The 576,716-nt window shown below is 43.6% G+C and overlaps 3 protein-coding genes across 3 annotated transcripts; 2 read left to right on the top strand and 1 right to left on the bottom strand.

Moving 5' to 3' along the window:
• Window positions 1-16,020: 16,020 nt before the first annotated feature.
• LOC137380705 (docking protein 1-like) lies at window positions 16,021-47,546 on the top strand. Its single transcript, XM_068052972.1, has 5 exons — window positions 16,021-16,108; window positions 17,096-17,392; window positions 27,256-27,328; window positions 41,885-42,057; window positions 46,196-47,546. The coding sequence occupies exons 1-5, from the start codon at window positions 16,052-16,054 to the stop codon at window positions 47,267-47,269; spliced, it is 1,674 nt and encodes a 557-aa protein (XP_067909073.1). The 5' UTR covers window positions 16,021-16,051; the 3' UTR covers window positions 47,270-47,546.
• Window positions 47,547-72,755: 25,209 nt separating this feature from the next.
• Window positions 72,756-184,475, bottom strand: ccdc172 (coiled-coil domain containing 172). The gene is made up of 8 exons (XM_068053286.1): window positions 184,238-184,475; window positions 163,946-164,031; window positions 130,173-130,289; window positions 123,954-124,119; window positions 96,689-96,790; window positions 92,808-92,910; window positions 75,736-75,862; window positions 72,756-73,075 (listed from the first exon to the last, which is right to left on the bottom strand). The coding sequence occupies exons 1-8, from the start codon at window positions 184,473-184,475 to the stop codon at window positions 72,905-72,907; spliced, it is 1,110 nt and encodes a 369-aa protein (XP_067909387.1). The 3' UTR covers window positions 72,756-72,904.
• Window positions 184,476-240,367: 55,892 nt separating this feature from the next.
• On the top strand, window positions 240,368-488,562 carry gfra1b (gdnf family receptor alpha 1b). Its single transcript, XM_068052971.1, has 9 exons — window positions 240,368-240,407; window positions 240,969-241,268; window positions 241,379-241,474; window positions 426,095-426,440; window positions 454,124-454,233; window positions 456,664-456,798; window positions 458,058-458,245; window positions 483,856-483,909; window positions 488,282-488,562. The coding sequence occupies exons 1-9, from the start codon at window positions 240,368-240,370 to the stop codon at window positions 488,453-488,455; spliced, it is 1,443 nt and encodes a 480-aa protein (XP_067909072.1). The 3' UTR covers window positions 488,456-488,562.
• Window positions 488,563-576,716: the final 88,154 nt, after the last annotated feature.

The raw sequence follows: 576,716 nt of genomic DNA, 5'->3' as shown, positions 1-576,716 counted from the left end.
AGACAGGCCTCTTTGTTTCTGCCAGTAGCACAGCTATTAATGCCAATTGTCTTCACAGTAGTGGTTTGCCTGTTTTAACCCTGAAACAAATTAAGATAAGAGAAAATACAATAAAAATATTAGCTCCGATGGGAAAATAAGTTTGCGAGGCCACAAAAAGGGGGTCACTTTTTGGCCTCAAAGTGGGGAATGCAAGAATATCAATATGTTTTAACATTACTTTCATTTCTAACAAAGACAGAACAATAATGGAGACAGTTTGCTTTAAATCATGATCTTGAAGAGCCTGTCTTTTCCCCTCAGAGATACTGATAACATTAGAGAAGGAGATTGCTGCCATATAAAAGGCAGTATGCTGCTATATGGCTATATATTTGCAGGCCAAAATCACAAATGTGGCAGTCCTCTCAAAGGCAGAGCTCCCAAGTGTGTTGGCACGAATCAAACAGAGGCGGCTTTGGTGGATCGGACATGTCCCCAGGATGGAAGATGGTTGCATACCCAAGGTGAGATAGCCGGGGCCAGACGACCAGTGGGGCGTCCAAAGTTCCACTTCAAGGATGCTTGCAAGCGTGACGTGAAGGCTTTAAATGTCGACTATTGCACCTGGGAGTCACTAGCTGGTGAAAGAGGGAAATGTGGACTGGTGTGCACTACCACGATGACCAGTTGTTACAGCGGCTCGGCAACAGGCGCCAACGTCAAAAACAACAACTCATAGTGTCACTTGGCAGCTTCACGTGCAGCATTTGTGGCAGAATCTGCCTCTCAAGGATTGGCCTTCACAGCCATCAGCAAAGGTACAACGAGAGAAGACACCTGACCTAAATGGATTGTTTGCTGTGTGTCCATCATCTTTCGTAGATGGAAGGATGCCAACCCCCCTCATGTTGCTATAGAGCATGCACCAAACATTGTTTACAATACAGCTATAGCCTCAAGAAAAACAATAATAATAAGTCACAGTATGGTGTGAAAAGGCATGGGGCCTCTCCTCTCTGGCAATCTGTTTGAACAACTGGGTGGTCCTAAAGCATCAGGAAGAAGACCATGAAGAAAAAGTTATCATGTTTTTACTTAGTTAGAAAGAGACCTTTTGCTACCTTCGAGACCCAGTGGCATGAACATTTGATGGTTATTGCTTTTTAATTAAATGTTTTGATCATATTTTATTTCAAGAATAATGTGGGAGACTTTATTATCATTGCAGATGGCATATTCCATCCAAGTTACCTAAAGAAAACGAATGAGGCAGCCCTGCAGTTAAACTTAGTCTCAAAAGAAATCTTCGGCAGTTCCTCTTAAACAACAAATAGGAATAATTATAAAAGCAAAAAGTGTTGGAAATGTCTCGCAGTTCTGGCAGTAATTGAAAACATAGCTTGACATTTCGGGTCAATTTTCCTTCACCTACATCAAATTCTCTTGTTGTAAAGTTTTGTTTAACCATTGCATATCATGAAGTTTTATTGACCTTTTATGCTCATCAAAATGACGTCCAATATTGTTGAGGAAAAGATTGCATCATTTTTCATGTCAAGCATTCAGAATCAATATAAAGCAATCGCAGGACAGATATATAGAACAGGTAGATTCAAAGTAAAGCTCCCTTTACGCTGTCCCAACAAGCCATCTTCACGATTCCTCATTAAAATCCATGCAGGTGAGAGTCAAGACATGAAGCTCATGCGCACTACTCTGTAATGGATGTTTAAAGTGCTTAAGATTCATGCTTTGTCAATAGTCAATGAAATGAATTATCAGACATATTACCGTCTCCAGCTTTATGAATATGGTTAATAGATGAGGGACTTATACAAAAGATAATTGCAAGCAGCGCAATGATTCTGGGAAATGGCAGACAGGCAGGATTTTCAGCTGCATGAGGCAGGGAGAAATGTGCCTATGACACTTGTGCCCGCCGATATAAGTTAGGTACCTTCCCACTAATCCCATAAAATGCCAGTGTAAACACCAGGATTGATCCCACATACTTGTTTGTTGGGACAGCGTAAAGGGAATTTCACTTTGAATCTAACTATTCTATATATCTGTCCTGAGATTGCTTTATATTGACTCTGAATGCTTGACACGAAAAATAGTGCAATCCATTCCTCAACAATAATAGATGTCATTTTGATGAGCATAAAAAGTCAATAGAACATAAAGCTATGCAATGGTTAAACAAACTTTACAACAACAGAATTTGATGTAGGTGAAGGAAAATTGATCCGAAATGTCAAGCTATGTTTTCTATTGCTACCAGAACTGCGAGACATTTCCAACACTTTTTGCTTTTATAATTATTCCCATTTGTTGTTTAAGAGGAACTACCGAAGATTTATTTTGAGATTAAATTTAACTGCAGGGCTGCCTCATTTGTTTTCTTTAGATAACTTGACTGGAATACACCATCTGCAATGGTAATAAAATCTCCCACATTATTCTTAAAATAAAATATGATCAAAATATTTAATTAAATAAACAGTAACCAACAGCTGTTAAACATGGATAATTAAAAAATATTTGATCTGCACGAATGTTGTCTGTCGCAGCTTAATTCCTTATTGCTAACTTTATTTTGAAGTAAAGTTTCAGGTTTAAAATGAGTTTACATTACAATGGTGGTGGTTTTGCATCACTAAAGTTGGGGTACAGATCCAGTCAAGACTCAACTGGACACTTAACTGGAGGGAGTCAGGTGGGGTGGTGGCAGTGGTGGACCTGTGAGGAACCTACCGGGGACAGAATAAAGCGAGGCTCAGGCTCGGGGCCTTCCACTTACCTGGGAGGAGTCAAGCGATGCGGTGGCAGCAGAAGACCCACCATTTACCTGGAGGGAGTTGGGAGAGGTGGCAGCAACAGTCTCTCCGGGGGCGCGCTGGAGTTCGGAAAAAAGAAAAAAAAAATCAAACTGTGACATTACAGGAAAGTTCTGAGTTGATTGGTTGCTGAGTATTGCTGCTTAGGGTTGGAGTCTAAACAACTGGGAGTTTAAGAGCGTTAAAAATATTAAGTATTAATAACAAGTAACAAGTAAGTAGTTGGTGACTCTTGTCTTTTATATTGAGTAAGGTTTATTACTATTTGTAAAGTTTATTACTATTGGTAAGGCTATTATTACTATTGGAAAGATTATTATTACTATTTGTGTTACGAAAGCACCTCTATTTTGTTAAATATATTTTTTGAGGATTCATTTTTGAAAGATTGAAGAAATGTTAAAGGGGATTATGTAAAGGCCACTTGACTTTGAAAAGCAGTCCCTGGAAATGTTTTTTAAAAGGGGCACTGAGAGGTCTTGTGAGGAAAACAAGCCTTTCCGGGAAACCACTTGACTTCCAGCAACAAGAACTAGCCTTTCTGGAAAACCACCTGTCTTCCAGCTCAATAAACAACAGTGCACTCCTCCCACCTCAGTCATAACATTTGTAATTTTTATTACTTTTAGTAAGGTTTATTAGTATTAATAGGGTTTTTTAATAGTGGTAAGGTTTATTATTAGTAGTGAGGTTTATTATTAGCAATAGTAAGGTTTTTTAGCACTTAGCAGAGTAAGGTTTATTGCAGGAACAAGGTTTATTAACTAATAGATAGAGAAATGACAAGGCTGCGCTGACCTCTTTGTGGGAACTCCAGGATAATTCCCGTGTCCTAGATAACCAGTTGTGCAGGAAACGTTGTCAGTTACAGCAGCTTGAGCTCTGGATTTTGGATCTTGAGCAGCAGCTGGCATCACAGCAGTGCATCCATGAGGTTGAGAGCTTTGTGGATAATATGTTTATAGATGTAGTCACCCCTACAGCTTAAGAATATGCAGGGAGAAAGAGAATAAGTGACTACCAGATGGTCAAGAAGAGACAGGGAAGTAGTGCATGAGTCCCCTGAGTGCATCCCACTCTCCAACCAGTATTCAGTTCTGAATACTGATGAGAGTGATGGTTCACCTGGGGAGTGCAGCCAGAGTCAAGTCCATGGCACCACGGGTGGCTCAAATGTACAAGGGAGCACAAAGAAGACTGGAAGAGCAATAGTGATAGGAGATTTGATAAAGGAACAGACAGGGGTTTCTGTGGCCACAGACATGAATCCAGAATAGTGTGTTACCTCCCTGATGCCAAGGTCAAGGATGTCATTGAATGGCTGCAGAGCACCCTGAGGGAGGAGGGTGAACAGCCAGCAGTCATGGTCAATATTGGTACAAATGACATAGGCAGAAAGAAAGATGTGGTCCTGCAGTCAGAATTTAGGGAGCTAGGTACGAAAGTAGCAAGCAGGGCCTCAAAAGTAGTAATTTCATAGAGTCATTTACAACATAGAAGGAGGCCATTTGGCCCATCGAGTCCATGCCTCCAGATTACTCCCAGTACCGTGCGTAAGTGAGTATAGAAATAGGAGGATAAGGCAGGTGAATGCGTGGCTGGAAAGATGATGCAGGAGTGAGGGCTTTAGATTCTTTGGACATTGGGACCAGTTCTGGGGAGATGGGACTTGTACAGGCTAGACAGGTAGCACCTAAATAGAGCTGGGACTGAGTTCCTTATGGGGCTATTTGCTTGTGTTATTGGGGAGGGTTTAAACTAACTTCGCAGGAGTGTGGAAACCAGGAGGTAATATCAGAGAGGAATACCAAGCTGCACAAAATACTGGGAGAGATAGATAGCACTAGAGAAGGGAATAGTAAGTTATTAGGTGGGGTCAGAATAAGGGAAAAAGTAACAAAATCTAAATTAGGGCTACTGTGCATGTATGTGAATGCACGAAGTGCGGTAAATAAGATTGGTGAGTTACAGGCGCAGATTGACATGTGGAAATATGATGTTGTGTCTATAACAGAGACCTGCCTCAAAGAAGGACAGGACTGGGTAGTAAATGTTCCTGAATGCAAGGTGTTCAGGAAAGATAGGAAAGGAGGGGTAGCGGTATCAATTAAGGAAAGCATTACAGTACTGGTTAGAGAGGATGTCCTGAGGAGTCAAGGACAGAACCTATTTGGCTAGAGCTTAGGAACAAAAAAGGTGCAAGTGCATTGCTTGGTGTAGCCTATAGGCCACCAACTAGTGGGAAAGATAGAGAGGAACAAATTTGCAAGGAAACTACTAAGAGATGCACGAATTATAGAGTAGTTTTAATGGGGGACTTTAATTTCCCGAAAATAAACTGGAATAGTAGTAGTGTAAAGGGCAGAGAGGGGCAAGAGTTCCTACAGTGTGTTCAGGAAAAGGTCGCAGCATGTTTCCAGTCGTACAAGAAAGGAGGTACTGCTAGCCCTGATTCTTGGGAATGAGGTGGGCCAAGTGTATCAAGTGTCAGTAGGAGAACATTGAGGCAACAGTGATCAGTGTATCATAAGGTTTAGGTTGGCTATGGAAAGAACAAAGAACGATCCAGAGTAGAAATAATTAACTGGGGGAAAGTGAAATTCAATGGATTAGAATGGATCTGGGCCAGATAAATTGGAATCAAAGGTTGGCAAGAAAAATGGTATCTGCATAATGGGCTACCATCAAAGAAGAGATACTTCGGGCACAGTCAAGGTATATTCCCACGAAGAGGTATGATACGGCAAACAAATCCAGATCTCCTGGATGACTAAAGAGATAAAGATTAAGATAAAGAAGAAGAAATGTACTTATGACAGATGTCAGGTGGATAATACAACTGAGACCCAGCTGAATATAAAAGGTGCAGAGGGGAAGTGAGAAAGTAAATAAGAGAAGCAAAGAGGCAGTATGAAAAGAGACTGGCAGCTAACATAGATGGGAATCCCAAAGTCTTCTATCGGCAATAAATAGTAAAAGGGTGGTAAAAGGAGGAGTAGGGCCAATTAGGGACCAAAAAGGGGATATATGCATGGAGGCAGGAGGCCTGGCTGAGGTATTAAATGAATACTTTGCATCTGCCTTTACCAAGGAAGAAGGTGCTACCCAGGTCATGGCAAAAGAGGAGGTAATTAATACACCAGAAGGATTTAAAATTGATAAGGAGGCGGTGTTGGATAGGTTGTCTGTACTTAATCGTTGATGAGGTACCAGGACCGGATGAGATACATCCAAGGATAATGAGGGAAGTGAGAGTGGAAATTGCGGAGGTCACAATTTTCCAGTCTTCCTTAGACTCAAGGAGGACTGGAGAATTGCAAATGTTACATCCTTATTCAAAAAAGGGTGCAAAGATAAGCCCAGCAACTACAGGCCAGTCAGTTTAACTTCAGTGGTGGAGTCACATGTAGGTGAGACCCAGGTAAGGACAGATTTCCTTCCCTAATGGACATTCGTAGACCAGATGGGTTTTTACAACAATAAACAATGGTTTCATGGTCACCACTAGACTAGCTTTTTAATTCCAGATTTATTAACTGAATTAAAATCCACCATCTGCCATGGTGGGATTCGAACCCATGCCCCCAGAACATTAACAAAAACAAGAAATGCTGGATTCACTCAGCAGGTCTGGCAGCATCTGTGGAAAGAGAAGCAGAGTTAACGTTTCGGGTCAGTGACCCTTCTTCGGAACTTCTTCGGGTCACTGACCCGAAACGTTAACTCTGCTTCTCTTTCCACAGATGCTGCCAGACCTGCTGAGTGAATCCAGCATTTCTTGTTTTTGTTTCAGATTTCCAGCATCCGCAGTATTTTGCTTTTATCCCCCAGAACATTAGTCTGGGCTCTGGGTTACTGGTCTAATTATATTATCACTACGCCACCACCTCCACTAGTGAGCCCAGCTCCAGCAACTGTGATGCCTGAGGAGAATCTAACACCAGTCCAGGACATCTCCAGGCAGCCGGGGTCTTCCAGGCCTCAGGCAAGCAGAGGACGCCTACCAAAGTCATCCCAAGCTCAGGAGCAGCCTGATCAGCAGCCTGACTTCAGCCGGAATCACACCACATAGAAGCACCCGCAAAGAGATTGAAAAGGGTTTCATGGGTGTAGAATATACGTTTTGTGTTCAAGAATTAAAAGATCTGTTGTTCAAATCTTTAGGCTTCATTGTCTGGAAGCCATGTGTCATTATGCCATAATTGTGAGATGTAGATCTCACTGTAGGCCCTGAAAAGTTGGTCAAGTAACGCTTTATACCCAGCATGCTCTAAGGCAGCTAAAGATAAGTGCAGAACTTGCTGAAGTAAGCTAACAGACATGTTGAAGCTTGTGGCTAGGGATATGTGACCGTTAGACTAGACTGTCGCACAAGAAGAGATAAAAGAAGAACAGATATAGGGGAATGAATGGTGGTTATTGTAAACAAGTCTGGACTTCTGTCCAGGTGGCTAAATGGCTAATGCTTGCCAAAGATGAGATAATGCTTGATGATTTGTGCAAAACAAGATCATGTGAATCATGGGTTGAACAAGAAGCCTTCAAAGAATATATAAGAGTTAACACTTGAGGGTATTCTCAACGAGAACCCAGGAACAACTCTCGAAGGCAGGACCCTGTGCCTGGAGGCTCAGTGATCAACTGTGACAAGAGACAGATCACCTCTGTGTTGACGGGTAGTATCTTGTTCAAGAAGTGAGACTTGTACTTATTTGGTGTCTAAATAAAACTGTTGTAAGCATTTGTATGCTTTAAGTGATTTTAGTACTAATAAAGTGAAGTTATACGAGACTTTGGTTTCAGTGTATCTTTGTCCGTCATGTCAGTTGATACCCTACAGAGAAAAAGGGTCAACATTTTGCCGTCCGTGGGTGAACACGGTTAAGTGATTGCTTTAAATTCACACCGTCTCTGAATCACAGATGTTACGGACAAAATCATAATGGTAAGGAGTTAAAGTTAACCAGTTGATAGGTAAGGGTAAACTCTGAAAATCAGCCTTGAAGGGTGTTCTGCATACCTCCTGAGCCTTGACTCGGAGGGAGCGGACGGGAATTTAATGAACAACAGACCACCACGGAACACTGAAGAGGCAGTCAATACACCTCTCTTCTGTGGGGCACTGTCACCGGACCCCAACCCCGGTCACCTCCCGTGCCTTCGACTAAAAAAGTACAAAGAAATGGTAGATAGGCGACCGGAGTGGGAAATGGTACTCAGGGAGTACTTAAACCGTAAGTGGCCTGAATATGCCGATAAGGCATTAGAGGGTCCAGGACTCGTTGGACAGAAACATTGGGAAGAAGCCTGGCTAAGCCAGGCAAAGCGCGCATCTAAGTTTATGGCAGAGTGACATAGAAAGATTATGTTTTAGTGAAATTTCAAGTGAGTAAAAACGAGTTACTGTGTCTTTTGAGTCAAATGTGTGAATGTTGGAAGCTTCCACGAATAAAACGAATGTCCTTAGAATGTGCAGCTTGTGTTCTGTCGAACAGACAGTCGTTAACTCTTTGTTGTTTGGCCTTAATGATGAAAGCATGAGTCTATTACTTGTTCTATTTTTACACATGTATATTTTATGGGAACCTTGAGATATATTTTGGTTGTGAACTGCCTGGCCTTAATGATGAAAGCATGAGTCTGTTACTTGTTCTATTTTTACACATGTATAATTTATGGGAACCTTGAGACATATTTTGGTTGTGAACTAGTTGAACTTGTGTGTGTTCATTTTAATCGGGACAGGGAATTTGACACAGATTTTGGTACTTTGAATTCATCATTACGGAATCAATTTTCTAAGTTGTTTGGAATTGAATGAGTGTGAAAAGTGATCGTTGAGTGTGTCCATTTCAATTTAAGATTGTGCACCCAGGTGAGGGGTATAAAAGCGAATTATATTTCAAATTAAAGTTTTTATTTTTATTTTAAAAGTTGGTTTTGCAACTGTGAAAAGGCAATGAACAATTTTCTAAGAGATAAGCTTCAGCCTTGAAGGTCTGAAGATGTCTGGCAGAAATCCAATTTGAAGTTTAAAACACTGCTTTAATTGGAGTTCCAGTTTAAAATCTGTTCTTGTTTCTTTTTGGAGTTTAAATTAAAGACAAGTTTTACTGACTGTTTTAAGTAGCAAATGTCAGGAATTGGATATTGGTTTAAGGAAGAGAAGGATAAACAAAGGAGATATGGCAAAGATTCTGTCTATTTAATGTTTGTTTAAGAAGCTGGTGTTAAACCTTCTGTTTTAAGAATATTAAATAACTTTTTCTTTAGTCTTTGGTTTTATTAGTCATTTGAAAAAGCGCCTGAGGAAAGAGCAAGAAAAATGACGTAATTTACCTATCTTTAAAAATAAGCATGTGCTATTCTGTTCTGTGTGTAGTTAATGAGTCTGAGTTAAGTTTATACTATTAAGGTTAACTGACCTGTTAAGTTGAGAAAACTGGAAATTTCATTTGTGGCCACAATGAACTTTCAAGATTATTATGTCAAGTTTTGGGGGAGTCTTTAATTCTGGACATAAAATACGCTCATATAACATTGACAGTTTTGATTTTTAAATATTCATTGCCATGAATTGGAATTTGGAATTATCTTTGTTGTATAAAAAAAAATCCTTGGATTAGAAACCTCTTACAAAAGATGTTAAAAGTTTGGTAATAATTGGACTTTAATTTAAAATGCTGTCTTTCCTGATGGAGATGCTTTCCTTTGATGTTGACAATGCTACTAATGATTTTGTTGTTTTCAAACCTTAAGGATACCAAAAGAATTGAAAAAATACAGTTTAAAATGGAGTGTAGTTCTTTTTGATCAGAATAAGAAAGGTTATGTAAAGTGACGCTGCTGAGAATGGTTTGCTCCACACCCTTGCAGATAAGCAAAGAAAATTAACCCCACTGCAGCTATTGTTTTTCCATTAATCCACCACATAATATTTGCATTGCTGAGAGTAAAATTAACCCAATGGGCCTTGGGGCAGAGCCACAATGGATTCTGATGTCACAGTATCTGTTATCTATGAGACAAAGTGCTGGAAAAGGAGAGATAGTTGCAAGTCTTTATTAAAAAAAATGCAGTACCACCAAGTCTGGGCATAAGAAATTGGAATTGATAAACAAAATGTAATTGATATGAGTGGTTATTTAAAGCACTCAAAGGGAAATTTATCTGACATTTAAGAGGACAATCAAAGTTTTAGAAAACACAAAAAAAAAGTCTAAGTGGTTTACTGTGTTGGACATTAGCAATGGGTTCTGGTCCATACCACTGGCATGAATGCCAATATAAATTTGCGTTTATGTTCCAGGGACAATACACCTGGATGTGTCTCCCCCAGCGATTTCATAATAGTCCGTCGATATTCCACCAGCAGTTGGCACAGAGTATGGAGGAGCTCCTTCGAATTCTCCAGGAGGTCAGAGTGAAAGTTAACCCTAAAAATGGCACAGATACTGAAAGAAAAGGTTTCCTATTTGGGAATAGTAATAACACGGGGAAAACATGACATAGAGTAAATGCGAGTACAGACAATCCTCGAACTCCCCCTACCGCAAGATATTAAGGCTCTGAAATTATTTTAGGCTTTGTTGGGTATTGCAGGAACCATATTGATGGATTTGCCTTAAAGGCAGCCCCTTTATTTGATTTCCTGAAAAAGAATTACTATGTGCTTGGCGGACAATTTAATCTACCAGGGTGAACCCCATGAGTGTCAGGTTTTGACAGCAAAGGCCCTCAAGGGACCTTTTGTGTCAAAATCATTGGGGGTGTACAAGGGAAGGAGCCAGCAATCAAACCAGCACTAAAAAATTTTGTTGACGGTTCATCTACAGTGGAGAACAGGATTAGAGAGACAGGGTGTGGATTACATGTACAGGATCATTGTGGAAAATCGATTAAAGACCCTGCCTTACAGCTACCGGCGAATCTAAGTGCGCAGGGTGCAGAACTAGCTGCGGTCGTTTTTGTGGTGACACAACCACACATGTTTCCCCCACCGGTTGATATATATTCTGACAGTATGCACATGTGTAACAGTTTAACCGAGTACTTGCTTCTGTGGGAAGTGAGAGGTTTTGTGTCGGCAGATGGAAAACCTTTGCCATCTGCACCATTATTGCAGAGAATAGTATACACAGCAAAGAAAGGGGAAGGTCAGTATGGGATAATCAAAGTCAAGGTTCATAGCAAGGAGACCCCCAAAGGAGATAGGAGGGCTGATGAGTTAGCAAAGATGGGGGCCCCGAGTTCCCCATATGGCAGTGCAATGATAAAGATTGTAGAAACTGATCAACGTGTGTGAAACCACTCAACATTGGGGACTCTTGGCTCTATTGTGTTGCAAAAAATGACATCGACGCCCCTTGGCTCTGTACCATGGGCGTATGGGGGCAAGAAGCATCAACCACCATGGTTACCCCCGCATCCGAATCACCAACCCAGCAACAAGTGGCTGATCTCCCTTGCCTTACCTTAACTGCAGGACCAGGAAACAGATTTGCGATCATAAAAACTAATAAAATTGTATACTGATAACATACAGCATGAGTTGGTACTGGTAATATGGAATATCTCAGATATCCAGCTACCTGACTGGTGCCCTGAGAAGACATGAGGGTTGTATACGTACGGTTCATGGATGTTAGAACAAACTTAGGAAAATCTGAAGCAAATTGGTGTGGGATAGGTGCCAGTTTGGATAAATAACACCCAGTTGGAGTACTTAGCTAGTCACACAAAGGATAAAATTACCAGGTGCCAACTCAGAAAACTTGTTAAGGTATGGAAAGGTCAGGAGTGTGAAATACGGGATCTATGAGTATTGGAGTAGTATTGGAAATACCTGTAAATCCAAGGGATAAGGAAGGAATGCAATTATACAAAGTAGAAAATATAAGGGGAAGAAATTACATAAAATACTATGATATATTACCCTATGCTGCAGAAATTGGAAGAGAGATAATTGGGACAACATTGTCTAAGTGTAGTCTGGAATACCAGGTGGTCATATGTCCTCATTCTATATATAAAACAGCAGAGTCAAAATGTGGATTTAATGCTACTGTAAATTGCACCATGGAGACTAGGAAAGCATTATCAGGGCTAACCCATGTGGCCACATGGGAAAGGGGAGATATTGCTTAACCACCACGGCGAAGGAATACCAGTATGGACATAACCAAACTTGCCCAGTGAGCAACAGTACCTTTTGTTTCATCCCACAAATACCAACTAAAGTAGGGAAGATGGAGTTGGTAGACATACAAAAATGGAAGACAGAAACGATAAGTGTGACAGAATGTATTAAGGAGGACTTGATAAATTACCTCTGGGAATACGAATATACTATTCAGCCATTGCCCATGCGCTTGGGTAAAGAGAGACAGCAGCTAGAAGCCATTTCTGTAGTGTACTACAATCTGGAACAACAGTCGAAGAAGCTATAAGATGAGATTGACGAGATAAACGATTCTAACTGGTGGGAGGACTTATGGAACTGGGGGTCAAATGTGCAGATACACCCCTGGTTTAGAATTATCTCCCATATCCTGATAGTGGTTTTGGGTATCATGATGTTATATGTGACACACTTAATTTGAAAACTTAAAAAAAACAATTAAGGAATGTGAGAGGATGTATGAACACAGGTTGGACAGCTACCTTAAAGGCATTCGAACTTGCTCTATAAAAAGATAGGCAATTGATTATGTAACACAAGCATCATTGTATAACCTATGAGTGGATACTTAAAATGAATTAATGAATGATCAATATACTCTAAAACAAAATCGCGACTGTATTAGGTTTGACACAAGTGATTGTTTATGTGATAGTGATGCTGAAATTGTGTTTTCTTTAACATTGCGTTATGTATGCTTTTCCTTTAGAAATGAAATTATGACTGTACAAGGGTGCGATTTAGAAGAATGAGTAATGTGATTCATAATAAATTAGAAAATTTAAAAGGATCAAAGGGGGGACTGTAGGCCCTGAAAAGTTGGTCAAGTAACACTTTATACCCAGCATGCTCCAAGGCAGCTAAAGATAAGCTCAGAACTTGCTGAAGTAAGCTAACAAACATGTCGAAGCTTGCGGTTAGAGATATGTGATCTATTAGACTAGACTGTTGAACAAGAATAGATAAAAGAAGAACAGATATAGGGGAATGAACAGTGGTTATTGTAAACAAGTCTGGACTTCTGTCCAGTTGGCTAAATGGCTAATGCTGGCCAAAGAGGAGATAATGCTTGATGATTTGTGCAAAACAAGATCATGTGAATCATGGGTTGAACAAGGAGCCTTCAAAGAATATATAAGGATTAACACTGGAGGGTATTCTCAGCGAGAACCCGGGAACAACTCACGAAGGCAGGACCCTGAGTCTGGAGGCTCAGTGATCAACTGTGACAACAGACTGATCACCTCTGTGTTGACGGGTAGTATTTGTACAAGAAGTGAGACTTGTACTTATTTGGTGTCTAAATAAAACTGTTGTAAGCATTTGTATGCTTTAAGTGATTTTAGTACTAATGAAGTGAAGTTATACGAGACTTTGGTTTTAGTGTATCTTTGTCCGTCATGTCAGTTGATACCCTACAGAGAAAAAGGGTCAACATCACTCTGCTCCCTTAGGGCCATGCCAATGTGACCACAGCCCTCATTAACATGCCAATGATCTCCCATGGGTACCAGCACACATTGCAACCGCTCGCAAATCAGGGACCACAAATGGAAAGGAAGTGACAGAGCTCAGCCATTAAGGGGAGCCTTTATTTCACTCTCCGTAAATGGCTGCAAACGAGTCGTTGTGAGATTGATTCCTGCTTCCTTCATGCGTAGCTCTACCCATCTGACCTCCTGTCTTGGTACATGAGGATGTGCCAATTCATCGGCGTCATCGCTCATGGACCTCAGATCACAAACTTGATGATGGCCCACCCTCTGTTCCAGCTTTGTGATCACACAGACCCATCACAGAGCAGTGTGCCTACCCCATACTGACCCCTCACCTCCCCAAACGCACATTTTGCCCCTTTGCAGAGTGCCCACTACCCCAGATCCCTTTGTACAGCCCCTGCTACTCCAGACTGCATTGCAGAGCCTGCAGCAAGTCGCACCCACAATGGCCTCCAAATCCCCCTCTTCCCCGAGGCAGCAAGGCTCAAGGCTGCTTCCCCATCACGTCAATGTGCCCTCTCAGCTTTGTGCAGCCACATTTCACTGGTGGTGAAATTGGAGGCACATCAGTGCCACCCGCCGTTCACAGAATGGTCATCGATCATTAAGTCGCTCATAATGATACTTAAATACATTTAAATGAGCATGTCAGCAATTTAAAATATATTCCTGTTGTATTGCAGCAAGAATGTCGCCATTGTGCTTTCTCGCCACTGACAAAATCTAGAAACGACGTGACAACGCCGGATTTCCAGGCAGACAGCTGCGTTGCGATTCTCCAGCCTCTCCAGGCTCCTGCTGCCACCATTCCCACCCTCAAAGGCCGCACAAAATCTAGCCCATCATGTGAAGATCCCGGCTCTAATCTATCAGTGTCAGTATCTGAGCTGGTGTTTATGAGTGTGAAATCAAGTGACAGTGTGTCTTCATCATCACTCTCTTCTTTGTCTATCACCACTGCCTGGCCAGGTTGCACTTCTTGAGTATTGAAAGGAAAAAGACACACAGATAAGGTTCTCATGAGGGGAGGAGGGAAGGTAAGAGGTGCACCATCCTCAGCCTCTAAATCAGATAAGAATGTGTGATGAGGAGGAAGTGAGATGCGAGAAGTATAGGTACGAGGATACCGTCATTTTCGATGGTTTCAGCCCCACCACTGCCACAGTCTCAGCAATGGCCCTTCCGACAATGGCTAGCACCATCTCCTCCATGAGGATTAGAGTATGTAGGCATGCCTCTCCACCTCCGCTTAGTTCCTGCTGCTTTGTTATTCTCCTGCAAGCGAGAAGGAAGTGCATCAGCGAGTGTCATGCAATATGCCCCAGGATGATGACGAGCCTATCACGTTGAATAGCTGGCAGTGTGTGAAAGCAGTGAAGTGTGACGCCTGCAACAGTGCTAAGTGTGTGAGGGTGACGTGAACCATATGTATGTTAGGTATGAGTCTTGATAGACAGAGATTGTTGGTAGGTGAGTAATGGGGGGGGGGGGGGGGGCGGTGGTGTGGTGATTTTAGCAGTAGCTGAGGCTAATGGTGCTATTGCTAAGATATGGCATTTGAAGATGCATTCACTGACCTTAACCATTCTTGTAAGATCATTAAACTTGTTGCACCACTGCCTCCAGGTCCTTAGATCTAAACTTCTCGCATTGACCTCCATGGCTAGCTGCTCCCATTGCCTTATCACCGTGTGTCTGGAGGGTCTCCTGGCCCCTTAACATAAGAATTAGGAGCAGGAGTAGGCCATGCAGCCCCTCGAGCCTGCTCCGCCATTTAATAAGATCATGACTGATCTGATTCTGGCCTTAACTCCACTTTCCTGCCTGCCCCCCATAACCCTTGACTCCCTTGTAGATCAAAAATCTGTCTAGCTCAGCCTTGAATATATTCAATGACCCAGGCCTCCTCTGCTCTCAGGAGTAGAGAATTCCAAAAATTAACAACCCTCTGAGAGAAGAAAGTTCTCTTCATCTCAGGTCTTAAAAAGGAAGCCCCTTATTTTGAAACTGTGCCCCCTGGTTCTAGATTCCCCCATGAGGGGAAACATTGCTGCTGGAGCTGTGTGCCAGCCAGAGCACCCCATACCTTGAATGTGGATGCAAGGTGAAAATTGCATCTAATCAGCACTTAAGTGTTAAACCTGCAGGTGTCTGTTTAGCACCTCCAGGCGAGTTCAAATTACGATGATCAACAAGTAGGACCAAAATAGTGCACTACAACCAGATTTTGAAACAGGCTAGGCTTACTAGCACTGCACTCATTTAGTGACTTTTCCATCCTTGGTCCAAAATAACCCTCACCAAGTCTCAGCACTCAGTTAATAGGAACACAAATCAGATCTCATCTGCCAGAGCCTCAATCGCTTACTGCCCTAAATGCCTCAATTTTATACTGAAAAAACAATGAAAATAAAGCGCCTCCCCTAATACCTCTGGTGTATAAGCAGCTGCTTTGCTTTTGGAAACTAACGGAAACTCGAAGCGGAAACAAAGCATATCCGCCACAACCAAATTAAACACTCAAAAGGTTTGTGAGACAATACACAGCTATGGAAGACACGGTAAAAGAAGGTCTGCTCTACATGCAGCAGCAAAAGTTCAGGAAGGTATCTTACTTTACTTCCATACCCAACATATCTTGCGCTAGATACGGATATTGATCTAACAGTTTTTCCCGGGGATGTGGCGACAAACTTGGATTTTGATGCAGGCAGATCTGCAAACCTCACATGCTGGGGATCATAATTAATACGTGGATATAGTTAGATATATCTCCTAACAAAAGGGACATTTCTAGGAATGTACATTAGTTTTATAGACATTTGTGGTATTTTTATTTTTGGTTTGATCCATTTATTGACACCATGCATGCTAATTATTTACAGGAACAAGAAATGCTGGAACTACTCAGCAGGTCTGGCAGCATCTGTGGAAAGAGAAGCAGAGTTAACGTTTCGGGTCAGTGACCCTTCACCCGAAACGTTAACTCTGCTTCTCTTTCCACAGATGCTGCCAGACCTGCTGAGTGGTTCCAGCATTTCTTGTTTTTATTTCAGATTTCCAGCATCTGCAGTATTTTGCTTTTATAATTATTTACAGTGTTTTGTAAAATCCTGACTTTTAAATCCTGTCCTTTTAAACGAGAAAGCAAATCTACTTGCTATGGTCAAAAATTAGCGTGCTTTTTTAAAAAATGTCAACCCTAGGGAGGGTGATATCTTTTTAGTTTGCGTGAAAGTATTGCGAATCAGTGACACATATCGGCGTAGTTTAAGTGATCCAGTTGCGTGTTTGGCGAGCACATTAAACAAAAGTTGCCAAACACTTCTGCATGAAATTACTGCTTGCAAACAGAATGTACCAGATGCACGTTCACACGCGAAATCCTTGGATCCACTAATTTCTTTACTGTTTACTGAATGTCAGTGTATTTGTGGATGGTTCACAGCACAAGGGGTTGGGTATATCTACTTTTTTTGAGATTTGTACTTCACTGCTTTAAGATTCGCAAATGAATGATCTAAATTAAACAGCTGCGTACCTCCTGATTCTGTCTTAAAATATATACTAGAATTCACACTTTACCCCCACAGAAATGGAAGAGAGTTTGGCTTATTCTCTACTCCCAGAGCAATCAGTCTGCTGCTCGTCTTGAGTACTTTGAGTTCAAAGAGGGCTCAATTTTATCAGAGAAGCAGATTACAAGAAGGATAGACAGAAAGTTCATTCGAATGAGCGACTGTGTCAGAATATCTGAGCTTGTCGCAGAAAACAGCTCAAAGGATTCAAGCGCCTTCTCAGTGGAGACGACCACGAAACTGTATACATTTTCAACTGAAAAATCGGACTGCAAAGAATGGGTACAGAAACTCACAGAGACTGCTTTTCAAGTAAGTAATATTGAGTATAAGACATAATAATTTGCATGGTATGTAATATAAATATGGTACACATTAGAAGTAAGAAATATTAAAATAATTATATTATACACCTTTATCATATGAAAACGTCTTTAGAACTTTAATGCAGTGCTGAGGGAATTCACAATGTGCACGTCGTCCTGAACAGCTAATGTACGTTGAGGATGGCTTTTGGTGTTTCTGTGGCATTAGGATTTAGAATATCAAAATTCAAGTCTTCATAAAATCCATAAATAAAGCTCAAACTATCTGGGGGAAAAATATGCTAGTCCTAGACTGACTGAACGAGATGCAAATCCATCATTAGACCACCAAGGAATAAGGATACATTCCACCCAGAAAGCTACATGTGATTGAATGCGACTTAACTGATGCCTTGATGGCCAGTTATCTTTTTCCCATCCACTAAATGACGAGATAAAATATTGATATTTTTAAAATAAGTTAAAGTTACATCTTTCTTTACTACTAAATTGTTATGGATCAATTGCTCTACCTGCATACTGCATGACATTTGAATGTAATTTTTAAAATTCAAAATTTAAATCCAGTAAAGAACAGATGAAAGGCACTGCTGGCTGTGGGACAAGATTTAAGTAGATATGCTGAACCTAGGTGAAGGACTGAGATCTATGGTCCAGGGCTTCAGCAAGGTTGGAAAGAATAGTAGGGAAAACTAAGTATATCAAAAGACATTGGTTAGGCATTGCAGTTTGTAAGCTCATGCAGCTATCTCGGCTAGCCACAAGAAGATCCTTTCTCCCCATGATGGAAGGCAGCCCACTACACAACAAGCATGCATATAACATTTGTGGGACATATGTCCACTGCAACGTGGAATCTATGGACTCTGCCTGAAGCTCTGAAATTACCAGGCAGTCGAGAGCCTTTTACTGGTAACTTATTCTACACAGACATACTCACTCACTAACCTATGTGCTATGAAAGACTCACAAAGGGCGACAACTCAGCTGTATGAGACCCTTCTGACTCACAAGGGGGAATTTTAAATGGAATTGGGATTTGGGTGGCCAAGGGTGCCAAATGGGTTCAGCATTGGCAGTGTGCGGTCTGGGCAATTTTAACTCCTAAGCACCATCTGCATGGTGCAAGTCAGCTGCCTTGCACAAACAACCAGAAAGCTGGCTGGTGGGAGGAAAGGGTGCGTTTGGCAGGGGAAACCTGTGGAGCCTGGATAAGGCCTCTGGACACACAAGGAAAGTAATCAACTTCCTTCAATGGCCTCTTCTAGTCCCATATTCTTTTCCCGCTGTTTTCACCTGGACAGAGAGAGAGCTACAGTGGCTTCCTCACTCAGGCCAGAGTTAAAATTGCAGTCAAAGCCCAATGACTTCATCAGACCCTGATCTGGATTTTTAAACAAAGGTCATGCAGACTTCAGGTTGCAGCCTTTAATAGCTTCCCAGAAGAGCAAGTTAAAATCAGGAATGGCACAAAGCAGGCAGTAAAATGGTGGGTAAGTCACCAGGGGCATTTTAATGCCCACCTGCCCAGTTTCCACTGGATGGGTAGGATTAATAGTATGCAGTGAGCTTAAGATGTCACCAGTTTACTTTGACCACAAAAGCATATGGTTTATAACTTGCTCTTACCTGTGTCATGTGTTCTTCTAAAAGAAGCATGCAATAAAACATATAGTGGTTTTACTAAATGTATGTAATGATTTTTTTGACTTAAAAAGAAGGCTTAGGTTTTAAGAGGATCACAGTGAAGCTTCTTTTTGTGAGTAATTGGCCTAGAAATTTGTGCACAGCCCATTTTTCAAGCAAAAAACAGGTGCTAAGAGGTGCACAGGTTCATTTGCACCGGAAGAACACTGCATGCCAGCTGGTTAAGGTACCCCAGAGTTGTCCTTGGTCCATGTCTGCAACTAGCATTAAGCCCATTTCCTGTGCAGGTTATAGGAAAGATGTGATCACACTAGAAAGGGTACAGAGCACATTTACGAGGTTGGTACTAGGAATGGAAAATTTTAGCTATGAGGAAAGATTGGACAAGCTGGGGATGTTTTCTTTGGAGCAGAGGAGGCAGAGGGAAGACTTAACTGAGATGAATAAAATTGTGAGGAACCTAGATAGAATGGATAGGAAGGACCTATTTGTGTTAGCGGAGAGGGAGCATAGATTTAAGTAGAAAGAGTAGAGGGGAGTGAGGAGTAATTTTTTCACCAGAGAGTGGTGGGGGCCTGGAAATCACTGCTTAAAAGGGTGGTGGAGGCAGAAATCCTCATCGTATTTAAAAGCACTTGGATATGCACTTTAGGTGCTGTAACTTACAGGACTATAGATCAAGAGTTGGAAGGTGAAATTAGGCTGGCTATCTTTCTTTCAGCCAGTACAGACATAATGGGCTGAATGGCCTCCTTCTGGGCTCCATATATATTACTGTATTCAACCAGAGATTCCATTCTTTTGCACAATCTTCTTGATCTCCTATTTCTAGCACGTAGTCACACACTGAGTTAAGTTTTGAAGTCAATCTGTTACCACACAATTTTCAGAGCTATTACAAATACTTTGGTATACTGATAAAGATGGTTTAGGAGAAAACTCGTAGAGAATTCATTTCATTAAGTACATGGTTGTTGGTATTACTTAGTTACACATTGTATAAAAAATAAAATAGTCTTTAGGGCTTTCATACTCTTAGGCAATTCAGATAAAAATAAGGTGTTGCCTGCAATGCCACTATTATCTTTTTAATATTTTAAGAATTGCATAATTAAAATCAGGGAAAACCTTTAGACAAGTTTCACAGAGTACAAAATATTCAGTAATCACATTTACATAATCTTCCTAATGGGGACTCAAGTACATGATGAAAGTAGCATAATATATCCATGCAGAGAAATTACAATGGAAGTAAAAATCATGCATTAGCAATCTTCACCTAATTTCCTTACTTAAAATGACATTTTTTCAGTTAAACTCCTTTTGCAAGTGTTAGAAATGGAATATCTTGTAAGTAACAGTGGAATACACTAAATATTTCCAATAGTAAGGTTGACTGTACCCCACCTTTTTCTATTTCTGAGACTAACTTTGACAATCATGCATTATTTGGTCAGTTTTACTTATGAAGATGCATAGGAACTGGAGGGCACTGCTAACAACCAAGACCACTACTCATCTCCAGTGGACTCTGGGATCAAGCTCTGCTGACTTAGGGTCCACTCTCCACTTATTCTTGGCCGGCCTTCTGGGAGTATGAATTCATTTTGGTCAGTTGTACAAATCAAACAGTGAATCGGCAGCCCGTTTTGCACTATTGACTTCAATGGAAAAGAAAATCGGGCGTTGTGTAAAACGAGCTGCCAATTCACCATTGCCTATTTCATTCCACTGCCCAAGACATATTTATATCCCTTTGTTTCCACTGAATAATCTTTAACAGTGCGCCTGCTGATACACTACCCTTGAGACAGCTCCTGGATCTGCTACCTCTCTACAACTGTCAATAAACCTGGACACTCATTTGTGGACGTTCTAAGCTAACCTTACACTGTCTACAAATAGACTTTATCACACTACCACTATCAAGATAGGCATTGCTAGATACTGGGGAACTGATAACCGTTCCTTCTCTGAGCCGGGAATGATGATTAGTACAGAGAGCCAAAAGAAGAGGAGAAAGATAAAATAAAATGTTGGTACATGTAATTTCAAACAGTGCATGAAAAATATTTTGGACACTTATATTAACATTTAAAATATAACAATTGTTTTTAGGAAGGTGGTGAAAATGCATGTGGGAAAAACAAAGTAATTTTGACATCACTCAATCAATAGAGTCATAGTCATTTATGGCATAGAAGGAGGCCATTCGGCCTATTGAGTCCACGCTGCCTGTCTGAAGAGCAATCCAGTCAGTCCCAATCCTCGTAGCCATGCAAGTTTATTTCCTTCAAGTGCCTGCCAAATTTCTTTCTGAAATCATTATCTCTACTTCCACCACCCTCGTGGGAAGCAAGTTCCAGGTCATTACCGCTCACTGCATTACAAAAAAAAGTTCTTCCTCACATTCCCCCTGCATCTCTTGCCTAAAACCTTCAATCTGCGTCCCCTATTCCCATTAACTGATGGTACAAGGAACAGTTTTTCCTTATTTAACTTACCGAATCCTGTCATAATCTTGTACACATCTACCAAATCTCTCCTCCATCTCCTCTGCTCCAGGTAGAACAATCCCAGCTTTTCCAACCTAACCTTGTAACTAAAATCCTTCATTCCTGGAACCATTCTGGTAAACCTCCTCTGCACCCTCTCAAGGATCCTCACATCCTTTCTAAAGTGTGGTGACAAGAACTGGATGCAATACTTCAGTTGGGGCCTAATTGGAGCTTTATAAAGGTTTAGCATAACTTCCCTGCTTTTGTACTCAATGTCTCTATTTATGGAGCCCAAGATCCCAAATGCTTTGCTAACCACTCTCTCAATATGTCCTGCCACCTTCAAAGATCAACGCACATTCACTCCCCAGGTCTCTCCATTCTTGTATGCTGTTTAGAACTGTGCCATTAAGTCTATATTGCATCCCCCATCCCTTCTGCCAAAATGCATCACCTCACACTTGTCTGTATTAAATTCCATCTGCCACTTGTCTGCCCATTCTTCTAGCCTATCTATATCCTGTTGCAGGTGTTCATATCATCCTGACTGTTTGCCACTCCTCCAAGTTTGGTATTATTTACAAATTTTGAAATTCTACTCTGTGTGCCAAGGTCCAAGTCATTTTTATATATACCCCTTGGAAACACCACTGTCTTTCATCCTCCAGTCTGAAAAACAACCAATTACCACAAATCGCTGTTTTCTGTCCTTGAGCCAATTTTTTATCCAATTGGACACTGAGCCTTCTATTCCATGAGCCTCAATTTTGTTAACCAGCATTTTATGTGGTACTTTATTAAACGCTTTCTTAAAATCCATATAGACAATATCCTCCGCATTCCCTTCTGTTACTTCACATTAAAAAATTCAATTAGATTAGTCAAGAATGATCTGCTTTTACAAATCTGTGCTGGCTATCCTTAATTAACTCAAACCTCTCCGTGCCTGTTGATTTTCTTTTTCCCCCTGATTATTGTTTCTAAAACTTTACCTACCACTGATGTTAAACTAACTGGCCTGTAGTTTCGAGAACTGTCCTTACACTCTTCCTTGATTAAAGGTGTCACATTTGCCACTCTCCAATCCTCTGGCACCTCCCCTATATCCAGGGAAGATTGAAATATTATGGCAAGCCCTTCTGCTGTCTCCACCCCGACTTCCTTTAGCAACCTGGGATGCAAGCAGAATCACAGAATCACAGAATAATACAGTGCAGAAGAGGCCCTTCAGCCCATCGAGTCTGCACCGATGCATTAAAGACACCTGACCTATCTACCTAATCCCATTTGCCAGCACTTGGCCCATAGCATTGAATGTTATGACGTGCCAAGTGCTCATCCAGGTACTTTTTAAAGGATGTGAGGCAACCTGCCTCTACCACCCTCCCAGGCAGGGCATTCCAGACTGTCACCACCCTCTGGGTAAAAAGGTTCTTCCTTAAATTCCCCTTAAACCTCCCACCCCTCACCTTAAACTTGTGACCCCTCGTAACTGACCCTTCAACTAAGGGGAACAGCTGCTCCCTATCCACCCTGTCCATGCCCCTCATAATCTTGTACACCTCAATCAGGTCACTCCTCAGTCTTCTCTGCTCCAGCGAAAACAACCCAAGCCTATCCAACCTCTCTTCATGGCTTAAATGTTCCATCCCAGGCAACATCCTGGTGAATCGTCTCTGCAGCCCCTCCAATGCAATCACATCCTTCCTATAATGTGGCGACCAGAATTGCACACAGTACTCCAGCTGTGGCCTTACCAAAGTTCTGTACAACTCTAACATGACCTCCCTGCTTTTGCAATCTATGCCTCGATTGATAAAGGCGTGTCCCATATGCCTTTTTCACCACCCTATTAACCTGCCCTTCTGCCTTCAGAGTACTATGGACAAACACGCCAAGGTCCCTTTGTTCCTCGGAACTTCCCGGTGTCAGGCCATTCATTGAATACTTCCATCTCATATTACTCCTTCCAAAGTGTATCACCTCACACTTTTCAGCATTAAATTCCGTCTGCCACTTTTCTGCCCATTTGACCATCCCGTCTATATCTTCCTGTAACCTAAGACACTCCACCTCACTGTTAACCACTCAGCCAATCTTTGTGTCATCTGCGAACTTACTGATCCTACCCCCCACATAGTCATCTATGTCGTTTATATAAATGACAAACAATAGGGGAGCCAGCACAGATCCCTGTGGTACGCCACTGGACACTGGCTTCCAGTCACTAAAACAGCCGTCTTTCATCACTCTCTGTCTCCTACAGCTAAGCCAATTTTGAATCCACTTTATCAAGTTACCTTGTATCCCATGTGCATTTGCTTTCTTGATAAGTCTCCCATGTGGAACCTTGTGAAAGGCTTTGCTGAAATCCATGTAAACTACATCAACTGCACTACCCTCATCTACACACCTGGTCACATGCTCAAAAAATTCAATCAAATTTGTTAGGCATGACTTCCCTCTGACAAAGCCATGCTGACTATTCCTAATCAAATTTTGCCTCTCCAAGTGGAGATAGATTCTCTCCTTCAGAATTTTCTCCAATAGTTTCCCTACCACTGACATGAGACTCACTGTTCTGTAGTTCCCTGGCTTATCTCTACAACCCTTCTTAAATAGTGGGACCACATTAGCTGTTCTCCAGTCCTCTGGCACCTCCCCCGTGGCCAGAGAGGAATTAAAAATTAGAGTCAGAGCCCCTGCAATCTCTACCCTCGCCTCCCACAGCATACTGGGACACAAATCATCTGGACCTGGATATTTGTCCACTTTTAAGCCTTCCAAAACCTCCAATACCTTGTCACTCCCTATGACAATTTGCTCAAGAACCTCACAGTCTCGCTCTCTAAGTTCCATATCTACATCCTCATTCTCTTGGGTGAAGACAGATGTGAAGTATTCGTTCAACACCCTACCAACGTCCTCTGGCTCCACCCACAAATTTCCCCCTTGGTCCCTAATGGGTCCTACTCTTTCCCTGTTTATCCTCTTCCCATTGATATACTTATAGAATATCTTGGGATTTTCCTTACTTTTACCAGCCAGAGCTTTCTCATATCCCCTCTTTGCTCTCCTAATTGCTTTCTTAAGCTCCATCCTACACTTTCTGTACTCCACTAATGCTTCCGTTGATTTGCTCTCCTTGTATTTGCTAAAAGCCTCTCTTTTCCATCTCATCGTACCCTGAATGTTTCTGGTCATCCATGGTTCTCTTGGCTTGTTGCTCCTACCTATTACCCTAGAGGGAACATGACCAGGTGACTTATCTACGCTAAGCATAGCTAGCCTTTCCAGTACCTCTTCCCTCTCAATTTTTACCCTATCCATTGCTTCTACTCTCTCTGCTTCTACTGATATTTTGTCAGATTCCTCTTCTTTTGTGAGCACTGATACAAAGTACTCATTAAAGTATTCTAACCTTGCCCTGTGCCTCTAACCATACATTACCCTCCTTGTTCCTCATAAGCCCCACTTCACCTCTTACTGCCAGCTTATTATTTGCATGCTGGTAGAAGATTTTGGGGTTCTTTTTTTGTTGACTCCCATTCTATTATCATATTCTCTCTTTGCCAGTCTTATTTTCCTATTCACCTCCCCTGTCAACTTATTGTATTTGGCTTGGTTCTCACTTGAAGAATTCACCTGACATACATCATACACCCTCTTTTTTTGTTTCATCATTAGATAATGGACTCTTCATATTGTTTCTATTACAAACATATTGAAGATATCCACTAACAGAAGTGTGACATTTTGAGACATTTACATTTTTGGCTTAGAAGAAATTTCTGGTTTCCATTTGTATTATGTTGTTGATATAATACCAGGGTTCAGTTTACAAAAAGCAACTGCTATTGATACACAAGGGATTTGGAATGTTAATGGACTGTCCTGGAAGAAAATGGGAGAACCATTAAAACTGCTTACTTTTGCCTAATGTGATAGTGTTGAGACAATTTGACATTGTTGAGCACATCCTACAGCAGTTGGTACCCTGGGTTTTCATTCAATATGCCTGGCAGGAAGGCTTAGCTGAATGGACTGGGGCCACAAGTGACCCGATGAAGGCGGCAACATTTCATTCAAGGTAGCAACTGATGACAGCTCAGCAGACTAATCCCCAACACTGACATGCAAGGGAGTGATGAAGGAAGCTTTATTTCCTCTCTCTCCATCTAGAAGGCAGTTAGTTTGAGTCTGAAGCTACCAACCACACAAAGATATTGCTCCCTAGACAGCTAGAGGGAAGTTGAAGGACTCCGAGCTGAGAAAGCAATATGTACTGCTTGTAATTGAGGTTAGTTCCATTTAGTTTGGAATGGTAACTTTCCAGTAAGTTTAGCCCATAGCAGCAGCAAGAGTATGCATTTTGGTACGTTATTGTACATTAAGCAATAAACAAATATTTTGAAAATTGTATTCTGTTCATTCACACATTTTATATAAAATAAACCAGTTTGTTGGTTTACAATCAATCTGTCCTCAGTAGAGCGGTTTGCAATTCCCCTTCTGAGAAGATAAGTGAATGCATGTGTTAGGATGCATGAGATCATAGTACCCAGTACAAACAATGAAGAGTTTATTGTTGCAGTCCCCAGGTCCTACCATAATTTAACTAAATACTGGATAGTAAAGATATACTCCTGATGATAGAGGATGCAAAGTTCACTTATGAGAGTGAACCTGAGAAAACAGCTACTATAGAACCATGGTTATGGGGACTTTGTTAATGCACTATGAGAGAAGTTACATGATGTTTTATTTGACTGTTACAATCCATCACATAAACAGCAGTAAAGCACTGCTTCTTTATCCTTTTATTTAAATTTATTCATTTCCAATTTCCTTCCCTTTTCTCCTGAAGTCACAAGGGCCAATTTACAGCCCCCGTGCTTCTGGTAGAGAGCATTTCTCACAGATAATCGCAGGCAGCAACTTTCTGTCAGTTCATTTTAATGGAAAATAATGAGCCATGCACCTGAATTGTGCACTGTTCACTGCTCGTACTGGGTACTATGATCTAACACATACTACCACATGCATTCCCTTGTCTTCTCAGAGGGGGATTATAAACCACTCTATTGAGGATAGATTGTAAACCAACAAAACTGGCTTATTTTATATGAAATGTATGAATGAATAGAAGATAATTTTCAAAAAAACTGCTTATCGCTTCAAGTACAATAACATAACAAAAGAAAATGGGTGGTAAATAATGAGCCGTGCACCTGACGTTTCTCATAATGTGCTTGCCATAACCATTGTTCCGTACTGGGAACACAGGAATACAAAATTAGTCCTAGTGACTTATGCTAGGCTACCACTGCTTAGTACAGTAGTGTCAGTGGGAGACATTGTAGAAGTAATACATTCTGATTTGTGCCAATTTGTGTAAAGCCTATTGGTTTCACTTTCACAAAATATTTCAAAGATTAAGAATCAAAAGATATAAAGATTTATAGAGATAAAGATTTATCTAAATGAGATGGAGGAAACTTCCGTCCAACAGTTTCAATTCAAAACAAAAAAAAAAAATGGAAGTTTGCTTGTAGGGTAAAAGAATCTCAATTCAGTGTTTTGCCGCACTTGATATAAATTGACACATGACATCCCGTGGAACTTATATCTTTTTTTGTTTATTTTTGTGCCAATATGAAGACTAATTTCATAACTTTCCTTTGTGAAACTTGCCTTCATCCAGTATTCTCAAGAGGATTCAGATAAGATGGCAGTGAGAATGAAAGAAAATGAACTCTACTATTCACATCAAGGAGGTAAAGCACAGGTTCTTTTCATAATCATAAGTGTTGTACATTATTTGTAAAGAGTTAGAAACTAATTGTTATGTGTAAGTGTGTTCCAGGGAGTGTTTGGCAGCCCCAAATTTTAACAAACTCTTTTAAATGGGTATTGATGTCAGAGTAGGAGCAGTCTTACTCCAAGATGACTATTCAGGCCTTGAGTGGCCAATTGGCTATTTAAAAAAAAAAATAAACAAACACCAAAGAAAATATTCCACAATAGAGAAAGAGGTGTTAGGACTCCTACTAGCCTTTCAACATTTCAAAGTTTCTGAAAATAATGGACACAGAGAAATTAGAATCTATACTGATCACAACCACTTCACAATTCTGGAAAAATTCAAAGTTAAAAATGCCAGACTGATCCAATGGAGCTTACTTCTCCAGGCATTCAACCTGAAAATTGTAAATATAGCTGGGAAGAACAACATTATTGCCAATGTGCTTTCCAGAATTTAAACAATGTACTACCAGAAATCTGTAAAGAAAGCAAGACTGAAAGCCGGAGGAGTGCATAGGATGAATGTGTGCAGCTGAGTACTATCCTAGGTCTTTCTTTATGAAAATCAAGAAACAATAAAAAATGAAATACCAAGGAATTTCATTTTTTCCCCTTTTTGTGGGGAGGTGTCATGCTCACTGAGGGAACAGTGATGAAATATGAAATGAACTGGCGGAATTATGAAATAAAAGTCAACTGTTGAACTGATCTACAAAAAAGGACACAAGTGTCACAGACAAATGGAATAGAGGACAGGTGACCCCTCCTGCACTGTCAATAAACATGTTTGTCTGTTGAAGATAAAACCCATTATCCATATTTGAATTAGCTTTGAGGAAAACATATTGAAATGGAAAACAACCCATTCCATGCTAACAACTCATATTTGCAGGTATGGAGCTAACAGACTGTTGCAGACAGACTGACTCTGAAGCCAAGGCCAAAATAATAAGTGTGAAATAACACCTATTGATAAAAATGGACCTCATTCCATTGTTATCATGTAACAATGGCTCCCATATCCTGGAATCTTGAAATCACCCCAAGGGAGACAGCCCTTTTGTTCCCTGACTGACACCCCAAGCTGAGAAGTTTCTACCTTCTACCTCTGGACAGAGTGAGAGAAAAGTGAGAGAAAGCCTTTTCCAGTCTGTAACTGATCTCAAAGTTAATGTGTTATCATTCTTGTAGCTATGAAGTTGGGATAAATAAATGTATGCTTTGTTCGACAAAGTCAAACATAAAAATTAGTACAGTCACCTAGCAAATTTGTTTTCAGATGTACAAATTGTTGGAGCAGCACCCATCCGGGCAAGTGGAGAGTATTGCATCACACTCCTGACTTGTGCCTTGTAGATGGTGGACTGGCTTTGGGGAGTCAGGAGGTGAGTTACTCACCGCAGGATTCCTAACCTCTGACTTGCTCTTGTAGCCATGGTATTTATATGGCTACTCCAGTTCAGTTTCTGGTCAATGGTAACTCCCCAGGATGTTGATAGTGGGGGATTCAGTGATTGTAATGTCATTGAATGTCAAGGGGCGATAGTTAGATTCGCTTTAGTTGGACATGCCATTGCCTGGCACTTGTGTGGCGTGAATGTTACTTGCCACTTATCAGCCCAAGCCTGGATATTGTCCAGGTCTTGCTGCATTTCTACGCGGACTGCTTCAGTATCTGAGGAGTCATGAATGCTGCTGAATATTGTGCAATCATCAGCGAACATCCCCACTTCTGACCTTATGACTGAAGGAAGGTCATTGATGAAGCAGCTGAAGATGGTTGGGCCTAGGACACTACCCTGAAGAACTCCTGCAGTGATATCCTGGAGCTGAGATGATTGACCACAACCATCCTTCTTTGCGCTAGGTACGACTCCAACCAGTGGAGGGTTTTCCCCCTGATTCCCATTGACTTCAGTTTTGCTAGGGCTCCTTGATGCCATACTCGGTCAAAAGCTGGCTTGATGTCAAGGGCAGTCACTCTCACCTCACCTCTTGAGTTCAGCTCTTTTGTCCATGTTTGAACCAAGGCTGTAATGAGATCAGGGGCTGAGTGGCCTTGGCGGAACCCAAACTGAGTGTCAGTGAACAGGTTATTGCTAAGCAAGTGCCGCTTGATAGTACTGTCGATGACACCTTCCATCACTTTACTGGTGATTGAAAGTATACTGATGGGGCGGTAATTGGCTGAGTTGTACTTGTCCTGCTTTTTGTGTACAGGACATACCTGGGCAATTTTCTACATTGCCGGGTAGATGCCAGTGTTGTAGCTGTACTGGAACAGCTTGGCTAGGAGTGCGGCAAGTTCTGGAGCACAGGTTTTCAGTACTATTGCCGGAACTTTGTCAGGGCCCACAGCCTTTGAAGTATCCAGTGCCTTCAGTCGTTTCTTGATATCACGCGGGGTGAATCGAATTGGCTGAAGATTGGCATCTGTGGTGTTGGGGACTTCAGGAGGGGGCCGAGATGGATCATCAACTTGGCACATCTGGCTGAAGATTGTTGCAAATGCAACAATTGTCTTGTCTTTTGCAGTGACATGCTGGGCTCCCCCATCATTGAGGATGGGGATATTTGTGGAGCCACCTCCTCCAGTTAGTTGTTTAATTGTCCACAACTGGATGTGGCAGGACTGCAGAGCTTATATCTAATCCATTGGTTATGGGATCGCTTAGCTCTGTCTATTGCATGCTGCTTACGATGTTTGGCATGCAAGTACTCTTGGGTTGTAGCTTCACCAGGTTGACACCTCATTTTGAGGTATGCCTGGTGCTGCTTCTGGCATGCCCTTCAGCACTCTTTCTTGAACCACCATGGCTACAAGAGCAGGTCAGAGCCTAGGAATCCTGCGGTGAGTAACTCACCACCTGACTCCCCAAAGCCTGTCCAACCATCTACAAGGCACAAGTCAGGAGTCTGATGGAATTGTCTCCACTTGCCTGGATGGGTGCTGCTCCAGCAACACTCTAGAAGTTCGACAACATCCAGGACAAAGCAGCCCGCTTAATTGGACACCCCATCCACAAACACTCATTCCCTCCACCACCGACGCACAGTGTGTATCATCTACAAGATGCACTGCAGCAATGCACCAAGGCTCCTTCGACAGCACCTTCCAAACCTGTGATCTCTACCACCTAGAAGGACAAGGGAACACCACCACCTGCAAGTTCTCCTCCAAGTTACACACCATCCTGACTTGGAACTATGTCGCCATTCCTTCAATGTCGCTGGGTCAAAATCCTGGAACTCCCTTCCTAACAGCACTGTGGGTGTACCTACCCCACATTGACTGCAACAGTTCAAGAAGAAAGTTCCCCACCATCTTCTCAAGGGCAGTTAGGGATGGGCAATAAATGCTGGCCTGGCCAGCGACGTCCACATCCCAGGAACGAATAAAAAATGTACATTTTGCAGCACCTACTATTCTACTTTTGTGCTTGATGGATTAAAAATAGATCAGTAAATTCATTCCAATTCGAAAAATACAATAAAAGATGTACAATTATGGTTTTCATACACAATAATTGCTTTTGTTATCTGACAGTGCTATTGTGTATCTTACTAAGTTCAATCATTATATTTTTGAGTGGTAAAATAACTTGGTTTTGGAAACTTGTACAGGTTTTGCTACTTACAAAAGAGAATAGTATAAACAATGATGGCAATAGATTATATATTAAATACATATTACTGAATGGATCAGAAACAAGAGCCCCTAAATGATGCTCTGGTTACAAAGGTTTATTTTAAATGGGTCAACACTCCATTAAAATAATGGAACGGGGAACCTTGGGTGAATGCGTTAAGTGTTTGGACAATAATGTTCCACAGTGTAATTTTGGGTCAAGCTTTTTGTAGGTTTTAGTAAAATAAATGGAACTATTCAAACCCTGACTACATTGTGATGAATACTATAAAATACTAACAAGCTGAAGTCATATGAAAGAGCTTCCATTTCAGTGATAAGATGGAACAACATTAACTGCCCATCACTGGAAGGGCACATTGGTATTTTGACATCAGTATTTCCATTGTATGTTCAGCCCCAGCAAGTGGAGACTAGAATATAGTCTCTAAATACGTGGTTGACATTTTGATAATTGTTTGAATGGTTTACTATGAATAAAATATTAAACAAAATATTTTAAATTTCTTAGTCTTTTGTTTCGATCAAAAAGAATCAAATATTCAAACAAATGATGGAAAGTTTTTGCAGTACTCCACCTTTTATAGCTTAATACAGGAAATTAAAATTGTTACTCCTCATAGAAATTATACAGAAGGAGCTATTTGGCCCATCATGCCTATGTTGGCTATTTGAAAGAGCAGTTGTGCTTAGTCCCTTACACCTGCTTTTTATCCATAACTCTAAGTTCCTTATCCTCAAGTACCTGTCCAAATCCCATTTAAAATAATTTATGGAATTGCCTTCATCACTTTGTCAGTTAGAGCATAATAACTGGAAATTCGACTTACTCTTTTTTAAAAGTGAATGTTCCCAAATGGGATCGTAACAGGTTGCCTCTTAACTGCCATCTGAAATGGTCTAGAAAGCCACTCAGTAGTATTCAAGAAGGTGACTCACCACCACCTTCAGGGCAATTAGGGATGGGTAATAAATGCTGGCCTTTCCAGTGACTCCCACATCCCATGAATGACTAAGAAAAATGGACCCAAAGCCTACCATTGGAGAAAACCACTGGAAAATACCTCCCAGTCTGAATAACATCCATCCGCTACCAGCACTCTCTACTTCCTGTTACTGAGCTGTATTCTGTATACTTACTGCCACTTTCCCCTTAATTACGAGCTTCCATCTTCTTAACACTCAGTCTCAACATTGTTGCCTTCTGTAAAAATCTAAGACACTGACATTTAAAACACTGCGACACTGATCTATAAAACTCTAAGAAACTGACCTCTAAAAGACTGAGATATAAAAATAGTAAAAATGTGAACTAAAAACCCTGGAATTTATATCTATGAATCTAAAACACAATGAAAATTTGCAACTTAATGAAAGAAACTAACACTTTTTAATCACCAATCCGCTCCTTCTGCGGAGGTGAAGTTTAAAAAATAGTCTAAAATATTCTATGCAATGTCTTTCCAAAATCCCAGGAATTCCCTGATTCCCTCTTTCTGATATTTAGTTTATACCATGTAACACAAAGGGGCAATTCTAAACTAACCCTAACAGTGGAAAACTGAGGGGATCAGAATCGCTGTCCATTTTGCACCTTGCCTGATTTTACTTTCAAACTTCAAAGTAAAATTGGGAAGGGTGTAGAAAGAGATGGCTGATCTGATTCCTAACAGTTTCTCACTCAGTGGGTTAACTTAAAATGATATATTTTCAATGACTTAATTTTTTCATATATTTATACATTTGTAGTGCAATACAATGATTTGAAGTTATGCTTCATAATTTATGATATATGAGAAAGTACTGCTTATGAGCTATCTCTTTTGAAAACATTTGTAAAGTTATAAACCCCAATTTTTAAACTAGAGTGGGATTTGGGCGAGTAGGGCAAGGCCAACACTATTGTCCCCTCCCAAACTCAGCAGCATGAGACCCAGAGCAATTTTAACTCCTGGGCCTCATTGGCATTACACCATTTGGGTGGCACAGTGGCGCAGTGGTTAGCACCGCAGCCTCACAGCTCCAGGGAGCCGGGTTCGATTCCAGGTACTGCCTGTGTGGAGTTTGCAAGTTCTCCCTGTGTCTGCGTGGGTTTTCTCCGGGTGCTCCGGTTTCCTCCCACAAGCCAAAAGACTTGCAGGTTGATAGGTAAATTGGCCATTATAAATTGTCACTAGTGTAGGTAGGTGGTAGGGAAATATAGGGACAGGTGGGGATGTTTGGTAGGAATATGGGATTAGTGTAGGATTAGTATAAATGGGTGGTTGATGTTCGGCACTGACTCGGTGGGCCGAAGGGCCTGTTTCAGTGCTGTATCTCTAATCTAATCTAATCTAAAAGCTAACAGCCACAGATCAAATTAATTCTGAAACAGCATACCTGACAGAGAGCTCACTGCTGCTATTTTTCAACAGACCAATATCATCTAAAGGTAGGTTAGCAATGAATGTGTAAAAAATTTTATCAGCCTAACAGGGCAAAATTCTACTTTTGTTCTGTCTGTTTTGGCCATTGGCCATCCATGCCCCCTGAAGATAAGGAAGATTCATTCTATCTGTCTTTTATTAGGAACCATAGATGAGTCCAATTGACACTGGTAAAATAGTCAGATCAACTCATCTAACAGCCATTATTGACTCGTACTGTGAATTTGACATGATACCAGAGCTATTCAATGTCACCATTCACTGTACTACAGATATAGGGACATTAAGGAACCAGGTGAATTTTTACAATCAACAATGATTTCATGGTATCCACTAGACTCGCTTTTAATTCCAGATTTATTAATTGAATTCAAATTCCACTATCTGCCATGGTGGGATTCGAACCCATGTCCCCAGAGCAAACAAGAGAGAATCTAACCATCTCCCCTTGAGGTTCAATGGCATTACCATCACTGAATCCCCACTATCAACATCCTGGGGGTCATCATTGACCAGAAACTGAACTGGACCAGCCACATAAATGCTATGGCTACAAGAGCAGGGCAGAGGCTGGGAATTCTGCAGCGAGTAACTCACCTCCTGACTCACCCAATTCCTGTCTACCATCTACAAGGCACAAATCAGGAGTGTGATGGAATGCTCTCCACTTGCCTGGATGGGTGTAGCTCCAACAACACTCAAGAAGCTCAACACCATCTTGGACAAAGGAGCTCACTTGTTTGGCATCCCATCCACCACCTTCAACATTCACTTCCACAACCACAGACACAGAGTTGAAGCAGTATGTATCATCTACCAGATGCACTGCAGCAACTCGCCAAGGCTCCTTCAACAGCACCTTCCAAACCCGTGACCTCTACCACCTAGAAGGACAAGGGCAGCAGATGCAGGAGAACACCACCTGCAAGCCACACCCCATCCTGACTTGGAACTATATCGCCTATCCTTCACTGTCGCTGGGTCAAAAACCTGGAACTCTGTCCTAACAACACTGTGGGTGTACCTACACCAGACGCAGCTGTTCAAGAAGGTGGCTCACCACCACCTTCTCAAGGGCAATTAAGGATGGACAACAAATGCTGGTCTAGCTAGCGGCACTCACATCCCATCTAAAAATTTAAAAAAAAATATTTGACCCACTTTTTGCTGTAGCCACATTAACATGATGGTCATTGGAACATTGGTGTGTTGCCTTAATAGTTCTTATTTTAGTTAGAATATAATGCAAGACAATGTTTCAAACTTATTGGTCTGCTTTTGACATTCTGAAAATGTTAAAGCAGTTTAGGAAACTTTTTTTGTCAGCAATATTCCAGTCACACAATTGGCTGTCAGAAAGACATTTTCGTTTGCAAATAAACTGAAACTACCTTATACATACTGTAAAGCCAAAGTAGAGGTTTTGTGTTTACATTGTGTGTCATCACTGGATGACATTTTTACCTATTTATCACCAAAATGGCAAGTGGAATGATATGACATTTAAATTTGCATTCTTTCAGGAAATATTTTTTCATTCGTAAAGTACAGTCCCTTGAATTTCCTTCCTGTTTAAGGATTTTTTTAAACAAAATTTTCATTGGTCATCTTGTATTTTTCTCCAGTCATTGTTTTTTCTCTGCTGCCAGAAATGCTTGTGTTCCTTCCCTAAACCCCTCGGCTTCTCTAGCTCTCTCCCCTTTTAAGACGCTCCTTTGAAACCTACCTTTTTGACCAAGTTACCCGACCTAATAGCTCCATATGTGGCTTGGTTTCAAATAACGCTTCTGTAACGTGTTAGCATTTTACTATATTAAAGGCAATATATATACGTAAGTTGTTATTGTTGAATGCACAGGTTGCTGGACTATGCCATCCTCATAGGGACAGGCTGACAGAGAGGTACCTCAAACAAAAGAGGAATAGTTATTTGACTCAATGCTAAACCTGTTGTGGAGTTGGAAAACCATCAGAGCTATGGGCACAGTGGCATAGCGACAATTGAGAAGGGGTCCGTTGAAACAGCCCATTAATGACAGTGCTTTCTATCCAGATGGCTATACTTCCACAGTTATTTCTCCTCTCTCTGCCTGGAATGTTAGGGATACAATGAAAGGAGCATATTTTCATGCCTAGGAATTCCACCAGGGTCTATAAATCCATTCACCTGGGTACCTCCAAGTTGGGTGCTCCCTGACTCTTATGTCTCACCAGCCTAGCTTCCAACAGAATTTCTTGCTTCTCTTTCTTTTATTATAGATACCACATTCTACAATTTGTATTGGTCTCCTGCCAACAGCCAAAGTTAGCAGGACAAAGCATTAACATATTGCCTTCATTCCCAACATAAGGCTCTTTCGCAGTTTTAAAGTGGTTCCAGTTTACACAATGACTCATTACCTCATACTGGGGGCAGCTTGTCCATGATCTACAAATTACACTGGATCAAGAAATCGGGTCATGGGTCATAATCATATCAGAATTGTGACAATAACAGATTTGCATGTGAATGCCTCCCTCAGCTCAGCACTATGGGGACCTTCAGGGATCACATTAGGAAAATTGTTGTGGCACTACTAGAGCTCAGAGCCGATGTTAAAGTTCTCATGTATTTCTGGTTCACTACTCCTCCGGTACAGGTACCCAGAATTTGGCCCAAACATTACAAACAACTTTTCCATAACTGGTGGCTCTTCATTTATACTCACAACAAAAATTATATTCAGAGTGCAGTCTGGTCTGCTTGTTTTATAATCTACAAAGAATACAGGTCCCAAGATAGTTAATCTGGCTTCTCTATTATCTTAATATTAAGAACATAAGAACATAAGAACTAGGAGCAGGAGTAGGCAGTTCAGCCTCTCGAGCCTACTCCGCCATTCAATACGATCATGGCTGATCTCATCTCAGCCTCAACTCCACTTTCCTGTCCATTCTCCATAACCCTTCAACCCATTACTAATTAAAAATCTGTCTATCTCCTCCTTAAATTTACTCAATGTCCCAGCATCCACTGCACTCTGGGGTAATGAATTCCACAGACTCACAACCCTTTGAGAGAAGTAATTTCTCCTCAACTCTGTTTTAAATTTTCTACCCCTTATCCTAAAACTATGACCTCTCGTTCTAGATTGCCCCACCAGAGGAAACATCCTTTCTACATCTACTTTGTCAATCCCCTTAATCATCTTATATACCTCAATTAGATCTCATCTCAGTCTTCTAAATTCTAGACAGTAAAGGCCTAAACTGCACAATCTCTCTTCAAAAGACAAACCCCTCATCTCTGGAATCAATCTAATGAACCTCCTCTGAACTGCCTCCAATGCAACTACACCCCTCCTCGAGTAAGGGGACCAAAACTGTACGCAATACTCCAGGTGCGGTCTCACTAGTGCCTTGACAGTTGCAGTAACACTTCCCTACTTTTATACTCTATTCCTTTAGCAATAAATGCCAAAATTCCATTTGCCTTCCTTATTACCTGCTGTACCTGCATACTAGTTTTCTGCGATTCATGCACGAGGACACCCAGATCCTTCTCCACCGAAGTACTCTGAAGTTTCCCTCCATTTAGATAATAGTTTGCCTTTCTATTCTTCCGACCAAAATGGATAACCTCACACTTATCCATGTTAAACTCCATCTGCCTAATTTTGGTCCGTTCATCTAACCTATCCATATCCATTTGTAAATTTCTTATTTCTTTATTGCAACTTGCTATCCCACCTATTTTAGTGTAATCTGCAAATTTGGCTATAGTACCTTCTATCCCTGCATCCAAGTCATTAACATAGATTGTAAATAGCTGAGGCCCGAGGACTGAACCCTGTGGCACCCCACTAGTTATATCTTGCCAACCAGAAAAAGACCCATTTATCCCGACTCTCTGTTTTCTGTTGGTTAGCCAATCCTCTATCCAAGCTAATAAATTGCCCCTAACCCCATGTGATCTTACCTTGTGTATTAACCTTTTGCGCGGCACCTTATCAAATGCCTTCTGGAAGTCCAGATATACTACATCTACAGGAACCCCATTATTCATTTTGCTTGTTGCATCTTCGAAGAACTCTAGCAAATTAGTCAAACATGATTTACCCTTCATAAAATTATGCTGACACTGATGGATTGCGTTTTGACTTTCTAAATGTCCTATTGTTACTTCCTTAATAATGGATTCTAACAACTTCCCAACAACAGTTTAACTAACTGGTCTATAGTTTCCTACTTTCTGCCTCCCTCCCTTTTTGAATTAGGGCATTATAATAGCTTTTTTCCAATCCACTGGAACCTTTCCCGCATCCAGGGAATTTTGGAATATTATAACCAATGGATCCACTGCCTCTGCTGCCACTTCCTTTAAGACCCCAGGATGATCCCCAGATCAGTCCCTGGGGACTTGTCTGCCTTCAATACCAATAGTTTGCTCAGTATTTTTTCCCTAGTGATGATGATTGTTCTAAGTTCCTCCCTTTCTATAACCTCTGCATTACCTGTTACTATTGGGATGGTACTGGTGTCCTCCACAGTGAAAACTGAGGCAAAATACTGATTTAGTGTCTCCGCCATTTCTGTGTTCCCCTCTTTTAACTCCCCAGTCTCATCCTCCAAGGGACCATCATACACTTTAGCTACTCTCTTCCCTTTTATATACTTACAGAAGCTTTTGCTATCCGTTTTTATATTTTGCGCTAGTTTTCTTTCATAATTTACCTTTGCTCTTTTTATTACTTTTTTAGTAACCCTTTGTTGACCTTTAAAAGTTTCCCAATCTTCCAGCCTGCCACTGGCCTTTGCAATATGGTATGCCTTAGTTTTTGTCTTTCTGTTATCCTGAACTTCCTTGCTTGTTTTTTCTGCCTCATAGGGCGGCACAGTGGCGCATGGTTAGCACCGCAGCCTCACAGCTCCAGCGACCCGGGTTCAATTCTGGGTACTGCCTGTGTGGAGTTTGCAAGTTCTCCCTGTGTCTGCGTGGGTTTCCTCCAGGTGCTCCGGTTTCCTCCCACAGCCAAAAAGACTTGCAAGTTGTTAGGTAAATTGGCCATTATAAATTGCCCCTAGTATAGGTAGGTGGTAGGGGAATATAGGGACAGGTGAGGATGTGGTAAGAATATGGGATTAGTGTAGGATTAGTATAAATGGGTGGTTAATGGTCGGCACAGACTCGGTGGGCCGAAGGGCCTGTTTCAGTGGTGTATCTCTAAATCTAAATCTAAAAAATCTAAATAATCTTTTTTCCCTCTGGAATATATTTTAGTTGGGGGGAATTGAATATCTCCTTAAACATCTGCCACTGCTCATCAACTGTCCTACCTTTTAATCTTCCTGCCCAGTCCACTAGGGCCAAATCTGTCCTCATGCCTATGTAATTACCTTTGTTTAACTCCAGATCTAAGTTATAATGGTGTTTTTAGATTCCTATAATAATGAAGTCAGTAAAAGCAGTGACTCTTTAACCTCTTAGATTATTAATCTATTTAGTGCTGAGAGATATAATATGCTCTCAGACACAAGTATATTTGAGAATAGAAAATATATCCAATAACACATTTTCTAATGTGAAAAAATACAATTCCTTATCTATTATAGAAAATATATCGTACCAATACAATTAGGTCAACCAGAATGTTACCATGTCCAAAGTAACAATGGAAATAAAAAACCTCAAAGCCTTCCACTTCTAGTTGTAATCTAAAGATGTTTCAAGCAATGCAATTTTTAATGGAAATTACAAACTACCACTATTGCATGCTATTTTAAAACAGCATTTATTGTTACACATAGTACTGTTTCTTTCATTACCTCTTCCTTCCTCCTGTTATAGACACTTGATGTTATTTTCCATTGAGGTCAATGCAGCAGCAACAGATATACATACAAAATTGTTGCTCTTAATGACGTTATAAGATCTTCAATTGTAATTGTAAAAGCTTATAGTTAACTTAATCAGTTATTTTTATCTATTCTTGAGGGTTCTCTTTCTTCTATAGATTTATAAACTCAGAATACAGAAAGTAAACAACTACAGCCGCATCACATAATTCTAAAAGAGACTAAATGAATTTGTCTTTAGAGATAAGAATGATTCTCTGTTACAATTGTAATTAAGAAAGAAATAACTTGAATTTATATAACGCCTTTCAAGATGTCTTAAAGCACTTTACAACCAATGAAGTACTTTCAAAGAGTGGTCAGTATTGTAATGTAAGAAACACAGCAGCCAACTTGTGCACGGTCAAGTTCCACAAACAGTAATGAGATGTTTCTTAGTGACATTGGTTGAGGGAGAATATTGGCCTGGGTAGTGGGAAGAACTCTCCTGCTCTTCTTCAAAATAGTGTGATGGGATCTCTTACATAGAGGGCAGATGGGGCCTCAGTTTAATTATTCACCCAAAGATCCACACCACTGACAGTGCAGCTAGCCGAGATTTTGTGCTCAAGTTTCTGGAGTGGGATGTGAACCCACACCTTCTGACTCAGAGGTGCAAAACTGAGCCACAGCTGTCACAATTAAAGTTGGTAAAAAAAAAAGCTGTGTTTTAGCAGATTGATAGTTGTGCCCAGAAATTTAAATTTTATTTTGGCTTTGGTGGTAAACAAGCTTACAAAATGATGCCAAGAATAAGGACTGGATTCTCCTCAATGATCCTGCCCTAGATTTGGCTAGGTAGCACAGAAAATGAAGGAAAATTGGCCAATGAGGCCTACCCTCATATCTTTGTCCTGACCTCAGTTTCCACCTCCCTCCCTAATTGGGTAAACCGTTGGCTGCCCCTCACTGCCCACCACATGTAAGTGTGTCAATGCCTAAGGGAAAATGGCTCCAGGTAAGTCACCCAGTTTCCCTGCTTACAGCCACTGGCTTCAAACACAGCCCCTGGCATCCTTAGGTTGTTGCCAGGAGTGAGAGCACCTAGTAGTGGTCTCCTCTCCCTCTGTATATGCATCAATCACTATGACCTGAGTCTTTTGCTTGAAAATAATCACATTCTTCAGTTCCAGTGTTTTCCTTCTGAGTGCTACAGAGGTAATCTTGTTGCAGTGATTTTTTTTTATATTTCTAAAACCGTTGCAGTCCATATGGTGAAGGTATTCCCATAGTACTGTTAGGTAGGAAATTCCAAGATTTTGACCCAATGATGAAGAAGAAATGACAATATATTTTCAAGTCACAATGTTGTACGACTTGGAGGGGAATTTGAAGGTGGTGTTCCCGTGTGTCTGCTGCCCTTTCCTTTTAGGTGGTAGAGGTTGCAGGCTTGGGAGGTGCAGTTGATGAAGCTTTGGTGAATTGCTGTAGTATATCTGGTAGATGGTACATACTGCAACTACCATATACTGGCGGTGGAGGGAATGAGTAACCAAAGGAAGAAACAAGAAAAGAGAGGATAGCATAGTCTTGCAGAAAAGATAAACCAGGAAAAATAAATTATAAATTGACAAAATGTAAACAGGCAATGCTTTAAGATTGACTTATGGATGGGAATTTTTACTCCCTAATGAAAGTGCCAATAAAAAAAAAACGACAATGTAATGAAGTTAGTAAAAACAATATTCAACAGAACAAGTGAATAAATTCAAGTATGAATGTGGATTTTATCAAGGAACAATTAGCTATTGTGGTTATCTTCAATGATGTAAGGCAGATGGCTATTTTAGTTGATTTTCAACTTAATTTAAGAGAAAAAGTACTTGTCTGCCATCCTCTGCTGAATCATTCATAACATCAGTTCCACAGCTTAGGGCCTTGGCAGCTTAAGGCACAGCTGTCAATAGTAAAGTGATTAAAATCCGGTGTGTTCAAGAGGCCAGAATTGGAGGAACAGAGATATTTAGGAGGGTTGCCGAGCTGAAAGAGATTAGAGATAGGGAGGGGGCAAAGCCATGGAGGGATCTGAAGGCAAGTATGAGAATTTTAAATTCCAGTCGTTGCTTAACCGGGAGCCAGTGTAGGCCGTCCAGCATGGGTCATGAGTGAATGGAACAGTGCGAATTAGGTTCTCTCTCTGCTGTCCACGTCCTAAGACTTGTAACAAGGCACCAGCTGTAAGGGATTGTATAGATGATGGCCCTGGCGCTAACATCCAATACAAGGACACCAGCACCTTATACGATTGGAATGTAGACTCCACACACTTGTTAACATGGTGCAGAATGCTCTGAAAGTATTTCTGTTTTGAATGCAGCATCACAGAGATCTGGGTCCCATGTTTGTGCAGCTGCTAGAGAAGACAGTCTCCTCCTCTGTTAACAGGCCTCCTTTTGGCCCTCAGTCTGCTACTTCTGCTCCTGCATGAATCACCGCTTTCAGGATGGGAGAAGAGAAAAGGGAATATGAGGGGAGACAAGGGGGAGTATCTTTACAAAGCACTGGCAATGGTCAATGTTGCATTTTCACTCGACCCATAAAATTGATGAAATTATTGATTTTACTTTTTTCATTTTCAGTAAATGAGTATAAAGTCTCAATAAGAAGAACAGATGCTTCAGAGAGATGTGAACTCAGTGGAATGTATCTTCTCAAGGCAGACAAAGATGCACTGATTTTAAAATCTATCAGTCCTGAGCATGTAGTATATGAATGGCCTTATATGTTTCTAAGAAGATTTGGCGGTGACAAGGTACCCTTCATTTATTTTTAAATTACAAGCTCATATTTATATAGGAGTCACTACAGCACAGAAGGAGGCCATTCGATCCATTCAGCCCATGCCGGGTTTCTGTAGAGCCATCAGTGCATTCCCCTGCTTTATCCCTGTGGCCCTGCAAGTTTATTTCCCTCAAGTGCCAATCCAATTTCCTTTTGAAATCATTATCTCCACTTCCATCACCCTTGTAGACAGCGGGTTCCAGGTCATTACCACTCACTGCGTAAAAAAGTTCTACCTCACATTCCCCCTCTATCTCTTGCCCAGAACCTTAAATCTGTCTCCCCAGTCCTTGTACTTGAGCTAGCTAATGGAAACAGCTTTTCTTTGTTGACCATATATAAGCCTGTCATGATCTTGTACAACTCTATCAAATCTCTCTGCAATTTCCTTTACTCCAGGGAGAACAACCTCAGGTTCTCCAACCTGACCTTGGAGCTAAAATCTCTTATCCCCGGAACCATTCTGGTAAATCTCCTCTGCGCCCTCTCAAGGACCCTCACATCCTTCCTAAAGTGTATTGACCAGAACTGGGCATAAAACTCTAGTTGTGGCCTAACCAGATCTTTATGAAGTTTCAGTATAACTTCCCTGCTTTTGTACTCACTATCTCTATTTATGAAACCCAAGTTCCCATATGCTTTGCTAACTATTCTCACAATATATCCTGCCACCTTCAAAGAGCTATGCACATGAACTTCCAGGTCCCTCTGTTCCTGTACGCTTTTTTGAACAGTGCCATTTAGTCGATATAGCCTATCCCTATCTCTTCTACTAAAATGCATCACCTCACCTTTGGAGTAGCACAGTGATTAGCACTGCAGCCTCACAGCTCCAGTGACCTAGGTTAGGTTCTGGGTACTGCCTGTGTGGAATTTGCAAGTTCTCCCTGTGACTGCGTGGGTTTCTGCTGGGTGTTCTGGTTTCCTCCCACAGCCAAAGATTGCAGGTTGATAGGTAAATTGGCCATTGTAAATTGCTCCTAGTGTAGGTAGGTGGTAGGAGAATTGAGGGGATGTGGTAAGGAATATGGGATTAATGTAGGATGAGTATAAAATGGTCGGCAAAGACTCGGTGGGCCGAAGGGCCTGTTTCAGTGCTGTATCTCTCTATTAAATTCCATCTGCCCTTTGTACTAGCTTATTCCCGTTCCAGTTCTTTATTGTGTGTCCGGTATGTTAAATTGTTATGTACAACTTTTATGAAATAGTCGTTTGGTAGAACTTGAGTATTGCTGAAAATAGAGACATTGGGCTGAATTTTACGCCCCCCCCCCCCTCCCCAAAGAGAAGCTCCCACCTCCACATTACGCAGGGCGGCTGTGGTGAAAAACTACCCTCCCACCGCAGGGCAATCAAAGCCCTTAAGTGGCCAGTTAACGCTCACTTAAGGCCTTCGCCCACCATCACGGGGATTTTACCCTTGGCCGGTCAGGTGGCCCAGGCCCAAGAAGAGCCGCCTGACAAAAGCAGGTGGCTTTCTGTCGTCTGGGGAGGGGGCCCTCATGATCAAGCACTCTGTGCCAGACAGAGGGCCGCCTCGATGCCCTTCTACCTCCAACACCCAACACAGCCCCCGTCCCCCCAATTGACCACCCTTGCCTCGCCAGGCCCCAACCGATTGCCCCCGTCGAGGCCCCAAATACTTACCAGTTCTCCGGGGATCCCCGGCACTGTCTGTCTTCAGCTGGGTTGCAGTCCCAGCAGTGGCCACCGCTCTTGGTGGCACTGCTGGGACAGAGAGCTGCCGGCCTGCTGATTGGCTGGCAGCTCCATTAGGCAGGACTTCCTGCCTCAGTGAGGTGGAACATAGGAGTCCTACCTCAGACCAATTAAAGGCCTAGGGACCATAAAATGTGGTCTGGATCCCCAGGCCAAGCGGAGGCGGGTTCGCCACCGACTTCTCAGTCAGTGGACAGCTCCCGTCTGCCGAGGGTAAAATTCAGCGCATTCTGTCAAAGCTTTTCGTCTTACACTCATCAGGACAATCTGCAAGAATACCAATGTAAGGGAAAACAACACATTTATACTGTATGAGAAGAGAGTGCTGATTGGTAGAGGTGTTGCCATGGAGAATGCACCAGTTAATGGTGACTGACAGTTAACTGCCAAGCTTTGTTTGAAATTTAAACCAGACAGCTTGACTCTGATGGTCAAGGCATTTCCCTGAGGAATGAACCAACGAATAGCTGTCACGTACTTTGTTTCGCTGAAAGAGGCACAATGCTTGTACATATTATTTCTGTCTGCAAAGAACAGGGCCGGTGTATTAATATATGTAGCTTCCAGTACGTGCAAATGTGCCATACTGCAAGCCCTACTGACAATCTTAAATTCATTGTCAACATAATTCTTAGCACACTGAGGATTATTTAGCAAATGTTGTCCAATTACCGAATCACGTTGCGAACAGAAGGGACAGGTTGTTTGATATGATCTGCCAGTCTTTGGGATGTACAGCCTATATACCTAGCATCACACTGGCATTGAAATTCATATATCACATTACCATTTGTGTGATTGGCAGGATGTCTTTTTGGCTTGACGGCAGCATCCTACACCACATGTGTTGCTACTGCACAGTAGCAGCATGAAACAGCTAGCTTCACCTGATGCTCAAACCTTTGGGATACATTACCCTTCCAGAGTAATTTGAGGTAGACAGGGGACTTTTCGGGGCCGAAAATGATGGCCTTAGGCCCTTCATGCCTTGACCAAACAGAGTCAAGCTGCCTGTTTTAAATTTCAAACAAAGCTTGGCAGTTAACTGTCAGTCACCATTAACTGGTGCATTCTCCATGGCAATGCCTCTACCAATTAGAGGTAACTTGCCAACCAATCAGCATTCTCTTCTCATACAGTATAATTTTGTTATTTCCCTTACATTGGTATTCTTGCGGTTTGTCCTGATGAGTGCAAGATGAAAAGCTTCGACATAATGTCTCTATTTTCAGCAATATTTTTATCAAATAAATAACTGTCAGTCATGTCATTGTTCAGTAGTACTCATTGAATATTATGCCATCTCAGTTTAGTATGTTGAGATTATCATTCAGAATTTGGTGTCCTACTGTTTTCCACCAGGTGGAAGGGCATGTGAATATGGATCTTGGTCAAATTTCCACTAATCCATCTCATTCATCCCCTGTTAAACTGGGCAGAAAGATTTTCCTGAGTGAGGGCTTAGTCCGTATGCACATTGGGGAATACATTAGGGAATTCCTGTCATCAAGAGGGAGCCCACCAGTGTGAGAGAGGTGATGCAGGGAGGAAATTGGTCTGAGCAGTGCCAATATGGTAGGAGGAAGCAAGCGCACATACCATGTCACCCACTATATTGGGTAAGAGCAAAATAAGCATTCTTTACCCATGCTTGAAGCAAGCATCAGGCTCCTTATTTACATACGCAAAAGACCTAATGCCTGTTTGAGATCGCTCCAAGGTTGGTTTGTACAGAGGCAACCAGTGCCAGCGCACTCTAGGGAAACAAAGTCAAGGGATTTCCTGTTGGACCCAACCAAGAATGTAAGTAAGTTACCTTAATGTGGAACTTGACGCCACATTAAAGAAATCGATTGCAGGTGCTCCTGGCTCCAACGCATACCGCTCACTGGCCCCGACCCCTGTACTGTCAGCCCCTATTTCTCCACTCCTTGGCCCCTCAATTCTCAGATCCACAATCTTCAGTTCCGTATTCCCTGGACCAACCAGATCCCTGAACCCACTTAAGTGAGGGCCATGGTGACACTAGCAGTCGCCAGAATTTTCACTACTCTTTACTGTTGACCTCTGATGCTGCACTAGTTCCATTATTATGAGGGTCAAAGCTCAATCTCTGTGGAGCAGAGGGCCTCACCATTCTCACACAGGGAATGCACCCTACACCTTTCTGGGCCAATAATGCTATGAAAACTGAAAGGTATATTTTGTTGTTTTTGCAGGCAAAATGTAAAGTATTATTTCACAATCGCATACTCCCAGTAGGGAGCCATGCTGGGCGTGATCAGAAAATTGGGGCTACAGTGTGAACCCGCTGGCAGAATAGTACTGCAGAATTAATACTATAATGTTTATACAATGATTTTATGTGTAGTAATGTTTACATTTTTCAGAGAATGTTTTCAATTGAATCTGGAAGAAGGTGCAAATCTGGTCCAGGCAAGTTTGAATTCGAAACTAACCAAGGGAAACAGATTTTTATGTCTGTAAATGCTGCTGTAATGACGCAAAAGACCAACAATGAAGAGGAACAGTGCAATTCTGATCCTTTAGAAAGTTCCAATTTTTTCCCTGTAGATTCTGTTCCTTATAAGCCATATCCAGGTAGTACAAAGCCTCACAAAGAGCATGCTGCTGAACATAAATCTCAACTATCCAAAAAGGTATCCTCCATATCAGATGTTTCTGAAGGTATGCATCGTTTGTGTTATGACACTTCCCCAGATAATCAGGCACGTAGTCCACTAAGTAAATCACCAGTCAAGTTTCAGTACAGTTTTCCATCATCTCCTCTATTTGCATCACATGGTGAAGTAAATTCTAAATTATCAGCAGACACAGTTGAGAATAGGGCTACACTATATTCAGAAAGAGGTCCAGGAGGGGTTCATCTGACACTCCCTCTGGAACCACCAAACAGTAGTAAATCCATACCAAGACAAACAGGAAGACAGCAAAGTAGCTTTACATCTGACAGAGGGGATACCCTACCACACAAAATCAATGAGCCTTTTTTTAGGTTTCCCAGCAAAATACATTCACATAACAATGACATTTTTTTTTTTGAAAAGAGTATTCCTTCTATTGTGATGACTGAGCATCCTGAATCTCTTTATGATACTGTGTACAGTGGATCCAATAGGCCAGAATGCACAAACGTATTTCATCAAAAAACAGATCACAAGAAGAATGAACACATATATGAAATTAATGATGATTCTTTACTTTATGAGGATGCAAAAGAATTAAGTGAAGCATGGAAAGTGCAAGGCAGACAGAATGACTCCCTAGGTTATGAATATCCATACAATCCTTCTGCAGATGACTATGCTGTACCAAAACAGACAAAAGGTGCTCCTCCCAGACCACCTAAAAAGGTACCATCTCCAAGAGGAAGCATGCAAAAAAGTGATTATGTCAATGTAGACTCAATCAATTACAATCGGCATTCATTCAATGGCCCATAATTTGTAAAAATGACCCATCAGAAGTAATGTCTGTATTTTATAATACACTTAAGGGGAGTTTATACCAGTACCAGAAAAAAATCTGAATATTGTGTAAATATGAATTAATGACTACTCTGGCAAATATTCTAAGTTTTCAAAAATTCTATTTATGTATTTGTAAGAAATATATATATCACACACACAAACATCACTGTCAGTAAACATACTATATATAATGGTTCATGCTGATGTCTTGCATTTTGGAAAAGCCAATTGGAAAGGGATCATTTTTGTGTATATTCATGATTAAATAATAAAACGTTTGTTTTTTACTTCCTGACTTACTCTTGTATTTTTCAGTCGTGAAATGAAAACAAAACCTAGATTTTCAGATCTGAATAAACCAATAATTAAAATTAATACATCTGTTTACCCCTTTTAAACTTAAACCTCATAATTATCTTTTCATTATTAATAACATTTTTGGCACAATATTACTGTGGAAGTTGTATTAACATCTAATAATAAATGTAAGCAATCACTGATAAATGTGTAATAAAAACAAGAAATGCTGGAACCTCTCAGCAGGTCTGGCAGCATCTGTGAAAAGAGAAGCAGAGTTAACGTTTCGGGTCAGTGACCCTTCATCGGATGGCCAATAAAAATCTTTAAAAGGTTAAAAAAAACTCAGGCAAGCTTACTGCAATTTTGATGGCACAATGACATTGAGGTATTGCAACAATCAAATGTCTCTTGTTAACACTATAGGGGAGAGTTTCCATGCCATTTACAGCACAGTAGTTTTTTGAGCAAAAAAATGGGACTCATTACATCAATTTCCACCCGAAAATCCATTCCAAATTCCCTCATGCTTTTTGGTCCTTCCTGAATTCTGCATGCATTGTCCTAGGTGATCTAATTTAAATATATAATGGGGGCACTGCAGCATTCTTACAGTTTCAAAGCACTCTGAGTAGCCGAGACAGGCAGTAGTGTGAGTAGTGAGGAGTTTTTGAGCCAGAAGAGTGTGAAGAGTTTCGGTAGCTTTAACTGCAGCTGTGAACCATTTTTGAAGCAAATATTTTGGGCATTCTGCCCACATCTTGCTTCTCACTGATTCTGAAAGGGTGCAACCACCAGGAGATTTTCACCATCTGCCCACCACACCCACAGTGAGGGATTTTCAGGAGCAGGTGTGTCTTTCTCTATGGGCATAGCCTTGAATGCCATTACCATGGAGAAGGAATAACAGCAACACAGGACAGGGCAAAGGAGAGTTGGGTAGCATTCGCTGCAAGGGGAATCAGTGCACAGGCCATCATTAAAGTCTTCTCTTCTAACAATCTACCAGAGCCTTACCTCCTTCCCCCATGCACACCCCACTCCACTTATCACCAACTTACAAACAAAGGAATATTCCTTCATTCCAGTATCCAACTTACAAAGTGACACATCAGATCTCTTTGCCCCTACATAACTGTGCCAAAACTTATTACCTACTTGAATAAGTAAGCACCAAATAAGTGCGCCCTTTCCTGCATGACTCTAAACTCTGAATAATAAAGCACATTACAATAAATTCCAAAGTAAGCAGAAGCCAACTTAATCTTTCCTAAAACTGTGCTTCCCCTGGATGCCTATACATGCACCTATGCACCTTCCACCTATTCTAGTGCTTCCATTGCATTCAATCTGAAGTCCAATATCATGAGAATTGATTGTGTGCTACAGCTCATGTGCTACAAAAGAATCAGGGCCCTGGCAGGGAACAACTGCTAGCTGCATCTCTGGAACTTGTTCCTAAGGAGCCTAGTGATGCATCCCATATTCCATTGTCATGGTGCTTTGTGGGAGAATGCCAGACGCCTAGCAAGTGCTGCTGTCCTGAGAGACTGCAACATCAGGAAAGTCAATTTCAACCATTGTTATTCACTGGGCCATGGATCTGTGTTCCCATTGATCAGCAGCATGGCTAGTTTAATGGTAGTTATCAGATCCTGAAAGCCATGAGAGGCAGCAGCATATATCACAGTCATCAAGGTACTGAAGCCAATATTCAGTTTTCTGTTTGTTCTCTTCCATATTGCCACCAGAGCTGCAGTCTGCACTTCTATGGAGAGGAAGACCCAGACTGGTCTCTGACTGCTTATTAGGTGGGGATTTACTGTAGATTACAATGAAACTGTCATAAACACTATTGGTGCTTGCAATGAAGAACTAAACTTTTCTGCTGTTTCTGCAAATGAGAATGGTAGACTCAAGAGTTGGCAGTTGCCGCATATAAGGGACTAACCTCAGAACCTGCATATAGGTGAGTTGTTTCTCGAACATTCTCCAGGCAATGACAAATGAGTTCTGGGTTCCACGGCCTCTCCTTCTCCGTGGCCGCCACTGGAAAGGTGGCACATCTCACCCACTCCCACTCCCACTCCTCTGGCTCCGTTGAGCTCCATAAATCAGGCAATTACACATCCACACTGATACTATCTAATTTCTTCTGGATGACAGTATCTGAGTAGGAATGAAGAATCAAGTAATCCAGAGGATGACAGAAGGTGAGTTGACACAGATAAAGGTAGAGGAACATGGAGCAGTATACCCTGCAGGAATTCATGAATGAGCTCGAGTCCAACTTCATCTTGTTTGCTTCCCTTTTCATCACCATCCACCTCAACATCATAGTCATTCGGAGATAGGTGTGCCTCTTCCTCTTTATCATCTTCCTTGCTCTGTGCTCCCTATTGTCTTTAGGAAAGAGGAAAATAGATAAGAAAAGGTGAGCATTATCCCCTTGAAACTGAGACAGAGAAGTGGGTGAAAGCTTGTGTTTTGTTGATGCTTCACAGGGATTCTAGAGTGACAGTGTAGGGGTTCAGTTACTAATCTGGTGCTGGAAATAGGCCCTCAACCTCACCATCCCCCATGGCAAGAGTTAAGTGTCTCCCAATGAGCTCGATGGCCTTTGTATCATAGGGCATGAAATGCTTAATGTTGGGGATGCATTCTAGTGCCCTGCCTTTCACAGGCATTGTGCACCAAATTCTCCTGTAACAAGATTGAGTCAATTAGGGGCAACCTAGCAACATAATTTCACAAAGGCTCTGACTATAGACAAAGGACCCATTAATAACAAACACTTATATTAAGCAGGCCTGGGATGACTAGGGCACACAAATCAATAAGTTGAGTCTGCTGGTCTAAATCATGGCCTGGTATTGATAAGTTTGGAACCCAATTTGCACTGAAAAATGGGAGAAATGAGATACAAATCTGTTTTCATGAATTTTTAACCCTGTTTCTAATACTCACCCTAATTCCATAGCCTTTAATCTTCTCTGGTAAACATCCCATAGTATCTTGTCAAAGGCCTTGGAGAAGGACCTTGTAAAATCCATGTATACAACACCCACTGCATTTCCCCCATCTACCATGTTTGTTATGTCCTCAAAGAATTCTACAAGATTTAGTTTAAGAGCAGCAATCTCAACATGATGTTAGACAGCTCAGTTCACAGATCTGAAGCCCCACTCAGACACTGAACCCCTATGGTAATTATGTGATCTTGGTGCTTTATACCCTGATATACTCAAATCAATAAATGGTATGCCAAAATGTACCTTGTGATTTGGATGAAATCTTCCACAATTGGTACTGCTCTTGTAATGGCATTAGAATGGATACAGTCCGAATTATATATGCACTTGGTAAAAGTTTCATAGGCTTGATTTTTAAAGCCTGCCCGGGGAGGAAGCGGGTATGTGCATGATTTAAAGATCACGTTCTTGGAGATCGGTATTGGGTCCCACTACTTCCAGAATGCAAAGCCATTTTTAAAGGGATGCCAGGATGGAGGTAATGGCAACCCCACAAGCCTCCAATTAAGTGCCTGTTGAGCTCATTGATGAGCTCATTAACAGGCATGTCAGCAGTAGTTTTCAATTTTTAAAGGAAGGGAACATGGAGAATGCCGTGTCTGGAACACGGCAGGATGTACAAGTCATAAACACTGTGGGGGGCCATGAGGGTTATGGGAAGGGCTGAGTAAGATAATGCAGTGGCACAAAATAAAGCTCAGCTGCTCCAAAAGTGCCACAGAGAGGTAATTGCCGGAGCTGTAAGACTTGCTTTTATCAGTGGTCAATAGCAGGAATCCGGAGATGTGAGGCCACAGGCATCACTTGGGCACCTGGGGTTGGCAGGAGAAGGTCTGGTAATCGCACAAAGCCCAGCTGAAGGAGGCTTTATGGGAACAAGCTGCTCTGACATTGGACAGAGCAGCCAGGATGAGCTGCAACAGATGCAACTTCCTGGACAGCAGGAGACCAGAGGAGCACAGCAGGGGACTGCGAGGGGAAGAAGGCGCTACCCAAGACATCGGGTTTACCACCCAAGGGTCAGCTACCTGCAAATGACAGAGCACCAGTACTGTAGGAGGCTGCGCTTTACCAGGCAGATAGTCTTGGACCTGTGTGCTCTGATCCACAATGACCTAAGGCATCGTGGCCCCCACGGCAGTTACTTACCTGCAGTCAGCAAGGTCACTGCCCCTCTGAATTTCTATGCAACTGTCTTTTATTTTTTATTTATTTAGAGATACAGCACTGAAACAGGCCCTTCGGCCCACCGAGTCTGTGCCGACCATCAACCACCCATTTATACTAATCCTATATCCCTACCACATCCCCACCTGTCCCTATATTCCCCTACCACCTACCTATACTAGGGACAATTTATAATGGCCAATTTACCTATCAACCTGCAAGTCTTTGGCATGTGGGAGGAAACCAGAGCATCCGGAGGAAACCCACGCAGACACAGGGAGAACTTGCAAACTCCACACAGGCAGTACCCAGAATTGAACCCGGGTCACTGGAGCTGTGAGGCTGCAGTGCTAACCACTGCACCACTGTGCCGTCTTGTTCCAGGGATCAGCTGCAGACCTGGGTGGCATCTCGCAATTGTCAGCTGATCACGAGATCAGGCAGGTGACAGATCAGGAGAGTGGGAGCTACATCCAGTTTGACACAGATGGGCCAGCCTCGGCAGAGAGGGCATTGGGCTTTGCCACCACTGATGGATTGCCTCAGGACCAGGGAGTCATCAATTCCACCCAATTGCCATGAAGGCACCAATAGACCAGCCAGTTAGATTCCTGAACAGAAAGGGCTACTACTCATTGAATGTGCAGCTGGTCTATGACCACAGGAAGTGAATCTTGCAGGTCTGCATCTGGTTCCGGGCAGCTGTCATGACTTCTTCATCTTGCGAGAGTCCCAGGTGCCGCACCTCTACAGGCCCCCATCCAGACTCTGTGGGTGGCTGCTGGGGAATAATGGTTATCTTCTAAGGAGGTGGTCCCTGACTCCCGTTCAAAACCTAGACATGGACGTGTACAGGCGATGCAACCAGAGTCATCTCCTAACACGGACCTGCACTGACCAGACCATTGACGGCTTGAAGATACACCTCCATTGCCTTGACAAGCCAGCCAGAATCTCCCGTATCATGGTCGTCTGCTGCACTCCGCACAACATGACACTGGAAAGATGCCTGGAGATAGATGAGGAGGAGGTCTGGAATGCCACTCCACCTCAGAGGAGGACTGGGAGGAGAAGAGGATAGCTCCAGAGGTGGCGGTTTTCCAGGCCTTCCCAGACCTCAAGGTGAGCTGCAAGCTAGGATGGCAGCAAGGGCCACGTTGATTCAGCAGCGCTTCACCTGATCTCCCGAGCCCTTGCAGATGAGGACGCCACAACTCACCTTCCAGCATACAGAGCTATTTCACCGCTCGAGCCCTTAACTGCAAGGTCACATTGGCAGCCATGAGCATGCAGCTGGAGGGTTCCTCCATTCATCAACACAAGGCATGGGCACATAAAATTCTGAGGGCCCCATGTCCCCGCCATCTGCCCCACAAAGCGACGTCCCCCTTTTGAAATGAGACATCAAGAACACACATGCCAGATTGATGAAATAAAGAAATTATAACAGACAGATGTAGACAATAACACCCAGGTGACCCATTAAGTGAATTCAATGCCGTGGCACTTTCCTCTCCCTGTGGCAGAGAATGAGGTGTAGGCAGACTACTCCCCACTCTCTGCCACTGGCTGATATGTCTGTGTTTTCCGTCCTCATCTTGGAGGTGCCAGTGGGGGCTGCTATGCCTGCGTTGTGGCAGGGGCTGCTTCTGTCACAGGGCCCTGGTACATTTATGGCTCCTGAGTCGGAGGGGTTAGGGGCCAAAGTGTGACACCGGTGCCCCCTGAGGGGTGCCCCTTCGTCTGCCGCTAGGGTCATCTCAGCCCTTTCCTGGTATGCGTGGATGCTGGAAGCAGCACCAACTGGAATGCAGTTGGCATCCACTCCAAGCATCACAGTGCCATCAGCGACACGGAGCAATGCTAGTGTTTTACTCCTTCTGTGCATATCAGCATGCTGCTTCTGCACCCTCTCAGAGTGGTGCTGCATTTGGCTCTCCTAGAGTTTGCCCGATCTCTCAATGGAGGAGTTCATGTGATCAAATCCCTGAGTCATGACAGAGCGCATGCACCGCAAGGACTCCTCCATTGCTTGCCCCTGGCTCAAAGCCTCAGGGAACTCTGACCAACAGGAACTTATCTGCCTCTGGTTCTCGAAGAAGGCCGTCCTTGTCTGTGCATTCCATGGCCCAGCATTTTCGCCGAGCAGGGACTACCCACAGCTGACTATGCCTCGCCCTCCTCCTCCTCCAGTTTACAAGTGCTTTGAGGTTCACCCAGTACTCCTTTTTCTACGCTCGTCTGTGGCCCAACTAAGGTGAGTGTCTCTGTGCTGGTGGAAGGTGCCAAAGTATGATGTGACAGTGCTGGTTCTGTGGACTCCACCCCCCCCACCCCACCACCACCCCCCCCCACCCAAAACCCAGCAAGCATGTCGGCGACGGTACATCATGTCCACTTTGGTGCAGCTTTGCAACTGGCCTTGTGGGGAACACAAGATATTGGTAATAAAAACTGCACCTACTCAACAAGTCCCCAGCACAACCAACCCCACATGTGACAGTGGTCTCAGATCTACTGGACGCATTGGGCAGGAGTCTTCTCCATGCCCTTCACCTCAAGAAACAGCTATCCAATGACCCTGGTGCTCATGGCCTCCCATCTCCCCATTCCCAACCGAATGCCTCAAAGGCACCCTGGTGATCTCCAATGCCACCTCCTCCGCTGTTGTCAGCATATGGAGCTGGGCCACTCCACCTCCCATTCTGGCAATCTGTCCTGCAGGATGAGAAGAGAAATTTCATGAGTAGGCTGCCCTCCCTCATCTCTTCCAGCATGACATACACACGGGCTGATGTTCCCCTGAGTGACGTCCCCATTTGAATGCCGCCCCATGTGTGAGGTGACTGTGTCTCAGTGTTGCAACCGTTCACTTACTCTGACAATGTGAGGGAGAACTATGGACATTTTGTGAGGTCAGTTTATGTGCATTCTTGCGCTCAAGAGAGTTGGTGCCCAATGAACAGGATGCTGCTGGTCACTCACCGTACCAGACTGCAAGAGGTCATTGATCCTTTGTCTGCACTGGACCAAGGTCGTTTTTATGGGTTTCCGGCTGCTGATCTCTGCAGCCACCTCCATCCATGCCCTTGGTCTCACTGGGCAGATTTCTCCTTCCTGAGGCCAGGGAGGACGGCCCGCTTCTCTCTGATACTGCATCAATTAGTATCTCCAGCGAGGCATCAGAGAAATGCGATGCCGCCTGTGGACCCATCCCATGCCAACAGAGACCTTCTGATCTTCCTGGTGCTGCATCACTGAAGGCACCAGCTAACCCAGTCAAGGCTGCGCTTTCCTTTTAAGATTGCCCTCAGTGTCCTGTTCCTGCCTCCAGGATGCTTCCGGTGCCTCCAATTGGGTGTTGGACTCACACCCCAGCCAATTAACTTATTTCCATTTAAAAATAGTACCCTTTCAGGTTTTCTAACCCCATAACGAAAATTCAGCCCCATGAATCCATTAGGGTAAAATAAAATACACAATAGGTGCATACATGTGTAAGGAAGTATAAATAATAAATTATTATGAGCCTATTTGAATTAAGAGACTCTGTGAATATTGAACTGCATTAGTTAAAATGTTTCGCAGATGTAGTTTTGGAGTCCAACATTCGATGAATCAAAGATCCACCCACATGATGTATTTAACTGTTAAACAGAACTTCCAAGATTTAATTAGGGCTGTTACTTTTAATGTATTATTCTGTGGCCACAAGATGGCACTATCACATTACCTTTCTCACAGCCTCATCATCATCAATGTCTTCATCAAAACATTTCAGAAAGATTTGACACTGTAATGGCACTTGAGCTAACAGACAGGCTGTATATGTTGTGATGTATAAAGCTCGTGCTGATCAAAATAGTGGCATTTGTGATAAATTTACAAGGAAATGGTTGAAACCACAAATGTGTAATACAACATTTCTTGGAAAATTCTTGAATTACTGTAATTCCACAATATCATAATTACCAAAAAACAACCATTGTACCAGACACAGCACATTAGAATACTAATAAACTAAGTGGGCATAGGTTCAATTCCTTCTTTCTCAATCTGTTGAACTCCCAATTTTAGTTTATATTCCTTTGGGGAGTTCCCTGCCGAGCATCGGCATCTTCCTACAAGGCAAAATAAAAAAGACCTCTTCTGATAATTCTCACATAGCAAAGAGCCGTGTTTGCAGAGATCCTAGTGAGAGTTACCTGGCCACAGTCATAGCACGAAGACCAGTATAGCCTGGGGATAGCTATAACGGGAGAAAGAAGGATGAAATTCAAGGAATGGAAAAATTAAAAAACTGCACCATCAATATAATTGTAACATTATTATTTGCATTTAATGTAAAACATTAAATTTGTATTAAAATAAATCTTGTCACAGAAAACAAATGACACCGGCAATCAAAAACTTCTATCAGTAATCACCTACAGTATGAAAAGTTAGCAATCTTAGTTCATTTTTGGAGTGAAAAAGAAAGCAACATCGAGGGCCGAAGGGCCTGTACTGCGCTGTAATGTTCTAATTCTAATTCTAAAAAAAAAGCAATAGCTGTGAAATTTCCTCAGAACTTCTCCTGTTCCAAAGCTGTCAGCTCGTTCAACGTACAGCACTGATCCCATTTATGCATAAACTGGGTTGCTGCTGCACTTCTAGAGAAGTTATGGTAGTAGAAGGAGAACAAGTCCGAGGAAATTTCCACCCTATATTTTTATAGTATTAAATGTCTGTTGTATAGTGTAAACGTTCCGTGGTGTAACACTTTCTTCTCATGCGTTACTTGATCATTTCAAAGGGTGATAGAGAAGATACCCAACCAATATACGTTTGATGTTATTTTTGTGAGGCCAGGAGAAGTACAAAGAACAGTACAGCACAGGAACAGGCCATTCGGCCCTCCAAGCCTGCGCCGATCTTGATGCCTGCCTAAACTAACACCTTCTGCACTTCTGGGGCCCATATCCCTCTATTCCCTTCCTATTCATATATTTGTCAAGATGTCTCTTAAACGTCGCTATCATATCTGCTTCCACCAGCTACCCTGGCAGCACGTCCCAGGCACTCACCACCCTGTGTAAAAAACTTGCCTCACACATCCCCTCTAAACTTTGCCCCTCGCACCTTAAACCTATGTCCCCTAGTAACTGACTCTTCCACCCTGGGAAAAAGCGTCTGACTATCCACTCTGTCCATGCCGCTCATAACTTTGTAAACCTCTATCATGTCGCCCCTCCACCTCCGTCGTTCCAGTGAAAACAATCCGAGTTTTTCCAACCTCTCCTCATAGCTAATGCCCTCCAGACCAGGCAACATCCTGGTAAACCTCCTCTGTACCCTCTCCAAAGCCTTCTGGTAGTGTGGCGACCAGAATTGGATGCAATATTCCAAGTTTGGCCTAACTAAGGTTCTGTACAGCTGCAACATGACTTGCCAATTTTTATACTCTATGCCCCGACTGATGAAGGCAAGTATGCCGTATGCCATCTTGACTACCTTATCCACCTGCATTGCCACTTTCAGTGACCTGTGGACCTGTACGCCCAGATCTCTCTGCCTGTCAATACTCCTAAGGGTTCTGCCATTTACTGTATACCTCCCACCTGCATTAGACCTTCCAAAATGCATTACCTCACATTTGTCCGGATTAAACTCCATCTGCCATTTCTCCGCCCAAATCTCCAACCGATCTATATCCTGCTGTGTCCTCTGACAATCCTCATCATTATCCGCAACTCCACCAACCTTTGTGTCATCCGCAAACTTACTAATCAGACCAGCTACATTTTCCTCCAAATCATTTATATATACTACAAACAGCAAAGGTCCCGGCACTGATCCCTGCGGAACACCACTAGTCACATCCCTCCATTCAGAAAAACATCCATCCACTGCTACCCTCTGTCTTCTATGACCGAGCCAGTTCTGTATCCATCTTGCCAGCTCATCTCTGATCCCGTGTGACTTCACCTTTTGCACCAGTCTGCCATGAGGGACCTTGTCAAAGGCTTTACTAAAGTCCATATAGATAACATCCACTGCCCTTCCTTCATCAATCATCTTCGTCACTTCCTCAAAAAACTCAATCAAATTAGTAAGACACGACCTCCCCTTCACAAAACCATGCTGTCTCTCGCTAATAAGTTTGTTTGTTTCCAAATGGGAGTAAATCCTGTCCCAAAGAATCCTCTCTAATAGTTTCCCTACCACTGACGTAAGGCTAACCGGCCTATAATTTCCTGGATTATCCTTATCACCCTTCTTAAACAAAAGCACAACATCGGCTATTCTCCAGTCCTCTGGGACCTCACCTGTAGCCAATGAGGATGCAAAGATTTCTGTCAAGGCCCCAGCAATTTCTTCCCTTGCATCCCTCAGTATTCTAGGGTAGATACCATCAGGCCCTAGTAAGATCACAAAAATAATCTGGGCCGGTGCCAGCCCCAGACCCCCTTTTACAATTGCAGATTCCCCGCACTCACCTTTCTGCCGACCGAAGTGGCCCAAAATTGAAAGGCCATAATCGGGCAAGTTCCATCAGGATGCCCATTTGGTGCACCGCAGCTCACCATTCGCATATCAATGAGGCTGTAGCACAAAATCACTGCCAATTTGTCGCTTTGAGTACAGCTGATCAGCAAACACACTCTACCAGTTGGTCACCCAAAACTCAATAGATACTAATGTTATATTGAGCTCTATTTCTTCTCCATTCCCTTGATTGCCTAATTTTTCTCCACTATACTGTATTAATTTATAAATCTCTGTGGAACTGGAAAAAGTAATCGACCTGAAGCGTTAACTCTTTGTTTCCCTTTCCATAGATGCTGCCTGACCTGCTAAGTATTTCCAGAATTTTCTGTTTTTATATCAGAATTTCAGCAACATCAATATTTTGCTTTTGTTTCAGTCAGGAAAGTCATTTGTTACTGAAGAACAATAAAAATAGAATTGCATCACCAGTCAGTCACCCAGTTGTGTACTGTTATGGAACAATGGTTGTCTTCCCTTTAGACTGGCAATGAGCATCAGGCAACATCAGTGGCATCTGGAAAGAACTAAGGCATGCAGGTATCTAGCAACTAACAGCATCTCTCAGGAACGCTCTCACTGACGCTGTCAAGGCATTGAAATCCAAAATCTAAAGTGGCATTAAGACTAGCTCAATGTGCTTCAGAGACACAGATTTAGAAACCTTGTTGTACTGCAAGTTTCTACTGACAAGGATCAGTGGCTACTTTCAGCGCTCTGTATTCATCATTGACGTGTGCAGAAGCATAGGAACAAGTGAATGATTCGAAAGTTATTTCTGGTCTCTTGCCAGAATGATAGGAAAGCCCCCAAAAATTTGCAGGACCCCACAGCCTGAACAAGACATGCCGCACATCTGCTGGTCCATTTGAATCTCTAGCATACTGACATAAATAGCCTTTGAAATCACTAATATAAAATAAAAACAAGAAATGCTGAAAATACTCAGCAGGTCTGGCAGCACCTGTGGAAGGAGAAACAAAGTTAACGTTTCAGGTCAGTGACCCTTCATCAGAACTGGCAAATATTAGAAATGTAACAGGTTTTAAGCAAGTAAAGCGGGGGGTGGGGCAACAGATAACAAAAGAGGTGTTGATAGGACAAGATCACAGAGAATAACTGACCAGAAGGTCATGGAGCAAACGCAAACAGTACGTTAATGGTGCGGTGAAAGATAAAGCATTAGTACAGAGTGGGTGTTAATTGACAGAAAACTGAACAGCTTGGCCTCAAGTACAAACATTAAAATAACGACCGCAATTGTTGACAACATGATCGGTAGGTGGCGCTGTTTTGGCACATGCGCAAATACAGCATGTGCCACGAAAACGTCACAGCTTGCGACTGTAGCAGCTGCCAGGACTAAAGATGGCGCTGCTCAAAGAATCACAGAGATGAAACCTAACAAACACGTAGCAGAATACAATGGCCGGAGTGAGAGAGTGGAGTGGGCCGGGGAGAGCAGTGCGGGGAGACCAGCGGTAGCAGTGCTGAGGGGGGGGGAGAGAAAGAGGGGAGGGAGAAAGAGGGAGGGAGAAAGAGGGAGAGGGAGGGGGGGAGAAAGAGGGAGAGGGGGGAGAAAGAGGGAGAGGGGGGAGAAAGAGGGAGAGGGAGGGGGGAGAAAGAAAGAGGGAGGGGGGAGAAAGAGGGAGAGGGAGGGGGGAGAAAGAGGGAGAGGGAGGGGGGGAGAAAGAGGTAGAGGGGGGAGAAAGAGGGAGAGGGAGGGAGAAAGAGGGAGAGGGAGGGGGGGAGAAAGAAAGAGGGAGAGGGGGAGAAAGAGGGAGGGGGGGAGAGAGAGGGGGGGAGAGAGAGGGAGAGGGAGGGGGGAGAGAGAGGGAGAGGGAGGGGGGAGAAAGAGGGAGAGGGAGGGGGAGAAAGAGGGAGGGGGAGAAAGAGGGAGAGGGAGGGGGGGAGAAAGAGGGAGAGGGAGGGGGGAGGGGTAAAGAAGGGGGGAGGGGGAGAGCTGGGGGAAGTGGGGGGGAGGGGAGGGGGAGGGAGGAAGGGGAGAGAGTGGTGGGGGGGGAGCAGCGGAACAGAAGAGGAGTGCCTTTTTCTGTGCATGCGCTATAAACACAACAGCAAAAGACTTACTGGCCAGTCCCTGGACCCGGTGACACCAAGGTCTTCGCACGCTCGCTCCCCGCGGCTCTCTACGGCCTCTCGCTTCCGGCCCTCTCCATTCAGCCGTTCCCTCCAGCTGTGGATGCCCAATCCAGTTGCTTTCTCCCCTTCTCCACAGTACTTCAGGCATTGCAACTGTCTGGTCCCTGCATTTTGCATGCTCCCTCTCCCCACCCCTCCCTGCTCTCCCCACCCCTCCCCCTCTTCACCCCTACCTCCACCCCTCCAGCATAGTTGAATATCTGAAGTGCAGTTGCAAAGTCGGGGAAATAGCATCCAAAACAAAACCTCAACAATTCTGGGTTTAATTATTGAAAAGTTTTATTAAGTTCATTAAGTATCCGAGGAACTGCTGTGCATGGATACATGAGTGTTGTGTCCAGCATTCCCGTTAGACAGACAGGCCGAGTCTCTGCTATGCACAGCTAAAGAGATTGTTCCTGGAGAGCCTTGTGGTGAATGAACGCTTGGCTCTCTATTCCACCACTGTATTGTCCATGTGAAGAAGGCAAAGTCACAAGAGTCTGAGCTCAGTCTATTCTTGGTGAATGTTCCCCAAGCGCATCCCAATGTGCATTCCCAATTCATCCATAAATGCAATGTTCCTTTCCACATCGTGATGAGCTCCGCAGCATAATCCAGTTGCCTTCGTTGCTTGAATGCTGACCGTAAGTCTCGAGGATTGTTTTCTCGACGGCATGTTTTACATGAAAAGAAGAAAAGCAAATCAGAGTCAGAGCTTGCCTCCCTCCATCCACTGAAATTACTGTTGCGCACACCTTTTTAAGTTCTGCAGTGAAGGCACCAATTGATAACGTCGCCAATGAAGCACTTATTACCCACCTCAGATGCAGGAATCATCACATCCTTGCGTCATCTCCTGCACTGCCTCCTTTGCTGGAATGCCGTCCTTAAGTGTCAAGGATTGTTTTCTCAAGGGCACATTTTACATGAAAGGAAATAATGAAAGAACATCAGTGTCAGAGCTTCCCTCCCTCCAGTGAAATTACTGTTGCACATGCTTTATGCTCTGCAGTATAGGCCAATGAATCACTTAGTACCCACCTCAGCTGTAGGAGTCACGATGATGTAACTGCCCCTATCTCGTGATGGTTCAATGCTGCTCTCAGGGAAAACATGAATGATGTGAGGGTGCTGGAAAAAGAAGCACATTTCTTTTGGACTATGAACATAAAGCAGGCCATTTAGCCCAGCTGTTCCCTGCTAGTGGTTATGCTACTTGTGCGTCTTCCCATCCATTCCCATTTAATCCTGCCTACTATTTTCAGCATCATCTTCCATTTCTTTCACTCTTATCTACCTTTGCCTTAAAGCAACACTGAGGATGGAGAATGGTGTGGCTACACTCCCACCTCACCAGTTGTGTAAGCAGCAAGAGCATTCACATTTGTGCTACCACTGGACACGGCATGCTTGTTTCTTTTAGTGCTCAATCTCTTCTTGCTGAATATTCCCCAAGTGCTTGACCCCTTTGGACGCCTTCTCTGCTTGACAGGCAGCAGCTGGCAATTGCGGAGTCTCACAAGGCTCTGCATGGTTGTTTCAAGGGCGGATGGGGAAACATGTGGCTGTGTGTCCACGTGCACTGCTTGGATGGGTGCAGGAACAGGTGACTGTGTAACTGAACAGCAAGGAGAGGGTACCGCAGGTAGGGGAAGTGGAGCTTTGAACAGGCAGGAGTATGTATGGTCCATCAGATCATTAGGCCAGGGGGTGAAACGCTCAGGATCCATGGATTGTGGCACGCGATTGATGTCCAGCACATGGCCACCTCCATTCGAAGGTGCTTCTGAGCAATTGTTGGGCAAATTAATTGGCTCCATCTCATCAGCCAGTCCTTGTGTTTATGGCGCATGCACAGAAAAAGGCACTCCCCTTCTGCTCCGCTGCTCCCCCCGACCTCCCTTCCCCCCCGTCCCTCCCTCCTTTCCTCTTCCCTCCCTCCCTTCCTTCTTCCTTCCCTTCCCCCCCGTCCCTCCCTCCTTTCCTCTTCCCTTCCTCCCTTCCCCCCTCCCTTCCTTCCTCCTTCCCTCCCTCCCTTCCCCCCCTCCCTTCCTTCCTCCTTCCCTCCCTTCCTTGAAATGTTTTCAGACCAACTTAACAACAGGGACTGAAGCACATGCGGTGCCCCAGACAATGTAAATATTTTCAGAGCAACTTACCTTGGAACAATCTCCTCTGTCTAATAAAAATGAAGCAAATGTCCAAAATGACTAAATAATTGAGATAAAATGCCCGACGAAACCTCTCCTCCTTCCATTTTCAAAAACTCGCGCCGAAGCTTTCGGAAGATTGACGCACATGCGCACACGGTCTCAGGCCCTCTGCGCATGCGCTGCGGTCCGGATTGCCAGGTCCAGTTTGCGCATGCGCAGAGGCCAACCTGGCGTGTTCCCCGAGGAAGATGACGTTACGCGATGAGGTGCTGTTCCTTGAGCTTGCGTTGATGTTCACTGGAACACTTCAGCAATCCCAGGACTGAGATGTGGGCATGACAGCAGGTGGGAGTGTTGAAATGGCCAGCAACCAGAAGCGTGGGGTCATGCTTTCAGACTGAGCGGAGGTGTTCCGCAAAGCAGTAACCCAGTCTGCGTTTCGTCTCCCCAATGTAGAAGAGACCACATTGTGAGCAGCAAATACAGTATACTACATTGAAAGAAGTAAAAGTAAATCGCTGCTTCACCTGAAAGGAGTGTTTGGGGCCTTGGATAGTGAGGACAGAGGAGGTAAATGGGCAGGTATTACACCTCCTGCGATTGCAGGGGAAGGTGGCGTGAGAAGGGGATGAGGTGATGGGGGTAATGGAGGAGTGGATGAGGGTGTCGCAGAGGGAACAATCCCTTCGGAATGCTGGGAGGGGAGCGGAAGATGTGTTTGGTAGTGGCATCATGCTGGAGGTGGCAGAAATGGCAGAGGATGATCCTTTGGATCTGGAGGCTGGTGGGGTAAAAAGTGAGAACAAGGGGAACCCTGTCGTGGTTCTGGGAGGGAGGGGAAGGGTTGAGGGTAGAGGTGTGGGAAATGGGCCGGACACGGTTGAGGTCCCTGTAAATCACAGTGGGGGGAATCCTCGGTTGAGGGAAAAGGAAGACATTTCAGAAGCGCTGTCATGGAAGGTTGCATCATCAGAGCAGATGCGTCAGAGACGGGAGAATGGAATGGAGTCCTTACAGGCGGCAGGGTGTGAAGAAGTGTAGTCGAGGTCGCTGTGGGAGTCGGTGGGCTTATAATGAATATTGGCAGACAGCCAATCCCCCGACATGGAGACAGTGAAGTCGAGGAAGGGAACTGTCGGAGATGGGCCATGCAACGGTGAGAGAAGGGTGGAAATTAGAAGCAAAGTTGATAAAGTTTTCCAGTTTGGGGCGGGAGCAGGAAACGGCACTGATACAGTCATCAATGTACCGGAAAAAGAGTTGGGGAGGGGGCCTGAGTACGACTGGAACAAGGAATGTTCGACATATCCCACAAAAAGACAGGTATAACTAGGACCCATGCAGGTACCTGTAGCAACACCTTTTACTTGAAGAAAGTGAGTGGAATTGAAGGAGAAGTTGTTCAATGTAAGAACAAGTTCAGCCAGGTGGAGGAGGGTAGTGATGGATGGGGACTGGTCGGGCCTCTGTTCAAGGAAGAAGCGGAGAGCCCTCAAACTGTCCTGGTGGGGAATGGAGGCATAGAGAGATTGGACGTCCACAGTGAAGAGGAGGCAGTTGGGGCCAGGAAACTGGAAGTTGTCAAAATGATGTAGGGCGTCAGAAGAGTCACGGGTGTAGGTGGGCAGAGACTGGATCGGGGAGAAAAGGTAGAGTCAAGATAGGAAGAAATAAGTTCAGTGGGGCAGGAACAGGCTGAAACAATGGGTCTGCCGGTACAGTCCTGTTTGTGGATTTTGGGAAGGAGGTAGAAGTGGGCTGTCCGGGATTGCGAACTATGAGGTTGGAAGCTGTAGAGGGAAGAGCTCCAGTGGAGATGAGGTCAGTGACGGTCCTGTGGACAGTCACTTGATGTTCGGCGGTGGGGTCATGGTCCAGGGGGAAGTAGGAAGAAGTGTCTGAGAGTTGGCACTGAGCCTCTGCAAGGTAGAGGTCGGTACACCAGACAACAACAGCACCACCCTTGTCTGTAGGTTTGATGACAATGTCGGGGTTAGACCTGAGAGAACGGAGTGCAGCAAGTTCAGAGGGGGACAGGTTAGAGTGAGTGAGGGGGGCAGAGAAATTGAGATGGCCGATGTCTTGCCAACAGTTTTCAATGAAAAGATCAAGAGCGGGTAAGAGGGAAGGGTTCAGGTAGAGGGAGAATGCTGGAGGCAGGTGAATGGGTCCGCTGGTCGGTGGGAAGACTCCTGGTCAAAGAAGTGAGCCCGGAGGTGAAGGCGTGGAAGAAGAGCTCAATATCATGCCCAGTGCGAAATTCATTGAGGTGGGGGCGTAAGGGGATAAAACTGAGTCCTTTGCTGAGTACAGAACGTTCAGCGTCCGAGAGGAAAAGGTCAGAGAGTATAGTGAATACATGGCAAGGGGTCAGATCAGAAGGTGTGGGGTCAGAGGGAAGTCATAGAGAGATACAGCACTGAAACAGTGAAGGGGAAGGAGGATCTGGAGGGGCATTAGTCCCCATCAGCTGCTGGAGCTTCCGTTCCTTAACACCCGAAAGGAAGAAAAAAAGTTTTTTGTTAATGCGTCAGATAAGACGAAGGATGAAATGAAACTGCAGAGTGGAACAGCTTTGAGATAAGGTGAGGCGGTGCTTCTGGAGAGAGGTCCAGTGTCTGCATGTGGCGGCGCATAGCACTGAGTGTGGATGTCAGGATGAGGTGAGAACAGCAGTCCGAGGAACGTTGTATTTCTCGGAGATACCCGTAATCCTGCATGGATTCAAAACATGAAGGATGAAACTTCAGTTGGAATCCATGTGGAATAAGTCAGAGCCGGAGACAGTCACTGAGGAAGGAGATGTGGCTGTGAAAACAAGTTTTGGTAGACACTTTATCAAACACCAGGAGGGAAACAGAAAGCAATGAAGGTGAACAAGGTAAAAGAGACAAACGTAAATCCCATCGGAGAGAAGTGCAGAACTTCTTCAAGGTAGGCATTCCTGGAAGAGAAGTGGGAGTGAATTAAACACTAAAATAAAAGCAAAATACTGCAGATGCTGGAAATCTGAAATAAAAACAAGAAATGCTGGAAATACTCAGCAGGTCTGGCAGCATCTGTGGAGAGAGAGGCAGAGTTAATGTTTCAGGTCAGTGACCGTTCATCAGAACTGGCAGAGGCCAGTTCTAGAGATTTGAAATCACTAGATGGCTTAGAAGAGAATTTGCAGCAATTATCCTTACCGATTCCTTCCATGTGGGCCACAGTTCAGAATAGTGTATGAGACAAATCATGAGGCTTTCACACGTAGCACAATGGGACAACCTATCAGCATGGCACATTAAATACTATGCACGCAAACAAAAGCAATGCTTAATTGTATGAAGATATTGCTTTTATTTCACTTCAAAAAATACACATGATCATGCAAGAGATTTTAATATCTTGAATTCTTTCCTTTTGATTACTGTATTGTAATCAGCATATTAATACCCCGCTTAAAATGAGGTCAAGAATGAGGATGGCTAAATTGGTGCAGGTGATGTTTTGTAGGCAATGTATTGGATGACAGCTGGGGTTTTGTTAAAGTGAAGGTGGTTGATAAGACCCAGGAAGGTGGGATGTGGGTGGAAAATTGGATTTGGAAGCTGATTTCTGAGGAGTATGGTAGCTGATTTAAATGTTGGGAATGCCAAGTGGCAGGAAAGGGCGACATGGTGAGTACTGCAGAGGATAGCCAGATCAAAGCATTGTAAAGATGTGGACCATCCAAGAGAGAAAGCAATCGAAGGCTGAAGCAGGATAATAGTTTGGCAAGAATGTAGCCAGCAGGAAGCAATATCAGAAATTGTAGAGCAGCCAGGACAGGAAGGGCTTGGGTGCAAGATTAGCAGAGGAAGGGAGATAGGGCTCCACCAACCAATAGCCCAGAATGTATGGTTGTAATGAAGGTGGAACTAACAGCGTTCACCATTATTACTGTATAAAAATGACAGCAACTTCTGACATCCCCACGTGTGCAGTAAAGCAGGGAAATCCACAGGATGCACTGTTGTAGTCTTCGCAAATGCCATCACTGATTTCACATGAACGAACCACCTCTCTGGTGCTGAGAAACTAATTTTACAAGCATGGAATCCCATTCCTTCAGATAACATTTTTAAATTGCATGCTTTCTAAAATAATAAAAACATTTTAAAGTCTGTTTATATTGCAACTTCTCCCTTAATTCCATGTTTATGCCCCAATCCTTATTTACTTTCTGTTCTTTGGTTAAAAGGTGAATTATTATCCCTGTTTTCTATTTCTTGTTTAGCTAGCTTTGAGAATTCCGCATTAAAATAAAAGCAAAATACTGCAGATGCTGGAAATCTGAAATACAAACAAGAAATGCTGGAAATACTCAGCAGGTCTGGCAGCATCTGTGGAGAGAAAAGCAGAGTTAACATTTCAGGTCAGTGACCGTTCTTCAGAACTGACAAATATTAGAAATGCAAAAGGTTTTAAGCAAGTAAAGCGGAGATGGGGCAAGAGATAACAAAAGAGGTGTTGATAGGACAAGGTCACAGAGAACAACTGACCAGAAGGTCATCGAACAAAGCCAAACAGTATGTTATAGCCTGCCGGACTGAACATTGAATTCAATAATTTCAAAGCATGACGGACCCCCCTTTTTATGTTTAGTTATTTTTCCTTTTTTATTTGGTTATTTTAGTTTAGATTTTTTTCGCTTGGTTAGTTTTTTTTTTAGTTTGGTTAGTTTGTTTCACTATGCCTACCCACTGTTCCTGTTTTTTAAAAAAATGTTTTAATGTTTGTGCTTGGAGTGCTTTAGTCAATTCACACCCTCTCTATACCAACGCTTTGTCTTTCAGCACACCATTAACATACTGTTTGCCTTTGTTCCATGACCTTATGGTCAGTTATTCTCTGTGACCTTGTCCCATCAACACCTCTTTTGTTATCTCTTGCCCCCACCCCCCGCTTTACTTGCTTAAAACCTTTTACATTTCTAATATTTGTCAGTTCTGAAGGGTCATTGACCTGAAACGTTAACTCTGCTTCTCTCTCCACAGATGCTGCCAGACCTGCTGAGTATTTCCAGCATTTCTTGTTTTTATTTGAGAATTCTGCAACCTGATTGTGCCTGCCCTGTTGCTGGATGCCCTATACATGGCACCAAATTCAAAGTCACGTAGGAACAGAAGTAATCTATGCTCTGGAGCCCAAGATCAGCAGCGATTGACATCCCTATGCCGCTGACTGCGAAGTCTGGGCCATTAGGTCAGCATGAGAGAGGCAGAACAAGAAAGCAGCAACTTTAAAAAGTTGACCATCCTGAGCAACAGAAGAGATCAATGGAATGGAGTCCAGCATAGACAACCATCATGTTTAAATATAAAAGACTAGACCTCTGGCAACAATGCCAATAAAGCACTGCTGATGACATGTTAGGTTGGAATGTTTAATAGTAAATGCAGGATGAAAATGGCGAAGTATAAAAAAAAGTATGGGCTAACAATTTGTGGGCTCCAGCTTCTGGACGTAGGGGTCATGATTCGCGACCCTGCCCATGCCAGTACTGATCAAGGTGGGTAGCATGTAAATTTGGTGCACCTACCTCATCTGCATGATCGTAATGTGTGGCTGAATGAGTCCCACACTTCTTCCTCCTTTTTGCTGTCAACTGCCTCTGTGCTGAGCAGAGGGCCAAACATGGTTGTGCAGATACCACATGGTGCAGCCAGGTAGGCTGTTTATTAAAAGGAAGCTGCACTCCTCAGCTGAAGGCTGCTAGTAAATAATTTTGCAAGACTGAAGCTACAGGGAGATGGTGCAGAAGGCAAGGGAGAGGGCTCCCAAATTCAGTGATGCCGCCTGGGAGGCACTTGTCACACAGGTGGAGTCCAGGAGAGAAACCATACTTCTGCCAGGTGGAAAGGAGGGAGGGAACGGAGGGGGAGGGCAGGAGACCCTCAACAAACACCCTCCGAAGGGACTGGGAGCAGGGTGCCAGGGAGGTGAATGCCTATGGTCTCGCCCTGCGGACTAAAGCCTGGCTCGGGCATAAAATTAAAACCCGACCCGACAACAGCCAACCCGAACCGGGCCCGAGCCCTTTAATTTTTTTAAAATGCCCGACCTGACCCAAAAATAACAAACATATTAATGAACAGAAAAAAATTGTAGATTAAAACAAAAACAATACAAAACAAAACAGTACTGACCAGCCCGACCCAACCAGAGCCCGAATGCTGGACGCAGAATACAGACCCAACCTGCACCCAACACGTAGTTGGGTTTAGATCAGATAGCCAGGCTTTACTGTAGACATGGTAGCAGTGCCAAAAAAGGTAAATAACTTCACACAGGTGGTAGAGATGAGTGAATGCATCTTCACAACACATCTCACACCTACCACGCCATTAAGCTCTCACACTGCTCAATGTACCACAACCCCATCACTCATCCAGCAACTCTCACTGGCACTCAGGACTCAAGATTAAAATACAGATGCTCCACCTCACCCACACACACCTAACAATGCTGCCAGTCTTACACCCACCACTTGCTGCCTCCTCAGACCTCCAGCTGCTTAGCTAGGTAGGCACATCGCCCAAGTACAGTGCCAGACAATCACTGACATTCTTCCCTTTCTCTCAAAAGAGATGGCCCTTAAAACCAGGGGGACCCAGAGAACCATCACAGGGTTGGCATAACTCCATTCCAAGCCCCCTCAAGGAGTTGATGCGCTGCATAATCAAGCCAGCAACAACAGAGCCCATGGCATTCAGCACTGCTGAGGCTATCAAGGATGACATTAAGACATTATGCCCGTTCTCAGCTCCCTCCTCACCCTCATCCTGAGATGCAGCATGAAGTGAAAGGTTCAGATGGTGTGACCATGGACCTCCTTCTTTCCTCCCTACCATCCCCTTCTGTTTTTATGCTTTCAGATACCCAGGAACTGCTGCCTGGTTAGCCTTAACATGGAGAAAGAGGAAGAGTAAACCCACAATAGTAATGAGAAAGCACTGACACCTTATCTGACACTTGCAGCCACCAGCTCAGATACTGATATTGTAAGAATCTTTAGAGACTAGTATAGTGTCGGGATTAACATGTGGTGAGTCACTGGGCACAAGTGGGTGCAGCCAGCATGAGATCACAAATGAGTTCTGCTGCAGGGGACGCAGATGAGGACTTTGATAGGGCAGCATACAGGAGGATGCTGATGAATATGCTTGGAGTGTAGGCAGGCCTGCCAGACAGCCTGCTGTCACTGTCAAGGAGCATGGAGGAATCTGGCTCCAAGTTGGCAGAGGACATTGTGCAGAACTTGGAGCCCATCCTGTCCAGAATGGAAATGGTGGCCAATTTCCTAACAGCACTGGCAGACCTGACCATGATGGAGCGTCTGCTGGCCACTATCTCAGCTTCTGCTGCAGCACAGGTGGAAGCCACCCAATGTCTCAGTGCTGCAATAGCTCACACAGTGGTCATGAGATTCATGCTTGCTGCCATGCAGGCTCAGCCTGCTGCCATCATGGCTGCAGATCTGTGGTCAAAGGGGTAAGCAGACTCTTGCGCCAGTCCAGCAATCTCTCCTCCAACAGATTACCAGAATTGCTGAGACACCTCCTCATGGAGTGGCCATGGCACCATGGAGTATGAACCTGCAGTCCTTTCCCAATGACAGCCTTCAGTGCTCCCAACACTGCCACTCTGCCAGTTCCTTTGCCGTTGCCTGTCAGCCAGCCAGCTCAGACTATTGCTGCTCATGCGCACAGAGCTGCTCGAAGGCATCCTGTAAAGCTATCTGCAGTCTTCCCAGTGAAAGTCAGCAGCCTTTCACCAGTCATGCTGTAGCCACTGCGTAGGAGCACTAGGACAGGCAAAGGGGTATCTGCAAGAATGGCACTAAGCGATTGCTCAAGGGTAAATAGTCCATTTCTGTTTGTATAATTGGATGTTTTGTTGGATACAATATGTTTTGTGAAGGTTTTTGTTGCTGGCTTTTATTGCCAAGGGGCCATTGTGACAGAGAGTTGGAAATGCATGTCAGTGGGGAACGGTAGATTCACGTTGGGATGGGAAGCTGTTTCAGTGGAAGCTGAGCTTCACAATCTTCTCTAGTAGAATGCATCAGGAGACGGCCTCCTGATCCCTGAAGGTAACGGCTGCACACCACCACAAACGTGGAGATGCTCCTTGATATGTACCGCGATGGCACCAACACCCCCCCCCCCCCCCCCCTCCCACCAAACAACCAAGGCAGTGGAAGCATTGCTGCTTAAGGAGGCAGAATGCCTGCTGCACAATGTTACAAGTGGTTCTGTGGTTTTCATTATAGGCCCGCTCTGTTTGTGTGGTGGGAGGGCAGAGGAGTCATAAACCACCTACAGAGGAGGTAGCCCTTGACCCAAGCAGCCAGCCTCTGGTTCTTCTGGAAGGCTTGAAGACACTGGGTAAGGCAGACTGGCACAGGATGAAGGCATCATAGCTGCTGCCAGAATAACGGACATCGAGCGGAAGCCTTTGTGGTTCCTGTACCTTTCACCGTTGACACAGGGAACTCACATAGCCACATGGGTGCAGTCAATGGCATCCTGCTATCCTGGCAAAGCAATGTGCCTTTCAATTTGCTCTTCCACCCGAGTTAGAAAAGGATGAAGCCCCTCACTTAGCAGAGCTTCCCCCTCTCTGCCTTCGCCATTTCATTTCCTGACCAAAAGGCACTGCAACAACTGCCCCCATACTTGAGTCAGGTACTCCTCTTTTGGCCCTGAATGTATTCAGCAACTGGCAAATACCACCTCCCAGAATCCAGCACAGTGCTTCCATCAACTCTGCCTAAGCAAAAGTAAAGCAAATATACCTCACCTGCAACCTGTTGAGTAGCCTTTTATATAGTCCTGGTTCAGGCATCTTGCAGCAGACCACCTGATCTTTGGTGAATGTTGTACAAATTCGTGGCCTGGACCTCCGTGGTCCAAATTAGGTAACCCGGTGTCGCATCAGCTAGTTGGACTGTGCGACATCAGGGATATGTCGATTCACAGCCTTTCACCGCATGCTGGGGATGCCTCCAAGTGTGCCCTTTTACTAACGGAAAGCTGTGAAGGAAGGAGCTGGTGGCACATCGTGCCCCAGCAACAGGGCACTAGGCCTCCATAGCACCACCTCCAGTGGCACTACAGCAATGAATTTCTCATCCTATGTATACTTAGCACCTTTCTATAGGCAAAGATGTTCCTCTACATGCAAGCAAGTTCCACAGTAATGTAAAAGGAAGAGACCCCCACCACGTGGGAACTGAGCATTCTCAAAGCATGTAGGAGAGGAATATTGAGGCTGGAAATTAAATGTTACTAAACGTATGCTGAGGTGGATGGATTTCAAAATGCTGCTTCAAAATATTTGCTCAAGGTGCAGTTTATGTTTGGCTCTCAGCTGAATATAAAAGATCCCATCTGAAGAGGAACAGCAGCATTTGCCCAGTATCCTGGACATTATTTATCTCTCAACCAACATCAGTAAAAAATAGAGTATCCAGTTATTATCTCATTACTGTTTGTGGAACCTTGCTGTGCACAAACTGGCTGCCTCATTTCCTACATTACAGTAGTGAGTACACATCAAAAGTCCTTCATTAGTTGTAAAATTCTTTGAGATGTTTTGAAAGGCATTATATAAATATAAGATCTTTCTTTTCATTTATGAAACTGTTCAATAAATTGTTATGGTGAGTTGGCTACAAAAAAGTGGAAATTTTGACATGGAAAACAATTTGTGTGTTCTGCTGGAGGTGCAGGAGAACAACTGGTCTCCTCTGATGGCAATATTACAAATATTATATCCTGACATACAAAGGTGTACGCTAAAGAGATGATCATTTTTAAAGAATACAAGCAGACAAGATATATTGTACGCATGTTATAATTTTTTTGCATTAGGAATGAATGGCTGTGGCATTAACTGATGAGCACAAGTACGTTTGAGTTTTGTTTTCCTTTTGTTATAGGACCAAGCGATGCACTACACAGAAGTGAAATAAAGCTTTGATCAAGTAGATCCTCAATAAGACATTATGTCACAAAATACTTGCCAGTCTCTACAACAGAGTAGACTTTGTTTAATTATTTGACAACTTGAATGTACAGTCAATCAAAATGACAAAAAGTTGAGTGTTGCTGATGTATTTACCTTCAAACTATGTAATTTGACAACTGAAATAATTTTACATTGATATGAACAAGTAAGCGCTATAAATGGATCCTCGTGTCAATCAGGACAGTAAATGTTACATTTCAAATTTCATTACATTTAATAATATTGACAGATTACAACCACAAATAGCTTAGTCTTTTCAGAATATCAAAAGTTAACATTTTCTTGGACTGTATAAGAATTGTATAAAAGTTATAATGAAGAAAGGCTACTGCACATATTTTAAACATTTCTTCTAAATTTACCGTGCAGGAGCAATCCATAGTTGGATTCCAAGTTCCGTCCTATAAGAATTGTCAACATAAAAAAAAATCAGTTCTGTGCAAGTATAGACTTGATGGAGAAAATTATATATAAAGTTAAAATTAGTATTTCTGTCAATGAGTAACGGGGGCTAATCTTACCAATCAACTTCCTGTCCAACTCACCCCTCCCACTACTGACCCTGTGGACCCTGCCAGTGGATCAGCTCTCACCACGCTCTACACATCTCCCTCCAGAATGTCCGTTCACTTGTGAACAAAGCCCTTGCCATCCATGAACTTATTGCATCGACATCATGGCCTTAACAGAAACCTGGCTGAGGCGTGATGACACCTTGTCCCTTGAGAAATCTTCCTGGCTACATCTTCCACCACTTGCCCAGCCAAGACCGTTGCATTGGAGATGTGGCGCTTTTCACCAAATCACACATTGGCCTGACCCGCTACTCCTCTGGCACTTCCTCCTCCTCTCAGCATCATACCTTGTTCCACACCCTCCCTCTCTAACAAAATCATTGTTCTCTACCACCTTCCCAAGAATGATAAAAATTCTCTCACCGAGATATCTTCACTGCATTCCTTCCTCAGCCTGTGCACCGAACGACTTCTGATCCTCAGTGATTTCCACCTCCATCTCAACACATCATGTTCTCTCTCCTTTGAGTTCACTGCCTTCTTAGCCTCCCTAAATCTCTTCCTCCATGTAAACTCCCCAACCCACATTCATGGCTACCCTCTTGACCTTGCCATCTCATGTGTTCTTGCTAGTCCCACCTTATCAATTTCAGATTTCAGGCCATCTCTGACCACTTCCTTGTGTTACTCCCCACCCACATCCCCCTTCCACTCCCCAACTCTACGTCCTGTAACCGCCCGAGAAAAAAAACTATCCTCCAATTCACTTACAATTGCATTTTCAATATCCCAACTGCCTAGCCTTTGGCCGTCCATTCGACACAATATTTCTGCAGCTCCTGATTTGCTCAACTGCACCCTTAACTCCATCTTTGATATCCTAATCCCCAGTAACATCATTACTCTCTCTCACCCTGGCTGTTTCCCCGGTACAGGGTACAGACCTCACCTCCACTCACTTAAGCTTAAGGGATACAGACTTGAAAGGATATGGCAGACAACTGGTTTAGCCATCCAGCGCCAAAACTGGCTGGACTATATAAAACACTATCAGGTCCTGCTCTTGTCTGCTAAAACTGCTCACTATTCCAGGATCACAATGGAATGCAAAGATAACCCTTGGCTTCTTTTCTCTACTGCAAACGTCTTCTTAGCCCCTCTCCCATGTCCCCTCCACTCTCACCTCCAACAATAAGTGTGAGGAGCTCATGGACTTATCACTAAGATTGAGACCATGCAATCAGCTGCCTCTGTTGCATTCATTCCTTCCACTAGCCCACCTGGCCAAACTTCCTCTAATGCTCCTCCTACCCTAGCCCTGAACTCCCACCTTTCGCTAGTTTCTCTCCTATCTCCCCTCATGTTCTCTCTGAGCTCATCTTGTCCATGAGACCCAACTCCTGTTCTCTCGACCCTATTCCCACTAAACTGATCAATCAACTTCCCCTCCTGGTCCCCATGTTAGGCGACATTGTTAACAGTTCTCTTTCTTCAAGTATAATAAAAGCAAAATACTGCAGATGCTGGAAATCTGAAATAGAACGTGCTGGAAATACTCCGCAGGTCTGTGACCTTTCATCAGTTCCGATGAAAATTAACTGCTTCTCTCTCCACAGATGCTGCCAGACCTGCTGAGTATTTCCAGCACTTTGTTTTTATCTCTTTCAGGTGTTGTCCCTCTCTCCTTAAAATCTGTCATCACCCCATCCTCAAAAAACCAATCCTTGACCCCAGTGTCCTTGCAACCTACTGTCCCGTCGCCAACCTCCCTTTCTTCTCCTAAGTCCTTGAATGTGTTGTCGCTTTCCAAATTTGATCTTGCAATGTTCTCACCTACTTATTTACTCAGGGGCAAAGCAAGTGGCGACCTACATATCAGGCCTCAAAAATGTTAACTCCCTGGCCTCATTTACATGCCCGGACACTGGCTTATTCTCAAAGCCAGTGGTAATGACATCACCAACAGCTACTGAGAGTCAAAATTGATGAAGGTATTAGGCTGCCACCAGGTACCCACAACAATTGTCCATGGCAAAGTAAGCAAGCATTTGGGGTGCGAGTGCTGGCATTTTCCAACCAGTGGGTAGCTTGAGACAGGGAATGGCCTATGTATCTTTGTGGGGCAGGAGGGGTTAAAATTGGCGTTGCAAATCAATTTAATTCTGCATACAATAATGATCTTGTAATGCAAGCATAAATTCATCCACAGACGCAGTCAAATTTAACATCCTGGCTTCTGTCTGTCACCAATGTTACGATAATGTTCCAGTTAGGAAAATTGACTGAAATGCATTCTAGAATACTTAATTTCTCTCAACAGTGCTTCTTTATTAATCAACTAAAAGAAGGCATATCAAATGAGTTTAACAGTCTTATTCTGGCTGTGAACCAGAGTATATTTTCTCACAGTGGCACAGCCCATGCTTTGGGTAACAAATGAGAAAAGTTACTTTGTTTAATTTCCAACCTGAAACAACCCTGTGAGTGGAAAGAACAGTAGCACCACTTCAAAATCAGTTTTGCATTCAATTTCCATTTTTTCTTACTTTTTTCTTTTTCAGATTATGGCTGTTATCTTTTTCCAACATGTTCTTGCTTACTTGACAAGTCAGGTGCACTCCATTGTGAAATTTGTGACTTGTCATTTTGTGGACGGTTGTCCTGTGATAGTTTCTGAAACAACAAAATGGGACTGTTAACATTTTGCAGGTCATGCACTTCATATTCTCTTGGGTTCAACATCATTGATCATTCCAATAAGTGGACCTCACATCCCAATGACACAGAGCCATTACCACCCAATACATTATTAAATGATAGCTTGACCCAGGAGTCATAATGCAGAACATCAGATGGCCAGTGAAACATTGCATGTGCCGCAAGATGATTTCTTCTGTGATTACTGAAGGCATATTGAAAAGTACTTTAGTGAGACAAGGCATGATTATAAACAATAACCAGTTTATTTTGCATGAAATACGTGTTGGATAATAAACTAAAATAGGATGATTTAATCAGGGTATCAGCAGACTTTGATAGAGTTTGCAAATGTAATACTGCCAATGCTTTGTTTTTGTACATAATGTCACTGTGTAAAAGTTTACAAGAAACATGCTAACACTGTTTTAAGCCTCAATATTTTGAAATACCTAGTGAGTAGACAAGATAGTACACAAATGACCTTGTGGTAGGCGCTGAGGATGGATGCATAAAAAGGTATCAACAGAATCACAAGGTTGAATAATTATGAAGGGGAAAGTCTGTGCAAGGTCAAAGGTAGTTGATACTTACTGCTAACAATTACAAGGCCATCAGAGCGTTGGTTTAGCAGAAGGATGCCATCTACTTAGAAAAGTGTAATAAAGTTCATGCAAAGGCTGGGAGTTTCAGCCAGAGCAGTTATGTAGCAGTGATAAGAAATGTCATAAACAGAGAAGGTCTACAACTAGTTGGGGAGATACCGTGAGTCCTCCACGGAAGAAAGAAACCTATGTTCTCAGGCCAGAAATAATCACTATCCAATTTAATAAGTGCAATATAGTACAGTGACCACTTATTGCTATGAAATAGCAAATGCATTTTGTATTTGCTATACCTCCCACAAATTGAAACTCACTCCAGGTTAAAATCAACCCTGGAGTTTCAACTGACTCATTGCCGAAGATACCGTTCGCTGCTGATTGGGAGAATCCCCAAGGAAATTCCCAGCATGAGTTTCTTCTGTCTGCAGGAACTCTGATGACTTTAAAGGTGTCCTGCTATTGTTCATTCACATCTTCTGATTCATAAGTCAGAGTGCACCCTCCTGAACTATATATCCTTTGTATCCCTCACAGGTTTTGAGCACATACTGATGAGAATCATCTGGGCAGCACAGTGGTTAGCACTGCAGCCTCACAGCTCCAGTGACCTGGGTTCAGTTCTGGGTACTGCCTGTGCAGAGTTTGCAAGTTCTCCCTGTGACCGCGTGGGTTTCTGCCGGGTGCTCCGGTTTCCTCCCACAACCAAAGACTTGCAGGTTGATAGGTAAATTGGCCATTGTAAATTGCCCCTAGTGTAGGTAGGTGGTAGGAGAATGGTGGGGATGTGGTAGGGAATATGGGATTAATGTAGGATTAGTATAAATGGGTGGTTGGTGGTCAGCACAGACTCAGTGGGCCGAAGGGCCTGTTTCAGTGCTGTATCCATCAATAAAAAAAAAGCAACCTAGCACCTCCACCTAATTCACTCACTCCCTTATAACACCTTACTAATGCTCTGTGATTTATCCAGTGATATCCTCTTTGTATTAGTAGTGCCCTAGTTTCAGTGTAAAAAAAAATGTAGGACTCAGGTACTACTGAGACAAAGGGATATCAATGGACAAATCACACAGCATCAGTGGGTGAGAGGAACTGGGAGCGAATGTTGAGGTAATGACAATCTCCATCCTGGAGAGGATAGAAATAGTTGCCCTTAACTGAAGAGCCAAGATGTCAGAAGCCCAGTTTATTTTTTACAAGAACTATAATTCAAGAGCATAGACTCCCATCCAGGTGCTGGAGACAGTCTCCTCTCACTTATTACAGATGATGGATAAGTTGGAGAAGCCTACAACTTGCATCTACAACACAATGCAGAAGTTATGCCATGATGTGAGGAACACCCTGGTGAATGGTAGTTCAGGAGAGCAGTACAGCTCAGGCATCAGGAAGAGGCTCTAAAAACAATGGTCACTTCAGGAATGGATGTAATGATTGTTTCCACAGACAGTCTGAAGAGCACCCTAGATCAGAAGTTTCATATAATTGGGACTATGTGACTTGCTCTGAGCTAAATCATAAGACCAACTGAACCCATACACAGCACTCGTGGGCACAGGTTTTCTCTGCTTCTGATAGCATTGGCAACGCATCTTTATCAGTCCAGGTCCCTGCAAAGCCAGCATAGGAGTGAACTTCTGGTCTGCGCTGAGTAGGAATTGTACACACAAGAGTGACATACCAGAATCAGTGCCACCTCCGTACTCTAGACCTCCATTAGTACTACCCATCAGTCTACTCTCAATCATTGCGATCAAGCGCCACTTGCTTAGCAATAACCTGCTCAGTGAGGTTCAGTTTGGGTTCCGCCAGGGCCACTCAGCTCCTGACCTCATTACAGCCTTAGTTCAAACGCGCAAAAGAGCTGAACTCAAGAGGTGAGGTGAGAGTGACTGCCCTTGACATCAAGGCAGCGTTTGACCGAGCATGGCATCAAGGAGCTCCAGCAAAACTGAAGTCAATGGGATTCAGGGGGAAAACTCTCCGCTGGTTGGAGTCATGCTTAGCACAAAGGAAGATGGTTGTGGTTGTTGGAGATCAATCATCTGAGCTCCAGGACATCACTGCAGGAGTTCCTCAGGGTAGTGTCCTAGGCCCAAACATCTTCAGCTGCTTCATACAGTCACAGAGTTACACAGCACAGAAACAAGCCCTTCGGCCCATCATGTCTGTGCTGACCATCAAGCACCTATCTATTCTAATCCCATTTTCCAGCACTTGGCCCTTAGCCTTGTATGCTAGGGCGTTTCCAGTGCTCATCTAGATACTTTTTAAATGTTGTGAGGATTCCTGCCTCTACCACCCCTTCAGGCAGTGTGTTCCAGATTCCAACCACCCTCTGGGTGAAAATTTTTTTTTTCTCAAATCCCCTCTCAACCTCCTGCCCCTTACCTTAAATCTATGCCCCCTAGTTATTGACACCTCTGCTGAGGGAAAAAGTTTCTTCCTATCTACCCTATCAATGCCCCTCATAATTTTGTATACCTCAATCAGGTCTTCCCTCAGCCTTCTCTGGTCTAAGAAAAACAAAAAAGGCTCAAAAGCCTTACTGAAGTCCATGCAGACTACATCAACTGCGTTACCCTCATCTATACATCTAGTCACCTCCTCGAAAAATTCAATCAAATTTGTTAGACATGATCTCCCCGACAAAGCCATGCTGTCTATCCTTGATTAATCCCTGCCTCTCCATTTGGAGATTAATCCTGTCCCTCAGAATGTTTTCCAATAGTTTCCCTACCACTGATGTTAGACTCACCGGCCTGTAATTACCTGGTTTATCCCTGCTACTCTTCTTTAATAATGGTAGCACATTCGCTGTCCTCCAGTCCTAGTGGCCAGAGAAGATTTGAAAATTTTTCAGAGCCCCTACTATCTCCTCCCTTGCCTCACATAACAGCCTGGGATACATCTCATCTGGGCCTGGAGATTTATCCACTTTTAAGCCTGCTAAAACCGCTAATACCTCCTCCCTTTCAAAGCTAATTTGTTAAAGTATATCACAATCCCCCTCTACACCTACATCGTCCTTCTCCATAGTGAACACAGATGAAAAGTGATCATTTAAAAACCTCACCTACGTCCCCTGGCTCCACACACAGATTGCCGTATTGGTCCCTAATAGGCCCTACTCTTTGCCTAGTTATCATCAATGACCTTCCTTCAATCATAAGATCAGAAGTGGGGATGCCCGCTGATGATTTCACAATGTTCAACACCATTCGTGACTCCTCAGATACTGAAACAGTCCGTGTAGAAATGCAGCAAGACCTGGACAATATCCAGGCTTGGGCTGATAAGTGGCAAGTAACATTCGCGCCACACAAGTAGCAGGCAATGACCTGAGAGAGAATCTAATCATCTCCCCTTGACATTCAATGGCATTACCATCGCTCAATCCCCCACAATCAACATCCTAGGGGTTACAATTGACCAGAAACTGAATTGGAGTAGCCATATAATTACTGTGGCTGCAAGAGGAGGTCAGAGGCTAGGAATCCTGCGGCGAATAACTCATCTCCTGACTCCCCAAAGCCTGTCCACCATCTACAAGGCACAAGTCAGGAGTGTGATGGAATACTCTCCACTTGCCTGGATGGGTGCAGCTCCAACAGCACTCAAGAAGCTCGACACCATCCAGGACAAAGCAGCCTGCTTGATTGGCAACCCATCCACAAACATTCACTCCCTCCACCACCGACAGTGGCAGCAGTGTATATCATCGACAGGATGCACTGCAGCAACGCAACAAGGCTCCTTAGACAGCACCTACCAAACCCACGACCTCTACCAACTAGAAGGACAAGGGCAGAAAATGCCTGGGAACACCACCATCTGAAAGTTCCCCTCCAAGTCAGACACCTTCCTGACTTGGAACTATATCGCCGTTCCTTCACTGTCGCAGGATCAAAATCCTGCAACTCCCTTCCCTACAGCACTGTGGGTGTACCTACCTCACATGCACTGCAGCGGTTCAAGAAGGCAGCTCACCACTACCTTCTCAAGGGCAATTAGGGATGGGCAATAAATGCTGGCCTAGCCAGCGATGCCGACATCTCATGAATGAAGAAAAAAAATCATGAAAATGCAGTGGGAGACCTGCTAGCATAAGCTTCTGTCTAATGTGCATTCATCACTTGCTGAATGTTACACTTTAGACTATCAAAAGTATTAATAAGAGAGAAATCAAGTCCGTAATTTACTGCTATTTTCTTCTGTTTTCTCTCCAACGGCAGGAACAAGGGATGTGCGTGTTGGTGTCAATCTACAGAAGCTTCCTTCAATGATCAACCACTAACTTACCGTGTCCTTTTTAAGCTACTTTTCACAAGGAGCACTTGAGCAATGGCCTTCAAGAGACAAACCAGATTGAATAGTTCCATTTTAACAGTTAGCCATCTTAACCACTCTCCAGACTCCAAACCAGCATGAAGAAGTTCACAGAAGATCAGTTATTACCTTCATTATAAACGTGTCCCAATCTATACACAGTAGAAAGGCGGCTACATATAGTGTAGAGTAAGTCTGCCCATGTTTTTTTAAAAGCACAAAACACAAAATTATTTAAGTTCCAATTAAATTTAAACTAGAACCAATTATTTTAAAATCAAATAAGCATCATTTACCAATTGCAAGAATTGTATCTCTGTCCGAAGGGCCTCACAAACACTTTCTAAATCATCTTCTTTGTATAATTCCAATTCTTTCTTTAATCTGGGACAGAAATATTTTCAGAAAATTAGGAATGCTCTTCAGCTTGGAATTCAGTTTTAGCAATTTTATTATATAGCAAATTACAACAAATTAATGTCAAGATCTAAGATTACTAGTGTGTTTTAATTCATGCTCTCAGAGCGTCTGCATAATTAAATAATCTCTTTCTATAATCAAAATTCTGTGTATAGCATCTGGAGATACCTTTGGTTATCATACCTTAGACTATTCTCGTACAGTTCTAACTCCCCATACCTTCAAGGGTGCCTATCCTAACCTTGTGATCTGGGTAAACTTTCAGTAACTGGCCCAGGAATGATAGCAAATCCTGCCTATTTTCACGCTTCTGGAAGCCATCCTATAACCTGCAGAATCTCTCTCCAGTCTTCAAAAGCAGTAATACAACCCATTAGACCTTATTTTCAGTATAAAATATTAAGGAAATTTATTAACAAGTGAATTATCCAGGTGCTATGATACAATTATATATTTACGATAGCAAGGCAAACTCCTTGAGTGGAAAAATGCACACATAGTCAATTTTGATTTCTTTCTTGTAATATTCTAAGTATAGTCTAACTATCTTCTACTAAATCAGCTTAATGAACAGATCCAGTCATGTATATCCCTTCAATGGGTTGAAGTAATTTATTTGAATTTTCATAACTGATAGCTAGATTCAAAAGTGATTGCTTATCATATGTTTAATTGAACAGACAACACAGCCTGTGTTGCAAAAAACAAATAGTCAAATAATGGACAAAAGTATTCAAATGTTAAAAAAACAAAGAGGGTATTGCAGATGAACAGCATTTATACACGTGCACACACCAGAAAGAATGACCTGTAAGGTGCTTATGTGGAAAACAAGATGGTTAAATGGCAGGAGTGATATTTCTTTGAGCCAAAAGGAAGCATAATGATATAAATATAAAAAAGACATTTATGAAGCACAGAGGATATGCAAATAACTAAGGAGGTGGGAATGATGCAGGTAGAAATGGAAGCAAGAAAAACTGGCAAAGCAGAGCAGGATCCAGCAGCTCAGGAGCCAGAGAGAAGAAAAAAAAAAGATCGACATCAAGGGTGCAAACTATAGTGTCAGCACGGTGTTCTGGTGGAGTCCAACCTCAAGCATCAACCTGTTCCATACCCCCGAAAATGCGGGCACACCCATCCCATATTGCTGGCATTTCCTGCCAAAGATAAACTGGGTGCTACAGTTAAGATCTGAAGATACTAAAGTGTCAATGAGATAATTTTCAGCTTTACTACTGGTAACCTGGTAGAGTGAATCGCCTGCCCATTGTAGAACTTGCCCTGTTTTCATCCTATTGATGCAGGGCTGCAAAGTACACTAAAGAGAAAGATAAGGTGCTCTTCTTTGACCATGCATTGAGCTTCATTGGAACAGTGTAGAAGACCAAAGGGAGAGAGACTGAAGTGAAGTGGTACTGTTTGCCAAGTAGCGCTTTTGCCCCTTAGGGGTATAAACTGGTTCTGTATCACGTTAGATTTCTTTTTAAATACCTCCCACTGATCTTCCATCATTTTACCCATTAATGGATTTTCCCAATTGAAGGCTGCTTTACCGAAGACATCTAATGTTGTCATGTTTGCTTCGGGCAGTCACATTGCCCATTAACTCCCACATAATGCAATTCAGGCACACAATTTGCTTTGCCATATCTTAGTTTATATTTATTTACAAATACTTTTTTTTAAGCTTTAAAGCTATTTAACTGTGCAGCTAATACCAAAACTGTGGTAGCAGTAGGAGATTTAATAATTAGGTTGGAGGGGATGGGGTGGTGAATAGCATCCTTTGTAAGTAGGATCAAGAATCCCACATGCTACATTGTCTACCTGTTGCCAGAGGAAGAACATCTTGAAATGGCTTGAAAGGATATTGGAGAGGGAGAGGGAGGATCCATTTGTTGTGATCTATGTTGGGGTCAACAATGTAGGAAAGAGTAGGCAGGAGGTCTTGCTCAGAGTACTAAGGGCTAACTTAAAAACATAACCTCAAGGGTCTTAATCTCTGGATTATTACCTGAGCCACATGCAAACTGGAATAAAATGATTAGAAAGTGGCTCAAGGTGTGGTGCGGGAATGCAGGGTTCCATTTCACAGGACACTAGCACCAGTAATGGGATAGGAGGAAACCGTTCTGCTGGGATGGACTCTACCTGAACCGGGCTGGGCAGAGTCCCAGCAGAAAGGACAAATAGGGCAGTCACAATGACTTTAAACTAGTAAATTGGGAGGAGGGGGTGCAGGCTCAGGTGGAAAACGTAGTTTAAATAATAATTCTAAAACAAATGATAATGAAGAGACTATGGTTATGGTCAGAAATTGTTAGGTAGGCACTACAAATAAAGGAAAACTAAAAGATGCAAAGTAGTTAAATCAGGAGAGAGAAATAAGAAATGTGCAAGAAAAAATAATAGCAGTAGGACAGGTTAGGATGTGTGGTCCAGATAAGAGTTCTTTATACAATCACAGGAACTATAAGGGGGACAAATTCAAATGCAGGCACATATTCATCTGAGAGGGTATGACATGGTATCCATTGCTGAGACATGGCTGCAAGATAGTCAGGACTGGGAAATGAATATACCAGGTTGTAATATTTACAGGAAGGATTGGGAAAATGATAGTGGGAGGAATAGCCTTAGTGATAAAGGGTGAAATCACTTAAAAGATGAGAGGATGTAACAAGAGGTAAGCAGTCAATGGAGACTTTCTGGGTCAAATTAAGAAATAGAAAAGGGCTTAAGAATGTAGTGGGAGCTGTGTATAGGCCCCCTGGTAGCAGCCATGAAGTGGTAGAGTGTATCAATGCAGAGATTAAACAAGAATGTAGTAAAGGCAGAGTGGTTGTAATGGGGGATTTTAACTTCCATATAGATTAGGAAAAGTAGATAAGCTCTTATTAGAAAGGAAGAAAATTTCTTGTGCTTTCAGGATAGTTTTCTGCAATAATATGTCCTTAGAACCAACAAGGGGGCAAGCCATATTAGATTTAATAATGAGAAATGAGCCAGAATTAGTCAACTGTCTAATGGTGAATGGACATCTATCTGACAGCGAGCATAACATTGAGTTAAATGTTGCATGTGAAAGGGAAAAACTCAGAACAGCTATTAAGGTTCTAGGTTTAGGTAAAATGGAAGAGGGGTCTCAAAATGGATAACTAAAATTAACATAAAGCTTGAGTCTACTGAATGGCTTTTAAATTTTTAATGACAGCTAAGACACAGAGCATAACCATAGATCGTAACGTAAATTGAATGCATCATGAACAGAGTTGGAAGTTTAGAATTTGGTGAGAGTAGGAATTCAGTGAAAAGGGGGAAGGAGGTGCTTCTTTTTGTATTTAACACTTATAGTGGTTTGTGTAAGCTTGAGGCAGCTCGTAGAGCAGCAGATTTAAACAGCATGCGAGAACCTGCAGCAGAGCCTATTGGGGGAAGCAAAGTGGCAGACATCAGACAGAGGATAAACTCAAAGTGTCATGTAGTCAGCATAGAGTAGCACAGGTAAGTTGGATATGTAGGTAAACCTATTCTCCGACACTCTGCATCCCTATCCTTACATTTAGAAAGTACAATGTAACTGTTGAGTAGGATCAGTTTCTGCAGATCCTCCTTCCCCATCTCACCTGTGTTCCCCTTCCCCTGTTCACTATCAGTCATTCTGATCCTGCACCTCTATTTGAGGTGTAACCGAGCTCTGGAACAATCTACCCAGATACTCCTCCCTGTTCCTTATGTATCAGAGGGTTTCCAACTCGCACTCCAGCTCACTGTAGTGATTGGGTCGACTTGGCCTATATTTACTAGAGTTTAGAAGAATGAGAGGGGATCTCATAGAAACCTATAAAATTCTAACAGGACTAGACAGGCTAGATGCAGGGAGGATGTTCCCAATGGCAGGGGAGTCCAGAACCAGGATATGGGGTATGCCATTTAGAACCGAGATGAAGAGAAATTTCTTCACTCAGAGGGTGGTGAACCTGTGGAATTCTCTACTGCAGAAGGCAGTGGAGGTGAAATCATTAATTATATTCAAGAAGGAGATAGATATATTTCTTAATGCCAAAGGGATCAAGGGATATGGGAAAAAGTAGGAACAGGGTACTGAATTAGACCATCAGCCATGATCTTTTTTGAATGGCGGAGCAGGCCCGAAGGGCCGAATGGCCTACTCCTGCTCCTGTTTTCTATGTTTTCAATTACTCTGAGCCAGACAGGTTCGAGGCTAAGACATCTAAAGTTGTCATGTTTGCTTTATTTTTGTTTTATCCGCGATACGTTTCACTTCCATGCATGCGAGGTCTAAGCCTGTATTTTCATATTTTTTGCTATGTAAATTCATAGCATGATTACAGAACAAACAGAAAATACCCTCCATTTGTTTCAGCTACTGGTTTTATCAGTGGCAGGGTAACACCTCCCTAGACTTTGGCTTAGGCTTTAACTACCAAACAAATTTATAAAACAATAAAACAAATGAATTGTCGCAGCAACAAGAAATACTTTTATAACAGTTATTATACTTAATTAGACCTTTAAGTATTAGAAAATAATACTTTGAAAATGGTGTGTGAAATTATGACACATGTAATATTTTTAACAGTTCCTTGCTTTATCTCACGTGTCCACAATAACAATGGTAGAAAGAATTGCCACACAATTATTGTGAAGGCAAAATCGCACCTCCACAGTGAGGAACAGTGTCTTTTGCATGGTGTAGCAGTCCTACCGTGCTAAGTGGAGAAAATCAAGGTCAGATCTAGTAATCCAAAACTGGGAGAATTCACAAGAAACTATGGGAGATCAGCAAGGATTGAAGCCTGGTTCAATGGAGAGTATAGAATGGCATGCCAGCAGCAGCACTATGATATGTGGTACCAAGCTAGTAAAACTTTCACACAGGGATACCTGCACACTGAACACCAAAAGCAGCATGCTAGATAGAGCCACATGGCCCCATAATCAATGACTCAGAGCAAAGCTTTGTGGCTCTACCAATTCCAGTCAAGAATGGTAGCAGACAATCGGACAACTAACAGAAGGAAAAGGTTCCATAAATATTCTCATGCTCAAATATGGCGCAGCCCAGTACATGACTGCAAGAGACAAGACTGAAGTGTCTACAGGTTTCTGCATCCAAAAGTGCTGAGTGGATGGTGCTACTTCATCTCCTCCCGAGTCCTCGCCAGATGCCAGTGGCAGCCAATTAAATTTAATTGATGTGACATTACAAAGTGTCAGCCTACACTGGATACAGCAAAAGCTATGGGCCCTGACAACATCCCGGATATAGCGCTGAACCAGAAGCAGTCATCATCTCAGCCAAGCTGTTCCAGTACAGCTATGATACTGACATCTATCCAACAGACGACAAACTGTCCAATTATATTCTATCCTCAAAAAGCATGATAAATCTAATTTGCAGATTACTGCCCTACCAATTGTTCCCCAATCATCAGCAAAACAGCAGAAGGAGTCATCAACTGTGCCAGCAAGCAGCACATACTCACTAATAACTTGCTCATTAACACTCAGGTTGGCTTCTGCCGGAACCAGTGGCTCCAGCCTTGATCCAAGCATGGGCAAGCAAGAACTAAATACTTGAGAAATTTATGCTGCATTTAATAGAGTCCGAGAAAAGCTAAGAAGCCTTAGAAAAGCTAACTTCAGAAGGAACTCTTCCCGGTTGCTGGAGTCATACAACTTGGATTTATACAGCATATTTAACATTGAAAAAATGTTGCATGACCCTTCAAATGCTTGATAAGAAACTAATAGTGAGCCAAAGAAAAAGATTAACAGTGGTGAGCAAAGAGAGGTTTATGAAAAGAAAAAAAGACTTGCATCCATATAGCGCTTTTAATGACCACCGGATTTCTCGAAGCACTCAACAGTAATGAAGTACTTTTGAAGCGTAGTCACTGCTGTAATATAGGAAATCAGGGAGCCAATTTGCATACAGCAAACTCTCGCAAATAGTAATGTGATATCAGATAATCTTTTTTTTTGTGATGTTGACTGAGGGATAAATATTGGCCAGGACACTGGGGATAACTCCCCTGCTCTTCTTCAAATAGTGCTATGGGATCCTTTACATTCACCTGATAGGGCAGATGGGGTCTCAGTTTAACATCTCATCCAAAAGACAGCACCTCCAACAGTGCAGCACACCCTCAGTACTGCAATGGGGTATCAGCCTTGATCTTCGTATTCACATCCTGGAGTGGGATTTGAATCCCAAACCTTGTGACTCAGAGGTGAGAATGCTACCAACTGGGCTGTGGCTGACACTTATGGAGGGACTTAAAGACTGGAAGGGAGATGGGCAGGTTGGGAAAGGAAGATGGTTGTGGTTATTGGTGGCTAATCATCGCGGCACAAGGACATTACTGCAGGTCTTCAGACAATTCGATTCACTCCACGTGATATCAAGAAACAATTGAGCACAGGCAAAGGCTACGGACCCTGACAACAATCCAGCCGTAGTGCTGAAGGCTTATGCTCCAGAACCAGCTGCGACTCTAGCCAAGCTATTGTAGTATAACCACAACACTGGTATCGATCTGACAAAGTGGAAAATTGCCAAGGTTATCCTATCCACAAAGAATAAGACAAATCCAATGTGGCCAATTACTGCCCCAACAGCCTACTCTCAATTAGCAGTAAAATAATGAAAGGTGTCGCCGACAGAGTTATCAAACACTTACTTGCCAATAACCTGCTAACTGAAGCCCAGTTTGGGTTCTGCCAGAATCACTCAGCTCCAGACCTTGAGCCAAACATTAACACAAAAGAGCCGAATTCCAGAGGGGAGGTGAAACTGACTGCCCTTGACATCAAGACAGCATTTGACTGAGTGTGGCACCAAGTTGCACTAGTAAAATTGAAGTCAATGGGGATCCGGGGAAATCTCTTCGCTGGCTGGAGCCATATCAAAAGAAGATAGTTCTGGTTGTTGGAGGTCAATCATCTGAGCCCCAGGACGTCCCTGCAGGAGTTCATCAGGGAAGTTGCCAAGGCCCAACCATCTTCAGCTGCTTCATCAACATAAGGTCAGAAGTGATCACTGTGGTGTCCAGTTCCATCTGCAATTCCTCAGATAATGAAGCAGCAAGACTGGCCAACATCCAAGCTTGGGCTGATAAGTGGCAATGAACATCCACACCATACAAATGCCAGGCAAAGACCATCTCCAACAAGAGAGTCTAACCACCACCCTATGACCTCCAGTGGCAATACCATTGTCGAATTCCCGGCCATCAACATCCTGGTGGTGGGGGGTTTGCCATTGATCAGAAACATAACAGGATGAGCCACATAAATACTGTCACTGCAAGAGCAGGTCAAAGGCTGCATATTCTGTGGCGAGCCTTTCCACTACCTACAAGGTACAAGTCAGGAATGTGAAGGAATATTCTCACTTGCCTGAATGAGTGCAGCTCCAACAACACTCAAGAACATTTACACTATCCAGGACAAAGACTCCCGCTTGATCGCACCCCATCAACCACTTTAAACATTCGCTCCCTCCACCATCTGCACAATGTGGCTGCAGTGTGTACTATCTACAAGATGCACTGCAACATGTCGAATCTTCTTCAACAGCACCTCCCAAATCTGTGATCTTTACCAACTAGAAGGACAAGAGCAGCAGGCACACCTCCAAGTTACACACCATCCTTACTTGGACATATATCATCACTTGGTCAAAATCCTGGAACTCCCTACCTAATTGCATGGTGGGAATATCGTCACCACGCGGACTGCAGGAAGGACGGTCAGCACCATCTTCTCAGGGCAATTAGGGATGGGCAGTAAATTTTCACCTTGCCAGTGACACCCACATCCCATGAATGAATTTTAAAGAAAAAAGTTCCTCAAGGCAGTACCTGCAGCCCAATTTTCTTCAACTGTTTCATAATTACCTTTTCTCTATCATGAGGTTATTCCATAATGTCCAGATGGTCCTCCATAGAGGATTCATGGTAGCTAAGTCCTGAGATGAATCTGCTGCCAGCTAAACCTTTTGTTTTGCTGTAATAGATAACAAAGCTCTCAGTTCTTCAGCAAACCTGCTTTGTGCAGATAGAACTGTGGTTTTTTTAAAAAAATTCATTCATTCATGAGATGTGGGCATTGTTGCCTTTGAGAAGATGGCGGTGAGCTGCCTTCTTCAACCGCTGCAGCCCATGTGGTGAAGATACTCCCGCAGTGCTGTTAGGTAGGGAGAGTTACAGGATTTTGACCCAGCGATGAAGCGATGGCGATATATTTCCAAATCAAGATAGTGTGTGACTTGGAGGGAAACTTGGAGGTGTGGTGTTCCCATGTGCCTGCTGCCCCTTTCTTTAATTTATTCGTTCTTGGATATGAGCATTGCAGGCAATGCCAGAAGTTATTGCCCATCCCTAACTGCCCTTTGAGAATGTGATGGTCAGCCACCTTCTTCAACCACTGCAGTCCATGTTGTGTAGGTGCAGTGCTGTTAGGGAGGGAGCTCCAGGATTTTGACCCAGCAACAGCCCTCGTCCCTCTATGTGGTATAGGTTATATGTTTGGGAGGTACTGTCAAAGAAGCCTTGTCAAATTAGTACAGTATATATATTCGTATGGCTGGGGAAGCTGTCATAGTTCGAAGTCACGGTTAACAATCCATTCAATGTCTACAGCTGATGCAGTGTGAATGGTTGTGGTGCCACCAGGAATGGATCTCTCAAGGCAAGAGTTCAATATGTGGGCGATGGTCTGATTTGGATGGCCAAAGTCAAAATTTGAGCTGGTTCTCACGTTCCACTTGTGAAGCAAGTAGCCACATCTTCCCTGGCCTGTCCTCATTCAGTTGCAAGTTGTCCAGATTTTCCGTGGGAGGTTGAAACCTGGGACTTCACCACTCAGGTCAGTTACCAGGTTGCGGTTTTTTTTAAAAGAGATACAGCACTGAAACAGGCCCTTCGGCCTACCGAGTCTGTGCCGACCATCAAACACCCATTTATACTAATCCTACACTAATCCCATATTCCTACCACATCCCCACCTGTCCCTATATTTCCCTACCACCTACCTATACTAGGGGCAATTTATAATGGCCAATTTACCTACCAACCTGCAAGTCTTTTGGCTGTGGGAGGAAACCGGAGCACCCGGAGGTAACCCACGCAGACACAGGGAAAACTTGCAAACTCCACACAGGCAGTACCCAGAATTGAACCCGGGTCGCTGGAGCGGTGAGGCTGCGGTGCTAACCACTACGCCATTGTGCCACCCCTGGTAGCAGTCAACCAGGAGTGCTCCATCGAGAGGTGGGGCTGTCATCAGTTTGTAGGGTGTTGAGTGCGTTCCAGTAGGGCTACAAGATTTCAGGCGAGTGTGTGCTTTTTCTTTTGAGGTCCTGTGTCAATGCGAGTGCTTCATTAGCAGTCAGCCAGTGGTGTTCTTTGAGGAGAATGTTTTCCCTGCGGACATCAGGAGGTTAATGTGTGCTAGCACAGGAAGCCACTGGAACTATGTTGGTCTCAACGTTCCAGAAATAATCCTCATGATTTCCCGGAGGTGGACATCTACAACAAAGAAAATTACAGCACAGGAACAGGCCCTTCGGCCCTCCAAGCCTGCGCCGATCCAGATCCTCTATCTAAACATGTCGCCTATTTTCTAAGGGTCTGTATCTCTTTGCTTCCTGCCCATTTATGTATCTGTCTAGATACATCTTAAAAGACGCTATCGTGCCCACGTCTACCACCTCCGCTGGCAACGCGTTCCAGGCACCCACCACCCTCTGCGTAAAGAACTTTCCACGCATATCCCCCCCTAAACTTTTCCCCTCTCACTTTGAACTCGTGACCCCTAGTAATTGAATCCCCCACTCTGGGGAAAAAGCTTCTTGCTATCCACCCTGTCTATACCTCTCATGATTTTGTACACCTCAATCAGGTCCCCCTCAACCTCCGTCTTTCTAACGAAAATAATCCTAATCTACTCAACCTCTCTTCATAGCTAGCGCCCTCCATACCAGGCAACATCCTGGTGAACCTCCTCTGCACCCTCTCCAAAGCATCTACATCCTTTTGGTAATGTGGCAACCAGAACTGCACGCAGTATTCCAAATGTGGCCGAACCAAAGTCTTATACACCTGTAACATGACCTGCCAACTCTTGTACTCAATACCCCGTCCGATGAAGGAAAGCATGCCGTATGCCTTCTTGACCACTCTATTGACCTGCGTTGCCACCTTCAGGGAACAATGGACCTGAACACCCAAATCTCTCTGTACATCAATTTTCCCCAGGACTTTTCCATTTACTGTATAGTTCACTCTTGAATTGGATCTTCCAAAATGCATCACCTCGCATTTGCCCTGATTGAACTCCATCTGCCATTTCTCTGACGTTTGTGTGGCGGCTCCTGAGCCAGTTTAAGCAGCAGTATTCTGCTATTGGGTAGACCATGGTGAGTGAAGCAGTGCGTAGTGTGTTGGCTCTGCTACCCCAGGTGGTACCGCCAGCTTCCTCATGGGATTCACTCTTGGCTTGACCTGGGCTCCAGTGTTCTGGAGGTGTTGCTGGTAGGTCAATTTACGGTCAGTAGTGATGCCAAAGTATTTTGGCATTGGGTCGTGGATGAGTGTTCAGCCACAGAACTGGATGCGAAATTCTTCCCTGGCCTTCGAGTTGTACAGGTGGAAGGCTGAAATCACAATCTTGGCAGCATTTGGTCAGAGTCTCCATTTTCTGAAGTAGGCTTCCAGAAAATATGGATATTCAGTGAATGTGGGTGGGTTGAGACAGCAACCTTCACGTGGTCCTTCTGTTACATAAGTTTTCCAACTTGAAAATCTGCGAACTAACGCTGTCAAGAAGGCAACTAACCCCCGGTTAGCGGGCTCCCGGTCCAAGCAATAAAAATCCACTGGAAAATGGATTGCTACAGTGCATCTTGTAGATGGTATACATTTCAGTCATGTTGTACCAGTGGTGGAGGGAATGCTTCATATAGTGGATGGAGTGCCGATCAAGCGGGTTGCTTTTTCCTGAATGGTGTGGAGCTTCTTGAGTACTTTTGAAGCTGCACTCATCCAGACAAATGCAGAGTATTTCATCACATGCCTGATTTGTGGCTTGTAGGTGTTGGAAAGGCTTTGGGGAGTCAGGTGGTGAGTCACTCGCTGCAGAATACCCATGTCTTTAAATTCATGTAAGAAGCTTCCTAAAATTTCAATGACATTGGGTCAAATTCCCAGAACTACTACCTAACAACATTGTGGAAGCACCTTCACCATTGACTGCAGCAATTCAAGAAGGCCTACCACTACCTTTTGAAGGGCAACTAGAGATGGGCAATAAATACTTGCTTAGCCAGCAATGCCTACATGTGGTATAGCTTCATTCCAAGAATGAATTTTAAAATAGAGTGATAATTTATGGTTAAAAAAAAATTATTTATTTGTTACAAGAAAAAGGAACCTCCTGCACCAGCGAGAAAATGTCCCAATTATATTTTGAAAAAGCCTCAATCAGGAGAGGATGAAAACTAAAAAGTAAAGATAATCAAACCTAAGTCTGCTTACCGTAAAAACTCATGGTCTGTCTGTGGTTTTTGGCAAACATTTACTTTTTCTTCTTCTAAAGCTTTTGTATCAAAAACAACTTTAGTCACCTCATTTTCAAGACCTGCAAAACAATGGAGGTAATTTTCACCATCTGCAAGGGTAGATAGGTTGAGTGAGTGGGCAAAAATTTGGCAGATGGAGTTTAATGTAGGAAAGTGTGAGGTCATGCACTTTGGTAGGAAGAATCAAAAGGCAGACTATTACTTAAATGGAAAGAGACTCCAAAAACGTGCAGCAAAGAGGGATCTGGGTGTTCTTGTGCATGAAACACAAAAAGTTAACATGCAGGTGCAGCAAGTAATTAAGAAGGCAAATGGAATTTTGGCCTTTATTGCTAGGGGATTGAGTTTAAAAATAGGGAAATCTTGTTACAACTGTACAGGGTGTTGGTGAGGCCGCACCCAGAGTACTGTGTACAGTTTTGGTCCCCATATTTAAGAAAGGATATACTGGCATTGGAGGCAGTTCAAAAGAGATTCACTAGGCTGATTCCTGGGATGAAGGGTTTGACTTATCAAGAATGTCTCAACAGGTTAGGCCTTTATTCATTAGAGTTTAGAAGAATGAGGGGTGATCTTATTGAAATGTAGAAGATTCTGAAGGGGCTTGACAGGGTAGATGTTGAGAAGATGTTTCCACCAGTGGGGTAATCTCGAACTAGGGGACACAGTTACAGAATAAGGGGACACTCATTTAAAACTGAGATGCGAAGGAATTTCTTCTCTCAGAAGGTAGTGAATGTCTGGAATTCTCTACCCTTGAGAGTCATGGAGGCTAGATCACTGAAAGTATTTAAAGAGGAGGTAGATATATTTTTGAAATATTGGGGAGTTGAGGGCTATGAGGAGCTGGGACGAAAGAGGAGTTGAGGTCTGGGGCAGATCAGCCTACTCCTGCTCCTATTTCTTATGTTCACCAACAAGGCAGGTATCTGGCAAAACAGAAATAATCCCCGTTGCATAATTCAATATCCTCTGTAGAAATCTGGGAGGAGCAGGAGATAGAAATTCAGGGCTACAGTACCCTCGAGTGCAACAGGAAGTTCTATGCTAGCTCTAGCAGTTGGCTGCAGGAAGCAACACTATTTAACTCAAATTTAAGCAATAGCCCAATTATATCTGATCACTCCTGTGGAGGAGGAATTCCATAATGTCCTGGCCTTTCACAATTTGAGATTAACCTCTTGCTACTCAGCTCAAATTTTTGTTGTCTTCATTTACACATTTAACTCACTTAAATTGCAATCAGTCTAGCTGAAGCTAAATCCAGCTTTTCTGGACTTTTACACTGTGCTGATATCTTACAGCTAGGGATCAACTTTTATCTGCTCAAATTTATGCTGACTAATTTATAAAATAACCCAATGCTATTGTAAAGTGTCTGGAAGTACTCTGGATTGTTTTTGGATGTGCTATGGTGAGTTCCTTGATTTGCCAGAGAGTGCTGCTGCATCCTGACAGAGTCTGTACAGGCAAATGCACATATGGGAGCAACAGCGACAGTGCCTCTGGGTCTGCAGCATGATTGGGGAGATGGAGCAGGGGCTGCGGAAGGGGCATGCTCTGCACCATGCCCTCTGCCAACTTGAATTTGGACTCCTCCATGCTGCTTAACAGTGACAGGAGGTACCAAGCGTCTCAATACCATGCCCATCAGCAGTCTATGTGCCACCCTATTGAGGTCCTCACCTGAGACCACTGCGGCAGAACCCGTCTGTAATCTCACCCTCCGAAGAGCTAGGAAACAAACCATCCTTTACCTTTGGCCTGGCTGCAGCCCACACCTGCCCACATGACTCACCATATGCTGATCCTAACTCTATACTAGCCTCTGAGAGACATGCAGTGCCAGTATCTGAGCTGGAGGCTGCAAGTATCAGATCAAGTGACGGGGCCTCTTCATTAATGATGTGCTGTTTGCACTCTCTCTTCCTCCTTTGGCTGCTGTGACTGGGCAGGCAACAGTTCTTGGGTGTCTAAAAGCAGGAAGTCAGAAGGGGTAGGCTGAGATGAGGGAAGTTTAGGCTTAGGGAAGGAAAAATGGGGTGGGAAGCAAGAGGTCCATGATCATACCATCTGCAGCTTGCACAACATGCCATTTAGCAGGATGAAGGTGAGCTGGGATTTGAGAAGGGGTATAAGGCAGGGACATTCATTTCCCAACTCGCCAGAGAACGAGGTTGCAGTCGGGTTCTGCTGCAGAGGACTCAGGTGAGGACCTCAGTAGGGCGGCAAATAGAATGCTGATAGGCATGCATATTGAGATTCTGGGTACATTGGTTGGCCTGCCAGCCAACTTCCTGTCACTGTCAAGCATCCGTGGAGAGAGGGAGAGGTCTCTCTTAAAGGGAAGCGGCACTGAATAATGGTAGAATTTAATTGATGGAAAAGTGAACACCAAGGCAGATAGAGGGTTCCAGGGTGACAGATGCAGCACTGGAGGCATTAGTGGTGGAATTGGGCAGGAGGGAAGACGCCAGGGTTCCATGGGGAGCCAGGAGGCCCTCGCGGACCACCCTTAGAAAGGGGTGGGAGCAGGTGGCCAGGGAGGTCAATGCCCAGTGTCTGGACCTGAGGAGGGGGGGTCAATACACAGTGTCTGGACTCAAGGACCTGGCAGCATTGCCATAAGAAATGTCATGATCCCACACTGATGATCAAGGTCAGAACATTCATCTTCATATAACATCTCCTAACCAACACTCCACTAACATATGCGGTGCAATGCATCACACCATAGTCACTCAACCAGCAGCAGCCCCTGACACTCAGGACTCATGGCTAACATCCAGATAACCTCACTCTCACACATTTACCAATGATGCCAGCCTCACACCCACCTCTTGCAGCTTCCACAAAATTCCAGCCATTCAGCTATGGCAAGAATATCACCTGAGCACAATGCTGCACAATCACTGATATTTTGCCCGCTCTCTTTCAGAACAAGGTGGCACACAATAGAAAGTAGCAGATCAGAACTGCCAGAGGTCAAGGCCGACTGCATCTCCTGAGCTCATGGAGGAGGTGGCTCTATGGCGCTGGCAGTAACAGAGCCCATGTCATCTGGCATCACTGGGAACATTAAGGATGCCAGAAATGTTCCTGATCTGCTGAGCATTTCCAGTATTTTGTGTTTTTATTTCTAATCCACTGCTCACTCTCCTATTCCTAACTTAGGCCCCAGCCACCCACTCCATCACCCCCATGACATATTGTTTCTTTTTTTTTAATTCATTCATGGGATGTAGGCGTCACTGGCCAGGCCAGCATTTATTGCCCATCCCTAATTGCCCTTGAGAAGGTGGTGGTGAGCTGCCTTCTTGAACCACTGTAGTCCATTTGAGGTAGGTATACCAACAGTGCTGTTAGGTAGTGAGTTCCAGGATTTTGACCCAGCGACAGTGAAGGAACAGCGATATAGTTCCAAGTCAGGATGGTGTGTGACCTGGAGGGGAACTTGCAGGTGGTGGTGTTCCCATGTATTTGCCGCCCTTGTCCTTCTAGTTGGTAGAGGTCGCAGGTTTGGAAGATGCTGTCTCAAGCTGTGATCCCCTTCCCAGCACTGCCACAATGCACTGTGTGCGCTACTTAACTTCCCACCTTAAGCCTCAGCCTGATGCAAAATACTATGTCTCGAACCTTACTTCCTCCCCATCCTATTCATTGATTTACTGTGAGCAACACTATGGGAGATTTACGGGTAAATAATATAGCTAATTAAGATTATAAATTCTGAACATAAACATTTTAAACAATTTTTTATATCAATGCTAGTTAGAAATTATGCTTCACTAATAATAAATGACTGTTAAGTGTGAAAACTGAAAATAATTATATAACCTTGATATTTGTCCTGGAGTTGTAGAATTTCTTCTTTTAACTCATTTTTCTGGTTTTGGAGAGCATTCAAATGAACATTTTTTTGTTCAAAACATTTCATATCTGAAACCACATAATGCACAATAATAAAATCATTACTTGTTGCATTTTTATTTTAACTGTTATTCACCATGAACTTCATTGTTTTAAACTGAGCTTCGACAAGGTTTTATTTACTTTGGATCTTTAATGCATTAAAAATATCAAGATATCAAACTAGCAATGTGACCTTGCTGAGATAAAAGGTGCTGGTCTAGAAATTCTGAGCAATATCATGTATTTTTCTACTGCATTCATTCGCTTACTGTGAGCAACACTATGGGAGATTTACTGGTATATATTATAGCTAGTTAAGATTATAACGTCTGAACATAGATATTTTAAACAATTTTTATATCAATGCTAGTTAGAAATGATGCTCCACGAATAATAAATGGCTAATAACTGTGAAAACCGAAAATAATCAAAAATTGGCAACATCCTCATAAATCTCTCTACCGTCCCTAGTGCGATCACATCCTTCTTGTAAAGTGGTAACCAGAATTTACACAGTACTCTAGCTGAGGCCGAATGAATATTTTATACCATTGTAGTATAACCTCCCTGCTCTTACATTCTATGTCTTGGCACAATAAAGGAAAGTATCCCGCATGCCTTCGTAACCACTTTATCTACCTGTTCTTTTACCCTCAGGGATCTGTGGACATGCACTCCAAGGTCCCTCTGTTCCTCTACACTTCTCAGTATCCTACCATTTATTGTGTATTCCCTTGCCTTGTTTACCCTCCCCAAATGTATTACCACACAGTTCTCCAGATTGAACTCCATTTGTCATTTTTTTGCCCACCTGACCAGTCCATTGCCATCTTCCTGCAATCTACAGCTTTTCTCTTCACTATCAAATGCACAATCAATTTTTGTATCATCTGCAATTCTTAATCATGCCACCTAGATTTAAGCCTAAATCATTGATCTACACCACAAAAAGCAAGGGACCAAGTACTGAGCCCTGCAGCACCCCACCGCAAACAGCCTTCCAGTCACAAAAACACCTGTCAACTATTACACTTTGCTTCTTGCCTCAGCCAATATTGGATCCAACTTGCCACTTACCCTTAGATCCTATATGAGTTGTTACTTTTCTGACCAATCTGCCATGTGACACCTTGTCAAAAGCCTTGGTAAAATTCATGTAGACTATATCAAAAATGCTACCCTCATTGACCCTCCTTGTTACCGCCACAAAAAAATCCAAATTATTCAGACACGACCTTTCTTTTACAAATCCATGCTGACTGTCCTTGATTAATCTGTGCTTTTGTCACTCAGAATTTTTTCCAATAATTTCTCACAAGGTTAGGCTGACTGACCCGTAATTAGTCGGTCCATCCCCTCCTTCCTTTATAAACAACAGTACAACATTAGTAGTGCTCCAGTCCCCCAGCACCACACCCACAGCCAAAGAGGATTGGACAGGTTCTGATGAAAGGTTAACAACCTGGAATGTTAACTCTGTTTCTCTCTCCACAGGTGCTACTTCACCTTCTGAGTATTTCCAGCATTTTCTGTTGTTATTAGGATTTGAAAATGATGGTCCGAGCCTGTTATTTCCTCCCTTGCTTCTCTTAGCAGCCTCGGATACATTTCATCTGGCGCTGGTGTGTTATCCACTTTCAAAGATGGTAGGCCCCTTAATATTTTCTCTCTCACCAGTGATCGAATACAGGTGCTAGTTGTTGCCCATGTTCAATTAACATCATAAAGTTAAAAAAAAACACTGATTTCAAACAGACGAAGGCGCCAAGACCCTCACGGGAAAAAAAGTATCCACTTCAGGAAATCATGCAATATAACAAACAAGCTTCTGAACTGTACCAAGTTCCGACCTTATGAACAGAGAAAAATCTCCACAGAGAACTCAAGTTTGGTAGTTTAATCTCCCTATTTCCAGATAATTTTAAATCCTTGGACCAAGTATAGATTAAACCAAGAGCTCAGTTGTTCTGTACTTAGCGCAGTTACTGGTATCTTCCCCGGGTTTGTCAGTTTCTCCTGGACTTGATGGATTTCAGGTGGGGTTAAGTTCACTCGAGTGTTTTATGTCGGAACTTGTAGCTGTTTCTTTCCCCTTCTTTCCCCCACACTCTTCTCACCTCTGATTAAAGCCTGGCTACCCGACCAAACCCGAATACGTGTCGGGTTCGGGTCGGGTCAGGCATTTTAAAAAAATGAAAGGACTCGGACTGGGGTCGGATTCGGGTCGGCTGTTGTCGAGTCGGGCCTGGGTCGGGTTTTAATTTTATACCCGAGCCAGGCTTTAGTTGAAAACCCCTACTCTTATTCCTGCACTTCTCAGCAATTTGCCTACATATTTGTTCTTCCTCTATCTCCCTCTGTCTATTTGGAAGTCTATAGTATACTACCAGCTGTGTGATACCCTCTTTTTTGTTCCTTATTTCAACCCATACGGCCTCATTTGTTATACGTCTGCAATATTGTCCCTCCTCACAGCTGAGATTGTTTCTTTAACCAATACTGCAACCCCCTTCCTTTTTCATTACCCTCTCTATCCTGTCTGAAAACCCTGTAACATGGCGGCATTCCTGCCCTTCGTTAAGCCATGTTTCATGTCTTTCGATGTTTAAAAGGGAAGCAGACTGAACATCCCAGGCTGGATACAGACAGTCTTCTGGAGCACTCCTGCTCCATACCTCCCCCCACCCAGCCCATAAAAAGGAAACCTTATCTTCAGCATCCTTAGTGGAGTTGATATTGATCAGATCGATATATACTCCAACCTGTTCAGTGCAAAAATATCAATCAGGGTCCTATTGTCATAGGAACCCAATTTACATTTTAAATGGACCTACCACCTGACTCTGGGCTCCACGGCCATAGAGATAGCAATGGGGGCAACAAGCCATTGCCCACAATTTATGGGGTACGAGTATTCAATTTCTGCTGGCAGATGGGCTGAAACTTCAGGCCCACGTCATGACTGAAGATTTTCCTTCTGTTTAATACTGCCTACCTTTGAGACCAATGTTTTAACTCCTCCTCCTCTTCAAATAAAAGTCCAACCCAGCACCCATCCTAGCACATCATTCCTCATCCCCCTTGGACCATGTCAATAATGACCACCTTACTGAATAAGCCATCAGCAAATAAATGCGGTCCTTTCCTGCATGTCTCCAACCTCCAGAACAAAGCGTGCCATAAGTTATAAAGTGGCACAAAAAATACTCATGAAACATCCAGTCAAGCCAGCTGTCAATTCACTATGCCAAACACTATGGCCGGAAATTTTCACTGGGCGGGAGACCCCGTCCACAGACAGAAAAGTCGGTGGCGAGCCTGCCTCCACTGAGCCTGGGGAGCCAGACCAGGATTTTTTGCTCCCCAGGCCTTTAATTGGTCTTGGGTGGGACTTCCACCTCCGTCAGCCAGGAAGTCCCACCGAATGGAGCTGCCAGCCAATCAGTGGGCCAGCAGCTCTTAGTTCCATCAGTGCCACCGGGAGCAGTGGACACTGCTGGGACTACACCCAGCCATCGGAAGATGAAGGACGGCTCTGGATAAAAGCAACGTCCCCCCCACCGCCATCAGTCCATTTGTTTGGGGGCGTAAAATTCCGACCTATAGCTTACATACTGCTCCCCCAGCTTACTGCTGCAATTTTTTAACAAAAACTAGCCTTTTAAAGGCTACAATTATAATTCCCACACACTCCAGCAAACTATGCCTATTTTAGAAAGGTTTTCCACTAATCAACACTCCAAACAATAGGCAAATAAACTGACCCAGGAAATTTTGTGCAAGCACCTCCTCAGACCATCAGCAGGTGCAATTCATTTTCCATTCATGCAAAAGTGGTGTAACTCATTGCTTGGAATTCCAGAGTCAAATTTTTCTACACTCAAAGATGAGTAATGTACCTTTCTTAATATTTTTTACATTCTACATATTGTGAATAAACTCTCCAAGTGCTACACCTCACTAATATTTGTGCAGTCAAGGCATTGTAAAACACTGGTATGCCAATCTGCACATTCCTATCAGCAAGATAAAAGCAATAGAAAAGATATATGGGTAACTGGTCATTATTTCACTTTAAACAGTGTTGAGTTTTATGATGAAAGATGCCCTGAATCATGATTAATGGAGTGATCTAATCAAATTAACACCCTGTGCTGGCAACATAGAAAGTCCATTCAACAATCCATTGTATAAGAAATCTAGTGCAGAAATTGAAAGGAGCGTATTTAAGGATTTATCTACTACCAGTGCGGCAAGAAAGGCGACAGAGTAATGGACTGGCCTTGCTGAAATTTGTGAGGCATACCCCTCCCTCTTTATTTGAGGAGAACCCCTGGTACTGGACACTCTTTAAGGGCTACTGTTTGCCCTAAAGGTGAATTACCCGCAAATGAAAGAGCAAATCATTTGGAAACACAGTGGGCTGGATTTTGTGCGACCATCAAGGGTGGGAATGGTGGCGTTGGCAGTGGGGGGAGGTGGAGAATCGCAACACTGCCATCCGCTCAGAAATCTGGCATCATCGCGTTGGTTCCGGATTTTGGCACTGGCAGGAAGGCACAATGGCAGCACTAACCCTGCAACCCTACGGAAACCTATTTTAAATTGCTGTAATGCTGATTTCAATATATTTCAATATCATTAAAAAAAATTTAACCATTGATGGGCGATTCTGTGAATGGCGTGAAACCTAGCTGCACAAAGGCGAGAGGGCACATTGATGTGACGGGTAGGTAAGGTTTAGCATTGCTGCATAGGGGAAGATGGGGGTTTGGAGACTCATAGAAACATAGAAAATAGGAGCAGCAGTAGGCCATTTGGCCCTTCGAACCTGCTCCATCATTCATTATGATCATCCAACTCAGTAGCCTGTTTCGGCTTTCGCCCCATATCCTTTGATCCCTTTAGACCCAAGAGCTATATCTAACTCCTTTTTGAAAATATACAATGTTTTGGCCTCAACTGCTTTCTGCGGTAGCGAATTCCACAGGCTCACCACTCTCTGGTTGAAGAAATTTCTCCTCATCTCAGTTGTTCCTGAAAGGTTTCCCCGTATCCTTTGACTATGACCCCTGGTTCTGGACTCCCCCATCACTGGGAACATCCTTCCTGCATCTACCCTGTCAAGTCCTGTTAGAATTTTATAGGTTTCTATGAGATCTCCCCTCACTCTTCTGAACTCCAGCGAATATAATCCTAACCGACTAAATCTCTCTTCATACGTCAGTCCCACCATCCCAGGAATCAGTCTGGTAAACCTTTGCTGCACTCCCTCCATAGCAAGAATATCCTTCCTCAGATAAGGAGACCAAAACTGCACACAGTATTCCAGGTGTGGCCTCACCAAGGCCCTGTATAATTGCAGCAAGACATCCCTGCTTCTGTACTCGAATCCTCTCGTTAAGAAGGCCAACATACCATTTGCCTTCTTTACCGCCTGTTGGACCTGCATGCTTACCTTCAGCAACTGGTGTACGAGAACACCCTGGTCTCGCTGCATATTCTCCTGTTTATAGCCATTCAGATAATAATCTGCCTTCCTGTTTTTGCTACCAAAGTGGATAACCTCACATTATCCACATTATACTGCATCTGCCATGCATTAGCCCACTCACTCAACATGTCCAAATCACCCTGAAGCCTCTCTGCATCCTCCTCACAACTCACCCTCCCACCCAGTTTTGTGTCATCTGCAAATTTGCAGATATTACATTTAGTTTCCTCATCTAAATCATTAATGTATATTGCGAATAGCTGGGGTCCTAGCACCGATCCCTGCAGTACCCCTCTAGTCACTGCCTGCCATTCGAAAAAAATCCATTTACCCCTACTCTTTGTTTCCTGTCCGCCAACCAATTTTCTATCCATCACAATACACTACCCCCAATCCCATGCGCTTTAATTTTACATGCTAATCTCTTATGTGGAACTTTGTCGAAAGCCTTCTGAAAGTCCAAATAAACCACATCCACTGGCTCCCCCTCATCAACTCTACTGGTTACATCCTCGAAGAATTCTAGTAGATTTGTCAAGCATGATTTCCCTCTCATTAAACCATGCTGACTCTGCCCGATTCTACCACTGTTCTCCAAGTGCTCTGCTATAACATCTTTGATAATGGACTCTCGAATTTTCCTCACTACCGACGTCAGGCTGACTGGTCTATAATTCCCTGCTTTCTCTCTACCTCCCACTTTAAATAGTGGGGTTACATTAGCTATCCTCCAATCTGTAGGAACTGTTCCAGAGTCTATAGAATCTTGGAAGATGACCACCAATGCATCCACTATTTCTAGGGCCACTTCCTTAAGTACTCTGGGATGCATACCATCAGGCCTTGGGGATTTATCGGCCTTCAATCCCATCAATTTCCCCAACACCATTTCTCTACTAATACTGATTTCTTTCAGTTCCTCTCTCTCACTAAGCCCTGTGTTCCCCAACATTTCTGGTATGATATTTGTGTCGTCCTTTGTGAAGACAGAACTAAAGTATGCATTTAGTTGGTCAGACATTTCTTTATTCCCCATAATAAATTCCCCTGTTTCTGACCTGAAGGGACCTACATTTGTCTTCACCAATCTTTTTCTCTTCACATACTTATAGATTGTGGGAGCACGTTGCTGCAGGCTCTACAAAGAGGTTCAGGGTACCGGGGGCTCTGCAAAGAGATCCAGGTCACTGCAGGTTCTGTAAAGGAGTCCGGGGTACTGGGGGCTCTGCAAAGGGCTCCAGTGTATGGGGGGGGTCTGAGATACTGGGGGCTCTGCAAGGGGGCTGTGTGTGTTTGGGGGGGGTGGGGGGGGGAGTCAGTATAGGGTTGGCTAACTGCTGATGGGTCTGTTTGCTCACACTGCTGGAACAGAGGGTGGGCCATCATCAAGGTTGGGCTCTGAGGTCATGGCATATTCTCAGGTACCAAGGCAGGAGGTCAGACAGAGAGAGCAATGAGCAAAGGAGCCAAGAGACAACCTCACAAGGCCTCCTTTTGCAGCCATCCTGGTGTCCACTCACAGACAGCGAAATAAAGGCTCACCGTAATGCCTGAACTCTGTCGCATCCTTTCCATTTGTTGTCCCTGCCTTGCGAGCGGATGGGAGAGCATATGTTAACAAGGGCTCTCATCACATTGGCATGTTAATGAAGGCTATAGTCCATTGGCATGGCCCTAATGGGGAAGGGTGAGGTTTACATCTCACAAATAAGAATAATGGCACTTGACTGTCATTCAACGAAGCTTAATAATTTGAACAAAGGAGCTTTTAATTATTTAACACAAACATATATTCTACATTCGTGAGACCCAAAGTGTTGCTATGTGCTCTTTTTAATCCGTTTGTGGGTGCTCCTATGTGGTGTGATCTCAGCTGGGCTGGAGGCAGGCTGCTGATCAGGCTGTGCCTTGGTCTGTGATGTTTTTGGCAGGCGCCCTTTGGCTGCCTGAGGCCTGGAAGGCTCCGGTTGCCTGGAAGTGTCCTGGACTGATGCATACTCTCCTCAAGCGTTCAGATTGCTGCAGCTGGGCTTCAGGTGGAGAGGCTGAGGAGCTGGTATCACACTCGAAGTGCCCTGAGGGGCCAGCCAGGTGTCGGTGTTAGCCTCTCCTCCTCCCTTTGAAGGCTCTCTTGAGCGTCCCTACTCAGAGAAGGACGTGGAAATACAGAAGCAGCTGGGCTCCTGGTCCTTCTCTTGCCTTGCCACTGCTGCAAAGAGTTCATGGCCATGGCAAAGGTGTGCAGGTCAGCACGGATCTGTGGGATATGGCTCTCTATTGAGGGTTGCCAACCTCTCGTTGGAGAAAGCCATGTGCTCATAGGCCTGAGACATGGCTGCAGTCATGGCATGAATGACCTCTGGCATCTCTGCTAAATTTTGCCCTAATCCTCTCTGCAATGCCAGCATGCCCTATGCTGACAACACCAGAGGCTCATCATCATCCTGGGGCTCAGCATGCTCTCACCAGCTTGTGACCCTGATTCTAAAGCCAAGTGTGTACCACCAAGGTGAAAGTATCTGTGCTGGTGGAGGGCGCAAGGGAGTCACGGGGCAGTGCATTCTCTAAGCTGCCTTCCTCCTCAGAGGTGGACGTCTGTCTTCACAGTAGAAGATACAAGTTTCATACCAGAAATAAATGGCAATCTAGGGGCTAAAGAGAGGAAATTAATATCAGCAGAGAAAAAGTATTGGAAAAACTTAAGGGACTAAAATCCGACAAATCCCAGGGCCTGAAGGCCTACACCCTAGGGTTCTAAAAGACATAGCTGCAGAGATAATGGATGCGGTAGCTATGATTTCCAAAATTCTTTAGATTTGGAAATGGTCCCATCAGATTGGAAGTTGGGAAATGTTGCACTGCTTTTCAAGAAAGAAGGGAGCGAGAAAACGGAAGTACAGGCCAGTTAGCCTAACATCAGTTGTTTGGAAGATACTGGTCTTAACATTGCACTTGGAAAAGCATAGTATGATGAGAAAAAGTCGGCATGGTTTTACTAAAGGGAGATCCTGTTTGACAAGTTTATTAGAGTTTTTTTGAGGATGTAACTTATAGGGTAGATAAAGGGGAACCAATTGATGTAGTATACCTGGATTTCCAACAGGCATTCGATAAGGTATTGTCACTGGACTAGTAACCCAGGGTATTCGCCTGGGTACATGGGTTCGAATCCCACCATGGCAGAAGGTGGAATTTCAATTCAATTTGAAAAAAAATGGAATTAAAAAGCTAGTCTCATGATGGCCATGAAACCATTGTCGATCGTTGTCAAAACCCATCTGGTTCACTAATGTCCTTTAGGGAAGGAACTGTGCTGTCCTTACCTGGTCTGGCCTACATGTGACTCCAGATCCACAGCAATGTGGTTGACTCTTAAATGCCCTCTGAAAGGGTCTAGCAAGCCACTCAGTTATACTTAACCAGTAAAAGGTCAATAAGGAATGGAACCAGATGGACCACCCGGCATCGACCGAGGCACCGGAAACAACAACGGCAAACCCAACCCCGTCGACCCTGCAAAGTCCTCCTTATTAACATCTGGGGGCTTGTTCCAAAGTTGGGAGAACTGTCCCACAGACTAGTCAAGCAACAGCCTGACATAGTCATACTCACCGAATCATACCTTACAATGTTCCAGACACGGCCATCACCATCCCTGAGTATGCCCTATCCCACCGGCAGGACAAACCCAGTAGCTGTGCCGGCAGTGGTATACTGTCAGGAGGGATTGCCCTGGGAGTCCTCAACATCGACTCTGGACCCCATGAAGTCTCATGGCATCAGGTCAAACATGGGCAAGGAAACCTCCTGCAAGTGCAGGAATATGGGATTAGAATAGTTGGGTGCTGTAAGGCCAGCACAGACACGATGGGCTGAAGGGCCTGTTTCTGTGCTGTATAACTCTATGACTATGATTACCACCTACTGCTCCCCCTCAGCTGATGAGTCAGTACTCCACTAAGTTGAACACCACATGGAGGAAGCACTGAGGGTGGCAAGGGCGCAGAATGTACTGGGTGGAGGACTTCAATGTCCATCACCAAGAGTGGCTCGGTAGCACCAGGATTGACCGAGCTGGCCGAGTCCGAAAGGACATAGCTGCTAGGCTGGGTCTGCGGCAGGTGGTGAGGGAGCCAACAAGAGGGAAAAACATACTTGACCTCATCCTCATCAATCTGCCTGCCGCAGATGCATTTGTCCATGACAGTATTGGTAGGAGTGACCACCGCACAGCCCTTGTGGAAACGAAATCCCGTCTTCACATTGAGAATACCCTCCATCATGTTGTGTGGCACTGCCACCATGCCAAATTGGATAGATTTCGAACAGATCTAGCAATGCAAAACTGGGCATCCATGAGCCACTGTGGACCATCAGCAGCAGCAGAATTGTATTCAACCACAATCTGTAACCTCATGGCCCAGCATATCCTCCACTCTACTACCATTGCCATCAAACCGGAGGACCAACCCTGGTTCAATGAACAGTGCAGGAGGGCATGCCAGGAGCAGCACCAGGCATACCTCAAAATGAGGTGTCAACCTGGTGAAGCTACAACCCAGGAGTACTTGCATGACAAACAGCGTATACAGCATGCGACAGACAGAGCTACGTGATCCCACAACCAAGCGATCAGATCTGAGCTCTGCAGTTCTGCCACATCCAGTCGTGAATAGTGGTGGACAATTAAACTAACAGGAGAAGGTGGCTCCACAAATATCCCCTTCCTCAATGATGGGGGAGCCCAGACATCAGTGCAAAAGATAAGGCTGAAGCATTTGCAACAATCTTCAGCCAGAAGTGCCGATTGGATGATCTATCTCGGCCTCCTCCTGAATTCCCCAGCATCACAGATGCCAGTCTTCAGCCAATTCAATTCACTCTGCATGATATCAAGAAACGGCTGAAGGCACTAGATACTGCAAAGGTTATGGGTCCAGACAACATTCCGGCAATAGTACTGAAGACCTGTGCTCCAGAACTTGCCGTGCCCCTAGCCAAAATGTTCCAGTACAGCGACAATACTGGCATCTACCCGGCAATGTGGAAAATTGTCCAGGTATGTCCTGTACACAAATAGCAGGACAAAACCAACCTGGCCAATTACTGCCCCATCAGTCTACTCTCAATCATCAGTAAAGTGATGGCAGGTGTTATTGATAGAGATATCAAGCAGCACTTGCTTAGCAATAACCTGCTCAGTGATGCTCAGTTTGGGTTCCATCAGGGCCACTCAGCTCCTGACCTCTTACAGCCTTGGCCCAAACATGAACAAAAGAGCTGAACTCCAGAGGTGAGGCGAGAGTGACTGCCCTTGACATCAAGGCAGCATTTGACCGTGTTTGGCATCAAGGAGCCCGAGCAAAACTGGAGTCAATGGGAATCAGGGGGAAAACTCTCCGCTGGTTGGAGTCATACTTAGCGCAAAAGGAAGATGGTTGTGGTAGGTCAATCATCTCAGCTCTAGGACATCACTGCATGAGTTCCTCAGGGTAGTGTCCTAGGTAACATTTGTACCACACAAGTGCCAGGCAATGACCATCTCCAACAAGAGAGAGTCTAACCATCTCCCCATGACATTCAACAGCATTACGATCGCTGAATCCCCCACTATCAACATTCTAGGGCTTACCATCGACCAGAAACTGAACTGGAGTAGCCATATAAATACCGTAGCTGCAAGAGCATGTCAGAGGCTAGGAATCCTGCGGCGAGTAACTCAACTCCAGACTCCCCAAAGCCTGTCCACCATCTGCAAGGCACAAGTCAGGAGTGTGATGGAATACTCTCCAAAGCCTAGACAGGTGCAGTTCCAACAACACTCGAGAAGCTCGACACCATCCAGGAGAAAGCAGCCTGCTTGATTGGCACGCCATCCACAAACATTCACTCCGTCCACCACCGACGCACAGTGGCAGCAGTGTATACCATCTACAAGATGCACTGCAGCAACCCACAAAGGCTACTCAGGCAGCATCTTCCAAACCCGCGAACTCTACCACCTAGAAGGAAGAAGGACAAGGGCAGCAGATGCATGCAAGTTCCCCTCCAAACCACACACCATCCTGACTTGGAACTATATCGCTATTCCTTCACTGTCGCTGGGTCAAAATCCTGGAACTCCCTTCCTAAGGGCACTGTGGACTGCACCACATAGACTGCAGAGGTTCAAGAAGACAGCTCACCACCACCTTCTCATGAGCAATTAGGGATGGGCAATAAATGCTGGCCTGGACAGCGACGCCCCCATCCCATGAAACAGATAAAAAAAAAGGTGCCACACAAAAGGTTAACAGGCAAGACAAAGACTCATGGAGTTAGGGGTAAAATATTAGCAGGGATAGAGGATTGGTTAACAGACAGGAGGGAATGGGTGGGCATAAACAGGGCATTTTCAAGTTGGCAGGCAGTAAATAGTGGAGTGCCACAAGGATCACTGCTGGGGCCTCAGCTATTTACAATATATGTTAACGACGGATGAAGATAGAGAGAGTAATGCATCTAAGTTTGCTGATAATACAAATGTAGGTGGAAAAACAAGCTGTGGGGAGGATGCAGAGAGACTGCGAAGAGATATAGACAGGTTAACTGAGTAGGCAACAAGATGGCAAATTGAGTATAATGTAGGGAAGTGTGAAGTTATTCACTTAATTACCAGAATAGAAAAGCAGAATATGTTTTAAAAGGTGTGAAACTTGTAAATGTTGATGTTCAAAGAGATTTGGGTGTGCTTGTAAAAGGAACGCAGACAGTTAGCATGCAGATACAGCAAGCAATTAGGAAGGCAAATGACATGTTGGTCTTTATTACAAGGGGATTGGAGTAAAGGAATAAGGAAGTCTTGCTACAATTGTACAGGGTTTTGGAGAGACAACATCTGGAGTACTGTGTGCAGTTTTGGTCTCCACATTTAGGAAAGGATATACTTGCACTGGAGCCAGTACACGAAGGTTCAGTAAATTGGTCCCTGGGATGAGGAGGTTGTCCTATGATGAGAGTCTGAGTAAACTGGGCCTATATTCTCCGGAGTTTAGAAGAATAAGAGGCAATCCATCCACCTAGCACTTCACAGTTCAACTGCAAATGACTGGCTATTGAAGCTAATGTGTGAAGACTTGGCATGCGACAGCAGTTGTCAGGACACAGTGGTGTTGCTTCTAAGAATCAAGACACTTGCCAACATCTTCACAAATAAGCTAAGTTTACAGGGCAAGGCTGCTCCCAACACTGTGGACAGGACCAAACCAAGTGGTGGGTCAGCCATTATGAAGCAGCAGTCTATATTTTAGGAGATGGCTCTATTTTGGCCAATCAGCAAGTATCTTCCATTTGTTATGATCTTCCATTCTAATTCTTCAGAGTAGGAGCCACATTTATACAGCTATTTAAAAAGACTAAAATATCTTATGGTTGGACCTATATTGGAAATCATTGTCTGGAGATTCATTGTAATTCTTAAACCTTTTCTTTCCCTTAGGTCTGCCCAAGATGAGCAGGTAAAGCGAAAGAAAATGGTGACAACCCAAATGCATCAAGCACTTCACCTGCCCAAGGAGCACTGGATGAGACACAAGTGACAAGCAGCAAGTGAAGTGACTGGAAAAACAGAACATGCAAGCGGTCGCCACCAAAATGGCAACTCAAAGAACGTTGGAGTTTAGAAGAATGAGAAGTGATCTTATTGAAACATATAAGATCAGGAGGGTACTTGATAAGAGTGGATATCAGGGGGATGATTCCTCTTGTGGGGGAGACTAGAACTAGGGGACACAGTTTAAAAATAAGCGGTCTCCCTTATAAATCAGAGATTAAGAGAATTCTTTTCTCTCAGAGCGTTGTTAAGTCTGTGGAATTCTTTCCCAGAAAGCAGTGGAGGCTGAGTCATTGAATTTATTCAAGGCTGAGTTATATACATTTTTGATAGACAAGGGAGTCAAGGGTTATCAAGGGCAGACAGGAAAGTGGAGCTGAGACCACAACCAAATCAGCCATAATCTTACTGAATGGCAGAGCAGGCTCAAAGGGCTGAATGGCCTCCTCCTGCTCCTAAGTCCTATGTTCTAAAAATTTTGATATGGAGCCACAGTGGAGGGCTGCTGCACCCCTATCGTCACCCCGCCACTTGAGCTTATCTGAGACTGCCACCGCTGCAAAGGCAGGAGGCCTGAAATTCATTCCTACAAAAAGGTGCCACAGCTCGCAGATATTATTTGGATATGATCCGAGGCCCAATTTTGGGTCAACCTTGGGCTTTCCCGGTTTTGGCATGGGTTGCAGCAGTATCACCGCCTTTGTGCTCAAAACCAAGCACTGACAAATTTCTACCCTAAGACACCAAATGTGGTCTAACTAAAAATTTAAATAGATTCATTAGGCTGGATTCACCTGCGGGCTTCAGGACCTTGATATCCAAACCAATTGGGGGTCCCAAGCTCGCACTTGCCAGGAGTGAGATCAGAGGAGGCCTCCTAATTGGCCAACTCCGCGCTCACCATTCTATTAAAGATGGTGGGCAGGCTCCCGATGTTGCTGGCCCTCAAGCCTCGGCAGCCTTGCCGGGAAAGGTGGGCACTGCTGAGGCAGGTCAGAGACAGTGAGGGCACCATGTTGAGGAGCCCTAGAAGATGAAAATTTAAATGAAAATTCCAGAGGGGCCAAGCAAGTAAACCATTTGGAACGGAAGGGAAACTCTTCTGGTGGAAGCGTTTGGGTCGTGGGTGTGGTCATTTCTGCTGGCGGCCCCCTCTTTGGGGCATAGAGCCACCGGCTCAGATGGCCCCCCCGAGCCTGCCACAGGGAGGCAGGCCACTTCAATGCAGCTGGCAGCCTTTGCATGCGAAGGGGACTACTTGGCCACCGGTGATGCAAAATCTCCCCTAATTGTGGCCATATGTAAATTGGATGCCCGTCTCCTTTCAGCGTGTAGCGGGTGGGTCATGCTGTCCCCTTGTCAGCTGCTGTGCAAGGACTTCCTCAGAGTTTGGGAACTGCTTCTGCTTTATCAGACATTCTCCTCAGCGTGCGCACTTGCGGGCCAGTAGGTGGCTGTGGAAAGCATCGGGTTAGGACAATTCTGGTGCCCAGAAGTCCCTTCGGGGATGGGAACAGTGTCTTTGGCAGGTGAGGGGATGGAGCCAGAGAGCCATGGGCAGCAGGGAGAAGCATGGGCAGGATAAGAAAGAGCCAGAGAGAGAGGGGCTTAATGTCTGTGTTCGTGGCTGGGAAATGGTGCCAGAAATGTGGAATTGGGGTGCACATCCAGTTATTAAGGGCCACGGAGGACTAGCTAGGGATCACGGAAGCCCCAGGGATTGAGAAGCCCTGAGATACTGAAGAGGCCTCCAGTGATCTGGATATTAAGGTAATCTGTGGCTCAGGAGTTCAAGTGGAACTAGCAACAGGCGGGCTACGAGCAAGCCGGCTCTCAACTTTTTTCTTGCAATGCTTCATGTATAATATTTAAATCTAAGACCTCCTTGTGAAGAGTGGGGATAAGGGGTTGAGAGCGAAAGGTTCAGGATCACAAGCCTACACTCATGCTGAAAGTGAGGCATTCCTGCTTCCCATTGTTTAACAAAGAACAGTACAGTACAGGAACAGGCCATTCGGCCGTCTAGGCCTGCGTCGATCTCGATGCCTGCCTAAATTAAAACCTTATGCACTTCCGGGGACCGTATCCCTCTATTCCCATCCTATTCATGTATTTGTCAAGATGCCTCTTAAACGTCTCGATGGTACCTGCTTCCACCACCTCCCCCGGCAACAAGTTCCAGGCACTCACCACCCTCTGTGTAAAGAACTTGCCTCGCACATCCCTTCTAAACTTTGCCCCTCTCATCTTAAACCTATGTCCCCTAGTAACTGACTCTTCCACCCTGGGAAAAAGCTTCTGACTATCCACTCTGTCCATGCCGCTCATAACTTTGTAAACCTCTATCATGTCGCCCCTCCACCTCCGCCGTTCCAGTGAAAACAATCAGAGTTTATCCGACCTCTCCTCATAGCTAATGCTCTCCAGACCAGGCAACATCTTCTGTACCCTCTCCAAAGCCTCCACGTCCTTCTGGCAGTGAGACAACCAGCATTGCACGCAATATTCTAAGTGTGGCCTAACTAAAGTTCTGTACAGCTGCAGCATGACTTGCCTATTTTTATACTCTATGCCTCGACCGATGAAGGCAAGCATGCCGTATGCCTTCTTGACTACCTTATCCACCTGCGTTGCCACTTTCAGTGACCTGTGGACCTGTACGCCCAGATCTCTCTGCCCGTCAATACTCCTAAGGGTTCTCCCATTTACTGTATACTTCCCACCTGCATTAGACCTTCCAAAATGCATTACCTCACATTTGTCCGGATTAAACTCCATCTGCCATTTCTCGGCCCAAGTTTCCAACCGATCTATATCCTGCTGTATCCTCTGACAATCCTCATCACTGTCCGCAACTCCACCAACCTTTGTATCGTCCGCAAACTTACTAATCAGACCAGCTACATTTTCCTCCAAATCATTTATACATACTACAAACAGCAAAGGTCCCAGCACTGATACCTGCGGAACACCACGAGTCACATCCCTCCATTCAGAAAAGCACCCTTCCACTGCTACCCTCTGTCTTCTATGACCGAGCCAGTTCTGTATCCATCTTGCCAGCTCCCCTCTGATCCCATGTGACTTCACCTTTTGTATCAGTCTGCCATGAGGGACCTTGTCAAAGGCTTTACTAAAGTCCATATAGATAACATCCACTGCCCTTCATCAATCATCTTCGTCACTTCCTCAAAAAACTCAATCAAGTTAGTGAGACACGACCTCCCCTCCATAAAACCATGCTGCCTCTCGCTAATAAGTCCATTTGTTTCCAAATGGGAGTAAATCCTGTCCCGAAGAATCCTCTCTAATAATTTCCCTACCACTGACGTAAGGCTCACCGGCCTATAATTTCCTGGATTATCCCTGCTACCCTTCTTAAATAAAGGAACAACATTGGCTATTCTCCAGTCCTCTGGGACCTCACCTGTAACCAATGAGGATGCAAAGATTTCTGTCAAGGCCCCAGCAATTTCTTCCCTTGCATCCCTCAGTATTCTGGGGTAGATCCCATCAGGCCCTGGGGACTTATCTACCTTAATGCTTTGCAAGACACCCAACACCTCCTCCTTTTTGATAATGAGATGACTGAGACTATCTACACTCCCTTCCCTAGGCTCATCATCCACCAAGTCCTTCTCCTTGGTGAATACTGATGCAAAGTACTCATTTAGTACCTTGCCCATTTCCTCTGGCTCCACACATAGATTCCCTTCTCTGTCCTTGAGTGGGCCAACCCTTTCCCTGGTTACCCTCTTGCACTTTATATATGTATAAAAAGCCTTGGGATTTTCCTTAATCGTGTCAGCCAATGACTTCTCAAAACCCCTTTTAGCCCTCCTGACTCCTTGCTTAAGTTCCTTCCTACTGTCTTTATATTCCTCAAGGGATTCGTCTGTTCCTAGCCTTCCAGCCCTTACGAATGTTTCCTTTTTCTTTTTGACGAGGCTCACAATATCCCGCGTTATCCAAAGCTCCCGAAACTTGCCAAACTTATCCTTCTTCCTCACAGGAACATGCTGGTCCTGGATTCTAATCAACTGACGTTTGAAAGACTCCCACATGTCAGATGTTGATTTACCCTCAAACAGCCGCCCCCAATCTAAATTCTTCAGTTCCTGCCTAATATTGTTATAATTAGCCTTCCCCCAATTTAGCACCTTCACCCAAGGACTACTCTTATCCTTATCCACAAGTACCTTAAAACATGGAATTATGGTCACTGTTCCCGAAATGCTCCCCTACTGAAACTTCGACCACCTGGCCTGGCTCATTCCCCAATACCAGGTCCAGTACAGCCCCATCCCTAGTTGGACTATCTACGTATTGTTTCAAGAGGCCCTCCTGGATGCTCCTTACAAATTCTGCCCCATCCAAGCCCCCAGCACTAAGTGAGTCCCAGTCAATATAGGGAAAGTTAAAATCACCCACCACTACAACCCTGTTACCTTTACATCTTTCCAAAATCTGTCTACATATCTGCTCCTCTACCTCCCGCTGGCTGTTGGGAGGCCTGTAGTAAACCCCCAACATTGTGACTGCACCCTTCCTATTCCTGAGCTCCACCCATACTGCCTCGCTGCATGACCCCTCCGAGGTGTCCTCACGCAGTACAGCTGTGATATTCTCCTTAACCAGTAATGCAACTCCCCCACCCCTTTTACACCCCCTCTATCCCGCCTGAAGCTTCTAAATCCTGGAACATTTAGCTGCCAATCCTGTCCTTCCCTCAACCAAGTCTCTGTAATATCAACATCATAGTTCCAAGTACTAATCCAAGCTCTAAGTTCATCTGCCTTACCTGTTATACTTCTTGCATTGAAACAAATGCACTTCAGACCACCAGTCCCGCTGTGCTCAGCAATATCTCCCTGCCTGCTCTTCCTCTTAGTCTTACTGGCCTTATTTACTAGTTCCCCCTCATTTATTTCACTTGCTGTCCTACTGCTCCGGTTCCCACCCCCCTGCCACACTGGTTTAAACCCTCCCGAGTGACGCTAGCAAACCTTGCAGCCAGGATATTTGTGCCCCTCCAGTTTAGATGCAACCCGTCCTTCTTGTACAGGTCCCATCTGTCCCTGAAGAGATCCCAATGGTCCAGATATCGGAAACCCTCCCTTCTACACCAGCTGTTCAGCCACGTGTTTAGCTGCACTATCTTCCTATTTCTAGCCTCACTGGCACGTGGCACAGGGAGTAATCCCGAGATTACAACCCTAGAGATCCTGTCTTTTAACTTTCTACCTAACTCCCTAAACTCCCCCTGCAGGACCTCATCACTCTTCCTGCCTATGTCGTTGGTACCGATGTGTACAACCTCTGGCTGTTCACCCGCCCCCTTCAGAATGCCCCCTGTCCGTTCACAGACATCCTTGACCCTGGCACCAGGGAGGCAACATACCATCCTGGAGTCCCTTTCATGCTCACAGAAGCGCCTATCTGTGCCCCTGACTATAGAGTCCCCTATAACTATTGCTCTTCTGCGCTTTGTCCCTCCCTGCTGAACAACAGTGCCAGCCGTGGTGCCACTGCTCTGGCTGCAGCTGTTTTCCCCTGATAGGCCATGCCCCCAACAGTATCCAAAACGGTATACTTGTTAGAGAGGGGGATAGCCACAGGGGATTCCTGCACTGACTGCCTGCCCCTTCTAGTGGTCACCTATCTACCTGCCTGCACCTTGGGTGTAACCACGTCTCTAAAACTCCTGTCTATGACACATTCTGCCACTTGCATGCTCCTAAGTGCATCCAGTTGCCGCTCCAACCGATCCATGCGGTCTGTGAGGAGCTGCAACTGGGGACACTTCCTGCAGATACAGTCGTCCAGAACGCTGGAAGCGTCACAGACTTCCCACATCTCACAGGTGAAGCACTTCACCCCTCTGACATTTCTAGCACTAATTAGTTAATTAATATAACATAAATACTTAGTAAATCCTTACTAAATTGTTATAATTAACTATATGGTCCCTAGTGCTAGATTCCTACTATAAATATTCTTACTTCTTTCTTTTGGGCCTCCTTATCTCGAGAGACAATGGATATGCGCCTGGAGGTGGTCAGTGGTTTGTGAAGCAGCGCCTGGAGTGGCTATAAAGGCCAATTCTAGAGTGACAGGCTCTTCCACAGGTGCTGCAGAGAAATTTGTTTGTTGGGGCTGTTGCACAGTTGGCTCTCTCCTTGCACCTCTGTCTTTTTTCCTGCCAACTACTAAGTCTCTTCGACTCGCCACATTTTAGCCCTGTCTTTATGGCTGCCCGCCAGCTCTGGCGAACGCTGGCAACTGACTCCCACGACTTGTGATCAATGTCACAGGATTTCATGTCGCGTTTGCAGACGTCTTTAAAGCGGAGACATGGACGGCCGGTGGGTCTGATACCAGTGGCGAGTTCGCTGTACAATGTGTCTTTGGGGATCCTGCCATCTTCCATGCGGCTCACGTAGAAATGCTAACTAAATACAGTAATCTCCTCCCTCTGGTTTAGTTACTCTACTTATTAATTAGTTAATTAGGGTTTTAATCAATTTTTACCAATGTTTTATTTTCAAATTCAGTATAAATTCCCTACCAGCCAATCAGGTCACAGCTTTCCTGTGAATCACTTTTCAGTTTTTTTTTACCAGAGGTAAGTTTTTTATACTGACAGGTCCGGAAGTCCGCCCTCCGAGTCTTCTCCGTGAATGTAGGCCGCGAATCCCCGAGGTAAGTTTTTTATACTTACAGGTCCGGAACTCCGCCCTCAGACTCTTCTCCGTGAATGTAGGAGTTGTACTCTCAACAATTCTCCTGCTTCGGGGTGGCTAGCAATGGTCATCCATTGCAATGAGTTTGTTTCTTTAAGATATATTTTCCTTCATGAGTGTACTTTCATGCTCGGTGCCAATGGAATAAACACTGAGCTAGAACCTTCAGGCGTTCAGTGTACTTTTTCCTTTGCTTACATTTTGGCAGAGTCGGCAGGATTCCACAATGCAAGCATCAAACTTTAGAAAGTTTTTTTGTGTGGCTGACAAGATCCAGGCGGCCACTTCTATGCAGTGGGCATCGCAGGCGGCAGCGTCACAGTTAAACATCTCACCTAACTCTCAGTGTCTAATCATCTCTAAAGAGATGGTGTCTGAAGAGCACTTAGCGGAGACGGAGCGTACGGTTGAAGAACTGAAATGGGCGATGTCCATGAAGGAGACCGAAGCAGCTCCAGCAGAGGTCCAGGACTTGCAGGATGAAGTTGAGCATCTAGGCAGAGACCAGAAAGAGGCTCCCAATGTGTCCGCCCGTAGTTCAGCAGAGGAAAGGAGTATCGCTTCACGCATATTCTACCTACCACCTGGAAGGAAGTTGGACAGGTTTGGAGGGAGACCGGCAACGTCAAGTGACCGTTCAGCTGAAGACTGGATCAAAGATGAGCAGATGGTCGTGGCATGTAGGGGTCTCAATGAAGTTGAGCAGGCGGCATTCCTGATGGAGCATCTGTTTGGGAAATCCCATAGAGAAACACTAGGGAGAGGTATTGATAGGTGCTTGATGGCCAACACAGACACAATGGGCCGAAGGTCCTGTTTCTGTGCTTTATAACTCGATGACTCTACGTCCAGAAGAGCCAGCAACTGATCTTTGAAGTTCTGACAAGGGTGTTTGGTGATAGCAGCAGTCTGCTGCAATTGCAGCAGAAATTCTACAGCTATAAGCAATTGACTAAAACAGTCAATTGGTAAACCTGTTTGACCGAATTGTCCTCCTGGATCTCTCCTTCAAACCAACAAGGGAACTCAGTTGAAAGAAAGATCGCTTAGCAAAAGCGGTGGGGGATGAAAATGTTCAGAAGAAGCTGAGGAGACTTATCCTTGGTCACACCTTACACAACATGGTAGATAGGAACATAGGAGCAGAAGTAGGCCATTCAGCCCTTCAAGCCTGCTCCACCCTTCAACACGATCATGGTTGATCAGACACTTCAATGGCTTTTTCCCACACTATCCCGATATCCCTTTATGTCACTGGTATTTGGAAATCTGTCAATCTCTACTTTAATCATACTCAATGACTGAGCTTCCACAGCCCTCTGGGGTCGAGAATTCCAAAGATTTACAACCCTCTGAGTAAAGAAATTCTCCTCATCTCGAAGTGGCTTATCCCTTATTTTGAAATTGTGTCCCCTGGTTCTAGACTCCCCAACCAGGGAATTTGGACAGGTTTAGTGAGTGAGCAAGAATGTGGCAGATGGAATATAATGTGGAAAAATGTGAGGTTATCCATTTTGGTAGGAGGGACAGATGTGCACAAAGGGACATGGGTGTCAGTAAGAAACTGAAAGCTAGCATGCAGGTGCAGCAAGCAATTAGGTAGGCTAATGGTCTGTTAGCCTTTCTTGCAAGAGAATTTGCGTACAGGAGTAATGAAGTCTTGCTTCAATTGTATAGAACCTTGGTTAGACCGCACCTGGAGTAGTGGGTGCAGTTTTGTTCCCCTTACCACAGAGGACGTGCAACAAAGGCTCATCAGACTTTTTCCCGGGATGGCAGGACCATCCTATGAAGAGGGAAACTCACCCTCCACAGCATCAGTGCTCATTAGGTTTACCCAGTCAATGTGCAGATTGAAATCACCCATAATTATTGTATTACTCATGTTACATGCTTCTCTAATCTCCTGATCAATACATGCCCCATGGTGGCCTATAAACAACTCCTACCAATGTTTGCTGCCCCTTGCTGTTTCTTAGTTCCACCCAAACAGATTCCACATTTTGTTTTTCCGATTTGAGATCCTCCTTTACTAAAGTACTGATCCCATCCCTTATCAGCGCAAAACCACCTCCTTTTTCTTTTTCCCTGTCCTTCCTAAATGTCGAATATCCTTGAATATTCAGTTCCCAGTCTTGATCACCCTGTAGCCACGTTTCCATAATGGCAATTAGATCATACCCAATTACCTCTATTTGTGCCTCAGAGTTTTGGTATGATCTAATAGATACTCCAGTAGAAGTAAGGAAGTTGAGAATACTTGCCCGATGAGGGTCGAATGTGTTGAGACACGTCCAGGCATCCGTGGAAAGCATTTTTAAAAAATTCGTTCCTGGGATGTGGGCGTCGCTGGCTAGGCCAGCATTTATCGCCCATCGCCTTAATAAATGCTCTTCTCCCTGCATGCATGGCATTCAAATGTTCCACAAAAATTGAACTAATTGTAGTCCCATCTAAAGCCGGGGATGATCCCACATTACCAAAGGTATTTTTGGATTCCTGCTGTAAACTAATTGGTATGGACTGTATATTTGAAGTGTGTTTTTCGCATGTACTGCCCATACCAGAGCAGTAGTGAATTTACAATTTGGCTGGTCTACTAAAATTTTTTGTAGCATTTTGTCAATCACGGCATGATTTATTTCACAAATCCCATTACTAAAAAGACGTTCCGCTGCCACGTGCATTGCTACAATATTCATATTTTCACACATACTCCTGAACTCATCATTGGCAAATTCTCCACAATTGTCAGTGAGAAACCTAGCCGGTGCTCTCAGTCCTGCTCCTACCCACCTTTCCATTATCTTGTTCACTATTACTTTTTTGTCTTTACTATAAATTACCGTCGACAGACAATCTAGTCGCCACGTCTATAAAGTGTAGAATAAAAATGTTTTTCTCTTTATCCCATACCTTCAAGTCCATCACTACAGTTTCATTTAAGTCCCTTGCTAATGGCAGACTCACTATGGGTCACGATGGCGTCCTCCTGTATTTTTTACTGATATCACATTTTCCACTGATATCTTCGATAAGTTTACTGTAGTCACCATCTATTACCCCTGCATCTTTTAACAGAATCTTCAACCTATGACAAGATGGATGTGCAAACTGTTGATGTAATTTTGAAATAATTTGCCTTTTCTCCTTGAAATCCCTGCCCCCAGATGCTATTAATACTTCAACATCCTGCTTAGGTCTCGTTAAAGGAATACAATAATATCCCGACTGTGTAAAGTGCAAAGCTACACATTTCCCAAAGACTGAACCCTTATCATGTTCCAAATCCAATTTCATCCAAGCCTTTTTCATAGATAGTTTACTTAACAGTAAAGGTATATTACTGGATACTACATCCGTACGAATAAAATGGTTTACCCCTGATATTTTATACGGCATTACCACTCTTTTTAGTGATTTCAACGGGGTTGTCAACCCCAAACCTGAAACAGGTAGAACTTTTTTAATTCATTCATGGGATGTGGGCGTTGCTGGCTAGGCCAGCATTTATTGCCCATCCCTAATTGCCCTTGGGAAGGTGGTGGTGAGCTGCCTTCTTAAACTCTGCAGGCCATGTGGGGTAGGCACAGCCACAGTGCTGTTAGGAAAGGAGTTCCAGGATTTTGACCCCGTGACAGTGAAGGAAAGGCGATATAGTTTCAAGTCAGGATGGTGTGTGACTTGAAGGGGAACTTGCAGTTGATGGTGTTCCCATGCATTTGCCGCCTTTGTCCTTCTAGTTGGGAGAGGTCCCGGGTTTGGAAGGTGCTGTCTAAGGAGCCTTGGTGCGTTGCTGCAGTGCATCTTGTAGATGGTACACACTGCTGCCACTGCACGTCAGTGGTGGAGGGCGTGAATGTTTGTGGATGGCGTGCCAATCAAACAGGCTGCTTTGTCCTGGATAGTGTCGAGCTTCTTGAGTGTTGTTGGAGCAGCACCCATCCAGGCAAGTGGAGAGTATTCCATCACACTGCTGACTTGTGCCTTGTAGATGGTGGACAAGCTTTGGGGAGTCAGGAGGTGAGTTACTCGCCTCAGGATTCCTAGCCTCTGACCTGCTCTTGTAGCCACAGTATTTATATGGCTACTCCAGTTCAATTTCTGGTCAATGGTAGCCCCTAGGATGTTGATAGTAGGGGAATTCAGCGATGGTAATGCCGTTGATTGTCAAGGAGAAATGGATAGATTCTCTCTTGTTGGAGATGGTCATTGCCTGGCACTTGAGTGGCACGAATGTTACTTGCCACTTATCAGCCCAAGCCTGGATATTGTCCAGGTCTTGTTGCATTTCTACACGGACTGCTTCAGTATCTGAGGAGTCACGAATGGTGCTGAACATTGTGCAATCATCAGCGAACATCCCCACTTCTGACCTTATGATTGAAGGAAGGTCATTGATGAAGCAGCTGAGATGGTTGGGCCTAGGACACTACCCTGAGGAACTCCTGCAGTGATGTCCTGGAGCTCAGATGATTGATCTCCAACAACCACAACCATCTTCCTTTGCACTAGGTATGACTCCAGCCAGCGGAGGGTTTTCCCCCTGATTCCCATTGACCTCAGTTTTGCTAGGGCTCCTGGATGCCATACTTGGTCAAATGCTGCCTTGATGTCAAGGGCAGTCACTCTCACTTCACCTCTTGAGTTCAGCTCTTTTTTCCATGTTTGAACCAAGGCTGTAATGAGGTCAGGAGCTGAGTGGCCCTGGCGGAACCCAAATTGAGCATCACTGAGCAGGTTATTGTTAAGCAAGTGCTTGATGGCACTGTTGATGACACCTTCCATCACTTTACTGATGATTGAGAGTAAGCTGATGGGGCGGTAATTGGCCGGGTTGGACTTGTCCTGCTTTTTGTGTACAGGACATACCTGGGCAATTTTCCACATTGCCGGGTAAATGCCAGTGTTGTAGCTGTACTGGAACAGCTTGGCTAGGGGCGCGTCAAGTTCTGGAGCACAGGTCTTCAGTACTATTACCGGAATATTGTCAGGGACCATAGCCTTTGCAGTATCCAGTGCCTTCAGTCGTTTCTTGATACCACGCGGAGTGAACTGAAGTCTGGCATCTTGACGCTGGGGACTTCAGGAGGAGGCCGAGATAGATCATCAACTGGGCACTTCTGGCTGAAGATTGTTGCAAATGCTTCAGCCTTATCTTTCGCACTGATGTGCTGGGCTCCAGTCATGGAGGATGGGGATATTTGTGGAGCCACCTCCTCCAGTTTGTTGTTTAATTGTTGTATTCTTTGACCTTACTTTGGTCTTCTTTACTTAAAGAATCCATGTAACCCCTTAACCAGTCCACTTCACATACTGTGGACATGCACCCACTGTCTAGTATTTCACAATTGAACGAATCTGCAACTAGGACTGAAGTTTCTCGTAACCAGTACAATTCCTTCTGATTGATCAGTAGCATCATCCTCACCTTCCGAAACTTCCATGTCATGTGTCATCTCAGAAACACTGTTATTCCTTTTTGGACAATGCAACGTATAGTGATACTTTGAGTCATATCGGAAACACCTGTTGACCACCCCTTCGTTATTCCCGGAATTCCTCCTTCTGCCATAATTAGCCAATTCCTGCTGTCTGTTATAGCTGCCAAAAGGGTCTCTATCCTCATTCGTTTTGTGTGTGTTTCTCCTTTCAAACTGAAGTTTGGGCCCCATACTTGAATGGCCTCGAAATGCTACTAGCATCATATCCTCCACCTTCGGTGTCACCACTAAAGAGCCCATCTGCGCCATGAAAGTGGCTGGAAAGGAATGTTTTCCCAAAAGTTTTTTTAGGGCATCAGACATCTGATCAAACAGCGTATATTTTTCATTGAATCTAACTCCGGTTAATACTAAGAGCTTATCCATGTTCATTATCCTGGCACAATCCAACAATTTGAAGGCAAGTACTGATCTAGGAATTTCCAAGCAGAATTGCTGCAAGCTTGCATATAGTCGGTTAAACTCCATAATTTATTGTACTATGGAAGAACTATCCATTTTTCTAAATTCATCAAAGTCTGACCACACCTCATAGGCACTCAATAAGTCATCTTTCATATAAACTTTATCCATATATTTCAAGAGTTTGTCCAAACCTTCCTCATCATCCAAATGATGAGCCTCTAGCTCCGACAGCACTTTGCCCCGATCTTGCTTCTAGCGGGAAGTGAAAGTGCAAGGGCCATTCCTTGCTTCCTTTTAGGTAAAGATGTAACCCATGTCCATATATCAACTTCATTCTTCCATAGATCGTACGGATCAGCTTCAGAAAATAGGGGTGGAAAATCATATCCCGACACCTTATACTTGGCTTCAGTCATCTTCAAAAAATCTCCAAATACAGCTTTCGAAAAAAAAAACTCCAATTCTAATCCCCTGTCTGTCTGAAAACAAATTTTAGTCTCCAATCTTCACATTCAGGCAACTATCCTCTGCTACCAATGGTAGAGAAATCTCCATGCCTGTTTGTGAAGAAGACACAGAGACTAGGATTGTTTACTGCTTGTCAGAGAGCTTACTTCTGCTCTCCAAACAACACCACCAGCCAGTGCTGGCTGGCTCTTCTGTATAAATACACAGTTGAATACAATTAACTAATTAACATCCAACACCTGTTCACCCTATTATCTTAAACTACCAGGTATTTATTATCCATAACAGAACTTCAGACCCAACAACAATGGATTTCAGTCCTTGAAACCAGCTGCAACAAGACAGAACGAATTCTTCAACTAACCAATGTCTTCACAAAGCAAAGTATGGCACCAAGCCACAAAAGGAGATATTAGGTCAGATGACCAAAAAGCTTGGTCAAAGAGGTAGGTTTTAAGGTGTATCTTAAAGGAGGAAAGTAAGGTGGAGAGGCGAAGAGGTATAGGGAGGGTATTCCAGAGCTTGGGGCCTAAGCAACTGAAGGCACAATCATGAATAGTGGAGTGATTAAAATCAGGGATGCACAAGCACCCAGAATTAGAGGAGCTTAGATATCTTGGGAGTTTATGGGGCTGGAGGAAATTACAAGATAGAGAGGGGCGAGGCTGTGGACGGTTTTGAAAACAAGGATGAGGATTTTAAAATCAAGACTTTGCTTGACCTGGAGCCAAAGTAGGTCAGCGAGCACAGGGGTGACAGGGGAACAGGACTCAGTGCAAGTTAAGACAAATATAGGCATTACCTTAACCAAATTAAGAATAAAATCAGTAATAGCGTTGAATGCCATTTCATCTGATTCAGTGGTAAATACTAAGCAGTAGGATACTTATTAGTAATTCTCTAAACCTTAATCTGAAGAATGTTAATGTAAAATTGAACTCACCATCATAAATCCATAAAACATGCTTATAAGAAACATACTGACCGTTTTTCAGGTGCTTAGCTTCTGTTTCCAAGTCAAATATTTTTGACTTTGCTTTGATTTCAATTGTAATTATTCTGTTACTTATTAGGTCATATTTCGCATTGAATTCTGAAATCTCTTGAACAAATTTCTCCCTTTCCTCAGCAATTTTCTTTTTTTTCTTTTCCTACAAGGGAGAAACAACATGTTGCTGGATAATTTTTAAGACTAGAGAGAAAACCATTTAAGGCTTTACCAATATTTGTAATGTCATTATGATTTATTGATTTTACACAATACGGTGCACGATTCATGGGATAAAAGGGAAAGAAATAATATTTCTCTGCTTCGGTCTTCTATCTTGTGCTTTTTAAACATTAAAACAAAAGTTCAAAATCGATGCATTAATAAAATCATAAGTACTGACAATTCTGGTCCGGATCTCAAAAAAGCAGAGTATTACTTCAATGGAGAATGACTGCAGATATCAGATGTGCAGAGGGATCTAGGTGTTTTAGTGCATGAGTCACAAAAGGTTAGTATGCATGTACAGCAAGTAATAAAGAAGACTAATGGAATGCTATCCTTTATTAAGACAGGAATTGAAAGTATAAATAAGGATGTTATGCTTCAGTTGTACAGGGCATTGGTGAGACCACATCTCGAATACTGTGTGCAGTTTTGGTCTCCTTATTTAAGGAAGAATGTAAATGCATTGGAGGTAGTTCAGAGGATGTTTACTAGATTGAAACCTGGTATGAGTGGGTTGTCTTATGAGGAAAAGTTGGATAGACTGGACTTGTTTTCACTGGAGTTTAGAAGAGTGAGGGGAGATTTGACTGAAGTACATAAGATCCTGAATATCTTGACAAGGTGGATGTTGAAGGATGTTTCCTCTTGTGGGTGAGTCCAGAACTAGGGGGCACCGTTTTAAAATTAGGAGTCGCCCTTTTAGGACAGACGAAGAGAAATTTTTTCTCTGAGGGTTGTGTGACTTTGGAGCTCTCTGCCTCAGAAGGTGGTGGAGGCGGGGTCATTGAATGTTTTTAAAGCGGAGGTAGACAGCTTCTTGTTAGGCAAAGGAATCAAAGGTTATTGGGGGTAGATGGGAGTGTGGAATTTGAGACACAATCATATCAGCCATGATCTTATTGAATGGTGGAGTAGGTTCAAGGGGCCGAATGGCCTCCATCTGCTCCTCATTCGTATGCATACTTCAAATATTGAAATTTTGTTGAACAGAATCGTACCATATGCACATATTGTACCATATAGCACCAATTATTGTTTTACGGAAATAAATTCTCCCTCTCCGTCAAACAGTACAAAGAATGCACCACTCGGCAGTGAAAGTGACATGCTCCAGCCTCTGCCAATGCTCCTTTTTGGTTGGATGCTTGGAGGCATGTAAGAGTTCAGCAAGGTGACTTACCCTTTTATTTTCACTGCAACCATGTCAGACAATATCTAAACTTCAATACATAACTTCTTCTGACAACATAATGAAGAGCAAAAATTCATATAGGGTACTACAAGGATGAATATGCATTCTACCACTCTTTTTCACATTGGAACATCAATTCCCTGCATCACTATATCAGGCCTCCCTGAAGTATTTGTTATTTAAACACAAAACTGAAAATAAAATTACAAAGGGACAGGGAGACACCATCTCCTGGTTTCCCTCTAGCATCCTGACTTGCGATAATTGTATTTGTATGCAGATAGGGGGCATTAACTGGTGATTCATTTGAATCCCAATAAATAGACACAGACTGAAACAGTGGTTTTGGGTTAGGAGGTGTATGCTTGTAATGCATAACTCTATAAATAAATATAAAATTGTGTAAAGACTGGCTCCAGTTCTATCCTTAAGCACGGGCTTTCAGGGGAAGAACATGGTAGACATCTAAGAAAAAAAAAATTCAGATAGAAAACTGCAATCCAAGTAGCCATTGTGGAAAATGACAGAAAGCAAGTATACATTGTCCCAGTATGATTACCCTCTGATGTTGTCAAGTCTGAAACATATGACCATTTTAATATGACCATATAAAGGAATTAATTTGCCAATGATGAGTTCAGAAACATGTGTGAAAACATGAACACTGTGATTAAAAATACCAGAGCTGAAAGTCCTTACGTCAGTGAACTCTGTGAAAGGTGATTAACAAAATGCTGCATAAAATTTTAGCTGATCAACCAGACTGCAAGTTGACAACCACCTTGGCATGGGTGTTTCATGCAAAGAATTCACTCCATATGGCTTGAGAGTATAATCCCCAGCAATTAGTCTATGGGCAAAATACCAAATTGCCTTCTGTGCTGTGCGATAGTCCACCTGCTCTAGAAGGTATTACAATTAGTTCAATTTTCTTCTACACAATGCTTTACTTGCAGGGAGACAGGCTTTCATCAAGGCTGAGATCTCTCAGAAAATTCAGAGAGCACCAAGGCATCATATAAGACTAGCCAAGACAGAATTTAATTCAGAACATTTGGTATATTATAAAAGGAATGGTCGACACAGTGGCTAGCACCGCAGCCTCACAGCTCCAGCGACCCGGGTTCAATTCTGGGTACTGCCTGTGTGGAGTTTGCAAGTTCTCCCTGTGTCTGCGTGGGTTTTCTCCGGGTGCTCCAGTTTCCTCCCACAGCCAAAAGACTTGCAGGTTGATAGGTTAATTGACCATTATAAATTGCCCCTAGTATAGGTAGGTGGTAGGGGAATATAGGGACAGGTGAGTATGTGGTAGCAATATGGGATTAGTGTAGGATTAGTATAAATGGGTGGTTAATGGTCGGCACAGACTCGGTGGGCCGAAGGGCCTGTTTCAGTGCTGTATCTCTAAATAAATAAATAAGGAATGGCAAGGCCGTGGTGAGGTAATCGGTCATGATAGTAAGACCATACTTATCGAACATGGCAAACAAACTTCTAAGGATCATTCCTCATGATTGATCGTAATTAATTACAGAATCTCAGACTCTGAACAGCTGATAGAAGTAAACAAGGCACCTTGTACCTCAAGTGTCAATGTGTTTTTCAAGGTTCCAAGGAACAGAATACGGCAAATCAAGGGATGAATAGTGGTAATGTGAGTGATCATGACATACAGGACAGAGCAAAGGCCAATTGCCCAGAGTGGGTACACAGGTGACATAAATTCCAGAGGGGTCTAGTGAATGGAGGAACGCGACAACTGTGTAATGTTCGGGAAAAGCTACTGGCAAGTTTATATATCGGTTGCATGTTCAGGATGATGGCCAAGTAGTGAGGTCCATGGAATGGCAGAATGGGGTGAAAGAGTGGAGAGTAAGAAATCACAGTGCAAGTAATGACAGTGGGACTGCAAGTGACTCTTGCATCAGAAAAGGATCACGAAAAACTCTTCGACAGTGCAAGAGGGAGATCTCACCGTAGTAGTCCAGACAAACGTGCAAGTGGAGGACTTAACTTGAATAGATTATACAATAAAGGTCACAGAACAGTCTCGGAACAAAACTAGAAGCAGAAGTCCTCATGATCGTGAAGTTTTGGTGGCTGCCAATAAACTTAAGGATAAACTAATGAGAGGCAAAACAAAGGGAATTAGATAGTTGGTGAGTTTATTCTGAAGTACCAGATAAGAGGCAACCAGCTTTGTTACATAGGTGGATTTGTATTGGAAAAATGCTTGCAGAGGGGAATTAAGGCTAAAGCAAAGCTAATCGCTTGAGGTTTTGAAGAGCAATGTTAGAGTGGACTCTCCCCACAGCTGGAAAAGTTAACTTTGAAAATCCTTTTAGCTCTTTTGGCCACATATTCATGGGCGTGTAGATCAAGCGACATAAAAGCCGAATTTCTGCAGGGCAATACTTTTCGGAGAGAAGCATTTCTGAAACTGCCTTAAGAGGCAGCAGATGCAGAAGGAAAATTATGGAAACTAAACAAAAGTGCCTATGGCTTGAATGATGCTTCCAGGGTGTGGTATTTTACAGTGAGATCTGTTTTGCTGAAATCCGTTGTGTTCAAGTACAAGCAGAGCCCACAATGTTTTTTTGGTATCTTTTATTTTTTATTTAGAGATACAGCACTGAAACAGGCCCTTCGGCCCACTGAGTCTGTGCCGACCATCAACCACCCATTTATACTAATCCTACATTAATCCCATTACCCTCTCTCATCCCCACCATTCTTCTACCACCTACCTATTCTAGGGGCAATTTATAACGGCCAATTTACCTATCAACCTGCAAGTCTTTGGCTGTGGGAGGAAACCGGAGCACCCGGCGAAAACCCACACAGTCACAGGGAGAACTTGCAAACTCCGCACAGGCAGTACCCAGAATCGAACCCGGGTCGCTGGAGCTGTGAGGCTGCGGTGCTAACCACTGCGCCGCCCTTCATAAAGGAAAACGTTCAAGCATCTTCAGGATGCATGTCGATGACTTCTTATGGAGTGGTACTGTGGAATTTGAGAAATACGTTACTAATAAGATTAGAGTAGATTTTAAAATTGAGAGTCAAGGTTGTGGAGCTTTTAAATGTATTGATTTAGGTATTAATCAGAGTAGGTCTGGAATAACTAAATCAGCAATCCTATTTAGAGAGTGTTATTCCCATCAAGGTTAATTGTACTAGGTCCTCACAGGAAGATGATATTATATCTGAAGAGACAGAGCAATTGCAAAGTTTGATTGGTCAGCTAGACCTGATACTACTTTTGATGTGTTGGACTTAAGTACTAGGATGAAACACTCAAAATTCGAGGATGTTTTAAGGGCAAATAAAACATTTTTAAAAATCTGGAGAAATGCATACTTAACTTCCCATACTTAGGTGACCCAAAGGACATGAAACTAGTCATTTTTAGTGATGCTTCACATGCTAATCTTCCTGATGGGTAATTCAGTGCAGCTGGTTTCATAACATTTCTGATGGGTGAAAATGGGAATGTTATCGTTTACCTTGGGAAACTAAGAAAATAAAAAGGCTTGTTAAAAGTATTTTGGCTGCCAAAACCCTGGCTCTTGGAGAGGCAGTGGATATGGGATTCTACTTGTCAAATATTTTAAGTGAGATTCTATACAATGGGCATACTGAAGATAGTATACCCATTGAATGTAGTATAGATAATCGTTCATTGTGGGATAATATGCACTCTATGAAAAGTGTGAGTGAGAAAAGGTTATGCACTGACTTTGCTGGCTTGAAACAAATGCTGGAGAGAAAGGAAATCTTAAATTAAATGGGTGGATGCAAGTAATCAATTGTCTGATTATTTTACAAAAAGAAATTGTTAGGGATCCTAGAGGAGGGGCTTGGTACATAATATGAAGTTTTTTTATTTAACTTGTTTTGATATTTTTGTGGTACATATTAAGTCTAATTTTCATGTAGAGAGAAGGGAATCTGTTAATTGCATTTTAATTGTATGCAGGTGGTAGGCATTAACTGGTGATTTACTTGAATTCCTATAAATAGACACTGACTGAAACCATGGCTGTTGGATTAGGAAGTGTATGTTTGTAATGTGTCACTCTGTAAATAAATATAAAAGTGTGCAAAGATTGGCTCCAGTTCTAACCTTCACCACGTGGCTTTCTGAGGAAGAACAACTTCGACATATATTGTTGTGCCTTCATTGCTGGGTCAAAATCCTGGAACCTCCCTCCCCCTACCCCACAGCAGTGTGGGAGTATGTCCACCACGCAGATTGTAATAGATTAATATGAAGGCCCACTACCACTTTCACGAGGGCAACCAGGGATGGGTAATAAATTTCAGCCTTGCTAGTGATGCCCATATCCCAAGAATGAATTTCAAAAAATGCACAGAAATGTTTAACATTCCTCAGTAAATTATTTCTGAATTTCTGTTTTGAAATGCCTTCTGATATCGCAGAAACACCAGTGCTTGCATTAAAAGGCAAGCACTAAACTTGTGCATGAAAAGCTAACACAAAATATCATACAAAAACAGAAAATGCTGGACACACGTAACAGGTCAGTCAGTATCTTTGTAGAGAATAGACAGGTACACATTTTGAGAGGCACCCTCTTCAAAACTGACAGCTGTATTAGTGTAGTAAGAGGAAGGGGGAAAAATAGTTGGAAAATTGCGAACGCCATGCCCAATTCTCTAATCCGTGTTCCTGTTACGTGAGACAGCCTATAGTTTATTGTAACTTGATGTGAAATATTCTACTTATTAATAAAAATTAGAAATATATTAAGTACAAGATTAAGAAACCTTACAAGAGCTTCGTGGTAGTTATTATTTTCCTTGATTATTTCCTCTCTTTGCTTCTTTAGGCTTTCTTCCTGCTTCTTTAGCAGTTCCAAATGGAAAAGTTCTTCTGAAAGATCATTCACCTTTTGGTAAATATAATGTTCAATTGGTTAGATAAAGAATGAATTTCACCTGCAAATCATGGAGATTTGTGTGACTGGTTAAATGAGGTGAGAACCTGGTTTATGACGACCTGTTGGGATATTAAACTATTGAACCTTGCACTCCACTAACAGTAAGGGTTACTACTGTTAGTAACACTAGAAAAGCACTACAGGGTCCTTCCAGGTAATCATATCAGAAATATATTAACACCTCACACCTCAGTGTTTTTCATACAGATTAGTCACACAGAAAAAGGTGCACTTATTTGGTGCTGACTTATTCACCAGGTGATAATTATTGACATACTCATGTCGGGACAGAGGGCTAATGTGTTGTCATGTTGTAGGATGAGTAATCACTTGAGTGAAAATTCTTTTATTTGAAAGTAGAAGAGAGTACATTGGTGGTATCAAAGCTAGACTGTGTTGCGCAGAGGGATGAAGAGATGTGCTGAGGTCCTTCGCAGCAGTCACAGAGGAGTCCTGAGTGTTGGTCATTGTGATACTGTCTTCCATGTAGTTCTAGTTTCAATGGATCCACAGCTCTCTTGCCAAAGTTCAAGTCCCGCCTTTTATGATTCATGAAGCTGTGAAGGACAAGCAGGCTACGACTATTCATGACATACAATCTGCAGCATACTGCAGAGCCCCTCCTAAGGCAGCAAAAGTGTGCCTTTAATGTCCCGGTGATCCTCTTGATGATCAATCCAGTAGAGGCACATGCCTTGCAGCATTTCGCTGCTGCTATTCTAGCCACACTTAGCAGGGCCATTACCCATGTAAGTACAGGGTAAACTTGGTTATCTGTTCACATAGGGATTGCTAGACAAGAAAAGGCCAAGATCCATCTAGTTCACCTTCTACCATCCTGGTAGTTGTATTATAGAACAAAGTAGTTGTTGAGTAATCATAGCAATCAATTGGTCTACAGCAGACCCTGACATGAGAGGATGAAAACCACCAGTGATGGAAAGCTTTGGGAATCATAGGTCCAAAGTCACCTGTTCCTCCCTTGCTACATTTAATGTATATCATGTTTCAAATTACTCATATGCTGCATCCCAAAATACTAATTTCCGAAAGAAATCTATTCAATTTGCATTTGAATGTATCAATACTATTCGGTTTCCTCCATCTCTCTAGGGAGTCACGACTTCCTTCCCTGAAAACAACAGGTGGGGCCAAATTTCAAAGGATAAATCATAATAATTTCCAACATTCACATGTTCCCATAGATAGTTGTCACTGAAAGGCTTCTGGCTGCTCATTGTGTGCTGGATACTTCCCCAGCATAGAGAAAGAAGTACTTGGCATGGGACAAGGGAATTGGCAGTACTGAGTAAAGGGGTGGATATAAGCGGGAGTGGCAATGGGCAATAGTGACTGATTTTTTAAAAAATAGACTGGTATCCTCCACTTCATAGAGTCATAATGGCACAGAAGGAGGCCATTCAGCCCATCAAGTCCATGCCCATTTAAAACAGCTGCTGTATGGTTGCAGTAATGATCAGGCACTCCAAAGACATAATGGGGTGGCTGCCTAATTTGCATTGAATTAAGGACTTAACGAGCCTAGGAAAAGCTTGTGCACAAACTCGCGGTGTAACTGTGTGCTCACCACTTACACCGGAATGCACATAGGATTTTGGGCACATTGTGGCTGGAATAAGCACCAAATGCATTTCCAGTGCATCAGATGCCCAATATTGAATAAATGGTATAAAAGCAAAATACTGCAGATGCTGGAAATCTGAAATAAAAACAAAAAATGCTGGAAATACTCAGCTGGTCTGGCAGCATCTGTGGAGAGAGAAGCAGAGTTAACGTTTCAGGTCAGTGACACTTCATCAGAACTGACAAATATTAGAAATGTAAAAGGTTTTAAGCAAATAAAGCGGGGGGGGGGGGGTGGGACGAGAGATAACAAAAGAGGTGTTGATAGGACAAGGTCACAGAGAATATGGAACAAAGGCAAACGGTATGTTAATGCTGTGGTGAAAGATAAAGCGTTAGTAGAGACAGGGTTGTCAACTGATAGTAAGATGAACAGCCCTGGCCCCAAGCACAAACATGAAAAAAAAAGTGGGTAGGCACAGTATAAACAAACTAAAACAAATAAAAAAGAAAAAATAACTAAAAATAAAATGGGGAGCCGGCCCCATCATGCTCTGAAATTACTGAACTCAATGTTCAGTCCGGCAGGCTGTAGTGTGCCTAATCGTTAAATGAGGTGCTGTTCCTCGAGCTTGCGTTGACGTTCGCTGGAAAACTGCAGCAATCCCAGGACAAAGATGTGAGCAGAGCAGGGGGGAGTGTTGAAATGGCCAGCAACCGGAAGCTTGGGGTCATGCTTACGGATTGAGCCGAGGTGTTCCGCATAGCAGTCACCCAATCTGCGTTTGGTATCCCCAATGTAGAGGAGACCACATTATGAGCAGCAAATACAGTATACTAAATTGAAATGGTATTTCCCCTAGACTTATCCTTTCATTTAAAAAAAAACACTGATAATAATACATCGGAGCAAACAATTACATTTATATTGATGTTTTAAAATGAAAATAGAGATAGCTCAACGGCTGTCACTGGATATATTGGTGTAATCCAATCACAATGTCAACTAAGATCGCAAAGCACAAGATTAGAGCTTCAACAATTTATGTTCATTAACCAAATCTCAAGATTGAATTAAACCATGCAATTCACTGATGGCTCTATTGCAACTCTGATTTTATCAGAAAGTAAACACAATAGAAATGAAATCCTGAAATCACTTCTGGAAATAGCTTAAAGGGATCCTAAAACAGTGTGGTTATCATGCCTAGAAAGCTAGAAAAAGGAAATCAGCTAGCAAATGACAATATATTATTCAACCATACATCTAGATCAGAAGGCCCAATTTTGCTGCCTTGCTCACGAAAGCATGCTATTACATACCCCGTCCGAGAATTAAGCAACAGCAACGACAAACTCATTACAGGATATCTAAAAATGATCTAGGTCTCAGTAATTGTTCTATCTAGAATTAAAATAATACTCAAATAAAAGCTAGAAATGGCAGTGCAGGTTGTGAGTACAGATTGTAGCACGTGGGAATTTGTGAACAGCGAGACTATCCTGGATTGCCATATCTGCAGTAACGTCTCTGGCTTGAGGTACTCTGGCTCAAGCTTTGAGCTGGAGTGCAAGTTACATACACTCCAACACATAATGCGAGATGGTGAAATTTTTTTATACTATTCTCCGAAGTACAGTCGCTTAGCAGAAAACATAGGTACAGAAAGGGGACAGTGACTTGGTAGAGTAATGAAAACCAAGAGGAGATATAGGAGGTCTCGCCAACACTGTTCCTGTTCAGCAGGACCAATGTGCTTGCTGCCTGTGAGGATAAGGATACAAGCTGCAGGGTGGACAACTAGAATGCCAACCATGCTATCATGCAGCAGAAGGTAGTCCAAGGTGGGGGGCGAATAGAACAGAAAAGCTGTAGTCATAGGGGTTTTAGTAATTAAGGGGACACACAGTCTCTGCAGTTGCGACTACGAGTCCAGACGATATGTTACCTATCAAGTGCAAACGTAAAGGAAATCTTGGACTAACTGGAGAGGAATCTGGAAATGGAGGCGGCAGATCCAGTTGTCGTGGTCCATGTTGAGACCTATGACATAGGGAAGAAAAGGAAAGAGATCTTGCTAAAGGAATATTACAAGTTAGGAGGTAAATTAATAAAAACACAACCTCATGGATGGTAATCCTGGGATTTCTACCTGATGTTATAATCCCTGTGGAAATCAACAAACCAAAAGCCGAATTTACTGAACGACCCCAATAAAATACTAAATGGACAAGATTTCACTTTTATAACTTATACTTTAACAATATAACCAAAATCAACATATAATAAGCACGAATTAACAAACAAATAACGGTCAATATATACTACAAAATACAAAGATAGATCTCATGGTTTTACTGGGCAGTCCACTCAGCATATATGGCACCAATTACAGCCACAAAGTTCTTCAAAGCTCTGAACTTCCTCAGGTAGATCTCCAGATCCTAGCTTCCAAGATGCAGCCACCGATTCTCATCTAACAGCAGTTCCCTTTCAACCCGAACTCCACGGATACAGTCTTCACACAAAACAGCGCACTTCTCCAGAAGCTCCTCAGTTCAGCTCATGACAGTTTTGATAGCATGGATCCACCAATATTACCGTAAATAACAGAAACAGCTGCAGCCAGCTTCTGGATCCAGCCTTAACTTTCTTCAGCTTGCCTGCACTCTACTCCGGTGTGATCTGAACTCGGATGGCTGTGTCCTTTTATCTGGTTCCAACCAGTTTCAGTTTCCCCAGAAATCCAAAGTTTTAGTTTCCCTTTCAGTTAGGATCTGTCTCAGAAAAAAAACTTTGAAACCAGGGTCAGTGCACCGAACAGAACATTTGACAAGTCATCTGTTCAGACAACAGCTCGCACACGCTCCCCCACTGGTCCAGCAGACCGTGGACTCCATCACACTGAGCAATGTGCTAACTGGATAGGCAGATCAGGAAGCTGAATGCATGGCTGAAAGATTGGTGTGGGGAAGAGTGGTTCTATTTCATGGGACACTGGTGCCAGTACTGGGAGAGGAAGGAATAGTATCATTGGAATGGGTTGCGCCTGAACAGTGCAGCCATTGAGGTGATTTTCGGGTTGAATTTGCTTTTTGTAATAAATTGAGCAGCGCCATCTTTAACGTCGCAGTGATGTTTTAGTGGAAGAGGCTGTACTTGCGCATGTGCTAGTACTGCGCCACCTAGTGGTTGCGTTGTCAACAAACACAGTCATATAAAAAAGGGGATAGAACTAGTCCAGGGAACTAGAGACCAAATAGCTTCTCAGTGGTAGGAAAGATAATGTAATCCTTAATCAAATATTAATCTAAAAACTGAAAATATAATAAAGAGTACAAAGAACAAAACAGCACAGGAACAGGCCATTCGGCCCTCCAAACCTGCGCCGATCTCGATGCCTGTCTAAATTAAAACCTTCTGCACTTCCGGGGTCCGTATCCCTCTATTCCCTTCCTATTCATGTATTTGTCAAGATGCCTCTTAAACGCGATCGTACCTGCTTCCACCACCTCCCCTGGCAAGTTCCAGGCACTCACCACCCTCTGTGTAAAGAACTTGCCTCGCACATCCCCTCTAAACTTTGCCCCTCGCACTTAAACCTATGTCCCCTAGTAACTGACTCTTACACCCTGAGAAAAAGCTTCTGACTATCCACTCTGCCCATGCCACTCATAACTTTGTAAACCTCTATCATGTCGCCCCTCCACCTCCGTCGTTCCAGTGAAAACAATCCGAGTTTATCCAACCTCTCCTCATAGCTAATGCCCTTCAGACCAGGCAACATCCTAGTAAACCTCTTCTGTACCCTCTCCAAAGCCTCCACATCCTTCTGGTAGTGTGGCGACCAGAATTGCACGCAATATTCTAAGTGTGGCCTAACTAAGGTTCTGTACAGCTGCAGCATGAATTGCCAATTTTAATATTCTATGCCCCGACTGATGAAGGCAAGCATGCCGTATGCCTTCTTGACTACCTTATCCACCTGCGTTGCCACTTTGTGACCTGTACGCCCAGATCTCTCTGCCTGTCAATACTCCTAAGGGTTCTGCAATTTACTGTATACTTCCCACCTGCATTAGACCTTCCAAAATGCATAACCTCACATTTGTCCAGATTAAACTCCATCTGCCATTTCTCCACCAACCTTTGTGTCGTCCTCAAACTTACTAATCAGACCAGCTACATTTTCCTCCAAATCATTTATACATACTACAAACAGCAAAGGTCCCAGCACTGATACCTGCGGAACACCACTAGTCACATCCCTCCATTCAGAAAAGCACCCTTCCACTGCGACCCTCTGTCTTCTATGACCGAGCCAGTTCTGTATCCATCTTGCCAGCTCACCACTGATCCTGTGTGACTTCACCTTTTGTACCAGTCTGCCATGAGGGACCTTGTCAAAGGCTTTACTGAAGTCCATGTAGACAACATCCACTGCCCTTCCTTCATCAATCATCTTCGTCACTTCCTCAAAAACTCAATCAAGTTAGTGAGACATGACCTCCCCTTCTCAAAACCATGCTGCCTCTCGCTAATAAGTTCAATTGTTTCCAAATGGGAGTAAATCCTGTCCCGAAGAATCCTCTCCAATAATTTCCCTACCACGTAAACTCACCGGAATATAATTTCCTGGATTATCCTTGCTCCCTTCTTAAACAAAGGAACAAGTTTGGCTATTCTCCAGTCCTCTGGGACCTCACCTGTCGCCAATGAGGATACAAATTTCTGTCAAGGCCCCAGCAATTTCCTCCCTTGCCTCCCTCAGTATTCTGGGGTAGATCCCATCAGGCCCTGGGGACTTATCTACCGTAATGCTTTGCAAGACGCCCAACAACTCCTCCTTTTTGATAACGACATGACCCAGACTATCTACACTCCCTTCCCTTGACTCATCATCCACTAAGTCCTCCTCTTTGGTGAATATTGATGCAAAGTACTCATTTAGTACCTCGCCCATTTCCTCTGGCTCCACACATAGATTCCCATCTCTGTCCTTGAGTGGGCCAACCCTTTCCCTGGTTACCCTCTTGCACTTTATATACGTATAAAAAGCCTTGGGATTCTCCTTAATCCTGTTTGCCAATGACTTTTCATGACCCCTTTTAGCCCTCCTGACTCCTTAAGTTCCTTCCTACTTTCTTTATATTCCTCAAGGGCTTCATCTGTTCCCAGCTTTCTAGCCCTTACGAATGCTTCCTTTTTCTTTTTGACTAGGCTCACAATATCCCTCGTTATCCAAGGTTCCTGAAACTTGCCAAACTTATCCTTCTTCCTCACAGGAACATGCCGGTCCTGGATTCTAATCAACTGACGTTTGAAGGACTCCCACATGTCAGATGTTGATTTACCCTCAAACAGCCGCCCCCAATCTAAATTCTTCAGTTCCTGCCTAATATTGTTATAATTAGCCTTCCCCCAATTTAGCACCTTCACCCAAGGACTACTCTTATCCTTATCCACAAGTACCTTAAAACTTACGGAATTATGGTCACTGTTCCCGAAATGCTCCCCTACTGAGACTTCGACCACCTGACCGGGCTCATTCCCCAATACCACGTCCAGTACGGCCCCTTCCCTAGTTGGACTATCTACATATTGTTTCAAGAAGCCCTCCTGGATGCTCCTCACAACTTCTGCCCCATCCAAGCCCCTAGCACTAAGTGAGTCCCAGTCAATATAGGGGAATTTAAAATCACCCACCACGACAACCCTGTTGCTTTTACATCTTTCCAAAATCTGTCGACAAATCTGCTCCTCGACCTTCCACTGGCTGTTGGGAGGCCTGGAGTAAACCCCCAACATCGTGACTGCACCCTTCCTATTCCTGAGCTCCACCCGTACTGCCTCGCTGCATGACCCCTCCAAGGTGTCCTCCCGCAGTACAGCTGTGATATTCTCCTTAACCAGTAATGCAACTCCCCCACCCCTTTTACATCCCCCTCTATCCCGCCTGAAGCTTCTAAATCCTGGAACATTTAGCTGCCAATCCGGTCCTTCCCACAACCAAGTCTCTGTAATAGCAACAACAGCATATTTGATGAAACAGGTTTTAAGTACAGATGCAGGGACAGGGGAGGAAAAACAAAAGGGAAGAACTGTAATAAGATGAAAGGAGAGACAAATGCATTTGTATAAGGATTATTATGGGCTGACTTCAAAGTGCAAAATATTCAACCTGCCTTTCTAATATTAAATTAGTATTGAAAGGGATTAGTGGTTTTAGTGAGCTTAAAAGTGGATAAACTCCCAGGCCCAGATGAGATGTATCCCAGGCTATGTGAGGCAAGGGAAGAGACTGCAGGGGCTCTGACACAAATTTTCAAATCCTCTCCTGGCCACAGGAGAGGTGCCAGAGGACTGGAGGACAGCGAATGTGGTACCATTATTCAAGAAGGGTAGTAGGGATAAACCAGGTAATTACAGGCCAGTGAGTTTAACATCAGTGGTAGGGAAACTATTGGAAAAAATTCTGAGGGACAGGATTAATCTCCACTTGGGGAGGCAGGGATTAATCAAGGATAGTCAGCATGACTTTGTCAGGGGGAGATCATATCTAACAAATTTGACTGAATTTTTCGAGGTGACTAGGTGTAGATGAGGGTAAAGCAGTTGATGTAGTCTACATGGACTTTAGTAAGGCTTCTGATAAGGTCCCGCATGGGAGATTGGTCAAGAAGGTAAGAGCCCATGGATCCATAATTGTCTTAGTTGCAGGAGGCAGAGGGTGATGGTCGAGGGTTGTTTTTGCGAGTGGAAGCCTGTAACCAGTGGTGTACCACAGGGATCGGTGCTGGGACCCTTGCTGTTTGTACTGTACATTAATGATTTAGACGTGAATAAAGGAGGTATGATCAGTAAGTTCGGAGATGACACGAAAATTGGTGGCGTTGTAAATAGTGAGGAGGAAAGCCTTAGATTACAGGATGATATAGATGGGCTAGTAAGATGGGCAGAGCAGTGGAAAATAGAATTTAATCCTGAGAAGTATGAGGTGATGCATTTTGGGAGGACTAACAAGGCAAGGGAATATACAATGGATGGTAGGACCATAGGAAGTGCAGGGGGTCAGAGGATCTTGGTGTACTTGTCCATAGGTCACTGAAGGCAGCAGCACAGGTAGATAAGGTGTTAGGTAGGCATATGGGATATTTGCCTTTATTAGCCGGGGCATAGAATATAAGAGCAGGGAGGTTATGATGGAGCTGTATAAAATGCTAATTAGGCCACAGCTGGAGTACTGTGTACAGTTCTGGTCACCACACTATAGGAAGGATGTGATCACACTGGAGATGGTGCAGAGGAGATTCACCAGGATGTTGCCTGGGCTGGAACATTTCAGCTATGAAGAGAGACTGGATAGCCTAGGGTTGTTTTCCTTAAAGCAGAGAAGGCTGAGGGGGGAATTGATTGAAGTATACAAAATTGTGAGGGGCATAGATAGGATAGCTAGGAAGAAACTTTTTCCCTTAGCGAGGTATCAATAACCAGGGGGCATAGATTTAAGGTAAGCGGCAGGAGGTTTCAAGTAGATTTGAGGAAAAACTTTTGCACCCAGAGGGTGGTTGGAATCTGGAACACACTGCCTGAAGGGTTGATAGAGGCAGGAACCCTCACAACATTTCAGAAGTATTTAGATGAGCACTTGAAACGCCATAGCATACAAGGCTACTGGTCAAGTGCTGGAAAATGGGATTAGAATAGATAGGTTCTTCATGGCCGGTATGGACATGATGGGCCGAAGGGCCTGTTTCTGTGCAGTATAACTCTAACAACAGGGATGATAGTGCAAGGCAAAAGGGGATGGCAATGGGACAAGTAAAGAAACAAAAGCTGGGTCCAGAGGAGATGAGATGTAAAATAGGAGCAGCAGAATTATCACCAAAAGCTGTCTGGAAAAAAAAAATGGGACAGTGGTTACGATGGTCAAGAAAGCTAGTACCACTTTTATCAACTGAGAAAAGTATTGAACCACCAAGGTACAAACTCAAGGTCAACCAAGAGTCTACTATGCAGTTGTTACTTCATTTCGCTCATCTGAGTTCTGGGCTATACACCAAATGCATGAGAGTGCAAGAAATTTCATATACATACTTTACAAAGCATAAAGGTATCAAACAGAAATATGAAATACCCAAGGACAGAAAACCTGGCTTGAACGAAGAACAATGGAACAGTAGCAAGTTAATGAAAGATGGAATGCAGTAAATTGTTCATGTTGTGAAAATGTCAGATGACAGAATCCAATGCTTCAAGAAACAAGTGCTGACTGTAGAGATTTAAAAAAAAATAGAAAATTGCTGAACATCAACGTACTAACAGAAATAGTGTTTGACCAGAAACAGTTGTATGCTATGTGGGTATAATTGTAATTCATGCATCAGCTTCCTGAGCCATCAACATTTCTATGCACAGCAAAAGTTTTAACAGCTAACTGGAATGGTGTAAACCACTATCATTACTACATATATCCAACGATTTCTGTATAAATTATACATGTTTTAAATGTTTGAAACAGATGGATAATTACCAAGCCACAATGGTTATGACCTCAAGATATAGTTGATGGCAACTATACTCAATCCCAGAAACCCTTCTGAGTGTAAATACACAAGTTTCTAAATGTGCCTTTGGCATCTTCAAAATATTCTTCTTATGTCTTGACATGCTAGATGGCGCTTCTCAATATTTCTGAGAATTCCTATAAAATATTTCCAAGCTGCTGCATTTTGCACTATACTACAACTCAGTATATCATGCAGGATCTTCCAAATGAAACTGTTTGAAGCATACTTTAATCCAGGTATCAACTTGCAATGCTAATGAAGCATTCAGAACAATTATTCCTGATCTCCACTGTGACAGATTCTTAAAGTTCTGATAAGCAATATTTATCTGATGGACAAGCTTAGTATAAATATTTGTGTAATAGACAAGTGCAATACAAAGAGTTACACATACAACCCTGATACTGACCACCCTATATTAAATTACATTACTGCAATAGTTTGAGAGCATCTGATAACTCAACAGAAAAAGGAATTCATATGAAGAGTCAAGAGGAATGATACAAGCAACTCTGAAGATAAGTCAAGAAAAAAAAGAGGTATTTTTTTGTAACAATACATGTACTTAATATTTAGATTGTCAAATGTGATGCTTTTGCCAAGGACTATGCTGTGGTTCCGATGGTGAAAATAAAAAATTCTGTGGTGTTCTTAGTGGCACTGCCGGTGAAGGGACCAGAACCAGAATGTTTCTCTAATCCGTTATGGGCATTTAGGAAAATCAGGTGCAATGGCACCAACTACTACCTGATAGATGAATGTGAAACTGGAGGAACTAAGAAAACATCTGTTTGGTTTCAGTCTTTAGGTAAAACAGCTTGTTGGAGGCTCTGTACAAAGTTAGCTTCTGAAAGATGTAATCCTGCACCAGTACTACAAAAAAATACAACAGGATATCTGAGAACATGCAATATCAAAGCATGAAGAGAACAGCTGGATGTGCCCATAATAGGCTACCCAGCTGCAGTTTAAATTAACACCAATTCATCTTAGTCAGAATCATGGTATCAAGATCTGTAAGTACTTGTTCTTTTTTATTAGACTTCTGTTCCATGAAGAGTGCAAACCAAGTACAAGCAATAGGTATTCCAACATTTCAGTCATTTATGTTACACCTGTTACGACCAGATAAGGAAGGGGTCTCAGGCTCCCCTTTCGCCCTTCCTCTCGTTTGACCGCAACAGGGTTTATTCCTTTTTTAAAAATAAACAGTGGTTGTGCTTACCACCTCCATGATTGTTTGACCTTGTTCCTCTAAAGTAATTGCAAAAGAACCAGACAGGTTTTCTTCAGTTCAAACAAGAGGTAAGTTTATTACACTTAATACTCTAATCTGATTTAAAATACATTCACGCGAGAGTCACACACATACAAACAGATTACAGAGGGAAACAAATTTGGTGGTTGGATTAAAGTCCAGAATAAATGGGATTTAAATACAGCATGTAAGTCCAATAAGTCCTCGGCTGAAGTTGTAGTCTTGAAGTCCTCACTAAGCCATGGTGGTTGACTTGCCTTGCTCAGGTCTCTTGAAGGGAGAATGGGTTGTTGATTCTCTTCCCTAGTTGCTGGCTGTAGCGGTCTGTTGGCTTGGGGGTGGGGGGGGGGGGGGGGGGGGAATTCCCAGTCGCAGCCAGGTCTTCCCTTGATTATTTTCTGGGGAGAGGGAGAGAAAAAGAGAGATGCTGCTTCATTGCTGTCTTTTCAGTTACTGCCTGTCTGCTGTCCGTGTGACAAAACTTAGTTTCTTCAGAGCTGCGCAGTCACATGGTTCTATCAAACCTCTTTGCTTTTAATGGGTTTTTTTCTGGAATCTTCTAATGAAATTCAAGGTGCTACATGCCCCAGGGTGTCCATGTACACTTGGAGGAGGTTGCCTCTGTCAAGGTCAATGGGTGGGAATGGCCTTGATGACCATGCTGATAAAGCCATTCTAGGTAATTCAATCACCGAGAGCATGCCATTGTTCTGGCTGGGCTTTGTTAGACTTTTCGTCTCCAGTTCAATCTCCCGGTGTTTCAAATGTAAATTGCAGTGGCCATCTTGGCTGCTTGTTTTTTTTTTAAAAGTTAACTAGTAGGATTTTTCCATTAAATGTCTAATGCAAGCTTCCAATCAATGAAATTAATATTTCCCATTTGGCATATTTCCTGACGCATCCTTTTAGAGAATTTGAGACAATCTTTCCAAATATTATAGTTGTGCCTGGTGGGAAGGCAACAAATCCACAGAATGAGACCATCATTAGCTAGAGTGAGTTTGTGGCAATATCAAAGAGATGTAACCCTGATGACAGCATGAAAGCAGATCAAACACTGTTTTGAAAAACAATAAAATCTCCAAATGCCATTAATTTAATTGCACATATCAGGGCTTCAGCCTGGCAAATAATGTTGATACTGATCCTAACACACAAATACAATATTCTTCTGTTGATTGTTTTAATGGAGGCTATAACCCACATAAAAATAAATGAGTAACTGCCTACACCAACATTGCAATCAGAGGAATGACACAGAAATGCATTGTGCTCATCTACTAATAATGTCAACAGTAATTCTAAACTTCAGTGTCAAACTTAGGCGAAGATAGGGTGCTAATGAAAAGGTTTTTAAGAGATACATTAAGAACACAATAAAAGAAAGCTGAAATCAGTATCAAAGAGAAAAACTGGCAAATTATATTTTATCAAAAGTCAACAGTGGGACACTGCTAGAAGACATTTTATTTTCAACTTGTCTTAGGTCTCATTGTAATCCCACATTTAATTAAAAGGGAATACATTTATTATAGTACAAGACAACTTTATATACAGCAAAACGGCAGAACTGAAGTTCTGAAGAAGGGTCACTGACCTGAAACGTTAACTCTGCTTCTCTCTCCACAGATGCTGCCAGACCTGCTGAGTATTTCCAGCATTTCCTGTTTTCCTTTCAGGACTGCCTGGGCTTTGATCAGCTCCCCATCCTTTTGTCTTTTTCGGATTTATGGGAGTGATTAGGAAAGGTTCTCCCCTGGGAAACCAGTTTATAAATTAAAGCAAACTCATCAGCTAGAACGGCTGCTTGCTGGGCTCTCTCAACCCGCTGCTCCTCTACATGGGTCTTTATGGAGAATGGGAGACAGTGCTTAAATTCCTCTAACAGAATTACTTCTCTGAGATTCTCATAGCTGAGCTGTACTTTAAGAGCCCTCAGCCACTGGTCAAAAGCCAGCTGCTTACTTCTTTTAAACTCCGGATAAGTTTGATTAGCTTGCTTCTTGAGGGTTCTAAACTTTTGGCGATAGGCTTCGGGTACTAATTCATATGCCCCGAGGATAGTACTTTTAGTCAGTTCATAATTTGATGAACTGTCATCTGAGAACAGGGAATAAACCTCGTGGGCTTTTCCAGTTAGCTTGCTTTGTAGTAAAAGAGGCCAGGTCTCAGCTGGCCATTTTAGCTGCCTTGCCAGTTTCTCAAAGGACACAAATAATGCCTCCACATCTTTCTCATTGTATTTTGGGATAAGACAAGCTAGCTTTAGCAATTTTGTACCCTGTCCGGAATTATGCTTCTCCATATTGGCCATGCTTTCACTGGGGTTACTCTGTCACCCCCTAGTTAACTCAAGCCGTTTCAACTCTCTTTCTTAGCATTCTTCCTGGAATATTCTTTCTCTCTCCTGCCTTTTATTTTCTTCACGTTCCTTCTGGAAGACTCTCTCTTTCTCCCTCTCCTGCCTCTCTCTCTCTTGTTCCTGTCTCTCCCTTTCGCTTTCCCAGTCTTCTAATTCATGTTTATTTTGTTCCAATTGTATCTTTGTTAGCAGTACCCTGTCCGGGTCTATTTCTAACACTGTTTCTGCTTCTTCAGATTCAAAGGAAAAATGGTTGGCCATTAGCTTTAAGAGTTCAGACTTCCTAGCCTTGCCACGTACAGTGATCCCACACTGCTCAGCCATTTTCCTCAACTCCTCCATATCGTGCTTTTAACTTATCCCAAGTTACTTCACCCTAGCTTGGAGAGCTACTGGCTTCAGCTGCAGACATATTAGTATTCAATCACACACAACCACAAGAAAACACGTATTAATCTTGCTCTTTTTTGATTGGAAACAATTTGGCTTCCCACTTCCAATTTCTCTCGTTTGTGGGTAAATTTCCAGACGCTAGCACCCAAATTTCTGTTATGACCAGGTGAGAAAGAGGTCTACAGTTCCCTTTCAGCCTTCACCTGATCCTACTGTAACAGGGTTTTATTTTTAAACACATTGTGTTTTAGTTCCCCCTTGGTGAATCCTTGTTCACTGCTTTCCAATCATAAGGCAAAGAAATGAGCACAAACAGGCTTTCTTAGGTTTAAAGAAGGTGAAATTTTATTAAACTTAAACTCTAATTTGGTTGACGCCTACAGATGCATGACGTGCTCACGCAAGAATGTATACACGATACACACATGCAAGTAGAGACAGAAAAGAGCAGAAGACAAATAAAATGGAAAAGTTTGAGGCAATATCTGAAGAGTTTTTGTTACGGGTCTTCGAGCTCACTGTAGAGTCCTTGTTTGCAGGTGGATCTTGCTTTTCATTGGAGCCCAGTATTCCTCTTAAACCTGGTTCACTGTAGGAGACTTTTCTCTCCTGGGATTCATGTGTCTTCAGTGGGTTTCAGTTCCGTGTGAAAGAGATGGGAGCAGACAGGAGGTCTCCTTCAGTCCAGGAGCATTCTGCTTTTCTGCCAGATCAAACAGTCTCTACAATTCAAAACTCCCCAACTTGGCCAGCAGGGTACTCAAGTGACTGGTATAACCACTTATGGCTTTGCGTATTAGGTGGGTCAGGGAATGGTCCTTTGTCTACAAATACTGCCTGTTAATATGCAAACATGTCTTTCCAGCCAGGGGCCTGGCAACCCCCTGTAACAGGCCTTCTCTTCTTCCCAGCAACAATTTGAAATTTAATGTCCATGCGGTGAAATTAATGTGCCTCATTCTTGGCAGGTGGGGGCCTGCATGACACAAAGCATCACCAGCTTATTAGTAACAATGGGCAGGATTTTAGGAGCCCACCGCCATAAAAAATGGCGACCCACACGCCAAACAGCCACCGCATTCTCCCTCACGGCAGCTCAATTAAATAGCCAGGGTCGAGGCCCCCCCACCCGCCCCCAATCACATGGAGGGGGCGGGCTGTCCATCACCAGCAATGGCATCAGCTGCATGTGCGCAGATGCTGGCGCCATGTTTAAAGGACAGCCAGCCCTGCCGGTCAGTTTGAATTTTTAAAGCAGAATCCCACCCAAAATTTATCAAATAAATTTCTAATGCCCTTTACCACCCCCCCAATAATAATTACATTAACTATTTGCCCATTCCCCCCAAAAACACTTAACTTTTAAATCTGCCCTTCCCCTCAAAAGGCACAAAGTTTAAAGTTCACCCCTTCCCACCATCCCCTATACCCATTTATTTGACCCCGTTCCTTCCCCCCGCACTGAAAATCTTAACTCCTCCCCCATCTCCACCAGTTAAAGGCCTGCTCGGGTCTGCAAATGAAACCTGACCCGAGCCCGACAGACCACATCCGACCCAGCCAGAGTCCTTTCATTTTTTCCCACGCCCAACCAGACCACTGGAATAAAGTTTATTATATTAAAGAGGTTGCGCTTTTCCCTCACTGCAGACGAGTGTGGAGTGTTTCCCGCTTTGACGTCCTGGCTGTCACTATGTCCGACCCGACCCAACCGGACCCGAACCTGAATGAACGACCCAACCCGACACGCCATCGGGTCCTATCAGGTTCGGGTCGGGTAGCCGTGCTCTACCATCAGTGTCATGCTGGTTTCCCCCAGATTGGAACTGAAGGTGTGGGAGTGCCGGCCACCGCAAAGGTTTGCAGTGGGCTTAGAAGATAAAGGTAGTTTATGCTCATGTATTCATTTTATTGATTTGAATATGTAGATGCAGGTCCCGTAGCCCAGCAAAGGAAAGCCGCCATGGAGCATCACCGCCACCAGGAGGATCGGGCTGGGCCCTCCCAGCGTCGGCTTCCATGGCGGACCGCTGCCGGACCCATCTTCTGGCCCCCCAACCTCGCCATGCAGACAGACGTTCTGGGCTTGGTAAAATCCAGTCCAATGTGTGTAGGACAAAGGCCTGCTCAGGTCTGCAAATGAAACCCGACTCGAGCCCGGCAGAACCATATCCGACCCGAGACCGACCTGGCCAGATTCCTTTGACTTTTTCCTGTGCCCGAGCCGACTACTGGAATATAATCAACTTTATTGAAGAGGTTGTGCTCTACCTTGGATGGAATCGCTCACTGCAGACTAGTGCGGAGTCCAAATGCACGTTTCCCGCCTTGACATCCTGGCTGTCACTGTGTCTGACCCGGTCTAACCTGACCCTACCCGATCCCGAATGCCAGGCCCGGAAGAGCAACCCAACCCGACACGTCATCGGGCCCGGTCAGGTTCGGGTTGGGTCGCTACGCTCTAGTGTAGGGTGCCGAGGAAAGTTAGCATCGTGGTGTGGAAGGAGGTCACAGAGGCTGTGACTCCTAACAGCACTGTTCCATGGACTGCAAAACTACTTTACAATTGAATGATTTAATGTGATCTTCTAGGGGTTTGTAGAGTTCTTGGAATTTTTTCATTTATATTTTCATTTAAGATGTAAAAGGTTATGAAGCAAAGATCTCGCTTGTGGATGGATGGGGTGTTCAGGTTTAGATGACGTCAAGTGGTCATAAAATTCAGTTGCCTTTGGAGACAAGGCTCACTAAATGCTTGTAAAGATAAAATCATAGAAAAATTACGGCACAGAAGGAGGCCATTCCGTCGTGTCCATGCTGGCCGAAAAAATAGCCGCCCAATCTAATCCCACTTTCCAGCACCTGATCCCTAGCCTTGCCAGTTCAGCAATTCAAGTGCATGTTCAGGTGCCTTTTAAAAGAATTGAGGGTTTCTGCCTCCGCTACTGTTCCTGGCAGTGAATTCCAAGCATCCACCACCCTCTGGGTGAAAATGTTTTTCCTCTTGTCCCCTCTAATCCTTCTACCAATTACCTTAAATCCGTGCCCTCTGGTAATTGACCTCTCCACTAGGAGTAACAGGTCCTTCCTGTCTACTCTATCTAGGCCCCTCATAATTTTGTACACCTCTATTAAGTCACCCCTCAGCCTCCGCTGTTGTAAGGAAAACAACCCTAGCCTATCCAATCTTTCCTCATAGCTGCAACTTTCGAGCCCCGGTAACATTCTTGTAAATCTCCTCTGTACTCTCTCCTGAGCAATTATGTCCTTCCTGTAATGTGGTGACCAGAACTGTACGCAATACTCCAACCGTGACCTAACCAGCATTTTATACAGTTCCAGCATGACATCCCTGCTTTTGAATTCTATACCTCTGCCAATAAAGGAAAGCATTCCATATGCCTTCTTCACCACTCTGTCCTGCCACCTTCAGGGACCTGTGGACATGCACTCCAAAGTCTCTCACTTCTGCTACCCTTCTCAATATCCTCCTGTTTATTGTGTATTCCCTAGCTTTATTTGCCCTCCCCAAATGCATTACCTCACACTGAACCCACATGGGTTTGCATGTCGTGTTCCCCACGTGGCGAAAGGCCTGCCCACATTGGAGTTAATACCAGTGATGGCAGGAAGAGGCCCTTAATTGGCATTAACTGCCCCTTAAAGACCTCAATTGGTGGTGGGGCGGAAGGCCATCCATGGGCCTTCCCACCACAGACTTAATTGGGGTGGAGGCAGGAAGGTGGTGGAGACCCCACCCACCAACATTCCACCTGATTAAATGCCCTGCTCACCTCCAAGCCCGCCACAGGGGAGAGCATAAAATACTGCCAGTAAGTCACTTGTTTCACTCTCCATTTACACTCTGTTATCTGATTTCCTGCAGCAGGGAGAGGAATTTTGTCACTCAATGCTTAAATGCATCAGTCAGCAGCTGCTCTCTCGCCACCCTAACAGCTACAGTTGGGCTTCCTCAGGTACTCCATGAGGCATGATTGCAGTGACATCCATGTTGGGATCCTCCATTTTGTCCATTTCTGGCATAATCTTGTCTGCAGGGTGGAGGGTCCGTCCTTCCCGCAAGATAAAATTGTGCAATAGTGCTTCCTGATCACCCACAGGCACGGTGCCTGACTCCTTGTTGATCCTGTATTGGGCGGTCTTAACAGAAACCGTACAAAACTGGTGCGCAGAGTGGAAAAGGCACATTGCTCCCTCACAGGCTTAATCGTTAAGGATTGCATACCTGTTAGAAAGACAATCTCAGTTATTCTGAAGTCATCTTACAATGTCATAAGCATGTAAGCAGGATTTTAAAATATCAGATTTTTTTTTAAAAAGTCACTTCAACCGTGCTAAAGAATCTTTTACATTGAAATATCAAGTAAGTCAAATGTTGATAAAGTCATATACATTTTAAAAGCTTTTGAAAGTCACTTCAATATTGTTTTAAAAAAGTCAAATAAAATCCATTTAAGAAGTCTAATAATTATTGTAACTTCTTAGCATGACTTAAATAAAATTCAACATTTAAAATATCTGCACTTACCTTGAAAATTTCCCATGTGCTGCTGCCTGGGTGTTCCTGGACAGGATTAACGCTTCCAAGCAGGCTCTGCGCATGATAATGGTAGCTCTACAAAACCACGTAAAAGTTAACGTTAGTTGTAGGCAATTAGCCCAAATTGATGAACTACAGGTCCCTGCTGCTTTACAAATCTGGTAAGCGGGACCATCAGTGGAGGCTCCTCCAGACTGCATTCTTGCTCACTGCAACTTCCAGTTTTTGGCACAAGCAGTGAACATCTCAGCTTTCGCCGCTCCAGGGACCACAAAATCCGGCCGAATGTATCAGCAGTATAAATTGTCTGGCGTGTAGGTTACCTTCAGGTTATATTTGTGCAGCCTGATAATCATTCTTGATGTTTACAAAGAACAATTATTCAAAGATTTCACAAGTAGAGTAATTAGTAACTTGTGGACCATTTCAATGCCAGCAGAAAAGCCAAAGTGACTGAATCTTTCACAAGCAATAACACACAACATTTCCATCTCAATCTATGTATATTTTGTTGTTAAATCAATAAACATGATGATATGCAATGGGCTGCTGAAAATAATCATCTTGCTTCTGCAACAGCACAGCTTCCATTCTATCTGGGATGTATCAGCTGAAGTTTACATTGGTTTCCCTGGGTCACAGAACTTCAGCATTGGTATTTGTATTTTTCTTCCTGCTCACAATTCCAACTCCACTCAGTGGTATTTTGTAACAATTTAATAAGAGTTAATGCTTTTTCTGAAAGATTTGATGTGAACTAAGCCAGGAGCTTAGCCAAGTAATGGAACACATAACTGACTATTTTCCATGAAAAAACATTATCAAAGGGATAAAGGGCGGCACAGTGGCGAGCACCGCAGCCTCACAGCTCCAGCGACCCGGGTTCAATTCTGGGTACTGCCTGTGCGGATTTTGCAAGTTCTCCCTGTGACTGCGTAGGTTTCCGCCGGGTGCTCCGGTTTCCTCCCACAGCCAAAGGCTTGCAGGTTGATAGGGTAATTTGCAATGGCCAATTTACCTTAGTGTAGGTAGGTGGTAGGAGAATGGTGGGGATGTGGTAGAGAATATGGGGTTAATGTAGGATTAGTATAAATGGGTGGTTGTTGGTCGGCACAGACTCGGTGGGTCGAAGGGTTTGTTTCAGTGCTGTATCTCTCAATAAAAAAAATAAAAGGGAAGCTGTAAGAATCTGTACTTCCCTTAAGTATTCCCTTAAGGAATACTGAATGCTTAAAATTTGGAAGTTGTTTTATTTAGTTTCCGTTGCCAGAAACTATGGATATATCAGTTATGCTTTTAGGCTTTATTCCAATTATTTCTTTTGGTGCTCCAAGACTACTCCCGAAAGTTAGCACTCACTCCCTAGACACTATGGCCTAGACTATTCCCGGTGATCCTCACTGAAATGGGATGGGATAGCAGAAAATAAAGCCAAACCTAGCATTGAGGCCTATTGCCACTTCATTACATAAAAATGAATATTCCTTCTCCTCTGCCCCTGCTAAGAATGCCATTGGCTGTCCCTGCACACCCATTTGGATCCCCAGCCCATTCCCTTCCCATCCACTTCAGTTCACTCCATTTCCCGGGACCACCATGTGAAAGCTGGCAATCTTTCTTTCTTCTTTGACCTCGTTGTCTCGAGAGACAATGGGTAAATGACTAGAGGTGGTCAGTGGATTGTGGAGCAGCGCCTGGAGTGGCTATAAAGGCCAATTCTAGAGTGACAGACTCTTCCACAGGCGCTACAGATAAAATTGGTTGTCGGGGCTGTTACACAGTTGGCTCTCTCCTTGCACTTCTGTCTTTTTTCCTGCCAACTGCTAAGTCTCTTCGACTCACCACACTTTAGCCCTGCCTTTATAGCTGTCCGCCTCCTCTGGCGATCACTGGCAACTGACTCCCACGACTTGTGATCAATGTCACAGGATTTCATGTCGCGTTTGCTGACGTCTTTAAAGCGGAAACATGGACGGCCAGTGGGTCTGATGCCAGTGACGAACTCACTGTACAATGTGTCCTTGGGGATCCTGCCATCTTCCATGTGGCTCACATGGCCAAGCCATCTCAAGCGCCGCTGGCTCAGTAGGGTGTACATGCTGGGGAGGTTGGCCGCCTCGAGGACTTCTGCATTGGAGATAATGTCCAGCCACCTGATGCCAAGGATACTCCAGAGGCAGCGAAGATGGAATGAGTTGAGACATCGCTCTTGGCTGACATACGTTGTCCAGGCCTCGCTGCCATAGAGCAAGGTACTGAGGACACAGGCTTGAAACACTTGGACTTTTGTGTTTTGTGTCAGTGCGCCATTTTCCCACACCCTCTTGGCCAGTCTGGACATAGAAGCGGACGCCTTTCCCATGCTCTTGTTGATTTCTGTATCGAGAGACAGGTTACTAGCGATAGTTGAGCCTAAGTAGGTGAACTCTTGAATCACTTCCAGAGCGTGGTCGCGGATACTGATGGATGGAGCATTTCTGACATCCTGTCCCGTGCTGTTTGTTTTCTGGAGGCTGATGGTTAGGTCTAATTCATTGCAGGCAGCCGCAATCCTATCGATGAGTCTCTGCAGACACTCTTCTGTGTGGGATGTTAATGCAGCATCGTCAGCAAAGAGGCGTTCCCTGATGAGGACTTTCCGTACTTTGGTCTTCACTCTTAGGCGGGCAAGGTTGAACAACCTGCCACCTGATCTCGTGTGGAGGAAAATTCCTTCTTCTGAAGACTTGAACGCGTGTGAGAGCAGCAGAGAGAAGAAAATCCCAAACAGTGTAGGTGCAAGAACACATTGATCTTCAGGGTCCATCTACCTCGTCAATGTTTGACACGCTTTGGCCCATTACATCCATCCTAACTGGCTTACATTGGATCTCAGTTCAACAATGTCCAAATTTAAAATGCCTGTTCTTGTCAAAATTACACCATGTGTTTTAACATGCAAAGGATTCTATAGGTCAACGTGAAGGTGTCACGATGGATTCAATCTTTGAAATGAGAAAAAAAACTGTGTCTTAATGCCAATAAAATTAAAGTTACTAAAATCACTAGTGTTCGAGTCTCAGTTGTTTCTTACCTTTAGTATCCTAAAGACTTAACAAGGCTTCAACAGTAGCAGGTGACTGGCAGCGCTATTCACCACTAGGCTGTCATGCATTGTGTATGCAGAAATAATTCAGCATAAGGAAAGAAAGAAGGGAAGGTAGCTGAACACTATGCCATTCGCGTCTTTCAGTCTGATCATCTGCAAAGCTGAATACCCTCCCTCTGCTAATGATGGCCTCTTCCATTGCCACAAAGATGGTGCAGGCCCTCCTTCTGATCTTGACATCTTCCTTATGTTGTTTGCCATACGTCCTGCAAGAAGAACGGGTGTAGGCTAGCATGTGCCCTGTTGAAGAGTTGTGAAGATGTGAGACAGCTTAGCACAGTATGCATGCCGAGATGCAGAAGGTATGGGGGAAAAGAAGTAATTGAGAGGCAGTAGCAGGCCCCAAGTGTACAAATGCAAACAGAGGTGCAGTGACTGGAGAAAAGACGTGGATAGTTGGAGACAGAGAATAGGTGGTGCTGGGGCTAAAGTAGAATGGGTACAGGGCTGTGCAGAGATTAAGGGGGTAATTTTAACCGTACCTGCTTGGTGGGAAACTGACAGAATCAGATCGGGTGTCCATTTTGCAATCCACCTGATTTGATTTTCCATTAAAAATTCTTAATACCATCTAGGTCACAGTACATAAGGCGATATTGGCTTTTCAGCTGCAGTGTATTTTTACACCAGCACAACTGCATCTTTTTTCTCTAAAGAACTGACTCAGGCATGAAAGGCAAATGTTATCGTTCACATTCTAATTACATGCTACATGCCTTCACAGAACAACTAAATTAATATTTGCTGGATGCCTTCACATGACCTCAGGCATTTTTTTGAAGGGTCTCAATTTATATTTAGGTCACAAAAAGAGACAAAAAAAAACTATATGAGCAATATTTTGTTTTTTTTATAGCCTTTGTAGCATCTCAGTTTAAAGAACTATTACATTCACAGAGCTAAAGTTAATCAAATGTGGAGTACATCAAATAACTTCAGTTTAAAATCAACAGTCACTGTAAATTAAATCGTATTTTTATTTCCAATGACTAAGATTGTAATGCTATAGTTTATGTATGATGTACATTAAATATGGGGGAAATTTCCTGCTTTCACCTCTCTGCCTGGATGGTGGGAAGATGGAGCACACTGCCTGACTTTCTGTCAACATCTGTGGAGAGAGAAACAGAGTTAACATTTCAGGTCGATGACATTTCATCAGAACCAAAAAACAAGAAATTAACAGGGTATGTCCTGTCTCCCTGGGTATGTATTGTCCCACCTGCAGGACAGACTCATTAGACGCGGCAGCACAATGGTATACAGTCAGGAGCGAGTTGCCCTGGGAGTCCTCAACATTGACTCCGGACCCCATGAAGTCTCATGGCATCAGGTCAAACATGGGCAAGGAAACCTCCTGCTGATTACCACCTACTGCCCCCACTCGACTGATGAATCAGTGCTTCTACATGTTGAACACCATTTGGAAGAAGCACTGAGGGTAGCAAGGGCACAAAATGTATTCTGGGTGAGGGACTTAAATGTCCATCACCAAGAGTGGCTCGGTAGCACCACTACTGACCAAACTGGCCGAGTTCTAAAGGACATAGCAGCTAGACTGGGTCTGCAGCAGGTGGCGAGGGAACCAACAGAGGGAAAACATACTTGACCTAGTCCTCACCAATATACTGTCGCAGATGCATCTGTCCATGACCGTATTGGTAGGAGTGACTACCTCACAGTCCTTGTGGAGACGGAGTCCCGTCTTCACACTGAGGGTTCCCACTATCGTGTTGTGTGGCATGACCACCGCGCTAAATGGGATAGATTTCGAACAGATCTAGCAACTCAAAACTGGGCATCCACGCGGTGCAGCGGGACATCAGCAGCAGCAGAATTGTATTCAACCACAATCTGTAACCTCATGGCCTGGCATATTCCCCCGCTCTATCATCAAGCCGGGGGACCAACCATGGTTCAATGAAGAGTGCAGGAGGGCCTGCCAGGAGCAGCACCAGGCATACCTAAAAATGAGGTGTCAGCCTGGTGAAGCTACAACACAGGACTACTTGTATGTCAAATAGCAGAAGCAGCATGCGATAGACAGGCTAAGCAACCCACAACCAATGAATGTGATCTAAGCTCTGTATTCCTGCCACATCCAGTTATGAATGGTGCTGGACAATTAAACAACTAAGAGGAAGAGGGTCCACAAATATCCCCATCCTCAATGATGGGGGAGCCCAGCAAATCAGCGCAAAAAAGACAAGGCTGAAACATTTGCATCCATCTTCAGCCAGAGGTGTCAAGTGGATGATCTATCTTGGCCTCCTCCGCAGGTCCCCAGCATCACAGATGCCAGTCTTCAGCCAATCCGATTCAGTCCATGTGATGTAAGAAATGGCTGAAGGCACTGGATACTGCAAAGGCTATGGACCCTGACAACATTCTGGCAATAGTACTGAAGACCTCTGCTCTAGAATTAGCTGCACCCCCAGCCAAGCTGTTCCAGTACAGCTACAATACTGACATCTACCCAGCATTGTGGAAAATTGCCCAAGTATGTCCTTCACACAAAAAGCAGGACAAATCCAACCCGGCCAATTACTACCCTATCAGTTTACTCTCAATCATCAGCAAAGTGATGGAAGGGGTAATCGACAGTGTTAACAAGCAGCACTTGCTCAGCAATAACCTGCTCACTGATGCTCAGTTTGGGTTCCGCTAGGGCCACTCAGCTCCTGACCTCATTACCGCCTTGGTCCAAACATGGACAAAAGAGCTGAACTCAAGGTGAGATGACATGGGAGTGACTGCCTTTGACAACAAGGCAGCATTTGACCGAGTATGGTATCAAGGAGCCCTAGCAAAACTTAAGTCAATGGGAATCAGGGGGAAAACTCTCCGTTGGTTGGAGTCATGCCAAGCACAAAGGAAGATGATTGTGCTTATTGGAGATCAATCATCTCAGTCCCAGGACATCACTGCAGGAGTTCCTCAGGGTAGTGTCCTAGGCCCAACCATCTTCAGCTACTTCATCATAAGGTCCCTCCATCATAAGGTCAGAAGTGAGGATGTTCACTGATGATTGTACAATGTTCAGTACCAGTCGTGATTCCTCAGATACTGAAGCAGCCCATGTCTAGATCCAGCAAGACCTGGACAACATCCAGGCTTGGGCTGATAAGTGGCAGGCAATGATCATCTCAAAGAAGGGATAATCTAACCATCTCCCCTTGACATTCAATGGCATTACCATCGCTGAATCCCCACTATCAACATCCTGGGGGTTACCATTGACCAGACACTGAACTGGACCAGCCACATAAATGCTGTGGCTACAAGAGCAGGTCAGAGACTTGGATTTCTGTGGTGAGTAACTCACCTCCTATCTCCCCAATGCCTGTCCACCATTTACAAGGCACAAGTCAGGAGTGTGACAGAATGCTCTCCACTTCCCTGGATGGGTGCAGCTCCAACAACACTCAAGAAGCTCAACACCATCCAGGATAAAGAAGCCCGCTTGACTGGCATCCCATCCACCACCTTCAACATTCACTCCCTTCACAACTGATGCACAGTGGCAGCAGTACGTACCATCTACAAGATGCACTGCAGCAATGCACCAAGGCTCCTTCGACAGCACCTTCAAAATCTGCGACCTCTACCACCTAAAAGGACAAGGGCAGCAGACCCATGGGAACTGCACCACCTGCAAGTTCCCCTCCAAGCCACACACCATGACTGACTTGGAATTATTTTGCTGTTCCTTCATCGTCGCTGGGTCAAAATCTTGGAACTCCCTTCCTAGCAGCACTGTTGGTGTACCTACACCCCATGGACCGCAGCAGTTCAAGAAGGGAGCTCACCACCATCTTCTCAAGGGCAATTAGGGATGGGCAATAAATTCTGGCCTAGCCAGCAACGCCTCCATCCATTGAACGCATAAAAAAAAAATCAACAAGCAATTGGCTATGAAAGATCATCGATCTGAAGCGTTAACTCTTTCCCTCTCCAGATGCTGCCACCAGATCTGCTGAGTATTTCCAGCATTTTCTGTTTTTATTTAATTTCCAGCATCTCAGTATTTTGCTTTTCCAGCTGTATTTCTGTGTTCAGGTCATCAGCCCACCTCTGACATGTCTATGGTGTAGAGACACATACTGGCAAGGCCTTGTGCCTGGAAACAGTGGCAGAATTACAACTACGAAGCCTGTAGCGGCTGAATTGATCACTGGTATTGGAACTTTCTGGCTGCTTCCCACAATCAGTTGCCAGAAGACATCTAGCACAGATCCCTATGCCTGGAAGAAATAAAATCGTACATTGGGTGCTCTGATCTTTACTGCCTGGCCCTCTCCAATTGGGTAGGGACTGAATGTGCAGCCTAAGACCCACTTCTTCAGTAAACCCTTCAAAATAGGTTTCTTTCTCGTGATAGGAAAATAAATGATGGGAAAGCACCCAGAATGCCCACTCCTGCCATAGCCTGTGCGTATTGTCATGCATGATTTAACTGAAGTACTTTATTGCCCTGCATCTCATTACATACACCTCTAGAGGAATCAGCATCAGACAGCCAGAGAAAGCAGTCAGATGAGTATAAGGGTGACATTGCCCAGTTCTTCCAGTCGCTCTGTAATTGGGCGACATGGGGGTGAATGTGTGAAGTTTCTCCCAATCGTTCACTGTAACTTCAGCTAAAGAGCCAAAGAAATCCTAGAAAAATACATAACTATTTGTTTCATTTCTATGTAATGAATCTGTTTTGCTTAATTGTGCAAGAAGTGAAATCGAAAAAGCCAATGAAAAAGAATTACATACTGCAAGTTAGAGCAGCAAATTCATGTTTTTAAATTATGCAGTGCAAGTGTAATGTGTGTTTTGTCATCACGTTTAGATGTGCCCTACAGCCAAGCATTGTTTATTTTTGGGAACAGCACCAGTAATTCAGTGGTCCAGGCTAATGTCCGAGGGACATGGGTTCAAATCTCACCATGGCAACTGATTGTTGTAAAAACCCAAGTGGTTCACTAATGTCCTTTATGGAAGGAAATTTGTTGTCCTTACCTGGTCTGGCCTATATGTGACTCCAGACCCACAACAATGTGCTTGATTCCTAACTGCCCTCTGAAATTTCCTAGCAAGCCACTCAGCTGTTAAGGGCAACTAGGGATGAACAACAAATGCTGGCCTTGCCAGCAGCGCCCACATCTCATGGAAGAATTTTTAAAAATTGCTTTAAAGCTAACTGGCAAGCTCTAAGGAATACAGGACCAATATCACCACCTGCAACTAGCCTTTATGGACCTGTTTAAATCTATACTGTAGTTACCATGAACTCAAGGGCTTTCAGAGGTGGTGCCTGTCACTTGTACAGGTCCTGATTATTGTCACTGTTCTGTCTGAGCACAGAACAAACATACAAGATCTTAGAATTCCTCCCTCATAACTGTTCTCCAAGCAAGTTGAAACAGACTATGACTGCACATTTGGAGTTTTTAATCCAAACTTACTGCACCAGCAGTGAGATCGTTCACAAGAGATGCTCCTAATTGCGATGTAAATGAGGATTCCACCTAAGGTATTACTGGTGCTGCATGTACTCAACAGTAGACTGCAATACTAGTTTCATTACTTTGCTTATATGGGAGATGGCAATGCATTTCTGGGTGTTAATACTCTTCTAAAATTAACAAGAGTGCATCTCAATGTTGTGCGCAAGGAAGCAATATAAGTCCTCTAGGTCCTGCTGCTCAGCCTCTATTTTAAGCAAGGCCAATGAAGACGAGAGCAATTTAATGCAGGTAAATGGCAGGTGATGCACTTTGGGAAGAACAACATGGAGCGGCAGTGTAATCTAAATGGTACATAGTTTGAGGGGATTCAAGAGAGGAGGAGCCTGGGTGGATATTTACAAATCTTTGAAGGTGGCAGGGCAAGTCCATAAGGTGGTTAAGTAAGTGTATGGGATATTTGGCTTTGAAAAAAGAAAGTCATGCTAAACCTTTACAAAATCACTGATTAGGCCTCAACTGGAGTATTGTCTACAATTTGGAACACCAGACTTCAAGAAGGATGTCAAAGCCTTGGATAGGTTACAGGGGGTTTACCAGGATATTAGCAGGATGTGGGATTGAGGGATTTATGTGGACAAACTGGGATTACTCTCCTTAGAGTAGAGAGGTTAAGGGGAGCCTCAAGAAGGATATTCAAAATTATGAGAGGTTTTGATAGAGCAAGTCAGGAGAAACTGCTCCCTATGGCAACTGAGTCAGTAACCAGTGGTCACCGATTTAAAATAATTGGCAAAAGAATTAGAGAATTTTTTTTTTTACATGGAGAATTGTTAAGATCTGAAATGCACTACGAACATATGAATTAGGAGCAGGAGTTGGCCATTCAACCCCTTGAGCCTGCTCCGCCATTCAATAAATTCACGGCTGAACTGATTATTCCACATTTCCACCTACCCCCAATGGCCTTCCACCTCCTTGCTTATCAAGAATCCATCTACCTCTGCCTTTAAAATATTCAAAGACTCTGCTTCCACTGCCTTTTGAGGAAGAGAATTCCAAAGACTCACGACCCGCTGAAAGAAAAAATTTCTCCTCCTCCCTGTCTTAAATGGGCGACCCCTTATTTTTAAACAGTGACCCCTCGTTTGAGATTCTCCCACAGGGAAAACATCCTTTCTACATCCACCCTGTCAAGACCTTTCAGGATCTTATATGTTTCAATCAAGTCACCTCTTGCTCTTCTAAATTCCAGCGGATACAAGCCTGGCCTGTTCAATCTTTCCTCGTAAGACAGGCCACCCATTCCAGGTATTAGTCTAGTAAACCTTCACTGAACTGCCTCCAACGCATTTACATCCTTCCTTAAATAAGGAGACCAGTACTGTACACAGTACTCCACATGTGGTCTCACCAATGCCCTATATAGCTGAAGCATAACCTCCCTACTTTTGTATTCAATTCCCCTCGCGATAAACAATAACATTCTATTAGCTTTCCTAATTACGAGCTGTACCTGCATACTAACTTTTTGCGATTCATGCACTAGGACACCCAGATCCCTCTGCATCTCTGAGCTCTGCAATTTCTCACCATTTATATAATATGCTTCTTTTTTATTTTTCCTGCCAAAGTGGACAATTTCACACTTTTCCACATTATACTCCATTTGCCAGGTTTTTGCCCACTCACTTAACCTATCTCTCTCCCTTTGTAGCCTCCTTATGTCTTCTTCACAAGTTACTTTCCTACCTATCTTTGCATTATCAGCAACCATACCTTCGGTCCCTTCATCCAAGTCATTTAAATAAATTATAAAAAGTTGAGGCCCCAGCACAGATCCCTGTGGCACACCACTCGTTTATCTTGTCACGTAGAAAATGACACATTTGTGCCTACTCTCTGTTGCCTGTTAGCTAACCAATCTTCTATCCATGCCAATATGTTACCCCTACACCATGAGTTTTTATTTTCTGCAACAACCTAATAACCTACCTGAAAGAGTAGCAGAAGCAGATTCCAAAGGAACTTTCAAAAGCCAATTGGGCATGTACATGAAGAGGTCTAATTTGCAGTGTTATGGGACTAAAGTGGACAGCTCTTTCAAAGAACCAGCACAGGCAAATCAGGCAGAATGGCCTTCTTCTATGCTGTAAGATTTTATGATTCTAAAGATCTGCATCCTCATTCAACTCAGCAGGGCATGCAACATTCCGGACTTTTGTCTTGTATCAACTGGAATCACATGAACCTCTATTAAGATAGTATCTGCTTGGACTGGTGTCTCCAAGGTGAAGCGGTGGTGTAGTGGTAATGTCACTGGACCAGAGACCCAGGCCACAACAGATGGTGAAATCTGAATTCAATTAATCTGGGAATTAAAAAGCTAGTCTAACGATGACCAACAAACCATGGTCAATTGTTGTAAAAACCCATCTGGTTCACTAATGTCCTTTAGGAAAAGAAATCTGCTGTCCTTATCTGATCTGGCCTACATGTGACTCCAGATCCACAGCAATGTGGTTGACTCTTAAAATGCCCTCTGAAATGGCCTGGCAAGCCAGTCACTTCAAGGGCAATTAGGGATGGGCAATAAATGCTGGCCTAGCCAGCGATGCCCACATCCCACAAACGAATTTTTTTTAAAAATCAACTCATCTGCTGCTGAAACCCTCATCCAAGCCTTGTTACCTCTAGACTTGATTTCCACATTCTACCCTCTGTAAACCTAAGGTCATCCAAAACCTTCCTGCCCATGTCCTTCCTCGCACCAAATCTGTTCACTCATCACTCCTGTGTTTTCTAACCTACAATGATTCCTAGTTAAGCAACACCTCGATTTTAAGATTCTCAACCTTGTCTTCAAATGCGTCCATGGCTTTGCCCCTCCCTATCCATCTAACCCTCTCCATATCCAGAACTCTGAAAGATATCCATGCTCCTCTAATTCTGGTCTCAAGCATCCCTAATTTTAATCACTCCACCACTGGCGGCAGTGCCTTCTGCTGACAAGGCCCTAAGCTCTGGAATTCTCTCCCTAAAACTCTGACTCTACTTCTCTTTCTTCCTTTAAAACTTTCTGTAAAATCTACCTCTTTAACCAAGCTTTTGGTCATCTGCCTTAATATCTCTATGTGGCTTAGTGCTAAGTTTTGCTTTATTACATATCTGTGAAACATCTCATGGATGTTTTAGTATGTTAAAGGCACTATAAAAATACAAGTCATTCTTGTTGAATATTGTGGGTTCAAGCCTTATTCCAGTACTTGAGCACATAATCTGGGCTGTACCAAATAAGCACTGCATTGTTCGAGGTGCTGCTTTTCAGATGAAACTGTTCCACCAAGGTTCTGTCTGACTTTTCAAATGGACTCAAGGATCCTGTGGCAGAATTTGAAGAGCTAGTGAATCTTCCTGGTTTCCTGGAAAACATTTATCCTTCAACCATCATTCATCTTCTTGTGAATCTCTCTGACAAGTCCTCTGAGTTGATGCTGTATAGTGCGATGTATTTCCACACTCTGGGCTGCTCTGCAGCGACGCCCAATAAACTCAGCGTGGCGCCCCCGCAATATTATGCGCAAGGGCTCATTTAAATAGTGGGGGCAGAGCAGCCACCCCCGATGACGTAGAGGGGGCGGCTGCTGCATCCACGGCAACCGTGTCCGGCACCCTGCGCAGGTGCCATTTTTAAAGGGCTATAAGCCCTTAGTAGAAATGTAAGTTTTTAAAAGGTAAATTATGAAGAATTATTGCATAAAAATTACAGACATAATAGAGGCCCTTTCCTATCCCCCCCAATGTTTTTTTTAAAGGGACATCGGCACAAAAATGAAACTTTATCAAACCGCACTTACCCCCCCCCCACCCCCCCAACCTCTTTACATTTGCCCTTCAACCCCTTTCCACCATCCCGACATCCAATTAAAATTGATTTCCCCACTCCTCTACCCTCCCGCCCCTAAAAATTTTCTCCTTCTTTCTGAAGGAGAGAATCTATCTCCACTTGGAGAGGCAAAATTTGATTAGGAATAGTCAGCATGGCTTTGTCAGAGGGAGGTCATGCCTAACAAATTTGATTGAATTTTTTGAGCATGTGACCAGGTGTGTTGATGAGGGTAGTGCATTTGATATAGTTTACATGGATTTCAGCAAAGCTTTTGACAAGGTCCAACATGGGAGACTCATCAAGAAAGCAAATGCACATGGGATACATGGTAACTTGATAAGGTGGATTAAAAATTGGCCTAGTTGTGGGAGACAGAGAGTGATGACAGACGGCTGTTTTAGTGACTGGAAGTCAGTGTCCAGTGGCGTACCACAGGGATCTGTGCTGTGTCCCCTATTGTTTGTCATTTATATAAACGACATAGATGACTATGTGGGGGGGTAGGATCAGTAAGTTCGCGGCTGACACAAAGATTGGCCGAGTGGTTAACAGTGAGGTGGACTGTCTTAGGTTACAGGAAGATATAGACGGGATGGTCAAATGGGCAGAAAAGTGGCAGATGGAATTTAGCGCTGAAAAGCGTGAGGTGATACACTTTGGAAGGAGTAATGTGGCACGGAAGTATTCAATGAATGGCCTGACACTGGGAAGTTCCAAAGAACAAAGGAACCTTGGCGTGTTTGTCCATAGACTTCTGAACGCAGAAGGGCAGGTTAATAGGGTGGTGAAAAAAGGCATATGAGACACTTGTCTTTATCAATCGAGGCATAGATTACAAAAGCAGGGAGGTCATGTTGGGAGTTGTACAGAACTTTGTGCAACTGTGGAGTACTGTGTGCAATTCTGGTCGCCACATTATAGGAAGGATGTGATTGCACTGGAAGGGGTGCAGAGGCAATTCACCAGGATGTTGCCTGGGATGGAACATTTAAGCTATGAAGAGAGGTTGGATAGGCTTGGGTTGTTTTCGCTGGAGCAGAGAAGACTGAGGGGTGACCTGATCGAGGTGTACAAGATTATGAGGGGCATGGACAGGGTGGATAGAGAGCAGCTGTTCCCCTTAGTTGAAGGGTCAGTTATGAGGGGTCACGAGTTTAAGGTGAGAGCAGGGAGGTTTAAGAGGGATTTGAGGAAGACCTTTTTTATCCAGAGGGTGGTGACGGTCTGGAATGCCCTGCCTAGGAGGGTGGTAGAGGCGGGTTGCCTCACATCCTTTAAAAAGTACCTGGATGAGCACTTGGCACGTCCTAACATTCAAGGCAATGGGCCAAGTGCTGGCAAATGGGATTAGGTAGACAGGTCAGGTGTCTTTAATGCATCGGTGCAGACACGATGGGCCAAAGGGCCTCTTCTGCACTGTATTATTCTGTGATACTCCCCCTCCCCACCAGGTTCTCGCCCGGAACTCTATATGGAGTTCCGAAGGCGCACGGAGCACTAACGGCGGCCACAATATCGGAGTGGGACGGCCACCGCCTGCAGGTAAGTATATTTGAATATTTTAAATGTTCATTTGCATATTTAGATGAAGGGCCTGCTGCCATGCGGTGGGAGGGCTGCACAGAGGTCCCACCGCCAGCGCTAATATGCGGCGGGCCCTTCTCGATGTCGTGGGTCGAGTCAGGCCTCCACACGCAGCATTTTACCAGCCCCCGAGCCACGACCTGTGGGTCGAGGGGCCGGTAAAATTCAGCCCTGTGTCTCCTTTACACACTGGAAGGTTGGTCTCTCCATTCAAGAATGCCCTTGTGTCATTCCATAACACTGTTTACTGGCACTTCTTGGAACTTTGCATTGCTAACGTTGAGCCAGAACCTTGAAATTGGCTTGCACGTAATTGTAGATTCCACAGTTGGGTTCTTGGATTAATTATGACCGAATTTTATCAAATCAGCCATTATGGGAGCCTTTGCCTCACATCAAAGTAGATCAGAGTTTCTATTGTTCACTTCACTAGTTAGTTAAATATCACTTAATAATGGTGTACTGCCACAATAGCAGCTAATACCAAGACAACATGTAGCGGTGCATTCTTCTAGCGTAAAGCTATCTTGGTTTTACATCGGGCAAATGTATGTACACATGTATTAAAACTAAATCCTTCAAATTGAAAACGTTCTCACAAAATGGAAACAAATCTTTAAGTATATGTCACAATACCTATGGCTTTCTGGAATACTGATTTTCTGGCCAGCTTAGTTGTTCACAATCCCTTTGGCATGAACTAATATACACACACAAGACAAACAACAAGTGATACAATAAGCGTGCTTCCTTTAGCTCTTGCTAAATATGACTTCTTTTAAATGAACTATGTACTCACCTTTGATTCCAAAGTACTTTTGTTTCTATGTAAATTCTCTGTGATATCTCTGAGCTTTTCATTGCATCTAATAATTTCTGATTTCACTGCAACACAAACAATAAATACTTCTAAACTTAAGAAAAATGTTTCTATTAACTGCTTTAGCACATGCTATGTAAAATTAGTGATTTAAAAAAGTTGATCAGAATTGAAAAAAAAAAGCATTTTTCTAAGTTTGTAGCTTTGGCTCAACGAGACTAGAGTGAACTTACTATATGAAAGAATTACCCAGCTGCAAATGATTTATGCAGCTCAGATTTTCTGAACCCTGATAAGAGACTACAGACCTTGATCCCCCCCACAGGGACTGTTACAGTTTATAATATATAGATGGAACTATGAATCTAGAATAAAAGATTGGAATTAGTACTCTATATTGTATAATCAGCATTTCTTATTATATATCACTGTGGAATTGGACTTTAAAAAAAAATTATTTTCTCTCTATTCTCAATTGCATTGTCAAAAGTTAATGACTCATTCTTCTGGACTGGCCATTGCTCAATGTTTCACTCAAAATATGCACAGATGTTTAAAATGATAATGACCTGACAGCGATTTTCATTCCTTCAAAAGATTTTGTAATTTTCAGTTCATATTGCTATACAAAATTCCATTTAAAGGTTAAAATTATGTTGATTAATTCTCATGTTTTAAATTGTTACTTTTTTGTTGTTTTGAATTGGTTAATTTATGCTAAATTACAAAATCAAGAAATAGGTTTTATAACTCCCTGCAAAACACAGCAACTCGTGCGCCCATCTCGGGGTGAAATTAACCTTAGCTCAAACGCAGTGAGTTAAATGCAGGTTAACATTTTTATCAAGTTTCTTTTGCATACAGGAACATAAATTTACTATATGCACTTATTGGAAGTGCATTAAGGTACATAACAAATAATACACAACAGAAAAGCCAATCAGAATGCATTGGACAGAAAGCAACTTAACTAGCTAAATAGCTCCTTGATGTCATCAGAGCGCTCCCAGCTTCACACATGTGCAGAATGGACTCGTGCTGTCAGTATGGTGCTGCGCATGCGCAGCTACGTCAGCAACCGGCTTGCCAGGACTAATGTAAACGCGCAAAAACATCATTCATTTATTGCAACGTCCGCTCGCTGCTCGCCTGGCCACTTCTCCCCAATCAGCCGCTTGTTACCCGCTTCAGTTCCCCGCACGTACCTGTGGGCCACTCGCTTCTCCCCCCCTTGGCCGCTCGCTCCCCGCTTCCCCGCCCCCCTCCCACCTGTCAGCCATTCGCTTCTTCCCCCCTCACCCACCCCCCAACCTACTCTGAACCACTCATTCCCTGCCTCACCACCTCTCCCCCCTCCCCCGCCACATGAACAATGATTTTAAACTGCTGATGGTGAAGAAAGAACTTGCTTTAAAAAACAATTGGAGACTCTGGCTGGAGAGAGACATTAGCGTATCAACAGACAAGTACTTCAAAGGACAAAGGAGCTATTCCTTGTTCCAATTTAATCCACAATAGACTTTTGATTACCAGACATTGAAGCATTCCAGGTTAACTACTAAGATAGCCGAATATACAAACAGACCTGGTAGGGCCAGTTTGGTCAATGACTGACTGACTGCTGGAGTTTTTTTTGAATTTGACCTTCCAACAAGGAATTTGAACTCAGAAAGCCGTCTGCTCCTGGAACTGAAGCAGAACCCTCTCCTGTCTGCCTGCTCCCATCTCCTTCCCACGGAACTGAATCTTGTGAAAACAGCAAACCTCAAAGAGAGAAAGTCTCCTACTTAAACATTTAAGCAGAATACTGGGCCCCAACAAATCACAACAATTACCTACAAAAGGACTATACCATGAGCTCGAAGCACAGTAACAAGATATTGCCTCAAACTGTTCTACTTTATCTTTTCTTCTCTTTTCTGTCCCAATCTGCATGTGTATATCACGTGTTCATGCTACCATGGGCGTGTCGTATATCCGTAGTCGTCAACTGTATTAAGTTTTAATAAATTTCACTTTTCTCTGTTAAATCTGAGAAAACCTAGTGTGTTGTTTTCTTTGCCTTATAATTGGAAAGCTGTGAACAAGGATTCAAAAAAAGCAGAGCTCAAAACACAGTGTGTTTAAAAATTAAAACCCTGTTACAATAAAGACAGCAAAAGACCCCTAGACACATTTCTCATCTGTCATAACAAAAATTTGGGTGCTAGCGTCCAGAATTTTACCCACAGACAAACGAGTGAAATTGCAAGTGGGAAGCCAAATTGTTCCCAATCAAAAAGAGCAAATTTCAATACAGGTTTTCTTGTGGTTGCGTTATTGAATACTAACATGTCTGCAACTGAAGCCAGTAGCTCTCCAAGCCAGGGTGAAGTAGCTTAGGATAAGTTAAAAGCACTGTCAATGGAGGAGTTGAGAAAAATGGCTGAGCAGTGTGGGATCACTGTACGTGGCAAGGCTAGGAAGACTGAACTCCTAAGGCTAGTGGCCCACCATTTTTCCCTTGAATCTGAAGAAGCAGAATCCGACAGGGTATTGTTAGCAAAGATACAACTGGAACAAAGGAAACTTGAATTAGGGGAAAGAGAAAAAGAGACAGGAGAGGGAGAAAGAATGAGCCTTGCAGAAGGAACAGGAAGAGAGGAAGCCTTCCAAAAGGAACGTGAAGAAAATGAATGGCAGAAAAGAGAGAAAGAAAGACAGGAGAAGGAACGAGAGGAGAGAGAGAGAGAGAGAGAGAGAGAGAGAGAAAAAGAGAGAAAGAATATTCCGGAAAGAATCTGAAGAGAGAGAGCTGAGGCAGCTTGAGTTAATGAGGGGTCAACAGTGTAACTTTAGTGAAAGCATGGCAAATATGGAGGAGCAGAATTCAGGGCTGCGTATGAGATTGCTAAAACTAGCTCAACGAATTCCAAAATTCAATGAGGAAGATGTGGAAGCATTTCTTGTGTCTTTTGAGAAACTGGCAAGGCAGCTAAAATGACCAGCTGAGACCTGGTCTCTCTTATTACAAAGCAAACTAACCAGAAAAGCCCACAAGGTTTATTCCTTGTTGCCAGATGAGAGTTCATCAAATTATGAACTGACCAAAAATGTTATCCTTTGGGCATATGAATTAGTACCCGAAGTCTATCACCAAAAGTTTAGAACCCTCAAAAATCAAGCCAATCAAACTTATCTGGAGTTTGAAAGAAGTAAACAGCTGGCTTTTGATCAGTGGCTGTGGGCTTTAAAAATACAGCTCAGCTATGAGACGCTCAGGGAAGTAATCCTGTTTGAGGAATTAAAAAACTCGCTCCCATTCTCTAATAAAGAGCCACATATAAGAGCAGCGGGTTCAGGGAGCCCGGCAAGCAGCTGTTCTGGCCGATGAGTTTGCTTTAATTTATAAATCTTTTCCCAGGAGGCAACCTTTCCTAATCACCCATATAAATCCAAAAAAGGACAAAGGGTGGGAAGATGATATCCACCCAGGCAGTCCCTGAAGAGAAAGGAAAGCAGGAGACACAGGGGTCCCTCCTCCAACCAAAAAGGAAGGTGCTGTGAGCAAGAGTGAGATCCGGAGGCCTGTGTGCTTTCACTGTAATAAGACAGGCCATTTAAAAGCTGACTGCTGGAAACAAAAAGGAAAACCAGTAGGGTTAATCAGGGCTCACCCACTCAGTGAAGACAGGACCCTGATGGAAAACACAGAACAAACTGTGGCTTTAACTGCAGTAAGAGTGCAACCCAGGAAGCTTACTCCAGCCAGTGCAGGAAAAGTTAATATGATTCCTGAAGGTTATCAAGGTTTTGTGTCTGAAGGGAAAGTAACCTCACACTTCTCGAGTGGGACAAGCAATCCCATAGTGATGCTCAGGGACACAGGGGCGACTAGATCCCTTTTACTGGGAAAATGCCTGGCCTTTCCCCCAGAGAGTGCAGTGAACACCAAAATGGTGGTGAATGGTATTAGAGGGCAGCGTATGCCTGTACCTGTACACTGGGTGCACCTGGAGTGCAATCTAGTTTCGGGACAGGTGACCATAGGGATTGTCCCGCTCCTAGGTAATGATCTGGCAGGGGATGAAAGTGGTAGCCCCCCCCCCCCCCAGTAGTGAAAGAAAGACTGCAGGAGGTCAGAGAGACTGGGCAGTGGCAGGAGATGATGCCCTGCAGAGTCCCTGAATGTGTAGCGGATCAGGCCATGATCAAACCAGCTCCCCCAGAGGAGACTGCATTGACACTGCAGGCAAATGACCATGAGGTCTACCCATCTGAGACTTTCTTTGGAAAGTTAGGAAACCCAAGGAATGAATTAAATAAATTTTCCCTAGCTGAGGCTCAATGAGCCGACCCAGTACTGCAAGAGTTAGCACTGGCTGCCCAGTCTGAAAGTGAAGTGGAGGGAGTCCCTGACTGCTACTATTTAAAGAATGAGGTACTGATGAGGAAATGGAGTTTTCCTCACAGACCTGAGGGCAAGGAGTGGACAGTAGTTCACCAGTTAGTGGTGACAGAGAGATACCGGGGAGAAATATTAAGAAGGACACACGAAGCTACAGTGGCTGTACATGCCGGCATATGAAAGACCAAAGCCCACATAAAACAGCAGTTTGACTGACCAAAACTCCACAATGATGAGGTGGAGTACTGCAAGAGTTGCCACATGTGCCAGGTTGAGGGGAAACCTCAACCTACAGTGAAACCTGCATCCCTAAGTCCTGTACCGGTGTTCAGAGGACACTCCAGCAGAGGGCTGGTGAATTGTAAGGGACCCCCACCGAGAACAAAATGGGATAGGCAGGCACACGAATGTCCAAAGCTTAGAAAGAGAAGGGGAAAAAGTGATCAAGAGGGCAGGTTAAAGGAAGTCTGGGAAGAATCCCGGATGAAAACCCCTACTGTCCGGTCAACCAAACCCGAAAAATATGAAAAGTTAGACCCCATATCCTCCTATGTAAATGCAGACTCTAGAAGCACCCCACCAGAGTTGCTAAAGGCATATACAAAAACCTGCAGAGACAAAGAGAGGCCTCTAGGGGCACAGAAACCATGAGGGTGATGCCTCACCTAGTCAAAGTGTCACAGGAGTGTGCAGTCAAGTCTGCACATATACTTGCAGGTAGGAGTGTCCCAGAGAACAAAGGAGACAGTAACAAAGACTTAACCCCCCACAGTCAAAGGAAAAGGGAACTACCCATCCCCTGAAGCCAGAACTCTTTGCATGACTCAGAGTCCAGGATAGACACGCCCACTAACTCTCCTGAGGGAAAAAAAGGGGAAATTAAAACAGCCCTGCCACCCAGAAAAGACCATTTTTAATAGGCTTTAATATTGGTGAACGAATGGAAATGAATGAGAGAAATGCATGTTTTTTTTCTGTATCTTATATTTCTCTCAAACCCTGTAATGAAATGTGCTGGGTTTTTTTCAAATCGCATTTCATTCCCCTGGGTGTGGAGGTGTCAGGCACACCCCCACCTGCCAAGAGTGAGGAAAAATAATTTTGCCACACGAACATTGATTTTAAACTGCTGATGAAGAAAGAACTTGCTCTAAAAAACAATTGGAGACTCTGGCTGGAGAGAGACAAGTACTTCAAAGGACACAGGAGCTATTCCCTGCTTCAATTTAATCCACAATGGACTTTTGATTACCAGACATTGAAGATGGTCGAATATACAAACAGATGTGGTAGGGTCAGTTTGGTCACATGACTAACTGTAGGAGTTTTTTGAATTTGCGCTTCCAACAGGGAATTTGAACTCAGAAAGCCGTCTACTCCTGGAACTGATGCAGAACTTTCTCCTGTCTGCCTGCTCCCATCGCCTTCCCAAGGAACTGAATCTCGTGAAAACACGTGAACCTCCAAGATAGAAAAGTCTCCTACGTAAACAAGGTTTAAGCAGAATACTGGGCCCCAACAAAATGCAACAGTTACCTGCAAAAGGACTACACCATGAGCTCGAAGCACAGTAACAAGATATTGCCTCAAACTGTTCCACTTCATCTTTTCTGTCCCTATTTGCATGTGTATATCGCGTGTACATGCTAGCGTGGGCATGTCGTACATCTGTAGGCATCAACCATATTAGAGTTTAAGTCTAAGTTTTAATAAATGTCACTTTTCTCCTTTAAACCTGAGAAAACCTGGTGTGTTGGTTTCTTAGTCTTATAATTGGAAAGCTGTGAACAAGGATTCAGAAAGGGGAGCTCAAAACTGAGTGTGTTGAAAATTAAAACCCTGTTACAATAAGATCAGGTAAAGATAACAAAAGACCCCTGGACACATTTCTCACTTAGTCATAACACTTGTTTTACAATAAATTGATAATTTTATTCTTTAATAAAGAAATCTGGTTGGTGTGTTTTATTTTGGGATAAAAATAGAGTCTATGATTGACTGTATCGGTAAGGGGGATAAAAGTTAAATATATGTTGTGACACGAGGAGAAGTGGACGAGAATAAACGGTGCACTCATCCCGCCACAGGCGTAACAACATTCAGATAAGTAAAAGCAAAATACTGCGGATGTTGGAAATCTGAAATAAAAACAAGAAATGCTGGAACCGCTCAGCAGGTCTGGCAGCATCTGTGAAAAGAGAAGCAGAGTTAACGTTTCGGGTCAGTGACCCTTCTTCGGAACTGACAAATATTAGAAAAGTCACAGGTTATAAGCAAGTGAGGTGGGGTTGGGGCAAGAGATAACAAAGGAGGTGTAGATTGGACCAGGCCACATAGCTGACCAAAAGGTCATGGAGCAAAGGCAAACAATATGTTAATGGTGTGTTGAAAGACAAAGCATTAGTACAGACTAGGTGTTAATGCACTGATTATTGAACACCAGCAAGTGCAAACCTGAAAAAAAACAGTGGGTAAGCAAACTGAACAAACTAAGATGAAATGAAATAAATGCAAAAAAAAGATTGTAAAAAATGTAAGAAGAAAGTAAAAAACAAAAAGAGAAAAAGAAGAAAAAATAACTAAAAATGAAAGCAAAATGGGGGGCTGTCATGCTCTGAAATTATTGAACTCAATGTTCAGTCCGGCAGGCTATAGTGTGCCTAATCGGTAAATGAGATGCTATTCCTCAAGCTTACGTTGATGTTCACTGGAACACTGCAGCAATCCCAAGACAGAGATGTGAGCATGAGAGCAGGGGGAAGTGTTGAAATGGCAAGCAACCGGAAGCTCAGGGTCCCGCTTGCGGACTGTGCGGAGATGTTCCGCAAAGCGGTCACCCAGTCTGCGCTTAGTCTCCCCAATGTAGAGGAGACCACACTGTGAGCAACGAATACAGTATACTACATTGAAAGAAGTACAAGTAAATCGCTGCTTCACCTGAAAGGAGTGTTTGGGGCCTGGGATAGTGAGGAGAGAGGAGGTAAATGGGCAGGTATTACACCTCCTGCGATTGCAGGGGAAGGTGCCATGGGACGGGGACGAGGTGGTGGGGGTAATGGAGGAGTGGACCAGGGTGTCGCGGAGGAAACGATCCCTTCGGAATGCTGACAGTGGAAGGGAGGGGAAGATGCGACTGGTAGTGGCATCACGCTGGAGGTGGCGGAAATGGCGGAGGATAAGTCTTTGGATATGGAGGCTGATGGGGTGGAAAGTGAGGACAAGGGGAACCATGTCACGGTTCTGGGAGGTAGGGGAAGGGTAGAGGTGCGGGGAATGGGCCGGACACAGACATTCAGTTAAGGTTTGCACAAAGAACAATATAGCAAAGGAACAGGCCATTCAGCCCTCCAAAACTGCGCCGATCTTGATGCCTGCCTAAACTAAAACCTTCTGCACTTCCGGGGACCGTATCCCTCTATGCCCATCCTATTCATGTATTTGTCAAGATGCCTCTTAAACGTCGCTATTGTATCTGCTACCACCACCTCCCCCGGCAGCAGGTTCCAGGCACTCACCACCCTCTGTGTAAAAAAAACTTGCCTCACACATCCCCTCTAAACTTTGCCCCTCGCACCTTAAACCTATGTCCCCGAGTAACTGACTCTTCCACCCTGGGAAAAAGCTTCTGATGATCCACTCTGTCCATGCCGCTCATAACTTTGTAAACCTCGATAATGTCACCCCTCCACCTCCATCGTTCCAGTGAAAACAATCCAAGTTTTTCCAACCTCTCCTCACAGCTAATGCCCTCCAGACCAGGCAACATCCTGGTCAACCCTCTTCTGTACCCTCTCCAAAGCCTCCATGTCCTTCTGGTAGTGTGGTGACCAGAATTGCACGCAATATTCTAAGTGTGGCCTAACTAAGGTTCTGTACAGCTGCAACATGACTTGCCAATTTTTATACTCTGTGCCCCGACCGATGAAGGCAAGCATGCCGTATGCCTTCTTGACTACCTTATCCACCTGCGTTGCCACTTTCAGTGACCTGTGGACCTGTACGCCCAGATCTCTCTGCCTGTCAATACTCCTAAGGGTTCTGCCATTTACTGTATACTTCCCACCTGCATTAGACCTTCCAAAATGCATAACCTCACATTTGTCCGGATTAAACTCCATCTGCCATTTCTCCGCCCAAGTCTCCAACCAATCTATATCCTGCTGTATCCTCTGACAATCCTCATCATTATCCGCAACTCCACCCCAACCTTTGTGTCATCCGCAAACTTACTAATCAGACCAGCTACATTTTCCTCCAAATCATTTATATATACTACAAACAGCAAAGGTCCCGGCACTGATCCCTGTGGAACACCACTAGTCACATCCCTCCATTCAGAAAAACACCCATCCACTGCTACCCTCTGTCTTCTATGACAGAGCCAGTTCTGTATCCATCTTGCCAGCGCAACTCTGGTCCCGTGTGACTTCACCTTTTGTACCAGTCTGCCATGCGGGACCTTGTCAAAGGCTTTACTAAAGTCCATATAGACAACATCCACCGCCCTTCCCTCATCAATCAGCTTCGTAACTTCCTCAAAAAACTCAATCAAATTAGTAAGACATGACCTCCCCTTCACAAAACCATGCTGTCTCTCGCTAATAAGTTAGTTTGTTTCCAAATGGGAGTAAATCCTGTCCCAAAGAATCCTCTCTAATAGTTTCCCTGCCACTGACGTAAGGCTCACCGGCCTATAAATTTCCTGGATTATCCTTACCACCTTTCTTAAACAAAGGAACATTGGCTATTCTCCAGTCCTCTGGGACCTCACCTGTAGGTAATGATGATGCAAAGATTTCTGTCAAGGCCCCAGCAATTTCTTCCCTTGCCTCCCTCAGTATTCTAGGGTAGATCCCATCAGGCCCTGGGGACTTATCTACCTTAATGCTTTGCAAGACACCCAACACCTCCTCCTTTTTGATAATGAGATGACTGAGACTATCTGCACTCCCTTCCCTAGGCTCATCATCCACCAAGTCCTTCTCCTTGGTGAATACGGATGCAAAGTACTCATTTAGCACCTCACCCATTTCCTCTGGCTCCACGCATAGATTCCCATCTCTGTCCTCGAGTGGGCCAACCCTTTCCCTGGTCACCCTCTTGCTCTTTATATATGTATAAAAAGCCTTGGGATTTTCCTTAATCCTGTTTGCCAATGACTTTTCATGACCCCTTTTAGCCCTCCTGACTCCTTGCTTAAGTTCCTTCCTACTGTCTTTACATTCCTCAAGTGCTTCATCTGTTCCTGGCCTTCCAGCCCTTACAAATGCTTCCTTTTTCTTTTTGACTCGGCTCACAATATCCCGTGTTATCCAAGCTTCCCGAAATTTGCCAAACTTGTCTTTCTCCCTCACAGGAACATGCTGGTCCTGGATTCTAATCAACTGACGTTTGAAAAACTCCCACATGTCAGATGTTGATTTACCCTCAAACAGCCGCCCCCAATCTAAATTCTTCAGTTCCTGCCTAATATTGTTATAATTTGCCTTCCCCCAATTTAGCACCTTCATCCGAGGACTACTCTTATCCTTATCCACAAGTACCTTAAAACTTATGGAATTATGGTCACTGTTCCCGAAATGCTCCCCGACTGAAACTTCGACCACCTGGCCTGGCTCATTCCCCAATACCAGGTCCAGAATGGCCCCATCCCTAGTTGGACTATCTACATACTGTTTCAAGAAGCCCTCCTGGATGCTCCTCACAAATTCTGCCCCATCCAAGCCCCCAGCACTAATTGAGTCCCAGTCAAAATAGGGGAAGTTAAAATCACCCATCACGACAACCCTGTTACCTTTACATCTTTCCAAAATCTGTCTACATATCTGCTCCTCTACCTCCCGCTGGCTGTTGGGAGGCCTTTAGTAAACGTCCAACATCGTGACTGCACCCTTCCTATTCCTGAGCTCCACCCATATTGCCTCGCTGCATGACCTCTCTGAGGCGTCCTCCCGCAGTACAGCTGTGATATTCTCCTTAACCAGTAATGCAACTCCTCCACCCCTTTTACATCCCCCTCTATCCCGCCTGAAGCTTCTAAAGCCCTGAACATTTAGCTGCCCCTCCTGCCCTTCCCTCAACCAAGTCTCTGTAATAGCAACAACATCATAGTTCCAAGTACTAATCCAAGCTCTAAGTTCATTTGCCTTACCTGTTATACTTCTCGCATTGAAACAAATGCACTTCAAACCACCAGTCCCGCTGTGCTCAGCAACATCTCCCTGCCTGCTCTTCCTCTTAGTCCAACTGGCCTTATTTACTGTGTCCTCCTCATTTACTTCACTAGCTGTCCTACTGCTTTGGTTCCCACCCCCCTGCCACACTAGTTTAAACCCTCCCGAGTGACGCTAGCAAACCTTGCAGCCAGGACATTAGTGCCCTTCCAGTTTAGATGCAACCCGTCCTTCTTGTACAGGTCCCATCTGTCCCTGAAGAGATCCCAATGGTCCAGATATCTGAAACCCTTCCTTAACATAGAACATAGAACATTACAGCGCAGTACAGGCCCTTCGGCCCTCGATGTTGCGCCGACCTGTGAAACCATCTGACTTACACTATTCCATTTTCATCCATATGTCTATCCAATGACCACTTAAATGCCCTTAAAGTTGGCGAGTCTACTACTGTTGCAGGCAGGGCGTTCCACGCCCCTACTACTCTCTGAGTAAAGAAACTACCTCTGACATCTGTCCTATATCTATCACCCCTCAACTTAAAGCTATGTCCCCTCCTGTTTGTCATCACCATCCGAGGAAAAATACTCTCACTATCCACCCTATCTAACCCTCTGATTATCTTATATGTCTCTATTAAGTCACCTCTCCTCCTCCTTCTCTCTAACGAAAACAACCTCAAGTTGTTGAGGGACATAGATAGCCCAGCTCTGCAGCCTGAGAGATGGCAAATGGAGTTTAATGCGGAAAAGTGTGAGGTGATTCACTTTGGAAGGAGTAACAGGAATGCAGAGTACTGGGCTAATGGGAAGATTCTTGGTAGTGTAGATGAGCAGTGAGATCTTGGTGTCCAGGTACATAAATCCCTGAAAGTTGCCACCCAGGTTAATAGGGCGGTTAAGAAGGCATATGGTGTGTTAGCTTTTATTAGTAGGGGGATCGAGTTTCGGAGCCACGAGGTCATGCTGCAGCTGTACAAAACTCTGGAGAGGCCGCACCTGGAGTATTGCGTGCAGTTCTGGTCACCGCATTTTAGGAAGGATGTGGAAGCTTTGGAAAGGGTGCATAGGAGATTTACTAGGATGTTGCCTGGTATGGCTTCGACACTATCCACAACTCCACCGACCTTCGTGTCATCCGCAAATTTACTAACCCACCCTTCTACACCCTCTTCCAGGTCATTTATAAAAATGACAAACAGCAGTGGCCCCAAAACAGATCCTTGCGGTACACCACTAGTAACTAAACTCCAGGATGAACATTTGCCATCAACCACCACCCTGTCTTCTTTCAGCTAGCCAATTTCTGATCCAAAGCACTAAATCACCTTCAATCCCATACTTCCGTATTTTCTGCAATAGCCTACCGTGGGGAACCTTATCAAATGCCTTACTGAAATTCATATACACATCCACGGCTTTACCCTCATCCACCGGTTTGGTCACCTTCTCGAAAAACTCAATAAGGTTTGTGAGGCACGACCTACCCTTCACAAAACCGTGCTGACTATCTCTAATGAACTTATTCTTTTCAAGATGATTATAAATCCTATCTCTTATAACCTTTTCCAACATTTTACCCACAACCGAAGTAAGGCTCACAGGTGTGTAATTGCCAGGGCTGTCTCTACTCCCCTTCTTGAACAAGGGGACAACATTTGCTATCCTCCAGTCTTCCGGCACTATTCCTGTCGACAATGACGACATAAAGATCAAGGACAAAGGCTCTGCAATCTCCTCCCTGGCTTCCCAGAGAATCCAAGGATAAATCCCATCTGGCCCAGGGGACTTATCTATTTTCACACTTTCCAAAATTGCTAACACCTCCTCCTTGTGAACCTCAATCCCATCTAGCCTAGTAGTCTGAATCTCAGTATTCTCCTCGACAACATTTTCTTTCTCTACTGTAAATACTGACGAAAAATATTCATTTAACGATGCCCCTATCTCCTCTGATTCCACACACAACTTCCCACTACTATCCTTGATTGGCCCTAATCTAACTCTAGTCATTCTTTTATTCCTGATGTACCTATAGAAAGCCTTAGGGTTTTCCTTGATCCTATCCGCCAATGACTTCTTGTGTCCTCTCCTCGCTCTTCTTAGCTCTCCCTTCTACACCAGCTGCTCAGCCACGTGTTTAGCTGCACTATCTTCCTATTTCTAGCCTCACTGGCACGTGGCACAGGGAGTAATCCAGAGATTACAACCCTAGAGGTCCTGTTTTTCCTGTGCTGTACTGTTCTTTGTTCTTTTGTTCTCTGACCCTCTGTACTTCCTTTGGGCCTACCATCCATTGTATATTCCCTTGCCTTGTTAGTCCTCCCAAAATGCAAAAAATTCAAACATAACGACTTAAATATTTAATCCCTCCTTTAATTTTATACCACCTATATATAAGGGCTAAATTCCATTTACTGGCTATTTGCATTTCACTGGTCCCTACTCTCCCGGTACAAGATTAATCTACATAAGTACAATGTTAAGGACATAACAGGTTTCACTGGTTTCTATTTACAACAGGTCTTTCATTCACATTTGCGACTGAAGAAAATACAAAAGGTAAATGTCAGAATAATTACCGAGTAGCAATTTTAGAACGGTAGAACCTTGGTAATAGAGTCCTATAAATTCTACACTCTTTCATATAACGGGCACATCAATAGTTTCACATCAAGAGAGAGCGAGAGCGAGACCCACCCACTGGGTCCTACACTGATTAGCTCTCAAAGCTTGTCTGATGCGTCCAAAAGACACTCCAATTTTTCACAGAGATGAACAGACTGTCACATGTAACAGGGCTGTGTTCTCGCACCTACACTGTTTGGGATTTTCTTCTCCCTGCTGCTCTCACATGCGTTCAAGTCTTCAGAAGAAGGAATTTTCCTCCACACAACATCAGGTGGCAGGTTGTTCAACCTTGCCTGCCTAAGAGCGAAGTCCAAAGTACGGAAAGTCCTCATCAGGGAACTCCTCTTTGCTGACGATGCTGCATTAACATCTCACACAGAAGAGTGTCTGCAGAGTCTCATCGACAGGTTTGCGGTTGCCTGCAACGAATTTGGCCTAACCATCAGCCTCAAGAAAACGAACATCATGGAACATGACGTCAGAAATGCTCCATCCATCAATATCGGCGACCACGCTCTGGAAGTGGTTCAAGAGTTCACCAACCTAGGCTCAACTATCACCAGTAACCTGTCTCTCGATGCAGAAACCAACAAGCGCCTGGGAAAGGCACCCACTGCTATGTCCAGACTGGCCAAGAGTGTGTGGGAAAATGGCGCACTGACATGGAACACAAAAGTCTGAGTGTATCAAGCCTGTGTCCTCAGTACCTTGCTCTATGGCAGCGAGGCCTGGACAACGTATGTCAGCCATGAGCGACGTCTCAATTCATTCCATTTCCGCTGCCTCTGGAGTATCCTTGGCATCAGGTGGCCGGACCTTATCTCCAATGCAGAAGGCCTCGAGGCGGCCAACATCCCCAGCATGTACACCCTACTGAGTCAGCGGCGCTTGAGATGGTTTGGCCATGTGAGCCGCATGGAAGATGGCAGGATCCCCAAGGACACATTGTACAGCGAGCTCGCCACTGGTATCAGACCTACCGGCCGTCCATGTGTCCGCTTTAAAGACGTCTGCAAACGCGACATGAAGTCCTGTGACATTGATCACAAGTCGTGGGAGTCAGTTGCCAGCGATCGCCAGAGCTGGCGGGCAGCCATAAAGGCGGGGCTAAAGTGTGGTGAGTCAAAGAGACTTAGCAGTTGGCAGGAAAAAAGAAAGAAGCGCAAGGGGAGAGCCAACTGTGTAACAGCCCCGACAACCAATTTTTTCTGCAGCACCTGTGGAACAGTCTGTCACTCTAGTATTGGCCTTTATAGCCACTCCAGGCGCTGCTCCACAAACCACTGACCACCTCCAGGTGCTTACCCATTGTCTCTCGAGACAAGGAGGCCAAAGAAGAAGAATTCTCTGTTGAACTTTAATGAGATTCAAGTCTAAGAGTTTCAATCTCTTTCAGGCCTTATTGTTTCAATGATTACCCCTGGAGGCTCGTCTCCACCAGGGTTCATCTTCCAAGATTGCTTTGAATGTCTTGCTAATGATAGCGATATCAGGTACTTCATTCAACTGTTCAGAGCATTGTTCTGGATGACAGCTTATTTAGACATGTGTCTCCACTTCGATACCTTGGAATGTGAGGTATTTCAATGCAAATTGTGGTGGCCCCTTAGCTGCCAGCTTTTTAAAGTTGAATGTTAGATTCCAGCTTTCCTTTTGGAAGATTAATGCAGATTTCCAACCGATGAATTAAAATCATTCAGCATAATACGTTTTCATGACAATTTCCTACATACTTAATAGCACAACTACCTCAGAGTTTGCAAGTTCTCCCTGTGACCATGTAGGTTTCTGCCGGGTACTCCTGTTTCCTCCCACAGCCAAAGACTTGCAGGTTGATAGGTAAATTGGCCATTGTAAATTGCCCCTAGTGTAGGTAGGTGGTAGGAGAATTGAAGGAAGGTAGAGAACATGGGATTAATGTAGGATTAGTATAAATGGGTGGCTGATGGTCAGCAAAGACTCGGTGGGCCAAAGGGCCTCTTTCAGTGCTGTATGACTCTATGAGTCTAATTCTGTGCTTCTCCAGAGGATGCGATGTTGAGGCACTCCCCACCAACACTGTAATTAATGGAAATCAATTGAATTCACAAAATTTCCGCTCTTACACTTGTCGCGCTCACATAAAGTGCAACAATTGAAAATACAGAACCCAAACTGAAGAGTTATAAAAGTGGACTTTCCTTTAAAAATTGGACAATGCGCTACAAGATGGCTGCCAAAGGTCAAACAACTTGTCCCTGTATGTTCAAACTGTCTTATTGTCTGTTAAGGAAAAAAGGATACATTCCAAATTAAAAGATGTCAATTACACCCATCCTGAACCCATCAAGAGACATTTTTGAATTAGAGTCATAGAGTTATACAGCACAGAAACAGGTCCTTCGGCCCATCATGTCCCTGCTGGCCATCAAGCACCTATCTATTCTAATCCCATCTTCCAGCACTTGGCCAGTAGCCTTGTATGCTATGGCGTTTCAAGTGCTCATCTAAATACTTAAATGTTGTGAGGGTTCCTGCCTCTACCACCTCTTAAGGCAGTGCGTTCCAAATTCCAACCACCCTCTGGGTGAAAAAAATCTTTCTTCAAATCCCTTCTAAACCTCCTGCCCCTTACCTTAAATCTATGCCATCTGGTTACTGACCCCTCCACTACGGGAAAACGTTTCTTCCTATCTATCCTCATAATTTTTGTATACCTCAATCATTTCCCCCTCACTCAGCCTTCTCTGTTCTGAGGGAAACAACCCTAGCCTTTTCAGTCTCTCTTCATAGCTGAAATTCTCCAGCCCAGGCAACATCCTGGTGAATCTCCTCTGCACGCTCTTCAGTGTAATCACATCCTTCCTACAGTGTGGTGCCCTGATCTGTACACAGTACTCCAGCTGTGGCCTAACTAACGTTTTAGAGCTCCATCACAACCTCCCTGCTCTAATATTCTATGCCTCAGCTGATAAAGGTAAGTATCCCATATGCCTCCCTAGCCACCTTATCTACCCATGCTGCTGCCTTCAGTGATCTATGGACTCGTACACCAAGGTCCCTCCGTACTTCCTAGGGTCCTGCCATCCATTGTATATTCCTTTGCCTTGTTAGTCCTCCCAAAATGCATTACCTCACACTTCACAAGATTAAATTCCATTTGCCACTGCTCCACCCATTTTACCAGCCCATCTATATCATCCTGCAATGAGGCTTTCCTCCTCACTATTTACGATACCACCAATTTTCATGTAATCTGCGAACTTACTTATCATACCTCCTATATTCATGTCTAAATCATTAATATACACTACAAACAGCAAGGGTCCCAGCACCGATCCCTGTGGTACACCCCTGGTTACAGGCTTCCACTCGCAAAAACAACCCTCGACCATTACCCTCTGCCTCCTGCCACTAAGCCAATTTTGGATCCAATTTGCCAAAATGCCCTGGATCCCATGGGCTCTTACCTTCTTAACCAATCTCCCATGCAGGACTTTATAAAGCTTTAAGTCCATGTAGACTACATCAACTGCTTTACTCTCATCTACACATCTAGTCAGCGCCTCCAAAAACTTCAATCAAATTTGATAGACACGATCTCAACCTGACAAAGCTATGCTGACCATCCCTGATTAATCCCTGCCTCTCCAAGTGGAGATTAATCCTGTCTCAGAATTTCTTCCAATAGTTTCCCAACCACTGATGTTAGACTCACCGGCCTGTTATTACCTGGTTTATCCCTGCTACCCTTCTTGAATAATGGCACCACATTCACTGTCCTCCAGTCCTCTGGTACCTTTCGTGTGGCCAGAGAGGATTTGAAAATTTGTGTCAGAGCCCCTGCTATCTCCTCCCTTGCCTCACATAACAGCCTGGGACACATTTCATCTGGGCCTGGGGATTTATCCACTTTTAAGCCCGCTAAAATGGCTAATACTTCCTCCCTTTCAATGCTAATATGTTCAAGTATATCAAAACCCACCTCCCTGATCTCTACACCGACATCGTCCTTCTCCATAGTGAACACAGATGACAGGTTCCCTGGACTTGTTGGTCCGACCCTTCACCTTAACGGGTACATGTTGGCTCTGAACCCTCACTATTTCCTCTTTGAATGACTCCCACTGGTCTCATGTAGACTTTCCTACAAGTAGCTGCTGCAAGTCCACTTTGGCCAGATCCTGTTTTATCATCTTAAAATCGGCCTTCCCCCAATTCAGTACCTTTATTTCCGGCCCGTCTTTGTCCTTTTCCATATCTACCTTAAATCGTACAGTTATGGTCACTATCCCCAAAATGTTCCCCCACTGACACTTCTACCACTTGTCCAGCTTCATTCCCTAGGATTAGGTCCAGTACTGCCCCTTCTCTTGTAGGACTTTCTAAGTACTGGCTCAAAAAGCTCTCCTGTATGCATTTTAAGAATTCTGCCCCGTTTAAGCCTTTTACACGAAGACTATCCCAGATAATTTTGGGCAGTTGAAAACCCCTATTACCCTATTATTTTTACACCTGAGATTTGCCGACATATCTGCTCCTCTATCTCTCCCTGAATATTTGGAGGCCTGTAGTACATTCCCAGCCAAGTGATTGCCCCCTTTTGTTTTTAGGTTCTACCCATATGGCCTAATTTGAGGAACCTTCTAAGATATCAGCCCTCCTTACCGCAGTAATTGACTCCTTGATCAACAGTGCAATGCCACCTCCTCTTTTATCCCCTCCCCTGTCACGCCTGAAGATTCTATACCCTGGAATATTGAGCTGCCAGCCCTGCCCCTCCCTCAGCCATGTCTCTGTGATAGCAACAATATCATAATCCCATGTGCTAATTAACATTGAATGGGTTCTTTTGAAACAAAGATGATGTGAAGTAGCCACATCTTAGCCCATTGTTGAACACCTCATTTCTGCATTTCCCAACAGAGCAAACATGTGAGAGACTTTTACCTTAAAAAGTAGCTCTCTGTGGAGAGAGAGGGAGAGAATCGGAACAAACATCACAAAAGCATGTCCAGCCGAGAATTATGCGCCCCCAGCAAAAGCCAAGGAAGGAGACCTGCTGTGAATTCTACACTTCAACTTGTTGCAGCAGATAACTGAAAGTGATCACCATCTCCAGACTGAAGTTTCAACCACCACAAAAATCTACAAACTCAGGCTTGCAACTTTAAAAGAGCAATTGACCTCCAGGAAGATTCAATAAGTTTACGCTGAACCCCGAACACCTACCTCACTTCAAACCCACTTACCCTTTTCCTCTCTTTCTATTCTTGTGTGTGTGCGTACGTGAGTAAACACATGTGTTGGTGCAGTTGCGACCATTTTGGGAATGAATATTGCTAAATAAATAGTTAATCTGCTCTAAAGCTGGCCATAACACACTGTTCGTCTTGCTGTAAAAACCCTGGAAAAGTTACACCTTGTTGAATGAGGTGAAACTGGGTATTTGATGGCATACTACCTTAATCATGACTGCTAAATACCCTCAGTAGCCCTGAAAAGGTAATTTTATATTTGTGGGATATCAAATTCCTCCATAACGATAAACACCCATATATTTTAGAAATTTTTTTTTTTAAAAGCTTGATTATCTTTATTTTGACTTCTATTTTAATCCAATCATCATTTATTTCACTATCTAAAAATGTAAATTAAAAGTTAAGGATATTAAGTGCTTTTAAATTCGTGGTTTGGTGTGTGAATATTTCAATGTGATTGGCTGTTTATCAACAACACTGCTGCTGTACACCAAGGCATGCACTGACCTGCTGCCAGATTTAAACCACCATCAGTAAAGGGGTAAACCACGCCAGAGATCACAAGATCTTTGTGGGCAGCTATCTTCGAGGTCAGCGGCGAGTACCCTTGCTTCGCCACTGACCACAAAATCCAGGCTAATATTTCCTGAGCTGCAAAAGTTACACCCTATACTATAGTTTTAATTTTCTATTTGCTTGTATCAATTTGTGTAGTTTATTTGCTACAATTTCCTCCAGACCCTAATGTAAGCAAAAATAGTCACTACAAGGAAAAAAACGTTTCCTTGGTTTCTAGTCACATCAGTGACCGCAAGAAAATATAAAAGTATCAGAGTAATTACCAGAAGTGGCAACCTTAGAGTAGTAGAACATTGAAGATCTAATCTTACAGATTCTAGACTCTTCCATGTAATAGACACATTAGTAGTTTTAAAAATGGTTTAATCTTAGCTGATTTGGCATGTGTGTGTAAATTTGGCATTCCCTGTCTTCTTGCACAAATGCCAACACAGCATGACAGTTGTTTTTCGGGTTATTCAAAGGTTCAAATTATCAATTGCTACTTTAATACAGCCTAACAGTTCTGGGTCAAGTTTTTTCTGGAAAATAGTTTGGGAACAACATATTAGTCTAATACAGTCAAGGCTTAATGATGACCAGTTTTTTTTTGTCTGATTTCGGCATATGCCGAGTTACGGATCACACCTGTATTGAGCGTGATACGGCCAGCAGCAGCAACCTGATGATTTATTGTCAGGTCTGGGAGCGCACTCTTGCTCCTCCCAACACTGCAAACAGGTAAATAATAAAAGTTCAAACTTCCCTTTCCGATAGTAACGGGCGGTTCCTTTCGGCCTGAGTCTACCCTGACTGCCTTCCATTGCCTCCCCCCACCCCAGCCAAAGGCTGGAGGGTCTTGAAGCGTGGGGAAGGGGCTGCTTGCATGCGGGCAGACCGCCCCTCTCATTGCGGAGTAGAGCCTCACTGAGTGAAATGTTCAAATGAACTGACGAAAAAATAAAGTCTTCAGCTCCCACTCGAGCCACTCCGGCTGGCGAAAGCAACCGTTCTCCTTCGGAAACAATTACGTTTCCTGTAAAGGTATGGGGCCTTACCAAGGCCCTAAAGGCAACAAATGGCGTTTCGCCGACATAAAAAGAGAGATTGACCCACGGTTCCCCCGACCGGAATTTAAATATCCAGTCTAAGCATTCTTCCACCCCACTCCACCCCACTCGGGCCAGTAGAAATGGGACTCAGTCAGGAGCGTCACTGGGGCCTATACAATAGTCGGTGTCGATGGATGAGGGAGCACGGCTTTTTTTTTAAGCTTTACTTACCGCCCTTAAGAAACTGTCTTTTTTCCAAAGCTTTCTGTTCGGTTACGAGGATTTCTTCAAATAAATTGTCAAGGCTCATCTCCAGCGAATGAGTCAGTCGGCACTCTGGGAAGTTAAAGTGGCTTCGAGAAACGGGACAGAGAAACTTCTCGAGCGCCAAACAGCAACCGTTCGGAACCAACCGCCATCCGCACGCGATCCTGCGTTTGCGCGGTAACTCGTCAGGCACCGTGCACATGCTCAGTGGCTACGCTCAGCGCTGAAGAACATTAGTTCCATAGGTAATTTTAATTCACTTTCCTCATACGTGTGCCTTTTCTTAAATAAAACCAGTCAGGTGGCTCCAGTGTTATCAAACAAAAAGTGCCTCCTTTTTTTAGAGGCGCACAGCTAATAAGAAACTGAAGTATGAAACAAAGAAAACTTATAAAATTAAATATTAGAACGTTTCCTTTACTATTATTAATTATTTTAAGTTCCTCGTTTTCATTAGACCCCTGATTTCCCACAATCTCCATTATGTGTCTTTTTTCCCATTGGTACAAGAACTAGGGGACACATTTAAGATAAAAGCAAAATACTGCGGATACAGGAAATCTGAAATAAAAACAAGAAATGCTGGAAATGCTCAGCAGGTCTGGCAGCATCTGTGGAGAGAGAAGCAGAGTTAACGTTTCAGGTTGGTGACATTTAAGATTTTGGACAAGAGCTGCAGGGCAGATGTGAGGAAGAGCTCCTTTACACAGCAAGTGGTAATGGCCTACAACTCGTTGCCTACAAGAGTGGTGGAAGCGGAGACGATGAATGATTTCAAAAGGAAATTGGATGGGCACTTAAAGGCCTGCTCGGATCTGCAAAAAAAAATCCAACCTGAGCCCAACAGAACCACGTCTGACCCGGACCGAGTCCTTCCATTTTTCCCTGCACCCGACCCGACCATCTACAAGCTTAAAATAACTGTAACAAAAACCACCTTTCTAGCCCAAAAATTAAATTAACATTGAAGCCACTTGCCTGTGATAGAGCGTGTCCGACCTGGCCCAACCTGAGCCCGAATGCCTGACCCGGAAGTTCAACCCGACTCGACCCGAACTCGACACATGTCGTCGGGTCCCGTTGGGTTTGGGTCGGGTAGCAGGCCTTTATGGGCACTTGAAGGAAATAAACTTGTAGGGTTACGGGGATAGATTGAGGGAATGGGACTGACTGGATTGCTGTAAAGAGAGCTTGCGTGGACGTGATGGATCGAATGGTCTCCATCTGTGCTGTAATAACTCTGACTCTATCCAGTATGCCCACCAGCACCTGTGGTACCCACCATTCACAGAAGAATTCAAGTGTACAAGCGGACATCATCGTGATGTGTTTCATTTTTGACCCTGTGTAAAATGGTATTTGTTCTCTGTTTTATCAAGTTAAAGGATAGTTGATTATTGCTAAATCTTGTTTCTGAAGACAAATTGGGTGTTTTAAAGCAACTTGGTTGTTTCGTTTTATTTTATTTGTGTAAAATTTAGTATTCACTAATATGATACAGATTTCTCCATTCTTTACTTTTCAGTTATGTATTAGGAGTACAGGCAACAGTTAAGCACATCAATGCCACGCATTGATCCAGCCATCATAAGGCCATCTTGAACATTCCATGAAAGTATAATAATGATTGTCCAGAATGCACTAGAACCCTTCAGGTCCATTGAATATTTGTCCACACCAAGACGGCAACCTAGATATGCTGACTCAGATTTTTTGTTACAGCCATAAAGCTTTAATGCTAAAACTATTTTTTATACTTTAAAACATTAAAAACTTCACTGCCATCCAGACACTGCAAACAAATTTGATTTAAGCAAGCAGAAATCTGCTTTTTTAAAAATTCAACATAGTGCAAGTAGACAATATGAATTTGCAGCTTGCTCATGCCATCTGCCCTGTTGTACCAGTGTGATTGTACCACTTATATTGATGATATAAACTTGGAAATTTCTGACAGCATAGTTGCTTATGACAGGTTACATTATGTGGGTGGAAGCTGCAGAACATTGGAAAGGATACTGTGTCAATACTCCACTGCCTCACAAACTGCACTTTCACTTTATCAATTGAAATATGTTCATTAATAACAATTAAGGATGTTAAGAACAATTAAGAATTCGAAATGTCCCTGCTTTCACACGCTGTATATGTCATGCATTAATCTTGGGCTTTTTAGACCTGTTAATTTCTCATATTTCGGGAACTAAAACCTAGCAGTGGTAATTTGTTTTGTTGCCGGATAGATGTAGCTTTGGGTTTGCTTTCAGTCCTTCCCTATTAGTTCATTTCATGAAGGTGGAGGAAGAGGCCCAAAGAAGTACAGATGAGGATGTCTGATGGCACCAGTAACAGACTGGCTACACATACCAAGATGATACCCCTGGTGTTTACAGACACAAGAACAGCTACTTGGCAATGATTGAGGCTTAGATTTATCTGGGAAGCAAGTGTTGGATTGTGTCATCTGATTCTATGAAACTGCAGCCAACCTTCAGTATAGGCACTGCACTGCCAACACAGTGAAGCTGACCACAAACTTTATACCTCGAGCACCTTCCAGGCAAGCACAGGGACATCTGAAATATCAGTCAATTTCTGTCCACAAACAGATAGCATCCTTTGTTTAGCAAGATCGATATTTTCATTTTATTTCTTACTGAAGGAAACAGCAGCATGACATATGGCTGCAGGGCTGGTGAAGGAAGGGTTCCCATTCTTGGGCATTCGAGAAAGTTCTGGAATAAGGGAAGGCTATAATGGAAGAGATGACCACCTGAAAATCATGGGCAAGGCATCTGCAATTCTCCCATAAGTCATACACTGCTGTTGCCAGTGGCACAGGGCCTCAGACAATTCGCTTATGGTCTTTAGGTTTTGATTTCAGCAGTACCTTTACAAACTGCCATTGTATTCATATTTTACACTTGACAATAAAAAGATCAGACAGATCCCCATCACTAAATATTGTAGTTTAAAGATCATGTTCTGTCCTTTCACCATCTGTTATGTTATCTTCAATATTGTTCAGGATATTCCAATTCCAATGCATTCCAAAGCATAGTTATCTTCATTGATGTTAATAAAATCCCTGAAATCCCTTCATTTCCAATGCAACTTTTAATTCAGGCTCTGTGTTGGCTTCTTATTACTGTCACTAAGCCAGAATCCTCCAACGTTCGTGATGTAACATTAGACCGCCCGTTATCATGTGCAACAGTGTAAGTCCCCTTCACCAAATCTATTGCCATAAGTGAAGCATTATTGCTACCATCTATCCTTGACGTGCTTATCATTACAGGTGCCATTTGGTAATGTAGTTTGAAATTCTAGATCTGACATTGATTTAAAAGTTGTACTCCATTTTTAGTGGCAGAATATACAATTACATGTCCATCAAATGAGGAGCTAACATGGTATTATCCAAGAACAGAGCAATTTTTCATCCACTGTCCTGCTTATGTAACCAATCAGCCAAAGGTCTTCTATGCTTTTTTTCCAAAAATATACTTTATTCATAATAATTTGCAAAAATAACATAACAAAACAGTTCAAATTTGACATTTTGGAAATTTCAATAGAGATATGATTCCTTCAATGCAGAACATCAGGTGCCTCAGAACTCGTGCTATTCCATTTTATATGCAATGTATATTTGCATTACATAGCAAAAACATTTTTGGTGCATACAGCCCGAGGGGTTTTACATGAGTTCCAGAGCCTCGGTATACTATGGCTGGTCTTTGCTTTTTTTTCCCTAAAATATACTTTATTCATAAAAATCTGTAAAAAATACATTACAAAACAGTTCCAAGTTGATATTCCAGAAAGTGCAAAAGAAATCAGTTTTCTTCAATACAGAACGTGAGCTGCCTCACAACCCTTCCATTCCGTTTTACATGCAATGTGCATTTGCATTACACAGCAAAACCATATTTTGGTGCATACAGCCCAAGGGGTTTTACACAGGTTCCAGCCCCTCGGTTCACTATTGCAGGAAGACCTTACACAGTGGCCTTTCCCCATTGAAAATTTGCGGCGGCTGCCCCAAGCTTTAGTGCATCCCTCAGCACGTAGTCCTGGACTTTGGAATGTGCCAGTCTGCAACACTCGGTCGTGGCAACTCTTTGCACTGGAAGACCAGCAAGTTTTGGACAGACCAAACAGCATCTTTCAGCGAGTTGATGGTCCTCGAGCAGCAGTTGATATTTATCTCGGTATACGTCCCTGGGAACAGACTCCTGTGTTTCAGAGCTGCAGAGTTACATGAACCTCGACAAAAAACACTGCATCTCTTTCCACATCTGCTTTGCAAAGGCACATTCCAGAAGGAGGCGGGCAACAGTCTCTTCCCCACCACAGCCAGCTCGAGGGCAGCGTGCGAAGGCAGTGAGATTCCGGGCGTGCAGGAAGGATCTGATGGGGAGGGCCCTTCTCACCACCAGCCAAGCTACGTCTTGGTGCTTGTTTGAAAGATCTGGTGATGAGGCATTCTGTCAAATGACTTTGGCAGTCTGCTTGAGGAACCATCCGACAGGATCCACCATCTCCTTTTCCCGTAGGGCTTTGAGGACATTTTGTGCAGACCACTGACTGATGGATTGGTGGTCAAAGGTGTTTTTCTGCATAAACCTTTCCACAAAGGATAGGTGGTACGGCACAGACCAAATGGATGTTGCGTTCCGCGGCAATGTGGCCAGATCCATCCTTCGCATCACCGGGGACAGATAGAACCGCAGCACGCATTGACACTTGGTGTTTGCGTACTGGGGTTCTATGCACAGCTTGATGCAGTTACACAGAAAAAGGTGGCCATCAGGATGAGGGCGACGTTGAGTAGGTTTATTCCTCCTTTATGCAGAGGTATGAACATCATGTCCCTCCGGACACGGTCCATTTTGGATCTCCAGATAAAGCAGAAAATGGCTCAGGTGACTGCCACAGTGAAGGAGTGGGGTACGGGCCAGACCTGCGCCACATACAGCAACAACGTGAGCGCTTCACATCTGATGACCAGGTTCTTACCCGCAATGGAGAGAAAACGCTGCTCCCACATGCTCAGTTTATGGTGTACCATGGCTACTCGCTCTTTCCAGGTTTTGGCGCACGCCCTGGCCCCTCCAAACCATATCCCCAGCACCTTCAGGTAGTCTGACCTGACAGTGAAGGGAACAAAGGATCGGTCAGCCCAGTTCCCAAAGAACATGGCCTCGCTCTTGCCGCGATTTACTTTGGCTCCCGAGGCCAGTTCAAACTGGTTGCAGATGCTCATCAGCTAGCGAACGGATGGCGGATCTGAGCAAAATACAATGATGTCATCCATGTACAGGGATGCTTTGACCTGAGTGCCTTTGCTGCCAAGGATTGGCACCCCTCTTATGCCCGCATTCTTCCTAATGGACTCAGCAAAAGTTTAGATACAGCAAACAAACAAGACAGGGGAGAGAGGACAGCCCTGACTCCAGATTTGATCAGGAAACTTTCTGATTCCCATCCATTGATTGAGACTGCGCTACTGATGTTTGTGTAGAGCAGTTGGAGCCATTTGCAGATCCATCCCCAAACCCCATTTTGGAGAGCACGTCCATCATGTATGTGTGCGATATCCTGTCAAAAGCCATCTCCTGGTCCAAGCTGATGAGGCAGGTGTCCACCTCCCTGTCCCGTACATAGGCAATCATATCCCTGAGTAGCGCAAGGCTATCAGAGATCGTCCTGCCAGGTACAGTACAGGTCTGATCGAGGTGAATCACCAACTCCAGAGCAGACTTGACCCGATTGGCAATAACTTTGGACAGAATCTTGTAATCTACATTAAGCAGTGAGATGGGCTGCCAATTTCTGATTTCCACCCTCTCCCCTTCCGCTTGTAGATGAGGGTGATGATGCCTTTCCTCATGGATTCTGACATGCTGCCGGCCAGAAGCATATTCTTGTACACTTCCAGTAGGTCTGGGCTGATCCTGTCCCACAGGGTCGAATACAACTGAACTGGTAAGCCATTGCTTCCAGGAATTTTACTCGTCTTGAAGGACCTGACGGCCTTTGTCAGCTTGTCCAGAGTTAGCGGTTTGTCCAGACTCTCCCACGTGCTGTCACCTAAGACCTCCGTGATAGATGACAGGAAGGACTGGGAGGCCGTGCTGTCCATGGGCTTCACGTCATACAGCCTGGCATAAAAGGATTTACTGATCACCATCACCACCAAGCCGTCCTCTTCCTTCAGGCTGCTGATCACAGAGCTCTCTGGGTGTACCTGTTGGAAGAAGAAACGCAAGCACGTCTCATCCTGCTCAACGGAGCGGACTCTGGACTGGAAGATGATCTTGGAGGCCTCTGTGGCAAAGAGCGAGGCCTGCTGGCTCTTCACATCTTGGAGATTCTCCTTGACCTCGACCCCCATCGACTGCAGCCGAAGCAGATTCTGCATGCTTTTCTGCAGTCGGGACATTTCCCTCTGACTCTCTCTCTCACCTTCTGACACCTTTGAGGATAAAGAACCTCTTGATGTGTGCCTTGATCGCTTCCCATCAGTGCACCGGAGACTCAAAGGGTTCTCCAACCTTTGTAATCCCTTTTGAGTTCCTCAATATTCTCTGGGGTCAGCAATGTTACAGTCAGCTTCCATGTCCCCCTGCCAACCTACTGGTCATCCTGTAGGTGACAGTTGGCTTGACGTTGGTGGATCTGACCGTGAATGCACAGGACACAAACAGGAAGTGAATCCTGGAATGGGCAGAACTGTCTGGTCTTGACTAGGTATATCTATGCTGCGTTCTGTCTGCAGGGTTGCTGAAGACATCGTGCAGCTTGGCATTTTTTACTGTTTCCATTAGGAATCTGCACATAGTGTCCAATTTGCTGCCGTCACTGCCAGATCATCCAGCTGCATCAATATTGCAGTTGCAGTCACCGCCTAGAATGACCAGTCTGGATGTCGCCAGCGGCAGTGGGAGCTGCTGGAAGACGGTCAGCCGTTCGCTGTATTGGACCAGGGCATACATGTTCATTAACCAGAGTGGAGCATTATTGTACATTATGTCTGCTACGAGGAGGCGATTGCCCACCACCTCCTTAACTTCGGAGATGGTGAAGTTGCCTCCCCGCAGCAGAATACCCAGGCCAGAGGAACGGGAATGAGATCGATGGCCCGTGGGACCACCGTCGCGACCATTTGTTGTAAGTGCTGAGGTGCGGTATCCCACACTCCTGCAGAAACAGTAGATTGGCTTTGACCTTGGCGAGGTAACCCAAGGTTGAAACACATCGCGTAGTGGATTTAACTTTACGCACGTTAATAGAAGCAATCTTTATACCCAATTAAAACTGGATGTTGCTTACCACACCAGGTGTCCTTACTAGTCCCAGTTCTTGGGTATTTCCCTGCATACCCATTGTGTGCACAAGCTGTTGCTTATGCATTGGGCTGAGAAAACCCTTGTCATTCACGGGGTTTGTTCCTCTGGGGTGACATCGGGAGGTTCTTGTAGGCAGCAAAGTTTGGACTGTCTTCTGCTGGTGGTGTCTTTCCCATCTGCTCCTCCTTGAGGACGTTTCTGCTCCCGGCTTTCTGGAGCTGAAGTGCGCTGGACGCTTCGCTGCTCTTGGTCTCTCGGAGCTGGAGTGCACTGGGCCCATCGCTGCTTCTGATGCCATGGAGCTGTGGGGCTTTCTCTTCCAGCTCCTTTGCGTTCTTCTGCTTCTTTTGCATATGCCATCTTTCCGGCCCTTCCTCATCCGATGAGGAGCAGCTGCCATATTCTATCTCAGATGGTAGCCTCCTCTTGCCACTGGTTTGGATGGTGACCTGTTCCTTTTTTGGGGGCTTCTTCTTTGTGGTTTTCCTTTTGACCACTTGCCACTCATCCAGTTGTCCCACTGCTGCTTCCTCCTCCATGGATACTGTGTGTTGAGGAGGAGTTTCCGGGCAAGGGGTAGGTGCTGGGTCACTGGTTGCCTCTGCCTCACCTTTCCTATCTTTCTCAGACGGATTTTCCTCGCTGTGGGGAGAGTTGCTGGTCTCCTTTGCAGCATGAGGTGCGTTCACTGTTCCTTCTCCCAGCCTTTCCTGTGACCTTGCCACCTGTGCGTAACTGAAGCAGCGTTTGGGGCAGGTATTGTAGAGGTAGCCTGCCCCACCGCACAGGTTGCAGCACTTCTTCTGATTACAGTCCTTTGTGTGATGGCCTTCCTGCTTGCAGTTCTTGCAGACGACTGTGCTGCCGCTGGCCGCCACATGACCAGATTTGCCACAGGTCTGACAAAGTCTGAGCTGCCCCACATAGACCAAGAAGCCTCGACTTTCCCCGATAGCAAAGCTGGAGGGAGGTTGGGTGACGACTCCATTGGCATCGACCTTCAAGGTGACCTTGACCTGCTGCTTGCTGGTCCAAATCCCAAAGGGGTCCTTGACCTCGTTGCTGCTGCCGGCCACCTCGACATACCTAGCGAGGAAGGTGAGCACGTCAATGACAGGGACATGGGGGTTGTAGAGGTGGATTGTCACCACCCGTTTGCATTGCGACAGCAGCATGAAGAGCGGCTCCGCTGTGAGGATGGACAACGGCGCCTGGTTTCCTCTCTCCTTGAACACCTTCAGGAACTTGATGCATCTCGCCACATTCTTGAAAATTACATGAAATACCCACTGCTGGAGAAGTCCTGCAGGCAGAAAATGATCCACAGCTTTTGATCAGGATTTTCTTAATGAAGAAGGCGCAGTCAATGGGTGCACCTCTTTCGCTATCTTTCACTGCCACCCTAATGGTGTTACGCATCCCCTGGCCTGGAGCTCTGGTGTTGGTTGCAGCCATTTTTTGCTTGAAGCTTTCCTGGGACAGGTACTGAAACCCCAACCAACAGGAACACAACAACCACGGTAGACCGCCAATTCCAAAGGGCTGAAATGCCGTAAAAATGGTGCCAAAACCTCCCCAAAAAACCACAAAAACAGCACCTGCAAGATCAAAGGCCACTGATCATGGTCTCTCCCTAGCAATGGGAAGGAAAAGGTCTTCTATGCATTAAAGTAATTTATGACACACAACTGGCAGCTCTACGATGTTCTTAAAAGATGTGACCTATTCTCAAAGGAATACCATATTATCGTGATCCTGACTTCATCCTTTTCACTGACAGGTAATTACTCACCTTCAGGCACTGTTAAAGAAATCACAATTGTGCACACCCTTAGGATTATATTACTCCAAAGAAAAATGGAAAAATGATCCATTTCCACTGCTGTGCAACTTCTGCATCTACCTCATTTTTCTCTGTACATTTTTGATAGCTGAGATTGTGGGCTGAATCTTCACACCCAAAAATGACTGGGTTAGGGTCATGTCAGAGGGTAATATGTAAAAAATCCAGAACAGGAACCAAACCCGCCCACTTCCAGTTTTAGGAGGTGGAATGAGGGGCGGGTGATCAATCCACCTACGGGAAGCAGGTTGGTTATTTAAATATTAAAATTAGGCTACCTGCCTTAATTTTAACAATCATTCTACTTTTAACGACAGGTGGTTGGGTTTCCCAAAAAAACTCGGTAAAAGCATTTCACCTTTTAGCAAAAATTGATTCTCTGGAACACCACAGGATCCTGTGTCCCTTAATAAATATTCCAGGGTACAAAACATTTCAAGAAGACAGACAGAATGGAAAAGCAGAAGGAGTATCCCTGATAAAAAAGAATGACATAAGGACAGTGGTGAGAAAGGATCTTAGTTCAGAAAATTAGAAAGTAGAATCAGTGGAGATTGGGAATAAAAGGGTCAAAAAATGCTGGTGGGAGTAATTTATTGGCTCCTTAGCAATAGTCTACCCTGTCTACCCTGTCAATCCCCTTCACAATCTTGTATATTTCAATGAGATCACTTCTCATTCTTCTAAATTCCAGAAAGTATTGGCCCAATTTACTCAGCCTCTCACCATATGACAACCCTCTCATCCCAGGAACCAAACTAATGAACCTTCATTATTCTGCCCTGAAGGCAAGTATATCCTTCCTTGAATATGGAGTCCAAAACTGCACACAGTACTCCAGGTCTCACTAAAGCCCTGTACAATAGTAGCAAGACTTTCTTATTCTTGTACTCCAGTCCCCTTGCAATAAAGGCCAACATGTCATTTGCCTTCCTAATTGCTTCTGTACCTCCATGTTGACTTTGTGTTCCTTGTACAAATACACCCAAGTCCCTCTGAACATCAACATTTAAAAGTTTCACGCCTTTTAAAAGACATTCTGCATTTCTGATCTTACTACCAAAATGAAAAACCTTACACTTCCCCACATTATACTCCATCTGCCACCTTGTTGACCATTCGTTTAACCTATCTATATCTCTTTGCAGTCTCTTTGTATCCTTCTCACAGCCTACAATTCCGCAGAGCTTTCCATCATCAGCAAACTTAGATACATTACTCTCAGTCCCTTTGTCTGAATCATTAATGTAGATTGTAAATAGCTGAGGCCCCAGCACTGATCCTTGCGGTACTCCTCTAGTTATAGCCTGCCAACTCTCTGCTTCCTGTCCATTAACCAATCCTCTATCCATGCTAATATATTAGCCCCAACTCCATGCGCTCTTATCTTGTGTATCTTATGCCATTGGACAGAGCATTAAGCAAGAAATAATTTGAGCTTGTAACAAAGGCAATGTAAGAATTGTGGGAGACTTTAATCTTCATATAGACTAGACAAATAAAATTGACAAAGGTAGTCTGGAAGAATGCTTTTGTGACCGTTTTCTGGAACAATACATTGTGGAACCAACTAGAGATAACGCTATTTTAAATTTAATATTGTGTAATGAGGCAGATTTAATTAGTAATTTCATAGTAAAAAATCCTCTGGAAAAAAAGTGATCATATTACAACTGAATTCCGTATTAAGTTTGAAAGCAACATAGTCCAGTTGAAACAAGAATCTTGAACTTAACCAAAGCCAATTACGTAGGTATGAGGGGAGTGCTGGCCAAATTTGATTGGGTAAATAGTCTTAAATGACAATAAATAAACAGTGGGAAACATTTAAAGAAACAATTCAAAATGTTCAACAAAAATACATTGCATTAAAAACAAAAACTCAGCAAGAAAGATCTATCCGTGGCTTACTAGGGAAGTTAAGTATAGTATTAGATTAAAAAAGAGGCTTATAATGTTGCAAAGAATAGGAATAATCCTGAGGAATGCGAGTCTTTTAGAAATCAGCAAAGGATGACCAAAAGGTTGATAAAAAGGGAAAATGTAGAATATAAAAGTAAACGAGCCAGGAATATAAAAACAGATTGTAAGAGCTTTTACCAGTATACAAAAAGGAGAGTAGCTGAAATAACCATTTGTCCATTAGAAGCAGAGATAGGAGAAATTACTTTTGTAGGAATGAGGAAATGACAGCGATGTTAAACAAATATTTTGTGTCTGTCATCACAGTAGAAGACACAAATTACATACGAGAAATAGAGGATAACCAAGGGGTTAATAAGAGTAAGGAACTTAAGGTAATTAATATTAGCAGAGAAAAGATATTGGAGAAACTTAAGCAACTAAACGCCAACAAATTCTCAGGACCTGATAGCCTCCATCCTAGGGTTCTAAAAGAGGTAGCTGCAGAGATAGTGCATGTGCTGGTTATGATTTTGCAAAATTCTCTAGATTCTAGAATGGCCCCAGCAGATTGGAAGTTAGAAAATGTAACACCACTATTCAAAGAAGGAGGGAAAGAGAAAACTGGGAACTATGAGCCAGTTAGCCTGGCATCAGTCATCGGGAAAATGCTGGAATCCATTATCAAGGAAGTCTCAACAATGCACTTAGAAAATCATAGTATGATCAAACAAAGTCAATATGGTTTTACTAAAGGGAAATCGTGTTTGACAAATTTATTAAAGTTTTTTGAGGATGTAACTAGTAGGGTAGATAAAGCGGGACCAGTAGATGTAGTGTACTTGGATTTCCAAAAGACAGTCAATAAAGTGCCAGACAAAAGGCTAATATGCAAGAATATATTAGTATGGATAGAGGATTGGTTAACAGACAGGAAGCAGAGCGTAGGGATAAATAAGGCATTTTCAAGTTGTTAGGCTGTAACTAGAGGAGTGCCACATGGATCAGTGCTGGGGCCTCAGTTGTTTACAATCTACATTAATGGCTTAGACAACGGGACTGAGAGTAATGTATCTAAGTTTGTTGATGATGCAAAGCTCTGTGGGAATGTAAGCTGTGAGGAGGACACAAACAGGCTGCAAAGAGATATAGACAGGTTAAGTGAATGGTCAACAAGGTGGCAGATGGAGTATAATGTGGGGAAGTTTAAGATCTTTCACTTTGGTAGTAAGATCAGAAAAGCAGAATTTCTTTTCAAAGGCATGAAACTTCTAAATGTTGATGTTTAGAGGGACTTGGGTGTACTTGTACAAGGAACACAAAGTCAGCATGGAGGTACAGCAAACAATTAGGAAAGCAAATGGCATGCTGGCCTTTATTGCAAGGGGACTTGAGTACAAGAATAAGGAAGTCTTGCTACTATTGTGCAGGGCTTTGGTGAGACCTGGAGTACTGTGTGCAGTTTCAGTCTCCATATTCAAGGAAGGATATAATTTGCATTCAGGGTCGAATAATGAAGGTTCATTAAATTGGTTCCTGCGACGAGAGGGTTGTCATATAGTAAGAGGCTTAGTAATTTGGGCCAATACTTTCTGGAGTTTAGAAGAATGAGACGTCATCTTATTGAAATATACAAGATTCTGAAGGGGCTTGACAGAGTAGACACTGAGAGGCTGAGAGGTTGTTTCCCCTGGGTGGAGAATCTAGAACAGAGAGGCACAGTTTCAGGATAAGAGGTCGATCATTTAGGACTGAAATGCAGAGAAAATTCTTCACTCAAAGGGTTGTGAATCTTTGAAATTCTCCACCCCAGAGAGTTGTGGATGCTCCATTGGTAAGCATATTTAAGGCTGAGGCGGACAGATTTTTGGTTTCAGGGAATCAAGGGATATGGGGAGTGGGCAGGAAAGTGTTGAGGCAGAGGTTCAGCCATGATTGTATTCAATGATGGAGAAGGCTCGAGGGGCTGTATGGTCTACTTCTGCTCCTATCTCTTATGTTAAGTTTTTTGAGTAAAGCACATTTTTAACACTTTACAGTTCATTATGCTTGTTCCTTTTATCTGGTTTCATTAGTTTTCTATCTTGTAATCATTTTTCTTAAACTTTCTAATAAATGATAACCGTGAATAGTATTTTAATAAACTGTCAAATTAGTTGATTTTAGGTTTTGTTACCTTTCATAGCCTTAGGAACACTATAAACTTTATGAAAGTTAATCCTTTCATGTACAGGATAAACTCCCAACTAAAGTGTTCAATGTTGTGCAATTTGCATAGTTAAAGGGTCTTTTGAAGGTTTCAGCTCAAGATACGAACATACAAGGTGCGTAAGAAAAGGAACAGCCTGTCCCACTGCTAAATTGCCTATTTACACCCAATAAAATGGGTGCAACACGTGCCAATTTCTATCCCTTTGACTACACTACTGCAATGAACACAGGAGAGTTCCTGGTGCCTAGATTCATACTTTCTTTCTTTTCTTTGGGCCTCCTTGTCTCGAGAGACAATGGGTAAGCGCCTGGAGGTGGTCAGTGGTTTGTGAAGCAGCGCCTGGAGTGGCTATAAAGGCCAATTCTGGAGTGACAGGCTCTTCCACAGGTGCTGCAGAGAAATTTGTTTGTCGGGGCTGTTGCACAGTTGGCTCTCCCCTTGCGCCTCTGTCTATTTTCCTGCCAACTACTAAGTCTCTTCGACTCGCCACAATTTAGCCCTGTCTTTATGGCTGCCCGCCAGCTCTGGCGAATGCTGGCAACTGACTCCCACGACTTGTGATCAATGTCACACGATTTCATGTCGCGTTTGCAGACGTCTTTATAGCGGAGACATGGACGGCCGGTGGGTCTGATACCAGTGGCGAGCTCGCTGTACAACACTGTGGCTTTCGTGCAGAGAGATCGACCATTGACATGCTGTTCTCCCTTCGTCAGATAGAGGAGAAATGCCGTGAACAACAGATGCCCCTCTACATTGCTTTCATTGATCTCACCAAAGCCTTTGACCTCGTCAGCAGACGTGGTCTCTTCAGACTACTAGAAAAGATCGGATGTCCACCAAAGCTACTAAGTATCATCACCTCATTCCATGACAATATGAAAGGCACAATTCAACATGGTGGCTCCTCATCAGAGCCCTTTCCTATCCTGAGTGGTGTGAAACAGGGCTGTGTTCTCGCACCCACACTTTTTGGGATTTTCTTCTCCCTGCTGCTTTCACATGCGTTCAAATCCTCTGAAGAAGGAATTTTCCTCCACACAAGATCAGGGGGCAGGTTGTTCAACCTTGCCCGTCTAAGAGCGAAGTCCAAAGTACGGAAAGTCCTCATCAGAGAACTCCTCTTTGCTGACGATGCTGCTTTAACATCTCACACTGAAGAGTGCCTGCAGAGTCTCATCGACAGGTTTGCGTCTGCCTGCAATGAATTTGGCCTAACCATCAGCCTCAAGAAAACGAACATCATGGGGCAGGACGTTAGAAATGCTCCATCCATCAATATTGGCGACCACGCTCTGGAAGTGGTTCAAGAGTTCACCTACCTAGGCTCAACTATCACCAGTAACCTGTCTCTAGATGCAGAAATCAACAAGCGCATGGGTAAGGCTTCCACTGCTATGTCCAGACTGGCCAAGAGAGTGTGGGAAAATGGCGCACTGACACGGAACACAAAAGTCCGAGTGTATCAGGCCTGTGTCCTCAGTACCTTGCTCTACGGCAGCGAGGCCTGGACAACGTATGCCAGCCAAAAGCGACGTCTCAATTCATTCCATCTTCGCTGCCTTCGGAAAATACTTGGCATCAGGTGGCAGGACTATATCTCCAACACAGAAGTCCTTGAAGCGGCCAACACCCCCAGCTTATACACACTACTGAGATTCATACTGACAGTTACAATAGATCTGATACTTTAAAGCATGCATTTGTTTAATTAGGAGCTGTCTTTGTTATTACATTAAAATTGATCTTCCATTTTAATTTTTCAGGAGACACTTTGGTTCAGAGATCTGTAGACTGCAATTTGTAATTTGAGTAAACAAAGGGATAAAAATCTTGAGCCACTGAAGTTAGCAATGACTACAAGTAGAAGTGACAATGGAATCTAGGAAGCAGGCAGCACACTCCTCATTACATTTCTGTCACCATTTAACAAGAAACTGACAGTCCCTGGAATTTTAAGCTACAAGTATGTACCTGTGCTATGACTGAAGCATATAGAATGGTGTGTGAGATTCTAAGTATATACCTTAAATTTGCACTATTTCTTGTTAATTTCTGTTATAAGCAGAACCGCATAGGATGGATGTATTTCTAATTTGGGAAGGATAGTTCTAAAATACAGATATCAAAGCCCAAATGCTGACCATGATGCACATAACATAATAGAATTTGAACTTAAAAATATTAACCAACACATGTACAGATAAATTAAAGAGTCTCGAAAACCCAATGGCATTCCACCAGTCTTCTGCTGTAGCTCTGGCAAACCTACTGGAAAATGAAAGGGATCCTGTTGTGCCAGGTCTTTGCCATTTCTAGAACTTTCTGGTACACTTTGTAGAGGGTCAGAGCTTCTACCTGCCCCTTACATGGCAAATGTCATTAGGGGGCTGGAGTTTCCATTTTCCTGGCTTATTTGGAACCCTTTACGGCTGATGGTTGATATGCAGAATGAGGTGAAACATCTAAGCCTCCAACTGGCCTGAACAGCCAAAATATTTATTTTAAATATTTCTGGATCCTCACCCTTACACATGGCTAGGGTATGGGGGAGGGGCCTATTCAACAATGCCCCCCGCCCCACCACCCCCCACAGCTTCAGTGGTGGGCAGACACCAGACTTTACAGGCTTGAGACAGGTGGATGCCAGAGATGCAGTCACAGTGGCATTTGCACCTGCTTGTCCCATACAAATTTGGTTCCCTCCCACTAACTGCACCAACCCTAAGAGGGTTCCCTCCTAGAACCAAGCTACCGTGAAAGTACACCGACTTCAGAGCCCATGAGCCTTTTGTACTGCAGAAGCAGTCAATCATCACTTGTGATACTGGCCCTCCAGTTCCACCTAAGAGAAATACTAAAATAGGAAAAAGAAGCAGATGTTTAGCTACATGTTGTGAGGAAAAAATAGGATGTCTTATGCTCACTTTTGGGTTGCTTGTAATGGAGTCGAATATGCCCTTATTTCATGATAAGTTGTTCAGCAAATTTATAGTCATATAGGAAAGGGTACATTTATGTTGTGCTCAGTTAATTATTTATATTATGTATTATATTGTGCAGACTTGCACACTAATGGAAGGGCAAGAGTCTGGTGTGCTGTGATATTCTAGAATGCGTAAGAACTGATTTATATGGAGTGTTATGACCGACCGCTCCAGTCAAAGCCCCCAATTAAGATATACAATTCTGATTGTGGTGGGAGAGACGCACTGATAATTCAATCCCATCGCTCCACAGATCGCCTAACATATCATTTAAAACTTTCCAAATTAAAGAAAGCCCCAACCAAATTGTACTATCTATTAACCCCGAATGATGCTAACCAAACCAGGTATCTTTAATTAACTCTTTAATTAGACGAACTAAATTCTTAAACACTATGAAGATATAAACAACATTTATCATAGAAAAAATTAGAGTCCTTGCAAATTTACAGTCCAATGTTGCTTGAATTTCTCACAGGATGTTGCTCGAAGTCCTCACAGGATGTTGTTCAAAATCCTCACAGGATTTTGCTTGAAGTCCTCACAGAATGTTGCTTTCCTTCTCCAGCGAATTTCAACAATTAACGACTTGCAAACAATTTCAACAGAATCAATCTGACTTTAGAGATTTTGAGAGATAAAAGATTGTCCCAGTCTAACTTCCTTTTCTTCTATTTACATTATCACAGATCTCTGTTTTGGCTCGATTAGAATTAGAACATTAGAATTAGAATTAGAACATTACAGCGCAGTACAGGCCCTTCGGCCCTCGATGTTGCGCCGACCTGTGAAACCATCTGACCTACACTATTCCATTTTCATCCATATGTCTATCCAATGACCACTTAAATGCCCTTAAAGTTGGCGAGTCTACTACTGTTGCAGGCAGGGCGTTCCACGCCCCTACTACTCTCTGAGTAAAGAAACTACCTCTAACATCTGTCCTATATCTATCACCCCTCAACTTAAAGCTATGTCCCCTCGTGTTTGCCATCACCATCCGAGGAAAAAGACTCTCACTATCCACCCTATCTAACCCTCTGATTATCTTATATGTCTCTATTAAGTCACCTCTCCTCCTCCTTCTCTCCAACGAAAACAACCTCAAGTCCCTCAGCCTTTCCTCGTAAGACCTTCCCTCCATACCAGGCAACATCCTAGTAAATCTCCTCTGCACCCTTTCCAAAGCTTCCACATCCTTCCTATAATGCAGTGACCAGAACTGCACGCAATACTCCAGGTGCGGTCTCACCAGAGTTTTGTACAGCTGCAGCATGACCTCATGGCTCCGAAACTCGATCCCCCTACTAATAAAAGCTAACACACCATATGCCTTCTTAACAGCCCTATTAACCTGGGTAGCAACTTTCAGGGATTTATGTACCTGGACACCAAGATCTCTCTGTTCATCTACACTACCAAGAATCTTCCCATTAGCCCAGTACTCTGCATTCCTGTTACTCCTTCCAAAGTGAATCACCTCACACTTTTCCGCATTAAACTCCATTTGCCATCTCTCAGCCCAGCTCTGCAGCCTGTCTATGTCCCTCTGTACCCTACAACATCCTTCGGCACTATCCACAACTCCACCGACCTTCGTGCCATCCGCAAATTTACTAACCCACCCTTCTACACCCTCTTCCAGGTCATTTATGAAAATGACAAACAGCAGTGGCCCCAAAACAGATCCTTGCGGTACACCACTAGTAACTAAACTCCAGGATGAACATTTGCCATCAACCACCACCCTCTGTCTTCTTTCAGCTAGCCAATTTCTGATCCAAAGCTCTAAATCACCTTCAACCCCATACTTCCGTATTTTCTGCAATAGCCTACCGTGGGGAACCTCATCAAACGCCTTACTGAAATCCATATACACCACATCCACTGCTTTACCCTCATCCACCTGTTTGGTCACCTTCTCGAAAAACTCAATAAGGTTTGTGAGGCACGACCTACCCTTCACAGAACCGTGCTGACTATCGCTAATGAACTTATTCTTTTCAACATGATTATAAATCCTGTCTCTTATAACCTTTTCCAACATTTTACCCACAACCGAAGTAAGGCTCACAGGTCTATAATTACCAGGGCTGTCTCTACTCCCCTTCTTGAACAAGGGGACAACATTTGCTATCCTCCAGTCTTCCGGCACTATTCCTGTCGACAATGACGACATAAAGATCAAGGACAAAGGCTCTGCAATCTCCTCCCTGGCTTCCCAGAGAATCCTAGGATAAATCCCATCAGGCCCAGGGGACTTATCTATTTTCACACTTTCCAAAATTGCTAACACCTCCTCCTTGTGAATCTCAATCCCATCTCGCCCAGTAGGCTGTATCTCAGTAATCTCCTCGACAACATTTTCTTTCTCTACTGTAAATACTGACGAAAAATATTAATTTAACGCTTCCCCTATCTCCTCTGATTCCACACACAACTTCCCACTACTATCCTTGATTGACCCTGTTCTAACTCTTATCATTCTTTTATTCTTGATATACCTATAGAAAGCCTTAGGGTTTTCTTTGATCCTATCCGCCAATGACTTCTCGTGTCCTCTCCTTGCTCTTCTTAGCCCTCCCTTTAGATCCTTCCTGGCTAGCTGGTAACTCTCAAGCGCCCTAACTGAGCCTTCACGTCTCATCCTAACATAAGCCGCCTTCTTCCTCTTGACAAGCGCTTCAACTTCTTTAGTAAACCACGGCTCCCTCGCTCGACAACTTCCTCCCTGCCTGACAGGTACATACTTATCAAGGACACGCATTAGCTGCTCCTTGAATAAGCTCCACATTTCGTTTGTGCCCATCCCCTGCAGTTTCCTTCCCCATCCGACACATCCTAAATCTTGCCTAATCGCGTCATAATTTCCTTTCCCCCAGCTATAATTCTTGCCCTGCGGTATATACCTGTCCCTGCCCATCGCTAAGGTAAACCTAACCGAATTGTGATCACTATCACCAAAGTGCTCACCTACTTCTAAATCTAACACCTGGCCGGGTTCATTACCCAGTACCAAATCCAATGTGGCATCGCCCCTGGTTGGCCTGTCTACATACTGTGTCAGAAAACCCTCCTGCACACACTGGACAAAAACTGACCCATCTAAAGTACTCGAACTATAGTATTTCCAGTCAATATTTGGAAAGTTAAAGTCCCCCATAACAACTATCCTGTTACTCTCGCCTCTGTCGAGAATCATCTTCGCTATCCTTTCCTCTACATCTCTGGAACTATTCGGAGGTCTATAGAAGACTCCCAACAGGGTGACCTCTCCTCTCCTGTTTCTAACCTCGGCCCATACTACCTCAGTAGACGAGTCCTCAAACGTCCTTTCTGCTGCTGTAATACTCTCCTTGATTAACAATGCCACACCCCCCCCCTCTTTTACCATCTTCTCTGTTCTTACTGAAACATCTAAATCCCGGAACCTGCAACATCCATTCCTGCCCCTGCTCTACCCATGTCTCCGAAATGGCCACTACATCGAGATCCCAGGTACCAACCCATGCTGCAAGCTCACCCACCTTATTCCGGATGCTCCTGGCGTTGAAGTAGACACACTTTAAACCAAGTTCTTGCTTGCCAGTGCCCTCTTGCGTCCTTGTAACCTTATCCCTGACCTCACTACTCTCAACATCCTGTACACTGGAACTACAATTTAGGTTCCCATGCCCCTGCTGAATTAGTTTAAACCCCCCCCGAAGAGCACTAGCAAATCTCCCCTACAGGATATTGGTACCCCTCTGGTTCAGGTGAAGACCATCCTGTTTGTAGAGGTCCCACCTACCCCAGAAAGAGCCCCAATTATCCAGGAAACCAAAACCCTCCCTCCTACACCATCCCTGCAGCCACGTGTTCAACTCCTCTCTCTCCCTATTCCTCGCTTCGCTATCACGTGGCACGGGCAACAACCCAGAGATAACAACTCTGTTTGTTCTCGCTCTAAGCTTCCACCCTAGCTCCCTGAATTTCTGCCTTAAATCCCCATCTCTCTTCCTACCTATGTCGTTGGTGCCTATGTGGACCACGACTTGGGGCTGCTCCCCGTCCCCCTTAAGGATCCCAAAAACACGATCCGAGACATCACGAACCCTGGCACCTGGGAAGCAACACACCAACCGTGAGTCTCTCTCGTTCCCACAGAACCTCCTATCTGTTCCCCTAACTATGGAGTCCCCAATGACTAATGCTCTGCTCCTCTTCCCCCTTCCCTTCTGAGCAACAGGGACAGACTCTGTGCCAGAGACCTGTACCCCATTGCTTACCCCTGGTAAGTTGTCCCCCGCAACAGTATCCAAAACGGTATACCTGTTGTTGAGGGAAACGGCCACAGGGGATCCCTGCACTGCCTGCTGGTTCCCTCTCCTTCCCCTGACGGTAACCCATCTACCTACTTCTTTTACCTGTTTTTAGAATTTTGAAAGATAATAATTAAACAGACTAAAATCCTATTTCTTCAGTTTAAATGGTTGACAGCTCTTTGTCAAGTGTCTGAACACCACAGCTGTCTGTGTCTTCTGTCTGTATCTCTATGTCTGTGTGTTCTGTTAGAACAAACTGTCTTCCACTAAAAACCAGTTCAAAACTGAATTGTAACAAATGTATCGCATGAAACTCACTCCCAGTGGCTATATCTATGGTAATGAGAATGCACCCTTTGAATTGCAGTCTGTTTCTAAGGCAACAAAAATGCACCTTCCTATAACTCCTAGGGCTCTTAAAGCAATACTGATCCTCTGCAAACCTTACAGGCAAACCGCTTTTCTGAAAAAAACTACAGGACCATGACAGGAGGCAGAGTTCAGGAGGACAAAAGGAGACTGTAAAAGAGAAGAGAATACTTAATAAGATGAATTCTGATGCCCCTTGCAGTAGTTACTGAGCTAATGGTCCTCCTGATGCTACATTCCATGTTCTTCTGCCTCCGTACAGCTAAGGCCACATCCCCATGAATGTCCAAGTCTGAGCCTTTTTGGTTGGCAACTATAGCTGGGATTTTGTCTTGGTGACGGGGTTCTCGACCACCGGCAAGAGCCCCACATCGCCTCCTCTGGGGAAGGCCCACCAGCTCAAGTGCCAATTAGGCACTTAAGTGGACAGCAGCGGCCCTTCACCAGGATCAAGGAGCCCGGCAGCAGAAGTCATGCCTGCTGAGAGCTGCCAGCCAATCAGAGGCTGGTAGCTCATCCACTGAACAGGGCCACCACAGAGTCAGTGTCTTATGCTTGTAGTTATGTTGTAGTGGGGTCAGCATCAAGGGCAGGAGGGTGGCCCTCAGCAGGCCCCCCCCTTTTCCCGTTGCAGGCACAGTGCCTTTTAACGAGGGAACCTCACAGGTTTGCTTGGTGTGCTCCCTATGCGGTGAAAGGCCCACCTGCTGCTGGGCTAATTCCAGCGACGGCAGGATGATGCCCTTAATTGGGCATTAATTGCCCACTTAAGGGCCTCAATTGGCAGCAGGGTGGGAAGACGGTTCACAAGCCATCGCATCCCGGACTTAATTTGGGTGGAAGCGGGAAGGGGGTGGGGCTCCCCCCACTCCCCTCCCACTCCCCTCCCACTCCCCTCCCACTCCTCCCCCACTCCTCCCCCACTCCCCTCCCACTCCCCTCCCACTCCCCCCCCCCCCACCCCCCCACCCCCACCACCATGTTGCCTGATTATATGCTCTCCCCTCTTCCAAACCCAATGCGGGGGAGAGCGTAAAATTCCCCCCAGGACACAGCAAGCTATAATTATGCAGGATACATAACCTGCTGAGCCCCTACTGTTCAATTAATGCAATGAAAGCACCCTTTAATTTCTCTCAAGAACAACATTGTTCAAGCCATATGCCTCATTGTAGCATTCCTTAGCTATTGTTCTTGGAATGCTTAGAAGGGTCAGTATTCATGGCAGCAAGGGATATGTCTTGTAACCCATAAGCCATTGGAAATTGATATGATAGTAATCCAGTTGATATTTTTTAAACTGTTCTTCCAGAACCACAGAGCCACTTACACTGGGACAAGGCACTGCAGCTATTTCCCTCCCTCTATCTGAGGCGGGCACCGCAGCGAAACCATAAATGTATGCTGCCCAAAATAGTTAATTCCTGGTAATGGACCAGAGCATGGGGCATAAAACAAGATGCAAACAAAGATTCCCCCAGATCAGTCTGCAGTGGCAGACAGGAAAGTTGACCTAGTGATCAGCTTTCCTTTCCTTTCAATGGTTGCATCACACTCCCCACAAGTGTGCCACGCTACGTTTGTGAAATGGACTGTGCATTTTAAGTGCATTATTATTTTCAGTTATCTATCAATCAATCAATTCAAAAGAAAGAACACTGCCTGTGTGGAGTTTGCAAGTTCTCCCTGTGTCTGCGTGGGTTTTCTCCGGGTGCTCCGGTTTCCTCCCACAAGCCAAAAGACTTGCAGGTTGGTAGGTAAATTGGCTATTATAAATTGTCACTAGTATAGGTAGGTGGTAGGGAAATATAGGGACAGGTGGGGATGTTTGGTAGGAATATGGGATTAGTGTAGGATTAGTATAAATGGGTGGTTGATGTTCGGCACAGACTCGGTGGGCCGAAGGGCCTGTTTCAGTGCTGTATCTCTAATCATATATTATGGCCCTGCTTTGTACATGTTAGAATAGCTACTCAAAGAACAAAAGGGAAGATCTGTGATAGGGTGGAAGGTAGGAGAAATTAATTGACAGAAGAGATTGATAGTACAAGCCAAAAGGAAATGGTAATGAAGCAAGTAAAGAAAGAAAAGATGGATAAAGTGTAAATGGAAACAGCAGGATCATCACCAACAGCTGAAAATCAAAAACAAAAAAGGCAGGGCTGAGGTTAAGATGTGAAATTATTGAATTCAATGTTGAGTCTGGATGGTTGTAAAGTACCGAATCAAAAAGTGTTGTTTATCAAGCTTGCATTGAGGTTCATTGGAACAGGGTAGGAGGCCAAGACTGAAAGGTCATAGTGGGAGTGGGGTGAATCTAAAATAACAGGTGACCAGAAGCTTGGGGTCCAAACTTGTGGACTGAATGGACATGTTCCACAAAGCAGTCACCCAATCTGCTTTTGGTCTCCCCAGTATAGAGGAGACCGCCTTGTAAGCAGCAAATACAGTATGCTTAGATTGAAAGAAGTACAAGTAAGTCACTGTTTCACCTGGTAAAAGAGAAGAGAGGAGTTAAAAGGGCAGGTGTTGGATCTCCTGCACTTGTATGGGAAAAGTGCTGTTGTAAGGGGAGGAGGTATTGGGGCTAACTGAGAATGGACACGGGTGTCACAGAGGGAAATGCTGTGAGGAGGGGAAGATGTGTTTGGTGGTGGCATCACTTGGTGATGGAAATGGTGGAGGATGTTTCATTGAATGCGCAGCCTAGTGGGGTGGAAGGTGAGGACAAGGGGTACCCTATTGTGATTCTGGGAGAAGGGAAAGGGGTGAGAGCAGAAGTGTTGGAATGGAACAGACATGGTCAAGGGGTCTGGTGACCACAGTGGGTGGGTGGGAGTGGAGAATATTTGGTTGAGGAAAAAGGAAGACATATCGGAAGCACTGGTATGGAAGGTGGCATAATCAGAATAGATATGATGGAGAAACTGTGAGAATGGGATAGAGTCCTTATAGGAAGCAAGGTGGGAGGAACTGTAGTCATGGTAGCTGTGAGAATCAGTGGGCTTATAGTAAACCTATCCCTGGAAATGGAGACAGAGAAGATGAAGAAGGGAAGAGTCGGAGATGGACCACGAGAAGGTGAGGGGAGATTGGAAATTGGAAGCAAAGTTGACGAAGTTTTCCAGTTCATGGTGAGAGCAAGAAACGTCACTGATGCAGTCGTCAATTTACTGGAAAATGTGAGGAAGGCGACGTGAGTAGGACTGGAACAAATATTATTTCACATATCCCAAGTCAAGGCAGGCATAGCTGGGACCCATATGGTTTCCCACAGCAACACCTTTTATTTGGAGGAAGTGAGTGGAGTTAAAGAAGTTGTTCAATGTAAGAAGAAATTCAACCAGGTGGTGGTGGATGGGGGCTGGTTAGGCCTCCGTTCAAGGAAGAAATGGATAGCCCTCAATCTAGGTGGGAAATGGAGATGTAGAGAGATTGGATGTCCATGGTGAAAGGGAGACAATTAGGGCCAGGAAACTAGAAACAAAATGGCGGAGGTTGTCGGCAGAGTCGCCGATTTAGGTGGGAATAAACTGGAGAAATCAGTTCTTTGGGGCAAGAACAGGCTGAAGCCTCTTTCAGTTTATTATACTGTATTCAGTGCTCTTGATACTCTACATTGGAGATGCCAAACACAGATTGGGTGATCGCTTTGTGGAACAGCTCCATTCTGTCCACAAGCGTGATCCCAAGTTTTCGATTGCCTGTCATTTGAATTCTTCTACGCTGTGCCAACAAAGATCAAACAAGCTCTAGGAACAGCACCTCATTAGACACTTTATAACCTTCCAGACTCAACATTAAGTTCAACAATCTCCCCTCATAACTTCTGTCCCGACTTTTTTTTTGGTTTTTGGATGGTAGCTGCTGGTGGTGATTCTGGTATTCTCATTTACATCCCCTCTAGACCCATCCCTTTTTCCTTTACCTATCCCATTACCATCCCCTTGCACCATCATCATTTAATCTCTCCTGCCTTCCACTCTATTACAGACCTTTCCTTTTTGTTTTTTCCATCCCTCCCCCCTTTCCCTGCCTCAGTACTTGCTTAAAAACTCTTACATCTCTAGCTTTTTCCAGTTCTGATGAAAGGTCATCAACCTTAAATGCTGTTTCTCCCTCAATAGATGCTGCCAGACCTGCCGAGTATTTCTAGCCTTTTCTGTTTTTATTTCAGATTTGCAGCATCCGCAGTATTTTGCTTCTGTATCACTGTGCTGGAGATAGTGCATGATCCTAACATAGATAATTATGCAGCTTGAGTTTCAGAGCACATATGTAAATTGTATACTGGTGTTACTGACCTATGCATAGGGGATTAAAAATTTTATCAACCAGTAAGGTTACTGACTGTACCTCAGAAATGGCAGTAGTATTTATTATTACTCCACCAGTATTTCACAGTAACACTGGTTACACCTGTTTAATTATTAACACAATATATCAAGAGGGACCTTCTGTTGTTGCTGAACCCGGTTATCTTCGCTAATGGTGGAAGCTTAACTATTAGGCACAAGGTTAATTTTTAAAAATCAAGAGAAAATATAATTATTCAAACAACTAATCCAAATTCTGCTAAGAAGCGATTGTGCTGGGAAATTGTGAAGACAGAACATTTTGGTCACAATAAAAAGAAAGCTTACATTTACATTGCATCTTATCACACCTCTCAGAAGTGTACAATAAATGACTTTGAAGAGCAGTGAATATTGTTATGTAACGGTGGTAACCATTTTTTACACAGCAAGATTCCACAAACAGTATTGAGATTAAAGGTCAGTTAATCTATTTTGATAGTTAGTTAAAAGCAAAATATGTGCTTGGGACCAGGAGAACTCCTGAATTTGTTTAAGTAGTACCAATAGAAATTTAAACATGCGCACAAACCAATGGAACAAGTTGATGGGCTTCTGTTTGATATCCCAAAGGAAGACATTTCTGACAATACTACACTGTAGTGTCAGGGTAAATAATAAATCAATCTGGATTAGTGTATCAGAGTGCTGCTAAAAATGGCTCTCACTCATTATTTAGATGCTGGACGAGATGGATATTCAACATGGTCACTCGGAAAATGTCACCTACTAAAAAGATCCAATGATGTTCGCACAAGACTGGCATGACTTGAACGATAGCTGGTGAGGGGCAACTGCTCTCATGTTTCTATTTGGGATAAATGCTGCTTGTTTCCACTCTCCAGCACAAAATGTAGTCAATATTGGCTCCTGACCTCATTACAGCCTTGGTCCTAACATGGACAAAAGAGCTGAACTCAAGACGTGAAGTGAGAGTGATTGCCCTGGACATCAAGGCATCAAGGAACCCTTGCCAAACTGAAATCAATGGGAGTCCAGGGAAAAAATCTCCAGTGGTTGGAATCATACCTAGCACAAAAAAAGATGGTTGTGGTTGTTGGAGACCAATCATCTCAGCCCCAAGACATTGCTACAGGAGTTCCTCAGGGTAGTGTCCTAGGCCCAACCATCTTCAACTGCTTCATCAATGACCTTCCCTCCATCATAAAGACAGAGTTGGGGATGTTTGTTGATGATTGTACGATGTTCAGTACCATTCGCAGCTCCTCAGGTACCAAAGCAGTCCATGTCCATATGCAGCAAGACCTGGTCAACATTCAGGCTTAGGCTGATAAGTGGAAAGTAACATTCACGCCACACAAGTGCCAGGCAATGACGATCTCCAATAGAGAGAATCTAACCATCTTCCCTTGACATTCAACTGCATTACCATTGCTGAATCCCACACTATCAACATTATTATTGACTAGAAACTAAACTGGAGCAGCCACATAAATACTGTGGTTACAAGAGCATGGATGAGACTTGTGGTGAGTAACCCACCTCCTGAGTCCCCAAAGCCTGTCTACAAGGCACAAGTCAGGAGTGTGGTGGAATACTCTCCACTTGTCTGGATGAGAGAAGCTCCAACAACACTCGAGAAGCTTGAAACCATCCAGAACAAAGCAGCCCGCTTGATCGGCACCCCATTCACCACCTTTAACATTCAGTCCTCCTTCCACCACCGAAGCACAGTGGCAGCAATGTGACCCATATACAAGATGCACTGCAGCCTCACATCTCCTTCGACAGCACCTTCCAAACCCCTGACCTCTTCCACCTAGAAGTCAAGGACAGCAGACCCATGGGAACACCACCACCTGCAAGTTCCCCTCCAAGTCACACACCATCCTGACTTGGAAATATATCGCTGTTACTTCACTGTTGCTGGTTCAAATTCCTGGAACTCCCTTCCTAACAGCACTGTGGGTGTACCTACCTGCACCAGATGGACTGCAGCGGTTCAAGAAGGCAGCTCACCACCACCTTCTCAAGGGCAATTAGGGTTGGCAACAAATGCTGGCCTTGCCAGCAATGCCCACATCCCATGAAAGAATTTTAAGAAAAGTATCTTAAAACTTTATGTTTACATATTTAACTCATCACTAAGCTTTCTGTGGAACACTGATAAAATGTTGAAAAATGAATTGGTATTTCTAATATCCAAATCACATTTTCAGAAAAAAGCTAATTATTATCTGGCAGAAGGACTACATTAAATGTTTGACCAGCTGCTTACACTGAGGCAACTAATACTCTCGAAGCTATTTCAACAAAACTAAATTAGGATTTTTTTTTACTGAGTTTACTGTTAATGAGGCTCATTTGGATGATCTTCATGTGGGTGTATGTGTAGGTAGACTAGTTTTTGTTAACATAATAGCATAAAAGAACTGATTAGAATAAAATAATGTTAAATAGTGAGGTAGCCATTGGGACTTGGATGATTTGACTGAAACATAATTAAATTCAGATAAGCATCTTCAAAGTTTAAAGTTTTTTCATAAATATTTTTAATAGACCTGCCATTTCTGACAAAAATGAAACAGCCACAGAAGTCTTCCCTCTTTCTTACAATATAAGTCACTTACTTTCAACCTCTTCAAGTTTCACATATTTTTACACTGTAATCATGTGATTGGGGTGTGGCAAACCAGATCTGGCCACTGTTCCTTTCAATGCAGACTAACTTTTTTTTTCTTTTAAAACAAATGCCTGCTAAGTGTTGAGTTCTCTTCTGACAAACTACCTGCCAATTTTTTTTTAACTTCAGGGAAGTTTAACTGACTGCCAGATGCTTTTTTAACAATATAGATTGTTGATGTTTACACAGTCTCACAACCATAGCTGTAAAGATTTTCTGGAGGTAGTGTGGGGGGTGGGGGGGTGGGGCGGAATGGTAGATTGGTGAATTGGCATTCTTATTATGACACAGCCTAATTCTTCAGCACTTTTTTAACAAACTCTTCAGACTAAAAATCAGTTTAAAGAAAACTGAAGTCCTGCATCAGCCTGCACCCCAAGAAGAATATAGACCACCAAGCCTTGTCATCGAGGGAACCGAGCTGAATGCTATCAAGCAATTTACTTATTTTGGGAGCGTCATCTTGTTTGATGTCGCCATAGACAAGGAAGTGGACAATAGGCTTTCAAAAGCAAACAGAACATTTGTCAGACTGTACAAATGTGTGTGGAGCAACCATTGCCTCAGAGCACAGACCAAACTCAAAGTGTACAAAGCCATAGTCCTTACCACCCTTCTGTATGGTGCCGAGTCATGGGTCCTATACCGCCGTCATGCACACCTTCTAGAGGGCTTCCATCAGCGCTACCTCCACAGCATCCTCAAGATCTGCTGGCAGGACCGTATCACAAACATTTAAGTCTTGGAAACAGCCAACATCACCAGCATCGAGGCCATCCTTCTGCAAAGCCAACTGCGTTGTGCAGATCATGTTGCCCGCATGGACGACAGTCGCCTGCCCAAGATCAAGTTGTATGGTGAGCTGACCACGGGTCAAGGACTCCCTGAATAAGTCCCTCTCTGTATGCCATGTTGACCATCGCCAGTAGGAAGCACAGGCCATAGATCGTGATGCCTGGAGATGCTACATCAGGAGGGCTACAGACACCTTTGAGACTGAGCGAAGAACCAGCATGAAAGAGAAAAGGAGGAGAAGGATAGATCCAATTGCCCCCAGCAGCGACTACACCTTCACTTGTACCCGCTGTGGGTCACGGATAGGCCTGACTAGCCACGAGTGGGCCTGCAACCGATGACTACAACCTTCCCAATGGTGAAGCTATTAAAATTGTGGATGCAAAAAGGCTAGGATTGGAGGAGGGCAGATACCTCAGAGGTTGTAGAGCTAGAGGAGATTACAGAGATAGAGAGGGCTGAGGCCATGGAGGGATTTGAAAACAAGGATGAGAATTTTAAAATTGAGGTGTTGCTTGGCCAGGAGCCAACGTGGCCAGTGAGCACAGAGGTGATGGGTGAACGGGACTTGCTGCAAGTTAGGAAAAGGGCAGCAGAGTTGCAGGATACATTTAAGATTACGAACTGAGCAAAATTTAACTGCACTTGCGCCACCAGCTTCTCTTTCAACTGGCTGAAAATGCATTCTGGATATTTGCATATCACAGAACCATAGAATCGTTACAGTGCAAAAGAGGCCATTTGGCCCATTGTGTCTGCACTGGCTCTATGAAAGAGCAATTCCCTCAGTTCCATTCCCCCGCCTTCTCCCCGTAACTATGCACATTCTTCCTTTTCGTATAATTGTCTAATTCCCTTTTGAATACTTCAATTGAACCTGCCTCCACCACATTCTCAGGCAGCACATTCCAGACCTTAACCACTCACTGCGTGAAAAGGTTTGTGCTCATGTCACTTTTGCTTCTCTTACCAAATACTTTAAATCTGTGCCCTCTCATTCTCAATCCTTTCACGAGTGGGAACCGTTTCCCTCTATCTACTCTGTCCGGACCCCTCGTGATTTTGAATACCTCTATCAAATCACCTCTCAGCCTCCTCTTCTCCAAGGAAAACAATCCTAACTTCTCCAATCTCTCTTCATAACTGAAATTCCACATCCCTGGAACCATTCTCGTGAATCTTTTCTGTACTTCCTCCAATGCCCTCGCGTCTTTCCTAAAGTGCGGTGCCCAGAAATGGACGCAATACTCCAGCTGAGGCCAAACCAGTGTCTTATACAAGTTCAACAAAACTTCCTTGCTCTTGTGCTCTATGCCCCTATTAATAAAGCCCAGGATACTGCATGCTTTATTAACTGCTCTCTCAACCTGTCCTGCCACCTTCAATGACTTATGCACATATACACTTAGGTCCCTCTGCTCCTGCACCTCCTTTAGAATTGTACCTTTTATTTTATATTATCTCTCCATGTTCTTCATACCAAAATGAATCACTTCACATTTCTCTGCATTGAACTTCATCTGCCACCTGTCTGCCCATTCCACCAACTTGTCTATGTCATTTTGAAGTTCTACACGATCCTCCTCATAGTTCACAATGCTTCCAAGTTTCATATCATCTGCAAACATTGAAATTGTGTCCTGTACACCAAGGTCTAGGTCATTACTATAAATCAGAAAAAGCAAGGGTCCCAACACTGATCCCTGGGGAACGCCACTACAAACCTTCCTCCAACCCATTAACCACTACTTTTTATTTCCTGTCACTCAGCCAATTTTGTATCCATGTTGCTACTGTCCCTTTTATTCCATGAGCTACAAGTTTGCTCACAAGTCTGTTGTGCGGCACTGTATCAAACACCTTTTGAATGTCCATGTACACCACATCAACAGCATTGCCCTCATCAACCCTCTCTGTTACTTCTTCAGAAAACTCCAGCAAGTTAGTTAAACATGATTTTCCCTTAAGAAATCCATGGTGGCTTTCTTTAATTAACTCGCATTTGCCCATGTGACTATTGATTTTGTCCCGAATTATTTTTTCTCGAAGTTTTCCCACCACCAAAGTTAAACTGACTGGCCTGTAGTTGCTGGGCTTATCTGTGCACCTTTTTTGAACAAGGGTGTAATGTTTGCAATTCTCCAGTCCTCTGGCACCACCGCTGCCAACCCCCCCCTCCCCCGTCTAAGGAAGCCCGAAAAATTATGGCCAGTGCCTCTGCGATTTCCACCCTCACTTCCCTCAATATCCTTGGATGCATCTTATCTGGTCCTGGTGATTTATCCACTTTAAGTACAGACAGCCTATCTAATACTTCTTTATCAATTTTAAATCCCTCTAGTGTCTGACTTACCTCCTCTTTCAATATTGTCCGGGTTGCATCTTGTCCCTTGCTAAAGACAGATCAAAGTATTCATTTAATATCTGAGCTGTGCCCTCTGCCTCCATGTGTAAATCCCCTTTCTGGTCCCTAATCAGCCCCACTTCTCCTTTTACCACCCTTTTACTATTTACATGCCTATAGAAAACTTTGGGATTTCCTTTAATTCTAGCTGCCAGTCCCTTTTCATGTTCTCTCTTTGCTTCTCATATTTGCTTTTTCACTTGCCCTCTGGACCTTCTATATTCAGCCTGGTTCTCAATTGTATTTTCTCCCTGGCATCTGCCATAGGCGCACTTTTTCTTCCTTATCTTAATCTCTACCTCTTTTGACATCCAGGGAGCTCTGGATTTGTTTGCCCTACTTTTCCCCTTCTAGGGAATGTACCTTGACTGTGCCCGAACTATCTCACCTTTGAAGGTAGCCCATTGTTCATCTTCTGGTTTTCCTGCCAGCTTTTGACTCCAATTTATTCGCCCCAGCTCCATTCTTACCCCATTGAAGTTTACCTTCCCCTAGTTAATTATTCTTACCCTGGATTGCTCTTTGTCCTTTTCCATAGTCAGCCTAAACCTTATGATACAATGATCACTATCCCATAAATGCTCTCCTACTGATACTTAATCCACTTGGCCCAACTCATTCCCAAGAACCAGGTCTAGTAGTGCCTCCTTTCTCGTTGGACTAGCAATATACTGTTGTAGAAAATTTTCCTGAACGCACTCTAGGAATTCTTGCCCATCATTGCCCTTTACACTACTATTATCCCAGTCTATGTTTGGATAATTAAAGTCCCCCATTATAACTATAATTTTTGCACCTCTGTAATTTCCTTGCAAATTTGTTCCTCCACATCCTTCCCACTAGCTGGTGGCCTACAGCCAACACCGAGCAATGTAACTGCACCTTTTTTGTACCTTAGCTGTAGCCAAATTGATTCTGTCCTCGACCCCTCTGAGACATCCTTTTTCTCCAGCACTGCAATGCTCTCCTTAATCAATACCGCCACCCCTCCCCCTTTTCTCCCTTTCCTATCTTTCCTGAACATCTTGTATCCAGGAATATTTAACACCCAGTCCTGCCCTTCTTTGAACCAGGTCTCTTAGCCACAACATCATATTTCCACATGGCAATCTGCGCCTGTACCTCACCAGTCTTATTAACCACATTCTGTGCATTCACATACATGCATATTAACCTTGATTTAGACTTTATTACTTTCTCCCTTACTCTGACCCCACCTAACAATTTATTATTCCCTACTCTAGTGCTGTCTATCTCCCCCAGTATTCTGTGCACCTTGGTATTCCTCTCTGATACTTGCTCCTGGTTCCCACACCCCTGACAAGTTACCAATTTTGTTTCCCTCCAATCCAAGCTTCCTCTCAGGTTCCCACCCCCCCCCCCCCCCCCCAATAATTTAGTTTAAACCCTCCCTAACAACACTAGCAAATCTCCCTGCGAGGATATTCATCCCAGTCCTGCTAAGATACAACCCGTCCATCTTGTACAAGTCCCACCTGCTCCAGAACCGGTCCCAATGTCTCAGAAATCTGATGCCATCCCTTCTACACTAGTTCTTCAGCCACATGTTCAATTGCTCAATTCTGCTATTCCTATGCTCACTTGCATGTGGGACTGGGAGTAATCCTGAGATTACTGCTTTAGAGGTCCTTCTTTTAATCTCCTTCCTCGCTCCCTAAAATCTGCATTCAGGACCTCATCCCCCTTCTGACCGGTTATTAGTACCAATGTGGACCATGACCTCCGGCTGTTCATCCTCCCCCAGAAGAATGTCCTGCAGCCGCTCCTTGACATCCTGGACCTTGGCACCAGGGAGGCAACACACCATCCTTGAGTTTATTTATTTATTTAGAGATACAGCACTGAAACAGGCCCTTCGGCCCACCGAGTCTGTGCTGACCATCGAAGACCCATTTATACTAATCCTACATTAATCCCATATTCCTACCACATCCCCACCTCCCCTCAATTCTCCTACCACCTACCTGTACTAGGGGCAATTTATAATGGCCAATTGACCTATCAACCTGCAAGTCTTTGGCTGTGGGAGGAAACCGGAGTTATGTTTACAGCTGCAGAAACGTCTGTCTGTTCCCCTAACTAATAAGTCCCCTATCGCTACGCTCTTCCACTCTTCTTCCACTCCTCCTGTGCAGCTGAGCCACCTGTGGTGCCACAAACTTGGCTCTGACTGCAATCCTCTAAGGAACTATCACCCTCACCTGTATCCAAAATGGAAAACCGATTAGTGAGTGAGATCATATCAGGGGACTCCTACACTATCTGCCTGGTTCTTTTAGACTGCCTGGCTGACACCCATCCCTATCTGCCTGAATGCTCCTAACCTGCGGTGTGACCACCTCTCTAAACGTGCTATCCACGTAGTCCTCTGCCTCACGGATGCACAACAGTGACTCCAGCTGCTGTTCGAGTTCCAAAACCCGGAGCTCAACCTTCTGCAGCCGGTGACACTTCCTGCAGATATGATTGTCCAGGACACATGGTGCATCCATCACTTCCCACATGCCACAGGCTGTACATTTCACTCGGCAGAGCTGCCCTGCTATACCTTAACTTTATAGACCATTTATTATAAGTAGAATAGCTTACCAGTTACTTACCAACCAGCTCTTTGCACTGCACCAAAGCAAGAACCAAATAGTGGAGGGTTAAAAAAGTAGAAAAATGGAGCACCTCCTCCCCCAAACTTGCCACTCACCAAACTCAAATCCCCACACTCAGCTTGCAATCAGTCATGACAAACTGGCCACTGAACATGCGTAATGTTATTGTGATGTCATGAACAGATGACATCATGACAGAGAAATAGTCCAGTCCAATGAATTGAGTTGTATCATGATGACACACTCATGTTGATGTCATATCCTACCATCATGACATCAAAGGTGTCATTCTGAAAATGTTCTCATTGCCTTCAATGCACCATTTTAGTGATATGAATTAGAATGGTGACAGGCATTAAGGCCAAGTGAAAAAATACTTTCCTAGTCCTCAGTCCAACAATATCCAACAGTTTTGCCTTTGCCCTGTTGCCAATTTTGGAAGACACAAACGAGTCTTTTGGCCATTCGCTGAAGGCCAAAATTAATGCATCTTCAATAACCCACTGCCTTCATTCGCAAAATCCACAGTTGTTTTTCTCTCTGAATCCTGTCCAGTACATCATTATAATTTTAATAGTATAATACATAGAGTTGTACAGAATGTTTCAAATGTCAAAAAAGTTATCTATGTCAGCCTAGAATGGCTTAGAAGTAGATACATCCAAGAAATTGAATACGTTTGTTGATCTCCAACAGAGTAATGTGAAATGTCAATTTCATATACCTATAATACCGTTTCACCACTAATTCTATTATTTATTGCTATGTTGTGAGGTTTGAAGGTTTACTGAACCTAGGACCGTGTACAATTAAAATCCCCATCACCCATAATGATGTTAGGACCATATAGTTTAAGACATATTAATGCATGACTTTGGAAGAATCATTATTGCATAACCTTAGGAGGATCAGCATTAGGGGATAATTTTCAGACCTGGCTGCGGGGAACTTAAATTGCTGCCAGCACATATTGGAAAATTGCAAGTGCACTGACCCGTAAAGTATAAATTCTTAAGGACAGATTTAAATTCAGGGCATAAATTGGGTGGGTGGGAAGCCCCGATGACATCATCAGCATGAAATCCAGCTGATTTTAACCGTCTAGCTTCATTTCTGTTTAACTGGCAAGCTGGCTTCTTAATCACATTTCAAATCAAACAGACCATCTGTGTGTTTCCTAAGTTCTATTTTAATTAGAGATACACCTCTTAATCCTGTGCTTGGATTTTTAATTGAAGAACATTGAAAAATATCTTGGCTATTGAGTAGAAGGGTTGCCTTCCACTTTCGGATATCTCCCTGGAGGTCCTTGTGGACAAAGTCAGAGCAAGGAGGGAGGGTCTCCACCGCAGCAACCTCAAGAGCATCCCAAAGGCCAGCAGGAAGCAAGCCTATGCAGAGATGGCTGACAGGGTCAGCGCCAGCAGCATCACCACCAGGACCTGAGTCCAATGCAGAAAGAGGTTCAATGACCTCACAAGGGCAGCACAGGGGCATACAACTCTTCACTTCTGACAACACTCTTTTCACCCTTTTCCCCCACCACTCTCAACAATTTCCCCTTCTCCATCACACTCTTCAATCACTGGGGCACACTGCAACGCCTCTTTCTGTCACTCTTCTTACTCTCTTCATAACACACACCAACTACATTCTCTTCTCACATGCTAGCACTTGCACAACCAGTAATTACTCCCAGCAATCCTTCTTCACTTCACATTCTACACATGGCTTTACATTCACCACTCATTCCTCATTCCATCTTGCCTCTTCTCCACCTCTCACTGCTTGCACTATATACACAATCCCTACATATCTCCCAATTTCCTTCGAAACAACCATTCACTAGCTCTTAGTCTCTCTTTCTGATGGACAAAACAGCACATAATGTCTGAGACAGGGGATCAAGACTGGGGGAAGGAGTCACCAAAATAATTGCCCTCAGTCAGGCAGAGCAACATACCTTGGAGATCAGTAGCCCAGGCAAAGCCGTTCCTATTGAGGTAAGCTGCTTATTGCATATAACCCCTCGCTCATCCCAGCAAATATGCAGCAAGTTTCACAATTTGAACCTGTAAATTTCTGTTTTCCTAACTCTTGTCACTTTCTTCCAGGTTCTTCTTGGCAGCCATGATAAGCAGACAAAACTTACCAACGATGATAAGACGAAACAAAAAATGTGGAAGAAGTGATTTGGAAACTATCCTGGCAAACCAGACAGCAAAAAGATCACTGAGCTTTTATAAATAGCTTCAGTAGCTCTTGGACACTGATCTCACCAGATTTTACTGGTGAATCAGGCACTGAGCATCACTTCCACGATTATGATGTAATTGTAGTCCCAATTGTAGGACCCTGATTTAAATATATTAACAATGCCCCCGTCTGCCATTGGCAAGGCCACTCCCGAAATGATAAGCTGCGCAGTTAAAATGTGACAGATGGGAAGGCTTCTGAAACACATCAGGAGTCCTGTGACTGCCATTTTATCCATTTTCACACCCTGTTTCCCCCAGGCGGACAGGGTTAAGCTTATGTGATATTTCCAAAGGCCAACTTTTCCTGATCAAAATTGGCTTTCAGGTGGGATGGTGGAGGAAAATGCAGGCCATGGTTCTTTCCTGATTCTGTAACCCTATTTTCATTGGAGCAGAGAAAACTAAAAGGAGCTTTGGTAGAGGTTTTTAAAATGGTGAAGGATTTTAATGGGGTGAATAAGGAAAGAATATTACCTCTGCTTGGGGAGACAATAATGAGAGGTTGCAATTTTAAAATTTTCACTAAGGAAGTATGGAAAGAAATGTCTTTACGAGGACAATTGTTAGAGCATGAAATGATTTGCCATAGGAAATGTGTGAAATAGAGATCATTGCAGCTATTAAAAAAAGAGTAGATAGATTTTTGAAGCAGATGAAGATGTAGGCTGTGGGGCGAGAGTGGAGCAGTGACATTTTATTTAGATTGACCCATGAGAAAGCTGGCACAACCGCAATGGGACAAATAGCCTCCTTCTGTGCTATAAACTTCTATGGTTCTAGGAGGATTTACAACTGCCAGCCACTTGCTTCTTGACTGAAAAACAGCCAGCACAGGAAAATCTGGTGGGGGCTTTGTATACCCATGTGCCTGATTGATTCAATTTTCAAGCAGACTTTTACATGCACATCTCGTGATCCCATCAAAAACAGGCAAATGCAGCTTTCATAGGGCAGGCAACCCCGCCCACCCTCCCACAACTTTTCCCGGGCATTTCAAGGCCTAATGAGCAGTTCTTAAAGCAACCGCTGGAGGCCCTTCTGCAAAGGTAAACTTTACATTTTTCAAAGGTTTCTTTGGGAACACGAGGAGCATTCATGGAACCCTCTTCCACCAACAGCAACTGATGCTAGATCAATTGTTAATTTTAAAGCTGAGATTGATAGATTTTTGTTAACCAAAGGTATTAAGGGATGTGGGGCAAAGGCAGGTATGTGGAGTTCGGTTGCAGATCAGCCATGATTTAATTGAATGGCAGAACAGGCTCAAGGAGCATTGATGTGTCTTCTGGCCTGACAAAAATCTCTGGCCCAACAAAATGCTTCCAGCCTTCCTCTGCTTATTTTTGCCGATGGCATAAAGATAGGTGGTTTGGTAAGCCGTATAGATGGAGGGTTAATGTACTCCTGTGTATAATCTTTTTACAGTAATTGCCTGCCATGTTCTCCCTGTAGATTGCTCTTCACTTGCAGTGTGAAAGTGCACTATCAGGACTTCTTTTCTCAATGGATAGCTTTTTCCAATTTGGATAGGTAAAATGCATAGATTAATAGCTGAAGATGTTTAATGCTCATTGTCAAGTCTTGGCAGGTTTCGTACATAATCTTTGACAAGAATTAGTAACGGCCTTTTTACCTGTAGTTATGGAATGCAGTAGTTTTACTCTTTGTAAATTATGAATGCCAAAAAGCAGGCAGCTCCATCTGTCTTTTTTTCTAGGTGAATATGATACAGTCTCTACACTATTCATGAATTTTCCCAAGAAAAGCTTGCCCAGAGTGGTTGACATGCAGCATACTTGGTGGGATTCAGAAAATTTAATAAGAGAGCATGGAGCTGATTTTCATCACACTCCACCCCTCCTTTAGGCATAAATAGGGTGGTAGCCATTAACCAAGAGTGCAACTTCCTTAGCTTTGCAGGAGTGATAAAACCTCTCCTGATAGATTCACCATCATTGGGGAGAAGAGAAATTCACTTCTTGGTCCAAATTTTAAAAGCCTGCAACCAATTAAAGGGGAACATCAGTTTTCTACGAGAATATCTGAAGCAACAATGGCCTTCAGGCATTGATTCAATGATAAAGACTCCAGCTTCTTGAATGCATTCACAGAGGTCCTTTTATCAGAAGTTAAGGCCAGAAAAACAAGACTGTTGGGAATTTAGGGTAGGAAGCTTAATATGAGCGTGGTGCAGACCACATGAAGGGAGATGATAGAGGTAGTCAATGCTCTCTTCACCACTCCCAAAACTGCATATAGTACAGGAAGAGGTTCAATGACCTCATAAGGATAGTTAAGATAAGTCTAAGCAATGAACAACTACTGCCAGTCATACTACTTTCACTCAACTTAACTTTCATACTCTTCTCTTAGTACCTGGGTGTCCAGAAAACTCATTAATGCGGACAGAAACCTCTCAAAACACTCAAACACAATCTTAATCACCAATCACTCTGTTAATTCATAAAACGTGCCACTAGAGTGTCTGCTAATCTTCAAGGGCACCTTACTTAAAGGGACAGTGCACCTCCACTTATCATCATGGCAGGTGCGCATATGGACCAAGTGCTTATGTCATTCACATGGCTTTAATATTCTGTATTCATCTCAAAATTCTGAGTCTGCAGGAAGAGAATGCCTTAGAAACCATAGGCTCTCAAACCGGAGAGACGAAGGGAAATGATGAGGTTGGCAGTAAGGTAACAACAGAAGATTGGTAAAAGCAGGGAAATGCTCATCATATGTAGTCTCAGCTTTGTGTGCCATCTCAAAGTACTGCAATGCCCACACACTCAGCAACTATTTCTTAAAGAGCAAATTTCACTAAATGCACAACATGTGTTTCAATCATAGGGGGTGCCTTGCAGGAAGAGGCCAGCCACTCAGAGGACCACCCAGGTGCAACCAGATCCACAACTCTTGTAACTTCTTTAACAAATCCATGGCCATAAATTTGCTGAAGAAGGACATGGTTTGTTACATTTTAACCCTCACCCTTCAGTTCATTTTTGTCACAAATCGCTGTAAGTGAGAATTGCTAAATGAGGCATCTGGGACTTTGTGAATGATGGGCTCAAAAGTCTTTCTCCTTAACCAATGACATTTAAGGATAGAGAAAAAAGAAAAAAGACTTTTATTTATATAGTACCTTTCACGACCACAGGGCATCCCAAAGTGCTTTACAGCTAATGAAGTAATTTTGAAGTGTAGTCACTGCTGAAATGTAGGAAACATGGCAGCCAAATTTTGCGTACTGCAAGCTCCCACAAACAGCAATGTGACGATGACCAGATAATCTGTTTTTGTGATGTGGATTGAAAGATAAATATTGGTCAGGACACTGGGGATAACTCACCTGCTCTTCTTCAAAATAATGCCATGGGATCTTTTACATTCAGAAAGAAACAGAGGAACAACGGAGAAGGAATAGGGTGAATTAGTGGCAATAAATATTTCAGTTGGGCTTGGAACAACAGTTGGAGGAAATGGGTTAGAGAGATTACCCCAGTTATATGCAGTGGATCGTGCTTCCAGCTCACCTTAAAGCAGTCGGATGATTTTTTTGGAGGATACATTAAGTGCCATTTATTAGTTGTAGAATTTAAGCAGCATCTAAGAACTTATTTTACACCACTTAATTCCCTAAATCCCACCCCAAATTGGTCAGTAATTCAGAGGGAAATTCAGCCGATAGTGTTTATGGGATTATGTTTTTAGTTTTTTTTGTCGTTTTAGCACAATTTGAAGAGAGGACTACATAAAAATACAATAGCTGCAAAATTGGGTACCTTGGCACAACGTCAGTGGAATTCCAGAAGCCCAGAACCTGGATGCTTCCAGTCACTTACAAAGCAGCCCGCATAGCATGCCTTGGTTGTAAGGGTGCTAGCGCAAACAAGCCGTACATGTGCCCAAAGCATGCAGGTGGTAATGTCAAACAGCATCTAACACTGATTTGGCAGACAATTTGCCATGTTGGACCTAACAGCTCCTGTTAATGTTCTCTCTTAATCACTCCCAGCTGAACATGCATTCGTGAAAGAAAGACCACCCCCCACCCCTGCCCTACCACCACCACTAGCGGTATTTAGAGGGATTATCATGGGGCTTCCAGATGCGGTGCATTTGAATTTCTTTTGCTGCTGCAGGGTGAGTAGATGTACCGTGTTGAGTGTTATTGGAGGAGTTTGGAAATTTTTTTTGATTCACAACGGAGTGGTGCCGGACATTGACAAGGAGATCAGATGAGTTGAAAGGCCTGTCAGAAGAAAATCTGCTTTCAGTAATGGAGGCTATAGTTGCAGTCCCTCTTGAGCTGCAACACAACAGGGACATGGATCACAGGCAGCAGAAAGGGGTGAGGGAAGCTGGGTTGGGTTGAAAGCAAGAAGTCCATGGGGACACTATCTGGATACTGCACTTCATACCAGATATCAGGATGAGGGTGAAGTGGAATTTGAGAAAGTGCTTAAGGCAGGAACATACCGTCATCCTGAATGCTCTCAGTGATGCAGCTGTCACAGTGACTGCTGGCCCTATAATGCAGAGCACCTTCGCCTCCAAAGGGCTCAGGAGAAGCAGGTGTGGCTGTTCCCTGCTGGTTTATGCTGCCCTTTGTGTGGTATTGTCCTGAAAGAGGGAGGGAAGAAGGTCAGTGAGTATGTTGCAATGTGCCTGCCATTGCTGAATAGCTGGAAGTATGTGGAAGCTACAAGAGGTAGGTGTGAGGCTGGCAGCATTAGTAATGTGTGAGGGGGATTATCTGAATGTTCAGGCATGAGTCCTGATTACTAATGGGTGAGTGATGGAGCTTAGGTGCAGTGAGCAACAGGAGAAGAGATTGGTGGTGCAGTGGGTAGAAGGTATCATTTGAAGATGCATTCACGGACCTTGACCACTCATGTGAGGTCATTGAACTTTTTCCATCACTGCAGCCAGGTCCTTGGGGTCAGGCTATAGCCTGAGTGCATCTCCTCTTCAACAGGGGCAGGTTAGCTGTATGTTGCGCTAGCCTGCATGCCGCTGGGCCACCTGCTGAGCATCCAGTAAGTCAGCAGTGCATTTCACACTGAGATGCACACTCTAATCATGTTGATGAATGAGCAGCATAGAAAGGTGGCGTGCTGCCTGACCAGGTGTGAGGTAATCGCCATCATGGTGACCAAAAGCAGGTTTCATCCAATTTTTAGCCCAAAATGTGGTGAAGCTCACAGTAGTCGAATGAGGAATACCACAAAGATGCTTTTACATTGCTTTTGAGGCTGTAGTCATTGTACAAACAAGAACATAAACAACTTGTAACAAACCAGATAAGATTTATTTTATTTAAAGGTCAAACATAAAATCCACCAAACAAAAACAGAAATCAGAAATCCTGTTACAAAGGATTTTCTAACTGCAAGCGAAAGACTGTTAGCTCAATGACATGAGATATTCCGAATGATTACAAAGTACACTGGAGAACAAATTTTCAATTTCATTCTTCAGATAGTGCTTACATTTTAACTATTCTCTCTGGTTGAATGAAACTGCTTTGGTTCCAAAATTGAAGGTAATAGTTGAGAAGAACCTAACAGAAAATAACAGGAACCTGGTGGCACCAAGTCTGTGATGTTTCCATCAGAGCAATCTGACTCTGGAACAGGTAGGCCCAAGGCACTCCCACTATTCGGTCTCTAGCCTCATTTACATGACATCAGTGAGTAGCAGAAGCTTGCTGGGCTTGGAACTGTCCACGGTCCCTTACAATACAAGTAACATCAAGGAACTGACTCTGAGAGGGGTGCCTTGGAACGGGTCTCCGTACACCAGAGGTTCTCACTTACCTAGGTCAGTTGGAAGATGGCATTGGCTAACATAACAAGTGAAATAAAACATATCAACATCCAAATGAACAGTAGTAGGCCTCACCAAGGTTGTTCCAGACCAGGGAAGTGGCCTACACTCTGGAACAATGGACAGACTTTCTTTTTAAACCAAGATCGGCCTCTGAAATCTGGGGAGGTGTATCCAGGGCAAACTCCACATCCCAATAGGTGTCCAAGCACCAGATGTCCCACAGTAGCACCTGTGCGCAGAAGGCCCATCTGAATCAGATGCTCTGTTGCTGATCCCAGAACTCTGATGGATTTTCCAGGTCAGAGAGACAAAGAGCAGCTGTCATTTCTGTTATTTCTGCTTAGAGGTCCAGATACTCCCTCCTTCTGTTGTCAGGTTAGCAGAGGAGGAAGAACTTTGTGACACTAAAGTGCTGAGGTTTTCAGAACTGCACCTCATTTTTTATTGGGGGTTGGTTTATATGTGGTAAAAAGCACCTACTTGTTTACTGTTGCTTGGAAGGAGGGAAATTTGATGTAACAGCAGCTGATTAAAGGGGCTTGTGTTTATTTGGCAGGCCAGAGCAGAACAGTGCAGCAGTGAGAACTAGATTTTAATGAGAGGTCACAGACCTGAAACATTAACTCTGCTTCTCTTTCCACAGTTGCTATCAGACCTGCTGATGAGTATTTCCAGCATTTCCTGTTTTTATTTCAGATTTCCAGCATCTGCAGTATTTTGGTTTTGTATTGAGGGAAGTCCTGCCCAGCTGGACAACAGAGGAGAGGAGTTGGAGGAGGCTGGTGTAGTCAATCATGTCAAAGGCTGCAGATAGGTCAAGAAACATAAGGAGGGATAGCTTACCGTGGTCACAATCACATAAGATGTCATTTGTAGTGTTGATAAGAGCAATTTCACTGCTGTGATAGTTGTGGAAACCTGATTGGATAGGTTCAAACATAGAGTTGTGCGAAAGATGGGCATGAATTTGGGAGCTGACATGTTCGAGGACCTTGAAGAGGAAAGGGATGTTGGCGATGAAGCGGCAGTTTGGAGCAACAGAGAAGTCAAGGGTAGATTCTTTTTGGAGGTGGGGGTGGGGTGATGATGGCAGATTTGAAGGGGAAGGGGACAGTGCCTGAGGAGAGGGAACCCTTAACATTACCAGCTATTGAGGGCAAGGAAGGGAAGTTGGTGGTTAGCAGTTTGGTAAAATAGGGTTAAGGAAAATAAAATCAAAATACTGCAGATGCTGGAAATCGGAAATAAAAACAAAAAGTGCTAAAAATACTCAGCAGGTCTGGCAGCATCTGTGGAGAGAAAAGCAAAGTTAACGTTTCAGCTCAGTGACCTTTCATCAGAACTGGCCTTTTTAAGACGAAGGATGAAATGAAACTGCGGAGTAGAACAGCTCTGAGATAAGGTGAGGCGGTGCTTCTGGAGAGAGAGGTCCAGTGTGTACATGTGGCGGGGCATGGCACTGAGTGTGGATCTCAGGATGCAGTGAGAACAGCAGTCTGAGGAACGTTGTATTTCTCGGAGGTACCTGTAATCCTGGCTGGATTCAAAACATGAAGGATGACATTTCAGTTGGAATCCACATGGAATAAGTCTGAGCCGGAGACAGTCACTGAGGGAGGAGATGTGGCTGTGAAAACAAGTTTTGGTAGACACTTTATCAAACACCAGGAGGGAAATAGAAAGCAATGAAGGTGAACAAGGTAAAAGAGACAAACGAAAATCCCGTCGGAGAAAAGAGCAGAACTTCTTCAAGATAGGCATTCCTGGAAGAGAAGTGGCAGTGAATTAAAACACAAAATAAAAGCAAAATACTGCAGATGCTGGAAATTTGAAATAAAAACGAAAAGTGCTGGAAATACTCAGCAGGTCTGGCAGCATCGGTGGAGAGAGAAGCAGAGTTAGCGCTTCAGTTCAGATGAATGGTCACTGACCTGAAACGTTAACTCTGCTTCTCTCTCCACCGACGCTGCCAGACCTGCTGAGTATTTCCAGCACTTTTTGTTTTTATTTATTATTAAGGAAGCAGGAGGTGGGTCTCATTGACTAGATGAGCTGAGAGAAACTAGAGAAAGATGCGAGTTCAGGGCTAGTACAGGGTGCAACCTTAGAGGAGGTTTGGCTTGGTGGGTTAGGTGAAGGGAGGATTTGGCTGAGGAAGCTGAATGGATCAGTTTTGGTGACAAAGAAGTGCATGCGCTCCTCGGACTTGTTGGAGGTGAGTACAGAGGGGGTAAGGAATAGGGGTTTAAGAAGACAGTCTATAGCGGAGAAGAGAAGCTGGGGCTTAACTTTGCATTCCAGGATGATCCTGATATAGTGACCATTTTTGGCATAGGAGACATCGTTTCTCTCCCTGGCAACGATTTGAAGCTGAACCAGACTGATTGTAAACTTGGTGTCATATTTGACTCCAAGATGAGCTTCTGACCACATACCAACACCATCAATAAAACCACCTATTTTCAACTCCATAACATCACCCAACTCAACCCCTTCCTCGATCCATTTGCTGCTGAAACTCTTATCCAGGTCTTAGTTACCTCTAGAGTTGACTATTCCAATGCTGTCCTGGCCAGTCTCCCACATTCTACCATCCATAAACTTGAGGTCATCCAAAATTCTGCTGCCTATGTCCTTATTTGCACCAAGTCCCAGTCACCCATCACCCCTGTGTTCACTGACCTAAATTGGTTAAGCAATGCCTCAAATTTAAAATTCTCAACCTTGTTTTCAAATCCCTCCAAGTCATTACCTGTCCCTGTCTCTGAAATCTCCTTAAGTCCCACAACCCTCTGAGAAATCTGTGCTCCTTTAATTATTGCTCCACCATCGATGGCCTTGCCTTCAGCTGCCAAGGCCCCAAGCTCTGGAATTCCCACCCTAAACGTCTCCACTTCTCTTCCTCGCTTTCTTCTTTAAGTTGCTGTTTAAAACCTACCTCTTTGAACAAGCTTTTGGTTTTCTACCCTAATATCTCCTTTTGCTTTGGGGCGTTTTAATACATTAAAGGTGTCATTTAAATACAAGTTGTGTTGAGAGCAGGACCAAATACTGCTTGATGTGGGGATGAATGGCTAAACCAGTTCCACCATGAATGTTCAAGTCTGCATCTCTTGGCCTTTAGGGAGGGGAGATGGTGGTTGTACTGGAGAAATGACCAGAGTGAGACAGAGTATTTGGTTTCAATGGGGACAAGGGCACCAAAGGTGGAGGGGAGGGTGTGATTGACTAGATCAGCAGCTGCAGAAATGTTGAGGCAAATGGAAAGCCGATGCCAGACTATTGTAAGTGACTTGAAGAAGAGTTTTTTTCCCGGGGTGAGCTCAGAATACTATGTCCAGTCTTGGTCCCCCTCACATATTGTACATCACATCACATAATGCAAATAACACATTCTAATAAAGCTGTGTATTTTGCTACTTACCCATGAATAATGCTATGGGAGCGATGCTGGTAATACATATGGCACTATTTGAACCCTTCTACTAAGTATCTAAGTTGAAACTCTATCCAGGCAAACATAAACATAATGACTGCAGTTGATTCAATAACTCAACAGGCTATCCCTTATCAGGCTATCCCTTTTCTGAAACACTAAACATGATTTAACTGAAGAGCCCTCACATATGAGATTATAGTTTTGTCTATTGTCTGCTAAATGCACTGGAAAATTGGCCTGGGTATTATCCCTGGAACCAGCTCAATGTTTTAAATAACGTTATTGTATAACATTTCAATACTAACCTCAGACATAGTGAATTACTTTTGTTTCAATAACTTTCTCAAATGAAAATTAAATTTGAGATTATTAGTTGTTTTTTGCACACTTAAAATCACTTTCCCTCATCCTTTTTAAGGCAATTAATTCATATTGAATCTTTAAATTGAACTTGTATTCTACAAAAATAAAAAGGACTGTATTAAATTCAACAGTACTACAACAACAAAGCATAAAACAAATTAAGGAATCCTTACAGGGTATGAAATTATTTTCCCCCTCTAATATTTTTTCCTCCTGCTCTGACTGCGTCATATGGATATAGTGGAAGTTGCCATTTGATATCTTCTCTAAGTGGTTATCATTCATGTGTAAGCCTTGACTGCTGGCAAGCTATACAAATGTGGAAGTTGTCACTGGTGAGGCCAGTCCTAAGCTCATTTGGTATCCACAGATGTATACTTCCAGTATGGGCTGCTGTATAGTGCTCAGAGGTTGGAACATTGGCCAATTTCAGTCTTTCACTAACTCAGGGTGCCATTTGGCCAATTGTAGTAGTCCTACCATCACCTCAGCTGAGATCACATAAATCAGTACAGATTTGAATCAAACCTGGAACTTTTCTCACCAATATACATTAGAGGCAGCGATTTCAGCTTAGAAATGGGTTCACACCAGTGTGAGCTAGGAAAGATCCCTGTGGCAGAATGGGTAGACATGAGACAGACCCAATATTGAGCCTCAGGCCTTACTTATATGAGACTGGTGAGTTGCGGATGCCTGCTTGGCACCCCTGGCAACAGGCCTGTGAAGCATATATGAATTTTGGGCCACTGTGTAGCTGACAGAACTCCTGAGTTGGGGATGGGGGTGGAGGTGTTGGTGATTGGGAGGGGACCAAACAAGGGCCAATAACAAACTTCTGCACTGCCTCCTGGTTCCACACTCAGGTAAATGTTTTTTTAAAACATTGTATGATTTTTGGTGGCACCCTCCAGCAATCACTTTAAGTTAGCCTACGTCACATGCAGACCTGGTTTTCCTAAAACAGCTGGCCGAGTACCAGCAGTATCCAGGGCAGACCAATTTCGGGAAGTGGACCTGAAACAGCTGTTAGTTCCCTTATTTGCATATGTAAGGGGTATAACAGCTGTTTCAGCAGCAGACCCCGGATGCTACTTTTTCTGCCTTAACCAATATTTTGGGTGGCACACTTCTGGCAAGGGTGCACATGCAGCCTACCATATTGAACTTATGTGTGCATTTTTACACAGGAATGCTTTCAAACAATTTCTAAGCAATTTCATTTTAACTTTGAACACTGCTATAGAATTTATTAAGAGTTATATCTTGATCTAATTTTGGAGGGTGTACCAAGATGCCATGCCAATTATATTGTGCTATATACATTTCCAACAGCTTGCACCCACAGACAGCTCCCCTGAGCAGAGACTTCAATTTTTTTCAAAGTGACCCTCAGGTGGTGGCTGGAGCAGGCTATAGGGTAGCAGTAAGGGTGGGTGTTCTGATCATGACTCCTGTGGAATTGGAGGAGTACAGGAATATTTTTCTTTTACGAAAACACTTTTCATGATCTACCTTTGGTTGGCTCCTGCCAGTGCCCAAAAGGGGTCCTCAACAGGCATTAGGCCCCTCATTTACTTATTCAAGGGGCCTATAACCTATTCTGGTGACTGCCTGGAATCTATAAATTTAGCAGTAGGACCAAGGATGACACAGAGATAAAAATAGGTACAAAACATTCTAATTTCTACCCCATTAGGTTTTGTAGCTGTGCTCATAACTAAATAAATAAAGACTTGTATTTATATAGTATCTTTCATGACCACCAGAAGTCTCAAAGTACTTCACAGCCATTGAAGTACTTTTGAAGTGTTATCACTGTTGTAATGTAGGAAACGTGGCAGCCAATTTACACACAGCAAACTCAAACAAACAGCAATGCGATATTGACCATCTAATCTGTTTTTGTGATGTTGATTGAAGGATAACTATTGGCCAGGACACCGGGTATAACTCCCCTGCTCTTCTTCGAAATAGTGCCATGGGATCTTTTATGTCAACTTGCGAGGGCAGACAAGGCCTCAGTTTAATGTCTCATTCCAAAAGATGGCACTCCAACACTGCAGCAGTGGAGTGTCAGCCTTAATTTTTGTGCTCAGGTCCGAAGAAGTAAAATCTGAGCCTCTGAACAACATTGGACCCCTTCAGCGCCCATTTTGTACCTGAAACAGTGGTGCTGTCTGATCCAATTCTAGGCATGTACGTCCCTAGCCAAGCTGTTCTAGTACAGCTACAACACTGGCATCTACCCTGCAATGTGGAAAATTGCCCAGGTATGTCCTATACACAAAAAGCAGGACAAGTCCAACCCGGCCAATTACCGCCCCATCAGCCTACTCTCAATCATCAGTAAAGTGATGGAAGGTGTCATCAACAGTGCCATCAAGCGGCACTTGCTTAGCAATAACCTGCTCAGTGACGCTCAGTTTGGGTTCTGCCAGGGCCACTCATTACAGCCTTGGTTCAAACATGGACAAAAGAGCTGAACTCAAGAGGTGGGGTGAGAGTGACTGCCCTTGACATCAAGGCAGCATTTCACCGAGTATGGCATCAAGGAGCCCTAGCAAAATTGAGGTCAATGGGAATCAGGGGGAAAACCCTCCGCTGGCTGGAGTCATACCTAGCGCAAAGGAAGATGGTTGTGGTTGTTGGAGGTCAATCATCTGAGCTCCAGGACATCACTGCAGGAGTTCCTCAGGGTAGTGTCCGAGGCCCAACCATCTTCAGCTGCTTCATCAATGACCTTCCCTCAATCATAAGGTCAGAAGTGGGGATGTTCGTTGATGATTGCACAATGTTCAGCACCATTCGTGACTCCTCAGATACTGAAGCAGTCTGTGCAGAAATGCAACAAGACCTGGACAATATCCAGGCTTGGGCTGATAAGTGGCAAGTAACATTCGTGCCACACAAGTGCCAGGCAATGACCATCTCCAACAAGAGAGAATCTAACCATTTCCCCTTGACATTCAACAGCATTACCATCGCTGAATCCCCCACTATCAACATCCTAGGGGCTACCATTGACCAGAAACTGAACTGGAGTAGCCATATAAATACCATGGCTACAAGAGCAGGTCAGAGGCTAGGAATCCTGAGGCGAGTAACTCACCTCCTGACTCCCCAAAGCCTGTCCACAATCTACAAGGCACAAGTCAGGAGTGTGATGGAATACTCTCCACTTGCCTGGATGGGTGCAGCTCCAACAACACTCAAGAAGCTCGATACCATCCAGGACAAAGCAGCCCGCTTGATTGGCACACCATCGACAAACATTCACTCCCTCCACCACCGATGCACAGTAGCAGCAGTGTGTACCATCTACAAGATGCGCTGCAGCAATGCACCAAGGCTCCTTAGACAGCACCTTCCAAATCCGCGACCTCTACCAACTAGAAGGACAAGGGCAGCAAATGCACCACCACCTGCAAGTTCCCCTCCAAGTCACACACCATCCTGACTTGGAACTTTATCGCCGTTCCTTCACTGTCGCTGGGTCAAAATCCTGGAACTCCCTTCCTAACAGCACTGTGGGTAGACCTACCCTAAAAGAAACTGCAGCGGTTCAAGAATGCAGCTCATCACCACCTTCTCAAGGGCAATTAGGGATGGGCAATAAATGCAGGCATAGCCAGTGACGCCCACATCCCATGAATGAATAAAAAAAAATAGGAGGAGTAAGGGAAAGATAAAGGAGATTTAGGATGGGGGAACCAAAATCACGATTGAAGGAAACAGTGGCAGTGGGCCCTCATCTGTTGGTCCAGCTTGGGTTACTGGCCTGAAATAAATAAGCATTTTTAAAAATTATTTAAATGTGGCCCCCTTATAAGGGGCCCTATTGGGGTCAATCCACAATTCTTTTGAGTTAAAACTCTAACATCTGACCCTGCTTTTGATTTCACTATCGGTGGGCAGCACCGGGTATGGAATATCTTACAGCCAGTGATTACAACATTATGATTTAGGTGCAAAAGTTTTCTTTGCTTTTGTCGGGACTTTTCTTTTTGCTTATGTTGAGCTTCTTTTAGTTAGGTCCATCAAAATATGCCCTTCCCCCCACCTCCTCCACTTTCCTTCAACCAGCCACCTTTCTGCTTTAATTGTGGCTTTTTCAGTGGGCATGCACCCACCTGCCTCCTAAAACGCCTGCCATTGCCATTCAAATTACGGGGTTTCCCTTTGACTCCACAAACTTTGGCGGAGTTAATAGCAGAAGTTCCAGCTGAGTGAATCCCAGGACTTACGTGAAGATGTGCCCCTTCCCTATCCCCGTGGACTTTCGGCTCCCAAGGTCTGTGTACCAACAGATGGGATCAAGCATCTGCTTTGAACATTTTACATTCATTGCAAGCCCTCGTGGGATATATTGGTACTTTTGCATTCCTATTGTGTTACCCTGGGTTTCCACAATCTATTTTTTACACGGTTACACTGTACAGCTAAATTAGCCCCAGACAAACTGCTCTGCGACCGCTGCTATTATAGCTTAAAGTATACATGATACATGATGCCCTGAAGCCTTGAAATCCAACCATCCCGAGAAGGGCGTGCATGTTTACTTAATCCCCGTGGAAAATTCGGGCGATTGCTTTAATTGTTCCATGATTTGTTTTCAAGATTCACGCGTGAAGTACAATTTGGACTTAGTTTATGGAAACATAACTAAACAGAGCTATACTTGAACCATCTGTTATATTACAGCTTTGTCTGACCAGCGGCAGATGCTACCTTTATTTACCCAACTATTTGTCACTTCACCCGACCTTACGTTCCCTGTACTTTTTTTTTTGCCTCGGCACAAATCGGGCTAAACGTTAAACCAAATGGTCATTTGGGGGCATATTGTGTCGATGGGGAATCGGGGGGTATTAACAATTAGTCTGGCGTTTTGTAATAACTAAAGCTTCTCGTGATGGTTTACTTTTTTGTTAACTGTAGTAAGGCTCTGCAGATCGGTTTTGAATTTGGGATTAACTCATTACGATTACGAACAACCTACTAACAAAGGGAACTCCAATCTGATTATGAAACAATTCCTTTTTTAAGAATGAAATAACATGCCAGTCCTGCCGATATAGAACTGCAATCCACTTTGAACTTGTATTATAAAGTGTTGCATGATACTTTAAACACTTTAAAATCCGTAACTATGTTCCATAAACAGAGAAGCTCTTTAAATCTGCTCAAAAGGTTATTGTACTCTAATGTATATAACACATAGATATAATGGGAATTTACAGTGGGAAAGTAAGCTGTGAGGAGGACGCAAAGGGGCTGCAAAGGGATATAGACAGGTTAAGTGAGTGGGCAAGAAGTGGGCAGATGGAGTATAATGTAGGGAAGTGCGAAATTATCCACTTTGTAGGGAGAATAGAAAAGCAGAATTTTTTTTAAATGTGAGAGGAATAAATGTGGTATGCTGAGGGATTTGGGTGTCCTTTTTATAAGAATCACAGAACACTAACATGCAGATACAGCAAGAATTATGAAGCCAAATGGTACATTAGCCTTATTCCTACATCACAACAGTGACTACACTTCAAAAGCACTTTATTGGCTGTAAAGTGGTTTGAGACGTCCAGTGGTTGTGAAAAGTGCAATATAAATGGAAGTTTTTTTATTGCACAGAGGTTGGAGTACAACAGTAAGGAAATCTTTTGCAATTATATAGCATTATATAGGGTGGCACAGTGGTGCAGTGGTTAGCCTCACAGCTCCAGTGACCCAGGTTCAGTTCTGGGTACTGCCTGTGTGGAGTTTGCAAGTTCTCCCTGTGACGTCATGGGTTTCCCCTGGGTGCTCGGTTTCCTCCAACAGCCAAAGACTTGCAGGTTGGTAGGTAAATTGGCCATTATAAATTGCCCCTAGTGTAGGTAGGAGAATGGTGGGGATGTGGTAGGGAATATGGGATTAATGTAGGATTAGTATAAATGGGTGGTTGTTGGTTGGCACAGACTCAGTGGGCTGAAGGGCCTGTTTTAGTGCTGTATGACTCTATAACCACAGAAAGAGACCATTCAACTCATCACATCTCTGTAGGCTTTCTGCTAGTCCCACTCACCCACCCTTTCCTCATAGCCCTGCAATTTTTTTCTCCTCAGATGCCTATCCAACTGCCTTTTGAAAGCCACAACTGAATCTGCCTACACTACACTTTCAGGCAACCCCTCATGATTTTAAACATCTCAATCAGATCTCCTCATCCCTGGAACCATCCTTGTAAATCTTTTCTGCATCCTCTCTAAAGCCTTCACATGCTTCCTAAAGTGCGATGCCCAGAATCGGACACAATATTCCAGTTGAGGCCAAACAATGTTTTATCAAGATTCATCATAACTTCCTTGCTTTTGTACTCTATGCCTTTATTTATAAAGCCCAGTGTCCCATATGCCTTTTTAACTACTTTCTTAACCTGCCCTGCCACCTTCAATGATTTGTGCACATATCCTGCCAGGTCTCTCTGTTCCTGCACCCACTTGAGAATTGTACTTTTTGGTTATCTTGCTTCTTGTTCTTCCTACTAAAATGTATCACTTCATACTTCTCTGCATTAAATTTCATTGCCATGTGTCCGGGCATTCCATCAGCCTGTCTATGTCCTCTTGAAGTCTATCACCATCCTCCTCACAGTTCACAATATTTCAAGTTTTGTGTCATTTGAAAATTTTTGAAATTGCGTCCTGTACACCAAGTCTAGGTCATTAATATAAGAAAAGTAGTAGTCCTTGTACCAACCCCTGGGGAAGCCCACTGTATACCTTCCTCCAGTCCAAAAACACAATTCACCACTGCTCTCTGTTTTCTGTCACTCAGCCAACTTCGTATCCATGCTGCCACTGTCCCTTTTATTCCATGAGCTTCACCTTTGCTGACAAGCCTATTATGTGGTACTTTATCAAATACCTTTTGGAAGTCCATGTACACCACATCAAATGCATTACCCTCATCAACCCTCTCTATTTTACCTAATCAAAAAGCTCAATCAAGTTAGTTAATCATAATTTGCCTTCAACAAATCCTTGCTGGTTTTCTTTAATTAATCCACACTTGTACAACTGATGGTTAATTTTGTCCCAGATTATCATTTCTAAAAGCTTTCCCACCACCAATGGTTAAACTGACTGGTTTGTAGTTGCTTATAGGACTTTGGTAAAATTACATTTGGAGTAGTGTGTACAGTTTTGGTCTCTTTATCTAATGAAGGATATGGTTGCCTTAGAGAAGGTGTAACAAAGGTTTACTAGATGGATTTCTGGGATGAGAGGTTTGTCATATGAGGAGAGACTGAGTAGAATGAGACTATATTGTCTAGAATTTAGAAGAATGAGGGGTGACCTCAATGAAACTATACAGTTCTTATAGGACTTGACAGGGTAGATGCTGAGAGACTGTTTCTTCTGGCTGGAGAGTCTAGAACTAGGGATGCTAGCCTCAGGATAAGGGGTTGGAGACTTAGAACTGAGATGAGGAGAAATGCTGTTTCAGTACAGCGACAACACTGGCATCTATCTGGCAAAGTGAAAAATTGTTCAGGTATGTCCTGTCCACAAAAAGCAGGACAAATCCAATCCAGCCAATTACCACCCTATGTCTACTGTCAATCATCAGCAATGTGACGAAAGGTGTTGTCGGCAGTGCTATCAAGTGGCACTTATTTACCAATAACATGCTCACCTCTGCTCAGTTTGAGTTCTGCTATGACCACTCAGCTCCAGACCTCATTACAACCTTAGAATTCCAGAGATGAGATGAGAGTGATTGCCTTTTATATCAAGGCAGCATTTGACTGAGTGTGGTATCAAGAATACCTAGTAAAATTGAAGTCAATGGGAATCAGAGGGAAAAGCTTCCACTGTCTGGAGTCACACTTAGCAGAATGGATTGTGGTTGTTGGAAGCCAATCATCTCAGCCCCAGAACATCACTGCAGGAGTTGCGCAGGGCAGTGTCCAACGCCCAACCATCTTCAGCTGCTTCATCAATGACCTTCTGTCTATTGTAAAGTCAGAAGTGGGGATATTCGCTGATGATTGTAAGTGTTCTGTTCCATTTGTGACTTTTTAAATAATGAAGCAGTCCATGCCCGCGTGCAGCAAGACATTGACAACATTCAGGTTTGGGCTGATAAGTGGCAATTAATATTTAGCCACACAGGTGCAAGGCAATGACCATCTCCAACAAGAGGGAGTGTAACAGCACCCCTTGAGATTCAACAGCATTACCATCAAGTAGATTAGAGGCTGAGTATCTGTGGCATGTAACTCACGCCTTGACTCCCCAAAGCCTGTCCACCATCTGCAAGGAACAAGTCAGGAGTGTGATGAAATATTCTCCGCTGCTCTGAATAGGTGCACTTCCAATGGCACTCAAGAAGCTTGACACTATCCAGGACAAAGCAGCCTGCTTGATTGGGATCCTAACCATCAGCTTACACAACCAATGTGCACTGTGTCTTTAGTGTGTACCTTCTTCAAGATACACTGTAACAACTCGCCAAGCAGCACTTCCTAAACCCACAACCTTTACCATCTAGGAGGTCAAGGGCAGCAGACACATTGGGATACCGCCAACTGTGAGTTCCCCTCCAAGTCACACACCATGCCGACTTGGAAATATATCACCATTCCTTCATTGCTGGGTCAAGATTCTGGAATTCCCTACCTAATAGCACAGTGGGAGTACCTTCACCCCACATACTGCAGCAGTTCAAGAAGGTGGTTCAACATCACTTTCTCAAGGGCAATTAGAAAAGGAAAATACATACAGGCCTTGCCAATGACACCCACATCCTGAGAATGAATTTTAAAAATCTTCCCCTTTAGGCTTTAAGGGATCTGGGAATAGGGCGGGAAAGTGAAGTTGCGATAAAAGATCAACTGTTGTTTTATTGAATGGCGGAGCAAGCTGGTAGGGCCGTGTGGAATACAGCTCTTATTTGTTATGTTCTTAGACTACACCTCCACATTTTACAACTTGTTACATTACAAAACATCTGAGCATTTGTGCCTTTACTTCCCCTCTTTCGCTCTGTCCTGTGTGAAGGTGGGGAAGACGCAAGCTAGTAGTATTATGGTATTGTCAGATTTTATTGCATGTATAGACCTCGTACACTCACCACGGGTTTTCTAAATGGCATGTGTCGATAATACCAGAACGTCGGAATTTCCAACAAGCTTCCATACGGTCCAAGCGCGCCCCTCTTCCGAATCTCCCAGATGCAGCACTGTGTAACCCAGCTGGCTGCTCCATCTTTTGTCAAGAGTTGAATCGCGGAGGGAATGAATAGCAGTGGGTTCTCGAAAGGAAGAGCAAACTCCCGTAGTAATGATGGGAGGAACCATTCTGATATTTTCAGAACAACCTGTTTAAGGATTACAGCTACTCTTGACACTGCAAGAAGTGTGATTTTATTAAACGCGTTGTTCACCAGTGTAAACTGGACGCACAATAAAGTGGAACAAAGCGCTCTGTAGATTGAAGAACGGATATAAATGTTGCCATTCTCTCAGATCGCTAAATGTAAGGACTAGAAAGGGAATCACTTAGATCGGCACTATACTCTTCCACCTCCAGCCAGCAGGCGACGAATTGCTGTTAGACATGCCTGCTGTGATCATTCCCTTAACTTTTAATCTTTTAGCGATACACTCAATATTAAACAATCGATCTCTCGATGTCTATCTCGGTCAGATCACGAACTGAGCAATAGCTTTGAACCTTCACAGTAATTCCCTAACAACCCGCGTGTTTCAGCTTCTCGCCAAACGGAAATTAGAAACAATCATTTAACTCTGCACATCATCCGGTAACTAACATGTCACGTATTCGTCCCTAAACGAGGAAGATAAAGCAACGATGGGGGCGGGGGGTGTTGGTGGTGGTGGAAATAAACGGTGCGTAGGAAAGTAAGTGGCTGAATGCTAGTTCGGAGTTGGAGGAAGCTGCAGACGTTTATTTTAAAGGAGGCTGCTGGTGGTGGTAGCGTGCATGTGCTGGATACATCATACGCGTTAAGACAAGGGTTAGCAGTGGGCTGAACAAGGTATTGAACTGATGGATCGCTTGGGTTTCTGATAGCACTTTCAGGCTATATCGTTGGATGGGCTGATATTGTAGGGCGAGGGTTTCTCTCTATATAATATACTGTTTTTGTAATAAAAAGGGTTACAGATCGTGCCCGCAGATGATATCTATCTCCCCAATCGTTCAACTGCTGTGAATAAAAGTGAGGGAATAGCTTGGCTTGCTGGTTAAAGGGGTCAGTGCCTAAAACTAAATGGATCTGAACTGGACTGATTTGCATCGTTGGTTCGTACTGCACGCTGGAGTGTCAAAGTGCTGAATCTACTTAATGAAACAAAGCTGTTCATATTTGATGTGCTAAAAGAAGCTGAACCACAATGATTTCTACAGCCTGGTACTTCGTTCTGCCTATTATAGGTAAGATGCACAATTTTGCAAATCGTTCCATCTACCCTTCAACAATGCGGTACTGCTAGAAACTTAATAGCGAAGTATGTGTTGTCTTGAGGCCTTTTTGATACGCTAGCAGCCTCTTTTAAAATTCGCAGCCCAATAAAGGACGCCTTAGCTCCGACGGTTGATTAAACTATTTAATTTGGCTCCTCCACGTGAATCACACTCGCTCTATTTTATTATGTAACATTTGAACGTCAAATTAGGTATTACGTTGGGAAAATAAATTGGAGTGTTGCTGGTGTACAAAAAAAAGATTAATTTAAGATGTTATTTCTGCTTCTAGTGACCTGAATGAATCACATTTTCCAGTGTAGAATTTATTCGATATTAATTTCCTGATGTGTTACACGATTTGGAATATTGTCCTAGATGAGATAACTATTGCTAACGCTTCAGATGTGGTAAATTATCTGTAATGTTGTCTGAAAGATGCTTATTGATTTGCTATTGTTATTTATAAAGACCTTGAACCTTTTGAACTAATATGTGCTGGTTTTTGTCTTGTTTATTTTCCCCCTCCAGATGCGATAGTTCAGACTGCAGGTGTGAATCCTGTCCCTGCTGTTAGCCGTGTTGACTGCGTAAAGGGCAATGAACTGTGTACCAGCGACTCGGCCTGCAGCAGTAAGTACCGGACCCTGAGGCAATGCCTGGCCGGTAGCGCCAGCATGGTCACCGGACCTGAAGCGAAAAACGAGTGCATCAGCGCCATGGAGGTAGTCCAACAGAGCCCATTGTACAACTGCAGGTGTAAAAGGGGCATGAAGAACGAGAAGAGATGTCTCCGAATATACTGGAGCATTCACCAAAGTTTCATGCATGGTACGGCAGATATAGTTTTAAAGCTTCTCATTTTTATCATGTATAACAACTATTTCTAAAGATTTTTGTATACAATGTGACTAAGTAAACTGTGATTGTACCTCTCTCAGGGTTTACAATTACAGGTCATGATCTGGTCGGTTCCCCCTATGAGCCACCGAACAATCGACTTTCAGACATATTCAGGGCAGCATCCATCATCTCAGGTGAGAAGTTTCAGAGTTGCATGTGACTTGTACTGTGTCTCGATATTAAAATAACTAAATACCATATTTAAATTAAATTAACACACATAACGATCCACCTTTCCTATATATCCCAGATTTATATGTTGTCCTATGTCACGCTATGCAGCGCCTAGATTCGAGCCATTACAGTATCTTTCTTCATTGTAGAGCTTGCCACCAATCAATCTGATACTACTCCTAGGTCAACTCTGCATTGCCGCTACACTTGAAGTGGTATAACTAGGAAACATTGCAATATTTGAAAGAATTGCGAAATCTGAAATACCGGCCAATGTAAGGTGGCTTAAGACCGGGTATTTTCTAATGAGGTTTTCAACTGTACTTTCAACAATTTGATTGGGAGATTGTGCAGCACAGCATTATGGAATGTAGTATAAACTACGGCTTTAATTTAGGGCGGAGAGCGCAGAGCGGAGGATCACTGACCTTCGTTACATTTGACTATCAAAGGTGAAAATGAAATCGGCAAACCTGTTGCTGTGAGACCGAATTTAATCGCAAGAGCGTGAGCAAGAATGCAATTTTAAAAGGGGAATTTGGCAGTTCGTTTGCCGTTCCTTTCTTTCCTCCAGTGTTCATCCCTCATCTTCGCTTTCTGTCTGTAGATGGCAGTCTCACACCCTCGGAGTGGTTTTGTTCTGTCGCTGAAAATCTGATCAAGCCCTTTCAATTATGTGCCAGTTATGTTGCAAAGGTTTGCCGAGAGTTCATTGTCAAATGTCTGGTCACGTCAGGGTGGGTATTTCTCAGTAATGAGAGGTAATGCGACTTTCCTGTGCTCCTTTTTCACCTACATCACCATTCCATTTACTTTTCTTTTCTGTCTGTGAATGTCATTAAGACTGTACGACTCACCCACAAATGTAACGTACTGAGTTTACGCAACTAATTCAGGTAACGTTGCCTGTAAAGGGTAATATTCTTCAGAGATTTGCTTCAAATCAAACTTTTACGTTCCTAGATGCATCAGAAAACCTAGTTAAAAATAATTTTGAATAATAATTTACACTGGTCCAATGCCACTCAGGGAATCTCGGTACCCTTTATTAAATCTATAATTTAATAAATTCTTCATAGATTTCTAGACAAGAAAATTATAGCATCTGGAACAGGGAAGAGACCTGAACTTTTTTTATTCTTTCATGGGATGTGGGCATGGCTGGCAAGGCCAGCATTTGTTTCCCATCCCTAAAAGCCCTTGACAACTGAATGGCTTGCTCGGACATTTCCTAGTGCAGTTAAGAGTCAACCACATTTCAGTGGGTGTGGACTCACATGAAGGCCAGACTAGGTAAGGATGGCAGATTTCCTTTGTTAAAGGACATTAGTGAACCAGATTTTTTTAAGACAGTGATAGTTTCATGACACCATTTCAATCCCAGATTTTTATTCCGAAGAAGGGTCACTGACCCGAAATGTTAACTCTGCTTCTCTTTCCACAGATGCTGCCAGACCTGCTGAGTGAATCCAGCATTTCTTGTTTTTGTTCCAGATTTTTATTAATTGATTAAACTTTAAATTCCACCAACTGCCAAGGTGGGATTTGAACCCATGTCCCCAGGGCATTAGCCTGGGCCTCTAGATTGCTAGCTCAGTAACATTACCACTTCGCCACTGTAGCAACAACAACAATATATCATTCTACATAGAGGAAGGAATGGATTTTTAAAAATAAAATTAATAAATGACAGATCCTGGTGAGAGTGGGATTTGTAAGCACAGATTGCTGAATTAGAAAATTGAAAGGAAAGGGGTTGGGAATGAATTGGGTTGGGAATGAATTAATTTATCAGTAAACTCATTTGAGAGTAGAAAATGTTGCAACAGTTCCATGGAATACTGTCTTTTTATTTCTGCTTTTAATAAAAAAAATGTATGTGACTGGAAGTTTCATGCATCATTTAGCAGAAATATATATATGACAATGGGATAGCAACCCTGCTGTGTTGATGGCAGCCTTGCCATTATGGGCAGTTATCAGGAACTGCAGCAACTATACAGCTTTGAACTGGGTTAGGATTAGCAATAAAGGCAGGCTTGTTTAATTGATAGGGAAAGCAGCAGACTATTTTAGAAGTAGTGAGAGCAGCTTTATTTCAACATTTGGATTAGAGGAGATGGTGAGATTTTGCTTTAGGTTAGCAAAAATGATAGCTGTTGTAAGGATCGGTAATAATGACAACAGCCTTGTCTCTTGGGCAGTGTAGCTGATATAGTGACTGTACGTTCTCGAGCAATGTACAGCTAGAGGAAAATCCCTTATCATGAGACTGGTGGCACCACATGGTCAGGTTAGCAATCATATAAATATAACAGTGCATGGATTCCAGTGTGACAGCTAGCAAGTCATGGATCCTTACAACTGTATCATTCATCTTTTTTGCTTTGGTTCCATTCATGGTTTAAATTTTCTATCACAGCATGACTATACAATATATTCTATGTATCTCAGATGTGTAGTTTAATAGCCATAAAACAGAATAACAAAAACTGTTGATATACGAAAAATATCAACTATGTGTCACTGTTTTGTGACGTCTCAATAAATTGGCTTAATGAATGGCCCTGATAAAATGCCTTTGTTCCCTCTAGACTCGTCTATTCAAATTTCCTCTTGGCCAGCCTCCCTCTGCCATAAACTTGAGCTCATCCAAAACTCTGCTGCCTGTATCCTAACACACACCAAGTCCTGGTCACTCATCACTTCTGCAATAGCTGGCCTACATTGGCGCATACCTGGCAACACCTCAATTGAAAATTCTCATCATTGTGTTCAAATCCCTTCGTTACATTGTCACTCCCTGTCGCTGTAACCTCCTACAGACCTACAGTCCCAAATGATCTCCGTGGTTCTCCAATTTTGACCTCTAATGCATCCTTGATTTTCATTTTTTTCACCATTAGCAGCTGTGCCTTCAGCTGCCTAGACCTTAAGCTGTGGAATTTCCTCCTTAAACCACTCCACCTCTCTATTCTCTCCCTTTTAAATCACTCCTTAAAACCTAGCTCTTTGACCAAGCTTTTGGTCATCTCTCCTAATATTACTTTATAAGGTTAAGTGTCAAATTTTGTCTGATAACCCTCCTGTGAAATGTCTTGGGATGTTTTTGCTACATTAAAGGTGCTACATAAATGCAAGTTGTTGTTGTTAACAAGTAGAATGCTTTCTATTGTTGCACTCAGTGTCAGAATCAAGTCTTCCCAGATCAGGGAAATTGCTATTTGATGGTGAGTATCAAACCCTATCCAAAGCAATCATAATCAGCCCCAACTTCAGAAGATAACACCCTAATATGTCAGTGTGATGATTTCCATTTCCTGCAATCCAGTGGCAGCTCTGAGTGAGATTGCCAATTTAACACCCAAACAAGGGGCAGTTTTGTCCTGTGCAGATGGATTGTGATATAAAATCTGCACAACTAATTGACCTATGTGACTTGCATCCTATCAATCTGGGCTGGATTTGAACCCAGGTCTCAAAAGTAGACAGCCAAGGCTGGATTTTCAAAATGGAGTCTGAAGCCCGACACCCGGATAATTTCCGGATCCCAACCCCGTGCCTCAACTGCATCACTCACGCGATGCAATTTTGATATGTTAATACCCTAATTGGGAAGGAGGAAAACTCAGCACCCAATTAGTGGCTCTGAGCAATGCCAGGAGGTGGGAGAAGCCTGCAGAGCACAAGCAGCAAAAGCAGACGGCAGCCATGATCGGGCCTACAGCTGCCTTGCCGAAGAGAGCAGGCAGCTCCTTAGACAGCCAGCAGCATAAAAGAAAAAGACATTGTTGAAAGGTCCTTTTTAACCTGAAAAAAAGGTTTCCCTTCACCCCGTTGTGGACCTGATGGCTGTGCACTAAGCGCACCAGACTGTTCGGGTTTGCTGGAGTCCAAATTGAAAATGGCAGTCCTGACCCCGCCAAACCATTAACAAGCTCCTCTAAGAGCTTAATGGACCAGTAATTGGAGGTGAGTGGGTCCCCTGTTCCCTCGCCCCCGCCCTCACTTTAAAAATTGTACTCTGTTCCAGAGGCATCAGGTTGCCCCGCCAAGGACTGTGATTTTTAAATTGCATCTGCTCCCGGTTCCAAAGTTGCTGGCATTTGAAAACCCGGCACCCCAAGTCTGGCCTTCATTGCTCATTTCCCTGCATCCTGATTCAAAAAGAGAGATTTGTTTCTTTCCAAACAATTATGTTTGGTAACTGTGTGAGAACTAGATATTTGACATATTTCAAGTGGGATTTCTGAAGTAGTTTTTTCTGTGGAATGTAAATTCTTTTGTGATTCATAATTCATAGATGTTGCATGTTAACTAAAGACTACTGCCAATGACTATGGGTTTCTCCAGTATGGATCTTGGCAGATTTGTGGCAGTATAAGTCATTAAAAGTCTGGAGAACTCCCAAAACAACTGTATGGGGTAATGTACATTGGCGATAACTAAGAAGGCACATCTGGAACACAGTTTAATGATATAAGTTTTAGTATTGAATATTTATTATATGTGCAGAGATCTTGCTAGCAACACGCTATATATGACAAAATCATTGCAAAGGTTAAACCAGATTGTAAAGTCTATAAAAAATAAATTTTTAACTCTATTTTCAAAAAAGAATGTTTCTAATTAAGACTGATACTCACCATAGTGAGGAACAATTAGTGCTGGGAAACAGAGCACTTTGCTAATTTTGGTACTCCATCAGCATGAAACACCCTCATGTCTTGATGCTTAGTAAAGCTCATTGACGCTGCCCCAATATAGCTTAATCCGATACATTTTGCAACCTTCCCCTCTTTTTGCCCCTCTGAATGAAATTGTCAATTTATGTTAAGGGTCTACAGCCACTGGTATCTAGGTTGAGAAAGTACAAATTCATTTCCCTTTGGACCCTTACATAAAGCAAAGATTTCTTCCCATGTGTCCTGACTGAATCCAAACCTTTCCACCTTTCCACCTTTTCTCTCTCAACAATTTTCTTAGCCAATGTAACCTCTTGCCTCTTACTTGCCTGAAGGCATTGACTCCTCATTTAGGTGCAGTACTGGTAACACTGCAGCACCACACTTAAGAAGTTATTATTCGTCTGTGAGCCTGACTCTGCGTGTCAACAACTTATATGACTGCAGGAGACATCAGAGTTGAGCCTGATTCTATCTTCTTCAGACAGTCTGATTAATTTTCACCTTTCTAACCCACTGGAGTGAGGCTAACTATAGCATTCCAAGTGAGGTCAGATGGAATCTGGCATCTTTTTGGCATGTATGACTCAGCATGATAGAGCCTCCCTCAAATGGCTCGGAACGCATACTGTCCATCCGACTGCTCACCACCTCTGGTCCAGTACACCTACTCAGCATCTATGCTCCAACACTCTGCTCCCCACCTGAAGCTAAAGACCAGTTCTATGAACAACTCCATAACATCATTAGCAGCATCCCCAACACCAAACACCTATTCCTGCTGGGGGACTTTAATGCCAGGGTTGGGGCCGACCATGACTCATGGCCCTCCTGCCTTGGGCGCTATGGCGTTGGAAGGATGAATGAGAACGGGCAGAGACTGCTTGAGTTGTGTACCTATCATAACCTCTGCATCACCAACTCGTTCTTTCACACTAAACCCTGTCACCAGGTTTCATGGAGGCACCCAAGATCACGTCGTTGGCACCAGCTAGACCTCATTGTCACAAGGCGAGCCGCCTTAAACAGTGTTCAAATCACACACAGCTTCCACAGTGCGGACTGCGACACCGACCACTCCCTGGTGTGCAGCAAGGTTAGACTCAAACCAAAGAAGTTGCATCATTCCAAGCAGAAGGGCCACCCGCGCATCAACACGAGCAGAATTTCTCACCCACAGCTGTTACAAAAATTTCTAAATTCACTTGTAACAACCCTTCAAAGTACTCCCACAGGGGATGCTGAGACCAAGTGGGCCCACATCAGAGACGCCATCTATGAGTCAGCTTTGACCACCTACGGCAAAAGTGCGAAGAGAAATGCAGACTGGTTTCAATCTCATAATGAAGAGCTGGAACCTGTCATAGCCGCTAAGCGCATTGCACTGTTGAACTACAAGAAAGCCCCCAGCGATTTAACATCCGCAGCACTTAAAGCAGCCAGAAGTACTGCACAAAGAACAGCTAGGCGTTGCGCAAACGACGACTGGCAACACCTATGCAGTCATATTCAGCTGACCTCAGACACCGGAAACATCAGAGGAATGTATGATGGCATGAAGAGAGCTCTTGGGCCAACCATCAAGAAAATCGCCCCCCTCAAATCTAAATCGGGGGACATAATCACTGACCAACGCAAACAGATGGACCGCTGGGTTGAGCACTACCTAGAACTGTACTCCAGGGAGAATGCTGTCACTGAGACTGCCCTCAATGCAGCCCAGCCTCTACCAGTCATGGATGAGCTGGACATACAGCCAACCAAATCGGAACTCAGTGATGCCATTGATTCTCTAGCCAGCGGAAAAGCCCCTGGGAAGGACAGCATTACCCCTGAAATAATCAAGAGTGCCAAGCCTGCTATACTCTCAGCACTACATGAACTGCTATGCCTGTGCTGGGACGAGGGAGCAGTACCCCAGGACATGCGCGATGCCAACATCATCACCCTCTATAAAAACAAAGGTGCTCGCGGTGACTGCAACAACTACCGTGGAATCTCCCTGCTCAGCATAGTGGGGAAAGTCTTTGCTCGAGTCGCTCTGAACAGGCTCCAGAAGCTGGCCGAGCGCGTCTACCCTGAGGCACAGTGTGGCTTTCGTGCAGAGAGATCGACCATTGACATGCTGTTCTCCCTTCGTCAGATAGAGGAGAAATGCCGTGAACAACAGATGCCCCTCTACATTGCTTTCATTGATCTCACCAAAGCCTTTGACCTCGTCAGCAGACGTGGTCTCTTCAGACTACTAGAAAAGATCGGATGTCCACCAAAGCTACTAAGTATCATCACCTCATTCCATGGCAATATGAAAGGCACAATTCAACATGGTGGCTCCTCATCAGAGCCCTTTCCTATCCTGAGTGGTGTGAAACAGGGCTGTGTTCTCGCACCCACACTTTTTGGGATTTTCTTCTCCCTGCTGCTTTCACATGCGTTCAAATCCTCTGAAGAAGGAATTTTCCTCCACACAAGATCAGGGGGCAGGTTGTTCAACCTTGCCCGTCTAAGAGCGAAGTCCAAAGTACGGAAAGTCCTCATCAGAGAACTCCTCTTTGCTGACGATGCTGCTTTAACATCTGACACTGAAGAGTGCCTGCAGAGTCTCATCGACAGGTTTGCGTCTGCCTGCAATGAATTTGGCCTAACCATCAGCCTCAAGAAAACGAACATCATGGGGCAGGACGTCAGAAATGCTCCATCCATCAATATTGGCGACCACGCTCTGGAAGTGGTTCAAGAGTTCACCTACCTAGGCTCAACTATCACCAGTAACCTGTCTCTCGATGCAGAAATCAACAAGCGCATGGGTAAGGCTTCCACTGCTATGTCCAGACTGGCCAAGAGAGTGTGGGAAAATGGCGCACTGACACGGAACACAAAATTCCGAGTGTATCAGGCCTGTGTCCTCAGTACCTTGCTCGACGGCAGCGAGGCCTGGACAACGTATGCCAGCCAAAAGCGACGTCTCAATTCATTCCATCTTCGCTGCCTTCGGAGAATACTTGGCATCAGGTGGCAGGACTATATCTCCAACACAGAAGTCCTTGAAGCGGCCAACACCCCCAGCTTATACACACTACTGAGTCAGCGGCGCTTGAGATGGCTTGGCCATGTGAGCCGCATGGAAGATGGCAGGATCCCCAAAGACACATTGTACAGCGAGCTCGCCACTGGTATCAGACCCACCGGCCGTCCATGTCTCCGCTATAAAGACGTCTGCAAACGCGACATGAAATCGTGTGACATTGATCACAAGTCGTGGGAGTCAGTTGCCAGCATTCGCCAGAGCTGGCGGGCAGCCATAAAGACAGGGCTAAATTGTGGCGAGTCGAAGAGACTTAGTAGTTGGCAGGAAAATAGACAGAGGCGCAAGGGGAGAGCCAACTGTGCAACAGCCCCGACAAACAAATTTCTCTGCAGCACCTGTGGAAGAGCCTGTCACTCCAGAATTGGCCTTTATAGCCACTCCAGGCGCTGCTTCACAAACCACTGACCACCTCCAGGCGCTTACCCATTGTCTCTCGAGACAAGGAGGCCCAAAGAAAGAAGAATGGCTAAACATACTGATCCATGGAGGAGATGAATCCAGATGTTCACCTTAAAGGTGAAAGGATAGTATGCTAGCCCATATGCCACCAAGTCCACTTCTGTGCAGGTTTTTAATTGGAATGTTTGAGTTTATGTTATTTTTTGACTTCAGGCATTATCTTTGTATTCAATCTTGCAATATAATGAATATGTCTCCTCGGCAATGCATCAACTGTGATTGAGTTGGTGAGCAACCAGCACTGAGTTCTCTGTTGATGCTACTTTGGGTCACCACTAGAAGGGAGTGAAGGTAACCCAGTGATGGCTCTTATTTTCTCTTCTTCATTTGGAAGCACCAGATATTTGCTCAGCATCTCCTCACATCAAGGCAGATATTAGGAACTCATAGTATGTAGGATTACAGATGCATATCCTATCTCATTATGCATTGTGCCATGCAATGATGTTCTAAAACACTGTGCCATTATTGTTATGATGAATATGGCAGTATCAGGTAAACTTATCATCATCATGTTTTACCTCTGTGTTTCAGTGGTCCTATGGTATGAGTAATCTATCTTATATGAAGATTAAGTAAAGTGAGTTCTTTGCAAAAACCTTTATCTTGTTCTGCCTATTTCATTTCATTTTGGGTACTATATATATCATATCAAATCTTGGGCTCAGAATTGACCACACCAATGCTATCATCTCATCACCCTGATGATGACTTCCTCACACAATGCATAGTGTATACAAAATTGCCAACATTTCTTGGCTGATATTGGGCAATTATTCAAATGTAGGCAGCTCTGTAGTTGTTCAAGATTAAAATGACCCACTGCGCATGCAAAAGAAGATTGCTGAATAAATTAAGAACTGTGCAGAGTGTTTGCAAGTGGCATTAGACAGTAATTACATCATTTTGATTCATTCTTAAATAAAAGAGAAAAACTACCTTCAAAGTTGGGATAGCTTCCAATTTAAATGGTAAGAAGATGACATTTTTGCTCCCAGTCTTTTGGGCTTTGACATAGTTTCAAATGTTTTTCTTCCATTATACAAAAAAGCCCTGAAAGCATATGGAGTTAGCTATGCGTAAATTCCTTCAGGCTCTTCATGGCACAAACTTTTAAGTTGCTGCGCTGTTATCAAAAGATTTGGGTGAGAATTCCAGAGGTCAGTTTGCACAAAATCTTTGTGCAGTTTTGTGAAATGATCTGTGAAGAATTCAAAAGCTCCTTTTCTAGCATGTCATTTCATACCTATTAAATTACTTCATCCTTATCCACCCAATTATAGAGGTGCTATATGAAATGCACATTATTGTAGTATTGTTTAAGATTATAACGTACGATAGATATAATGCTTGAGGTTTGGTGGCATTTGCTCTTCAAAGTTTCTATTACTTAGTAAGTATTTATAATAATTATTTTCCTTGAATTATAATTTTTGTCTTTGTTTAGTAATTGGATTAGGTTCTAGTTGCCCCTTTTCTGATATTTGTTAATTACATATTGGAGTTTTAGAAATAATCCAATTGGAGTGTTCTATTTCATATTACTGTCACTCGCGCTCCATCAATTACTACAGTAAAATATGGCAAATATAACGATCATTTCCGTTTCTAATTGTAAATGCAGAGTACTCAAATATGCCACTTGTAGATTAGATAATAAAATGTTATAGTTCCTCTAAGATAAAAGAAATAAAGACTTGTAGTTATATAAATGGAGATTTTCAGCTTTGGTATTCTCGGCGCACATTGGATAATAAAATGTTATAGTTCCTCTAAGATAAAAGAAATAAAGACTTGTAATTATATAAATGGAGATTTTCAGCTTTGGTATTCTCGGTGCACATTGGGAGCACATAGCACATCCCCAGCCCATGATTTTCTATCCATTAACTTTAATGAACAGAAAATTGCAGACTGGGAGAGCAAACTTTCCTGATATACATTCTCAGCATATGTTGAGAATGCCAAAGCAGAAAATCTCCCCTAATGGTATCAGATTCAAAAGCACTTTTTAGGCAATGGATTACAGTGACTGTAGGAAACTAAGATCCCACAAATAGCAATAAAGGGCCCAATTTTAACTTGTGCAAGTACGTGGATTTTGAGTGGGTTAAAATCAGGCCCAAGATGTCCAACCAATTAAGCTGGATTAACTTTTGGTTGTGCTAAAGGAAGAATGTCGGCTAGGACAGTTCACTACCCTTCAAATAGTACCATGCGATCTTTAATAGTTCATTCAGATGGCAGTACCTGTGGGTATATCGTACTCCTTCAGCACTGCAGTGAAGTGCTCGACTAGATTACATGCTTAATCCATGAGGTAGTTTGAACCACAACCTTCTGATTCAGATACAAGAGTTCTACCAACTGAGCCAAGCTGTTATTTAGGCAATCCTACACCAGTACTTTTTTCCACGGTTATTCATCACTCATAACTCATCTAGTTTTTTCTTATTTAACTATTTAGTTTCTACTACAGAGCTGAATAGTCAGCGCTTGCTGCCAAATTAGCTGGAGCAGAATGTATAACAAAGCCAATGAGCTAAATCAAACCCATTTCTCATCTTTAAGATATATTCCACTATGTACTTTCGATTACATAAAACTTATTTGTACTGTCTTATTTGTACTGTTAACCTGTAATTAAATTCTTATCAACAGTCTTAAGGAAGATGAGCTAGAGATGCTGAATGGCCACTCATTTGTATTTATCTTTGTAATTTTCATTCTGAGTTTCATAGGTTGATTTCCTTCTAAGATAAAATATAATCAGTGCCCTTTGGTTTTGTGATACTCGAGTGCCTTTGTAGTTTTTATTTTAATTACTGAATAATGATGTGAATGGCTTATGTCTGTATTGGTAATAAGATTGATTTCAAAATGTGATACTGTTTGTGCATAGTGCAGCTTGCCAACTTTAAAACATAGATTGGTAGCTTGTAGGAGTCAGATGAGTTTACCACATAATACATTCTCAACCCTGGCTAGACTGTTAGGGTGAGACATTAAGCAGAGAAGAAATACTTCCCCTGACAGTTGGAAATTTGGAGTGAGAATTAATCTGGGCTCCTCATCTATGCATAATCGAAATTGGCTACATAGTAACATTGGTAAAACCAAAGAGTCGATTGCCTGTCTGCCAATGTTCTTAAGCAATGTTGGTGTACTGTTATGACCAACCGCTCCAGTCAAAGCCCCCAATCAAAATATACGATTATGATTGTGATGGGAGAAACGCACTGTTATTTCAATCCCGTCCCTCCACAGATCACCTAACATATCATTTTAAACTTTCCAAGTTAAAGAAAGACCCAGCCAAATTGTACCATCTATTATGGGCGGCACAGTAGCGCAGTGGTTAGCACCAGCGACCCGGGTTCGGTTCTGGGTCCTGCCTGTGCAGAGTTTACAAGTTCTCCCTGTGTCTGCGTGGGTTTCCGCCGGGTGCTCCGGTTTCCTCCCACCTCCAAAAGACTTGCAGGTTGATAGGTAAATTGGCCACTGTAAATTGCCCCTAGTGTAGGTAGGTGGTAGGAGAATGGTGGGGATGTGGTAGAACATATGGGGGTAGTGTAGGGTTAGTATAAATGGGTGGTTGATGGTCGGCACAGACTCGGTGGGCTATATCTCTAAATAAAAAAAAAATAAAAATAATTGAGCCCCCAAATGAGGCTAACCAAACCAGGTTTTGTTAAATCAACAAATTAACTGTTCAGTTAGAAAAACTAAATTCTTAAACATTACTAAGATATAAACAACATTTAAAATAGAAAAAAATAGAGTCCTTGCAAATTTACGCTCCTGCCGGAGGTGAAAAAGTCCAAAGTTGCTTGACGTCCTCACAGCCGTCTGATGGGGAGAAAAAAGGTTCTTCAACAGTATAATAGTCTGTAGTCTAATTCCAGCAGTAAATGATGCTACCCTTCTCCAGCAATGAATTTCAACAATTAACAACTTGCAAACACTTTCAATAGAATCAGTCTGACTTTAGAGTTTTTGAGGGATAAAAGATTGTCAGAGTCTAACTTCCCTTCCTTCAGTTTAAATTATCAGAGATGTCTGTTTTGGCTTGACTTTTTTTTTAATTTTGAGAAAGAATAATGAATAAACAGACTAAATTCTCTTCCTTCAGTTGAAATGGTCTGAGAGCTCTTCTTTCAGGTGCTAACACATAGCTGTCTGTCTATGTCCCCTGTTAGAACAGACTATTTCCACTATAAGCCAGGTCAAAATTGAATTGTAACAAATGTATCTCTAGATACTCAGTCCAAGTGGCTGTATCCAAGGTAACTAGAATGCACCCTTTGAATTGCAGTCTCTGAATGGCTGTATCCAAGGCAACAAGAATGCATTCTTTGACTCAGTCTTTAGAGCTTGCTGCCTTAAAGCAGTACGGCTCTTTTTCCAGCCTTAAAGGCACACCGCATTCTTCCCAGAAAATAAAACTGCAGGATCATAACAGTACCTATACCCCAAGGACTGCAGCGGTTCAAGAAGGCAGCTCATCACCACCTTCTCAAGGGCAATTAAGGATGGGCAATAAATGCTGGCCTAGCCAGTGATACCCACATCCCCCGAACAAATAAAAAACAAACCTGGAGTAGGTAAGGTAAATAACATGGATGCTGTTACGACCAGGTGAGAAAGAGGCCCTTTCAGCCTTCACCTGGTCTTACTGTAACAGGGTTTAATTTTAAACACACTGTTTTTAGCTACCCCTTGGTGAATCCTTGATCACCGCTTTCCAATTATAAGGCAAAGAAACCAGCACAAACAGGCTTTCTTAGGGTTAAAGAAGAAAAGTTTAAATTGATTAAACTTAAACTTAAACTCTAATTCAATTAACACCTGGGGATACACGCCGTGCATCACACTAGCATGCATACGCAATACATGCAAATAGAGACATAAAAGAGCAGAAGAAAAATAAAGTGGAAAGGTTTGAGGCAATATCTGAAGAGTTGTTGTTACGGGTTCTTCGAGATAACTGTAGAGTCCTTGATTGTAGCTGGATCTTGCTTTTCATAGAAGCATAGAAAATAGGAGCAGAAGTAGGCTATTCGGCCCTTTGGGCCTGCTCCGCCTTTCAAAAAAAGATAATGGCTGATAGTCTAATTCAGTAACCTGTTCCCGCTTTCTGCCGATATCCCTTGATCTGTTTGGCATTAAGAAATATATCTATCTCCTTGAATATATTTAATGACTTGGCCTCCACTGCCTTCTGTGGTAGAGAATTCCACAGGTTCACCACCCTCTGAGTGAAGACATTTCTCTTCATCTTGGTTCTAAATGGTATACTCCATATCCTGACACTGTGACCCCTGGTTCTGGACTCCCCAACCATCGGGAACATCCTCCCTGCATCTAGCTTGTCTAGTCCTGTTAAAATTTTATAGGTTTCTATGAGATCCCCTCTCATTCTTCTAAACTCTAGTGAATATAGGCCTAGGTCGACCCAATCTCTCATCATCCGTCAATCCTGATATCCCAGGAATCAGCCTAGTAAATCTTTTTTGCACTCACTCCAAGGCAAGAACATCCTTCCTCAGATAAGGAGACCAAAACGGCACACAATACTCCAGATGTGGTCCCACCAAGACCCTGTATAACTGCAGTAAGACATCCTTGCTCCTGTACTCAAATCCTCTTGCAATGAAGGCCAACATACCATTCGCCTTCCTAATTGCTTGCTGCACATGAATGTTTGCTTTCAGTGACTGGTGTTCAAGGACACCCAGGTCTCATTGCACCTCCCCCTTTCCCAAATTAACACCATTAAGATAATAATCTGCCTTTCTGTTTTTACAACCAAAGTGGATAACCTCACATTTATCCACGTTATACTGCATCTGCCCTGCATTTGCCCACTCACCCAACTTGTGCAACTCACATTGGAGCCTCTTTGCATCCTCCTCACAGCTCACATTCCCCCCCAGCTTTGTGTCGTCTGCAAACTTGCAAATGTTACATGTAGTTCCTTCACCCAAGCCATTAATAGATATTGTGAATATTGGAGCTCAGTATTCTTCTTAAACCTTGTTCGCTGTAGGAGACTTTTCTCTCTTGAGGTTGATGTGGATTCAGAGGCTTGTGAGATAGAGATGGGAGCAGACAGGAGAGATCTCAGTCCAGCAGCAAACAGCTTTCTGCCTTCAAACTCTCTGTGACCTGTTCAAAAGAAAACCCTGGAACAGCCAGGTAGTCGTGTGACCAGCTGGTCTAACCAGTCCTGGCCCTTATGGATTGTATCCTCCTTAGCAGGCCCTGGAATGTGCTTCCTCACCTTCGATGTCTGTTAGTATATAAATTTCTTTTTTAGCCAGGGCTGATCTGTTTAACAAGTCATTTCCTTGCTCCAACAACAGTTAAAAATCAATGTTCATGACAAAATTGATGTGCCTCATTCTTGGCAGGTGGGGGCCTAGCATGACACCTCCACACCCAGCGGAATGAAATGCGATTTGTGAAAAGTGCATTTCATTAAAAGGGTCAGGAGAAAATATAAGATACAGAAAAAACCCATGCATTTCTCTCGTTCATTCACAAATCCTAAAACATATTAAAAATCACCCTTTTATTGGCGTCCCAATAAACATGTGGTTCTTTTTTGGGGAAGTTTCTGTTTCGTTTGCCCATTTCCATGGCTGCCTAGGTTCTTTGTTCCTGCTGAGGCAATTTTTTTCCCCAGGAGAGTCAGCAATGGGTGGGTCTATCCTGAACGTTCCTTCAGGGCTTTACTGAGTCATGCAAAGGCTTTTGACTTTAGGTGATGTGTGGTTTTCTTTTTTCTGACTGTAGAGGAAGATTCTTTGCTAATCTGCCCTTCGGCCCAGAGGACATTCCTGCCTGCAGGTATTCGTGCAGGCTCTACTGCACTCCCCTGTGGCACTTTGACTACGCGAGGCATCACCCTCATGGTTTCTGTGCCCCCTAGAGATCTTTCTTTGCCTCTGCTGGTTCATGTAAATGCTCTGGTGGGGTGCTTCTAATGCCTGCATTTACATAGGCAGATGTGGGGTCGACCGTTTCAAATTTTTCGGGGCTGGCTGACCAGACAGTAGGGTTTTCATCCGGGATTCCTCCCGGATTTCCTTTACCTGCCCTCTTGGTCACTTTTTCCCCTTCCCTGTCTAACCTTTTGCCAGTCTAATGCCTGCCTGTCCCTTTTTGTTCTCGGCGGGGCTCCCTAACAATTCACCAGCCCTCTGCTGGAGGGTTCCTTGAACTTAGGGGTGCAGGTTTCACTGTAGGTTGGTGTTTCCTCTCAACCTGGCACATGTAGCAACTCTTGCAGTACTTCACCACATCTTTGTGGAGTTTTGGCCAGTCAAACTGCTCTCTTATGCAGGTTTTGGTCTTTCGTGTACCGACATGTACAGCCACTGTAGTCTCGTGGGCCCTTATTTATATTTCTCTCCGGTACCTCTGTGGCACCAGTAACTGGTGAACTGCTGTCCACTCCTTGCTCTCAGGTCTGTGAGGAGAACTCCATTTCCTCAGCAGCACCTCATTCTTCAAATGGTAGCAATCAGGGACTCCCTTTGCTTCACTTTCAGACTGTGCAGCCTGTGCTAATGCTTACAATACTGGGTCGGCTTGCTGAGTCTCACCTACGAAAAATCGATTTTAATTCATTCCCTGGGTCTCCTAACTTTCCAAAAAAAGTCTTGGACAGGCAGACCTCATGGTTATCTGCCTGCAGTGCCAATGCAGTCTCCTCTGGGGGAGCTGATTTGATCTGGGCCTGATCCACTACACATTCAGGGAAACTGCAGGGGTCTGTCTCCCGCCACTGCCCTGTCTCTCTGACCTCCTGCGTAAAGCCTGGCTCGGGTATAAAATTAAAACCCGACCCGGCCCAACCCGAAAACAGCCAACCCGACCCTGACCCGGGCCCGAGTCCTTTAATTTTTTTTACTGCCCAACCCGACCTGAACCTGACACATGTAGTTGGGTTTGGTCGGGTGGCCAGGCTTTACTGCAGAGTGCGGAGTTCGGACTGCACGTTTCCCTCCTTGATGTCCTGAATGTTCATTTGAAGATCACTTCCCAGAGCAAGGCAGCACCGTCCACGTCCAGCTGTACCCGACCCGAGCCCGAATGCTGGACCCAGAAAAGAGACCTGACCCAACCCAAACCTGACACATGTCGTCGGGTCTGGTTGGGTTTGGGTCGGGTAGCCACGCTTTACTCCTGCGGTCTTTCACTACCGAGGGGGGGCTACCACCTTCCTCCCCGCCAGATCATTACCTAGGAGCAGGTCAACCCTGTCCACAGGCAAACTAGGGACAATCCCTACAGTCACCGGTCCCGAAACTAGGTTGCACTCCAGGTGCACCTAGTTTGTACGTGTGCAGGCATACACTGCCCTCCAATACCATTTACCATCATTTTGATGTTCACTGCATTCTCTGGGGGATAGGTCAGGCTTTTTTCCAGTAAAAGGGATCCAGTGGCCCCTGTGTTCCTGAGAATTATGATGGGCTTGCTTGCCCCATTTGAGGGCAATGGGTTTTTGTTTTTATTCATTCATGGGATGTGGGCATCGCTGGCTAGGCCAGTATTTATTGCCCATCCCTAATTGTCCGTGTCCTCAGTACCTTGCTCTATGGCAGCAAGGCCTGGACAACGTATGTCAGCCAAGAGCGACGTCTCAATTCATTCCATCTTCGCTGCCTCCGGAGAATACTTGGCATCAGGTGGCAGGACCGTATCTCCAACACAGAAGTCCTCGAGGCGGCCAACATCCCCAGCTTGTACACACTACTGAGTCAGCGGCGCTTGAGATGGCTTGGCCATGTGAGCCGCATGGAAGATGGCAGGATCCCCAAAGACACATTGTACAGCGAGCTCGCCACTGGTATCAGACACACCGGCCATCCATGTCTCCGCTTTAAAGACGTCTGCAAACACGACATGAAATCCTGTGACATTGATCACAAGTCGTGGGAGTCAGTTGCCAGCGTTCGCCAGAGCTGGCGGGCAGCCATAAAGACAGGGCTAAAATGTGGCGAGTCGAAGAGACTTAGTAGTTGGCAGGAAAAAAGACAGAGGTGCAAGGGGAGAGCCAACTGTGCAACAGCCCCGACAAACAAATTTCTCTGCAGCACCTGTGGAAGAGCCTGTCACTCTAGAATTGGCCTTTATAGCCTGCTTCACAAACCACTGACCACCTCCAGGCGCGCATCCATTGTCTCTCGAGATAAGGAGGCCCAAAGAACCTAATTGTCCTTGAGAAGGTGGTGGTGAGCTGCCTTCTTGAACCGCTGCAGTCCATGTGGGGTAGGTACACCCACAGTGCTGTTAGAAAGGGAGTTCCAGGATTTTGACCCAGCGGCAGTGAAGGAACGGCGATATAGTTCCAAATCAGGATGGTGTGTGACTTGGAGGGGAATTTGCAGGTGGTGGTGTTCCCATGCATTTGCTGCCCTTGTCCTTCTAGTTGGTAGAGGTCGCGGGTTTGGAAGGTGCTGTCTAAGGAGCCTTGGTGCGTTGCTACAGTGCATCTTGTAGATGGTACACACTGCTGCCACTGTGCGTCGGTGGTGGAGGGATTGAATGTTTGAGGATGGGTGCCAATCAAGCAGGCTGCTTTTTCCTGGATGGTGTTGAACTTCTTGAATGTTGTTGGAGCTGCACCCATCCAGGCAAGTGGAGAGTATTCCATCACACTCCTGACTTGTGCCTTGTAGATGGTGGACAGGCTTTGGGGAGTCAGGAAATGAGTTACTCGCTGCAGGATTCCTAGCATCTGACCACCTCTTGTAATCATGGTATTTATATGGCTACTCCAGTTCAGTTTCTGGTCAATGGTAGCCTCTAGGATGTTGATAGTAGGGGATTCAGCGATGGTAATGCTGTTGAATGTCAAGAGGAGATGGTTAGATTCTCTCTTGTTGGAGATGGTCATTGCCTGGCACTTGTGTGGCACGAATGTTACTTGCCACTTCTCAAGCCCAAGCCTGGATATTGTCCAGGTCTTGCTGCATTTCTACACGGACTGCTTCAGTATCCGAGGAATCGCAAATGGTGCTGACCATTGGGCAATCATCAGCAAACATCCCCACTTCTGACCTTATGATTGAAGGAAGGTCATTAATGAAACAGCTGAAGATGGTTGGGCCTAGGACACTACCCTGAGGAACTCCTGCAGTGATCTCCTGGAGCTCAGATGATTGATCTCCAACAACCACAACCATCTTCCTTTGCATTAGGTATGACTCCAACCAGCCGAGAGTTTTCCCCCTGATTCCCATTGACTCCAGTTTTGCTAGGGCTCCTGGATGCCATACTCGGTCAAATGCTGCTTTGATGTCAGGGGCAGTCACTCTCACCTCACCTCTTCAGTTCATCTCATTTGTCCATGTTTGAACCACGGCTGTGATGAGGTCAGGAGCTGAGTGGCCTTGGCGGAACCCAAACTGATCGTTACTGAGCAGGTTATTGCTAAGCAAGTGCTGCTTGATGCCACTGTTGATGACACTTTTCATCACTTTACTGATGATTGAGAGTAGACTGATGGGGCGGTAATTGGCCGGATTGGACTTGTCTTGCTTTTTGTGTACAGGACATACCTGGGCAATTTTCCACATTGCCAGGTAGTTGCCAGTGTTGTAGGTGTACTGGAACAGCTTGGCTAGGGGTGCGGCAAGTTCTGGAGCACAGGTCTTCAGTACTATTGCTGGAATATTGTCAGGGCCAATAGCCTTTGCAGTATCCAGTGCCTTCGGTTGTTTCTTGATATCAAGCGGGGTGAATCGAATTGGCTGAAGTCTGGCATCTGCGATGCTGGGGACTTCAGGAGGAGGCCGAGATGGATCATCAACTTGGCACTTCTGGCTGAAGATTGTTGTAAATACTTCTGCCTTATCTTTCGCACTAATGTGCTGGGCTCCCCCATCATTGAGGATGGGGATATTTGTGGAGCCATCTCCTCCAGTTAGTTGCTAAATTATCCACCCCAATTCACAGCTGGGTGTGGCAGGACTGCAGAGCTTAGATCTGATCCGTTGGTTATGGGATCGCTTAGCTCTGTCTATTGCATGCTGCTCACGCAGTTTGGCACGCAAGTAGTCCTCTGTTGTAGTTTCACCAGGTTGACACATCATTTTTAGGTATGCCTGGTGCTGCTTCTGTCATGCCCTCCTGCACTCTTCATTGAACCAGGGTTGGTCTCCTGGCTTGATGCTAATGGTAGAGTGGGGGATATGCTGGTCCATGAAGTTACAGATTGTGGCTGAGTACAATTCTGCTGCTGCTGATGGTCCACAGCGCCTCATGAATGCCCAGTTTTGCATTGCTAGATCTGTTTGAAATCTATCCCATTTAGCACGGTGATAGTGCCACACAACACGGTATGTGATGGACGGTATCCTCAATGTGAAGGCGGGACTGCATCTCCACAACAACTGTGCGGTGGTCACTCCTACCAATACTGTCATGGACAGATGCATCTGCGGCAGGCAGATTGGTGAAGACAAGGTCAAGAATGTTTTTCCCTCTTGTTGGTTCCCTCACCGCCTGCCGCAGGCCCACTCTAGCAGCTATATCCTTTCGGACCTGGCCAGCTTGGTCAGTAGTGGTGCTACCGAGCCACTCTTGGTGATGGACATTGAAGTCCCCCACCCCGAGTACATTCTGCGCCCTTGCCACCCTCAGTGCTTCCTGCAAGTGGTGTTCAGCATGGAGGAGTACTGACTCATCAGCTGAGGGAGGGCGGTAGGTGGTAATCAGCAGGAGGTTTCCTTGCCTATGTTTGACCTGATGCCATGAGACTTCATGGGGTCTGGAGTCAATGTTGAGGACTCCCAGGGCAACTCCCTTTCTACTGTATACCACTGTGCCTCCACCTCTGATGGGTCTGTCCTGCCGGTGGGATGGTGATGGTGGCGTCTGGGACATTGTCTGTAAGGTATGATTCTGTGAGTATGACTATGTCAGGCTGTTGCTTGACTAGTCTGTGGGACAGCTCTCCCAACTTTGGCACAAGTCCCCAAATGTTAGGAAGGAGGACTTTGCAGGGTCAACAGGTCTGGGTTTACTGTTGTTGTTTCCAGTGCCTAGGTTGATGCCAGCTGGTCTGTCTGGTTTCATTCCTTTTTATTGACTTCGTAGCGGTTAGATACAACTGAGTGGCTTGCTAGGCCATTTCAGAGGGCATGTAAGATTCAACCACATTGCTGTGGATCTGGAGTCACATGTTGGTCAGACCAGGTAGGGACAGCAGATTTCCTTCCCTAAAGGACATTAGTGAACCAGATGGGTTTTTACAACAATCGACAATGGTTTCATGGCCATCATTAGACTAGCTTTTAATTCCAGGTTTATTAATTGAATTCAAATTCCACCTTCTGCTGTGGTAGGATTCAAACCCATGTCTCCAGAGCAATACCCTGGGTCTCTGGGTTTCTAGTCCAGTGACAATACCACAACACCACCACCTCCCCCCAGTTTCTCTTCAGGCACAAAACCTTGATAACCCTCAGGAATCCTATTAGATTTTCCTGCACTTGCAGCCGTAAGCTTCCTTGGTCTCACTCTTACTGCAGTTAAAGCCACAGCTTGTTCTGCTGTGCTTTCCATCAGGTTCCTTTCTTCACTGAGCGGGTGTGCCCTGATTAACCCTACAGGTTTTCCCTTTTGTTTCCATCGGTCAGCTTTGAATTGCCCTGCTTTATTACAATGGAAGCACACAGGTCTCTGGGTCTCACTCTTGCTCACAGCACCTTTCTTTCTGGCTAGAGAAGTTCCCCCTATGTCTCCTGCTTTCCTTTCTCTCCCAGGACTGCTTGGGCTCCTATCACCTTCCCACCCTTTGTCCCTTTTGGATTTGTGGGGGTGACCTGGAAAGGTTCTTCCCTGGGAAATCGACTTAAAAATTAAAGCCAACACATCAGCCAGAATGGCCACTTGACAGGCTCTCTGGACCCGCTGCTCCTCTACATGGGTCTTTATGGAGAGTGCGAGACAGTTTTTAAATTCCTCTAACAGAACTACATCTCTGAGAGTCTCATCGCTGAGCTGTACTTTAAGAGCCCTTAGCCACTGGTCAAAAGCCAGCTGCTTGCTTTTTTCAAACTCCAGATAAGTTTGATTATCTTGCTTCATGAGGTTTCTAAACTTTATCCCCCAAGGATAGCATTTTTGGTCAGTTCATAATTTAATGAACTCTCATCTGGCAACAGGAAATAGACCCCATGGGCTTTTCCAGTCAGCTTGCATTGCAGTAAAAGAGGCCAGGTCTCAGCTGGCCATTTTAGCTGTCTTGCCAGTTTCTCAAAGGACAGAAAAATCCTTCTACATCCTCCTCATTGAATCTTGGAATTAGTTGAGCTAGTTTTAACAATTTTGTACCCAACTCTGAATTACGCTCCTTCATATTGGTCGTGCTTTCACTGGGGTTACTCTGTCGCCCCCTAGTTAACTCAAGCCGCAGCAGCTCTCTTTATTCGCATTTCTTCTTTCTCTCTCTCTCTCTCCTCTCTCTCTTGTTCCTTCTCCTGTCTTTCTCTCTCTCTCTCTCTCTCCTCTCTTTCCCTTCACATTCCTTCTGGAAGGCTCTCTCTTTTTCCCTCTCTCTTTCCTCAAATTCAAGTTTCCTCTGTTCCAATTGTATCTTTGCTAACAATACCGTGTCGGAGTCTGCTTCTAACCCTGTTTCTGCTTCTTCAGATTCAAGAGAAAATGGTTGGCACTAGCCTTAGGAGTTCAGACTTCCTAGCCTTGCCACGCACAGTGATCCCACACTGCTCAGCCATTTTCCTCAACTCCTCCATTGACAGTGCTTTTAACTAATCCCAAGTTACTTCACCCTAGCTTGGAGAGCTACTAGCTTCAGTTGCAGACATGTTAGTATTCAAGCACACACAACCACAAGAAAACCTGTATTGAAATCTTGCTCTTTTTTGATTGGGAACAATTTGGCTTCCCACTTCCAATTTCTCACGTTTGTCTGTGGGTAAATCCTGGATGCTAGCACCCAAATTTCTGTTACGACCAGGTGAGAAAGAGGACTAGGGTTCTCTTTCAGCCTTCACCTGGTCTTACTGTAACAGGGTTTAATTTTAAGCACACTGTATTTTTAGCTGCCCCTTGGTGAATCCTTGTTCACCGCTTTCCAATTATAAGGCAAAGAAACCAGCAGAAACAGGTTTTGTGAGGTTTAAAGAAGAAACGTTTACATTTATTAAACTTAAACTCTAATTCGGTTAAAACCTACGGATACACACCACGCCCCAAGCTAGCATGCATAGGCAATACACAAATGCAAATCTCTTTGGCCTCCTTATCTCGAGAGACAATGGGTATGCGCCTGGAGGTGGTCAGTGGTGTGTGGAGCAGCGCCTGGAGTGGCTATAAAGGTCAATTCTAGAGTGACAGGCTCTTCCACAGGTGCTGCAGAAAAATTTGTTTGTCGGGGCTGTTACACAGTTGGCTCTCCCCTTGCGCTTCTGTCTTTTTTCCTGCCAACTACTAAGTCTCTTCGACTCGCCACACTTTGGCCCCACTGATACCAGTGGCGAGCTCGCTGTACAATGTGTCTTTGGGGATCCTGCCATCTTCCATGCGGCTCACATGGCCAAGCCATCTCAAACGCCGCTGACTCAGTAGTGTGTATAAGCTGGGGATGTTGGCCGCCTCGAGGACATCTGTGTTGGAGATACGGTCCTGCCACCTGATGCCAAGTATTCTCCGGAGGCAGCGAAGATGGAATGAATTGAGACGTCGCCCTTGGCTGACATACGTTGTCCAGGCCTCGCTGCCATAGAGCAAGGTACTGAGGACACAGGCTTGATACACTCGGACTTTTGTGTTCCGTGTCAGTGCGCCATTTTCCCACACTCTCTTGGCCAGTCTGGACATAGCAGTGGAAGCCTTTCCCATGCGCTTGTTGATTTCTGCATCTAGAGACAGGTTACTGATGATAGTTGAGCCTAGGTAGGTGAACTCTTGAACCACTTCCAGAGCATGGTCGCTAATATTGATGGATGGAGCATTTCTGACGCCTTGTCCCATGATGTTCGTTTTCTTGAGGCTGATGGTTAAGCCAAATTCATTGCAGGCAGCCGCAAACCTGTCGATGAGACTCTGCAGACACTCTTCAGCGTGAGATGTTAAAGCAGCATCGTCAGCAAAGAGGACTTCCATGATGAGGACTTTCCGTACTTTGGACATCGCTCTTAGACGGGCAAGGTTGAACAACCTGCCCCCTGATCTTGTGTGGAGGAAGATTCCTTCTTCTGAAGACTTGAACGCATGTGAGAGCAGCAGGGAGAAGAAAATCCCAAAAAGTGTGGGTACGAGAACACAGCCCTGTTTCACGCCACTCAGGATAGGAAAGGAGTCTGATGAGGTGCCGCTATGTTGAATTGTGCCTTTCATATTGTCATGGAATGAGGTGATGATACTTGGTAGCTTTGGTGGACATCCAATCTTTTCTAGTAGTCTGAAGAGACCACGTCTGCTGACGAGGTCAAAGGCTTTGGTGAGATCAATGAAAGCAATGTAGAGGGGCATCTGTTGTTCGCAGCATTTCTCCTGTATCTGACGAAGGGAGAACAGCATGTCAATGGTCGATCTCTCTGCACGAAAGCCACACTGTGCCTCAGGGTAGACGCGCTCGGCCAGCTTCTGGAGCCTGTTTAAAGCGACTCGAGCAAAGACTTTCCCCACTATGCTGAGCAGGGAGATTCCACGGTAGTTGTTGCAGTCACCACGGTCACCTTTGTTTTTATAGAGGGTGATGATATTGACATCGCGCATGTCCTGAGGTACTGCTCCCTCGTCCCAGCACAGGCAAAGCAGTTCATGTAGTGCTGAGAGTACAGTAGGCTTGGCACTCTTGATTATTTCAGGGGTAATGCCGTCCTTCCCAGGGGCTTTTCCGCTGGCTAGAGAATCAATGACATCACTGAGTTCCGATTTTGTTGGCTGTACGTCCAGCCCATCCATGACTGGTAGAGGCTGGGCTGCATTGAGGGCAGTCTCAGTGACAACATTCTCCCTGGAGTACAGTTCTAGGTAGTGCTCAACCCAGCGGTCCATTTGCCCGCTTTGGTCAGTGATTATGTTCCCTGATTTAGATTTGTGGGGAGCGATCTTCTTGATGGTTGGCCCAAAAGCTCTCTTAATGCCATCATACATTCCTCTGATGTTTCCGGTGTCTGAGGCCAGCTGAATATGATTGCATAGGTGTTGCCAGTAGTCATTTGCGCAGCGCTTGGCTGTTCTTTGTGCAGTGCTTCTGGCTGCTTTAAGTGCTGCGGATGGTAACTCGCTGGGGGCTTTCTTGTAGTTCAACAGTGCAAATAGAGACAGAAAAGAGCAGTAGAAAAATATATTGGAAAGGTTTGAAGCAATTATCCGAAGAGTTGTTGTTATGGTTCTTCGAGCTCACTGTAGAGTCCTTGATTGTAGATAGATCTTGCTTTTCGCTGGGGCCCAATATTCTTCTTAAACCTTGTTCACTGTAGGAGACTTTTCTCTCTTGGGGTTCATGTGTCTTCAGCGGATTCTGAGGCTTGTGAGACAGAGATGGGAGCAGGCAGAAGAGATCTCAGTCCAGGAGCAAACTGCATTTTATCTTCAAAGTCTCTCTGGGCAGTTCAAAAGAAAACCCTGGAACAGCCAGGTAGTCATGTGACCAGCTGGTCTAACCAGTCCTGGCCCTTATGGATTGTATCCTCCTTAGCAGGCCCTGGAATGTGCTTCCTCGCCTTCGATGCCTGTTGGTATGTAAATGTTTTTTTTCAGCCATGGCTGATCTGTTTAACAAGTCATTTCCTTGCTCCAACAACAGTTAAAAATCAATGTTCATGACAAAATTGATGTGCCTCATTCTTGGCAGGTGGGGGCCTAGCATGGGAATGCACTTAACGGGAAGCTAGATTATATACATGAGAGAGAGAAAGGAATAGAAGGATATGTAGGTAGGGTTAGTAAAGTAGGGCAAGAGGAGGCTCGTGTGCAGCATAAACAGTGGCACAGACCAGTTGGGGTGTTTCTGTGCTATAAATTCCATGTTATGTATGATGTACAATGAACATTATGGGGAAAATTTCCTGCTTCCCCCTCTTTGCCTGGTTGCCAGGTAGAAAGAGCACTTCATTGACTGTAAAGCACTTTGGAACGTCCTGAGATTATAAAAAGCACTGTATAATTGCTTGCTCTTAGTTTCTCCATTTACATGCCAATTTTGCAAGTTTGTTAATGCCTTATATTTTGTTGCAGTGTTCCTCAGTATAAGCTATGCCCCACAATTGGTGTCATCCACAAATTTTGATATTGTACTACCAATTCCCAATTGTTTATGTAAATGGTGAACAACAGTGGTCCCAGACCAATCCTTGTGGAACACCACTTCCCATCTTTCAACAGTCTGTGTAACTATCTGTAACTCCTACTTTCTGCTTTTTGTTTTATAGTTTGCTTCCATTCTGCTTCCTGACCCCTCATGCTCTGACCCTAGTCACGAGACTACTATATGGTACCTTTATCAATGGCCTTTTGAAAGTTCATGTATATTGCATCCATTATATTACTCTTGGCTGCTCTTTATGTTACTTCTTCAAAGAATTCAATAAGTTTTGTCAAGCATGAATTCCGTTTTGAAATCCTTTTTATATTCTTTGATCGTTTCATTTCATAATGTCTTTTTGCCTTCCTAATAGTTTCTCAACATCTTTCCTAACCTCTTCATATTCCCCTTTATCATTCTTTCAGTTACTATCAATGTACTTAGTTATGCCTTTCTCTGTAGTTTTTATTTTACCTTTATCTGTTTATTCATCCCTGGTGCCTCATTATTGGCTAATTTGTTCTTGTTTTTTTAGTGGAGATATATGTCTCCTGAACTCTACTGGTCACTTTTTAAATTATGTCCCACTCTTGTTCTATCTGTTCATCTTTTTTTTTCCAGTTTACCTTCCCTAATTCCATTCTCATCTCCTCATAAATTAGCTTTTTCCAATCTATTACTTTGGTCTTTTTCTTATTTATGTCTCTTTTAATTATCTTAAATGTTATCATGTTGTAACCACTATTGCCTGGATGCTCCCTTACTTACTTCTTTTATCTGCTCTGGTTCACTTCGCATTAGCAGATCCGGCAGGGATTCTTCTCTTGTTGGACTTCTTCCACACTGGGTAAGGAAGAAGTCCTGTATCCACTGTAAAAGCTATATTCCCTTTTCCATTTTCAGTACCTGTTCTTGCCGATTTATTGGGAGGGGGATGTGGTAGTTGAAATCCCCCATCATTATTATTCTATGCCTTTTACTCATTTCATGGATTTGCCTACATATTTCTTGCTCCACTTCCATTTCACTATGAGGTGGGCTGTAGTATATCCCTATCAGCGTGATTGATCCCTTCTTATCATTAATGTCAGTCCATCTTAATGTTATTTATGTCCTTTTTTCTACTTGTATCATTTTAGCTGTAATTAGTACAGGTATCCATCCCACCCTTTTCCTTCTGTATCCCTTCTAAATATGTTATACCCTGTCAAAATTAACTCCTGACCTGATCCTTTATGCAGCCATGTTTCTGTTATTTGTACTACATCTGGTTCCTCTCTATGAATTATTAATTTGTTTTTATTAATTGTTCCTCTCAACATTTTTACCAAGCCATTCTGTGTATACAAATATTAAATATAATCTTTGCCTTATTGAGTCCTTCTCCAAAATGACATAATTGAAATAGAAGTGCCAGTGTTGTTACAGAGGTTATATATATTAACACACTTTGACAATGAAAAGAGCATTTTTAATCTGTGTTTTTCCTCACTTTGTAATAAATGGAACAAAACACCAAGCATAATCTTGATATACAACATTAAAGCAAATTCAGTTACATAAAAGTCTGGGGAGCTACTAAATTTATGTAAATAATGGCTTACGAAATATGTCAAATGTTTCAAAAATAATTGTGACTTGTGTGTTTCAGAATTAGCTGAATGCATTTTTGAATGTTTTGTGTCACCAATCTGCTTGACTGGGTCAATTCAGGGTAGAGCTTCCATAGTAATAACTCTTTTTGTACAAAAATATGACTTCATTATTGTAACATTGCAAAGCTTTTATTCATTTATTGCAGTTGACAGGATATAATCTTTATAGGTACAAACTGTTATGACTGGAGCAAGAACCCAAAATTAGTCAACAACAAATAATTTACAGGAGACACTGCTGCACTGAAAAACTAAAACCTATCTCATTTGAATTTCATAATATTTTTTGATAAATTATAAACTATTTAATTGATTTAGAAAACAATTTAGTTAGAAATGTGAACAAATATGCTTCCTCTTGAGATGCTGACTTGGAACACAACTTATTAAATAAAGAAAAATGTGAGCATGTTTTCATCATAGAAAGGTAATTTATTCCAATCATGGATTGTAGAAAATGGAAAAGATTTTTTGCTTGTTGTGATATAAGACAGAGAGCATGTTTTCACTCTGCTTTGTGTTTAATACAACAAGAACACCAAGTTCAAGTTCTAATTGTTATGCAGCTAAGGAGAATATCTTTTCTTTTGAACCCTTTGAGTACCATTTTGACAGTGCACAGCATAGCAGTGTTTTGACCATCATATGAAAATATCTTCTTCTGAAATGCGGAGATCATATTAATAGTAGATGAAAATATGTCCAAAGAAAATATAAATTTTGTTTAAGAGTAAATACTGCTTCAGTCCACTGAACAGCTACTTTCATTTATTTGATGATGCTTCAAAAATCATCATACAGAATATTAGATGTTATTTCTCTCTTTATAGAAAAAGGATTATATTGAAGGACATAAACAAGTGAACCCTTTGTAAGCAAATGTAATTCAAAATGAAATACATTCACTGAGATTTATATTTATGTAGTTTATCCAATTTACTCAATTTCTTTCCAAGTGTTTCATTTTTCTTCATTCTCTTTGAGTGTCCATTTATGAATACCTTAGCAATCAGAAAGACGTTTCTTTTTGTGCTTCTTATTTTTACAAGAAACTGTAAAATGTGAGAGAAAACCAGCTCCAAACTGTGCAACTGAGATCATGTTAAAGATACTAACTTCAGGCTAAATGTACAATGTAACATTGATTTTTTTAAACTGGTAATCCTTTCCTTTGTGTTGCGCACATTAACTATATCAACAAAGGAGACAGTCCCTGCCAAGTATTTCAATGATGAATAAAAGAAGGCCAGATAAAATGTTTGATATTCCTCATTATCTAGCATATAATTCATTTGTTCTCTCCAATGATTCTTTGTTAATTTCAATGCTCGTGCATGGTAATTTCATCAATTAAAATATAGAATAGATTGAAAAATCTTTCCAGATATAAGCCTGGAAATCCCACTAGTGAAAATGCTTATGCCAGTGAAAAATATGCGTGTGCATGATGGGGGGGGTGGGGTTACTGTATAATATGTGAATCTCTCCAATTACTTTTTTCCCACTCACTCTCATGCAGTTTGACCTGAATGCCTGCCAGCAGTGTGCATCCAATGTATATTTCATTCTAAATACATCATAATCATGCCTTTACACACTCTGTGTGTTCATTTAGTAACACTTTTACTTCTGATTCTCAAGGTTGTGATTATTTAAGCTCCAATCCAATAAGCACATAAACTAAGCTGACTGCAATAGTGAGGAAGTACTGCATTGTTTGAGGTATCATCTCTTAGACTAAATGCTAAACTGAAGCCCTGTTTACCTGTTCAGGTGCATTTGTGCAAGGTGTACTTGCTGGCCAGTATTTTGTTTATTTCTTTGCTGTTGTGCACCCCAGCAAGGGCGCCTTCATGTTAAGGTGCCCTTGCATCCCTGACCTCCCTCAGCAGTGCCCACCTCTCCTGCTGGGGCTGCCAAGGGGCTACTGCAAGCCCCCTGATTGGACCCGTCAGCATCAAAAGGCCGTCTGATGCCCTTAATAGGACAGTGAGTTTGGAGGTGGCCAATTAGGAGATCAGAAGATTGCTGAGCCAATCTCACTGCCAGCAAGTGCAAGCTAAGGACCCCATTTGGTCCTGAAATTGGGGACCCAACATCCATGGGAAATCCCAGCCCTAAAAGTCTGAACCTGTGATTCCTTTCATATTGAGCAGGATTACTATTGCAACAACACATCATCAGTAGGGTAAAACTAACCTGTCACGCAATGGTCTAAATGAAGTGTGCCAAAACTTTTGGTGTGGGGGGCCACATTACAATTTTTGTGCTACATAGGGGGCCAGTGAAAACAGATTAAAAATTTATCTTTCTATTAATTAAAACAACAACAAATGCATTTTTGTGAAGAAGCTATAAATAAGGAGACAAATTTATTGACTTACTTTCTTGTCACTATATTGAACACTGATTTAGTAACATACTTGGCATTGTTTTTGCTTGCTTAAGTACTCAATGTCTGCCCACACACTTGATGTAGCGATGTGGATAATTGCGGATAGATGTCCATCTGTCAAGAGTGATCTTGATCTCTTTCTCTCCCCTCTCTCTCCCTTCCCTCTCTGCATCTCTCTCTCACCCCCCCCCCCCCCCCACCATGTGTGTGTCTCTCTCCCCTTCTCTCTCTGTCTCTCTCTGTCCCCACTCTCTCTCTGTCTTTCACTCTCTCCCTGCTCTCTTTCTATGTGTCTCTCTACTGCTCTCCACTCCCTCTGATCTCCGTTCCCCGTCTGTGCACTTATCATAAATGTGGATAATAGAGACAGGCTATGGACACCACCTCTCCGCTGGGTGTAGCCATGTTGTGTGGGAGCGGGGTGCTAACAAACCCATAGCTGCCCGCCGAGGTACCTGACTTTCCAGCAGTTTACATCCACGGGCCGGATGGAAATCTTTGGAGGGCTGGACTCTGGTTGTGTGTTGGACAACCAAGGTCTAAATGCAGCTCACACTCCCTATTAGTGGGTGAACAATCCAACATTTGATGAAATCTTTTTCACAATGATAGGAAGAGTCGACATCAAAAGATCAAAAAGCAACATCACTATGAATGCTTGGACAGCACAAGTCAATTATCCCTGTGATAACTTTTCTGACACGATCTGCTTAAAACTCAAAAGGTCAGAAGAACCATGAGGCCTCACTTTCATGCTATGTATTCATGCTGAAAATCAAGGCCAAGCAAGCTTTTGCCCTGCTGCACCAAGTTGTTTCCTTATTGCATAATGGGGGAGCTGTGGTTTTTCTGCTTTCATGTACCATAGGTGCAATGTGCTAATAGAGCCGATTCAAAATAGACGTTGGATGCCAATGGGTTATCTCATGTTAGGAACAGATCCCTTAAAGTTGTATGATTTATTTACTTTTTCTGCCACACACTTGCAAGCCTTGGGATTACTTTCAGCGCTCCCATCTCACTGGCACAGCTACCTGGCATTGCCCCTGCCGGTCATATTCAGCAAGCAGGCATACAGAGCAATGCCATCTGTGTGCAGCTAAACTTCTCCTTAGGAATGCCCTAATTACTGATGATCAGGGTGACCACAGACCTAAAGCTTTACACCTCCAGCTCATTCCAGCTAAGGGGGGATATCATAATACCAGCCAATTTGCTGTTCAGAGGGATCAAACAGGTGTCTAATGCATTGTTCATTAGAGTTAACAATTTCATCTCATTTCCCACTGAACAGCAACAGCAGAGCTTCCCAATTTCATAATGGAACTAGATTTCCCAAATAGGAGGGGTAATTATTAGCACTATTTGGCTGACTGTGCCTGTAGCCACAATACCATGACCTAAATGAAAAGAAAGAGCATCTAACTCATCACTATGCAGTTGGTGAATGATATCAACACTGTATCATACAGGTCAATGCCCAGTTCCATGTATATACGAACATATGAACATACGAATTAGGAGCAGAAGTAGGCAATTTGGCCCCTCTAGCCTGCTCCGCTTTTTAATAAGATCATGGCTGATCTGTTTGTGTCTTGAATTCCACACTCCCATCTACCCCGATAACCTTTGATTCCCTTGCCTAACAATAATCTATCTACCCCTGCCTTAAAATTATTCAAAATACCCTGCCTCCACCACTTTCTGAGGCAGAGAGTTCCAAAGTAGCACAACCCTCTGAGAGAGAAACATTCTCCTCATCTCTGTCCTAAAAGGGCGACCCCTAATTTTAAAACAGTGCCCCCTAGTTCTGGATTCACCCACAAGAGGAAACAGTCTTTCCACATCCACTTTGTCAAGACCATTCAGGATCTTATAAACTTCAATTAAATCTCCCCTCACTCTTCTAAACTCCAGTGAAAAGAAGCCCAGTCTGTCCAATCTTTCCTCATAAGACAACCCGCTCATTCCAGGTATCAATCTAATAAACCTCCTCTGAACTGCCTCCAATGCATCCTTCCTTAAATAAGGAGACCAAAACTGCACATAGTATTCGAGATGTGGTCTCACCAATGCCCCGTATAACTGAAGCATAACATACTTACTTTTATTTTCAATTCCTCTCGTAATTGCATTCTATTAGCATTCTTTATTACTTGCTGTACCTGCATACTAACTTTTTGTGACTCATGCACTAGAACATCTAGATCCCACTGCACCTCAGAGTTCTGCAGTCATTCTCCATTTAAGTAATACGCTGCTTTTTTATTCTACCTGCCAAAGTGAACAACTTCACATTTTCCCATATTTTACTCCATCTGCCAGATTTTTGCCCACTCACACAACCTATCTATATCAGTCTGCAAGCTCCTTATGTCCTCTTCACAACATACTTTCCTACCTATCTTTGTGTCATCTGCAAATTTAGCTACCATGCCATCGCTCCCCTCATCTAAGTCATTGATATAAATTGTAAAAAGTTGAGGCCCCAGCACAGACCCCTCTGGGACTCCACAGCAGTCACAATGTTTGTACTTTAAGATAATCCACTGTACCAGGCTTGATTGAAGGTAAAGACAGACTGAAAAGATGGTTCCTTGAAAACCAAAGCTACTCTCTTCAGCTCTGGCTAATGATACCCTTGCAATAACCGTAGCATGCATTCAATAAGGCCTATGCAACATGCAGGATCATTAAGGAGCTTTGGCATCTTGAAGCAGCACGTCAAATAGATCAGGAGACAACTTAAGCATTATCACTGTCTATTGCATTATCCACAAATTTGCAATACAAAGAGGCCTAATTGTGAAAGAGGAGGAGGAGGTGAACCTGCAGTCATAATCAGAGTAGTACACAGTCACCACCTCAGAGAATATTGCTCCAGATGCACAAGTGCAACCAGGAGAACTGGTATGTAGGAAACATTCAGCTAAGTTTCTGAGTTCTCCCTTTAAGAAATCCTGATGCCTGCGTGGTGCAAAGAAAATAACTGCAAGCACTTTCTCCAACAGCACCATCTGACCTCTTTAACTATCAGTAATGCCTATAACTTTGCTGTGCTGTGGCAAGCTAGGACAGAAGGCTGGCTGTCTTGGAGATGCAGCTGACATGATCTGCTGTTACCTCTGTCCCTTACCATCCCCTTTGCAGCCACTCTCTGATCATGTTGCATTACCTCCTGCGTCGCCATGTGCAAGCCCCAATGATGGAATGGGTATGGAGGACTCACTTTAACAGAGCTGAGGAGGTCAGTAACCCCCTTGCAGCACTGGACCGAGTTTCAGAGGTGACCCTACAGCTGCTGACCTCCTCTGCAATTTTCATCCAAGCTTGCTTGGTCAGGTGGGAGGGTCTCTTCCTGCTGTCCCTTGTGAAGAGCACCTCCCACCTTTCCCTTACAGCCTATAGGAGAATCTGCAGGGAGGTATTGTTAAACTGTGGGGCTACCCTGTGTCTTCCACCTGACATGGTCCCTTGGCTCCCAGTCAGCTCCTGGCCTTATGAGGCCTTGGTCAGCAGCACAGAGTCTCCACCCGGTAGGGGGTGGGGGGGTTGTCAGCAGCACAGGGTCTCTAGCCAGGTGGGTCAGCAGCACAGGATCTTCAGCCATGAGGATCAGCAGCATAGGGTCTTCAGCCAGCAGCACAGCAGCACAAAAGCTAACCAGCATCAAACTCAACAAGTGAAGCAGAAGTTCAAAGCAGGGCTGGCAGCATTTTAAATATGGCACCAGCACCTGTGTTCGTCTAGGCTGCTGATGCCATCAGTGTCTTGTTGCCCTCCCCTGTTGTCCAATGGGACAGGCCCTGCACCTCCTGCATTCAAATGGGCCAGCTGCACGTGACATGTGGCGACACCAACCTCATCTGGTGCTGCTGCTGGGACCCGCGATGAGCTGATAAAATTCAGCCCATATTGAGTACACGTTTCCCGTGCAAGTTTCATTGAAAGCACAGATTTCTTACAATTAAATTGTAATGATACTTGTATTGTGTTTGCTTTTTAAAAAACTTTATGTCCCACTGGAATGGGAAAAGCAAAAATCCTCGGTGCGGGAGTTCGTAAATAGCCTTTGAAAGGTTTTATTTGTAAATATATATAATATCCTTAAGGTAAATTCTTTTCGAAGAATGACAACTGCAGTATTTTATCATTGAGATGTTATGAAGTGAGAGACAGGGTGCCTGGGAGATCAGCAGGCCTCAGATTTAGCCACTTCGCATTTCACAAATGGGGCGGCACAGTGGCGCAGTGGTTAGCCCCGCAGCCTCACAACTCCAGGGACCCGGGTTCGATTCTGGGTACTGCCTGTGTGGAGTTTGCAAGTTCTCCCTGTGACTGCGTGGGTTTTCGCCAGGTGCTCCAGTTTTCTCCCACAGCCAAAGACTTGCAGGTGATAGGTAAATTGGCCATTGTAAATTGCCCCTAGTGTAGGGAGGTGGTAGGGAATATGGGATTACTGTAGGGTTAGTATAAGTGGGTGGTTGTTGGTCGGCACAGACTCGGTGGGCCGATGGGCCTGTTTCAGTGCTGTATCTCTAAATAAATAAAATAAATACGTTTAGAAAGACGTATTTAAGAAGAATCTCTACAAACTGCAGCAGTGAACAGGACTCGTGACCCAAAACTACAACAACTTCACCCTATAAAAGCATGGCGATTTCACCAGCAAATGGAGATTAGTTACATATTACAGATTGAATTTTGCTGGAGAAATAGTGAGCCGAGGATAGTTACATAATACAAGTGATATGCATAATATTAATCTCAATAATTTATGATGTGTTATTGCTTTCTTCAGCAATAAGATACCAAACAATTCTTAGCTGAATGATAGCTAAAGAATGGGTTCTTTATTGTGAAGTAACAAGTTTGCAAGAGAGCTCTATCATATATGCGTGACGAGGTGACTTATACAACTTCAGCTGCTCTATCACATGTTGGTTGACATCACTTCCTGTGATGATGTGTGAAGTACTCATAATGTTAAAGTGATATCACAATATTCCCCTTTCCTTAAATGGAAATACATGAAAGATAAACTATGTACATAATGAAACAGACGTTTTGAACAATATTTACATATGCATTGACTCTTATGTCCTTTAATCAAATGTCTCTGAAACATACAGGTGGTCAACTGACTCGACCAGATCTTGTCACTGTGTAGCTTGGTTAAGAACTATATTTGTCAACTGTTTCCTCTTGACCTGTATGTCTGTTCTGACAGTCATGCTGTGCTCGAGCACTACACTTGTCACTTTTCTTTGCTACTTTCTGTGTATTTGAATGTGAACGTGTTCTCTAAGCAATAGGGTTGTCAGGCACAATGTTGTTAACTAGTTCCCTCAGCTGACATCTGCTTCTTCTTAGTACTGTTCCATTAGGGATGGTTACTTCATAAGACCTTGGCTCATTGCAGATTTTGGACACTTCCGCAGGGAGCCATGTCTTCTCTTGTGGATGGATCACTCTGGCCTTCTGTCCAATCTGTATAGTTCCATGCCTGCATGCTTATCATGTGCAGCTTTCATCTTTTCTTGTTTCACTAACATTTTCTCCTGTATTTACGAAGATTTCATGAAATGATGACTTGGAAGAATTGTCCTGTCTTGCCTTCCAAATATAATTTCCGCAGGTAATGATAATTCTGTGCTGATTGGTGTTACCCTAAAGTGCAAAATGGCTATGTGCAGATCTTGTTTGGTTTCTCGACACTTCACAATCAATGACTTGATTATACATACCATTCTTTCAGCTCGGCCATTTGGCCTAGAGTAATGCTGTGACGATGTGAAATGGTTCACAGCCCATTTTTTACACATGTCTTCGAATGGTTTGATGGTGTATTGTGGGCTACTGTCTGACACTATCTCTTCCAGGGACCAAATAATTTGAAGATTGCACTGATTTTGTTAGTAACTGTTGCACTTCATGTGTCCCTCAATTGACAGATTGACAGGGAACTTGGAGCAGTAGTCAGTAATTAACAGAAGAGGTCAGTGGCTATCCTTGACCAAGGATGTGACGCAGCTTCATAAGGATGGAGTGGCTCTTTATGTTGGGTTGGTTGATGCTCTTGACACGCATCACATAACCGTACCACTTGCTCAATGTCACTGTTAATTCTTGGCCAGTAGACAGTTTCAAGTGCAAGTCGTCTGGACTTTCCAATGCCCTTGGTGCAACTGTGAAAAAATGTCATGGTGAAGTATTTGTGGAATTAACATTTCTCCTTTGAAGATGATGTCATTAGATACCCCCAGCTCGCCTCAGTATGGCCGAAATATTCTGAGTTCTGTAGGAACTTCTTGTATTGTGTCAGGCTATCCTTTGACAATAAGTTGCCATAACTCCTTTAAGACTGGGTCTTTGGAAGTCTCTTCCTGTAGTTCTTCATGTTTCCTTTGTCCGAAATGCATCAAATCTATCTGGTATACGTCTTCCAGCTCTATGCTGACTTTGTCAACCTGGTCGTCTAATGGAATGTCTTCACACTTTCTGGGATTGGGTAGTCTGCTAAGGGTGTCAGAAGTCACCATAAGATTCACAGGCATATATCTGACCTCACAGTGGTACCCTTGCACCTTAATGAACAGCCGTTCTAGTTGAGGTGGCACGCTGGTGAGTGGCTTTTGCCATATCATCACCTATGGTTTGTGATCTGTCTCGACTTTGAAATGCTTGCCAAAGAGATAAATTGTAAACCTGGTGATCCTGAATGCCAGTGCTAGTGTTTCCCTTTCTATGTTGGAATAGTTGGCCTGTGTGGGCAATAAACTTTTCAAACCAAAAGCAATTGGATGACCTTCTTACAATAAACATGCATCGAGACCTATCAACAAAGCATCTTCTTCAAGAATGGTGTCTTTATTTGGGTCATAAAACTGCAAACATGCCTCTGTCAACAGTGATTGCTTCAGCAAATGGAATGCATGCTCGTGATCCTTGTGCCACAGGAATGGCGTATCCTTTTTCAGGAGTTCCCGTAGAGATGAAGCCTTCTCAGAAAAATTTGAGACGTAAGGAGCTAGGAAATTAAACAGACTAAGACATCAATGTAAGTCTTCCTTGTCTTGTGGACTAGGCATGGACTGAATATCCCCTACCTTGCTGGGATCTGGTCTTATGCCTGTATTAGAGTAGATTGTGCCAAAACAGTTGATGTGGCTCGTGTTAATGGCACACTTCTTACTGCTGAATACAAAGCCTTCCTTTCTGGCTCTTTGCATTAGGATATGCAGATTCCTGTCATGCTCTTCTTTTGTGCTGCCCATAGCTGCTATATTGTCTGACAGACACACCCTGGAACATTTTCAGTGATATGATCCATATGTTGTTGAAATAAATCCTAGCTTACTAATAGACCAAATGGTAAGCGCAATAAAAAAATCTTCTGAATGGAGCTCTGAAAGTTGTTTACTACTGTGAACTTTCAGAGAGATGGACCGGTCAATATCCATGCTTTTCATCTAGCTTGGTAAAGAATCTAACTCTCGCAAACTTTGGATTTAACTCTTTCAAAGTGGGGATTTTATGAAGACATCGTTTTAACACCCGGTTCAGCCTTCCAGGGTCTAAACATAGTCTGATGGTGCTTCTTTTTTTTATCACCGCTGTTATACAGCTGCATCAATCCCTGTGCTGCTGAACATGCTGAATAATTCCCTGCCTTTCCATAGTATCCAGCTTGGCTTTCAGTTTGCCCCTGATATAGACACTACATTTCCTTGGTGGATCTATAGAAGGATTTGCGTCATCTCTCACATATAGAACAGTATCTTCTTTAAAACTTCCCACGGTATCAAAACCATCCAGGTACATTCGTTGCAAATCCTGGATGGACTCAATGCGGCACACCTATTTTGATTGCGTGTCCTTGGTACACTGCTGATCTCATGGGTTGTCATGATTCTAAGCTCAAGACATGCCGGTAGCCCTGCAACTGCCGGACCATTGGTGTCGACTATGTAGAAGACTTGCTATGACCATGTAGAGTTTCCATACCTGCACTCCAACATTATTGCTCCCATACAGCTGATCGGAGAACCGTTGTACGCAGTGAGTCTTGCCTTTGTAGGTTGTATCATGGCTTCCCATCTTGCCAGGTATATATTCTTTAGTATTCTCAGTGGCAAAATATTTGAACTTGCCCCTGTATTGACCTTGAGTTGCTATTTGTGCTGTCCACTCTTCTCTAGGCATATGATGTTAAGGATGGTGAATGCTATGTGACTGCATCCATCTAGAGTGCAACTGTTACTGTGTCAAAAGCTTGTTCACTATCAGTTCTCTCCTTATTACTCACGTCTTATCTATCTTGTGGACATGTCTATGTTTAGATTGGTCTCTTACAAAGGTATCCCTGTTTCTCCCACAAGGTGGTGTTTGTTTCTTGTCAGGTTGTGGCCTGCTGTGGCTTCTGGCCAATTTTCCATTACCAGACCTGCTGCACAGCCTTGCCTAATGCCCTTTCTTACCACACATCTTGCAGTTATCCAAGTAAGCTTGACAATTTCTTGGTTGGTGCATCAAACTGCACTTGCCACACATCTTGCCTTGCTGAGGTGACCTGGTTATCTTGCCTATGGTTGTTGTTCCAAGTGCCCTTATGCATGGCCTGCTTGCAGTTATAGCCTCAAACATCTTGCCTTCTTTCAGGAGACTTTCACGGCCTTACCCTTTTTCTTTGTCTAATAGCTCTTTCTGAAAAGATTCTATCAGGGTAGACACAATGACCAATTCCATTATCTGTTTGGATAATTACAGGCTTTTCCTTTCTTGTGGCATCTGCTAACAAATTGATCAATGGTCTCGTTGGACTGCTGTCTGTATGCTGTCAGTTCCAGACGATGGATTCTAAAATTAATCTTGACCTTCAGCTGGTCCTCTAATGTAGTGCAGTGTTTCGCTGGGTCCTTCTGGTCCACTTCAGATAGTCCTGAGGTGTTGAGGCAATGGAGCCCTATGTTGCCAATTTCAATTTTTATTTTGAGTGTTTGCTTGTCAAGCTCTGTGACAGCAAGATCTAAAAAGCACAACTCCATGCCCTGTTTAAAGAGTTGGAATTTGTGGAGGAGATCTTGGGCTTTCCAATTCATTAACGGGTATTTGGTAGTCATGGTGCCAATTTTTTTTCCTTCTCATGGAATGTGGACATTTCTGGTGAGGTCAGCATTTGTTGCCCACCCCTAGTTGCGCTTGACAACTGAGTGGCTTGCTCGGCCATTTCAGAGGGAAGTTAAGAGTCAACCACATTGCTGTGGGTCTGGAGTCACATGCAGACCATACCAGGTAAGGGCAGCAGATTTCCTTCCCTAAAGAACATTAGTGAACCGGATATCTGCAGGAATCCTTAGCTGGAGCTTTCCCCATTAAATGACTCTCTCTTTCTTTGTTTCTGAGGCCTTCCCTGAAGGGAAAGAAAAATTGCAGGTCTGCTGTGTCTACAGCATCAGACTTCAGCCATGCCCTGAGCTCAGTGCCTGCAATGCGGACTTTCAGCCTGTAATTGGGGAAACTCTGCCCATGAAGCAATTATGGCGGGAAAACACAGCGTGCAATAGCAGTGCCATTCCACAGCCCCGATGTGAACCAACTCTTCTCGCTTTTCCTGAGCCTGATTCCACCCGATTCCTGACTTTTCTTGTCAGCCACTGTCGAAATAAACAACCCCGTTTGTGTACTCACACTCATCTGAACAACGAATTTAGCAGATGGTCATCAAACCTAACAGTGATATGGCACTGTCTCTACCTGCAATGCTGTGTCGCGTGCCCCGTCTTCGATGGACTCCAATGCGAGAGATCGCTACTCCCGATGTTTCACTTGAGATTGTTGTCCTTGTTGGACACTGTTGCTGAGCCTCTCTGCAGTACTGCCAATTCGATGCACATCGCTGCCACTACTGCCACCAAATTTTGTTATTGCTTTCTTCAGCAATAAGGTCCCAAACAATCTTGAGCTGAATGGTAGTTAAATAGTAGGTTCTTTATTGTGAAGTAACAAGTTTACAAGAGAGCTCTATCATACACATGTGACGAGCTGACTAACACGACTCCAACTGCTCTATTAAATGTTGATTGACATCACTTCCTATGATATCACAATTTACAGCAGTGCAGTCTCCTGATGTGATTAACAGACACTTGATGCTGAGGCTCCTTTAAAGTGCGCATTCTGTCTCCAGGTCTTACTGTTACTGTAGACAGCATTCAGAGTGGTCACCACCTCTTGCCCAAGATAGTACACTAGAGATGATGCTCTGAAGTGCCAGTCAGGACGAGCCTCCTTACACCCACCTCATGCCACCAAAATGTTCACTTCACTAGCTGTCAAACAGGAAAGGAAGGGCAAGGTTGTTCTTTATTTTGGAATTATGTCATCTATTCAATCTGGTGCATCAGTTCTTCCCTTGCTCATAAATCTTTAAAGGCTGAAAACTCATGTGACCAATTCTAATTCTCAAACAAGCCAACAACATTTGTATTTGTCTATTTTGTCAATTACCTTTTCATAGCTGAATCCCTTTAATTTTGAGCAACAGGCCTTTGGCATTGCAAGCTCTGCTTTCAACAACCCTCCCATTATACTCCCTGTGAAAGGATCAAGAAGTACAGGAAATGCATGTAAATGATTAAAATTAGTTGACCTTGCTGATGAGGTCAGTACCCTACTCTTATTTGTGTGTGCACTTACACATGCAGTAATACCATGGCTATTTTCTGCAGGATCACAAAATTGGATCTACAGGGACAGAAGTGCGTACTAAATAGACCACCCTGTGTACCAGCATAGGAATATACAATGTGTAGCCAGGCTGTATTACAAGGATTTACTGTATAAATCCCCTTCTAAGATTTCAGTGTAACACCAGATTGGCCATGCATGTTCAGCATTCAAAGAGCTGTAAGGTTGCATAAATACATTAGATGGGGCAGCAATAAAAGAATTACTTGTTATAAGAAACTGTTTATGCTATGCATTCTTAGAATAGCTAATTGGTGTGGAAAGCTGTAGTGTATGCTTACCATGGCAACTTACTTCAGGTGTGTCATCTTCTTGTGCATTAAAAGCTAGGTTCTAAAAGTGAAAGCTGTCACTAACTCCCCATCATCTACCTGCTACCTGGATTAATGCGCCTCTCAGTTTCAAAAAGGACAGTCTTCCTTTCTCTCACCTTGTCCATTGAGTCCCAGCACAGCAAGAATTAATCTGGCATTGTGTTTATGAGAACCCTCTATTTTGCAGGTAATTGCAATACAAAATGCCTCACTCTATGAGGCAGACATGAATAAAAGTATTTCAAAAAATTGTGGAGCCCTTTAAATTATTGTTAGCTGCAAATGTCATGTGAAAACACCCTCACGTAGCCCAATGTGCAAGTGGGAACTAACACAGAATGGATGATATATGCAAATCATAAATATCAGGTGTGTAAATGGAGGCAGCAGAAGCATTCTTATTATACTGTTTTCCCCTTAATTTGCACATGATCAGAAATTTCAAGGTTGTAGTTATGAACTGCAACAGCTTAAAATATAGTCAAACTATTTTTGCAACCTAACAACAAGCTCAAACATCTTAAATACTTTTGAGGACACCAGCACATCAATAATTCAGCTTTTTGTTTGGTTACTGAAGCGAATGTTTGAAGTTTTCTAAATAATGCTACATAGGAACTAGGTGGTATAATGGATTAGAACTCTGACCTTTCACCTCTAGAATGTGAGTTTGAAATGTTTCCAGACAGATGTATTGACAGCCTCATTTTCCTGATGTCTGTAATGGGCCCCAAGTGGAATTAGCCAGTTTCAGTATAGTTCCCAGTCATTCATCAACACTAATTGAAAGAGGATGTAGGGATAAGTTTGGGGAATTAGGAAAACAACAAATAAAATGCTATTATGAGGTGGAGCTGGCGTTTTGGATAGATTTTTATAATTATGGTAACTGAGAATTATTATTGCTAGAAGTTTTGGAATTTTCCATAGGGTTTAAATTAATCTGTGCTTGGCTATCGTCTTCTTCCTTCTCCACTGCTAGGACTCGAAAAAGGCAGCAAGCTAGTGCACCATTTTACCATTTCGCTATTAGTAGAAGAGGAAAATTAAATTTGGAGCTGGCATATAATCCTGCCACCGTTATCAAATTCATGGCGTGCATATAAAATCATTGAGCAGAGCTAGGTTAGATGTTAGGAAATATTTCTCTTTACAGTAATTCATCACCTTCAAAACAAATTGCAGGAACATACAGTAAGTATAAATCCCTGCAGTCCTTGAAAAGGAGCTTCCACAAATTCTAATGGGGAAGGCATTTCCATTTATAGAGTAAATTGTGGGTTAAATAGAATTAGAAATATTTATGGATTATCTCAGTCATCAGGAGCTTTGCTTAATTGTCTTCAGGAATTGAAAGGGATTTTTTTCCGGAATTTTTCTAAAATTGGTCCAGTTCTTTTCTCTAGGTTGTTGCTTCTCCCAGGAGAATGTGTGACTAATGGAGGTGGTCGTTGCACCATGTCTAGATGAAGCAAGCTGAATGGACCAAATTTCAGTACTGTCTTGCTTTCCGCATTGTTTGTATATCATTGAGTACCTCTTGTGAGTAAGAAGAACTGGAGCCTTGTCCTTGCAGACACAGTTTATCGCTGTGTTTTCAGTTGCAACTGAATTACTGATTCACTAATATAACAAGCAGAGGAATGTCATGTAAATATATTACAAATATTGCACAGTGGAATTTTGAGTCCTGTTTTGGGAAGCTTTGAAAAGAATTGAGCAACACTCAGAAATGTTAGGTGGTTTGCAATGTTTATCTGCCTGAGATGACATTTCCTCCAGCCGCTTTTCCATCATAGTATGCATAGTGGGTATAGCAATCTGTGCATGGCATAGGTGCTCCTCCATCCTTAATTTACAGGTGAATCCATTGATGTCTGTACCTAACTTGTTCAATTGAAGCATTCAAAAGGGAATTAGACAGTTATATGAAAATGAAAAATGTGCAGGGTTACGGGGAGAAGGCAGGGGAATAGAACTGAGGGAATTGCTCTTTCACAGAGCCAGTGTGGACACAATGGGCCGAATGGCCTCCTTCTGCACTGTGGCAGTTCTGTGATTTTGTGATTCTGTGATCTTTGAACCCTCACATACATCATTCCTTCCTAGTGCTATAACAGCGTCTTTGATCAATACTGCTATGGCCCCCCTCTTTTTCCCTTCCTATCTGTCCTGAATACATTGTAGTCAGGAACATTAAGTGCCTAATCATCCCCTTGTTTCAGGTAGGTTTCCATTATTGCCACTATATCAGTCCTTTGAGGCTACTTGCACCAGCAGCTCACCAATCTTACTTAACATGCTTTGTGCACTCACTCACATGTGTACTCTAAACCGTCTTACTCTGCCTTGCATTTCCCCTCTGTCTGATTCCTCCTATTTCTGAACTACTCATTATTCTAATGTTGTTTGTCTCTCCAAGTCCTAATGTGCATCTTGTATCTCCTCTCTAATGCTTCATCCTGGTGCCCCTCCCTCTGCTAAATTGGTTTAAACCTTCCCCCATAGCACTAGTTAACCTCCCTGCATGGACATTGGTGCCAGTTCTGTTGAGGTGGAACCAGTCCATCTTATTCAGGTACCTCCTGTGCCAGAACAGGTCTTAATGCCCCAGGAATCTAAAGCCCTCCCTCCTGCACTATTTCTCCAGCCACACATTAACTGCTTATCTTACTGCTCCTATACTCACTACTCTGTGGCATTTCCTTTAACATTGTGCTCTTTAACTTCCTCCCTAGCTAATTCTGTGTGAAGCAGGCATACCATACTTTCAAGAAGGTGGAAGTCATGTCCACCAGATACTGAAAATCCAAGTTTCTTAGAACAGCTTGTCTAAAAGCTATCAACTGCTGTAAGGAAAGCAGTCTTCCTGGAAAAGGACCAATTCTATCTTCAGCTGGATCTGTATTCATTGGACCAAATTTTCTACCCAATGCCACTATTTATTTCTAGCTCCCCCCCCTCCCACCAAGTGACCACAATAATTCTGTTACTACTGACCAATTCATTTAAATCGATTGACCCTAGAGATTTTGGCTGTGTCAAATGTGTAAGTATTTAGCACAGATGTCCTGATAGATAGAATCTATTCGCCTAAATTAAGGAAACATGGAGGAACTATTATACTGTTGGATGTATCTTATAGGACATGAAATATTGAGAAAGAGGTAAAGCAATAAATTTGAAGGCAAATTGCAGAAATATGCAAGAAATTTAGAGTAGTGACATTGACTTCAATTATCCTATAATAGATTGGGAAAATAACAGTGTAAGGGCAAAGAGTGGGAGGAATTCATAAGAAATAGGAGCTGGAGTAGGACATTTGGCCTTCTGAGCCTGCTCTGCCATTCATCAAGATCATGATCTTTTACCTCAACTCTCCTCTCACACTATTCCCATATCCCATAATTCCCTTAGTACCCAAAAATCTATCAACCTTTGTCTTGAATATACTCAATAACAGAACATCCACAGTTCTCTGGGGTAGAGAATTCCAAAGATTCACAACCCTTTGAGTGAAGAAATTTCTCCTTATCTCAGTCCTAAATGGCCAATCCCTTATTCTGAGACTGTGACCCCATGATCTGGATTTCCCAGCCAGAGGAAACATTTTTTCAGCATCTACCCTCTCAAGCCCCTTAAGAATTTTATAAGTTTCAATTAGATCACCTCTTATTATTCTAAACTCAAGGGAATAAAGGCCTAGTTGATTCAATCTCTCCTCATAGGACTGCTGTTGTGTATTCAGAGTAACACTACATGAGGTCTTAACTGGGAAACTGGGAGCAGCCAAGTTGTAACTTTCCTTTACACCTCCCAACTGAGAGGGCAGCAGAGAGGCAGTATACATAAAATATTACAATATAGCACACTCTGTCCCAACTTAAAAAAACTTATACAGTAAGTGTAAAATGGTACATATACATAATTTCCCAGAATACAATAACAACAGGTTGAGTTGCACGCTTGGTGCTGTAATCACAACTAAAACATATATAATCAATATTTACAGAGTAATTTACATGTTAAAAAATTGCTTGCCTTAACACCAATATGTCTTTAACAAAAATATCATCATTGACATAAAGTAACAAATTATTTCTTCTTCCTTCCTACATACTTTTAATTAACCTATCTGGCTTTTTTCTCTTTCTTATTGTGTTTCTTCTTCCATTTTCATTAGCTTGACTCTGCTCTCCCAAAATCTCATACTGTGTTAACCCTGAACTTTGACTTTGACTACCAACTCCACTTAATGGTTGGGGCTGTGAAATTGATTGATTATCCTTAATCAAAGACCCTGATTCACTTTGCTCTACCGGTGGATTCTGTGATACTGGCAAACTTTCAGTTTCTTTGTGATTTTTGCTTTCTTCCTGACTTTCTCTTGGAACTGTAGAAACTTAGAATATAGGGGTTTCTCATGCTCTCCCTTTGCTGATTTCCTCTTTCAAGCAAATGATCTATATGACATTGATGGAGTCTTTCTTCAATCTTCACTAGATATGTGAATAAACCTAGTCTTTTTTACAGCAACGCCAAACACATACTTCTTCTTATCACCTTAGTGGTTTTTCACCATCACATTCTGATCTGCACTGAACTCTCTAAGTTTGATGCCTTGAGTATCATGACTGATCTTCATTCTATCTTGCTTTTTTTGCTTTGCTATTGATGTCAGGCTTAAGCAAACTAAACATTGTCCCAGGAGCATGTTTAAACACTAACTTGTTAGGTGAGCAACCTGTTGCAGACTGTGGGATTATTCTGTAAGAAAACAGAAAATTGTCTAGCCTGTGTCAAAGAGAAACATGGAAATTACTGCATAGCTTGTCACCTAGCAAATACTTCTGCAAAGACCTCTTCATAATTTGTACACTTCTTTCTGTAGCACCATTTGATGCTGGGTGATACGGTGGTATTAGAGTATGTTTGACTCCATTCTTACTCCGAAATATTTCAAATTTTACTGATGTAAACTGTGGACCAATATCTGACACCAATACCTCTGGCAACCGATAAATTGCAAACCAACTTCTCAAAACCTTAATCATTTTGGCACTTGGGGTATTGGGCATAAACTCAACATTTATCCACTTGCTATAGCTATTGATCAAAACAAAATACTCTTTACCTTCCACTTCAAAGAAATTGACATGTACTCTTTCCCATGGACTTCTTGTGTTTGACCATGGAATAAAAAGAACTTTGGTTGGATCATTTCTCATTCTGAGATATACTTCACAACTTTTCACCAACTCTTCAATATCTACATTTGGATACCAAAAAAAGCTTCTTGCTACTACTTTCATATGGACTATCCCTGCGTGCTGTTGATGAAGTTCCACTAACAATATCTCTCTAAACCTTGGCGAAATAATGACTCTTAAACCCCATAGGAGCCAGCCTTGATCTACACAGTTCATTTTTACATGAAAAATACTCTGCAATTTCTCATCATCACACTCTTTAGACCAGCCATTCATGACATAATTGAGTACTTTACTGAGCACCACATCATAGAAACATAGAATCATAGAAAGTTTACAGCACAGAATGAGGCCACTTGACCCATTGTGTCTGCAGCAGCTGAAAAACGAGCTGCTCAGTCTAATCCCACCTTTCAGCATTTGGTCCGCTGGCAGACACTGGCACGTCATTTGTGTATATAAAGTAATTTATAGGTAATTCATGGGCTAAAAATGAATCAGTCTTCACGGGAAATCACGAAAGAACATCCACATTTGCAGGATTTGCTGACTTAGGATATTTGATATTGTACGGATGGGCCATCAAAATCAATGCCCATCTCTGAAGACGTACTGCCAATAGAGATGGTACTCCCTCCTTTGAATCAAAAATGATTATAAGGGCTTGGTGGTCAGTTAACAAAGTGAACTTTTTATCATACAGGTATTTATGGAACTTTGTAACATTTGTAATGATCGCTAATGCCTCTTTCTCAACTTGTGAGTAATTTTGCTTTGACTTTGTTAAAGTACATGAAACATATGCTATAGGCTTCTCCACAACATCTTACATTAATGAGATAGGACACCTAACCCCTGTGGTGAGGCTAAAACCAATGGTTTCTTGAGAACATGGTGGGTCAAAACAGCATCACTGGTCAGTAGTTTCTTCACTTCTTCAAATGCTTTCTGACACTCCAAAGACCACTCACAATCTATTCCATCTTTGAACAGTCGATACAATGCAGTGAATGCATTAGCCAAGTCAGGATGAACTTCAAATAATATACAACAATTCCTATGAATGTTATAAGTTCTTCTTTGTTCTCTGGTCTCTTTGCTTTCAAAATTCCCTCAACCTTCTCCTGCATTGGGTGGATACCTTCACCATCTATTTGGTGACCCAGGTATGTTACACTGGACACCATGAAGCAACAATTGTGCTTTTTAGCTTTGATGTCATACTCTTGAAGTCGATTTAGAACTTCGTTCAACCTTACAGTGTGCTTTTTCTCTGTCATTGTGCTAATTAAAATGTCATCCAAGAAACGACACACTCCTTTCATCCACTTAGTACCTGATCCATGACACTCTGGAACACTGCGGGAGCAGTAGACACCCCAAATGGTAACCTTTCCTACTGGTACAACCCTGTGACTGCGCGGGTTTCTGCTGGGTAAGCAATTCCTTGCTCTTGTCTGTTAATTCTAATTGCAAATATGCATTTGGCAAATCTATTTTACTGAACACCTTTCCACTTGCTAAATTAGAAAACAAATCATCACTAGTAGGCAGAGGGTAAGCATCATTTTCAATCACCTTATTTACCATTTGTTTATTTACTTATTGATACAGCACTGAAGCAGGCCCTTTGGCCCACCGAGTCTGTGCCAACCAACAACCACCCATTTTATACTAACCCTACATTAACCCCATATTCCCTACCACCTACCTACACTAGGGGCAATTTACAATGGCCAACTTACCTATCAACTTGCAAGTCTTTGGCTGTGGGAGGAAACCGGAGCACCCAGCAGAAACCCGCGCAGTCACAGGGAAAACTTGCAAAGTCCGCACAGGCAGTACCCAGAATTGAACCCGGGTCGCTGGAGCTGTGAGGCTGCGGTGCTAGCCACTGTGACACCCATAAATTTGAACGGACCTGTCTGCTTTTTGAACTACCATAATGGGTGCAGCCCATTTGCTGCTCTTCACCTTTTTAATTGCTGCTGTTCTTTCTAACCTATTCAGTTCTTTATTTACTGCTTCCATAAGGCATTGGCCTAACTTCACAAAATGCTGGCTGTACATTGTCCTTTATCTTGACTTTGGCCTCGTGATGTCTAATTTTATCATTTGGTCCTCCTTGCTCAAAGACCACGTTGTGCACTCATAGCACTTCCTCAATATCAGATGTACTGTTACTGATCCCTACTGTAAATAACTCAGCTCAGTTTAAATGTATTTCCTTAAGCCAATTTCTTCCCATCAGGGAGACTTTGTTCCCTCCTATTAATAGCAAAGGCAAATAATAGGATGCATCATTGTATTCCACCTTAACACTCACTTCACTTAATACTGGAATACTGTTATTGGAATAACTAGTCCGTTTCACACCAGTTTTGCTTAAGGGAATGTGACTTCGGGACTTCTTGTACTCTGTTTACGAGATAACAGATCCTGCTGCAGCTGTATCAACTACAAAAGTAAGTTATGAATCTCTGACTTTCATTTTTACTGTGGGCGCTGGAATTATATCTTCAGCCATTTTTCTCAACTTTGATATTCTGTTTTTCTTGCTCTCTGATTGAGTACAACTCTTGATCTTCCTGCTCGATAACATTAACTTCTGTTTCAATATCTATCATGTGCACATTCGAGGACTTCCAAGAGCCTGATCTAGCTTTAGTTCTATTGTGACCTCGATCTGGTGCAATACTGCAACCTGGAGCTTTTCCACGACCTGGAGCATGACTGTTTCCTCTACTCCTGCATGCCATTGTAATTACACCAGTCCTCTTGATTAAGATTGAATTCCCCCATTGTCCCAAAATATGTCTTTAGTGCCATATTTTTAAAATTACATATTCACTGAGTTGTAGCTGAACATGAATTGCAGATACATGAAGCAATCTTTCAAATTGCTTTAACTTCCTCAAAATTGACTTTAGGAGTTCCAAAAAGTGTGTCAGAATGTTCTTCAGGCTGTAATCTCTCGAATGAGATGTGAAAAAAAACAATCCCATCTTTTCATCATCATGTTTTTGTTGTGTATTCATAATAAAATTACATGTGGTCTTAACTGGGAGCAGCCATGTTGGAACTTTTATTTGCACGTTCTAATAGATAGGGCAACAGAGTGGCAGTATACAAAAGCTATTACAATATATGGCAACTATACTGTTATACCAGGAATCAATCTAGAGAACCTTCATTGCACTCCTTCTAGGGCAAGTATGTCTTTCCTTAGGTATGGAGATCAAAACTGCACACAGTACTCCAGGTGTAGCCTCACCAATGCCCTGTATAATTGTAGTATGACTTCTTTACTCTTATACTCCAGTCTCTTTGTAACAAAAGCTAATATACCATTTGCCTTCCTAATTATTTGCTGTACTTGTATGTTAACTTTTCTGTGATTTATGTACAAGGACACCAAGGTCCATTTGAATGCAAACACTTCCCAGTCTATCACCATTTAAAAAATATTCTGCTTTTTAAAAATTTTGCCTACCAGAGTGGATAACCACACTTTGCTACATTGTATTTCATCTGCTATGTTATTGCCCATTCAGCCAACCTATCCATATACCTCTACAGCCTCTTTGGGTCCTCCTCACAGTTTATTTTCCCACTTAATTTTATATTGTCAAAAAACTGGATAGGTTACATTCAATCCCCTCATCTAAGTCAGTAATATAGATTGTAGATAGCTGAGGCCCAAGTGCTGATCCTTGCAGTACCCTGATAGTTACAGCTTGCCAACCAGAAAATGTCTCATTCATTCCCATTTTCTATCCTTTTAACCAATCCTCAATCCATGCTAATATATTACCCCAATTCCATGAGTCCTAATTTTTTGCAATAACCTCTTATGCGTCACATTTATTGAATGCTTTTCAAAAATCCAAATATACTACATTCACTGGTTCCACCTTGTCCATCTTACTAGTTACATACTTAAAAATCTCTAACAGATTTGTCAAACATGAATTCCCTTTCATAAATCCATGTTGACCCTGCTTAATCATATTATGATTTTCTAAGTACCCTGTTACCACGCCCTAAATGAGATGCTAGAATTTTGCCTTCTACTGATGTTAGGCTAACTGGCGTGTAGTTCCCCCATTTTCTCTCTTCCTCCTTTCTTAAATAGTGGGGTTATGTTTGCTACCTGAAATAGGTACTAGAGCTTTATTGATTAGTATGTTTCCAGCCCAACAAGGGAAGAAATGGTGCTGGATCTAGTAGTCAAGTGGGGCAAGTGAAGCATGTATCAGTTGGAGAGCATTTGGGAGACAGTGATCACAATATCATTAGATTTAGAGTCGTTATGGAAAAGGGCAAGGAAAATTCAAATGTGCAATGGGCTAATTTCACTGAGTTGAAAGGAGATCTGGCCCAGGTGGATTGTAATTAAAGATTGACAGGTAAAACAGTAAATGAACAATCAGAGAACTTCAAAAAGGAGATAGTTGGGGTATAGTTTTGACACATTCCCAGAAGGTTGTAAGCAAGGGCATAGAGAGCTAAAGCTCCCTGTATGACAAAGGTATACAGATTAAAATGCAATAGCCAAAGGAAGCTTATGATAAATATTGGTTTCATAATTTAGGAGAGAACATAACAAAAATAAGGCCCCTCGAACCCGTCCACCATTCAGTAAGATTCACAACCTTTTAAGTGAAGAAATTTCACCTCAGTCCAAAAATGTTAACTCCTTACCCTGAAACCATGATCTTTAGTTCTGGACTCTCCAGTCAGGGGAAACACAAAGTGGTGGGACCGTGAACAAATTTAGAAAGTTGAGCGTTGGGTCAGCTCCCCAAAGTGTTCCCACCTCTGAGAGATGTTGCCGGAGGTGGGGCTAAAGCAGCACTGGTGGGCAGATTGTTGAGGCATTAATTGAAGTAATTAGTGGCCATTTATTGAAGAGTCTGAGATTTTGCCAAAGACTCACTGTAAGAAATGTGGATTCTATCATTTTTACTGGCCTTTTTATATATTTTTTGCATTATGAATGTTATGTGCTTTCATATATATTGTTACGACCAGGTGAGCAATGTGCCTAAGGGGTCTTTTGCTGTCTTCACCTGGTCTTATTGTAACAGGTTTTAATTTTAAACACACTGTGTTTTGAGCTCACCTTTTTGTGAATCCTTGTTCACAGTTTCCAATTATAAGGCAAAGAACTGAGCACAAACAGGCTTTCTTTGGTTTAAAGCAGAAAGATTAAATTTATTAAACCTTAACTCTAATATGGTTCACGCCTGTGGGTATATGACGCGTTCATGCTAGCATGCACACGTGATATAAACATGCAAGATAGGAACAGAAAAGAGTAGAAAAAGAGATAAGTAGAACAGTCTGAGGCAATATCTTGTTACTGTTTCTCAAGCTCGCTGTAGTCCTTAATTGAAGTTATATTCTTGCGTCTCGTTGTGGCCCAGTAATCTTCTTCAAACTTTGTTCACGTGGCAAACCTTTCTCTCTTTGAGTTTCAAGTCTTCAATGGTTTTAGTTCCCTGTGAGATATGCAGGCAGGAGGTGTTCTTAGTTCCAGGAGAGCACATGACATTCTGCCTGGCAACTTCTTTGTTTGGGAGCTTAAATTCAAATAGCTCCCAGGGTGCTCAGTAGTTTAGTCATGTGACTAGTTCCTTATATGGAACAGTCTCTTCACATCCCTTGTTGGAGGCTCAAATTTCTCTGCCCCAGCCAGCTAGCCATGTGACTAAAATTAGTCTGACCACTTCTGTGTCTTACTGGGAAAAATGCTGCCAGTACAGTTTAGGTCAACCAGAATTACTTTGTGATACAGACCAATAACAAACAGATAAAGGGAAAGAAAAGAACAGATATTTTAAACTATGTAACAAGTTATGATCAAAATGTAACAAAAATGCTGGATAAGTCTTGCTGAAACTATATGATTGAGTGGACCTCAAGGTTATAATGGACTGTTTGTACACATTGTTTTGCGCATGTGATCATGATTAATGTACAAACGGAAGTACTAACAAATGAAATGGCAGGACCAATTGAAACAGCGATGTATATATGAACTAACAATCAGTGCACAGGAGAAGCCACTGGCTATGTAGAATAAAAGAACAGACCTGGAGAGGTTTAGCAAATAGATTTGAAGATGACAAAGGGAGAGACAAGAGAAGAGGAGTCACAAGCTGTCTGTGCTACTAGAGCCAGTGGAGAGTAAAGGCCATCTGGACTAGGATAGTGACTGCCTTGGATTTGTTAAGTATTGCTTTTAGCCACCCACTGTATCTGCAGCCTGCCTATTCACTGGAGGCGAGAGCAGAGTGGGAGGTCAAGGCAACAAGAGATCAACATGAAATTTTAATTTTGAGCGTACTACTAACCATCATCAGGCCTTCCACCAGCAAAGGCTTACAAGTGGATTCACCCCACCTGCAGACAGATCCATTGGAGAGTGCTTGGTGGGAGGGATAGGCTGCCAGTGACATCATGAGTATGATGCCTCCGTCTTGTGTTGCCCTCTCCTGTTCCGTGCCGATCAGCAGCAGACAGCCTTCACAATGGGCTGACGTTTGCCCTTTGCCTCAGGCACTCTGATTGGCCCTCCTACCTGCACACCAACCATAATTGGATGGTGAACACTGATGCAGCAATTGGCTGCCTCTGGGAAGATCATGCAGGTGGGCAGACCGGAGACACCAGCGGGGGTCGAGACCCAGAAATGGTCCCATTGCCTAAAAATTTTTAAAGAGGAGAAGATTCTGCCCATAGTCTCTCAGAATCTACCCTGTTAAGCCCTCTAAAAACTTTATGTATTTCAATGAAACTCCCTCTCATTCTTCCAGACTCCAGGTCCATTCGATTCAATCTCTCCTCATAGGACAACCCTGTCATCCCAGGAATCAATCCAGTGAACCTTTGTTACACCACCTGTAAGGCTGGTATATCATTCCTTAGGTAAGGGGACCAAACTGAACACAATACTCCAAGTATGGTTACACCAACAACCTATATAATTTCAGCAAGGCTTCCTTAGGCGTATACTCTAACTCCCTTGGCTTGCTGTACCTGCGTGTTAACTTAAGGTAACTGGCAAAAGAAGAAGAGATGACGTGAGGAAAACAATGTTTATGTAGTGTGCTGTTATGATCTGGAATACATTGCCTGAAAGGGTGATGGAAGCAGATTCAATAATAACTTTCAAAAGGGAAAAATGCTGGATCAATACTTGAAGTGGAAAAAAATGGCAGAGCTATGGGGAAAAGAGCAAAGGATTAGGACTAATTGGATAGCTCCAGCAAAGAGCTGGCACAGGCATGATGGGCCAAAAGGTCTTCTTATCATTCTATGATTCTATACAGTACACTGGGGGCATCAGAGGCAGCTGATCTTTTTTTTTTAGAGAGAGAGAGAGATACAGCACTGAAACAGGCCCTCTGGCCCACCGAGTCTGTGCCGACCATCAACCACCCATTTATACTAATCCTACACTAATTCCATATTCCTACCACATCCCCACCTATTCCTATATTTTCCTACCACCTACCTATACTAGGGACAATTTATAATGGCCAATTGACCTATCAATCTGCTGCTGCCTGCTTTACACCATTGCCAAAATTGAATTTTACTCCCAATGAGAGAAAGTAATAATTGAGGGAATGTGAGTTCAAATCTCATTTTGGGAATTTGCATTGAATTAAAAAAAAACACAAAATCTGGAGATTAAAAGCTGTAAAATTGAACATGCTGCATACAGAATGCTATGACCCCACCTCTCCTTAATATTCAAGGCACTAACATCACTGAGTTCCCCCAATGCCAGCATCCTGGGGTCACATTGACTATGCCCTGAACTGGACCAGCCTAATAAATGCCATGGTTACTAGAGCAGGTCAGAGGCTTGGTATTCTGTGGCAAATGGCTCGCGTCCTGACTTCCCAAAGCCTCTTTACCACCGACAAGGCACAAGTCAGGAACATGATGGACTACTTTCCATTTGTGTGGATGGGTGCTATATCAACAGTCAATATGTTTCACACTATCCAGAACAAAACAATATCCTTGATCAGCAGCCCATTCACTTGCTTAAATATCATTCACTTGCTTAAATATCATACCCCTGCATCATCAACATGCCATGGCTGCAATGTGTACTATTTGCAGGAAGCACTGCAGTAACTCACCAAATCTTCTTTGGCAGCACCTCCCAAACCATGATCTCAACCACATAGAAGGGCAAGTGCAGCAGGTGCATCTGAACACCATCATTCCAAGTTCCCCTTCAAGCCATACATCATCCTGACTTGGACCTATACCACTGTTCCTTCATCATCACTGCATCAAAATGCTGGAACCTTTTACCTAACAACAACACTGAGAGCCCCTTCACCACGTAGATTGCAACAGTTCAAGAAGGCGACCCAGCACCACCTCAAGGGCAACTAGGGATGTGCAATAAATATCAGCTTTGCCAGTGCTATCCACATACCAAGAATGAGTAAACTTTAAAAAAATCTTATTAACAGTGCACAGGGACACAATAGTCCTATTGTTATAGATACAGCTGACTCAACCTTCAATCGCTCTGTTATCAAATCTCCCACTTGCTAAAGTAAGCAATTTTCTCAGCTTCCTTTTCTTGAGGTCTCCAGACTATTCTTTAATTAAGTTTTATTGAGGTTAATAACAAGCAGTAGCATATATGGATATTTTGAATGTTCAGAGAATGCAGTTGGAACCGACCTTTCCAGAATAATGATACGGACAGAGAATTGAATCTTCATAGAATCACGGAATTGTTACAGCACAGAAGGAGGCCATTCAGCCCATTGTGTCTACACTGGCTCTCCAAATGGACAATTCACTTCGTGCCATTCCACCGCCTTCTCCCACTAACCCTGCACATTCTTCCTTTTCCTATAACAGTCTAATGCCCTTTTGAATGCTTCAATATAACATATCTCCACCATACTCTCAGGCAGTGCATTCCAGACCTCGCTGCGTGCAAAGGTTTTTCCTCATGTCACTTTTGCTTCTCTTACCAATTACTTTAAATCTGTGTCCTCTTGTTCTCAATCCTTTCATGAGTGGAATAGTCTATCCCTATCTACTTAGTCCAGACCCCTCATGATATTGAATACCTCTACCAAATCACCTCTCAGCCTTCTCTTCTCTAAGGAAAACAGTCTCACCTTCTCCAGTGTATCTTCATAACTGAAGTTCTTCATCCCTGGACTGTGAATCTTTTCTGCACTCTCTCCAGTGCCCTCACATCTTTCCAAAAGTGCAGCGCCCAAAACTGGATGCAATACTCCAGCTAAGGCCGAACTAGTGTCTTATATAAGTTGCACATCACTTCCTTGCTTTTGTACTCTATGCCCCTATTAATAAAGCCTAGGATACTATATGCTTTATTAAACACTCTCTCAACCTGTCCTGCCACCTTCAATGACTTATGCACATATACACCCAGGTCACTCTGCTCCTGCACCCCCTTTAGAATTGTAGCCTTTATTTTATATTGTCTCCCCATGTTCTTCCTACCAAAATGAATCACTTCACATTTTTCTGCATTGAACTTCACCTGCCACCTATCCGCCCATTCCACCTTGTCTATGTCCTTTTGAAATTCTACACTACCATCCTCACAGTTCACAATTGTTCCAAGTTTCATATCAACTACAAATTTTGAAATTGTGCCCTGTAGACCAAGGTCCATGTCATTAATATATATCAGGAAAAGAAAGGGTCACAACACTAACCCCTGTGGAGCTCCACTACAAACCTTCCACCAGCCTGAACAATATCCATTAACCACTACTCTTTGTTTCCTGTCACTCAGCCAATTCCATGTCCATGTTGCTACTGTCCCTTTTATTCCATGAGCTATAACTTTGCTCACAAGTCTGTTGTGTGGCACTGTATGAGCTGCTTCTTTATTTTACTGCAGTCAGCATTCTACATTTGAACCATTTTCACCCATGTCTTCAAGCAGTACCATACTGGGTATTGACTGTGAGGGTGGCAAAGGAGCAGGCATGCTGACATCCTGAGTAAAGGCAACATGTACTGCTCCCATTGCATCGTTGCCACTCTCATTGGACTGGGGCTAATCAGTTCCACTGATTTATAGGAGAACAGACTGCAGATGATGATTGAATCCTTGAAAGCGGCTATCTAGTCAGTCCACAAATCTGCCAAGATGCACACCTGTCTCCAAGGTACAGTTCAGAGCCTGCATGATTTTAGACTTCCACCAAACATGCAAAGGGTGGTGAGATTGTCTCCTGTTGTGAGGGGATAACTGCAGCAGCACTCGAGGTGGCCATGCTCTCTAAGCCATGGTTCAGTTGGTAGCACTCTTGCCTCTGAGTCAGAGGTTCTGGGTTCAAGTCCCACTCTAGAGACTTGAGCACAACAAATGAGGCTGACACTCCAGTGCCGTACTAAGGAAGTGCTGCACTGTCAGAGCTGCCTTTCAGATGAGATGTTAAACCAAGGCCCCATCTGCCCTCTCATGTGGACATACAAAATCTCATAGCACAGTTTCAAACAAGAGCAGGGGAGTTATCCCCAGCATCCTAGCTAATATTTATCCCTCTATCAACATCACAAAAACAGATTATCTGGTCATTGTTACATTGTTGTTTGTGGGGGCTTGCTGTGCATAAATTGGCTGCTATGTTTCCTACATTACAACACTTCAGCAGAAAAAGTACTTCATTGGCTGTAGAGTGCTTTGGGATATCCGTTGGTCATCGAAGGTGATATATAAATACAAGTCTTTTCTTCTGAACTGCAGAATGTTGATGCTATGCGGAATGACACCAAACAGGCTGGAAGCAGAGTATTCCATATTTTAAGCCGTAAAACTGGAAACTCTCTGGCTGGCCTTCCAATAACCACTTGTGAGAAGCAGTTTTTCTCTTTGAGGATAGGCCCCAGAAATCCTGTAGAGCTGGGAGAGAACCTTGCTCTCCAGCGAATTGTCTCCTGGGCTGTCTCTGCTCCAATATCTGCTGCTGCTCACTTGTGCTGGATGATTCAATGGGCTGAATTTTATGGGTCCCCAAGTGATGGGGTGGGAATCGGGGTGGCCAATAAAATGGCAACGGAAGATGATGGGTGTAGTGCCTGCTGCCATCCATCGTCCTGTGATAAGGTCAGGGGCGGGAAAGGCCAAAGACAGCTTTCCCACCCAGAGGCTTATTAATTGCCACTTAAGGGCCCCTTCCCACCGCTGCTGGTATTACTGGCAATCCTCTGCGGCAAAGGCCGTCCCTCCGCTAAGAACCTTCCCACACTTCTCCTGGTGGCACTGCCGATACTAGTGAACTGCTGGCCCTCTGATTGGCCAGCAGCTTTGGGAGATGGGATCGCCATTCTTAAAGGGACATGGACCATGACACTAGGCAGTTAATTGCCTGAGCACCTTTAAATTGAGCCGGAGGGTTCTCCAAAGGGCCGAGGTGGGGTTCCCCTTGCTTTTTCTTCCTGGCGTCGGGACACCTGCTGGCTCCACATAATTCATCCCAACATGTGCAGACCCTCTGACTTACTACCTAACCCACACAGGGTGCTAATGCTTTTGCTGGTGCCTGGGAGAAATGGAGCGGCTGACGGAATCTTAAATTGGTACAGCACTGGATTGGGTGCAGGTAGGGATTTAAATCTGGCAAAAATGCAAGTGTGTCGGGTTGACCCGGGTTCAGTTCTGGGTACTGCCTGTGCGCAGTTTGCAAGTTCTCCCTGTGACCGCTTGGGTTTCCGCCGGTTTCCTCCCACAGCCAAAAGACTTGCAGGTTGTTAGGTAAATTGGCCATTGTAAATTGCCCCTAGTGTAGGTAGGTGGCAGGAGAATGGTGGGGATGTGGTAGGGAATATGGGATTAATGCAGGATTAGTATAAATGGGTGGTTGTTGGTCAGCACAGACTCGGTGGGCCGAAGGGCCTGTTTCAGTGCTGTATCTCAAAATTAAATATAAATATATGGAGAAGTTGTACTGCATGAAAATAGGCAAACAATTTCCCATTGTCTAATGCATGCTGCATTAACCCTGGTTCTTCCAAAATTCTAACTCTTTTAAAATTTCTGTGTACATGAGCCAGAATTTCATATGACAACACTGCCTTGGCAGGAAATCCTCAAACAGGAGAATTGTGGGCTTAAAGCTTTTCAGCTTTTGGTTTGAAATAGACTGTTGAGGTACAAATATAGCAGCACTCGCACTAGCATTAATTAATTAATTATTAATGTGTACCTTTAGGTTTCAGAAACTCATGTGGTGCTGCTGGAATTTTGAGGAAAACTGAGAGGTGAGTTTTAACTTCTGGGCAGGGGTTTCAGTTAAAATGGAACGGGAGACTTATCCATGACTGTCCCGTCCCAGTCCAGCTGACTGTAATTTTGGCTCTTGCCTTAAGCCCGGCAGATCCTTCTTTAATAGTCAGATCAGGCGGCGGCGGCGGCGGGGGGGATGCTGCCACAAAGACTCACTGTCGCCAATAATATCAGTCCGGGCCCTCCCAACGTTGGGGTGCATGACAGCCCTCTCTCAGAGGCATTTTCAGACCATCCCGCCCCCCCCCAATGCCATAGACCCCGACGCCTGGGAGAGAACTAAATCCAGCCCACCTTCTCAAATTTGACCAAAAGTGAAATAAATCTTTTTGCAGCTGTTAGAGAATTCTGTTGTGCATGGAACATACGTTCTTCCATTGGCATAGAGAAAGATAAAGGTCCTGCAGTGAGAGCAAACAAGGGTCGTATTAGCCAGGTTTTCTTCTCACGGATACTTGCAAATCTGTGAAAATTATTTTCTTCTCTCTAAAAAATGCAGTAGTCCCAGAAAAATGCATGGAATACAAAAAGCAACAAAAATGTTAATAAAAAGTTCAAAAGCAAAATATAAACTAATGTATCAAGTAAATGCTTTCTGCATGGTTTTCCACATATTGAGAGCCGTAGAGTGACAAAGGCACACCCAAAATACAGCTCCTAGTGTTTTTTGGATATATTTTGTGTCATGTCATGAAGGATTCATTTCTGAATGACTATGATTACCATATGCAAGATTTTTGACCACTCTAATTTGCATTATGAGCAAGGATAGAGCCTTAATTTTAACCTAGCTTGCTCATTGGGAGTGGGGCTGGTTTGGTTTGGATTTCAACGTAGAGTAATATTGGGCAGCATATAAAACTCGTGTCTGTTCCGGCTGGGCAGGTTAGGTTAAAATTGAGGCTTAAGAGCCTTGAATGTGTTTTTGTATTTTGCAGTGAAAAAATATAGAAATAAACCTTCATTTTTTGACATGGGATTCTTAGAATTCTTGAAGTCTTGTGAACTGATCTTCCTTTGATGGTATCAGATTAGTCTTTGCCATGTAGCACAGTAATACAGTCAATTAACAGTGTTTGCCTAGACATATCAAAACAAAAAGGTCTCACCTAATTAACTGATGTGTTGAAAGCTTGCCATTGTGAAAGAGGAACCAACAAGCTGTGATAAATTAAAATTCAAGCTTGGCATTCACCAGCTAGTTAGAAGTTATTTAATCATCAAAGAACATGGGAAATAATTTAGAAACAGTGATGTATGGATATTTATATCCTTCGTGATATAAAAGCTTTGTTCAAAGTTAAGCATATATTTTTTATTCTGGCATTAATATATGAGGTTGATTGACACATCTTTAATGTTTTTACACCAAAAAGAATTGCTCAAAAGCAGGGTTTATGCTGCACTGTCACTGAGCTTGGCCAGAAGTTCTAAAGCATTGGTTGGGATTTTGCGGTTGTAATGACAATGAAACTGTCAGTGTTTGCCGCAAGTTCTCTGTGAAACAGCAACTTCAGGAGTCTGAAAATGCATAGTTAAACACGGAAATCCGGAAGCTGCTGTCAGTGATACCCTGTTCCTTCACAGGGTGCGCTGCTGCAGTCTTTACAGATGCAATCAGCACAGAAACCTTTGATTTGATGCAAATTTCAACTTTTTATGCACTATTCACACTGTAAAAACTGTTGCAAATGTTTGATGTTGGATGAGGTGTAACTGAGTTTTTAATGGCATACTAAGTCATAATTATCGCTGAACAACCTCTCTGGCCCTGAAAAACAAATTTTAGAAGTCGAGTGTCATTTCCTTCATTTCATGCTTAAAAATTTGATAGATATGAAATTTTCTTTTTAAAGTTTGATATTTAAACTTCTAGCTTAACCCCATGTTGCAGGTTTATTTTGTTGTCTGTAAAATGATTAAAAAGTGAATGACAATCAGTGTTTTTTACTTCTGGTTTTCATTTCAATCTGAATGGCTGCTCAGTCTGCTTCTTGACTTCGTTGTTCTTGGATGTCGGAATGGTGGCAGCATGAAATTGATGTTGTAATAGGGGAAATCAAAGCCACAGAGCTCTCTTGAGTTTTGTGGGAAGCTTTCTTTGAGGTCAGTGGAGCACCGTCCCTTCACCACTGATTGCAATATCCTGGTCATTAGTTAAACTGGTTGCCAAGAAAAGGTATGGACTTGACTAAATAGTTCCATCTCCCCTAAAGTTGAAGGTTGTACTGATTGAGATACCAAACTGATAATGCTGTGAGAAGCAAACTTTACTTTTTAAAGGAATGTAGGATATGTCCTACATTCAAACACTGATATCATGCAAACTTGTAGATTAATTTTTTGTTATTTTTAATGGTATGCTGCATGTTTTAGGACTTCAGTGCATCATTGTTCTGTGTTTGTATCTCAAAAAGTTGTGATACATTTGAATGTTAATGTTGTACACTATTTCTGTATTTGACATTCTGTTCACTGGCAATAGATAAGAATTATAAATACAATCAGTACATCACCAACTACTGTTTATACATTCCATGACAGTGCTAGTCTATAAACACAGTCCCTTGTGGAATGCAACTATCACATTAACATGATCTATTATACCAAAATGTTCCAATTAATGAAGATACCATACTTACTGTGAATTTAGTTTTACATTGGAAAGTGATAGATGATAGTAAACTGCCTTCAAATGCTTCTCAGGTAAATAGGCAAACATATTTCATGTGTGTGCAAGAATAAAGGCAGACAAGTTTTATTGTTCATTATACCAAATAGATCATTAAGAATGCTCATTCTTCTGCATATAAGGTGATGAAGAATCAGTGAAGTAACCTATGGCAATAACAGTACGTTTAATTCATTTGTAGGAAGAAACATTTAACAAATACATTAATTTAAAGTAAATAAATATGAACAATCATAATGGCACTCCATTTCAATCATAAGCTTTCTTACAGGGTTGTTGAGAAGTGATTTTTGTTGTTGTTTCCTGTTGAACCATCTAATGAAATCACAGGAAACCATTTGACTGTAGCAATCATTACCACTGTAAAGAATGCAACTCTAAAAGCTGTAACAACAGAGTTATTAATGACAGTGTCTCTGCTTGAGGGCTTGTCACTAGTGGAGTCCTGCTGGGATTAATGTTAGAGCAATTGGGCTTCAACATCTTTATAGTGATTGGATGAGGGCATCGGGGAACTTTGCGGAAGCACGAAGATACGTATGAGAGTGAGGTCCTTAGCTGAAGAAAAACAGGTTGTAGTCGGATTTAGGTGCAATGGGGAATGGGCCAGTATATGGTAGATATTTTTCAGTATAGACATGCAACATGATGCATTTGGGCAGTGGTAATTTCAAGCACTGTGTAAGATTGCTCACTACAGGCTGTGGGATAGGGGAAGGATGTGTAAGCTGTAGCTCGTGGATCATAATGAAAGTGGTTATGGGGCTGGATTTTTAGGTCCCACTGGGGGCAGAATGGAGACAGGCAGATGATGAAGATAGTGATGCTGCTGGCGCGCCGGGTTCCCGTCGTTGTTCCCCCTGCCAGAGAGTTTCATCAGGGTGGAGGTGGGGGGCCCTGAGAACCCACTCGATCTGCTAATAAGGCCAATTAAAGTTATTGAAGAGTTCATTGATGGACATTTGAGATTTTGGTGGCGGCGCATGGCCTGTATGCTGCGTCATGGGCAGACCAGGTGCATGGAGGCAGCAACACAGTGGGGGGCCAGTCATGGCCACTCCAGGGAGTTAGGTGGGTGCATAAAAGGGATAATGGTGCAGAGGGATCTCAGCCATTGGCACATAGGTGCCATCGGGTATGCACAGGTTGCGGGGAGAGTTTTGATTGCTCGGGCAGTGCCAGAGGACATCATCCTCCTGGCATTGTGGGGGTATAAGAGGAGGCAGCAGGGCTTGCAGGCACAATTTGGAGGCTAACTGAGCACATAGAAGGCAGCAACTAGCAATGGGAACACAACTCTCAGATTTCAGGTCCATTGGCAATGAGGAGCAACACCCACTGCAGGAAGGGCAGAGGCCCAGGCAAGAAGAGGGCAGAGAGGGACAAGGGGCAGGAAGGTCACAGAGGCCATACCCTCAGCATAGGTTGTACCACCAAAGTTGGAGCTACCTGTCGGAGAACCAGTGCGACGGGAGATTGCGACTCTCCAGGAAGACGATCACAGAGATTTGTGCCCTTGTTACAGAAGAGCTCACACTTCGCAGCACTGTTTGCCATGCCTTGCCAATAGGCATCAAACTCACAGTGGCCTTGAACTTAATGGCCTCTGGCTCCTTCCAAGGATCAGTTTGGACCTTGATGGTGTCCCGCAAACAGCTGCACTCCACTGCATCTCACAGGTTACTGATGCCCTTTTGCTACTGCTGGGGAGTACATTCAATTCCAGACAGATGGGGCCTCGTGGGCACAGAGGGCCGTGGATTTCGCCTCCATCGCTGGATTGCCCCAGGTGCAGGGCATCATCGATTGTACCCATGTGGTCATCAAGGCATTCAGTGATCAACAGGAAGAGCTTCCACTACCTCAACATTCAATTGGTCCCCGAGTATGTGCTCGCTATCCTGGCAGCTGCCAAGACTCCTTCATCCTTCAACAGTCCAGGCTGCTGCAACTCTACATTTCACTAACCCCCGTTCCCCCCCCCCAAACTGTGTAGTTGGATTCTAGGGGACAGGGGACATCCCTTGAAGAGATGGATACTCATTCCTTTACAAGAACTCGACATAGAGGCACAGAGGCGCTACAACCAAAGTCATCTGCTCACAAGGACCACCATCAATCAGACCATTGGGCTTCTGAAGATGTGGTTTTTGTGCCTGGACTGTGCCTGCAGTACACTCCTACAAGGGTCTTGTGCATGGTAGTCTGCTGCACACCCCATTACATGACCCTTCATGGCTCTCAGGAGGTGTAGACCATGAAGAGGATGAGGCCCTGGAACGACACAGCTCATTGGAGGAGAAGAAGGAGCAGGACTTGGAAGAGGAGGAGGAAGAGGAAGAAGATGCAGAATACAGAGGTGCCCCAGATGCTCAGGAAGGTGCCCGGGCCTGGTGAGGAGTCAAGGGTCTCGTCAGGATGCCATCAATGTAGGGATTCTCTGATTCAGGCATGTTTTAGCTGAGCTCTTCTAATCCAAGAGGATTGCATGGTCTGGAACTCACTTTGAGCTGTCTGTGAGAACGCTTCCATTGAAGAAGCAGACTGGAATAAATCCACTCTTACCACCAATGAAGAATGCACATCGATCCAGAGGTTTCACTGTGCCTATCCAAGGACCCATGCTTCCCTTTACCACTTCATCCCTCTTTTTTTGTTCCGCCATTAAAAAATGGAAGCTTACACTTTTGGAGTTATATGTCAATATTTACATGGTGTTGGATAAAAAGGAAAAGTGCTCAGTTACAGGTGCAACAAACCTCAGTGATGCAGTCAGTGCTCTGCCCGATGTGGTGGCCTCCACTCCCGGCCACTTCTTCATGGTGCTCCACTTCTGGCCTTGGATAAGATGGAGGCAGCCTGCTCACTTCTTTCAGCTTGCGATTGAAATACACATGGCGGTCATCCTCGTTGCAGAGGGAATTGGGGAGCCACCTCCAGAGGCTGCTGCACCAGTGTCAATGCAGGGGCAGCCTCCAACACTGGGCCCTGCTGCACAGATGGTCCTTTGGTCAGAGGGACCAAGGAGACCATTGATGATGATGGTGCCTTGTGAGGGGTGGCACCCTCATCCTACTTGGTGACTGCCTCAGCCCTTGTTGGGACTCTGGATGGTTGGAGGGAGCACCAGTTGGAGCGCAACTGGCATCCCCTGCAAACATCTCTGTGCCGCCAGCACCACTGACTACAACTGACTACATAGTGTGGCATGCATTCTATGAACGTCAGTGTGCAGCTCCTGCATGCACTCTGAATGCTGCCGCATACTACTTTCCATAACGTTGGCCACTCTCTCAATGATGGAGCTCATGCTCTCAAAGTCCTGAGCCATGGTTACGCACATGAACTAAATGGACTCCTCCATTCTCAGCCCATTAACACGTACTGCTTCAGGGAATTCCGACATGTGGAAGCAGATCTGTTGCTGCTGATTTGAGTAGAGCCTGCTTTCTTGTGACTCCCAAGTCCCTGCATCTGTGCCCAGCTGAGCAGGGCTGTTTCTGTTCTCCATCCTCTGAGGGGGACTGCCCAAAGCAGCCTCTTCCACTGAGACCTCTTCCTGCTCACTCATGATGTGCTCCTCACCTACTGTTACCTCTATCTATGTGCGTGTGAGGACCCACTGAGGTGACTGTATTTGAACTGGTGGAGGTTGTGTTTGTAAGGTGTGACAGTACTTGCTCTAAGGTCTGCTCTGGCAGTGCTTGGCCCAGTGATGGTACAGGAATCGGTCTTTATGCCTCAATGTCAGAACCAGTGGGAGATTCAAAAAGAGATCCCAAGAACTAGTCTTGGAGATAACAAGCCTCTGCAGTGCTGAGGCTTCCCAATGCAGCTGAGTCTTTGGCATGCTGTCAGATGGGCTGGAGAGCACTGCACCCCTTCATCCACGCATTGCCGTCTCTATTCACCCTTTCCACCAGGGATGCCTATCTCACCTTTCCAACTTGCTTGTGGTCAGCTACCGTTTTGATCGCCATGGCTGCCTCTTCCATTGCGGTGACAATGTGGAGGATGGGAACCCCTTCTCCTGTCTGCACTCTTCCATGGGCATTATGTGTCCTTTTGTCCTGCAAGGTCAAAAGCGAAAGCGATAAGGCACTGCTGGCCTCTATGGCCAATACCAACTGCTCATTGAGATAGGAAGCTGCATGTATCAATGCTGGCAAGTCCTCAACAGTGCAATGGCTCTGAGCCTGGCTGAGGGGTTGGGGGGAGTGGGGGGGGGGGGTTCAGTGAGTACCCTGGGCACATATTCCTCCTATGTTCAGGAGCAGCACACACCCTGTGGCTCCTCAGCTGGAGTGTCTGCTGGAGGTTGAATACCCAGAGGTCTGTCATGAAGGTTTGGCATTGCCAGAGTGAAGAAGGTCTTTGAACCTTTTCCTGCACTGCACCCAGTTCCTCCTGATTACTCTCCATCTGCTGATGGTCTCAGCCACCTCTATTCAGGCCTGCTTTATAAAGAGGACCTCCCTCCTCTCCCTCACTACCTCCAGGTGGATCTCCAGGTCTGCATCAGCAAAGTGAGGGGTAGCCCTGTCCCAGGTTCTAGCCCTTTGCCTTTTCTGTTCTGTCAGTAATAATGCTACTGATTCACTAAAATGGCAGCCACAGTAATGATTGCCTTGATCTGTTTAATTTGAGTCTGCACTCTCAGTACTGCCTCCGTTCCTGCCCCCACCGCTGCCCAACCTGCCCTTCAACCAATTAACAGGCTGTCCTGTAAAAATCGGGCCTGTGACTTCTGCCCCCCCGAGGCAGGATTGGGACCTGGAAACAGTCCCGATGTCCATTTCTGACCCTGGAAGGAAAAACAGACCCGTGTTGTTAGGATATATAGTAAAGCTATAAAACTTGTTCTGGTGCATTTGTTCCCTGTTGTGGTAGTGAATATCAAGGCCCAGAAAAAGGTTCAGGTGACAGCCATTCAATTTATGCCTAGCTTAATGGCCTTTAGTTATCAAGACAGGAGTGGAGAACTCAAGCTTTTTCTTTGAAGAAGCATAGACTTTGAGGGAATATGATTGAGTTTTTAAAACAAGGAAGGGATTAGATTCTGTTCACGTGTTTACGATATTTGAGCTAGATATGCAGGGGCTAACTAGGGCACATTTTTATAAGTTATGAAGGCATAGAGTTAGGTTAAATATTAGTAAGTATAACACCATTGTTGTATGTAGGTTTGGTACACTGTCACCTTAATTAGTCTAGCTTAGAGATATGCTTAGTCTGGAGTTAGAAAATTGATACTTATTATATTAGAAATATATACATCTTTGCACTAGTCTGTGTGACTCCTCCAAAGCCACGCTGCATCTAGCTTCATGTCTCTCTCACATGTGATCTCTTATATTATCATGGTAAGAGGTATTCTTTACCCTCTCTCAAGATTAACCCTTTCAGACCCTTATACTATAACCATGGTCTCCTGGAGATTGTTTGATTGCTTTTGGGAGTCAGAAACGAATTACTGAAGTATTTTCCTAAACTTGTCTAAGGTTTTTTGTCTAGGTTTATTTGCCACTCCTAGGAGATTCTGCATGCAGGAAGGAGGGTGAGGGTGTAATAGGGTTGACAGTGTGTGTAGGTTACACCATGTTCGGTCGGGACAACTTTGATGGACCAGTTGCTCTTTTCCTGTCCTTTTTTATATGTACATATGTTATTAACAGAACATATACCAGATAAATGGTATGCATGCTGCAAAGCATTGTTCACCAAACTGTCACACATTTATTGACAGACGAACCAAAACTTTGACAACAGAACCTAGCTAAATGATGCATAATCTGGTACCAACATAGGATGGCTGCACATTGGGCACATATCTATCACTTGTGCTTTTGAAACTTGCAACATCTCAAGGCTACTTCTCTGCTTGCATAACATGGCCGAAATGAAGAAGGATCCATAAATTAGATTCATGATTTGAGGAGGACACCCTGGACAGCCTTACCTGCAAAAATACTAAGGAAGTAGGTCTCATTTTCCTCATCTCCAAACTCTGGGCTAGCACTGTCCACAAAAACATAACACACAGTATTTTCCAATGCAAGCTCTGTTTAATAGTGTCTTTAACAGATAGCATTCTGTGATATGTTCCTTCTTTGTTACTATGGACCTAGAACAACATGCTGCCACATTGTAGGTGACCTCAAACAAGACAGCACTCTACATCTTCCTCAGCCATATTTGTAAGCATCTGCTCCACACATCCCAGAATAGGCAGTAAACTTGAAGGGGTAGCACTGGGTGAGCCACAATGCACAGATGAGGAGAAGTGGTGGTGCTAAAGGAAAAGATGGATGCCATCACTGTGTCCCTACATTTTCTGAAACCCAGTAATGTGGAGAAATTGGGCCTGCAGATACAGTTGACAGCATAATGTCAGCAGTGGCCAGTTCAGCTCTGACACCTGCTGATTTTCCTGGCATGCCTTTTTTCGCTTTGTATCACTTCAAGCATTGACACTGCAATTAAGATGCTTTAAAAGTAACCCCCCATTGTTGTTTAAAAAGACTTGCCAAATGCCAATGGGCTCTGTGTTCCTTCATTTAGAATGAAAGTTTCTATTCTGGCTGCCTGTTCTGTTGACCCCTTACAATCAGCATTCTGATGATTTTGGAGAAAATTACTCAGCTGCTTTTCTATTGACTTTTATACAAGATAAAAAAAACCTCAAAAAAGAGAATAACAAAGTAAAATGGAACTGCACCAAACACAACAACAAAATTCTTTATCAAGAGCCCCTTCACACATACCGTTAACTTTCAGCATAATTCATGCTGGTAGGAATGTTACTGGGCAGCTAGAAATTCTAGCTCATGATAGGTAGGCATATGTTATAACTTCCAAAGCTATAAATCAGACTACTAAGTATAGAAAATAGGATGAAAAGCATATCATAATATATAACTTGTGCGTCAGCTGTGGCTCAATGGGTAGCATTCTCATTTCTGAGTCAGAAATTTGTGGGTTCATGTTGAGCACAAAAATTTTAAAAAAGCTGATCATCCAGTATTGAGGGAGTGCTGCACTGTCAGAGGTGCCATTTTCAATGAGACATTGAACCAAGGCCCCAGCTACCCTTTCAGGTGGACGTAAAAGATCACATGGCACTATTTCGAAGAAGAGCAGGGGAGTTATTCCTGGAGCGCTGACCAATCAACATCACTAAAAACAGATTATCTGATCATTATCACATTGCTATTTGTGGGAGTTTGCTGTATGCAAATTGGCTGCCACATTTCCTACATTACAACAGTGACTACACTTCAAAAGTACTTCATTGGTTGTAATGCACTTTGGGGTGCCCCGTGATAGTGAAAGGCACTAAATAAATGCAAGTCTTTCTTTAGAATGGTATTGCAGAAAGGTACAATCAATGGTATGAAAGAAAGTTTATTGTGGCATATCTTGAAAGATGGAGAGCATGAAATGTGATAAAAACAAATTATTTGGTGGATCCGGGATTGTAAAAAAAAAATGATGTTCTGTTACAGTTGCTGCTACATATCTATCAAAATGGAAAGGCCAGCTATACTGTGTTGCTGCTGTAGATGCTGACTGTCAACAAGCACACTTTGGATATAATTCAGGAATAACAGGGTAGGTCCAACCAAACGGGTCTGAAATTCCAGCAGAGGTTGAACAGGAACTTCCCTATTTTTTGCTTTCTAACTCTTAAAAATACTATCTCCAGTTCTATTTAGTCATTCATAAATAAGACATTCAAGTCCCAGAGGGGCACATAGAATATCTACAAGATTGATTCCTAATTTCAGGGGACTGAGTTATGAGGAAAGACTGGAAATTATTGAAAAGAGGCAGCTGAAAGAGGACCGAAGAAAGTTGTATAAGATGGTAAATTAGATAGAAAATGTGAATTTGGAATAGCACTTCAAACTAAAAAGTGACAGTTTGAACTTCTTCCTCCTTATCCTACTATCAAAAGCAAATTTAATGCTCATATTGGAAGATATTTACACAAAAGTGATCAATACATGGAATGGACTTCTTGGTAAGTCAATGGAAGCAAAAACCCTGGTTCATTTAAGAAAATAGTTGAAAGTTGTAGGGTCTTTGTAATGAATGAGCTAAGATGAGCTGGGTGGCATTTATTATCTATTATTACAATATCTATGTCTATCTTGATCTTTTAAAAAGTCATGTGCCATATTTTAAAGATTATGTACCAGTAAGGGTAATAGGAGACTGTGTTAATTGGCAAGTTGAATGTAGTGTCACCTAAACAATTAATGGATTAGATTTTTAAATTGCTCTCCAATGTCCTCATGGGGCCTTTTACCATTTCCACTAGAATTGTTACGATAATGCCATCATAGCAGGTGTTTGTCGATATCAGTGGAAACTTTCCTAGTATAATAGTTTGCAAGTCAAAGATTTTATCTTCAGCAGAAGTAAATTACATTATATCCCCATCTGTCATTTTCAGTCTAGCACTGCCAGGATTGGGACTTTTATTTCTCTCATAATTCATTGCCCATTACATAGTTGATGCTTATGCAGATGGATAGAAATCGGACAGCGGTCCACAGTGGATAAGATTCCAGTGACGCGCAGTGACAGCACGCCTGTATGCAGAGGCTTGAGAACAGATCGACACTTATCCTCAAGTCTCATTATAATACAGGGGATTATCAGGCACTCCAATGCAGCTTACTTGTCACAAGCTAACCAATTTTGGCCAATGTCAAAGCCCACAGATGAGTCCAGGAGAGGAAGGGTAAATGATTGGGAAGGGGAAAAGAATGGGCTAGCACTTATTTTGTGAAGCTAGGAGGAATCATCTATAAGATGCACAGCGGCAACTCGCCAAAGCTCCTGTGACAGCCCGTTCCAAACCCACGACCTCTATCACTTAGAAGAACAAGGGCAGCAGACGCATGGGAACACCATCGTCTGGAAGTTTTCCTCCAAGTCACATATCATCCAGTCCTGGAACCATATCAACGTTCCTTCACTGTCATTGGGTTAAAATCCTGGAACTCCCTCCCTAACAGCACCCTCTGTCTCTGTCCCTCTCCACCCCCTCTCTCTGTCCCTCTCCACCCCCTCTCTGCACCCCCGGTGTTTTCAGTGTTCCCCGCTCAGTGTTCCCCGCTCTTTCTGTCCCCACTGTCTCTCTAACCCTCCTGTCTCTATGTCCTCCTCTCTCTCCCTCTGTTCCCCCTCTCTCTCTCTGCCTCTCCCCTTCTCTCCCCCTTTCTCTCCCTGTCCTCCTTTCTCTCTCTCTCTCTGTCCCCCTTTCTCTCTGTCCCCTCCCTTCTCTCTGTCCCCTCCTCCTCTCTCTGTCCCTCCTCCTCTCTCTGTCCACCCTCCTCTCTCTCTCTGTCCCTTCTCTCTCTCTCTCTCTGTTCCCTCTCTCTCTCTCTCTCTGTTCCCTCTCTCTGTTCCTACCTCTCTCTCCCCTCTCTCTGTTCCCTCTCTCTCTCTCATACAGTTGCAGAGAGGGGAGCGCTCAGCAGATGGTTGGTCAGTTCTTTTAAAAAAGATCGCTGCCAGTTTCACAGCTGAGAGCTGCTGACATCAGGAACAGCTGTTTTCTGGTGGGCTTTTTAGAAAAAAAGTCAGAACCCGCCAGAAAACCCCATGTCTGTTGGAAAATGGCTGTTCCTGATGTCAGCAGCCGTCAGCTGTGAAACAGGCAGCGCAATGGTTTAAAAGCCAGACTGACAAAGAGAAATTTCTCATCTCCAGTCGCGGTGAGGATGAGGAATGGCCCTGGGAACAGTTTACATCCGAGGGCTGGATGGAAACGTTCAGCAGGCCGGATCCTGGCCTGCGGGCCGTATGTTGGACAACCCTGATCTAAATGAATTTAGGCATCCGAGTCAGAAATCTGCACAGTGATCTAATTTCAATATTGAAGTGAGGTTTGTGCTTATTTCAGACAGCTGCCATAGCCACTTTAAAACAGATTTGTCAGTGACCCAAATGCCCATGCAAATCGGGTGCAGGGTTCTGGCTAGCTAAATTGGTTATTGTTGTGTCTATTTGAAGCCTGGAAATCAACACAGTTCTGTGGAATGAGATTCCAGAGTATTTAACCAAACATAAATTTTTCACTTTTAAATCTGTTATTTTTAGCTTACCCAGTAATAGAATGCTGCAATATTTCTATGTGAAGTATATTATTAAATTGTTTGGTTTCATCACTGTTCTGCAAGAGATTATTTTACCATCTGTAACTTAGAGGGAAATGTTAAGAGTTCTCTAATGCAAGCTGTTTGCAATCTAGTATTCTGGCCAATTTTCAATGGGGAGTGTGCGGAATGATGTTAAAAATGATGTAGGACCATTAATTGTTAAGCTTAGGCTCTATCTTAATTCCTAGATGTTACATATAAAAGGGAATTTTAAGGCCTGATTGGACAAGCAGGCGGTACACCTGGGGAGGTAGATTTTTAACAACCAGGCCATATTTACATTCCCTGCTGGTTAGCTGTCTGCTCGAAATGGGCCAAAAGAAATAGCTGATCAGTGCCACTTGTTGAAGATTGGGAGGCCTGGAGACAGCCCACTGGCACCCAGATAAATCACAAGGGCCTTTAAGGGAAAGGGAAAGGAAAGGGAAGGGAGGGAAGGGAGGGAGCCTTTGCAGCAGAGGCCTAGACATTTCTTGTGGGGTCTGGAGGAGCCTTGGACCTAAAAAGGAAAGTTTAACACACACCTTACAGGGCCAATTGCTTCCTGCAGAACAAGTATCACTGAGTGGGGTAGCCAGTGCTGCTGCTGCTTGATTCAGGTAGGCATCTCGACCAATTGGAAGAAACAGCAGGAATGGAGCAGGAAATTGACCTGCTTCATTTCAACCCCCACTGTGTCTGGTTCCTGCCAGATGGAAAAATTTCCCCTATACTCCGGAAATTTCCTCAGAGATGCTCCCACTCCACCATTGTAACATCAAGAAAATGCAGCAATACCCCAATTCTGCATCCACCACACTTTTGGTGAAGTTATGGTGAGGGAATGGTTATAGCTCCAGGGAATATCCTATTCCTGATCTCTAAAGGTACAACTTAATTCCAATTTAAAAAAATAAATCTCCCCCTCCCTCTGAAGAATCTTCTAGAAAAGTACACTAGAGCGTAAGCAATAATGGTATACACATCTCTGGTAAATTTACATTATTTCCCCTCTCGCCTTGAGAGAATTCCAGCTCTGTTTGGGATAATGTTATAGATATGGTGATACAAATGGAGTCATGAATTTATTCCAGATATAATGGTACACTCACAGAATCTGAATAGAAAGGTAAGTAATAATACCTGATGTTATAGAATGCTTATCATATTAAAATATCTTGAAGCACTTCACACAGTGAATTCTTGAAATGCCATGGCTGTTTTTTAGGCAGACAAATGCTGCCATCACCAAGGTCTCACAAATGACCATCCGATGATTGTCTAGTTAATCTGCAGATACCAAATACCTGGATTTGAATATTAAGGATCATCTTACAGCCTAATAAGTAAATCATTCTATGTGCTTTCATCTATTTTGATATATTTTTAATGGAACTAGCAAGGATTGTTCCTTAAGTAGAAATTGGGAAGGTAGGTCCAAGTACAAACCCTGCTGTTTACTAGAGTTAATAGGATTGCTAGTAGGAGTATAACTACGAAGGACAGCCAACGGGTTTAATGAATAGGAATTACTAAGACAATTACCTCCGAGCAGTGAGGTATTGCTAGCCTTGGGAGCTACATATAATAGTCTTTCAGAATGCTATACCGCAATTCAGACTTCACAGTAATGACCTATTGTGTCTTTGTATATCTATCACATAAAGCTGTAAGTCAGTAACAGATGTAGTTCTCTGAAGCCATATTGGGAGTTAATCAAACTGCTTCAGTTCCAAGTAACTGGCCATTGATTCAGTTCCACCTACTGGCTAATTAGGATGTGATTATCAGTATCAGATCCATCATCCTTATTTGGCAGCTGATCAGCATTTATTTGCTTCAATAGAGCTGGTATGATATGAAGACTAAAATTTCTAAGAGAAATCATCACAATACAGTAGCAGCAGATGTAATGCCACAGAATCCTACCAATCAAATACATTTTGATTCCAGCTTTTAAAATCATTTATAATTGGGATAACATTGAATATTAGTCAAAATCATTGTAAGTTCATTTTTCATTTTAAAATAAATCCAGTATATGCAAAATGTCCTGTGTAACCATAACATGTTATAGCAGTTAGGAAGTATTTCCACAATTGGTGATTTATAATTTTTTTTTACATTGGAACACTAAATAATGGGCCTTCACATAAACGAGAACAGAAAGTGCTGGAAATACTCAACAGGTCTGGCAGCAACTGTGTAAAGAAAAACAAAGAAACAGCCTTCACATAAAGCTATTTATGAAATTAAAGATTGCTTTGGGAATGCATGCATTATATAAAATAATTACATTTTAAAACATTAGCTATTTTGTATAGGAATGTAATTCTTATTGATAAAATTATTAGTTTTGTTTAAATCTCAAAGAATAGAATGCAGTTTTTATTTGCATCTATTTTTTTAAAAATCCTATACCTAGTTATCAAAATGGTACGTCAATAAATTATTTATTTTGTGGTTTCATTGCAGCACCTGCTAATGATCGTATTTTCTCATTTTCATAACTAGATATAGAAATTTTGAAAAAGTCTTTTTTTTGAATTTTTTGCATAATCCATTTTTATCTTGCTAGCCATTTCAATGCAGGTGCCAACACTGGCAGCACGCACCCCATTCGGGAGGTCCATTCCTGTCCCGAAATTTGGTCTTGGCCTTATTTCAGTAATTTAGGTGAGCTATCGGACAGATTATCCATTTCAGAGGATACATTTCACGGGAGGGACACTTAGTAAGAGCCAAGAGAGGGAAGGCTGGACAGCGGGAAAGGTAGAAGGAGATTGTGGTCGCAGCAGACATCAGGAGAACAGTGGATTCAGGAGGAGTATTCCTTCTCCTAGTCCACATGAACTTAAAACAAAAAAATTAAGCTGACCTTTTTAATTGCGGCCGCTTGCTTAGGTCCCATGTTTTTTTGGCCCAGGGCCGTCCAATTAGCAGGGCCAGGCGGCTACTACAGATGCTTGAAAATCAGCGAGGCCAATACAGCAAATAGCACTCACCAATATTGATGTGGAATTGGACAACATATTCTAGTGATTGCACATGTACAGTTAAATGTGAAACTTAGGAATTTTGTGCCCGAGAAAGCCCTGCTCTTCTACGTAAGCTATGTGATAATGGCATCTTGCTGAGGGACGCACCATTCAAATGTATTGAAAGGTGTGAAATTGCTGTAATTACTTGATATACACAAACTAAACTCTCTTTAAAAAACAGTTAGAGTTTGCCCATTCCATGTAATTACCCTTTTTAATTGCATATTTACGATCAGACAATCTCACACAAAAATTAACTTTCATAAGTATGGGTCTCATTCCAACAGATTTGAATTATTGTTCGAGATTTAAATTTTTAAAAACTTTTTCTTTTTGTTTATCTCTGTTTTTCTAAACCCAACATCTTTCCCTCTTTATTTTGCTTTCTATACCTGATTGGACATTGAGTTCAATATTCCAACTTACACTTTCTTTACTTACCCCATTACCACTCCCTTTGGCCCTCTATCAATAACTCTTTTGTCACCTATCTCTCCTGTCTTCCACTCTATTACAGACCTTCCCTTTGGTTCTTTTTCTACCTTCCTCCTTTTACTTGTTTAAAATCTACTTAATTTCTAACTCTTGCCAGTTCTAATGAAAGGTCGTCAACCTGAAGCGTTAATTCTGTTTCTCTCTCCACAGATGCTGCCTGACCTGCTGAGTATTTCCAGCATTTTCTGTTTTTATTTCCAACTTACACTTCCTGATTCAGACTCTGCACTGCTCATTAGCAATTTTTCAATCTGATTGGTTAAAGAGATATACAGTTGCTTGCCCTGTTCATACAGGTCCCAGATTGCCTGTAGAGGGTGCTGCACTGTTTGATAGTTAGTTGATGGGAACTACGGTCTGAATGTTACCAGCCCTCTAGGGACAGGCAGGGTGGCGTAGGAGCCCATAAAATAATGAGGGAAGGCGGGGGTAGAGTGCCCATTTCCTTCTCGACACCATTCAATTTTGTCAGAGGTCGAGAAGGCCGAGGACAGCCTTCTTGCCTCGAGGTCAATTGAGGCCTTTAAGTGTCCAATTAAGGGCCTCTTCCCACCGCCACAAGTATTTTACTACCAGCTGGTGGGAGCCCCGCCATATGGGGAGACTGCCCTGTAACACCAGGCGGCCTCCCTGTGGGCTGGTGGGTGGGCCCCTCCCGCTTGGGCAATCTATGACCCATGGAGGGCCCCCAGCGGCAAAGGCTCCCCCTGCACCAAGACTTACCCCACTGCCCTCCACAACTCACACCCCCACCCACCCCTTGGGGGCCTGCCTGACTGGCTTTAGTGAGCCTGTCACATTTACCTACACTCCGGGGCTCCAATGTAAAGGCCTGCTCAGGTCAGGAAAAAGAAGCCGACCCGAATCCGACCGATCTACAGCGGACCCGAGCCCGACCCGGACCGAGATCCTCCAATTTCACCCTGAGCCCGACCCAACCCGACCCGAGCCCGACTCTGACTTGAGCCCAACCCGAGCCCTACCCGACCATCCCTTTACTTACCTTCCAACTCGAAACCTCCAGGAAGCTGCAGCGCATGCGGGATGAGGTCATAGCGATGTCACTCGCTCACTGCGCTGACTCAGTTTCGTTCTGGACTCCCAACTCAGGTAAGTTTTTTTAATTTGAATACTTACTGGCAGAGCACTCACTGTGTGTGTCCGGCCTGACCTGGACCTGGCCCAACCCGACCCGAGCCCGAAAGCCGGACCCAGAAGAGGGGCCCGATCCGACCCGAACCCGACACATGTCGTTGGGCCTTTACTCCAATCCTGGTACTGATGAGCAGCCGGCCCTCTGGTCAACAGCTATTCGAGTTGGGATCCCTGTCCTTAAAGGAACTGGGCCTGAACGCCATCAAATGCGACCGGGGGTTTCTCAGAACAGCTGAGGCGGGGTTCACCTCACTTTTCTGGCCCAGCATCGGAACCCTCGTCGCCTTCATAAAATCCAGCACCACAACTGCAAAATCCATGGAAAGTGAATGGGTCAGTCTAACAAATGGTTAGTGTCATTCATTCGCCGCTGACCTCAAATTCTGGTCCATTATTTTGAATGATATAATCTATCATTTTCTGTGATGAGGCATTATGAATTTAGATGTTTCTTTGAAATAGCAATGGGTTTCAAGTGCTTGGCAGAAATCCTGCAAGGTATTCCTGGAGCTTAATAGACCAATTATATTGTAACTTTGCATTATTCTGAAAGGATTTCAACATCACAGCAAAAAATTGTCTGCAGTATAACCGTACTGCAGCCTGTGACAGTTTGGACTTTGGTGTTTGGTGTTCAACGACTTCCTGCATCAACACTAAATTGAAGTTTAAACAGATCCTTGCAGTTTTTGTGTTAGCCTTTATTTTCAGGGAAAAAGACAGCCAGCTCTTTTCTATTATTGAATTTATCACCGGCTGGTGGACAGTGTTTTATATAGCCCAGAAAACCCACGCACCAGGAATTATGGAGTATGTGGAATCATAGAACCATAGACAAATTACAGCACAGTCCATCGTGTTTGCGTCGGCTGAAAAATCTGGCCACCCAATCTAACACCACCTTCCAGCATCTGGTCCATAGCCTTGCAGATTGCGGCATTTCAGGTGTATGTCCAAATACCTTTTAAATGAGTTAAGGGTTTCTGCTTTCACCACCGTTCCTGGCAATGAATTCCAGGCACCCACCACCCTCTAACAGGGAGATAGTCGGACCATTAGCATATCATGGGCAGGTGGCCAAGCCATTCGGGGCATTTCTTGCAGCACATCAAATTACTGGAAAATCTCTGACTGCTACCAGGACAGGGGTGAACAGTTGGGGGTAGGGGAGAGGTCAGTCCTCATCCAGGGCCCCCTCCCAAATAGCACTGATTTGGTTCTCGATGGTCCCTTGTGTAATGGGACTGCAAAGTATTTCTGAAATTGTCCTCTCATCTTTAGGGGTCCAGTCCTGAACCCTCGATGATCCCATTTCTGCCATTTCTCACAGGCAATCGGCTGTCGTGGATACACTGGGGGGCAAAATTACTGGTTTCCGATGTCAAATGGGCCCTGGAAGCGATCCCTGTACTTAGAAAGGGCGGCATTCCTGCTTCTCTTGGCTCCACATCAAAGTTTTTAAAAACAGAAACATAACTCTTTTTGGAAGTCGTCTGTTAAGCTACATCCACAGCAGGAAAACATGAGCAGGGCAAGCCTGGTGTCTGCTCTCTTCATTGCAGCCCAATTTCAGGAAGGCTTTCTAAAACAGGCCTGTTGTAGGCAGCCACCAAGGACATTTGAAAAATTATCTCGCAGATTAGGGGGTCACAAGAACACAAGAAATAGGAGCAGAAGTAGACCATATGGCCCATCGAGCCTGCTCCGCCATTCAACACGATCATGGCTGATCTTGGGCTTCAATTCTACTTTCCTGCCCACTTCCCATATCTCTTGATTCCCTGCGAGCCCAAAAATCTGTCTATCCCAGCCTTAAATGTATTCAACAATGGAGCATCCACAAACCTCTGGGGTAGAGAATTCCAAAGATTCACAACCCTTTGAGTGAAGTAATTTCTCCTCATCTCAGTCCTAAATGATTGACCCCTTATCCTGAGACTGTGTCCCAATGTTCTAGATTCCCTGATCAGTGGGAATAATCTCTCAGCTTCAGAGAGAGAGGAGCACAGCCCGAGGAGTGGAGGGTTCAAAAAGCGCACCAAACCACAGTTGGAGAGACAGAGCGAGAGGAGTGCAGCCCGAGGAGCGGAGGGTTCAAAAAGTGCGCCAAACCACAGTCGGAGAGACAGGGCGAGAGGAGCGCAGCCCGAAGAACGGAGGGCAGCCGGGAAAAAATCGAAAAGTGACATCAGAATGACTTCACATTCAACAGTGAGAGCAAGGAAACAGAAAGCAGCTGGGGTGAGTATTCAGGTAAGCTTTTAATTTAAATTGAAATCAAATAGAGAGTAAGACTTGATCGATTTATTAGTATATAAACTAAAAACTAAAGCGGATTAAAGAACTGAAAACCAGTGGGAAATTTAAAAAACAAATTAAAATCTAATTAAATAAAATAGAGATGCAGGGCCAGGTGATGTGTTGTACCTGCATGATGTGGGAGCTGGTGGACCCCATTGTGGTTCCTGGTGAACATATCTGTACCAAGTGTTGGTTGCTCGAGGAACTCCGGCTCAGAGTTGATGAGCTGGAGTCTGAGCTTCGGACACTGCGACACATCAAGGAGGGGGTAAGTTACCTGGATGCTGTGTTTCAGGAGACAGTCACACTCCTTAGATTAACTACCTTGAATTCGGCCAGTGGTCAGGGACAGGAGGGTGTGACTATGAGTGAGGCAGGTAGAGGGATCCAGGAGGTAGTGTTGCAGGAGCCTCAGTCCTTGTCCTTGTCCAACAGGTTCGAGATTCTTGCTCCGTGTGTCAACGAGAGCAGGGACTGTCGGGAGGATGAGCAAACTGACCATAGCACTGTGGTACAGGGAGCCATTCAATTGGGGGAGAAAAGAGAAATGTAGTCGTAATCGGAGATAGTATAGTTAGGGGTATAGACACTGTTCTCTGTGGCCAGGATCAAGATGCCCAAAGGCTGTGTTGCCTACCTGCTGCCAGGGTTCAGGATATCTCATCTGGGCTGCAAAGGAATGTGGAGTGGGAGGGGAAAGATCCAGTTGTCGTGGTCCACGTAGGTACCAATGATATAGGTAGAACAAGGATAGAGGTTCTGCTGAGGGAATAGGAGCAGCTAGGGGCTAAATTAAAAAGCAGAACCAAAAAGGTAATAATCTCTGGATTACTACCTGAGCCACAGGCAAATTGGCACAGGGTCAATCACACTGGCGAATCACATAACCCGGTCTGTAGGTAGGGTTTTAAACTAAATAGTTGGGGGGGAGGGATCATTTGCATGGAAAATTAGGAAGTCAAAGTGAAAGGAGAAGGTAGGAGTGCAGGTTAGTGATGAGGCTGATTGTTACCAGAAAATAAAAGGAAGGGACAGAACGTGTGAACATCATAATGCACCAAGAAATCATTCAAGGGTAGGGAAATTTGATAATAGAACAAACTTAAAGGCTTTGTATCAGAATGCACGAAGCATTCGGAATAAAATAAATGAGATAACAGCGCAAATAGAGAGGAATGGGTATGATTTATAGGCGATTACTGAGACGTTGCAGGGAAACCAGGTTTGGGAATTGAATATCCAAGGGTACTCAATATTTCTAAAGGATAGGCAGGAAGGAAAAGGAGGTGGTGTAGCATTGTTAGTACTTTCGCTGTAGTGCGAAATTATATAGGCACTGGAGATCAAGACATAGAATCAGTCTGAGTAGAAATAAGAAATAGCAAGGGAAAGAAATCCCTGGTGGGAGTAATCTATAGGTCCCCAAACAGTAGTTCCGCAGTGGGGCACAGTATAACCCAAGAAATACTGGGGGCTTGTAAGAAAGGTACGGCAATAATCATGGATGATTTTAATATACATATAGACTGGATTAATCAAATTGGTAAGGGTAGCCTCGAGGGAGAGTTCATTGAATGTATTAGAGATTGTTTTTTGGAGCAATATGTTGTGGAACCAACCAGGGAGTAGGCTATTCTAGATTTGGTATTGTGTAATGAGGTGGGATTCATTAATGATCTCATAGTTAAGGATTCTTTAGGGAAGAGTGATCATAGGATGCTAGAATTTCAAATTCAGTTTGAGGGCAAGAAACTGGAGTCCCACATTAGCGTTCTGGAGTTAAACAAAGGTAATCACATAGGCATGAGGACAGATTTGGCCATAGTGGACTGGGCAGGAAGACTAAAAGGTAGGACAGTTGATGAGCAGTGGCAGATGTTTAAGGAGATATTCAATTCCTCCCAACTAAAATATATTCCAGAGAGGAAGAAAGATTATAAGAGGCGGAAAAAACAAGCAAGGAAGTTAAGGATAACAGAAAGACAAAAACTAAGGCATACCATATTGCAAAGGCCAGTGGCAGGCTGGAAGATTGGGAAACTTTTAAAGGTCAACAAAGGGTTATTTAAAAAGTAATAAAAAGAGCAAAGGCAACTTATGAAAGAAAACTAGCGCAAAATATAAAAGCGGATAGCAAAAGCTTCTATAAGTATATAAAAGGGAAGAGAGTAGCTAAAGTGAATGTTGGTCCTTTGGAGGATGAGACAGGGGAGTTAATAGAGGGGAACACAGAAATGGCGGAGACACTAAATCAGTATTTTGCCTCAGTTTTCATTGTGGAGGACACTAGTACCATCCCAATAGTAACAGGAAATGCAGAGGTTATAGAAAGGGAGGAAATTAGAACAATCATCATCACTAGGTTAAAAAGTACTGAGCAAACTATTGGGATTGAAGGCAGACAAATCCCCAGGGCCTGATGGCCTACATCCTAGGATCTTAAAGGAAGTGGCAGTGGAGATAGTGGATCCATTGGTTATAATATTCCAAAATTCCCTGGATGCAGGAAAGGTTCCAGTGGATTGGAAAAAAGCTAATATAATGCCCTTATTAAAAAAGGGAGGGAAGCAGAAAGTAGGAAACGATAGACCAGTTAGATTAACATCTGTCATTGAGAAATTGTTGGAATCCATTATTAAGGAAGTAAAACAGGACATTTAGAGAGTCAAAACGCAATCCATCACAGTCAGTATGGTTTTATGAAGGGTAATCATGTTTGATTAATTTGCTAGAGTTCTTCGAAACTATAACAAGCAAAGTGGATAATGGGGATCCTGTAGATGTAGTATATCTGGACTTCCAGAAGGCATTTGATAATGTGGCGCACAAAAGGTAAGATCAGATGGGGTTAGGGGCAATTTATTAGCTTGGATAGAGGATTGGCTAACCAACAGAAAACAGAGAGTCGGGATAAATGGGTCTTTTTCTGGTTGGCAAACTGTAACTAGTGGGGTGCCTCAGGGTTTGGTCCTCGGGCCCCAACTATTTACAATCCATATTAATGACTTGGATGCAGGGATAGAAGGTACTATAGCCAAATTTGCAGATGACACTAAAATAGGTGAGATAGTAAGTTGCAATAAAGAAATGAGAAAATTACAAATGGATATGGATAGGTAAGGTGAATGGGCCAAAATTTGGCAGATGGAGTTTAGCGTGGATAAGTGTGAGGTTATCCATTTTGGTCAGAAGAATAGAAAGGCAAATTATTATCTAACTGGAGAGAAACTTCAGAGTGCTTTGGTGCAGAGGGATCTGGGTGTCCTCGTGCATGAATCGCTGAAAACTAGAATGCAGGTACAGCAGGTAATAAGGAAGGCAAATGGAATTTTGGCATTTATTGCTAAAGGAATAGAGAATAAATGTAGGGAGGTGTTGCTGCAACTGTACAAGGCATTAGGAGACTGCACCTGGAGTATTGCGTACAGTTTTGGTCCTCTTACTTGAGGAAGGATGTAGTTGCACTGGAGGCAGTTCAGAGGAGGTTCACTAGATTGATTCCAGAGATGAGGTGTTTGTCTTATGAAGAGAGATTGAGCAGTTTAGGCTTTTACTCTGTAGAGTTTAGAAGAATGAGAGGAGATCTAATTGAGATATATAAGATGATTAAGGCGATTGACAAAGCAGACGTAGAGAGGATGTTTCCTCTGGTGGGGCATTCTAGAATGAGAGGTCATAGTTTTAGGATAAGGGGTAGCAGATTTAAAACAGAGGTGAGGAGAAATTACTTCTCTCAAAGGGTCGTGAGTCTGTGGAATTCACTACCCCAGAGTACGGTGGATGCCGGGACATTGAGTAAATTTAAGGAGGAGATAGACGGATTTTTAATTAATAATGGGTTGAAGGGTTATGGAGAACGGGCAGGAAAGTGGAGTTGAGGCCGAGATGAGATCAGTCGTGATTGTATTGAATGGCGGAGCGGGCTCGAGGGGCTGAATTGCCTACTCCTGCTCCTAGTTCTTATGTTCTTATGTTCTACCCTATCAAGCCCTTTCAGAATCTTGTATGTCTCAATTAGTTCCCTCTCATTCTTCTAAACTCCAGAGAATATAGGCCCAATTTACTCAGCCTCTCATCATAGGAAAACCCCCTCATCCCAGGGACCAATTAAGTAAATCTTTGCTGCCCTGCCTCCTTTCATAAATGTGGAGACCAAAACTGCACAAAAACTTATTTCAAGTGTCTTAGAGGTGCAAGTCATAACTTTGTGAAATTATTCCTTTTTGTCCTTTTTTCTTGCCTGGAAAGTGGATGCAGTAAGGTCCAATTTCTATGTTTGTATCCTTTGAGGGCAAAGGCTGTGGTAAATCCTAACATAGGCAGTCTTTGAGCTAAGCCCCTCTGATAGCCTTGTAAGGCTTGTTCTTTACAAGGTCTGTCGGAATTCTCACATTAAGCTGAGATCTGGAAATCTGCTTTAATTTGTGGCCCTTTGCCACACTCCCATCAAATTTTTGGCCCTTATGTACAAGTTCTCTTTTGACTAGAAAATGGTGCTGTCTTCTGGATGAGTATCTGCATGATGAGAGAATCATAAAATGCTACCTAATTCTACGTCTTTCTAGTTTTATTCATTGTCAAATCACTGTCTTACATCAGAACTGTGCCATACTGACAGTCTAAAAACTGTAATTGTCCTAATGTAAAAATTAAAATAGAGAATAGGGGCTTGGCCATAACTATTACTTTTAGTCCATTTTTCGCCAGTTATCCATGGGTACTGATTTTTATAGTAATGATGATAATCTGTCAATGATCTCCATTTAAGTATATACTGAATAAATTGCCTTTGTGAAGGGATGTCCCCAATGAACTTTGCTCCCTTTGAGCAGTATTAACTGTATGAATAACATTTTTGAGAATGTTAACTATCTAGCAAGAATGTTACCATTTTTTTTAAGTTAAATTTTTATATCATAATACAAATCCAAAGCTTATAACATTAAAATCATGATTAATTAAGCCAGAAACTAGTTAGGACACATGTTCATTGGGGAAATGCGCATCCTGAACCAAAATCAACAATAATGGCAAAGGGAAGTGACAAATTAACAGAGATACCACTCACAGAGAAACCACATGTTCACAGCAGCATACATTCATTTTACATTGGCTGCATGTACTTAACTTCAAATATTAACCTGCCTTAGTCCAGTAGTATTGTAAGAATGCTATGGCATGACTGAAAATAATGCTCAAATGACATTTGGTGCCAAATTTAAAAAATTTTTGTTAAGAGTTGAATATAGTTTCTCAGCACAGCTTCATAATGCCAATATTGTGTCCAAAACACTCTAGCTGAAGATAAACAATAAATATTAAATAAAAACAGAAAGTGCTGGAAATACTCAGCAGGTCAGGCAGCATCTGTGGAGAGAGAAGCAGAGTTAACGTTTCAGGTCTGTGACCTTTCATCAGTCCTGAAATGTTAACTCTGCTTTTCTCTCCACAGATGCTGCCTGACCTGAGTATTTCCAGCACTTTCTGTTTTTATTTCAGATTTCCAGCATCTGCAGTATTTTGCTTTTCTTTTCTTTTGGCCTCCTTGTCTCATGAGTCAATGGGTAAGTGCCTAGAGGTGGTCAGTGGTTTGTGGAGCAGTGCCTGGAGTGGCTATGAAGGCCAATTCTAGAGTGACAGACTCTTCCACAGGCACTGCAGATAAAATTGGTTGTTGGGGCTGTTACACAGTTGGCTCTCTCCTTACACTTCTGTCTCTTTTCCTGCCAACTGCTGAGTCCCTTTGACTCGCCTCTCTTCAGCCCTGCCTTTATAGCTGTCCGCCAGCTCTGGCGATCACTAGCAACTGGCTACCACAACTTGTGGATAATATCACAGGACTTCATGCCACATTTGCAAATGTCTTAAAAGCGGAGACATGGACGATCAGTGGGTCTGATACCAGTGACAAGCTCGTTGTACGATACGTCCTTGGGGATCCTGCCATCTTCCATGCGGCTCACATGGTCAAGCCATCTCAAGCGCCGCTGGCTCAGTAGGGTGTATATGCTGGGGATGTTGGCTGCCTCGAGGACTTCTGCGTTGGAGATAGGGGCCTTCTCCGGAGACAGCGAAGATGGAATGCGTTGAGACGTCGCTCTTGGCTGACATACGTTGGCCAGGCCTTGCTGTTGTAGAGCAAGGTACTGAGGACACAGGCTTGAAACACTCAGACTTTTGTGTTCCGTGTCAATGCGCCATTTCCCCACACCCTCTTGGCCAGTCTGGACATAGCAGTGGAAGCCTTTCCCATGCACTTGTTGATTTCTGCATCGAGAGACAGGTTACTGGTGATGGTTGAGCCTAGGTAGGTGAACTCCTGAACCACTTCCACAGCGTGGTCGCTGATATTGACAGATGGAGCATTTCTGACGTCCTGTCCCATGATGTTCGTTTTCTTGAAACTGATGGTTAGGCCAAATTCATTGCAGGCAGCAGCAAGCCTGTCGATGAGTCTCTGCAGACACTCTTCCGTGTGGGATGTTAATGCAGCATCGTCAGCAAAGAGGCATTCCCTGATGAGGACTTTTCGTACCTTGGTCTTCGCTCTAAGATGGGCAAGGTTGAGCAATCTGCCATCTGATCTTGTGTGGAGGAAAATTCCTTCTGAAGACTTACACACGTGAGAGAGTAGCAGTGGGAAGAAGATCCCAAACAGTGTAGGTGCGAGAACACAGCCCTGTTTCACACCACTCGGAATGGGAAAGGGGTCTGATGAGGCACCGCTATGCTGAATTGTGCCTTTCAAATTGTCATGGAACGAGGCAATGATACTTATTATAGCAATATATATTAATTATGAGATTAATCCACAGGAAGGGAAGCTTCAGCTCATGAAGTATGAAGACAGATTGAAGAGAAGGCTGCGAGGAGATTTATATGATCGAGGTGTTCAAAATCATGTGGGGTCTGGATAGAGTGGATAGGGAAAAACTGTTCCCACTCATGAAAAGATTGAGAACGAGAGGGCACAGATTTAAAGTGATTGGCAAAAGAAGCAAAAGCGACATGAGGAAAAACTTCTGCACGCAGCAAGTGGTTAGGATCTGGAATGCACTGCCTGAGAGTCTGATGGAGGAAGGTTCAGTCAAGACGTTCAAAAGGGAATTAGACTGTTATCTGAAAAGGAAGAATGTGCAGGGTTAGCGAGAGAAGACAGAGGAATGGCATCAGGTGAATTACTAATTCGGAGAGCTTGTGCAGACCCAAGTGATCTCCTTCTGCGCTGTAGCAATTCTGTGTGATTCTGTGGGTGGGATCTCATTGATCTCATGAGAGAAATTGGAGGAGAGATTGCAGGAGGGGGAAAGATGATGGTCAGGGAGAACAAGATTGTGGTCGGGGGCAGGATATCGTGGGGCTAGGTACGGGGAGTGAAGCAGGTCAACAGTGGACCAGGAGGAAAATCTCCTGCTCCTCCTAGCCCACAAGCAGTGCTAGAATGGAGGCATTCAGACTCCTTAAAAGCTGTTACTGACTGACCGACCTCCTGAGATTGGATTGGTCACCTGACCCCCATGCTGTCGGCACAGTGGCGCAGTGGTTAGCACCGCAGCCTCACAGCTCCAGCAACCCGGGTTCAATTCTGGGTACTGCCTGTGTGGAGTTTGCAAGTTCTCCCTTTCACAAAACCATGTTGACTCTGTTTGATTGCGTTAAGCTTTTCTAAATGTCCTGCTATTTCTTCCTTAATAATGGACTCTAGCTTTTTCTCAACGACCGATGTTAGGCTGACTGGCCTATAGTTTCCTGTTTTTTTGTCTCCCTCCCTTCTTGAACAAGGGTGTCACATTAGCAGTTTTCCAATCCACTGGAACCCTCCTGGAATCCAGTGAGTTCTGGAATATTTTGACCAATGCCTCAACTATCTCTGCAGCCACTTCCTTTAAATCCCTTGGATGTAGGCCATCAGGTCCTGGTGACTTGTCTGCCTTTAGTCCCATTAGTTTGTCAAATACTTTGCCCCTCATGATAGAGACTGTTACAAGATTTTCCTCTCATTAGCTCCTTGCTTATCTGATATCTGTGTCCTCCACCATGAAGACCAATACAAAATATTGGTTTAAATTATCTGCCATTTCCCTATTCCTGTTATCAGTTCTCCAGTCGCATCCTCCAAGCGTCCCACATTCACTTTAGCTACTCTCTTTTTATATATCCATAGAAGCTCTTGCTGTTTGTTTTTATATTTCTTGCCAATTTAATGTCATAATCAATTTTCTCCCTCTTTATTAGCTTTTTAGTCATCCGCTGCTGCTTCCTAAAAAAATCCCAATCCTCTGGCCTACCACTATTTTTCGCCGCTTTGTATGCCTTAGTTTTTCATTGGACCTACTCCACCTTTTACCACCCTTTTACTATTTATGTGCCTATAGAAGACTTTAGGATTACCTTTTATGTTAGCTGCCAGTCTCTTTTCATACTCTCTCTTTGCTTCTCTTATTTACCTTTTCACTTTCCCTCTGAACCTTCTATATTCAGCCTGGTTCTCCATTGTATTATCTACCTGGCATCTGTCATAAGCACACTTCTTCTTCTTCTTCTTCTTCTTCTTCTTCATCTCTATCTCTTTTGTCATCCAGTGAGTTCTGGATTTATTTGCCCTACCTTTCCCCTTCAAGGGAACATACCTTGACTGTGCCCAAACTATCTCTTTTTTGATGGTAGTCCATTGTTCAGCTCCTGTTTTTCCTTCAAACCTTTGATTCCAATTTATTCATCCCAGATCCATTCTTACTCCAGTGAAGTTGGCAGCTTTCCCCCAGTTAATTATTCTTACTCTAGGTTGTTCTTTGTCCTTTTCCATACCAACCTAAACCTTATGATACAATGATTACTGTCCCCTAAATGTTCTCCTGCTGATATTTGATCCATTTGGCCAAGTTCATTCCCAAGTACCAGGTGCAACAGTGCCTCCCCTCTCATTGGACTGGAAACACCCACTAGTTGGTGGCCTATAGACCACACTGAACAATGTAATTGTACCTTTTTTATGCATTAGCTCGAGCCAATGTTACGATTGTTTCCATTTTTTGTTAAATTTTGAGAACGTGTAGGGTTTTTTTTTTAAAAAAAGGTTACTGGACGGTTTAGACTGGGAGTAAACTGGAAACAGTTACTGGAAGGCACCTGTTTTCAAATAAAAACCAGCAGGGATTGTTTTGACTTGGAGAGATGTTTACAAAGAGTGACAAGCCAAGATGTTATGAGACTGGGCTTCTGGAAAGTTTTGGTTTTATTTTGAACTATTACAACAGACAGTTGGTGTTTGGCCTGAAACAGAAGAAGACCCTGCTCATCTCTCTCTTAAAAACCAATCCTGTATCTCCAGTGTTTCAGATTCTTATTTCCTTCTGTTTTTGAAGAAAGCCTGCACATTTAAAGAACTTGCATGTCAAATGTGTGGAACTGAAACCTTTGTTGCTGCATTTCTGCTATAAGACTTATTTTGGAGCCTGCATAACCAAAACAAAGAACATCTTTCCATACCTTCATTTCAGCCTAAGAGGTTTTTTTTATTCCTTCTATTTCTTTGTAACAGCTGTAAACAAAAATCCCTTTTATTTTTTCCCGGTTAACCAGTGTGTATGGATGAGTGTGTGTGTGAGGGCTAGGATAAATAAGGGGCTTTAATGTTGCAATTTGCGTGTATGTTACTTTATTATTGGTTAAGACTTGGTTTATAATAAATGGATAATTTTGTTGATATTGAAGAAATCTGGTTGGTGTGTTTACTCTGGGGCAATATAGAGTACATGATTGACATTAAGTGGGAAAATTTAAATGATTCCATCCTTGACCCCTCAGGGATATCCTCACTGTCCACACTGTAATGCTCTCCTTAATCAATACTGCCACTCCTCCCTCTTCGTCCTTTTCTATCTTGCTTGAACACCTTGTATCCAGGAATATTTAACACCCAGTCCTACCCTCTTTGAGCCCAACCACCAGTAGCCCTCCTTGACTGCAATCTCTTGCTGCCTTCTTACCTACTCTTTGCTCAGATGTATCCTGGTGCTGCAGGCTTTCCCAGCTGACAGGCAGCCAACCTGTTAAGCAGGCTAGATGTCGGGTGGGAAAACTGCAAAAAAAAATGTTAAAAATGTCCTGAAAACAGCGCAGGACATTCAGGAAACTCATACTTCCAGATTTCCCGTCCATTACTCCTTCCCTCTGCTCCGAATGCATGACCCCATAAATATCGGGGCCAATGACTGAATTTTCAAAAATCAACCCGAGATAATTGTTCTAATTGGAATGGCCCATGTCTATTAATTAATTTGAAAGGTGCCTTAGTAAGTTAGAAATCATTATTGGTGATAGTAACAGATAATACTTAATGTGTTGGTAGGAGCTTTGTTTTCGTTTGGTCGTACAGAACTTGAGTATTTCTGAAAATAGAGACATGTGTTATGACCGCGATGGGAGCAATGCACTGTTAATTCAGTACTGTCACTCCACAGGTTGCAGCATATTTATTCATTTTTATCAAAGTTGTAAAAACAGCCAAATTAAACACTCTAGTGTCCCCAGAATGAAACAGACCAAACCAGGTATCTTTAGACAACAAATTAACTATTAAAAAAAAGTAAATCTTAAACACTATTAAGATAAATCTATGACTTAAAGACCTTATAACATCTCAATTTAATGTAACTCCCACATTCAAGCACATACATTCAAAAATAACAATTGATTGTTTTTTTGAAAAAAAGTAGTTTTTAAGATTAGCTGTCTGTTTTGAATAAATAAAAATTAGAAAGTCTTTGCATTTTACGTTTCTGGTGAATGAGGTCTTCCAAGGTGAAGATAATCAAAGTTCACTCAAAGTCTTTATCTGGATTTGATGAAAATACTCTGTTCTTGATAGGCAAACAGTTTGGCTGCAGTAGCATCAAACAGTTCTTTCAACGATGAGCACAGCAATACATATAATTTGTTAAAAAAGAAAAGCTTTTCTTCCTTACTCAAACAATTAACTTAACTTGTAGCTTTGTAGAATTTTTCTTCAGAGAATAAAACAGCTCCATTTCCCTTTAGTTCCTTGCTGGCAAGTCTCTCAGAACCAACTGCTTCAAATCGGTTTCTGCCAGCTCCACACAGTTAAAATGGACACATCATACTTTGTGGCCTGCTGTTGCTCAGGGTAACTAAAATGCAGCTGTGGTACACTGTGTCTCCAGAATGTTCTCCTCCCTTAAAGGTGCACACATAGTTTTTTTTAATCTGAGGAGAAAAAAAAAATACAAGTTCGTGACCCATGTTGTTGGAGCTTTTCATCTTGCCCTCATCAGCACAATCCACAAGAATATCAATGTAATGGAAAACAATAACTTCATACGGTATGAGAAAAGAGTGCTTGGCAGTTAACTGTCAGTCACCATAGACTGGTGCATTCTCTTTGGCAACGCCTCTACCAATTAGAGTTGCTTGCCAACCAATCAGCACTCTGTTCACATACAGTGTAAAGTTGTTGTTTTCCCTTACATTGATATTCTTTGGGATTGTCCTGATGAGTGCAAGATGAAAAGCTTCAACAACATGTTTCCATTTTCAGCAATACTGAACTTTGTTTTGTTAAGAGTGACCAGTGTCATTTTTCTTTATCCACATGTGTAGTGTTTGATTAATTTGAATGCTTATTGATTTGCCTTGGGAATTAGTCTTAGCTGGAATTATGATTCATCCTAACTAAAATCCCACCATCAGTACATGTACATGAATACATTATTAAGGTATTCAGATAAATTTAGATTTTTATTTTACATCTAAAATCCAGAAAAACATTAAAACATCTAAAGATAACTTTAGAAATGATTGTACTGTTCTGATGTCTTCATCTGCCACCCTTCAAATCCACTTTACACATCAGAAATAAACTTTGAGTAGGACAGTATGTCACAACAAATCTTTTTTTCTACTTTTCAGCAAAGTCCACTATGAATAGTAGATAAGAACATATGGCATATCATACCAAAGAACTCACAAATTTTATGAATTATTCATCAGCGATTTAAAATAGTACATCCCTGCCACTGAGATTGCTCATTCAATAAATATAGTTCCCAAGAAGTGGAAAGGCAACACTTAAACGATGATTTTCTAATTTGGAATACATACTATGAACGCATCTTGTTGCACCGCTCCACACCACAGCCCATGATTTTCCATTGATTAATTTTAATGAATGAAGAACATGGTTGGGGGGTGTGCAATTTGCTGATGTGGACACTTGGCATGTGTGTAGATGTGGGTAACTTAATAACAACAACAACAAAAAATGCTGGAAATGTTCAGCTGGTCTGGCGGCATCTGTGGAGAGACAAACAGACATAATGGCAGAATTTTGTTCTCCCCTTGGAGGCGAACATGGAGGAGTGGGGGGGCGAGGGGGGGGGGGGAACCAACAAAATGCCAGAGGATGCCGTTCCCGATGTTGCCTGGGACCCCTGCCTTTTTGTCCGGGATGTGGAAAGCCAAGGACAGACTTCCCGCCCCAGGGCCAAATGAGTACTTAAGTGGCCAATTAATGGCCACTAAAGGGCCTCCTCCCACCTCCACCTCAATTTTTTAAAAGGTGGAGGGGCCCGCTGCCATGGGAAAGCGCCGCCAGGTAAAGCCTGGTGCCCTCCTAGAGGGTTCGAGTGGGGTTCCCTCCTTTTCATGGCCACTAGAGGCTCCCCACCCCCGCCCCCCCCAGGAAGACACCCCACCAACCACCTCAAACCCCCAACCCTGTCGCTGGGGCCTGTCTGAATCACACCAGTGACCCCGACACACTAACCTTTCCTGAGGTCTCCAGATATCTTTGTACTGCAGGGCCTCTGGCAGTAATGGCAGTTGCCACTGCTCCCAGTGGTATTCCCAGTACTGCAGAGCTGCCGGCTTTCTAATTGGTGGGCAGTTCTGGAGGTGGAAACGTGGCCCTTAAAGGACAGCATCCCTGATGGCGGGCAGTTAATTGCCTGCCCACTGTCAAATGGCTTCAGGGGTCTGACGGAGGGCCAAGGTAGGGTCTCCCCTCTTGCCTTCCAGCCCGCCACCAGGTCCCCCATCACCAATGTTTCTGGTCAATGAGCTTTTGTCAGAACTGTGATGCCAAGAGGCCAGAATTGAAGAAGCACAGACATCCAGGAGATTTGTATGGCGGGAGGAGATCAGAGTGATAGAGCGGGGTAAGGGTAGGGAGGGATTTGAAAACAAGGATGAGAATTTTTAAATCAAGGTGTTACTTAACTGGGAGCCAATATCAGTCAGCGAGCACAGGGGTGATGGGTGATGCATTGCATGAATTGATTACCATTTCTCAATTGTTACTTTTTCATTGGGTTTTCCCAAAATCTATCATCGCAAGCAGCATAAAATTTTACAACAATGCAAGATCTCATTCATAGTATTGTGTCTTTGCCAGTGGTGTTTCCTCAAGATCAAGTTGGCTGGGACTTAGCAATGCCATATTCACACTGAACCATTTGGAGCAATTGTTATTATACAGGGTCCTCATGGGTGTACGCGTCACGTGCATGCATGTTACTAATTTGAATGTACTTTTATTTAAATGCCCAAATTTGGCATTATGTTTCAAATAATATAATTTACTCATTCATAAATTCAGGTCAACTCATTCTATTTTCTGTTGTGATTCTGGTATGTTTAACTGCAAATTAGAATTGAAATCTGATTTATTTCTTTTCACACTTTATTCATTTTCTTGATATTTTCTCTAATAACATTAAAAGAAATCTCTTATGAATCATTCATTTCAATTGAAGCTAAACTCAATCTTCAGATGATTTTTCTAAATCATTTATTATTGAGCATTTCCTAAACACATAAATAAAATATGAACAGGAATAAATTGTTTTTTGGGTTCTTATGTTATACCAAGAAACAACAGTAAAATGACAATGGATTGGAATAAATTTATCGTAGATATTGGACTGAAATTCCTTTAGCTCAGGTGTCAAAGTGCAATTGGTGTAGAGTGCCACCTCCCACAGTGATACCGCCAGTTGTGAGGTCACCACAACTACAAAAATATAAAAAGGGAAAGTGATAGGATCATTTTCTCTGAAAAAAGTGTTCATTTTACCAAGGTTGTTGTTGCAACTTTCATAAGCTTCCCCCGTAAATGTCAGCTCATCCGAAAACTCTGCTGCTCCTATCCTATCCTGCACAAAGTCCTGCCCCCTCATCACTCCTGGCTTTGCTGACCTACATTTCCCCTGGTCACCAAGCACCTTCAATTTAAAATTCTCATCCTTGTGTCTAAATCACTTCATGGCCTGACTCTTCCCTATCTCTGTATTCAGGCCAAAGTTAATTGCAGTCAGGGCCCGATGATATCATTGGGCTCAATCTGCATATTTAAAAAAGGAACTGGTCACCTTCAGATGGGTACCTTAGCTGCCTGTGTTTAAATCTCTCCATGGCCTCACACCTCCCTATCTCCGTAACCTCCTCTAACCCTACAACCTCTCTCAAACTCTGTGTTCTTCTGACACTAGGCTGTCAAACATTCACTTCCCTTCACAGAGCTGTGCCTTCAGCCATAAAGGTTTGATGCTCCAGAATTCCCTTCCTACAATCTGCCTTACCATCTGCCTCTTCTCCTTTTTAGGTCCTCCTTAAAACCTGCCTCTTTGATCACCCTCTTGGTAACATTTGCTTATATCTCATTCTTTGGCTAGACATCCATTTTTCTCTAATTTTTTATGTTAAAGGTGCTATATAAATGCAAATTGTTGTTACTGATAGATTATATAGGAAACAAAAATTGGCACTGGCACAGTATGAGGTGTCTTTCTGAGTCTGTGGTTGAGACATGTTATTGTGATCATATTGTGGACAGCTTCAGCACAGTATTTAAACAAGGACTGCCACGTACCTGAGCTGGAAGCTTGTGATGTGTGAAAATGTAGATGATAGAAAGTGTGAGATTTTTAATGGATTGCATCAAGCTTTGATTGACTGTGAACATACATCAAAGCCAAGGAATATGTAATGCAACCTCAAGGTGTCTAGTCAATTGCTGCATAATGTTACACTGTGCACTATTATTCGTCTGTGGACACTTGTAAATAGTCTGCTTGAGTCAAAAGGGGAGAATCTGCACTTATGGTACAGTTGCATTGAAACCACTTTCTCTTTGGGCAATCTGCCTACTGTTAGCACCGAGAGCTGATCTTGTGTGAGTTCTAACCTAGTAAAAGTTATGCGACATCGTAAAATATGTAGCAAATGCATTCATTTCAATGGACTGGATATCAGGTGAGGGCAAGCCTTAAAGGGCTGTTCATCACTCCCTTAAAACTGACTTGTATTTTCCTATGCAGCAATTTGAGCAGATATATATCATGTCCGAAATGGTTGGGAAAAGCAGGACTGCTCCTTTTGAGGATGCTATATTTAAGGCTTACCAAAGTAAGTGTGTTGCCAATTAGTGTAATTTAGGTATACATCCATGTGACAAAAACAGTTCACTCTCACATTGCTGCATCTCACAAGCAACAAGCATTGCACTTGGTTAAATGTTTGCTTTCTTAACAAATGCATTTGTAGGACATACTTTGTTAATGATGAGGCAAATGCTTCTAATTTGTACATAAATCTTGCGAGCTGTGACTACCAACAATGCTGCAAAAACAGCAGATACCATAGTGTAGTAGAGTCATAGAGTTACACAGCACAGAAACAGGCCCTTCGGCCCATCGTGCCCATGCCAGCCATCAAGCACCTATCTATTCTAATCCTATTTTCCAGCACTTGGCCCGAAGCCTTGTATGCTAAGGCATTTCAAGTGCTCATCTAAATACTTCTTAAAGGTCGTGAGGGTTCCTGCCACTACCACCCCTTCAGGCAGTGCATTCCAGATTCCAACCACCCTCTGGATGAAATTTTTTTTTTCCTCAAATCCACTCTAAACCTCCTGCCCCTTACCTTAAATCTAAGCCCCCTCACCATTGACATCTCCACTAAGGGAAAAAGTTTCTTCCTATCTATGCCTCTCATAATTTTGTATACCTCAATCAGGTCCTCGCTCAGCCTTCTCTGCTCTAAGGAAAACAACCCTAGCATATCCAGTCTCTCTTCATAGCTGAAATGATCCAGCCCAGGCAACATCCTGGTGAATCTCCTCTCCAGTGCAATCACATCCTTCCTATAGTGTGGTACCCAGAAATGTGCACAGTACTCCAGTTGTGGCCTAACTAGTGTTTTATACAGCTCCATCATAACCTCCCTGCTCTTATATTCTATGCCTCGGCTAATAAAGGCAAGTATCCCATATGCCTTCCTAATCACCTTATCTATCTGTGCTGCTGCCTTCAGTGATCTATGGACAAGTACACCAAAGTCCCTCTGACCCTCTGTACTTCCTAGGGTCCTTCCATCCATTGTATATTCCCTTGCCTTGTTAGTCCTCCCAAAATGCATCACCTCACACTTCTCAGGATTAAATTCCATTTGCCACTGCTCTGCCCATCTTACCAGCCCATCTATATCGTCCTGTAATCTAAGACTTTCCTCCTCACTATTTACGACACAACCAATTTTCATGTCATCTGTGAATTTACTGATCATACCTCCTATATTCACATCTAAATCATTAATGTACACTACAAACAGCAAGGGTCCCAGCACCAATCCCTGCGGTACACCACTGGTCACAGGCTTGCATTCGCAAAAACAACGCTCGACCATCACCCTCTGCCTCCTGCCATTAAGCCAATTTTGGATCCAATTTGCCAAATTGCCCTGGATCCCATGGGTTCTTATCTTCTTAACCAATCTCCCATGCGGGACCTTATCAAAAGCCTTACTGAAGTCCATGTCGACTACATCAACTGCTTTACCCTCATCTACACATTTAGTCACCGCCTCCGAAAAATTCAATCAAGTTAGTTAGACACAATCTCCTCCAGACAAAGCCATGCTAACTATCCCTGATTAATCCCTGCCTCTCCAAGTGGAGATTAATCCCTCAGAATTATTTCCAATAGTTTCCCTACCACTGATGTTAGACTCACTGGCCTGTAATTACCTGGTTTATTCCTACTACCCTTCTTGAATAATGGTACTATATTCGCTTTCCTCCAGTCCTCTGGTACCTCTCCTGTTTCCAGAGAGGATTTGAAAATTTGTGTCAGAGCCCATGCAATCTCCTTCCTTGCCTCACATAGCAGCCTGGGATACATCTCATCTGGGCCTGCGGATTTATCCACTTTTAAGCCCGCTAACACTGCTAATACTTCCTCCCTTTTATATCACAATCCCCCTCCCTGGTCTCTACACCTACATCATCCTTCTCCATAGTGAACACAGATGAAAAGTAATCATTTAAAGCCTCATCTACGTCCTCTGGCTCCACACACAGATTGCCACTTTGGTCCCTAATGGGCCCTACTCTTTCCCTGGTTAACCTCTTGCCCTTTATATCCTTACAAAATGCCTAGTAATTTTCCTTTATCTTGTCCGCCAGTGTTTTTTCATGCCCCCTTTTCGCTCTCCTAATTACTTTTTTAACTACCCCCATTGCACTTTCCATAGTATGGGTATAGTAGTTATGCTACTGAAATAGTAACCCAGACAGCCAAACTAATACTTCAAATCCCACTATGGCAGTTTGAGAATCTGAATTCCGTTTAAAAAATCTGGGAAAAAGCTAGTATCGGTTTGGCAAAAAAAGTTAGCAATTGTAGAAACCCAACGGGTTCACTAATGTCCTTTATGGAAGGAAACCTGCAATCCTCACTCAGTCTTTATCAATTATTTTTGACTTACTTGCCTTAGGTTGTGCCTTCAGCAGAAAAGCAGATCTCATCTTGAAAGCACTTAACCTCCCCCCACTCTACAAACACTGAATTAGAAGGCCAACTCCTTTCCAGCTTGAGCCTTTTCTTTAAAAAAAACTGTTACGGAAACACAACTTTTGATATTGAATTGCAGCCCAGAAAATGCTTACCATGCTTGCTCTGGTCAGGTTGATTTCTTTTTCTTTTGTGGATTTTTGTCGATGTGGCACTTGGCATCTCGGTCACTTACCTTCACATCACCAGTCTCACCATTCGGGGATCCTTCAGCGTCAGAGTCCCTAGCAGCTGGTCTTGCTGGCACTGGACCTCCAAAAGGGTGCAGGTTATGTCCCAAAGATGTTGAGATCTCTACTTCAGCTCTTTCTGCAAAATCTCTGTGCAAAATGGGATGTGCAGATATGTGAGATTGACTACATTTTGCAACTTTTTAAAAAACTGGTGTCACACTTTTAATATTTGATAGAAGGTGATTTCAGAAGTTGTAGCTCTTTTACCTCTCAGTACCAAGCCTCAATCTGAGTTATGGGGCTAGATTTTGGAAGCCTGCCGGAGGCGGGTGGACCAGGAATTTCCTGGCATCAGTTGACATGCTGGTTTGCCGGCATCTTCCTGCCTCTGGACCATTTCTAAGGAGGCAGGTTGGGTGGGGTGACGGCTACCCGACTACCCATTCGCAAGCAGCGGGTAGCTTGTTACCATAATTAAAAGACTCATTAAGGTCAATGGTCAGAGGCCGACTAGAAAACTCCCCCCCCACCCCAGTGGGGGGGAGCCAGCCTGTGGAAGGTTTCCCCCACAGTGGTGGGCTGGCAGCTGTGGCCATTTCTTTTTTAGATGTTTGTATAAAGTATTGAGAGGGTGCCTCCCATTTTGAGATGCCCTCTTGCTCTCCCTTACGCACATCTGCAGGTTGCAGCTTCTTCAGTGCCAGAGGGCTTCCTTATGGCCCTCCAGCTTGTAGAGCCTACTCGCCATCCTTAATTGGACGGGGAGCGGGGTCTCTGGCTATTAATTGGCCTTGTATTCGAAAATCCCGGCGTGCTGTGCGGTGCTGAGACCTGGAAACTATGCCGGCATCCGGTTCCCGACCCAAAAATATAAAACTGGCCCATGGGGCTGAATCTTCAGGCCCCCCGAAGACGGAAACGGAGGCGGGCCAGCCCCAAAAATACTGGCGCCGGGTGGCGTGTTGATTTCAAGGCGCTGATCCCGGCGCCTGCAATAAAGACGAGCCTTGGGGGAAGTATGGGACAGGAATCATGCTCTCCCTCCAATTCAGGCCAAGTAACATAGTTTATAAGCTTGTTAAGAGCTTGTCAGAGGCTGACCTTTTAATTTTTAAAGCAGCAGACAGTTTACCCCATGCCTTCAGAAACTGACCAGGCTGAAGGCAGGCATGTACAATGTGGGGAGCCAGTCATGGCCGCTACAAGGCATCACCCAGCCCCATAAAAGGATCAGCGGGATAATGGGTCATTGGGTACTTGGTAATGGGGTGCCCTTGGCATTTTGCAGCTGGCAAGGAGAGGGTGCACTCAGCACCCTGGCTTTCAACGAAGTTGGCACACCCTTGGCATTGCAGGGGTATAAGTGCAGGGGGCAAGGCTGCCAAGGAAAACTGGATGGTCACTTGCCCAGAAGGGAGCCTCCAACTAGCATGACTGTCAGATATTGAGCATAGTGGTTTGATTTGATTTTTTGATTTAGAGATACAGCACTGAAACAGGCCCTTCGGCCCACCGAGTCTGTGCCGACCATCAACCACCCATTTATACTAATCCTACACTAATCCCATATTCCTACCACATCCTCACCTGTCCCTATATTCCCCTACCACCTACCTATACTAGGGGCAATTTATAATGGCCAATTTACCTATCAACCTGCAAGTCTTTTGGCTGTGGGAGGAAACCGGAGCACCCGGAGGAAACCCACGCAGACACAGGGAGAACTTGCAAACTCCACACAGGCAGTACCCAGAATTGAACCCGGGTCGCTGGAGCTGTGAGGCTGCGGTGCTAACCACTGCGCCACTGTGTGATGAGGGGCAATACCCACTGCATGAAGGGCAGAACTCTGGGCATCAGGAGGGGAAAGAAAGGCAACGGAGGTCAAACCCTCAACACAGGATTGATTGCTGAAGATGGAGCTACCTTGATATGACCAAGAACCAGTGCCGCAGTAGACTGTGACTCTCCAGGCAGATGGTCAGACATCTGTGCCTTTGTCACCAAAGAGCTCGCACCTCGTAGCACTGGTCACCATGCCCTGTCAGTGACTGTCAAAGTCACTGGGACCTTGGACTTTTGCACTTCTGGCTCCTTCTAAGGATTATCTGCGGACCTTAGTGGCATCTCAAAAACAGCTGCACACCACTGCATCTTGCTGGTCACTGATACTCTCTTTGCCAGAGCTGGATAGCACATTCACTTAATGACAGACACAGCCTCGCAGAGACAGACGGCATTGGGTTTCGCCTCTACCACTGAATTCTCCCAGGTGTAAGGCGTCATCGATTGCACTCCTCTGGCCATCAAGGCACCCAGCAACCAGCCAGTGAGCTCCATCAACAGGAAAGGCTGCCACTCCCTCAACGTCCAACTGATCTGCAACCACAACGAGCTTCCTCCATGTCTTTGCTTGCTTTCCTGGCAGCTGCCGTGACTTCTTTATTTTCCTCCAGTCCAGGCTGCCTCAGATCTTCACTCCAACCCCCAAAGTGCGTGGATGGATCCTAGGAGACAAGCGATATCCCTTGAAGAGATGGCTACTGACCCCCTCTACAGGATCCTCAGACAGAGGCGCAAAGGTGATACAACCAATACCACCTGCTCAGCAGGACAACCATTGAGCAGGCTATTGGGCTTCTGAAGTTGCGATTCCAGTGCTTGGACCGTTCGGGTGGCACACTCCAGTACGCTCCTGCAAGGGTCTCAGTCATTGTAGTGGTCTGCTGTGCTCTCCATAACAGGGCCCTCCACTTGAGGACAGTGAGGCCCTGGAATGAGACAGCTCATCTGGGCAGGAGCAGGAGGTAAGAGAGGAGGAGGAATTGGAGGCAGCGGGAGATGACACTGAACAGAGGTGCCCTGCTGCACAATGAGGTGGCCTCCTCCTGCCACCCCCCAGAAAGAGGACCTCCCTCTTCTCCCTCACGGCTTACAGCATTTATCCAGGTCAGGATCGATGAAATGAGGGGCTGCCCTGCCAGGCCTCCGGCTCCCCTGTGACATCTCACTTCCCTCTGTTGAAGTGGAAGGCTCTGGCACAAACCGCAGATCTCTCCCTCAGGACAACCAGCAGCCTTAGTGATGACTGCTGTAGGGTGTCTAAATGAGTCCCACACTTCATCTGACCCTCCTCCGTTCCTGCCTCTACTTGCTGTAAGATGTCAGAAAACCCTTCTCCATATCAATTAAGAGCTCAACCCGTGAAAATCTGAACTTTAATCAGTTTCCCACCAGAGGCGGGTTTCTGACTCAGAAACAGACCTGGCTCCTGTTTCCCACCTCCTTGGCAAAAATTCATCCTATGGTGTCTATTCTCAGCCTTTAAAACTGCCATGTGGTTGATTTTCAGCATAAGCCATTGGCTGCACCATGAATGAGTTTCCTCATTCGCTATCGCTATTGACCTCAATGCACCATAACCAGGTTGATTTTCCAGTGAATTGTGACATAAGTGTGGTGTGAGTTGAACGGAGAGCGCTAATGGCTGATTCACAGTATACACAGCCAATGATGACCATTCCAGCAAACTCATGGCCATTACCTTGGCATGTAAGCTGTGAAAGAATACCTTACTGGTAGAATTGTAAATCATTATTTTCTTTCAATCATCTAGATACCCATGTGGAGCTGTCCATGAAAGCCATTGACTGACCTCTTGTCAGCACCTCATAGCAGCTAACATCATTCACTGCAGCCCTGGAAAGCATCATACAGATATATGCACTCTTCTGTGAACATATGGTGATTCACAGAAAACAAGTGAGGAGATGCAAGTGCACGTAGCAGGTGTGATGTGGTCAGTACACGTGTAATTGGACAACTGCCTTTCGCGCCTTCTCTAATCTTCCTTTTCCTCCTTCAGAAGTAGAAATCACAAGTCTTAACAGGGGCAGAGGTCGGAGATCAGAATTGTGATATGACTGCATGCAAATACTCACAGGTGGCAGGTAGGGACCCAATACGTAAAGGGAAAAAAAATCAATACAGTAGGTAACAAAAACAATTGACAGAAAATCTGCAAATTAAGCTTTACCGACAATGAAACTTAAGTTTGGCTCAGCAAATTTTAACATCTCCCTTCAAGACTGGCTGACTGGGCTTTCCTGCAGGCACCCCTTTTTAAAGTGATGAAAGCCAGTTGCGCTTTCCCAGTGCTGAGACTGAGTTATCGGGGAAATAGGTGAGTTAAAGGAACTTTGCTTGCCTATTGAGTGGAGCACATGCTACATGCCCTTCTTAGCCTTCTGCTGCATGGTGTAAAACTAGTATGTTATAGCATGCTCTGTGCTTTGCTTGGACAGCAGGCCTAAGATCTGCTTACCAGATAATGCACATGATGCTTGTCCAATCAACATTGGAGCACATTGTTGCGGTATTGGTCCTGAAGTGCACTCTAGTGTTTTTTATTTTAGATAGATAGCATTGCATGAGTGTGAAAAACGAGTAAGAGATACAATCTTGAGACTGCATTACAGAAATGTAACTGGAATGTAGGGAAGGATGTTCTGTGCAATATATAGTCAGTCTTCTATGCTTTAATGTACACCTCTGCTGTGACAGATTATATGTGCATGTATATCTATCCTGCAGAAGCATATCTGCTGTCAAATGGCATTGACAACAGACATTCAGGATGTCCATGGTTTAGATTATCATTGTCTCTGGGTTGAAAATCAAACTTCCTGACCTGTTACATTTTGAAAAAGCTCAGGAAAATAATTGGAAAAGCAGGGAAATGCCACACAAAATATTTGAATTTGAAATTAATCATTGTAGCTGACCCGAGCAAAAGAAATTTATTAAAAAAAACATCAATTGCTGAGGGTAATTTTCTGAACTTACACTGCTTGCAGGGAAGCTGGTGCATTTTTAACTACTGAATGTAAAAGGATGGAGAGTAGCAACATACTTAAAATTTTTTGACTTGTACTGTTTGGTGGCGTGAGCTCAAAATGACCCCGTATATTACAAATTGAAAAATTAAAAACAGGAAATGCTGAAAACGCAGAAGGAGATTGGTCAACTTCTGAAATATATGGAGAGTCAAAAACATAACTTTCCATGTTAACTGCTCCTGAAGTGGAATTTTATATGCTGAGGGAAAGTATCAGGGATTAAGGTAGCCCCCACAATTTTCCTAATCCCATGTGCAGTAAGTAAGATTTTAACATCCGCGAGTTGGAGGGCTATGAGGTGGGGGGGGTGCATATAAAATGCCGGAGAGCCATGTTGGGACGGCTCGTCGATGCAGTCCCGCTGCCGGGGTAGTTTCCCAGCAGCGGGAACGGCAGCGGTTCGGCCATCTGCCGACTGGAGGTGGACGCCAATTTAGTCAATTAAAGGGGCAATTGAGGGCCATCTTCCTGGGCTGCTGATATTTTGCCAGTGGGGGAGTGACACCCCGCCGCGTGGAGAGGCTGCCATGTGGGCGGCCTCCCAGCGGTGGGGTAGGACATCGGAGCTAGAGGCTCGAAGGTCCAGGGAGGGTCTGCCAGCAGCAATGCCCACCCTCATGGACCTGGCACTGCCACTGGAGGTAATTCCCCTCCAAATGCCTGCTTGCTTGACCCCAGCAGAAAAATGAAGTGTCTTTCTCCACTGTGAAGGTGCCTCAAAGTGGAGGCACCCTCTGATTATCCTTCCTGCCTCAGCAGCAACCAGCTATCTTGGTGGTGCTGCTGAGGTTTCTGAGCTGCCGGCCCTCTGATTGAGCTATTAGCGTGGAGCGCTCACCCACCAATCTTAGTTAGGTCGCCTCTTGGAGGATTGCCACTGTGGTCCCGCTGCCTGCCGGTTGGGGCTTGGGACGCGCATATGGTCCTGACGTCGGGACTTACCCCATTCTGAGAAAATTCCGGACAGTGTTTCTGGTGTGCAAACTCTGAAGGATCACAACAAAATGTTAACCTAAATGTTAACCTGTTTCTGATCCTGGTCAACTTTATGTGTACTTACAGTATCATTTTTCATATTTCCAATATTCAGTTTTTCTTCTTTTACATTCCAAACTCATCACGATTACAGAATAACTCCATATTCAACAGAAATGTCATTGTTTTCCTTTCATTGTATGGTTATGATTGCAATTGTGGAAGCGTGAAACAATTGTGCAAAATGTCTTAACACAGAGTTGAACCTTACTGTTTTCGGACTGGTATATTTGGAGTGTGATACATTGCTAGCAAACTGGAGTTATACTACCCACTGCACATCAGACCAAATCATCCCCAGGGAGACAAGAATTTTGAGGATGGTCAATTTTTGATATTAGGAGAGAGTGGGCAGGAGCATCTACTTTCTCATAAAATTTAAATAATTCCGTTTTTAAAATCTCTTTGCTCCATAAAGCGGCGGCACAGTGGCGCAGTGGTTAGCACTGCAACCTCACAGCTCCAGAAACCCGGGTTCAATTCTGGGTACTGCCTGTGTGGAGTTTGCAAGTTCTCCCTGTGTCTGCGTGGGTTTCCTCCGGGTGCTCCGGTTTCCTCCCACATGCTAAAGACTTGCAGGTTGATAGGTAAATTGGCCATTATAAATTGCCCCTAGTATAGGTAGATGGTAGGGAAATATAGGGACAGGTGGGGATGTGGTAGGAATATGGAATTAGTGTAGGATTAGTATAAATGGGTGGTTGATGGTCGGCACAGACTCGGTGGGCCGAAGGGCCTGTTTCAGTGCTTTATCTCTAAAAAAAAAGCAGCTGGGTGCATTTATAATACAGCTTTCCACTGTGATGAAGTTATATTCTCAAATGAGCATTAGGTTTCACTATGCAGATTAGGTCCTGATACCTGAGTTATATTAGTTTTAAAAATGTCTGAAGCCCTAAAGCTCCATCCCCTAAAACAAATCATGTACCCAGTGCTATATATAGATTGAATCAATGGAATGATATATTAAAATTAGCGTGCTTCACTAGGCGGTTTTAAATTCAGGCCGAAATGTGTTTGGAAACATCGTTATCCCTGTTTTGTGTTGATACAAATCTACAAGAGAGAAGCACAAATTTATTTCTTTAGCAAGTGCGAATCATTCAAGGTTTATTGAGAGATTGTTATGCAGACATTTCGCACTTGATTATACACATAGGGCGGCACAGTGGCGCAGTGGTTAGCACCGCAGCCTCACAGCTCCAGCGACCCAGGTTCAATTCTGGGTACTGCCTGTGTGGAGTTTGCAAGTTCTCCCTGGGTCTGCGTGGGTTTCCTCTGGGTGCTCCGGTTTCCTCCCACATGCCAAAGACTTGCTGGTTGATAGGTTAATTGGCCATTATAAATTGCTCCTAGTACAGGTAGGTGGTAGGGAAATATAGGGACAGGTGGGGATGTGGTAGGAATATGGAGTTAGTGTAGGATTAGTATAAATGGATGGTTGATGGTCGGCACAGACTCGGTGGGCCGAAGGGCCTGTTTCAGTGCTGTATCTCTAAACTAAACTAAACTAAACATATGTAAAGTTTGTGCATAGATCTAACTGCATAGACAATACTGCATTAGAAAGCTGAACACCTCACAACAATAATATTAGTGCCCTTTTTTATGATATTTGCCTCGATGAACCAAACTTCCCCTTGTGGCCTGCTTGTCAATTCTCCATAGCACCTTGGTACGTTCTTCCATCATCCCCAACACTTGCTCTCTTTCTCCTGGCACCTTCCCAAACTCCATAGGAGATGCACAGCCAGCCCATTCACACCTCCGCATCAGGGTCCAAATGCTGGATCAGCTGACTTTGGAGCAGCTATTCAAACACACATCCTATTTGACCCTGAGCTGAGTCTGTTACCCTATATCCTCTCCCTGACAAGGACTGCGTATATCCACCTCTGTTACATTGCCCCCACCTCCACCCCTGCCTCAGCTTATCTGCTGCTGAACCTTTGAATTCTCGAGACTCGACTATTTCAATGCTTTATGAACCGGACTATCATATTTCACCCTCCATAAACTTCATCTCATCCAAAACTCTGCTTCCTATAACTTATTCCATACCGAGAGCTGAATTTTATGCTTGAAGCGACGGTCCTTACAAATGGGCCAAAAAGCCGGCGGCGGGGTGAACCCCGCCGCCCCCCCCCACCCTGGTTGTTTAATGGACCCCTGGCCGCATTTCAAGGGAACAGACAACTAATTAATTGCCTTCGGGACTGCCGTCCCTTTAAAGGATGACCACACGCCACTGGGAGCTGCCGGCTAATCAGAAGGCTGGCAGCTCAGCAGTCTCAGCAGCACTACCAGGAGCGGTAGCCACTTCTGGGACTGTGTCTGGAAGGTGAGGAAGCCATCGATAGACGCCACCCTCTCAACTAGGTAAGTGGGGTCTGGGGGCGCCGGGGCCAATTAGTCAGGCTCCAGTGCTAGGGACGGGGTGGTGTCTGCTGCAGGAGCGACCATTGCTACTTGGGAATCCCTCCGTTGGCCAAAGAGTGCCAGAGGAGGATGAACCCCTACCCCTCAAGCCTGCAAAGAGGCTGCCAGTGTTCACCAGGTGGTCTCCCCACATGGCAACAGGCCCACCCCACCTCACTTGCAAAATGCCAATGGCAGCGGGAATTCAGCAGTGGCTCAACTGGCCTCTGGGCAGGAGGGCCGTCCTCCAGCTTCCCCACCGCTGGTAAAAGGGCATGGCGGGAGTAAGACAATGGGCACTCCACTCCCATCTTCCCTCGCCATTTTATGGCCCATCGCCTCCCAGCCCATCCCAGACAGCTGGTAAAATCCAGCCCCAAGTCTTGCTCACCCATCACTCCTGTCCTTGCTGACTTGCATTCCTCCTTGACGGCAATGCCTTCAGTTTAACATTCTCATCCTTATGTTAAATCCAATCATAGCTTTAAGTTCCCCACTTAGGCCAGAATTAAAATTGCAGTTGGGGCCTGATGATGCCGTTGGATCCCAGTCTGCATATTTAAAGAAGGAATCTGCCAGCTTCAGGCAGGTCTTTTTGTTGCCTTTCAGATGTGGAACTTAAAACGGAAGATGGTGATGGGTGGTGTCTAGGCAGGACATCAGTGGGTAAGTCACCTGGTCAATTTTAACTGCCACCTGTCAGGTGACTAGTGTTAAAATTGCCCCCCTACAGTACACAGTACCACCTATGTCTCTATAGTATAAGCCTACATCTTCAAATTTCTCTTAACAAAGGCATATCTGCAATTCATTAGTGTTGGACCAAGCATGAAGTTGTATATTTGCAGATGATATGAAACTTGGAAGCATTTTGAACTGTGAGGAGGCTAGTGTAGAACTCCAAAAGGACCTAGACAAGTGGGTGGAATGGGCAGACAGGTGGCAGATGACGTTCAATGCAGAGAAATGTGAAGTGATTCATTTTGGTAGGAAGAACATGGAGAGACAATATAAAATAAAGGATACAATTCTAAAGGGGGTGCAGGAGCAGAGGGACCTGGGTGTATATGCGCATAAGTCATTGAAGATGGCAGGACTGGTTGAGAGAGTGGTTAATAAAGCATACAGTATCCTGGGCTTTATTAATAGGGGCATAGAGTACAAGAGCAAGGAAGTTATATTGAACTTGTATAAGACAAAAGTTCGGCCTCAGCTGGCGTATTGCGTCCAGTTCTGGGCCCCACACTTTAGGAAAAACATGAGGGCATTGGAGAGAGTGCAGAAAAGATTCACGAGAAAGGTTCCAGGGATGAGGAACTTCAGTTATGAAGATTGATTGGAGAAGTTAGGACTGTTTTCCCTGGAGAAGAGAAAGCTGAGAAGTGATTTGATAGAGGTATTCAAAATCATGAGGGGTCTGAACAGACAGAGACTGTTCCCACTTGTGAAAGGATCGAGAACTAGAGGGCACAGATTTGAACTATTTGGTAAGAGAAGCAAAAGTGGCATGAGGAAAAACTTTTCACACAGCGAGTGGTTAAGGTCTGGAGTGTTCCTGAGAGTGTGGTGGTAGCAGGTTCAACTGAAACATTTAAAAGGGAATTAGACTGTTATTTGAAAAGGAATAATGTTCAGGGTTACGGGGAGAAGGAGGGGCAATGGAACTGAGTAAATTGCTGTTTCGGAGAGCCGGTGTGGACACGATGGGCTGAATAGTCTCCTTCTGCACTGAAACAATTCTATGATTCTGTAATATTCCTGATCTTGATTCACTAGGCTGGATTTTATCAAGCCCACGACATCAAGCTCCGTATCAGGGGGCCAGAATAGGCGTCCGGCAGCGGCCCGCCACGGTGGCCAATGGAGGCAGGGCCCAGCCCGATCCTCCCGGAGGCGGCGAGGCTCTGTGGCGGCACCCCGTCACTGGGCGATGGGAACAGCATTTCAATATTTAAATGGATAACATGAATAAATTTAAATATAGTTGCCTGAAATCTTCTTGGCCCGCTGCGATCTTTGTTGCGGCAGCTGTCACTACTGCACCCCCGGAAAGCCGGCATGACACTGGTGGGAACTGGGGAGGAGTTAATATTTTCAGTGTGGGGGAGGAACATAATGGGTATAGGGCATGGTGGGAAGGGGTAAACTTTATACATTGTGCAGTTTTGGGGGGGAAGAGCAAATAGTTAATGTAATTGGTATTGGGTGGTGGGAAAGGGACGTTAGAAAGTTATTGGAAAAACTTTTGGGGATACTGCTTTAAAAATTCAAATTGACCAGCAGAGCTGGCTGCCCTTGTAAAATGGCTCCAGTGCCTGCGCACAGGCAGGTGATGCATTGCCTGGGACGGTCAGCCCGCCCCCTCCACATGATTAGGGTTTGTAGGCTGCCCTGGCTATTTAACTGAGCCTCCGTGTAGGAGATCGCGGCGGCTGTTTAGCATGTGGCCCACCAATGTTTGAGCTCGCCACTGAGCTCATAAAATCCAGCCCATTGTGTGTATTCACCTTGTGTGGCTTGTAATCACTAAGAGCAAACACACTCAGAACACTGTGAACATACATTTGTGTGCCTCTTGCTCACTAAATAGCAGGTGAGGTATTGCACTTGTGCTCAGCAAAGCAATTTTCAACAACTATCTCCCAATAGGCGATCACTGTGGAAGGGATGAAATATTACCATTTAACCTTAGTCTTTGAAGCTGTCCAAGCAACAGTTATATAAATACTGGACGGTTTTGTATTACGCAGTTGGCCTTTGTCACTGGGTCCACTGTATTGTAAAATGCTTTAGATGTTTTCACTTTTTCTGTAAAGGCCATTAATTATGTGGTTTTGCTTTTGGCTTGAATTGGCTGGAAACCTTAATAGAAGGAACACAATGTTATAATATATGAAACAAGTAAAAAACAAAATAAATTTATATTTGTTTAACAGTCATTGTTGTAATTGACAAAACATTACAAACAAGTTAAACGTGTTCTCATAGATTTCAATGTATGCTGTAGCTGATTCAAACAAAATTAATTGGTGGTGAAGTTTGTCTTAGGTGGTGGCGAATCAGCAGCTCAGTTTAGACATTATGGGCCCTGCATTTTGAAAGGGACGTGGGGTCGGGACCAGGTACGGACAGGATTTAAAAATCGCGGTCCTGGAGGCTGTCTCCGGAACCTGACGCCTCCAGAACAGCCCGCAATTTTTACTGTGAGGGCGGGGTGGGGGGAAGGGAACGGGAAAGCTGCTTGTCTCCAATTAAGGGGCCATCAAGCTCGTTAAGGGGGCGGGGTATCCGCCTCTGGTGCCAGGCAGCAGCTCCCACCTCCTGCAGATGGTTGGCACCACTGATTGAGCGCCGAGCTCACCTCCTGCGCAATTAGGGCATTACCATTTGAAGATTTGTTGCGAGAGCAATGCAGCTGAGGTGTAGGGTCAGAACCCAGAAATCATCCAGGCGTCGGATTCCCGACTCCATTTTGAACATCCAGCCCTTTATTTCCGTGCCGCACCCATGCCCACGCCAATTTAACAGGCATGTTTGGGGCAGCGTTAGAGGTTCCCACCGCAGGCAGGCAATGACCTCATTGTTGCTCAAATGTTTGGGTCTGATAATGCCAATCAGGACACAGTGCCATTTTCACATACTGTCACACGTTTGGCACCCAGTATCAGCAATATTGGGCATCAAGCAAATCAGGTCCAGAAAACAGCCAGTTAGGTAAGCCAGTTTTATCTTTTTCTAAGCTTTCTCTATGGGCCAGGAGGAGCAGGAATGCTCCTCCAGGTCCCACAAGCAAATTGAGGGGGTCTCCTGTCCCAGGCTCCTTTTCCCCCATCCCCACAATCTCACTAATTGTGATTGCGTCTGATTACCTTGATGTACTTGTCTGGCTGCCAGAAACTGTTTCCACAGGACCCTAGCAATGGCCTGCTCCCACGCTCACCCCATTCCCATCCACAGACCACCACATCAGTACAGCTGGGTTCAGGCAGGAGTCACTCCTTCAACATGATTATGAGGTAATAGAGTTAAAATGGCCTGAGTCCCACCTTGGGGAATTGGGGTGAATCTGTCGCTTTCCCCACTCGCTCCACTCTCGCCTCTCAAGTGGGCCTGAGTTACTGGGAAGGCGGATTATTAGGTAGTTTTAATTTTTGCCTAAATTAATAGCATTTTAATTATGTTGTTATGAAAACAAGCATTTTGGATGTCCAAGCATATTATGCAGAAAATGTCAGATTGTAAACATTCAATTTACAATTTCTTCCATTATATTCAATGCCAATACTGATATAACTCTGTTAGAGCTGATTTTTACAGTATAAAATGTAATATTCTAAATTCAGTAAAGGAAAGAATCTATTGCTCCTCATCCCAAATTCATGTCGAAATAAATTTATTGTAGCTAGTGAAAGACTGATTTTTGCTCCAGGCTAAGATTTGATTTTTCTGCCTCACTGCTGGTGCAAAGCTATCCAGCAGCACACTGAGCTGATTTTCAGCTTATTTAAATAATTATTCATTGCTGTCTGTGCTGCTTTGGCCTTATGCCTGTCTAATGAGAGATGTAGAAATTCTAGGGTGCAGATCCAATTTAAAGAGATGTACGAACTTAAAGAAAAGTGGCTGCATATGGGGGCAAATATTGTTTCATTCTTTAGAAAGCTTCAAAATTACTTTTAAATATTTGTCAGACTTTCCCAAGGCTTGGAGAAAGGAAGGATTGGGACAGTGGCGCAGTGGTTAGCACCGCAGCCTCACAGCTCCAGTGACCCGGGTTCAATTCTGGGTACTGCCTGTGTGGAGTTTGCAAGTTCTCCCTGTGTCTGCGTGGGTTTTCTCCGGGTGCTCTGGTTTCCTCAACAAGCCAAAAGACTTGCAGGTTGATTGGTAAATTAGCCATTATAAATTGCCCCTAGTATAGGTAGGTGGTAGGGAAATATAGGGACAGGTGGGGATGCAGTAGGAATATGGGATTAGTGTAGGATTAGTATAAATGGGTGGTTGATGGTTGGCACAGACTCGGTGGGCCGAAGGGCCTGTTTCAGTGCTGTATCTCTAAACTAAACTAAACTAAACTAAGAAATGCCAAGTAATAATTAGTTGAAAGGAAACCCAGTATGGAGCCAGGAAACAAAATCTGTGCACAGTAACTAATAGCACCCACTGACCTATTTGATGCTTAGCAAAGCAGCTGCATGAGTTGGGTGTGAGACAGGTTGCTGTTGTATGATCGTGATGTCCCTTTAAGAATTCAGTACGCTAATGAGCTGAGTACCAGGATGTAGTCATGTGACAAGAAGCCATAGTCTCTCTGCACTGTGATACCCGGACAAAGGTTCTGTATATAGTTTGCTCTGTATTGTGTGTAGTAGTTTAGCTGTTAATAAACCTTCCAGAGATACTCAAGGAACTGGAATCCACGTACCTCATTGTGTTGCTTAAGGTAACACAAAGAAACTTTTGACATGGTGCCAGCAGTGATGAAATGGCAAGATATAAGCTTGAAGACCATGGGTAAAACAACAAACAAAATTTAAAAGCAGTACAGAAAACAGGAGAGAAAATTTGAAGCAACAAGTAAAGAAACTTTAAAACAAGTACCTGAAAAAAGTGAAAGAAAGCTACATACCTTAGAAGGCTGAGAAAAGCTCCATAGAATGAAAGCTGTAAAGCAAGCGATTGGGTGAGTCATTGTTCTGACGATCGAGAAATCCGTGTTTAAAAAAAAAAGCCTTGAAGTGTTTTTGAGAAATTAATTTTCTAGTTGTCCTGCATTTCAAGATCTGTGCAAGGCGTGCGGTGCAAAAGGACACTGAGCCTACCTATTCAAGAAATCTGGCTCCAAAGCCGCAGCCAGAAGTCACAGTAGGACATAAACAGAAGACAGGTACAGCACCATGGTGGCAACAGCAGCAAGGAGAGTGCCAGAGACCTGCATAAACACAAGCTGATACAGAGTCCACAGTGAAATAAATCTGAGACAAGACTCAGAGTAGAGCGATTCTCAGCCAGAAGATGAGCAGGCATTTCATATTGTGAACCTGACACATTGGGCTGCATTTTAAGAGTCCACTGCCGAAGTAGGAGGCAGATGTAAAAAAATTTCGGCCCACTCGCAAGGGAACCATGTCACGGAGCCAACACAATTTCAAACGCAGCGGCTCATTTGCATGGCCGCGGCACCCGTCCCCCCCCCCTCCCCCCCCCACCCCACCGTGATGAGCTGCTGCAGGCAACGGCATCTGGTGCAAATGCGCAGGCGCTGGCGCCATTTTTAAAGGGCTTACAACCCTCAATGGACATTTAAAAATTAAAGAGACAGGCAAGTAGAATTTTCACAAAACAGATTTCAATGACCTTTAAATGCATTTTCCTACCCCCCCCCCCCCCCCACCCCCCCATGGCATTTCCAGACATTCATGCCCTTCCCCCCCACCCCTGCCCCGGAATTCGAATATTGACAATTTGGCCTTCCTGCTCCCCCCCCTATAGTTTGGCAACTTTGCCCTTTACTCCTTCCCATCAACCCCCCGAGCAATCCACATCGTTGTTACCTCACAACCCCCCCATCACACACAGAGAACAAAATCCTCCTCCCCCACCCCACAGGTGTTGTGCCACGTTTCCCCGAACGGGGATTCGAAGGCACAGCATTGTCTGCCGCCTGAATGAAGATTGGTGCAGCGATTAAGGAGGCGACGGGACCCTCATTAAATAAGGTATGTAAATTAGTTTACCTATTGAAATGGGGGTCCCATCGCCGAACGGCTGGGCAGACGCCACGAGGCCTCGCTGCCGCCACCGAGATCAGCACGAGGCCTGCCGCCATTGGCGTCAGTGTCGGGCCTCCACCATACTGATCTTCATTGCCCCCTGACACCATTCCCGACGGCGGAGGAGCTTTAAAATCCAGCCCATTGTGTCAAACAACTGGAAGGTTTTAGTTTTGGTGACTGCAGCTTTGACAGTAGCGGAGGTGCGAGAGCGAACTTACAGCTGGGAAGTCAATTTCAGTGTAAGTTTAAAAGTTAATTCCCTTTTGTTTTCGGAGGACCAGGGGACTGCTGGTAGATTTGTTGGGAATTTAGAATAGAGGGAATGGAAGTTAAGGCAGTTGTATGTTCCTCCTGCAGAATGTGGGAGGTAAGGGTCGCCAAGAGTGTCCCTGCTGACTGCATCTGCGGGAAGTGCACCCAACTCCAGCTCCTCGAGAACCGCGTTAGGGAACTGGAGCTGGAGCTGGATGAACTTCGGATCATTCGGGAGGCGGAGGGGGTTATTGAGAGGAGTTATGGGGAGGTAGTCACACCTCAGGTAAAAGAAGTAGGTAGATGGGTTACTGTCAGGGGAAGGAGAGGGAACCAGCAGGCAGTGCAGGGATCCCCTGTGGCCGTTTCCCTCAACAACAGGTATACCGTTTTGGATACTGTTGCGGGGGACGACTTACCAGGGGTAAGCAATGGGGTACAGGTATCTGGCACAGAGTCTGTCCCTGTTGCTCAGAAGGGAAGGGGGAAGAGGAGCAGAGCATTAGTCATTGGGGACTCCATAGTTAGGGGAACAGATAGGAGGTTCTGTGGGAACGAGAGAGACTCACGGTTGGTATGTTGCCTCCCAGGTGCCAGGGTTCGTGATGTCTCGGATCGTGTTTTTGGGATCCTTAAGGGGGAGGGGGAGCAGCCCCAAGTCGTGGTCCACATAGGCACCAACGACATAGGTAGGAAGAGAGATGGGGATTTAAGACAGAAATTCAGGAAGCTAGGGTGGAAGCTTAGAGCGAGAACAAACAGAGTTGTTATCTCTGGGTTGTTGCCCGTGCCACGTGATAGAGAAGCGAGGAATAGGGAGAGAGAGGAGTTGAACACGTGGCTGCAGGGATGGTGCAGGAGGGAGGGTTTTGGTTTCCTGGATAATTGGGGCTCTTTCTGGGGTAGGTGGGACCTCTACAAACAGGATGGTCTTCACTTGAACCAGAGGGGTACCAATATCCTGTAGGGGAGATTTGCTAGTGCTCTTCGGGGGGGGTTTAAACTAATTCAGCAGGGGAATGGGAACCTAAATTGTAGTTCCAGTGTACAGGATGTTGAGAGTAGTGAGGTCAGGGATAAGGTTACAAGGATGCAAGAGGGCACTGGCAAGCAAGAACCTGGTTTAAAGTGTGTCTACTTCAACGCCAGGAGCATCCGGAATAAGGTGGGTGAGCTTGCAGCATGGGTTGGTACCTGGGATCTCGATGTAGTGGCCATTTCGGAGACATGGGTAGAGCAGGGGCAGGAATGGATGTTGCAGGTTCCGGGATTTAGATGTTTCAGTAAGAACAGAGAAGATGGTAAAAGAGGCGGGGGGGGGTGGGGTGTGGCATTGTTCATCAAGGAGAGTATTACAGCGACAGAAAGGACGTTTGAGGACTCGTCTACTGAGGTAGTATGGGCCGAGGTTAGAAACAGGAGAGGTGAGGTCACCCTGTTGGGAGTCTTTTATAGACCTCCAAATAGTTCCAGAGATGTAGAGGAAAGGACAGCGAAGATGATTCTCGATAGGGGCGAGAGTAACAGGGTAGTTGTTATGGGGGACTTTAACTTTCCAAATATCGACTGGAAATACCGTTGTTCGAGTACTTTAGATGGGTCAGTTTTTGTCCAGTGTGTGCAGGAGGGTTTTCTGACACAGTATGTAGACAGGCCAACCAGGGGCAATGCCACATTGGATTTGGTACTGGGTAATGAACCCGGCCAGGTGTTAGATTTAGATGGAGGTGAGAACTTTGGTGATAGTAGTGGGAAGTTGTGTGTGGAATCAGAGGAGATAGGGGAAGTGTTAAATGAATATTTTGCGTCAGTATTTACAGTAGAGAAAGAAAATGTTGTCGAGGAGAATACTGAGATTCAGACTACTAGGCTAGATGGGATTGAGGTTCACAAGGAGGAGGTGTTAGCAATTTTGGAAAGTGTGAAAATAGATAAGTCCCCTGGGCCAGATGGGATTTATCCTAGGACTCTCTGGGAAGCTAGGGAGGAGATTGCAGAGCCTTTGTCCTTGATCTTTATGTCGTCATTGTCGACAGGAATAGTGCCGGAAGACTGGAGGATAGCAAATGTTGTCCCCTTGTTCAAGAAGGGGAGTCGAGACAGCCCTGGTAATTATAGACCTGTGAGCCTTACTTCGGTTGTGGGTAAAATGTTGGAAAAGGTTATAAGAGACAGGATTTATAATCATCTTGAAAAGAATAAGTTCATTAGCGATAGTCAGCATGGTTTTGTGAAGGGTAGGTCGTGCCTCACAAACCTTATTGAGTTTTTCGAGAAGGTGACCAAACAGGTGGATGAGGGTAAAGCAGTGGATGTGGTGTATATGGATTTCAGTAAGGCGTTTGATAAGGTTCCCCACGGTAGGCTATTGCAGAAAATACGGAAGTATGGGGTTGAAGGTGATTTAGAGCTTTGGATCAGAAATTGGCTAGCTGAAAGAAGACAGAGGGTGGTGGTTGATGGCAAATGTTCATCCTGGAGTTTATTTACTAGTGGTGTACCGCAAGGATCTGTTTTGGGGCCACTGCTGTTTGTCATTTTTATAAATGACCTGGAAGAGGGTGTAGAAGGGTGGGTTAGTAAATTTGCGGATGACACGAAGGTCGGTGGAGTTGTGGATAGTGCCGAAGGATGTTGTAGGGTACAGAGGGACATAGATAGGCTGCAGAGCTGGGCTGAGAGATGGCAAATGGAGTTTAATGCGGAAAAGTGCGAGGTGATTCACTTTGGAAGGAGTAACAGGAATGCAGAGTACTGGGCTAATGGGAAGATTCTTGGTAGTGTAGATGAACAGGGAGATCTTGGTGTCCAGGTGCATAAATCCCTGAAGGTTGCTACCCAGGTTAACAGGGCTGTTAAGAAGGCATATGGTGTGTTAGCTTTTATTAGTAGGGGGATCGAGTTTCGGAGCCACGAGGTCATGCTGCAGCTGTACAAAACTCTGGTGAGACCGCACCTGGAGTATTGCGTGCAGTTCTGGTCACCGCATTATAGGAAGGATGTGGAAGCTATGGAAAGGGTGCAGAGGAGATTTACTAGGATGTTGCGTGGCATGGAGGGAAGGTCTTACGAGGAAAGGCTGAGGGACTTGAGGTTGTTTTCGTTGGAGAGAAGGAGGAGGAGAGGTGACTTAATAGAGACATATGATAATCAGAGGGTTAGATAGGGTGGATAGTGAGAGTCTTTTTCCTCGGATGGTGATGGCAAACACGAGGGGACATAGCTTTAAGTTGAGGGGTGATAGATATAGGACAGATGTCAGAGGTAGTTTCTTTACTCAGAGAGTAGTAGGGACGTGGAACGCCCTGCCTGCAACAGTAGTAGACTCGCCAACTTTAAGGGCATTTAAGTGGTCATTGGATAGACATATGGATGAAAATGGAATAGTGTAGGTCAGATGGTTTCACAGGTCGGCGCAACATCGAGGGCCGAAGGGCCTGTACTGCGCTGTAATGTTCTAATTCTAATTTTGCTACTATTAATATCAAAGAAAGTTGGCAAACACACACTCAGGACTAAGGTTGACATGGGACCTCGTGCAAATATCCTACCAGGCCGAATCCTGAAGGATATGTACTGGGGTCGTTGGACATTAATGATACAAGCGACAACTGCAAAGTTAACTGCATATAATGGGCCACCCATCCCTTGCAGTGGCAAACTAACAATGCAATGCATCTATGGCAAGTGGGCATGGAAACCTGGTGGACCAGGGCAGACCAGTGGTGGCAGGACTACCAGCATGTAAGGACCTCAACATCATGACTATCCATGAGATCACCAAGGTACCCATTGTAGCAGAAGAGACACTGGGTACCCGCAAGGCTTAGCAGACTCCTGAGCCTTAGTTGCCATACCAATTGTCATTGCCACCACCAACACTTGTAACTGTTGGTGCACAGCCATGATGACTTCAAATTTCCTTCCATCATTGAGTAGTGCATCTATGGTGTGCCCTTTCTTCTTTTCTGGCAGGTCTTTTTGAAAGGCCTCCAATGGGGTGGACATAATTACTAGCTCTATAACCCATTCCGACAATTTAATATCTGCGAAGTCACATTCTTGAGCTTTGTGTCGGCACCTTGCAACAAACTGGTCATTGGACTCAAGTTGCCTTTGCCGGTGGGTCATAAGCCCAAGCATGTGTACTTGGAAATTTACCTTGAGTTGATCGTCCAGGAATGTCCATAGCTTGCTTCTTTCTGATCCTCAGCTGACAATCCTGATGTGTTGATCCATTGCAGGCCCTCATTGACCAGTTCGACCTTGATTTTTACAGCTTGTTTCTCTAGTTCGCTCACTTCTTGATCCAGGAAACACAATTCCATCTATTGTCAAAACAGTTTAAACTCAGATGCTATGTGCGATGCCTTCCGATCCATAATTGGATATCTGAAACCCATTTTCTGGATGATCATGCTTTTTGTTTATAAGAATGGGCCTTTTTACTGCTTTTCTTTTTCACAGGCACATTTCTTTCACAGGCTGTCTGCTTTACAGGCCTTCTGTTTTATAGGTACAGCTTTCTGTTTCCTTTTTTAAACAGGTTCATTTTTGAAGGCCTGCCCTTTTTAAGAGTAAGATGCAAGCTGCTTTCTTTGCTTACACAACTTATTCAATGTTTTTAAACTAAGAGCAGTTTTTCTTTTCTGCAGGGGCAGCAGCTTGCAGTACCGACAGCAAGCCTTTTTTGTGCAGGACCTGTTGAGCTCTTGCCACTTTTTTCGGCTTCGCCACCTCCCCCCCCCCCCCCCCCACCCCCCATGAAGCAAAAAAGGGAAAACTAAAGCAGTAATGGCTGTACTACTTCTTTTCAAATTTTTCATCCCACTGCCAGATTAGTTGAAAGGTCCGATCCCCTGGCAATTCAACAGCTCCCAGGGTCCTGTTTACAGTTCTAGCTTGCTGCACTGTTGTGGGGTCTCTGCCAACTGCTCTCCTGCAGGATCTTCTGTCACTCCAAGTAGGCAATCAGCTGTTCCTTGTTGTCTCTTGGTGTGTTCTTCAGAAAAAAAATCAAATGTTGCCATGATGTAATATTTGATGCTCTTCAGAAAAATATCCCAATCACTGTTCACAATCTCTATAAAGGATTTGGATGTGGGGACCAAATGTAATATTTCCAAATTTGCTGATGACACAAAACTAGGTGGGGATGTAAGTTGTGAGGAGGATGCAAAGAGGCTTCAAGGGGACTTGGATAAGTTAAGAGAATGGGCAAGAACATGGCAGATGGAATATAATATGAATAAGTGTGAAGTTATCCACTGTGGTAGAAAAAACAGAAAGACAGAATATTTCTTACATGGTGAGAGTTTGGGAAGTGTTGATGTCCAAAGGGACTTGGGTGTTCTTTTTCACGAGTCACTAAAAGCTAGCATGCACGTGCAGCAAACAATTAGGAAGGCAAATGGTATGTTGGCCTTCATTGCAAGGGAGTGCAGGAGTAAAGAAGTCTTGCGGCAATTGTTTCGAGCCTTGCTGAGACTGCACTTGGAGCATTGTGTACAGTTTTGGTCTCCTTGTCTAAGGAAGGATATACTTACCACAGAGGGAGTGCAACGGATGTTCACCAGACTAATCCCTGGGATGGCGGGATAGTCTTATGAGGAGAGAATGAGGAAACTGGGCCGGTATTCTCTAGAGTTTTGAAGAATGAGAGGTGATCTCATTGAAACTTACAAAATTCTTAAAGCGTGTGACAAGGTGGATGTAGATAGGATGTTTCCCCTGGCTGGTGAGCCTAGAATCAGGGGACATAGTTTCAGAATAAAGGGTAGGCCATTTAAAACTGAGATGAGGAATAATTTCTTCACTCAGAGGGTGGTGAATCTTTGGAATTCTCTACCCCAGAGGACTGTGGAAGCTCAATCATTGAGCATGTTCGAGACAGAAATCAATAGATATCTGGATACTAATAACATCAAGGGATATGGGGATAGCACAGAAAAGTGGCATTGAGGTAGCTAATCAGCCATGATCAAATTGAAAGGCAGAGTAGGCTTGATGGGCTGAATGGCCTACTCCTGTTCCTATGCTCCTATGTTACCACCTCGTAATATTACTTATTTAAAGCAAAATACTGCAGATGCTGGAAATCTGAAATAAAAACAAAAAATGGTGGAAATACTCAGCAGGTCTGGCAGCATCTGTGGAGAGAGAAGCAGAGTTAACGTTTCAGGTCAGTGACCCTTCTTCAGAACTGACAAATATTAGAAATGTAAAAGGTTTTAAGCAAGTAAAGCGGGGTTGGGGCAAAAGATAACAAAAGGGGAGGTGTTGATAGGACAGAGGGTCACAGAGAATAACTGACCAGAAGGTCATCGAGCAAAGGCAAAGGGTGTGTTAATGGTGTGGTGAAAGACAAAGCATTAGTGCAGAGAGGCTATTAAATGACAGAATAATGAACAGCCCTGGCCAAAAGCACAAACATGAAAAAAACAGTGGGCAGGCACATGGTAAAAAAATGAATGATGAAACAAACTAAAATAAAATTAAAATAAAGAATTAGAAATTTTAAAAAAAATAAAAATAAAAAGGGGGGCCAGTCATGCTCTGAAATTATTGAACTCAAACGCTGTAGCGTGCCTAATCAGTAAATGAGATGCTGTTCCTCGAGCTTGCGTTGATGTCCATTGGAACACTGCAGCAAGTCCAGGACAGAGATATGGGCATGAGAGCAGTGGTGTGTGTTGAAATGGCAAGCGGCAGGAAGCTCGGGGTCATGTTTTCGGACTGAGTGAAGGTGTTCCGCAAAGCAGTCACCCAATCTGCGTTTGGTCTCGCCAATGTAGAGGAGACCGCATTGTGAGCAGTGAATACAGTATACTAAATTGAAAGAAGTACAAGTAAATCGCTGCTTCACTTGAAAGGAGTTTTGGGGCCTTGGATAGTGAGGAGAGAGGAGGTGAAAGGGCAGGTATCGCACCTCCTGCGTTTGCATGGGAAGGTGCTGTGGGAAGGGGACGAGGTGTCGGTGGTAATGGAGGGTAATATTACTTGTTTCTTTGGTGTGTGAACTATTGTAAGAGTCACAGAACTACAAGTAATATCCAAAGAATACATGTTTTTTTTTATTATAACTTAAAACTAGAACATATATACAGCTACTATACATGCACATTTACACACATCTTATTCTGTTGGGCTACATCCACAACTCTCTGGTCATGTGTGATGCAACATCACTTACGTCCTCTTAAGATGGCCCTCTTAAGGTTCAGTGTACAGCACAGAAGGAAGCCATTTGACCCATCAAGTCTCTTGTTCTTTTGCCAATCACCTTAAATTTGTTTCTTTTGGTTATCAACTCTTCAACCCATTGGAAACAGTTTTTCTTTATTTGCTCTATCTTATCCCTTCAAGATTTTAAACACCTCCATCAAATCTCCGATTAGCCTTTTCTGCTGTAAGAACAGACGCAGCTTCTCCAGTCTATTCATAGAGTCAGAGTCATAGAGTTATACAGCACAGAAACAGGCCCTTCGGCCCATCGTGTCTGTGCTGGCCATCAAGCACCTATCTATTCTGATCCCATTTTCCAGCACTTGGCCCATAGCCTTGTATGCTATCACATGTAACTATAATCCTTTATCCCTGGAACCAGTAAATCTCTTCTGCACCATCTCCAAAGCCTCAGGTCCTTCTGAAAGTGTGGTGCCCAGAATTGGACACAATACTCCAGCTGGGGCTGAACTACTGTTTTGTATAGGTTTAGCATAACTTCCTGTCTTTTTTACTCTACGCCTCTATTTATAAAACCCAGGATCTCATATGCTTTATTAACTGCTTTATTAACCTGTCCTGTCACCTTCAAAGATTTGAGCACAAGCACCTCTAGAATGATGTGCCAAACTAAATGCACCAAAAAGCAAAACAGTAATAAATCACTCCTAATATAGAAAAACACGGCCTTAAAAAAGATATCTGCAAATGAGTTATCAACGTATTTATGGAAAATAGGCTTCCAGGTTGCATTTCAGGACCATGCAGCATAAAAATGAGAGCCATACTTGTATGCAGTGAGAGTCTCTTGTGCACCTGGTGCAGCCTGGTTGGAAAATAGCAGGCAGTGCAGCATGTATGCAAATTCCCCAGAATTTCCTAGCTCCCTCCTCCAATGCATGTTGTATTAGGAAATTTAAAACCATCATTTGAATGTCAGTATCAGGTAAGATACTTATTCTCTGGACTTGTGTAATTATTTCAGTTGAGTGATTTGCTGGCTTGGTAGCTAAAATCATCAGTTATCATATTCCTGGAGACACAAAGTTTTTTCAGATATAACTGAAATATATATATAATCATAAGTGGATATGCAATTGATTTCTTTCCAACTTTCTCCTATCCTATCGCAAAGGCACTGATGTTTGATGACGTGAAATTCCCTGGGTGTTTATAGTCTCTACCTGGCTATTCTTCATGTATAAGACAGTGAATGCTGGCAGTTTGTTGTAACAAAACAGGACATTACTGCCAAGCATAACATTCACACATGGACACTGTCCACCAGTCTGAATATGCACTTCTCAGGCTAGAGACACTAGAAGACAACCGCAACATCACAATTGATGCCCTAGTTGAGATTAACTAACTTAGTGCCGACAGGGAAAAGATGCCGGGACCTTTCAGTCTGTGAGGCTTAATATCATGCAAATACACTTTCCTTTGAGGAAATTGCAGATTATTGAAATTTTAATCATTGCAGTTCCATCAGCTCCAGCGAGTTTTCTACCATTTGAGCCAGCATGTATTTCGCATTTTACTTTGCATATTATATGGTTCAAGAATTGTGTAACATTTCTTCAATGCTGCGAATAAAACATGTACTTTAAAATACCCCAAAATAAATTAAAGTTATGGAACAATCATATTGCTGTGCTGGTCTGGTCTGGGCAGAACCCTTAGGAGTATTGACAGGCAGAGAGATCTGAGCGTACAGGTCCACAGGTCACTGAAAGTGGCAACGCAGGTGGATAAGGTAGTCAAGAAGGCATACGGCATGCTTGCCTTCATCGGTCGGGGCATAGAGTATAAAAATTGGCAAGTAATGCTGCAGCTGTACAGAACTTTAGTTAGGCCACACTTAGAATATTGTGTGCAATTCTGGTCGCCACACTACCAGAAGGACGTGGAGGCTTTGGAGAGGGTACAGAAGAGGTTTACCAGGATGTTGCCTGGTCTGGAGGGCATTAGCTATGAGGAGAGGTTGGATAGACTCGGACTGTTTTCACTGGAACGACGGAGGTGGAGGGCGACATGATAGAGGTTTACAAAGTTATGAGCGGCATGGACAGAGTGGATAGTCAGAAGCTTTTTCCCAGGGTAGAAGAGTCAGTTACTAGGGGACATAGGTTTAAGGTGAGAGGGGCAAAGTTTAGAGGGGATGTGTGAGGCAAGTTCTTTAACAGAGGGTGGTGAGTGCCTGGAACTTGTTGCCTGGGAGGTGGTGGAAGCAGGTACCATAGAGACGTTTAAGAGGCATCTTGACAAATACATGAATAGGATGGGAATAGAGGGATACGGACCCCAGAAGTGCAGAAGGTTTTAGTTTAGGCAGGTATCAAGATCGGCGCAGGCTTGGAGGGCCAAATGGCCTGTTCCTGTGCTGTACTGTTCTTTGTTGTTCTTGTTCTCTGTTACATTTTTCTTCATCATTCTCTATTTCATCTTTTGTTTTCTATTATCTATATTTTCCATGTTATTTTAATTTTATTTCAAAAATACATTTACTAATTTTTCACCAACCCTCTATTCATGGTCAATATACAATTACTTCAATAAAAATCAGTTTCAAATTCGATTTTTCAGGCAATCATTAGATGCATTAAGGTTCAACCGGATGATCTCATTAGAGTGGCTGGTCAAAATTTTTATGTGATTTTGGATGAAATGAAGGGCACTGATTTTAATTAGAAGTTCAATATTTCCAAATGAAATTAGGCTCAGGGTATATGAATATGTCTCTGGTCCACTTCCTGCTCTTCCTTGCTCCACTATGGAAAGTTTTGTTTAAACTTACCTAAGAGGGCCTCACTGCCTTCCTGACAGCCTTCCTGACAGTGTAAACCTGGCAGTACCACAGTCATGGGTGCCCTGCTTTGGACTGGGTTAAAATGTTATTGGGGTCCCATGTACAGATGGGACCTTGATTTGCATTTATTAATGAGGCTTCTGCCGGAGTCAGATATGACTGCATCCACCACCAAAACCAGCAACATTAAAATGGGTAATTGCCAGGAACAGTGCAGGAAATGGAACTAATCCATTTACCCACTCCCCTGCTCTTTTCCTGCTAATTGGGGTGAATTAAAGATCCCCCTTAGGAATGCACAATGTGTTATCTTGACAACAGCCAGGTAGGACAATGAGGGAGGGACAGAGTATAACTGACTGTGCAGTGTCATAAAGGAAATTGGAGTGTACAGCATTGTTAGATGACCAGAGCAGTTTTCCTTCTTGTGCACTCCATACTTTCTAGGCTCTGCACTGCTAATTGTATAACCTCTGAATTTGCACTTACCCATTCCAGAACATAATCTAACCATGTTCTTCTCTGTCTGCTTTATCTATTACCATCAACTTTTCCAGCCAGTAATAACCTAAATAATGGAGAAAAATGTCCTGTCTGCACTGTGTGTAATAAAATTGTAAGCCTGTTTTTTATCAGCAAGTTTATGATTTGTTTGGACATCAGTAAATTTTCTGAGGACCCACACTGATGACACACATGCGCGAGCAGTGTGCTCACAATTTTGCTTAGCAAGTTATTGCTGGTGGCAAGAAGCCTAACAAAATTTACCCTATACTGCACAGAGGAAATCTTCTCCCAACTTTGTTGTGACTCCTGAACAACATATCCACTGTATGTCCTGTCATTATTAGCCTCCATTTCTCTCTTTCGTCATCCTTCTTCTCCAATTTTCAACATCTGTTGTTAGCACCATAACTCAAACACCTCCAATCGTTTTCATACTTCAATGTTCAAGGTCTTGTTTTCACAAGGATGCAACATCATTGATGTCCCATAACACTTAAGCATTTTATTGTTTGTCTCAACTTGATTTTACAGTTCCATGGAAGCACCTTCAGGTTGTTCACTACTTATTTTACAATTGCTGTTCTCCATTTAACTTCTTCCTTGCTTTTCCATCTCTTGTTAGATTATCTACATAATCTATTTTTTATCTACTGGTTCAATTTCCATATTATTCACCCTAAGGCCAGTTTTTGGGAGGTCCCCTTTCCTTGTGTTTAACATTAACTTAGTTTTTAGACACTTATTAAAAACTTACCTTATTTACCATTTCCTGTATTCTCTTTCATATCTCCAATCAGTTCTGGCCTAAGAATGGCCTGCCTTTATAATATTTATTACTTTTGTATTGATCTTAAAATCAAAATGGGATTAATGTAGGATTAATATAAATGAGTGGTTGTTGGTCGGCACAGACTTGGTGGGCCGAAGGGCCTGTTTTAGTGCTGTATCTCTGTATGACTCTATGACTCTAACTTTCAAAACATCCAGATTGTGGTTCGTAATGAATTTAGAGTATATGTTGACAATGCATACTTTTCCTACTTTCCTAATGTGATGTACTCCACTTAAACCAGACTGGGACCAGTGTCCTGGTGACGCGAACAACTAGGGTGGCCGGCAGATAGGGCTTCAAGCTAGTAAAGGGAAGGATGGGTTCAGGTAAGGTTAAATTTATAAGGCTGAAGAGAAAAGTCAAGGCTGTAGAGCAGAGCAGTGATTTGGGTAAAATCAAGTAGATTGTGTCAGGAAGCTTTTTAAAATCAGCAAAAGATGGCTGAGAAATTAATAAAGAGGGAGAAAATAGAATATGAGAGCAAACTAGCAAGAAATATAAAAACAGATTGTTAAAGCTTCTACAATTGTGTAATAATTAGCGAAAGGAAATGAGGGCCCCTTAGAGACAGAAACTGGAGAAATTATAGTGGGGTTTAATGAAATGGCAGAGTCGTTAAACAAACATTTTGTGCTGAATTTTTATGCCCAATGGAGGGGGCACAAAGATGGGCCAGTGTACCAGTTCCCTGGTTCCATCCTGCCCTCAGGCCATTTTTTCTGAAGGCTGGATGGGGATGGGGCAGGTAGTCAATTGAGCCATTTAAAGACCTATTAAGATCTATAGTTGGGGGCTGACCGGAATTTTCCAGTTGGCCTCCAGGTCCCCCGGCTGCAGACCAGGAGGCCAGAGCTCCAAGCAGGCTCAGAGGTCCTCCCTGCCTGCCTAGCTTCAGCTGTAGCCACAGCTCACCCTGTGGAGGTACTCCCCACCTCCCCGCACAACCCCCCACCCCCGCCCAGTTGCTCAGTCTATTTTTTTGTTTTAAATTTTTAAAAAGTTGTAGAGAGTGCCTTCTTGGCGTGCCCTCTCTCTCACTTACCTTGAATGGCCAACTTCTGCTCCTTCCATGCTGGAGGGGCTCCTAATGGCCATCCAACTCTGAGAGACCCCCCTCTGTCCTTAATTGGAGGGAAGGCCTGACTTCTGGCTACTAATTGGCCAATTCCGGGAAAGCTAGGTGACTGTTCCCCACACAATGCAGGCTTCTGACCCCCATTTGAGCCTGACTGTGAGGTCCTGAAGTTAGTGGTACCTTTGGTGATGTCTTTGAGTCTGTCTTCACAGTAGAAGACACAAAGAAAATGCCAAAAATTGTGGGGAACCAAGGGTTGAATGAGAGTGTAGAACTTAAAGTAATTAATATTAGTAAAGAAAAGGTAGTGGTGAAATTAATGGGATTAAAACCCAACAAAACCGTTGGATATGATGACCTACATCCCTGAGGTTTAAAAGAAGTGGCGGCAGGGCTAGATATTTTGGTTTAGATCTTCAAGAATTCCCTAGATTTTAGAGCAGTTTCCATGGATTCGAGAGTAGCAAATGTAACCCCGCAGTTCAAGACAGGAGGGAGAGAGAAAATAGGAAACTCTAGGCCAGTTAGCCTGAGATCAGTAGCAGGGAAAATGCTAGAATCTATTATTAAGGGTGCAGTATCAGGGCACTTGGAAAATCACAATGATTAGGCAGAGTGAACATGATTTTATGAAAGGGAAATCATGTTTGACAGATCTACATGAGTTTTTTGAGGGGTAACTAGCAGGGTAAATAAGGGAGAACCGGTGGATTTGAACTTTCAGAAGGCATTCAATAATGTCCCACACAAGAGGTTGTTGGGATATATCAATGACTTAGATGAGGGTGGTGAGTTTTCTGATAAAGCTATTTGGTAAAGCTGTGAGGAAGACACAAAAGAGGCTGAAAAGGAATATAGACTGGTTAAATGGGCAAGAAGGTGGCAGATGGAGTAGAATGTAGGGAAGTGTGAAATGACCCACTTTGGTAGAAAGATGGAAAAGCAGAATATTTTTTAAAAGGTGAGATACTAGTAAATGATGATATTCAGAGGAATTTGGGGGTTCTTGTACTCAAATCACAGAAAGTTAACATGTAGGCACAGCAAGCAATTAGGAAGACAAATAGTATGTTGGCCTTTATTGCAAGGGAGTTGGCGTGGGAGAGTAAGGAAGTCTTGTTGTAATCATATAGGGCTTTGATGAGACCTCACCTGGAATATTGTGTACAGTTTTAATCTCCTTGTCTAAGGAGGGATATACTTGCCTTTGAGGTGGTGCAATGAAAGTTCATTTGACTGATCCTGAGATAAAAGGGTTTACCTATGAGGAAACATTGAGTGGAATGGACTTATATTCTCTGGAGCTTAGAAGAATGAGGTATTCTCTTGAAATATATAAATTCTTAAAAGGCTTGACAGAGTAGATGCTAAGAGTCTGTTTTGCCTGGCTGAAGAGTCCAGAACAAGGGGCCCTAGTCTCAGGATAAAGGGTCAGCCATTTAGAACTGAGATGAGGAGAAACGTCTTCACTCAGAGGTTTGTGAATCTTTGGAATTCTCTACCCCTGAGAACTGTGAATATTCAATAAGTATATTCAAGACTGAGGTTGATACATTTTTGGACTTTAAGGAAATTAAGGGATATGGCGATCAGGCAGGAAGGTAGAGTTGATGTAGAAATTCAGCCAGGATCTTACTGAGTGGTAGAGCAAGCTCAAAGGACCACGTGGCCTACTCCTGCTCCTATTTCTCATGTTCTTCTGTACTCCTAATACAATATTTGTTTATGTTGATTATGCAGTCTTAATTCTGCTTGTTGTTCCCAGTAAAGAATTCTTAAAAAGTCTATTTACAACTCCTCCACCACCCACCGCCACCCACCCCCACCGCCCTCCCCACTCCAATCACCCCATTACTTCCAGCACTATGCAGGAAATCTATTGATCTTTCACAGTTTACACTCTCAAACATTTTCTCATAATCAGTGAAACATGGATAGATTTCTTGAGCCATTTTTCTATTGCCCACTCAATCACTGTCAGACCAAATGTTCCACTGCTCAGTCTCTAAAACCAAAATATCCTTCTTTAATTCCCAATTCAACATACATTTTATTCATCCTAGTGCAATTTTTAGTAACTATTTTGTTATCTAACTTGTGTGACTATGGTCTCTACATAAGGAAAGCTTTGGTTTTATTGGGAAGTAAAATGGATATAAATGTGGTAAATCCATGGGTAGGATTTCTGAGCTCTAGATCATTTGACAGAGGTTTGTTACTTCTGTTGATCAACATCACCCATATTCTACAGAATCTCTGTAGTGCATATAATTAAAAGTAACCCTTAGATTGTCAGCTGTATCTGGGGTAACACCATCCTCCCTGGGTCAACCATTTTTTCCCCACAGTTTTCAGCTTGCACACTGTCATGCTGCAATAGATACTAATATTAAAGTAATAAAACTGTTTTGATGGCTACAGTAATTTTACTGTAACAGTAATCCTGTAATACACTGAGATAAACACTTAATTTTTTTAAAAGCCCAAAATTCCCGGGCAGCATAAGCCAGGTTGGGGGGAACAGTATTTGTCGTATCCACAGCAACAACCTCCTGCCACCCAACATTTTACTCCATTCTGTCAGCAAGCTGCTGCTTCCTGTGGTTTTTGGCCTCATGCTGTCGAGCTTGGAACAGTTTGTGAGCTGCCTCAGACCCTGCCCCAACTTAAATATTGGGGGTTAAATATCCATTTTGGAAATATGAGTCGAATCAGAAATGATGGCTTATGATTGGCTGCAAACCTGCTCCAAACTCCAATTACCAACCAATCGAGAGCTGGAACTGTGAAGACTCACACGTTGCCTTATAGAAGTGACTGTCAATCTTTGGTATATTCTGAAGCATCAAGCAAACACTCACAATTCCAAAACTAGAGGTCTTGTCCGATTCCAGCAGTGTCTGAATGAAATATAACTGGTTGATTGGACAAGAAAGTTTATCAAATGGAGAATACAGATATTAGATTAAATATATAAAGGGTGCAGTGTTTTGTCATATTCCGTTCATTCCAGTATGAGTTTCACAATATCATTACTGTATGAGTAATGTGTTGCAGTAAAAATTATGCAATACAATTCTTGGAACCTGACAACTAATCAAATGGAATATGTCCAAACTGACTCACTACTGATTGTTAACGTTTTTTTATTCAATCTTGGGATGTGGGTGTCACTGGCCAGGCCAAGATTTATTGCTCATCCATAGTTGGAAGCTGGTGAACCACAGCAGTTTGTGTGGTGAATGCACTCCCACAATGCTGTTCGACAGAGAGCACAGCTTTTTGATCCAGTGATGATGAAAGATGACGATATATGTCCAAGTCATGATGATGAGTGACTTGGAGTGGATCTTGGAAATGATAGTGTTCCCAAGTGCCTGCTGCCTTTGTACCTTTGGGTGGCAGAGATCCCAGCTTTGGCAGGTGCTGCTGAAGAAGGACTGGTGAGTTGCTGCAGTGCATAGTACATGCAGCAGCCACGGTACATCAGTAGTGGATGGTTAAGCTAATGGATAAAATGCTGTTTAAGTGAATTGCTTTGTCCTGGATTGTATCGAGCTACTTGAGTATTGTTGCAGCAGCACTCAACTAGGCAAGTGAAGAGTATTGTGTTTTCCTGACTTGTGCCTTGTAGGTCATGGAAACAATGTTTATGTAGCTGGTACAGTTGAATTTCTGGTCTAGTGTCCCACAGGATGTTGATTGTGGAGGACTCAGTGATCGTAATGCCATTGAATGCTTTCTCTTGTTGGAGATGGTCATTGCCTGGCAGTTGTGTGGGGCAAATATTACTTGCCACTTAGCAGCCCAAATCTGAATATTTTTCAGATCCTGCTGCATGCGGATGTGGACTGCTTCATTTTCTGAGGAATTGAACATAAGAAACAAGAGCAGGAATAGGCAATACAGCTCCTCAAGCCTACCCCTCCATTCGTTAAGATCATGGCAGATCTTCAACCTTAATTTCATCTTCCCGCCCAATCCTCATATCCTTTGATTCCCTTAAGAGTCCAAAAATCTATCGATCTCAGCCTTGAATACTGAATGACTAAGCATCCAAAACCCACTGGGATAGAGAATTCCAGAGATTCACAACTCTCTGAGTGAAGAAATTGAGAATGGAACTGAGCACTGTGCAGTCATCAGTGAACTTCTTTGTTCTGTAAATAGTCATAAAGCAGAGTGTTTCAGGACACCAATACAACTCAGTTCAAATGACATTAATAACGCACACAAGCATTTCAACTGAAGCTTTGAGCTTGTAACACAGTCCTAACTATGTGCTTTCCAATATGTAATATATACACACACAACTAAATGTGAAACCACGATTACAACTCTTTTTATTAATTTTACCTGTTAGACTTAAAATTCAGTATGGGTTTGCATAATGTACATATTCCAAAACCCTGAATGCATTGATATTGAGTAATGAAATATAGTAACTGCACACAGTTGCTGATTCATCCAAAATGTGATGAATGCAGGAATATTTAAAATGGCTTTTTAAATCCTGCTACTGTTTGCAGCTTTTATGATTCCTCTGGGTAAAACAATATTAGATTCCTGATAAATGACCAGCCCTGGGCACACTTCAGTGCTTGACTGTGTTCTCCCTAACCATAGTATTTAAGTCACTAGTTAATGCTTGAGATATACTTTTTTAAAAAACCAATACACACAATACATGAATGTGTGAAAATAGAATACATTTAGGCTATCAAAGCAACTACAAATCTGTAATTAGGTTTCGGGTTTTAACTTTGAAATTGAAAATTGGAAATGCAAAATGATTTAATTGTTACTTAAGCTACTTAAAAAAGTAGCTTTTTGTTGAAGTCACCTTATATGTAACCATAGATTAACTTTAAAATAGAATGTTTTTTCTTAACGAGTTGAATCTAGTAAAACGTTAAAAGGAGTAGAACAGTACTGATGCACAAATCTTTGAGTGGGAGGTTGGGGTTATTTTAAAAAAGCCTGGGTTTTATATAACATACAGGTTAAGCCACAGTTAGAATATTGTGACCAGCTGGAGACCTTATTTTAAGAAGGATTTCAAGGCCATAGAGAGATACAGAAGAGGTTACGAGGATAATGCCAGGGATCAGAGACTTTAGTTATACAAGAGGTTGGAGAAACTGGGTAATTTTCATTATAGAAGGTTAAGAGGAAATCTGATAGAGATATTCAAACCTATTTCCTCGTTAGAGGGCATAAATTTAAGAGCATCACAAAATGAACAAAAAAAGAGGGTAGAAAAATTATGGAGAGGGTTTGTAGGACATGGAATGCCCTATCAGAAGCAGTGGTCAAAGCAGAATCCATAATAGCTTTAAAGAGAGGAGTGGATAAATATTTGAAAAATAATTTTAAGATTGTAGAGAAATGGAACTAAGTTTTCAGCAAACTGGCACAGGCATGATGGGCCAAATGGCCTCTTTTTGTGCTTTAAAATTCTATGACTTACAAGATTACCATTGGTGATATTAGCCAACTAATGTCAACTAATATTATTTGTCTACTATTTTAAGAGGCAATAACCCACTTAACTTAAAATGAGGTTAAAATAATGGATGGAGGACTGTCAATATAATAAAAATTCATCCTTTCATGTCTGCTGAAATAATTTCTGAACTCTGATTTTTATAAAGAGGGCAAATATATAATTGATTATTACAGTAGACATCATCTGTAGTAGCTAGATGTTTCACTTTGAAAAACCTTGAATAGCCAGTCTAAGCATAAAACATGGCAGGCCTCCAATATTACTCAGAAAAATGATATTTTGCACATGCACAGTTTTTTTTGAATATTAATTTTCAGTGGTGTGCAACAGCAGTGAAAAACATCCCTGCCAGTGAAACTTATTTAAATTATTAAAAAAGAAAACCCTTTTGCAATTTTTAGATGAAAGGAAAATATCGACTTCCCTTTGTTTACACAATCTTCACATTTCATAGGTACCAGTCAATCTTTTGTGATACTGCAAACCCGCAGTATTCAGGTTAGGCAGAGTTGGGGGGTGGGAATTAACTGATCCTGAATGGGCAATAGAGAGTGAGAAAATGCAGATGGAAAGGCAAGGGATGAGGGAGAGGAGGAAGAGGGTGGGGAAAGACGCAAGGGGTTAGGGGAAGTGGAAAGGGAGAAAAGAGGATTGGGGAGGTGTGCCAGGAGGAGGATGGAAATGAAGGGGAAAAGGGGGAACTAGGTGGAGGAGAAGAGGAAAAGTGGCCGTGCCTTCAGCTGCTTGGGCCCTAAGCTCTGAAATTCCCTCCCTAAACCTCTCTGCCTTTCTACATGACTTTCCTCCTTTTAAAACACTCTTTAAAACGTAACTCTTTGACCAAGCTTTTGTTCATCTGCCCCAAAATCTCCCTGCGTGACTCAGCGTCATATTTTGTTTCATAATCCCCTTGTGAAGCACCTTGAGACTATTTTTTAATTTAAAGACGCTATATAAACACAAGTTGGGGTTGTTGTTCTGGGGGAAACAGGAGGAGCAAGACTAGAGGAAGACGGGAGAGTGGAGAAGTGTGGAAAAGAGGAGTGTGGATGGAGGAACCAAAGACAGGGCAAAAAAGCAGGGGTGAACACTCCTTTTCACTCAGATTTTCACTTGATTTTTCTGCTGTGGGAAAGGTGGTGAGAACCGTTACCATGCACATAGTTTGGTGGGCAAAGTTCAGATATCACTTTCTCAGTGGGAAAGTGTTTATGCAAATCAGAATATATTCTTGGTGGGGGGCAACGGGTGTAGGGGATGCAATTAAATGATATGTTGATTGAATTGGGGGTGCTGGTGGGGGGGTTACACATTTCCTCTCAGTAGGGATGGAGGGCAGGTGAGATTTCCTTCATTGTGGAGGAATGAGGTCCCAGTTGAAAAGATATTCTTATTTCAGAGCGGAATGTCAAAAGAAAGGCTTAGTAGCAGGGGAGGGGGATGGTTTCAGTTAAAGTTACATTTCTTGCACATGGATGGGGCGGGGATGAGAGTTTCGCAGATCACAGCTTTTTGTATGGTGGGGACATGTCAAATTTTATTCCTCTCAGGAAATGAGAAGGAGGTTTTCCCTTCCAGAGGGCTGCTGAGGCAGATTTATATTTTCAGTATGAAAGGCACGATGGTTTGGTGGTGTTTTGCTTATTTTTCTATTGCTGGGATAGCTTATGTGTTTTTTATTCTGATCAGGGAGATGATGAGCAGAATTTGTACTGGCAAGAGGAGATGGGTTTGGGCACATGTGGAAAATTAAATCCACAAAGAGTGACATTGGATCGGATTGCAATATCATAGAATCAAAGAATTGTTACAGTGCAGAAGGAGGCCATTCGGCCCATCGTGTCCCAACTTCTTCAGTCTATCTTCATAGCTGAGGTTCTTCATCCCTGGATTGTGACTCTTTTCTGCAGTCTCTCCAATACCCTCACATCTTTCTAACTGGATGCAATACTCCAGCTGAGGCTGCACTAGTGTCTTATATAAGTTCAACATAACTTCCTTGCTTTTGTACTCTATGACCCTATTAATAAAGCCCAGGATACTGTATGCTTTATTAAACACTCTCTTAACCTGTCCTGCCACTTTCAATGACTTATGCACATATACACCCAGGTCCCTCTGCTCCTGCACCCCCTTTAGAATTGTACCCTTTATTTTATATTGTCTCTCCATGTTCTTCCTACCAAAATGAATCACTTCACATTTCTCTGCATTAAACTTCATCTGCCACCTATCCGTCCATTCCACCAACTTGTCTACGTCCTTTTTCAGTTCACAATGCTTCCAAATTTCATATCATCCACAAACTTTGAAGTTGTGCCCTGTACACCAAGGTCTATGTCATTAATATATGTCAAGAAAAGCAAGGGTCCCAACACCAACCTGTGTAGAACTCCATTACAAACCTTCCACCAGCCTGAAAAACATCCATTAACCACTACTCTTTGTTTCCTGTCACTCAGCCAATTCCATGTCCATATTGCCACTGCCCCTTTTATTCCATGAGCTATAACTTTGCTCTCAAGTCTGTTGTGTTTCAGGAGACAGTCACACCCCTTAGATTAACTACCTTGAATTGGGCCAGTCGTCAGGGACAGGAGGGTGTGACTAATAGTGAGGCAGGATCCAGGAGATAGTGTTGCAGGAGCTTCAGCCCTTGCCCTTGTCCAAAGGGTTTGCGATTCTTGCTCCCTGTGTGGACGAGAGCAGGGACTGTGGGGAGGATGAGCAAACTGACCATAGCACCGTGGTACAGGGAGCCATTCAATTGGGGGGAGAAAAGAGAAATGTAGTCGTAATCGGGGATAGTATAGTTAGGGGCATAGACATTGTTCTCTGTGGCCAAGATCGAGAGTCTCAAAGGCTGTGTTGCCTACCTGGTGCCAGCGTTCAGGATATCTTATCTGAGCTGCAGAAGAATGTGGAGTGGGAGGAGAAAGATCCAGTTGTCGTGGTCCATGTCGGTACCAACGATATAGGTAGAAGGAGGATAGAGGTTCTGCTGATGGAATATGAGCAGCTCGGGGCTAAATTAAAAAGCAGAACCAAAAAGGTAATGATCTCCAGATTACTACCTGAGCCATGAGTTAATTGGCTCAGGGTCAATAAGATTAAAGAGGTAAATGCGTGGCTCAAAGATTGGTGTGGGAGAAATGGGTTCGAATTCATGGGGCATTGGTACCAGTACTGGGGAAGGAGGTAGCTGTTCCGATGGGACGGGCTCCACCTGAAGCATGCTGGGACCAGAGTCCTGGTGAATCGCAAAACTAGGGCTGTAGATAGGGCTTTAAACTAAATAGTGGGGGGGAGAGCGACGGATAGACCGAATAGTTACAGGCCAGTCAGTCTAACCTCAGTAATGAGCAAATTATTGGAATCTATTCTGAGAGACAGGATGAACTGTCACTTAGAAAGGCACAGATTAATCAAGGATAGTCAGCATGGATTTGTTAAGAGAAGATCGTGTTTGACCAATTTGATCGAACTTTTTGAAGAAGGAACAAGGAAGATAGATGAGGATAGTGCAGTTGATGTCGTCTAGATGTATTTTAACAAGGCTTTTGACAAGGTCCCACATGGCAAACTGCTTAAAAAAATAAAATCCTATGGGATCCAGGGAAATGCAGCAAGGTGAATACAAAATTGACTCAGTGGCAGGAAACAAAGGGTAATTGTTGATGGATGTTTTAGTGACTGGAGGGCTATTTCCAGTGGCGTTCTGCAGGGCTCAGTACTAGGTGCCCTGCTTTTTGTAGTGTATATTAACAATTTGAAACTAAATGTAGGAGGCATGATCAAGAAGTTTGCAGACAACACAAAGATTGGTCATGTGGTAGATAGCAAGGAGGATAGCTGCAGATTGCAGGAAGATATTGATGATCTGGTCAGATGGGCAGAAAAGTGGCAAATGGAATTCAACTTGGAGAAGTGTGATGTGATGCATTTGGAGAGGTCAAACAAGGCAACAGAATACACGATTAATGGGAAAATATTGAGACGTGCAGAGGAAGTAAGGGACCTTGGAGTGAATGTACACAGATCCCAGAAGGTAGCAAGACAGGTCAATAAGGTGGTTAAGAAGGCATATGAAATCCTTTCTTTTATTAGCTGAGGTATAGGGCTGAATTTGATGCTGCCCCTGTGGGGCGGATGGTGGCGTAGGGGCGGATGGGGGTGGCGTAAAATTGAGCAGGAGGCTCCGGGAGGCCTTCCCGCCTCGCTTCCACCTCCGGACAACTTTACGGCAGTCGGTGGGAGAGAGAACGGCCCGCCCCAGGCCAATCGAGGTCCTTAAGTGGCCACTTTAGGGCATTTGCCTGCCTCCACATGTAGGCGCTGGGGGGGTGCCATGGCAGTTGGGCACAGGGTGCCTGATTGAGGGCTGCCCCCACCTCCCAACCCACCCACGGGACGCAAGCCACCCCCCCCCCCCGCAAACAATGCCACGACCGAACACCCCCCCCCGCCCCCCCCCACCCCATGCGGCGAGGCAAGCCCAACTTACCTGAAGTCCTGGCTCCATGGCATCCTCCTTGGTTGGCTGGGCTGCAGTCCCAGGAGTGGCCACCACTCCCGGTGGTGCTGCTGGGACAAAGAGCTGCCGGCCCGCTGATTGGCCACCAGCTCACTGGGGCAGGACCTCCTCCTTCAAGCGGGTGGAGGTCCCACCTCGGGACAATTAAAGCCTGGGGACCCGTAAAATGCAGTTCAGATCCCCAGGCTAGGCGGAAGTGTATTCGCCACCGACTTTTACGTCGGTGGTGAAGTCCCATCCGCCTATGGTAAAATCCAGCCCATAGAATACAAGAGCAGGGAGGTTATGCTGGAACTGTATAACTCATTGGTTAGGCCACAACTTGTGTACTGTGTGCAGTTCTGGTCACCTCATTACAGAAAGGATGTAATTTCACTAGAGAGGGTACAGAGGAAATTTACAAGGATGTTGCCAGGACTAGAACAATGCAGCTATGAGGAAAGATTGGATAGCCTGGGGTTGTTTTCCTTGGAACAGAGAAGGCCGAGGGGAGATCTGATTGAAATGTACAAAATTTTGAGGGGGCTGATAGAGTGGAGGTGAAGGGTCTGTTCACCTTAGCAGAGAGTTCAGTGACGAGGGGGCATAGATTGAAAGTGATTGGTAGAAAAATTAGAGAGGAGATCAGGAAAGACCTCTTCACCCAGAGGGTGGTGATGGTCTGGAACTCACTGCCTGAAAGGGTAATTGAGGCAGAAACCCTCAACTCATTCAAAAGGAGTCTGCTTATGCACCTCACGTGCCGTAATCTGCAGGGCTACGGACCAAATGCTGGAAGGTGGGATTAGAATAGGTGGATCGTTTTTCGGCCGGCACAGACACGATGGGCCAAATGGCCTCTTTCTGTGCCTTAAACTTTCTATGATTTCTGTGATTCCCCTCAGTATCCTTGGATGCCTCTTATCCGGTCCTGGTGCTTTATCCACTTTAAGTACAGGCAGACCTAATAGGTCCTCCTTATCAATTTTAAACCCTTCTAGTGTCTGAATTACCTTCTCTTTCAACATTGCCTGGGTTGTATCTTCTTCCTTGGTAAAGACGGATGTAAAGTATTCATTCAATACCTCAACTATACCCTCTGCCTCCATGCGTAAATCCCCTTTATGGTCCCTAATTGGCCCAACTCGTCCTTTTACCACCCTTTTGCCTATTTATATGTCTATAGAAAACTTTGGAATTCCCTTTAATGTTAGCTGCCAGTCTCTCTTCATACTGTCTCTTTGCTTCCCTTATTTGCTTTTTCACTTCCCCTCTCGACCTTCTATATTCAGCCTGGTTTTCAATAATATTTTCTACCTGGCATCTGTCATAAGCACACTGTTTCTTCTTTATCTTAATCTCTACCTCTTTTGTCATTCAGGGAGCTCTGGATTTGTTTATCCTACCTTTCCCCTTCGAGGGAATATACCTTGAATGTGCCCGAATTATCCTTTGAAGGTAGCCCATTTTCAGCTACTGTTTTCCCTGCCAACCTTGGACTCCAGTTTATTCGACCCAGCTCCGTTCTTAGCCCATTGAAGTTGGCTTTCCCCCAGTTAATTATTCTCACTTTGGATTGTTCAATGTACTTTTCCATAGTCAGCCTAAACCCTATGATAAAATGATCACTGTCCCCTAAATGTTCTCCTACTGATACTTGATGCACTTGGCCCACCTCATTCCCAAGAACCAGGTCTAGCAGTGCCTCCTTTCTCATTGGACTAGAAAAATACTGTTGTAGAAAATTTTCCTGAACACACGCTAGGAACTCTTGTCTCTCACTGCCCTTTACACTACTACTATCCCAGTCTATGTTTGGATAATTAAAGTTCCCCATTATAACTACCCTACAATTTTCGCACCTCTCTGTAATTTCCTTGCAAATTAGTTCCTCCACGTCCTTCCCACAAGTTGGTGGACTGTAGACAACACCAAGCAATGGAACTGCACCTGTTTTATTCCTCCATCCCTCCCTCTTTTGGATTTTACCCAGGCAGATTTGAAAACGAGCGGGGAACCCGTAGGCAGCTGTCGGGTAAGTCATTTAAATGAACAAATAGGTTATTAAGTTCTGTTTTAACCAAGGATTCTGGATTTGACAGTCAGTGGACCCATTTCCTAAGCTGTCGGAAACTTGCCAGGGTCACCGAGGTGAGTACACTGCAGGGAATACTTCTTCAGTGAAACTAACAGACTGGGAAGCCTTTGAGCAGTGAAACCGAAGTGCTGCAGCCATGGCCAGGTAAAAGGCTGCTGCTCACAGCACTCCTTCTCAAAGAGTTCTTTCAGTGCTTTACAGGTGATTGCCAACTTCTCAATGCCACTTCACCTGTCTTGCACTTCACTCAATTTCAGCTGTACTCCCCGTTGCCAGCCTTCACCATGGCATGGTAAAAGCTTATGCAGCTCTACCTTGCACCTCTGATGAAGAGGAAGTAACACCAACAGCACCTGCAGCAACACCAGCACCAGCTCCTTCTCCTCAGCCACATGCTGCTCTGCAGGGCAGAGGGGATGGACATAGAAATCCAGCTCCAAGAAGGTGAGACCCCCAACATATTGACACGTATGAGCATCAGTGCCTCAGGAAGCTCAGGCTTTCAAGGCAGGCCGTTGCTGATATCTGCAGCCTCCTGGACCAAGACCTCCTGCCAACTGGGGCAGGTGGGCATGCATAGCTATCAGCCCTCAAGGTGACTCACTTGAGGGCCACCCCCCCAAGTCTCTGCCGCTCCCCGAGTTTGTGTGCTGTATTCTGCAAGGAGAGAAAGCAGAAAGTTGTGAGTGTTAGTAATGGCTTATATGGATAACAGGGAAGGACAACATTTGTCAAGGGTGACTTTGAAGCATGGGTGCAAAAGGTCAATGGGACGAGGGTGAGTGTGAGTGTGAGTGTTAGCTGTTCCGATGTGGATGTGAGTTGCCCAGGAGGGAGAAATGAGTGCAGCTGCAAGGTGTGTTGTTCTGTGAAGTGCTGTGCATGAGAATTCTGGGAAAACCAGAGTGTGGGGCTTGGCACCTGAAATTGCTATGCCACTCACCTTTCCCACCTGCCTGAGGTCCTGGATCCTCTTGGTGCAATGTCTCCAGGTTGGAAGGACCACCCTTCTGCTGCTGACTTCTTCAGTCACTTCAATTCACTTCTGCTTGGTTGGAGAGGTTGTCCCTCCCCTCCCGTTCTTGAAAAAGATCTCCTCACTTTAGTCCCTCAGATCCCGTGGCAGGACTTCCAGGTAAGAATGAGAAACCCGGGGAGCAGCCTTCCCAGGTCTCCTCTCTGTTCCTGTGGCTGCTGCCTCAAAAATCCATGTGCAGCTGAGCCATTGTAACCCATGCTGTGGTTCCTTAAATTAGCAATCTTTCCTTTGACACATCCAACCTGTCATTCCGCTCACCCTGCCTGATTGGTCGGGGAACCCAGAAGGGATGCTAATGCTGTGGTTCAGTTAAAGAGCCACGGCAAAGCCCAATGAAGCTGTCAGCGGGTTTCTGACCCACTAATGGGCCCACTGTCTTGGTAGGGACTATCAGTTTAAAATTATGCCAAAAGTTTCTCACTCTGGTTTTGGTACTCTCCAATGGTTTGCTTTGAAGGTCTTTGGGTTTTTTCCATTTTGGATTCATTTTAATACTGAGGAACAAAAGGCCTCCACATTCCGGGTGGGAATTCAAATGTTAGTGAGGACTGGCAATTTAGAATTGCCATGGCCCCATTCTGCAATGGGTGGGAAGGAAATTAAGTCACCAGCATGGCTTCCATTCGGAAGCCAGCTGCAAGTTAAAATCCACTTCATAAAGTTATGTTTACAGTGTATGCACAGGAGCTTAGAAATTTTGATCATTCTCTATTTTTAATATAACAGATATATTACTCACATCATGAAGATCTTATGTTCTAGTGTGTACGTTCATATGTGTCTGTGAAAATGCAAAGAGAAACAAAAGTTTAATTTTTATTAAAAATGAAAATAATACAGTATTTATTTACTAGTGATGATAATGACATCCTTATCAGATATTTATTTAGATTGAAAACAACTTTCTAGTTTATTATTCACTTACTAATAAAATGTCCCGGAATATTTTATTTATACATATTTTTGTAGTATTTGCCCACTTTGTATTAGACATGTGAAAATTTCCCACAGGCTTACAAAATGTATATGAACTTCCAGTAATCGTTAATATGAAAGACTAGAAGACACAATTTGACAAATTGATTGTAACACAGCTGGAGGTAAAACTTCCAGTACAAATGTTGCTTCAAGATAATCCATGAGAAGATAACATAAATGTTCTTGTATCACTCTGAGGCACACAGCTATCAAAGTAATTAAATTAACTGTGGTAAACAGAGCTTAAAAATAAATATATTTATTGTAACAATGAAGATATTAAATTTTTTTGCAGTGCTTTCACCCAGATTAGTTGCAGCCTCAGAACAATGCAGGAAGGGGGAAGGGTCTTTTTTTTCTCCCTAGTTTTTCAGTCATGCGGGAGAGTATTAGCTGACTATAGCACTAATAAACAGCATGCCAGTGTGGGATGAGCTATAGCCTATCATAGTGCTGACAAGAGATGTAAAATTACTTCTAAAGTGGCCATACAAAAAAAAAAATCAGCAGAAAGACCTATTAGTCTATTTGGGCTGTAGTGCACACTATTGTGATCCTTTGAAGTATTTTATTGCTATTCAGCTGCAGTTATGAATAAACCGCAAATGTATAATGCTCTCAAAATACTTTCGAATATTATATCACACCTATGGCACCTAATGGATTTTTTTTTTTAAATTGTCATCTCAATAACTCCTCAGCCTGCTTAGTTCAGACTGTCTCCGGTGATAGAAAATGCTTTGATGTATCCAGACCAGAACATGGCCTTGTGCCAGCACTAATACAAAAAACGTATTTTCAAACTCTTATGAATAGGAAAAGGTTTAAACTGAATGGGTCTATTTTATTTCCTATTTCTTCCTGTGAAAGGAATAGCTTTGAGTCATTGGTCTTAAGTATATTTTGAAAGGCGATATTATTATAAATGAATTGACACAATATTCTGGGTGCACGTATTCTCCAGCAATCTTTTTTGACTCTAATACAATTCACCATGGAGAAAGCTGTAACAATTACCAATATAGAGTTTAAAGGGGATTAATACAGAAATTAATAACTTCTGTTTATTCAATTGTATTAGGCACAAGTGACCACTTAAAAAAAAAGAACATGTCTTTTTCTCTGTTTTTCTTAAAGCTGCACTCTCTTTTTCAAAGACCATTTGTTAATCTTAGGTCAGATTCATTTAGAGAAAATTAGATGACCAACAATGCCAATTTCTGGGCAACATCCGATGAGAGAAATCTGTGCATAAACATGACATCCTGTTGATATGTACATGATGTCACTTTTTTCTCATTTCAATAATGTTATGAGGCTGTCAGCTATTTTGATTTATGAGCTTTGATTACCTGAAGCCCATCTAAGAATCCAATGTTATGATACATTATTGGAGATTAGACAAACCTGATCTCTACCCAATTTCATGCTCCATTCATGGTCCCATCTGTGCCTATTTAAAATCAGCCTCAGTAAGTTAATAGCACATAGCATATCAGGAGTATACTTCTTCTTCTGTAATCTATATGCAGTCATCAATTATCATAGTTTTTTGTGTCTGCTTATGAGTAGCACAGTAATTTTCTTAATTCTATTGGTCTCACTCTCTGCTTTCTAATTGGTTATTTTCTGCTTCCTAATTATCTCATCAATTCCATTGCATAAAAATTGATAAATCTCAGTCCTTTAAAACTTTCTGATTCACTAACCATAGCCAATAAAAGAATATCCAATATGACATAGGAACAGGAGTATGCCATTAAGACCCTCGACCGTGTTCTGCCATTCAATGAAAATCTGTTTCCTAACTCTACCTACCTGCCTTGGCTCCATAATCCCTTAATAGCATTGGCTATCAAAAATCTATCAATCTCAACTTTAAAATTATTAATTGAGCTAGCATCTACTGCTTATTGTGGGAGAGAGAGTTCCACACTTCTACCAACCTTTGCATGAAGAAGTGTTTCCGAATTTCTCTCCCGAATAGCCTGGCTCTGATTTTAAGGTTATTCCCCTTGTCCTAGACTCCCCCACTTGCCTGCTTTATGTAATCTACCCAAAGAACCAAACATATTCTACAATAAAATGAGGTAAGTTGCCATGACCATTCGTCACCTAAGTCAACTTCAGCGGCTTGTAAAAGAAACTAAACTGCCGAGACAGTTTTATCCACTCTAAAAGGTGATAACAGTTCACATGATGCTGATTCAGCTCCAGCATTACACATTCATAGGGCTTAATGCTGGACACCAGCAGCAGTGAGACAGTGAAAGCAAAATCAATATGAATCCATACACAATGCCTTAGAAGATCATTCGGATTTAAGAAAAAGCACATAAATGATTGTTCTAAGTACATTTTGCTCACCATAGTTCTATTTCTAATAAGAGACTTTTACTAAAAACTGCATTTCTAGTCTTTGAGCTCTGAAATTTCAAAAGGCAACCAAATACCATGGTGCTAGTCAGTTAAGTTCTGATATTATTCACTCTTCTATCAATTTAGCTATTGTGAATAAATCACAGTGGTCTCCTGTAAGAATACTGCATACTCACTTATTGAAATTACTTCGGTGAAATCAGTATTTTCTCATGATAAAATTATGATAAAATGATATAATCAAGATGTTGTTCCTATTTAATCCTTCTCTATGATTTATAAATGTCAAGTTTGTAGGCTTTGTCTGATTTTCATTTTAGCCATTTCCCCAAAGTTGAATGCTAACATAAGTCCAAATCCTTAACGCAAACAGTAGTTGTATTCTAAAGCAAAATCTGGAGTTTGTCAGTGGTTTTTGGAGAGAAAGTGATGTCAGGTTCCAGCTTTCACTTCATAGGGGTTATTAAATGTTATGGCTCCCTTCTATGAATAAAACTATTTAAATCTTTCAGCAAATGTGGTTCTGCATTCTTTTACTGTTTGATGAAGTGAATATTGCAGCTTGAAATAGCTGTTGAAATAAAGACATGGAGCTGAATTTTATTTGGGTGCCCCGCTGCGCGGCAGCACCCTTTAAACTCAGCGGGGTACCCGCATTTAGTGGCTGCTGCAGAGACCCTGCGATATTACGTATGGGGGCTCATTAGCATCCGGACGCCGAGCCCCCCCCCATATTACATGGGGAGAACCGGGACATTTGGCGCAGTGAGAGACCTTTTGACAGCAGTGCAGCAGGTGCTGGGGCCCAATTTGAAGCACCCCAGCACCTGCTTCCTGACAGCTGTCAAAGAATACTTACCTGACTGCTGAAGAGTGGGGCTGCTGTCAATCTGGCAGGAAAGCAGAAAGTGCTGCAGAAATCCAACAGGTCAGGCAGCATCTGTGGAGAGCGAAGCAGAGTTAACTTGTCCAAGTTCACAGACCTGAAAGTTAACTCTGCTTCTCTCTCCACAGATGCTGCCTAACCTGCTGAGTTACCCTAGCACTTTCTGCTTTGCTACCACATGCTTACCCTGCTGTGTCCCAGTGTCCTGTGATGTTGCGATCCTCTTCCCCCACTCAAGTGTAACATTCCTTCTTGTAGGCATGCCGCACCTGGGTGAATAGTCTTAATTTTGCACATTCCAGGACCTGAGACTTAAATAAACCGTAAAAGGTATTACAGAGGTTTACAGAGAACACACTGACACAAATGGGAATGCACCAATGTAAATACGTCTTTCACTAAATGTTCCTCACCAGCATGGGTGTCCTTTTCTCTGTGTGAATGATGTGTGTCAGCATGTCGTGCCAATATCACATCCCTTTGCACCGTTGGACCTTCAGAAGAGCCAACAACATCATTGCCATGCCATCATTACTCATGAGCGTCTCCACAGATGCAGTGACATGGACATTGGCTCAGTCAGCTGCTGCCTCTAATGGTCTACAGAGGGATGCTGCAGATGTGGACTGGTGCACAGCAGGTAAGCGAGGGTAAATAAAAGCAAAATACTGCGGATGCTGGAAATCTGAAACAAAAACAAGAAATGCTGGAATCACTCAGCAGGTCTGGCAGCATCTGTGGAAAGAGAAGCAGAGTTAACGTTTCGGGTCAGTGACCCTTCTTCGGAAGGTGAGCGAGGGTGATGTGTGGCTTGCAGAGTTCATGTCGGTTCCTATGGAGCAGACAGCCTTTGTCTGATAAGCCACTGCCGTACATCCCAAGCTCACTGCTAGCCCTGCGTGCAGAGCCTGGGTGCCATCTGCCCTCCCATGCGTCTTTCATGTTGTAAGTGCTCAGCATCCTCATTGTCCGAGGAGGAGTCCTGTTGACGTCTCTCCTCATCATGCCAGGCCTGGCCCCTATTGTGTGCATAGTTGTGCAGAGCAGCAAAGAAAGGAGCTGGCCTTTTCGGCCCATAGTACAGGGCATCACCCTATCCATCCAGGCATTGGAAGTGCTCTTTCAGCATGCTGATCTCCTGCTCAATGGTGGCTCATGTAGTTCAGTGGCTGGCATTATATCTCTCCTCTTCAGCAGTGGTGGGGTCTCTCACTTGTGTCGGGAGCCACGTCTGCAAGGGATAGCCCTTATCTCCAAGAAGCCACCCCTCCATCTGAGCCAGTTCAGTGAGCAGCAGTGGCAGCCAGGACTGGTGCAGGTCCCAGGTGTCATGATAGCTGCCTGAGAAGTGGTCACAGATTTGCATGAAGCATCTGCGGTGATCACATGACAGCTGCACATAGATTGAGAGGATTTGTTTAATGGTGACATCTGCAGGTGGTAGCCAGGTGGGAGGCCTGATGGCCACACGAGTGCAGTCTATGAACATTGCAACCTATAGTTCTCTGGCAATGATGCCGAAACTGATGGCACTCTGGGCCTGACTGTGAGAGTCTGTCCTGAAGCGGACATACTCACTGGCCCTCCGGTGCAGGGTATTAGTAACCTCCCTGATGCAGCAGTGCACTGCTAACTGTGTGACCCCCACAAAGGTCTCCAGTGGGCCCCTGAAAAGCTGCATAGGCATCAAGCTTGAGAACCGCTGCCACTATGAGGACCAAAGGCATGGGTTGTTCACCCGAAGCCCATGAGCTGCAGGTCACCTTTGAGCACGGCACAGAGACAAGTCACCACCCTCTCTACATGGGCCATCGCCTCTGTCACTGGTGCTCTGATCCAATGGCATGTCATGTGGGGCCTGTAGATGCACAGCAATCATAATGGCGAGCTCTCCTTGGGGGCTGCTGCTCATGGCCAGGGGCCTCTACATGGATCATACCTGCCTGTTGATTTTGCCTCTGGCACCTATGGATCCTCAGGAGCAGAGGATCACACAATTTAGGATGAGTCACACCTTTTTCCATGTGATAAATAAAGTTGAACCCTTCGTGTATTTGAAGGTTCCTAACAGGGCAGGGATTGGTGTGACGGGTGCATCAGCTGCTTTCCTGGATCAACTATGTGGCGTGCCATGGCATTGTCCATCTTGGCCAACACTCAGAGTGACACAGCATGACCACATCAAGATCCTACCAGCTGAATCAACTGCCCCCACCATGCATATAACCTTAACATTCCTACCCTTTCTGGCACCCTCCCCACACACAAGGTGACTGGAATACAATTGCTCCTTCACTCATATAAACAAACGCAGAGTGTACACTGTTTACGGAGAGAGGGTACACAGTACCTCCCTTCATGCCTGCAGAGCTTTCCCTCCAGTAATCCCAGACCCCCTCCCTCCTCCCTTCCAGTATGCAGAGTGAGTTGCCTGAATATCCCCTCCTCCCTTTAAGAATGCAGAGTGAGACCCCTCAATATCCTCCCTCCCTCCTCCCTTCCTTAATGCAGAGTGAGCCCCTGAATAGCAGAATTTAACATTGCTGGTGTCAATTTTTACCTCTGAGGACCCGCCGGCCTTTCCAATCATGAACGGGACGGCATGTGACGGCCGCCCATTCAGCGAAAAATCCGGAGGTGACTGCGGAGAGGCGGCGGGCTGCATAATCTGCAGAGGTGAGTACTGTTTAATATATTCTAATTGTGGTGCCACCGACATGTGGCGGGGGGTCCGCAGAGAGGTCCCTCCGCTGCTGGTAATTTGCGGCGGGCCCTTCTGGACGTCGCAGGTCGAGGCGGGCCTCTCTCTGCAGAATTTTACCGGCCCCCGCGTCGCATTCTGTGGCATCGAGGGGCCGGTAAAATTCAGCCCATTATATTGCTTCAGTGACTGACAGATCCTAAAAAGCATATATATTAGAAGCCAGCAATTAGATAGTCACTGCAGCTGTTCTTCTGTCATTAATCCTGAACTCGATTCGTTTTAAATGTTTCTGAAATAAAGCTAAGTTCTTATATTTGTGATAATTTAATCATTCAGCTATGATGTTATTTGTGAAGTTGTAATTAAAGAAGCTTACAAGTTTTGACAATTTTTTGAAAAGTAAAAACGTCACATTGGACTTGCAGTTGGTAAATTTAACTGGTGTACTAAATTTTTCGATACATTTCTGATGGTATTGGACCCTCTATTTTCTCCCCAACCTCTCTTGCCTCCCAGGCCATATAGTACCTGTCACCAAGAGACTGGGCATCCTATTCTCAGGCATTGCCAATGGTACTCTTCGGAAGTGTACAAATGTCAGTTCAAAGCCAATCTGCTTCAGATTTTTCCTTCTTTCATGGAAGGTTGCCTGATTTCTATCCGAGCCTTTCAAGATTGCAAGATAGATATGGATCAAGAACAGTTTTGGTCTCCTCATCTAAGGAAGGATCTACTGGCCATACAGGGTGTGCAACAGAGGTTCAACAGATTAATCCCTGGGATGGCGGGATTGTCCAATGAGAAGAGATTAACGAAACTGGGCCTGTATTCTCTAGAGTTTTGAAGACTGAGAGGTGATTTCATTGAAACTTACAAAATTCTTACAGGGCATGATAAGGTAGCTGTGGATAGGATGTTTCCCCTGGCTGGTGAGTCCAGAATCAGGGGACGTAGTCTCAGAATAAGGGGTAGGCCATTTAAAACTGAGATGAGATGGAATTTCTTTACTTAGAGGGTGGTGAATCTTTGGGATTCTCCACCCCAGAGGGTTGTGGAAGCTCAATCAATGAGCATGTTCAAGACAGAAATTGATAGATATCTGGATACTAATGACATCAAGGGATATGGGGATAGCACGGGAAAGGACATTGAGGTAGATGATCAGTCATGATCTATTTGAATGGCGGAGCAGGCTCGACGGGCTGAATGGCCTACTCCTGTTCTTATGTTCCTGTGCTCCTATGTTCCTAAAAAGGCCATTTGTCTCATTTTCACTCATCCACCCAGAAAAAAACTGCAGTCCTAAAGTTGCCTTTTTTCTAGTCTTCACCTGTGCTCCTTTGCCCTGCAGTCACATTTAATTTGAAATCGTGTTCTGAATTTACCTTCTCTATACAATATACTATATCTCTCTGGAGGTACCATTTTCAAGGCTGATAGCTCCAGTTTCTCCAGCTTTTTTCTTGATAACTCAGTCTTCTGAAAATAATTCTGGCTGCTGTGTCACCAAAAATGTAATGAAGTGGGATTTCTGCCTTCCAGTCTGCCCAATATTAAACAATCTTCTCCCAGAAGGATCTGCCGCAACATGAAGTAGCAAAATAACGTTCTGAAATTCCTCAACCCCCTCCACCACCCCGCTCCCCATCCCCCTATCCACCACAAGGCAGATTCCCTAGGAGCACCATAGATGATCAGATTGTCCACCCTCTTTATGCTTATGATCCTGTCAGTGCTAGGGCAGGTCGGTAAGTACAGATTTATCTTAAAACACATGTCTACTAATGGGAGATGCAAGGACTTCCTGCAATTGTTTAGTTTGGGTTAGAGGAATCTCCTTTCATACCAGTCCATTTTATTATCAGGAAAGGAAATATAAATACTTTTACCGATATATTTGAGTAACAAAATTCAGTTGCGCAGTGCTTATATTTTTGGTGTTACGCATGTTGTTTGAGTTCAAAATACTGTCCATGCGGCACAAGCTTATGGTGTGGACCACATTGGATGCCATTTTGGGTAGGTCATTGCGCAGATGCTGTGAGTGTGCACCAGAAGTATGCAGAATAGGCAAATTATGATGTCGGTCAGCGTGTGACACTGATTTGACTCTAGCGGTGCCATTTTCGACTTCAACACTCCAGCTAATCCCCTCTCTTAACCTCGCACATCTGAACATGAGTTCAGCAGCAGGAAGGACCCCTCACCACTGCTATTTAAAGAGGTTATTAACCACTTTTTCAGTTTAATTCCTGATTGATTTCCACTGGCTGTTGCTGAGTTAGTCTAAGTGTTTGGAGGTTTGTACTGCAACTTGAATTTGATGAAATCTACAGGGAATGGAGTGGCATGTGGTGAATCTTTGGTTCTCACTTCAAGGATTTTGCTCAGATCACCTTCTCAAGTTATGGGTGCTGTAATTTCTATTCTCCTTGCCCTGCAGCATGGCAGAGAGAATGAGCAGAGGTGACAGTGAAGGACAAGCTCCCGGAAGAGGGAGGAGGAGGAGGAGGGGAGAAGGGCTCTCAGCAGGAGGCCATATCACCCAGGGTCTGCAGGGAGCAATTCTCCTTTTGCAACCTCAGCGAGGAACAGTGCGTGTGATGTCTCTGTTGCACTAAGAAGAAACTGACCGAAATCTGCCATCTGTTGCAGGCAGACATGTAGCCTCAAAGCAGGGTAAGGTCGGCATTGTCAGTGGCTGTAAAGGTGACCATGACCAAGAATTCCTTTGCATCAGGTACCCTCCAGGTTGGAGCAGGTGACATCTCTAATATCTCGTAGCCCCCTGTCCACTGTTGTATAAGGGAGGTCACTGACACTCTGTACACAAAGGGAGGGGAATACATTGTATTCTTTCTTTCCAGAGAGAAGCATGCAGAATGTTCAAACAGCTTTGTGAGGATTGCGGGCTTCTCCATGGTGTAGGGTGCCATTAGCTGCACACATTTTGCTTTGTGGGTTCTGCATGTAAATTCAGAAATGTACCACAGTCGCAAAGGGTTCCACTTTCTCAATGTCCAGTTGACGTGCAACCATACTCAGCGTATCATGCAGGTAAATACCTGTTGTTCTGGCAGTAATCATGATGTCTTTATTCTATTCCAGTCCGTGTACCATCAATATTTGAGCCACCACGAGAAATGAGAGTTTGGCTAATAGATGACAAGGGCCAGCCACTGAGCACCCGACTCATAACTGCGATGTGCAACCCACCCACATGTGGGCAGCATGCATGTAACGAGACCCATGCTGCCACATGAATTGTCATTGCACAGACCATTGGGGTATGAAAGCAATGCTTTTGCTGCCTGGACTGCTTTTGAGGAGTCCTGCAGTACTCTCCAAAGTGCGTGACATGATTCATTGTGGTTTGCTATATCCTGCTCAACCTCGCCATCATGAGGGCGCCGCCCTTACCACCAGATATACACTGAGCAGCTGAGGAGGAAGAAGGGAGATCAGGATGTTGGTGATCGGTGGCACCAATGAACACAACCCCAATTCCCCATTCAACTACAGACCCACACGTTATCTTCGCTCTGATTCTGATCATCGCAGTCTGATCACCACAATGCTGAAATAAAAGCCATCACAAAGCAAACATTCCAAATCAATTTTATTAATCAAACTCTCCAATATTCTATACAAAAGTCAACTAATCACCCTTGTGCATTCCCTTGGTGCCTGTCTTCCTTGTGTATTTAACTGGCCTAATGCTGCTACGCAATGCTGTCCCACTGGCTGCAGCACAGCTGATGGAAGGCTGCTGACTTTCAGTGTGAGAAATTGCAGATGGCTTTGCAGGACAACCTCGCACAGCTCTGGCTCTGGAAGGCCCGACTTCGGACTACACCATCTTGGCATGAGTGGCAGCAGTCTGGGCTGGTTGGTTGACAGGCAGTAGCAAGGGCACTGGCAAGAGTGGCAGTGGTGGGAGAATGAATGCTGTTATCACAAGAGAGTTCATGCTTCATGGCACCATTGCCACTCCCCCGGGGTGGCGCCTCAACAGTCCTAGTAATCTGCTGAAGCACAGATTGCTTGACTGCTGTGAGATCCTGCAAAGCCCTTTTAGTGCTGGTATCCACAGCCATGATGGCAGTAGTCCATGTCTGCGTGGCAACAAGCTGAGCTGACATGACTTCAGACTGAGCATTCACTGCAGCATTCAGATATTGCCTGGCTTTTTTTTTCTTCATTCATTCATGGGATGTGGGTGTCGCTGGCCAGGCCAGCATTTATTGCCCATCCCTAATTGTCCTTGAGAAGGTGGTGGTGAGCTGTCTTCTTGAACCGCTGCAGTCCATGTGAGGTAGGGACACCCACTGTGCTGCTAGGAAGGGAGTTCCAGGATTTTGACCCAGCGTCAGTGAAGGAACGGCGATATAGTTTCAAGTCAGGATGGTGTCTGACTTGGAGGGGAACTTGCAGGTGGTGGTGTTCCCATGCATTTGCTGCCCTTGTCCTTCTAGTTGGTAGAGGTCGTGGGTTTGGAAGGTGCTGTCTAAGGAGCCTTGATGCGTTGCTGCAGTGCTTCGTGTAGATGGTACACACTGCTGCCACTGTGTGTCGGTGGTGGAGGGAGTGAATGTTTGTGGATGCTGTACCAATCAAGTAGGCTGCTTTGTCCTGGATGGTGTCAAGCTTCTTGAGTGTTGTTGGAGCTGCACCCATCCAGGCAAGTGGAGAGTATTCCATCACACTTCTGACTTGTGCCTGGTAGATGGTGGACAGGCTTTGGGGAGTCAGGAGGTGAGTTACTCGCCGCAGGATTCCTTAGCTCTGACCTGCTCTTGTAGCCATGGTATTTATATGGCTACTCCAGTTCAGTTTCTGGTCAATGGTAACCCCTAGGAAGTTGATAGTGGGGGATTCAGTGATCGTAATGCCATTGAATGTCAAGGGGAGATGGTTAGATTCTCTCTTATTGGAGATGGTCATTGCCTAGCACTTGTGAAGTGCAAATGTTACTTGCCACTTATCAGCTAAGCCTCGATATTGTTCAGGTCTTGCTGCGTTTCTACACGGACTGCTTCAGTATCTGAAGAGTCGCGAATGATGCTGAACATGGTGCAATCATCAGCAAGCATCCCCACTTCTGACCTTATGATTGAAGGAAGGTCATTGATGAAGCAGCTGAAGATGGTTGGGCCTAGGACACTACCCTGAGGAACTCCTGCAATGATATCCTGGAGCTGAGATGATCCACCTCCAACAACCACAACCATCTTCCTTTGTGCTCGGTATGACTCTAACCAGCAGAGCGTTTTCGCCTTGATTCCCATTGACTTCAGTTTTGCTCGGGCTCCTTGATGCCATACTCGGTCAAATGCTGCCTTGATGTCAAGAGCAGTAACTCTCACCTCACCTATTGAGTTCAGCTCTTTTGTCCATGTTTGAACCAAGGCTGTAGAGAGGTCAGCAGCTGAGTGGCCCTGGCGGAACCCAATCCGAATGTCACTGAGCAGGTTATTGCTAAGCAAGTGCCATTTGATAGCATTGTTGATGACACCTTCCATCACTTTACTGATGATTGAGAGTAAACTGATGGGGTGGTAATTGGCCAGATTGGACTTGCCCTACTTTTTGTGTACAGGACATACCTGGGTAATTTTCCACATTGCCGGGTAGATGCCAGTGTTGTAGCTGTACTGAAACAGCTTGGCTAGGGGCGCGGCAAGTTCTGGAGCACAGGTCTTCAGTACTATTGCTGGAATATTGTCAGGGCCCATAGCCTTTGCAGCATCCAGTGCCTTTAGTCGTTTCTTGATATCACGTGGAGTGAATCGAATTGGCTGAAGTCTGGCATCTGTGATGCTGTGGACTTTGGGAAGAAGCCTGCTTGTGCCTTAATGGAAACTGAGGCATTGACCATCAAATGCTGAATTCCATTTTGGTCCACAAGTGTGGTAATGGAGTTGGCTGCCACTTCCAAGCTGGAAAGGATGGTGTTATGACCAGGTGAGAAAGGTGTCTGCGTGTCCCTCTCAGCCTTCACTTGGTCTTACTGTAACAGGGTTTAATTTTAACCACACTGTGTTTTGTTCTCCCCCTTGGTGAATCCTTGTTCACAGCTTTCCAATTATCAGGCAAAGAAATGAGCACAAACAGGCTTTCTCAGGTTTAAAAAAGAAAAGTGAAATTTTATTAAACTTAAACTCTAATTTGGTTAACGCCTACGGATACACAACGGACATAGCATGCACACGTGATACACGCATGCAAATAGGGACAGAAAAGAGCCGAAGATAAATCGTGAAAAAGTTTGAGGCAATCTCTAAAGGGGGTTTGTTTTTATGTTTCGAGCTCACTGTAGAGTCCTTGATTGTAGGTAGTCTTACTTTTTGTTGGGGCCCAGTATTCTTCTTAAACCTTGTTCAGTGTAGGAGACTTTTCTCTCTTGGGGTTCATGTGTCTTCAGTGGGTTTTGGAGTTCCGTGAGAACAAGATGGGAGCAAGCAGAAGAGAGGTCTTCTCAGCCCAGGAGCAAACAGTTTTCTGCCAGTTCAAACACTGCCTCTACAATTTAAAACTCCCCAAGTTGGACAGCAGGGTAGTCACGTGACTGGTATAAGGTGGGAGGTATATAGTAAATGGCAGAACCCTTAGGAGTATTGACAGGCAGAGAGATCTGGGCGTACAGGTCCACAGGTCACTGAAAGTGGCAACGCAGGTGGATAAGGTAGTCAAGAAGGCATACGGCATGCTTGCCTTCATCGGTCGGGGCATAGAGTATAAAAATTGGCAAGTCATGCTGCAGCTGTACAGAACTTTAGTTCGGCCACACTTAGAATATTGCGTGCAATTCTGGTCGCCACACTCTCAGAAGGACGTGGAGGCTTTGGAAAGGGTACAGAGGAGGTTTACCAGGATGTTACCTGGTCTGAAGGGCATTAGCTATGAGGAGAGGTTGGAAAAACTCAGACTGTTTTCACTGGAACGACGGAGGTGGAGGGGCGACATGATAGAGGTTTACAAAGTTATGAGCGACATGGACAGAGTGGATAGTCAGAAGCGTTTACCCAGGGTGGAAGAGTCAGTTACTAAGGGACACAGGTTTAAGGTGCGAAGGGCAAAGTTTAGAGGGGATGTGCGAGGCAAGTTTTTTACACAGAGGGTGGTGAGTGCCTGGAACTTGCTGCCAGGGGAGGTGGTTGAAGCAGATACGATAGCGACGTTTAAGAGACACCTTGACAATATATGAATAGGAAAGGAATAGAGGGATATGGGCCTCGGAAGTGCAGAAGGTATTAGTTTAGGCAGGCATCAAGATCGGCGCAGGCTTGGAGGGCCGAATGGCCTGTTCCTGTGCTGTACTGTTCTTTGTTGTATAACCACTTCTGGCTTTGTGTATTGGGTGGGTCAGGAAATGGTCATTTGTCTACAAGCCTGTCTGTTAATATGCAAAAATGTCTTTCCAGCCAGGCTTGGCAACCCCTTGTATCAGGCCTTCTCTTCTTCCCAGCAACAATTTGAAATTTAATGTCCATGTGGCAAAATTAATATGCCTCATTCTTGGCAGGTGGGGGCCTGCATGACAGATGGTCTTCAAGGTCTCTGCAAAACCATGTGCAAGGTTGGTGCCAAACTCCTCCGTGCTCCTTGACAGTTGCTTTGTACAGGCCTGCCAATACACCAAGCTTTTCTGTGTTCATAGCCTTCAGCCTTCCTCTGTATGTTGTCCCATCGAAGTCCTCATTTGTGTCCTCTGCAGCAGAATTCATGTCTCTTTGGTGAGCTGACAATGTGCACTACCCCTTCCCCCGACCTGGCTGCAGACCATTTATGCCAGGTCTCTCACTATGTACAGCTACCCTCTAAATCCAGACCTGTCCTTGGTGTAAAATAGAAACACAATGGTTTCTAACACCAATCTCTGAGATATTTCTATCAGTACTTTTCTGTACTCTGCTCACCCCACAACCTGCTGCTTTCTACTCTTCAGACAATTTCTCATCCGTACCTAGATTTTACCTTCAATTTCACCACTTTAGTTTTTGGTAGCAGCCTTTAGTGAAGAACTTTGACAAAGTTTTCTTGGAAGGACTTTGCATGGTCCATTTGGAAATTCACTTTCTCGTACAAGTCAAGAAATTGATCAGGCATGGTTATTACCTTTTGAATCCATGTGATCTCCAATTGATAGGTAATTATCATAAAGGAATTGTCAATTTACTCCTGATAATCAATTTTGCCATTCTAGGAGATATTGATATGGGAATATTTGTAGTTTCCTGAGTCTGTTTGTTACTTTTTTGAAAAAGACGATCCCATTCACCTGATTTCAATCTAGTAGTTCATTGACTTCCTCATCATGACATCAATATTGCAGAAACCTTATCCCTTCTTTCTCTTAATACCATAGGATAAATACCATTCATTCTGGAGTATTATGCTTTGAATCCTTTTAGCTATCTCATTTATATCTTAGTTCTACTTGGATTGTCACTAATTATCAAGGGCTTGTTCTTGTTTTCCCTGGTGAATACTTCAGCTTATGCTCATCCTCGGTTTTTCTCCCATTAGCATGCTTCATGTTCTGTTTTGCACCTGCATCTTTGCTCAATTACCCTGTTCTCTATTTCTCTTTAACCATCCTTTTAACCCGTTCCTGAATTGATCACAGTGACTCCTCACCTTTATTCCTGCAGAACTTGGAGGATTAATTCTTCCTTATTTTACTTTTAGTTCATTTATCCATATAGGCTCACTTTTGTTTAGCCTCTAATTGGTCATCCTGGGTATATATTTATCCTTTGTGTTTATTTATGTTTAGCATTATGCCTTAAAGGTGCTCTATTTCTCCTTCAATAAACTATAGTCTCCTCCCCCAATCAATTTTCTTATGTACTTCCCTCATTCCCTTGAGGTCAGCTGTTAAAACCAGGTGAGAAAGATGTCTAGGGGTCCCTCTCAGCCTTCACCTGGTCTTACCATAACAACGATTAATTTTAAACGCACTGTGTTTTGAGCTCCCCCTTTGTGAATCCTTGGTCACCGCTTTCCAATTATAAGGCAAAGAAATGAGCACAAACAGGCTTTCTTAGGCTTAAAGAAGAAAAGTGAAATTTATTAAACTTAAACTTGAATTCAGTTAACGCTTACGGATACACGACACGCCCCTGCTAGCATGCATATGCGATACACACATGCAGATAGGGACAGAAAAGAGCTGAAGAAAAAATAAGTAGAAAGGTTTGAGGTAACTTCTGAGGAGGGTTTTTTTGTAACTGTGCTTCGAGCTTGCTGTAGAGTCCTTGATTGAAGATATGGTCTTGCTTTTCATTGGGGCCCAGTATTCTTCGTAAATCTTGTTCACTGTGGGAGACTTTTCTCTCTTTTGGGGTTCATGTGTCTTGAGTGGGGTTTGGAGTTCCGTGAGAAAGAGATGGGAGCAGGCAGAAGAAAGGTCTTCTCAGCCCAGGAGCAAACAGCTTTCTGAGTTCAAATTCTCTGTGGCGAGTTCAAAAAACCTGCAACAGACAGTTAATCATGTGACCAGCTGGCCTAATCAGTCCTGGCCCTTATGGATTGTCTTGTCCTAGCAGACCTTGGAATGTCTCCTTTATACACAATACCTGGTGATCAAAGGTCCACTGTGTGTTAAATTGGAGCAGGGAATAGCCCCTTTGTCCTTTCAAGTACTGTCTAAATATATGCAAAAATGTCTTTCCAGCCAGTATGGCAGCCCTTGTAATAGGCCTTCTCTTCTTCCCAGCAACAATTTGAAATTTAATGTCCATGTGGTGAAATTAATATGCCTATTTCTTGGCTGCAAGACACAGCCTTTTAATGTTATATATCTGCTGCTAGTCTTCAGTATTTCGGAATCCTAGATCATGACCAGCTTTGTCATTCTGTGGTTGCAATCGACCTAGGGATATCACAACATCCATTTCCTGAATGCTATTTGGACCACTTACCATTACTAAATCAAAATGTGCATTATCTGTCATGGCATTCTTGATGCACTGAATCATGTAGTCATGCATTGTATTTACCATTCGATATCCATACCTTGCAAAGATAGGCTTAGACTATAATGGTATGTTTCACTGTCTGAGGTACTTATGACTGTAAAATACTGAGATGAACTATCATGATGCCCATATCTCAGCTAAAACACTGTTCCATAGTTTTCCTTTTCAGTAATTCAATGTACCTTAATACATTAAAAATTAATTTTTAAAAGTAATTTTAAAATGGAGAGCTCCCTTTGATGGCTCAGTGAGTTTATTCTACAGACCAGGAAGATTCCAGGTTCAATTAACAGTCTGTGCTGAGTTAACAGATCCCAGTCAGGGAAGCAGCAGGCAAGCATCCCTAGGCTAGGGAGGGCTAAATAAGCCAGTATTCCCACTCCAATTGCTATTCAGTGACGTGTTGGATAAGCACACTTGTGTACAGCAGGTGAAGACAAGATCAGGTTCAGCCACAATGACTCTCATTTCTTATGCTGTGAACACACATTTTCAATGATTAATAAAATGAAAAAGGGCAACTTGGATGAGGTACATAAGGGCAACAAAAGTTTGTGAAACTGTAGGGCCAATTTTAACTCATTCCGCCCAGCAGTGACGGGAGTTACATTCTGGGTGATAGAATTACTGCTCATTTCAATCCTGTGGCTATTTTATCAGCATCATTTTTATTTTTGGGGGGTTAGATGCCTATCTAACTCTGGTGGGGCCTCATAAATATATGTAAATTGGTGTCCTGTTACTTAGATAGGACCCCAGTGCTATTTTAACTGCCTTCTGAGTGGGGCAGTCACCACAGATGCCCTGCTCAGTAAATTTTGGCAGATACCCAGTGGAACCCCTGTAAGCTAAGTATAAAACTTATCTTTGTGGGACTCGGAGGAGCAGCAGTAAGGAGAGATACTGAGATCAATTGTATCTCCACTGAGGCTGCAGCTGACAGCAGCTTACTCAGCATAGATTGGGAATCTTTCTGGTCTGTATGGCTCAGTGCCACACAATGTGATGATGCATTTAACTACTGAACCACCAGGGAGAATGGAATAAAAATGTTTTAAATGTTATGGCATCAGATCAATAGAAAGAAACTATTTTCCTCACCGGCCTTCCTTGCAGACAGCAAAGTGTAAATTGGAACTGCCATTCTGGAATGGCTGTCGTTCAGCTTGTTTCCAGGTAACCTGTACTGTCATAGTGACTTGATTTAGTATCCAGTTCAGTGCAGCTGCCTTTTTTTTGTACCTTCTGCTGTTACTTTGCTACCCGAGTCAGTGCCCCTGAACCTATGCCATACTTCAAACTCAAGTTTAAGTCATCTTTTGTTCTTTCACCACACTGTTAACCCTCCTGTCGCTGTTACAACAGGATATACCATGATCCTGCCGAACAATGGAATAATTTACAGGCTTACGACATAAGAGCTCTGCTTTATACACAGTACACAGACAGCAATGTTACAGTACAATCATAATAATGTGCTCAATGCTATCTCTTGAAAACTAAAAACAGAATATATCAGATTTTAAGGTTCTTTTTGTAGATATGTGCAATGCATTTCACATCACCACAAATATAAAATGCAGTTCAAATATAGATTTAATAACACAGTCAGTGACTCATGCAATTGCTGCTGTGATACAATCTTTGACTGGAATTATTCTTGTACACAATTATGGATGTTCAGACCTTGAGTTTCATTAGGGTGACATTAACAAGTAACATTGTGGCAGCAATAAGTCTGTGTGTAGTGGCTGCCACATGATAGTATATCAATCAGACTTCAGCCTAGATCAGACTTCATTCTGTATTGGTGTATCACCGACTCTACTGTTTTAGCATGTAACTCAGTCACATAGGCTGAGGTGAGGTTTTATCGAGAGCATTCAAAATAGTCTTTGTACCTCAAATAAACATACACAAATGTTTTACCTTTCCCTAGTGTTGGGTTTTGTTTGATGTCAGTTTTCTAAACTGTGTGCACTCTACAGTGGAACCTTGGTTATCCATCTTAATGGAGACAATCCCCACTGGAAATCAGTGGTTATTTGAGTTACCACTGTGTAGTATTTAGATTATAAATAATGCTGTTGTCTATCCAGGAACTTTGCTCTTTTTCAGATGTCATGAGTTTTTTAATGAACATTTTTCTCAACAATGTTTTTTTGTCACCGAGGGCAGATACCTAAATGACGCTGACCTCTTGACCTGATGTCCACTAGTCTCCCAACCAAGCCAAAACTTCCTTGAAAAGTCTCACAGATAATTGGGAACATCAGTGATGGGAGAGTGAATGATTAGGTGCCATTGTGGTTTGTAAGCATTGCTGTATTTTAGTTATCATTACATTTCTGACTTGTCCTTTCACTATGGTAAGAATAATGTATTGGGATGAATACCACACCCCTTACAGCATCAGTAACATTACGAAGGACTCATTTTAAGAGATGTCAATGTTCAACCACGTGAATTTTTGAGAAGTTGTGCTGTGAGCTAATGCTCATAAAATAAGCTGAAATTGGGATAGGATTTTCCCCACAGGCTTCAGGACCCAGATATCAGGGTCAAATAGGGGTCAGAAGCTCGCCCCTATGGGAAACAGTCACCTGACTGATTTTTCTTGAATTGTCCAATTGGAAGCCAGAGGGTGGGCTCGCTGTTCAATTAAAAGTGACGGCTGGGCTCTCTAAGCTGAAGAGCAAATAGGAAGCCCTCCAACAACAACAGCTTACATTTGTATCATGCCTTTAATGTTATAAAACACTGAAAAACAAAAGGAAATATTAGGTCAGATGACCAAAAGCTTGGTCAAAGAATTAGGTTTTAAAGAGTATCTTCAAGGAGGAACGCGAGGTACAGAGGGAATTCCCGAGCTGAGGGCCTCGGCAACTGAAGGCGCAGCTACCACAGGTGGAGTAATTAATATCAGGAGTGCTCAAGATGCCAGAATTAGAGGAGTGCGGATATCTCTGAGGGTTGTGAGGCTGGAGGAGGTTACAAAGATAGGGAAGAATGAGGCCATGGAGGGATTTGAAAACAAGGATAAGAATTTTAAAATCAAGTCAGTGCTCGACCTGAGCCAATGTCAGTCAGTGAGCACAGAGCGACAGGGGAACAGGAATTAGTTTAGTTTAGAGATACAGCACTGAAACAGGCCCTTCGGCCCACCGAGTCTGAGCCGAACATCAACCACCCATTTATACTAATCCTACACTAATCCCATATTCCTACCACATCCCCACCTGTCCCTATATATTTCCCTACCACCTACCTATACTAGGGGCAATTTATAATGGCCAATTAACCTATCAACCTGCAAGTCTTTGGCATGTGGGAGGAAACCGGAGCACCCGGAGGAAACCCACGCAGACACAGGGAGAACTTGCAAACTCCGCACAGGCAGTACCCAGAATCGAACCCGGGTCCCTGGAGCTGTGAGGCTGCGGTGCTAACCACTGTGTCACTGTGCTGCCCCAAATTGGTGCAAGTTAAAACATGGGGAGCTGAGTTTTGGAATGACCTCAGGTTTACAGAAGGTAAAATTGGGAAAGCATCCAGGAGTGCATTGGACTAGTCACGTCTAGAGGTAACAAAGGTATGAATGAGGGTTTCAGCAGCAGATGAACTGAGACAGAGGCGAAGCCAGGTGATGTTACGGAGGTGGCTATAGGTGGTCTTAGTGATGGTGCAAATATGAGGTCAGAAGCTCATCTCTGGGTCAAATGTAACACCGAGGTTGCGAACAGACTGGCTTAATCTCAGACTGTTTCCAGGGAAGAGCGTTGGAGTAGGTAGCTAGGGAACTGAGTTTGGAGCGAGGACCAAAAACAATGGCTTCAGTTTTCCCAATATTTAATTGGGGGAAATTTCTGCTCATCCAGTGCTGGATGTTGGATAAGCAGTCTGATAATTCAGCAACAATGGAGGAGTCGAGAAAGATGCTGGTGAGGTAGAGCTGGGTGTTGTCAGCATACGTGTGAGAACTAGTGCTGTGCTTTTGGATGATGTCGCCAAGGGGCAGCATAAGAAATAAGAGGGGGCCAGGGATAGATACTTGGGGGACACCAGAGATAACGGTGCAGGAGCTTGTGGGCAAGTAGCCCTGCTGCCTCCAGGAAAATGGTTCGGGTGGAAGGGAGAATGGTGCCAGGGAACTGACACAATGACTGGTGGTGCAAAATTCCGCACCTGTCCACCTCCATGCTCCTCCACTGTTGCTGAATTATCAGACTTTGGGGCCTAAAAGTTCAGCCCCAGAAATGGTTTTGGGTTTTTGTGGGCTCCTGTTGACAGATCCGACTGATGGAAAATTTGATGTATGCATTTCCCCAAGCAAATAGTACAAAATCCAGACATGCAAAAGAAGAGTTATTGTGCTAATCTGACTAAAGTGCCACACATTTTGTAATTTCACCATGACAAACTAAACAAACAAGGCTGAACAGTCACAATCTTACCAGATCTATTAATGAAGATTGAGTGAGACCAGAAAAACAGTCCTAACCTGGAGTGGACATGAACCAAAAGTTTATTTTTACAATATTGACCTTGGAAAACCTCCCCTCAGTCGTTGCCACAGTTTCAATTGCTGTTAGAAACTAACAAAGAGTAGCTGATGTATTGTAGTATACAGTTACCAATCCCTTACCTTGGATAAGCTACAGAGTTCATAGTGCTGTTGTGCAGCAAACTTTTGCATGAAAATTGAAATACTGCATAGTTCTTTTTACAGCACCTACTCATCTATATTGGGATGTCCAGCAAAACTGCTGCATTTCCTTTTGAGCTGAAGACACTTCTTCTGATGCTCCTCTGCCATTCATTCTGAATCATTTTTATATTGCACCAGAGACTATTTTCTAAATGATTTTTCAATCTCTTGAGGCATGAATGGGCGTGATATGTTAAGTTGCCATTCCTTTGCATAGATCATCAATTTATCCCACCTTTGTAAGAAAGCTACTCAATGAACAGGCACCTTGGCCTTTGTTGGACACAGCAACCTGTCTGACATAATCACTTGTACATTTGAGAGTTTGTTGGATGCAGGTTTTGCACATTTTCTTCAGAACAACACTAGGTGGTATTTAGCAAGGTTACTGTGGCACCCAGGTATATTCATAGGCTTTGCAGCAGTTTACTTACCTTGTTGATTCAAAACTTACAATCATACAATGAGGCAAACCAGAAACTCTTTTGTGAAGTTATGCTTTAATATGCCTCACACCTTCGCTTGCATCCTTCGCAAGACTTTGGAGAGCTTGCAGCACCTGCAGCACTCCAGCAAATTTGAAATCTTACTGCTTTGATGCTGTCAACACGGCATTTCCATTGCACGTCAGACAATGGCTTCAGAATCACATTCTTCGTGCTTTGAAATACTGCTATTCGGAGGAAAAAAGCTAAGAGGAAATGCAGTTGCTGAAAATTGCTGCTTCTCCGATTATCAAGTTCAAAATGTGACAGCTTTACAGTATATAGTAATGCTGGTTGGTTCAACTCAAGTAATATGCTTGAATGTCTTGTCTGTGGCCTTTCATATCACTGCCATGTGCCTGCCTGCAGCAATTCTCTAGTGAAATGTTGTGTTTCTGTAGCAGATCTAGGTGGAATTGTTAAAGTCCATACCAGTAGTTTCATCAGATTTTAAGAATCCCTGGAAGTTTGATCTCTAAATTTGGTTCAGCGTTAATGATTCTGATTATCACTGTCACTGACCGTTGATCCAGTAGTTTCAGCTGTCAGAGTCATATACCATGACAGGTGAGTCAACTCCCAGGAGTCCAGGAAATTTGAATTATCTGAACAAACCAATGTTATGCATGTCCTCTTGCTCCCACTTCACTATTCCCTGTAACGCTGTCCCTGCTGCAGAGACACAGGAGACCAGATGAGGAAACATGAAGCCATTCACTTAAGCGACAAAGCTGTTTCAGGAGCAGGACTGGGAATCAAGGAGCCAAGAGGGCATTGATTGATAGATCATTCAGGAACCCCTGCAGCTGCATGGTTCTTAGGTTTCTGACTGAAACTTGCAATTCAGTCATTTAATTTGAAGTGCAGAAGGTTTTAGTTTAGGCAGGCATCAAGATTGGCGCAGGCTTGGAGGGCCGAATGGCCTGTTCCTGTGCTGTACTGTTCTTTGTTCTTAATCACATCTATTTTTCCACATTGGATTTGAACTTAGATTTCGAAATATGAGGTGTATGGTCATTGATCCTTTGAACTTCCCTCTCTCAAATATGAGATGCTACATGCTCTTTCTGCTGTTCCTGAAATCAAGATTAATGAATTTTCTAATTCACAGCAACAATTTTTTTAAATGTACCTTAAAATGGCCATCACCCACTTAAGAATTCCAAACAGCAAGCCTGACTCCTGTTCAGCTCTGCAATATTGAACTTCAGCAAAGGGGTCTAAAACAGGCATTGAGCCCCGCATTTTCATATGGAAAGAGCTTATCATTTCATTTAGGTGGCTGCCGTGGATGTGTGAAAAATCATGTAGCACAATATTTAGTTGGACTCTTTGGATGCAGGAAAATGCTGCCTGAAATTGGCTCTTTTTGCACCCATTTTAGATCCAATTTCTGCCAAAGGGGTTCATCATCATCATAATCATTAGTAAAATGAGATACTGCCCCTTTAATTACAGGGAAGTGGTTTCAGAACTGGGGTAGGAAGGAGTTATGGTTAGGAACTCTGTGGAGTTTCAACTCCAGGGTGTGTCTGAATCTTTTTTCCCAGGTTCCTCACCCAACAGTCAGCTTGATTGATAGGCTGGGCTACCTGTCGGATGCGAAAAGGCACAGCCCAGGAACAGAGAGGTTTAGTGGTGATGGGTGAGGAAGATATCGCAGGAGAATGAGTACAGCGTGGTTGAGGCGGGCAGTTGGTGAACGCAGAATGGCGGGTAGAACATGGTGGGAGGTCAATGATTTCAGAAGTTGAATAAGAGCTTGATTGGGATGGGGTCAGTGATTGTGAGAGAGTGAATAGAGTTTGGGTAAGGAGATCAGTGATCGCAGGGAGGTGGGTAGAACATGGATGAGAGGGTATCAGTGAATGTGGGGGATGGGTAGACCATGGTTGGGGTAGTCAGTGATTGTGTGGGCTAGGTAGAGTATGGATGATGGGGGTTGGCAATTTCAGGGAGTGGGTAAAGCATGTTTGGGAGGTTGGTGATCGCAGGTCAGTCAGGGAAGGCAACAGATCGTGAAGGTGGGGACATCATGGAGGTGGAAAGGAGGGGGTGAGGTTTACTAGTTTAGCTTGTTGGGTTGGAGGAAACACTCTTGGTTCTCCTGGCTCAGAAGCTATAAATGCACTTGCCCTATGGATTCAGTCCCTTTCGCCTCCTTTTACCTGCCGGTATTCCCCCAGGAAAACCCAACCAACAGAAGTTAAAAATAGGAAGCTTGTTAAAATCGAGGTACGCAGCCTCCTTAAAAGGTTTCAATGACTAACTCACTTCCTGAGAGCAGATTGGTTGTCCAGGCCTCCTCTCACCTCTGTTAAAATTGAAAATAGGTGGGTGTGGGGCATATTGGGGTTGTGTTTGAAATGTTTAATGTTTTTACTTCCCACCTATTTTGGGGGGTTAAAATTATCCCCATTGTTTCTTGATCTTGCATGGAGCTGGTTGGAACAGTGCATAAGGTCAAAGATAGTATGGGGGCCAGAGTGTGCATGGGAGGAGGTGTTAAAGCAGTCAGTAAAAGTGAACAGAATTGAGGGATTTAGCAAAATGGTATTTGTTTTTTTTGTGCAGAAGAGACCAGTCTGTGAGCAATGAATACAATATACAAGATTATAGGGAGTACACCTAAATTGCTGTCTGTGGCATGAGAGGAAATAAATGAATTAATGCTGAAAAAGTAGGTGTCAGAGAAAGGACAGCTGGAAGGTTGGGGTAATAGAAGATTGAACAGAAGCATCCTGGGGTAATTTTGCCTTGCAAAGCAGAGAGGAGAGGGGAGAGGAAGACTCATTTGAAGTAGGTTCAGGTTGTAATCCAGCAATTAAGGTTTTTTCTTTCTTCTCACCAGCAAGTAATAGTTTAATCAAAGAGTAATAAATATTTGGACTAACCTCCAGGCAAGGTAACAGGAAAAAACATTGGAATTTGTTCAACATTCAGTTGGATACTGACTCATTATGCTGCAGTACTTGCTTGGTAGGATTGGCTGGATAAAAAAGTGTTTTGCTCATTGCTGAAACATTCTTGGTGATGAGCTTATTTTGTATTATGATGCATTACAAAATGAGAAACCAGTGTCATGCCAGGCCTCCACCTGCCAAGAATGAGGCACATTAATTTTGTCATGAACCTTGATTTTAAACTGTTACTAGAGTGAAGAAATGACTTGTTAAACAGATCAGCCATGGCTGGAAAAGACCTTTGCATATTAACAGATGGTGATTGGAAGGACAAAGGACCATTCCCTGACACATTCAATCTACAATGGAACTTGATCACCAGTGTGCAAGAGGAACATTCCAGAGACTGCTAAGATGATACAATTCTAGACATGGTCAGACCAGTTAGTCACATGACTAACCTGCTAGGCAACCTGGGTTTTTCTGAATTGTACAAAAAATTTGAACTCAGAGGGCTGAACTTTACTGGCCTCTCGATGCCGCGGGTCATGGCACGGGAGCTGGTAAAATGCTGCGGGGAGTGGCCCACCTCAACCCGCGATGTCGAGAAGGGCCCGCAACATACGACTGGCAGCGGCAGGACCTCGGTGTGGCCCCACCGCCGCATGGCGGCGGCACAACAAATTGCATATGGTAAACGGTACTTAACTTTGCTGATTATGCAGTCCCGCTGCCTCTCCATTGACATTTCCTGATTTTTCAATGAACGGGCGGTCATCACATGCCGTCCCGTTGACGATTGGAAAAGCCGGCGGGTCCACAGAGGCAGAAGGTTTCACGGCAGAAGGTAAGTTTCTTTTCAGGGGTCTCACTTTGCATGCCTAAAGGGAGGAGGGGGAGGATACACAGGAGTCTCACTCTGCATTCTTAAAGGGAGGAGGGCATTATGGGGGTCTCACTCTGCATTCCTAAAGTGAAGAGGGAGGGGGGGATACACAGGGGGCTCACTCTGCATTCTTAAAGGGAGCAGGGAGGGGGGCATTACAGGGGTCTCACTCTGCATACTGGAAGGGAGGAGGGGGGGGATACACAGGGGTCTCACTCTGCACTCTTAAAGGAAGGAGGGAGGGGGAATACACAGGGGTCTCAGTCTGCATTCATAAAGGGAAGGGGTCTGGGATTACTGGTGGGAAAGCTCTGCTGGCATGAAGGGAGATACTATGTACCATCCCACCGTTAACAGTATGCTTTGTATTTGTTTGTGTTTGTGACGGAGCAATGGCACTCTAGTCATCCTGTGTGTGGGGAGGGTGCCAGAAAGGGTAGGAGCATTAAGGTTATATGGATGGTGGGGGCAATCAATTCAGCTGGTAGCATCTTGATGTGGTCATGCTGTGTCACTCTGAGTGTTGGCCAAGATGGGCAATGCCATGGCACGCCACATAGTTGATCCAGGAAAGCAGCTGATGTACCCGTCAACACTAATCCATGCCCTGTTAGGAACCTTCGAACACATGAAGGGTTCAACTTTATTTATCACATGGAAATAGGTATGGCTCATCCTACATTGTGTGATTCTCTGCTTGTGAGGATCGGTATGCGCCAGAGGCAATATCAACAGGCAGGTGCGATCCACATAGAGTCCCACAGTCGTGAGCAGCAGCCCCCAAGGAGAGCTTGTCATTACGTTTGCTGTGCATACGCAGGCCCCATCGGATATGCCATCGGATGTCACAGCACCACTGTCAGAGGTGCTTGTGCATGTAGAGAGGGTGGTGACATGTCACTGTGCCCTGCGTAAGGATGACCTACAGCCCATGGGCTCCGGTGGATATCCCATGCCTTTGTTCCTTACAGTGGCGACGGTTCTGAAGCCTGATGCCTCTGCACCTTTTCAGGAGCCCACCAGAGACCTTTGTGGGGTCACACAGTCAGCAGTGCACCGCTGTATCAGGGAGGCCACCAATGCCCTGCACCAGAGGACCAGTGAATATGTCCACTTCAGGACGGACTCTCACAGCCAGGCCGAGGGCCATTGGTTCTGGCACCATTGCCGGAGAGCCATAAGTTGTAATGTTCATAGACTGCACTCATATGGCCATCAGGCCTCCCGCCAGGCTGCCACCTGCAGATTTCACCATTAAAGGAGCCCTCTCAATCTAGGTGAAGCTGGTATGTGATCACCGCAGATGCTTGGTGCAAATATATGACCACTTCTCAGGTAGCTGCCATGACACCTGGGTCTTGTGCCAGTCCTGGCTGCCACTGCTGTTCACTGAACTGGCTCAAATGGAGGGGTGGCTTCTTGGAGAGAAGGGCTATCCTTTGCAGACATGGCTCCCGACACCAGTGAGCGACTCCACCACTGCTGCAGAGGAGAGATACAACGCCAGCCACTAAGCTGCATGAGCTACCATTGAGCAGGAGATCGGCATGCTGAAAGAGTGTCTCCAATGCCTGTACGGATAGGGTGATGCCCTGTACTGCGGACCAAAAAGGCCAGCTCCTTTCTTTGCTGCTCTGCACAACTATGGACCCAATAGGGGCCAGGCCTGGCATGATGAGGAGAGACGTCAACAGGATTCCTTCTCGGACTATGAGGATGCTGAGGACCTACAACATGAATGACACATGGGAGGGCAGATGGCACCCAGGCTCTGCACGCAGGGCCACCAGTGAGCTCGGGATGTATGGAAGTGTCTTATCAGACAAAGCTGTCTGTTCCAAAGGAACCAACATGAGCTCTGCAAGCCACACATCACCCTCGCACACCTGCTGTGCACCAGTCCACATCTGCAGCATCCCTGAGTAAACCAATAGAGGCAGCAGCTGACTGAGCCAATGTCCATGTCACTGCATCCGTGAAGACGCTCATGAGTAATAGTGGCATGGCAATGATGTTATTGCATATGTTGGCTCTTCTGAAGGACCAACGGTGCAAAGGGATGTGACATTGGCACGACATGCTGGCACACGTCATTTGTACAGAGAAAAGGACACACATGTTGGTGAGGAACATTTAGTGAAAGATGTATTTACATTACTGTGACACCCGTGCATTCCATTTGTGTCAGCGTGTTCTTTGTAAACCTCTGTAATACCTTTTATGGTCTATTTAAGTCTGCACCTGGAATGTGCAAATTTAAGATTATTCACCCGGGTGTGGCACGCCTAAAAGAAGGAATGAGTGGGAGAAGAGGATCGTAACTTCACAGGACACTGGGACACAGCAGGGTAAGTATGTGGCGGCAAAGCGCAAAGTGCTGGGGTAACTCAGCAGGTCAGGCAGCATCTGTGGAGAGAGAAGCAGAGTTAACTTTCAGGTCTGTGAACTTGGACAAGTTAACTCTGCTTCGCTCTCCACAGATGCTGCCTGACCTGCTGGATTTCTGCAGCACTTTCTGCTTTGCTGCCAGATTGACAGCAGCCCCACTCTTCAGCAGTCAGTTAAGTATTCTTTGACAGCTGTCAGGAAGCAGGTGCTGGGGCGCTTCAAATTGGGCCCCAGCACCTGCTGCACAAATGTCAAAAACTTTTGCTGTGCTGAATGTCCTCTCCCCCTCTCCACGTAATATGGGGTGGGATGGGGGCTGCGCGCAGCCTCTATGGAAATGAGCCAATCGCGGGGACTCAGTGGCAGCCAGCGTATGTGGGCGTGCTGCCGAATTCAAAGGGTGTCGCTGCGGTACGCAGCGCCAATAAAATTCAGCCCCGAGAGTCTGTTTGCCCCTGGACTGAGACGCTCTCTTCCCATCTCTTTCTCACAAGCCTCTGAATCCACTGAAGACACATAAACCCCAATAGAGAAACATCTCCTACAGCGAAAAAAGTTTACCAAGAATACTGGGCCCCAACGATAAGCAAGATCTACCCACAATCAAGGACTCTACTGTGAGCTCGAAGAACTGCATCAAAAACTCTTCAGATATTGCCTCAAACTTTTCCATTTTATTTTTCTTCTGCTCTTTTCTGTCTCTGTTTGCATGTGTGTATCGCACATGTATGCTAGCGTGGGTACGCCGTGTATCTGTAGGCGTTAACTGAATTAGAGTTTAAGTTTAATAAATTTCAACTTTTCTTCTTTAAACCTAAGGTAGCCTATTTGTGCTGATTTCTTTGTTCATTGCTTTCCAATTATAAGGCAAGGATTCACCAAGGGGGAGGTAAAAACACGGTGTGTTTAAAATTAAACACTGTTATGGTAAGACCAGGTGAAGGCTGAGATGGACCCCTGGACACCTTTCTCACCTGGTCATAACACCAGCAAAGCAAATTAGAGAATCTAAAATCCAAACATACATACATAAGTACTGCACATCCAAAATACTTATTTAGAGTCATAGAGAGATCCAGCACTGAAACAGGCCCTTCAACCTACCAAGTCTGTGCTGACCAACAACCACCCATTTATACTAATCCTACATTAATCCCATATTCCCTACCACATCCCCACCTTCCCTAAATTCTCCTACCACCTACCTACACTAGGGGCAATTTACAATGGCCAATTTACCTATCAACCTGCAAGTCTTTGGCTGTGGGAGGAAATCAGAGCACCCGGCGGAAACCCACGCGGTCACAGGGAGAACTTGCAAATTCCACATAGGCAGTACCCAGAACTGAACCCAGGTTGCTGGAGCTGTGCCACCCCATTTTTTTTTCCTGTTAATTTCCCATTCTTTATAATATAAATGAGATTTTACTTATTTTTTTTCTGTTATCTATGATAGTCCATGAATACTGTTGATTGAGCCAGTACTCCTGGTTGTGTCTCTCATGATCAAGAAAATGCATTGTGAAATCTACCTTAGGTTTGGTGGATGTGATGGATATAGAAGCTTGTCCTGCTGATTTGACTCAGTGAGGTGCAAACACTATTTAGAAATGTTTGTACATCTACATTGACCAAAAGCAACAGGCAATGCATTACATGCAAGCTTTATCACTTTTCATGTGTTGGAGGATGTCTGGAAATCAAAGATCAAATAATATGAATCATGCCACATAGATTTTGTACTAAAAATCATGATTTTCAGAATTGTTTCATGCCATCTGATTTGTTTTGACAAGAAACATGCAATAGTAGCTACACACTAAAATATCTGCAGCACATCACATACCAAAATGATCTCTTGAGTTTGTTGAAAACAGAGATAAAATGTAAGTATTGAATAGACTTCATTAACCTTTGGCCCAAGCCAATATATCCATAAAGAATTTATACTGCACAAATCTAATTCAATGTCATTGATATTTCAATATAGGGTTGTGCAAAGTGGCTGATTTCTAATACTAAAATATCCTTAATGAATAGATTTAATTATGAATCTTTAAATACAATCCAATCAGCGCCTCCAATTAGCTTGAATATATGTCAAAGTGATGTTGGCATGAATTATCCCATTAAAGGATGTCAAATGAAACGGTCAGGCAATTTTACTAATAATTTTCCAGCTTGTCTGATAACCACCATTCTGTGACAAGCAGTCATTAGTTGGTTTAGATAAGAATGTGAAATGGGAATGGGGAATGTATAGAACTTTTAATGACTTGCAAGAATGACTCTGTACTTGAAGCTTCATTTTTAAAGAAAAACTGAAGGAAGATTAATGGACGTTTATTAAATTACACTCTGTGGATGTAGTATATGCCATAGCCCTAGTGAGTTGGCTTTAATCTTGAGACAAAACCCATTAAACTTAATTGTGAGTTTTCTTCCAGAATAGATCAAACAATACAATAAGAAATTCATCAAAAATATCTGGTTAGCAGTGCAGTTTAATAGTATTGCAATAGATTCGATAACTTGTCAGCTTTTTCTTACTGTTGGTGAATTTGCAAATGCTAACATAATTATTTTGATGTAGTAACCAGCATTACTCTACTGACAAAATTATTTACTTCCAAAGTAAGTTTTACTAGATAGCTTATTTGTAATCAATGCGTTTAACACTGATAGGTATAATTATATTGGGTAGAGATTTCACTATTATCAATTTAGCTCAAAGCAAAATTACTTTGTTACCTCTTTCTCTTCGTCTAACAAGTACATGCTTGCACTTTCTTCACATTGTACTGAATATTTCTATTATAAATCTTACAGGAAGTCACATTAAGTACCAGATTTTGTCAGTGTTTTAATCAGAACAAAATAATGCAAACTTTAAATATCCTAGAATTAGAAAAGATAACCATTTGTAATAGTATGTGCCTTTTATATTTGTACTTAACTGTTGAAATCGGCAGGACAGTGGTGCACATCACACCTATATTTAATTGGCTATAGACCATTGGAATATGTCAGGGTACCATGAGTTTCAAACATGGCTTGAATCTCTCCAGTGATGGTGCTCTTTGCTTCCTTGATGACATTCACCAGTTATAAAGCACCAGCATGGATTTCAGGGCAGCAAGCAATTGATGATATAGTTGCAAATAGCTGGCACATCCTTTGAATTCTAATAGCACTGTTTGACATGACTAGGAAAATTCAGATGACTGACCAGTTAACTTTGTCAAGAGGGCTGCTCTCAGCTGTCTTGGGCAAAATGCTTGGGCACAACAAAGGTGACCGTCAAGATAGAACATGTGATGACATCTGTGCTACAAGTAATCCAAGTAATCTGGCTCAGTTGATAACACGTCTGTTTCAAAGTCAGAAAATTGTAGGTTCAAGCCCCACAGCAGGATTTTACATTCAGTGCAATATTAAAGGAGTGCTTCATTATTAAAGGTGCCAGCTTTTGGACAAAATGTTAAAGCAAGGCCCTACCTGCTGAAAAGTCCCATGATATTATTTAAAGAAGAGCAGGGAGCTCACCAATGTCCTGATCAACAATACTCCTTCAACCAACACTGCCAAAAAGAGATAATATGGTAATTCATTTATTTGTGATTTGTGGGATCTTGTTGCTGCATTTGACAATAGTGGCTGCACTTCAAAAAGTAATCCATCACTTGTAAAACATTTTGGAGCATCCTCAGGACATGATAAGGCTGTATATAAACACAAATACTTTCTGTCTTTCAAGGCACTCAGCCACCAACAGCCTGGGACCAAGCTGTGTGTGGGCTCAATGACTGATGATGTAACCAATGATTTCCTTGCCTCTGCAGCTGAAATCATAAACACATTGAAACTCACGCTTGCTAGCCACTCATTCACTAAAAACAGCAACCTGGAAGCAGACTGTAAAAAGAAGAAGAATTATTAGGCAAAAGCAGAGTGCCTTTAGAGTGGTACTTGAAGTTTCTTCAGGGAAATCAAGAGCTGCTGCAAATGTGGATTATGATGCAGCACATCATGAGGCCAGGAAGGTCTGTGGGGAGATGAGGCGGAAGACGTTCATCCCCAAGAGTGCCCAATTACATAAAATCATACTAAATGGTTTGCCTGCTGGCTAAAGTCTACCATCAGTCATCATCAAAATAATTCCTTCTAGGCCAATGACAATAACTGAAAACTGTGCTGCTCCCCAAAAAACTCATGAAGGCATCTTGGGTGTCTGGAGAGAGAACTGTACAGAATTGGCAGCTGACCCAACAAGCCATAATTAAGGACCATTTGCATGGAGGCTAGAAAAGCCAGTAGTATACATCACAGGAAGAAGGCCTTCATGAGCCAGAAAGTGGTTGTAAAGGTAATAGTGTAACAGGTGTGAATGCTATCGATGCCAAATAGTTAAAAGCTACTTAATGTAAGGGAGAGGAATGGCAGTGGTGTACAGGCTAACTGTAAAAGGAAGAAGAATTATTGGGTAGCCCTGACTCACCTTGGAGCTGGACTCCTGAAACTGGCGACTCAGATTATGTTTGAGGCCACAAATTCTTGACAGGTGGCCCTCATCCTGATGACCACCTTCGTGTGCAGCTGCATCAAGCTGTGTGTAGATCTCCAGTACGCAAACTCCAAGTGCAACTACGTGCTGAGGTTCTATCTGTCCCCGGTGTTGCGAAGGATGGGCCTGGTCACATTGCTGCGGAACGCTCCATGCAGTTGGACCGTGCCGTACCACCTATCCTTCGTGGAGCAGGGAAAACACCTTTGACCACCAGTCCATCAGGCAGTGGTCTGCACGGAATGTCCTCAAGGCCCTACGGGAAAAGGAGACAGGGGATCCTGTCGGATGGTTCCCCGAGCAGACCGCCAAAGTCATTTGGCGGAATGCCTCATCACCAGAACTTTCAAACAAGCACCAAGGTGTAGCTTGGCTGGTGGTGAGAAGGGCCCTCCCCGTCAGATCCTTTATGCACGCCCAAAGTCTCGCCTCCTCCGCACAATGCCCCCGCGGTGGCTGTGGTGGGGAAGAGCCGGTTGCCCACCTCCTCCTGGAATGTGTCTTTGCAAAGCAGGTGTGGAAAGAGAAGCAGTGGTTTTTGTCGAGGTTCATCCCAAGCAGCTCTGTAACACAGGAGTCTGTGTTCTATGGGCTGTTCCCAGGGACGCACACAGAGATAAACATCAACTGCTGCTGGAGGACTATCAATTCGGTGAAAGACGCCCTTTGGTTTTACCCGAAACTTGCTGGTCTTTCAGCGCAAAGAGTTGTCCACGACCGAATGTTGCAGACTGGCACATTCCAAGGTCCAGGACTATGTGCTGAGGGATGCACTAAAGCTTGGGGCAGCCACAGAAAAGGCTCAATGGGGAAAGACCACAGTGTAAGGTCCCCTCCACCAAGCTGAACTAATGGGCTGGATTCATGGGAAACCCCTCGAACTGTATCAGGAAAATTTTGTATGCTGTAAATGTAAAAATGTATATGGCATGACAATGAAATGGAAGGGTTGTGAGGCAACTCATAATTGTATAGAAGGAAACTGATCACCTTTGCACTGTTTGTATTTTTTGACTTGATGCTGTTTTAAACTGTTTGGGAATGTAATTTTTACAGATTTTTATGAATAAAGTATATTTTGAAATTTAAAAAAAACCAAATTCTTGACAGGTAAGTTTAACCCAGGAAGTTAAATTGGTAAGTATGTGAATCCTGGCCACAAACATGCCTACTTCTGGTTTATCTGCGGTCGTTTTTGGGGGCATCTGAGTAACCTGCTTGCTCTGGAAAAGTGGCTCTGTTTTTGGGAGCCATTTCAATTTAATGTCTGTGGGCCTTGTTTCCCAGGTCTCAGGAAAGCTGGCAGCTAAAGGGAGGCTACAGCTTCCAGATTCATAAGTTAAGTGCTTTTCCAGCACTGCTTGTGGAACAGGAGGAGGAGGAATGCTTCCCCTGACCCCTCCCCAAGCAAATCTTCTGCCAAGGGATTCTTGCCACCCAGTGCTGTATAATCTACAAGCCATTGCCCTAACACGTAGGGTGATCCTGGCTGAACCAGCAGCAGGAAACTAACCAGTGCAGTGAATTGGTAAGCTGCATAGTTTTAATCAGTTAAACCTCAGCAATATCCTTGCAGGCAGCTGGACATCTCCAGACTTTGGATGTGTCAACCTGCACCTAAGCTCTCAACATAGATAACTGAGATGTGTCTCCATTGAGATAGTGTATGCATGCCATATCAGCCAAATAGAAACTCCACCTTTCTGGGTTTCTCAGCAGGCTGGTTGGAAACTCTTTAACATGATGATGGGTTTCTGAACCTGTCAAGCACCCAGCTGAGCAGAAAAAATAGAGCAAAGCAATTAAAGACTGTTCTGATAGGTCCAGCTTGTATCATGTATACCGATAGAAGCAGTGAACGATTATGCAGGAAAAAAATAATTTGAAAAGGAAATTAACAGTAACTGTGAAGAGAGAAGACTAGCAGGAGCATGCATATAAAACTTACCACCTGGTGGTATAGAGTGAATAGTTTTAGTAAGTTTCTTTATCTTCAGACCGCTGATGTAGTCAGCAATCTGCAACAATGGCCAGGATTTTACCAGTAGCCACGTGGCGGGCTGTGAGTCGGGAGCTGGTAAAATCACGGAAGCTCTGTCAGATCAGCTCCCCGACGTGTTCCTTCCATCAGGACATTTTACTGGTGGCACAACCTGATATGGAGATGCTGCTAAATAGAGGCAGCCTCCCAGCAGCGGGGCGGGTCAAGGTTTAATGGAACAAAGAGGTGGCCATGGGCAGGGAAGGCAATCCCTGCACCCCCAACGGTTTCCCCTTGACACTGGGCCCTGGGATTTTTAATTTTTTTTAATTTACCTCCTGTAGGCCCCAGGGCTCCTGCATTCCTCAGTAGCGACCACCACTCCCGATGGTGCTGCTGAGGCTTCAGAGCTGGCGGCCGCCTGATTAAGCCGGCAGCATCAGCAGCCCGTCCACTCTCCCTAATTGGACGGCTGGCCCACAGGTGGCCAATTAGGAGGCTGCCTGTGGTATGATTGCCCAGCAGGTCCCAGTGCAGAGAAGTGTGGGCTTGGGACCCGTTTTTTACTCCGACGTCAGGGTCCCAACTCCTCTTGCAAAGTTCAGGCCATTTTTTTTATGGTGTACTTTTTACTTGTAGCTACAAAGTAAAACTCACTTGCAAGATGTGTGTGTAGTGTATAGTCCTCACATTTATTAGCTTACATCAGCATAGTTTTGTTTTGTTGCTATTTTCTTGAACTGTATTGTATACTTACAGTATCAGATGAAATGCAGGCACTGTAATCGTGTAGACAATCAAATGGTCCATTTAATTCTATAGTTAGCCAGTGGCAACATTCGACTGATCTCATGAAGTAGAGATTATGTATTTTTATTTACAAAGGTGAACCTTTAGAATGACAAGACATGTCGAATTGATGCACTTCATTATTTGAAAGGAGGAGTATCTCTTTATATAGTGACTCTTATTATAGCCCAGAGCTGCTTTAAGGTATAAGGAAGCTATTGCAAATGACGTGAAGTATAACTGATTTCTGTCCAATTCAACTAAAATCTTTAGATGAACATTAGTCACTGGCATGGACACATTAGCTTGAAGTGGAAGTAGTAAATTATAGATTGCAATTTTTCTAGCTACGTTATTACCAGCTTACTATTTGGTTCTCAGCAATAGTGTCGTATTTGATCGATCTGTCTCAAGACATTGATAGATAGTTTTGTTCGCCGCTTGTCAAATATATGAGACTGTGGTATTTTATGTATGAACTGACACACTAATCTAGTATGGATGCCTTTTCGCTTAAGCACTGTACTCTGGCAGCTTATCATCTTCTGTTAAAGTCTGCATCTTTTTAAATCACATTATAAATCATGCTCTCCACCTTGACCGGATCATTTTTTTTCACTCTATAGAGTGAATGAAATTTCAGTTCATTGAATTAAGGCAGGCCTATAAAAAACACTTTAATGCACTGATCGTTGATTCTGAAAAACTGAAATGTGTAGTTTAACAGGCCATTGAAGAAATATGTTGCTAGTTCCGTCAGGTCTATAATTCACCATTATTTTTAATGAAGGCTTTTTTTTTATTGAACTTGCAAGTCTTCTCCATTGAAAATTTAAATTGTCTTCTTTTTTTGCCTTAACTGTTTTTTTCCCCTTGCAAAATTGCCTACTCAAAAATACTCTCTAAGTTAATTTTCAGATAGAGTTAAATATCCTGATGACCAAAACCACAATGTGGGAGAAGCTGTTTTGTGTATCTACATTGCAAACACGTAATTTGTTTACAATTTCACTCCATATAATGACCGTAGCAATTCTTCCCTGAAAATTTTGATAGCTGGGCATTTTTTAGTGATTATGTCACAAATTAATATATATTTTTAAAAGATTACCTCTAAAATCAATCTCCCTAAAGGGAATTTCAAAAAAGAAAATGGCTTTACTACAGCCGATATAAACTCAATATTTTTCCCATAAAATAGTGGAATGTAATTATAAAGTAAATTGACTGCAATTGCATTTAATAGGATTAAGTAATAAGTGAACTTTCTGAAATAATCACAGATCACTTGTGCTAATATTACCATTAGCTCTGTTGCATTATTAAATTCCATGCACATTATACTAATAATTGGCTGATCTGCCTAATATTGCACTATTGTAATTGCTGAATTGTGGGTCATTTCCATTAACCAAAACTGTCTGAGAACATTTTATCTTTATTATAATTCAATCTTATGTTTACTTCAATAATGGTTAAAGTCAATCATTTTTAGTTTTACATTTAGTCTGGTGACATAGAAAAATAATTTTCAGTTGGGAGTACTGAAAGGAATAGCTTGTGGTAGCAACATACCATCAGCTAAAACTCAAAGTGCTAGAGATTGGTCTAAATTGGGCTAGCAATTGGGTTGGAGATCCAACGCTTACCTGTAATGGGGCTTTCTAAGCATATTGACAATAAGCTGCAGAGCCAATTGTGTGAACAGAAGCAATGAATACACTCTTACTCTTCTCCCTGCCACCTCCCCTCACCCATCACTCACCCCTTTCTCCACATAAAAGTAGGTTTAAAAAATATATACTTACCTATTTGGTAGTGCCCTTCAGCAGTCACTTAAAGGGCTGCTGATTAGGCCAATTATAGCAAGGAAAAAGCTGGATAAAGCAGTCTTAAAATAATGGGCTGGAATTTACAGACCTCCCCGACATTGGGTTCCATGGCGGAGGGTGGGGGGCCACGCACCCCGATGCCGATATTGCCGGTGGCAGCGAGGCCTTGTGGTGGCCTTCCCCCCACTGCTCGGCAACAGGATTTCTATTTGCATATTTAAATAAATTAAAATGAATGCATTAATTATACTTATGCCGCCGCCTTCCGTCCGGCTGCGATCCTCCAACCTCTGGCCAGCATTCCTGCGCTTTCGGATCCCCATCCGGGAGAACGAGATGGAACACTTGTGGGGAGGGGGGAGGAAGTACGTTTCTCAGTGTGGGGATGGGGGAGGAACGGGGTCAAAGTAACATCATTAGTGTAGGGGATGGTGGGAAGGGTTTGAGGTTGAAGTTTATGCACTTGGGGGGAGAAGGTCAAGTGGATAAGGTAAGTGTTTTGACGGGGTAGAAAGCAAGTAATTAATTTTATGGTTATTGGGGGGTGGGATAGGGACAAAATAAATGTATCTTTTTTTATTCAATGTACCTTTAAATTTAACAGTAGGGCCCAAAGCCCTTTAAAAATGGTATCAGCGCCTGTGCACAGGCAGCTGACCTCATTGCTGGGGACGGACAGCCCGCCCCCTCTACCTGATCAGGGTGGGCAGCCCGCCATGGCTATTTAAACAAGCCACCGCTCTTAGGGCCGCAGCGGCTCCGCGACATCGGGCCGCCATTGTTTCGCCCAGTGCCAAAATCGGCGGCGGATGTGTAAAATTCAGCCCAATGTTTTATTTTTTTTTAAATTTCATGTTCCTGCCATTTCATATTATGAAATCTGATTAGAGGGTGCAGAAACACAATGCAATGTATCTTTTGGAAAACTGAATGTGCCTATATTTTTTCTGTTGAATTCCACCAGAGTTCAGTATCAAACCAATAGCATAAATACAAACATATAAAAAAAAGACTAGAAAGAAAAAGCAGCTGGCCCATTGATCCTCTACTGCCCAATCCCATCCTTCCGCACTAGTCATGCAATCTCCGAGGAGCGGCAGAGAAAAAAACTGCCAGTCAGTTTATGAAAAAACTCTGGATATTCCTTTCCAACCTCCAAAAGTGATCACGCAAGTTCTAGGAGATCAAAGTGACTGGGTGATGCAATCCCTGATGGCCCGACCAGCTTCTATATGAAAATGAAAACATTCAGTCAGTCCAACATTTTATTTATTTACATAAATTCAAACATTATAGCTATAAACTTTAATATTACTAAATGTCTGATACTGCAAATCAAGATGCAATGTAAGACTTGTAAGAAAACGTCAATGAACAAGAAAAGTCTAAAAGCTGCAAGTTAATTTTGATGTTATCTGTGGGATTTGGCAACATACTCATATGACATTTCTTTGTCTGCCGTTTTAGGGGAGGCATTAACCTGTTTCTTTTAAATAAGCTAGTACCTCCTCTGAAATTGTGGACAAAAGAATTTCACAGCAACACATTAAGCATTCGTCTGCTGATATCACTAAAATTAATTTCTGGGCTTGAATTTCTGTAACCCTGTGTGCAAAGGACCCATTGCGTGTGTTCTGTTACATCTCAGTATCTTGATTTCTTGGTTATTAATAAAGAAAGAGCTGAACAGATTTTTCATTTTGTAATTCAATACCTAAGAAACCATTTATATGATCAGCCGAGAGTATCCTCAAGAGTCTGGATACACAGTGAATGTAATTTTTACCATGTCAACTGGAAGAGACAAAGACGCTTAGAGATTTAATTACAAGAGTCATGACCTTGTTTTATCTGATTTGATACAAAATTCTTGAGAGATTATTGGATTGGAACATAAATTTGAAAAATGGTAATATTAAATGGGACTCTGAAGCGACAGTAAGATCTGTAGCATTATAGCTTTTGCTGTAGCAGCAGTCCACAGCAAGCCATTGCCTGCTGGAGTATGATAGCACTAGTAGAAAGAAATGCAATTAATCTTGTATATGCACAATAAGGAAGCAGACTGCTGATTCAATGGAATGCTGGTGAATAAAAGAAACACCCAAAGGTACCAATTAAATCCACGAGTACTTTATTACTGTTTCCGAGAATACCCAGCTCATAGGCTTAAAATCCCTTTTGCAGTTTTACATATGTGTTTTCCACTGGAAATCATTCTGAAATTCTTCCATTCTTCTCACATAATTCATGTGTATGTCTAATTAATAATAATGGAGGTGATTGCACATATAAAATATAAAGAATCAACCAGCTTTACTTAGTACTGTCAATTATTATTTGAGAAGAGGAATTTGACTTATGCATCATAATAAAATGCAATGAGATTTTATTTTATTTAGGAATTACAACATATGGGTTTTATCATCAGGATATGTCTTAAAATTAATGAATTGTGATGAATTAAGACAGACTCTGTTATTCTTTTTCAAATTAATTAGAATCTGCAGCATAGAAACAGGCTGTTCGGCCCAACTGGTCTATGCCAGTGTTTAAATTTCACACAAGCCTCTTTCCACAGTGATTATCTCTTACCACCCTGTCCCTTTATCCTTTGTTCCCTTCTCCCGCATATATACATTAAGCTTCCCTTTAAATATGCCAATGCTATCTAATTCAATCACTCCATGTGGCAGGAAGTTCCACAATTGCACCACTCGCTATGTAAAGAAATTCCTCGTAACTTTGTTATTTGATCTGTTAGTGGCTATCTTATATTTACAATCTTTTGTTCTGGACTCTCCCACAAGTGGGGTTGGATTTTGTTCTCCCCCAAGCATCGGGTTTCGTGGCGGGGGGGGGGTGGGGGGTGACTGAAGATGGCTCCATATCAGGCCCGCCACGGCCCTCGATGCCGCAAGGGCCCAGCCCGATCCTCCCAGCGGCGGTGAGGCTCCGTGGCAGCCCCCCTACCACTGGGCAATGGGACCACAAATTAAATATTCAAATTAATAAAATTATTCAATTTAAATAGACTTACCTGTGATCTTGAGGGCCCGCTGCAATCTTTGGCGCAGCCGCCAGCGCTCCCCTGACTTCAGATCCCCGTCCAGGGAAACGAGGCGCGACACTGGTGGGGAGGGGGGAGGAGGTAAGTTTGTCAATGCGGGGTGGGTGGGGTGGGGGGGGGGAGGATTGAATCAAGTACACATAATGGTTGTAGGGGATGGTGGGTAGGGTTGAACCTTAAACTTTATGCAGTTTGAGGGGGGAAGGTCAGATATAAAAGGAAAGTGTTTTGGGGGGAAGGGCAAATAGTTATTGTAATTGTGATTGGGGGGGGGTTAGGAAAGGGGCGTTAGAAATTTATTTATTTAATTTTGGGGGTAGGACTTTTAAATTTTAAATTGGGCGGCAGGGCTGTCTGCCCTTTTAAAATGGCACCAGTGCCTGCGCACATGCAGCTGACGCCATTGCTGGGGACGGACAGCCCCCCACTCCACGAGATTGAGGTGGGAGGTGGGCCGCCCCGGCTATTTAATGAGCCGCCACACTTGAGATTGAGGCGGCTCTTTGGCATCATTTTTTGAGCACGCTGCCGAGATCAGCCGCAGGCTCTTAAAATCCAGCCCATGGGAACAGTTTCTCCCTGACTACCCTATATGTTGCTGATTTTTAAAAATTATTGTTTAAATAGTGAAATAAGTGAGGAAACAAGTTGAGAAGAATTACTTATCTTGGTATTCTAAGGGAATTAACTGATATTTATAGATATCACTAGACACTGGCTCGGTGTCATATTTTGTTTCATAATGCTCTTGTGAAGCACCTCGGCACATTTTATTGTTTTAAAGGTGCTATACAAATACATGTCATTGTTATTGTTAAACCACATGGTTTCCGCAATCTTGTCATCTCAACTTTGTGGATATTAATTCAGTTCATTCATAGTGTTAGACTCAGCAACTGCTTCCTGCCAGTTCACTCCATGATGTTATCAGTATTCCCTAATTAAACAAATGTTTTCAAAAAACAATCAAGCGAAGTGAAAGAAACAGAAAATGATAAACATTAACCATAACTTGTATTAACTAGCTGTCATCATGGCTAAGTGAACAAATATGGTATGGTAATATGTGCCTGGTGTGGTATTGAGCCAGCCAAACCAGGATGGTCCTAGATTTAATCCCTTGCCTGTGCTAATTTAGTCAATCTCTGCCAGCGTAATGGTAGCCATATTACAATTGGCCTCAGCACCACTGGACTACAGAGAGGGAATCTTCATCAGGAGCACAGATTACAGAATCATCTCTATTACCTACAAGGAATTTACATGCACTTTTATTCCTTATGTAATATTGATTCTGAAAGTTTGCTGTTCACCTGGGTAACTGAAGTTTCTGTCAATGTATCAGAACCAAGTAAGGAACATATTTCCCGTACTGTGTATTCTATGTCCTGTTGATCATTCTCTTATCTTGTCATGTGTGAACCAATAATTTTACAACCTTACAGTACAGAAGGAGACCAATAAGCCCACTGTACCTTTGCTGGCTCTTTGAAAGAGCTTTCCAATTAATTCCACTTCCATACTCTTTTCCCGTAGCCTTGACATTTTCTCCCCTTCAAATATTTATCCAATTCCCTTTTGAAAGTTACTGTCGAATTTCATCACCCTTTCAGGCAGTGCATTCCAAGTAATAACAACTCGCTGTGTAAAAATATTTCTCCTCATCTAGGCCTGGGTCCTTCTGCCAATTACTTTAAATCTGTGAGTTCTGGTAACTGACCCTTCTGCCAGTAGAACCAGTTTCTTCTTATTTACTTTTTCAAAACCCTTCACGATATTGAACACCTCTATTAAATCATACTTTCGGAAGGATGTAAAGGTGTTGGAGCGTGTGCAGAAAATATTTAAGAAAATGATTCCAGGGATGAGGGACTTTAGTTGCAAGGATAGATTGCTGAAGCTGGGGCTCTTCTCTTTAGAGAAGAGAAGATTGAGAGGAGATTTGATAGAGGTGTTCAAAATCATTAAGGGGTCTTGACAGAGCAGGCAGAGAGAAACTGTTCTCATTGGTATAAAGGTTGAGAACCAGAAGACACTGATTTAAGCTGATTGGCAAAAGAAGCAACGTGACATGAATTTTTTTTTATGCAATGCATGGTTAGGATCTGGAATGCGGTGCTTGAAAGTGTGGTGGAGGCAGATTCAATTATGGCTTTCAAAAGGGAATTGGATAATTATCTGAAGAAAAAAGTTTGCAGAGCTATGGGGAAAAAGGCAGGGGAGTGGGACTAGCTGATTAGCTCTTAGAGAGCCGGCACAGACACAATGGGCTGAATGGCCTCCTTCTGTGCTGTAACCATTCTATGATTCCATGATTCTAAATCTCCCCTAACTCTTAAGGAGGGCAATCCCAGTTTCTCCAGTCTCTCCACCAAACTGATGTCCCTCATTCACGTCCCTTGGTATCATTCTAGTAAATCTCCTCTGCACCCCTCTCTGAGGCCTTGACATCCTTCCTAAAGTGTGGTGCCCAGAATTGGACACAATACTCCAGCTGAGGCCTAAACAGTGTTTATGAAAGGTTTGGCATAACTTCCTTGCTTTTATACTCTTTGCATCTTTTTATAAAGCCAAAGATCCCTTATGCTTTTTTTTAACAGCTTTATCAATTTATCATGCCAACTTCAAAGATTTCTGTGCATAAATCCCCAGGTTTCTCATTTCCTGCATCCCCTTTAAAATGGTACCATTTTCTTTATATTGCCTCTCCTCATTCTTCCTTCCAAAATGCTTCACTAAACATTACAAGTATCTCTATATCTGTGGGTCTTCACTCAATACTAATTCTTCCTTGGGTTTGAAACAAATCTTACTTTGCAAACAGGAAGATTATTTTCAACAGATTAATCCATTATTTTGTAAGACTTTGGGAGGACCGATTTTTCTAGTATAGGAAGGTCATTCTTTGAACCAGTGAAAATTCGATGGATATTATCCAATAATACTTTTTTCTAAAATCTCCTTTTCTCTAAGTTGCCATCTTCAGACCTCTTGTAATATTACCATCAAAATATTTAAAACAGGCATTTATCCTTGTGGCACAGGCGATTGTATCTTTTGTGTAAATTCCTCTGTCTTATTCCCTCGATCTTTCTCCCTTGCATTCATCAAATTAGCTTCCATGCCATTCAGCAATTCTCAATAGGATCCGGATACCATATGTTGCATATCAGCCACCTATGTTATAAAATAACAGTTTATTCTAGTTTTGGCAACTTAGGATGCAAAAAAATTGTAAAGTTGAACTAAAGTGGAAAATTTTGCAAAGCTAAAGTCCAAGTTTGTGCTCCAGTTCTGAAATTTGGGCATTTCTCTGCAGTAAATAAACCACCAACCTCTTCAATACCTGCCTGTTTCTAGGTAGCTATTATTCATACTTTCTCTTCAGTTACTTATTCTTTCACAGCGGAACTTCATTTGTCTACTTTGATCATAACACCAGCAATTTTATTATGTGCAACATCGATTTGGTATATATGAATATTTCAGCTTTGACCTCTGCAATCCAATTCAAGGTAATTCTGTGAGAGTAGTTTAGTTTAGTTTAGAGATACAGCACTGAAACAGGCCCTTCGGCCCACCGAGTCTGTGCCGACCATCAACCACCCATTTATACTAATGCTACACTAATCCCATATTCCTACCACATCCCCTCCAGTCCCTATATTTCCCGACCAACTACCTACACTAGGGGCAATTGCTAATGGCCAATTTACCTATCAACCTGCAAATCTTTGGCATGTGGGAGGAAACCGGAGCACCCGGAGGAAACCCACGCAAACACAGGGAGAACTTGCAAACTCCACACAGGCAGTACCCAGAATTGAACCCGGGTCACTGGAGCTGTGAGGCTGCGGTGCTAACCACTGCGCCACTGTGCCGCCCAGTGTAGTAGCAACTAGTCCAGTAATATTGGAATAAGCATAGTGCACGTTAGGCAACACGAAGTCAAAATCAGCTTGTTGTTTTTGCTATCAAATGGTTTTATACTTTTCTCTCCCAGCCAAATGGGTACTATTATCCAAGGTAAACAACTTGCTAAAAAACATTTTTTTGCTATCACATTTCTCTCACTTCATCCACAGTGATAATGGCAGGCTGCATTAACTTTTCAATTCCATCAAAATCTCCTGTAACGTGGGCTTATAACTTACTTTTGAGATGTTCCCTACTTTTTTTGATAAGACCATCCCTTGATATTTCATTCTATCCCTCTCATAATGAAGGTTGGAGCTATCTCTTGAGATGTGTAGTGCTGTCACCAATAGGGCAAGCAGGATCCAGGTTATGGAGTGCACAGGACTTAGGCCGGTTGGTTGCTGAATTCACTAACTTATCATGTAATGACATGGGAGCAGAGAGTGAGAACCATGACAAGCACTTTCCTCAGTAAAATATTTTTGTAAAATATGATTGGAGGCAGCAATGTGCTGATGTTCTTATTGTTTTATAACATGGGCGTACCTGGAAAAGTCCCTTCAGCCATTTTGGGCTATTCTTTTATAGGGCATTGTGCTTGTTAAATGATCAAATTAATTTTTTGCCTGTGTTAGTTCTTTTGGGCTAGATTTCATAGAGGCCTCGATGTCGGGATCCATGGCGGTGGGGGGGCGGCATGAAGATTGCCCCGGATGAGGCCCACCACAGACCTCGATGCCAGCAGAACCCATCCTGATATTGCCGGCAGTGGCAAGACCTCGTGGTGGCAACCACCCCCCACCACCCCACCTGCCACTCGGCGATGGGACCATAATTTAAATATTCAAATTCATTAACTTACCTGAGTTAATGACATTCCCGTCGCCTCCGAAAGTGCCGTTGCGATCTTCATCCCAGCGGCCGGCATTGCCGCACCTTCGGATCCCCATCTGCAGAAACAAGGCGCAACGCCTGTGGGGAGGGGGGGGAGGTAAGTTTCTCAGTGTGGGAGAGGGGGAGCAGGGTCAAACTATTGTGATTAGTGAAGGGGCTGGTGGGAAGGGGTAAAGTTGAAAGTTTGTGAACTTTGGGAGGGGGAAGGTCAGGTACACAAGTTAAGCATTTTTGGCAGGGAGAGGGGAAGGAATGAGTGTATTGTTAATACGGGGGTGGGAGAGGGACTGGAACCATTTATGTATTTTTTAAAATCAGTTTTATTAAACTTAATTAAATGTAAGGGCTGGAAGCCCTTTAAAAATGGCGCTGGCGCCCGCGCAGTGGCGGCAGACGCTGTTGCTGGGGAGGGCTCAACTGCCCCCTCCACGACATCGTAGGGGGGGGTGGGGGGAGGGTGCGGTCTGCCCCAACCATGTAAATGAGCCGCCACATATAATATCGTGGTGGCTCCGTGGAGTAAAGCCCGCGCATGTGGACCGCCATCTTTTACGGCAACATAAAATTCGGCCCTTTGTGTCTGTTTTTGCACTGATTTTCTTTTTGGCATATTGTATCTGTTTCTTGCAATTTTTGGGCAGCATCATACCTCTCATTTTGGGTGGTTGTCGATGGAATGTGGCAGCAACACACCTCTAATCATGGGCGTTCCTAGGTATATCACTATATTTACTGGCTCTGGAGGAGTAAGAGGAAGCTCTAAGGCAGAATGAACTTAGTTCATGAACTATACCTGCCCTTACCCAATTATCTGTGTGTAGAGACCAAGGAGCACTTCCCTTAGCTTGTTAGAGATGATTTATCTTATGAGGCTATGGTTCATGAAACAGTGACAGCAATATGCAGTTTTCTACAGCCAGACCTTCAAACTAGTCCCAGCACAAGGATGACATGGTCAGTGCCTGTTGAGATGAAGGCAACTGTGAAGTTTTGCTCCACTGTTTGCTTCTAAACAACCATAGGGGATAGCTGTCAAATCTCACACTAGAAATGCCAGAGGCATCAAACAGGTGAAGATTTTTTTGCCAGGACAAACTCCAACCTTAATTTCTCCATGGAAACCAGCTAGCAGCACAAAACAGGGGAGGTTTCACCAAAGTTATTGATGGCATGCACATGTCCAAAAAGACCCAACAAATTCACAAAATCTACCCTAACCAGATGAGTGCTCTGGATAATCCTGTCTCATCCTTTTTAAATGGCAAAATTTCAGTATAAATGTTAGTCAGAATGTGAGCAGCACATTGCATTGACTGAGCATAGTGTTCTCATCTAAGTGCCTCAAAGACCTAGAGCAGTATAGACATTGCTTTTTATTCTACTGCTCCACTGGTGTATCTGCAGGAATCATCATAGAATCTTACAGCAAAGAAGGAGCTGTCCAATTAGTCACGCACCCCTGCTCTTTTCCCATAGACTTGCAAATTTTTCCTTTTCAAGCATATATCCAATGCTCTTTTGAAAGTACCCACTCAGTCTGCTTCCACAACCACCAAGAATACTTGCTGCTTTTTAATGTGCATTTGATCTTCAAGTTAAATTTAAAGACTTTGACAAATGGCAAGTTATAGTAAAGAATTTTGTAAAAATGTGTTACATATTAAGAGGCGGGTAAAATACTCCTGGTACCAATGCAGTGATCAGCCTCAACACGTTTGTTGTACGATATGCTAGTAATGCAACCAGCCAACCAAATCATTTCTTTCTCTAGTTCTATGGCCGATTGCTAGGTAGACATCCCATTATGGGGAGCAAATTAAACTGACTCCATTTAACCTGCTTCTTCAGAGTTGTACTTTTCAAGTAAATCATCACGCTTGAGTGGACAGATGCAATTAGGTCAATGGCAATGAAAGGGGAACAATCAGGAAGGAAGAATGCAGTAATACTAGAAGTATTTAGAAAATATTTTGAATTATCCTAAAGACACATTAGAGATCTCATTCAAAAGTTCGGCATTGTACGTTTGCCTCTGCACTAATCACAGCCTCCACCATCACAAATATCATGCAACAAGATGAAATCAAATTTCATTACAAACTACTGAATCATGTCACTTTCTGTATGATTAAATAGCACCCCAAGCATGCAAAAGAGCATAAGTTTAAAGAAATCATGCGATGTACAATTTTTTTGTAATAGGTGCAGAACCCATAGGTTCGAAGGGGAACAGTTGCTTGGATGCCGCCAAAGCCTGCAATCTAAATGACAACTGCAAAAAATTCCGATCGATGTACATCTCGCCCTGCACAGCCCGTGTTTCTGCATCAGAGATCTGCAACCGGAGAAAATGCCACAGAGCCCTGCGACAATTCTTTGACCGTGTTCCAGCAAAATACACCTATGGAATGCTGTTCTGCTCCTGCAGGGATACGGCTTGCTCAGAACGGAGACGACAGACGATTGTGCCTATTTGCTCTTACCAGGACAAAGAAAAGCCAAATTGCTTGTCTTTGGCTGATATGTGCAAGACAAATTACATCTGCAGGTAAGATACTAGTTGGCAGAGAAGTGATTAATGAGAATGCAGAAAGAACTTTATAGCTGCTGAAATTGCCAGGATTCTGTTTCAGAATTTCCACCAGGGTATTGGGCAACTGGGAAAACCTGACAGCTAGAGCTAAATAATAAAAGTCTGTTTCTCACTTGCTAGTTCCAGTGGAATAGCTGATAACTGAAATGAATTATCCAGAGGTTTAAACCAGACATAGAGGAATATGAACTGCAGTCTGTGGGAAAAGCTAAAAATTGTATATGTTCCATGTAGCCTAGCTCCTGTTGCATAATTCTGCTTTACTCTATGGGCTTTATTAGAATTTTCATTGTCCTCAATTATATATTTCATATATAAACATTACACATGTGGAATAATTCCTTCATGTCTGCATTTCATGCACCACTAAGGAATAATAGCATAAACTATGTGTGTTGATCATTTGTTCCCATTTGGGTTCTTCACTACTCTGCTTCCTCATTCAGATGTTCTTTTATAGCCATTCTGTGAAGAAAGATTTCCTCTGGTTACTAAGTGTTAGCAAAATCATAAATGATTTTTTTCTGAATGCATTAGTCACCACATATAATGACCAGAGCAATTATTTCTACTTTGGCTGTGCAGCAGGTAATATTCTTCTGCACCATTCCTGTCAGACCGATCTCCCATAAAATGGAGCAGTCTGCAGTTGCACAGTGCTTTGTTTAGCAGCCTGGGTAATAACTTGCCAATTAAGGGCAAGTGACTTGTTAGTGGAAGATGATGTTCAAATCTTTGAGAGGGTGAAATTCAAATTCAGCTGGGGTGCAAAATGGACGATAGGAAATTAGCCACCTGTTATAAATGCAGTCCAATTGTTCCTTTCCATGAGTTACCAGTGGTTCAGATACCTACTGGAATGCTCCTCTGGGATGGTTTTAATCCCTAATTCACCATGTCCGCAGAATTGGGCATCAAACTAGTTAACGGGTTTTTCTCATTATTCTATTATGCAAGAAAACTTGATAACTCACTCTCACCTGTGTTATTCATGTCTTATGTCATTTGTGAAGGAACAATAACATTGTGCAATCACCGTTGCGATATTCTATACATATGGTTATGGAAGTAACTTCATTGGACTATCAATAATTTCTTAGTGTTCAAGAGTTCTTTACTGGTTTCTTTCACAAGCAATTAACTTGTGCTGGTCCACTAGTAAAGGTAATCAGCACAAGATATACAGTAATACTTCTGGAGACTAGGTGATGCAGTGAATTATAACACTGGCTTGGACTTCCAATGGACCTTCAGCCCCGTTTTAATGAATGTAAATCTGTCCGTGAACTGTGAGGATCCTAAGCAAAAACAGTATAATAATCTTAGCCACGTTTTGAGGACAAGTGTGTGTGACACAATACAGCCAAAAATGTGACACTAAAGTGCCATACATAGATGTCTCAAGAATAGTTGATGTGGGAATTGAATTGAAACCATCATGCTAGAGCAATTGGAGGTATTCTTTGGAGATTGGGACAATGTGGAAAGTCCTTTATTTTGATTTATACAGTGTTTATGATGTACCTGATGTGGGAGTGCTTGATGGTGACACTGAGTGCAGACAGTGGGAAATCTTATATTCCTCAGTTCTGATAGTCCATGAATTGTGAACACAAAACACATTTTTTTTGAAAAAAAAACTAACCAGGCAGAAACTAATCAGGCTGTTATGTGAGGCAAGGAAGTAGCAGGGGCTCTGACACAAATTTTTAAATCCTCTCTGGCCACAGGAGAGGTGCCAGAGGACTGGAGGACAGTGAATGTGGTACCATTATTCAAGAAGGGCAGCAGGGATAAACCAGATAACTACAGGCCGGTGAGTCTAACATCAGTGGTAGGGAAACTATTGGAAAAAATTCTGAGGGACAGGATTAATCTCCACTTGGAGAGGCAGGGATTAATCAGAGATAGTCAGCATGGCTTTGGCAGGAGGAGATTGTGTCGAACTAACTTGATTGAATTTTTCAGAGGCGGTGACTGGATGTGTAGATGAGGTTAAAGCAGTTGATGTAGTCTACATGGACTTCAGTAAGACTTTTGATAAGATCCCGCATAGGAGATTGGTTAAGAAGGTAAGAGCCCATGGGATCCAGGGCAATTTGGCAAATTGGATCCAAAATTGGCTTAATGGCAGGAGGCAGAGGGTGATGGTCAAGGGTTGTTTTTGCAAGTGGAAGCCTGTGACCAGTGGTGTACCACAGGGATCGTGCTGGGACCCTTGCTGTTTGTAGTGTACATTAATGATTTAGACATGAATATAGGAGGTATGATCAGTAAGTTTGCAGATGACACGAAAATTGGTGGTGTCATACATGGTGAGGAGGAAAGTCTTAGATTACAGGACGATATAGATGGGCTGGTAAGATGGGCAGAGCAGTGGCAAATGGAATTTAATCCTGAGAAGTGTGAGGTGATGCATTTTAGGAGGACTAACAAGGACTAACGAGTATACAATAGATGGAAGGACCCTAGGAAGTACAGAGGGTCAGAGGGACTTTGGTGTACTTGTCCATTGATCACTGAAGGCAGCAGCACAAGTAGATAAGATGGTTAGGAAGGCATATGGGATACTTGCCTTTATTAGCTGAGGCATAGAATAAAAGAGCAGAGAGGTTATGATGGAGCTGCATAAAACACTCGTTAGGCCACAGCTGGAGTACTGTGTACAGTTCTGGGCACCACACTATAGGAAGGATGTGATTGCACTGGAGAGGGTGCAGAGGAGATTCACCAGGATGTTGCCTGGGCTGGAGCATTTCAGCTATGAAGAGAGACTGAAAAAGATAGGGTTGTTTTCCTTAGAGCAGAGAAGGCTGAGGGGGGACCTGACTGAGTTATACACATTTATGTGGGGCATTGATAGGTTAGATAGGAAGAAACTTTCTCCCTTAGCGGAGGGGTCAATAACCAGGGGGCATAGATATAAGGTAAGGGGGGATTTGAGGAAAAAATCTTTCACCCAGATGGTGGTTGGAATCTGGAACGCACTGCCTGAAGAGGTGGTAGAGGCAGGAACCCTCACAACATTTAAGAACTATTTAGATGCAAGGCTATGGGCCAAGTGCTGGAAAATGGGATTAGAATAGTTAGGTGCTTGATGGCTGGCACAGACACAATAGGCCAAAAGGCCTGTTTCTGTGCTGTATAACTCTATGAAAAGTCCACTTACCTAAATGCCTCTCCAGAAAGTGCAGGAAGGACTTTATATTGCTGCAGGAGTTCCTCAGAGCAGTGTCCTAGGCTCAACCATCTTCAACTGCTTCATTAATGATCTTTCCTCCAATATAAGCTCAGAAGTGGGGATCTTCGCTGACGATTGTACAATCTTCAGTACCATTCGCAACTTCTCAGATAATGAAACAGTCTGTGCCCGCATGCAGCAAGACCTGGACAACATTCAGGCTTCGGCTGACAAGTGGCAAGTAATATTCGTACCACACAAATGCCAGGCAATGATCATCTCCAACAAGAAAGAATCTAGCCATATCCCGTGACGTTCAACACCATAACCTTTGCTGGAACCCCCACCATCAACTTGGGGGTTCTCATTGACCAGAAACTGAACTGGACCAGCCATATAAATACTGTGGCTACAAAAGCAGGTCAAAGGCTGGGAATTCTGCAGTGAGTAACTCATCTCCTGACTCTCCAAATCCTGTCCATCATCTACAAGGCACAAGTCAGGAGTGCAGCTCCAACGACACACTAGAGGTTCAACACCATACAAGACAAAGCAGCCCACTTGATCAGCAACCCATCCACCACCTTAAACATTCACTCCCTCCACCACTGGCGCACAGTGGTAGCACTGCAGCAACTCGCCAAATCTCCTTTGACAGAACCTTACAAACTTGCGACCCCTACCACCTAGAAGGACAAAGGCAGTGGACTCATGAGAACACCAGAACCTGCAAGTTTCCCTCCAAGTCACTCACCATCCTAACTTGGAACTGCATCTCCGTTCCTTCACTGTAGCTGGGTCAAAAACCTGGAACTCAATGCCGAACAGCACTGTGAGTGTACCTACACTATGTAGACTGAAGTGGTTCAAGAAGGTGGCTCACCACCACCTTCTCAAGGACAATTAGGAATGAGCAACAATTGCTGGCCTTGCCAGTGATGCTCACATCCCAAGAATGAATTTTTTTAAAAATCACCTGCTTTGAACCCCATAAAGATAGCAAAGCTGGATTTCCTACTGGCTTGCTCAGCAGTGCAATGTCAGCATGACAGGACTTCCAACTGCTCCATGCCTGCATCTATAATGCCTGCTTTTTTGCTAGCATGAAGCTCATTTAAAAGTAATTTGGTAGGCACCCAGCAAAAATCCTGCCTGCATTGAGGGGAGGGAAAGGACCTGCTGCTGCAAACCTCCGGAGCTTGCAACAGCATTATCTGGCTCCACAATTGATCACACTCCCTTCAGAGCATCTAAAATTCATGACTTTTAAAACCTCCTCCTGCACACAGCATGACATTTTGGACAGATTACATCCTAAACATCTCCTCTAGCAGGAAATCCCTGCGCACTGGGTTATGTTGTTAAGTCAGCGCAACTCCAGAGGAAAGTCTGCCTCGGTGCTTCCATGCATTTATTAAGCAGGTCCAGCAAAATATACTGGTAATTAAAATCAGTTTCTTGTCAGAAAAACTAAAGGATCACTGATAACTGCCAGCATAAATGTCACTCTTTTCTAAATCCAAAGTTTGAACGTTTTACAAGATACCACCGGATGTTCTGTGCTATTGTTCACAGTGGGAGTTATATAATATACTGTTTTATAATAATAGAAGCACTATAGCAATTCACTATGTATTATTCTGCTGCTAAGGTGAAACTGCTAATCATCTTTGGATACTTTTGACACTTTGAGGTGTGACAGCTGGAACATGACTGACTCAAGCTGGAAGCAAGACTTTTTTTATACACAATAAATAGAGATTAGATTATTAGATTATAATAATCTAATCTCTATTTATTGTGTATAAAAAAAGTCTTGCTTCCAGCTTGAGTTATTTGGTTTCCTGTGGCAAGGCTTGTTTTTAGTCATTATTTGTATTGTTTGGAAACACCTTATTAATTTTTTTTCCTTTGGAGACAATAATAGTTTTGTCATCAGTTTTGTGAACCAGATACTGCCAATGCCTTAAAATGGAACTTGCATCTCTGGAACTGTGCACATCAATATAACTGTGAAAATGTCTGCCTGTGCTCACCATATCTTCTGCCTTTAACAGAGCTGAACGCTGGGTCTGGTAAGCAGTCTCTATACTTGTGAGGTAACAAGATAATTTAAAACAAAAACAGAGTAAAATCTCCAATCTCTGGATAGCTTCATCATTGCAAAATTTATATTCTTGATGGTGATGCAGAATTTATACAATATATTTGGCCTCACAAATAGAACATAGAACATTACAGCGCAGTACAGGCCCTTCGGCCCTCGATGTTGCGCCGACCTGTGAAACCATCTGACCTAAACTATTCCATTTTCATCCATATGTCTATCCAATGACCACTTAAATGCCCTTAAAGTTGGCGAGTCTACGACTGTTCCACGCCCCTACTACTCTCTGAGTAAAGAAACTACCTCTGACATCTGTCCTATATCTATCACCCCTCAACTTAAAGCTATGTCCCCTCGTGTTTGCCATCACCATCCGAGGAAAAAGACTCTCACATGCTGCAGCTGTACAAAACTCTGTTGCGGCCGCAGCTGTACAAAACTCTGTTGCGGCCGCAGCTGGAGTATTGCGTGCAGTTCTGGTCACCGCATTATAGGAAAGATGTGGAAGCTTTGGAAAGGGTGCAGAGGTGATTTACTCGGATGTTGCCTGGTATGGAGGGAAGGTCTTATGAGGAAAGGCTGAGGAACTTGAGGTTGTTTTTGTTAGAGAGAAGGAAGAGGAGAGGTGACTTAATAGAGACATATAAGATAATCAGAGGGTTAGATAGGGTGGATAGTGAGAGTCTTTTTCCTCGGATGGTGATGGCAAACACGAGGGGACATAGCTTTAAGTTGAGGGGTGATAGATATAGGACAGATAAATGGTACGACACAACCAGTCTGATATATATGCCAACAGTATGCACTTCTGGATTATGTCAGGCTCCATTCCTCTACTCACCAACAAGTATGCAGATTAGAATTTAAAATTAGAAAAGTGAGAGAAGCATTTTACTGCTCCATTGATTTCATCCTATGTTTTAATTGTTGGTAAATCTGCTAACCAATCACCTGGAATATAGGGACAGGAGTAGTCTTTTCAGCCTCTTGAGCCTCTTCTGCACCTCAACTCTATTTGCCAGCCTTCCTTCCATATCCCTTGATACCCTTACACAATGAAAATATATCGATCGCAGTCTTGAAGATTTCAATTGACCGAGAAACCATACCTTTTGGGGAAACAAGTTCCATAGTTAATCAATGCTTTGTGTAAAATAAGTGTTTCCTGTTATCATTCCTAATTGACCTAGCTCTAATTTTAAGAACATGCCACTTTGTTTTAGATTCCCTCATCAAAGGAAGTAGTTTTGGTACATTTACCTATTGAATCCATTAATCATTTTAAATAACTCAATTAGATCACTCCTCAACTGCCTAGCCCCAAGGGAACACAAGCCAAGTTTATGCGACTTGGCCTCATAATCTAATTCCTTAAATCCTGGTATAATTCTGGTGAATCTGTGCTGGACACCTTCCAAGACCAATATATCTTTCCTTGTATTCATGCCCAAAACTGAACACTGTACTCCAGATGGGGTCTGACCAAGATTCAGTATACTAAAGTATCACTTCCTCACTTTTGAATTCCAGAGCCCACCCCACCACCACCGCCCCCCACCCCCCACTTTTTGAGCCTGTGTACTAGCTTTTAGTGATTTGTGTACAGGGATACCTAAATCCCTTTGCTTTCCCGGAGTACTTAATCTTTCACCGTTAAGAAAATATTCTGATATGTCTTTCTCAGACCCAAATTGGAAGACCTTACGCTTCCCTGATTGGAACTTCATCTGCCATAGCTGGCCCACTCACTTAGTCTATCTATATCTCTTTGTACTGACAAGATACTCAAAACAATTGACCAACAGTATTCTATTGGAACTGAGCCAGAGCTTGATAGCAAAGAGACAGTAGAAAATGATGGCGAGGTTTCAACTTTTAAATCATCTTTTTTGTGCATCCCAAGGACATTTGAACATACAGCTCAAAGCTATGTCTAAGATGAAAAGAGGAAAGGTGCCTTTAAAAGAAAACTTGATAGTGTGGAAAACTCTGCTGGCTTTGGAAAAGAAGTGAGGACATGGTGCATAAATCTGCAGACCTATCTCCAGTTCTGCTGCTCTGCCCTTTTGTTACATCATTACCTCCAATGTTAAACGCCAGCAGCAAAACTGTTATATTACTCTCTCAAAAATCAGGCACTGCACTTGTTACCAACAGGAAAATGTAATCCAGAGAAATTAAAGTATTAGTTGTTTCAAAAACTCAAATCTGTGGCACTGAACCATGGTTCTAGTTTGGCAGGGGGATGGGGACCTGAGGATAGACTCAGTTGGGACAAAATCAGAAACAAAAATAGAAGGCAGAAAATTAATGGATGAGTCTGGAAGGCAGAGGAAACAAAGGTTAGAAAATTTAAAAAATGAGTTTGGCAGTGCTCAAGGGTATCGACTTCAATGCAAGGAGTATAGCAAATAAAGTAGATGAGCTGAGGGAACAAATAGACACGTGGCAGTATGATATCATAGCTATTACAGAAATATAGCTTAAGGAGGGACAGGAATGGCTGCTCAACGTTCTTGGTTACAGGGGACGCGATAGGGAGGGGGAGAAAAAGAGGGGGAATGACAATTTTGGTCAAAGAAACAATTACAGCTGTGACGAGGGATGATATGATGGAAGGTTCATCAAATGAGGCCATATGGATCAAGCTAAGGAATAAAAAAGGGGCAATAACACCGTTGGGAGTGTACTATAGACCACCAAACAGTCAGAGGAGATAGAAAAGCAGATATGTAGTCTGCAAATCTCTGAGAAGTGCAAAAACAATAGAGCAATAATAGTTGGGCATTTTAACTATCCTGCTGTAACTGGGATAGTTTTAGTGTGAAAGGAATTGAGGGAGCAGAATTCTTGAGGTGCATGCAGGAGAACTTTTTTGGCCAGTCTGTAGCAAGTCCAATAACAGAGGACACAGTTTCAGACTTAGTTTTAGGAAATGAAGATGGGCAGATGGAAGGAGTGGCAGTGGGAGAGCATTTTGCAGGTAGTGATCATAATTCAGTCAGTTTTAATATAATTATGGAAAAAGACAAGGATAGGACAGGAATTAGAGGGCATGATTTTAAAGCCCCTCTGCCGTCGGGAATTGTGAGGGCAGGGCAATGAAGATCATTACAGCGGAGGCCCGCCACTGGCCCCAACAGCGGCAGGCCCCGTGCCGATCTCAGTGACGATGGCAAAGCCTCGTGGTGGCCGCCCCGCCACTCGGCGACGGGACCCCCATTTCAATATGTAAATTAATTAACATACCTGATTTAATGAAGGTCTCGTTGCCTCCTTCATCGACACACCAATCTTCATTTGAGCAGCCGACAATGCTGCGTCTTCAAATCCCCGTTCGAAGAAATGTAGCGCGACACCTGTGGAGAGGGGGGAGGAGGTTTTTTTCTCTGTGCGGGAGGGGGGAGCAGGGTGACAATGCTGCGGATTGGTCAGGGGGTGGGGGTTGGGAAGGGCTAGAAGACAAAGATGCCAAACTTTGGGGGGTGGGGGGTGGGGAAGGTCAAATTTTCAATATAGGAATTCCAGAGGAGTAAAGGGCAGGAATATTTTGAAATGACATGGGGTGGTGGGGGGGGGGGGAATGCATGGAAAGGTCATTTAATTGTTTTTTTACAAAACTTTAACTTACCTGGCCCTTTAAATTTTAAACGTCCATTGAGGGCTGTAAGGTGTTTAAAAATGGCACCAGCGCCTGCGCATTGGCGCCAGATGCCGTTGCCAGCGATGGCTGGCCCACCCGCTCCACGTCATCATGGGGGGCGGGTGCGTGTCCATGCAAATAAACCACCGCATTTGAAATCGCGGCGGCTCCGTGACGTGGTGCACGTTTGCACAGGCCGCATTTTTTCACGTCCACCGCCTACTTCGGCGGTGGAGTCTTAAAATGCAGCCCAGAGTTCTCAATTTTACTAAGCTGAGGAGTGATTTAGCGAAAGTGGACTGGAAACAGCTACTTGAAGGTAAATCAGTGTCAGAACAGTGGGAGTCTTTCAAAGGGGAGATTCAAGTTGTTCAGAGTAAACATGCTCCCACAAAGAAAAAGGGTGAGGTGGCTAAATCTAGAGCCCCATGGATATCAAGGAGTTTACAGGGTAAGATAAGGCAGAGAAAGAAAGCTTATGTCCGACATTGAGAACTCAATACTACAGAAAGCCAAGAGGAATATAGAAAGTGAAAGGGAGAAATCAAAAGGGAAATTAGGAAAGCTAAGAGAGAGCATGAAAGAATATTGGCAAGCAAAATCAAGGTGAACCCAAAGATGTTTTATCAATATATTAAGAGTAAGATGATAACTAAGGAAAGAGTAGGGCCCATAAAACTCCAAAAAGGTAGCTTATGTGTAGGAGCGGAAGATATTGGTATGGTTCTTAATGAATACTTTGCATCTGTCTTCACAAAAGAGGGGGACGATGCTGATATTGCAGTTAAGAAAGAGGGGTGTGACGTATTGGATGTGATAAACACAGGGAGAGAGGAAGTATTAATGGGATTCGCATCTTTGAAAGTTGATAAATCATCAGGGCCTGATGAAATGTAGCCCAAGCTGTTAAAAGAAGCAAGAGAGGAAATAGTGAAAGGTCTGACTATCATTTTCCAGTCCTCACTTGATACAGGTGTGGTGCCGGAGGATTGGAGGACTGCTAACATTGTACCTTTGTTTCAAAAGGGAGCGAGGGATAGACTGAATAACTACAGGCCAGTCAATCTAACCTCAGTAGTGGGCAAATTATTGGAATCAATTCTGAGAGACAGGATAAACTGTCACTTAGAAAAGCACAGATTAATCAAGGATAGTCAGCATGGATTTGTTAAGGGAACATTTTGTCTGATCAATTTGATCGAATTTTTTGAAGAAGTAACCAGGAAGATTGATGAGGGTAGTGCAGTTGATGTGGTCCACATGTATTTTAGCAAGGGTTTTGACAAGGTCCCAACTGGCAAACTGGTTAAAAAAAATAAAAGCCCAAAGGGTAATTGTTGATGGGTGTTTTTACGACTAGAGGGCTGTTTCCAGTACTGGGTCCCCTGCTTTTTGTGGTATATGTTAATGATTTGGACATAAATGTAGGGGGAAGAAGTTTGCAGACGACACAAAGATTGGTTGTGTGGTAGGTAGCGAAGATGATAGCTGTCAGCTACAGGAAGATATTGATGGACTGATCAGGTGGATAGAAAAGTGGAAAATGGAATTCAACCCAGAGAAGTATGGGGAGGTCAAACAAGGCAAAGGAATACATGATTAATGGGAGAATACCGAGAGGTGTAGAGGAAGTGAGGAACCTTAGAGAGAATGTCCACAGATCCCTGAAGTTAGGACAGGTCAATAAGGTGGTTAAGAGGCATATGGAATCCTTTCCATTATTAGCTGAGGTATAGAATATAAGAGCAGGGAGGTTATGCTGGAACTGTATAAATCTGAAATCTCATGGCATCAGGCCAAACATGGGCAAGGTGACCTCCGACTGATTACCACCTACCGCCCTCCCTCAGCTGATGAGTCAGTACTCCTCCATGTTGAACACCATTTGGAGGAAGCACTGAGGGTGGCAAGGGCACAAAATGTACTCTGGGTGGGGGACTTCAATGTCCATCACCAAGAGTGTCTCGGTAGCACCACTACTGACCGAGCTGGCCGAGTCCTAAAGGACATAGCTGCTAGACTGGGTCTGTGGCAGGTGGTGGGGGAACCAACACAAGGAAAAAACATATTTGACCTTGTCCTCACCAATCTGCCTGCCGCAGATGCTTCTGTCCATGAGTGTATTGGTAAGAGTGACCACTGCACAGTCCTTGTGGAGACGAAGTCCCGCCTTCACATTGAGGGATACCGTCCATCGTGTTGTGTGGCACTATCACCGTGCTAAATGGGATAGATTTCGAACAGATCGAGCAATGCAAAACTGGGCATCCATGAGGCGCTGTGGGTCATCAGCAGCAGCAGAATTGTACTCAACCACAATCTGTAACCTCATGGCCCGGCATATTCCCCACTCTACCATTACCATCAAGCCAGGAGACCAACCTTGGTTCAATGAAGCATGCAGGAGGGCATGCCAGGAGCAGCATCAGGCATAACTCAAAATGAGGTGTCAACCTGGTGAAACTACAACCCAGGACTACTGGCATGCCAAATTGCATAAGCAGCATGCAATAGACAGAGCTAAGCGATCCTAGAACCAACAGATCAGATCTAAGCTCTGCAGTCCTGCCACATCCAGTCATGAATGGTGGTGGACAATTAAACGACAAACTGGAGGAGGTGGTTCCACAAATATCCCCATCCTCAATGATGGAGGAAGCCCAGCACATCAGTGCAAAATTTAAGGCAGAAGCATTTGCTGCAACAATCTTCAGCCAGAAGTGCCGAGTTGATGATCCATCTCGGCCCCCTCCTGAAGTTCCCAGCATTACAGATGCCAGGCTTCAGCCAATTCGATTCACTCTGCATGATATCAAGAAACGACTGAAGGCACTGGATACTGCAAAGGCTCTGGGTCCTGACAATATTCCGGCAATAGTACTGAAGACCTGTGCTCCAGAACTTGCCGCACTCCTAGCCAAGCTGTTCCAGTATAGCTACAACACTGGCATCTACCCGGCAATGTGGAAAATTGCCCAGGTATGTCCTGTGCACAAAAAGCAGGACAAGTCCAACCCGGCCAAGTACCGCCCCATCAGTCTACTCTCAGTCATCAGTAAAGTGATGGAAGGTGTTATCAACAGTGCCATCAAGCAGCACTTGCTTAGCGATAACCTGCTCAGTGATGCTCAGTTTGGGTTCCGCCAGGGCCACTCAGCCCCTGACCTCATCACAGCCTTGGTTCAAACATGGACAAAACAGCTGAACTCAAGAGGTGAGGTGATAGTGACTGCCCTTGACATCAAGGCAGCATTTGACCGAGTATGGCATCAAGGAGCCCTAGCAAAACTGAAGTCAATGGGAATCAGGGGGAAAACTCTCTGCTGGTTGGAGTCATACCTAGCGCAAAGGAAGATGACTGTGGTTGTTGGAGGTCAATCATCTCAGCTCCAGGACATCACTGCAGGAGTTCCTCAGAGTAGTGCCCTAGGCCCAACCATCTTCAGCTGCTTTATCAATGACCTTCCTTCAATCATAAGGTCAGAAGTGGGGATGTTCGCTGATGATTGCACAATGTTCAGCACCATTCCCAACTCCTCAAATACTGAAACAGTCCGTGTAGAAATGCAGCAACACTTGGACAATATCCAGGCTTGGGCTGATAAGTGGCAAGTAACATTTGCACCACACAAGTGCCAGGCAATGACCATCTCCAACAAGAGAGAATCTAACCATCTCCCCTTGACATTCAATGGCATTACCATTGCTGAATCCCCCACTATCAAAATTCCTGGGGGTTACCATTGACCATAAACTGAACTGGAGTAGTCATATAAACACCGTGGCTACAAGAGCAGGTCAGAGGCTAGGAATCCTGCGGCGAGTAACTCACCTCCTGACTCCCCAAAGCCTGTCCACCATCTACAAGGCACAAGTCAGGAGTGTGATGAAATACTCTCCACTTGCCTGGATGGGTGCAGCTCCAATAACACTCAAGAAGCTCGACACCATCCAGAACAAAGCAGCCCGTTTGGTTGGCACACCATCCACAAACATTCACTCCCTCCACCACCGACACACAGTGGCAGCAGTGTGTACCATCTACAAGATGCACTGCAGCAACGCACCAAGGCTCCTTCGACAGCACCTTCCAAATCCACGACCTCTACCACCTCGAAGGACAAGAGCAGAAGATGTATGGGAACATCACCACCTGCAAGTTCCCATTCAAGTCACACACCATCCTGACTTGGAACTATATCGCTGTTCCTTCACTATTCCCGGGTCAAAATCCTGGAACTCCCTTCCTAACAGGACGGTGGGTGTACCTACCTCACATGGACTGCAGCGGTTCAAGAAGGCAGCTCACCACCACCTTCTCAAGGGCAATTAGGAATGGGCTATAAATGCTGGCATAGCCAGTGACGCCCACATCCCATGAATGAATTTTAAAAAATAATTGGTTAGGCCACAACTTGAGTTCTGTGTGCAGTTCTGGTCACGTCATTACAAAAAGGATGTAATTGCATTGGAGTGGGTATAGAGGAGATTTGGAAGGATGTTGCCAGGACTGGAAAAATGCAGCTATGAGGAAAGATTGGGTAGGCTGGGGTTGTTCTCCTTGGAACAGAGAAGGCCGAGGGGAGATCTACTTGAAATGTACAAAATTGTGAGGGGCCTCGATACAGTGGATGTGAAGGACCTATTTACCTTAGCAGAGCGTTCAGTAACTAGGGGGCATAGATTTAACGTGACTGGTAGAAAGATTAGAGGGGAGATGAGGGAAAACATTTTCACCCAGAGTGTGGAGGGGGTCTGGAACTCACTGCCTGAAAAGGTAGTTGAGGCAGAAACCCTCAACTCATTCAAAAGGTATCTGGATATGCATCTCAAGTGCCGTAACCTGCAGGGCTACGGACCAAATTCTGGAAGTTGGATTACACTGGGTGGCTTGTTTTTTGGCTGGTGCAGACATGATGGGCCGTGTGGCCTCTTTCTGTGCCATAAACTTTCTATGATTCTATGACATCCAACCAACAAAAGCAAGCATGCAAAGCAAAAAATAAATGTGAGTTAAAAAGCGGGGTTTGGGGGCGGGGGCGGGGTTGGTGTGGAAACAATGTGATACAGTTCTCAAAACTTCTTTTTTATAAAGAAATTATATATTCCATGAACCCGTGTCATATATTTGTAGAGTCGTTGAAGTTGGGACTGATTTACGCGCTTGCTGTATAATATCTTCTGATAGAGTATCCTTCATATAAACACTCCTTGTTAACATAGCTAGATGAGATTTTATTCCATCTGGTTGGCGTGAAGTAAACATTTATGATGATGTTGAAATGCATGCGTAATCTGATGTCTGTCAGCATGTTCTTGACATGAATGTATACTTTGACATTTTTACGGCTTTACTTCTGCCAGCTGGCTTCACTTTGACTGATACAGTCTTTGTTGGCAATGACTAGGCTAAAGTAAGTTATCACAAAACACATATAAAAACGACCCCACTGATTGAATTAAAATCTTGGATGACAGTAGAAAGAAATGTCTGATTATCACGGTGTATTCCATATATTTGCAATGGCTGTTTCACATATTCACTCTCCTGATTCCCTGTGAACAGGGAATCAAAGCAGATTGAGTTAATCTGAATGCAGTTGATTTGAGTGCTGAGTCCATTTGCCATGTAACAGAACTAATGTAGTCATGTTACTGCTCCTGACAAGTCATTGTGGAGCCTAACCAAAGATTTGGTCTATGTAACACATCAAACTGCTACTATGAGAATTGAAATTCTTATTATTGAGGCAGGAAATTATAATTCTGCAAGTGGTTTTTGTTACAATAATATGGTGGTACTGTGGAACTGAAGGAACCATTTCAAAACTAAACATATTAATTCCTTCATACTGTTAGTATGAATGGAATTCAACGTGTGCTCAAAGCAATGACCAAAACCAATGCCATAAATCAGCCCATTTCTTAGGTTTTTAATTGTGTACTTTACTGCATAAACTATATGACAGATGTGCTTTATCTCTTTTTAAATCATACCAAGCTCATCCAAATTTATAATTTATTTTTATTATTTTAATAGTATATAATCTCAGTGTAAAACCACAGTAAAAATAAATTGCTTAAGTATTTTATTTTACACTATTAACTACTACTATAATTTTGCATGTATTATTTAACATATTCTAAGAGTATTTTTTATTTAAGATGTGAGGAACACTAGTAATATGAGGCTCAATGGTGCCTTACACTTTGGTACTAATGTACTAAACAGTGTGCAATAGGATATGCATTTATCACTGTGTTTCACCTCAGGATAACTGTCCAGTCTTAGCTGTGCTCCTGGAGATAGACCTCAAATCAAGACACGAGGTCTCCAACAGAGAAATCAAACCATGAGCCAAGTGGAGCTGCTCTTGTGTACTTTCTACTGGTTGATTACAGAGTGGTATTAGAAGAGAGATGAGGGTAGGGGGTTGCTTTTAACTTAAAGCAGGTTTCAGGTTGGCGAAGGGCAAGGCAAACGAGTACAAAATACACTGGCTGGTCTAGATTTCAGGCCCAGATTATTTAAACTCTCAAACTTCATTTGAACTTGATTGATGGGGCTCCTACCTCTGGAGGCATATTTAAAGCAGGAATGCACCTTTTAAAGAGAGCTTGCATTCACTTTTCTGATATTGCTGGCTTTTGGTTCTGGGGTTCCTGGTGGAAGAGGTGAGGGCAAGGAAGGAAATTATTTTTCCTACTAATGGCAGGATGATACCAAAAATTGATGCTCACCATACTTGAGGAGAGGTGTCAGAAATGGTCAGTTCTGTGACTTGGATAAAAATGCAGGAAATACTTCAAGGGTGAGTACAGTTCTTTATTTTACCATCTCTCTCAGTAACACCTGGCAACCGTCCTTGCTACCTTCATTCCCACCATACCCAGCACACTCAATAATTCCCTCCTTTGCATCACATCCTTCACTACCTGTTACACGGGCACACTACATGACCTCTCATTCTTTGATGAACCCTTCCTCACATGACACTCCAGGCACTTGCTTTCCATTCAACATCTTGATTGCTTCTTGCTTTCTCTCTCTCAGCATGCGCACAAGCAGAAACCCCAAGCATTTGCACTCTCCTTTCAGCAGTCACTCCAATCCTGAAACATTTTAATGAGTGAGCTAGCAGCTGATCAAGGCTTCTGACCTCCCTACCTGCTTCCCTGTAACTTCCCAGCCCTAGTTACATCACAGGAATCCATTTTGCATACACTCATGCTGCTCTCAATAAAGTGAACAGTTACCATGGCATCCAGCACAATTACAGTGGAACCAGGACCGTAAGTCAAATTGATCGATTTTAATGACCCACCATCCAGGCAGGCTTGATTCAAATGATCACTAGATCCCTTATCTACACTCTTGATTGGGGAATAGTGTAGGGAGTGAGGAGAGCACAAATAGAGTTGGAGACTCATATGGAGAAAAGCACTGGTATAGAACTAATGGCCACAGTGGCTGTTTCTATGTTGCAACATTCTATGATTCTAGTGTTGGGTGGGGGCACTGAAAGAATAAAAGAAAGAAAAAACCTAAAAGAGGCTAGGGATAGAGTATTAACTAGAAACTTAACTGCAGCTAATTAATGGTGAATTCTATTTAATAAATGCTGACTTTGGTTATGTGGTGTTATTTCACCATTCTGTCACTTTCTAAACCTGCTGGTGTGTATATGTTATTGAGAAGGGAAAACATATCTAGCTAGCCATGGTCTACTCAAATTTCATCACTTGTCAGTTGATTTCTGAGCACATTTATGAAATAATGAACTACCCAAAGTATCCAATCCTTCTGGTTGAGAGTGATTTATGTGGAGTCTAGTGATACCCATGGGGAAGAAAACAGAAGAAAAATGCATTAATTACAGATGTAGTTCTGTAAAATTGTTCTTCTTTGTACGATGAATTCACTGACCTCTACATATTAAACATTGGGAATGAACTAGCATTTTGGTAGCAATGTAACCTTCTTTCAGTTCAAATGCAATGATAAAGGCTTAATTAATTTCCAAGATTTAATGGTCTTTATGACATCCAGGTCTTTCAGATTGAAGAGACTACAATTTTTATTCTTTATATTACTGGTTAATTTAAAATCAATAATTCATTTTTATTGCACACAGAATGATTGATTAGCAGTGGGCTATTTAGGTGTCATACAGAGCGCCAATATATTTCTGCTAACTTTGTTTTTATCTAATTGGTCCTTGTAGTCCACTTTGATGCACTTTGATATATAACTAATAGGGTAGACAGTATGCAATTTTTGACAAATAATTGATGTGAAATGATACCAGAAGACAGAAACATTCAAAATTCCATTGGTGGTGCTTTATTATTATGGAGTTGTCTTAAATAATCCACTCCTTGATTAGGAATAAGGTTACATGTATATGTTTCACATTTTTAACTCAGTGTCGAGGAGCGGCATTTGTAAAAATGTGAGTAATTCACATAGCCATTGGTTTAAGTCATTATTTCCATTAGACCTGACAAGGAAGACACTTTCTGACCCCATTACTAGGGATCATGTCACAGTTACCCTGTTTGAACACACAAAACTCAAACTGCAATAAATAATGCAAGAGCTTAGAAACCATTCAGCAAATCAGTCATCTTAAGAAGTAAGTAGTGGTGTATATGTTAATAATGTCTGAATAGTATTCAAGTACACCATTTTGTTAAAAAAAAATCTCTCCCTGCAGAGGTTGTTACGAACAGGTGAGAAAGAGGTCCAGGGTTCTCTTTCCGTCTTCACCTGGTTTTACGGTAACAGGGTTTTATTCTTAAACACACTGTTTTTAGCTTCACCTTGGTGAATCCTTGTTCACCACATTCCACTTATAAGGCAAAGAAACCAGCACAAACAGGCTTTCTCAGGTTTAAAGAAGAAAGGTGAAATGTTCTTAAACTTAAACTCTAATTCAGTTGACGCCTATGGATACATGACACACCCACACTAGCATGCATACATGATACACACATGCAAATAGAGACAGAAAAAAGAAAAATAAAGTGGAAAAGTTTGAGGCAATATCTTGAGTTGTTGTTACGGTTCTTCAAGCTCACTGTAGAGTCCTTGATTGTGGGTATATCTTGCGTTTCGTTGGGACCCAGTATTTTTCTTAAACCTTGTTCACTGTAGGGCACTTTTCTCTCTTGGGGTTCATGTGTCTTCAGTGGGTTTTTGGAGTTCCGTGAGAAAGAGATGGGAGCAGACAGGAGAGGCTGAGGCGAGCTAGCCAGGAGAGGTCATTTCAATCCAGGAGCAAACAGCTTTCTGCCCAAACTCTCAGTTCAACCTGTACAATTCAGAAAACCCCAGGTTGCCAAGCAGGTTAGTCATGTGACTAACTGATCTCACCATGTCTTGGCTCTGTGTGTGTCAGGGAATGGTCCTTTGTCTACAAACACTGTCTGTTAATATGCAAAAATGTATTTGCAGCCAGGGGCCTGGCCACCCCTTGTCACAGGCCTTCTCTTCTTCCCAGCAACAATTTGAAATTTAATGTCCATGTGGAAAAATTAATTTGCCTCATTCTTGGCAGGTGGGGGCCTGCATGACAAGGTAAAAGAAAAAATTGCATTTCTATAGTACCTTTGATGTAGGAAAATGTCCCAAGGTGCTTTGCAGGAGTTAGCAAACAAGATTTGACACCAAGGCATAAAAGGAGAAATTACAGCAGATGACCAAAAGCTTGCTCAGATGGGTAGGGTTCAAAGAGTGTCTTAAAGGAGGAAAGAGGAGCTGGGAGAAGCAGTGAATATGAGCAATTATCTTGTACAAATGCTTTACAATTGAGCTTACATCAAAATTCAGTTGTTTACCTGCATATTTATCCTTCCAGTTCCAACGCTTTACTTCTTTTTTCTCTGCCTTCTGTCCTGTTGTTGATCTTCTCCAACAAGCTAATTAGCTGCTCACATGCACTTTATTCAGTTTTGAGAATTAATTTCCTCTTGTTAAAGCTCAAGTGGTTTCTTTGGAAGGGAAGAATTAACATAAGTGTGTTCATAACAAGTTTTGTTCACCAAGCAGAGTCATTTTTCAAAAGTTTTTCATGCTTCAGCCATGTGTTCCCTGTTAGCTAGCAGTTTGAAAGAAAAAGTACCTTACGTGTACCTACAAAATAATCCAAGTTTTCTATGTCCTTCCAGCTCCATCACCATTATTTTTGTTCAGATTGGTTTGTTACTTTGTATTGTACAGTGACTGAAAGTATAGAAACAATTTTAATCTAGCCTGTCTGGAATGAATGGGCTGGGTTTGGGTTCGATGTCCATTTTACACATCACCCATTGAAATGGAGCATCAAATTCGGCGCATAAAATGGGCATCTGACCCAACCTTGCCCCATTCCTGCCAGGAAGGCTGGATTAAAATCGGGCAGTATATGTAATAAATTATTTTAGTTCCCTGACATATCGCACAGTGGCGCAGTGGTTAGCACCGCAGCCTCACAGCTCCAGGGACCCGGGTTCGATTCTGGGTGCTGCCTGTGCGGAGTTTGCAAGTTCTCCCTGTGTCTGCGTGGGTTTCCTCTGGGTGCTCCGGTTTCCTCACACATGCCAAAGACTTGCAGGTTGATAGGTTAATTGGCCATTATAAATTGCCCCTAGTATAGGTAGGTGGTAGGGAAATATATAGGGACAGGTGGGGATGTGATAGGAATATGGGATTAGTGTAGGATTAGTATAAATGGGTGGTTGATGGTCGGCACAGACTCGGTGGGCCGAAGGGCCTGTTTCAGTGCTGTATCTCTAAACTAAACTAAACTAAACATCACAAGAATACAAAGTCAAACTGTACAGTTTAATAAAACTATTAACTTGGTGAGTTACTTGCACAACAACACATGACATCATAGATTTATGCCACATTCCTTCCCACTAAATAGCTAACCACCTAGATTTTCTTCTTGGCCCACATGCTAGTTGATACTGTAAATTGTTCCCTCTCCTCAGGTACTGTCCTACTCCCTTTCAAATCTGCTATTATCACCCCACTGCTCATAAAAACTCTCCTTTGATCTCTCTGTCCTTGCAAATTACCAGCACATCTCCATCCTCCCTTTCCTCTCCAAAGTCATTAAACATGTTGACATCTCCCAAATTTCAGCCCATCTTTCCTGTAACTCAATGCTTGAACATCGCCAATCAGGGTGAACCTCTCCACAGTGCTGAAATGATCATAATCAAAGTCCCACATTGGGCTGAATTTTACTGTCCCTTGAAGTCAGGGATCGTGGTAGGGGCCTGCACATTCCTTCCAGGAGAGGCCTGCCACGGGCCTTGACGCCGGGAAGGGCCCGCCCCATTTTACCAGCAACGGCAAGGCCTAGGGGCGGTCCCCCGCCGCTCGGCAAAAAAACATCATTAACATAGTTTTAAAAATTATAATTGCAAAATAATGACTTACCTTGCAGCGATGGCCGTCCCACCCCAATATTCCGGCTGGTGACCGGAAGTCCCGTGCCTTCCAATCTCCGTTCGGTTGGGGAAGGGGCAGGAGTGAATTATTCAGGGTGGGAAGGGAGCAGCAAAAATGAACACGATTGACTGAAGGGACGGTAAGAAGGGGTTGAAGGTCAAAGTACACAAAGTTCGGAGGGAAAGGTTGGGATCGAGAATTTACATTTTCCGGGGGGAATATGAAAAATAATGAAGTTGGTGGGGTGGGAGAGGGGATTGGAAGTGTGACCATTATTTTTTTAATTGTTTCACAAACCTATGCCTTTAAAAATTTAAATAAAACGGAAAGGCCTGAAGCCCTTTAAAAATGGTGCCGGTGCCTGCATGGTGGTGGCAGACGCCGTTGCCGGGGATGAAGCGCTCGCCCCTCTACATCATCAGGGGCGGGCGTTCTGCCCCCTCCCTGTTAATGAGCCGCCGCGCAAAATATTATGGCAGCTCCTCGGTGCAGGTCTCGAGTGTGCGCTGCGCAGTTTTTGAAGCTACAGCGGCGAGCTGTAAACATTCAGCCCATTATATCTTTGTGAATGTGGCCATGTCCACTATCCTCACTCAACCTACTCAACATGTCTGCAGCCTTTGACACGGTTGACGATACATCCTCCTCCAACATGGAATCTGCTCCAACGGCATCCCTTCCTATTACCACTGGAGTTCCCCAAGGATTTATCCTTAGCCCTATTCTATTTCTCATCTACAATTTGTCCCTTGGCATCACCATATGAAAACATAACATCAGGTTCCACATATACATTTACTGCGTCCAGCTTTACATCACCACTATCAAATATTCAGAAGCTTGAAGACATTTTCTTCAACCCCGCCACAAACTCCACTCTTTAGCCACTCCATCTCTCTCTGGCCACTGTCTCAGGGTGAACCAGACTGTTTGTAACCTCGGTGTCCTACTTGACCCCATATCCTCCTCATCACCAAGTCTGCTTTCTTCCACCTCCATAAGGTTGTCTGTCTCTACCTCGCCTTAATTCATCTGCTGCTGAAACCCTTAGCCACAATTTTCTTACCCCCAGACTTGACTATTCTGATGCTGTCCTGGATGGCCTCCCATCTTCCACCCTCCGTAAACTTGAGCTCATCCAAAACTCTGCTGCCCGTATCCTAACATGCACCAAGTCCCATTCACCCATTACCCTTGTGCTTGCTGACCTATATTGGGTCCCAGTCCAGCAATGCCTCAATTTTAAAATTAACACCCTTGTGTCCAATTCCCTCTATGACTTAACCCTCCCTATCTCTGTACCCTCCTCCAACCCCACACCCCCTCCAAGAATTACTCCATTACTCCAATTTTGGTTTCTTGTCCACCCACCATTTCCATTGGCAGCTGTACCTAAGATCTAAGCTCTGGAATTCCCACTCCAAACTTCAACACTTCTCTCTCCACCTTTTAAGGCCCTCCTTAAAACCTACCTCTTTGATCAAACTTTGGGTCACATGTCCTAATGTTACCTTCTTAGGCTTGGTGTCACATTTTACCTGTGATGTGCCTTGGGATGCTTTACCGTATAAAGGTGATATATAAATGTAAGTTGTTACAAATCTGAATTACCATGTGAAAGCATTGAGAAAAGACCAGGCGAGAACAAGCAAGGGAGGAAAACTGAAGGAAATATTGGCTCTGGACCATTTTTTTCTTGTTCATTCCATGTGATGTGGGCATCGCTGGCAAAGCCAGCATTTATTGCCAATTCCTAATTGCCTTCGAGATGGTGGTGGTGAACCTCCTTCTTAAACCACTGCAGGGAGTGAGTTCCAGGATTTTGATCCAGCAACAATGAAGGAATGGCAATATACTTTCATGTCAGGATGGAGGGGAACTTGGAGGTGGTGATGTTCCCATGAACCTGCTGTCCTTGACCTTCTAGGCAGTAAAGGTCACAGTTTTAGGAGATGCTATTCAAGAACCCTGAGTGACTTGCTGCAGTGCATCTTGTAGACACTGCAGCCAAGGTGTGCCAGTGGTAGAGGGAGTTTAAGGTGGTGGAGGAGGTGCTAATCAAGCAGGCTAATTTGCCCTGGATGATATTGAGCTCCTTGAGTGTTTTTGGAGCTGCACTCATCCAGGCAAGTGATGAGTAGTCTGCACACTCCTGCCTTGTGCCTTGAAGATGGTGGAAAGGTTTTGGGGAGTCAGGAGGGTAGTCATTCACCAGAGAATACCCAGCCTCCAATCTGCTCTTGTAGCCACAGTATTTATGTGGCTGATCCAGTTAAGTTTCTGGAGTTAAACTATAGCAGCTTGGGTGAAGGCTGGATGGAGGTTGCTGACTCACTCAACCATTCAGCCATAGTTAGGAGGCACAACCATGTATAAAGAGTTTGAAGGTGGGGGGGTCTTTCATGGGAATTTGGGATTTGTCATGGGGAATTGAGAAGGAGAGAAATAACCTATCATCCCACCCACCTTGTTGCACTTATGCCATAGTTGGTGTTTTGCTTGGTGTGACTTTAAGATGACATAAAATGCAATTTTAAAACAAAACAGAATGTCACTGTTGTCAAAAAGTGTTTTTTTTTCTTTATTTAAATGTTTTCTTATCTGTATAATTCCCCTTTACAAATTTTAAGTCATATTTGTGCTTTGGCTCATCAGGATAAGATGTATGTTTGTAAATTAGAAAAGATTGCTTTATTTTGTTGTTTAGATAGTTCATAGATTTTGATAGGTTTCAAATGATTTGTTTCTACCACTGAAATGCAAGGCAGTCCAGATGATTAGCATACTTTTGTTCTGAAATGATATTAATTTTCTTTTCAGTTGATTTGTATTCAATATTATACATAAGAGTCAGCAACCTGACACATCAGGCGACGTTACAAGTCGTGATTTGAAAGGAGCATGTATTCTGATCAATTTTCTCAGAGCAACAAATAAGTCGACTGAAATACTGCAGTGTGAAATCTGATTGATAAATACTAGCTGCTCTCTTGTGACATTTCTCATGCACAGTCTTGGGTCTGGAGGAACGTTGTGTTTTTTAGGCTTGGATTTTATCTGCAGTGTGTTTTTTTCCATTGGGAAACTGTGCCGGCGAGTTAATTTCCTGCCTGCCTGCGGCAGAATCATAGAATGGTTTCAGCACAGAAGAAGACCATTCAGCCTGTCGAGCCTGTGCCAGCTCTCTGCAAGATCAGTTTAGCTAGTCCCACTCCCATGCCCTTTCTAAGTAACGCTGCAAAATGTTTTCCCCTTCAGTTGCTTATCCAGTTACTTTTGAAAGTCATGATTGAATCTGCCTCCACCACCCTTTCAGGAAGTGCATTCCAGATCATAACCACTAGGTACGTAAAAATGTTTTTCCTCATGTTGCTTTAAATCATCATATTAAATTGGTGTCCTCTGGTTCTCAACCCTTCTGCTAATGGAAATAGTTTCTCTCTATCTACTTCATCTAGACCGTTCATGATTTTGAACATCTCCATCAAATCTCCTCTCAACCTTCTCTGAAGAGAATAACCCAGCTTCTCCAGTCTATCCATGTAACTGACGTCCCTCATTCCTGGAACCATTCTCATAAATCTTTTCTGAACTCTCTCTAAAGCCTTCAAATCCATGAAAACTGGCTAATTTTTCATCTAAGTACCAGCAGCCAACATCCCATTCATTCCAAGTAGGACGTTGGCGGGAAGTGATGGAGAATCGCATAGCCAACAGCAGGTATGTTGGAGGTTGGCCTTGGGTCTCAGGCCAGAAGCGAGATGGCAGCAGGGGAGGCCTAAGTTTTCTTTGTGGAGATCAGAAGAGCAAACCTGCTGTTCCTGGACCCACAAAGAAAATTATCAACTTTTTGAAAAAGAAGCCATTTTTTAACTGTTCTGGCCCTTGTCTGCTTCCTTGCTGGGTTGGATGAGTGAGAAACTCATTGCTTCCCACTCAAGCCATGTAGTAAAGGTTGCTAATAGGTCCCGATGATGTCATCAGGACGTGACCCACATGTAAATCAGGATCCCACCAGCTTAGGTTGAGTTCTCCTTGCAGCCTGTTCAGTTGAGCAGATTAAAATTGCAATCAGGCAGTTCCCAGCAGCTTCAGGTTGGCAACTTGTGTGGGTTTTCATAAGAACATAAGATCTAGGAGCAGGAGTAGGCAATTCAGCCCCTCGAGCCTGCTCCGCCATTCAATACGATCATGGCTGATCTCATCTCGGCCTCAACTCTACTTTCCTGCCCGTTCTCCATAACCCTTCAACCCATTACTAATTAAAAATCTGTTAATCTCTTCCTTAAATTTACTCAATGTCCCAGCATCCACCGCACTCCAGGGTAGTGAATTCCACAGACTCACAACCCTTTGACAGAAGTAATTTCTTCTCATCTCATTTTTAAATTTGCTACCCCTTATCCTAAAACAATGACCTCTCATTCTAAATTGCCCCACAAAAGGAAACATCCTCTCTAAGTCTACTTTGTCAATCCCCTTAATCATCTTATATATCTCAATTAAATCGCCTCTCATTCTTCTAAACTCTAGAGTAAAGGCCTAAACTGCACAATCTCTGTTCATAAGACAAACGCCTCATCCCTGGAATCAATCTAGTGAACCTCCTCTGAACTGCCTCCAATGCAACTACATCCCTCCTCAAGTAAGGGGACAAAAACTGTACGCAATACTCCAGGTGCAGTCTTACTAATGCCTTGTACAGTTGCAGCAACACTTCCCTACCTTTATACTCTATTCCTTTAGCAATAAGTGCCAAAATTCCATTTGCCTTCCTTATTACCTGCTGTACCTCCATAATAGCTTTCTGCAATTCATGTACGAGGACACCCAGATCACTCAGCACCAAAGCACTTTGAAATTTCTCTCCATTTAGATAATAATTTGCCTTTCTATTCATCAGGTGAGTATGGTTAAAATCTTCCCCTTAGTTTCTATCATATCGGGCTGAATTTTGCTGAGCTCCTGGCGTCAGGCTCTGTGGCGGTGTGGGGCCAAAGGATCGGGGTGGTAGCAGCTCATCACGGAGCCTAATGCTGGGAATGCCAGGCCCGACCTTCTCAGTGGCGGGGAAGCTCAGTGGCAGTACATCTGCCACTCTGCGGTAGGACCTGGATTTGAATATTACAATCACCTATTTAAATACATTTAAATGGAAGCCTGAGCCATCTTACCGGTAGTTCCGGATCTTCCAAGTGACGTGCGGCACTCCCGTGCCTTCAGTTTCCCTTCCAGGGAAAGCTGGCGCCACCGAGGTGGGGAAGGGGGGGGTCTCTGTGTTTGTAGTGAAGTGGGGGGCACAGGGAAGGGGTCAACTCTGCATTGTCAGTGTATTGGGATGGGGGCAAGGGTTGAACTCTGTACCTAAGTCAGTTGTGGGGGGGTGAAGGGGGTCAACTCTGCACTTAGTATATTTCGGATGGAAAAGGGGTAACCAGGGTTTTTCTGGTGTAGTTGGGGGGGGGGGGGTGGTGGGGATGAGTCAAACTTTATTTTCTGTTGCAGTTGTGGAGGGGAGGGGTCAACTTTCATCTGTCAACGCAGGCCTGGCAGCCCTTTAAAAATGACGCCACGCCTGAACAGAAACAGGCAGCGCCGTTGACGGCGTCGCCGATGCCGCCCCCACCACATGATTGCGGCACGGCTGCCCTGCATATTATAACGAGCCATCGTGCGCTAGATCACAACAGCATGGCCGCCATTTTTTTGCTCACCGTCACTCCCGGTGGTGGGAAAATAAAATCCCAGCCTGTCGTGTTCATTTAAGGCCACTGCTCACATATTCCCAATGATAACTTGCATGTATATAGCACCAATAACATAGTAAAACGTCACAAGGCATTTCACAGGAGCATTATCAAACAAAATTTAACATCGAGCCACAAATGGAGACATTAGAACTGATGACCCAAAGCTTGGTCAAAGAGGTAGGTTTTAAGGAGCATCTTAAAGGAGAGAGATATAAAGAGATGGAGACGCTTAGGATATTCCCCATTGCAATTAGTCCAATATGTCCGAAAGCAAATATGAGTTTAATTGCTTTTGGTGGGGGGAAATTTTCAGATTATAAATTCCAGCTCCAGGTCATAAAAAACATAATGCCTCTTTCTCTTTTTTTATATTTCTGGCATATTAAAGTGTGAATTCCGAAGTGTTGTGGATTCTGTGCAGACCTTTATATAAATGGATAATTAATTAGTTCTCAGTTGAAAGTTTAACAACAGATAGTTTTCATTTATTTCAGTGATAAAATATTTATTTGAAGCATAAAAGCTATTAATTTCTGAATACCTTAGATTCGCTCTTATATGCCTTTGGGAGCTATACAGATACCATATTATAGAGAGGTGCATACTACAAAGATGCTGTCCCTGATATTTATGGGGAAGCACAGTAGCAGAGTTGCAGGGGGCAATTTCCGGAAATCCTGGAAATGTGAAGGTCTTCATTATCATTTTTTAAAATTCAGTTTCCTGCCTTGCAGCCGGCCAGATTGGTAGGTTGCCTGCCTGTCTGGCGAGAAAGACTGCGGCAGAAGGTCTCAGCCAGGAACTGTTGGGGATGGTGCCTGGCAATCAGAAAAGATTGGGGATTGGAGCATGGCAATCAGGAGGCCATGAGGCAATCAGGGCATGGTGGGGGTTGTTGGCCAATTGTAGTAGTGCGAAGACATCACAATCCGCAGAAGCTTCACTTGTGGACTGGGGGAGCATTCGTGATCCTCCTGGCTCACAAGTAGTGCTGGAACAACACTTAGTTGCTTGATCCGGCTGCCCCCCAAGTCCCTTTAGCTGGCAGGTTTCCCAAACCCAAGTGTTCAACTTGATTCAGGCTGCCAACTGCACTATGGGAACCTGATGTAAACACTACAAAGAATTGTTCCAGCTCTTGAGAGTAGGTGACTGACATGCCATGGAACCCACCACTGTAAAAATGGGGGCACACACGGCAGGTTGGGGTTGCGGTTTTTAATTCTTAATCCCCGCACCCTCTCCTACCTGTCATGGGGTGGGGGATGTTAATATCAATTCTACTGTGTTTTTTTTTTAAAGATGCTGTTTTGAATTAGGGATGATATTTGTCATATCATAGAAGCACGTATATTAATGAGAAGTGAATCTCACTGGAAAGATTTTTTGAACAATAGCATAAGAAATTATATATTCAACATCTAAATACTGCTGTGCCACTACAAAACACTTCTCCTGTTTGAGTGCACATGTGATAATATAACGGTTCACTTTATTTGTTTTTCTTTTAACAGATCACGGCTTGCAGATTTCATCACAAACTGTCAGCCAGAACCTCGTTCGATGAGTGGCTGCTTAAAGCAGAACTATGCAGCCTGTTTGCTTGCTTACTCGGGACTCATAGGTGAGATTTAGAACAGAGGGCAAACTTCCTTGCACAGTTGTGAAGCTTTGGAATTCAATTCCAGGGTTAGTGACTGCAGCAGAAACAATGGAGCGAATTTTACTGGGCCCCCAGCGTCGGGAGACGTCGCGGGGTGGACCCGGAAAATACCTCCAGGAGAGGCCCGCCAAGTGCCTTGACGCTGGGAAGGCCCCACTCCATATTACCAGCGGTGGCGAGGCCTCATGGCAGCCCCCCGCCTCCACCACTGCTCGGCAACAGGAGCCGGATTTAAATATGTTAATTAATGAATTAATCACCTACCTGCTCCTGTTGGCCTTCCCACTGCCATATTCCAGCCAGTTGCTGGGACTCCCGCACCTTCAGATCTGCTGGAGGGGAGGGGCAAAGAGGTAAGTTTTCAGTGCGGGGGGGGGGGGAGGGAGCGGGGTTAAACCTTTCTGATTGGTCTAGGGGGTGTTGGGAAGGGATAAGGTTCAAAGTTTACAAACTTTGTGGGGGGGGGGGGGGGGGGGGGGTGTCAGGACCAAAAAGTAAGTTTTTTTGTGGGGGGGGGAGGACAAGTAAGAATTTGTTTAATATTGGTTGTGGGGGGGCGGGGGGTGGGAGAGGGTATCGTAACATTTAATAAGCTTTTCATTTTTAAACCACACTCCGTATAACTTTAAAAATGTCAATGAATTGGAAGGGCTTGAAGCCCTTTAAAAATGGCACCTGCATGGTGGCGCCAGCCGCCGTTGCTGGAGCACCCACCCCCTCCCACATCAGGGGTGGGGTGGTGGTCCGCCCCATCCATGTAAATGAGCCGCCACGATATTTCTGCAAAGTAAATCTTGTGCGTGTGCCCCGCCGTTTTTGAAGCTTGCCCAATTCTAATGTTCAAGATCAGATTGGATAGCAGATGAAGGAAAAGTGTTTGAAGAGATATGTGAGCATTACATAGAATTATATTGAGTCTGCAGCATAGAAATAGGCCATTCAGCCCAAATAGTCCATGTTGCTGTTTATGTTCCACACAAACCTCCTCCCCCCACTCGTCATCTAACTGTATCAGCATATCCATCTATTCCTCTCTTCCTCGTGTGCTTATCTCGCTTCCCCTTAAAATCATCTATACTATTTGCCTCAAATATTCCTTGTAGTTGCAAGTTCCACATTCTCAGCACACTTTGGGTAAAAAAGTTTCTCCTGAATGCCCTAATGAATTTATTAGTGATGATCTTATATTGATAGCCCATAGATTCAGCCTCCCCCACAGGTGGAAACGTCGGGCAGGATTTTCCCTGTGGGCTTCTGAACCCCGCTGTCAGGCTGAAATATGGGTCAGAAAGCCACACTGTGTGGAAAGCAGTCTCTCACTGTGATTATCCCCTGGGCAACCAATTAGTGGCGAGAGAGCAGGCTCACCGGCCAATTAAGGATGGTGGGCAGGCTTTCAAAGCTGAAGGGCCAATCAGAGGCCTTACAGCATGAAAGCAACAACAGGCTGAAATGGAAGGTAAGTGAGGGAGAGAGCACTTCAAGAATACGTCCCTTCTCTCCAACTTTTTAAAATTTAAATTACAAAATGGCTTTTCCTGCCAGGCCACCACCGTGACAGTTGGGGTTGTGGTGGTGGTGATGTTCCTCTACAGGGCACCTTGTGACCGCAGCGGCACTCAAGCTGGCAGGGAGGGTCTTTAGGCCTGCCTGGAGCACTGCTGCCAGGCCACTGCCTCCAATCACCTAAACTGGCCCCTGCTGGCTGTGGGAACCTGGAGGCTGACTGGAAAATCCTAGTCAGCCTCCTTTAATTGGCCTTAAAAGTGACAGTTAACAAGCTGAATTGGTTACCTGCCCTTTGCCATCGCCCCCCCCCCCCCCCCCCCAAACACACCCCCAGGAAAATGGCCCGGGGTGGGATGGAGGCGGAGAACTGACACGCTGGCTGGGGGGGGGGGTCTATTTTTAGCTCCTGCCTCCGTTCCCAGCCCTGGTGGAGGCTCAAAATCTTGCCCACTGTCTTTGCAATGACCTCATCACAGGGTGGGTAAATGTGATTAGAACTATTTGCTCACAGGCAAAGTAAACACTGACATGAACTGGTTGGGCTGAATGGCCATTTCCGTGTTATAATTTGTATAACCCATGTCTATGTTAAGACTTTGCTTATACTTTCAACATAGAACCATTACTGAATGACAATGCTTGAGAGATGGCTTATCCAATTTTCCATAAAGCTGCCTTTTATCTTGTTTGGGTCTACTGATGCTTCACTCTGAAAAGCGACAAGCAGTAATGGATGAGCAATTTCTTGCTATTTTTGAACATTATATTTCCTTTCTAGTAACTATGATGTGACAGCCAAAGTTTTTTTATCTGAGAATAAATAACACTTTGTGTATGGTTAAATGAATGATCGTTAAATCTGATTTTGGCATCTCTTGACAGGAACTGTCATCACCCCAAACTACATTGACTCCACTGGCATCAGTGTGGCACCATGGTGTACTTGTAATGGAAGTGGAAACCAAAAGGAAGAGTGCGATGAGTTCCACAATTTCTTTAAGGACAACAGATGCTTCAGTAAGTTCAGCTGTCTACAACAGTCAGATTTATAGATTTTGTAGATATAATAATTATATTTAACTTCATCTCTCTACTGTATGTGGTGACACATCCATACACAAATTTTATATTATGTTGTCTAATTTTTTGGAAAGTATTACAACTTTTCAATTCTTCTGGACGGAAATGCTCCTGGTGGACTGTATCCTTTATGAAGTTTGCCCCTAAACAATGAGACCAAGCATCATTCATCAATCTATACTCTAATGTACAACACATACCTACATGCACAAAACCAGAATCAGAACATAAATATACATAGATATTGCATCTATTATTTGAGATAGATATATAAAGTATTTATATGCATATCTATTTACCTATATATCAAATAACTACAATACATGTAATAAAAGCAAAATACTGTGGATGCTGGAAATCTGAAATAAAAACAAGAAATGCTGGAACCACTCAGCAGGTCTGGCAGCATTTTATAACTACAGTACATGGTTTCAGTGGGTTTTATTTCTCTCAAATAAATCTCAACTTAATCATTCGGCAATGTGTCAAAAAATATGACATCATTGATTTTTAAGCTTTTTTCAGATTTTTTGATACCAATATGAGTCCCTCTTTTTGGTCGATGGATAAATGCATACAGAATGAGCACTGAACTATACAGTCAGGAAGGTCCCAATTCTGACCCCGGTTTATGCCAATGTCAACATGGTGGGATGCTATAATTGATTTCAGTATCCCTGTGTTAGAGAGAGAAAGAATTGCCCAGTGATTTTGCTCCTGATCATTATCCAGTGACTTGTTGGAAAGTATGAATGTGTGAACGTGGGATGGGAACAAGGCTTGGCTTAGCTGCGATGGCTGAATATGTACAAAGAATGACCATTTGGGTGAGGTATTGGAGGCCTGCCAATAATGATCCCAACAAAATCCACCATCTCCATTGGTGAGACAAAATGGAATGTAGTTCACCTCCAATCTTGTTTAATACTTCAGATGAAGGAGACCAGAAAATTTGGGGGAGGGGCAAATGTAGGCAAAGAACACCAACTCTGTTGCTTGGTCCCATCAATGTTTTATGGAACAACATCAGTAATGTGTAATTTGGTGATGTCTACAATTATTAAAACACATTGATATTTTTTATATTTTAATTAGGGTTTAATTCAAATAAATGGTATTATTTGTAGAGCACTTAAAATATCTCGCCTCGACAATCTTCTGTAATTTGTTTTCTTGTTCTTTGTTTAATTCTACAGAAAATGCCATACAAGCATTTGGTAATGGCACTGATGTGAATGTTTGGCAGTTAATGCCTCCTGTGCAGACCACAGCATCATCCAAACAAGATTACACACCACAACCTAATTCTAAGTCAGTGAGCTATGTCAATGAAATTGACACAGCAGGTGATGACAGTGTTCTTCCTATATGTGCAAATTTACAGGTAAGGGATTACTGTAACTCTCCAGAAACCAAGGAACGGCTACATGATTATCAAGGGTAAACATGGCAAGGAAATTTTAAAAAGCCCTGATTCTTCAGCATGACGTGGCATCCTCACATCTATGGCTTAAAACCTTAGATGTCTAATACAAGACATTAGATAACCTGTCAACTTGTCCTGTCAGATTTAATTGGCAGTCGTATTAGCATTGCAGCTGACATTGTCAAGCCACATTGATCTGTTGCCGACAGTATTTTTTTGCTACGACTGTGTATTAAGACAAAAAGCAAAAATGCCACTTGATTGCTGCAACGACTTTCTATGCAGAAGACTAATTCAATGGCTAAGACGAGCAGGTTGGTCACAAAACTGTTTCTATTTCAGTGCGACAGTTATTTTGAGACTTGAAACTCGATTAAATAAAACACTTATCCTGCCACATACTCGAAGAAGGGTTTGGACACATTGCCTGCATTCATAGTATTCAAGGAAGAAAATTGTTCTTTAATAAGAATACATTATCAGTGCCAGCAACTCAAATTCATTCTTTGAATCCCATAAGATGAAAAAGATTTGAAAATGAAATGTAGAACATGTATTACTTGCTACCAATTCACTATAAAACATTTATACTCAGTGACATTCAGTTTCATATGAATTGCAGTATAAATGTTAGTAGCTATGTGTTGTCATCTAAAAGAAAAATAAATAGTGGTCTAGAAATGTAATTCAATTGAAAAATAAATAGAAAAAGGTAGCATTTTCTACTAAATATTCATCAAATTACACAAGCAACTGTAAGTATTAAAACTACAATTACAGCTTTAAAAATAATGTAACTACTTTACCACTGCGTGCACTTCATTGGTGCAAATATCAATTATTCTTCAGTTTTTTCTACAGTTGAGCAAATAGCAGACAGGAAAGGGAAATGACTATCTTTACTATTTCAAACCAAAATCTAGGTTTGACCCACGTTACTCCAACAATTTACATTTTTACAGAGCCTTTAACACAGCAAAAATGTCCCACACTGCTTCACCAAGTGAGAAACGCCAGATCTCCACGCAGGAAGAGGGAGAAGGCCGAAGGCATGGCCAAAGAGTTAGATTTGAGACGTATGGTCCAAAAAGATTTCAAACAGAGGAGTGAGGTCATGAAGGGATTTTTCATGAGGAATGAGGATTTTGAAATCAATGTACTGGGGCTTGGGGAGGCAGTGGAGGTCAGCAAGGGCATGAGTGATAGGTGAATGGGATTTACTATGGCAAAGAATGCAGCTGGCAAATTCTGGATGAAGTGGAGTTATGTAGCATGGTGCTTGGAAAGACAATGAGAAAGGCATTGGAGGAGTTGTGCCAGGAGGGAACTAAGTCATGGTTGAGGGCTTCAACAGGGCAGGAGTGAAGTGGGAATGGAGATCTTTTCACTTTTTTTTTTAAAGTGCTGAAGGGGGCATTCGATCCATCACCCCTGTGCTGGCTCTTTGAAAGAGGTATCCAATTGGTCCCACTTCCCTGCTCTCTCCCTATATGCCTTCAAAGAAGAGGGCTGATTTTGGAGTTGAAAATAAACAATGTTGCTGATGGAGTAATGTGGAATTTAAAGCTCAACTCAGGGTTGAGCAGGATATAGAAGTCATCTCAGCCTGAGCATGCAGCCAAGACAAGGGATGGGATTAAGCGTTGAAGAGCAATGTTTTTGGTGAGATCAGACTTACTAATGTTAGGCTGGATTTTAATGCAGGCGGCGGGGCCCCAACACCAGGCCAGAAAGGAGAGGGGAACCCCGCCTTGGCCCTTCTGAGGGACCCCTGCCGCATTTTAAGGTGCTCAATTAGTTAACTGCCCAGCACTGGTGATCCCATCTCCAAGAGCTGTAGCAGTCCCAGCAGTGCCACTGGGAGCAGTGGCCACCGCTGGTAACTGCAGGAGGCCCGGGACCAGGAGCTGCACTGGAGCCCTGGACATTTTTTTTATTCGTTCATGGGATGTTGGCATCGCTGGCTAGGCCAGCATTTATTGCCCATCCCTGATTGCCTTTGGATTGCAGGTAAGTGGGGATAGGGGGGTGGTTGTTGAGGGCGAGATGTGTTGTTGGCACAGGGTGGTCTTTGCCACCACGGTTCTCCATGGACCATAGATTGCCCAAGCAGGAGGGCCAACCCCCGCTTGGTGTTGCTGGGTGGCCTCCCCATGTGGCGGGCCTCCTCCCAGCTGCTGGTAAAATTTTGTAACTTTATAACCCTGGTTAAAGAAAAATAGGTAACAAATAGTAAAATAATACTATTATTAAATAAAATAATTATTTAAACAAACGTCTCAAAAGACTTAAGACTGCTGCTGAATTGAAGTGGTGTGTTCCCTTGTAAATTAAGTAGACTGAAATGCTCATTGTGCATTGAGTGGAATCCAAAATGTGCACGATTGGGTTGTGCACACACCAGTGGCAAAAATGCCAATATCTCTTCTCCAGAGCAATAATATTCACACATAAAGGCAATTCTGACACTTCATGCACCACCTACAGCTGATACTCTATTTTGTTAAGGATGGCTCAGTGATGCCAACAGAGTATGATGTGCGAATGCATATTTTCATTTATTTCAGTAAGAACGCTTACAAAATAACAGGGACATGTTTTCAAGATCTCTACTCAGACACCACAGAGACTGCAATACTTGTTAAATATTTACTTTAAAACCACATAAAAGCTTCTTTTGAGTTCCCTATTAAAGCAAATAGGTAACTGAGTCATATAAGTTGGTAGCAGAAATGACAACATGACCAGCAAACTGAAAATGAAAGTGAGGAGTATTTTAGAGAACACAAAGTATGATGAACTGTCAGGTTATGCTTATTCTAATCAAATAAGATTTACTCAGTTTACTCTTTGGATTAAAGTGATTGTTTAAGTAGAAGGAGGAATTAATTAATCCTATGTTAGGTTACATCTTGAGACTATTTGACATGATGTTGGAACACATTGTTCTAACCTTTTATTGTGCATTGTTGAAGTTACATTTGGAATAATGGAGCACCATTGGTTTAATGGGGGCTAGGAAATCAGCTTCAGCAATCTCACTCAGTCCTTGCTTGGGGTTCCCATTATCCTTCAATACCTGCCTAATGTATCTCACACAGAATTATGTGAGCTTTATTAAGCATATGTGCTGCAGCAAGTAAGACAGTTTATGTTAAAGTCTGGATTTCCTGATATTCAGAGGGAAGTCCTGCCCGCAATTAATTCTGCCCAGTGACAGTGGGTCTGATTTTAAACCATTCAAAACCCACCCAATTGCACAGAGTTAAAATCGGTCAGTGAGTGTTACAAATGAACTGAGTATAACGGGAGTTCCTGAAGGATGAAAGGAATTTTTTGGCCTCACTCTTTCTTGAACAGGGAAAGGATATTTCCTCTGGTGGTCACTAAGAGAGTGAGGATAGCGGTTAGCAGAATTTTTTTGTGCAATGAGTTGTTAGAATACTTTGTCACAAGGAATGGATGAACAGAGGACATTGTAGTTTTTAAGGGAAGAGTAGATAAAGTTTGGAAGAAGAGAAAGATGAGAGCTAATGGGGAGAGAGCAGGGCAATTGAGATTACTTTTGAATTGCTCTTTGCAAAGAATGAGTATAGACAAAGAGAACAAAGAACAAAGAAAATTACAGCACAGGAACAGGCCCTTCGGCCCTCCAAGCCTGCGCCGATCCAGATCCTCTATCTAAACATGTCGCCTATTTTCTAAGGGTCTGTATCTCTTTGCTTCCTGCCCATTCATATATCTGTCTAGATACATCTTAAAAGACGCTATCGTGCCCGTGTCTACCACCTCCGCTGGCAACGCGTTCCAGGCACCCACCACCCTCTGTGTAAAGAACTTTCCACGCATATCCCCCCTAAACTTTTCCCCTCTCACTTTGAACTCGTGACCCCGAGTAATTTAATCCCCCACTCTGGGAAAAAGCTTCTTGCTATCCACCCTGTCTATACCTCTCATGATTTTGTACACCTCTATCAGGTCCCCCCTCAACCTCCGTCTTTCTAATGAAAATAATCCTAATCTACTCAACCTCTCTTCATAGCTAGCACCCTCCATACCAGGCAACATCCTGGTGAACCTCCTCTGCACCCTCTCCAAAGCATCTACATCCTTTTGGTAATGTGGCAACCAGAACTGCACGCAGTATGCCAAATGTGGCCGAACCAAAGTCTTATACAACTGTAACATGACCTGCCAACTCTTGCACTCAATACCCCGTCCGATGAAGGAAAGCATGCCGTATGCCTTCTTGACCACTCTATTGACCTGCGTTGCCACCTTCAGGGAACAATGGACCTGAACACCCAAATCTCTCTGTACATCAATTTTCCCCAGGACTTTTCCATTTACTGTATAGTTCACTCTTGAATTGGATCTTCCAAAATGCATCACCTCGCATTTGCCCTGATTGAACTCCATCTGCCATTTCTCTGCCCAACTCTCCAATCTATCTATATTCTGCTGTATTCTCTGACAGTCCCCTTCACTATCTGCTACTCCACCAATCTTAGTGTCGTCTGCAAACTTGCTAATCAGACCACCTATACTTTCCTCCAAATCATTTATGTATATCACAAACAACAGTGGTCCCAGCACGGATCCCTGTGGAACACCACTGGTCACACGTCTCCATTTTGAGAAACTCCCTTCCACTGCTACTCTCCGTCTCCTGTTGCCCAGCCAGTTCTTTATCCATCTAGCTAGTACACCCTGGACCCCATGCGACTTCACTTTCTCCATCAGCCTACCATGGGGGACCTTATCAAACGCCTTACTGAAGTCCATGTATATGACATCTACAGCCCTTCCCTCATCAATCAACTTTGTCACTTCCTCAAAGAATTCTATTAAGTTGGTAAGACATGACCTTCCCTGCACAAAACCATGTTGCCTATCACTGATAAGCCCATTTTCTTCCAAATGGGAATAGATCCTATCCCTCAGTATCTTCTCCAGCAGCTTCCCTACCACTGACGTCAGGCTCACCGGTCTATAATTACCTGGATTTTCCCTGCTACCCTTCTTAAACAAGGGGACAACATTAGCAATTCTCCAGTCCTCTGGGACCTCACCCGTGTTTAAGGATGCTGCAAAGATATCTGTTAAGGCCCCAGCTATTTCCTCTCTCGCTTCCCTCAGTAACCTGGGATAGATCCCATCCGGACCTGGGGACTTGTCCACCTTAATGCCTCTTAGAATACCCAACACTTCCTCCCTCCTTATGCCGACTTGACCTAGAGTAATCAAACATCTGCCCCTAACCTCAACATCCGTCATGTCCCTCTCCTCGGTGAATACCGATGCAAAGTACTCGTTTAGAATCTCACCCATTTTCTCTGACTCCACGCATAACTTTCCTCCTTTGTCCTTGAGTGGGCCAATCCTTTCTCTAGTTACCCTCTTGCTCCTTATATATGAATAAAAGGCTTTGGGATTTTCCTTAACCCTGTTTGCTAAAGATATTTCATGACTCCTTTTAGCCCTCTTAATTCCTCGTTTCAGATTGGTCCTACATTCCCGATATTCTTTCAAAGCTTCGTCTTTCTTCAGCCGCCTAGACCTTATGTATGCTTCCTTTTTCCTCTTAGCTAGTCTCACAATTTCACCTGTCATCCATGGTTCCCTAATCTTGCCATTTCTATCCCTCATTTTCACAGGAACATGTCTCTCCTGCACGCTAATCAACCTCTCTTTAAAAGCCTCCCACATATCAAATGTGGGTTTACTTTCAAACAGCTGCTCCCAATCTACATTCCCCAGTTCCTGCCGAATTTTGGTCTAGTTGGCCTTCCCCCAATTTAGCACTCTTCCTTTCGGACCACTCTCATCTTTGTCCATGAGTATTCTAAAACTTATGGAATTGTGATCACTATTCCCAAAGTAGTCCCCTACTGAAACTTCAACCACCTGGCCGGGCTCATTCCCCAACACCAGGTCCAGTATGGCCCCTTCCCGAGTTGGACTATTTACATACTGCTCTAGAAAACCCTCCTGGATGCTCCTTACAAATTCTGCTCCATCTAGACCTCTGACACTAAGTGAATCCCAGTCAATGTTAGGAAAATTAAAATCTCCTATCACCACCACCCTGTTGCTCCTACATCTTTCCATAATCTGTTTACATATTTGTACCTCTATCTCACGCTCGCTGTTGGGAGGCCTGTAGTACAGCCCCAACATTGTTACCGCACCCTTCCTATTTCTGAGTTCTGCCCATATTGCCTCACTGCTCGAGTCCTCCATAGTGCCCTCCTTCAGCACAGCTGTGATATCCTCTTTGACCAGTAATGCAACTCCTCCACCCCTTTTACCTCCCTCTCTATCCCGCCTGAAGCATCGATATCCTGGGATATTTAGTTGCCAATCATGCCCTTCCCTCAACCAAGTCTCAGTAATAGCAATAACATCATACTCCCAGGTACTAATCCAAGCCCTAAGTTCATCTGCCTTACCTACTACACTTCTTGCATTAAAACAAATGCACCTCAGACCACCAGTCCCTTTGCGTATATCATCTGCTCCCTGCCTACTCTTCCCCTTAGTCACGCTGACTTCATTATCTAGTTCCTTACAGGCTTTAGTTACTACCTCCTTACTGTCCACTGACCTCCTCATTTGGTTCCCATCCCCCTGCCACATTAGTTTAAACCCTCCCCAACAGCGTTAGCAAAAGCACCTCCTAGGACATTGGTTCTAGTCTGGCCCAGGTGTAGACCGTCCAATTTGTAATAGTCCCACCTCCCCCAGAACCGGTCCCAATGTCCCAAAAATCTGAACCCCTCCCTCCTGCACCATCTCTCAAGCCACGCATTCATCCTGACTATTCTTTCATTTCTACTCTGACTATCACGTGGCACTGGTAGCAATCCTGAGATTACTACCTCTGAGGTCCTACTTTTTAACTTGGCTCCTAACTCCCTAAATTCTGCTTGTAGGACCTCATCCCGTTTTTTACCTATATCATTGGTGCCTATGTGCACAACGACAACTGGCTGTTCACCCTCCCCCTTCAGAATGTTCTGCAGCCGATCTGAGACATCCCTGACCCGTGCACCTGGGAGGCAACATACCATTCGGGAGTCTCGTTTTCGACCACAGAACCGCCTATCTACTCCCCTTACAATCGAATCCCCTATGACTATAGCCCTTCCACTCTTTTTCCCGCCCTTCCGAACAGCAGAGCCAGCCACGGTGCCATGAACCTGGCTACTGCTGCCTTCCCCTGGTGAGCCATCTCCCCCAACAGTATCCAAAACAGTATACCAGTTTTGGAGGGAGATGACCGCAGGGGACACCTGCACTGCCTTCCTGCTCTTTCTCTGCCTTTTGGTCACCCATTCCCTTTCTCCCTCAGCAATCCTAATCTGCGGTGTGACCAATTCACTAAACGTGCTATCCACGACCTCCTCAGCATCGCGGATGCTCCAAAGTGAGTCCACCCGCAGCTCCAGAGCAGTCATGCAGTCTAACAAGAGCTGCAGCTGGACACACTTCCTGCATGTGAAGGAGTCAGGGACATCAACCGTGTCCCTGAGCTCCCACATTGAGCAAGAGGAGCATAACACGGGTCTGAGATCTCCTGCCATTTTAAATCTAAAGCTTAACTTAGTCTTAACTTAGATAAATGAAAAAGGAATGAAAAGTTTTTACCAATCACACGATAAAAAAAAAAGAGAAATAGAAAAAGTCTTATCTACACACCACCGAGTCCTTTTTTTTTGGTTAGAGGAGGAGGGCAGGTGGGAGACACTACACGTGTAGTGTCTCGGGTTCAGAAACGGCCCAAATATATAGGTTTTCACTTACCCAGCAGCCCCCTGGTCCGCCGAAAACAAAAGGCAAATTAAGTTTAAGTTGAAACTGACCTTCCCAGCTCATCACTCGCTCGCACTCTCTGCTTCCGAATAAGACAAAATAGGGATGTTTTTAACTCACAGTGGGAAGTTTGTTGGAGCGAGAGTATGGGTTGGAGGCCCAGCAGATTTTAACTTTACAGCAGAAAATGGCAACTAGCCAGTGGCGGGAGGATAAAAATTGGGGCTGCTTACTGATATAAGGAGAAAGCTGCCAGCAGAAGATAACAAATGTGCAAATTCCAAAAGACATTCAGTAATCCAAAGGGTTGATCTGCACTGTTTCATTTCAGTCATATATGCCAGTGGGAAAACACTTGATTAGAGATACAGCACTGAAACAGGCCCTTCGGCCCACCGAGTCTGTGCCGAACATCAACCACCCATTTATACTAATCCTACACTAATCCCATATTCCTACCAAACATCCCCACCTGTTCCTATATTTCCCTACCACCTACCTATACTAGTGACAATTTATAATGGCCAATTTACCTATCAACCTGCAAGTCTTTTGGCTTGTGGGAGGAAACCAGAGCACCCAGAGAAAACCCACGCAGACACAGGGAGAACTTGCAAACTCCACACAGACAGTACCAGGAATCGAACCCGGGTCCCTGGAGCTGTGAGGCTGCGGTGCTAACCACTGCGCCACTGTGCCGCCCTTGCTTTGGCTGTTTTTATTTCAGTGCCATTCACTGCTGATGTAACTAGTTTACTTTGAACACAGGAAGTTGAACTTGCATGATCTTCTGTTTTCAATGACTCTCAATTCTAATCAAAGGGTTCACAGCCTCACATGGCGAGTTGGTCATGGTGAGCACCCTGCTCAGGAGCCAGTTAAAATTCCATTGGATTCCCATGCAAATCATAGGACCTCAATTTATTCGTGTAGCTACCGCCAGAGTTCAGTGGGAGCCTCATCTCCCGCCAAATACAGTATCATTAAAATCACAGATCAGCTGCAAATGGGGCCATTCCATTTTAACTTCGCCCCCATTCCTTTCCCACTGATAAGCAAGAGCTTAAATCACCCCAAAGGAACAAAATAGTCTATTTTCTATGGTTCTGATTTTTTAAGTCCCTACATGGTATATGTGTGAGAGTTTAGGGTTTCTTCCCTGACACTGTTGGGTTACGTTATTACAACAGTTTCCTTAAGGTCGGCCATCTGCTGCATCTGTTCCCAAGTCTTGTGCATATGGGGGACAGCACTGGCCCTGACTACGACCTCCTGCCAGGTATGCTGACCACCAGGTGGAGTAGTAGCCACAGGCAGGTAGTGCAGGAGTCCCCTGTGGCCATCCCCCTCTCAAACAGATATACCGCTTCGGATACTGTTGGGGGGGATGGCCTCCCAGGGAAAAGCAGCGACAGCCAAGTTCGTGGCACCACAGATGGCTCTGCTGCACAGCAGGGAAGGAAAAGGAGTGGAAGAGCTATAGTAATAGGGGATTCTATCATAAGGGGTACAGATAGGCGTTTCTGTGGCTGCAAACGTGACTCCAGGATGGTATGTTGCCTCCCTGGTGCTAGGGTCAAGGATGTCACGGAGCGGCTGCAGGACATTCTGAAGGGGGAGGGTGAACAGTCAGAGGTCGTGGTGCACATTGGTACCAACAAAATAAGTAAAAAGAGGGAGGAGGTCCTGCAACAAGAATTTAGAGAGCTAGGTAGCAGATTAAAAAGCAGGACCTCAAAGGTTGTAATCTCTGGATTACTCCCGGTGCCACGTGCTAGTGAGTATAGGAATAGAAGGATAGAACAGATGAATGCGTGGATGAAGAGATGGTGCAGGAGGGAGGGCTTTAATTTCCTGGATCACTGGGTCTCTTTCTGGCAAAGATGGGACCTGTACAAATTGGACAGGTTGCACCTGAACCGGAACGGCACCAACATCCTTGCTGGGACATTTGCAAGTGCTGTTGGAGGGGGGGTAACCCTCTTTTTGGCAGGGGAATGGGATACAGAGTGGAGGTACAGTAGGGGTTGCTGCTGTCAAATATAGAAGAGAAACTGAGTCAGTCTGGAAAGCAGAGTAAATATAGACCTGTTAAGGCACAAGGGAAAATGCAAGGCTGGATTGCACCTATTTTAATGCAAGGAGTCTTACTAGTAAGACAGATGAATTGAGGGTATTGATTAGCACATGGGGTTATGATATTGTTGCTATCACAGAGATATGGTTGAGGGAGGGGCAGGACTGGCAGCTCAATATTCCAGGGTACAGAATCTTCAGGTGTGACAGGGGAGGGGATAAAAGAGGCGGCGGCATTGCACTGTTGATCAAGGAGTTAATTACTGCAGTAAGGAGGGATGATATCGTAGAAGGTTCTTCAAATGAGGCCATATGGGTAGAACTTAAAAACAAAAAGGAGGCAATCACTTGGCTGGGAGTGTACTACAGGCCTCCAAACAGTCAGGGAGAGATAGAGGAGCAGATATGTAGGCAAATCTCAGAGAGGTGTAAAAATAATAAGGTAATAATAGTAGGGGATTTCAACTTACCTAATATCAACTGGGATAGTCTTAGTGTAAAAGGCTTAAAGGGGACAGAATTCTTAAAATGCATACAGGAGAGCTTTTTGAGCCAGTAAGTAGAAAGTCCTACAAGAGAAGGGGCGGTACTGGACCTAATCCTAGGGAATGAAGCTGGACAAGTGTTAGAAGTGTCAGTGGGGGAGCATTTCTGGGATAGTGACCATAACTCTGTAAGAGTTAAGGTAGTTATGGAAAAGGACAAAGATGGGCCAGAAATAAAGATACTGAATTGGGGGAAGGCCGATTTCAATATGATAAAACAAGATCTGGCCAGAGTGGACTGGCAGCAGCTACTTGTAGGAAAGTCTACATGAGACCAGTGGGAGTCATTCAAAGAGGAAATAGTGAGGGTTCAGAGGCAACATGTAACCGTTAAGGTGAAGGGTAGGACCAACAAGACCAGGGAACCCTGGATGTCAAGGGATATAGAGGATTGGATCAGGAAAAAAAAGGAGGCCTATGGCAGATTCGGAGTGCTGAAAACAGCGGAGGCACTAGAGTATAGAAAGTGTAGGGGGTACTAAAAAAAGTAATTAGGAGAATGAAGAGGGGACATGAAAAAACACTGGCGGGCAAGATAAAGGAAAATCCTAAGGCGTTGTATAAGTATACTAAGGGCAAGAGGATAACCAGAGAAAGAGGGGGACCCATTAGGGACCGAAGTGGCAATCTGTGTGTGGAGCCGGAGGACGTAGGTGAGGTTTTAAATGATTACTTTGCATCTGTGTTCATTATGGAGAAGGACAATGGAGGTGTAGAGATCAGGGAGGGGGATTGTGATATACTTGAACATATTAGCATTGAAAGGGATGTGATAAGAAAAAGATTGATGAAGACAAATGTAGGTCCTTTACAGTCAGAAACAGGGGAATTTATTATGGGGAATAAAGAAATGGCTGACCAACTAAATGCATACTTTGGTTCTGTCTTCACAAAGGAGGACACAAATATCATACCAGAAATGTTTGGGAACACAGGGCTTAGTGAGAGAGAGGAACTGAAAGAAATCAGTATTAGTTGAGAAATGTTGTTGGGGAAATTGATGGGATTGAAGGCCAATAGAACAAGAACAAAGAACAAAAAAAATTACAGCACAGGAACAGGCCCTTTGGCCCTCCAAGCCTGCGCCGATCCAGATCCTCTATCTAAAATCCCCAGGGCCTGATGGTATGCATCCCAGAGTATTTAAGGAAGTGGTGCTAGAAATAGTGGATGCATTGGTGGTCATCTTCCAAGATTCCATAGACTCTGGAACAGTTCCTACAGATTGGAGGATAGCTAATGTAACCCCACTATTTAAAAAGGGATGCAGAGAGAAAGCAGGGAATTATAGACCAGTCAGCCTGACATCGGTAGTGGGGAAAATTCTAGCGTCTATTATCTAAGATTTTATAGCAGAGCACTTAGAGAACAGTGGTAGAATTGGGCAGAGTCAGCATGGATTTACGAAAGGGAAATCATGCTCGACAAATCTACTAGAATTCTCTGAGGATGTAACTAGTAGAGTTGATGAGGGGGAGCCAGTGGATGTGGCTTATTTGGACTTTCAGAAGGCTTTCGACAAAGTCCCACATTAGAGGTTAGCATGTAACATTAAAGCGCATGGGATTGGGGGTAGTGTATTGCGATGGACAGAAAATTGGTTGGCGGACAGGAAACAAAGAGTAGGGATAAATGGGTCTTTTTCCGAATGGCAGGCAGTGACTAGTGGGGTACCGTGGGGATCGGTGCTAGGACCCCAGCTATTCACAATATACATTAATGATTTAGATGAGGGAACTAAATGTAATATCTCCAAATTTGCAGATGACACAAAACTGGGTGGGAGGGTGAGTTGTGAGGAGGATGCAGAGAGGCTTCAGTGTGATTTGGACAAGTTGAGTGAGTGGGCTAATGCATGGCAGACGCAGTATAATGTGGATAAAAGTGAGGTTATCCACTTTGGTAGCAAAAACAGGAAGACAGATTATTATCTGAATGGCTATAAACTGAGAGAGGGGAATATGCAGCGAGACCTGGGTGTTCTCGTACACCAGTCGCTGAAGGTAAGCATGCAGGTGCAACAGGCGGTAAAAAAGGCAAATGGTATGTTGGCCTACATAGCGAGAGGATTCGCGTACAGGAGCAGGGATATCTTGCTGCAATTCTACAGGGCCTTGGTGTGGCCACACCTGGAATATTGTGTGCAGTTTTGGTCTCCTTATCTGAGGAAGGATATTCTTGCTATGGAGGGAGTGCAGCGAAGGTTTAGCAGTCTGATTCCTGGATGGTGGGACTGACGTTTGAGGAGAGATTGAGTTGGTTAGGATTATATTCGCTGGCGTTCAGAAGAGTGAGGGGAAATATCATAGAAACCTATAAAATTCGAACAGGACTTGACAGGGTAGATGCAGGAAGGATGTTCCCAATGGTGGGGGAGTCCAGATCCAGGGGTCATAGTCAAAGGATATGGGGTAAACCTCTCAGGACTGAGATGAGGAGAAATTTCTTCACCCAGAGAGTGGTGAGCCTGTGGAATTCATTACCACAGAAAGCAGTTGAGGCCAAAACATTGTATATTTTCAAGAAGGAATTAGATATAGCTCTTGGGTCTAAAGGCATCAAAGGATATGGGGCGAAAGCGGGAACAGGCTACTGAGTTGGATGATCAGCCATGATCATAATGAATGGTGGAGCAGGCTCGAAGGACAGAATGACCTACTCCTGCTCCTATTTTCTATGTTAAGTATTAGCTGTTTTAGTGGGTTTAAAAGTGGATAAATCCCCAGGCCCAGATGACATGTATCCCAGGCTGTTACGTGAGGCAAGGGAGGAGATAGCAGGGGCTCTGCCACAAATTTTCAAATCCTCTGTGGCCACAGGAGAGGTGCCAGAGGACTGGAGGACAGCAAATTAGCACCGTAGCCTCACAGCTCCAGCAACCCGAGTTTGATTCTGGGTACTGCCTGTGCGGAGTTTGCAAGTTCTCACTGTGACCACGTGGGTTTTCGCCAGGTACTCCGGTTTCCTCCCACAGCCAAAGACTTGCAGGTTGATAGGTAAATTGGCAATTGTAAATTGCCCCTAGTGTAGGTAGGTGGTAGGGAATATGGGATTACTGCAGGGTTAGTATAAATGGGTGGTTGTTGGTCGGCACAGACCCGGTGAGCTGAAGGGCCTGTTTCAGTGCTGTATCTCCAAATAAAAAAAATAAAATAAATGTGGTGCCATTACTCAAGAAGGGTAGCAGGGATAAACCAGGTAATTATAGGCCAGTGAGTCTAACATCAGTAGTTAGGAAAATATTGGAAAAAATTCTGAGGGACAGGATAAATCTCCACTTGGAGAGGCAGGGATTAATCAGGGATAGTCAACATGACTTTGTCAGCGGGAGATCGTGTCTGACAAATTTGATTGAATTTTTCGAGGAGTTGACTAGATGTGTAGATGAGGGTAACGCAGTTGATGTAGTCTGCATGGACTTTAGTAAGGCTTTTGATAAGGTCCCGCATGGGAGATTAAGAAGATAAGAGCCCATGGGATCCAGGGCAATTTGGCAAAGTGGATCCAAAATTGGCTTAGTGGCAGGAGGCAGAGGGTGATGGGCGAAGGTTGTTTTTGCGAGTGGAAGCCTGTGACCAGTGGTGTACCGCAGGGATGGGTGCTGGGACACTTGCTGTTTGTAGTGTACATTAATGATTTAGACATGAATATAGGAGTTATGATAAGTAAGTTTGCAGATGACACAAAAATTGGTGGTGTCGTAAATAGTGAGGAGGAAAGCCTTAGATTACAGCACGATATAGATGGGCTGGTAAGATGGGCAGAGCAGTGGCAAATAGAATTTAATCCTGAGAAGTGTGAGGTGATGCATTTTGGGAGGACTAACAAGGCAAGGGACTATACAATGGATGGTAGGACCCTAGGAAGAACAGAAGGGATCTTGGTATACTTGTCCATAGATCACTGAAGGCAGCAGCACAGGTAGATAAGGTGGTTGGGAGGGCATATGGGATACTTGCCTTCATCAGCCGAGGCATAGAATATAAGAGCAGGGAGGTTAGATGGAGCTGCATAAAACGCTAGTTAGGCCACAGCTGGAATACTGTGTACAGTTCTGGGTACCACACTATAGGAAGGATGTGATTGCACTGGAGAGGGTTCAGAGGAGATTTACCAGGATGTTGCCTGGGCTGGAGCATTTCAGCTATGAAGAGAGACTGAAAAGGCTAGGGTTGTTTTCCTTAGAACAGAGAAGGCTGAGGGGGCATATGATTGAGGTATACAAAATTATGAGGGGCATTTATAGGTTAGATAGGAAGAAACTTTTTCCCTTGGTGGAGGGGTCAATAACCAAGGGGCATAGATTTAAGGTAAGGGGCAGGAGGTCTAGAGGGGATTTGAGAAAAAATGTTTTCACCCAGAGGGTGGTTGGAATCTGGAGCGCACTGCCTGAAGAGGTGGTAGAGGCAGGAACCTTCACAACATTTAAGAAGTGTTTAGATGAGCACTTGAAACGTCATAGCATACAAGGCTTCAGGCGAAGTGCTGGAAAATGGGATTAGAATAGTTAGGTGCTTGATGGCCGGCACGGACACGATGGGCCAAAGGGCCAGTTTCTGTGCTGTATAACTCTATGACTGTATGCTGTGCTGTTGTCCCAGGGAGGGTGCCTTGAAAGAACAATTGGGGTAACCCTTATCAAGCCGACTTCATGCAACCACCCCGTCTTCACCATCCATCAAACAAAAGAATATTGGTTATATAAGAGAATATTAGGGGCTGTTCCCATCAGACAAGGAATAGACAGTGTGAGTTTTTTCTATCCAATTCTACTGTTTCTCAAGTCAAAGAAGTAAGTAAGTTGCTGACTTGTTGTCTGGCTCTGCTGATTGCCTGTTTTTTCAGACCTGCAAGAACTGAACTTGAACATATTCCAAGTTTGCCTTCAAGATATCCATTCACACAGTGCTCAGATGGTAATATACCCTGTGTGAAGGTTTTGTGCTTGATTGCATATCTGTGTTAGTGAATGAAGGAGGTGAAAAAGAGAGCAAGAGGAAAATGGTACTAGCCTCTAACCTCAAATACCCCACATCCTCTGTTATCATTGCCAATAAAGTTTAACATGGCCTCATCAAAGGTACTCAAATGCTTGCAATTGTAGGGCCTGCGACCCATGTGGCTTCGTTCCCTCCATTTATGAAACAACTTATTTTGCAAGCAAAGAATAGTGTTAAGATGTTGGGACTTGTTGTGGTGATTTATGGCAGAACTCCAACAATCAGTTGTTTTCCATTGAACGGCAGCTGAAAATGGTTGTATGATCACTTCAAACAATGAGAGCTTGATCTAGTAAAATTGCCCAGTTGTCCAGCACTTTCTGTGCTCGCTCCATCTGGCTCTCTCTACATGTGAAACAATTATTAAGAATATTATGACTAATCTTAATTGTGTAGCAAATTAGTCACAATGGAACCACCTCCCAGTCTCTTTACAGTGACTAGACAGAATGAAAAAGCAGAGGCAAAGAGGTGCAATGATAACAAAACCAAGAACAGGATTTTGTAAATACAGTGCATCTCAAGATATTAATCTCAAAATAGCAGTCTTCACTCAGTAGTAGCCAAAAGGTCTTGGGCTCCAACAACAACGACAACAACTCTCATATATTTATTAAACAAAATTTGATACTGCACCACATAAGGAGATATTAGGGCAGGTGACGAAGAGGTAGGTTTTAAGGGGCATCTTAAAGGAGGACAGAGAAGTAGAAAGACAGGGAAGTTTAGAGAGGAAATTCCAAAGCTTAGGGCCTGGGGGGCTGAAGGCATGACCGCCAATGGTGGAGCGATTAAACTCAGGGGTTCTCAAGAGGCCAGTATTGGAGGAGCGCAGATATCTGAGGGTTATAGAGCTGGAGAAGATTACAGAGAAAGAGGGGCGAGGCCATGGAGGGATTTGAAAACAAGGATGAGAAGTTTAAAATGGAGGTGTTGCCAGACTGGGAGCCAATGTAGGTCATCAAGCACAGGAGTGATGGGTGAATGGGACTTAATGCGAGTTAGGATACAGGCAGCAGCGTTTTGGATGAGCTTAAATTTATGCAGGGTAGAAGATGGGAGGCTGGCCAGGAGAGATTGAAATAGTCAAGTTTAGAGATAACAAAGGCATGGATGAGGGTTTCATCAGCAGATGAGCTGAGCCAGGTGCAGAGTCAAGTGATGTTACAAAGGTGGAAATAGGTGGTCTTAGTGATGGTACGGACATGTGGGTGCAAGCTCATCTTGGAGTCAAATATGACACAAAAGTTGTGAGTGGTCTGCTTCAGCCTCAGATATTTGTCAGGGAGAAGATGGAGTCTGTGGCTAGGGAACAAAGTTAATGTCGAGTACTGAAGACGATGGCTTGGTCTTCCAAATGTTTAGCTGGAGGAAATTTCTGCTCATCTAGTATGGGATGTCAGACAAGCAGTCTGACAATTTAGAGACAGTGGAGAGGTCAAGAGGAGTGGTGGTCAGGTAAAGCTGGGTGTTGTCAGTGAATATGTGGAACCTGATGTGTTTTTGCATGATGTTGCCGAGGGCCAGCATACAGATGAGAAATAGGAGGGGAGGAGGGAGGCCAAGGATAGATACTTGGGCGACACTGGAGGCTTCAGGATTTAATCTCGGCTGACACGTCGGTGTAATACTGATGGATTGCTGTGCTGTTGGTGGTGGTGTCTTTTGGATGAGATGTTCAGCTGATGCACCGTCTGACCTCTCAATTAGACATAAAAGATTCTTTTGCACTATTTGATGGTGAGCATGGGAGTTCTCCTGGTGTTCTGGCCAATATTTATCCCTCAAACAACATCAGTAAAACAAATTTTCTGATCATTAATCTCTTTGCTGTTTGTGGGAATCTTGTGGTGTGCAAATTGGCTGCTGCATTTATCTTGCATTACAGAGTCACAACACTTGAAAAATACTCCATTGTCTGTGAAACACTTTGGATCATCCTTGGGTTATAAAAGGCGCAACATAAATTCGAGTTGTTTCTTTTGTTGCATATGGGATCCTGGGCTTTATAAATAGAGGCAGAGAGTACAAAAACCAAGATGTTATGGTAAACTTATGTAAAACATTAGTTTGTCCCCAGCTGTAGCATTGTGCCCGATTCTGGACACCACACTTTAGGAAGGTTGTCAAAGCTTTAGAGAGGGTGCTGCAGGAATGAGGGACTACAGTTATGTGGAGAGACTGGAGAAGTTGGGGTTGCTGTCCTAGAGCAGAGAAGGTTAACAGAAGATTTGCGAGAGGTGTTCAGAATCATGACCTGTTATGGAAAAAGTAAATAGGCAGGAAATGTTTCCACTGGCAGCAGAGGGCACACATTTAAGGCACTTGGCAAAAGAATCAGCGGCGACATGGGGAAAAACATTTTTACGCAATGAGTGGTTAGGATTTGGAAGGCACTGCCTGATAGGGTGGCGGAAACAGATTCAATCGTAGCTTTCAAAAAGAAATTAATTAAATACTTAAAGGAGAAAAAAATTGCATGGTTATGGGACAAGAGTGAGGGAGTGGGACTAACTGGATTGCTCTTTGAAAGAGCCAGCACAAATTAATGGACCAAATGGCCTCATTCTGTGCTGAACTGTTCTATGATAAAGCGTACTTAGAAAATTTTGCTGTCACTCACTAGAGGGAATTTAGAAAACTAATTAAATTCAGAGTGTATGTTAATGGCAGGTTACTAACTGCTCAACTCCATTGCTATGCTAAGTGTTGTGAGTTTAGGACACACTCCCAGTTTGAGAAAAATAGCTTGATATAGGGTGAAGAGTTATTTTCTTCCGGGCAGTGTGATTTGAATTAGGCCTTGGGCCTCATTTGTATTGAACTGGTGAAATGCAGACACCAATGGGTTGGCCAGATTCAGTTCACCAGTGAAGGCCTGGCCCTATTTTACACGGCTTTGACACCAGGTTGGACAACAGGTAGATTCTGGTAGAGTGGAGGCAAATCCAGGTCAGCAGTGGGAGGGGTGGCACCGGGCTTGCAGCAGCCTGCAGTATTTTTTTGGTCCCATTAAAGACAGCTGCTTCGGAGCAACTCAATGTAGCATAAAGTCCGCCAATTTCAATTGACATCCGACAATTGGCATTAGGACCCTAATTTGCATATGCAAGCATCCAATGACTGCTTTAATCGGGAGTCCTGCATAACTAAATGTTGCACAATCCACTTCTGGGGCAGATTAGGTGTGGTAGTTTGAAACGAAAAATTGATTCCCCCAGTGTTAATTTCACACCCAAATTGTTGTTTAATTTTTCCCCCTAAGAAACAGACTAACAACTCCTGATGTATTTTCAGCATAAGCTAGCTGCATTGGCATACCCCCGAAATGAAAGATCTCACCTTTTATCAAGTCTGAAACTGGATATGCCAAGCGTAGAACAATTGGGAACGTGGCTTGCGTTCTAATGTTTATCTTTCGTTTTTATAAAGTTTCATTAATAAAGCTTCATAACACTTCTACATTATAAAGCACAGGAATAAATGGGAGCAGAAGAGTATATCTATATGTAAAAAAAAACAATTTTTGGAGAGTGATTGACATTTTAGAAATTTCCGAGTAAAAAGTTGGGCTGATGGTAGAAAGCAAAGCCAGCAGAAACATTGCACACAGCAGTTAATGGGCTGAATCTTCCCAGCCCTGTGGAGACGGGGTTGGAGGTGGGGGGCTGGGGGGGTGTGGGCAGGAAAATGGGGGGAGCCACATCGGGACGACTCCCCGTTGCAGTCCCACCTCTGGGGGACATTCCCAGGGATATGCTTTGTGCCTGCCTTGTGCTGAGGCCGCCAGCTCATTGGAGGCAGCCTGCCAGAGGTAAGCAGGCGGGACTCGGACACCATCAGGGTCGGGACTCATGGTCCTGACGACCGCTGAAAAGTGCAACCCAGTATCTCAGAAAGCCATCTAACAAGTGTTAACGCATCAATAATTGTGATATTCGAACTGTGTGGTTATCCATCTGATTTACCGCTGTGCTATCCCTTCCATGTTTAAATAGCCTGTTCATATTAGATATAGGCTTATACATGTGTGAAGGATGGGTTGCTAATTCCTATGAAACTTTACCCCAGCCAGATTTGGTGTCTTCAGGGAGGAGAAAATTAGGGGAAATATTACACATTAGTTCCTTGGCTGGTGACATTACTCAGCCAACCAAAAGTAACATGTCAGCCAATTACCTTACTGGCCAAATGTAATCATAGTCTGATTAAGCCACCTTTGAAAGAATGTGGATGCTGGGTCAATTGGAATTTAAGACTGAGATCAACAGATTTTTATTCGGTAAGAGTATCAAGGAATATGGACCGGTGGTGGGTAAATGGAGTTGAGGTACAAGTCGGTTATTATATAATTAAATAGAGAGACAGGCTCGAAGGTTCCTGCTCATGGGTTCATAACATTTTGGGAGGTGTCATGGTATTTTTATGCTTTGTCAGTCCAGTGTCTCAGCTCTACTTCAACAGCAAGGGCAAAGACCAGGATGGCTGCTGGATGATGGGATACCCACTATTCTCATGGTTCATGACACCTCCATATTATCACTAGTGCAGCAGAGGAGCACAACAATAAAACATACACAAATACAAGGATAAGAATAGAGCAAGCTATTGGGGTGCTCAAAGAAATGTTCCAGCTTCTGCATGATCTGGGCATGCCTTGCAGTATTCGTCCAGCCCAGTCCCCCGATTTGTGGCAGCATACTGTAATCTTCACAACATTGTAACCAGGAATGGGCAGATTGTAGATGTCTGAGAGGTTGTCAGAAAGACACAAGAAGACAATGCTGATGCTGTAAGCTCTGCCCCCTGAAGAAGAGGAAGCTTGTGCAGTGACAATGGCCAGAAGACATCTGACAGACAGACTCATTCAGCACATTTTTACAGATGAATGGAGCACTATTATTTAGAAGACTCAGCTCATCAAAGCTCTGTCTCCTCTAACCAAACTCTCAATGATCTATGTAAAATTTTCACTCCGCACAGTAAGGTTCTAATACTGAGCTATAAAATCAGCACATTGTCATACGAGAGAACCAAACACCAAGCAGTCTTACATCCAATATTCCAGTGATTTATTACAACCATTTAGAAAAACTATCATTTGGTTTTGTTACCATGCCCATTTCCTGTGACTGCATGATTTTTTCTATGTCCTGTTCTAACACTTATTCTACAAGCCACCTGAGAGCCTGAGCTGCTGCAAAATATTCTGAGCACCTTGGGATGGAAGTGCCCCTTCTCTTTTTTTTAATTTGTTCATGGGATGTGAGCATCGCTGGCAGGGCCAGCATTTGTTGCCCATCCCTAATTGACCTTGAGAAGGTGGTGGTGAACCACCCGCTGCCTTGAACCACTGTATGCCAGCTGGTGCAGGAACAGCCACAGTGCTGTTAAGAAGGGAATTCTAGGTTTTTGACCAGGTGATAGTGAAGGAACGGCGATGTGGCTTGGAGGGGAACTTGCAGGTGGTGATTCTCCCATGCGTCTGCTGCCCTTGTCCTTCCAGGTGGTAGAGATTTAAGGTTTGGAAGGTACTGCTGAAGGAGGCTTGGGGAGTTGCTGCAGTGCATCTTGTAGGTGGTACACACTGCTGCCACTGTGAAACGGTGGTGGAGGGAATGAATGTGTAAGGTGGTGGATGGGGTGCTGATCAAGCGAGCTTTTTTTAAAAATGTGTTCATGGAATGTAGGCGTTGCAGACTAGGCCAGCGTTTAATGCTCATCCCTAATTGCCCTTGAACTGAATGACTCTAAAATGGCCTCGCAAGCCAATCACATTGCTGCAGGTCTGGAGTCATGTGTAGGCCAGACCAGGTAAGGACAGCAGCTTTCCTTCCCTAAAGGACATTAGTGAACCAGATGGAGTTTTACAACAATCGACAATGGTTTCATGGTCACCATTAGAACAGCTTTTAATTCCAGATTTATTAATTGAATTCAAATTTCACCATTTGCCGTGGTGGGATTCGAACCCATGTCCCCAGAGCATTTGCTTGGGTCTCTGGATTACTAGTCCAGTGACATTACCACTACCCCACCTTCATGGGGTCCAGAGTCAACGTTGAGGGCTCCAAGGGCAACACCCTCTCAATTGTATGAACAATGTGCCCTCACTTCTGCTGAGTCTGTCCTGACAGTGGGACATTGGCTGTAAGGTATGATTCAGTGAGTATGACAGGCTGTTGCTTGACTTGTCTGTGGGACAGCTCTCCCAATTTTGGCACAAGTCTCCAGATGTTAATGAGGAGGACTTTTCAGGGTTGACAGGGCAGGTTATGCCTTTCTCGTTTCCAGTGCCTAGGTCAATGCTGGGTAGTCCCTCGAGTTTTATTCTTTTTCAACTTTTCTGTAGTGCTTTTATACAACTGAGTGGCATTCTAGGCTATTTCAGAGGACATTTAAGAGTCAACCACATTGCTGTGGGTCTGGAGTCACATGTAGGTTAGATCAGGTAAGGACAACAGATTTCCTTACCTGAAAGACATTCGTGAACCAGGTGAGTTTTTAATGACAATCCGGTAGTTTCATGGTTACTATTACTGAGACTAGGGGCTGGATTTTACCTTAGGCGGACGGGAATTCGCCACTGACATAAAAGTCAGTGGTGAACCCACTTCTGACTGGCCCGGGGATCCGTCCCACATTTTACGGATCCCCAGGCTTTAATTGTCCCGAAGCGGGACTTACACCCACTTGAGGGAGAAAGTCCCGCCTCACTGAGCTACCGGCCAATCATTGGGCGGCAGCTCTTAGTCCCAGCAGCGCCACCGGGATTGGTGGTCCCTGCTGGGACTGCAGCCCAGCCGACCAGATGGAGCCAGGAGACGAGGTAAGTTGGGCTTGCCTCACCAGCAAGATTGGTCCTTCCCTGGTGAGGCTGGAGTGGTCGTTTGGGCGGAGGGGTGGGGGGGGTTGTTTTGGGTCCCCGAGGGTGGGTTGGGAAGCGAGAGCGAAGTGTGTAGCCCTCCTGGAGCCTCCCGCTCAATTTTACGCCACCCCCACGCCACCATCCGACCTGCTGGGGCAGCGTAAAATTCAGCCCTAGCTCCTTATTCCAGATTTATTAATTAATTGAATTTAATTTCCATCTGCTGCCTTGGTGGGATTTGAACTCATGTCTCTGGGCATTAGTCCAGCTTCTGGATTACTAGTCCAGTAACATAACCACTACGCTCATGTTCCCGTTGTCCGGCCCCTAAGAATTGTAATGGATACGGGACATGTTGATGTTTATCATAGGTTCCTTGGCAGCTTAGTCCCAAAAAGATGAAGGCTTGGTTGGAAATGATAAAGTGCGTTTCTTTGCAGCTTCCATGAGGGGGTCACTGCCTCTGAAGCATGCACACCAGCTTCTCCACTGGTATTGTACAGGTTTCTGATTGTCAGCGGTGAGTGGGAGAACGAATCTCACAGAATCAGAAAGATCCTTACACCTTTGGGAGAGAGTCACTGAATTTCCTTTAATCCCGCTGAGATACAGCCTTGCGTAATTTGCAATCTGATTGACAACGGTCTCTCAAGATAATGCCCCCAAAATCTGCAGTCCTCCATTCAGAGGGGGGTAATTTTAAGTCTTGGCAATTGTGCAAAACAGACAATAATGAATTAGTGACCCATTCTTCACCTCTCCCTATGAATGGTTCAACTGAAGTCGACAGGAAGGAAACTTAGGAGAGGTGTATAAAGGTCAGCCAATCCAATATCCCCAACAAAAACAACAACTTATATTTATATGGCACCTTTAAAATGATAAAATGTGTCAAGGCACTTCACAGGGGCATTATAAAACAAAATATGACACTGAGTCACAAAACGCGATATTAGGTCAGATGACTAAAAGCTTGGTTAAAGAGGTAGGTTTTAAGGAGTGTCTTGAAAGAGGAAAGTGAGGTGGAGAGGCAGAGAGGTGTGGGGAAGGTATTCCAGAGCTTGGGGCTTATGCAACTGTTGGCACGGTCAGCATTGGTGGAGTGATCAAAATCAGGGATGCACAAGAGGCCAGAATTAGAGGAGTGCAGTTATCTTGGAGGGTTGTGAGGCTGGAAGACACAGGGAGGAGTGAGGTCATGGAGGGATTTGAAAACAAGGATGAGAATTTTTTAATTAAGACGTTGCTTGACCAGGAGCCAATGTAGGTCAGTGCGCTGTCATGCAGGCCCCCAGCTGACAAGAATGAGGCACATTAATTTTGCCACATGGACATTAAATTTCAAATTGTTGCTGAGAAGAAGAAAAGGCCTGTGACAAGGGGTTGCCAGGCCCCTGTTTGGAAAGACACATTTACATATTAACAGACAATACTTGAAACAAAGGAGCTATCCCCTGCTCCAATACAATCCCCAAACAGACACGGTCAAACCAGTTGGTTGCATAACTAACCTACTTGGCATTCTGGGTTTTTTTTCTGAATTGTGCAGTTTTGAACTGAGAGGCAGAAAGCAGTAGGCTCCTGGACTGAAGAAGACCGCCTGCCTGTCTGTCTGCTCCCATCTCTTTCTCACAGAACTCCAAAAACCCACTGAAGACACAAAAACCCCAAGACTGAAAAGTCTCCTACAGCGACCAAGATTTAAGAAGAATACTGGGCCCCAACGAAAAACAAGATCTATTTACAATCAAGGATTATACATTGAGCACGAAGACCCGTAACAAAAACTCGTCAGATATTGCCTCAAACCTTTCAAATTATTGTTTTCTTCTGCTCTTTCCTGTCCCTATTTGCATGTGTGTGTTGCGTATGCATGCTAGCATGGGCACATCATGTATCCATAGACTTTAACCGAATTAGAGTTTAAGTTTAATAAATGTCAATCTTTCTTCTTTAAACCTAAGAAAATCTGTGTGTGTGCTGGTTTCTTTGCCTTATAATTGGAAAGTGGTGAACAAGGATTCACCAAAGGGGAGCTAAAAATACGGTGTGTTTAAAATTAAACCCTGTTACAGTAAGACCAGGTGAAACCTGAAAGGGAACCCCAGAGCTCTTTCTGCACACAGGGGTGATAGGTGAACGGGACTTGGTGCGAGTTAAGACACGTGAAGCAGCGTTTTGGATAACCTCAAGTTTATGGAGAATAGAATGTTGGAAACCAGCCAGGAATATGTTGGAATGTCAAGTCTAGAGGTGACAACAGCATAAATGAGGGGTTCAGCAGCAGATGGGCTGAGACAGGGGCGAAGTCGGTTACGGAGGTAGAAATAGGCAGTTTATTAGCGATGGCACAGATATGAGATCGGAAGCTCATTTCAGGGTCAAATGTAACACCAAGGTTGCAAACAGACTGGCTTAATCTCAGACAGTTGCCAGGGAGAGTGTTGGAGTCGATAGGTAGGGAATCGGGTTTGGAGCGGGCACTGTAAACAATGATTTCAGTCTTCCCAGTATCTAATTAGAGGAAATTACTGCTCATCCAGGACTGAATGTTGGATAAGCAGTCTGATAAGTTAGCAACAGTGATAAAGCCTTCACTTTTTCAGGACCAAATTTGTGCTAGCAGCACTTACACATCAGCATCAGAAAAATTAGAAGCTTATCTTTTTTACAACCAGCCAGTTTTCTTCCTCTTCCAAGAGCCTGCTCAGCCCATTGACTGCATGAAGCCCTCCAGTTACAGAGGTAATGCTTTTGCTCCACCCCTTTATTCATTTACAGGGATCCCCTGTGTATCTGCCCTCCCTCTGGTGGGATGTCGCCCTTGTCCTGCCAGCATTATTTAAATTAGCTGACCATAGAGCTTCTGAAGGCATCAGGCAGACATAGATACCGCCCTTCAGTACTTCTGTCAGCGGAGCAAAACCCCAGGGATTTCCAGCCTATAATCATTTGCTGATCAGAGTGTCTCACTCTCCTTCACATGGCATCCTTTAATAGCCAGATTGTGGACCTCACTGATATCTTACTCTTCCATTATCGGCTTGAGCTCCCCTGTTTATTTAATAGCCAGCTTCAGGAGCCCCCTCCAATTTCAGTGGGCTAGAGGCTCCTCTGGTTTTAACGTCATCACTGCCCTGCAACCCACAATCAATGTCTAAGTCTTTCCCTGCTTTAAACCATTACACTGTCCCTCTCATTTCAGTCCACATTAGAATTTGTGTACCTGTAATATTCTAATATTTACATATCTTTTGTACTCAGGCACAGAGACTACATGCCAATGTGACAGTAAACCAGGAACTTTGTATTACAGAGGTAAGCGTTTAATAAGTCAATTCATAATAGCTCATTATGGACTTATTTTTAAGCACAATAATCTTTATCATCTGAACTTTGAATAACTTGAATCATATATAATGCTTGGATTTAATTCAAAAGTAATTCACAGGCATATGAAAGAGTTTTATACTGTTTTTGTAAATGTTTTAGGAAAATGTAATTTAAACTTAAGTAAAAGAAATGGTAAGTGCTGACTCCAATAATTATTAAAATTATTCATTAGTTAAATAAGCACATAATATGGAAGTGGGCCTGCTGTAAAAGTTTACCCTTGACTTATATCACTTCAGCTCATACACTGCATTAAATGGGTGAGTGTTGAGTCCAATAAAGTAGTCTGTAAATAAACTATTTAACTAGAACGTGGATTTATATTTTAAAAAATATGTTGGGTATCTAGGGGCAGTGTACTACTTACTTCTATAATAATGTTCCCTTCGAAAGGCAAGTCCATTTATCTCTCAAAAATGAAATTAGCTTAATTGTCAGCACTCCCAAAAGGAGAAGCTATTCACCTATCTCAAAGGAAAATTTTGTGATAATGGCCTTCTAAATTGCATATATTGGAGAATGTTGTGTCTAAGATACCTCTAAAATCACCACACACACTTTTGCATATCAGACCATCAGTTGCAATTTGCTCATTATTCTGCAACCATTAAATGTTTCAAAGAGACTTTCTAAAAATATTGTAGTTTTCTTTGGATACAAAAATTTGCTTTTCAGTAACACTTACAGCATATATCTTACTTTCTTACTGTTGACAACTGCCTTCTCTTCTGGATACCAAGTAATAGTTTCAGTTGTTGCCCAAATCAGATGGGTACAAGTAAATTCACTTTTGCTCGAGTTATTGAGTTTTGGAACTGCAGGAATTCCCATGGTTCTTAGAGATAGAAAAAACTGAATATTTCCTAACCATATTCAAAACAATTTGCACACTGATCACCCAGATGCTCATTTTTTGCTCAAAGCAGTGAATGTTACTAGTACTATAAGATACTAGAACTTTATCTATTGGTAATGATGTCTAGGTTGGCATCATGATTTTAAGCTAATTGGCATAATGATGATTTAAGTTATTAAGATTAAGAAATTGGGGCATATAAGGCTGCTAAGGGGCAGATGAAGAGTCCACTGGGATCTCCAGGCTGGGGTCATGGTCTGGAAGTCACTCAAAAGGGTGGAAGCTACTGCCTAGATTGACTTCTCTATCTAGAGCGCCAATAAGCTTTGCTGCTGGACTCCTGGCACGGCCATCACCAGTCCCACCCAAGCTGCCATCTGGTGCCATATTTCCCATTCCTCTTCACTGGCAGCTACCCAAGATGTACCCATGGTGGCATGGGCACCTGATGCTGGCATGAAAATGATGAGGACTGGCTCTGCTCCCAGATACTCCTGTTGGATCAAGAGCAGAAGTCATCAGTGGCCTGCTCCTTACTTAGGCAGAGAGCAGGGCAGAGGATTTTTGACTATTATTCGATTCAAAACATAAGTTAAATATGATGTGACCCAAATAATTAAAGGATGCCCCTGTCCTTTCAAAATAAATTACATGGCCCCGATATTTAGGAGAAGGCAGGGAGGCAACAGCGGAGGGAGTGGGGGGGGGGGGGGGGTGGGGGCAGCTGGTGGTGGTGTGAAGAATGTGTAGTGGTTGGGGATGTCCGATCTTTCAGGTTTCCAGGGGGTCCTGCCAAATTTAACGCCAGGACTTGATTAACATTTTTGGACTCTGTTTCCTGGCCGGAACCAACCATATTGAAAGACTATCTGACTGGATGTTGGGCACTTGGCCTTTGGCACCAGGCTGCAGCTGGGGAGCAGAGAGGGAGGTGAGAGGGAGGGAGAGATCTTGTGGATCGGGATGGACAATGGGTCTTGGAGGAGCCCTTGAGAGGTAGGTTGGAGGTCAGATATATCGCAGAGGCTGGAGGGGTATGTTGGGTTTTGTAGAATGCAGCAGGCGGGATAGTCTGATGGCAGAGGGAGATCCAATAGCGAGGAAGTTAACAGGGTAGCTCGATGGGCCTGTGGGGGAAGCACTCCTGATCCGCATGGCCCACAAGCACTGGAAAAACACTTACCTGTTTGATCCAATTGTTCTCACCTCCCTTCAGCTGTTGGGTTTTTTGAGGCCTGGGAAGCGCAGCTGATTAGCATTAAACCTGAAACACAGATAAAATTGTAGGCACGCAGCCTCATTAAAACATTTAAATGAGAGACACGCCCCGGAAACCAAATTAGTTATGCACACCCTCCACCCCACCTCTGTTAAACCTGGAAGTGGGTTGAAGGCGGACCGGTTTCCATTTTTAAAATTTTTTATCTCCCCGACTCACCACCTGCACCACACTCTTTCCCCCCCCCCACCCCCCCACCAACCCCCCAACCAACTGTTTTTGGGGAGTTAAAATTACCCAATTACCCCAATGATTTTGAATATGAACAACGCCACATTCCAATGCCTTATTTCATCATGTGTTTCCAATTTCTTGCTCATCCCAAGACAATCATGGGAATAACTTAAGACTTCTTACTTATTATTCATTGCAACCTGTTGCATTCCACTGATGATTTTCTTGCAAAAGACCTGAACCACAGTGCTCCATAGAATATTTTTATCATCTACAACTTTCAATCCTGTTTGTAATCAGATGTATCTCTAGCTGCTTGTTAAGGAAGTTAATCATATTGTCTTAAGTAGAATTGATGAGATATTATCTTCTGTTACCAACTGCACTGTGGGAAAAATGTTCTTTAATTCCGAATCTCATTTGAGGTTTGTCAATGTTATATTCATGTCCTCTAGTCTTGTAATCATAGGTTAATTTGAATAACCTGTTAACCACCCACACTGTCTATAATTTTTAATGAAGTAACTCTGAGTTTTCCTTACCTGAATGAGAATAATTCCAATTTTAAAATCATATTTTCATAAGGATATCAGCCCATACAGAATAGCATGAGAATCATACAGGGATATTCAAACAAACATTTTTAAAATCAAAGACTTTCCCATATGGAATACAAACTTTTGGGTTAAATCCTTGAGGGTTTGAAATTCTGGGAGTTCTGCTCCATCGATTAAAATGTGGGGCAGCCTGGAAGGTCCTTCAGACCATTGGCATCAACAGTGTGGGCAGGGGATGTGCCCATTCATAGTGCATGGCATGAAAATCTGACAGAACCAAATCATGACCTACTTTCTCCCTCATCCTCATGGGTGATGCTCCTGCTCTCCAGCTTCAGGATTTTCAGGCTCCTGGTGTATAGAGGATGCATTTATTGTGCGTGTGAACAGTATGCATTTCCAAGAGGATTATTTACAATTTGTGAATTTTTCCCTACATTTTGTTAATGATGGATTCTGGCTCTTCCCTCCCTCCATAAGGAGGAGGATTGGATAATGTAGCCCAGGGACTTTTCAAAAACCATCCTCAAAGGTGATCAGTAATTGACTGTAAGTGGGACAATTCATGGCAGTTCTGCCTCTTCCTTGTTCACCAACTTAGGTGGAGCATTCTGCTGCATTAGAGCATCCCCTCTTCAAACCTGAGCTGAAAACTGCCAAAACTCACCAAAACAAAACCTAGTAATTTGAAAGGTAGTCAAAATCTTGACCCAATGGTTCACATCTCATGTTCTACTTAAACTTGTGAAAAACAATCTTTTTTTATTGTTACTATTAATTGGCATTTGGAAAAGTATGGGATAATAAAGGAAAGTTAGCACAGATTTGTTAGAGGCAAATCATGTTTGACTAACTTGATCAAGTTCTTTGATGAAATAACGGAAAGGGTTGATAAGGGTAGTGTGGTTTCTGTTATACATATGGACTTTCAAAAGGCATTTAATAAAGTACAACATAATAGACTTGTTAGAAAAATTAAAGCCCATAGGATTAAAGCGACAGTGGCTGCAAATTGACCAAGGTCAGAAAGCAGAGAATAGCGTTGAATGGTTGATTTTCAGACTGGAGGAAAGCATGCAATAGTGTTCCCGAGGGGTTGGTATAATGACCTCTGCTCTTTTTGATGTGTAATAATGCCCTGGATTTGGCTATACAGGGCATAATTTCAAAATTGCAGATGCTAAAATAACACTAAATGCAATAGTTTAATTAATTTCACATTAAGCTAACTTTATGTAAGTCACAGGGGAAATCCCCATTGGTCTGCACCAAGGTGCACTGGAAAGGAAACCAAGCAAGTTCCTTTGCAGATGTTCTCTCTGGCCTGCTGACTTCTCCAGGCAAACCAGTGTACTCGGGTGCAAACCTAGGAAGTTCTTCCCTTATGTGCTCAGTGACAGAATTTGCTAATGGAATTTTAAATGTTTTCAGACACAGATCTCTACTTCAAATGATAAGGAGATTGCTGCTGTACAATCCAAAGAACAGACATCTCCAAACAGTTCATCTGTTGGCAGTCCAGAGATTCACATCAGCGTAATGCTGTGGATGATCACTATTGCACATTCAACTTTTGCTTGCTTCTACTCAACAGAAATGTTGTAGTTACATATAAGGACATGTACAAAATCTATTCCCTGTCCATTTTATTTTTCAAAAATTCTAGCTCTACAGACTATTTGCAGGCACCTTGCTGAAGCAGATTCAATGTAATGGGGTGTGGGGGAGGGAGGGAAGCTTCTTGCGAATTAGGGGCTATGTGATACTTGATGCAATCCTACATTCCAAACAGAAACCTTGTGGGCACGTGGAGTTGACAGACCAGGATTTAATTATGGCCGTACGTATTTTTGCCCTAGCCTTAAGCTGGGAACTTGGAAGCAGTTTACGTTGAATCCTGTGTGCATTGTCCAAGCAACTGTTTTATTAAATCTGACAAGTTAGGTACAGCACAGCAGGGATGTCATGTTATCTCCTTTGACACTGCTATCGTTCAGCAACAATTTTCACCTGAAGGGTGGGAAGACTTACTGCTGTTTTTTTTCCCCTTTTGTTTGTTGGATTGCTTCAGATGTGTTAATCTTTTAGGGTACATCCATATTCCCTGTAATGTTTATGTAAATGGTCTGCACTCAAAACTGAAAAAAAAAAACACATGTCACAAGCCACTGTAATGTCTGGCTTTTACTTTATCAAGAATCTCAAATGTGTGATGTGCTTACAATTCTTTAAACAGTGATATTTACAATTGTAAACTTAAGAAGTTATTTTAAAGTTAGCCTCAATAAATGGAAGTTTGTATTCCTTTAAACTAATGTCATTAAATACAAGCACTTAGTGAGCAACATTGTCAAAGCTGAAGAACAAAGTGTACTCTGGACTACTAGTGTTTTACAACAATTCTCCCAGTGGCTAGCAACTTTTTAGCTGGTACGTTGGTAAACAGCCACAGTTTGGTAGGAAACAGTTACGATTCAAATTTCTGAATTTGACAACTAAGTAAAAATGATGAGAGGAGAATCCTTCAGCTGTAACCAACAGTGACAACTGAAAATAATTGAAAATATGTCATTTTACAATGGAGCATTAAAATATGTTTACACATCAAAAATATTATTGCTTGTCTCCTTATGTAATTTCTACATTTAAAGATTCTTTGTATTGCCTTAGGAAACTTTCTAATCTAAGCCTGTGTAAATTCACAGTTGTTTTACATAATGCATTTACTATTTTCATCCACAAGATTTGAGATGCAAATCAAATGAGAGGAAATGTTTAACATATGAAGGTTCTAATATTGGCACATTATAATGCGCATATAATCTTTTAATGGATTACGGATATTCAAGATAGGTCATAGATTATATTATTGTAAATCTAAATAATCATCAATCAATTACATCATTTAAATATTTTTTCTTGGAAAAGATATTGTATGTTAAATTTAAATTAAAAGGTTTCATCTAAGGTACTGTGACAAGCTTGTGCAAAGCAACAAAATTTGAACACTGTATCTCATACCAAATACATACTGCCATTTTACCCCAATCAAAAAAAGTCGACCAACAAAGAACTGAAATATCACGGGGTACTGAGAATACAAAATACATGGTCACTTTGGCTCAGATTTTGTTGTCAGCATTCGTCATCATTACTTCTCTAAAACTAACAGCAACTTCTCAGCCTGCACATAAACATGGAAATCCAGTTGTCAGTGATTCTATGCTTCCCCATAGGGTCCGCTGTTGGATTCCCCCCAGATTGCAATCAATCACAGAGCTGACGAAAACTTGCCCTCGCTGTAAACTCCCTTGAAAAAGTTACACCTCGTTGAATGAGGTATAATTTGTTTTGTAATGACGTTACACCTTGTTGAATGAGGTATAATTTGTTTTTTAATGACATACAAGTTCATAATTACTGCTGAATAGCCTTACTGGTCCTGAAAAATTTTATATTTGTGGAATGTCAAATTGCTCCATAATAATAAAATTCACTTTTAAATTTTAACATTTGTTTATGATATTTCATCTTCTACCTTAATCACATGTGTATGTCCCAAGTATTTATTTCACTCGCCATACAATTTGAATTGAAAGTGAAAACTTCAGTGCATTTTACTTCCTGGTTTTCGGTCTGTGGGAATACTTCAATGTGATTGGTTGCTTACCCTGCTTGGTTGCATCACGGTTACTGAATGCCTGGAGATCCCCTTTACTTAGGCCAGATTCAAACTGATGTCAGGACAGGTGAAATCCACGCCATAGAGATCACTTGTTATTAGTGGACAGCTTTCTTGAAGGTCAGTGGTGAGCACCATCGCTTTGCCACTAAACGTGAAATCAGGCCCATGTAAATTTATGGTTTACTCACTGGACTCTCAAGTAACTTCAGTGACTCATCAATCTTTTACTGTGCCATTTTAACGCACTACTTTGTTGAGAGCGAAGTACTGCGGATGCTGCAGCATCTGTGGACATATTATTGTGAAAGTACTTCCATTGTTTGTTAAATTTTGAGGACTTGTATTTTATTTGGGAAAACTGGAGAGGATTCTATGGATGTTTTTTTCACTGGGGTCATTGAAAGGACTGAGAGGTCTTGTTTGCAAACGACACGTACTGGAAGTCATCGGTCTTCAGATAAATACCCAGCAGGGGCTTTTTGCCTTGGGGGAGATGTTTACAGAGAAGTGACAGAACATGATTTATAGGGGTCAGGAGGCTTGACTCTTGAGATATTGTTTTTGGTTTCTCTTAGGACAGCGCGTTAGAGTTTAAAAACAAGCCAAGAGAGCAGTCGCCCCAGCTCAGCCTTTTCCACCTCTTTGAAAAGCCTGCCAGCATTTTCATCTCTCTGAGAAGCTCTTAGAAGCAAATGTAGGAAATAGAGAAATTAATGCTGCATTTGTCCTGAAAGGTCTGCTTGAAACCCCTGTTGCCACATTTCTCCTGAGATTCTGGAAAAACCTGCCGGATAAATCCTTGACAGTGCCAGAGAAAGATCCCAGTGACAGCCGTCCACACGTATTTGGGACGCCAAACCAAAAAAGGGACAAAAGACATCTTTCCATATCTTCTCTTTTTTCTTCAAGAATTAACAAGTATTTGGCCAAAGTATTCTTTTTTGTCGTTTTTGTAACAGAGCTCTAAAAATAAAATCTCTATTTTTTCCAGTTAACTGGTGTGTGTGTGTGTGTGTGTGTGTGTGTGTGTGTGTGTGTGTGTGTGTGCGTGCGCGTGCAGATGTGAAGGGCTAAGGTAAAAGGGAACTTTCATATTTCAATCTGTGTTCATGCTTTGCTTTGTTACTGGTTATATCTTGTTTTATAATAAACTGATAATTCTGTTGTTCATTAAAGAAACCTGGTTGATGTATTTTATTCTGGGATCAAGAATAGAGTATATGATTGACCGTATAGGTAACTAGGTAAACATTTAAATATATGTTGTGACCTGTGCAGAAGTGGAACTAGAAAAGACAGTGCACTCCTCCCACCTTGGTTGTAACAAGACACTGTAACTCTATTTCTCTGTTCACAGATGCTGCCAAATCAGTTTAGTATTTCCAGTATTTTCTATTTTTGTATCAAACTATTTAGTCTGATGGCTTGGGCAGCGAATATCCATTTCATAAAATATCCAGCCTAGATCCCTTGCTGACATCCTTTGAAAAATTACTTTTTCTCGCTTTGAAGTATGTTCTCTTCTCACAATTTATTGTAAGGTTTTTAATTGGGAATACTCAATGTTCAGTAGGGAAGCTGTTGTGTAACGTTAGGTGATGTCCAATTAGAGTCAATTAGTCATGTCATGTTATATTCTAGGCATCACCACAACACTTTTACGATAGAATCATAGAATGACACATTACATAAGGAGGCCATTTGGCCCATTGTGCCTGTGCCAGATCTATGAAAAAGCTATCCAATTAATCTCACTCCTCTGCCCTTTCCCTTTGGCCCTGCAAAATTTCTCCCTTAATTTTCTTTTGAAAGTTATCTTTGAATCTGCTTCCACGCCCCTTTCAGGAAATGCATTCCAGATCATAACAATGCGCTGGGCAAAAATAAATTCTCCTCATGTCTCCTCCGGTTGATTCGGCAATTACATTAAATATGTGTCCTCTGGTTATCAAACTTTTCAACACTGGAAACAGTTTCTCCTTGTTTATCAAAATCCTTCATGATTTTTAATACCCCTTTTTTTCAACTGTCTTATGTGTAAAAACACAAATATATCAGTTGCGGCTCAGCTGATAGCATCCTCCCCTCTGAGTCACAAGGTTCCGCATTCAAGTCTCCGTCCAGAACTTGAGCACAAAATTCAAGGCTGATACTCCAGTGCAGTACAGAGGGAGTGCTGCGCTATCAGAGATGGCATCTTTTAGATGAGACATTAAACTGAGGCCACAGGGGGAATTTTACACTCTCCCCCACGTTGGCTTTGGAGGCGGGGAGAGCATATATGATGAAAGGGGTCATCAACAGTGCTATCAAGCAGCACTTGCTCAGCAATAACCTTCTCACTGAAGCTCAGTTTGGGTTTTGCCAGGGCCACTCAGCTCCTGATCTCTTACAGCCTTGGTCCGAGCATGGACAAAAGAGCTAAGTTCCAGAGGTGAGGCGAGAGTGACTGCCCTTGACATCAAAGCAGCATTTGACCGAGGATGGCATCAAGCCAATGGGAATCAGGAGAAAAACTCTCCACTGGTTGGAGTCATACCTAGGGCAAAGGAAGATGATTGTTGTTGTTGCAGGCCAATCATCTCAGTTCCAGGACATCACTGCAGGAGTTCCTCAGGGTAGTGTCCGAGGCCCAACCATCTTCAGCTGTTTCATCGACGACCTTACCGCCATCAAAAGATCAGAAGTGGGGATGTTCGCTGATGATTGCGCAATGTTTAGCACCATTCGCGACTCCTCAGATACTGAAGTAGTCCGTGTCCATAATGCAGCAAGATCTGGACAACATCCAGGCTTGGACTGATAAGTGGCAAGTAACATTCGCGCCACACAAGTGCCAGGCCATCTCCAACAAGAGAGAGTCTAACCATCTCACCTAGACTTTCAATGGCATTACCATCACTGGATCCCCCACCATCAACATCCTGGGGGTTACCATTGACTAGAAACTGAACTGGACCAGCCACATAAATGCTGTGGCTACAAGAGCAGGTCAGAGGCTGGGAATTCTGCAGCGAGTAACACACCTCCTGATTCCGCAAAGCCTGTCCATCATCTACAAGGCACAAGTCAGGAGTGTGATGGAATCCTCTCCATTTGCCTGTATGGGTGCAGCTTCAACAACACTCAAGAAGCCCCACTCCATCCGGACAAAGCAGCCCACTTGAGTGGCACCACCTTCAACATTCACTCCCTCCAGTGGCAGCAGTGTGTACCATCTACAAGATGCACTGCAGCAACTCACCAAGGCTCCTTTGACAGCACCTTCCAAACCCGTGACCTCTACCACCTACAAGAACAAGGGCAGCAGATGCATGAGAACACCACCACCTGGAAGTTCCCCTTTAAGTCACACACCATCCTGACTTGGAACTATACTGCCATTCCTTCACTGTCGCTGGGTCAAAATCCTGGAACTCCCTTCCTAACAGCACTTTGGGTGTATCTAAATCCCAAGGACTGCAGCGGTCCAAGAATATGGCTCAAGGGCAATTAGGGATGGGCAATAAATGTTGGCATAGCCAATGATGCCAACGTCCCCTGAACGAATAAAAAAAAATATAAGTAGGACGGTAGTGGGGAGGGGGGAACCCCATCTCCACCCAAATTAAGTCTGGGACTGGAAGGCCTGTGAACAGCCTTCCCACCCTCGGTAATTGAGGCCTTTAAGTGGGCAATTAATGGCCAATTAAGGGCCTCATCCCGTCAACACCGTAATTAGCCCAGTGTCGGGCAGACATGTCACCGCATGGGGAACACCCAAGCAAACCCATGCAGGTTGCTTGCTGGCTCCAGGGTGGCTTTGGGGGGGGGCGGGGGGGGGGGGGGGTGTTTGAGGGAGGCAGGGGGAGTCCCTCATTATTAGGCACTGAGTGCCTGAACAAGGGGCCCAGTATCAGAAAGGGGGGGCAGGCCTGCTGATAGCACCCCCCCATCCTTGCTACTGATCCCCCTGCAACTCCCTCCCCCGCGACCCCCATTGTGCGAAACCCCTCCTGCTGTGACTTACCTGTGACCTGGTTCCAGAGCCTTGGGTAAGTGCTTCACCGGCAGCAACCACTGCTTTTGCGGTGGCGCTGCACAGATAAAGAGCTGCTGGCATCTGATTGGCTGGCAGCTCTCAGCAGGTTGGATTTCCATTGCCAGGGTCCTTGATCCTGTGGCAGGCTCACCGCTGTCCTAATCGGCACTAGATTTGGCGGGCCTTCCTCAGAGGAGATGGCGCAGGGCTCTCACCAACGCTTTTGCCGGTGATCGAGACCCTCGTTGCCAAGACAAAATTCCGGCCCCTCTCAGGTGGACGTAAAAGATCCCATGACACTATTTTGAAAAACATCAGGGGAGTTATCCCCAGTGTCCTGGCCAATATTTATATCACTGAATGTAAAATCTGCCATGAAGCAGTGCAATCGGGCAGCGTTTTAAAATGTATTATTTTAAATTAAAAAATTTTGCTTTGAAAATATTCCTTGATGTAGTTAATAGCAGTAACTTGGTGAACATAATTTTTGCTTAAAATTCTGAGGTCTTTGGCGTCTGTTCTGCTGATAGCAGGGGAGCTATATTGAACAAACACCACAATTGAGCAGAAAATCTAGGCTGTAGTATTTACAATTTGTTACTCTTACATTTTGCAAAGCTTCTTTACCCTGCATAATTAGAATTAGAATAAACATAATCAAATTTTGCACTACTCAGTTAAAAGCAGATGGGCAAATCTGCAGCATCATCTAAAATTATCTTCTGCAGTCATTTATTAGTCCCAAAGTTCACAACTGTAAGCTGGGAAAGGATGTTATTTACAATTCTGAATTTTCCTTTGCCAGATCATGCTCAATTACAGTGTTAGCCAAGATACTGAAGCTTTTGATTATATTGTGATATTAATTTGAAGATTTTTTAATATTCCAACAGAAACCAAAGTATATTGATCTGGGAGAGCTAGGGTTAGTATGTTGAGACAGCTAAACCTATCTGGTGAATTACAAGGAATGTAAATGATATAACCACAGTCTAGCATTTAATATCTATCCAGTTGTAGCCAGAATATCAACTCAAATGTCTTTTCTTCCTGCTCCCACACCGTTACTTCTGAAGCCTCCCCAGGATCTATCCTTGGCTGCCTTCTATTTTTCATCTGCATGTTGCCCCTCAGCAACATCATCCCTAAACACATCGGGTCGAATTCTACCAGCCGCTTGACGCTGCAGGCCGTGGCGAAGGGCCGGTAAAAATCTGCGAGTAGAGGCCAGCCTCGACCCGCGACGTCGAGAAGGGCCTGCCGCATATTACCGGCGGCAGGGGGACCTCAGTGCGGCCCCCCCCACCACCACCAGGTGGCGAGCCCTTCATCTGCATATTAAAATGACCCTAAATGATATGCTAATAAACTTACCTGCAGGCAGCAGCCATCCCTCGTCGATTTTACGGCCGCCATTCGTCCCTCGTCCATACGGAGTTCAGAGGTGAGAACCTGGTGGGGAGGGGGAAGCAATACAATTTTCAAAACAGGAAGGGTGGGGGAGCAGGGAAACCAATTTTTATTGGCTGTGGGGATGGTGGGAAGGGGTTGTGGGTCAAAGGGAACAAATTTCAGGGGGGAAGTTCAGGAGATCAAAACAAGTTAATTATGGGGGGAGAGGGAAATTTATAGATAAATTAGCCATTGGGGGATGGGAGATGGAATTTGGAGTGGAAATGAAATCTTACTGTTATTTCCTGGAGACCGGGACCTTTAAATATAGAAATATTACTGAAGAGCTTGAAGCCCTTTTAAAATGGCACCGACACCTGCGCAGTGGTGCCAGACGCCGTTGCAAAGACGTGGCGACCACCCCCTCTACCCCATCGTGGGCAGCCGCTTCGCCCCATCTATTTAAATCAGCCCCCGCACGCAATATCGCGGGGCTCTGTGGCTGTCCTTCCATGTCGGAAGGCCGAGTTCAAAGCACACCTCCGCAGAACGCGGCACACGATTAAAATCCAGCCCAATCAGGTTCCACATGTTCACTGATGGCACCCAGCTCTACCTCACTGCCACCTTTTTCGACCCTTCCAGTGTCTGATTTGTCATGTTGCTTGTCTGACTTCCAGTCCTGGAGGAGAAGAAATTTCCTCCAACTAAACATTGGGAAGACCAAAGTCATTGTCTTTGGTCACTGACACAAACTCCTTTCCCTAACCACTTGTTCCATTCCTCTCCCTGGCCACCGTCTGAGGTTAAACCAGACATGTCACAGCCTCAGCATCCTACTTGGACCCAGAGATGAGCTTATGACCACATATACCTGCCATCTCCAAGACTGCCTATTTTGTAACATTGCCTGTCTCTGCCCAGCTTCAACCCATCTACTGCTGAAACCGTCAACTATGCCCTTGTTATCTCTGGACTTGATTATTCCAATCTCCCCAGACGACTTCCCATCTTCCTCTCTGCATAAACTCGAACTCATCCAAAATTCTGCTGCCCGTATCCTAACGCACACTAAGTCCCATTCACACATCAGCACTTTGCTCCCTGTCCTACATTGGCTCCCATTCCAGCAATGTTCCAATTTTAAAATTCTTATCCTTGTTTTCAAATCCCTCCATAGCCTCACCCCTCCCTATCTGTCACCTCCTTCAGTCCTACAACCCTCGGAGGTCTCTGCTCTCCTCCAATTCTGAGCATCAGGAATTTTAATCACTCCACCATTGGCAGCTGTGGCTTTTGGTGCCTGGGCCCTAAATTCTTGAATTCCTTCACTAAACCTTTCTGCCTCTCCACCTCTCCCTCCTCCTTGATGACGCATCTTAAAATCTACCTCTTGGGCCCAGCTTTTGGCCTCCAGTCCAAATATCTCAAATGGATCGCTGTCAAATTGTGTTGCACTCCTTTCACTCCTGTGAAGTGACTTGGAATGTTTTACTACATTAAAGGCGCTATATAAATGCAGGGCGGGATTTTATGGGACTCGGCAGGAAAGGGAAGGTGGAACCAGAGGCGAGTGGTGTCGGCCCTCCTGCTCCTACTCCTGTTCCCTTAGCGCTCGCGTGTCAACCAGCCAATTAATGGCCTGCTGGTGAGGTGGCCGACTACTCAGTGACCGGAGGCGGGCGTTGAGGCAACGGCCGTGTCATCACTTCACATGGAAGGAAGTGTTGGTGCCATGTTTAAAGGGTCACCAGACACGAGCACTCATCCCTGCAATCAACCTCCGAACATCCTGCCCTCTGCCCGCCCTCCGAACGTCCCGCCTGCCCAGCATCCCTCCGCCTGCCCTCCGAACATCCGGCCGCCCGCCCAGCATCCCTCCGCCTGCCCTCCAACCCTCCGCCCACCCAGCTCTCCACCCGCCCTGCAAACGGTCAACCCTCCACCCGTCCTCTGAACAAATTCACACCTACGTCCATCTCTCGTTCTCCTCCTCACTGGAGGATCCTCCTCATGAATGAATGATGTACGTGGCACTTGGGCACTGTCCTTCTGACTGGGCCATCCTGCCAGTTGCTGCTGCAATGCAGCCCACCCTATCTCCCGCTGAGGCCCCTCTCATGTGCTCCCCCTGCCAGGTATACAATGGCATCAAGGGGGGCTCGAGCTGTGATCAATGGCTTCTCAACACCTTCCGACCTATAAATGAAAAATACCTCACTCCACAACTGTTGAATGCAACAATGACAACAGTTGCCGTCCTGTTGCCACCCGTTAAAATCTGCCAAGGCTCTGACGCCCCCGTCCCCCTTGCGCTAACCATTAAATCCAGAGAGGCTTATAAAATCACGCTCTATTGCCTCGTTAACGATCTTAAATAACTGTCAACTGCTCATTTTGAAAATTGTTCTTGTATAATTTCTATTCTGTGCAATGGGTTTTAGTCAGTGTAGCTCCAACTGGTCATTCATTTTCTTTGATTATGTATTGAATGCCTTCTTCTAAACGAAGTTACCAAATACAACAATAATTTGCGGCCGGGGTTTTACGGCGCCAAAACAGACGGGAATGAAGGCGGGGGAGGGGACGGGTTTATAAATTTGCGTGGGTTGGCGTCGGCTCATTGAAATTAAAATTACAGAAGGTTAATGGACTCAATGGGCTGAATGGCCTTCTTCTGTGCCATATATGACTCCATACTCGGTTAGCCCCAGGGACACTGTTCGCCACTCTGATTTTGTTGCTGTCATTAAATCTGCAGAGAAAAGTAGAATTTAAGTTGTCAACAACAACTGCTACTGTCAGAACTCTATTCTGTTTCCAAATTGGAGTAGAATTTTATTTTGTAGTAAACTTGTGAAGACCAATTAAAGTTGAATTGATGCTGAATAATTTCCTCTAGCATTGCCTTTGACTCATCTCCACTAAAATACTCCAATCATTGCCTGTCTTCAGTATTAACAATAAAAAGCCCAAAGTGCTCATAACACTGTGTCTGTCTCTTCAAGAACCCTTTTGTGATTGCAGATGCGAGCATATGAAAACAGAACTAACAAGTGCTTGATCAATAATGCATTTAAATGGCACCTCAGACCTTCTAAAGAGTGTTCCTCAGCCTCTGAATAGACCCTGATCCAAGGACATAACAGCAGATAATTTATGTGGCCTGAGGGCTGCTGGTTTAACACACAAAATGCTCTGAAAGTTCTGCACCAATCTCAGGCTGGCTAAGAATGTTCTTGACTAGAATTTGCAAGGACTAATGGAAAGATAGACTTATATTTCACAAGAACCAGGTGAAAAACAAAGAACTAAAGATACCTCAATTTATTTTTTTCATTATTGTGTTGTTCACATGCAAACATATAGAACCATAGAAAAATTACACCACAGAAGGAGGCCATTCAGCCCGTCTTGTCCGTCCTGGCTGAAAAAACTATTCGCCCAATCTAATCCCACCTTCCAGTACCTGGTCCATAGCCTTGCCGGTTACAGCAATTCAGGTGCATGTCCAGGTACCTTTTAAAAGAATTGAGGGTTTCTGCCTCCACCACCATTCCTAGCAGTGAATTCCAGACACCCACCTTTCTCTGGGTGAAAAAGTTTTTCTCATGGTCCCCTCTAATCCTTCTACCAATCACCTTAAATCTGTACCCCCTGGTAATTGACCTCTCCACTCGGGGAAACAGGTCCTTCCAGTCTACTCTATCTAGGCCCTTCATAATTTTGTACACCTCTATTAAGTCACCCCTCAGCCTCCTCTGTTCTAAGGAAAACAACCCTAGCTTTCCTCATAGCTGCAACTTTCAAGCCCTGGCAACATTCTTGTCAATCTCCTCTGTACTCTCTCCAGAGCAATTATATCTTTTCTGTAATATGACCAGAACTGCATGCAATACTCCAACTATGGCCTAACCAGTATTTTATACAGTTCCAGCATTACATCCCTGCTTTTGAATTCTATACCTCAGCCAATAAAGAAAAGCATTCCATATGCCTTCTTCATCACTCTATCTACCTGTCTTGCCACCTTCAGGGACCTATGGACATGAACTCCAAGCTCTCTCACTTCTTCTACCCCTCTCAATATCCTCCCGTTTATTGTGTATTCTCTCGCTTTATTTGCCCTCCTCAAATGCATTACCTCACACTTTTCTGGATTGAATTCCATTTGCCACTTTTCCACCCACTCAACCAAACCATTGATATCTATCTGGAGTCTACGGCTATCCTTTTCACTATCACGGCCAATTTTAGTGTCATCAGCAAATTTTCCAATCATGCCTCCCATATTTAAGTCCAAAATACACCACAAACAGCAAGGGACCCAACACTGAGCCCTCTGGAACACCACTGGAAACAGCTTTCCATTCACAAAAACATCCGTCGACTACTACCCTTTGTTTCCTGGCCCTGAGCCTATTCTGGATCCAACCTGCCACATTCCCCTGTATCCCATGAGCTTTCATTTTACTGACCAGTCTGCCATGTGGGACCTTATCAAATGCCTTACTAAAATCCATGTAGAGAACATCCAATGCACGACCCTCATCAATCCTTCTTGTTACTTCCTCAAAAAACTCAATTAAGTTAGTAAGACATGACCTTCCCTTAACAAATCTATGCTGACTATCGTTGATTAATCCGTGCCTTTCTAAGTGGTAGTTTATCCTGTCCCTCAGAATAGATTCTAACAATTTACCCACCACCGAGGTCAGACTGACCGGCCTATAATTATTTGGCCTATCCCTCGCACCCTTTTTATGGGCCAAGAGTTTCCATTTTGGGCATAATCAGCAATCTGGGCGCAAATTGCACTCAAAATTGTGCCAGTTTTCTGAAGTGTAGATATGGCTCCAGTTTCCTTTCGAAATATTTGCATAATCAAAAATGTAAAATCATCCATGAACTAGTGTAACTAGCATTTTAAAAAGTAATTGTTAATTTTTTTTCATTGCATGAAAAGATATTAATTTAAGTATTTAAGAGCGGTAATCTGGTGCATTTTTATTAATACAGCTGAAAATGGGTTTATCACAAAAAAATAAGCATTTTTAATCAGAATGTCTAGTTCACCACCTGTGAGAAACCTGATTATAAACAACTGAAAATATTTTTAAAAACCATTTACTAGTTTCATTGATGTACAGTAGTCAGTTTCATTGTAAATTAAATAGTTTTTAATATTTAAACATACAAACATACGAATTAGGAGCAGGAGTAGGAGTAGGCCACTCGGCCCTTCGAGCCTGCTCCGCCACTCAATAAGTTCATGGCTGAACTGATTACTCCACATTTCCATCTACCCCCGATAACATTTCACCCCTTTGCTTATCAAGAATCTATCTACATCTGCCTTAAAAATATTCAGACTCTGCTTCCACTGCCTTTTGAGGAAGAGAATTCCAAAGACTCACAACCCTAGGAGAGAAAAAATTTCTCCTCATCTCGGTTTTAAATGGGCGACCATTTAAACAGTGACCCCTAGTTCTAGATTCTCCCACAAGGGGAAACATCCTTTTCACATCCACCCTGTCAAGACCCCTCAGAATCTTATATGTTTCAATCAAGTCGCCTCTTACTCTTCTAAATTCCAGCGGATACAAGCCTAGCCTGTCCAATCTTTCCTCATAAGACAGCCCACCCATTCCAGGTATTAGTCTAGTAAACCTTCTCTGAACTGCCTCCAACGCATTTACATCCTTCCTTAAATAAGGAGACCAGTACTGTACACAGTACTCCAGATGTGGTCTCACCAATGCTCTGTATAGCTGAAGGCTATACAGCCTCTCCCTACTTTTCGATTCAATTCCCCTCACAATAAATGATAACATTCTATTAGCTTTCCTAATTACTTGCTGAACCTGCATACTAACCTTTTACGATTCATGCACGAGTACACCCAGATCCCTCTGCACCTCAGAGCTCTGCAATCTCTCACCATTTAGGTAATATGCTTCTTTTTTTATTCTTCCTGCCAAAGTGGACAAAGTGAACACTTTTAAAAGGCGCCTATTAGTGGTACTGCACCTAAAAACAAACATTTAAGAGACTCCTTGAAGGGTCACAAATGGGTACAACTAGTAGAAACGCGCAATGGTGATTATTTTGATCTGGGGCATGGCCAGTTCTACATTAGAATATAAGAAATAGGAGGAGTGGACCATGTGGCTGCCATTCAATATGATCATGGCTGATCTTCTGCGTCAACTGCACTTTCCCACCCATTCCCCATATCCCTCGATTCCCTGAGAGAACAAAAATCTGTCTATCTCAGCCCTGAATACACTCAATGATGGAGCATCCATAATCATCTGGGGTAGAGAATTCCAAAGATTCAAAACATTCTGAGTGAAGAAATTTCTCCTCATCTCAGTCCTAAATGTATAGCCCCTTGTCCTGAGATTCTGCCCTCCCCCGCAAACCCATGTTCTGTATTCCCTAGCCAGGGGAAACAGCATTTCTGTGTCTACCCTGTCCAGCCCCTTCAGAATCTTGTATGTTTCAATGAGATCATTTCTCATTTTTCTGAACTGCAGAGAGTATAGGCTCAATTTAGTCAGCCTCATAATAGGACAACCGTCCCACCCCAGGAACCAATCCAGTGAACCTTCACTGTACCACCACCAAGACAAGTATTTCTTCCTTAGATATGGAGACCAAAACTGCACACAGTACTCCAGATGTGGTGTTACCAAAACGCTACACAATTGTAGCAAGACTTCCTTATTCTTGCACTGCACTCCCCTTGCAATAAAGGCCAACATGCTATTTGCCTTCCTAATTGCTTGCTTTCCCTGCATGCTAACGTTTTGTGTTCCTAGTACAAGTAAACCCAAGTCCCTTTGAACATCAACATTTAGAAATTTCACACCTTTTAAAAAAATTCAGTATTTCTATTCTTACCACAAAAGTGAATAACCCCACACTTCCCCACATTACACTCCCTCCGCCTCCTTGTTGCCCGCTCATTTAACTTGTCTATACCTCTTTGTGGTGTCTTTGTGTCCTCCTCACAGCTAACATTCCCACGAGCTTTGTATCCTCAGCAAACTTAGATACATTACTCTCAGTCTTTTCACCTAAGTCATTAATATAAATTGTAAATAGCTGAAGTCCCAGCACTGATCCTTGCGGCACCCTACTAGTTACAGCCTGTCAACCTGTCTCCTGCTTCCTGTCTGTTAACCAATCCTCCATCCATGCTAATATATTACCCGTAACTCCATGAGCACTTATCTTGTGCATTGAATTTTTGTGTGGCACCTCATTGAATGCCTTTTGGAAGTCCAAGTATACTACACCTACAGACTCCCTTTTATCTATCGTACTAGTTGCATCCTCAAAATACTCTAATAAATTTGTGAAGCATGATTTCCCTTTCGTAAAACTATGCTGACTCAGTCTGGTCGTACTATGATTTTCTAAGTGTATTGTTAAGACTTCCTTAATTACAGATTCCAGCATTTTCCTGATGACTGATGTCAGGGCAACTGGCCTGGAGCTCCCTATTTTCTCTTTCCCTCCTTTCTTAAATAGTGATTTTTGTGGTCGGGGTCAGCATCTAGCAGAATGTTTTTTAATAAAAGGAAAAGATTTGGACTAGATCTAACTTGCATTTGAAATTCCTCGATCTTTTGCACTGTTTTGGCTGACGTTGGGCGAATTACGCTGTACAAAGAACAAAGAACAGTACAGCACAGGAACAGGCCATTCGGCCCTCCAAGCCTGCGCCGATCTTGATGCTTGCCTAAACTAACACCTTCTGCACTTCCGAGGTCCATATCCCTCTATTCCCTTCCTATTCATGTATTTGTCAAGATGTCTCTTAAAAGTCGCTATCGTATCTGCTTCCACCACCTCCCCTGGCAGCAAGTTCCAGGCACTCACCACCCTCTGTGTAAAAAAACTTGCCTCGCACATCCCCTCTAAACTTTGCCCCTCACACCTTAAACCTATGTCTCCTAGTAACTGACTCTTCCACCCTGGGAGAAAGCTTCTGACTATCCACTCTGTCCATGCTGCTCACAACTTTGTAAACCTCTATCATGTCACCCGTCCATCTCCGTCGTTCCAGTGAAAACAATCAGAGTTTTTCCAACCTCTCCTCATAGCTAATGCCCTCCAGACCAGGCAACATCCTGGTAAACCTCCTCTGTACCCTCTCCAAAGCCTCCACGTCCTTCTGGTAGTGTGGCGACCAGAATTGCACGCAATATTCTAAGTGTGGCATAACTAAGGTTCTGTACGGCTGCAACATGACTTGCCAATTTTTATACTCTATGCCCCGACCGATGAAGGCAAGCATGCCGTATGCCTTCTTGACTACCTTATCCACCTGCGTTGCCACTTTCAGTGACCTGTGGACCTGTACGCCCAGATCTCTCTGCCTGTCAATACTCCTAAGGGTTCTGCCATTTACTGTATACCTCCCACCTGCATTAGACCTTCCAAAATGCATTACCTCACATTTGTCCGGATTAAACTCCATCTGCCATTTCTCCGCCCAAGTCTCCAACCGATCTATATCCTGCTGTATCCTCTGACAATCCTCATCATTATCCGCAACTCCACCAACCTTTGTGTCATCCGCAAACTTACTAATCAGACCAGCTACATTTTCCTCCAAATCATTTATATATACTACAAACAGCAAAGGTCCCAGCACTGATCCCTGCAGAACACCACTAGTCACATCCCTCCATTCAGAAAAACACCCATCCACTGATACCCTCTGTCTTCTATGACCAAGCCAGTTCTGTATCCATCTTGCCAGCTCACCTCTGATCCCATGTGACTTCACCTTTTGTACCAGTCTGCCATGCAGGACCTTGTCAAAGGCTTTACTAAAGTCCATATAGATAACATCTACTGCCCTTCCTTCATCAATCATCTTCGTCACTTCCTCAAAAAACTCAATCAAATTAGTAAGACACGACCTCCCCTTCACAAAACCATGCTGCCTCTCGCTAATAAGTCCATTTGTTTCCAAATGGGAGTAAATCCTGTTCCGAAGAATCCTCTCTAATAGTTTCCCTACCACTGATGTAAGGCTCACCGACCTATAATTTCCTGTATTATCCTTGCCACCCTTCTTAAACAAACGAACAACATTGGCTATTCTCCAGTCCTCTGGGACCTCACCTGCAGCCAATGAGGATGCAAAGATTTCTGTCAAGGCCCCAGCAATTTCTTCCCTTGCCTCCCTCAGTATTCTAGGGTAGATCCCATCAGGCCCTGGGGACCTATCTACCTTAATGCTTTGCAAGACACCCAACACCTCCTCCTTTTTGATAATGAGATGACTGAGACTACCTGCACTCCCTTCCCTCGGCTCATCATCCACCAAGTCCTTCTCTTTGGTGAATACTGATGCAAAGTACTCATTTAGCACCTCACCCATTTCCTCTGGCTCCACACATCGATTCCCATCTCTGTCCTTGAGTGGGCCAACCCTTTTCCTGGTTACCCTCTTGCTCTTTATATACATATAAAAAGCCTTGGGATTCTCCTTAATCCTGTTTGCCAATGACTTTTCATGACCCCTTTTAGCCCTCCTAACTCCTTGCTTAAGTTCCTTCCTACTGTCTTTATATTCCTCAATTGCTTCATCTGTTCCTAGTCTTCCAGCCGTTACAAATGTTTCCTTTTTCTTTTTGACTTGGCTCACAATATCCCGCGTTATCCAAGCTTCCCGAAACTTGCCAAACTTGTCTTTCTTCCTCACAGGAACATGCTGGTCCTGGATTCTAATCAGCTGACGTTTGAAAGACTTCCACATGTCAGATGTTGATTTACCCTCAAACAGCCGCCCCCAATCTGAATTCTTCAGTTCCTGCCTAATATTGTTATAATTAGCCTTCCCCCCAATTTAGCACCTTCACCCGAGGACTACTCTTATCCTTATCCACAAGTACCTTAAAACTTATGGAATTATGGTCACTGCTCCCGAAATGCTCCCCCACTGAAACTTTGACCACCTGGCCGGGCTCATTCCCCAATACCAGGTCCAGAATGGCCGCATCCCTAGTTGGACTATCTATATATTGTTTCAAGAAGCCCTCATGGATGCTCCTCACAAATTCTACCCCATCCAAGCCCCTAGCACTAAGTAAGTCCCAGTCAATATAGGGGAAGTTAAAATCACCCACCACCACAACCCTGTTACCTTTACACCTTTCCAAAATCTGTCTACATATCTGCTCCTCTACCTCCCACTGGCTGTTGGGAGGCCTGTAGTAAACCCCCAACATCGTGACTGCACCCTTCCTATTCCTGAGCTCCACCCATATTGCCTCGCTGCATGACCCCTCTGAGGTGTCCTCAGTACAGCTGTGATATTCTCCTTAACCAGTAATGCAACTCCCCCATCCCTTTTACATCCCCCTCTATCCTGCCTGAAGCTTCTAAAGCCTGGAACATTTAGCTGCCAATCCTGTCCTTCCCTCAACCAAGTCTCTGTAATAGCAACAACATCATATTTCCAAGTACTAATCCAAGTTCATCTGCCTTACCGGTTATACTTCTCGCATTGAAACAAATGCACTTCAGACCACCAGTCCCGCTCAGCAACATCTCCCTGCCTGCTCTTCCTCTTAGTCCTACTGGCCTTATTTACTATGTCCTCCTCATTTATTGCATTAGCTGTCCTACTGCTAAGGTTCCCACCCCCCCTGCCACACTAGTTTAAACCCTCCCGAGTGACGCTAGCAAACCTTGCAACCAGGATATTAGTGCCCCTCCAGTTTAGATGCAACCCGTCCTTCTTGTACAGGTCCCATCTGTCCCTGAAGAGAGCCCAATGGTCCAGATATCTGAAACCCTCCCTTCTACACCAGCTGCTCAGCCACGTGTTTAGCTGCACTATCTTCCTATTTCTAGCCTCACTGGCATGTGGCACAGGGAGTAATCCAGAGATTACAATCCTTGAGGTCCTGTTTTTTAAACTTACTACCTAACTCCCTAAACTCCCCCTGCAGGACCTCATCACTCTTCCTGCCTATGTCATTGGTACCGATGTGAGGAGCAAAAAGGAGGAAACTCTATTCCATGATCTGTAGTGCAGAGGTTGGGCATAGGGACAATGAAATAAGAAAATACATAATCATTTAAAATCCTTCCATAGACTAGGCACAATTTGCCTCATTATGGATTTTACCCATCTCGAAAAAGGCAACCATTAAATACAAAGCCCATTATCATAATCAAGCAAACTGCCAAAATATTAAATTAGATTTAAATCCCAGCATTTAAATCTGACCAGCTGCATTCCTCTTATTCATGGTCCCAGAAAGATAGAAACCATCGCAGTCCAGTAATAATTTGTTTATGTATGCATATCTTTTCTCTTTCTCTTTCTTTGGCCTCCTTGTCTCGAGAGACAATGGGTAAGCGCCTGGAGGTGGTCAGTGGGTATCAGATGCATATCTTTACCCTTAATAAAAATCATCAGCTCTACTCTTAGGCATTTCTTTGTGCAGTTCTTTTTAAAAGATTTTATAACATAATTTGTTTTCTGGGAGTTGATTCCTAGGATCAAGTAAATGAAACTTGTGGGAACATGGTTTACATCATTTTGTTATAATCAGAAGGGAGGATTTTCCAGGAATATGACCAAAAAAATGTTCACGAACTAGGAATATAGGATGGCATAGAGACAAGATAATAGTGACTTTTCGGAACATAAGAACAGGATAAGGCCATTTAACCCCTTGAGCCAGTTCCACTATTCAGTTCGATCATGGCTAATCTGTAACCTAACTCCATATACTCACCTTCGCCTCTAATCCCTTAATATCTTTGGATAACAAAAATCCATCAATCTCAGATTTAAAATTAACAATTGTCCTAGCATCAATTGTCATTTGCAGAAGAGAATTCCAAACTTCTACCACCCTTTTTGTGTAGAAATGTTTCCTAATTTCAATCCTGAAAGGTCTGACTCTAATTTTTAGTTTATGTTCCTAATCCTAGACTTCCCAGGCAGCGAAAATAGTTTCTATCTACCCTATCAGTTTCCCTTAATATCTTGAGAACTTTGATCAAATCACCCCTTAACCTTCTAAATTCCAGAGAAGTCAACCCTAGTTTATGTAATAAAAACAAGAAATGCTGGAACCACTCAGCAGGTCTGGCAGCATCTGTGGAAAGAGAAGCAGAGTTAACGTTTGCCAGACCTGCTGAGTGGTTCCAGCATTTCTTGTTTTTATTTCAGATTTCCAGCATCCGCAGTATTTTGCTTTTATCCTAGTTTATGTAATCTCTTCTCATAATTTAATCCTTGGAGTTCAGGTATCATTCTGGTAAATCTATGCTGCACTCCCTCCAAGGCCAATATACCTTCCTAAGGTGCAGTGCTCAGAACTGTTCACAGTAATCCCAGCTGTTGTCTAGCCAGGGCTTTGTACAGCTGTTGCATAACTTCTACCCCCTTATATTCTAGTCCTCTAGATGTAAAGGCCAGCATCTAACTAGGCTTTCTGATTATTTTCTGTACCTGTCCATGACATTTTATTATTTTTGTAACGCACCTCCCTCCACCCACCCCCCCCCCCACCCCACCCCCCCACACCCCCGCAAGTCTCTTTGGACCTTCACTGGGCTGGATTTTATGGGCTCCCCTAAGGCAGGGTCAGAGGCAGGGGGCCTAAAGAAATGTACGGTTGGCAGATGTGAAGCGATTTTGCCGGAGGCGGGATAGGCTGATGATGGCCTTTCCCCCTAGAGGCCAATTGAGACCCTTAAGTGGCTTATTAACAGCCACTAAGGGCCTCTTCCCACCACCACTGGGATCTAACCAATAGCGGAGGATGCCTCCACCACACAGGAAGGGCACTTTGTAAAACGAGGCGCACTCCCTGCAGGCTTGGGAAGGGGGCCCCTCATTCATGGGCAATCTGTAGCCCATGGAGGATCCCTGCCGGCAAAACCTCCACCTCCATGGACCCCCTCCCCATGGACTTCAAACCCACCCTCATCCACTTTTGCCGGGGCCTTCCGGACTAGTCCCGGTGACCCTACCTCACTCACCTTAAGTCCAGGGTTCCAGCGCTGGGCCTGGGTCCAAGGTCTCTGCAGTACCGGCAGTGGCCACCGCTAGCCGTGGTGCTGCCGATACTGCTGAGCTGCCAGCCCTGTGATCGGCCTGCTGCTCTTGGAGGCAGGATCCCCCTTCTTTAAAAGGGACTGGGATTCCGGCACGGGACACTAAGGCAGAAAAACAACGGAGGATCCCTCCAGAGGGCACAAATAGGCCAAGATGGGGTTTCTCCCGCATTTCCGGCCCGGCACCAGGAACCCCATCTCCTTCACAAAATCCAGCCCCCTGTTTCTAGTTTTTCATCATTTTGAAAGTACCCTACTCTACCCTTTTTAGATCCAAAGTCGAGGATCTGACATTTGCCTATACTGAAAACCATTTTGTCACAATTCTGTCCATTCCCTTAATCTACTAAAATCACTTTGTAATTTTATGCTTCCATCTGCCCTGACTTTTACTCAATATCTACTGGAATCTTTGAAATGTTTTGATATGAAAACCTCAAAGCAGTTCTCAATCAATTAATCTGTCATGGCACCTTGTATAACAAGTTTTGGAGAACAGAGGATTTGTGTTCAGGTGATTTGCTAACAATTTATGCTTCTATGCTTAAATCTACGCAACATTAGATTACTCCTCTAATGGGAAAGGTGGGTTGGTTCAATTATGGCCTATGATTATCTTTGTGTATTAATATTCTACATTGAGCAATGCCCTATGTGTATATTTGTGACCAACATTTTATATTTAATTGCAGCAGTAAAGAAATTTAATTACCTGTTGTGGAAATAAGGATTGCATTGCAAAATTAGTAAATTTCACATTGTGACTTCCAAAATCCCAATGTGCAAAGAATATCTCGAGTATACAATTAATAGTGTGTAGGCAATTTTGATTGGAAATCCTGATGATATGTTTTCATGTTACAGAAAGGCAACTTTGGGGGTTATATTTAAAACGTTAAATACAAAACAAGAATTGGGGAGCATTTTACCTTCAGGAATCTGGTCCCATTGGAGGCGTCCGGAAGGTAAAATGGAGCACGGTGACGTCGGGCCAGGTCCCCGGCGTCATTACGCGCAGATGCCATTTAACCAACGTAGGAAGACGGGCGAGATCGAGTCTGCACTCACTGCCCGTCTACAAGCAATTGAAAGCTCATTAAGGTACTTGAAAAAGCAACTGACAGCAATTTTATGTGTGCCGTCTGATTTTACGGCTGTAAATCGGGTCGGGGCGTCTCGGGAACCCGGCAGGTTGAAAAGGGCGGCAGGCATTGATTCATAAGGGAGTTGGAGGTACAAATTTTATTTTTGCTCTTTATTAATTCTGATGTTATTTGTGTGTCCTAACAACTTGTGCAGAAGGGTTCATCTGAATGTTATTCACTGATGCTCGGGCTCCATTTGCTCTAAGTTATTGGGTGAAAGGAAGGGGCTTTCGTGAGCCAGTTCTCACAGCTGGAAGCTAATACCTGTGTTCATTGCATCTGGTCTGCTGTACAACAATGGGAATTGTTCACTCTGGAGGTGGATCATCAGATGAGCCCCAATGAGGGACAGAAGGACAAATGGGCAGGGGAACATGCAACCAGCTGCCCCAGTGCATCCTCATAATATTGGAGGGAGAGCAGGTGGCAGAGTCGTCCGGGAGCGAACACATGTCAGGATACATGCCTACCCAGTAGGAAGGGCATACCGACCAGGTCTGAGCTACCTGAGGCTGTCAGAACGCCAGTGCAGAAGAAGACTACGGCTATCACGGGAGACTGTCACATCTCTGTGAGATGCTGGCAGTGGATGTTGGCTCAAACTGGAGGCGGCCATCCAATGCCAGTCGCTCTAAAGGTTACAATAGCTCTTAACTTCTACACGTCTGGCTCCTTCCAAGCCTCAGCGGCAGACTTGTGCGGTGTCTCACAAGCAGCAGCGCACCACTGCATAAAGGTGGTGACTGATGCATTGTTCCAACGTGCTAACCATTTCATCACATTCAACACTAGTCAGGCTGAGAGAGCTAGAGGCTTCAGCACTATATCTGGGTTCCCAATGGTACAGGGAGTGATAGACTGTACTCATGTGGCCCTTAGAGCACCAGCAGGTCAGTCGGGGGCATTCATGAACCACAAGGGATTCCATTCAATGAATATTCAGCTCGTCTGTGATTATCGGAAGAGAATCACGCAGGCGTGTGCACGTTACCCTGGTAGTTGTCATGATGCTTTTATTCTCCGAAACTCCCAGGTGCCTGCACTTTTCAGTCCTCCTGACAGAATGGAGGGATGGATACTTGGCAACAGGGGTTATCCTCTGAAGACATGGCTCACAACGCCAGTGAGGAACCCAAGGGATAATGCGGAGGAACGATACAATGAGAGCCATGCGGCCACCAGAGTGACAATCGAACAAACTATAGGCCTGCTTAAGATGAGATTCAAGTGTCATGACCGCTCAGGTGGAGCACTGCAGTACGCACCTTCAAGGATTTCAAGAATAATTGTCGTCTGCTGTGCCTTGCTTAACCTGGCGATTGAAAATGGAGAGACCCTGGAGGAGGATCAATGTCAGCACGATGTGTCATCAGATGATGAAGAAGTTTCTGATGAGGAAGCTGGGCATCAGTCACATGATGATCAGGGAGAGGAAGCTGAATGTAATTTGGCTCTAAGTGCAAGAGAGACCAGGGAGTCTCTAATAGGCAGGCATTTCCATTGAGAGGATATAAATTTTCACAAAATTGATATTGCCGTATGAGATGAGTCATTGTGAGGATCTGAAAGGGCAAATTCACTCACCTTCAGGGGGGAAGATAACGTGACGATGCAATTCTTCACATCATGAAGAACGCAACCCAAGCGTGTGACCTTGCATTTAAAACTACTTGTGTTGAGCAACGATGTTGTGTGTGACTTCAGGAATAACATGTCAAATAGACAAGACACAAAATTTATTACAATTTTTTCTTATACAAATCAAATAAATAACTTACAAGTAATCCAGTGAACCAGTTAAAGTGATTACTTTGATCATTTTTGAGTGCTCATGCAGGTGGATGATCCCTCGCCACCAGACTCACCAGAGGCAGGTGGCTGATCTGGTTGCCGCCCTGCTTGTGATGACTTTGGCGGACGTCCTCTGCATGCTCGTGGCCATGAGGGCTGCGGCATCTCAGGGTTCTCATGATAAATATCATGAGCACCCTCGAACACCCTGGGATTTCGCAGTTCACATGTCCCTGGCAGAGGGAGCAAGGAGCTGCAGGATGCATCAGAGGCACCCTGAGAGGAGCTCCTATATGCAATCTGCTGCCCCTGTGCCCTCCTGAGGCTCGGCTGGTCCTCAATGGTGACATCAGAGGGATGAGCGGCCTCGACCTGTCGCCAGCGCATCAGATTCTGCTCTCTGGTGCTCTGGTCCAGGGAGGCCACACTCGCTCTGAGGTCACAAGTTGCATCCAGAACTGGCCCCTCCACTGCAGCCGCCAGTCTTTCAACGGAGGAAGCCAGATGTTCAAATGCCTGAGAGTTTGCTGAATTCATACTCTGGATGGATGTCTCCAGAGTATGAGTCATGGCGCGCAACGTCTCAGGCAACTCCGCCAGATTTCCATGCACCGCTTGCTGCACCTGCAACATCTCCCGACGAATGGATGATCTCAGAGGCACGTCATCAGCTTGCGGCTCTGCGCTGGCCTGGCCTCCCACACTCCTCCGAGTGTGTGAGGCATCGGCTGATTCTGCCTCTGGTGGCTGGCCTGACAACTTTGCTGTGCTCACACCAGTATGTGACTTCGACTCCCCAACACGCTAATCCCTACCGTGGTGGAAGTATCTGCACTGGTACTTGGTGCATTGCGAGGATGTGACAGTGCACCCTCTGAGGCGCCCTCCTCCACCTCAGGGGTGGATGGTCAGGCAACAGAGCCGCTTCCTGGCCCATGCTGTGTTTCACCTGTTGGGAAAATCATATTGATCAGTTTGATCAGCAATCCAGACTTAAGCACATGTTTTTGACTCCATTAAGGTCACATCTGTGCGATTTAGCATTTGAGGGCACAATTCAGTGCCATAGACAATCACCGCACCATTGGCCCACCACCACTCCCCCACCCCTCCCACATACACTCTTACACCACATTGTGGATCACTCACTCTCATGGCCAGGTCCACCGGCCTCGCCATCTGCAACAGCACTTCCTCCTTCCTCTGCTGCTATCGTCAAAGCATCTTCCTTCATTCTACTCAGGAATGCCTGACTGCTCATGCCACCACCTGTACGGGACCTCTCTTGGGCATTGTGTGCTCTCTTTTCCTAATTAAACAAAAATACTTAGTTTAAACATATTTGTTGGCGTATCATGCAGTCACCCAAAGGGGTTGATGTTGCATTTCACTGCTGTGCCAGTGCTGAGCGTGACTTGAACACTTCTGCATCACCGTTCATCTCAGACTTTCTCATCTTGCATCCCAATGCAAGGCAGTAGCCAAGCAATGATCATATAGGGCTTCCACATTGCATCCCTTGACACATTAACCATTAGATAAATGAGGAATGCCTCTTGCCCGGGCAGAGCGACGCAGGTCATTGAGGCGCTTGCGGCACTAGATCCATGTCTGCCTGACAACGTCATGGCTGCTGACCTCCTCCGCGACCTCCAGCCAGGCTCTCTTGGCCATTTGGGAGGGTCGCCTTCTACCATCTGGATTGAAGAGGATCTCCCGCCTCTCCTCAACCGCCTGAAGGAGGACCTGCAGTGAATCATCCGATTGTGGGGGGGGTGCTGAGTGAATGCTTCTCCCCTCCATCACTTCTTGTACTTCTCCTGTACACTGCCAGTCCATCTCTCCTTGCAGGTGTAGAGCCTTTTAATATCCCAGACTTAATGCCACTGATGTCTTAATGTCAAGCCAGGTAAGAACTAACTGTTCAATTTCATTGCAGTAAACCTTTTTCAAGGGCTTACATCAGCCTTTCCCGGATGTGGCCCCACCCCCAATGCTGAATATTGTCCCGCCCGTGCGCACCCTTTCATTTCACAGATACGCCGCGGGGCTGCTAATTGGCTGCCCCGCGTGCGATGCTGGTGGCCAGGAGACACGGAGAGGGATTGGAGTCCTCATCCGCTTCAGACGCATCCGCCCCGGAGAATGGTAAAATTCCGGCCTACAATACGCAAACAGTCTGTTTGGTCCAACCAGTCATGTTGTTGTTTGTCTTCTACATGAGCTGTCCTCCTAATCCCTTGTGCCTGCCCTATTCTCACATCCCTTTATTCCTCCTTTCCTTCAATGCCTTTTCTAATTTATTTTTAAATAGTGACACAGTCTTTGCTTTAATTACTAATTTGCATAGTGCATTCCAGTGTCGCACAACCTGTTCTCTGTCCTAAATCGCTTACATTTACTTATGTAGCAATGTCCTCTGATTCGAATTCCCTGAGCCAACAGAAACAGTCTTTTATTTACTCTGTCCCATCCCAACCTAAATGTAAATAAATTTTATCAAATCACCCTGTAGTCTCCTCTGTTCAAAAGAGAAAAGCCCTTTTCCAAGTTTTTCCTCGCATTTGTATATCTTCATACCAGTAACAATATGCCAGTGATTTGGCAGTCGACCCACTCTATTACAATTATGTTTGAATTAGCTTCCATTGTGCTTTTCCCTAATGTTTATGCAACATACAATTAGCCTAATAAATGTGTGAAATGCTTTACATGGGCTTCAAGAAAAGCTGAATTCTGTCTTCCAGAATTATATTTAAATTGATTCACACAGATAAAATAGCTTGGATTTACCCATCTGAAAATCTCAAGATTTAATTAGTGTTTTCCGGTAAACATTAGTTATTGATAATCATATGCAGTAGGAAAAAAATATCAATGCACTAAAGTTTGCAACTTTTTACTTGTCTAATATTTTACATATGAAACTTGAAATTGCCCTGGTAATTAACATTTGTTAACCTTTCAGAGCAGATATCACCACACTACAATAACGTGGAACGCACTGGCTGTTAGCATCTCCACTAATGTTTATAGCATTCATTGCAAAAATAGCAGACACCCATTTCTAGAGCTGTAATCTTGGGCTGAATTTTACTGGCCCTCTGCAACGGGGGTCATGGTGGGGGGACCCAGAAAATTCTTCCGGGAGAGGCCTGCCACGACCCCCGATGCCTTGAAGGCCCCGCCGCATTTTACCGGCAATGGCAAAGCCTCGGTATGGCCCCCTGCTACCCACCCTGTCGCTCGGCAGCAGGGACTTCTCTTAAATATTCAAATAACATTGCAATTAAAGAATAATTATTTACCAGGTAGCAATAGCCATCCTATACCGATATTCCAGCCACTAGTCAGAACTCCCATGCCTTCGGAACTCCTTTCTGAGTTTCAAGGCGTGACACTGGTGGGGAGGGGGGAAGGAGTGAAATTCTGAGGTCGGGCGGTTGGGGAGGGGGGGGGGAGGGGGTGGTGGAGCTCTTTGGATTGGTGAGGGAGATGTTGGGAAGGGGTTGAGGGTTTAAGTTATTAAAGGTCGGAGGGAAAGGTCAGGATTTGAATAAAAGTTTTTGGGGGAGGAATGGGCTAATAATGTATCGATTATTCCTTGGGAGTGTGGGTGAGGGGAGTGTAGATGTTATTTAATGTGACACTTTTAGTTTACAAGTTTGTTCCCTTTAAAAATTCAAAATTCTTCTAAGGGCTTGAAGCTCTTTAAAAATGGTGCCAGCAGCTGCGCGGTGGTGCAGACGCCATTGCCTGGGACAGTGTGGCCGCCCCCTCTATGTCATCAGGAGCAGCCGTTCCGTTCTGTCCCCTTCATTTAAATGAGGCTCCGCGCAATATATTGCGGGAGCTCTACGGCGGCCGCTCCACATGGAGGGCTGCTGACTTCAAAGCACACCTCCACAATTTGCGGTGCACTACTAAAATTCAGCCCCTTATTTCTGAGTCCCCAAGTCAGATTACAGCCTTGTAATCACTCCCAGATATCTATTACTATCCATAGCCGAGAAATTATACTACACTATTACTGTACTTCCATAACATTCTTTTGTTAACAGGGTGTTAAGTCATTTCAAATAAATGAGTTGACGCTTACATTAAAATATCAGATTCAGAAATGCCAGAACGCATTAAACATTTGTTTGCTAATATCAGCAAAAGTATTTCAAGGCTTATATTTCCTTTTCTCTTATTTTATCCACAACGGCACAGTGGCTAGCACCACAGCCTCACAGCTCCAGCGACCCGGGTTTAATTCTGGGTTATCCCTGTGTCTGCGTGGGTTTCCTCTGGGTGCTCCGGTTTCCTCCCACAGCCAAAAGACTTGCAGGTTGATAGGTAAATTGGCCATTATAAATTGCCCCGAGTATAGGTAGGTGGTAGGGAAATGTAGGGACAGGTAGGAATATGGGATTTGTGTAGGATTAGTATAAATGGGTGGTTAATGGTTGACACAGACTCGATGGGCCGAAGGGCCTGTTTCAGTGCTGTATTCTTTTGGGCCTCCTTATCTCGAGAGACAATGGATACAGTGCTGTATATCTAAATCTAAATTAAACACTACACAGACTACTTCATCTGAGACCTTTGCATGATTCCCATCAATGCTGCTTTGAGACTGAATAACAGGTGTACTTTTAGTGGTCTGAGATGAAAATGCCAGTTTTTTTCTGTCTTTGAAGTGTTCCATGATAGGTGAAGATTTCCACTGTGACCCAGTCAAATGACTCATGAAAAACTGCTCCGTTATTTTAAGTTTTAAATTATTTGGCATCCTAGGATTAAATTCTTAGGAAATCAATGCCTTTACGATTATGCTAACTCATTCCTCACTTTTTAAGTTGCTTTCGAAATGATCTGGATTGGCTCTTCTGGGCTGAATTTTCGTTCCCATGTCCTGATCCCGCCGGCGGGATGAAACGCGGCTCGGGAACCCACTGTTGGCGGCGGCGGGACCCAGAAGGCGATTTTGAAGGAGGCGGACAATTAAGGACGGCGGCGGTCTCCTGAGTCTGGAGGGTTAATAAAAGGGCGTCTAGCACTAACAGATCGGCAGCCGCAGTGCGAAGGCGCCTCCATTCCCAGTCGCCAGCCACAAATTAAGTAAGAGAGTGAGGAGGGTTACGGCCTTCAGATATCGGGGGAGAGTCCAACACGAACCTGCGCTGCCGCAATTGTGGCCGATTTTTGGAGCGGCGCTTTCCAAAATCCTCTGCCTCAGATGTCTCCCCGCCCTGCCGCTGACAGGTCTGGTCGGGGTCAGGAGAGTGCCCTTAATTAAGCCCTCAATGGGTTTAATTGCTTACCTGCCACGCCCAGGCAGGTGGCGGGATACAGGACCCGCCGCCTCTTCCAAAATCGCAGTGAGGCGGACCCCGCACCAGAAAGTTGGCCTGCTGCTCGCCGACACGAAATTGCGGCCTTTCCTGCCCCCGGTCCCGCCTACTCAGCCAAACGAAAATTCAGCCCCTTGTATCTTTTCATTCCTGTCAGTCAGAGTGATTTTAGTTTCACCTTTTAATTATTCTTATATTTTCGAATATAGTTTTTTTCAAAGATTCCATTAACAAAATTCAAGTTAGTCTTTCACTTTCTGTTAAAAAGAAATTTAAGCAGGAGCTGCAATAGCTGGAAAATGTATCGATTTTTATTTCACTCACACACATCGATGCTCACAGCAGCTTTAAATAATGCTTCAGGACACAATTTTCCAGCATTATTGTATAAAGAAAACTGACCATGTGTAGAGGATATTGTTTTCCACAAATATCTTGCTGGCAAGGCAAGTGAGGCTATCTGGAGCTCTTGGGTGAATACCAGTGTAGCTCATCCATAGACTTAATTACTTGAGAAATTGGAGATTGTCCAGTTTTTGTTATTTTCTTGCTGAGGAATATGAACCTTTTAGCAGGAGTTGGTCAAGCATGCGTCATTTTCTCATTTGTGGAAGCATTGATGAGGATGTATATAATCCGTGTATATAATCTTTATTTGTTCCTTGAGGAATAAATTAACAAATTTTCACATTTTTAGATGCAAACAGAATATGACCCAAAGAGTCACTGACACTGACAGAAAATCAAAGTATGGAATATGTTAAAACTATTTCTCTTCTTTTGAGCCGGTCACACTTTCCAAGCACAGATAATTCAAAGGCAATACAGTTTTTCAAAACTAACCCCACCTCGTTTACTCTCATTAAGCCTCGAAATAATTGTTGAGAATATTATAAATGCTTAATTTGGTCCTATGATATTTCTCTTTTTAATTATAGCAGGAGGCATCCACCCATTTAAACAGATTAACCTTGCATTAGCAGCAGAGAGAGGAATGCAATACTGTTTGTTTGCTAATAGTGTCAGGAGTAGTTTCTTGACTGTGCCTCTGTGAAGCGTTTTGGACATTTTTCTAGATTAAAGACACACTAGAATGCAAGTTCTTGTTGACACTATTTTCTATCTGCATTGCAAGTCCAGGGATTATTAGCTGAAGGGTAATGCAGTGGCCTGTATTTTGCAGTCAGTGGCACAGTGCCACCTGGCACTGAAATTGAATAAATCTCCGTACAAGCCTACCGCGATCCCAGTGGCGAGAATTTCGGCTGCCTTGAGGGATGATTCTCTACCAGTGTGGGTTGCAGTGAGGCCCAGTAGTGCAGGCTAGTGCGAGCAAAAAAGGCAGGCAGTCATGGGCTAACAGACTACACCACAAAAAGTGACCCAAAAAAAGCTGCTGCAGTAAAAAAGTATTGGAAAATCATATTTTCAGTAGACTTAATTAATTTTACAAAATTAAAAATGTAGACACTTTTAAAAAGTACAATAATTTTGATCAGATAAATCAATTTAATGTCTGATAAATCATACTAAAATGACAGATTTATCAGATTTTAAGAAATTTCATGTTAAGAAATGTTAAAAAAATCAATCTATTTTAACTTTTAAAATAATGTGGGCCTTTTTAATAAGTATTCACAAATTGAGAGGAGGCCCCCATATGCCTGAAAATACAGGTGTAAAATTTTAAAGTATAATTAATTCGGAATTAATGGGCAATTAGCCCAAATTCTTGCAGATTCCTTATTTGGCCATTGAAGTTGCAAATCCTCAGGAGTAGCATTGGTTGGCTCACCGCAATTTTTGGATTAGTGCACTCTGGAAGTTGCAGGGCTTCTCAAAAACCAATCGCAGCAACAGTGAACATGATACTGCTGCTGGCACCGCAAAATACAGCCCAGTATTTAAATAAATGAATATGGTTAAATGAAAAAACAAGAAAAACAAATCGTGGAACAAGGGAAAAAGAATGCATAAAATGGTGAAAATGCACAGCTGATATTTTAGCCCCTAAAAAGAGAAAAAATTGGAAACTTTTAAGGAAACTGGTGCTGCTCCAGTGAAGATATTTGAGTATCAGGGTCTTTTCCTTGACCTTGCAGGATTTTGCTTCTGTTGGGAACTTTTCTTCTCACACAGTTTGAACCAGCTAATGATGCATAGATTGAATTCACATTTCCAATTTGTTGGATTGGCCCCACTGTTGGACACAGCCGACTCACTTTTTTTTAATCAATCTTTTTTTTGTACCCATCATGTTTCAACTTCTGAAGCGACAGCACTCATGCTATCGAGCGTTGTCATAGTTTCTCTATTACACATTGTTGTGTTGATAGGGTTAGACGAAATAGGGTGGGAGGAGGCTTGTCTGGAACATAAGCACCCACATGGACCAATTGCTGTGAATGGCCTGTTTCTGTGCTGTGTACTGTACATTCGATATAGTAATGTCCTCTTCCTTTCTCTGTTTTCTGTATTTCTACACTGCTAGAATTTGAATGCTATTAATTGAGAAACAATATAGTTGCTTCAAGGAAGACTAGCCTTCTCTTGATATTCCTCTGATTGTATATGTATCTCTGCTTGCTACAGCGCAAAGCATGATAAACTGAAAGACAGTACACTCTACTTTAGAAGTAATACAGTTAATTGGGAAGAGAACTCCAAATGTTAGAAATCTGAAAGGAAAACAGAAAATGCTAAAAATACACAACTGCTTGGTCAACATGAGAAAAGGTTTAAAATAGTTTAACCACTCCTTTTGTAGGAGTGGAAAATTAAAAGAGAAGTAAAGGTTTTATAGGCTGAAAAATGAAGGAAGGAGATAAACAACAGATAAAAGTCATTCATATTAACTGTTGTTACAAAGGAGTTGTTGATAGGTTGAATAGATTGTGAACAAATTTCAAAAATTGGAAAGATGATATGCAAAGATGATCTGAATAAGGCTGACAAAAAGAATTTGAAAGACCAAAACAGCTTGGCCATGTAGTGAAAGTACATTATTTTATTTTTTTTTAGAGATACAGCACTGAAACAGGCCCTTCGGCCCACCAAGTCTGTGCCGACCATCAACCACCCATTTATACTAATCCTACACTAATCCCATATTCCTACCACATCCCCACCTGTCCCTATATTTCCCTACCACCTACCTATACTAGGGGCAATTTATAATGGCCAATTTACCTATCAACCTGCAAGTCTTTTGGCTTGTGGGAGGAAACCGGAGCACCCGGAGAAAACCCATGCAGACACAGGGAGAACTTGCAAACTCCACACAGGCAGTACCCAGACTTGAACCCGGGTCGCTGGAGCTGTGAGGCTGCGGTGCTAACCACTGCGCCACTGTGCCACCCATTAGAGTGACTAAAGGGGAAGAAAACAATTCCGAAATGGAAGAGAATGAAGTTCTAGGTGTATAGAAGAAGCAGATAGGATATAGGAGATAGAGCTCATGCCACGTGTGCTAAAATCTCCAAAAATCTGGGAGTTCCCCCCCCCCCCTTTCCCCACCTTCCCGAGATCCCTCAGAACAGCCCCAGCAGCCATTACCTAGCTGGTTTCGACTGGTCACCTCTGGCAGGTCTGATTCTCCTGCTCATCCTGCTGGCTTCCCAACCAGAACAAATTGAAATGAAGTCCAGCAGTCAAGGTAGCCTGAACTTTAATTCTGGAGCAGCTCGTGAGATTCTAGCTCAGACCACATCTCACTCATCGAAAACTGTCCTGGAGTTATAATTGGGCCTATAGCAATTGTGTTTGCAAATATGTAAGCTTCACTATGTGGGAATGGTGCACAGGCCAAGACTTCTAGCAAATATGCAAGTCACGCTTAGAAAGAAGGAGCTTGCAGTTATATTTCATGTCCTCAGGCTGTCCGACTGATTCAAACATACGAATTAGGAACAGGAGTAGGCCACTCGGCCCTTAGAGCCTGCTGCACCATTCAATAAGTTCATGGCTGAACTCATTACTCCACACTTCCACCTACCCCCGATAACCTTTCATCCCCTTGCTTATCAAGAATTTATCTACCTCTGCCTTAAAAATATTCAGACTCTGCTTCCGCCGCCTTTTGAGGAAGAGAATTCCAAAGACTCACGACTCTCTGAGAGAAAAGATTTCTCCTCATCTCTGTCTTAAATGGGCGGCCCCTTATTTTTAAACAGTGACCCCTAGTTCTAGATTCTCCCACAAAGGGAAACATCTTTTCCACATCCACCCTGTCAAGACCCCTCAGGATCTTATATGTTTCAATCAAGTTGTCTCTTACTCTTCTAAATTCCAGTGGATACAAGCCTAGCCTGTCCAGTCTTTCCACATAAGATAGCCTGCCCATCCCAGGTATTAGTCTAGTAAACCTTCTCTGTACTGCCTCCAATGCATTTAAATCCTTCCTTAAATAAGGAGACCAGTACTGTACACAGCACTCCAGATGTGGTCTCACCAATGTCCTGTATAGCTGAAGCATAACCTCCCTACTTTTGTATTCAATTCCCCTCGTGATAAACAATAACATTCTATTAGCTTTCCTAATTACATGCTGTACCTGCATACTAACCTTTTGCGATTCATGCACTAGAACACCCAGATCCCTCTGCATCTCAGAGCTCTGCAATCTATCCATTTAGATAATATGCTTTTATATTCTTCCTGTCAAAGTGGACAATTTCACACTTTCCCACATTATATTCCATTTGCCAGGTCTTTTCCCACACACTTAACCTATCTATATCCCTTTGTAGCCCCCTTAAGTCCTCTTCACAAGTTACTTTCCTACCTATCTTTGTCATCAGCAAATTTAGCAATCATACCTTCGGTCCCTTCATCTAAGTCATTTATATAAATTGTAAAACGTTGAGGCCCCAGCACAGATCCATGAGGCACACCACTCGTTACATCTTACTAACCAGAAAATGACCCATTTAAGCCTACTCTCTGTTTCCTATCATCCAGCCAATCTTCTTTTCCATGCCAATATGTTACCCTAACTAATGAATTACTTTTGAAGTGCTGTCACTGTTATGTAGACAAACAGAGAAGCCAATTAGCACACCACAGGTCCCACAACAACGATAAGATAAATGACAAGTTAATCTGTGGTTGGTGATATTGGTTGAGAGATAAATGTTGGCCCGAACAGTTCACCTGAAACTCTTCAAATAGTACCATGGGTTATTTTAACACTGTTCACCTCAGCACATAATCAGGTCCTCAGTGTAGCCTTTCAAGGGCAATTAGGAATGGGCAATAAATGCTGGCATAGCTCGCGATTCCCACATCCCATGAATGAATTTTAAAAATGCTTCTCAATTTGAAAGACGGCACCTCCAACAATGCTTCACTCCCTCAATGCTGTACTGAATTGTGTGCCTGTATTATGTCACCTTGTTCTGGAGTGGGGCTTGAATCTGCAACATTCTGACTCAGAGACAGGAATGTTACCAATGAACACAAGTGACTTTTGATACTAAGAATTATACTAAACAGAACTGACTCTTTTATAATGCAGTGATAGATGGGCCACAAGATGGAATGTAAGGAGCCATCAAAATCAATGGAATGGATTGATTGATGGGTTAATCCCTTGCAGTTTTTAAAGTCAAGTGTAGATGAGAAAAATGCAGTTTTCCAAAATATGTTACATGAAAAAGATTGTGGCAGGAGACCAAAATGGTTATGACATAATACACAGCCCTTGCCAAATTTCGGTTAAGGCTCCTCGCCAGAGGATGCTCATCAAAAATGTACCTCTCACATCCATATTTCTATGCAACAACTTGTTTGCAAAGCAGACTTCTAATATTTAAATCCATACTTACAAATGGCAATTTTAAAAAATACTTGTTTTGAATTCGACACAGGTACAACATTTTTTGTTTTTATTATGGAACATAAAGTAATTTTCGCTGGGCATGCCAACTAATACTGCTTTGCCCACCCACTGTGTAATTCACAAAAAACAATCTATGAAAACTTGGTCACTTTGAATTTATGATCTGACAGGTTGAACCTATAACATCAAATTTCAATTATATTTTTCCATGTATCAAACATTACTATTCACTACAATGTAATTTGATACTGATAAGTTCAATCATAAATTCCTGTTAATATTTTCTCCTCCATAAATCATTTAGTCTTGCTTAGCAAACCTCATGTATAAACCGAGGCAGTCTGTTGGCTATTCAATATGGAAAGAGTCGTAGACAAGTCCAAACTTCTTCTCACTCACTATCCAAATAATTTCCAGCAAATAACACTGAATAGCAAGCCAGTTGTATTCGGAACTGATGTCCCCATCCTCCTGAGAGCAGCTACTAGTAGAGCCAAAGGATAAAGCTGGGATGTGCTGGACTGCATGTTGTAGTGTGAATGTGTTTACCCTTTAAGCCATCGAAACATTTCTCAGATAATGAATTTAAATCTACAAGTGTCTGTCAGAATTAGGTTCTTTACTGTTTTGATTAATTGCTGTACTTCAAATTTGAAGTAAATGTGAAAATGTACTCAGAATGTATTTCATCCCCACATTTAGTTAATTCCTCCTATTTAAAGCTGTTAATAAAACACCAGGGATTTTGCCTAACAGAGGACTCTGCAGGACTCATTGAACTCTGTAGCATGGCTCAATGGTAGAACTGTTTAGAGGGTTGTGGGTTCCAGTTCTGCTCCAGGACTTGAGCACATAATCTAAGCTGGCACTACCATATAACATCAACGTGCATTTATATACCAACTTTAATTTGGTCAAGTGTCCCAAGGTGGCTTCACAGGAGCATGATTAAACAAAATTTGACACCAAGCCACAAAAGGAGGTATTAGGACAGGTGACCAAAAGCTTGGTTAAAGAGGTAGGTTTTAAGGTGCATATTCAAGAAAGAGAGGGGGAGAGGTTTAGGGAGGGAAATCCAGATCTTAGGGCCTAAGCAGCTGAATGCATAGCTGCCAATAGCGGAGCAATGAAAATCAGAGATGTGCAAGAGGCCAGAATTGGAGGAGCATAGAGATCTGAGAGAGTTGTAGAGCTGGAGAAGGTTAAAGAGATAGGGATGAATGAAGTCATGGAGAGGTTTGAAAACAAGGATGAGAATTTTAAAGTTGAGGTGTTACCAGACTGGGAGCCAATATAGCTGGGTGATGGATGAACAGGACTTGGTCTGAGTTAGGATACAGATTGCAGAGTTTGGATGATGCAGGTGGGAAGCTGGCCAGGAGAACACTGGAATATTCAAGTTTAGAGATGACAAAGACATGGTTGAGGATTTCAGCAACAGATGAGGTGAGGCAGGAGCAGAGATGGGCAGTGTTACAAAGGTGGAAGTAGGTGGCCTTTATGATGGAGAGGATATGGATTTGGAAGCTGAGCTCAGAATCAGATAGGATGCCAAGATTGAAAATGGTCTGGTTCAACCTCAGACAGGGGCCAGAGAGAGGGATGGAGTCTGTGGATAGGGAATAGAGTTGGTAGGATCTGAAGACAATAGATTCAGTCTTACCAATGTTTAATTGGAGAAAATCAGACTAAGTACTGGATGTAGGACAAGCAATGTGACAAATCCAAGGTAGTGGAGGGGTCGAGGTGGTGGTAAGGTAAATCTAGGTGTCATCAGTGTACATGTGGAACCCCATGTGTTTTTGGATAATGTCAATGAGTGGCAGCAAGTAGATGAGAAATAGGAAAAAGCCAAGGATAGGTTCTTGAGGTACTCTAAATGTAACGGTGCTGGAGAGGAAAGAGGATTCTCTGGCAATGACTGGATAGATATGAATGGATCCAGGCAAGGGCACCCCACTCCAGCTGGACATAGGAGGAGAGGCTTTGGAGAAGGACTGTGTGGCCAACCTCGTAAAAAGCTGCAGACAGTTTGCAATCACATAGGATGTCATTTTTAATTTTGATAAAGGCTATTTCAGTATCGTGGCAGGGACAGAAACCTGACAGAGTGGAAACTGAACAGAGAGAAACATGCAATTCTGGAGGTGCTTTCGTTCAGATAGCACATTAAATCAATGTCTATCTGCTTATCCAGGTAGATGTAAAAAATCCTATGGCACTTCTTCAATTAAGAGCAAAGAGTTCTACCCAATGTCCTGCCCAACTTTCAACCCTCAACCAAAACCATTAAAAACAGATTAACTTGTCAATCAACTGTGTGTGAATTGGCTGCCATTTGTGTTTATAAACACTTAAAAAGTAATTAATTGGATGTGAAGCACTTCAGGATGTCTTGGGTATGTGAAAGGCACTATCTAAATAAATTTGTATCCTTTTTTTTAATGGGTGTCACATTAAGTCTGTCAATGCTAAATAATTTGGGGGAGGAGTGACAACAGCACAAGACCACAACCCAGGTCAGGTTTAGGTCACAGCCAGTACTTTCAGGACTTGAGAACAACTGATACAACATGAGTAATGCTGATGTGTCACCTGCCTGCACTTCAATGAGGACCATTGTGCAATGAGCCTGCACCTCGACATCTAAGGCTTACTGATATTCCCATGCTGCTTTGTGAATGGTTGCTGTTTACAATGCTGCTATGCTCTGGCCTCAGCCAACTCTTTGTTACTGTCATACAATAACAAAGTCAAATATAACTCCTTTGAAATGAAAGAAGACGCAGTCACCTTCATAAAACTTGTTTGGCAAAATAGTGATGGTATTTTGTTTCTGAAAATGAGCAGAATTTGTAGCATGAATTTATGAGCTTATGTGTTTTTTTTTCACTTTAAACAATCTAATTGTGTTGTTCAAGTTTATTACCAAGATGATGTAGGCTGGAAGACGCACATATGCAAATTCACACATTTTTCATTGATTGGTACTTAAAAACAGTTTAACAAATTCAAAACAAATTGCACTCATCAGTGCAAGTTAAAACATTCTGCTTCCTGGATGAATTTTGAGAGTGTGAGCGCTTTAATGCTGAGACACCAAATTATTGAAATGGCAGTAAATCTGTACCATATACTTTGTTATTTTTTTCTTTAAGGACATATAACATTGTTGAAGTGAAAATTAACATGAGATGATTTATTCATGTCACAACTTGTAAAATTAGTACTTTTTAGAAATTATGCCATCAATATTTTGCCACAGAAGTGTTAAAAATGAAGTCTAAGATGCTAATTGTAAATAATGGGTTCTGTGTTTCCTACCTAATGGAAGCACATTGTAAATTGGTCCCAGTCATTCAAATCAGATTCAAAATTGTTCACTAGGATTTCACCACTGCATAGCAAATCTGATTTCACTGCATGTGAAAACGGACTAACTGGAATGTGAAAAAGTGACCATGAATTAACCTATATCTTTGAAATATTGTTAAATTTTATTTTTGTTTGGTGATCTTTCAATTTGCACTGCTTTCCATCTTCAAAGAAATTAAATAGATAAAAGCAGTCTATCCACAGATTCTTCAGTTCTTGTCAGATTCTGAAGGATGCTCAGATAAAATGCATGAGTATTAGGCTTGTTTATCTCACATGAAACTCCCTTATGTGAGGGATGTAGCTCACGGCACTACTCTGTTACCAAGGGATACGTGAAGGCTAAATTGTTTATGTTCACTGTGCTGGTTCTAAGGACCTTGTTTACATTCCAAGAGACTGTTTTTATTTGAAATGGCTGTTCTAATTTCCAGACAGGGCTACATCTGAACAGGATTCCTGCACTATGTAGGTGCCTGCTAGTGCATAGACAGCCCTCACTCAGGAAACAAATATTATGGCAGCTTCATGCTCTATCCCCCAACACCAGAGCCTGACAAGGCTCCCAATATCCCAATGAGATTTTCCACCAGATAACCTCTATTTCTGTGGAGCAGCTGCGCTTCACTTCAAAAACTCTTCCAGATGGGATGTGCTCTTGGTAAAAGGCTTGTGTGAGTAGAGTGCTCAGCTTCTCCTGAGTGGGCACATGGCCAAAACTGGGGTCACAGGTGAGGGAACCTGTGTTCTGTGCTAGTTTTATCTTGCGCAGACTTTGGGGTTTTTAAGTCTTGACTCTGCCAACTTCCACCTCAGCTCTCTGGGCTTGAACAAGCAGAAGGTGTGCGCTACGTATTGGGTTGACAGGAAACTTACAATTTAGCTGAAGAATTTTAACAATGGTGATGTGATGGGTTTCTGCATGTCAGCCAACCATCTGATCAAAAAAATACTGTGACCTGAAAATTGCTGGGGCTCCACTCTGCTGACAATAAGCACAGTAGAGCATAACCTCTGCCCATTCTGGCTAAAGGACAGATACTATGTCCCAAATTCCAGAGATGAGATCATTTGCTTAGTTGGCACAGGCCACTGGTGCCTGTAGAGACATATCAGCAGCAGCAGATCTTACCAAACCAAACCATCCTTCAAACATGGAATAGAGTATTCAGGAGGGCCAAATAATCCAAAGAACTTTTTACTTTAATTCTTCAGCTCCCACACTGATGAGAGTCCGAGATAGATTGTCTCAATCTCATAAAGGTTTGAGGGACCTGTCCTGTTTCCATCGGTGTAAGTTACACTGAGGCCTTCCAAGGGTGTAAGGGAAGTAAAATACCCAGGAAGCCTGGGAATTCCCTCAAGATGCCTTGCTGATGTTGGGGGTGGGGTATTGGGCAGAAGATCTGCCCGTGACTCTTCTGACCAGAATTTCTAAATTCACTTAAGATGTGGCAGATACACAGCAGAGCCAGGATCCTTCCATTCCCCTTTTTCAGTTATTTTCAAACATTTTCCTTTGTTTTTTTATTCGTTCTTGGGATGTGAGCATCGCTGGCAAGGCCAGCATTTATTGCCCATTCTCACTTGCCCTTGAGAAGGTGTTGGCAGCCACCTTCTTGAACCGCTGCAGTCCATGTGGTGTAGGTACACCCACAGGGCTGTTAGGAAGGGAGTTCCAGGATTTTGACCCAGCGACAGTGAAGGAACATCAATATAGTTCCAAGTCAGGATGGTGTGTGATTTGGAAGGAAACGCAGATGGTGGTGTTCCCATGCGTCTGCTACCCTTGTTCTTCTAGACAGTAGAGGTTGCAGGTTTGGAAGAATCTGTCAAAGGAGCCTTGGCGAGTTGCTGCCGTGCATCTTGTAGATGGTACACACTGTGCACCAGTGGTAGAGGGAATGTTGCAGGTGGTGGATGGAGTGCCAATCAAGCAGGCTTCTTGAGTGTTGTTGGAGCTGCACTTATCCAGACAAGTGGAGAGTATTTCATCACACTCCTGACATGTGTCTTGTAGATGGTGGACAGGCTTTGGGGAGTCAGAGCTTCTGACCTGCTCTTGTAGGCACAGTATTTATATGGCTGGTCCAGTTAAGTTTCTGGTTAATGGTAACTCCCCCCCAACCCGCTTGTTGATGGTGGGGGGATTCAATGATGGTAATGCCGTTGAATGTTAAGGGGAGATGGTTAGATTCTCTTGCTGGTGATGGTCATTGCCTGGCACTTGTGTGGCGTGAATGTTACTTGCCACTTATCAGCCCAAGCCTGAATATTGTCAATAGTTATTCAGATCCAGACAGTCCCAGTAACTGAGCTATTTCTGTTCTAATCAGAGACAGTTAAGCGTTTCCAACAGATATAGTTCAGTTTAGCACAGCTCCCACAGTAGTAACAAATATACGAAAAGAAACACTGAGCATATACATTTTTCCAGAACTTTCTGTTTTTATTTCTGAGCATATAAAAGTTGTTTACAAAAGAAGAGCATTTAGATTCAGATCCTTAATTATTTTGTGGACCAAGATCTTTATCAAGTCATCAAATTACAATGCCAATAAACCACCAACAAATTTGAGTCTTCAAATTGAACAATGTGAGACATGGGTCAACATGTTTTGATGGCTTTTGGGTCTATTCATGAATTTTGAACGGTGGTTTATATTGTGTCAAATTTTGCTGCATACCAGAAAATGACTGTGTACTGAAGTTTTGCTGATACATCTGTGAATCTTTTAACTAACATCACTTGCAAAATAATGCTTATTCTGCAACTATTTGAAGCAATATTCTCTACCTCAGGTCAAAAGATCAGCTCATTTGTTTATGAGCTGGCATAATAATTGGCTACACCTGCAAGCAAATGTAATATACACATACAAATTCACTGAACGGGTGCTGAAAATACAAACATGCTTGAAGGCAAACAATTTCTGTAACCTAATGTAGTCTTCAATGATTTCAGATCCTCTCTTTGCCCCCCTTTTTCAGACAGCAGCTGTTGGTAATGATCCTGCTATTCCCATTTACACTTTTGCTAGGCCCATCTTTTGTTTCTTTTTTATCCAATTACCATCTCCTTTTGCCTTGCACCATCATCCCTTTTGCCATTTAATCCCTCCTGCCTTCCACCCTATCACAGACCTTCCCCTTTGTTCTTTCTTCCCCTCCCCCCTTTCCCTGCCTCTGTACTTTTGTAAAACTTATTACATCTCTAACTTTTTCCAGTTCCGACGAAAGGTCATCAACCTGAAACGTTAACTCTGTTTCTCTCTCCTTGGAAGCTGCCTGGCCTTCAATATTTCTGGCTCTGACTTATTCCATGTGGATTCCAACTGAAATTCCACCCTTTCACATTTTGGATCCACCCATGATTACTGATATATCCAAATATTCAGTGCTCCTCAAACCATTGATCTCCCAGCATCCTGAGATCCATGCTTAATACCATGTGTTACCTTTGCAAACTTTCTCTTCAACAGCACCAACTCACTATCTCAAAGCTGTCCTGCTACACAATTCTATTTCATCCTTCACTTCATCCGGCACTTTAATAAAAAATATTTTTCTTACTTTCAGGTGACAAGGATCGCAAGCTTCAGCAACTCTTGGATACCAATGCCACTCTGGGTCCTTCTTCACCTTTACTTTCCTCTGACCCCATCCCTTCTTCCAATATCATCATTTGCCATTTTTTCACTAATCCCCCTGGACATTCCCCTCTCTGACCCGCATGATCAGTCCTCAGCAAAAGCCTCAACTCCATCTCCTTATGTCCCACATCATTGAATTTTGAGCTCAGCATGACGACTCCATGGCCATTTCTTTGGCCAGGACTCTTCTCCCCGCACAGTGAGCCCTTTCTCCCATCTTCAGAATTCCCGTTTCACCTGGACCTGCTCCGTCTGGCCTCCTACCCTCACTAGATCCTTTCACTGGGAACTGCTGGTGTGACATCAGCCATCTCAATTTCCCTGTTCTCCTTGCTCACTCTAACCCGTCTCCCTCTGAGCCAGTAGAATTCCACTCTCTCAGGTCCAACCCTAGCATTGTCATGAAACCTGCTGACAAGAATGATGTTGTTGTTTGGCGAACTGACTTTTACCTTGTGGAGGCTGAATGTCAACTTTCTGACATCTCCTCCTGCCTCCCACTAGGTCATGATTCCACCATTGAACATCAAGCCATCATTTCCAAGACTGTCAGTGAGCTCATCTCCTCTGGAGATCTTCCTTACATGGCGTCCAACCTCATAGTTCTCCAATCCCATACAATCGCTTCTACTTCCTTCCCAAAATCCACAAACAGGGCTGCCTGGTAGACCCATCGTTTCAGCCTGTTCCTGCCTCACAAAACTGATTTCTTCCAATCTAGATTTTACTTTTTCTCCCCTTGTCCAGTCTCTTCCCATCTTCTCAAGGGCAATTAGGGATGGGCAATAAATGCTGGTCATGTCAGCGATGCCCACATCCCATGAATGAATAAAAAAGAAAATCTACATCTTCTGGCACACTCCGCCACTTTAACAGTTTCAAACTTCCTGTTCCTAACCAACTTTTTTCACCATGGATGTTAAATCCTTTGACATCTCCAACCCCCAGCAGGACGGTCGGTCTAAGAGCCCTTTGCTTCTTCCTTGAATGGAGGCCCAATCGATCCCAATCTACTACCACTCTCCTCCACCTGGCTGAACTTTGAACAACTTCTGCTTTACTTCACTCACTTCAAAGAACAAAGAACAAAGAGCAGTACAGCACAGGAACAGGCCATTCAGCCCTCCAAGCCTGCGCCGATCTTGATGCCTGTCTAAACTAAAACCTTCTGCACTTCCGGGGTACGTATCCCTCTATTTCCATCCTATTCATGTATTTGTCAAGACGCCTCTTAAATGTCACTATCGTACCTGCTTCCACCACCTCCCCGGGCAGCAAGTTCCAGGCACTCACCACCCTCTGTGTAAAAAACTTGCCTCGCACATCCCATCTAAACTTTGCCCCTTGCACCTTAAACCTATGTCCCCTAGTAACTGACTCTTCCACCCTGGGAAAAAGCTTCTGACTATCCACTCTGTCCATGCCACTCATAACTTTGTAAACCTCTATCACGTTGCCCCTCCACCTCCATCGTTCCAGTGAAAACAATCTGAACTTATCCAACCTCTCCACCTCCGTCATTCCAGTGAAAACAATCCGAGTTTATCCAACCTCTCCTCATAGCTTATACCCTCCAGACCAGGCAACATCCTGGTAAACCTCTTCTGTACCCTCTCCAAAGCATCCACATCCTTCTGGTAGTGTGGCGACCAGAATTGTACGCAATATTCCAAGTGTGGCCTAACTGAGGTTCTGTACAGCTGCAGCATGACTTGCCAATTTTTATACTCTATACCCCGACCGATGAAGGCAAGCATGCCATATGCCTTGACTACCTTATCCACCTGCGTTGCCACTTTCAGTGACCTGTGGACCTGTACGCACAGATCTCTCTGCCTGTCAATACTCCTAAATGTTCTGCCATTTACTGTATACTTCCCACCTGTATTAGACCTTCCAAAATGCATTACCTCACATTTGTCCGGATTAAACCCCATCTGCCATTTTTCCGCCCAGGTCTCCAACTGATCTATATCCTGCTGTATCCTCTGACAATCCTCATCACTGTCCGCAACTCCACCAACCTTTGTGTCATCCACAAACTTACTAATCAGAGCAGCTACATTTTCCTCCGAATCATTTATATATACTACAAACAGCAAAGGTCCCAGCACTGATCCCTGTGGAACACCACTAGTCACGTCCCTCCATTCAGGAAAGCACCCTTCCACTGCTACCCTCTGTCTTCTATGACCGAGCCAGTTCTGTACCTGTATCTTCCTTCAAATAAAAAGTTATTTTATGGGAATGCATCTGGATTCTAGCAATGCCTTCCCTTTCATGGGATATGTGAAACATTCTTTGTTCCAGGCCAATTCAGGCCCTCTCCTTCACCTCTTTTACTGGAACATTGGTGACTGTATCGGTGAAGTTTCCTTCTCTCGCCCTGAACTGAAAAATACCATCAGTTTTGTTTCAGATTTCCACCTTTCCCTCACCTTCAAATGGTCCATCTCTGACTCTTCCCTTCCACAACTTCTCTGTCTCCATTTCTGAGGTTAAGCTATTGACCAATGTTCACTTTAAGCCCACTGACTCCCACAGCTACTCTGACTACACTTCCTCCAGCCCCACTTCCTGTAAGGACTCTATTCCAGTTTCTCTGTCTCTGTCACATCCGATTATGCCACCTTCCGCTATGTCTTCCTCTTTCTTTAACCAAGGATCCTGCTCTGCCACCCGAGATGACAAGGCCCTCAACCATGTCCATTCCATCTCCCACATTTCTGCTCTCAACCTTTCCCTCCCTCCCAGAACTAAGCCAGGGTTCCCCTTGTCCTCAACCTCCACCCCACCAGCCTCCGTATTCAATGAATCATCCTCCGCCTTTTCTGTCACCACCGAACACATCTGCCCCTCCCCTTTCAGCATTTCGAAGGCACTTTCTGTCCGTGACAACCTCGTCCACTCTCAATCACCCCTAACACCAACCCCTCCTTTCCATTGCACCTTCCCATGGAAGTGCAGGAGACTCAACACCTGCCCTTTTACCTTCTTCCTTTATCGTGCCCCAAACACTCATTCCAGGTGAAACAATGACTTACTGATACTTCTTTCAATTTAGTATACTATATTGACTGCTCACGTTGCTGAGATGAAATGTAGATTGGATGACTGCCTTGTGGAACACCTCTGTTCAGTCCACAAATGTGATCCTGAGTTTCCGGTCACCTACCATCTTATTTCTCTGCTCCACTCTCTTTCTGACCTCAGCCTCCTACATTGTTGCAATGAAGTTCAACGTAAGCTCAAAAAACAGTACCTCTCATCTTTTGATTAGGCACTTTACAGCCTTCTGGACTCAACATTAAGTTCAACATTTTCAGATCATAACCTCTGCATCCATTTTTGACGGACAGCAGCTGTTGGTAATGATTCTGCTATTCCCATTTACACATCCTGTAGTCCCATCGTTTGTTTCTTTATTTGTACTATTACCACCTTCTTTTGCTTTGTAGTGTCATCCCTTTTGTCATTTAATCTCTCTTGCCCTCCACACTACCACAGATCTTCCCTTTTGTTCCAAAAACAGAAAATGCTGGAAATAGTCAGCAGGTCAGGCAGCATCTGTGGAGAAAGAATCAGAGTTAACATTTCATCAGAACTGGCAAAAGTTAGAAATGTAATAGGTTTTAAGCAAGTGAAAGGGAAGAGGGGGGAAGAAAAACAAAACGGAAGGTGTTTAATAGGTTATAAAAACAAGAAATGCTGGAACCACTCAGCAGGTCTGGCAGCATCTGTGGAAAGAGAAGCAGAGTTAACGTTTCGGGTCAGTGACCCTTCTTAGGAACTGTTTAATAGGTTGGCGGGCAGGAGCGATTAAATGACAAAAGATTTCATGGTACAAAGTCAAGTAAACAAACAGAACATGTGTCTGGATGAGGTGTAAATGGCTGAATAGCAGCCAACACAAAGAAAGAAACAAGGCTGTTGGAGGTGCAGGGGAGCAAAGCAGCAAAAAAAACATGAAATAAGAAAAAGATGGGGCAGCAGTTATGATCCACAATTATTGAACTCAATGTTGAATCCGGAAGGCTGTAAAGTATCCAGTCGAAAGATCAGGTGCTGTTCCTCGAGCTTACGTTGAGCTTCATTGGAACACTCTGCAGGCTAAGAACAGAAATGTCAGAATGGGAGCAAGGTGGAGTATTGCAATGATAAGCAATAGGAAGCTCGGGGTCACGCTTGCGGACTGAATGGAGCGGTTCCGCAAAGCGGTCACCCACAGTGCGTTTAGTTTCCCCAATGTAGAGGAGACCACATTGTGAGCAGCAAATTGAAAGAAGTACAAGTAAATTGCTGTTTCACCTGGAAGGAGTGTTTGGGGCCCTGGAAAGTGGAAAGCGGGAGGTAAAAGGGCAGGTGTTGCATCTCCAGCACTTGCATGGAAAGATGCTGTCGGAAAGGGAGGAGGTGTTGGGGATAGCTGAGGAGTGGACCCGGATGTCACGAAGGGAACAGGCCCTTTGGAATGCTGAAAGGGGAGGAGAGGGGAAGATGTGTTTGGTGGTGGCATCACTCTGGAGGTGGTGGAAATGGCGCAAGATGATCTTTTGAATACAGAGACTGGTGAGGTCGAAGGTGTGGACAAGGGGAACCCGATCAGGTTCTGGAAGGGAGGGGAAGAGGTGAGAGCAGAAGTGCATGAAGGACAGGGTTAAGGGCCCTTTTGTTGTTCCCCCCACCCTTTTCTGCCTCTGTACTTAAAACCTGTTACATCTCTAACATTTTCCAGTTTATCGAGTTAATTCCATTTCTCACTCCCCAGATGCTGCCTAACCTGCTGAATACTTCCAGCATTTTTTTGTTTTTAATTCAGATTTCCAGCATCTACACTACTTTGCTTTAGTAATAGACTTCACCAGCCATGGTGCCCCAAAAATTATTGACTTAGCATTGAAACCTCTGCATTCAAGAGATTAAAGGCAAGTGATTGGATTTTCTGGTAGCTCCAGAATCATGAAAAACAAATAAATACAACTTTGCTATTGGAATCGCATACAGAATTTTGAAGTGGAGTTTGTTTACTGAATTTGAATACTATGCTACCAACGCAGTGACCATTTTCTGGGTGGCCATAATTCTGCAGTGTCATACAGGGTGGGCTCTAGCATGAAGTAGGTATATTAGGGAGCACAACAATAGGTTGTAATTGGAGACAATTAATGACTTACAGCAACGGATGTCTCACAGATTATATTATGGCTGGGAGAAATTGTATTTTGGTGCCAATAGTAATATCACATATTTCACATTGTCTTCTCGATGCTGCAGTAACGTTAACTTTATGCTTGAACTTTACATACAAGGAACAGTTTCAAATGACTATATTGCCTATTGAGAGAGAAATCCACCAGCAGGAGAAGTAGTACTTTTCAACAGTACTTTTCTGTTGTCGGTGTCGTAGTAGATATTGTCGATGCAGATTGTTGAGATGCAACTATGCAGCAACTCCTGTATTTTTGACGTAAAGATGGAAGTCTAGCTAGTAACTTTCAAGATGTTCTGCTTACAATTTTGCAGAGTATGACAGCTTGGCTGTATTTCTCTGATAGTGGAGACAATGGGTTCTGGTATGAAGTAAGATATTTTTCTCACGTCTGCATGATTTGGACTCTGCTGAAACTAAGAGCAAGAAATAGGGTTAACTTGCCAAACAGGCTACAATATGCAATTATTAAGAGATATAAATGTCACATAATATTGAATTTGTTCACAATAACAGTATGGCCACACTATCTCGAGAATTTAATAAAGAAAAACAACAGTAACACTGAGCCAACTTTCTTGAGGAAGCCAAGCATGAGTGTTGTAAGATAAATGTACCTTTATTATAACTCCCTAGGGAAATAATATTTTGAAATCTGCTCATGAGCTCCAGGTATGAAAAATGCTTGGGATTTAGAGCTCATCCACTGGTGGGCAGGAAATCATGTGCTGCTGCTGGATCTGAAATCCTGGAGCAGCCTTAAGGGGCAGGGTTGTTGATTACTCCAATTTGAAAAGAAGCAAGCTTGTGTTAAACAAAAATGTCAATAAGGAATGGACAAAGCCAGAGATTGTTTCTCCAATGGAACCACAGAGATTCTTCTGGAGAAGGGTCCCTACTCACAAATGAGTGCCCTAGGGCCCAAAGAAGAGCAGCCTGGTGGAATGGAAGGAGATGGCCACCAGTGCAAATACCACTTCTAGCACACCACATGCCTGGAAGCCATGCAGAAAATAGTTTAATTACCTCATCAGGTCAGTCGAGGTAGGAGAGTCCATCACAGTCTTTGATTAATGCAATTTACCAGGTATGGATGGCTCTCAAAATCCTAGAAAGGGGCTATCCTAAAAGGTGTATGTGAGAGGAATCTAAAATGTTTGGTACCAGCTCAGTACTTATTATAAACTTATGAAATTCTTCCTTCCCATCCTATTCTTCATTTCATTTATTGACAAATAAAGCATACAATTAAGCCCTTTGCTCGAGCATGGCTTCTACTGAAAGATCCTTGTGATATCTCAAGCCAATGATCACTTCACTCCTCAATCAGCTTTTGCATCTCAAGTGCAACTAGTCTCAGAATTTGACCTCGGCTTCTTGGTCTTTCAGTAATAGCAGATTAGTTTGTTATGAGACTTCTGGGACGAGTGCCAAGCACTCTTAAATTAATCAGCACAGGCTTCTCAGTTGCTGACAGAGAGGAACCATGCATTTTAATTTTGCAGAATTAGTATATGACAATATGGCTCAGCAAAACTGTCAGCTGCTATGCAGGAACAGTCCAGGCGCTTACCCATTGTCTCTCGAGACAAGGAGGCCCAAAGAAAGAAAGAAAAGAACTAGTATATGGCAAAACTAAACAATATGAGGATGCCAATGATTACCAAATGAGTGAGATCATCTGGAGACCATCAGAAGATGGTTATGTAGGACACATACTTAAAAAAGAAATTCTTAAAACCTTTTTTTCCTCTACTCTGGACTTCTTGGTTTTCCTTTCCTCTTCTGGAAGCATTGACCCACAGGCATCAGTTATCCTGTTGTCCCAATCCTAAGTCATCACTGTGTGTGAGCCTGTGTTAGTGAGTGTTATCAAACTATTGTTCAATAGTTCTCTCCCGTATCCTGTATGCCTTCTTAACCACTTTACCAACTTGTCCTGCTACCTTCAAGGATGTGTGGACATGCGTTCCAAGTTCCCTCTGTTCCTCTAAATGTCTCAGTACCCTACCATTTATTGTACATTCCCTTGCCTTGTTTGCCCTGCCAAAATGCATTACCACACTCTTTTCCAGATTGAATTCCATTTGCCATTTTTCTACTCAGCTGATCACTCCATTGATATCTTTTTGCAATCTATGTAAAAGATCTCATTATGTGAAGAACAGCAGGGGAGTTCTCCTGGTGGCCTGGCTAAGATTTATTCCTTGATGATGTTGATTACCAAAAACAGATAATCTGGTCAGTTATATCATTGCTACCATGGGTGCAGCCTGGCCTTTGCCAATTTCTGATGCAAATGAAGTCATTTTGAAAGGTTGTAGGAGTGTGGGGAAGGGGAGTAGTGGTGCATGGTGTAGCGGTGTCTATGTGGTGTAGGTATGTTATCATTGATTGAGACAGCAGTGTCATTTTATTGTCATCTCTTGCATGCCCTGCTCCTGGACTTTGTGTCACTATGCCCATAGCAAAGTCCCAAAGCAACAATTATATTTTTAAAGACTCTGTTAATGTCTCTCCTCACTTGCCCAGTTAACATGTTCAAGGAGGAGTAGACAGTACAAGGTTTGTATGGCAGCAGTCTTAGCATTTATGAGAGGTACATAGACTGCCATTAGAGCCATTGTTATAGAGGGTTCCAGTGCATATGTTCATAGGGTTGCTACGTGCACCAGGACGAAGTGCTGAGTTTCTAGCCCAGAGATGTAGTTGTAGAATTCTCCACATCAGCCATTATCCACACCAACTGGTAGATGCACTTGCTAATGAGCCCAGAAATCTTTTATGATCATGAAGCATCCTTCTTTTAAAAACTGAGTCCTGGAGATCAGAATCACTGACCTCATTAGCTGTGGGGTTTCTATTTCTTGCTCTTCCTGTGTCATCTCAGCCTGTGGTTGTTCACTTGTACTCTTCATTGCATTTGGTGCAAACTCTTTAAATTCACTTTCTACATCACCTAGAATGGGTATGTGTATGTTGCTACTTGTCAGAGTGGGTTTGATTGCCAGTGTGCTGTGAGCTTATAGTTGTTCCAGTTCACCAGATCATACCTCAGTTTTTCTTGCCATATCTACAAGAAACAGAAAGAGAAAGGTTCCAGAGAAATATCTGTTACCATTTAGTGATAGGTAAGATTCTCTCACCGCGCTGTCATGGATTTACAGTTCAATTCACAGTACATTTGGATTTCCAAAAGGGGAGGCGGTGGCGTAGTGGTACTGTTACTGGACTAGTAACCCAGAGACCCAGGGTATTGCTCTGGGGACATGGGTTCAAATCCCACCACAGCAGAAGGTGGAATTTGAATTCAATTAATAAATCTGGAATTAAAAAGTTAGTCTAATGATGGCCATGAAACCATTGTCGATTGTTGTAAAAACCCATCTGGTTCACTAATGTCCTGTAGGGAAGGAAATCTGCTGTCCTTACCTGGTCTGGCCTACATGTGACTCCAGACCCACAGCAATGTGGTTGACTCTTACATGCCCTCAGAAATGGCCCAGCAAGCCACTCAGTTGTATCTAACGGCTACGAAGTCAATAAAAAGGAACAAAACCGGACGGACCACCCGGCATCAAATAGGCACCGGAAACGACAACGGCAAACCCAGCCCTGTCGACCCTGCAAAGTCCTCCTTACTAACATCTGGGGGCTGGTGCCAAAGTTGGGAGAGCTATCCCACAGACTAGTCAAGCAACAGCCTGTCATAGTCATACTCACGGAATCATACCTTACAGACAATGTCCCAGGCTCTGCCATCACCATCCCCGAGTATGTCCAGTCCCACCGGCAGGACGGACGCAGCAGAGGTGGCGGCACAGTGGCCTGCAGTAGGGAGGCAGTTGCCCTGGGAGTCCTCAACATCGACTCTGGACCCCATGAACTCTCATGGCATCAGGTCAAACATAGGCAAGGAAACCTCCTGCTGATGACCACTTACTGCCCTCCCTCAGCTGATGAGTCAGTACTCCTCCATGTTGAACAGCACTTGGAAGAAGCACTGAGGGTGGCAAGGGTACAGAATGTACTCTGGGTGGGGGACTTCAATGTCCATCGCCAAGAGTGGCTCGGTAGCACCAGTACTGACCGAGCAGGCTGAGTGCTAAAAGACATATCTGCTAGACTGGGTATGCGGCAGGTGGGGAGGGAACCAACAAGAGGGGAAAACATACTTGACCTCGTCCTCACCAATCTGCCTGCCGCAGATGCATCTGTCCATGACAGTATTGGTAGGAGTAACCACCGCACAGTCGTTGTGGAGACAAAGTCCCGCCTTCACATTGAGGAGTACCTCCTTTGTGTTGTGTGGCACTACCACTGTGCTAAATGGGATAGATTTCGAACAGATCTAGCAATGCAGAATTGGGCATCCATGAGGCGCTGTGGGCCATCAGCAGCAACAGAATTGTACTCAGCCACAATCTGTAACCTCATGGCCCGGCATATCCTCCACGCTACCATTACCATCAAGCCAGGAGACCAACCCTGGTTCAATGAAGAGTGCAGGAGGGCCTGCCAGGAGCAGCACCAGGCATACCTCACAATGAGGTGTCAACCTGGTGAAGCTACAACACAGGACTATCTGTGTGCCAAACTGTGTAAGCAGCATGCGATAGACAGAGCTAAGCGATCCCATAACCAACGGATCAGATCTAAGCTCTTCAGTCCTGTCACATCCAGCCATGAATGGTGGTGGACAATTAAACAATTAACTGGAGGAGGTGGCTCCACAAATATCCCCACCCTGAAAGATGGGGGAGCCCAGCACATCAGTGCGAAAGATAAGGCTGAAGCATTTGCAACAATCTTCAGCCAGATGTGCCGAGTTGATGATCCATCTCGGTCTCCTCCTGAAGTCCCCTGCATCACAGATGCCAGACTTCAGCCAATTCGATTCACTCCACGTGATATCAAGAAACGACTGAAGGCACTGGATACTGCAAAGGCTATGGGCCCTGACAATATTCCGGCAATAGTACTGAAGACCTGTGCTCCAGAACTTGCCGCACTCCTAGCCAAGCTGTTCCAGTACAGCAACAACATTGGCATCTACCCTGCAATGTGGAAATATGCCCAAGTATGTCCTGTACACAAAAAGCAGGACAAGTCCAACCCGGCCAATTACCACCCCATCAGTCTACTCTCAATCATCAGTAAAGTGATGAAAGGTGTCGTCAACAGTGCCATCAAGTGGCACTTGCTTAGCAATAACCTGCTCAGTGACACTCAGTTTGGGTTCCGCCAGGGTAACTCAGCTCATGACCTAATTACAGCCTTGGTTGAAACATGGACAAAATAGATGAACTCAAGAGGTGAGGTGAGAGTGACTGCCTGCCCTTGACATCAAGGCAGCATTTGACCGAGTATGGCATCAAGGAGCCCTAGCAAAACTGGAGTCAATGGGAATCAGGGGGAAAACCCTCCGCTGGCTGGAGTCATACCTGGCGCAAAGGAAGATGGTTGTGGTTGATGGAGGTCAATCATCTGAGCTCCAGGACATCACTGCAGGAGTTCCTCAGGGTAGTGTCCTAGGCCCAATCATCTTCAGCTGCTTCATCAATGACCTTCCTTCAATCATAAGGTCAGAAGTGTGGATGTTCGCTGATGATTGCACAATGTTCAGCACCATTCACGACTCTTCAGATACTGAAGCAGTCCGTGTAGAAATGCAGCAAGACTTGGACAATATCTAGGCTTGGGCTGATAAGTAGCAAGTAACATTCACGCCACACAATTGCCAGGCAATGACCAACTCCAACAAGAGAGAATCTAATCATCTCCCCTTGACATTCAATGGCATTACCATTGCTGAATCCCCAACTATCAACATCCAAGGGGCTAACATTGACCAGAAACTGAACTGGAGTAGCCATATAAATACCATGGCTACAAGAGCAGGTCAAAGGTTAGGAATCCTGCGGCGAGTAACTCACCTCCTGACTCCCCAAAGCCTATCCACCATCTACAAGGCACAAGTCAGGAGTGTGATGGAATGCTCTCCACTTGCCTGGATGGGTGCAGCTCCAACAACACTCAAGAAGCTCGACACCATCCAGGACAAAGCGGCCCTCTTGATTGGCACCCCATCTACAAACATTCACTCCCTCCACCACCAACGTACAGTGGCAGAGTGTGTACCATCTACAAGATGCACTGCAGCAACGCACCAAGGCTCCTTAGACAGCACCTTCCAAACCCGTGACCTCTACCAACTAGAAGGACAAGGGCAGCAAGTGCATGGGAACACCACCACCTGCAAGTTCCCCTCCAAGTCACACACCATCCTGACTTGGAACTATATTGACGTTCCTTCACTGCCGCTGGGTCAAAATCCTGGAACTCCCTCCCTAACAGCACTGTGGGTGTACCTACCCCACATGGACTGCAGCGGTTCAAGAAGGCAGCTCACCACGACCTTCTCAAGGGCAATTAAGGATGGGCAACAAATGCTGGCCTGGCCAGCAAAGCCCACATCCCATGAATGAATAAAAAAAAGTGTTGCACAAAAGGTTAATACACAAGAAAAGGGCTCATGGAGTTGGGGGTAATATATTAGCATGGAAGGAGGATTGGTTAATGGACAGGAAACAGAGAGTAGGGATAAACAGGGCATTTTCAAGTTGGCAGGCTGTGACTAGTGCAGTGCCGCAAGAATCAGTGCTGGGTCGTCAGCTATTTACAATCCACATAAATGGCTTAGACAAAGAGACCGATAGTAATGTATCTAAGTTTGCTGATGATACAAAGCTAGGTGGGAATGTAAGCTGTGAGGAGGACACAAAGAGGCTGCAAAGAGATATAGACAGGTTGAGTAAGTGGGCAACAAGGTGGCAGATTGAGTGTAATGTGGGGATGGGTGAGGTTAATCAGTTTGGTGGTAAGACTAGAAAAGCAGAATATTTTTTAAAAGGTGTGAAACTTGTAAATGTTGATGTTCAGAGGGACTTGGGTCTGCTCAGACAAGGAACATATAAAGTTAGCATGCAATTAGGAAGCAAGCAATTAGGAAGGCAAATGGTATGTTGGCGTTTATTGCAAGGGGATTGGAGTACAAGACTAAGAAAGCCTTGCTACAATTGTACAGGGCTTTGGTGAGACCACACCGAGGTACTGCGCCCAGTTTTGTTCTTCATATTCAAGGAAGGATATACTTGCATTGGAGGTGGTACAGTAAAGGTTCACTAGATTAGTTCCTGGGATGAAAAGGTTGTCCGATGATGAGAGGCTGAGTAAATTGGGCCTATACTCTCTGGAGTTTAGAAGAATGAGAGGTGATCTCATTGAAACATACAAGATTCTGAAGGGGCTTGACAGAGTACACACAGAGGTTGTTACCCCTGGCTGGGGTATGTGAAACATGGGGGTATAGTCCCAGGATAAGCAGGCAATCGTTTAAGACTGAGATGAGGAGACATTTTTTCACTGAAAGAGTTGTGAGTCTTTAGAATTCTCTACCCCAGAGGGTTGTGGATGCCCCATCGTTGAAGATATTTAAAGCTGCTATAAACAGATTTTTGGTCTGTCAGGGAATCAAAGGATATGGGGAATGGGCGGGAAAGTGGAGTTCAGGCTGAGGATCAGCCGTGATTGTATTGAATAGTGGAGCAGGCTCGAGGGGCTGTATGGTCGACTCATGCTCCATCGTTCTTATGTTCTTATGTTCATGTTTTGGTGTAAGTGAATGCATGATTGAATAGGATGAAGATTAATGGAATGAACAATGTACCTGGAACCCTCAGCTAGCACCAGTCTGCCTATTTCCCAATCTCCTACTCACTTTTCAAAGAGCTCTCCTGTATTTGAAGGCCATGCTCCTTAAAAATGGAGACAGAATGCAGGCCTGCCATTCTGCTTCCTGTTCCCATCATCTCACTCTTGTTATGCACTCTGTTCCATAAAACAAGTGGGAATGCATTGAATCGTCAAATATCAGTAGCGTGCTAGTATCAGGGTAGTATCCATAGACATTGGAAAGACAAAAACATGCATCATGCAGAGCTGTATTGGAAAAAACAATTGGCAAGTTGCTATATCGTTAAGGATCCAACTGAGTTAAGTGGTGTTGTGTAATGGGCAATGATGAGAAGTTAGACAAATATTGTAAGTCTCTGAGAGTACCTGTAATAATTTCTACACAGCATTACTATGAAGTCATACCATGAGGTCCCTTACCTTGCTAATCCTGGTGAGATAATTGAACTGTTTTTGGGATTGAATCCAGGGTAATATTCAGTGCCATTGGGATTGATAGTCCCCGGCCCACATTTCAGCTAACCCAACAGCCATCAGAGGGAATCAGGACATATTTTCTCACAATAGCAACATTTCTATAGTATTCACCTTGAATATGGTGTCCTGTTGCTGCCAAAGCTGTGTGCAGACATATTCCTGTGTTATTTTCAGGTTCATCAGCAGAAAAGAATACAAAAATACTATTGCTTCTTTAAAGTGCTGCAGGCTTTGGAACTCACAAAAACCCAACCTCTAGTGGGCAAGTGGCCATTGGAGGTGTGAATCATGCTTGAATGTGTCCACATCATGCAAAGAAGGTGAATGGAAAATACAGCTGGGTTCAGGAAATTCCACATCCAACACATGCAAACTGTACATCATCTGACTTATGTTAGGAAGCTGAACTAACTCAAAAATGGCACCATGGCATCAGAACCCTCCTCTCCCCACTCTTTGCTAAAATAGTAATTTCTCTGTTAGTTTCCTGATGTGTTTCCTGGTATATCTGCATAAATATTTTTCCTGATATGTTTCTTATTTTTCAGGCTTCTAACAACATGAATTTGTAACACAAAAATCTCAATGCATACTACCCAATTAGGCTTGTAAGTGTCAATAGTTGATCCTTACATTTTGAAGGAGACTTGTACTCAAATTTGTCATCAGAACTTAGAGTTACTTCTGAAAGTATATATTTGTTAATTAAACAGATAGAGCTTTATTAGAAATTGGAGCACACATGGAAAAACCTAATAGTAGAAAACAGATTTCCACAAGTATAACTATAAGGTGAACTATAAGATAAGGTCACAAAGCAGTTTCCACTGGTGTTTGGAGATTATAAAATATATTCACTTTTTAATTGAAACACAGTACATGATTTATATGTTATCTCTATGTAAGTATAAGTCATTGATCAGGACATCTATAATGAGTGCCAAAGAATGGTTGGAACAGGATTTTTATATCTGGTGAGCAGAACCACAATAAAAAACAACTCCCACTTCTAAGTTGCATCATAATTCATTCATGCCTTTCTTACTGACGCACCATACAGTCAGGTTCAGTGGTGGCCACAAGGAACCTTCTATTGATTCCATGTCCCAGTGTTGTTGTTTAGTATGCCTTTCAAAAAAAATTACTTTTTTATTTTCCTCATATTATTTCCTATCCAAGTTGTGCCTTGCAGATCAGACAATTGTAACCAACAAGTCTGAATGATCCAATCTATCTTCACACACAAATCAATGCAGTTGCTGATTAGGAACAGAGAAACAGTAGTTCGCCATTCAGCCCTTGTCATTTCTTTTGCTCTAAAGCAGTTGTTGTGATGGCACGGGTAGTTCACATTCCTCTCCTTCACCAACTAGTTGAATTGAGTTCAGAAAATTGATATTCAGCACATCAATTGTTCATGAGAAGCTATGGTGGAACTGGTCCTCCAGTTTGTTAGATTTTTGGAACAACAGCAACCTTTAACATATTTTTGTCAATGGCAAGACGCGTAATATACAATTTAATCAAACAGGTTTTTTTAATAATAAACACAACTGAATACATTTTATGACAGTGCAGAGAATATATAGAATCTTTACTTGTTACATTACAGACAAATGTCAATATAAATCTAATAATTCAGGCCCCATTCTGAGACAGATCAGAGACATTTTTGGTGAGATGTATAGAGAAACTTTATTATGTGTGAAATCTTATTGCTAGTTATTTTAAAAATCCAGACATCTAATTGGTTTATTCATACCACATGTCCAATAATTCTTACCTGTAATTGCTCCCTATGTTTTCAATCATGTGATTAACATGAACCAATCAGTGTATGTTCTTTGACCTTCCCAATGCCGTGGGCCAGGGCTGAGGTTTGAGATTGTCACTCTGCAGGCTCAATGTCCTATCATCCTTCCAGATATTCCTGGTTCCTGTAAGAATATAGGCTTATGGGCATATTTAGAGGGATCAGGCATTGCAAGAGTTCAATGGCCCTAAGTTTTTTACTAGAGCTACTGTTCTGCAAAAAATATACTGCTTTTGGACTGTCTGTTGACTCCAGGCAAGTGCAGTATCACGAGTGTCCTTGTTATTGCAAAAACTAGTTGTTATTTCTAGAAGAGAGAGGAAAGAACCAAGTGAGACCGAAAGCTGTCTATAGAGATACATATCTCTTGAGATGTCTGTGGGAATGTGTTGAGAACTTGTGATATTTGTTGAAATATAATCAATTATAATTCCCTTTTATTATTATTCTTTCTTAAGCTTTGCCACATTGCAGTTTAATATTAAGATTGCTTGTCTATGGTTTTATTACTTCAGTTTTATTTCTCCTCTTAGAATTAGCAAAAAGAAAATGTATAAATCCTGGGTTTAAATTATACTTAGAACTCTTGCTGCCTTCAAGGTTCATGGGCTGTGTCATCAACATGAAAACAGAAAAAGCTTGTGCTAAGGATAAAAGAAGAAAAGGAAATGAAGGCCTCTGCTTCAACACAGAACTTGCTGGGTCCATGATTGGCTAGAATAGAGGTTCAGAAAATACATGATTGGATGAATTATTACACAGTTCAGGTTTTTGGGGTGTTTTTAAATTATTCTTTCATGGATGTGGGCGTCACTGGCAAGGCTAGCATTTGTTAGCCAGCCCTAATTGTCCTTGAGAAGGTGGTGGTGAGCCACCTTCTTGAATTGCTGCAGCCCTTGAGGTGTAGATACAGCCACAGTAAGTTCCAGGATATAGATCCAGCAACAGTGAAGGAACGGCGATATAGTTCCAGGTCAGGATGGTGTACGGCTTGGAGGGGAACTTGCAGGTGGTGGTGTCCCCATGCATCTGCTGCCCTTGTCCTTCACAGTGGTAGAGGTTGCGGGTTTGGAAGGTACTGTCTAAGGAGCCTTGGTGAGTTGCTGCAGTGCATCTTGTACATGCTACACATTGCTGCCACTGTGTGTTGGTGGTAGAAGGAGTGAATGTTGTAGTTGGTGGATGGGATGTTGATCAAGTGAATTGCTTTGTCCTGGATGGTGTCAATCTTCTTGAGTGTTGTTGGAGATGCGCTCATCCAGGCAAGTGGAGAGTATTCCATCACACTCCTGACTTTTGCCTTGTAAATGGTGGACAGGCATTGGGGAGACAGGTGGTCAGATACTCGCTGCAGAATTCCCAGTCTCTGACATGCTCTTGTACCCACAGTATTTATATGGCTGGTCCAGTTCAATTTCTGGTCAATGGTAACCCCCAGGATGTTGATAGTGGGGAATTCAGCGATGGTAATGCCATTGAATGTCAAGGGACGGGGTTAGAATCTCTGTTGTTGGAGATGGTCATTGCCTGGCACTTGTGTGGCGCGAATGTTACTTGCCACTTATCAGACCAAGTCCGAATGCTGTCCAGGTTTCACTGCATGTGGACATGAGCTGCTTCAGTATCTGAGGAGTTGTGAATGGTGCTGAACATTGTGCAATCATCAGCAAACAGCTCCACTTCTGATCTTATGATAGAGGAAAGGTCATTGATGAAGCAGCTGAAGATGATTGGGCCTAGGACATTACCCTGAGGAACTTATGCAGCAATGTCCTGGGACTGAGATGATTGACCTCCAACAACTACAGCCATTATCCTTTGTCCTAGGTACGACTCCAACTAGTGGAGAGTTTTCTCCTGATCCCCATTGACCTCAATTTTTCCAGGACTCCTTGATGCCATACTCGGTCAAATGCTGCCTTGATGTCAAGGGCAGTCACTCTCACCTCACCTCTTGAGTTCAGCTCTTTTGTCCATGTTTGAACCAAGGCTGTAATGAGGTCAGAAGCAAAATGGCCTTGATGTGCTGGGCTTCCCCATTATTGAGGATGGGGATATTTGTGGGCCTTCTCCTCCTGTTAGTCGTTTAATTGTCCGCCACCATTCACGACTGGATGTGGCAGGACTGAAGAGCTTTGATCTGATCTGTTGGTTGTGGGATTGCTTAGCCCTGTCTATTGCATGCTGCTTCTGCTATTTGGCATGCAAGTAGTCCTGTGTTGTAGCTTCATCAGGCTGACACCTAATTTTTAGGTATGCCTGGTACTCATCGTGGCATGACTTCCTGCACTCTTCATTGAACCAGGGTTGATCCCTTGGCTTGATGGTAAAAGTAGAGAGAGGGATATACCGAGCCATGAGGTGACAGATTGTGGTTGAATACAATTCTGCTGTTGCTGATGGCCCACAGAGCCTCATGGACGCCCAGTTTTGAGCTGCTAGATCTGTTTTGAATCTATCCCATTTAGCACAGTGGTAGTGTCACACAACACAAAGTATCCTCAATGTGCAGACAGACTTCATTTTCACAAAGACTGTGCTGTGGTCACTCCTACCAATACTGTCATGGACAGATGCATCTGCATCAGGTAGATTGATGAGGACAAGGTCTAGTAGGTTTTTCCCTCTTGTTGGTTCCCTCACCACCCGCCACAGATCCAACCGCAGATATGTCCTGCAGGCCTTGACCAGCAGTGATGCTACCTAGCCACTCTTTGTGATGGACATTGAAGTCCCCCACCCAGAATACATTCTGTACCCTTGCCACCCTCAGTGCTTCCTCCAAGTTGTGTTCAACATGGAGGAGTGCTGATTCATCATCTGAGGGAGGGCAGTAGTTGGTAATCAGTAGGAGGTTTCCTTGCCTATGTTTGACCTGATGCCATGATATTCCATGGGGTCCAGAGTCAATGTTGAAGTCTCACAGAGGAACTCCCTCCCACTGTATACCCTATGCTGCCGCCTCTGATGGGTCTGTCTTGCTGGTGGGACAGAACATACCCAGGGATGGTGATGGTGGTGTCCAGGACATTGGATATAAGGTATAATTCTGTGAGTATGACTGTGTCAGGCTGTTGCTTGACTAGTCTGTCGGACAGTCTCCCAATTTCGGCACAAGCCCCCGGATGTTAGTAAGGATGATTTTGCAGGGTTGGGTGTGCCATTGTCATTTCTGGTGCCTAAGTCAATGCCAGATGGTCTGCCCGGTTTTATTCCTTTTTGACTTTTCTGTAGTGGTTTGGTACAACTGAGTGGCTTGCTAGGGCATTTCAGAGGGCAATTAAGAGTCAACCATATTGATGGTAAGGATGGCAGATTTCCTTCCCTCAAGGATATTAGTAAACCAGATTTTTTTTACGACAATCGATGATAGTTTCATGGCACCATTACTGAGACTAGCTTTCAATTCCACCTGCTGCCGTGGTGGGATTTGCACCCCAGGCCCCAGGGCAGTAGCCTGAGCCTCTGGATTACTTGTCCAGTGGCATTTCCACTACGCCACTGTCTCCCCTTATATTAGGGAGCTTAGGTAATTTTCAGTGCAGAAGGCCGAAGGAGGACACCAGTCAGCTGCACAAACATATATGAGAAGGTGATATGAGGAATGAGCCCTGTCTTCTACCCAATGATCAATAGAGTAATGTATTTCTCTATTGTGCCTTGTGAACTGCTGCTTAAATACTGTAATGTATTAATTCTCACTTATGCTCAAATAAAATCATAACTGTTACCAATATGGAGTCAGCTTTGAACAATTGAATGGATAGTCTAAAGAGACTTAAAACTTATTAACCTCCTGCCTTCGCTCCTTGAATCCAAATACTGACTCTATTCCTCCAGACCCCAGCCTCAGCCCTTTCCCCCAGTCCATTGCTGCTCCAGTCTCAGCCCCTTTTCCCAGTCTGGCACAGTCACTTTCCCAGTTTCAGTGCAACCCTACGTTCAGGCTTCTTTCCTGGCCTTAGGGGTTGCCAATCCTCTAGGACTGTCCAGATGTCTCCAGTAATGAAAGATTAATCTCCCAGACATTGCTGTGAGCAACACACTGGGAAAAAAATAGGGCCATTGAAAAATGCATTTTTTTTTTCATTTTCTTTATAACTAATAAACAAAAGTGTTCAAAGATATTGGAGACAGGGGGAAAAAAGCTGTTTGACTGGGCAAGAATATTGGAGCCCATAGGTCATATGATGAAATCATTTTTTCACTATGACCATTCCCTCTGTACGGCCCTCATCTCTTCTTCCTTAATTGTGAGGGGCACAGACTTAAATGGATACGACAGAAACTGGTTTAGCTATTCATCAGCAGATCTGGCTAGACCATCTAAAGCACGATCAGACTCTTGTCTGCCAAAACTACTTACTATTCCAGGATCATCCTGGAATGCAAAGATAACACTTGATTTCTTTTTGCTACTACAGACCATCTTGTTAAACCCTGTCACCTCCAACCTCACCTTCAACAAGTGCGAGGAGCTCATGGATTTCTTTGCCACTTAGATTGAGACCATCCAATCAGCTGCTGCTTCCTTTCCTTCTTCTAGTCCACTGGGCCAAACTTCCTCTAAATATCCCCTACTTCCCTAGGCCTGAACTTGTATACTTCTCTAGTTTCTCTCCTTGTGCCTTATGAAAGCTTATCTTGTGCAGAAGACCCAATTCCTACACTCTCGACTATTTCCACGAAACTGCTGACCACCCAACTTCCCTTCCCTTCCTGTCTCCCATCCTAGTTGACATTGTTAAAGGTTCACTCTCCTCAGGTGTTGTCCCTCTCTCCTTAAATTTTGCCATCATCACTCCTCAAAAAACCAATGACCCCACTGTCATTGCAAACTCCCATCTCCAACCTCCCTTTCCTCTCCAAAGTCCTTGAGCGTGTTGTTCCCTCCCAAATCCATGCTCATCTTTACCAGGCCTCCATGTTTGAATCTCTCCAATCAGGTTTCTGCCCCTGACATAGTATCAAAATAAATGACATCCTATGTGACTGTGACAAAAGTAAACTATCCCTCCTCTTCCTGCTTGACCTGACTGCAGCCTTTGACATGGTTGACCACACAATCCTCCTCCAACACCTCTCCACTGTTGTTCAGCTGTGTGGGGCTGCTCTAACCTGGTTCCATTCTTATCTAATTGTAGCCAGAGTAACAGTTGCAATGACTTCTCTTCCCACTTCTACACCATTACCTCTGGTGCCCCCAAGGATCTATCCATGGCCCCCTCCTATTTTTCATTTATATGCTCCCCCTTGGTGACATCATCAGTTTCCATATGTACAGTGACAATATCCAGCTCCAGCTCACCACCACCTCTCTTAACCCCTCCACTGCCTCGAAGTTGTCAGACTGCTTGTTCAGCATCCAGTACCAGAGGAGCAGAAATTTCCTCCAATGAAATATTGGGAAATCAGAAGCCATTGTCTTGGTCTCTGCCACAAGCACTGTTCGCTTGCCACCGACTCCATCCCTCTCCCAGCAACTGTCTGAAGCTGAACAAATGGTTTGCAACCCATTTTTGACTCCAAAATGAGCTCCGACCACATATCTGAGACCATCTATTTCCATCTCTGTATCATCGCCAACTCTGCCCCTATCTAAGCACATCTGCTGCCTCATCCATGCCTGTGTTATCTCTAGTCTTTACTATTCCACTGCTCTCCTGGCTGGCCTCCATAAACTTGAGCTCATTCAAAACTCTGCTGCCCGTCTCCTAACTCACATCATGTTCCTTGCACTCATCATTCTTTTGTCCACTGACTTACATTGGTTCCCAGTCTGGTAGTGTCTCAATTTTAAAATTCTCATACCTTTTTTCAAGTCCCTCCAAAGCCTTGCTCCTCCCTATCACTGTAACCACATCCAGACCTAGATCCGCTGAGATCTGCAATCCTCCAATTCTGGCCTATTGTGCCTCCCCTATTTTAACTGCTTCACCATTGGTGGCCGTGCCTCTAACTGGGCAAGGAAATCTGCTGATTACCACCAACTGCCCTCCCTCAACTAATGAATCAGTACTCATCATGTTGAACACCACTTGGAAGAAACACTGAGGATAAGAAGGGCACAGAATATGCTCTGGGTGGGAGACTTCAATCTCCATCACCAAGAGTGGCTTGGTAGCATCATTATTGACTAAGCTGGCCAATCCTGAAGGACATCTCTCCCAGTGACAGGTGGTGAGGAAATTAACATGAGGGAAAAATCTACTTGACTTCATCCTCATCAATTTACCTGTCGCAGATGCATCTGTCCATGATGGCATTGATAGGAGTCCACACAGTCCTTAAGGAGACAAAATCCCATCTTCACATTGAGGGCACCCTCCATCGTGTTGTGTGGCACTACCACTGTGTTAAATCATATAGATTCCAAAGAAATCTAATGCCTCAAAACTGGACATCCTTGAGACATTGTGGACCATCAGCAGCAGCAGAACTGTATTCAACCAGAATCTGTAACCTAATGGCTTGACATACGCCTCACTCTACAATTACCATCAAGTCCGGGGACCAAATCTGATTCAATGAGGAGTGTAGGAGAGCATGCCAGGAGCAGCACCAAGCATACCTAACAATGAAGTGCAAACCTGGTGAAACACAGTACTACATGCATGCTAAACAGTGGAAGCAATATGCGATATACAGAGCTCAGCAATCCCACAACCAACGGATCAGATCAAAGCTTAGCAGTCCTCCCACATCCAGTCATGAATGGCTGTGGATAATTAAACAACTAATGGGTGGAAAGTCTCCACAAACATCCCCATCCTAAATGATGGGGGAGCCCAGAACATCAGTGGAAAAGACAAGGCTGAAGCATCTTCAGCCAGAAATGCCCAGTGAAAGATTTGTCTCAGCCTCCTGAGGTCCCCAGCATCACAGATACCAATCTTCAGCCAATTCAATTCACTCCATGTGAAATCAAGAAACGGCTGAATGCACTAGACACAGCAAAGGCTATGGGCCCTGACAACATCCTGGCTGTAATACTGAAGACTTATGCTCCAGAACTAGCTGTACCGCTAACCAAATTGTTCCAGTACAGCTACAACACTGGCATCTACCCAACAATGTGGAAAATGCCCAGCTAAGACCTGTCCGCAAAAAAGCAGGACAAATCCAATCTGACCAATTACCGCTCCATCAGTCTACTCTCAATTATCAGCAATGTGATGGAAGATGTCATTGACACTGCTGCCAAGCAGTAGTTACACAGCAATACTGACAGCTCACTGACACTCATTTTGGGTTCTGCCAGGGCTACTCAGCTCCTCACCTCATTACAGCCTTGGTCCAAACATAGACAAAAGAGCTGAATTCCACAGGGAAGGTGAGAATGACTGCCCTTGACCACAAGGCAGCATTTGACCAAGTATCGCATCAAGGAACCCTAGCAAAATTGATGTCAATGGGAATCAGGAGGAAAACTCACCACTGGTTGGAGTCATACCTAGCACAAAGGAAGATGGTTGTGGTTGTTGGAGGCCAATAATCTCAACCCCAGGACATCACTGCAGAAGTTCCTTAGGCTAGTGCCCTAGCCCCAAACTGTTGCTTCATCAATGACCTTCCCTCTATTATAAGGCCAGAAGTGGCGATGTTTGCTGATGATTGTAAGATGTTCAGTACCATTTGCAACTTCTCAGATACTGAAGCAGTCCATGTCCATATGTAGCAAGACCTGGACAACATTCAGGCTTGGGCTGATAAGTGGCAAGCAATATTCACACCACACGTTCCATCTACAAGTCAGGAGTACGATGGAATACTCTCCACTTGCCTGGAGCTCAATACCATCCAGGAAAAAGTAGCTCACTTGATCGTTACCCCATCCACAGCCTTAAACATTTATTCTCTCCACCACTGTCGCACAGAGACAGCAGTGTGTACCATCCACAAGATGCACTGCAGCAACTCATCGAGGTTCGTTTGAAAGCACCTTCCAAATCTACAAGGACAAGGGAAGCAAATGCATGGGCACACCACAACCTGCAAGTTCCCCTCCAAGCCACACACCATCCTGAGTTGGAACTATATCACTGTTCCTAGAATTCCCTTCCTAAACCTCTCTGCCTGTCTACCTCTCATTCCTCCTTTCAGACGCTGCTTCAAACCTGCCTCTTTGACCAAGCTTTTTAGCAACTGATCTCCTTATGTGGCTCATTGTCTAATTTTGTTTGATAACACTCCTGTGGAGTGCCTTGGGACATTTTACTACATTAAATTTGCTAGAAAAATGCAAGTTGTTGTTATTGTTATGTCTACTCTGTACTTAAACTATTTCCATTTGAAGGCCTCTCATTGTTCATTCCCTGTTTTGCCTGTGGAAATTCTCTGTGGAAAGGGGTTAAAATACCAGCTAATATTTTGTTGTTATCTCCTTCACATCAGCCATTGCTCATGATGATCTGAGTGTAGCATGTAGTATTTCAAATTGGCTCACCTCGAAGTCAATTAGAGGATAACTGCTGAGAGAAGTTTCTGTAGATTGGGAACGGATTGTAAATCACTGTCTGTGGCTTTAGGGAGAGGCCAGGTCAGCAAGGTGAGAAAAAGAAGCAGGAGATGACTGGTTAACTTTCTCTCTTTTTTCACCTGTTTGATACTTAGGAGAATGACGTCTGATGGATGACATCAGCAGTGTGGTGAATGTAAAAATTCTAAATACTCGACCCAACCTTAATGGGTGAATTCACTGATCCTGTACTCCCAATAGGGAGATGTACTTGAAGGGAGCACAGTTCCTAGAACTGGTTGAAGTTTTGTAGCTATATCACTGCCTTGTACCTATTGGAGGACATTTCATTGCACAATATATTTTAATTGCATATATAGTTTTGATTTTACATATTGGCTCCACAAATACACTCTTTGCTTCATGAAGTGTATAATTGCATAAACCAAATGCTATTGAATATATAAATGATATACAATATATAACCTATATACTGTTATATAAAATTCATAATATTCACTATTATGATAAATAAAATATATAGTAAGTTATCTCAGAAAGTGACCCAGGCTACATTTCAATGCTAGGACTAGGCCACATTTAAGCTCAATCACCAGTTTCTTACTCATCCAGGCACAATCCAGAACCTCCTACGCACTTGGGCTTGGCATTTACCTTCAACCACAATATGTGCTGGATTCCATTTTGCTACATGACCCTGGGTTTTTAAAAAAGGTAAAGGTATATCCTGAGTTCAATCAGTAAAGGAACATGCGTTGAGCATTCCCAGAGAATTGGAGATTTGCAAAAGAAACTGGGGGCTAAGTAAAGTACATGTAAGATGTCAAATAAAAATAATTTAAAAATTATATGAATCAGAAGCAAACAAAGACGGACCTGACAACAAAAGAAAATGTCTAACAGACACACAATGAGTGAAGAACAAGCAAAATAACAGAAAGTAGGATATGTACAGACACACTCGCATGAAGACAAGAGGCACTTTTGGATAGATTTTCCTGGCCTTGCGCCTAGGGCTATTAGTTCACCTGGGAGCAGCAAATACAGGAAAATGGGACTGGGAGGAGCACACATTTGATGAAGATGTCTAATTTACTGTCCTGTTATTAATTGAGGGACTTGTTAACATTGTGTGCTCCTCCCCACCTGAACAGTGATGCTATGCTGACTTTCAAATTATTTTACACTTGTTGAAATTTACCAATTTCTCTCTAACAACCTAACATTCCTCTCAAAGGCATTATTATTTTTCATAACAGCTTTGATGCAAAATCACAGTTGCAAGCCAGGCTTGAAACATCTATATTTTCATTTATCAGCACTAAACTACAATTTCCACCAGCAAGTAAAACAAATTTTTTAGTGGCATTGTACTACAAATTGCTAATAAGCCTATGCACAAGTGCCGACACCAGAAAATCTTGCCCAAAGTTTCCACTAATTAACAACTAATTATGCAGTAATTATCAAATTTTGCTGGGACCGGATTCCACAATTTTCATTGCCAGTTCTGGTTGTTAGCAAGCTTGTTTTGTTTGTTAAAATTGGATTCTGCTTGGAAATGCTTTGTTGCTGTGTCCCTCACATAAGCTATTGCTAATAATGATCTTAGTGTAAGACTGCAGTTGTAGCTTCATGCAATATTGCTGGCTGTTATTGGGCGCATATTAATACCAGTTAAAAAAAAACAATGCTTTGACATATTGTTTTGCTTGTAGATCTTGCTTTGTCTAAAATTACTTTTCCAAACTATTTCCTAAAATCAAGTTTCTTGTCAATTATTGAATTCTAGGTTGATCTGCATGGAAGGCACTCAATAATGTAAAATACAAAAGTGGATTTAGAATAATATCTGATTATTCTAATACAAATTGATGGCATAGCAAGTGGTGCATAAAATGGCTACTGCCAACAGCCTTTCCTTCCATGTCGTGACATCAGAGGTCACCTGTGTACAGCTAGCCAAAGTGCACAAAATTATTTATCCAAATATCCCCTTTTTCATTTAAAAAAACCTTTTATTTCATGTCTTTTCAAATTTGTCTGTCCCAACACATGTGTTTCACACATAGGCCGGAACTTTCTGCTCCCCCCCACCCCAACCCCCCTCCAACCACTGCCCCGAAGTGAGGGGGGAGGCATAAAATCGAGTGGGAGAGGGGGGGTGCCATTCCCATCCCCTACCCCACCCCCACCCCCGCTGCCATTTTACCGGCAGCGTGAGAGGTTGAAAATGGCCTGCCTGCTCCAGGCCAATTGAAGCCCGTAAGTGGCCAAATAATTGCTGCTTAAGGGCCTCCTCCCACTGCCGCTGGTATCTTACCAGTAGCGGCCAGGCACTTTGCCACCTGGGGCTGGGGGCATCCCTCCTGATTGGGTGCACTGTGCCCAATAAGGGCCCCCTGTGGCACAAGCCACCCCTACTGAAACACCTCCCCTTGCCCTCATAATCAACCCCCACCCCCCCTCGCCAATTTTCCCGCAGCGAGGCCCAAAACCCCACTTAACTATCGGTGCGGGAGTCCCTCTTGCTTCTCATGTTGGGTGCATTCCCAGCAGTGGCCACTGCTCCCGGTGGCACTACTGGGACGGAGGAGGTGCCAGCCCTCTGATTAGCTGGCAGCTCCCGGAGATGGGACATCCTGCCTCAGAGGGGTGGAAGTCCCCTCTTATTTTTTAATTTTATTTATTTATTTATTAAAATAAAAAATAAATAAAATAAAAGAAATAAGAGTCTGGGCCACGCAAAATCGAAGTGTGGCTTCCAGGCCCGGCAGAGGTGAGCCTGCCCCCGACTTTTAAGCTGGTGGGCGGGGCCTCCGCTGCCACATAAAATTCCAGCTATAATCTTTAAAGCGTTCAGGTCATTTTACGGCAAACATGTGAGTTGTTGTTGGCTGTTCAGCTGGTGTCTGCTGCTTCCTTGGGTGATGTTACTGATGCTCCTTCTCTGGGAAATGTTGTTTCTGTGGTGACTGTTGTTGCTGTGATGATTGTTGCTGCTTATCTGTTGCGCTAGTTGGAGTACAGTTGACCTCTGGGACTGATGGCCGTTCAGTTCCTTATTCAGTTGGAGAACTCAGATCTATCTCATCAGTTGTTTGCTGTGAAGGTGCAGCTTCTCTGGTTGAGCGCAGATGTCTGCGGTTGCAATGATAGATCTGGTCATTCGCATTCACCTGGTATGATCAAAGTGATAACATACAAGTCCTAAGTTGCCAAGTGGGCTCATTGCTCATTTTTCTTGAGTAAGTTGAACTCTGATTGGTTCTCCCACTCTCAGCTCTGGCAACAATTTGGCAGTTTTATCAAAGTGACATTTGAGTTCCGGTCGTTTCACTATGATCTTGTCCCTCACACATTACTACTTCTGACTCCAGTAGTTTCTTAGCTGTTGGAAGAGTCGTCTGGGTGCGGTGTGACATTACTTGCTAGATTGGACAACTTCCCATGCCTTCAGTAAGTGTGTTTCTCCACTATAAGATTGCCTTGTACACATCTGTGCCGGATCTAGTAGATTTCTTTATGATCCTTTTGACAATTTTCATGACTGCCTCAGCCTTTCCATTTGACTGGGGATAGTGTGGAGATGAAGTGTAGTGCTGAATTTCCCACTCGTTCATGAAGCGTCTGAATTCTTCACTCGTGAATTGAGTGCCATTGTCACTCATTACAATGTCGGGAATGCCATGACAACTGAAGTATGCTTTCATGCATTCTACAATCTTACTCCCACCCCACAATATCAATTAATTCAATTATTTGCCATCCCTCCCCAAAACACTTACCTTCACAATCTGACCTCCCCACCACTCCGAACTTTAAACTATAACCTTTCCCACCATCCCCTACACCCATGACATTAATTTGACCCTGTTCCCCTCCCAGCACTCAGAAACGTACCTCCTCCCCCCCCCCCAGCAGTGTTGTACCTCGTTTCCCCAGACGGGGATCCAAAGGTGTGGCAATGCCAACCGGCGGGGTGGAGATGGTGGTGGGACTTCAGGAGGCGACGGGAAAGTCATTAATGCAGGTGAGTTAATTTACTTAAATATTTAAATTACGGTCCCAGCAATATCGGGACGGGCCCTGCCAGTGTAGAGGTCCATGGGGAGCCTCATTTGGGGCAATCTTCATGCCCACCTGCCACAGATCCCCATGTTGAGGCCTGTATGAAATCCAGCCTAATGTCTCTGCTGGGTTGATGACTTCCAGAGCATGTCGTGCTGTTGCTTCTTGTTGAATCTGGAAGATTTCACACTCTGTACTAGCATCATGAACCTCCTTCAAAGGGGGTGCAGCCCCACGACAGCATGTTGGCGATGTACATCCGCTTCCCTTGCTTGTACTTCACTTCCAAGTGATATCTCTGAAGATACTTTTTGATGCAAATGGTACAATGCCTCTCTCTGTACTAGTCTCCAGTGTGGTAGTCTATCAGTATAGAATGAAAAGCTGCAATAACTCATTAAAATAGCTTTTTAAAAAAAGTTCCAGCACAGTCACGGAGGCAGGGGTTGGGCGCTAGTTAATGTCAGTTGCCCCCGAGATAGGGACGGGAAAAAAAAATCAGTCATGGGTTCCTATTTTTGATTGATATCCCTGCTAGAAAGTTTGGACATCAGTTAAGGAAAGAACTTGTATTTATCCAGCTTCTTTCATAATCTCAGGACGTCACAAAGCGCTTTACAGCCAATGAAGTACTTTTGAAATTTAGTTACTGTTGTAACGCAGGACACATGGCAGCCAATTTGAGCAAAGCAAGCTCCCACAAAGAATAATGTGATTAAATGACCAGTTCATCTGTTTTAATGATGTGCTGGTTGAAGGATAGATATTGGTCCAGGAAACTGGGGAGAGCTCCCCTGCTCTTCTTCAAAAGTGCCGTGGAACCTTTTATCTTCATCTGGGAGGGCAGATGGTTTTACGTCTCATCTGAAAGATGACACCTTCGACAGTGCAGCAGTCCCTCAGTACTGCACTGAAGTGATGTGCTCAAATCTTCTGGAGTGGAACTCTGCTAGTAAGGACGAGACAGCCCCTCAACTTCCACCGCACCCCCCACCCCCACCCCCTGCTCCCGCCAGTGCCTTTCTCCAATAGTAAATAGCCTACAATATTGTCCAACCTCACACATGTAGAATATTCATTTGGCTGGTGTAGAGGCGAGTGGTCAACACACATGGGACCAGAACTCAGCACAGATCAGCAGCTTGAGAAGAAGAGTGAAAATCTATAGTGGTAAAATAAATCATCCTGACTGAAGGGTTTTGTTTTAATTTGATTTTACTTTAAGAGAAACAGAGAAGCACATCTTCAATACTGGCAGTTTCACTTCCTTTGTGCACTGTCATGGTCTGGTATCATTGTCAGAAATTATCCTAAATCTATTGTATATGTATTTATATAACATACTGCTTTGAAAATGAGTATAACTGTGGGTGTATACGAATACCCACATGCAGTCCCTCAGCTAAACTAAAATGGTAGTGCTGGCAGAGCTGTATCTGATTTATTTTTTTCTAAACGTCACCCAAATTAATGGGATTGCAATTCAAAATATGTTAGTGTGGCAGACTGCTAGCTGTAGAATTGCAACATTGCTTGTTCCATCAGTATAAAATCCTATCTGAGGCAATAGTAATCTTTCAGAATATGTCCCAGCATCATTACAGAGTGTACTCATGTGCATTGTACCAGAATGGATGCTTACAATTTAACAGCCTTCTATAAAGAGAATGCCAAATGTAGGTGAGACTCATTCCTAATGTGTTTTACCTTTATAAACGGGTCTCTCTGGTGCTGCAATGGATTGCAGATGTTCAAGCCCTTATTTAAACTCAGGATGCGAGTATGGTGGCAGGAGTCGGGCGAGCGAGGAAGCTCATGTGATGGCACCACATATGGTCTGGAGAGATGTTAAATCCTCGACCTCCCTTCCATATGAACTCCTACCTGAACCCAGTGGAAATCACTAGCTGGCCAGCGGGCCTGAGCGGGATATCGAGTAGCACGAGGTTGTTGTTGGTGACTTGAGGGACCGGGTTCCAGTGAAAGATAAAAGAAGGACTGGAGAGTTTCAGTTGGGGAAGGTGAGGGGATATATGGGGCAAGCAAGACCGAAGATTTCCTTGTGGGGTCTGGAGGAGAACTTCTCCTGCTTCTCGCCCACAAGGAAACTATAAAAAGTTAAATTATTAACCTACATTTTCTGGCCCCATTCCTGTTTGTCACAAATGACAAATTGTGACTGTGACAAAGTTAAGCTATCCCTCCTCATCCTTCTTGACCCTTGACATGGTTGACCACACCATCCTCCTCCAATGCCACTGTCGTCCAGCTGGGTTGAACTGCTCTCACCCGGTTCCATTCTAATCTATCTAATTGTAGCTAGAGTTTCACCTGCAATGGTTTCTCTTCCTGCTCCCACACCATTACCTCTGGTGTCCCCCAATGATCAGTACAGTTCCTAGGAATGATCTATCCTTCTCATCTACATGCTGCCTCTCGGTGACATCATCTGAAAGCACAGCTTTAGTTTTCACGTGTATGCTGTCGACACCCAGTGCGAACTCACCACCACTCCTCCACTGTTGCTAAATTATCAGACTGCTTATCCCGTACTGGATGAGCAGAAATTTCCTCCAATTAAACATTGGGAAAACTGAAGACATTGTTTTCGGTTCCCGCTCTAAACTCTGTTCCCTAGCTAACAACTCCATTCCTCTCCCTGGCAACAGTCTGAGATTAAACCAGTCTGTTAGTAAAATTTGTATCATATTTGACCCGGAGGTAAGCTTCTGACCACATTTTTGCGCCATCACTAAAATCGCCTATTTCCATCTTCGTAACGTTAACTGACTTTGTTCCCGTCTCAGCTCATCTGCCGCTGAAACCCTCATTCATGCCTTTGTTACCTCTAGACTTGACTATTCCAATGCACTCCTGGCTGGTCTCCCACATTCTACACTCAGTAAACTTAAGGTCATCCAAAACTCTGCTGCCCATGTCTTAACTCCACCAAGTCCCGTTCCTCTATCACCCCTCTGCTCACTGACCTACATTGGCTTCCAGTCAAGTAACGTCTTGATTTTAAAATTTTCATCCCTGTTTTCAAATCCCTCCATGGCCCCACTCCCTCCCTATCTCTGTAATCTCCTCCAGCCCCACAACCCACTTGCATCCTTGATTTTAATTGTGCCACCAGAGGTGGTCGTCCCTTCTGTTGCCTGGGCCCTAATCTCTGGACTACCCTTCCTACTCCTTTTTACCTCACTTTCCACCTTTAAGATTCTCCTTAAAAGCTACCTCTTTGACAAAGCATTTGGTCGTCTGATCTACAATCTCCTTCTATTGCTTGGTGTCATGTTTTGTTTTAAAATGCTCCTGTGAAGCACCTTGGGACACTTCATTACTAAAGGTTTATAGAAATATAAGTTGTCGTCATTTGCTCCAGTTAAAATTACATTGGGGTCCTAATTGTGTTATAAGACCATGACTTATACATATCAGTGACGCTTGTGGCTGATGCCTTTCCTGAGACCAAAATGATGGCAAGTATGAGCATGTCTAGAATGCAGTGCAAAGTGCCCGACTGCATTTTAGCCACGTACCTGCCCTGTTCCTGTTCACCAGGTTCAGTTAAAATTGGGCCTGCAATCCCTGGCAGAGCAATGGTAGACTTTTGCCTGGTCTTTACTATTCCCAGCAAAGTTGGGGTTGCACATAGACAAGGGAAGAGTGTATCTCTGTCCTCACTGTAGGGGTATCAGACCTAGCACTCACATGTTGACTATATTCAAGAAGAAGACTGATAGACTTTTGGACACTGAAGGGATGTGGGATAGAATGGGAAAGTGGAATTGCGGAGGAAGATAAGCCATGATCTTATTGAATAGTAGAGATGGCTCAAGGGGGCCATATGGTCTCCTATTTCCTATGCTCTTATATTTGAAACATTTATGCACAAGCATCATCCTCTTTCACATATTCTTTCTTTGTGCTTAAGAGCATGGCCTATTTTCCTGAAGGTGGAGTTGGCAACCAACAGGTGCTTAGGCATCCAGGCTGAGGTGCTCAAGGGTCAGCAGTCAAGGATGCAAATAAGGACTTTGCCACTCCTCCAATGTTTCTTCCTCAAATAAAATGTGCTGCATAATAAAGGCATCATGGCTGCTTCCTTGATAACAGCCACTGAGGTGCATGATGGGTTTCTGCAGTCATATATCACTGACATAGTACTTGCAGCACAGAAGTAGACCATTCTGCCCAACAGATCCATGCCATTCTTTATGCTCCACACAAGCCTCCTCCACCTTTCCTCGTTTAACCCCACCAACATATCCATCAATTTCTTTCTCCCTCACAAGCTCAACTTGAACTTTTATTAAGGGCAAATTCTTTCTCTTCATAAAGACCATGGAATTGACCTGAAGAGTCCTGATGTCATTGTGGGGTACTTTCCACTTGCAAGAACCATGTCACTCCACAAAAGGTGTATTTCTCTTTCAGCTGATGCCTCGTTTTTACGGATTGGCTGCCCAAGGTTAGGCACCCAATTTTCCAAGCCACATCCACTGCATGAGAGGTCCTGTTGGCATTGTGTGACCTAGCAAAATATACCCTTATGTATCTATTCTCCTGATGGTGCAGTGGGTGATTTGTCTGTGTGTTCCAACAGCCAGAGTGAACTTAGATTCAGCTCTTCAAATGACCACACTATCAAAGAGTATAAAAAATTGGGCAGTCTTTTATAGGTTTACGCTCTGATTTTATTTATTTTTTATTTAGAGATACAGCACTGAAACAGGCCCTTCGGCCCACCGAGTCTGTGCCGACCAACAACCACCCATTTATACTAACCCTACACTACCCCCATATTTTCTACCACATCCCCACCATTCTCCTACCACCTACCTACACTAGGGGCAATTTACAATGGCCAATTTACCTATCAACCTGTAAGTCTTTTGGAGGTGGGAGAAACCCAGAGCACCCAGCGGAAACCCACGCAGACACAGGGAGAACTTGCAAACTCAGCACAGGCAGTACCCAGAATCGAACCCAGGTCGCTGGAGCTGTGAGGCTGCAGTGCTAACCACTGCGCCACTGTGCTGATTACCCGATATTATCTGCACGCAGGCAATGCCTGGGTACATACCCAGGATAATTCCTTCCCACTGTCAGAGATGAACATCATGCATTTTTAGAACTTCCTTTTTTTGTGCTCTGGCTCGACTAGCAACTCTTTGCATGTCCCATTGCCACTTTTGAATTTTTGTGTCTTCATTGTTCTCCTATCTGTGGAATGCATGTAATCACCACGTTCAATACGCAAGTATAAAACAGGATCAGAAATGAGGACAGTGGCTTATAGATGTCATTAAGTTGTTCATCTAGATTCCCAATATAACACAAACAAAACTGCATTCAGGAAGGAACAAAGGGGAAGAAATAAAGCTAGTGTAGACACATCTCCGCCAAGCAGATCTTTCCCATTATGTGATAGCATTTCAAGTACCTCCGTCTTGCAGCTGTAATCTTTCAAGTTCTCTTTCAAATCTTCACTCTAGATTTTCCCTGAAAATTTTAATTTTGCAAAGTTGAACGCTGCTGCATCGGGTGACATGGGCGGCACAGTGGCACTGTGGTTAGCACTGCAGCCTCACAGCTCCAGCGACCCGGGTTCAATTCTGGGTACTGCCTGTGTGGAGTTTGCAAGTTCTCCCTGTGTCTGCGTGGGTTTCCTCCAGGTGTTCCGGTTTCCTCCCACAGCCAAAAGACTTGCAGGTTGATAGGTGAATTGGCCACTATAAATTGCCACTAGTATAGGTAGGTGGTAGGGGAATATAGGGACAGGTGAGGATGTGGAAGGAATATGGGATTAGTGTAGGATTAGTATAAATGGGTGGTTAATGGTTGGCACAGACTTGGTGGGCCGAAGGGCCTGTTTCAGTGCTGTATATCTAAATCTCTGGACCTGGACATTGATTTCTGCCTTTAATTGCCCCTACAGGACTTAGGAAATCTGCTTGAAACAGATGGCATGGCCATCCAGCAGCATGCATCCTAAGAAAGCAGACAAAAAGTAGGAAAAAGCTTCTAGAACCTCTGAACCCATGACCCAAAAGACTATAATACCCTCTACCCTCCTTTCTCACCAACCAATACTCCTGATCCCTGGATCTAAGGGTCATGAGGAATCAACCTAAGGCATTTAATTTGCTGAAAATTATATTTCCTCTTTTGTTCTCATACCAGGGAGAACAGCATTAGCAATGCAGCCCCCAACAATCAAATGTCACATTCACAAAGATGACCAGCAGCTCCAGAAACACATCTCTCCCTTCTATAGGCTCCTTTCTCATCCTTCATCCCATATAGCAGGATAACGTGAAACCTGCCCAGTGACAAAACAAGATCAATTGTCAGACACCACAACAACATTAGCTGAGGACACCCAGTTGGGGATCCAAGAAACCATAGACCTACAAACACCAACAACATAGCACATCTGGCATAGGGAATCATACATACAAGGTAGGATGGAATCTGAGGGAGCAATGAAGGGCCAAGTCATCAGTAGACCCTAAACATTGCACAAACCCATCAGAGGATGTCAGGCAATGCAAACATTATGGTTGTCCAGCCCACATACGTGGAATTCTGAGAGTCCACAATCCAAAATCCTAAACTGAACACAGTTAAAGGAACTGGAGACCAAACATCCTTTCAAGCTTCAATACAAGTCATACTGGAAAAGAACTCGGAAATAGCCACAAAAATAGATAGCATGGAGAATTGCCATAACCTCTGGATCTTCCATATTCCCAAAGGCCTGGAAAGGGATTGATTATTTATATTCATTCAGAAGGCCCTTGGGTCTTGCTCAAACCCGAATGCTAAATGTGATTTTTTGCTAAATGTGAAATTTGTCCATAGAACACCAGTTTTGATGCCCACAACCACACATTAGTCTTTAACTTGCAGACAAAGAACTCATCAAGCCCTTGGTCCAAGTGCCAACTATGATTACAGAGCCACTGAGTTTCCAGCTTTGTAAGTCTATGGCCTGAACTCCTGCAGCAGTATAAAATCAAGGTAATGAAGGATTTTGGACTTTTTAGTAGGATCAGGGAGACAGTGACTCTCAAACTTTTTTGAATGACCCCTTTTCAGGTGGATTAGTAATCATGGACCATCCATCTAAATTATAATATCAATGAAAATATTTGATAGACACAGTAACTGGTAAATTTAATAACCTATACTATGCTCCCACGCCTCTTTTTGGAGACTAGAACACTTGGCTTGTAGCAGCATGTAGTGCCTTAGACCATTTGGCCATCCTGACACCCATCTGACAGAGAACACCAAACTGCAAGTCCACCAAGCCTGTGTCCTCAATGTACTCCTCTACAGTAGTGAGACCTGGACAACATATGCTAGGTAGGAATAAAGTTTCTACCTTCGCTGTCTTAGACATATCCTCAGCATCTGTTAGTGAGACAAGATCACCAACTCAGAGGTCCTAGAGCATGCTAATTTCATCAGCATATACTCATTACTAAGCCAGCAACATGTGCGATAGCTCGGCTATGTTCATCGAATGGATGATAGCCGTATATCCAAAAACGTTCTGTACTCTGAACTAGCCACTGGGTCTTGACCTGCTGGACGTCCATACCTCCGCTATAAGGACACAGACAACTGGGAGACAGCTGCCAATGGCTGGGACCTCTGGAAGCTGACTGCTCGGAGGGGCATTGGAAGAGGTGAGGAGAAATGGAAAGCTCAGCTGGCTGAGAAGAGGGCTCAGAGAAAACAGGCCAGCGAATCCTGCACCTTTGCAGCCCACTGCCTTCATCTGCAGCAAGTGCGGCAGAGATTGCCATGCCAGAGTGGGGCCTCTGGGCCACAACAGGCAATGTTTAATGCAGAGTTGACCACCAAGATGCAAACCGTTATCTCAGGAGACGAAAAGCTGCCAGACTATGCTCACTGGCACTTTAAACCAGTTCAGTGAATTCTGTTCCAGTGCTCAACACAAAGTCAGCTGAATTTAGGAGACAATTAGATGGTTATTTACATGGTAAGTCTTCATGCCATTCTCAGCACTCCTCCATGTGAGTTCCCCTCCTCATATGTGGTGGTTGTACTCTGCTTCTGTCCTGCACTGTGCCCACGCCTGGCTACCACTCATTCGCTTACTGTGGACCATCTCCTGTGGACATTCATTAAAGGTCTACAGATAAAAGCAAGTAAGCTGATTTTCTTGATACAACCCTGTTATTTTGAAAAGTTCTCTCCTCCCCAAGTCTCCAAATCTTACTCTTCAGATTATTTTGAGCACTCCCTGGAAAGTCTCTATGGATCCCCAGGGGTCTACGGACCCCAGTTTAAGAACGACTGGCTTAGGAGATAGTCCATGAGAGACCAGAAGATAGTCCACGAGGAAACTGAACACAGAAGATGTGATAGAGAATTAGCCTCTCAGTGTCCCAAAGCAGAAGATTTGGTCACTCTAAGTTTTGAGTTGTACTTCGAATTAAGGAAGTATGGACTGAGTTTTATGAGGGGCGTCCTGACTCTGACGTCAAGGTAAAAAGCGGGTCCCGAGCCTGCGCTTGCCAGCAGCGGGACCTGTTCAGGCAACTCTTAACATAGGTGGCCTCCAAATTGGCTGCCTGTGGGCGCACTGTCCAGTTAAGGAAAGTGGGCAGGCTCCTGATGCTGCTGGCCCAATCAGAGAGCCGGCAGCTCTGAAGCTTTAGCAGCACCACCAGGAGAGGGGTTGCTGCTGAGGAATGCAGGAGACCTGGGGCCTACAACAGGTTAGGAAAAGAAAAAATTAACAAAAAAACATGGAGGTGGTGCCCTTCTGCGGAAATCGTTGGATCCCCCTCTTTGATCCGTAGAACATTCCCCGCCCATCCCAGGCTGCAGCCGGGAGGCTGCCTCCATTTAGCTGGCGGCCTTCCCATGCTGCAGCAGGGGGGAGTCACCCCGCCACTGGCAAAATTCTGACAGCACTGTAAAATAGCCCCTTTATTGGGCCTTTAATTAGGTAAATTGGCTGCCTACCTCCTTGGAACGGGCAGCCTCTCCACATCCGGTCCTGCTTTTACCGGCACCACCTTCTTCCAGCCCGCCTCCAGGAGGCCAGTAAAATCCTAGATTATGGATCTTTAATCTGCAACATCTGTTGGTATTTTAATGTTAATAAAACCAATAGCTAGAAAAATTAAAAAGCTTGGCTGATTCTTATCTCGGATTACTTTAAAGAGTAAAGAGTTAAAAGAAAAACCTTACCCTTATCCTCTACAACAAAGACAGCATGTATAGAATGGTTCAGCAAGGCTCCAAATTCTGTCACACCACCACCCCCCACCCTGGCTTTCACCTTTCAGCACCCCATAATTTCCTACAAAGCACACCCACATGCATACCTATCTTATTATTGAGCCTGCTGTGCATTCCTAGCATTTGCTGTTATCATTTCAGATTTCCAGATCTGTAGATACTTTTTCTGATTAAAATCTGGTTATAAAGAAAAGCAGACCAGATGCTATATATATAGTGATTTCCTGGAATGCACCTCCAGCCCCCCACCCCCTCCACTGGTCATTAACGTACAAACTTTCATGATCAATTCCATTGCTTCCTTATCTCTTATACATTTATAAGGTGGAAAGGGATGCACTGCAATGTGCCTCCGACAGAACAATTTCTCCACTAAATTGCAACTGCACAATTATATCCACAGTCTTTGCTCTCTGAATCAAGGGATACTTTTAAAAATTAATTCAGAGCAATCAGACTGTCTGTCTGTGGGAGGCACTCTGTGGACAATATGTGCTGCCTCATAAATATTATTCACCAATACGCAAATTCTTAAGCTCTGGACTTGGCTCACTCAGTGATAGAAAACTTTTTCAATAAGCTGGAATATGAATTCTTCTTGGAGGTGCTCAGTAGGACAGATTTTGGAGATAGCTCTGTGAATAATTCATTTTCTCCTCACCATGTTGAGCTGGGTGGGGGAGAAATAAACAAGTCAGTAAAACCTATTGTTGGGAGATTAGTTTGATCACTTAATGCATAAATGTTACACTAACATTTAGATAATTAGCTGCCAACAATACTAAATATACAGAGTTTTGTGAGCAGACTAAATAATTTTGCCAGCATTTGCAACAGCCTTTCGGCTTTTAAGGCTGATAAATTCAGATACCTTTGTTATCATACAGCTCGGGCCCTCCTCCTGGCACGTTACCAGTCTACCATTGAATTCTGTCTTTTTTTTCCCACTGGCTTTATCACATCATCAAATGCTGTGCAGAATTCCTGCCTTAAAACCACATGAAACCTCAACATGACTTCCTCAGCCTCAAATTGCAACTATATTACACTTCTCCTGCAAAGGTAGAGGGTAAATGGAACATGCCGTAACCTGGAAACAGAGCATTGGGGATATGGCTGGAAAGATCAGATAGGTGGAATAAGGATATGCAGGGATTAAGCAGAAAGATAAGCATCTTGAGGTAGAGTCTATGGGGCACAAGAAGCCACCAGAGTTGGAAAGAACCAGACTGATGGTTATATAGCTCTTTGTGAGGAGCAAATATGGCATGCAGAATTCAGGATTAGCTGAAAGGATCTGTGAAGGTTGGAAGTGGTTTAAAAAAAAGAGAGTTGCATTTATATCGCACTTTTCATGATCTTAGGATGTCCCAAAGCGCATTACAGCAATGAAGTACAATTCTTTTTGGAAGTGTAGTCATTATTGCAATATTGCAAATGCGGCAGACAGTTTGCACACGGCAAGCTCCCAGAAACAGCAATATATAATGACCAGATAATCTGTTTTTGTGATGCTGATTGTGGGACAAGTATTGGCCAGGACACCAGGGATAACTCCCCTTCTCTTCTTTGAAATAGTGCCATGGGATCTTCTGTGTCCACCTGATAGAGCAGACAGGGCCTCAGTGTAACATCCGAAAGACGACACCTTTGACAGCGGAGCACTTCCTCAGTACTGCACTGGAGTGTCAGCCTAGATTATGTGCTCAACTCCCTGGTGTGGGACAAAAACAAGAAATGCTGGATTCACTCAGCAGGTCTGGCAGCATCAGGTGTGGGACTTGAACTCCCTGGTGTGGGACTTGAATCAACAACCTTCTCACTCAGAGGCGAGAGCTGACAAAGAGAGCACCTTGAGGTGATGAAGTATTTCAGCAATCATGGGAGATTGCTGGGGGAATAAGTAGGCAATGTTCTAGCAGTGACAAAATGTAGTTTTAGTAAAAGACTGACCATGGGATTAGTTCAAGTTCAAGCAGTACACTAAGGTTTCACACCAGCACATTCAGTCTGATAATGAAGTCAGGGAGGAGTCAGTGATAGAGCCACATAGGTACTGCTGGCAGCTGAAAAGACTGGCTTTGTTTTCACTAAATTTAAATGGGAGGAAATTTTGACTCATGCGGTAGAGTCATAGAGTCATTTACAGGATAGGAGGAGACCGTTCAGCCCATTGCGTCAATGCTGGCTCTCTGCAGAGTAATCCAGTCAGGCCCAATTCCCCGTTCGATCCCCGTAGCCCTGCAAGTTTATTTCCCTCAAGTGCCCATCCAATTTCCTTTTGAAATCATTGATCATCTCTGTTTCCAGCACCCTCGTAAGCAGTGAGTTCCAGCTCATTACCACCCGCTGCATAAAAAAGTTCTTCCTCACATTCCCCCTGCATCTCTTGCCCAAAACCTTCAATCTGTGTCCTCTAGTCCTTGTACTATCAGTTAACAGGAACAATTTTTCCTTGTCTAAATTATTTAAGCCCATCATAATTTTGTACACTTCTATCAAATCTCTCCTCAATCTCCTTTATTCCAGGAAAACTACCTCAGCTTCTCCAACCTAACCTTGTAACTAAAATCCCTCATCCTTGGAACTATTCTGGTAAATCTTCTCTGAACTCTCTCATCCTTCCTAAAGTGTTGTGACCAGAACTGGACGCAATGCTCTAGATGGGGCCTAACCAGAGCTTTATAAAGGTTCAGCATAACTTCCCTGATTTTGTACTCAATACCTCTATTTATGAAGCCCAAGATTGTATATACTTTGCTCTCAATATTTCCTGTCATCTTCAAAGTTCGAAGCATTCACCCCCAGATCCCTCTGTTGTTGTACACTCTTTAGAACTGCACCATTAAGTCAATATTTCCTTCTGCCAAAATGCATCACCTCACATTTGTCTGTATTAAATTCCATCTGCCACTTGTCCGCCCATTCTGCTAGCCTATCGGTGTCCTGTTGCAAGATGTTCGTATCATCCTATTTGCCACTCTTCCAAGTTTAGTATCATTGGCAAATTTTGAAATTCTACTCTGTACTCCAAGATTCCAGTCATTTATTTATAGCAAAAAAAGCAATGGTTCTTACACTGACCCTTTGAGAACACCACTATTTACCATCCTCCAGACTGACAAACAACCATTACCACAACTCACTGTTTTCTGTCCTTAAGCCAATTTTTTATCCAATTGGACACTGGCCCTCCTATTCCATGAGGCTCAGTTTTGTTAACCAGCCTTTTATGTGGTACTTTACCAAATGGCTATCCTTAATTAACTCAAACCTCTCCAAGTGTCTGTTGATTTTCTTCCCTGATTATTGTTTCTAAAACTTTACCCAGCACTGATGTTAAACTGACTGGCTTGTAGTAGGTACTTCTGTCTTTACACCCTTTTTGAATAAGGGAGTCACATCTGCCACGCTCCAATCCTCTGGTACCTCCCCCATATCTAGGGAAGATTGGAAGATATGGCAACCCCTTCCGTTATCTCCATCCCCACTTCTTTTAGCAACCTGGGATGCAAGCCATCTGGACCAGCTGACTTACCTACCCTAAACCTTTCCAGTACCTCCTCCCTCTGAATTTTAACCCTGTCCATTGCCTCTACTCTCTCTGCTTCTACCGATATTTTGTCAGATTCCTCTTCCTTTGTAAATACCGATACAAAGTACTCATTAAGTATTCTAGCCTTGCCCTGTGCCTCTAAGCATATATTAACCTCTTTGTCCCTAATCGGCCCCACTCCATCTCTTACTATCAGCTTGCTATTTACATGCCGTTAGAAGATTTTTGGGTTCCCTTTTATGTTGGCTGCCAATCTATTCCCATATTCTCTCTCTTTGTCAGTCTCACTTTCCTCTTAAGCTCCCCTCTCAAATTAATGTATTTGGCCTGGTTCTCACTTGAAGAATTCACCTGACATGCATCATACACTCTCTTTTTTGTTTCATCATTATCTCTATCTCCTACATAGCAACATAGAAAATAGGAGCAGGAGTAGGCCATTTGGCCCTTCAAGCCTGCTCCGCCATTCATTATGATCATGGCTGATCATCCAACTCAGTAACCTGTTCCAGCTTTCGCCCCACACCTTTTGATCCCTTTAGACCCAAGAGCTATATCTAACTCCTTTTTGAAAACATTCAATGTTTTGGCCTCAACTGCTTTCTGTGGTAGCGAATTCCACAGGCTCACTACTCTCTGGGTGAAGAAATTTCTCCTCATCTCAGTCCTGAAAGGTTTACCCCGTATCCTTAGACCATGACCCCTGGTTCTGGACTCCCCCACCATCGGGAACATCCTTCCTGCATCTACCCTGTCAAGTCCTGTTAGAATTTTATAGGTTTCTATGAGATCCCCCCCACACTCTTCTGAACTCCAGCGAATATAATCCTAACCGACTCAATCTCTCCTCATATGTCAGTCCCGCCATCCCAGGAATCAGTCTGGTATACCTTCACTGCACTCCCTCTATAGCAAGAACATCCTTCCTCAGATAAGGAGACCAAAACTGCACACAATATTCCAAAGCCTCACCAAGGCCCTGTCTAATTGCAGCAAGACATCCCTGTTTCTGTACTCGAATCCTCTCACTATGAAGGCCAACATACCATTTGCCTTTTTTACCTGCATGCTTACCCTCAGCGACTGGTGTACGAGAACACCCATGTCTCGCTGCATATTCCCCTCTCTCAGTTTATAGCCGTTCAGAAAATAATCTCCCTTCCTGTTTTTGCTACCAAAGTGGATAACGTCACATTTTTTAAAAATTCATTCACGGGATGTGGGCGTCGCTGGCCAGGCCAGCATTTATTGCCCATCCCTAATTGCCCTTGAGAAGGTGGTGGTGAGCTGCCTTCTTGAACCGCTGCAGTCCATGTGGGGTAGGTACACCCACAGTGCTGTTAGGAAGGGAGTTCCAGGATTTTGACCCAGCGACAATGAAGGAACGGCGATATAGTTCCAAGTCAGGGTGGTGTGTGACTTGGAGGGGAACTTGCAGGTGGTGGTTTTCCCATGTATTTGCTGCCCTTGTCCTTCTAGTTGGTAGAGGTCGCGGGTTTGGAAGGTGCTGTCGAAGGAGCCTTGGTGCATTGCTGCAGTGCATCTTGTAGATGGTACACACTGCTGCTACTGTGCGTCCGTGGTGGAGGGAGTGAATGTTTGTAGATGGGGTGCCAATCAAGCGGGCCGCTTTGTCCTGGATGGTGTCGAGCTTCTTGAGTGTTGTTGGAGCTGCACCCATCCAGGCACGTGGAGAGTATTCCATCACACTCCAGACTTGTGCCTTGTAGATTGTGGACAGGCTTTGGGGAGTCAGGAGGTGAGTTACTCGCCTCAGGATTCCTAGCCTCTGACCTGCTCTTGTAGCCACGGTATTTATATGGCTACTCCAGTTCAGTTTCTGGTCAATGGTAATCCCTAGGATGTTGTAGTGGGGGATTCAGCGATGGCAATGCCATTGAATGTCAAGGGGAGATGGTTAGATTCTCTCTTGTTGGAGATGGCACTTGTGCGGCGCAAATGTTACTTGCCACTTATCAGCCCAAGCCTGGATATTGTCCAGGTCTTGCTGCATTTCTGCACAGACTGCTTCAGTATCTGAGGAGTTGCGAATGGTGCTGAACATTGTGCAATCATCAGCGAACATCCCCACTTCTGACCTTATGATTGAAGGAAGGTGATTGATGAAGCAGCTGAAGATGGTTGGGCCTAGGACACTACCCTGAGGAACTCCTGCAGTGATGTCCTGGAGCTCAGATGATTGACCTCCAACAACCACAACCATCTTCCTTTGCACTAGGTATGATTCCAGCCAGCGGAGGGTTTTCCCCCTGATTCCCATTGACCTCAGTTTTGCTAGGGCTCCTTGATGTCATACTCGGTCAAATGCTGCCTTGATGTCAAGGGCAGTCACTCTCACCTCACCTCTTGAGTTCAGCTCTTTTGTCCATGTTTGAACCAAGGCTGTCATGAGGTCAGGAGCTGAGTGGCCCTGGCGGAACCCAAACTGAGCATCACTGAGCAGGTTGTTGCTAAGCAAGTGCGGCTTGATGGCACTGTTGATGACACCTTCCATCACTTTACTGATGATTGAGAGTAGGCTAATGGGGCGGTAGTTGGCCGGGTTGGATTTGTCCTGCTTTTTGTGTACAGGACATACCTGGGCAATTTTCCACATTGCAGGGTAGATGCCAGTGTTGTAGCTCTACTGGAAATGCTTGGCTAGGGGTGCGGCAAGTTCTGGAGCACAGGTCTTCAGTACTATTGCCGGAATATTGTCAGGGCCCATAGCTTTGGCAGTATCCAGTGCCTTCAGTTTTTCTTGATATCACGTGGAGTGAATCGAATTGGCTGAAGTTTGGCATCTGTGATGCTGGGGACTTCAGGAGGAGGCCGAGATGGATCATCAACTCGGCACTTCTGGCTGAAGATTGTTGCAAATGCTTCAGCCTTATCTTTCGCACTGATGTGCTGGGCTCCCCCATCATTGAGGATGGGGATATTTGTGGAGCCACCTCCTCCAGTTAGTTGTTTAATTGTCCACCACCATTCACATTTATCCACATTATACTGCATCTGCCATGTATTAGCCCACTCACTCAACTTGTCCAAATCACCCTGAAGCCTCTCTGCATCCTCCTCACACCTCACCCTCCCACCCTCCCACCCAGTTTTGTGTCATCTGCAAATTTGGAGATATTACATTTAGTTCCCTCATCTAAATCATTAATGAATATTGTGCATAGCTGGGGTCCTAGCACTGATCCTGCGGTACCCCACTAGTCACTGCCTGCCATTCGGAAAAAGACCCATTTATCCCTACACTTTGTTTCCTTTCCGCCAACTAATTTTCTATCCATCGCAATACACTACCCCCAATTCCATGTGCTTTAATTTTACAATGGGGGAGGCGGTGGCGTAGTGGTATTATCACTGGACTAGTAACCCGGAGACCCAGGGTATTGCTCTGGGGACATTGGTTCAAATCCCACCACTGCAGAAGGTGGAATTTGAATTCAATTAATAAATCTGAAATTAAAAGCTAGTCTAATGATGGCCATGAAACCATTGTCGATTGTTGTAAAAACCCATCTGGTTCACTAATGTCCTTTAGGGAAGGAAATCTGCTGTCCTTACCTGGTCTGGCCTACATGTGACTCCAGACCCACAGCAATGTGGTTGACTCTTACATGCCCTCTGAAATGGCCTAGCAAACCACTCAGTTGTACCCCCACCTTCTCAAGGGCAATTAGGGATGGGCAATAAATGCTGGCCTGGCCAACAACGCCCACATCCCATGAACGAATAAAAAAAAACATGCAAGGAGCCCTGTTTTTGGTTCCCCTACCTTTCGCCCTTGCTGGAATGTACCTAGCCTGTACCTGAAGCATCTCTTCCTTCAAGATAATCCATTGTTCCATTACAGTTTTCCTGTCAGTCTTTTGTTCCATTTTATCCGAGCTGCACCCCTTCTCATTGCAGTGAAATTAGACTTCTTCCAATCTAGCCATTCTACTTATATTGCTCTTTGCTTTTTTGCATTACGCGTCTAAACCGTATGATATGATGATCACTCTTACCCAAGTGCTCACCCACAGACAACTGGACTGCCTCATTTCCCAGCACCAGATCCAGCAATGCCTCCTTTCCAGTTGGGCTGAGAACTGACCAAGGAGGTTCTCCTGAACACATTTCAGAGTTGATGTGGGACATGCAGTCACAAACTACAGCAACAGCCTTGAAGTAGATGGTGGTGGCAGACAGCTACAGATGGGCATCATTGGTGTACATGGAACCCAATATTTACAGATGGTATCATCAAGGGATAGCATGTAAATACACAAAGGGCACGTCAGAGATAACAGGAGGAAAAACTGCTCAAGGAGATGTAATGACTTTATCGGGATAGATAGGAACAAAACTATAAGGAACAGTATCACAGATGGATCATGGAAGAGAAGTGGTGGAAGAAAATGCAGTGGTCAACAATGTCAAAAGCAGCAGTGAGGTTGAGTACATAAAGGCACAGTGAGCTACATTCACAATCGCACTGGGTGGTGACTTTGACTAAAGCGAGGTCACGGTATTATGGGTAGGTTGGGATTTAGATGAGAGAGACTCAAACAAGAAAGGGCGAAAATGATATTTATTTGGGAGGTAATGAAATGTTCAAGAATTTTAGAAAGGGTAGTTTGGAAATGGACAATTTTTAGAAAAAAAAAGGGTTGAGAGATTTTTGAAGAGGTGGGTAATGGTGATGATTTTGAAAGAGGTAGCAATACTGTTAAAGGGTAGGGAAAGATTCATGATTTGGACAAGCATTGCCAAGAAATGGGAGTACAGTAGTCTGGAAGGGATGACAGACCAGGTGTTATGCTTCCTGGAGGAGGTAATTTTGAAGTATGGAGATGACGGGCGCAAAGTTGTAGAGTATAGATATAGTGGAAGAAGACCTTGAAAGAATCAGAAGAACGAAAGGCAAAGGCAGCTGACTGGATGGTCCTAATTTTGAAAACAAATTCCGTGACCTTCTTACATTTAGTGAGGATGGAAGGTGAAAAGGTCAGACGAAATGATTTGTAGCAGGAAATCATCACCCCTGAAGCAGGGCTAGGAGCATTAACCAAACTGCTAAACATGTTCTGGACATAAACTTGACAATTAAGACCTTAACTTTATGACCTGTAAAAAGTGCTTTGAATGTGTTTTTTTTTAAAGAATGCCACTATTTCATCTGCTTTTATTACTCTATAGTTGATTAAATGGGCAAAGGTTTCATTTCTGGCTTGTTGAGGTGCTGGACTCTGATGATATAATATCTTACAGCAAAACAACAGTTTGACAAAATGTTCATGCGCCTGTATTGGTGCACAATTGGAAGGTGGAGGCTAAAAGAAGCTTAACATGTTTGAATCCAAGGCTTTGAGGGAAACCCTCTATTACACCAGTCTGGTATCTCCGATTTATATACCAGCCACCCTTGCGATCTCAAGTGACATCATAAATACTGAATTATGAGGCCTGTTTTTTTAAGGCCCATAAGAAACTGGCAAAAATCTGCCTGAAACTCATTTTACATATATACCTTACAGCCAAGCAAGAGTTGGGCCATTCATCATATCTGTCTGTGCGGGGTAAGAACACAAGCCAAATGACAGCATTTTTATTAGGGGAGAAGACAAGGAGGCCAAAGAAGAAGAAGAGTGGTATTACTTACCCACACAACTGTCTTCTATTTTAAGATTCTGGGATCTTGAACTGAAAACCAGAATCCACTTTGATATCATTATCATCCACTTATGATTAAAATATTTTAAAAATATTTCACTGCAGTGTAGATTTTCAGTAAGTATAAAATCCAGTTTACAATCCAAGTATTTACACCATAATAATTCTCTGTAATATGATTAAATTCCACCTTCTCAGAACACA

This window comes from Heterodontus francisci, chromosome 20, assembly GCF_036365525.1.
Source record: "Heterodontus francisci isolate sHetFra1 chromosome 20, sHetFra1.hap1, whole genome shotgun sequence".
NCBI lineage: Eukaryota > Metazoa > Chordata > Chondrichthyes > Heterodontiformes > Heterodontidae > Heterodontus > Heterodontus francisci.
The sequence above is the reverse complement of the archived record's forward strand: the minus strand, read 5'-3'. Positions and strand labels throughout refer to the sequence as shown.

Coding starts and splice junctions, on each gene's coding strand:
- LOC137380705 (XM_068052972.1), top strand. CDS start 16,052: ATGGAAGACACGGTAAAAGAAGGTCTGCTCTACATGCAGCAGCAAAAG. Junction 16,109..17,095: donor AGCAGCAAAAGTTCAGGAAG/GTATCTTACTTT, acceptor TTACCCCCACAG/AAATGGAAGAGAGTTTGGCT. Junction 27,329..41,884: donor CTACTATTCACATCAAGGAG/GTAAAGCACAGG, acceptor TTTCATTTTCAG/TAAATGAGTATAAAGTCTCA.
- ccdc172 (XM_068053286.1), bottom strand. CDS start 184,475: ATGTGCACGGTGCCTGACGAGTTACCGCGCAAACGCAGGATCGCGTGC. Junction 124,120..130,172: donor ATAACTACCACGAAGCTCTT/GTAAGGTTTCTT, acceptor TCTCCCTTGTAG/GAAAAGAAAAAAAAGAAAAT. Junction 96,791..123,953: donor AGCTAAGCACCTGAAAAACG/GTCAGTATGTTT, acceptor ATGTGGTTTCAG/ATATGAAATGTTTTGAACAA.
- gfra1b (XM_068052971.1), top strand. CDS start 240,368: ATGATTTCTACAGCCTGGTACTTCGTTCTGCCTATTATAG. Junction 426,441..454,123: donor AAGACAAATTACATCTGCAG/GTAAGATACTAG, acceptor TTCTTTTAACAG/ATCACGGCTTGCAGATTTCA. Junction 483,910..488,281: donor AGGAACTTTGTATTACAGAG/GTAAGCGTTTAA, acceptor AAATGTTTTCAG/ACACAGATCTCTACTTCAAA.